The 444,690-nt window shown below is 40.2% G+C and overlaps 3 protein-coding genes, 1 long non-coding RNA gene, 1 other non-coding gene and 1 pseudogene across 8 annotated transcripts; 4 read left to right on the top strand and 2 right to left on the bottom strand.

Moving 5' to 3' along the window:
• Nucleotides 1–28,752: 28,752 nt before the first annotated feature.
• Nucleotides 28,753–38,045, top strand: LOC122685251 (annotated as a pseudogene).
• Nucleotides 38,046–116,917: 78,872 nt separating this feature from the next.
• On the top strand, nucleotides 116,918–241,318 carry RNF217 (ring finger protein 217). Its single transcript, XM_043889845.1, has 6 exons — nucleotides 116,918–117,929; nucleotides 190,933–191,166; nucleotides 205,425–205,589; nucleotides 224,557–224,758; nucleotides 229,868–229,939; nucleotides 231,345–241,318. The coding sequence occupies exons 1-6, from the start codon at nucleotides 117,048–117,050 to the stop codon at nucleotides 231,416–231,418; spliced, it is 1,629 nt and encodes a 542-aa protein (XP_043745780.1). The 5' UTR covers nucleotides 116,918–117,047; the 3' UTR covers nucleotides 231,419–241,318.
• On the top strand, nucleotides 174,106–177,144 carry LOC122685254. The gene is made up of 3 exons (XR_006338309.1): nucleotides 174,106–174,116; nucleotides 176,568–176,572; nucleotides 176,690–177,144. It is a non-coding gene; the product is annotated as an uncharacterized LOC122685254 (long non-coding RNA).
• TRNAG-GCC lies at nucleotides 197,148–197,220 on the bottom strand. Its single transcript has one exon. It is a non-coding gene; the product is annotated as a tRNA-Gly (tRNA).
• A 31,234-nt stretch (nucleotides 241,319–272,552) lies between the features above and the next one.
• Nucleotides 272,553–363,462, top strand: TPD52L1 (TPD52 like 1). Of its 4 annotated transcripts, XM_043890459.1 has the most exons (8): nucleotides 272,553–272,914; nucleotides 330,531–330,646; nucleotides 338,802–338,950; nucleotides 347,691–347,792; nucleotides 351,082–351,096; nucleotides 352,912–352,950; nucleotides 355,840–355,900; nucleotides 362,846–363,462. In XM_043890459.1, exons 1-8 carry the CDS (start codon nucleotides 272,896–272,898, stop codon nucleotides 362,972–362,974), a joined length of 630 nt encoding a protein of 209 aa, XP_043746394.1. In that variant the 5' UTR covers nucleotides 272,553–272,895; the 3' UTR covers nucleotides 362,975–363,462. The 4 variants fall into 4 exon arrangements, with proteins under 4 accessions (XP_043746394.1, XP_043746395.1, XP_043746396.1 ...); XM_043890460.1 differs by lacking the exon at nucleotides 351,082–351,096 and having other exon boundaries at nucleotides 272,683–272,914; XM_043890461.1 differs by lacking the exons at nucleotides 351,082–351,096; nucleotides 352,912–352,950 and having other exon boundaries at nucleotides 272,683–272,914.
• Nucleotides 363,463–368,243: 4,781 nt separating this feature from the next.
• Nucleotides 368,244–385,870, bottom strand: HDDC2 (HD domain containing 2). Its single transcript, XM_043890354.1, has 6 exons — nucleotides 385,714–385,870; nucleotides 384,320–384,441; nucleotides 382,531–382,633; nucleotides 376,771–376,839; nucleotides 372,548–372,686; nucleotides 368,244–368,603 (listed from the first exon to the last, which is right to left on the bottom strand). The coding sequence occupies exons 1-6, from the start codon at nucleotides 385,798–385,800 to the stop codon at nucleotides 368,506–368,508; spliced, it is 618 nt and encodes a 205-aa protein (XP_043746289.1). The 5' UTR covers nucleotides 385,801–385,870; the 3' UTR covers nucleotides 368,244–368,505.
• Nucleotides 385,871–444,690: the final 58,820 nt, after the last annotated feature.

The raw sequence follows: 444,690 nt of genomic DNA, 5'->3' as shown, positions 1-444,690 counted from the left end.
TGCTGACGTGTGTTCATAGAAGTAGGGTGGATGATTGTTAGGGTGTTGCTTCCCACCATGAGGGCACATGCACACCAGACCTCGGTTGCATAAAAAGAGTTAATAGATTAAGTTAATAGACCAACCCTAAGTAAAGATCACATATGTATATATGATGTAAAGAGAAGATTCGTTAGTCTAGAGTTCTCCATTAAATAAGATATGCATTTGGTAAATAACAGGGGGTACCAAGATCTTCTTCGTCTGGTAGCTACTATAAAGCATAATCTCTGAAACAGTGAAGCAAAAATCCAGCATTCCACTGTACCATAACAAGTGGACAATCTGAACTCAGATGTAAAAACCTTTTAAATAGACCACATTGTAGGACAAACCTTGGAGATACATAAACGCAGGCATTATAAAAACAGTTAAACTAAGGTTAAGAGACTATTTGAGATTACCATTTATTCTGCAAATGCAAATATGTCGCCATTCCACCACGAATTCCAGCTGGTGCACTCTGGTCAAAACAGAATAAACTACACCCAGACAATGGGGATTTGTCAAGTGACTTCAGACTGTGTAAACCACAATGAACGCTGATAAGGAAGACTTTCTAAGGTAATATAAGATCAGAACATGCTTCTGAATTATTGTATAGTTTCATGTTAAATATGCCTTTATATTTTGTATACTGAAGAAAATGCACAACCTAAAAGTTGAGAATTATGTTTTACTTGGCAGACAGCTGAGACTGTAAGCCTGGAAGACAGCCTCTCAGACAGCTCTGAGAGACTGCTCCCAAGAGGTAATGGAAGAGCCAGGGGATTTAGGAGTTTGGGGACAACAATCAGGTAATCAGAACATCAAAAGATTACTATTAAAGAAAACCAGACATCTCAAGTTAATAAATTTAGTGTTTTCTATGTATGGGAAGATGGAAGGGTCTGAGTTCGTTGCAATAGTTCCTTTGATGTGCACCTCAGCTATCTAGGGCCAGTGTCTGACTTTTCTCCACCCTGAATTCCCCTCCAGGTGCAGTCAGGGGCAGCTGCAGGGGCAGCTGGTTTGATGGCCTAGCATCCTTTGTTTACTGATATGGTAGGCAGCGCTTTTCATCGACATGTTAGAGTTCTCTTAAATATCAATAACACGAACCCATATGTTAACATGTATGTATGATATGTTCTTATATATTAGTCAACCAATTACATTCAGTTACAGGGTTAGAAGTTTTTCAACTTCTTTTATAATACATTAATGAGTAGCTAATATTAGAGAGATTAAGATCACTCAAACTGTTTCATTTTTGAATACTTCCTATGGTTGTCAAGATAAATCTTCCTTCAGACATTTTATGAATCTTGGGTAAAATTATGGCACCTAATGCTTGTATTCAGGAAGCGTTGATATCAAAATCCTTATATTATAAAAATGAAGCCCAAATTATTCTCCTCACATGTCAGTCTTTGCTTAGGACCCACGATCAATCCCCTTTTCATTGTATTACATCCACCTTTCACACACTCCCAAGAAAGGGAAGGACAGAATTTGTGATTGATATATTATGTGCAATTTAAAACATGCTAGTGTCTTGAAACAATCACTTTTACTAGGTATGACAGCAAAATCTCCAAGACATGTATATACTCTATTCCTTTTAATTCAATGAAAGCTCGAACTGCAGAATACATTCATGGGTCTCATTAACCGCTGAAATCTACACAAGTATCACAAACTATGGTTGCCAATGACCAAAACAAAAGTGACGTCTTCCTAAAAAGGATAAAGATAGATCTTTGTATAGTCCTTCCCCCCAAAAAAAGATTGTTCTTCAAAAATTCTTAAACATTATGCAGTTTAGAAGCAAATAAATGAGTTTAAAATTTTGATGGGTATTAAAAGCTGATTTCTGTAAGATAATTTAGAGAGGAAAAATCCTTGTATAAGACACATGTTGGTGTTCTGACATTTTAAACCATTATTAAAATCAATGTAAGTCATTTCTACAATGAGAGCATCGAACTGTAGTAGCCTAATAATAAAACAGGTATATTTTTTAACCTCTCCTTCTACCCTCACATGAATTTAAGCTATAACAGCAATGAAAGAAAACAACTCCCAAAAAAGACTGCAAATTGATGCTGTCACCCAAAGGATGATGGATTGATTCAATTAATCAGTAAGTCTTTTCTAAGAGTCCTTCAGGGAGTTATTTACCAGAGGCATACCCTGTTTGTTCCCCTTCCATGTGCCTGTCATTTTTCTTCATTATTCTTCTAGTTTTACTCATTATATCCTTTGGGGATATGTGGATCTCCATGCGCAGAGGGGTTTTGCACACAGCTGTCTAGACATAAATCTTTTCAGCTTCACAGTGGAGGCCACCAGAACAGGTGAACCTCTTGTCAGTGTAACGTCAGGCTGACCAAGACTCTTAGGATGAAGTCAAACAAATGGACACTGAGTTATGACTGGTAAGTCAATGGGGAAATGTCAGACTGAGTTAAAACTATAAAAAAATTTTCCATTGCTAAGGATGTACCAACATTGTGCTCCACACACCACAGAACTAGCCTTCCCATCTTCAAAAGCAGGTAGGAGAGAAGAGCCAGATGGCTGAGAGGCTGAGGCTGAGGCTGAGGCTAATAATTCATGGAAAAATAAAGCATACTCATTAAGTATGCTGTTTTGAGTGCTGAAAGACAAATGTTTTTAAACATGAAGCATTTCTATTCCTAATGGACAAAAGCTTCTATCAGTTCAAACTGTAAAGAATAAGAACATAAGCAGAAGATGTCTGGAAGGGAGCATCAGTGCTAAACCTTGCCATCAGGGTTGACTGCATGGTTTGTGGGGCTCAGCGCAAAATGAATATGTGGGGCCTCTTTTACAAAGAACAGGAAAAAAGTGTTGTTAAAAGGGGCTTTTCCCTAAAATACTTTATTACTTACAAAACATTACTATTACCCATAGGGTAGTAGCAACATAAATAACAATATAAAAATTATAAAACAAAATTTTTATATTATAATTTTAAATACAATAAATGTAGTAATCTATTAAGTGGGATATTTTGATTGATCCTAAGATGTGGGTCTTATGATCAAAATCACTGCAGATGGTGACTGCAGCCATGAAATTAAAAGACACTTGCTCCTTGAAAGAAAAGCTATGACCAACCTAGACAGCATATTAAAAAGCAGAGATATTACTTTGCCAACAAAGGTCCATCTAGTCAAAGCTTTGGCTTTGCCAGTAGTCATGTATGGATGTGAGAGTTGGACTACAAAGAAAGCTGAGTGCCAAAGCATTGATGCTTCTGAACTGTGGTATTGGAGAAGACTCTTCAGAGTCCCTTGGACTGCAAGGAGATCCAACCAGTCAATCCTCAAGGAAATCAGTCCTGAATATTCATTGGAGGGACTGATGCTGAAGCTGAAACTCCAATATTTTGGCCACCTGATGTAAAGAACTGACTCACTGGAAAAGACCCTGATGCTGGGAAAGATTGAAGGTGGGAAGAGAAGGGGACGACAGGGGATGAGATGGCTGGATGGCATCACTGACTCGATGGACATGAGTTTGAGCAAGCTCCACGAGTTGGTGATGGACAGGGAAGCCTGGCATGCTGCAGTCCATGGGGTCGCAAAGAGTCAGACATGACTGACTAACTGAACTAAACTGAAGATGTGAGTCACTTTTCCACAGTTTATTAAGTCATCAAAATCTATACTCTTAGCCAATTCATTTTCAATCAATATAAATGAATATGAAAATTTGCAAATTTACATCAATGGCTTTTTTATAATTTTTAAGTTTGAGAAGAATCTTTCTGATATAACTATGATTGGAGCTGTGAAGAATATTTTATAAGCAGTGACAACATTGGATACATTTCTGATAAATTATTTTGAAATACAAATTTTAGTCACTTGAGCTTATGGTTCACAGAACAATTTTTCTTAAAAGATTTAACTCTTCATAAATATGTTTCATGTAATCTGAATTGAATTTTAATAAAAAATGAACCATGGCATTTTAATATTTTCTGATATTTCCTATAACTTGAAGAGGTTATTTAAGAAACTGAAAATGGCTTCATGATTTCTATATAATTGAAAACACCTATTCATGTATTTGGGGCTTCCCTGGTTGCTCAGATGGTAAAAAATCTGCCTGCAATGGGTTAGATCCCTGGGTTGGGAAGATCCCCTGGAGAAGAGAACAGCAACCCACTCCAACTGCCTGGAAAATTCCATGGACAGAGGAGCCTGGCAGGCTACGGTCCATGGGGTCACAAAGAGTTGGACACAACAGAGCAACTTTCACTTCACTTTTCATTCATGAATTTCACTGTTCAGTCTTCAACAACTAGAAAGACAATAAAAAAAATTGTCTTCCTGGTTAGCAATCTGTTCATCTGAAGTTCATAGGAAAAGAGCCCCTTTATATCTACTGCTAACTACATTTAATTTCTACAGGTAAGCCTGCAGATATTTGTTTACAATGTTGCAGCAGTGTTCACAACCAGAGACTCTAAACTCCGAATAATTTGAATAACTCTCTGACATTCTTTTTTGCAATATTGTACACTTTTACCTTGTAATAATTTATTGACAAAAGTTTTAACTGCCGGAGAACCAGCAATTCCTGTCCCAGTGTAAACCACAGTTAAGTATTTGTGTGGGAGCTGCAGGGACCAGCTCTCCTGGTGAATGAATGGGCCAGCTGGCCTCCCAGGTCCCAGGGTTGCCTGGGGCCTCTGCTTTCCCCAGGCACACAGCAGTCATTTCTTCTGCTGCTGACACTGTCACCACTGCCAATCTGGCCCCAGGTCCCTTCTCAATCACCCACTCAGCCCAGCGGCTCCCTGAATTGCCCTGGGGGCTGGCCAGGCCAATTGTTCCGTCTGCTGCACTCACTGCCCAGAGGCCTGAGTCAGAGCCTTCAGATATTGCTGTGAGATCACAAACAATGGAGGGGCTGTCCCCCCAGGGCATCTCCCCTGCTCACCAGCTGCTCACAAATAATCTAGTATGAATTTCCTGAAGAGGACAGTAGAGCACTAAGCCAGGCAACAGATTCCTCCGAGCAAGGGGATCATGTGTGATACACACCCCCATGCCCATAAAGCTGGCCCTGCTCGCTAGAGAAGCCAAGAGCAAAAATTCTTCTGCCTCTACCGCCTTCAAATTTACCCCCATTTTGTTACTGGAATAGACAGAATTAGGATATATTTCATTTATTATGAAAAATATTCCTGGGATTTTTTATTTAAATGAAAAAAAAAAGATGTTTCAAAAAAGAATTAAAACAATAAATTGATACGAAGCCTTGGATACTGAGGCTGGTATTTTTCAAAACATCTAGTGAATTGGATCAAATACTGGTTATATGTATGATTAGTCAAGTTTTTATTGCACTTCTATTATAGAAAGATTTTGAATGGATAACTGAAATCCATTGCGGTGCAGGGGCACTAACATATCATGGCTGTAAGTCAATCTAGTAACAAGTTGAAGAAAAAATTTCAACGCCAACAAGGGTTATTTCTCAATCCCTGCCACTAAAATTCTAAGATACTAATTATTGAGGTTGGTCATAGTACATATCTAATACTTTTGGGCAGCGGGGAGGTGCAGATGAAAGCAAGGACTTGGGTTACAACAGAGTTCAGGCTGTTGACTAAAATATATAGTCACAACCTGAAAGTAGAGAGTGATTTTATTTAGTGGGACTGTTTAGGACTCCGAGCCTAGGAGACAGCATCTCAGTAGCTCGGGAAAAAAAAACTACTGCAAGGAGGCAGGAGCAGGGGAGTCAGGCCATATACAACTTTGCAACAAAGGGAGCAGGCTGTCTGAACATCAAAGATCAGGTGTCAAGTTAAGGAATTAAGCATTCTTCGTATGGAAAGATGCAAGCCTATGGGCCCACTGAATTCATTCCTTTCATATGCACCTCAGCTGTCTGGGACCAAATTCTGTTTCCTTGTTCACCTTAAGGAGTGGCAGATGGCTGCTTCCTGCAATCCCCCAGCTCCTCAGCAATCACCATGGAGGGTGGCAGCATCTGTTGGATCACAGTTTGGGAAGCCCTCATTCACATCTGGAGGCCAGAAATCGCTGATGGCTGTGACATTTCTTGTTTATTGATATGGCAGGAGATATTTTCATTTTACAACGTCATTCCCAGCATCAAGGAATAGAAGCCAGCTGACTGGGTGGGACTGGGCCTAAATCTTTTCTCCACCAATTGAGAAAGACCCAACCCACAAGACACTGCCTAAAATGGGATTATGTGTCCTGTAGGAGAGAATAAGGCAAGTGTGGATGCGTGTCACCACACTAGAACTGGGCTCAGGCTCATTTCCTCTTGGTGACATGAGTGTCTACCTGAGAAGTGTTGGGATCGATAAGCAGTGTTGAATCCCTGCCAGGTTAAGGAAAGAGATGACTGGGTTCAATTAAGCTTAGTTCACAATGTGCTGAGTTTTAGAGGAGTGATGTTTAAACCCGCACAAACAGCCAAGCTCTGCAGCTCATAACGTGCTGACAGTCTGGTACCCATGGAGCACTTTGATGGCAGGAGGCAGCATGCCCTGTATTTCGTAAGCTAGAAAGACATGGTCCTAAGAGGTTTCTAGTGGTCAGCTATGCCATAACCTCCTGCTACTTCTCAGCTCTCTTGATCCATATTCAGTCTGATCTAATTACTAAAGAGGTCTAAGAGAGAACAGGCGTGTGATTTCCAAGGTCGGGTGGGGTGGGGAATGGAGGGACTGGGGAGACTGGGCCAGCAGGTGCAAACCATGAAGTGTAATGGATAAACAACAAGGTCCCACTGTCCAGCACAAGGAACGACACTCAGTATCCTGTGATAGAACAATGGAAGAGAATATGAATATATATCCATATAACCAAATCCACCTGATGCAAGCAGAAACCAAACAGCACTGTAGATCAACTATACACCAATAAAATAAATTTTAAAAAGTTATTAAAAGGGGTCTAAGGACAAGAGCCTCCATTTCAGCCGCCCACTGCCGAGAGCAGGGACCAGCCTCCTGAACTTCGGGCAGAGCCGTGGTAAGATCCGCCCATCTTGGCTCTGCAGAGTACCTTCTTCCTGACGCTGAGTGTCCAGCACCTGGACGGCAGCTCAGAGAGGGATTAAGTCGGGAGTCCTTGGTTATCAGTTCAGGTCTGGGGAGCCACCCAGCCCTCCAAACCCCCAAAAGGAGCAGGTGAGGTGGCACCTGGGAGACAATGCCTGGTGCTCAGGGGCGCTGGAACGAAAGCTGTTAGCACCTGTTTCAGGGCAGGGACCCAGCCTGGGCATGGGAAGGCCCATAGCTCAGTGTAGGGTCTCAAGTTCATCCATTTACACCCACCCACCATGTTTCCCTTGACATGACTTTTCTAACAGGGTTAGGCTGGCCTGCTTCTCATGGAAGGCTGAGATGACAGCCCCAGTCCCTCAAAGTTTCCCATTTTTCAACTCACTAGCTCGACAGAGGCCCTGCCCAGGGCTCTCTGCCAGCACCGGTTGTCATGGTGCTGTCAGGAGCCGGGGGCAGGGAGGGAGGGAGCTTTCAACACCCTGCTCCACTATTCTCTGTGAGGTTGGGCTCTAGGGCCCTAGCCAACTCCTCCTGTCCTGTTCTCCCGGATAAACTAGCCAAGCTTCGCCTCAGCACCCTGGACCAAGGATGCGCAGTTCCTAGTCCTCTTCTGAGGATGGAGCAAAGGCCTAGAGACAAAGAAGGTTCTTGGCACAAAGAGGCAGCCAGAAGGCGCCAGTGGAGAAGCACCAAGGAGGCTTTTGCTGGTTGCCACTTCTTTATACTTTAGCTAGAGAAAGAAAGAAAGGCAGGCAGGAGCATCTTCAAGACAGAAAGAGCCAAACTTGCAAGTCTGAAAAATGAATGCTGAGCAACACCCCCACCACACCTGTCAAGGAGCAGCCAGAACCCCAGGGAAGCCTCCAGAAGAGTGAAGCAACCCTCCTCTTTATAGCCTGCTTTCTTCCAGCCCTCCCAGTTCATAGGAATTCCAGCACCAGTGCCTGCAACACCTCACCTGCCCCACCCCCATCAGCCTCTGTGGGGTTAGGCTTGGGGGGCTGAGGAGAGATAGCTGAGGTCTTCAGGGGTGGAGTCTGTGAACATGGCCACATAGGGTAGAGGCAAGAAGCTTGGAAACTGCACTCTGAGGCTCAGCAGCTTCCTCTGAACAAGAAAACCACTCATAGGAGATCTTCCCAGCCTTGGCAACAGCCATTTGGGAAGGATCCTTCTAGGAGAGGAACAAGGGTTCTGGTGGGTGAGAGATTGGCCCTGCTGCCTGGGACTGTCTCTGTTTTAGCACTGAGAGTTCTCCATCCTGGAAGACCTCTCAGACCTGGGCAAACCAGAGGCTGGTCATCCAAGCACAGGAAGATGTGGCCACTTTCTTCCCAACCCCAACGCCCAGGATTTAGGGAGAAACTCCACAGTAAAGGAGTGCCTAAACTGGCCCCCCAACAACTGGCAGGGGTTGGACTGGGAGCTGTAAGGAAGCATTTCACTTTAATCAATTGCTTCTGAGTTTTTACAACCCACTCAGATCATGAGTGGTTTAAACTAAGATCATGGCACCCAGTCCCATCACTTCATGGCAAATAGACAGGAAACAATGGAAACAGTGACAGATTTTATTTTCTTGGGCTCCAAAATCACTGCAGGTGGTAACTGCAGCCATGAAGTTAAAAGATGCTTGCTCCTTGGAAGAAAAGCTATGACCAACCTAGACAGCACATTTAAAAGTAGAGACATTACTTTGCCAACAAAGGTCCATCTAGTCAAACCTACGCTTTTTCCAGTAGTCATGTATGAATGTGAGAGTTGGACAGTAAAGAAAGCTGAGCACCAAAGAATTGATGCTTTCGAACTGTGATGTTGAAGAAGACTCTTGAGAGTCCCTTGGACTGCAAGGAGATCCAACCAGTCAATCCTCAAGGAAATCAGTCCTGAATATTCATTGGAAGGACTGATGCTGAAGCTGAAACTCCAATACTTTGGCCACCTGATGCAAAGAACTGACTCATTGGAAAAGACCCTGATGCTGAGAAAGATTGCAGGCAGGAGGAGAAGGGGACAACAGAGGATGAGATGATTAGATGGCATCACCGACTTGATGGACATGAGTTTGAGCAAGCTCCACAAGTTGGTGATGGACAGGGAAGCCTGGCATGCTCCAGTCCATGGGGTTACAAAGAGTCAGACACAACTGAGCAACTGAACTGAACTGAACTGAAACCACTCAGATTTATAAATTACATTAGGCATCTCTCAGCTCTGCCTAAGGACAGGAAGCTTTCTCTGTTTCTCACAATTCAAATTGTTTTAAAGTTTGGTAGAAAGGCTGAGAGCTCTGTGAGATTTGTTCAACGGGTATAAACTGTGAACAAACTTACCAACTGTGTCTCAGGAGGTATTTTAAAGAAGTGTGATTATTCCCTATTTGAGGCATTCAGTGTCAAGTGTTTAGTGTTAGGGTTCAGTTCACATGAAAGATGATAGGAATTTCCAAAGGCGAAGACCCTACAAACAGAATGTAAATGGTTATGTCAGGAGAGTGTATGCTCCTCGGTTCTGTCTCGTTGCAACAAAGATTTGGAGTGACGGACATTAAAGCCCTCGGCGTGTCACAGCTCTTGGGTTTCGGACAGACCGTGTTATAGCTCTTAGACAAATCAGTGTTACAGCTCCGTGTTACAGCTCTATTTTATTTAGAAAATAGCAGGAAAATCCATCCTCGAGGCATGAGGGCATGTCGACCCAAAGAGGCGAAGAGAAGAGCGCCCCAGCGTGCGGGAGAGACAGAGACCCCTGGCCCTTTGGCTCCTCCTTTTATATGTTTTTTTTTTCCCTCCCCCGGGCCTGCCCTGTGTAAACTGAGCTAGACAGGAGTGTTGTTTGTTCTACCTGAGGTCCTCACTCAGGTCCTCAGACCTTCCTTTGTTCTATTTTCGCAGGCTTTTCCCTTCCTTATCTTTTAGCCACCACCATTCTGGACTCCAGTTTCCTATTCTAACTACTTAACAGTTAGACATAGGAATTTGGAATTTTAACTCTGCAATAGTTGTAGGTTTCTTTATTTCATTTGTCCTCAGGATTGGGAAACCCAGTGAGTTCAATGAATTAAATAGCTTTTGTTTCACTGCTAGCTTTGGTGTTAAAGCAAAGTATCTTGAAAATAATTCACTTGTGAAGTTTAACTTTAATTGATATGCACATATTAAAAGTCACTTATTATGTTGTTTATGGGTAGTTTAGATAAAAATATTTCAGTGTAGTTTAAGGTGTTGAATACCTTTAGTCCAGGGGTCCCCAACCTCGGGGGCACAGACTGGTACCTCCTGTCTGATTGTTGCTGTTGTTCTGGCATTCAGTTGTGTCTGACAGTTCGCAGCCCCATGAACTCCACCCACACCAGGCTTCCCTGTCCATCACTATATCCCTGAGTTTGCTCAAACTCATGTCCATTGAGTCAGTGATGCCATCTAACCATCTCATCCTCTTTTGGCCCCTTCTCCTCCCACCTTCAATCTTTCCCAGCATCATGGTCTTTTCCAAAGAGTCAGCTCTTCACATCAGGTGGCCAAAGTAGTGGAACTTCAGCTTCAGCATCAGTCCTTCCAATGAATATTCAGGGTTGATTTCCTTTAGCATTGACTGGTTTGATCTCCTTACTGGCCAAGGGAATCTCAAAAGTCTTCTCCAGCACCACAGTTTGAAAGTGTCGATTCTTTGGCACTCAGCCTTCTTTATAGTCCGACTCTCACATCCATATATGACTATTGGAAAAACCATAGCTTTGACTATCAAACTGTTGTTGGCAAAAGATGTCTTTTTAATATGCTTTTTAATATGCTGTCTAGGTTTGTCATACCTTTTCTTCCAAGGAGCAAGTGTCTTTTGATTTCATGGCTGCAGTCACAGTCTGCACTGATTTTGGAGTCCAAGAAAATGAAATCTGACACTGTTTCCACATTTACCCCATCTATCTGCCATGAAGTGATAAGATCAGATGTCATGATCTTAGTTTTCTGAATGTTGAGCTTTAAGCCAACTTTTTCACTCTCCTCTTTCACCTTCATCAAGAGGCTCTTTAGTTCCTCTTCACTTTCTGCCATTAAAGTGGTATTATATGCATATCTGAGGTTGTTGATATTTCTCCCAGAAATCGTGATTCCAGTTTGTGATTCATTTAGCCTGGCATTTCACATGATGTACTCTGCTCAGAAGTTAAATATACAGGGTGACAATATACAGCCTTGACGTACTCCTTTCCCAATTGGAAGCAATCCAATGTTGCATGGTCAGTTCCAGCTGTTGCTTCTTGACCTGCACACAAGTTTCTCAGAAGGCAGGTAAGGTGGTCTGGTATTCCCACCACTTTAAGAATAATCCACAATTTACTGTGATCCACACAGTCAAAGGCTTTAGCACAGTCAATAAAACAGAAGTAGATGTTTCTCTGGAATTCCCTTGCTTTTTCTATGATCCAGCGGATGTTGGCAATTTGAACTCTGGTTCCTCTGCCTTTTCTAAATGCATCTTGTACATCTGAAAGTTCTCAGTTCACATATTGCAGAGGCCTAACCTTGAAGGATTTTGAGCATAATCTTGCTGGCATGTGAAATGAGTGCAACCGTACAATAATTTGAACATTCTTAGACATTACCTTTCATTGGGATTGGAATGAAAACTGACCTTTTCCAGTCCTATGGACACTGCTCAGTTTTCCAAATTTGTTGGCATAGTGAGTGCAGCACTTTCACAGCATCACATTTTAGGATTTGAAATAGCTCAGCTGCAATTCCACCACCTCCACTAGCTTTGTTTGTAGTGGTGCTTCCTAAAGTCTACTTGGCTTCACACTCCACGATGTCTGGCTCTAGGTGAGTGACCACATCATCATGGTTAACTCAGTCATTAAGAGCTTTTTTGTACAGTTCTGTTTATTCTTGCTACCTCTTCTTAATCTCTTCTGCTTGTGTTAGGTCCTTGCTGTTTTTGTCCTTTCTTGTGCCTTTCTTTGTATGAAATGCTTTCTTGGTATCTCCAATTTTCTTAAAGAGATCTCTAGTCTTTCCCATTCTATTGTTTTCCTGTATTTCTTTGCATTAGTCACTTAAGAAGGCTTTCTTATCTCTCTTTGCTATTCTCTGGAACTCTGCACTCAGTTGGGTATATTTTTCCCTTTCTCCTCTGCCTTTCACTTCTTTTCTCAGCTATTTGTAAGGCCTCCTTAGACAACCACTTGGCCTGCCTTCTTGCATTTCTTTTTCTTTCTGTGTGATTAGCAGCAGCATTAGATTAGAAATAAAGTGCACACTAAATATACTGTGCCTGAATCATCCCCAAATCATCTGCCTCCTCTCATTCTGTGGGAAATTGTCTTCCACAAAATCGGTCTGTGGTTGGGGACTGCTGCTTTAGTCTATATCCTGCGGGGCCTTTAGTTAACTTTGAAATAACTTAAATATGAATCTGTATCTAGAGAAGACTACCAAGTATTTTAAATACCTTCCCCTGCTTCTAGAACATTAGAAGTAATTTCTCTTTGGCACAACGAGCAATGGCCAAGTCATTTTCAATGACTACCTTGAAAACTGCACAGACGCCATCACCCTTGGGAAGACAGGATGTAGGGACCGGGCAGCCTGTCAGCCCAGCAACTTCCCCTGTATCCTGTACTGAGAGCCCCTTGTGGGGCTGGGTTCCTCCCCCTCAGGTGCTCTGCCTTCACGGATGTCTCAAATCCCTGAAGAGATGAAAGGTTTGACTGGTTCTGCATTTTCGGTATCAGTGCATTTGCCCCCAGAGTGAAATTTTCACCCTATTTTTGGAATGCTTGAGGACAGTGTAGGGGACTCTCTGAACTTACATACAGAGAGAATATGTGACTATTTGGTGCTTGACTGCTAATGATGCTTGTATGTTTATCAGAATAGGCTGTAAGCCTCCTCTTGGTTGTGATGCACTCTCTGGTTACAGGGTTGTGGAGGGAGTTTATACTTTCCACCTGCCTCTATTGCCTGATAGACTGCTGTTGTTCAGTCGCTCAGTTATGTCCAACTCTTTGTGACCCCATGGACTGCAGCACGCCAGGCTTCCCTGCCCTTCACCATCTCCCAGGGCTTCCTCAAACTCATGTCCATTGAGTTGGTAATGCCATCCAACTATCTCATCCTCTGTCATCCCATTCTCCTCCTGCTTTCAATCTTTTCCAGCATCAGGGTCTTTTCTAATGAGTCCGCTCTTCATATCAGGTGGCCAAAGTATTGGAGTTTCAGCTTCAGCATCAGTCCTTCCAATCAATATTCAGAGTTGATTAATTTCCTTTAGGACTGATTGGTTTGATCTCCTTGCAGTCCAAGAGGCTCTCAAGAGTCTTCTCCACCACCACAGTTCAAAAGCATCAACACTTCGGCACTTAGCCTTCTTCATGGTCCAACCCTCACATCAATACATGACTACTAAAAAAACCACAGCTTTGACTAGATGGACCTTTGTTGGCAGAGTAATAGGTCTGCTTTTTAACATGCTGTCTAGGTTGGTCATAACTTTTCTTCAAAGGAGCAAGCATCTTTTAATTTCATGACTGCAGTTACCAACTGCAGTGATTCTGAAGCCCAAGAAAATAAAGTCTGTCAGAGTTTCCATTGTCTCCCCATCTATTTGCCATGAAGTGATGGGACCAGACACCAAGATCTTCATTTTCTGAATGTTGAGTTTTAAGCCAGCTTTTTCACTCTCCTCTTTCACTTTCATCAAGAGGCTCTTTAGTTCCTCTTTGCTTTCTGCCATAAGGGTGGTGTCATCTGCATATCTGAGGTTATTGATATTTCTCCTGGCAATCTTGATTCCAGCTTGTGCTTCATCCAGCCTGGCATTTCTGCCTAGAAGCTAAATAAGCAAGGTGACATTATGCTACCTTGATGTACTCCTTTCCCAATTTGGAAACAGTCTGTTGTTCCATATCCAGTTCTAACTGTTGCTTCTTGGCCTGCACACAGGATTCTCAGGAGGCAGGTAAGGTGGTCTGGTTTTCCGATCTCTTGAAGAATTTTCCACAGTTCATTGTCCACACAGTTAAAGGTTTCAGCTTAGTCAATCAAGCAAAAGTAGATGTTTTTTCTGGAATTCTCTTGCTTCTTCAATGATCCAATGAACGTTGGCAATTTGATCTCTGGTTCCTCTGCCTTTTCTAAATGCAGCTTGTACATCTGAAAGCTCTCAGTTCATGTACCGTTGAAGCCTAGCTTTGAGAATTTGAGGCATTACTTTACTAGCGTGTGAGATAAGTGCAATTGTGCAGTCGTTTGAACATTCTTTGGCATTACCTTTCTTTGGGATTAGAATAAAAACTGACCTTTTCCTGTCCTGGCCACTTCTGAGTTTTCCAAATTTGCTGGCATATTGAGTGCAGTACTTTCACATGATCATATTTTAGGATTTGAAATAGCTCAGCTAGAATTCCATCACCTCCACTAGCTTTGTTCGTAGTAATTCTTCCTAAGGCCCACTTGATTTCACACTGTAGGATGTCTGGCTCTAGGTGAGTGATCACACCATTGTGGTTATCTGGGTCATCAAGACATTTTTTGTATAGTTCTTCTGTGTATTCTTGCCACCTCTTCTTAATATCTTCTGTTTCTGTTAGGTCCATACTGTTTCTGTCCTTTACTGTGTCTATCTTTGCATGAAATGTTCCCTTGGTATCTCTAATTTTCTTGAAGAGATCTCTAGTCTTTCCCATTCTATTGTTTTCCTCTATTTCTTTGCATTGATCATTTAGGAAGGATTTTTAATCTCTCCTTGCTATTCTTTGGACCTCTACATTTAGATGGATATATCTTTGCCTTTCTCCTTTGCCTTTCACTTTTCTTTTCTCTGCTATTTGCAAGGCCTTGTCAGACAACCATTTTGCCTTTTCGCATTTCTTTTTCTTGGGGATGGTTTTTTATCATTGCCTCCTGTACAACTTTACAAACCTCCATCTATAGTTCTTCAGGCACTCTATCTATCAGATCTAATCCCTTGAATCTGTTTGTTACTTCCACTGTATAATCATAAGGGACTTGATTTAGGTCATATCTAAACGGCTTAGTGGTTTTCCCTACTTTCTTCAACTTAAGTCTAAATTTTGCAATCAGGAGTTCATGATCTGAGCCACAGTCAGTTCCTGGTCTTGTTTTTGCTGACTGTATAGAGCTTCTCTGTCTTTGGCTGCAAAGAATATAATCAATCTGATTTCGGTGTTGACCATCTGGTGATGTCCATGTGTAGAGTCTTCTCTTGTGTTGTTGGAAGAGGGTGTCTGCTATGACCAGTGCATTCTCTTGGCAAAATTCTGTTAGCCTTTACCTGCTTCATTTTGTACTCCAAGGCCAAACTTGCCTGTTAGTACTCCAGGTATCTCTTGACTTCCTACTTTTGCATTCCAGTCCCCTATGATGAAAAGGACATCTTTTTTTTTTTGGTCTTAGTTCTAGAGAATGTCAATGTTCACACTTGCCATCTCTATTATTCTTTTTAATGCCTGAGTAATACTCCATTGGGTACATGTACCACATCGTCTTTATCCATGCATCTGTTGATGGACATTTAGTTTGTTTCCATGTCTTGACTATTGTAAATAGTGCTGCAATGAACCTCCGGATGCATGTATCTTTTTGAATTATAGTTTTCTCCAGATATAAGAATGGGATCACTGAATCATATGGTACCTCTATTTTTAGTTTTTTAAGAAATCTCCAGACTGGTCTCCATAGTGGCTGTACCAATTTACTTTCCCACCAACAGTCTAGGAAGATTTGCTTTTCTCCAAATCCTCTCTAGCATTTATTGTTAGGCTTTCTGGTGATAGCCATTCCAGTAAGAGGTGGTACCTCATTGTAGTTTTGATTTGCATTTCTCTAATACTTAGAGATGTTGAGCATCTTTTCTTGTGTTTTTTGGCCATCTGTATGTATTCTTTGGAGAAATGTCTACTTAGATCTTCTTCTCATTTTTTGATTGGGTTTTCATTATATTGATCTGCATGAGCTATCTATTTTAGAGATTAATCTCTTGCTGGTTACATCCATTGCAAGTATTTTCTCTGATTCTGTGGGTTGTCTTTTCATTTGTTTATGGTTTCCTTTGTCATCAAAAGCATTTAAGTTTAATTAGGTCACATTTGTTTTTATTTATATTATTCCAGGAGATGAATCAAAAAAGATGTTGCTGCTATTTATGTCTAAGTGTTCTGTCTATGTCTTCCTCTAAGAATTTTATATTATCTGGTCTTACCTTGAGGTCTTTAGTCCATGTTGTGTTTATTTTTGTGTGTGGTATCAGAGAACATTCTAATTTCATTCTTTTATATGTAGCTGTCCAGTTTTCCCAGCACCACTTACTGAAGACTGTGCTTTCTCCACTGTATATTCTTGCCTCCTTTGTTGTAGATTAATTTACCATAGATTTGTGGGTTTATTTCTGAGCTTTCCATCCTGTTCCATTAATCTATCTTTCTGTTTTTTGTGTTACTACTATACTGTTTTGATTACTGTAGCTTTATAATATAGTCTGAAGTCAAGAAGCCTGATTCCTCCATGCCCATTTTTCTTTGTCAAGATTGCTTTGGCCATTTGAGGTCTTTTGTGTTTCCATAAAGATTCTTTTTTCCTAGATCTGCAAAAATTGCCATTGGTAATTCAATAGGAATTGCACTGAATCCCAAGACTGCCTTGAGTAGTACAGATATTTTGATAAAATTGAGTCTTCCAATCCAAGACCATGGTATATCTTTCCATTTGTTTGTGTCACCTTTGATTTTTTTCATCAGTGCCTTACAATTTTCAGATTACAGGTCTTTTAGCTCCTTGTTGTTGTACAGTCCCTAAGTTACAACACTCTTTACAACCCCATGGACTGTAACACACCAGGCTTCCCTGTTCTTCACTATCTCCTGGAGTTTTCTCAAACTCAAGTCCATTGAGCTGATGATGCCATACAACCATTTCATTCCCTGTTGCCCTCTTCTCATCCTGCACTCAATCCTTCCCAGCATCAGGGTCTTTTCCAATAAGTCTACCTAACTGCTCCTTAGGTAGATTTATTCCTAGGTATTTTATTATTTTCAATGCAATGACAAATAAGATTGTCTCCTTAATTTCTCTTTCTGATCTCTTGCTGTTAGTGTATAGAAATGCAATGGACTTCTGTGTATTACTTTTGTATCCTGCAACTTTACCAAATTTATCGATGAGCTCTAGTGGCTTTCTGGTAATATCTTAGAATTTTTTATGTAGAGTATCATGTCATCTGCAAGAGTGACAGTTTTACTTCTTCTTTTCCAATTTGGATTCCTTTTATTTCTTTTTCTCTTCTGATTGCTGTGTCCAGGACCTCCAAAACAATGTTGAATAAAAATGGTCAGAGTAGACATTCTTGTCTTGTTCCTGATCCTAGAGTAAAGGCTTTCAGCTTTTTACCACTGAGTATGATGTTAGCTGTGGGTCTGTCACACATGGTCGTTATTCTGTTGAGGTATATTCCCTCTATGCGCACTTTCTGGACAATTTTTTTTTATCATAAATGGATGCTGGATATTGTTAAAAGTTCTTTCTGCATATATTGAGATGATCACATGGTTTTTATTTTTCCTTTTGTTGATGTGGTGTATCACACTGATTGATTTGCAGACAGTGAAAAATCTTCGCATCCCTTGGAAATATCCCACTTGATCATGGTATGTGATCTTTTGAATGTATTGTTGGATTCAGTTTGCTACTATTTTGCTGAATATTTTTGCATCTCTGCTCATCAGTGTTATTTGTCTGTAATTTTCTTTGTGATATCTTTGGTTTTGGTATCAGGGTGGTGCTGGCCTCAATAGAATAAGCTTGGGAGTTCTCCTTCCTCAGCAATTTTTTTGAAGGACAAGTGTTAACTCTTGTCTAAATGTTTGATAGAATTCGCCTGTGAAATTATCTGGTACTGAACTTTTATTTGTTGGGAGGCTTTTTAATCACAGTTTCAATTCCAGTACTTGTGACTGATTTTTTCATATTTCCTATTTCTTCCCGGTCAACCTTGGGAAATTGTACCTTTCTAAGAATTTGTCCATTTCTTCCAGGTTGTCCATTTTATTGGCATATAGTTATTTGTAATAGTCTCTTGTGAGCCTTTGTATTGCTGTGGTGTCAACTGTAACTTCTGCTTTTTCATTTCTAATTTTATTGATTTGAGTCTTCTTTTTCTTGATGAGTCTGACTAAAGGTTTGTCAATTTTGTTTATCTTTTCAGAGAACCAGCTTTTAGTTTTATTGATCCTTGCCACTATTTTCTTCATCTCTGTTTCATTTATTTCTGCTCTGATCTTTATGATTTTTTTTTTCTTTTCTACTAACTTTAGGTTTTTTTTGTTCTTCTTTCTCTAGTTGCTTTAGGTATAAGGTTAGGTTGTTTATTTGAGATGTTTCCTGAAGTAAGATTATATTGCTGTAAAATTCCCTCTTAGAAGTGCTTTTGCTGCATCCCATAGGTTTTGGATCATTATGTTTTTGCTTTCAGTGGTCTCTAGGTACTTTTTTTTTGTTTCCTCTTTTATCTCTTCAGTGATCCACTGGCTGTTTAGCATATTGCTTAGCCTCCATGTGTTTATGTTGTTGGGTTTTGTTTTGTTTTGTTTTCAGTTTTTTCTTGTACTTGACTTCTAATATCACAGCACTGTTAGTACAAAAGATGCTTCATGTGATTTCAATTGTCTTAAATTTATCAAGCCATGCTTTGCAGCCCAGCATGTGATCCTGGAGAACGTTCCATGTGCACTTGAAAAGAATGTGTATTCTGCTGCTTTCAGATGGAACACTCTACAAGTATCAATTAAGTCCATCTGATTTGATGTGTCACTTATGGCCTATGTTTCCTAATTGATTTTTGTCTCTGGCTGATCTATCCATTGATGCAGATAGGGTGTCCTTATAACAGTGAAGTCTCCATTATTATTGTGTTAACTGTCTTTCTCCTTTTATGGCTATTAGCATTTGCCTTATATATTGAGGTGCTCCTATGTTGGATGCCTTATATATTTACAACTGTTCTATCTTCTTCCTGGATTGATCCCTTGATCATTACGTAGTGTCCCTCTCTGTCTCTTGTAAAAGTCTTTATTTTAAAGTCTATTTTGCCTGATATGAGTATTGCTACTCCAGGTTTCTTTTGAATTCCATTTGCATGGAACAACTTTTTCCATCCCATAACTTTCAGTCTGCATGTGTCCCCAGATCTGAAGTGGGTCTGCTGTGTACAGCATATACATAGGTCTTGATTTTGTATTCATTCAGCCAATATATGTCTTTTGTATGAAGCATTTAATCTGTTTGTATTTTAAGGTAATTATAGATGTGTATGTTTTTATTTCCATTTTGTGAACTGTTCTGGATTTGCTTTTGTCTGTCTTTTTCCTTCCCTTCCTCTTTTGTTCCCTTCTCTGGTGATTTGATGGCTATTTTTAGTGTTGTATTTGTATTCCTTTTCCTTGTATTTGAGTATCTATTGTAGATTTTCAGTTTGTAATTACCATGAAGTTTTGACATAGCAGTCACAGATACACACACACACACACACACAACTGTTTTAAGTGCTGGCCTCTTAATTTCAAATATTCTGCATTTGTACTCTCCTCTTCTCATGATTGCTAGTTTTTATATCATATTTGTTTGTGGATGATTTCCTAACCTTAACTGTATGTTTGCCTTTACTGCTGAGCTTTCCAATTCATAATTTTCTTGTTTCTAGTTGTTGCCTCTTCTTTTCCACCTAGAGAAGTTCCTTTAGCATTTGTTTAAATGCTGAATTTGGTGTGTTGAGTTCTCTTAGCTTTTTCTTGTCTGTCAAACTTTTTGATCTATCCATCAAATCTGAGAGTCTTGCTGGGTAGAGTATTTTGGGTTGTAGGTTTTCCCTGTTGTCACTTTAAATATAGCATGCCATACCCTTCTGGCCTGCAGAATTTCTGCTGAAAAACCAACTGATAACCTTCCCTTTCTCTGTCACTTGCTTTTTTTAATATTTTCCCTCTTTGTCTTTAATTCTTGTCAATTTGGTTAATATGTATCTCAGCATGTTAAGACACACATTGTGAGTTTAACCTGTACATGACTCTGTGCTTCCTGAGCTTGGCTCACTAGTTCCTTTTAATTTCAGATATTATCTCTTTGCATATTTTCTTCAAGCATATAATACATTTAAAATAAGATAGATTTCTTGCTAAAATGCTTTTAGAAAGGGAAAATACACCTAATTACAAAGCATCATGAAACAAGACACTCAAAAGAGACAATTGAGATGATATATTTTATGTAATTGAAAGATACTATATTTTCTTCTCTCACAGTTCTCTACATGGGCATATATCAAAGCATTAGAATAGCAAAGTTACCTCTCTTACTCTTTTTTCTATTATAAACAGTCTGAAATGGAAGATAATATTAAGGATAAGTGCCACACAGTATTCTATATGGCCAGTGAAATTTAACAAATTTAAATTTCAAACCCAGAGTCTGTCAACAGAGCCCACAGTTCTAATAAAGTTTCTAGACCGCAGAAGTAAATAGCTTGCTATGTTCCCCTATGACATCAAAGAAGACATGTCTCTCTGACTATAGTAGATTCTTACTCATTCACTCACCGAATTTGCAGTTCTGTCCCTATTCAAGGAATTCGCTTCTTTCCACCCACCCCTCCTCCCCAGGCACACTTCACTGAATGTTAAATAAAACAGGATTTCCTGATAACAAAGGCCATCAGGCCCAGGATGGACTTCAAGTGAAAATCCTGAAATTCGCCTTCCCTAAAGGTCACCAGGGCTTCCAAGTGATCTATCACTGCCACAGGGCGTCTCTCATCAACATTCTCCCTCTCTCTCTGTAAGGTAGGAGGAAAAGCACAGTGAGGGAAAAAAAAGCACAGTAAATCTTGGTAAACATGGTCAATTCTTCAGGAAAATAAGACACTTGTAATACATTATGTTCACAAATTCCCTTCTCTGTAAGTCCCACTTGAGTTGTGCTTGACATTTAAAATTGTATCTGACAGAGAAGTGCTGAGCTAGAGTAAAATGGATGCAGATGGACAGTGAACCAGGACTTCAGTATTTGTTGCCACTGTTAATCATTCTTACAGGCAGGACTTGATACCACTACAAAAATGTCACCTTTTCCTATAGAGCTATTTACATTAGAAGGCTAGGAAAAAACTGAAACAGTCCCATACAGTTTTCCACCATCCATGCCAAGCACAACAGTATTCCTTCATTCTTAGTCTCATCGAATGACTATTGGCAACTTATCCTTCTGAAATAGTGTACATTTACAACTAAAAGTCAGGGAAGTTCCTTAAACTTACCTATTGATTTATATTTTCCTATATTTTGTCTATAAAAGTCAACAACATTTTATGTGTATTATTGATTGGTAGTGAGTGGTCACAAGTTTTCTTCAGTCTTGCTTCGGTTGACAATTTCTATTTGTATTAAAGAAGATGGAAACATGTACAACAATTGATATGACCTCTAAGTTTTCATTCTACATGTATATCACAGCATTAGTTTCCTATTGCTGCTGTAACAAATTATCATGACTTAGCGATTTAAAGCAATATAAACTAGTACAGCCACTATGGAAAACAGTGTGGAGATTTCTTAAAAAACTGGAAATAGAACTGTCATATGACCCAGCAATCCCACTTCTGGGCATACACACTGAGGAAACCAGATCTGAAAGAGACACGTGCACCCCAATGTTCATCACAGCACTGTTTATAATAGCCAGGACATGGAAGCAACCTAGATGCCCATCAGCAGATGAATGGATAAGGAAGCTGTGGTACATATACACCATGGAATATTACTCAGCGGTTAAAAAAGAATTCATTTGAATCAGTTCTAATGAGATGGATGAAACTGGAGCCCATTATACAGAGTGAAGTAAGCCAGAAAGATAAAGAACATTACGGCATACTAACACATATATATGGAATTTAGAAAGATGGTAACGATAACCCTATATGCAAAACAGAAAAAGAGACACAGAAGTACAGAACAGACTTTTGAACTCTGTGGGAGAAGGTGAGGGTGGGATGTTTCGAAAGAACAGCATGTATATTATCTATGGTGAAACAGATCACCAGCCCAGGTGGGATGCATGAGACAAGTGCTCAGGCCTGGTGCACTGGGAAGACCCAGAGGAATCGGGTGGAGAGGGAGGTGGGAGGGGGGATCGGGATGGGGAATACATGTAAATCTATGGCTGATTCATCTCAATGTATGACAAAACCCACTGAAATGTTGTGAAGTAATTAGCCTCCAAACAATAAAAAAAAATAAAAATAAACTTATTAAGATACTAAGATACCGTTCTGGAGATCAGAAGTACAAAATGGGTTTCACTGGGCTAAAATCAAGGTGTCAGAAGGATTTTGTTTCTTCTGGAGTTTCAAGAGAAAAATCTATTCCTTTGCTTTTTCCAGCTTCTGGAGATTTCCTGTGTTCCTTGGCCTAGGTCCTTCCAAGTCAGAAGTATACCATCCTTAAATCTCTTTCTGATTCTATGACCTCTAATGTCATCGGAACCCCTCCTGGCCCTGATACTGACCCTCCTGCCTCCCTCTTACAAAGATTATGATATTATGATATTTCAGGATAATTTTCCTATCTCATAAATCATTAAATTAATCACAACTACAAAAGGGACTCTGGTCCCATGGCATCTGGTCGGATCACTTCATGGCAAACAGATGGGGAAACAATGGAAACAGTGAGAGACTTTATTTTCTTGGCCTCCAAAATCACTGCAGATAATGACTGCAGCCATGAAATCAAAAGACACTTGCTCCTTAGAAGACAATCTATGGCCAACCTAGACAGCATATTAAAAAGCAGAGATATTACTGTGCCAACAGAAGTCCGTCTAGTCAAACCTATGGTTTTTCCAATAGTCAGGTATGGATGTGAAAGTTGGACTATAAAGAAAGTTGAGTACCAAAGAATTGACGCTTTTGAACTATGGTGTTAGAGAAGACTCTTGAGAGTCCCTTGGACAGCAGAGAGATCAAACCAGTCAATCCTACAGGAAATCAGGCCTGAATATTCATTGAAAGGACTGATGCTGAAGCTGAAGCTCCAACACTTTGGCCACCTGATGCAAAGAACTGACTCACTGGGAAAGACCCTGATGCTGGGAAAGATTGAAGGCAGGAGGAGAGGGGAACGACAAGAGAATGAGATGGTTGGATGGCATCACCGACACAATGGACATGAGTTTGAGCAAGCTCTGGGAGTTGGTGATGGACAGGGAAGCCTGGAGTGCTGCAGTCCACGGGGTCACAAAGAGTCATACACGACTGAGCAACCAAACTGAACTGAACAAAAGGGACTACAAAAATCCCTTTGTTACTTTAGGCAACATGTACATACAGCATGTACAGGTTTCACGGGTAAAAGCATAGCCATCTTTGAAGGGTCATTATTATACCAACCATAATCACCAAGCCTCTACCAAGGTACTAACCTACACACACTGGTGTAAGAGCCAGAATTCCTAATTGCTGATATATAATATCACATAGGATGCTAAAAATCTTTAAATCACAGATTTAAATCTTTAAATTCAATGTTACTAAAATCAGCATTTAATTCTTTGCTTTCTAGCAGTAAAAGAATCCTGGGATTCTAACGTGGGACAGAATCTTAAAGAGATGAACTAGTCATCTCTTTCTTTGAACACAGAAATTTGCTGAGTCTTAGGCTGAAGGGGTCCAAGTAGAAGTCCTAGTGAGACTCTCAGGCTACTACTATTTCAATTGCATCATATGGTTGCTAATAATTTGGAAAATCCAACCATTTTTAATAAATCACTTCTAAAGAAAGAGTGTGACTGCAAAAAAGAAAAGAAAAAGAAAATGTCTAGAATGGATTAGCTGCTATCTCCTTGTGAAATTTTTACAGGTGTTTTCTATAATATTATATAACTAATCTACTTGGATTCACATCAGTTTAGGAAAATATGGAATGTGACACTGAACTTTTCCACAAAGCCATAATATAATTTTAAGCATTCATTAAAGTAACATACACATATATTATAAACACTCAGAAATGTATGACAAATAACACCATCCTCCCCATTCGTTCAACCTCTATTCTCTTCCCATCGGAAAACCCTATTCATCCTTCCACGTGTGTCCTTCCAGAAAACAACACTGGCACATAGAAGAGTTTATGTATACAAAGCTCTTTGAGTGACCTTTAAAAATGTATAGAAATGAAACTGTACATACTGCATTTTGCTTTTGTTCACTTACTATGTTCTCTATGCCTACCTCATTTTTTTTAACAGGTGCAGTTTATTCCATTAGATGGAGCATAGTGATTTACCTAACTACATCCCTATTGGTCAACATTAAATGAATTCAGGGTGTTACTGCTTTTTTGTTCACAAATTAAGAGTTTTTTGAATTTTACTATTTTATTTGTTTCAGAATAGGCAATATATGCACTCGAAAAAGTGAAAAATCGCTCAGTCACGTCTGACCCTTTGAGACCCCATGGACTGGACCCCGCCAGGCTCCCTTGTCCATGGGATTCTCTAGGCAAGAATACTGGGGTCGGTTGCCATGCCCTCCTCCAGGGGATTTTCCCAACCCAGGGATCAAACCCAGGTCTCCTGCATTGCAGGCAGATTCTTTACAGTCTAAGCCACCACGGAAGCCCAAGAATACTGGAGTGGGTAGCCTACCCCTTTCTCCAGGAGTTCTTCCCAACCCAGGAATCAAATCAGGAACTCCAGCATTGCAGGTGGATTCTTTACCAGCTGAGCTACCAAGGCTGGTTCGCTACAAAAACAATCCCTCTCCACTCCTGTTTTCTGACACCATGCTTGCCTTTTTGAAGGCAGCCACAGTTATACATGCCATAAGAGCATCTTGCTTTTTCACACTTAATAAAACTCCTCAAATGCCTTTTCTATAGCAGCACTCACAGTCTTCAGTGAAATCTTCCATATTCTATCCATTATCACTAGCTCTAGGAAGAACTGAGGCCTTAAAGAAAGGACATTTTGGTGGGAATTTTTGGTTTGCTTATTTCCAAAGTAAAAGAAATGTACTAGAATTCAAAATTCAAGAATTCAGATCTTAGTAAGATACCGAAGAGTTTTTAATAAAAATCAAAGTGATCTACCTTCTATGTCACCCATTCAAGGACCTAACAACACTCCCTACGGAGAAACTTCCTTGTGTCTATTCTCAGTACACTTTCCAGCAATTTAAGCATATTGACAATTACTTTGTCCTCAGTGAAGACAGAATAGCTTCCTTATCACTCCCCAAATGGTGATAAACATGTCTTTAAAAAAAAAATCTCTGCCATATGGGTTTCCATTTGTTTCTCAATATTTCAAAATAGCCCCAACCTTTGATATAACAAATTGGAAAGAGAAACGTTTACACCTAGAAATGAAGCAAAGAGTATCACATGTGGGTACTTTCTAGGATGGGGCACACCGAAGATGAAGAGTGTTCCTGACAGATGCAGTATATGTACAAAGTGTGGTCAGCAAGGGACGGAAAACCTGCTCCGTCTTTATCAAAAAGAAGAAACTGATAACCAAGGGTCTCCAGAGAGTACCTATGTATGCAAATTGCAGTAACGATTCCAAAAAGGATTTATAATATCTTTTTCTCTAATTTTGGAAAATGCTTAAGGGTGCAAATCTTATAGACAAGTTTTGCAATACATCACTATTCTGTTGTAAATTTCTCAGTGCATCAAGAATTGCCCACCTTTCACAAATAATGCTTGCTAGAGTATTCTCACATTATCCACCATACATTTCACTTATAACCGTTCATCCACGCGCAGTTGTACAGATCGCAAATTTTCCAACTGGCGTTATCAATAACTTTGAACCTATCCTCTTTCCCAGCTGTATAAATCAACTCATATGTATTGAGGACTAACTATGTACCATAAATCTGATGGAATACAAAGGAACTTTAAGACTGAGAGATATGCCTTAGTGAACATAAAGAATTAATAATCCATGGTAAATACGCAGTGAGTGACATAGATATGTATGCTGATCAGAATCATTTACGGCTAAAAATAGTCTGAATTTCAGGGATTTGTGTCTTTTGCACGCTCCTGTGATTTCACTATGCAAATAAGAGTGAATGGTCTTAGTGAGGAAAAAATACCCCTGATGAAGATAGGCACTTACATTATGAAAAAACTTAACAAACTGCTCATACTCTGGTACCATTAAGTAATACAAAGAACAAAGCAGTCAAATGCAGAAAATGTAAAATTCATTTTGCTCTCGTTTTTTTCTATCCCATCTTGTATCTTTCCTCTGAGACTACAGGAGGGGGGCAGGAGGAGGAAAGGGGGCATAGACCAATATAAGTTGCAACTAATTATGCAAATTATTTTATCTTTTTGTATTGCCTTACTTTCAAAATAGTTGAAGAATCAGAAACCCCTATCCTGGTTCTAGCTGGATCATGCAAAAGGACACAAGCATGTGTTAAGTAGTCCTAGAAGATTTAGATCAAAAGGGGGCTGAAAAGTCAAAATTTGTTTTTAAATTGTCTATTTCAAGTAGTAGAAAAAAAATTCATTTACGTTCATGTTAGACACACTTGAAAGATGAGACTCTGAGAAGCTAAGCTGAGTGCTCCTCAAGTAGTAAAAGCAGTAACTTCCATTTTGGTGCTACTGCAATGAGACCTGGGTGGGAACTAGTAGATCTAAAATTAAGACTGGATCTTGAATAAATTGCACAGCTAAGTGCAATTTTCTTCTCTTTTCAATTATTTCAGACACCTCTCCTCTAATAGTTTCTGAGATTCTTCCTAAGCACCGCAGGCCCAAGTCTACCCTCCCAGAACCGGTCAGAGTCCAGATGCCAAATATCTGATGCCTCGCCCATCACGCAGCCCAAGCTCAAATCCCCATTCCGTGAGCACATCCCTGAACCTGCCCAGTGTGTGCTTTGGAAGCTGCAGGTCTATCATAAGCAAGTTTTCATATACGCTTATACAATTTTTTTCCCATTTATTTTTATTAGTTGGAGGCTAATTACTTTACAATATTGTAGTGGTTTTTGCCATACATTGACATGAATCAGCCATGGATTTACATGTATTCCCAATCCCCCCTCCCACCTCCCTCTCCATCCCATCCCTCTGGGTCTTCCCAGTGCACCAGCCCCGAGCACTTGTCTCATGCATCCAACCTGGGCTGGTGATCTGTTTCACCCTTGATAATATACATGTTTCAATGCTGTTCTCTCGAAAAAAATGGGCCAAAGAAATAAACAGACATTTCTCCAAAGAAGACATACAGATGGCTAACAAACACATGAAAAGATGCTCAACATCACTCATTATCAGAGAAATGCAAATCAAAACCACAATGAGTTTATACCCTTTTTTAAACCTGCTCCTCACTCTCTTGGTCTAAGTCACGATTCTCAAATGCTGGTGTCATAAGCATCACCTGGGGTCGGAGAGCAGCTGCAGCAGCCTCTTCGCCCACCTCTGTGCCTCTGGACTCTCAGGGGGCAGCAACTGCCTAATCAGGTGCTCAGCTGACCACCATGGTCTCCAGGTCAGGCCAGCAGCTTGCAGGTGGCTGCGCCAAGGTGCCAGAGCACACGGCCCGGATGGCAGAGCTGCAGCACCATGCCAGCTCCTGTACGTGGGTCCCAGCGGGAACATGGGTCAGGCCTGCTGTTCACGAACGGCAGCATCAAGCTTGTGCCACACTCTGTGCCCCAGAGTGAATGACGCACGGAGGGTTTCCAGGGCCTGAAGGAGGACGGGGCCCTGGACCTCACCTTTGAGAAGCCCCCTTAGGGGCTGGAATCTCTGTGTCACCGGCCCTGCTGTGTGTTCTGAACTGGGAGTGAGAGGTGGCCAAAGGGAACCACATGCAGAAGAAAGATGAAAGGGAGACAGGTGCTGTAACTGTGAAGATTTAGACCAACCAGCCAAGAGAGAAAGGGGCCACTCCAGCTCCAGACACACTGCATCTGCCAGAGCATCTGCTACACGTGGCTTCCTGTCCACTGAAAGTCCCCAGCTCACCAGGAAAGCCAGACTCCAGGGAGGTCGATGAGACCCAGGGCCCTGCCCTGCTTCAGAGGAGAATTGAGCCCCAGTGTGGGGACTAGGCTTTTGCCATCAGGAGAGTTCCCAGGTTCAGGCATCAATCTGCAGAGTGGGAAAGCGGGGACAGGGTGGGTAGGGGCAGCTGGTACCGCCGTGCACCTCAGGCCGGTCCTCACCGTTGGCCCCTCGTCCCACGTGCCTTGAGGCGGTGGTGAGGAAAGGAACTTCATCTGTGCTCTGCTCACATGCTCAGGAGGGCTCTGGAAGAAATTCCCTCTGGGGCCTGGACGCTTTATCCAAATCTCTGACCCCAGAATCTCCAGCTTTTGAAAGTGGCTGGAGTAGAGAAGGTGTTTTCCTTTTAAAGAGGGGTATGTAGTAATAACATTTGCCATGCCAGAATGAAAAGTTAAGGCATGAGATCAGGTTGATGGGTTCAACCCACCAGTCACTATATTTCGCAGGATGGAATCTCTCCCAGGTAAGGTCAGATTTTTTCCATGTCGTCTCCACTCCTGAAATAGGGTGCCAGGAACTGTCCCAAGAAATGTGTCGTGATGACAGGCAAAAGGGCTGCTCAGAGGAACAGCTGCCCACTCCCACCCACACAGCCTTCTGAGCCAATACACTCGTTAGATATTTGCTCCCTTAGAAAACCGCACCTTGGGTCCTGCTGTCTCAGGATGCCAACTGGACGAGTTGTGTGCAGGTGGTGTATCTTGAGTATTTTAACTTTTGTCTTAATATAAATATCCTGGCTTTGTGTTTTCATCTAAGGCGCTCATTCCTACCCGGCAGTCTCAGGGATAAGAAGGCAGTGGCCCTGGGTCTGCTCAGCGGGACCCTTTGCTGCTCTCACCACAGAGAACAACTTTTTGGCATATATAGCCCGTTGAACCACCTCATTTTTGCCAAGCAGAGCTGGCTTCTCTGCAATGGTGTCCTCTTTTTATTTTTCTTTAATTTAGTCATTGATGTATTTATTTTTGGCTGTGCTGGGTCTTTGTTGTTGTGTGGGCTTTTCTCTAGTTGCTTTGAGTGGTGGGGGCTACTCTAGTTGCCGTGTGCAGGCTTCTCGTTAACAGCGGCTTCTATTATTGCGGAGGACAGGCTCTAGGTGCCTGGGGCTCTGTGGTGCGCCCCCAACTCTAGAGCCCAAGCTCCACGGCTATGGTGCACAGGCTGGGCCACTCCATGCACCGTGGGATCTCCCCAGATCAAGGACTGAACCACCTGAGCGGGCGGATTTTTTACCATGAAGCCCCCAGGGAAGCCCCTCAAGTGCCCTCTTGAAATCTCTCCACCTTCAATGTTTCAGAGGAAATGAGGTTTTAACTCGGTTGCCCCATGACTTGATCTCCTACTCTTGGAAGACTGGAAATTGGTCTGAACAGGAAAAGGTAGGGCAGAGAGGTTAGGAGAAGCCGAGGCAGGTGAAAGGAACCGAGAAAAAGCAGAGAACGGATGCCAGTTGCCTATGTGATAAAGGTCTCCTGTTCCAGGGCCTCTCAACTCACGACACAGCCCTCACTCTGCATACCAGATCCATCCTTCACTGGATGGAGCCAGGCCTACTGTGCACAATAGGGAGTGTGAGTGTGTGTGTGTGTGTGTGTGTGTGTGTGTGTGTGTGTGTGTGTGTGTGTGTGTGTGTGTGTGTGTTTATTTTAATGTGAGCTGGGAAGGGCAGATGCTAAGAATTATACCTTTGTACCCATTCCGTGCTACCCAGGGATGGATATACAAAGTAAGGACTAAAATCCTTAACCTTTAAAAATTCTAGGCTTTTTCTCCTTGGCTTCCAGAAAGACCACAGCAACGGCTTCTCTGTGATGACAGTAACCAGTGTCCTGCTGTGCAACAACAGTGATTAACTGTTGTGGGAATTAAAAAAAAAAGAACCTCCCTTACACACTGAGATCACCGCAGACCTACCTCACTGTGCCGAAACCAGCGAATGCCATGGAGGGCACTGGAATTCTTGTCTCCCCCAAATGCCACCCCCGCTGCCAGTTAATGCATTTGTCAGGGCTTTGTAGGACTGACAGCATCCTTAAGGCAGAAAGCAAAGAATTAAAGAGCCTCTTGATGAAAGTGAAAGAGCAGAGTGAAAAAGTTGGCTTAAACCTCAACATTCAGAAAACTAAGATCATGGCATCCAGTCCCATCACTTCATGGCAAATAGATGGGGAAACAGTGGAAACAGCAGCAGATTTTATTTGGGGGGGGGTGCTCTAAAATCACTGCAGATGGTGACTACAGCCATGAAATTAAAAGACGCTTGCTCCTTCGAAGAAAAGCTATGACCAACCTAGACAGCATATTAAAAACCAGAGATATTACTTTGCCAACAAAGGTCCATCCAGTCAAACCTATGGTTTTTCCAGTAGTCATGTATGGATGTGAGAGTTGGACTATAAAGACAGCTGAGTGCCAAAGAATTGATGCTTTTGAACTGCAGTGTTGGAGAAGATTCTTGAGAGTCCCTTGAACTGCAAGGAGATCCAACCAGTCCATCCTAAATGAGATCAGTCCTGAATATTCATTGGAAGGACAGATCCTGAAGCTGAAACTCCAATACTTTGGCCACCTGATGCAAAGAACTGACTCATTGAAAGACACTTATGCTGGGAAAGATTGAAGACGGGAGGAGAAGGGGATGACAGAGGATGAGATGGTTGGATGGCATCACCGACTCAATGGACAAGAGTTTGAGCAAGCTCCACAAGTTGGTGATGGACAGGGAAGCCCAGCATGCTGCAGTCCATGGGGTTGCAAAGAGTCGGACGTAAGTGACTGAACTGAACTGAATGGTAGGACTTCAAAAGTCACTGATTTGGTGACTACTGGTTGGCCTACTTAGTGCGGAACTAAAATGTGTGGGTCTTTCTCCACTGTTTGCAAATTTCTATGAAGTAGCTCCTACTACCCAATGGGGTGTATATGCACCAAGAGAAAACTAATCTTTCAAAAACTCTGAAAAAGTGATAACTCCAAAGCTAAAATTTTAGTAGTTCTCTTATTCCCAACTCATTTTTTAAAAGAAAAGCTTTGCATTCTCCTATACGGTCATCTGACTACCTAACTACCAACAAGATTCATATCAGAGGTCAGCAAAATTTTCTTGTTAAAGGATCAGATGGTAAAGATTTTAGGCTCTGTTCACTATAACAGTCTGTCGAAACAACTCAAATGTGCTTTTGTGACTTGAAAACAACCACAGACATGATAAAAATGAATCAGCTGTGTTTCAGTAAAACATTATTTACAAAAGTAGGCAGCTGACTGGAGTTAGCCCATGGGCTATAGTTTGCTGCCTTCTGATACAGACTAAATATATGCTTGAAGAGGTATCTGTGGTCTTGTAATGTTGCCGATATCAAGATAGGGCTATGATTTCTTGTAAATGTAGAATGCCCTCCTTTATTTTCTCCAAGATTCTGGTTGTTGCATATTTTATTTTAAATACAAGCATACACCTAAGACCAAAACATCCAGAGTTCAAATAAATAGGCAGAGAAAAACATTATGCTGTGACCCTCAGATCAAACAATGTTCATGCCTTCATTACTTTATTTTACACATATTTGGGGGATACCTATGATATAAATTACTATGCTAAGTATTACACAGGATGCATATGGGTAAGATTTAGACTCTTTCATTAGAAAGTTAAGAACCCAACAGGGAAAAATAACACATTCATAAGTATGTATAATATAAGATATACAAAGTAACATGTCACAAAAGAAATAAAAATACATTTCTCTAGATGATGGAGAAATTATTCTTGATTGACTTGAGGAAATGTAGAGTTTTGAGAGAGAGATCAAAGCCCTTTTCATGAAGGAAATATGATATATGTACCAGGTCTTATAGTCGTAGGCAAGTAGAAATTAGAAAGGCAATATTGAGAGAAAGGACATAAAAACAAAGAAAACATTTCAGTGGGTTTTGTCATACATTGATATGAATCAGCCATAGATTTACACTTATTCCCCATCCCGATCCCCCCTCCCACCTCCCTCTTCACCCGACTCCTCTGGGTCTTCCCAGTGCACCAGGCCCGAGCACTTGTCTCATGCATCCCACCTGGGCTGGTGATCTGTTTCACCATAGATAGTATACATGCTGTTCTTTTGAAACATCCCACCCTCACATTCTCCCACAGAGTTCAAAAGTCTGTTCTGTATTTCTGTGTCTCTTTTTCTGTTTTGCATATAGGGTTATCATTACCATCTTTATAAATTCCATATATATGTGTTAGTATGCTGTAGTGTTCTTTATCTTTCTGGCTTACTTCACTCTGTATAATGGGCTCCAGTTTCATCCATCTCATTAGGACTGATTCAAATGAATTCTTTTTGACAGCTGAGTAATATTCCATGGTGTATATGTACCACAGCTTCCTTATCCATTCATCTGCTGATGGGCATCTAGGTTGCTTCCATGTCCTGGCTATTATAAACATTATAAACTAATTAAAAAATTAAAAAAAATAAAAAAAAAAAAAAAAAAAACAAAGAAAACAACATAAACAAAAGTCCAATAGTGAAAAAAAAAGCAGAGACTGTATGGGCTAAAAATGAATAATTTGTGCAATCTGAAGCTTATACCGTTTTTGAACCCTATTTAAGAAAAAAATACAACATTACATACAAAAATGAATAACATGTTTGTAATGAGAAGTAACAACAAACGAAATATATATAAAGCAGACAAATACTACAAATATCACAAGATCCAGACACTATGGAACACTTGAATTATGTAACCACCTAACACACCTCTCCCTGGTGACTGGCTAGCCTCATCAATCCTGTCTCCACAGGACGAAGAAGATAACTGGGGCTTTCCTCCAGCATACTTGATCTTACTGTGTTTTCTTGCAATAGTATATAAAAGTTTCTTTCAGCTTCACAAACTATCTACTAATAATGGGTAAAATTTTAGGACAGCTGTCAAATTTAGGAAACTCTTTATGTGATATTTTGGGTCATTTCAAAGCTCTCTGTGCAGTGACTAATTGGAAATATTCCTTGAACTGATGATAAATCTATCATGAGTCACTGATGTCCTCATGTAGTGGCATATAACTAGTTTTATGTTATTTTTGCTGGAAGAAGTATTACATGTCAAGAATTTAAATCTTTTATCAATGTGCTCATATGTCATGCTACATCATCAATCAGATTATTAAACAGTTCAAGAATCTATTCACTGGGGACTTTGCTGGTGGTCCAGTGGCTAAGACTCTGCACTCCCAATACAGGGGGTCCCAGTTCAATTCCTGGTCGGGGAACTAGATCCCACATGCCACAATATAGAGTTCACAGGCCACCACAATGAAGATCAAAGATACCAACTGCCACAATTAAGATCTAGTGCAGACAAAGAAATAAAAAGGACCTATCCATTAAGTTCATTTGCAAAGTAGTTCTTTCCCTTAGTGAATTTAGAGAGCAAACACATATGATGAAAAAGCCTTCAGAAAGGTAATATCTGTTGTCCACTAAACACTGAATAGCTTTAATTACAAATTCTGTATTTCTCCAGTTTGGTGATTTTATTACCTCTTTCAACAATCAACTGCACTAGTAGCACTTCAGTTGTTTTAAATGTTTAAAAAATTTAAACAAAGTATGTACCAACTTACAAGGTCATAAAATTAATACTACATCTGCTTGATGAATAACAAAATTTATCATGATATATTTTTAGTGCCATCTAGTGTTTAAAGGACTTCATAGAGTAAAGTGAAAGTCGCTCAGCTCTTTTCGAGCATGGATTTATACAGTCCATGGAACTCTCCAGGCCAGAAAACTGGAGTGGGTAGCCTTTCCCTTCTCCAGGGGATCTTCCCAACCCAGGGATCAAATGCAGGTCTCCTGCATCACAGGAGAATTCTTTACCAGCTGAGCTACCAGGAAAGCCCTCACAGAGTAAATATTTATTTATTTATCATAGAGTAAATAAACATGCAAACAATTTAGTTTTTAAAATTGTGTCAACATATATTCTTTGATTCTATACCCCAGTCATTCCATCTAAGATTTTATATTAAATCTGACAATAAAAGAATTGTAAGACTATGTGAGTTTACATAAATTAACTGTCATGAAACGAAAGGGATTAAGTCATCCCTTCACTAATTTTATAGGAGATGTCAGTCAAGACATCAGCTATGTAAGACAAATAGACAGGCAAGAAAAGAAAACCTCTTCAATAAATTGTGTTGGAAGAACTGGAAGCTACATGTAAAAAAAATGAAATTAGAATGTTCCCTAACACCATACACAAAAATAAACTCAAATGGATTAAAGACCTAAATGTAAGGCCAGAAGCTATAAAACTCCTAGAGAAAAACATAGCAAAACACTCCTTGACATAAATTACAGCAAGATCCTCTTTGACCCACCTCCTAGAGTAATGGAAATAAAAACAAAAGGGACCTAATTAAAATTAAAAGCTTTCACACAGCAAAGGAAACTATTAATGAGGTTAAAAGCCAATCCTCAGAATAGGAGTTGCAAGCAAAGCAACTGACAAAAGATTAATCTCCAAAATATACAGGCGGCTCATGCAGCTCAATATCAGAAAAACAAACAACCCAATCAAAAAATGGGCAGAAGATCTAAACAGACATTTCTCCAAAGATATACAGATGGCTAACAAACACACAAAAAGATGCTCTACATCACTCATTATTAGAGAAATGCAAATCAAAACTACAATGAGTTACTACTTCACACCAGTCAGAATGACCATCGCCAAAAAATCTACAAACAATAAATGTTGGAGAGGATGTGGAGAGAAGGGAACCCTCTAGCATTGTTGGCAAGAGCGCAAATCGATACAACCACTATGGAAAGTAACATGGAGATTTCTTTAAAAACTAGGAATAAAACTATTTTATGACCCAGCAATCCCATTACTGGGCATATACCCTGATAAAACCATAATTCAATTACTGGGCATATACCCTGATAAAACCATAATTCAAAAAGACACGTGTACCAATATGTTCATTGCAGCACTATTTACAATTGCCAGGATATGGAAGCACCCTACACATCCATCGACAGATGAATGGACAGATGTTGTACAAATGTACAATGGAATATTACTCAACTGTAAAAAGAAAGGCAATTGAGTCAGGTGAACTGAGGTGGATGAACCTAGATCATGTTATATAGAGTGAAGTAAGTCAGAAAGAGAAAAACAAATACCCTATATTAACACATATAGGATGTGTTAGAATCTAGAAAAATGGTACCGATGAACCTATCTGCAGGGAAGGAATGGACCCAAAGGTAGAGGACAGTCTTGTGCACACAGGAGGGGAAGGAGGGTGGGACACACCCAGAGAGTAGCACTAACAGATACACACTACCACGTGTAAACTAGCTAGCTAGTGGGAAGCAGCTCTGTAGCACTGGGAGTTTAACCAGGTGCTCCTGTGATGACCAAGCGAGGTGGGACGGAGAAGCCAATGGCAGCCCACTCCAGTACTCTTGCCTGGGAACTCCCAAGGACGGAGGAGCCTGGTGGGCTGCAGTTCATGGGGTCGCGAGGAGTCAGACACGACTGAGCGACTTCACTTTCACTTTTCACTTTCATGCATTGAAGAAGGAAATGGCAACCCACTCCAGTATTCTTGCCTATAGAATCCCAGGGAAGGAGGAGCCTGGTGGGCTGACGTCTATAGGGTTGCACAGAGTCGGACACGACTGACGTGACTTAGCAGCAGCAGCAGAGAGGTGGGATGGGGGGAGGGGGGAGGAAGGCTCAAGAGGGAGGGGATTTATGTATCACTTCAGTTCAGTTCAGTTCAGTCGCTCAGTCGTATCCGACTCTTTGCGACTCCATGAATCGTAGCACGCCAGGCCTCCCTGTCCATCACCAACACCCGGGATATATGTATACTTAGGGCTAATTCGCATTTTTGTGCAGCAGAAACCAACATAACATTGTAAAGCAATTATCCTCCAATTTAAACACACACACACACACACACACACACACACACACACACACAAAGGGACTCGTTTTCAGTGTAATGTCCAGATAAAATGTTTCATACAGTCTTAGGTCGAGAAGGATATGTTTGAATCAAACCCAGTTGAACTTAAACTGTTATGTGTTATCTCTTTAAATAAAAAAAAATGATTAACTTTATAGCTCTATTAAAAGTTTTATAAAAAGTTTTACTTAGCCACCTGCTGCTGTCTCCGCTGACTCCGCACCATTCCTTGTGATGGACGAAAACCGTGTTCAAGGTTGAGAGCCCGCTGTGGTCTACAGCCGGACGCCAAGGACTTATATTAAGTACTGGATCACATCTGTCAACCGCGAAGCCAGGTTCACGTGCTTCACCCTGCAGGCCGCCCAGCAGGTGTCGCAGCTCGGGGTCCGGCTCGGCTGGGACAGGAACAACCGCTCCAGGCTGAGCCCTGCCATGCTGGACTGCACCTGTCCTGGGCCACCTGCACCCGCCGCAAGGAGGCCAGCTACAACCACTGGCTGACGCCCGCAGCCCTCGTTAGCCTGAGTCTGGACACCGAGGGCCAGGAGCTATTCGCGACCTTCAGCTCACTGCCCCTGGTGGTGCTCGACGACCGCCTGTTCTCCGACTCGAGCATGATCATCTCTGAACCTGCAGGAGGTGTCACAGCACTCACAGGCTCTGCAGGAGCTACTGTGGGCGCTCTTGGAGACTCTGAGCCCTCTCGGCTCTGCCTGTATCCCCCGGAGTTCCTCGCAACTAACTAACCAGAGCGCGCACGCCGACGACGTCCTCCCGGGCACGCGCGCGCACGCAGCAGCCGGAGGAGACGTCCTCGCGGTGTGGACCGCGAACCCTGAGCGCTTCTGCCAAGTGCTCCTGGGTCTCAGTGACACCGCTGAGAGCCTGCTGCACGCCGTCCAGCTGGGCCTGGAAGTGTTGCCCTCCACGCTCTCCACGGTGGCCAGCGTCTTGAAGGGCTGCGCTTGCCTTGGTGGGTACCCACGGACCACGCCGGTGCCTGGGGCCCTGCAGCTCATGTGGCAGCGCCGTATTTCTGTGGGTGGAGACGACTATCAGTCCGGCCAGACCAAGATCAGGTTCGTGCTCACGGACTTCCTTATTGTCTCTGGCCTCAAGACCTTGTCCATCGTGAGCTACAGCCACCTGGCAACAATGATGGGCAGAACCGGTCGGCGCCAACACAGTTCTGCTCCAAGGAGGTGTCCAAGAGCAGCGTGGTATATGATGTGCTGGTGCCCGGCGACGCTGCTCTCTACTTGCAGGGCGAGGAGCCGGATCACTGCATGGTCATCAAGCACGTGCTACACGTGGGCGACAGCAAGCGTGTCCTGGATGAGTACACAGCAGAGCGGATGCTGGGCGGTACCAATAGGCTGGAACTGCACAACACGTTCGAGGACTCGCTCCTGGCCAACCCCTCACGCCGGAACCTGGAGCCGCTGCCAAAACATGCCGGCACGTGATCTTCTGCACAGATGTCAACCCAGAGCTACAGAGCTTCCAACTGGTGCTGTCGCTGCTCGGCTTGGCTTCTTCTTGCAAGCACAGCTTGGGCGATGGCCCAGCCCGGTGGCCAACCCACTCTTCCGCCAGCACCAACTGCATTGAGAGTACCCTCAGAGTCTGCGTGGGGCTCCCACTGCAGAACCACGTGCTTCTGGAGCGCGAAATGAAACGCCCTGTCCTTAAGCGAGTTGGGCTTGTGGCCACTGCCTGGCCTGTGCCTTGTAAGAAAGGAGCAGCGCCCACCTCCCCCAATGGCTTTACTGGTGACACCAGTGGGCACTCCAAGCAGAGGCACCCCAGATGCCCACCGCCTAAGCCCATGACCATACAGCTACTCCTCAGGAGCCCCGAAGAAATAAAGCTAGTGCCATCCCAGGGACAGAGGAGCCTGGCAGGGTTACAGTCCAATGGGTCATAAAGAGTCGGGCACGATTGAATTGACTTAGCACCTATTATCAAAAAAAAAAAAAGTAATAAAAAGTTTTACTTAGTAAATCAGTAGGTTTATGATAACCAAAACCAAATGTTTAAGTTATTTAATCAAAACACAACTTGCTTGATATTTAGTATTTTATCCATAACAAATAATGCCAGGTTAACAAAACAGAAATTTATTTAAGCTGTGTTGTTATGTGTGTGTGAAACATAAAACTAAAAAAGAAATTTCTGCAGTCACCACGAGAAACAGCAAGGGATACCGGTAACAAATTTGTTCTTTCTCTTTTTTTACTATTAATTCGTTGACTATATAAAACAGCTGAATTTAAAAAAATAAAAATAAAAAAAATAAAACAGCTGAATTTACATGCTATTAAATTCATCTTGCTCTTAGAATCAGAGGATAAGACTGAGACAGTGAAAACAAGTTACAGATTTTGAAAAGTGATACATACTACAGATACCACAAGATCCAGAAAATATCATCATCATTATATCCTCAGCTAAAAAAAAAAAATCAGAGTAGGAAACTGCACTCCCTTAGGCTCACACCAGCCTTTGTAAGGATGCAGCAATGCCCCGAAACATGGATTCTCTCTGGACTAAAGTTAGTGCTTTTAAGTTGAAGTCATGCTCCCACTTGGGTCCTGGGAGACACACGTAACACACGTCTCAGTTTGCTTGTGTCTGCAGAGGCAGTCACTCCCAGAATGCTCAATCTAGGCCAAGCCTGCAACAGGCCAGGAGCCACTCTACCATGTATAATAAGAGTATGTCTTTATGGTCCCCCAGGAAGTTATGGAAACAAAGGATAAGTTACTTCAAGAAGTTAACAATCAACAGTGTGACATACTGAACGCCAGTCAATCCAACGGGAGGAAAAAGAAATGTGGTAAAAGGCAAGTGAGTAGTGTCTGGCTGGAAATTCCCTTTTTTGACACTGAATCTTGGAGAGCACCAGTAGCAGTAGGTGTGTGTGGGTGTATGTGCAAATCTGTGTGTATTAACTGCCAAGCAGCACAGATAAGCCACTTTGACTGGTAGCCCAATAGAGTACATTTTGCTGTGAATTCCTCTCTGATCCAAAAGCATATATATCTTTTCTCTCCTGTGAGAGGCTCTCAGCTAACTTGCTATACCTTCCAGGTACTCAAAAAAATATATTCTGGATGATTTTTCCCTTTAAAAGTTTCTAGTGCAAAGGAGAAATTTTTTTGATGGGTAGAGAGGAAGCAATGTTTACCTCATTGGTTTCTGCTTAATCCAGGTGCTATTAAATTCTACCTACTGATTAGAGTTTCAGTGTGAAAAGAGCTCCCCCAAAATATTTCTTAAATTATTCATCCTTAACCCTAATAGCAATGAGTATTCTGGTTTTAGTGAATGGTTGAATCAGGTCTGGCAATTCTAACCTACAGTCAATTAGAGCGCTAGTTCTCAAACTGACTATAGAAGCACAAACAAGAAAAAATATCACAAATTTGATCTGCTATTGTGTTTTGCCCATAAGTCATCATTTTCTCCTCTAATTAGCTCATTTAAAATTGTTTCAAATGTGATACAGTGCATTATAAAACCAAAAGTTTTCATTAAAATATCTTAAAACCACATGCTATTTTAAATTTTTTTCCAAAAATAAGTTACATATTGTATTTTTTTACTTGTAAGAATTACTTTTTATTTAACCCATCTATTCTATCTTCTTTTCCGTGTAGAAAGTCTCAAGCAGAAGAAAACACTTTTTTAAAGAATCATCTAAAAAGCGTCAATCATAACTATTTTCATTAATTCTTCCCAATATATCACAATTTTCTTTGGGCAGAAATTCTTCCTAGTAAACACATATTCTGTTTTTGAGTATTTATGATATATTCTGGAGAAGGAAATGGCAGCCCACTCGAGTATTCTTGCCTGGAGAATCCCGTGGACAGAGGAGCCTGTGGGCTGCTGTCCATGGGGTCGCACAGAGTCGGACACGACTGAGCGACTTAGCATGCATGCATGCACTGGAGAAGGAAATGGCAACCCACTCCAGTGTTCTTGCCTGGAGAATCCCAGGGATGGAGGAGCCTTATTGGCTGGCGTCTATGGGGTCACACAGAGTCGGACACAACTGAAGCGACTTAGCAGCATGATATATTCTCAAGATCATACAGGTGCTAATTATCACTTCTAGGGCAATCACAGGGCTTCCCAGGTGGCACTGGTGGTAAAGAACCCACCTGCCAATGCAAGAGACATAAGAGACGCAGGTTCAATCCCTGGGTCAGGAAGATGCCTAGAGAAGGAATTGGCAACCCACTCCAGTATTCTTGACTGGGGAATCTCATAGACAGGAGCCTGACAGACTGCAGCTCATGGGGTCACAAGAAGTTAGACACGACCGAAGTGACTTAGCGCAGCACAGCATAGCACGTGGCAATCACATTACAATACCTGAATGTATCAAATCAACGTGTTAAAATGGTTCATTTTAAATGTCCAGTGGAAAAGAAAATTGTGAGTTGTTTAGTGTTTGGGTTTTTACCAGTTTACAAAATGGTTACACCAATATATTCAACACATTAGAAAGAATAATCTCAAGCCTTCCTAGGTGGCTCAGAATCTGTGGTAAAGAATATGCCTGCCAATGGAGGGGCCACAGGAGATGCGGGTTTGATCCCTGGGTCAGGAAGATCCCCTAGAGAAGGAAATAACAACCTACTCCAATATTCTTGCCTGGAAAATCCCATGGACAGAGGAACTTGGCGGGCTACAGTCCATAGGGTTGCAAAGAGTCAAACATGACTGAGTGCCACAACATGCACACATGCTTTAAATTTACACAGTGTTATATGTCAAATATATTGCAATTTGAAAAAATACCTGAGATCACTTTCTAAAGTCCTGTACTCAAAGAAATTCAATCTTAGTTCATCATTGCCTTTCATACATGTGAAAAATAAGCTTTAAGATGCCTTGTGAAGCTTTTCTCTATTTGGTAAATAGTTTTTCTTTTTTCCAGGTCTTCACTGTAAGCTCCCTAAGACAACATATTTTATTTACTTAAATATTCATTCATTTGTTCATTTATTTAACATAGAAATCCTTTCTTGGTTCCAGAAAAGCTTAAAAGCTTATCCCTCCATTTACAGATTCAAGGGATAATTTTCAGGATAAAGCACAAAGGAAATCAAAGGTAAGAAAACATTTAAAAATTAAATAAATGAGTGGCGTTATAAGAGGAAGAACAAGTGCTTTCAAATATAAGAGTGAATGCTATTGTTCAATTCACCATAAGCTGGTTTCATCGTTTAAAGTTCTAAGATTCTTAGAATGGTGAAAATCATTAACTGATATACTGGAGCTTAAAGGTGACTGGACCACATAGTCTTAACGTTCTCCTGCCCACGGTACTTCAGAGCCTCTTGAGGAGGCTGTCGTTGGGTAGTGTCTCGATAGGACATACCCAGTACTGCCTGGAGAGCCGAGGAATGGGATCAATAGGGCCTTTTTGCTTGAGAGATCAAGAAGCATCATTCGGGGGAAAGTCACTCTGGGGGAACAGACAAGGCATGCATGCTGTGATCAAGCACCGTGAGTCACATCAGAGAGGCGGGAACCATGCTCTCCCCACTCAGGTGAGGCAACAGGTGATGTGACTGGAAAGGACACTTTATGGACCAGGTGAGCGACAGGAGTACAAGAGTCTGGACAATGAACCAAACCAGCTCATGTGGGCTGGTGAATGGAAACTGCATTGCTACAGGGTGACCTGCAGGAGAGAGCATATTTTATAGGCTTCGCCTTTAAACTTACCCCAAACCTGATTGCTCTCCATTTTTCTGCCTCCATCTCCCTGGTCTAAGCCACTGTTTTCTCTTTCTGGATCACTGCAATAACCTCCTACCCGACTTCCTGCTCCCACTCTTAAACCCTTGATTGTTTTCACACTGCAGCCAGACAGATCTATTTAAAATATAATTAAGGTCATGCCACTCTTCTACCTAAAGTTATCGACAGCTTCCTATTACATTTAGAATAAAGCCAACCTTCCTTACGTTGATGTAAGCAGCCCTCCATGCTGCTTATGTTCCTGGATACATAAGCAACCTCATCTACCACTTTCTCTCCAGTCAAACTGGCCACCCTGTTCTTAAATATATCAGGATGAATAAATAAACCTCACTCAGGCTTTTACAGTTGCCTTACCCTTTGCCTCAAACATTCATCTCACTGATGCCTGCTTGCTGGAACTCCGCTTGAATTGACTCATCAGATATTTAGTGTACCTGACTGAGGAACTGAGGAACCAATAGGACGAAGCTCTTACTGTGGAATCATGACTGAACACTTGAAAGTCTGAATTCTGTTCAGGTGGATCTATACAGCAGCTCAGCTGGTCTCAGGTAATCATTTCCCTGCCATCCCCACCAGCAGGCCACCATTATAGATCACCTTATACCTTATTAATGTCTTCCTTTTAATGTCTGATATGACTGCCACCTATCACTGTCTTCTACCATACATGCCTCATCTTTGTCCTTCGTAGCACTTACAGTTATAATTTATACAGTCAGCTCTCCTAATCTGTAAGTTCTACATCCGAGGATTCAACCAATGTGGATCAAAAATGTTTGAAAAATATTAAAGTTCCAAAGAGAAAAACTTGAATTTGTAGCATGCTGACAATTATTTACATAGCATTTACATTCTATTGGGTATTCTAAGTAATCTAGAGATGATTTAAAATATACAGGAAGATGTGCACAGGTTATATGCAAATACTATATCATCTTATGGGCTTCGCTGGTGGCTTGGATGGTAAAGAATCGCCCCACAATGCAGGAGACCTGGGTTTGACCCCTGGGTCGGGAAGATGCCCTGGAAGAGGGCATGGCAACCCACTCCAGTATTCTTGCCTGGAGAATCCCCACGGACAGAGGAGCCTGGTGGGCTACAGTCCATGGGGTCACATAGAATTGGACATGACTGAACGACTAAGTACAACAATACCATCTTATATAAGGGACTTGAGCATCTGAGGATACAGGTATTTGGGGTGGGGGATGTTGGAATCAATGCCCTGCAGATGCCAAGGGATGGCTGTACTTATCTGTCTGTGGGTTGTCTATCTGTGATGGAACTTACATCACTGAAATGTAGGTTCTATGTGCACAGAAACTTTGATTTCTTCCCAGCAGCACCACCACTTGTGCTTAGAACAGTAATTGGTACTTAGGGTGCTCAATATATACTTATTGGTTAAAGGATGACTAAATGAGAAGCTCTTGATATGACAGAGCAATTTCAGGAAGGCTAGAGTTTCCAGTTGGTAAGCGGAGACTGAACCATGGGAAAATCTATTTGATATAGTCTGATGAAATACTTTTGAGTTCCTGGCACTGCGAACTGACATTTGAATTTGAATGTTTAAAAGTATCTCAAAGCAAAAATCTACACTTGATCTTCCCCCAGGACGAGTGTTTCCTGTCTCATTAAATAGTACCACTCCTCTCTCCAGGCATGCAGGTTCTCTGTGGTCCTCTTTGCTTCCCTTAGAATGCTCTTCCTCTTCATCCTGTCTCACACCCACTCCTTAGCTCAGTTAATTTCTACTCATTTTTCAGATCTGTGATAGGTTATCTTTTACAGAAACAAGAATACTTCCTGTCCGCTGTAACCTTCCCCAGAACCTTGCCTCTCTCTGTGAAGAGGCAGAGCTGCTTTCCCCTTCCTTTGAACCTGGGCTGAAGCAACACCACGCTACAGCTTCTGACTGGCTCTGTCCCTCTCACGATGCCCGGACAGGGAACCCACCCACTCATTGTTCGTGGGGAAGTCCTGGCTGTATGGAGAGACCCGGATGGGTGCTCTGGTCAGAAGTCCCTGCCTACAGGCAGCCGAGTGATGAGCACTCAGCAGACTCTGATTCCGACCTTAGAATCCACCTCCCCACGCTCCTCCAACACACACACGGGGCCTTTGGATTGTCCATTGGAGCCCCCAGACACCAGGGAGCAGAAGCAATAGAATACATTTGCTGTGTCCTGACCACATTCATCACCTGCACACAGACCTTATGACCAAAATAAACGCTTGTTTCATGCCACCAAATTGGGCCAGTTTTTTACCAACTCAAAGAGATCTCATTCAAAGTTCCAACCCAAAGGACATCACCTCTAACTGGGGCAGAACCTTCTTTCAGAACTTGACATCACTCTGTCTCAAAGTAAAGTTTCATGTTTGTTTTTGTGATTATCTGACTCTAAATTCTTAAGTATGGTAAGTCTATCTTGCTCACTGATTTCCATCTTTTAACTTGATTCCCTAAGTCAAATACAATCAGAAAGCATGCTGTTGAATTGCTATTATTTTAATATGAGTGCCAAGCCCAGATGACCTGTTGCTCTAGATCTATGACTTTCTTTGGGTGAAAGTCTACCATTCATATACCATTTCTCTTAATTACCATATTTGCAGTATTCTTTTATCTCACTAAGTGACTCCATGTAAAATTTTAAAATACTGCTTAACATGTTAATATATACCTTTATTAGTTAATCTCTGGATATTAATATTTTAATGCCTTCAATTACCTGGTAGAGATTAAATTACTTAATGATCTCTTATTTCTTATTCATATCCCAAATTTTGTTTCTGTAATTGCTCTGATTTTGTTAGAAAATACAGGATCTGATTATACATATTCCAGGCGTTATGAGCATTCATCTCGGGGTTTCCTGATAACCTCTTTTAAGATATGATAGTAAGAACATGGACATCAGAGGCAAAAATTCCTAGGTTTAAATGCTTTTTGAGCCATTCAGCAGTTGTGTGATCTTGGGAAAGAAACTTACAGCAATTTTATTGCCTTGTGAAAGAGGGCAGATTGATTATCCTTGCCAGTACAGTATTCCTTTATATGCCCCCCTCATCCCTTGGCATGAGAACCTCTAAGTGACCAGGTGGCATTTTATAGTTGCAGGTTCAATGGATCACTTCCTGTATCCTTTGTAGGGACCCCCGCCCCCGCCTCCCTCCATCCCCCAGGAACCAGGATCTCCGTCCAGCCTAGCAGAGCCTACAGGAATGAGAACCATGAGGTCTGTAAGTGAGTCACTGGAAGTGGTGGGGAGAGCATCACTTGGCAAGTCAGGAAAACAAAAAGAAAAAGCTTTTCTTAGCCTATCTTGACCTGCAAGAGTCCTAAAATTCTTATTTTGAATTACCAATGAAAAGTCACGTTAGTGACTATAACTATAAAGATAGTGAAAGTGTTAATCGCTAACACTATAAAGTGTTCTACTTTACACTATAATGTTTTTCACTGTAAAGATAGTGAAAATGTTAGTCTCTCAGTTGTATCCGACTCTTTGTGACCCCATGGACTGTAGCTCGCCAGGCTCCTCTGTCCATGGGATTCTACAGGCAAGAGTAGTGGAGTGGGTAGCCATGCCCTCCTCCAGGGGAGCTTCCCCACCCAGGTATCGAACCTGCTTCTCTTACATCTCCTGTATTGGCAGGTGGATTCTTTACCACTAGCGCACCTAGGAAGGCCAGAAATCTACCTACTACATTGTTAAAAACCTTGCTGAATGCTTAACATACATTATGATATCTAATTATACTAAAATAATATAACCAGAAGACAGATACTATTACCACTCACAACAACAAAAATTTTGTTTCCGGATTCGCCAACAATGGCTATCAGGGTTCTTTAAAATATCTATAACAGTATATTTTTAAGTTATGAAAAATAAATTCTTTAAAGGACATATCTGTTGCACAAGCAAAGGATGAATATAACTAAGGTTATTTTGAATTCTTTTAAAGAAAATCTCAACTTGTCTTCTCTCTATGCTTATTTCTACAATGTGGCCAAAAATCCTAATGCCGAATCAGTGCTTGTGGCATTTCCATGGCAACACATCAGGGTACCTTCAGCGTAAGGCTGTCTTCACTTAATAGCATCATAAACAATTCACCTGATTATGGGCTATTAAGAGGCTAGACACAAGCATATGAGAGTGGAAAAAAGAAAGGGAAGCTTCTTTTAATGTTCTTTGGAATACATTTTGGCAATCCCTAATAAGCCAAGATAAGAAAGAAGATGCTGTAAAATGCTAAATTATTCTTCCAGTTGGATTTTGCAAACCTTCAAGAGCATCCCAGCTCACTGACTTTGTAGAAGTGCTTTTGCAAAATCCAGGGTGGTTTTTCTCTGTACAAAGTAGGTTTTGAATTATTTTTTCTTTCCTACTCCCTCATTATCCACCAAAAATTTTTTTTCTCCCCACATTAAACACGAAGTGTTTCTCACACAAAAGTGAGAAAGTTTATGACACACTTGTATTATGTATATGTTATTTTAAGCTGAAAGAGAGAAAAATAGAGTATATAATTGGGAATTTTATGTCAGAGACAGAGCCCAGAAAGGGAATAGCTTTTTAAAATCGTCATTCACAATTTTTCTTTAAGTCCACCTAAACACATGCCTCCTGAGAGGCACCCTAGCAACTGCCAGAGTAGATTGACTTCACCTCTGCACTGAGACTTTCCAAGTAGACCCCTCCCTGAAGTGTGTCTAGGCTGTCAGTCGATGTTGAAATTTCTGTCTATATTCTCATTTTTTAAATTTCTAGGAGGAAAAAAAAAAAGCACTCCTGGGAGAAGAAATGTGTTAAGTCACATTAAAGTTAATGAGTTTTATCAAACATGGTATTTTACTGTCTAGCTGTTTAGATCACCCACCCTCAACTATCTTTAAGCAAAGAGGGGTAAAACCACTTCCCTTTGTATATGCCTGCAAGCTGACTTTTTGTAAGTTCTTCCCCCACGGGCCTCCTTGCTGTGCATTTCACATTTTGACTGCAACTTACTCCCCACCCTCCAGCTCTGCCCCCGATGTTCATACAGTATGTTTCACCCATGGACAGCTTTCCGGAGGATAAATTTCAAGGATCTGGTTTAACTGACATTTGAAAGTTTTCATCCAAAGGATTCTCTCTTCTCTGACAATGACACAATTTTACCAGGAACTCATTAGCAAAATGATCATTCAACAAGGTTAACACTTTGATCTGATAGAGCACCACAGAAAGGGCAGAATATTAAATAAAGGTAATACAGCCTTTCAGTATCACAAGAATCTTTTGATATGACTGAGTTAAGCACTGTATGGCGATCAGTTGACAAAGCAAACGGAGACTGCAGTTAAGAAGGCTGTTAGCATTCATGAGTGGTTCTATCAGCAAGATCTCTGTTTCCTTTTGAAAATGAAAATATATTTTACATGGAGAGTTTAATCACAGTTATGACTTAGCCTATAAAGCCTGCAAGATAAGCAATAAATCACATTACCTCAAGAGGCAAGGGAGAGTCAAAAAGGCTCTGAAGAAATTCTGAAGGTGTGACAGATACAACCTTGGCACTGCAAGAGGAGTCTGGGCTTTAGGGTTAGGTGGGGTTTTCTCCCAGTCCTCACCCAGCAGCTCACAAACTGATCACCTTGGGCAACTTGCTTAATTTGTCTGGGCCTTGGTTTGTACTTGGTATAAGTACAAAACATAGATCGTTAGAAGGACATGTAACACATTGTCCAAATTAGGATATTTTGGTGGCTCAGGTGGTAAAGAATCTGCCTGCAATGCAGGAGACCAGAGTTCAATACCCGGGTCAGGAAGATGCCCTGGAGAAGGGAATGGCAACCCACTCCAGTATTCTTGTCTGGAGAATTCCGTGGATAGAGGAGCCTGGTGGGCTACAGTCCATGGGGTGGCAAAGAGTCGGACACGACTAAGTGACTGACACACACACACACACACCAAATTAGGATATTTTGAAGAGTGAAAGAAGGTGTTATTAATAATTATCCCAGAAAAAAAAATAATAATAATCATCCCAGGACAGCAGAAGTAAACCAGGACACTCTGGCAAGCCAGGACATATGGCTATCTTATAATTAAAAATCAATGCCTCACATCACAGGTTTATTGAGACAATTAATAAAAACAAAATATATAAAACACTTATGTATAGTCAGCACTAGGTAAAAATCACTGTCTTTCTATCCTCTTTTTTCCCCTTTCTCTCCACGGGATAAGAAAAACACAGTTTTTGTGTGTTTGTTAAAGAATAAGAAGAATGAAATTTGTTCTCACTTGCTCTTATTCATTACTCATTACTTCATGTTATCACTACATAATGAACAGATTATCTGACATCTGACAATATTTATAGGTCAGTCTGTCCACTAAAATACTGTAAATTAAAATAGATTTAAATTATTTTAACAGTATGTACTTTACAATCCACAAATCAAATCATGCTTGTTAAATGAGTAATTGAATGAATAAATCACAAACTTTTCTGTGCTGTATATTACTTTTTTCCTGCCTCTCTGCTTTTTATTATGTATTAATGAAGATAGCGGAGTGTTATTTGCTCAGTCATGTCTGACTCTTTATGACCCCATGGGCTGTAGTGGGCTCCTCTGTCCATGGAATTCTCTGGGCAAGAATACTGGATTCAGTAGTCATTCCCTTCTCCAGGGGATCTTCTGAATGCAGGGATCAAACCCAAGTCTCTCTCATTGCAGGCAGATTCTTTACTGTCTGAACCACCAGTGAAGCCCATTAATGAAGAGAGAACAGAATTTAAGTCAAGAAGGTGTCAGATGTCTGGCTTTACCAGTTATGTAATCTTGGGAAAATCACTTAAGCTTTTTGTGCCTCAATTTCCTTCTTGTCAAAACAGCAACTATTGATCTCTTTGAGACAATGGCTCGAAAATACCTAGGACTTCACTTTACATATAACAACTGCCTAATTACATCTGTTTTCTTCCTTCTTTCTTCCTTTCCCCATATGGTGTTCCCATTTGACCCCTGAGATTCAAAGCATCTTGGCTCCCAGAAGTAAGCCTCTTAGAGGTCCCTGGGGCATACAGATCGCTTCTGATCATCGTACACTATATTTAAGGTCAACTGGTCAATCACCAACTATCAGAAGTGGATTTACTGTCACATTTCAGAAATTTAAGTATAAAAATATAGAAATGTTGATACAAATCTCTGAATCCTTTGATAAAATTCAGAATTTTTTTTTTTTTTTTTAATTTTTTTATTAGTTGGAGGCTAATTACTTCACAACATTTCAGTGGGTTTTGTCATACATTGATATGAATCAGCCATAGATTTACACTTATTCCCCATCCCGATCCCCCCTCCCACCTCCCTCTTCACCCGACTCCTCTGGGTCTTCCCAGTGCACCAGGCCCGAGCACTTGTCTCATGTATCCCACCTGGGCTGGTGATCTGTTTCACCATAGATAGTATACATGCTGTTCTTTTGAAACATCCCACCCTCACATTCTCCCACAGAGTTCAAAAGTCTGTTCTGTATTTCTGTGTCTCTTTTTCTGTTTTGCATATAGGGTTATCATTACCATCTTTCTAAATTCCATATATATGTGTTAGTATGCTGTAATGTTCTTTATCTTTCTGGCTTACTTCACTCTGTATAATGGGCTCCAGTTTCATCCATCTCATTAGGACTGATTCAAATGAATTCTTTTTGACAGCTGAGTAATATTCCATGGTGTATATGTACCACAGCTTCCTTATCCATTCATCTGCTGATGGGCATCTAGGTTGCTTCCATGTCCTGGCTATTATAAACAGTGCTGCAATGAACATTGGGGTGCACGTGTCTCTTTCAGATCTGGTTTCCTCAGTGTGTATGCCCAAAAGTGGGATTGCTGGGTCATATGGCAGTTCTATTTCCAGTTTTTTAAGGAATCTCCACACTGTTTTCCATAGTGGCTGTACTAGTTTGCATTCCCACCAACAGTGTAAGAGGGTTCCCTTTTCTCCACACCCTCTCCAGCATTTATTGCTTGTAGTCTTTTGGATAGCAGCCATCCTGACTGGCGTGTAATGGTACCTCATTGTGGTTTTGATTTGCATTTCTTTAATAATGAGTGATGTTGAGCACCTTTTCATGTGTTTGTTAGCCATCTGTATGTCTTCTTTGGAGAAATGTCTGTTTAGTTCTTTGTCCCAGGAATGCAAGGATTCTTCAATATCCGCAAATCAATCAACGTAATACACCACATTAACAAATTGAAAGATAAAAACCATATGATTATCTCAATAGATGCAGAGAAAGCCTTTGACAAAATTCAACACTCATTTATGATTAAAACTCTCCAAAAAGCAGGAATAGAAGGAACATACCTCAACATTATAAAAGCCATATATGACAAACCCACAGCAAGCATCACCCTCAATGGTGAAAAATTGAAAGCATTCCCCCTGAAATCAGGAACAAGACAAGGGTGCCCACTGTCACCACTACTGTTCAACATAGTGTTGGAAGTTTTGGCCACAGCAATCAGAGCAGAAAAAGAAGTAAAAGGAATCCAGATAGGAAAAGAAGAAGTGAAACTCTCACTGTTTGCAGATGACATGATCCTCTACATAGAAAACCCTAAAGACTCTACCAGAAAATTACTAGAACTAATCAATGAATATAGTAAAGTTGCAGGATATAAAATTAACACACAGAAATCCCTTGCATTCCTATATACTAACAATGAAAAAACAGAAAGAGAAATTAAGGAAACAATACCATTCACCATTGCAACAAAAAGAATAAAATACTTAGGAGTATATCTACCTAAAGAAACAAAAGACCTATACATAGAAAACTATAAAACACTGATGAAAGAAATCAAAGAGGACACAAACAGATGGAGAAACATACCGTGTTCATGGATTGGAAGAATCAATATTGTCAAAATGGCTATTCTACCCAAAGCAATCTATAGATTCAATGCAATCCCTATCAAGCTACCAACGGTATTTTTCACAGAACTAGACCAAAGAATTTCACAATTTGTATGGAAATACAAAAAACCTCGAATAGCCAAAGTAATCTTGAGAAAGAAGAATGGAACTGGAGGAATCAACCTGCCTGACTTCAGACTCTACTACAAAGCCACAGTCATCAAGACAGTATGGTACTGGCACAAAGACAGAAATATAGATCAATGGAACAGAATAGAAAGCCCAGAGATAAATCCACGAACCTATGGACACCTTATCTTTGACAAAGGAGGCAAGGATATACAATGGAAAAAAGACAACCTCTTTAACAAGTGGTGCTGGGAAAACTGGTCAACCACTTGTAAAAGAATGAAACTAGAACACTTTCTAACACCATACACAAAAATAAACTCAAAATGGATTAAAGATCTAAATGTAAGACCAGAAACTATAAAACTCCTAGAGGAGAACATAGGCAAAACACTCTCTGACATAAATCACAGCAAGATCCTCTATGACCCACCTCCCAGAATATTGGAAATAAAAGCAAAACTAAACAAATGGGATCTAATGAAACTTAAAAGCTTTTGCACTACAAAGGAAACTATAAGTAAGGTGAAAAGACAGCCGTCAGATTGGGAGAAAATAATAGCAAATGAAGAAACAGACAAAGGATTAATCTCAAAAATATACAAGCAACTCCTGCAGCTCAATTCCAGAGAAATAAATGACCCAATCAAAAAATGGGCCAAATTCAGAATTTTTTATACTTATCAGTAACCAGAAGAGGGCGTACAGAGATTGGAATACAAACTTCAGCATTAGAGCTAAAGCTATCAAAATTTCAATATGGAAATATTTAAATATCAATATTTTAAATATGCAATATCAAATTTTCAATATGAAACTTTCGACATGAAATAGCACATTTTTAACATGCAAATGCAGAACCCAAAATACCTAAATTATATAATAAATCCAGAAAAATATCAAAAACTCTGTCTTCACCCAAATATTTAAATATTGAATGACTTATTTTTTCAAATGCAATATAAACTCTAATTTATTAACATGAAATGCTTTCTTTCGATGCATGTTTATAAAACAGCATGTTCACTCATATTTAAAAAACAAATGCTTAAAAGATTTCAGTATATTATGATATGTCATTTTTGATGTTTAAAAATGTTTCAGAATTGTGGATAAGGGTATCATTTTCCCCTCTGTTTCATCCTTCTGCTAGTTTCACTTCTCCTGGTTGCTAAAGTTTAGGGGCACTTTCCTGAGGCTTTACAAATGCCCAGGTTCCTTGATTCTTAGCAAAATGAGTCTTTTATCCATTTATGATGAAGCCAGACTGCCTCTTACTTTTCCTAGTAGCTGTATGTATCTATCTATCCATCTATCATATAATTTAATCGGTCAGACCTTGTAACCATAATTTATCACAAATCAACTGAAAACTATGAATAATTGTTTTATGACATTTTATGGCAATAATTATTTTATGACATTTCCAGTGCAGTCATACATATACACAACAGCAGGAGTAGAAGATTGTGTCATGACCTGCTTCAATCTGTTAAACAAGCAGAAGTATCAAAGTTAATCTCCATTCAATCAGTATTATGGCTTAATCATGTTTCCTACAAGACAGTAAAAATAGGGACTTAGGATATTTGAATATGATTCTGCGGCTATGTATCTGTGACTCTCGAAACAGAAATTTTCTTATCTCAATTCTGAAATGAAAAGAATATTGCTACCCTACATGGCTCTTCTGCACACAAAGTGAGATAATACATGTGAAATATGAAATAAAATATGTGAAAGTTCTTCACCAGTGCCTGTAACCCAGCAACTCAATATAAATGGCTGTCTCATTTTCTAATTTTACAACAACTTCATCATTAAAGTCTTACATACACATACATATAGAAAACTCTATTAATCAGATTTCCATGTCAAAGCTTTCTCATATGTAGAATCAATAGTTGACAGCATTATGATAGTACCGAGGCAATGATAAATTCTAGTAAAACCTAACATTGTTTGAGAAATTTATCAGGCACTGTATATATATCACAAGCTGGACTTAATTCAATTATCAGAATTTTTTGAGACAAAGACCTCCTTCTGTCATCTTTGTACCCAGGAAGGTGTGAAAAGTCTACTTTGACTCAAAAGCACACAACTAGTGATCACAGAGCAGATATGTTTGACCACAAAAGCCAGAATTCTTAACCATTGTCCTTTACTGCTCAAATATGTTCCAAAGCAGAAAGTTCGCTTAAACATTTTTTGCAGTAGAATTCCAACTCAATACATTTTAACAAATTGGTAAATGAATTGATTTTACATATGTGCCAACTCTGTTAATTTGAGTAATATCTAAGCATCACAATTTTTTTTTTTTAATTAGTCAAATTACTGCAGTGGGGTTTCCCTGGTGGTTCAGTGGTAGAGAATCTGCCTGCCAATGCAGGAGATGCGGGTTCCATCCCTGGGCTGGGAAGATTCCCTGGAGAAGGGAATGGCAACCCACTCCAGTATTCTTGCCTGGAAAATCCCATGGATAGAGGAGCCTGGTAGGTTACAGTTCATGAGATCACCAAAGAGTCAGACATGACTTAGCAACAAAAACAAGTATCATAATTTCCAATTCTATTATTTCAGACAGGTTTCTATATTATCATTACAATTTTGTCCTAGAAAATAGAAAATCTGGTAAATAGTAAACTAATAGTGAAGTTATAAGTTTATCGACACTGACATAGTATATTAATGTATAAATAAGTGAGGACATCCCCTTCATTCATTACTGGTTAAAATTCAGCAGAATTTTTGCAAAAATAACCCATTTTGTTTGAGCAAAACTGAAAAGGCAGATAAACTGAGCAGTGAATGCTTCCTTACCATCAACCATCATGAACTCTAGTAAAGTGCTCTATCGAGAGTAAGTTAGTAGCTACCCAAAAGAAACTAACTTATTTCATCTACTCTCTAAAAATAATTTCTTTCTAAGATCTACTTGCCAGGATAAAATACTGACTTGTTGCAGTGTAATCAAGAGCTTTTCTGTGACTAAACCATTATGCCACAGTTTATCATATGATCTTATAGGAATTTGGACAAAAAAACTTTTAACTCTTAATATTGGTCTTCATCTACTCCACACTAAATTCAAGCTAGGCAGATTCTTTACCACTGATCCACCAGGGAAGCCTGCTAGAGGTTTATCCATTTTATTTTTATTTGTCTGTTTGTTTGTTTTGAACAAGCAACTTTTTGTTTCACTAATTTTTTCTATCATTTTCCTATTTTCAATTTTATTTATTTATGCTCTGTATTATCTTACTTCTGCTGCTGCTTTGGATTTAATTTGGTCTTCTTTGTCTAGTTTCTTGATGTAGAAACTTAAATTACTAATTTGAAGACTTTCTTCATTTCTCATGCAAGCATTTAATGCTATAACTTCCCCTCTCAGAACTTCTTTCATGACATTTCATACAGCATTTTGATATGTTGTATTTTCATTGTCATTCTGTTCTTTTTGTTGCTGTTTCTGTCGAGACTTCCTCTTTGATCCATGAACTTTTTTTTTTTTTTTTTTGATCCATGACCTTTTAAAAGTGTGTTGTTTAATTTCTGTGTTTGAAGGTATTTCTATTGTCTTTCTGTTTTTGATCTCTAGTTTGATTTCATTATGGTCAGAAAATATACTCTGTATGATTTCAATTTGGTGTTTTATACCCCAAGATGTAGTCTGTCTTAGCTACTTTTCCACGGAGGCTTGATTTTAAAAAATATGTACTCTGCTACTGCTGAGTTAAATGCTCTATATATGTCAATTAGATTTGCTGGTTTGATTATATTGTTCAGCTATCTATGAACAAATTTTGGATTTGTCTACTTTTCAGTCTGTTTTTTTTGTTTCAAGATTTTTTTTCTTCATATGTATTGTTTGGTATGTACACAATTCAATTTGTTATGTCTTCCTGGTGAATTTATCTTTTTATCATTACATAATGTTCCTCCTTTTCTCTAGCAATTTTTATTGCTCTGAAATATACTTTATCAGATATGAATAGAACCACTCTTTTTAAATAACCACTCTTTTGGAATATTGGTGTGGAATTTCTTTATCTATCTTTTTACTTTCAAACTACCCATGGCATTGAATTTGAAGTGTGTTTCTTATATAGTACATAGTTGGTTTGTTCATAAACATTTTTATATTCATTTCATTAGAATAAAATCTCTATACATTGTAGGCAATATTCATTAATACCTCACAGCTGTTTTGCATACCTTTTTGTTTTACATGTGGCACTTTTTTCCATCTATAGAACTATATAGAATAAGAATATTTTTGTCATATCCTCCAGGCCATAGATAGATTTTTCTGGCCCTATTTTCATATTAATATCTTAAACCTCTCTTCAATGCTTCTAGCTTTTTATCGATAGCTTAAATTCAGCTCTCTGTGTACTTATGTCTGCTTCTCCACCTCATTCTGGTCCCAGTCCCCTAGAGGGACCAGTCCCCTAGAGGTCCCCAAGAGGACCTAGATCAAGTTGCAAAATTACCACGGGTTTTTGTGTATTAGCCCCTAATCGATGGTTTCAAGTTCGCCTTTGTTTTAAGAAATATTGTTGTTTTATTCAAATTTCTCTATGTTTCGGACCAGACAAATTTTCTTCAGCTCTACTGCAGTCCACTAAAATGAATGAGTCTGAGAGCTGATCCTCACCAGCGTCCTACCTGGGTTTCATTCATTCATTCACTGCTTTCATTCTATTTTATATTATTGTTTAACCAGCAGTTATTTATAATGCTTATTACATGCCAGGCACTAGTCCAATCATAGCTTAACTCATACCTCACAATAACTTTGTAAAGTATGTATTTTTACTATCCCCATGTTATAGCCAGGAAAACTGAGGCACACAGAGTTGCTATAACTTGCTCTAAAGTCATGAACTAGTAAAGAGTAGAGGCAAGATTTTAATCCAAGCCATCTAGCTCTAGATTGGGCTTCCCTGGTGGCTCAGACGGTTAAGAATCTGGCTGCAATGCAGGTGACCCAAGTTTGATCCCTGGGTCAGGACGATCCCCTGGAGGAGGGCAGGGCAACACACTCCACTATGCTTGCCTGGAGAATCCCACGGACAGAGGAGCCTGGTGGGTTATATAGTCCATGGGGTCACAAAGAGTCCAACAGGACTGAGTGATGGACTTCCTCTTCATCTAACTCTAGATTCTGTCCTTTATTTTTTTAGCTTATAAACAACAGAAGTTTATTTCTCACAGTTTTGGGAGATGGAAGTCCTGGATGAGGGTACCACTATGGTAGAGGGGGCTTCCCTGATGACTCAGATGGTAACCGCTGTACTACCATTCATACGACCTCTTGAGTTAATTTTCTAAAATATAGATCTAATGACAGAAAATTAAATCAAATTCCTCCCTTACCATACAAGTTCCTTCACATCTGTCTTCAACAAGTTTTTCTCACTTTTTCGACCACCTCTCTCCAAACTCCACTTTGATGGAACCATCATTGAAGATTCTGGTCGTTCTGAATTTCTATTTCATGTATATTCACTGCCTAAAATGATGCCCTTTTCTTTGCCTGATACATTTATACCCATTCTGCAAGTCTGAAATTAAATTCCATTCTGAAGGAAGTCTTCCCGGTGTATCCTAGGATGAAGTCAATCACTATGTTCCTGAGCACTTTATTCATTTATTATTATCACAGGTTTGCATTATGATTCGTTTATTTAGGTGCTGTGACTGTTTCTACTTGAGAGCAAAGTCAACGTATTATTCATTTGCAGTGTCTCTGTCATTTACACCCCATATAAATGCATGCGTGCTAAGTCACTTCAGTCGTGTCCAACTCTTTGCGACCCCATGGACTATAGCCTGCCAAGCTCCATCTGTCCATGGGATTCTCCAGGCAAGAATACTGGAGTGGGTTTGCCATGCCCTGATTCAGGGGATCTTTCTGACCCAGGGATGGAACCCTCATTTGATTATTAAAATCAAATGCAATGCTGAAAATTGGCAACTTTGGGCAGAGTACTTACAATGTGCAGAAATTTTCAGTGTTTTTATATGGGTTCTCTTAAAATTGCTAACTCTTCAAAAGGTAAATATCTCCATTTTCTACATGAGAAAACTGAGGGTCAGTAAAAGACACACCACAACTAAGCTTGAGAGTCAAAATAAATACACAGTTGGGACACATTATTAATGTCCATGTAAAAGAGTTCAGTGATAAGGAACTTTCTGGAATGCTCTAAGCATCCTTTTTTTTAGCAAAAAGTAATGAAAAAGCTATTAATCATCTAGAAAGAATACTAAAACTGTCTTTAAAACTATGCCTTTGAAATTTAATAATTCAATTCAACAACAATAATAATAGAACACCATGTAGGTAGAAAGAATTGGAGCTGAAGGAAACTCCAAATAAAAAATGATGATGTAGGTGCAAAGTTCACGTTTTCTGAATCTTGAGAACAGCATACAAGAATATTTACTAAGGAATAGTGGTATATCTCTGACATTAGGACTGAGGACCTAAAGCCAGTTGTTTTACCAGAATCAGTAACTGTTATGAAAATGGCTTGAGAGCAGAGACCTTATCTTAACCCCTCTATTGCAGATAATATATATATATTATATATATATATATATATATATTATATATATATACTTTGATGTTAATAAAAGAGAGGAAAAATGCAATCACTGAGTTTGCCCAGTCGCCCAGTCTTCTTTTTTCTTCCCAGAATAACATCAAAAACTCCTCTTGAAAGTCTGCAGTGTATTCATCTGTTTATTCATTCATTCATGTTTTCCTTGATAAATATATAATAAATTTTATTATTATTTAGGCCCTACTTCAGGCCAGGCATTGTTCCATGTGCCAGAGACACAGGGAAAATGGGAAAATGGAAAACAACATCCTTGCTTATGCAACAGGCCCATGTTCTCTTCCTTAAAGTGGAAATTCTCTCCTGTAGGGGAAGTTCATCAAATTAGGTCTTCAATTTCTCCTGCTTATGCTTTTGCTTAATGAGAATCCTTAATGATCAAAGAATGCAACAAAATTCCCAAAGGATCAAATATCATTTAGGTTGAGAATCAATTAGGTTGAGAATCAACCAGTCAATAGAGCAAAGAAGAAAAATGGCTCTTAAAGCTGTGAACTCTGTGATATAATCTTAAATTGTCATGCTCACACTTTCTAAAGTGACAAAAAAAAAAAACAACAGCAAATTTGGGGAAACGGCTATAGGAAGAGAAAAATCTCATCAGGAAAGTGCAAAGTCTGCCTTCTTTACAAAGAAAGGGAATTTGGGAATGTGTGCCATTTGATTACCTGATATCGACCACAGACAAATACATGTAATATAAAAGGTGTGGTTTTGTCTCTGAATTGCGATAATAGTGCTTCCTTCCAAACAAAATGTGCTTAAGGCAAGTGATTTAACTTGCTAATTCTTCATTCCCAGGTGGTAACAAATGGCCCCCATTCCTCCGGGGATAGAATATGTTACACGGAGAAGGCAAACGGCTGAAAGTTACAGGAGGATCCATGTGCTGCCAGATGACCATTTATAGAACTGAGTCACCATGTGTCCCTAGCAATGCTGGGGAGTTTCCCTATTTATAACATGGGGTTCACAGAACTTGTCAGGAAGAATGTGTGAACTCTCAAGTAAAATTTAGTACCTGGCACCCAGTGCTCAGAGTTATCACATTATTACCCAAATTGGAATTGGCTTTGTGACAGATTTCAAATACCAGAACCCCACAAAACAACTGCAACAAGTCTGTACATTCCTAGCAAACCTGACAGCACGTTCAAAATATTGGTGCATCTGGTTTTCCCGCAGGCAGCAGCTGCAGCCGCTCAAGTTGCTGTGGAATCTGAAGTGACAGCCCCCGCCTGGCTGGCAGCGTTGCTGTCATTCAGGAGAGAGATCACAGAGCCGGGATCCTTTCGGCCTTTGACGCACATCTCACAGACGTCAGCGGGAGACCTGATGGCCTGTCAGGAGAGAGATTAGAAACCTGCAAAGCTGGAATGCCTTCTCCTGCCCTCGGACACTCAGCCATCCCTGTTGGAACTGGACAGATCTAGAAATGAGGAGAAGTTGCATCTGAAACCTCAGCCTTCTTAGCTTTTCAACAACAAGAGACAAGCAAAACCAGAAATATGAAATGTGGTGCTGACATCTATGGTTCAAAAGAAAAAAAAAAGTGAGACTGCATTTGTTTATTTTTTAAATTTTATTTATATATTTTTTGTTTTTTTGTTTTTGTTTTTTTTTTAATTTTATTTATATATTTTTTAACACCAAAAATATTTTGTATTAGGGTGTAGCGGATTAACAGTGTTGTGATGGTTTTAAGCGAACAGTGAAGAGACTCAGCCATACATACACATGTGACCATTCTTGTATTTTCAATGGCTCCAGGGGTGGGGCAGGAGAAGTTTAAGAAAACATAAGCAGACTACAGTTTTTTCCTTCATTTTTCTGCAACTTTTTTTCTACAACAGGATTTCCTGATCACATCATGAGGAACTATGTAAATACGCCTCCTTTGACTTTACTGGTAAGAATCATTTCCTGTCAGGTTCTTTCAAAGAAGAAAAAAAGACCAGACCCCCCCCTCAAACAGCCAGAAATAGAAAGGTAGAAATTGTCATATGAAATTGGATCAGGAGAATTTTTTAAGAGAAACGAGCATTATTGTATAATTTGTTCTTGGTTGCTTTTGTTTTGATGTGTGTTGTTTTGTATCATCCTTTTGGTCAAACACACAACTTACATTGTGATACACTGGGATTCCCATCTTACAAGCATTGTTCAAAATAAACTTCACTCCTGAAAAGATTTAGGGTTTATATCAAGCCCAGGACGATTTATTGTGAAAAACGCTTTCTCTCTCCATTCTCATTCCCACCTTGTTTTTGTTCATAGTCAAAGTAGGAAATCTTCAGTTGGCGCAGATGTGGGCGTTTAGTGTAAGACAGAAAATTTTTCCAAAATGTTTTCCCACATAATAACAGAAAGAAATAAATAAATAAACTCATGGAACCAAATGGATCATTTGCCTTCTTGTCTAGATGATTCTCTCTCTCTCTCCCTCTATCTTGAACTTGCAACATTTAATACTTCCACATTAGTACCATTCAGTCCTTTAAGCAGTAGCCTGAAGGTCTCAGCCATTTCTGCCTACTTGAGGTGTTGTTGGTATTTACATAGCTCAAAAATTCCTTACATTTGTTGAGTTGTTCCCTCTCTCCCCTGCTTTCTCCTACCCTTTTTCTCTCTCAATATATCTAGGGAGTCCTACTGTTAAATGAAACACTCATTGGGAAAAGTAGTGGTGACCAGTGGTTACCAGTTTGGAGATATGGGTGGAGGGAGGAACTAGATCAGGGCAGGAGATTAAGAAGCACAAGCTACAACATAGAAAACAAATAATGTACAAGAATATATTGAGCAAGAATAAAGCCATTATTTTATAGTAACTTTAAGTGGACTATAATTTATAAAAATTATATTACATATTATGTGTTCAGTCAGTAAGTCATGTCCAACTCTTTGTGATCCCATGGACTGCAACATGCCAGGCTTCCCCTGTCCTTCATTATCTCCCAGAGTTTGCTCAAACTCATGTCCATTGAATTGGTGATGCCATTCAACTATCTCATCCTCTGTCATCCCCTTCTCCTCATGCCCTCAGGAGGAAGACCTTTTTTAATGAATTAGTACTTCACATCAGGTGGCCAAAGTATTGGAGCTTCAACTTCAGCATCAGTCCTTCCAATGAATATTCAGGATTGATTTCTTTTAGGAATGACTGGTTGGATCTCCTTGCAGTCCAAGGTACTCTCAAGAGTCTTCTCTAGCACCACAGTTCAAAAGCATCAATTATAACATTTTAAATCAGCTACACCTTAATAAAAAAAAGAAATACACTTTTCTCAAATGTTTTTATGTGGAAACTACCAGTAAAGTGTAGCTTCATCTATGTGTAAGTTTCCATTATTACTCCAAAGTCTGCTGCTATTGAGTCCAAAATCTTCCTTTCCTTCTGTGACAAAACAGCCTCTTTAAGATTAGAGAAACACAAAATCTACACTAGGAGTAAGGCATAAGGTTTGACCCAGAAAATAATTTTCTGACTTGGGAACATAGTCAGGAAAGCACGTTTGAAAACTCTTTTCTTTCCCTTCTTTTCTGGTCAATGGTGAACTTTTAAAGCATTACATACTCCTAGGGCAAATTAGATTCACTTCAACAAAATTTGATAGTGGGTTAAAAAAAAAAAAAGGCATATGGAACCTGGTTATAACTGGAAGGGGAATAGGGGGCAAAGCCTCGCATGCAGCCTTAGGAGTGTGAGGAGAAGTAGTAGTAGGGCCAGGATAGATGGAGCTGATAGTCCCAGACAAACAATCGTCTTATTTCAGTTACTTCATTATCAATGCATGAAATGAAAGAGCAGAGTCGCCTTCACACGACACACATCAGAGCTTAAATGAGTTTGTGGGCTTCCCAGGTGATACTAGTAGTAAAGAACCCACCTGACAATGTGGAGGCATAAGAGACCCGGGTTTCATCCAGGGGTCAAGAAGTTCTCCTGGAGGAGGAAATGGCAGCCCCCTGCAGTATTTTCACCTGGAGAATCCCAAGGACAGAGGAGCCTGGGAGCCTGGCAGGCTACAGTCCATGGGGTCGCAAAGAGTCAGATGCAACTGGAACTACAAGATCCTTAGGCTCAAGAGGTATGCTCTGGAAACAAGACTGTGTTCTACAGGTCTTAGTTGTTCTCACTGTTAATATATGCCTCTGCCTTTTAAACACTGGCTTCCAGAATCATGTGCCCTCTGCTACCACCCCATAAATCAGTGTGCACACCCTTTTTTGCAATGAAAAGTCCTAATTCTAGAATTCTCTATGTGGTTCATCACGCCCTTGGGTTAAGACATTTTCTTGCCCTCATACTCAAGCACTATAACCTATATTCAGTGATATAGGTCTAAGTCTATTCATTTTCATTCTAATCTCAAAGTTTTTCCTACCTGTGGTTCTCTGTGTCATTCCTTTTCCCTAAGATCTCCCTACTGGCCTTTAGAACTGTTTAGAACCTTTAGGCCTCTTCTGGACTGTTACCTTTACTGGCTGTTTATTACACATTCCTTTTGGCATGACTTTTCCTTGCTTTTACTGAGCTGAGTACCCTCCAAACAAGGATTACTGGTTTCACTTTTTTTTTTCTCTTCTTCCTTCCTTGAGAAAGCCCATCTGCTTCAGGTCTGCAACCACAGTTTTTTTTTCATCAATGATTTACCCACTGACCCCCGGCCCCATCAAGTCCCACATTTCTTCCTGTTTTCTGATGGTGACACCCTCTGCCTACCCTCTCAGTTGAAAATAATAAACACTAAAGTCTCCATTTCCTCCCAAGGGTTGTCCAGTCTCACAGACAGGACCCTTCTCAATTGCACTAATTCTGTTGAATCATCTCTCCATTCTCTTCTGTCTCCTAGAAGCCTTTTTTTTTTTCCTCTATCACACTTAACCAGTTGCCAGATTCTACTGTTGTTTCCTCTGCATTATCTTGGAGAGATCTGCTCCTTCCTCTCAGTACAGCAGACAGAAACCTGAATTAGAGTTTCTAGTCTTCGACTAAATTGGCTATCATTTTCCTACATGCCACAGGTTCTTAAAGTCCTGTTTGTTTTTTTAATCGGTTAGTATCACCATTTCTACTCACTTTTTCTTTACATTTTCTTCCAGCCTTTCTTTCACTTTGCACTCAATTCTGTTTCATTTGTATTTGGTTTGGAGACCTTCCTCCAAGACAGTCTGCAAGCATTTTCTGTCTCCTTCACACTCCTTTCCTTTACAACCCAGTTGAGAGAATTTCCAACCCTTTATAACTAACTTGACTTATAGTCTGAAGATGGATCAATGTCTGCACTTCCAGGACTATGACTGACCTGGCTCAGAATCATCCTAGAAACCTGAAATATGGCTAGGGCATCTGAGGACTTGAATTTTCCATTTTACTTTTAATTTAAAAAGCACATGTTGTCTAGTGACTACTGTACTGGACAACACTGTCTAATTCTAGGACCTCAGCTATCGAATAGTGCTATGAGAGTTCAAACTATTAAACACAATAAGTTTTCCCAAGGACCTGAGAAAATACTTAAAACCTGGAAATAGTTTTAGAAAATAACAGCAAACATCAAATTCAAAATTAATAAATGTTCAAATATTGCAAAACATATGGTGTCAGTTTTTTAAAAATCTTATTTAAGGAATCAAAGAAAATTGCGTTATGTTTCCACATAATTTGTTTATTTTTCCTCTTCACAAGAATTCCAAGTATACATAATAATTGCCAAGAAATCAAATCATAGCCAATTGCAAATTAAGTGAGTTTCTCATGGTCAAATTCTATGATAAACAAAACTGTAAAAACCTCTAAAAATACTTTTAAAACTTTTCTTGCTGCGTCGGATCTTAATTGCAACATGCCGGATCTTTGTTGTGCACAGGCTCTCTAGTTGGGGTATACGGACTTTGTTGCTCTGGGGCATGTGGTATCTCAGTTCCCTGACCTGGGATTGAACCCGTATCCCCTACACTACAAGGCAGATTCTTAACCACTGGACCAACATGGAAGTCCCTAAAGACCTCTAAAAATTTTAAAGAAAAAATTAATATTTAATGTGTAGTCTATGTTTGGTATGATATGAGATAGGGCCTCTACAAGTGTGTCTAATGTTCGAAAGTAACCTACCGACCTACCTGACTACAAGTAGGTTCCAAACCATGCACCCAGGCTCTTCTATCCCTTTATTCAGGCCCATCCTTAACATTTACAGGACAAAGCAGAGCTTAAATGGAATCTCTTGCCACAGGCCCACCTTCCTCCCCATTCTACTTCATCCTGCACCAAGATCTCATGCTCTGATGGACAGCAAGGTACAGCCTCCTTGCTTCCAGAAATCATCCCAGGAATGTTCACAGCTGTGGCCAGGGATTGAACCTGCATCTCGTGTCTCCTCCACTGGCAGGTAGACTCCTTACTGCTAGTACCACCAGAGATAGGCTAAAGAGCCTCGACTTGAAAGTGAAGTCCTTTAAAGCATGGGCTCTGGATAGTACTGTTCTTACTTTTCCATACTCCCATCATAGACTTCAAAACTTCCTAAAATATTTTATTGTTTGTATTTTATCTATTAAAAAATAAAATAAAAAATAAAAAATAAAATAAAATAAAATAAAAAATTTAAAAAATGTATATTGCTACCACTGGACTCTCTTCTCCTAGGTAGCACAGTAATAAAGAATCCGCCTAAATAAATGCTGGAGAGGGTGTGGAGAAAAGGGAACCCTCTTACACTGTTGGTGGGAATGCAAACTAGTACAGCCACTATGGAAAACAGTGTGGAGATTTCTTAAAAAACTGGAAATAGAACTGCCATATGACTCAGCAATCCCACTTCTGGGCATACACACTGAGGAAACCAGATCTGAAAGAGACACGTGCACCCCAATGTTCATCGCAGCACTGTTTATAATTGCCAGGACATGGAAGCAACCTAGATGCCCATCAGCAGATGAATGGATAAGGAAGCTGTGGTACATATACACCATGGAATATTACTCAGCCGTTAAAAAGAATTCATTTGAATCAGTCCTAATGAGATGGATGAAACTGGAGCCCATTATACAGAGTGAAGTAAGCCAGAAAGATAAAGAACATTACGGCATACTAACACATATATATGGAATTTAGAAAGATGGTAACGATAACCCTATATGCAAAACAGAAAAAGAGACACAGAACTACAGAACAGAGTTTTGAACTCTGTGGGAGAAGGTGAGGGTGGGATGTTTCAAAAGAACAGCATCTATACTATCTATGGTGAAACAGATCACCAGCCCAGGTGGGATGCGTGAGACAAGTGCTCGGGCCTGGTGCACTGGGAAGACCGAGGAATCAGGTGGAGAGGGAGGTGGGAGGGGGGATCGGGATGGGGAATATGTGTAAATCTATGGCTGATTCATATCAATGTATGACAAAACCCACTGAAATGTTGTGAAGTAATTAGCCTCCAACTAATAAAAAAAAAAAAAAAAGATTTAAAGAATCCGCCTAGCAATGCAGGAAACGCGGGAGACTGGGGTTCGATCCCTGACTCAGGAAGTCCCCCCGGAGGAGGAAGCCACTCCAGTATTCTTGCCTGGAGAATTCCATAGACAAAGGAACCTGGTGGGATATAGTCCATGGGGTCACAGAGTTGGACACGACTAGAACACAGCACACCAGTGGACTAATAGCAGATTTTTCCTGTTATGATACCTAGAATAAGAAGAATCCCAATAATAAAACAGCTTCTGGCTTATAGCAGATACTAAATAAATATTTGTTGGAAAAAATGATTATTTCCACAACAATTTCCTGTAAAAGGATGGCATTTACATTAGAAAACACATGGTCTTTGAAACTGGATAAACTTAAATCAAATTCCCTCTCATCCAATTATTAGCCATGACCTTGGTTGGTGGGGATAAAACTAAAATCTAGTTTAATGATATTTCCTTCATTTCCTTCAGATTTCTCGCTTTTTAAATTTTTCCTGCTTTAGCATGCTCTCTCTTGTAAAACTGTGGTTTCCTACCTGTTAGTGGGTTGCCAAACCAACTTAGCATTGTAGTTCCCAAAGTGTTATCTGTGGAACCCTGGCAGAAGAGGGGTCTCAAGTTATTTTCAGGAGATTCACAAAGCCAGCACCACTTTTCTGATGAAATAGATGGTGATATTAACAAATACAATTTTCAGATATTATATAATGAAATGTATAAACCATCTGGAAAATCTTTATAACTCAGTGAACCAGTATTTTCCAAATGACTAATGCATGACATTCCAAAATCAAGCATGGGTAAAAGATCCATTTAAAGTGCAAGACAAGAAAATGTGCTAAAAGTTCATTGACACAGTTTCAGATTTCATGATGCAAGCGACCTTTAAGAAACTATTAATACCAATCGTTGAATTTTGGTGTAGTAACAAAACATACACATGATTACTTTTAAAAGGCTGTTAAAACACTCCTCCCTTTTCTACCTACATATCTGTATAAGGCCACACTTTCTTCATATTCAGTCTACCTTGAACAACACAGGTTTGAACTTCGAGGATCCAATTATATACATATTTTTCAATAGTAAAGACAATACTACTACATGGTCCATGGATGACTGAATCCATGGATGCAGAAGAACTGCAGATAAGGAGGGCTGACTGTAAGCTAAGTTCAGATTAACCTCTGCGTTGTCCAAGGGCCACCTGTACTTTGATTTAAACAACACATCTCAACCAGCTGAACATAGAAACAGATATGAAAATCTAGCTGTCTTATACATTAAAGGGATTTTCAAAAACATAAGACAATGTCTGTTTTCACTAATTTTTGCATGTTTCCTTAAGAATATTTTTCATTAAAAATAAACTATGTCAGCCTATATTAGGCTTATTATTGTCATTTTAGATCAAGTAAATATTTTTTAATTATCCATTTTAATTTACAATATAGCAAATCAATAGATGTAGCCATGTAAACAAAAGCTTTTTAGGATGTTGTTAATGTTTAAGAGTGTAAAGAGTTCCTGAGACCAAAGTGTTTGAGAACCGATGATTTAATGGATTGTGACCAGTATTTTTTTAAATGAAATAGAATATAAAAGAATGCTATTTTTATATTATTAAAATTATTTTTTACATTAATTTTAAGTTTTTCATTACATGGATAAGCATAGTTTATTAAAACCTCATTTCAGTTATGTTGATGTGTATATATGCATACTGGATCACAAGATGAAATTTATTTTTTACTGTTGCAATCAAAATGTTTGGGGGAAAAAATGTACTAGGTCATCTTCTCCTTAAGAGCAGGAACTGTGCTTTTTTATATTTCTAGGCCAAGCTACTTAGCACAATGTCTGACACATATACTGACTCAATAAATATAGAATGGATTCTCTATTTCTTTCAATTTCCACACCTTATGTATCAGCAAATCCTGTTGGGTCTGCCTTGAAACTCTGTTCAGTATCTGACCACTTATGCCAAATTCATGCCACTCTCTTGTTTCTGCCCTGCATTATTGCAATGTACTGTTTATCCTTGATTCAGCTTTTTTGCCAATAGCCTATTTTTCATACAGACGCTAGAATGATCCTGTTGCCTGTCTCTGGTGTCAACCCTTATTATTCCTCTCCTTTGCTCTCTCCCCTCAAGCTACCCTGGCCGCCTCCTTGTTCTTAGAGCATGCTGGCCTCTCACTAACAGATTTCATCATCATAAATTCTCCATTTGCATCTCCAAGGACAATCAATTAGCACCCCTTCACAGTCGCCTTTTGCCACCTGCTTCCCTACATCACATTTTCCACATCTTCGGATGAATTTCTCCACTCTCCCCTTGAATTGCCTACATTGCCAATTGCACTCATCTTCTTAGTGCTGTGTGAAAATGGTAATGGCCATGCATTACCTTAACTAAATGCTAATGAGAACTTGGAAGAAAGCACATCCATAAATCAGATGTGAACATAAACCAAAGGGGAACTTGACTGAGGTAATGTGAAATTCAGTAATAACCAAATAGTGTTTTCTGGAATAAAAAGTAAAATTTTTCAAATGAACCAAATCTAAATTAGACAATTGAAAAGTTAGAAAACAGAAATATAAATAGATATTTTAAAGAAGTAATTTCAATAAACTAATCCATGTCTTAAGAGAGAGCTATGAGTTTATCTATGAAGCGGTATTGGAGAAAGACACGTGACTAGGGTCACAGAGGTGCTGACTCTCTACCTTTTCCTGAATATTAAACAAATTCTTAAAGTTCTTGTTTTAAAAATGATGTTCATCTTGCAGTCCATGGGATTGCAAAGAGTCAGACATGACTGAGCAACTGAAATGAACTGAAAAGTTTAGACGTTCAATTGTTTGAGCAACTAGGCTTTTAGAAATTTTTTATTTCACTATGCTTCTATGTTTTCTGAACATACACAGAGCCTCCTGTCAAACGGAGGTAATAAACTCTTTTTTTCTAGAAGTAATATAAGACCATACACTTAATTTCTTAGTAATTCTAATCCCTTCCTTGAAAAAGGCTTGCCTTGATAGCTCAGTTGGTAAAGAACCCACCTGCAATGCAGGAGACCTGGGTTCGATGCCTGGGTTGGGAAGATCCCCTGGAGAAGGGAAAAGCTACGCACTCCAATATTCTGGCCTGGAGAATTCCATGGGCTGCATAGTCCATGGGGTTACAAAGAGTCATACACGACTGAGTGACTTTCACTCACTTTTCTTGGAAAAATTACAGGAAACAGTAGACTTAGTAGTTATTTCTCAGATAGCAGCGAATAAACTTTTTTCCTATACATGACTAACTTTTGGTCCTACTCCAGCTCCAAAATGATTATAAACCTCATCTGATTTTTGCAACATTTCTTTCACAAAGTGCTTTGTGAATTCACAAAGTAATTGTACTTTGTGAATATTCTTAAGGGCTTTAAGGGACAGAAAACAAAGCTGGAAGAAACTTTTATCATGTGTTTGATAAAGGAAAAAACCAAAAACAGAAAGTGGGGGGCAAAAAGAAAAACAATGAATATTCAGACAAATATGTTTAAAAGTGCATTAATTAAGATGGCTAAGGATAAAAAGAAACCAAATTCACAATTAGAAAGAAAACCAATTGGCAGCTTTTTTAGACCAGTCCACACTGGAGTCTGACACTCACTGATGTCATCCCAAGCCTGAGACCTAGTCCTACATACTTTGCAAGTTTATTGTTTCAACTCACTCTGGGATGTCCCTAATCTGCTTTTTTCCCAACTCCAATGCCCGGGATGACCCATGTTCTTAATCAAGACAGGATGTGGGACTGTGGCCAGCATAAATCTATTCTGGTAGAACAGAGATATTGAGTTCAGGGATTAAGAATGTCCAGCATTGTAGCATTATTGCCTTAACTAATGTTTTAATGAAAGAAGTGAACCAAAATGATAGCACATAGAAGATGAATGGAAAATATATACTAGAAAAAAATAAGACTACGTCAATATTAATGAGTAATAAACAGGTAGTTAATTATTTCTCTATTCATTCTATTTCTTATTCAACGATCATCTATTACATGCCTCCTGCTACTGTGAGAAAAGCATAGAAGGAATAATATTCTTTTCCTTAAAGATTTTACAGTCTGCCATCTGATTGTACCTGCAAACCTCAAGTTACAAAAGCTAATAAGTTTAATAAGTTAACTAATAAGCATAAATAATTATGAACAAGTTTACTATTTAATACCTCTTAAATCTTTCAAATACTGCAGTGAACATGTAAGACTAATATCTTATCAGAACTTTCCAGACACAGAAATCAGCAAATGGGTGAATAAAATTCATGAATAAGGGGGATAAAAGGACAAGATTAGAGCACAAGAATTTTACAGTTTGGGGGTTGTGAAATCATAGCTGGTCTATGAATTTGGGTTGCTGCATTTTTAGAATAAAAGAATTGGAAGCAAGAGGAATAGAATGTAGAAGCAACAGAAACAGCGAATTCCGTAGAGCCACCTAAAAGTACAAGCTCATCTGAAAGCATGATCTCGTTTAATCTTACAGGAGCTCTATGATGTCTTCCCTGCAATTAAGCTCAATTTGCAGCAGAGCGAAGTGAGCAGCTGAGTGCCCTTGGTCATGCAACGGCTGAGTATGCGACTGGGGATCAAAGACTCCAACATCCTCTCCCATCATAAAATGTACTGCTCCTAGGCTTCTTTGAGCCCTGTCCTAATCCTGTTTTCCTAATGGCTGTTTTGTTTACTGAATTTGTCAGTGCTTTGTTTTCCCGGCTAATATGATTTGCACCACAAGAAGCACACAGCCTATAAACCTGGCTTCTGTCAGAGCCATAATGCCAGTGGACCCACAGCATCAGAGAGCAGCTGTGTTATCTCCCCAAGTCACGAAATCCCCCCAGGTCTCAGCATCCTTGTCTGTAAAACTCAGGGGTTAGATTAGATTATCTTTGAGCTCAAGGGTTCTGTTGCTGATTTTCCATTCTGGGAAAAAATTATAGAAGGCACAGATGCTTCCAGAATATAATTGATTAAATCTCACTAGATCACTTTTATTCAAGAACAAGGTCCAGAAAGATGCTAACAAACATAAAAAGAAGAAGAAAAAAAATATTCTCTTTGTTTCTCATCATCCAAGAGTACTATCTGCTTTTAGACAGCTAGAAAAAGAAAACATGCAAGTCTGAATAGCAGAAATTAGAATTTGTGGTAAAATATAGATAACATAAAATTTAAGTTTTGACCATTTTAATGTGTACAGTCCTGTGGCATTCACTACATTCACATTCTTGTGCAATCACCGTCACCACCCATTTTCTTCCCCAACTGAAGCTCTTTAAACATTAACTCCACATTCCTCTTTTCCCCAGGCCCTGGCAGCGATCATTCTACTTTCTGTCTCTATGAATCTGACTACCCTAGGAACTTCATTGAAGTGAAATCATACAGTACTTGTCTTTTGGTTATTGGCTTTATCATGTCACATTTTCCTTCCATTTTAAGACTGAATAATATTCTATTGTATGTAGATACCACATTTTGTTTATCCACCCATTTGTTGATGAACACAGTTGCTTCCAACTTTGCGCTGTTGTGAATAATGCTGTACTGGATAGGAGTGTACTCAGTTTGAGACCTTGCTCTTATTTCTTTGAGGTATAAACCCAGAAGTGGAATATCTGGATCGTATGGTAATTCTATGATTAATTTCTTAAGGAACTGCCAGTAGTTGCACCAATTTATATTCCCACTAGCAACACACAAAGATTCTAATTACTCCATATCCTCCCCAAAACTTGTCATTTTTCTGTTGTTTTTTTTTTTTCAAAATAGCTATCCTAATGGATGTGAAGTGGTATCTCATCGTGGTTTTGATTTGCATGTCCCTAATGACTAGTAATGTTGAGCATCTTTGCATGCGCTTGTTGGCTGTTTGTATATCTCCTTTGAAGAAATATTTATTCAAATCCTTTGCCCATTTTTAAAATCAGATTGATTGGGTTTTTTTTGTTGTTGTTGAGTTATTAGAGTTCTTTATATATACTCTAGTATCAATCCCTTATCAGTTATAGGATTTGCAAATTTTTTCTCCTACTCCGTAGGCTGTCTTTGTACTCTGTTGCTATTGTCCTTTGACCCACAAAAATTCTTAATTTTAATGAGATCCAATGTATCTTTTTTCTTTGATTGCCTAGGCTTTTAATGTCATGTCCAAGAAATCATTGCAAATTCAATGTCATGAAGGTTTTCTGAAACTGCTAGGTGTGATTTCCAGGATTCCGAAGAGCTCTGGCACCACAGTCCTTTATGTCACAGAAAGGAATTCAGCAAGAGGCAAAATGATAGATAAGAGATTTATTACAATAGGACACTTACAAGGTTCACAAGCTGGCAGACAAATGTTGCACTGCCCTGAGTGCTCAATGGGATACATTTTTTTATAATCAAAGGAAGAGCGGGGAGGGGAAGGAGACCTCCTTCGTCTTTCTTGAGTAGACATTATGCTTCCATCATGAGTTCCTCCCCTAGGTTGGACAGGGGAGTTTTCTTGTTCCTATATGGTCAGGCCAGCATTGTTAGAGCACTTTGGAAAAATTATCTTTCCAAATAATTGGTCTCAGTACAATGAAAAACCTGAACTGAAACTTCTGAGCACTTGAATTTAACACTTTCTAGGATCATATAAATATTCTATTAATATGTGCTCATGCTCAGTTGCTGAGTTGGGTTCATCTCTTTGCGACCCCATGGACTATAGCCCACCAGGCTCCTCTGTCCACAGGATTTTTCCAGCAAGAATATTGGAGTGGGTTGCCATTTCCTCTCCCAGGGAATCTTCCTGACCCAGGGATCGAACCTGAGTCTCCTGTATATCCCGCACTGTAGGCGGATTCTTTATCGCTGAGCCTCTGGGGAAGCCTTCCGTACAATAAGCATCTTTCATTTTGAAAAAGTCACCTTTCCACAAATGATTGTTTTTTGTATGAACAGAGCATGTCCTGAGGTCATTAACTTGATGATACCACTGGGCAGGTTATAGGCCTTATTCTCTACTATTGTTTTATTGTTTGAGGGACATTGAGCAAAGAGCATATCTTACGGGTCAAAGAGTATGTTTTGGGGTTCATTAACTCACTGAGCTCACTGGAAGGATATAGGTCTCATGCCACCATTGTTTCATTGTTTTGGGGCATGTCTCATGTTTCTGTTTTATGGTTTTGTCGCTAAGCAAGTTAGCTTGATTTTTATTGTTAGGCAAGCCAATCTGGCTTTGATGCTAAGTGATTTGTTTTGCTTTATGAGTTAAGCAAGCCCACATTGTTTCAGAATTTTCCCTTTACTCTCTTGAGTGATCATTAATCTTACTGTGGTCTCCCAAAGCCCCTTAAATTTCCTCTTTATCTCCAGTTCCCTAATGAGGTTTCTAAGCTAACTATTTGATTATCCTACTCTATCCCTATCATTTGTCTTCTAAGAAACTTGTAATTGTAGCTGTTACGTTTATGTCTTTGATCTATGTTAATTTTTGTATATGGTATAATGTGGCTCAGAGGGTAAAGAATCTACATGAAATGCAGGAGACACGTGTTCAATCCCTGGGTCAAGAAGATTCTCCTCGAAGAGGGCATGCCAACCCACTCCAGTATTCTTACCTGGAGAATCCCACAGACAGAGGAGCCTCGTGGGCTATATAGTTCATAGGGTCGAAAAGAGTCGGACATAACTGAAGCAACTGAGTATGCACATAAGGTAAAAATACAACGTCATCTTTTTGCATGTGTATATTCAATTTTCCTAATATCATTTGTTGAAAAGGTTATCCTTTCTCCATTAAGTAATCTTGGCACTTTTGTATAAAGTCTTTTGACGTCGGCATTTCTTTCTAGGCTCTTTATTCTTTCATTGATCTATATGTCTGTCTTTATGCCAGTGCCACGCTGCTTTGATTTCTGTGCCTTTGTAATAAATTTTGAAATCATGAAGTATGACACTTCTAACTTGTTAATTTGTTTCTTTTTTAGAAGACTATTTTGGCTATTTGGGGAAAAACTAATTTTTAATGAGGAAGTAACGTCACTTAAAAGTAAGATAAGATAATGATTTTTATCATACACATACCATAAAATATTCTATTCATGAATGAATGGGAACTTGTTCTCAAGGAGCTAGTTTTCTGCTGGAAGAGATGTCTTCTAAATAAGATACAAAGTAGAAGTTCAGTGAAACAAACTAATAGCTAAGAAATGAGGGAAAGTTGAAAGAAATGAGAAACTATTTCTGGTGAAGATTAAAGAAGACTTCCTTGAGGAAGTACAATTTGAACTAGTTCTAAAGAAATAGGAAACCAAGATGAAGCAAGGCATTTTTGTTGATTAATTGGTTCTTCTACTGCTGTTTCTACCTTGTTTCTATAGGCAACGAAGGGTGTTTTCAACTTGTTTTTACATTACTTTAAAAGCTGTGATTAAAAAGTAAACACACATAACTGCTTAGATAATATCCTATATATTGTCTCCTCATATTCTTTCCCAATTTTGAGGAAAAATTGCATGAGTTTTTTCAAATGCTTTCTAAATTAATGATTTTTTTAAAAAAACCTTATTTAAAAAGACTGTCAAAGCACATCATCAAAGAAAATCTATAGATGGCAAATAAACTCCAAATCATATGTTATTAGGGAAATGCAAATTTAAACAAAAAAAAATTCAACTATACATCTATTAGAATGGCCCACATCTCAAATTGTGACAAGGATATGAAACAGCAGAAACTCTCATTCATTGCCAATAGGAATGCAAACTAGTACTGTCATTTTGGAAGACAGTTTGATGGTTTTTAAAAACCTTATATTCTTTCCATATGACTCAGCAATCATGTTCCCTGGTATTTACCCAAAGGAGGTAAAACCTCTGTCTACACAAAAAGCTACACATGGATGTTTGTAGAAATTTTATTCATAATTACCAAAACTTGGAAGCAATCAAGATGTCCTTCAGTAGGTGAATAGATAAATAATTTGTAGTATAGCCAGACAATGGAATATAATTCAGCACTAAAAAGAAATAAATCTGAGAAGCTAATCTGAAAAAACTGCATAGTTGGAGTCATATGACACTCTGGAAAAGGCAAACCTATGGAGACAGTAAAAAGATCAGTGGTTGCCAGGTATTGAGGGGGTGGGGGAAATGAATAGGTCAAGCACAGAGAATTTTCAGAGTAGTGAAAATACTCTGCATGATATCATAATGATAGACACAGGTTATTGCATTTTATCCAAACCTGTACAATATACAGGACCAAGAGTGAACCCTAATGTAAACTCTGGACTTTGGGTGGTTATGATGTACCAATGTAGGTTCATCAGTTGTAAAAAATGTACCTCTCTGGTAGGAAATATTTATCACTGGGGAGGCTACGCATATGTGGGAGTATATGTAGGTAGACGGGAAATCTCTGTACTCTCCACACAATTTTGCTGTGAACTTAAAACTACACACACAAAATAAGTCTTTTAATGCCTATTTTAAGTTTTTGTTTAAGATGACAAAACCTTTCTGAACATAGTGGTGATGGTTATATAACATTATGAGTATACTTAATGCCACTGTATTGTACATTTAAAGATGGTTAAAATGTTAAAATTTATGTTATGTATATTTATCACTAATTTTTAAATCCTGTTTATTGTCTCAAATACAAAATTTTGCTAAATGGAAGCTTCCTACAAATGCACAGAATAAAAAATATTACATGTAATTGAAGACCTGTGGGAAATATGAAGGATATGATAGCAGACCTAGAAATATTGGAAATTGCTGCTTGTACAAGTGACTTTATGTTCCAGGGCAGTAAACTGATAATGTGTCATTCAAAGAAACAGAAGGGCTTCCAGGAAATTCAGGGAAGGTTACTAGAAGATTTTAATTTAAATGATATATTTAAAATCAATTAAAGAAAAAGATAATTATCTAATTCCTCAGGATAAATCCCAGGAGATACATACCCAGACTGGAAAGTCAGATAGGTGAAATAATTTTTGACATGAAAATAAAGAGATAGAACCTGTGCTTAGTTAAGATTTTGCTCTCCAAGAACCCAGAGGACTAGAAGAGAGGATGCAGTTCGGGCCTGGGGATCACCAGAAAGGACCCCAGAGACATTTGGCCGTCTCTTAACCGTGAATGAATTCTCCCTCCCTTGTGACTTCTCTCAAAGATGAGTCACAAGTCCAGTCTTCAGCTCTCCCTGTCCTAAAAGTCCTCAAACAAACATTCTCAGTCCAAAAGAAAGGATTATTTTGTACTTATAATGATGACCACGGACCAGGGAGAAACAGGGCTGTAAGGCTCTCAGTCCACCCATAGTAGGCGTCCAGTATTTGCAAGCGCCAGGGCCAGGAGGGGAGGAGGGGAAATATTACAATGGGTCAAAAAAGAAAGGTGGATCATGACGGCTATATTCACTAATCTGATTGAGGGGATGGTTTCAATGATATATACATATGTCAGTTTCATCAAATTGTTCTACTTAAGTATGTGAGGTTTAATGTATGCCAAAAATTCTTCAATGAACCTCTAAAAATAAATGTAAATAAAATGAATGCATTTCAATGAAACATTTTTTTAAAAGAAGTTGCTCTTTCAGATTCCTTCCCACTGAAGTAAAGATTAGCTTGATTAGGCTTGATTGGGCTTGACTAGATTAGGAGCACGCTTACACATTTACCAAGTATCAGCTAAGACCCACTTTGTGTAGCGAAGAAAATGAATAGGACAATGTCTTTGAAGAGCTTTTAGCATAAAAAAAACTTGACACACTTGGTCATTGCAAAACAGTTCAATAAGTATTAGAGTTGCAGTGTTTTCATTCACTGGGTAACCACAGATGAAGCAACTTCCATAAACCCATTCTAGGATTTGGAAGGGTATAAATGAGTAACATGCTTTATGCCACTGTGGAACCCCAGAAGTGAAGTGCAATGAGGTGAGAAAAAGTGAGCAAATATGTGTATAACACTCAGCATTACTGAGCCCGTTCCATATTTCAGTCTCTGTCTGAAGCACTTGGCTTCTGTGAGCTCACTGAATCCTCATCAAATTTCTTTGAAACAGGAATCAACATTCTCATTTTAAAATGGAGGACTCTTAAGGCAAGAGGTTAAGTAATTCACCCATCTAGTTACATCATTTTCAGTAGAAGTATTTCTGTCAGATAAATAAAATCCTTTTTTGTTGTTGCTTAAAAAAATAGCATCCACATGACAGAGAAAGGTTATGTACAGAAAGAGATCCCTGTGGACATACTACAAATATAATTTCCTCTGGGCGACCAGAGTAAAAGAGAAAAAGAAATGATTGATTTTTATCCTGCATTTTGTAGATATAGTTTGGATATTTTGATTACAGCGGCCATGCATTGTTTTGCAGCAAAAACAAAGGCATTTTCTAGGGTCACTCAGCGGGAATCATTCAAACTCTTGAGTCTTCTTACTGCAAATGTTACACCCTTAAGCATCATATTGCTTTCTGTCCCAACTCCAGTATAACATATGTAGAAGACAAGTCTTTGCCCCCTTTTAGGTCTCAACCCCCTTTTAAGTAATTCATCAGAAAACATTCTTGAGCCCCTGTTGAACCATAATGAAATCCTGTTTACTGAAAGAAATGTAGGAAGTGCCAGTGGTATTAAAACATGCCCCGGCGCTCCTCCCTAGCCTTCTGAGAAGGATGCTAGCAGTCCCTCAGGAGCTCTGGGTTGCATGGGAAGATCTAGCCTCCCGACTAGACTCACTGGGGAAATTGAGCTCTGATTGCACTCAAGCAGAAGATCTACATTGTTCTTTGCTTTGTAGTTTGCTTTTGGATTTATTTCCTTGATAGTTGGAAGCAGCTTATCTATACAACTCTCCAAGATTTATTTACCACTGTTTCAGTAATAAAAGAGACTGAGAAGAAAAGGAAACAAATACGGCAAGTCTACATTTGCAGAATTCGTTTTCTCTGCAGGGAAACAGAAGGCTCTTTCTGTAGTCTCCTCCGTCTAACTTGGGTTAGAATTGTCTTCCCTTATAAAACAAAATACTGGAAAGAAAATATAAACAATGCACATATAGTTAAAGAGAACAGTAAATACATCAATATAAAATTTGGAAAGCCCATTTGACGGTTCCAGCCATAAAGTCATTCTCTTTCTATATTTAGTTATCAGAACAGGGATTTTCATTGCATACACATAAGAAAGACTTTTGAACAGAAAAGGTCAAACTGGAAGTGTCAGGGGATTGAGATATGACTTTAAAACAGCAGTAATAATAGTTTTTAAATGGTAAACTTTGTAATGCATGAATGAGCTTGGAAGTATTGTAGTCTAACTTCCCTTGAGTGTCCTTGCTCTGCTTAAGTAAAAGCAAGCAGCATTGGATCCATTTTCTTTTTCCCATGAGCTCGCCTTCTCTAATTAAGGGAGATAGTAATGGCACTTAGATTTCATCTGATCTGACTTTAGGTAATTATGGTTCATTGCAGCAATTACAAGTTACATTTATAATGAACAATAAAGGGAGAAAACCTTTCAAATTCAGTTTATTAAGCTTTGGAAACCTTCAACAGAACGAACAGTCAAGATATATTTACTGGACCATCAAATATTCAGTGAGAATGTCGAATTAAGTCTAAGAAATTTATGCCAAAGGCTCTCTTTATACTGTAACTCTAAACCCATTTTCTCTACAATCCTCCCCTAATTTAGCCCAGAATAGTCCTGCCATTCTAATGCTTCCTCAACATTGTGTATAGTTCACAATATTAGTTTGAATTGTCCATAAAATATGGCTCTTTTAAATAATTTCATGAGATTTCTTTTCTGTGTGAACAGTCATGTATATGTACATTCTATGAAGGCAGAAATCACCATCTCTATTTCTTTTGTTTCTTTTTGTAGTTTCCATGCAAAGTCTTCTCTTGTCCACATGTCTCAGTTAAATTCCTTCTCTATGAGGCCTCTCCATCATCTCAAGATGCAGCTGGGACCCTAGTTCATTTCAGAAGTTTTTCCTGTTTTCAAGTTCATTCTAAAACTCGATCCTTCCTTCTATGCAACGCCCACATTTCCAGCGTCTACCACTTACTTCCCTCCTATAGCATAATGTCTCACATTATTAAGAACTGTTAGTTCCTTAGAAACAAATAAACAAACAAAAAAAATTGGCCCATCTGCCTGCCACATATTATCAAAATTCACCCATGCAGCCAAAGAGTATTTATCAACTTCACTTTAAAAAATGACCACACAGAACAATAGCTCTTATAAGTTCAATCTTCTAAACATTGTCACTTCTTGAAGAATTAATGTACATCTTCAAATCTTCTATCTATAGATGGAAGACTGATTGCTCATGGGATGATTTTTTGCTAAGTTTTCTCTAAATCCTGATATTTTAAACAAATTTTTGAGTCATACTTGTTAACTCCAAGTGAGGCACACATGAATAGAAATTCATTTGAATTTTTTCTCCTATTATTTTTTCAGATGCTGTTTATAACTGATGTGGTAAATTTTAAAACTTTTTGACTTAAGTTTTTGTTCAATATTTAATATTTAGATCATTGTGCTATCATGAGAAAGTATAATTTAATAAGTTCTGCCTCTGATATAGGTTCTTTTGCTAAGAAATTCTATTTTTAAAGTTATGTAACCTTTAAGGAATAGTGTTTTAGGCCCTATTTTTTGGGGGAGGGGGGGGAAATCTGGTTAGATTTTAGAACTTGAAGCTAAGATAAATTATTATATTTTATACCCTCACATGCCAAGAACTCACCAGAGTCTTCTCTTGGTATAAAGGCTTTCACCACTTTTCAAAGATGTTAAATTAATACTTAAGATATAGTCTTACTATGGCAGCTGGCTATAGAGCTTAAACTGTAAATTCCCAAATAATAAAACAAAACAGTGGACTTGTAATTGTGCTGACCTTTAAATCTTTGCAACATGCCTCCCTTTTGAGAGAAATCACTTAAAACCCAAATTAATCTCTTTGATACATCTACAGAGTACTTTCTTGGATAAGGCCCAATATTGATTGGAGTGAAACCAAAGTCTATTCTATAAGGAGGAAGAGTCATCAAGAGGTCCTGAAGTCTCCTTTAGAAATACAAGGCTGAGTTCAGGACAGTCCCCCATATCAGTGATGCTCCTGGCCCTGCTAAGGGAGTCTGCCTGGCTATCAGCCCTTACTATTAAAGCAGCCCATGGCCAATCACTCTTTTATTATGTTTGGTCACCCTCCAGACACACCTTCCAATGTTCTATGTTTACTCTCAACTACATATATTCCTTTACATGTTTTGGCACCTGTAGACACAATCCCAGAAACTCAATACATGAAACACAGCCTTCATACATGTTTAATTTTCGACTCATCTAGGCTCTAAAGCTAGTTAATAGTGTGAAGGATTTTACAAATGGATCAGGTAAAACTGCTTTCTTTCCAGTTCTAAGTAAAGTTTTCCATTCTATTCCTGTCTGAAAGGGAAAATCCATAGCAATAAATCAAGTTAGCCATTGTCCTTGTCCCGTAGGTCTTTCTTAGTCTATGAAATTAGTGTTTTGAACACTAAGTATTTCAGTTTGGAAAGAGCTGGATTGTTCTGGTTCAAGATGGCAGTCTGGAAAGAACCTGAACTCACCTCCTTCCAGAGAAACACTGAATCAACATCTATAAATAGAACAATTTCCTATGGGAAAAAAAAGCTACAAACTGTCAGAGCCACACCTTCGCATTGGGCAAACAAGAGGGAAGCCACAATAAAGCAGTCGCTGTCGGGACCACCACTATATCGTGTGGCTACATAAGCCAGCAGGGCTTATGTTCATGGGTCCTAAGGGGCTGCACCCAATGAAGAAAGTGATCTTAAACAGTTATCACCCCTAGTGCACTAGAGATGATTGTAAGAGGAACGGATTCAGGAGCTCAGTCTTCCTGCGGAAGAAGTCTATTAGCTTATTATCATAACTGCAGCCCGAGGGGCAGGCTTCTAATTAAACACATATCTAAGGACTGACTGTAAAGCTTTTTTGAGACCTGGGAGGATGGGCAATCTCTTAACACTCACCCTTGGCCACACTCTAGAGCACCAGTCTCTCTCATTTGCCTCACTTCATTTCATCATATAGGCATCTTCTCATCTCTCATTACGGCCATAAGAGTGAGTATAGTACCATGGAATATTCTGAGAGAGAGAACCACATTCACACAACTGATATTACAATAGATTGTTATATTTGTCCTGTTTTATTTTTAGCTATAGTCATTAATTCTTACAGTGCCTAAATTTATAAATTAAACTTTATCATTGGTATGTATTAAGGGAAAAACCGGCCTCCCTTGTGGCTCAGCTGGTAAAGAATCTGCCTGCAGTGTGGGAGACCTGGGTTCGATCGCTGGGTTGGGAAGATTCCCTGGAGAAGAAAAAGGCTACCCACTCCAGTATTCTGGCCTGGAGAATCCCATGGACTGTACAGTCCATGGGGTCGCAAAGAGTCGGACACGACTGAGCGACTTTCACTCACTCCATGGCAAGGGAAAAACATAGTATATACAGGGTTCAGTACTATCTGCAGTTCCAGGCGTCCACTGAGGGTCGTAGAATGTATGCTCTGTGGATAAGGGAGGACTACTGGACTCTATCAAGCAAAACTATCAATCAGAGTTGAAGGAGAGGTTTAAAGTTTTCCAGACAAGTGAAAACTAAAGCAGTTCATCACCAGTAAATTGATCTAGCAAGAAGTGTTACAGGAAATTGTTTTAAGTTGAAAAGGAAAGATGTTAATTAGTAACAAGAAAGCATATGAAAGTCTAAGTCTCACTGGTAAAGGTAAATATATAGTAAAACAGTAGTAGGTTAATTACTTATAAAGCTAGCCTGAAGGTGGTTAAAAGACAAAAGCAGTAAAAATAGCTGTCCGCATGCGCGCTAAGTCGTGTCCAACTCTTTGCAACCCCATGGACTGTAGTCCACCAGGCTCCTCTGTCCATGGGATTTTCCAGGCAAGAATACTAAAGTGGGTTGCCATTTCCTACTCCAGGGGATCTTCCCAATCCAGGGATGCAACCCGTGTCTCCTTTGTTGCAGACGGATTCTTTACCACTGAGCCACCAGGGAAACACAAATGATAGGAAAAATGGACCAGATGGAAAAATAGCTTAATTTGTAATATTAAAGGGGTAGAAGAAAAATTGTGCGAGTTGTTATTGAACAGCTCCTAAAGAGCAACAAGGACTTCTTATTCCGTTAAATTCCAACAGTACAGTGATCGTGGTGATGCTTTGAAACTGCAGTTGTGGTATGAGTCCAATAGGACTCAATTGATAAGCAAATTATGTTAAAGAATGCATGCACACACATGACTTTAATAAATGGTGCATTCTTTAAACCTTTTCATTGCTTGTTTAATTTGTCTCTAAGCAGCAAAATTATAACCAAAATTACACGGCAGTTTTGCTCACCCTTCTGTTACTCATCTTTCAACCTAAAGTCCTTCAGTTTCAGGATTACAAGTAATTATTTCAAAAGAAGCTATTTCTCCAATCACCATCATTTTATTTACAGTTGAGCTAGTAGTGTTAAGAATCATTCCTTATGGGCCTGACTCCAGTCCTACACAGAGGGTCATTCAGTTGAATGGTATGCTCACCCATCCCTTGTTTCATCCCCAGCACTGCCCATGAATCAAGGTCCCAGGAAGAGTCATTAGTCGTCCTAGCCTCTCACATGCATTTTGCTGGGCACGCTGATGCACACTCCATTCTGGAAAACACTCCAGCTTCTGCAAAACAGCGTCTTATCTAACATTTACATAATCTACCTACATATGCCTTTAAATCCACTGGCTTATATAGTTCCACTTAAATGCCACAGAATTGAGATCTTTTAAATAAAGTGTGCCTGAAGTAAATGCTGTAGCAATAAAATAAACAGGTCACACACGTGACGGCCACCATGCTATCATGCAGAGCAATGAAGGCGGGCATTCCTGGCAGAGCTGAGGAATAGCCAAGCTCACAACAGCGTTTCTTTTGAAAATGTGTGGGCTGCTTCTTGCTCTGCACTCTAACTACCCTGCAGAAGGTCAGGATTTAATTTGCCAGCCTTCCATTTCAGGGTAATTTGAAGCATGCTTCTTCTGCTCCTCCCCTCCCCCAGCGTGATGAAATGAAGTCCATAGAGCATATTTCCACGAGAAAGAGACATCTGTAGTTGTGCCATTACACAGGCGTCACCTCAGCATTCCTTTCTACCTACCAAAACCTTTTCGAAAAAGGGATTCATTTAATCTCCTTTTTTTAATGTGACCCAATATGTTTTCACAAATGGGAGGTTTTCTCAAATGTGGCATTCATAACAGTCTGCGTGGGTTTGTGGGGCATGAGTAAATCAAACAGGGAACCTCACCGTTTTGACAGTCTGATTTAACTGGACCATTTTAAATCACTGTGAGCAGCAAAAGCAAATACAGAGAAGCCGACCAAGGAATTTTTAGGCAGGTCCAATTGAACCACATGTTTATTCACACAGACAACCTCAATCACCTGAAAAACTCTGAATTTAATAATATTTCATGCTTTTAGGGATTTCATTGGCCATGTGAAAGACAAAAATTACACTGTGCCTCACAAAAAGAAATATTTGTGGTTAGCACAGATATGCCTGCATGGGGTCTAGCTCCATCACTCCCAGCCTTAATCACCATATCATCTATCCAAAAATCCCTGAGAGTATGTTTGGGCCACGACTAGATTCAGTCATTTGATTAACTCCATAGGAAGCTCGATTCATTGAAGTTCATTTGAGTCAGTCTACACTACTGATTTTCTATTTAAGCATCAAAAGGCAAATGAGTCAATTGTGTTTCGTGTAGAATAATTAGCTTGTAATCTGTGCATTTTGGCTTCCCTAGTGGCTCAGATGGTAAAGAATCTGCCTGCAATGCAGGAGACCCAGGTTCGATCTCTGAGTCAGGAAGATCTCCCGGACAAGGGAATGGCTGCCCACTCCAATATTCTTGCCTGGAGATGCCCCATGGGGTCATGAAGAGTCAGACATGACTGAGTGACTTTCACAGTCACATTCAATCTGTGCATTTAAATAGAAGGCTGACTTGGAGGAACTAGCTTTGATCAGGCTTATTCAACCAAAACAGATTCAATTTCCACCCTAGTCCTATAATTTGGTGATGTCATTAGTTGATACTTCAGTCTTGTGTTGCCAGGACTTAGTCTTCTGAAGATGTATTCCAGAATACCTGAGGATCCCAAAGGAATAATCCAGCAAATGTGCTTACTCCAGAAATCGGTTAGTAATTTCCCAACTGCTCTAGAGAAAAACAAACATTTTGTCACATTTTGTAGCCATCTCTTGAGACTTAATGGTTCATGTAAAGAGAGGAATTGGTTACCAAGTAATCAAAGAGACTCTTTACTGTCAACTGAAATGGACGGAAGGTCTAAGAGTTAGAAGGACATCTATATCCAACATGACATATGATGAGAAAACACAGATCTATTGTTCTCCCAATTCCACAAAAACACCAAAAGGAAAAAACCTTGTTGAGAAAAAGTAAGTACAGGTACAAAGAGAGAAGAATCTATTTGATAGAAAGATAAGAAAAAATCCACTTCAGGAATCTTTAATATATGAAGAGAATCTCTCTAATGTTTTAGAAACTAGATTCAATGAGGCAGGAAGCCCAGGCACGAGGAGATATTAAAACATTGTCCGTGTCTAAGAATTCATAATTTTATATTCAGATAATATACTGTAACAGATTTCATAATAGCATGAATAATTTTCACATCAAGTTAGCAAATATTTTTAAAAGCTTACTGTGTTGGGTTCGAAAAGGACTGAAATGGTATGGACCTAACAGAAGCAGAAGATATTAAGAAGAGGTGGCAAGAATACACAGAAGAACTGTACAAAAAAAGATCTTCACAACCCAGATAATCACAATGGTGTGATCACTGACCTAGAGCCAGACATCCTGGAATGTGAAGTCAAGTGGGCCTTAGAAACATCACTGTGAACAAAGCTAGTGGATGTGATGGAATTCCAGTTGAGCTATTTCAAATCCTGAAAGATGATGCTATGAAAGTGCTGCACTCAATATGCCAGCAAATTTGGAAAACTCAGCAGTGGCCACAGGACTGGAAAAGGTCAGTTTTCATTCCAATCCCAAAGAAAGGCAATGCCAAAGAATGCTCAAACTACCGAACAGTTGCACTCATCTCACACGCTAGTAAAGTAATGCTCAAAATTCTTCAAGCCAGGATTCAGCAAGACATGAACTGTGAACTTCCAGATGTTCAAGCTGGTTTTAGAAAAGGCCGAGGACCCAGAGATCAAATTGCCAATATCCGCTGGATCATTGAAAAAGCAAGAGAGTTCCAGAAAAACATCTATTTCTGCTTTATTGACTACGCCAAAGCCTTCGACTGTGTGGATCACAATAAACTGTGGAAAATTCTGAAAGAGATGGGAATACCAGACCACCTGACCTGCCTCTTGAGAAACCTGTATGCAGGTCAGGAAGCAACAGTTAGAACTGGACACGGAACAACAGACTGGTTCCAAATAGGAAAAAGAGTACGTCAAGGTTGTATATTGTCACCCTGCTTATTTAACTTATATGCAGGGTACATCATGAGAAACGCTGGGCTGGAAGAGGCACAAGCTGAAATCAGGATTGCTGGGAGAAATATCAATAACCTCAGATATGCAGATGACACCACCCTTATGTCAGAGAGTGAAGAGGAAATAAAAAGCCTTTTGATGAAAGTGAAAGATGAGAGTGAAAAAGTTGGCTTAAAGCTCAACGTCCAGAAAACTAAGATCATGGTATCTGGTCTCATCACTTCATGGGAAATAGTTGGGGAAACAGTGGAAACAGTGTCAGACTTTATTTTTTTGGGCCCCCAAATCACTGCAGATGGTGATTGCAGCCATGAAATTAAAAGACGCTTATTCCTTGGAAGGAAAGTTATGACCAACCTAGATAGCATATTAAAAAGCAGAGACATTACTTTGCCAACAAAGGTCTGTCTGGTCAAGGCTATGGTTTTTCCAGTGGTCATGTATGGATGTGAGAGTTGGACTGTGAAGAAAGCTGAGCACTGAAGAATTGATGCTTTTGAACTGTGGTGTTGGAGAAGACTCTTGAGAGTCCCTTGGACTGCAAGGAGATCCAACCAGTCCATCCTGAAGGAGGTCAGTCCTGGGTGTTCATTGGAAGGGCTGATGCTAAAGCTGAAACTCCAATACTTTGGCCACCTCATGCGAAGAGTTGACTCATTGGAAAAGACCCTGATGCTGGGAGGGATTGGGGGCAGGAGGAGAAGGGGAGGACAGAGGATGAGATGGCTGGATGGCATCACCGACTCGATGGGCATGGGTTTGAGTAAACTCCAGGAGTTGGTGATGGACAGCGAGGCCTGGAGTGCTGCGATTCATGGGGTCGCAAAGAGTCGGACACGACTGAGCGACTGAACTGAACTGAACTGAATTGTGTTTTCAGCTTAGAGCATGTAATATTTTTTCTTCATGGTCTATGTAAGTTTCTCTTTGTGATTCTATATCCTGAGAGTCACGCTGCCTATGTCCTGCTTTAGCTCTATCACTTTGTATATACAAGAGTGATTATGTCACTTACCTGCCTTGAATCTCCCTTTCTCTCATCGTTTCAGGTCAGAATTCAAAGCCAAAAAGACCAAAGTTTGAAGCCTGTCCCAAATATTTAATACTCACGTGACTTAAATTTTTTGATGTCTGCAAACTTTGACTTCCCTAGCTGCAAATGATGACAACAATATTTTTCTAGTAAGGTTACTAGTAAGATAAAATGAGAAAACTAATATAAACCACTTGGAAGGCATGAATGACAATAAATGCAAAAGAAACCCTACTATTCTTACACAAACAGAAACATATTATGTTCTTATAAAGTGTCTATTTCTGCCTTTATGGAGGTTATATTCTCACGCAAGAAACAGGCAATAGATAACTTAATTCTAGATAGTGATAAGAGCTGAGTAGGGTATAAAACAGGGTAAAGATAATCAGAGTTGTGAGGGAGGCTGTTTTAGATAGTAGGGAAGTCTTCTCTACAAGCTTGACATCTGTCAAGAGATCTAAATGGTGTGAAGTCAGCCATGCTGTTATCTGGGGGCAAGAAAGGCAACAGGAAGAGAAGGAAAAAGGCCCAGAGGAGGAAATGACTTTGGGGGAAAAGAGCCAAGGTATCCATCATGGAGGAGCAGGAGAGAAGGGTTATCTTAGAGGGGGCAGGCTGATTTTTGTTTACTTACCTTAGAAAAGCCAATGAACGGTCTTGAGCAAAAGCAAGACTTCATGAGATTTGTTTTTAAAAATCTGTCCAGTAACTTCCTTAAACTATTCAATTACCAAGAATAACAACACTTTTCTGTTTTCTTTGTATCCTTCCTGTGCCTTTATGAGCCTTTTCCCAAGCACCTATTTTACTTCCTTTCAAAAGACTCCTGTTTCTGTTTCAAAACAACTTCAAGAGAAAATAGACTCATATTTTCGATGGGGAAATAGTTGTGGCTCAGTATGTCTTGGGAAGAAATGGTACTTTTTTGCAATCGAATATGCTATATTAACATTTTGAAATGAAACTGATATTTTAGTTATCCTAATAAAGTGTTTAGTGTGTTTCTTTTTTCAAATACTCATATGAATGTATTGATTAGGATGTTATTGGAAGCTAATTACTATAATTGTAGCTGTGAAAAATATGTTCTCTCATCAAAATGTTGCAAACTTATAACTCTTATAGCTGTTTTTTTTAATTATTAAAGATTTGTTTTTATGTATAACTTTTTATTAGCTACTTTACTTAGCATTAGATCAGGGGCCAAGAAATCAGTTCAAGCATTCAACCATACCAGATGTGTGAAAGCAAGTGAACCTTACCACTTACTACCTGGATTTCCTCATTTTCAAAACGAAGATGCTAGATAGACAAGTTGCAAACATTCAACTTAGCATATGCAGCATGTCATTTATTATCTAATCTTTTCATTCAGTCTGACATTTCAATGAGTCCCTTAATTTTTTTGACTTTTTATATAAGATCTTCTTTCTTAGGTAACACCTGACTAGTTCCATGTAGAGTAAAAATGAATTTTTAATATTAATATTATTTGTTTAATGATTTTTGTGACCTTCCCCATAAATTAACCTTTCTTGATTTTTCTGTGTGACAATATGTTGCTTTTAAATTCTCAATGGAAAATTATATTTTGAACAAGGCCCTGGGAACTGAGGTAATGGTATTTTATGAATATTAACTAAACAAACTTCGCCTGAACCTAAAATTTTCTTTATACTCCAACCTAGTGTTCCTTATATCAAACTGCAAAATAGCTTATATTTTTTAAAGTTGAAACTAACTTTAACTCCTCATATTGTAAGCACATATTGAACATCCAAATCATGTCTTGAAAACTTAAGCTTGGAAAATTCTTACTGCTGAATTTCTTCTGGAAATCTGGCCTTAATTTGCATTGAATTTCAATGACTTCCTTAAGCAAACACCTGGAGGGCCTCCAGTCTAATGGAAATGTGGGTCCACAGACACAATTCTGCAAAAACAGTGAGCTCCTTGGCAGTTTTAGAAAGGTTGAAAGCTGGCCATTATTCATACCTCAAGCTGTTCACAGTTTTTTTCCAGACAGTCAATGCAAACAAAGTACACTATGGCCCTTGCTTGAGCAAGAGGATTAAAGCTCAGACACTGCTGGTATTTGCGCAGAGGAGCAGTTTCATTGTCTCAAGATGAGTCAGACCACGACTGAAGATGCTCCCAAACCTGTGGTTTTGGATGTTTGCCAAGTCTCCCAGCCCCAACATGGCACTCCCTCCAGAGTCACTCCAATGGTCTAGATTTTAGACTGTAACTAGAATGGGGGAGAGGAGCATAACCCAAACATTGCTATATTTCTCTGCCACTACCCTAGGAGCCTAGTCTCACCCCTTTGTTGATTTCCCCTCTACCTCTTTTATAAACTACAACAGTTGGAGTTAGGCCAAAGAAAAGTAACCATTGGTAGTGGATTTAGAAAAATGAGAATTAAAAAGGCAACTGTTCAACAGCAAAAGAAAAGAGGAAATGAAACAAAGTTCACTACATGCCTGGAAAATATTAAATGATGCAGAACAATAGAAAATTTAGATAGAGTATGAAAGCATAAATCAGGAGAAAAGGAAATGGATGCATAAGCAGACAAGATTCTAGCAGGGTGTCTCTCAACCATACATGGTGTTACTGGGAACTTCAAAGTGCTTTCCAAAGCACTGTGAAATTTTTTACAATGTGGAAAATCATTTCTATTAAAAATGAAACTACATAATATTACAATGTGAACACTTAGATAAGTAAGTTTGACAAAATGAAATCAAGCTGACTCTAAAGAAGAAAGCATATCATAATATCCAACTGGTTTTAAGGAAAAATCACATATTTACAAGGATGGCCATGAAATATGCTTTGTGAGTATATGACAGAGCTTAGAGCAGTAATTTTTCTCAAAGGCATATTTCAGGAAGCTATCAAAGACGTAATGTAGTTCTATCCATGCCTTTTCTAAAGCCTGTAGGATCTTGTTACATACAGGATAATTTAATATAAAGTTTGCTGATTTGTTTTGAGAATTTTAACTGTTCCAAATTTTCAACAAGTTTGTATTCAAAAGGGTGTCTCAAATACAAAAACTTTGTGACCCAATGACCAACAACAAGCTATTTTGAGGTGAAGGAGATGAATATCACCCTTAGCCGGGTTCCTGATACTTTCCCCAGCACACCAGGCCACCAAGTCCCTACCAGAACTGATTACATGTGCTGGAGAAAAAAAAATTGTTTGAGACAAATCTTAACTAAAAGTTACTTCTAACATTTAAATTTATCTGACTGCAATTACCTGGCCAGTTTTAAAGTTATCATTGGATTACTTTAAAAGAAATGTAAATGATATGTTGACAGTATATCCTGACAGCTCTTCATAAGAAATAGAAGTGAGTCCATAAGTTACAATTATTTTATTTTTCAAAGATAATTTCTTTGGATTTGTATTACATGAGGTATTAACTTCAAATTTATTGAAGTTTAGCTATACCTCATTTGAATATTTGTACTATAATTATCAGTAACTCTTTCTGAATAAAATGAATTTCTTTTAGGAAACAAGTAGATTATGTGAAGTCAGGCATTAAAGGAAATTTTATTTCATCTACTCTTGTAAGTATAAAGACTTAAAAAAAACCATGTAATTCTCAAATTTTTCCCCAAAAGAAAAATGTAATTTCATGGCAAATTTGTGGCATGTCATGTATCCATACAGACTGATCAAATTCGATTGCTTAATTTGATTATCTTCTAGAATATTTTAAAATTATTAATATTGTGAAACTCATATTCTGAATGGAGTTTTGTGATATGATCACTCTAAATTAATTTCTTACGAATACTCAATGCTAAATAAGGTTTCAAGTAAGAAAAAAAGAAATAAAAGAGGGAAATGATAAGCTGTTCTGTTGAGAATTATACATAATCTAATTGGGTAATACAATGACTTAGTCTTAATTTATTCCAACATTCACTTGTATATTAGAATGAACAGCTGTTTAATTTAATAATTTCTGCTATAATTCATTTGCTTCCTGGTTATAGTTTTCATCTGCCCCTTATTTGTCATATAATACTATGAAAATATTTCTTAATTTCAATATAGCATAGAAGACTATTGCCCAAAGTTTCTCTATGAAATAAAAAATTGCTCTTGGTATGCCTATTCTTCTCATGTGATTGCAACTCTCAGTAAATTAGATTTGCAATTTAGATTTCTCCAAAACTTTCCCAAAGAACATAAGACTAAGCAAGTCTCTTCATTCTGATTTTACAATTCTAGTTCTAAAACTATGCTCTCATTTTATTGGACTATTTTAGAGGGGACATAAAGTCAAGACAATGCATCTGTATAAATGTCTTCAATTTCTTTGCTCTCATTGCCAATAATGGTTCCTCTCTTTCATTTACTTTTCTCAGGTCCTTGTTGAAATTCTGGCACTTTTACTATTTCCAAACTCTTGAAGGATAAAGTTATGCATGCTGGAGAGTTTTCACAGAGTAAATATAACACATTAAGCGTCATTATTTAGAAAGATGCCATGAGGTATACAGAAGCAGAAGAATGAAAACACTGTGCTGTAATCCTACTGATTCAAGTTAGTAATAGGAGGCTTTGAAAACTAACTTAACAGACAATGCCTATGAGACCTTTAGAGATTTTGTATGACTCCTGACAGGGCTTCTCTCCTGTCTCAGATGGTAAAGAATCCACCCCCACCCCCCCCCCCAAAAAAAAAAAAAAAAACAATCCACCCACAATGCCGGAGACCTGGGTTCCATCCCTGGGTTGGGAAGATCCCCGGGCGAAGGGAGGGGCTACTCACTGCAGTATTCTGGCCTGGAGAATTCCATCCTGGCAGGCTACAGTCCATGGGGTCGCACAGTCAGACACGACTGAGTGACTTTCACTTTCAGTGACCTATAGACTGACATCTGATTTGTTGCACCAATGAAATCATGGGTGCCTACAGGAAATATTTGCTTTTTAAAATATTTTTTAAATTTACTTATTTATTTTTGGCTGCACTGAGCCTTCATTGCTTCACGGGCTTTTCTCTAGTTGCAGCGAGCGGGGTCTACTCTGTAGTTGCAGCAGGAGGGATTCTCACTGCGGCGGCTTCTCTTGTTGCAGAGGACGGGCTCTCGGGTGTGTGGGTTCAGTAGTTGTAGCTCCTGGGCTCTAGAGCACAGGCTCAATAATTGTAGTGCACAGGCTTATTCGCTCCACAGCTTGTGGGATCTTCCTAAATCAGGGCTTGAACCTGTGTCTTCTGCATTGGCAGGTGGATTCTTTACTACTGAGCCAAGAGGGAAACCTGGAAATAATTGTTGAATAAAATAAAATGTGATTAGCTATCATTACATTGCCGACCAACAGGGCAACTTAATATATTTATAGTAAACAAGAGTTTGATATCTTTGAAATACATAAATAGAAAATAGACAAAAGGTTATGATAGGAGAACTAAAAATAGTGGAAAAAGATATGTTAAGATGTTCAGTGTTACCAGTAATCAAAGAATTACAAACTACTTAGGGAAGGAAGGTGGGGTTTAGTAAATTAAAAAGGCAGGCAGGTCATTCTCTCAGAGTTTATTCAGTTCAGTTCAGTTCAGTCGCTCAGTCATGTCAGACTCTTTGCGACCCCAAGAATCACAGCACGCCAGGCCTCGCTGTCCATCACCAACTCCCAGAGTTTACTCAAACCCATGCCCATCGAGTCGGTGATGCCATCCAGCCATCTCATCCTCTGTCTTCCCCTTCTCCTCCTGCCCCCAATCCCTCCCAGCATCAGGGTCTTTTCCAATGAGTCAACTCTTCGCATGAGGTGGCCAAAGTATTGGAGTTTCAGCTTCAGCATCAGTCCCTCCAATGAACACCCAGGACTGATCTCCTTCAGGATGGACTGGTTGGATCTCCTTGCAGTCCAAGGGACTCTCAAGAGTCTTCTCCAACACCACAGTTCAAAAGCATCAATTCTTCAGTGCTCAGCTTTCTTCACAGTCCAACTCTCACATCCATACATGACCACTGGAAAAACCATAGCCTTGACCAGACCTTTGTTGGCAAAGTAATGTCTCTGCTTTTTAATATGCTACCTAGGTTGGTCATAACTTTCCTTCCAGGGAGTAAGCGTCTTTTAATTTCATGGCTGCAATCACCATCTGCAGTGATTTGGGAGCCCCGAAAAATAAAGTCTGACACTGTTTCCACTGTCTCCCCATCTATTTCCCATGAGGTGATGGGACCGGATGCCATGATCTTAGTTTTCTGAATGTTGAGCTTTAAGCCAACTTTTTCACTCTCCTCTTTCACTTTCATCAAGACGCTTTTTATTTCCTCTTCACTTTCTGCCATAAGGGTGGTGTCGTCTGCATATCAGAGTTTGTGGGCCTAGACAAAAGAATCATGTATCTCTTTATACTATGTCACATCAGTTGTGGAATTTTTTTTCTTCTTATCCTTATAAGAACTCAAATCAGTTCTTGCCTCAATTCTCCCTTTTGTTTTGACTATGAAGTTTTGGCCTTAAACAATATAACTTACAAGTAAACTTGGAAAATTTTATTCAGCATTTATCATCTCCTTGTGTTTTTGAGGTTTCTTTTTGGCATGTTATGAGTTTTATTAATCTGGCAGAAAAGAGGAGAAATGTCAAACTTATCCATGAAAATAATTGAGAAATTAAGAACTTATTAATGGTTATAGAAATCTGGAAATTAAATTAAAAAAAGATTGTCACTGGGCTCTTTATCTGTTAGCAGGCTGATTTCCCCATACATTTATTGTTTATTTTGGCATATTCCAACTTTCTTCTCCAAGGAATCACCCAATGTTAGATCTCAATGAGACCTTAGAGGTCACCTTGTCCAAACTCTCTCCACTCAAATATGAGAGCTGAAAATGTAAAAGTTTAAGGATAGGTCTAAATCATCTAACCAGTCCATGATGGATTTGGCACTAGAACTCCAAACTTGTTTGGACTGATAAATTAATTGCTTTGAAGAGAGGTACAAAATTTTTTCACTCTAATTTCAAGAATCCAATGCTCCTGGAAAGCTTTCAGTCACTTTCTCAAGGACATTCCAACATACCTTGGGTAACTCTTCAATATACACATCTCTCTTTCCTTCTTAAGGTTAGAGTGGAGCTATGTTACCTGCTAGATCTTATCTCCTTCTCTATGCACATTAAGTATCTTCTTTGTGATCGCTTCAGTATTCCCCTAGGAACCATCAACCCTTGATAGTATATTTATTTATTTTTACTGAAGTGTAGTTGATTTACAATGTGTTAGTTTCAGGTGCACAACAAAGTGATTACATATATTATATATAATAAAAAAACATATATACTTTTTCACATTCTTTTCCTTTAAAGGTTATTACAAAATATTGAGTATAGTTCCCTGTGCTATACAGTAGGTCCTATAGTTTTGACCGGCATTTCTCTAGTAATTAGCTATGTTGAGCGTATTTTCACATGCATTTTGGCCATCAGTATTTCTTCTTTGGAGAAATGCCTATTTAGATCTTCTGTTCATTTTTTAATTTAATTTTATTTTAATCTTATTTTTGGAGCTCTATGAGCTGTTTGTGTGTTTGGGGGACTAATCCCTTGTCAGTTGCATCATTTGCAAATATTTTCTCTCATTCTGTAGATTGTCCCCACTTGGCATTTTAAAATGACTTCAGGAATTATCTAGAGGCAAAAAGAAAGGCAGTAAAAAGTAAGGCTATCAAGAAAGGAAATGAATAAAGCACAGATAAATGGAGAACATCCAGATACAATTACAGTTGGAACCAATAAATCTAAGGCAATAGAAATACATTTGTGTGGATGTTCCTTCTGCAAAAGCAAGTCAGACAACTTAGCCCATTAAATTACAATAATTTATTCAATATTTTGTTTGCTAAGGAACTAAAGAAGGAATTTTTAAGGCCAAATATGTGGCTAAACACTCTCCTTGTTCCAGAACTCTTTGTAATCATGTTTGATCCCACAGCTTTACTGAAACTATTTCTTCTAGTCAAGTCACTGTTAATTACTCTGTTAAAATTCTAGCTTCCTTTATATACTACCTCCCCACTCTCAACTTTTCTTTTCTAAAAGGTGAGTTTTCCTCTATTTTACTTCTTACTTCTCCTACTTTACCTCCACAGAGTTCCTCTCTAGGATTCTCTGCTCTTTTCCCTCTGCATTCAACTGTTTATGAGAGTTTTGCCCCATGGCTTCATCTGTGTGTTGATAATCCCAATCTGAATGCCCTGTTCCCTACTGCAGAGTAGTTCCATATGTCCAGCTAGAGGGCATCTCTCCTTGCGTGGACCACCATCAAATAATCACCATGCATTCATTACTGAGGGGGCAATACAGGCATACCTCAAGACAACTGAATATTTCCAATTCAGTTCCAGACCATTACAATAAAGCAGTAGCACAATAAAGTGAATCTACTAATTTTTTGGTTTCTCAGTACATTTAAAATTATGTGTATTAGACTATACTGTAATCTATAATATGCAATGGTGTTATGTCTTTAAAAAAAGTATGTGCCCAAATTTAAAAATACTGTATTGCTAAAAAATTGCTAACCATCATCTCAGTCTTTAGTGAGTCATAATCTTTTTGCTGTGAAAGTAAATATTAATACCATCCAAGAATAATTTCAAATCAAGTCAGAGAGGGCAGGAAAAATAGGAGGACTCTTTGTGTTGTTAAAAACACTATTAATCCAACTCATTAAACTTTTCCTTCCCTGAAACCAGAACAGGATACTATTGGTAAATAATAAAATGCAATGTAATACAATTAAAAAATTTCTAGGAAATATATATTTGGAGGACAAAAATGCATATAAAGTCAGTAACAGACACAGACTAGTTGACTCCGGGGAGGCGGCGGCGGCGAGACCGCGGGGGTGTGGCCGGGCCGGAGCCCTGCCCCGGGCCCCGCGGCGGGGCGGACAAAAATTAAAAAAAAAAAAAAAAAAGTCAGTAACAGCATTATGGTGATTGTCCGTATGATTCCTGAAGATGCTTCATGAAAAAGACTGTATGTCCCGTGACTGCTCAGGCTTTGGGGATACGTTCTGAGACTGTGCCATCTGTTTAGTAGATCATTTACTGTCTTCTGGTTCAAGGCTAATTGTAAGACCATTTAGTAATAGCTGGAAATTTTCTTTTTCTTGAGAGTGGTCAAAGGAGCTGCACAGATGCAATTACTAACATTTGTATTTTTTAAAAAAAGAATATATTCCATGCGTTCATGTCTAAATTCCTGTAGATGGCCAAATGCAGCAAGAATACGTTTGGTATTGGGCAATGTCTTTTAGGGGCTCTGTGCTTTCTTAGGGGACTCTATCTGACCACGTTTCTGCCAGAGCTCATGTTTTCAAGTCTTCTTAATTCCTGGATTAAAGCTAAATTTCTGTACAAGGCAATTAAGCCTAGTGTCTCAGTCCATTCAGACTATTATAGCAGAATATCATAGATTATAAACAATGGAAATTGTTTCTCACATTTGCAGAGATGGAGAAGTCCAAGATCAAGGCACTAGCAGATTCTGTGTCTGGTGAGAGCCTGCTTCCTGGTTTACGGATGGTTGCCTCCTGACTACAGGGGTGGTGGAAGGTGCCAGGCAGCTCTCTAGAGTCTCTTTCACGAGGGCACTCATCCCATTCATGAGGGCTCCTGGAGGCCACACCTCCAAATCCCACCTCACTAGGAGAATAGATTTCAGCATAGGAATTTAGGGGAGACATAAACAGTGTATAGCACCTTATTTCTACTTTCCCTTTTATAAAGCATTCATTCTGTTTTTACTGGTACATTATTAAGGAGTTTGTTGATAATTTAAAAAAACAAAATACCATTAGAATTAACTTCAAGTTTCTGTAGCTTAATGTGGAATTTTCCTCAAGTGCTCAAGTAGGTGCCAGGGATACAAGGAGACTTTCCAAAATGCCTTTAAGTAAACTCAAGAACTTTAAATAAATTGAACTTTTAGTCATTGCCACAATATAATTCCCGGTTATGATTTTTTCTAAATTTTATTATGAAAAATTTCTGATATACAGAAAATTTGAAAGACTATTATAGTGAACACTCACATACCCACCACGTGGATTCTACCACTAAAATTTACTGTGCTTGTTTTATCACAAAACTGTAATATTCAATGTAATGTCTTTGACATGTTTTGTTACATTCACTGCCATGTATTCTATGCTGAGACTATCTTAAATGATTTTTAAAAATCTTTTAAATTTCACTTTCTAATTCCTGCTTTTTTTATTTTTAGAAAAATACAATAACATTTTATATAGTAACTGTATTCGATGGCACTGCTACCTAAGTTAATTAACTCTAAAACCTTTTTTCACATCTTGTAGAATTTTCTTTGTAAACAATTGTGTCATGTGTGAGTAAAGGCAAACTGACTTGACTTCTTCTATCCCCCTAACATCCCTTCTTTTCTTCTTGAACTAGCTAGGACTTCCAATATTGGAGAAGGCAATGGCACCCCACTCCAGTACTCTTGCCTGGAAAATCCCATGGACGGAGGAGCCTGGTAGCCTGCAGTCCATGGGGTCGCTAGGAGTTGGACGCAACAGAGCGACTTCACTTTCACTTTTCACTTTCATGCATTGGAGAAGGAAATGGCAACCCACTCCAGTGTTCTTGCCTGGAGAATCCCAGGGATGGGGGAGCCTGGTGGGCTGCCGTCTATGGGGTCGCACAGAGTCGGACATGACTGAAGTGACTTAGCAGCCCCAGGACTTCTAAAATAATGAGTAGAAATGGTAAAGGTGGATACTCTTGCCTTACAAGGCATTTTAAAACTAAAAATGAAAAAGAGCTCAGAATAAAAATTATTTCCCAGAAAGCAGTGTCATATTTTTTGCCTTAAATGTTCAAATGCAGCTTAAAGAAATTAAAAAGAAAAATATTGTATACTTAAATTACATAATGCTTCACATTTTTTGATGCTCTTAATTTCATCATTAGTATAGATTTTGTTCTAGCATAATTTCCCTTCCCTTTCCCTACAAGCCTTTACCACTGCTTGTATTACAGGAAGTTTTGCTGGTAAGTATTTCTGTTTTTCTTTTATCTGAAATGTCTTTATTTCACCTTTATTCTCAAGGGATCTTTTCATTGGCTATACAATTCTGGGTTGGCAGTTTTATTGTTGTTAGTGTTGTTTTAACACTTTAAGAAGGTCCTTCCAGTACCTCCATAGTTTCAGAAAAGTCAGTGATCATTTAAAGCCATGTTTTTCTGTATGTAAAGTGTCATTTTTCTCTGGTTGCTTGGAATTTTTCCTCTTATAATTGGCTTTCAGCGATTTGACTATGATGAGCAGATGTTCTTATTTACCCTGTTTGAGAAATGTTGAAATATTTGAGTACTAAATCAGGGACATTTTTGGATCCAGTTTCCTCAAGTATTTTTCATCCTCAAACCTCTCTCTTCTTCTGAGACTTAAGTTACCTATAAATCAGATATTTTTCTATTGTCTCATAGGTACCTGATGCTCTTGCTATTTAAAAAATGCTTTCCCTCTTTTTCAGATTAAATAATTTTATTCATTTACCTTCAAGTTTTACTGACTCTTTCCTCTATCATCTCCATTTTGTAATTGTGCCAATAAAATGGATTTTAAAATTTCACATATTGTATTTTTCAGCTAGAATTTTCATTTGGTTCTATTTTATAGTTTCCATAGTTTTGCAGAGATTTAAAATTCATTGTGAGAAGATTTTCCTTTACCTCATTGAGCAGAATTATAATATCCACTTTAAATATCCTTGTCTGCTAATTCCAACATCTGGGTTATTTTATGATTGCTCTTTGTTGATGTTTTGTGTTCTGAAAATGGGTCCCATTTTCCTTATCATTCAAGTCAAATAATTTTGGATTGTATCCTGAACATTGGAATTGATACATTGTGCAATTTTCAGTTCTCTATATTTCTTCAAATTGTTGCTATGTAAAGATATTTGGATTTAGCTATTTATTAATTCCCCTTCATGGATTGAAGAGGCTTGAGCAACTCAATGAACTATGAGCCATGCTGTGTAGGGCGACCCAACACAGACGGGTCATAGTGAAGTGTTCTGACAAAACGTGGGCCACTGGAGGAGGAAATGGTAAACCACTCCAGTTTTCTTGCCAGGAGAACCCCATGAACAGTATGAAAAGGTAAAGAGATATGACACCTGAAGATGAGCCCCCCAGGTCAGAAGGTGACCGGTATGTTACTGGGGAAGAGTGGAGGGCCATTACTAATAGCTCCAGAAAGAATGAGGTGTCTGGGTCAAAGTGGAAATGATACAAAAAAAAAAGTGGAAATGATACTCAGCTGTGGATGTGTCTGGTGGTGAAAGTAAATTCCAATGCAGTAAAGAACAATATTGCATAGGAACCTGGAAGCAGTGACAGATTTTATTTTTGTGGGCTCCAAAATCACTGCAGACAGTGACTGCAGCCATGAAATTAAAAGATGCTTGGTCCTTGGAAGGAACTTCGTCCTTGAAAGGAAAGCTGTGACAAACCTAGACAACATATTAAAAAGTAGAAACATCACTTTGCTGACAAAAGTCCATATTGTCAAAGCTATGCTTTTTCCAGTAGTCATATACAGATATGGGGCTTCCCTCATAGCTCAGATGGTAAAGAATCCACCTGCGATGCAGGAAATCCCGGTTCAATTTCTGGGTCGGGAAGATCTGCTGGAGAGGGGATGGGCTACCCACTCCAGCATTCTTGGGCTTCCCTTGTGGCTCAGCTGGTAAAGAATCTGCCTGCAATGTGGGATACCTGGGTTCGACCCCTGGGTTGGGAAGATCCCCTGGAGAAAGGAAAGGCTACCCACTCCAATATTCTGGCCCAGAGAATTCCATGGATTGTATAGTCCATGGACTCTCAACAAGTCAGACACAACTGAGCGACTTTCACTTTCATGAATGGAGGTTCATAAATGGAGAACCATAAAGAAGGTTCAGTGCTGAAGAACTGATGCTTTCAAGTTGTGGTGCTAGAGAGGACTCTTGAGAGTCTCTTGGATTGCAAGGAGATAAAAATTAGGCAATCTTAAAGGAAATCACTCCTGAATATTCACTGGAAGGACTGATGCTGAAGCTGAAGCTCCAATACTTTGACCACCTGATGCGAAGAGCCGACTCATTGGAAAAGACCTGATGTTGGGAAAGATGGAAGGCAAAATGAGAAGGGGGTGGCAGAGATTGAGATAGTTAGATAGCAAACTGACTCAAAGGACATGAGTTTGACCAAACTCCAGGTGATAGGGAAGGACAGGAGCCTGCTGTACTGCAGTCCATGGGGTTGCAGAGTCAGACATGACTTAAAGACTGAACAAAAACAAAAATTAATTAATTGCTTGTTGATTTTCTTTAAATAAAGAATTAGCTTGGCTGGATTTAAACTATAAGTATTGTCTCTGGGTACCAGCTTTCATTTCATTTCATCTATTTTATCCTTAGCTGGATGCTTACAGTCTGCCCCATGCATGTGTGTTTCAGGGTCAGCCGGAGATTTTGGCAGAATCAGTATTTAGTGTTTGCAGCTTAGCCTTCTGGCTCTCTCTTTATGAGATTCACCCTCACTTTCTGATAGCTGATGTTGCCCAAACTGTCTTTCATCCACTCACAATTCTGAGTTTCATCCAAATTTTGAGTTTTCTATTTTCTGCCATCCTGTGTAGCACAAACCACAGCGGGTCCCAGGGGTCAAGCTATACAAACAGGAGACTTGTCCCTAGCCAATTACTTCTTTAGAGGTAGACTCTTCCAGAATCTGCTGCTTTTACTCACTCTCCGGAGCTTTCAGTAGTTGTTTTTTTGGTCTGTGTATTTGTTTTATTTTTGGTTTTGATTCAGAGTTTATAGCTGTTACATGAGGAAGGATCATTTCCCTAAGAATTTATATGACTGTAGAAGCATAACTTGAGTGTCAGTTTTTGAAATTTTAAAATCCTACAGAACCATTGAGTCTCTAGGAGAAAAGGTCCAGTAATAGTGTCTAAAAGGTCAAAGAAAGTAGGTAAGTATTTCCAAAAGTTGTATTTTCTATTGAATTCAATCTATTTATTTTCAGCTTTCTAGTTGGTTCAGTGGTCAAGAATCTGCCTGCCAATGCAGGAGATGCAAAAGACACGGATTCAATCCTGGGTCTGGAAGATCCCCTGGGAAAAGAAATGGCAACCAATTCCAGTATTCTTGTCTAGGAAATCTGACAGACAGAAGAGCCTGGTGGGTTATAGTCCGTGGGGTCACGAAAGAGTTGGACAGGTGGTTGAGCCTGGAACCTATTATATAGAGTGAAGTAAGTCAGAAAGAGAAAGATAAATATCATATTCTAATGTATATATACAGAATCTAGAAAAATGGTACTGAAAAATTTATTTACAGGGCAGCAATGGAGAAATAGACATAGAGAATAGACTTATGGACACGGGGAGAGGGGAGGAGAGGGTGAGATGGAAAGAGTAACATGGAAACTTACATTACCATATGTAAAATAGACAGCCAATGGGAATTTGTGTGTGGCTCAGGAGATTCACAAAGGGGCTCTGTATCAACCTAGAGGGGTGGGGTAGGGTGGGGAGGGGGATGGGAGGGAGGTTCAAAAGGGAGGGGATATATGTACACCTATGGCTGATTCATCTTGAGGTTTGACAGAAAACAACAAAATTCTGTAAAGCAATTATCCTTCAATAAAAAAAATAAATTTTTTAAAAAGCGAAAAAAAAAAAAAAGAGAGAGAGTCAAACAGGACTTAGCAACAAAACAACAATAAGAGAATCAAAGTCATGATACAATTCCTTTGCAACATTTAATTGTTTTAATTGTTGGTATATTTTTGACTTAGAAAGATGTAATTCTCTACAGTTTAATCGGTGGAGGCATTTCAGACTTACAGTGCTTAGAGATGGAACAGATTCAAGTATCCAGATAAACCCTCTAATTTTGCAGATGAGAAATTGAAGACCAAATGATTATGTGATTTAAACATTAGCGCAAATGGTCATGAGACAAAGTTTCCTGATGTTGTATGTCCAATAAGAGCTATTTGTAGCATACCCTAGGGATTTTATTTCTGGGGTATGTCACTACATATTATTAACTCTATGTACTCTATCCTTCTGTTGGCTATCTTTAGGGATGTATTATTTCCTGAGCTGCTAAGAGTCAGAGAGAGTTCTTTTTTTTTTTTTTAATTTTTTATTTTATTTATTTATTTATTTTTATTAGTTGGAGGCTAATTACTTCACAACATTTCAGTGGGTTTTGTCATACATTGATATGAATCAGCCATAGAGTTACACGTATTCCCCATCCCGATCCCCCCCTCCCACCTCCCTCTCCACCCGATTCCTCTGGGTCTTCCCAGTGCACCAGGCCCGAGCACTTGTCTCATGCATCCCACCTGGGCTGGTGATCTGTTTCACCATAGATAGTATAGATGCTGTTCTTTTGAAACATCCCACCCTCACCTTCTCCCACAGAGTTCAAAAGTCTGTTCTGTAGCTCTGTGTCTCTTTTTCTGTTTTGCATATAGGGTTATCGTTACCATCTTTCTAAATTCCATATATATGTGTTAGTATGCTGTAATGTTCTTCATCTTTCTGGCTTACTTCACTCTGTATAATGGGCTCCAGTTTCATCCATCTCATTAGGACTGGTTCAAATGAATTCTTTTTAATGGCTGAGTAATATTCCATGGTGTATATGTACCACAGCTTCCTTATCCATTCATCTGCTGATGGGCATCTAGGTTGCTTCCATGTCCTGGCTATTATAAACAGTGCTGCGATGAACATTGGGGTGCATGTGTCTCTTTCAAATCTGGTTTCCTCAGTGTGTATGCCCAGAAGTGGGATTGCTGGGTCATATGACAGTTCTATTTCCAGTTTTTTAAGAAATCTCCACACTGTTTTCCATAGTGGCTGTACTAGTTTGCATTCCCACCAACAGTGTAAGAGGGTTCCCTTTTCTCCACACCCTCTAGAGAGAGTTCTTGAGTAGTTGTTATACATAGGATAATACTGGATACATTAAGAATTAATTTAGATGATGTTTTAAAAAGCATGCCCTAAAGTTCTTGGTATAAAATAAGTGTCAGTAAGTACCTAGTCTTCATCTTCTACCTACTTCTCCTCTTTCCTATTATTAATTGCCCATGCTTTCAGGAGAAAGCATTTCCATTTAAGGAGAGCAAGGGAAAGCAGGCCTCCTGTTTGGAATTTTTATTTTATTCCTGTTCTAAAATAATACAAGTCTTCCATAGACGCAGTCTTTCTTCGCTCTTCATCTTGTTTATCCCTACTCTTTCATTGCCTTCACAAGACTACAGGTTCAAAGAGACAGTAAGCAGGATGAGGTCAGCAAGGTCTCAGGCTGTGATTAGTGAGAAGTGGGTAATTTTTCTCACTCTTTTGTAAGCAAAAGAAATTGAGAGAGAGAAAGAGAGACAGAGCATACTAGTTTCTTGGCATTGTTAAAAATAAAGCCAAAGGCTTCTAGCTCTTAACCTACCTGTAGCTTTGCTTCTGTTTGGTCATCTCTTAATGAACATTAAAAGACTGATCCAGAGATAAGGAAACTTTGTCTGTAAAGTGACTGTAGACATTGTATACTTTGTGGGCAACTTTTTGTTTCCTGGTCCCTTTTATTTATTTATTTATTTTTTCTATAGCTCCTTAAAAATGTAAAAACCATTCTTAGCTGGAAGGCTGTACAAATGAACTATACTTTGCTGATTTATGTGTTTTAGACACTCCTATTGCACAATGTTGAAGAATCAGATGAGATAAGGCACATGAAAATATGTTGTGAACCATGCTATGAAAGTGAAGTCGCTCAGTCGTGTCCGACTCTGTGACCCCACGGACTGACTATAGCCTACCAGACTCCTCCGTCCATGGGATTTTCCAGGCAAGAATACTGGAGTGGGTTGCCATTTCCTTCTCCAGGAGATCTTCCCGACCCAGGGATTGAACCCAGGTCTCCTGCATTGCAGGCGGACGCTTTACCGTCTGAGCCACCAGGGAAGTTGCTCATAGATATGTGCTAGTATTATTAATGATAATAATTACCTGCTGTCATTTTGAGTGCAGCACAAAGGTCTGAGGGAATTGGACATATGTAAGGGAAGTTTTGATGAAAGAAATGATAAAGGAATATTTCGAGTCTTACCAGTATGAATTTGAGAGGCAACATTACTATCTAGGTATTGCCAGCATAAGATCCTACCACTTACACCACGAGTAAGGCAAGGTAGAGGGAACACCAACGCACACATTGTTTACTTCACAATATTTTTCCAAGTCTAACCTCAGCAAAAATAATCTGGCTGCTTTGGAATTAGACAAAAATGGCATTTAATCAACAGTCATGGGCTTCCCTAGTATCTCAGCTGGTAAAGAATCCACCTGCAATGCAGGAGACCCTGGTTTGATTCCTGGGTTGGGAAGATCTGCTGGAGAAGGGATAGGCTACCCACTCCAGTATCCTTCGGCTTCCCTGGTGGCTTAGCTGGTAAAGTGCGGGAGACCTGGGTTCGACCCCTGGGTTGGGAAGATCCCCTGGCCAAGGGAGTCAGACATGACTTAGTGACTTTCACTTTCAATCAACAGTCATAATCCTCTGTAGCCAGGAAGGCAATACACTTTGATGTTTTCATAATTTGATTTTAACTTAGGTGTTCAGTAAACAATTGAACTAAACTTGAATTTCCAAGCTCCTACTTTTAACTTTTATTTGTCTTTCAAATGAATATTATATATTAAAAAAATGAATGATCATATGCTCTGAGTTTTCACTGCTCCATTTTCATAGACGTGAAAAGCTACTTTATTAATCTTAATATTTTATAGGGGAAAAAAAGAAGGTCTTTTGCTGACTCATGCCTTGTTGGATTCAAGTGCATTGAGAGTTATTTATCACTGATAACATTTAAATTTACCCTAATTTTATTACTTCATATTCCCTATGAATTTAGAAGTATTATTCTTAAAATAATAGCATAAGTAGTCTCTAGAGCCCAGGACCTGAGGGGTTTTGCAGATTCATGACTCAGCTGGACGGTTGGAGGTCAGCAGATCTTGTCTCCCTCTGTCTGCAGAGTTTTATCCACAGACGCCATTTTGAGAAGTGCTCGCTCAAGGCTGGACAGTTTCTTAGGTGTGGGAACGCCTGTCTCATAAAGCAATGTTGAGTTGTAGTTTCACAATATCTCTTAGTCATCCCTAAAGCTGGAAGCAAGAAGTTAAGTAACAAATATCATGCATCACAGAACAAGCGGGATAATCATGTTAAACACACTGACTTATTCTTTAACGTAACTGTTCGATGTAAAGAGGAAAGTATTGAGTCAGTTGGTGAAGCATAGATGTAATGACTGTTACGTGAAGTTAAAGGAATGAGGGGAAAGTGCTAGACTTCCTACCAAAACCCACAGACCGAATCATATCAATAGAATCTGATAATAGTGCTCGCTTCGGCAGCACATATACTAGAATCTGATAATAGAATAACAGCATGCAAATCGGAAGCACAATCTTGAAAATGTATTTTATGAGTCACAACCTACTCACATTTCTCATAGGAATTACTTATTTCTATGGCTAACATTAGAACTTTAAAAGGACATTGAGCGTAAAAGAAATGTTTTTGTGAAATGTAAAATGAAAAAAGTAACTAAACCGGGTTGCCACACACACAAAAATATGTATTAAAATCATATTTACCTAAGAGGAAAAAATCCTTTAGTTTTTTCCCCTCCTTTTTATCACCTTTTCCATCATGTTATATCTATTACCATATCCCACAGATTCTATCTCTAATGGTGGTGGTGGTGTTTAGTCGCTCAATCACGTCTGACTCTTTGCAAGCCCATAAACTGTAGCCCACCAGACTCCTCTGCCCATGGGATTTTCTAGGCAGGATTACTGGAGTGGATTGCCTACCATTTAATGAATGTTTGTTGAACATTTTCTTTGTATCAGGTACAGTTATATTCACTGAGACAGAATAGCAGATAAACAAAATATCCCTGTCCTCATGGATCTTAAATTCTAAGGAAAGTGAAAGTGAAGTCACTCAGTCATGTCCACTCTTTGTGACCCCATGGACTGTAGCCCACCAGGCTCCTCCGTCCATGGGATTTTCCAGGCAAGAATACTGGAGAGGGTTGCCATTTCCTTCTCCAGGAGATCTTCCTGACCCAGGGATTGAACCCAGGTCTCCTGTATTGTAGGCGGATGCTCTACCGTCTGAGCCACCAGGGAAGTCTCAATTCTAAGGAGAGGGAAGACAATTAACAAATAAAGAAATAAATTCTGTCTCACTTGATGGTCACTGTGAGGATAAACAAACAAAATGTAAAGGGCTGGAGATGATGGGGGATGAGGTATATGAAGGTGATATTTTATTGAAGCCGGTTAAGAAAGACCCCTATGGAAGAGGAACACTTTGAGCAGAGACCAGAAGGAAGTGAGGCCGGCCATGGGTATGCCAGGGAGCACTTCTGGAAGAGGCAAAATGGATCAAGGCCCTGGGGTAAGAGTATGAGCAAGTGCAAAGGGCCAGTGAGAGTCTGTGTGGTAAGTGAGGGGGAGATGAGGGTCAGGTGTGAGGAAAAGGGAGACCGTATGAAAAGCCTTCGGGAAGGCTTTGGATTTTACTCTGGGATACAAGGAACCACTGGTACCCCTTCCCACTTCACACCACATCGAGTCCCAACATGGTGAAGTAGCACAACAATAGACCGTGGTGGCGGTTTAGATGCTAAGTTGTGTCCGACGCTTGTGACCCCATGGACTGTAGCCCACCAGGCTCCTCTGTCCATGGGATTCTCCAGGCAAGAATACTGGAGTGGGCTGCCATTTCCTTCTCCAGAGGATCTTCCTGACCCAGGAATTGAACCCAGGTCTCCTGCATTGCAGGCAGATTCTTTACCGAGTGAGCTATGAGAGTAGATTTTTACCTCATATCTAGCCTTCCACCCTGTCTTCTTCCTGTATTGCACATTTACTTTGCTATGGTATATATTTTTCTTAAATCCAGAACTTAAACTATTAAATATATCCCACTATCAAAAGCAAAACAAAATGCCTGGTCCAATCATTGTGAAGAAAATCGAATCTATATAATCAGAGTCTCTGAATGAAACAGACAGTAAAAACAAACTAGGTAACATTGTGTGTGTGTGTGTGTGTGTCTGTGTGTGTCTGTGTGTGTGTGTGTGAGTCACTCAGTCATGTCCAACTCTTTGTAACCCTATGGACTATAGCTCACCTGGCTCCTCTGTCCATGGGGATTCTTCAGGCAAGAAATACTGGAGTGGGTTGCTGTCCCCTTCTCCAGGGGTCTTCCTGATCCAGGGATGTGACCTGGGCCTTCTGCACTGCAGGCAGATTCTTTACCACTGAGTCAGCAGAGAAGCCCAAGTAACATAGCAGAACTTAGTAATTATCTATTACAAAAGTGTGGATAGGGTTTAGGTCTTGCATGAGAGATAGCACAGTACCTGGGGATTAGCAGCTGTGGGGAGCCTTACCTCCTGTCATGAGGTTAACTGTATCCCTCAAACAGATCTGTAAAGTCCTAACCCAGAGTATTTCAGAATGTTATCTTATGATAGATGTGAACGATGCTCCTACAAACCAAGGAATGCCAAGGATTGCTAGCAAACTCAACAAGCTAGAAAAGGTGAAGAAGGAGTCTCCTCTACAGATTTCAGAGGGAGCACAGCCCTGCTGACACCTTTATTTCAGACTTCTAGCCACCACAGCTAGGAGACAATAAATTTTATTTTTTTTTTTAAGTCTTCCTGTTTGCAGTATTTTGTTAGAGCAGCACTGGGAAACTAACATATCTCCCTTTTCCCTGAAGGGAGAAATTCTCAGAACCCAGAGATGATAGCATTTATGGCCTTCAATAGAGGGGCACAGACAGCATAGAGGGGCCTGGCAGATTGAGAGCCAGAAAAATAAACACACCAACCCTCTGATCACCTGTCCGTGCCTTCCCTTGGCTGACCTGCTTTGGAAGCAGAAGGTAACTGAGGCCATTGATGTGTGGCCCTGTGAGTCAGCTTCCAGAGGCAAAGAAAAGCGACAAGTGGATCTAAAAGGACAAATAGAACTATCCAGTACAAAGTCCCTAAACAATATTGCATCAACTTATCTTTCCTGCCTCTTCTCCTGTCCTTTCTCCTCACGTCCCATAGGACCAGACACCCAGGGGCCACAAGCTGCCAATCAAGGTACCATGTGTTTGCTCATCTAGTCCCCCGACAGGAATATTTACTATCCTCACCACCTTCCCCATCTGTAAAAATCTAATTTGCCTTCTAGGCTCTCCATGAAACTTTCTATGATCCCCCTAGGCAGAAATACCCCCTGAATTGCAACTCCCATATTCCTGAGTTTCTGACTCTACACCATCCACGAAAAGCTGTCTGCTATTACAGCTAGGAATCAGTCTTCTCTATTTAATTGAAAGATTCTTCAGGGCATAAATTGAGTTATATTCACCATTTATATGCCCTATAATTTCACAACAATGTGCACAAAATAGGGATTAATGTCTATTGGTTAAATTGAAAATAACAGTTTTAATATTGCAATGAACTTAGGGTCATACAGTTAAATCTGCCCATTTTACAGAAGTAAAAACTGAAGCCTGGAAATAGACAATTAGTGGCAAAATTAAGACTAGGATACAGATATTAATTTACCCAGGCTTGTGCGTTTTCTATTATATAATTATGGAATAAAGCATCATTCTCATAAAGTTTATAATAACAACTCCAAAATTCAATAAAGATAAGAAAAAAATGTAAGTGAGTTAGGAATTTGTGAATAAAAAGCTTTTTAAGATACTTGCATACTGAGAAATTTCAAAGAGATATTTGAGAAAATATTTTGAGCTTTATTGATTTCACAGTGTTTGAGAAACAGCTTGTGGTATTTAATTTCCTCCAAAGGCATCTGGGTGCTCCCATTCCAACTTGGTAGCAAATGTGTTGAGATAAATAGATAAAATTATTTGCCATAATTTAAAAATAAATATAACTGAATGACAAAGTATCAGCTGAGAAAATTTCAGCATCATTTAATCCTTTGCTAGATTATGTCAAGGAAAATGTCATAACCAATTTCAAACAGTTCGTAAATTAGAAGGGTCAGTTACTTATCTATATTATCTGAGAAAATCAACTTTCTTGAGTGATAAGAACAAAATAATGCATTTTGTCCTTTTTTTATATTAAACTTGTCATATTCTTGCATTAGTGGATACCATACCTTCTTAATGACATCTTTCTGCTTGGGAAAATAAAGAAAATGAAAACCCATAAAAGTTTATCAATTTCCATTTTTGCAGTGACATAGTTCAGTAAGTTCTCAAGACCACCCTCAGATCTAATAATTCCCTAGAAGGACTTTCAGAACTCTGCAAAAATGTCTACTCACAGTGATGGTTTATTACAATGAGCAGACACAAATCCAAATCAGCCGCAGGCAGTGGTACCTGGGGCAAGGTACAGGAGAGACCCGGCAGTTGGCGCCTTCTAGTGCCATATGCTTAGTCGCTCAGTCGTGTCCGACTCTTTGCTACCCAGTGAACTGTAGCCTACCAGGCTCCTCGGTCCATGGGATTCTTCAGGCAAGAACACTGGAATGGGTTGCCAGTGTGGACAGTTCTTATTTCTCCCAGCAGTGATGTGTGACAACGGGCATGGAATATTGCCAACCACAGAAGCTCATCAAGCCTTGGTGTCCAGGGTTTTCGTGGGAAGTCAGTGATATAGACATGGCAGACCACACCAGCGACTCAGGTTAGTTCCCTGCCCCTCCAGAGGTCAAGCTGACACCATGTGACCCAAAGACCACCTCCCTCACTGCATACATGATGTTGTTAGCACAGACTGTGTATGGTTGAAGGTCCTCATACAGACAGAAAGACCCGTTTCTGTAGTCAGGCCCTATACTTACTTTCCAGGAGCTGGCAGCAAGGACCAGACCTTTTGTTCAGTTCAGTTCAGTCGCTCATTCGTGTCCGACTCTTTGCGACCCCATGAATTGCAGCATGCCAGGCCTCCCTGCCCATCACCAACACTCAAGAGTTTACTCAAACTCATGTCCATCAAGTCGGTGATGCCATCCAACCATCTCATCCTCTGTCGTCCCCTTCTCCTCCTGCCCCCAATCCCTCCCAGCATCAGGGTCTTTTCCAATGAGTCAACTCTTCGCATGAGGTGGCCAAAGTACTGGAGTTTCAGCTTCAGCATCAGTCCTTCCAATGAACACCCAGGACTGATCTCCTTTAGGATGGACTGGTTGGATCTCCTTGCAGTCCAAGGGACTCTCAAGAGTTTTCTTTAAGGTTAATTCTTTATGACATAGGTACGTTTATAATACATTTAAAATATAAACCTCTAAGAAGTTAGGCTTCTGATCGTGATGCTTCTGCTCGATCTATACCTGTGGTTTCCAACCTAAAGTTCCAAACTTCCTCAGATTACGGCACCCTGGAGTCTCACGTTGCCCTTTGTGAATGTGAGCGCAGTCGTTTCAGTCGTGTCTGACCGCAGCCCACCAGGTTCCTCTGTCCATGGGATTCTCCAGGCAAGAATACTGGAGTAGGTTGCCATGCCCTCTTCTGGGGAGGTCTTCCTGACTCAGGGATCGAACCGAATGTCCTGTGGCTCCTGCACTGCAGGTGAATTCCTTATTGCTGAGTCAACGGGGAAGCCCTGCCCTTTAACTGAGGCCAAAAGAAATTTCTAATAGTAACGAAGTCCGAACAACTCAATAGCAGTAGTTTATGTGGTATCCAACAGGTGATGCTGTGATTCCCTGAAGAGTTTTAAATATACCGAGTTTTAAAAAGAAAAAAATTATTTATTTTTAATAGGAAGATAATTGCTTTACAATATTGTGTTAGTTTCTGCCATATATCAACATGAATCAATTATAGGGGTATATATGTCCCTTCCTTCTTGTGGGAGGGAGGTCCAAGAGTTTTAATCAATTAGAAACTGGGAGTTTACTGTTATGCCTCAGGGCCCCTTGGCACACAATTTAAGAACCATAGTTCTGTATAATGATTGTCACTACAGAAGATCATTCCTTCGTTGTTTCTTTCCTTTAAAATGTTTTGTTGAAAACTAAATATGTGCAGAATGCGAAGAACTGGGCTTCTGTATATAGCTAAGATATGTTCTTGCTCAGGACAGCTTAAAGTGTATCATAGATGTCAGGAAGTTAAAAATAAAGGAAAATTTAGGGAACAAATTAGCAAATTGAGTTTGCCAAAGTTTGCCACAGGATCTAATAGGCTTTCAGGAAATGGTTGTTGAATTGAATTGTAACACAAACAGGAGGACTTGCATACCTTAACTTTCACGAGTGTGCAGGCAAATGACATCTATTAACACCAACTTTATTTCCCTATTCATTAGGATGAAACTGTTTCATTCTTTAAAAGAAAAAAAATCTTGTTTTCTCTCTTGTCCATTTTTAAAATGATATAAAATTTTAGAAATCTTCAGAAATGAGGAAAAAAATCATCACCCTTATACAATAACTCCTATTACTTTTGTTCTTATTTTATCACATACATGCCTACCCAGTTGTAATCATATCCATTAGATTCTCCTGTCTTTTTTTATTTAACCCTGTTTTGTAAGCACTTCTCCATGGTTCTAAATAAATCTTCTTTAAATTACTTTTACTTCTTCCGTAATTTGGAAGAGATTTTCTTTTCCTTTTGCTAAGAAAATCTCTGTGCTTTTCAGCAAAGCGTTGGTTGTACAAATGCATCTTCAGCTCTGTTGCACTGATGCCTGATTATGCCTTAGTTTGGACAAAATGATTTCCTTAACTGTGAATTACCCAGCAATGAGGCAGTGGGTACCGAGAACTGTATAAGAAGAGATGTATCTCACTCTTTGCTTACTAAACCAACGAGGCATTCCGGTCTCAGGGCCAGGGAGGGGCCAGGCTGTAAATTTTTCTGACTCCTGCTATAAACAAAACCCGTCAGGAGGAGGCTGTGACTTGACACCCTTTTCACAAAGGGAAGCTGGGGAACAGAAAGACAGAGCATCTCTCTCTCTATGTCATTCTATGCCTTGGGAAGAGGAGATCAGGGATTTCTACATGCAGAGCCAGGGTTGACATCTTTATGGTAAACCAAAGTCGCCAGAGTAGAGTTGAGTTGCTTTGAGTTGCTGTTAAAACTCTAAGGCGACTTTTTCTGTAAGGGCAGAACTGGCTTCTCTCAGGTCGAGAAAAGTTGATCTTGTACTATGTCCCATCTCAGTTCCAAGAGCTTCCACAGTGTAGGCTGAAAGATGAGATTTTCTTGGCATGGCGTTCATCTGAGAATGAATTCAGGCACTCAAATAGGTGCGCCTATATTTAAGAAATGAGGAATTGCTATCACAGACTTAAAAGTATTTCCTATGTCTGAGGTTATCTCCAAGCATTTTTAGAGCATTAGGAGCAGGTGATGAAGAAATTTTTAAAAAGATGAGGAAGGGAAGCCACAACCTCAGGAACAGAGAACATACAGGCCATGCTAAATTATATATATCCAAAGAGAATTGACAATTAATATTTGATTTTTCCCTTTTAATTTAAAAGAATGTGCTCATTAATTAAAAACAAAATGTTATTTATAATATCTTTAATTTTTAAAAATCTCCTCAGAAGTATTAAGGATGTAGACTCTCTTATGGGAGAAGGAAATGGCAACTCACTCCAGTATTCTTGCCTGAAAAATCCCACAGACAGCAAAGCCTCGAAGGCTGCAGTCCAAAGGGTCATAAAGAGTCGGACACGACTGAGTGACTGAACAGAACAGAGAGGCTCTCTCATACCCTGTTAAAAGTGTTATGAATTGGTGCTAAATTTCTCTGATAATGTGTGCCAAAAGCCTCAAAATTACATCTACTCTTGTTACAACAGCAATTTAATTTCTAGGACCTTATGATATGGTTAGGATTGTATCCAAAAATTATACTACATATTCATATATATTAAATTTTATACATTTTCTTAAATTCATTTTTAAAAACTAATTTTTAAAATAAAATGGAATTAGTTCAATAAATTGTGATGCATCTATAAAGTAAAATTCTATATGGTCATCAATTGTGATGATGTATAGATGTCTTGTGTGAAAAATGGTCAGGATATATGATTAAATTTTTAAGAAAAAACAGAAAAAAGAGCATATGCCATTTGATATTTTTTATACACACAAATGTAAACACTAGAATAAAATTTATCAAGGTGTTAAAGTAGTTTATGTGGTTATTTTGGGTAGTGGATAATAAAGTTCTTCCCTTCCTTCCCTTTTTCTCTCTCTTCCCCTCTCCTTCCTTTTTTTCCCCCCTTTCTCCCTTCTATTCATCTTCTTTTTCCCTGCTGATCTTCCTTGTTATTCTCAGTTTCCTCTGTTTTCCAAGCATTTGGGCTCTACTTTTATAATTTGAAGGAATACACTGTTTTGCTTTATTTTTAACTTTGTCTCATAAAGTCTGCTATTTGGATTTTCCTTAGGGAATTTAGGTAGAAAAACAAAATGTTCCTCTCTGGTATACTAAATACCTCTTTTCCTTAATGATTCCAAGTTCTCTTTCTCTATGGGTGAAGACGAGAGAAAATTGGAGTATGAGGAACAACATTCCACTGTGTCTTTCAGAAGCAGACCTAGAAAAGCATTCCACCGTGTTCATTCCTCTTCAGGAAATGAATTATTTATGTATGTATATACTAAGTTGCTTTAGTCATTTTGGACTCTGTGACCCTATGGACTGTAGCCAGCCCAAGTCTCTCTGCCCATGGGATTCTCCAGGCAAGAATAGTGGAGTGGATTGCCATGCCCTCCTCCAGAGAATCTTCCTGATCCAGGGATCAAACCCGTGTCTCTTATGTCTCCTGAATTGGCAGGTAGATTCTTTATCACTAGTGCCACCTGGGAAGCCCATATATGCATGTGTGCATGCGAAGTCACTTCAGTTGTGTCCCGCTCTTTGCGACCCTCTGGACTGCATCCCGCCAGGCTTCTCTGTCCATGGGATTCTCCAGGCAAGAATATTGGAGTGGGTTGCTATGCCAACCTCCAGGGGATCTTCCTAACCCATGTCTGTCTCTTATCTCTCCTATGTTGGCAAGCAATTTCTTTACCACTAGCAGCCTCTATAAAGCCCACCTATAATATATATATATATATATATATATATATACACACACACACACACACATATGAAAGTGAAAGTCTCTCAGTCATGTCTGACTCTGTGACCCTATGGACTACACAGTCCATGGAATATAGATGTATATGTATGTATGTATGTATATATATATATATATATATGTTATATATATATAATATATACATGTATCAGGTAAGGAACTCTCTTGCCAATGCTGGAGACATAAGAAATGTAGGTTCGATCCCCTCTGGAAGATCCCCTGGAGGAGGGCATGGCAACCCACTCCAGTATTCTTGCCTGGACAATCTCAGGGACAGAGGAGCCTGTCGGGCTATAATCTATAGGGTCGAAAAGAGTCAGACATGACTGAAGTGACTTAGCATGTATGCATGTATATATAAAATATATACACACACATATTAGTTGAAGGACTGATAGAAAAACAAGTCAGATACTCGCTGTATAATTATTTAATGGTATTTAAACATTATATGTTTTTTTTCCCACAACAGTTACAAAGAAATTAATTTTGCCTTTATTGTTTAAAATTCAAATGATTCACGGCTTTTCTGACTTTTCATAACATTTTCTAATAAATTAACAAAACTAGCTCTTTAATTATCAAACTATAGCCTGAAAAAAATTTTCCAAGGAAGCAGAAGTAAGTCATGTTTAAAAGCCAGGACAGGAAAGGTGGTAATAGAAAAAAATAATGCTCAGTAATGATCAAAAGCAGTTGACTATGTCAGTACTGTATCCCAGTAATCAAGTGCTGGTTTTAGGGAAGGTACACAGCTCACTGCAAATTACAAAACATTGAAAGTTGAACCTGTTAGTGGCAGAATATTGGTGATAGTGCTCATATTGTGCTAAAAACTGTATATAGCCTGATATGGAGCAGGTGGTCTGAGTCTGAGAATACTAAGCTTGCCTTGGACAAGTGAAATTTTCACAATGGTAACTATATTTTCAACCTATATGTGTGTGCATTTTAACTCCAAGCTGCTGGTGTCCCATGGGTCCCAGATTGAAGACCAGGGGTGCTGGGCCCAGGTCTGATTCAAGTCTGAGTCTGTCTAGAGACTGGTATGCCGTGGTTCTATTTTCACAAAACACCAGATGAATCCCATGGGAGGAAGTCATGGTAAGCAGAAGGGCAGTAGAGATGCCAGGCAGCCTTCAAGAATCCCAGCAGTGACTTGATTCAGTGTCAAGGAAAGCCACTTTCAGTGAATCAAATCTGAGGAATAAGGAACAGAATGATGGACAGGGCAGGAACATGTTTTTGGAACACCTATGACAAGTATCTGGAGGAGAGGGGGCCCCAAAGTTATGGGAAGATTGTGAGGGGTTTGATTCCTGTGGATACTGTAGAGATACACTTTTTTTGTATCCGTCATTGTTACTTCAGTCTTACCCTCAGACTACTGTCATCTACAAAACATGGATTACTCTTATATCCATTTAGAAAGAACAGATAAGTAGTTATCAGATGGCATACAGAAAAGACACATACATGCGGGCTTCTTGTCCTTGCCTTTAAAGCAATAAACACTAGGATCATTTGGAAAAAACAGCAGTTATCAGGAAATCAGTGAGCCATGATGAAAAAAAAAAACCCTAAATAACATTTAATCTTTCAAATAAGAATTCTTCATTCCTTTTTAAAACAATATTTATTTTTATTTATTTATTTGGCTGTGCAGGGTCTTAGTTGTGACATGTTGTATCTAGTTCCCCAACCAGGGATCAAACCGAGGGCCCCAGCATTGAGAGCTCAGTCTTAGCCACTGGACCACCAGGGGAGTCCCAAATTCTTCATTCTTGAGTTGAACTGACAAATGAGGTGGCATTTAGACCGACTGATTAGACTTATACCTTTGTGGTGCTGCTGAACATCAGACACATGTGATAGAGGTGTTCTTTGGTGTTACTCTGCTTTCTTAGTCCTGCATGTTTATGTTTGCTCAATTATGGCTGAGTTGCACTAGTTTTGCAAAGAATTAGCTTCTTCCAAACTGTAAAACTTATGAGCATATTATTGTCTGTAGTACTTCATTATCCTTTTAACGACTGCTGCATAAGGAGTGATGTCACCTATCTCATTCTTGATGTTATTGATGGTTGTTTTTCACTTTCTGTTTTTATCACTCTTGCCAGAGTTTTGTTGTTGTTGTTGCTTAATTACTAACTCATGTCCAACTCTTTTGAGACTCTATGGACTATACCCACCAAGCTCCTCTGTCCATGGCATTTCCCAGGCAAGAATACTGGAGCGGGCTGCCTTTCTTCTCCACCCAGGAACTGAACCTGCCTCTCCTGTGTCTTCTGCATTGGCGGGGTGGATTCTTTACCACTGAGCCACCTGGGAAACCCTTAGTCCTGTACCTAATCACTTTTCTGTCATTTTTATCTGATTTGGAAAATATTTTAGGACAATCCAATAACAATTTTAAGACAAAAAATTCTACACACTTCATAGCTCCTTTCTATTACATGAATGTGTAAATTGATTTCCCTCTCAAGATGAAAAAAAAACAAAGGTTGGCTTCCCAAAAATGTTTTCATTGGCTTTAGGGAACTAAAACGCACCAGTCTGGGTGACTAATACTTCCTGGAAAACAAAGATAGATCAACACATAATTAAGTTCTGGCTCAAATATAATTGTTGTCTTGGAAACAGTTTTAGGGATAAATATGGTTATGCTAATAAAACTTTTCATGATTTCCACCAATGGTTTGGTTTATTAATTAGGCCAGACCCTCTTACTATCTTAATTAAGGCTACTCGTTTTGGACTATTCAAAGGGTTAAAAAAAGTTCCTAAGAGGACATTGAAAAGGAGGAAAAGGGGATAAACGTGAACTTCGTTATTTACCAGCGCTCAAGGTTAAACGTCCTTTTTGGCACACGTGTGGGTTTCAAACATCTTTCCTACTTCATTAAGCAGAAAGCAGAGTCGTATATACAGCATTTTAAACCAAGAATTCCTAGCGTTGTTTTTCTGAACCCCATTTTCGGAGGATTTCAAATGGGACGAACTCAAGAGAAACAAGCGAAAGCAAAAATCCTAAGTAGCCAGGATTTTTCTGGTTCCCGCTTTCAGTAAAGTGAGTTTTGTAGGAAGTTCTCCTCCGAGTGTAGCCCGAGGGGCAGCCTGCGGGCTCCGGAGGGTGTCTGGTGGAGGCCGAGTGTAAACTCCGGGCGCGGGAGCGCATCCCGGTCTGAGATCACACCCACTCGGGGTGTGCGTGAGTGAGCGCGCGGTGGCCGCGCGCGTGTGTACGTGTGGGGAGGTGTGCGCCAAAGGGGTGGGGTGAGGGGCGGCGAGGAGGGCTCTAGGTGAACCACGAGGCGCGGGAGCGGGAGGTCGCGCGCTCCGGCCTCTCCCCCAGGGGCCGCGGCGGCTGGCTCGCGCTCGGGCTGCCCCTCCCGGTGCGCGCCGCGGCGGCGCCACAGGCCCCTCGACCCTGTGACCACCGCCCTCCGGCCGCCTGGCCCACAGCGGGGACCGGCGATGGCGCGGGACTGACGGTCTCCTCCCTCCGGACCCTTCTGTCCCGCCCGGGGGCTCCCGGGGGCCGCGGCGCCGCCCCGATCTGCATGTGGGGCGCGCGCGCCGGCGGCCGGAGCGAGCGGCCCTCGGTGCCCCCGAGGCGGTGCCCGGCCGCGCGGGCGGACCGGGAGGAGGAGCAGCAGCAGGCCGGGCCGGGCTCCCCGCGCGCCGCCGCCCGGGAGCACGGGCTCCCTGGAGGGAGCTCGGGGCGTCCCAGCCTCGGAGGAGGGACCCGGAAGCAGAAGCAGAGCCCCGAGTCGAGCCGAGCCGCTGCCCCCGCTGCCCGCCGGCGCCGGGTGGGGGTCCCGGCGGCTGGATGGGCAGCGGCGGCTCGGGCCGCGGGCGGCGATGGGCGAGGAGCAGAGCACGGTGAGCGGCGGCGGCGGGCCCCTGGAGGCGCGGACCCCCGCTGGCGGCGCCGCGGGCCCGCCGGAGCCCCCGAGGCCGCCGGGGCACAGCGCCGGGGCGCCCGGGCCGCGCGCCGCCCCCTCCGAGCCGAGCGGCGGCGGCTGCGGAAGCGACTCCGGCTGCGCGGACGCCGGAGCCCCGGAACCCGCGGGGAGCCGGGGGGCCCCGAGCTGGAGCAAGAGCCGGGCACCCGGGCAGCCCGCGGGACTGGCCCTCCCCGGGCCCCTCAACGCCCAGGCTTTGCAAAAGCAGCTGGCCGAGGAGGAGGAGGAAACGGGGGAGCGAAAAGAGAGCGGGGATGAACAGCAGGAGGCGCCCCCCGGCGAGGAGCTTGAGCCCCCGACCCGCGTCCGCGTCGGGGCCCCGGACGGACTGGTCTTGGACGTGCTGGGCCCGCGGCGCCCGCCCCCGGCCAAGAGACAAGTGTTCTGCTCCGTGTTCTGCGTGGAGAACGACCTGCCCGAGGTGCCCTCGGCGGAGCGGCTGTCGCTGCCCGCGTCGCCACCTCGGGCTCCGCCGGTGACCAACCCTCCCGGCACCCCCTCCTCCTTCCCCAGCCCCCAGCTGTCGCTCCCAGCGGACCCCTTGTCCCCCGACGGCGGCAGCATCGAGCTGGAGTTCTACCTGGCGCCCGAGCCGTTCTCCGTGCCCAGCCTGCTGGGAGCCCCACCCTACTCCGACCTGGGTGGGGTCGGGGATCCCTATGCGCCCCTCATGGTGCTCATGTGCCGGGTGTGCCTGGAAGACAAGCCCATCAAGCCCCTGCCCTGCTGCAAGAAGGCCGTGTGCGAGGAGTGCCTCAAAGTCTACCTGAGCTCCCAGGTAACCTCAGCCCCTCCGAGCCTCCTCTGTCCCCATTCAGCTTTCCAAATCCGTGGCCAGGAAATCCCGCTCGCCCGCTCCCTGCTCACAGGAAGAGCTGATGAACACCCTTACCGAGGACCTCTATCAGTGTCTTACATCTCGGTTGTTGCCCTTAGAATATTTAAGTGTGTTTGTCTTCGTGGGTTAGCTTGACTGGAATTTAACTCTGGGTGAGCTTTGGGCTTTGATTGGCCGCCATAGAAGGAACAGGGTATGAATGCATTGCCCTCTGCTATTGCTTTTATTAAATTGCGAGTAAGGAGCTTGCTCAAAGAGGAGGGCAGTTGAGCGTGCTTCAGAGGCCTGGTATTCCAGAAACTGACAAATAGTGGGCAGAAAATAAATATGTATTGAGTTCGTGGAGAGAAGGGTTGCAATGAGTGATTCCTGACTTTGAAATTTTGCTACTTTCAGATAATCCAGAGAAAAGTGTTATTAATTATGTATTCCTTGCCCCTGGGTCACTTTTCAGTTTCTTTTTCCACAGTAAAGTTGAAGTACTTTTACTCACTGAAGTTTTAAGCCAGCAGAATGTTTTATTTCTTTAAGAGGGAACAAAACAGAAAAAGCCAAACAAAGCGAGGCAAGGCTAAGAGGCTTAACAAAACAAGCACTGGTGAAACTTTCCTCCTCGGTTGCTTATTTGAAAGCTTGTTTTTTTTCTTGGAAAGTTGGAAGAGTGCAGTTGACCCGCTTTCCTTCCCTGGTGGTGAATGCGTCCTTCTAGCAGTTTTCAGTCTGTTGTGTTTCTGCCAGTGTTTTGCACAATCCGGAATGCCCTTTGATCCCATGTCTGATTGTCCTGGGCCTATTCATCTTTCAAAACCCTGGGCTGTTCAGGTGCCAACTTCTCTGTGAAGCCTTCCCTCACCCTCCAGGCCACGGCTTATATACTTGCAAACACTTCTGCGTGTCTTGCATGCACTGAAGTTGTTCCACATGTCTGTTTGTCTGACTAGACAGCATCTTAGAGCCTCTGTTGTCTGATAGATTCATGTTGGTATCCTTCCTCGTAACAGTGTTTAATAACTTTGGCCGAAGGGAAACTAAACAGGATTTCACACCGAGCAGTTCCTCTGTGTATTGTGGCTAATCTGTGCTTGTGTCTAGACTGAAAGTGTGTACCCTGCCCAATGGAAAACGCAAAGGGGAATTTAGACAGAATGGAATGTTACACAAGCAGTGACTTGGCCAAGATGGTTGAGATTATCCAAGCGCCTGTGAGAGACTGTGATGTCTCTTTCGTGCTTTATCCGCAAACAGATACTTCAAACGGGGAAAGCCCGCTTCTCACTGTGGCAGTTTCTAGGATATCACTGTCAGACAGTCAAGCAGATAGGCATGGGCAAAGCCCTGTGGTGGGATTCAGACATTCCCAAGCTATGGGCTCTACTCCAAGGAAGCTCCCTTGTATGTATACAAGATGTATACACAAGAACAATACAAGGTGGCATATGATGAGGTGTAAACAGAGTGACAATATCATGTAGCTCTTAAGCACTGAATATAAATACAGTGTGGGTTTAGAGGTTCAAGGGAGGTGGTCATTAGAAGCTGGGGTACTCTGCTTTTTGCTTTGATTTCCTTAAGCATGTCCCTTTCCTGAAAGCAAAATTTTTTTTTGCCTCCAAAATGTGATCTGTGTTAATTCTAAGGTCCCTTCTACGCAAAGACTCTGTTTCCGCGTCATTTAACTTTTCTGTGTCTTAATTTCCTCGTCAATGAAATGGAATTACAGACCATGCTCTGTAATGACACACCAGTTCTAAAGCAAAACAAAATCAAGCTGCAGAGCTGTTTTGTTGCCTCACTGAACCAGATCAAAAGGGCATAAAGAGGGCCCTCTTTCTCATTTCCTAAGGTTTCTTGGTTTTGACAGTAGTAAATCTGTCAAGCTTGAACTTGCAGGCGTCTTAAGCCTTTTTAAACTAAAGTGATATATTTGAAATAAAAAGTTAATAGTCACTTTTGTCATCATCTTTTGGATTTGTGCCAAATACTTAGTGTATTAGTTAATATCATTTAAGAAAATAAAGCAGAGTCCCTATTAAGCATTTTATGCAGTCATTAAAAATGCATACTAAATGTGAGCTGGAATATTGCCTGGTTAAATAATATTCTTCTAAAAGGAGCTGATGAATTCTTTGGAAGAAGGTACAAAGTTGGAAGACAGGAATGCAAATTTTTAGATGATAAGTCTTATTTACATTAGTGCCATGGACTGAATATGTGGCAAAGGCCAGTGGGTAGGTGTCTTCATTATTTCAATGTACTCATAGGAGATTGGGTGGTGACTTAAATACTTCTCTGTGCGTGCTCAGTTCATCAGTTGTGTCCGACTCTGCGACCTCGTGGACTGTAGCCTCCCAGAGTCCTCTGCCCCTGGATTCTTCAAGCACGAATACTGGAGTGGGTTGCCATGCCCTCTCCAGGGGATCTTCCCAACCCAAGGATTGAACCCATCTTGCCCGTGTTTCCTGCATTGGCAGATGGATTCTTTACCCCTGAGCCACCTGGGAAACCCACATACCTCGATGTGCAAGCATGCATGCTCAATCTTTTAAGTCATGTCTGACTCTTTGTAACTCTGTGGACCATAGCCCACCAGAGTCCTCTGTCCCTGGGATTCTCCAGGCAAGAATATTGGAATGGATTGCCATGCCCCCCTCGAGGGGATCTTCCGGACCAAGGGGTTGAACCAGCGTCTCTTATGTCTCCTGCATTGGCAGGTGGGTTGTTTACCACTAGCGTCACCTGGGAAGCCCAAATTCCTCTATATTGTGGTTTAAAAATAATAATTTTAGTTTTTCAAAACAGTGATTTGAAAAACTAAAAGTAGTTTTTCTTTAGTGATAAGAATTCTTCTTCAGTTATGACTGTGCCTGGGGACTATGCAGAATCCTTCTTAGTGGAATGACTATCTGGCCAACAGGTATCATTTGCTGTGGTGAAGGGGTGAACTGGTACATTATAATCCTTGGCACACATGCATGGGGTCGATTTAGAGGCCCTGGAGCACCATGACACAGACAGTGGGAGTTTGACTGGTTTGTGTTGCATGAGTACGTAAGTCTTTGGTGCATAAACTTCAGAGGTCCATTTCCAATGGCCTGTGTGCACACGTATGGCGTGGCTTAGAGCATGCAGTCCCAGGGACGTCTGCAGTCTCCTTCAGGGCACTGAGCCATTCTGAGAACTGACCTTCTCAGATGGTTTGGCCGTTAGCCCATTTTCTAGGAGGAAGGATTGTTACTTTCCTTGTTTCATAGAATGATACCACACTCAGTTCAAAAATTCTCCACAGGTATCTTTCCTTTATGATTTTGATTGGGGACAGTAAAATCTGGTAGGATGTGAAATACTAATATTTAGCATTTTATATAAAGAAAAGAGAGAATTGGGCATGCTAAGGGCTTTCTAAAGGTAACAGCTGTTGTGACTTTCATCACTCTGCTTCAAAGTGCTTGTGATGGCACATGCATATGAATTGGAATGTATACACCTGTCAAATGAGTATTAATAGAGACAAGCAACATTTCTTCGGCACTTTGTGAACAAAACAGCTGCTAGATGATAATGTCCTGAAATGACTGTCTACTATAGTCATCCTAGAACTGGTGACCTAGGGGTGAAAGCTTCTAGATCCTTTTATTAAACTCTGAGTCATCCAGACCTTTATGGGTAAAAGTATAGCCTGCGTTTTCCCTTTAAACCTGAAAGCAACCTGTATATTTTTAGAAACTGGCCTGTTCAAGATGGAGTTTGCCAGCAGCCGCCTTCACAGGTGAATTTACAGATCCTCTCACGCCAGGTGTGATTTTGGTAGTCTTGAAAATGTGAAGATTAAAAGAGACTGAACTCTTGTTACATCACTCTGCGAATTTAAAAAGTGAGAATTCCGGCATATGTAAACTTCTTCTCCTGGGTACAGTGTGTGTGCGTGTGTGTGTGTGTGTGTGTGTGTGTGGTGTGTATTTTGGAGCTGTGGTTAACATTCACTTTCACACCTTCCTGACTCATGCACTTCTTTTCCTCTTCTGACTCTTTAATGCTGTCTCTTTTAATAATTTCTTCTTTCCCCTTAATAATTTCTTTCTTTTTCCTCTCACTTTTTAAAATTTGATTTTAAATAGCACTTGAGTCCTGCGGAGGAGTCAGTCCCCTGTGCGGGGCTCTTCGCTGGGCCCTCAGGGCTGGTGCAGACAGTGTCTGGGTGTCTTCCTTCTTGCGTCTTCACTGCCTGCGGGTCTCAGATAACTTGACCAGTACTACTTCCCTCAGGTGTCACCTTTGGAGTGGTGATTTTTTTTTTCTCCTAGCTCAGCTTTTTATACTTGAAGGCTGTTCCTTACTCCTCATGTGAGAGACAGAAAAAGAAGATTAGACTTGAGCTCCCAGCTTTTCCTTAAGTGTTGGTGATGGGGATGTGGACAGATACCTGAGTCATAATTTGTTATAATTAACATTTTCATTTGTTAATATACCATTAACACATAGAACAAATATTTATTGGCTACCTGTATGTCAGGGACCTTGAGAGACTTTTTAAATGTGTTAAATGCCCCCAAGTAACTGGCTCAGAGCCTTCTTGGCAGTGTTTCCTCCAAGCTTTATCTGGTGACATAAATAAGTTTTCCTTTAAGTTCTCAGACAAGTGTGGCTCTCCTCTTCTTTTTCCTTTCTGGGAGGATTTTATTAAGCCAGTTCTGGAACACCAGCTACCTTTTTAGTAAACATATTACTATTCCTCCTCTTATGTTTATTTCAAAGTAATAAGAAACATTATTGTAATAAATTATTATTATAATTAAATTTTCTTAACATATTTCTTAGAGCTCTTTGTTGTAAATAGAATATTAGTTAATGCTTTGCTTCTTTCAAAAGTTTTATTACTTTTGCGCTTTTGCAAAAAAATATTCAAAAGAAAACATTTTGCTAACTGTGTTTGGATCATTCATAAAAATATGGCCAATCTTTATGACACTTTCAAGAAATTCTTTGTTCAACTTCACTTTGTCAGCAGAGTTTTATGTGATAAACTCATTGAACCTTTCCAAATCAAGTTCTGTTTTAAAAGAAAAATTCAGTGTCTTCAGGACAGTAATTCCTAGAATAACATTCTCTTTCAAAGTGATCACTACTATTTGCCCCATCAGTTTTCGGCAATTACACTTGAGCTTTGAAGTTTCCATAAATAACAACAACCATTAATTGAACACCTATATTTCAAGCATTTTTTATATTTATTGTGTTTCAGTTTCTATTAATATGTTATTATGTTTCCATTTAGTGTATTTTATTATTTAATTTTAATTCCTTTGCGTATTAAATACTAATTACATACCAGACACTGTTGTTGGTGTTGGAAACACAGAGAACTGAAACAGATAAAACCTCTTACTCTATGGAGTTTATTTATTAGGCTGGCGGGAGGTTGATAATAAAATAAGTAAATTATTTAGTACACTAGATATTATTTAGTATACTATAGTATACTATAAAGAAAGAAAAACAAGGGAAGGGTGATAATAAATATTGGGAAGGAGATTTTTCTTTATGTATTTGTAGTGTTTTTAGGAATTGTCAGGGAGGGTTTGTTTTACATGGTGACTTTTGAGCAGAGATCTTCATGATGGCAGTGAGAGAGCAAAACAAGAGGATATCTGAGGAAACAGTAAGTATAAAGTTCCAGAGACAGAAGCCTGCTTGGTGGGGGAGTTCCAGGAATGACAGAAAGGTTCATATGGGTGAAGCATATGGAATGAGGTGGCAAGCACTGAGAAGAAACCAGAAGGAGAAGTGGGAAAAGCTGATGTAAAGGGCTTTAAGGCCATAGAGAACTTGCATTTCCTCCGAATGAGCTGGAAAGCGGTAAGGTGGTTTTGGGTTAATCAGATGTGACTTTACCTTTAAGAGAGAGGACTCTGGCTCTTTGTGGAGAATACATCAAGGGAGTCAAGAGTGGAAGTAAGGGGGACTTCCCTGGCTGTCCAGGGGTTAAGACTTTGTGCTTCCAACGCAGGGGGCACAGGTTCGATTCCTGGTCAGGGAACGAAGGTTCCACATGCTACCTAGCCAAAAAAAAGCCATTTAAAAAAAAAAAAACAAAACTTGGGGAAATAAAAAAAGAATGGAAGTGATCAGTTAGAAGAATTTGGCAATAAGCCAGAGAGGAGATGTGCCGGTTCAGACTAGGGTGATTAGAGGTAGATACGGTTTGAACTGGTGGCATTTTGAATGTCTTGTGACAACCGAGCTGACGGAATGTGCTCATGATGAGGTGTGGGATAAGAGGAGAAGAGTCCAGACTGACTCAGGTTTTGAGCCCAAGCAATTAGAAGAATGGGTTTGCCATTTAATAAGGTGAGGAATACTGTAGGAGGACTTATTTTAAGGAGAATCAGGAGTTCGTGCGAAATTCAAAAAGCTCGTTTAGACATTCATGAAAGGTTGGCAGTTGGTGTGTGGCATTCAGCAAAGAGACCTTAATAGGAGATGTAAATTTGAATCTTTCTGATATAGAGAAGATGTTTAAACCCATGAGACCAGAGGAGGATTGAGGACTGGGTCTGGGCATCCCAGTGCTTGCAGATCCAGGCCCTGGGACGTATGAAGGAATGGGAAGGAGTCTGAAAGGGAGAGGGCAAGAAGGAAACCAAGGTAGTAGAGTGGTTAACGAGAGCCAAACAAAGATGATGTTTTATAAAGGAAGGAAAAATCATTTTTGTCTAATATTTCTGATAGTTTCAGCAGGATAAGAGTTTAAATTGACCATTGGATTTCCCAACAAGGAGATTATTTGTAAGTGTGAGTAGTGCTGTTTTCATTGGCACTGGTGGAGTTGACTTTCTGATTGTAATGGGTTCAAGAAAACAGGAACAGCTCAATTTCTGTACTAAAGGTAGTAGAATGTTACATGAGGAAACTCAAGGTTAGCAAGGTTAAAGACCTTGTCCTAAATCACATAGCTAGGAAATGGCAACGGTGGGATTTCAGTTCCGTTTGGCTCTAAAACCCAAGGTCTTTGCATTTATTATCTTATTTATAAGTTAAATATGTTGCTTTTACTTTAAAGTTTATATCTGTATTGTACAAAGTCACAAGGCTTCCAGTCTAAGAAGAAACTTAATTACATGTTTTGAGGAAGTGGAAGTCTCTTGCCCAGATTTAGATCCAGAGAAAGATTTCAACCAAAGTCAGCTGCATTTTCATGTAAGAAAATCAAGTGGCATTGAATTGAGACGAGCTATGATTTAACTTACTATTAAGTTTAAATGGCAGCATACTCTCCTGTTTTCTTCCTAACTCTTGACCGTGCCTTTTGTTTCCATTTGAACTTTTTCTTATGTTATGTCTCTTAATGTTGGTATCTGCATGGTCATATGTTAAACCCTCTCTTTCCTCACATTGAAGTCCAAAAGAGAAAGGGGCAGCAGAGGATGAGATGATTAGATAGCATCACCGACTCAATGGACACAAATTTTTGCAAACTCTGGGAGATAGGACAGGACAGAGGAACCTAGCCTACTGTAGTCCTTGGGATTGCAAAGAGTCAGACACAACCTAGTGACTGAACAACTCCTCACATTGTGTATTAGTCCTGGGATCATGTATTTCACTCCCATGGTTTCAGGTAACACCTATATGCTCTTGACTTCTAAATCTTTGCTTCTATCCCGGATGACTTTTTCTCACCTACAGTACCATATTGCTGGCTCTGTCTTTGACATTTCCACCTGTATGTTCCATCCACAGCCACCTTAAACCTCCCAGAACTAACCTCCCTTTCCTCCTCTTCCTTCCTGCATCCCTAAAGCTTTGCTCTTCCTTTGGGGTTCCATGTTTCTCCATCAGTTATACCCAGGCCAGAAGCGTGGGTGTCATCTTCGAGTTCTTTTCCTCCCTCATCTCCCACATCTCATTAATCACCAGTCACTAATCACTTTCAGTCCTACCTCCTAAAATTATTTCTGTCGTCTTCTCTACTTTTCTCCATTTCCACTGGCACTTCCCTTGCTCAGGCCTCTACCATTTCTCTCCTGGATTCCAACCACAGCTTCCTCCTTTGTCCAGGTGTTCCAATCTTGGCCATTTCCAATCTATCCTTCACACTGCCGCCAAAGTTGTCTTGTAAGATACAAGACTGGTCTTGGCATTTCCCCTTCTTTGCCTTCCAGTCTGCCTCTTGCCTTTAGAATAGACTTTGAACATGGTTTGCATGTGCCTGGGTGAGCTAACTCCTATTTACCACTGTTGTTTCTCATCAACCCCCCTCAACCCCACCCCAACCCCCATCTGTCCCTATAGCTGTGTTAAACTTATTTTTGTTCATTGAGTACTCTATGACTCTCTTAATTATGAACCTTTAGTTTAGTGACGTGATTCTGTGTTAGCGGGATCTACTTTTTTCCCTTAATCCCCATCTCTGCCTCTTTCACACTGATTCATTCTAGTCTCAGCTTAGACGTTTCTTCCTTTGAGAAGTCTTCTTGACCCCCTCTTATCTGGATTAAACATCCTTCCTGTGGTCTTTGACAACCCTTTGACTCACTGTAAGATTCTTCATATTTCACTGTATTTAAATTGCCTGTTTCCTGTTCCATGCTCCCATTAGACTATAAAGCTTGATGCATGTAGAGACCTTTTTCATTTTTTTTTTTTTTTCTGATTGATTTCTTAGCGCTTGGCATACTGTCCATGTGAAATGAGTATTTGTGTAGTGGATTTATGTAGTTAGACTATAAATAACTAATACATCAGAGGCTAGTTGTCAACATACAAAGTATTAGGATAGATAGCCAAGATGGTTTTTAACAGGAAAATCTCAGCATTTCATTATCTTGCTTAAAATCCTACAAACCCTTTCCCATTGCTGTAGTGAAAAGATTCTGGTTCATAACACTGCTGATGAGGTTTGGTCCCTGCTGCTCTCCTCAATCTCTTCTCCATCCCTCCAGCTCCAGTACTTTCCAGGCAAGTATCCTTTCCTTTGTTAATTTCTCCTCATCCTTCAGCTCTCAGCCTTCTTGTTCTCCAGACTGAATCTGTCTCACCGTTTATGCTTTTAGAGTCCTTTTTGCCCTGTAGTCATTTTTTAAATCCCCTTTTGTAATTATATGTTTGTGAGATGATTTGATATTTGATTAATTCTGTCTCCCTCCCCATATTATTTGAGCTGCTTTTATAACTAGCAGTTAGCCCAGAGCCATAATATAGTAGTACTATAATATAATATAATAGTTACTCAGCAAATGTTTGTTAAAAGACTGAATGAATGATTGAGAGTAAATTATAGTATGTTCAGGTTAGTAGAAAAATTAAGGTAGATTTTGAACCTAGTATGTTTAGGTTGGTAGAAAAATTAAGGTAGATTTTGAACCTGAATTTTTGATATTTTATTCCAGAGTAAATTTACATTTTTAATGCAATGGAATGCCATGGCCTGAGTCTTTATCTTGGCAACCAGTTTATCATTGAGACGCTTCTTTAATTATGAAACCTATTCTGGTTTCGTGTCTTCTGCTTAACAGATTCCTCCAGAACCTGGGAACTTAGGAACAACCGTTTTATTTTGATCATGGCATGTGGGTCAGGAATTTGGGAAGGGCTCAGCTGGTAGTTCACACTTGGGGCTTCTGCTGCGGTGGTGGTCAGATGTCAGCTCTCTTGTTTGGCTGGCAGCTGATGCTGGCTGGTGACAGGATGCTTGGCTGTGGCTGTCCACAGCAGTGCCAGCATGTAGCCTTGATAGACTGTAGTCTCAGGGCAGTGGGCTTCTTACATGGAGGCTGGCCTCCCCAGGGCCAGAGTCTCAAGGAAGCCAGGTGGAGGCTGTCTTTTTTTTTTTTTGGAGGCTGTCTTAACTTGGGAAGTCATTCCGAGTCACTTGCCCTGGTGGCTCAGACGGTAAAGAATCTGCCTGCAATGCAGGAGACCCAGGTTCTGTCCCTGGGTAGGGAGGATCCCCTGGAGGAGGAAATGGCAACCCACTCCATTATTCTTGCCTGGAGAATTCCATGGACAGAGGAGCCTGGTGGGCTACAGTCTATGGGGTCACAAAGAGTCGGACATGACTGAGTGACTAACACTTTCACTTTTTCACTTTTAGCAGAAAGACACTTAGACCCACACCTTCATTATTTTGTGAATATGTATAAGAATTTGGGGCCATATTTTTAAACCACCAAGTACTTCAGATGAAAAAATCAGGAATGTTGTGAATTTAGGTAGTAAAACTTTTGAGCCTGGATTTTAATTTGTTTTTAATTTAAAGTTTCATGTCTTATCAGTTATTTAATTACATATTTCCTATTCACATCATTGGGAGAAGGGCATGGCAACCCACCCCAGTATTCTTGCCTGGAGAATCCCGAGGACAGAGAAGCCTGGTGGGCTACAGTCCATGGGGTTGCAAAGAGTCGGACACACCTGAGCGACTGACACATTCATATCATTATATTGATTAATGTACTTTGGTGTTGCGGGAGTTTTGTGCTTTATCTTTGAATAATTTAATAATAAAGCTTTAAGCGAAACTTATATGAAAGTTGTTCCCTTTCATTAATATTTATTTTTAATTGTTTATTTATTTGGCTGTGCTGGATCCTAGTTACTGTGCCCTTGGCTTTCTCTGTTCGCAGAGAGCGGGGCTCTTCTCTAGTTGTGGCGCTCAGTCTTCTCATCGTGGGGGCTTCTCTTGTTGTGGAGCACAGGCTCTGGGGCAAGCCGGCTTCGGTAGTTGGGGCACAACGGCTTAGTTGCTCCACGGCGTGTGGAATCCCCCAGGACCCAATCAAACTCCTGTCCCCTGCATTGGCAGGCAAATTCCCACCCACTGTCCACCAGGGAAGTCCAAACATTGTTTCCTTTTAAGCTTAAGTATTTTAGAGAATTTCATTGTAACTGAATATCTTGAGATCAGGGTCAGCTTCTAATTATATCTGATTATTAACACCATTTATGTTAATTATTATTAACATATTATGTTAATTATCAACAACTGATTATTAGCACCATTTATTCTACATAATTTCTATCGTATCAAAATTTTAGCTTCACTAGTGATTAAAAGATCGTTTGAAAAGATTGAATACCTTGCGGAATAAAAAGAATTGATGTAACAGAAAGTTTTTGTGGTGCAGGGATATTCTATACAGAAATTGTTATTTTTAATGATACCTGAGAATTAACCACTCTAGTTAATGTTTGTTAAATTGACTTACTGTTGGATTTTTATTGTTTATGATATTCTAGTTTGGCTGATTTTATCATGCAGGTAGTGTCCTCTCACATAGGTAGCCCTTACATTTGCAAAAGCAAGTATGTTGTGCTCAGAAATCTCCTGGTTGAGGATCTGTGCCCCCTGAAAAGGAGGAGGTGTATTGCTTTCACGATGTGCCTTTTTTCATTTTCCCCAGCTCAGGTAACTAAATTTTGCACTTATTCATTCATGTAATGACTAATCCTTTTTTAAATCTTCCAAAGCTGTTTGCCTCAATGGTATTCTCTACTGTAAGGTTCAGAGGCTAATTATAGGCTACCTAGCAAATTACTTCCCCTTTTGTGGTGTTGATTCTTGCCTTATTTCCTCACTCAATTATTGGCCATACTCAGCGTTCCTGAAGCTCTGAGACGTAAGTGACCAGTTAAATCACCAGGGCTTTTCCCTCTGGTTGCTTAACCAGCTTAATTTTAAACAGCAGGTAAAATAAAACACTTAGTTATAGTGTTTCCCTAGCGTTTTGTTTCCTTTGACAATGCCATTTTCCCTAATGTTTAGAGTTTAGTTTATTACTGGTTTATGTCTAATTAGAACCGTTGAATCAAATCTGAAATGACTTTGCTATGGCTTGATCTTAGTACACCATGTTTGTATGAACATGTGACCTTGGTGGGGAAAGTGAATTTCCTTCATTAGTTCTACAGAGTGTAGGGCTTTTCTTTTTTTTTTTTTTCTGCTTGAGATGTCCATGGTGGGAAATGATTGGTGCAATTCCAAGGGTTCTACTTTAATCCTGCTTAAGAATCGATGCTGTTGAACTATGGTGTTGGAGAAGACTCTTGAGAGTCCCTTGGACTGCAAGGAGATCCAACCAGTCCATCCTAAAGGAGATCAGTCCTGGGTGTTCATTGGAAGGACTGATGTTGAAGCTGAAACTCCAGTACTTTGGCCACTTGATTGGAAGAGCTGACTCATTTGAAAAGACCCTGATGCTGGGAAAGATTGAGGGCTGGAGGAGAAGGGGATGACAGAGGATGAGATGGTTGGATGGCATCACCTACTCAATGGACGTGGGTTTAAGTAAACTCCGGGAGTTGGTGATGGATAGGGAGGCCTGGCGTGCTGCAGTTCATGGGGTCGCAAAGAGTCAGACATGACTGAGCGACTGAACTGAACTGAACCATTAACTTCAGTGTTTTTTTTCCCCTTATGTTACCATTTTCCTCAAGATTGTTTGTGAAACACTTCAAAAATAACAGACTCCTGAAAATAAAAGAAATATTCTCTTTGTTCAATGTTCTGGTGCTTTATGCTATGAGAGTGTGTGTGTGTGTGTGTGTGTGTGTGTGTGTGTGTGTAGGTCGCAAGTTTGTGTGCTACAAGAAGATTGTGTGCTCATTTTGATTTATAAAAATCTAAGTATAGTCATTTCCAGGTGAATTCGCATATTTCGGGTTTAGTGTGAGTCAACCTTAGTCTCTGGTGTTTACCTTTTTCCTGCTGTTAGGTTTTAATATGTCCCATTGTGAGTCACTGAGTGCTTCACTCTTAAAGATAAAGATAAAGAGGAATGCTTGAAAAGAAAACATGTGAAACAATAGTCAGTCTTTTCCCAAGAGTTTGAGTTTGCTTCTTTTTTTTTCTGAAAAATACCATTTGTCCAGATATGTTCTTCTCTTTAAAAATCACTATAGACTTAGAAAATTTGAAAACAGAATTTTCAGTCTTGCTTAAAAATCATCCAAATGAATTGCTTTCAGAGACTTTTGACCCATTGGTTTAAAAAATAGCACTTTATGATTAGCTCCAAGAATAGTTGATTGCCGCTATAGTTAGGAAAGATATACCTCACTAGCTGAATTTCATCAGCAATCTTTGAATGCTTGGTAGATGAAACATGAAAAGAAGTGTAATGACTTAGTAAGCATAGGGAGCGGGGTATTTTTTTTGCCTCTCTGTGTCTCTCTGTGGTGCTTATTCAGTTAACACCATCATTGAAACAGTGTATCAAAATAAACTGAACATAGAGCTTAGAGACCCAGTGTCACTGAATGTCAGAGATTTCTAAAATTACGAATGCTGTTTCTAACTCACTGTTTTCGCAATTACTAATGATTCTATTAGTGATGATAAGACATTTTGCATCATTAATTAATAAAGTAAAATTGAGACTCAGATGTTTAAAAAAATCACTGGAACTTTTGGATTCTTTTTACAATCTAGATGGGTTGGCCAAAACCCTGTTGATTTGCTCAGGGTGCGAATAAAGAAAGGTCAAGCAGACAGTCCTGTCACAGGCTGGCTAATGACACAGCACTGATCTGGGGCCATAAATTACCCTTCCCCCTACGTGGTCATGTTGTAAAGTGTCTGCTTCTGATCAGAAGACATGATGGAAGAATTACTATTAATCTCATCACCACTTCTGGAAAAACAAATGGAAACACATATACTGCTAGATATTTAGTGAGCTGCAGAGACTTTTACACAGAGAAATCTTTTCCAGTGCATAAGACTTTCCTTTCTTTTACTGTAGTCACACTGCAGAAGGTCAGTTCTCTAATAACTCAGCTGATTTAAGGCAATCAAAAGCGAGGGGAAGCTAGAACTTTCTTATTAAAAACATTCTCTGAGCGCAGAATATTTGTTTAGGAGCATGCTGATCACTCGAGAAGATGTAGTCTATGATCCATCCTCTTACCAAGTGTAGAAATTCAGAAAGTGAAAAGTAAGGTGTCCATGCAAAAGGTTAGGGAAAGTTTATAACTACATTGTGTGATGCTGGTTGTTGACTTCAGTGGTTCTAGGAAGAAGCTGTGTTGATGGGAGTAGAAAAAGTTGAAGCTCGGCTAGTTTATACAAAGTACTAGTTGAAACACAGGAAACGTAGGAGAAGGGAGTTAGAGGTGGGATATGTTTTCAAGTGAGATGGAGTGAGCAAGCACACAGGTGAATGTTTACAGGCTCAGTCGCTCGGTTGTGTCTTTTTGACTCTGTGATCCCATGAACTGTAGCCCGCCAGGCTTCTCTGTCCATGGAATTCTCCAGGCAAGAGTACTGGAGTGGGTTGCTATTTCCTTCTCCAAAATAAAGTGAAGTCGCTTAGTTGTGTCCGACTCTTTGCGACCCCATGGACTGTAGCCTACCAGGCTCCTCAGTCGATGGAATTTTCCAGGCAAGAACACTGGAGTGGGTTGCCATTTCCTTCTCCAGGGGATCTTCCTGACTCAGGGATTGAACCTGGGTCTCCCGCATTGCAGACAGACGCTTTTACTGGCTGCGCCACCAGGGAAGTCCCAAAATAAAGAGGAAGGGTAAAAGTGACCATGGCTAGAGAGAGGGGTTTAGAAGGGCCGTAGGGCAAATAGTGGAGAGGTGTAGCTGGATGGTGAGCAGGAGCCAGGGAACGGAGGTCTCGGTGCCGGGCAGAGCACACGGCGTGTGGGCTGAGCAGACCCCCAGGGGTGCTCTGTCTCAGGGCAGGGGCAGCGGGAGCCCATGGTTCATGGCTCACAGAGTGAGATGAGATCGCAGAGAGCTCTGAGGCCCCTCTGTGGAATGTTCTGTGATACGAAGTCATCGGAAAGTTGAGTGGCGCTGTCAAATTATAGTCAGTGCTTCAAAAAGAGCCTGGCTTCCCTGTGGAGAATAAACTGTGTTTGAGGGTGGGGTGTGGCAGAAGAGAACCAGGGCAATGGGTTAGGAGGCTGCTGCAGCAGTCCAGGGCAGAGATGAGTGGTCTGGGTTACTGTGGAAATGGTTCCGTCTCTTGTCCCATCACTTACCTGGCCTTTGGTTTTCAAAGGTGTAGGGAGTTCTTCACCTTTGGTCCAGCAGGATGTCCTGCCAGTCTTTGTAGCCTTTGAAGTTCAGAGGTCCATGTTGTACTGGGTTGGCCAAAAAGGTCATTGGAGTTTTCCTATAAGATCTTAGGGGAAAACCACCCAAATGAACTTTTTGGCCAACCCAGTATAACTGCAGCTGCCATCTTTATCTTTTCAAGCCACATGTGATTAACTGCTGTTCAGCTTGATCCCCTCTCACATCTTGCCTGTCTGAATGTGTTTTTTGTTTAATTATTTGGTCCAGAGACACCATGGAGAAAATCACTGGCAGAAAAATATGGATTTGGAAACCTGTCCATGGTTGTTACTTTACTGATTGTCAGAATCGGTTTATCAAAGAAGTTGAGCTTTCCTCTGCTCCCTAAGTGAAAGTGAAGTCGCTCGGTCATGTCCAACTCTTTGCAACTCCATGGACTGTGGCCTACCAAGATCCTCAGTCCATGGGATTTTCCAGGCAAGAATACTGGAGAGGGTTGCCATTTCTTCTCCAGGGGATCTTCCCAACCCAGGGATTGAACCCGGGTCTCCCGCATCGGAGGCAGACACTTTACCATCTGAGCTACCAGGGAAGCCCAAGTCTTTTGCAATTTGCTATTCTTAGTCTTTCCTCACTTTATACTCAACAGTTTGCTTACATCACTTTTTAAAACAAATAGAAACTCCCACCCTCTCATTCCCACAAATAACAGAGGTCTTATGGGTCCACCTTCAGTGCTGAGAGGAAGTTAGAATTATTTTGTAATTCTACTTAGTTCTTGTCCTTACGGTTTTGAATTGTTTTGAATGACCGTCCTTTCCTTCAATGAATTCCTATCTAATTACACACGTTCATCTCTTACTCCTAATTCTTGTTTTTGTAACAGAGTTCCCTTTAGATGTCAGTTCCATTGCCTCCACCTTTAATGGCAGAGGCCCTGGGGTCATGACTTCACTGTACAGTGGCTGTTTCATTTTGATTGTGGTTGTTCTTTTCTTTGTTTCTAATAAGGGCACACTGATAAAGTAATTACTTAAACAGAGATTTACTTCGCTGATTTTATGCTGAGTAACTGAGTTTCCCCTCCCTTCTGTATGAACCTTCATTTGTTTATTTCAGAGTTCTAAAGTGTTTCTTCTCATTACATTCTATTATTCATCATGGAACCAGTACTATTTCAGTTGGAGGCAATAAAATATTGATGTGGTTTTTAAATTATTTTTGAGAAAGCCTCAAGTATTTATCTTTAAAATAGATTTGTCCCGTGTGTGGGTTGTATACATTTTAGAAGATTATAAACCGTATGCATTGGTATCATGACAGATTTTTTAGTTATCTTGCTGTATAACAATTACCCCTGGGTGAAAGTTTACTCAGTTTAAAATATTTTCAACTAGATAGTGTGAACAATTACAGATATCAGGTAGCATCTTGGAGTACTTTAATGTTTATAAAACAATTTGAGAAGAATTTAAGTAGTTAGAAACATTGGACTTTCTATTTTATGTTTAGAACATCCGTTAAGTGTCTGACACCCCATTTCTATTTATTGTGACGAATTTAGCTCTTTTTTTCTCTAGATTAATCTTCTTGTCAAGAAGAACTCATTTCAAGGTGGATTCATTGTTTTTCCTCTATAAATATGAATGAGTTTTAATTTTGGGTCTCAGCACTTTAACGTTTTTCCTTAGAAGTACCTATTTTATTGAAAAATTAAAGCTAGTTCATAAAGTGATACATGATAAACTTTAATATTTATCTCACTTTATAAATACTTCTATAGCAAAAATGTGGTTGATACCTCAAAAATTCCATAGTCAAAACCCTATCCCCAACCACACGCACAAAAAATTCCTGCATTGCATTTTGTATATATTGATTATACAGTATGTCGTTATATATTTCATGTAATAGTTTCTAACCATTGCCATATTGTAGACTTAATAATCTATTAATATTTACATAAGATGTTATGGTAGATTCTGCTTGAAAAACAAATTAAAAATTATTTTACCTACTTACCTATTCTCTCAAGACTTTAAAAATTTCTATATGACATGTAAGCACATGTTTACCAAGTCGTCTTGGGTAGACCATTGATAAAGTTGTAAAGAAAAAAATATCAAAAGTTGATGACATTATAGTATGTGAAAGTTATTTACTTAGTTTCTCATGAGCAGAATGAAAATGGGTTTGTATTACTCAAATGTTTTCTTTGAATAAGATTTAAGAACTGTGAAGGGAAGTCATTCATCCTTCCTTGGCTTGCAGGTTTATTGTCTGGTGAGGAAAGGGAAGAAACATATAACTGTCAGAGTGGAAGGACCACTTTAGAAAGACTTTGTTTTAAAGGAAAAGACAAGCTTTCTATATAATGTCTGTTCATCATCACTTCAGCATCCCCTGTTTCCAAATAGGGTGTCCTAAGTTGGTAGACTTAATAGTTCATGGATTATCTTCAGAAGGGTTATAAGTGCCATTCATTAAAATGAAAAGGAAGAAGTTCCTTAAGCTTATAAGGATGCATCAAAAACTTACAGTAAATATCAACTTAGCAGTGAGACCTTAGAAGCATTTTCACTAAATTAGAAAAATACACTGATTCTTGCTGTCACTGTTACTGTTTAGCTTTATTGTATGGGTCCTAGCAGGTGTAATATGAAACAGACAAATATATAATCTGAAAAAATAATGTTATTGTCTAAAAATGATCATTATTTTTAGAAAATAAGATTACCTACATAAAATGTCCAGGAGAATCTGGAGATAAGATGTTAGAACCAAAGAGAGTATTATTTTTGCTGGATATAGGAGTAGACCATGGAAGGCTTGGTGTACTATTTACCAGCCAGAACCAGTGAGAAAAAGAAATTACCTTCAAATAGATACCTAGAAGTAAATCTGAAGACATGCATGATCTTGACAGAGAAAATTATTAATCCTTGAGGGAAATAAAAGAACAAGTGAATTAAGACGGAGATATGTCCCACTGAATGGGAAGATAGAATGTCATAAAGATGTCAGTTTTCCTGAATTAGTCTATAAATTTAATGCATATCAAGAGATTTATTTAGTATGTGTAGAAGAATAAATGTCCAAGATGAACAAAGAAAATTTTGAATAAGTAGGAAGGGCACATTTGCCCCAGTAAATAAAAAGGTGTATTTTAAAGAAAAGTTGATTAAGACAGTGGGGTGTTTTTATAGATATAGTCAAACCCATGAAACAGAAAAAAGAGCTTAGAATGAAACTTAGTTGTATATGGTGACTTGGGACATAATGAGATTGCCCTGTGAGTCAATGAGGACAGAATAGATATTTTAGGAAATGTGCAAGGATGGTTGGCTTTCCACTTAAAAATTAAGTAAGATTCTTTATCTCAACACATGAAAAAATGAAGTCTGATATGTTAAAGCTCTATATGTGTAAATAAAATTTAAAGTCTATTTTAGTAGAATAGATTTACAGATGTCTCTATTACCTTTTAGGGAAAGATTTTTCAGGCAGCATCTGAAAAACAACTCTAAATGAAAATTACTGTTTGATTCCATCTATATGAAGAATCTCTGAGGGAGGAAAATGTTACTCTAAATTAGGGTAAAGGTCAGTTCACACTCTGGGAAAATTATTTTCTAAAATACAGAACTCAAGAATTATTATCCATTCTATATCCATTATGTAGAAAAACTCTTACAAATCAATTTAAAAAAGACTAATTACTCATTGGAAAAATACAAAATTTAATGACATAAGTGGCCAATAAATGTATACAAAAAAGTTCATTTTCATCATTAGGATACACTATGATTCATACTAATGGGGAAAGCACAGATTAGCAACAACAAAACAAGATAACATTTGGGTCTTAAAAGTGGCAAGATCAAAAAATCTGATGGAAACCAAGTGCTGGTTAGTATGTGGGGTAATGGGATGTTTGTGTTCATCCCAGTGAAGCTGATTCACTTCAGTTGCGTCTGACTCTTTGTGATGCCATGGACTGGAGCCTGCCAGGCTCCTCTGTCCATGGGATTTTTTCCAGGCAAGAACACTGGAATCGGTTGCCATTTCCTTCTCCAGGGGATCTTCCCAAACCAGGGATTGAATCCACATCTCCTGCATTGACCAGTGGGTTCTTTTCCACTAGTACCACCTGGAAATTTAGACACTACTTGTTCCCATAAGACTCTTGTCTTTACATTGCGAATTGATTACTTCCAATTGAAGGTTAGGTGGAAGCTCCTCAGTGCACAGTTAAATGGATTTTTAACAACATTTTTATTAAAATATGCTCCACATATCATACAATTCACCTATTTAAAGTATATAATGAAATGTTATTTAGTATATTCACCGAGTGGTAAAACCATTACCAGTCTAATTTTAAAACATTTTAGTTCTCTGTTAAAGAAATCCCATACCCATTAACAGTCACTTCTTGCCCCCTCCAAATCCTTCCCAGTCCTGAGAAACCATTGATAAAAAACTTTCTCTCTGTACAGATTTGCTTATTCTGGATATTTCATGTAAATGGAATTCTGTAATATGTGGTGTTTTGTGACTGACAGATGAATTTTGAAATACAAAATTTCCGTTGCACTGCCATCAGGGTCCACAAAATGCTGATAGAATTGTAGATTGAGCTTAGAAAGAATATCAGCTGAAGAATTGTGTGGAATTGGACATTTTGCTTCTAGTTTTAATTTTTAGCGATATAAGAATATAGAGCAGCTTGACATGACTTGTTATTCCAATGCTAATTGTCAGAATGATTTTACTGTAGAGTAACTCTTGAATACAGGTACTGTGTTTAGTGTGATTTTAGGTTGAATTCATTAGTAAATGCTAAGCTGTGTCCAACTCTTTGCGACCCCATGTATTGTAGCCCACCAGCCTCCTCTGTCCATGGGATTTCCCAGGCAAGCGTACTGGAGTAAGTTGACATTTCCTCCTCCAGGGGATCTTTCCCACCCAGGGATCGAAACTGGGTCTCCTGCATTGCAGGCAAATTCTTTACCTCTGAGACACCAGGGAAGAACTTAGTAAACATCAGGTTTTCAGCAAAATCTAATTTCCGATGGTGGTTGAAGGTGGTTCTTGTCATTCAAAAAAAAAAAAAAAAAATCAGCCCTAATCAGAGCTAAAAAAATTGCAATTAAATTTTACCACTGTTAGTCCATCACACTACTGTGTGGTAAGTCAGGATATTCGGCTGCTTTATGTGACAAAATGCACAGAGCTAACCGTAGTTAACTTCATGAAAGCAAATGAATTCCACTGTTAACACTGCTGGTTTAATAACATAATGCTGTTGTTGTTTAGTCACTAAATCATATCTGACTCTTTTCGACCCCATGAACTGCAGCACACCAGGCTTCCCTATCCTTCACTATCTCCCTGAGTTGCTCAAACTCATGTCCATTGAGTCAGTGATGCCATCCAACCATCTCATTCTCTGTCTCCCCCTTCTTTTGCCTTCAGTCTTGCCCAGCATCAGGGTCTTTTCCAATGAGTCGGCTGTTGGCATCAAGTGGCTAAAGTATTTGAGCTTCAGTTTGAGCATCAGCCCTTCCCAATGAATATTCAGGACTGATTTCCGTTTTTTGAGTTTTTTCACAAAGTACCTGCTAATGAATAAAACAGTGAGTAATCCTAGCCTTTAAATGCATTAAATTTTCACTAGCTTTGTAAATTTGACAAACTAAACCTTTTTTTAATTTATGTTGATTTTGGGGACAAATCCATTGTATTACATATTAGCAGATTCCACTTCAGATGTTACTGAATTTATGTTTTCTCAGCTTCTTTAAAAATATCCTTGCCTATGGTTTATTTCATGCAGATTGTTCATACAAGGCTAATTTTCCTATCACTTCGAAGAGCATTGACTCCTCTGAAAAACACTAAGTTGTATCTGTATACCTATTGACATGTAAGGAGATAAGGAAAATGACTTGAAATCATTTGGTTTTGTTTTTATTTTTTATTTTATTTTTTTGATTTTTAATACTTGGTTTTTTTTTTTTATAATTTACTCCATTGGGTTTTTTTTTTTTTTTTAATTTTTTTATTAGTTGGAGGCTAATTACTTCACAACATTTCAGTGGGTTTTGTCATACATTGATATGAATCAGCCATAGATTTACACTTATTCCCCATCATTTTTTTTTAAATTGACTGTTGACATTGCATCTTATTTCTTAAACTCTTGTGAGTAGTGTTCTTACCAAAAGGCTTAGTTTTAAATGAATTTATTTTCTCTAGAAACCTATCTTTGGTAGCTACCACATAATGTAATTTATTTAATACGCAGTTGGTAAACAGCTTTCTTTGCTTGTCTAACAAATATACCATTTGCCCACTTAACTTTGGTGGCAGCCTAATTTTATTTTTATATTTTGTGAGGAAATTCTTCTGTAATAGGATATTCTATTTAGAATTTTCTGATTTTTCTGAAGCTTTCATATGAGTTGGAGAAATTGTGATGAGTGCATAGGCTGGGGTAATGTTGACATATATTGTATTCTTTTAGCATAGCTATGGTATTGCTACATAACAAACAAAATGTGTTGCCATCTAATTCAGTAACAAAATAATCAACTCTGTGCCTCTCATTCCAAGTCCATTTAGTCTCCTTTTGCATTGATAATAAGAAAATAAAATGCATAGTATAGTGATACACGTGGCACTTGAAATATTGTCAAGTTAAAACTCCATCATTGTGATACATGGAGCTCTGTGCAACAGTGGGAATCAATAAAATGTCACATATAATCTCTTACCACAACTCTTCAACTCAGTCATTGTTGAGCAAAAGTAGTCATACACAGTGAGGATATGCTGAGTATGGCTAGATTCCAAAAAAACTTTATTTGTGGACACTGAAATTTGAATTTGGCATAATTTTCTTATATCATAAAATATTATTTTTCTTTTGATTTTTCTTTTCAACTATTTAGATATGTAGACATCACTGTTCGCTCATGGGCTATAAAAATAGCCAACAGTAAAAAAAAAAAAGAAAGAAAAAAAGTAGTTAACAGGCCAGATCTGGCCCATGTATCAAATAGTTCTTTGAACTCTGTCCTACATCATTGATTTTTCCCTTTATTGGATCTTTCTCATCAGCATTCTCTGTTATTGTTCTTTTCTTTAAAAACAACAACAGCAAAAAATTAATAAATAGAAAAGCCCTCATATGGCTTGCATTTTCCTTTGCAGCTAGTATTCCTTTCCTCCACTCTCCTTACAGTCAATTCTTTGCAAAAGTTGTCTATACTCCTCATCTCGTATTTCCTTTCTTTTCATTTTTTTTTAACACACTTCAGTCAAGCTTTCCTTCTACCTCTCCACTATAACTGCTCTTGTAAAGGTCACCATTGACCTTGATATTGCTTAATCTAATGGCCATTTTTTCGCTCTAACATTACTTAATTTCTTAACGATATTTGACGTAATCGATCATTCCCTCCCTTTTGAAACATTTTCTTCACTTTACTTGAAGGACCCCAGTCTCTTGATTTTTTTTTCCCTTCTACTCTGGATATTTCTTTTATAATTCTTTCTTAATTCTTTCTCATCTGCATTAGTAGAAGCAGGAGACACAATGGGCCTGTGAGGGGGGAGTCAGTCACAAAGAGCTCTGTCTGTAATCAAGGGCAGGGGACTTGAGCCTTTATCCTGCAGGCAGTGAGTGTCATTTAAGCAACAATGTTCTACATTTTAGAAAATGAATTACTCTGCTTGGCCTATAAAGAGTTGCAGAAGGGTAGGGGAGCCTGATGGGGGAGGAAGAAAAAGGGAGGCTAGAAGAAATGATAATTTTTGTGTTACCTAGAAAACAGTTATGTAAGGAATATGTGTGTGTTATAAATATGTATATTCATCTTTTTATTATGAAAAAATTCATACATAAAATATGGACAGAGTCATGTAGTCCCCATGTGCCCATCACCCAACTTCAATAGTTAGTGGCTCGTGACCAATTTTTTTCTGTCTCCATTCCCACTAACTTCCCCTCCGTTTATTATTTTGAAACAAATTCCAGACATAATTTCATCTTCAGATATATCAGTATGTATCTCTATAAAGACTTTCTTTTAAGCATAACTGGAATATATTATTATACCTAAACAATGAACAATACTTTCTTAATATCACCATGTATCTAGTCCATGTTCAAATTTCCATTTGTCTTGAAATTGCCATAATTCACAAGCTTGTAAGTGAAATAACCAAGATTGCCCAGGCTTCTGGCCCCAAATTTCCCTCAGTTCCAATTGCTGCTTCCAGTTTGGAGAAGGACTTCATTACTAGCATGACTTTAATAGGTACCAGAAATTTCTACAATCTACTTTTAAATTGTTTTGCAGCTAATGTGTCCTGGGCTGCCTGGTGTTTTCATCAGTGTTCGCGATGCTATGGTAGGCAGTTGTGTGGCATTATATTTCTAATTACGCTTTCAGCTTTTTAGGAATAAGAATTATACTTGAAAATTTATACCTGTACTTGACTCTGAATTTTATAGTTCTGTGGCTGACTGTTGGCAGCCTCAGGGATTTAGAGCTCACCGCCTGAAAGAAGTAGCATTGAGATAGTCAAGGATACAGTATGAGAATTTCTGATGGTCTAGGGGTGTAAAATGTCATTTGTAAATCCAGGCTGCTAGCGTTACGCAAAACCGTGATATTAAGTACTCAGATATTACCTAAGGAAAAATCAATTTCCATTAAGAAATAATTGAAACAAGATTACTGCTAATTCTGGAGTGTATTTAGAACCTTGAGTAGGATGATGTTTGTGACTCGTTATTTGTACATTTATTTTCTTGGCACAATTCTTTAAGTTAATGTGGTTTTATTGGCTTGTGGTACCCATCCAAAACATTCTGCACTCTTTCCTTGAGAGATACTAATTCTTGGATTTTATTGAATAGTTTATCAATATAGTTTCACTACAAATACATTTGAAAAAATTCACCTAAACAGTATTGCTTATTTTTGCCTAATTCACCTTTATATAAATGCAAACATTTATATAGTCTTTTATACTATGCTTTTTAAATTCAAAGTTAAATTCCTGAGCTTCATCCACATTGAAGTGTGTGACAGCAATTTGCTTGCTCTCATTGCTGTTTTGTAGTTCATTGTATGAATAAATCCCAGTTTACTCAGACACTTTACTGTTGATAAACATCTGAACTGTTTTTGGTGTTGTGGTTTACTGTTTCTGTTACAGACAACACACCCATACAGGAATTTCTGCAGAGTTTATGTCCAGGAAAGGTGTTGATGCTGCTTCATACGAATGGACATCTTTATTTATTTTTTACTTTTTTTGAATTTTTCTGATTAGCTTTATTTGTGAAATGCAGTAATACAGTTCTTTTTTTTTTTTCATACATTGATATGAATCAGCCATGGATTTACATGTGTTCCCCATCCTGAACCCCCCTCCCACCTCCCTCTCCATCCCATCCCTCCGGGTCATCCCAGTGCACCAGCCCTGAGCACTTGTCTCATGCATCAAATCTGGACTGGTGATCTGTTTCACAATTGATAATATACAGGTTTCAATGCTATTCTCTCAGATCATCCCACCCTCGCCTTCTCCCACAGAGTTCAAAAGTCTGTTCTATACATCTGTGTCTCTTCTTCTGTCTTGCATATAGGGTTATCGTTACCATCTTTCTAAATGAATGGATATCTTTAGCTTGGCTTGCTATTGCCAGATTGTTTGCCAAGGCCGTTGTGCCAGTTTTTACTTACTCTCACAACTGATGAAGGTTCTTGTTGCTTCATAGCCTCAACAGCACTTTGTAGCATCATACTTTAAGTTTTCAACCAATCTCATGGGTACGAAAAAAAAAAAAAAACTTCATAGTTTAATGTGTGCGTGACATTGAACTTTTTTTTTTTTTAACTTTATGGTTCATGTTTTCTTTGAGGTACCTTTTTACATTTAGCACATTTTTCTTTGTCTCTTGGGTTACTTGTCTCTTCCTTATTGATTCATAGGAGTTCTATTTTTATACTCAGAGTACCAATCCTTTGTTAGTTATGTGTATGACCAATATCTTTCCCCAGTTCATCCAAGGTTTTCCTTTTGTTATTTTTATTATTTTTTTTAATGAAGAATTTTAAAATTTTCTTTAATCTATTGCAATCTGATTTCTGTCCCCACCATTGTACTGATACTGCTCTGTTGAAAGTAAGCTCTGTTGTCAAGGGTAGATCCAGATTTTTGGAATCTAAAGCTTATGGGTGTATTCTTCAAGACAAAGAACCGTTAAGTTGTGAATACAAAATTAGATGCAAAAGAAAATGTTGGGAGAATCAGAACACATATACAGTACTATGTATAAAATAGATAACTGATGAGAACCTACTGTATGGCACCAGAAAAAAAAAAAGAAGTTATAATCTGTTTATAAGGACGTATATATGCATGCATGCTCAGTTGTGTCCGACTCTTTGGGACCTCATGGGCTGTAGTCCCCAAGGCTCCTCTGTCCATGGGATTATCCAGCAAGAATACTGGAGTAGGTTGCCATTTCCTTCTTCAGGGGATCTTCCTGACCCAGGATCAAACCCAGGTCTCCTGAGGCTCTTGCATCATCAGTTAGATTCTTTACCGCTGAGCCACCTGGGGAGCCCCAGGGCATATATAAAGTTAACCTTAAAAAATGCATTCCAGTATACAGTGAGTGAGTGAGTTCGCTCAGTTGTGTCCAGCTCTTTTCGACCCCATGGACTGTAGCCCACCAGGCTCCTCTGTCCATGGGATTCTTCGGGCAAGAATACTAGAGTGGGTTGCCATTTCCTTCTCCACCAGTATACAGTCAGTTCAGTTCAGTCGCTCAGTCGTGTCCGACTCTTTGCGACCCCATGAGTCGCAACACGCCAGGCCTCCCTGTCCATCACCAACTCCCGGAGTTTACTCAAACTCATGTCCATTGAGTCGGTGATGCCATCCAGCCATTTATCCTCTGTCGTCCCCTTCTCCTTCTGCCCCTAATCCCTCCCAGCATCAGGGTCTTTTCCAATGAGTCAAATCTTCGCATGAGGTGGCCAAAGTATTGGAGTTTCAGCTTCAGTATGAGTCCTTCCAATGAACATCCAGGACTGATCTCCTTTAGGATGGACTGGTTGGATCTCCTTGCAGTCCAAGGGACTCTGAAGAGTCTTCTCCAACACCACAGTTCAAAAGCATCAATTTTTCAGTGCTCAGCCTTCTTCACAGTCCAGCTCTCACATCCATACATGACCACTGGAAAAATCATAGCCTTGACTAGACGGACCTTTGTTGGCAAAGTAATGTCTCTGCTTTTTAATATGCTGTCTAGGTTGGTCATAACTTTCCTTCCAAGGAGTAAGCGTCTTTTAATTTCATGGCTGCAATCACCATCTGCAGTGATTTGGGAGCCCAAAAAAAATGAATTCTGACATTGTTTCCACTGTTTCCCCATCCCGGCCCATGAAGTGATGGGACCAGATGCCATGATCTTAGTTTTCTGAATGTTGAGCTTTAAGCCAGCTTTTTCACTCTCCTCTTTTACTTCCATCAAGAGGCTTTTTAGTTCCTCTTCACTTTCTGCCACAAGGGTGGTGTCATCTGCATATCTGAGGTTATTGATATTTCTCCCGGCAATCTTGATTCCAGCTTGTGCTTTTTCCAGCCCAGCATTTCTCATGATGTACTCTGCATATAAGTAAAATAAACAGGGTGACAATATACAGCCTTGACATACTCCTTTTCCTATTTGGAACCAGTCTGTTGTTCCGTGTCCAGTATACAGTAGGTGCCAACAAATACTGTTTGATTCCACTTACGTGAGGAACCCAGAATAGTCAAATTCATAGTCAGAAAGTACATTGGTAAGTGCCAGGGGTCATGGGGTAGAAGTGTGAGGAGGGGGAGTGGGGAGTTTGTATTTAGTGGGGACAGAGCTTCAGTTAAGAGGTGAGAACTCAGGAGAGGGATGGGGGGGAGAGTTGCCCAACAATGTGAATATACTTAGTGAGACTGAACTGTACAGTTAAATATGGTGAAAATACTTTGTTTTATATTATATGGCTTTTACTACAGTAAAAAATGTAAAAAAAGCAAATTTCAGATTTAAAAAGTTGAAAAATATGACAAAAATCACACAGCTTTAAGATATAATATGGTTTTAACTGCTTCATACATCTGTCATATGTCTGTAGTATTGGTAGCTAGGATGCATGAGACATGCGTGTCCTCACACAGACTTGCTCACTGTACTCCTACAAGTTTGTGTCCTGTAGACACAGGTATGCTGATAAATTCTTCATCATAGTTCTATTAAAAAAAGAAGAAAAGATCTGATGTGTCTTAATTGTTAAACTGATTGGAGAGAAACTCCGTTTGGACCTAGGCATAGCACATAAGATCCCTGCTTCAATGCTTTGTGTTCGATGATGAGGAGTTTGCCGCAGATAAAGGTCTGCTTCCCTGTATTTCAAACCTCTTTTCTCCTGCACTGCCTGCGTATTTCCTGCCCTGAGCTCCGTAGGACACCGCAGTGTGTGATACAGTGCTGGTATCCCCAGGGAGTCATTACAGGAGGGAGTGAGACATTCCTACCCTGGGGCCCAACCGGTTAGTTAACTGTACTCATGAGTGGCTGCGAATCACGTAGGCATAGTCCCCAGGCTCAGACGTTTTGTGTCCATTCTTTTTGGGCAGATCTAAAAAATGTCCACTCATGGCTGCAGTAACAACAGGTCAGAGTAGAAGGGGACAAGAGTATTAACCAGTTGCAGGCAAAAGATCTTATTTCTGCAGAAACATGACCCCATGAGTACATTGCTAGGACCTTAAAGGGATTCACTGCACATGAGAGACCCTGACATCGGTTTCAGAGTAATGCTCTATCTTCTATCCGCAGCCCTGAACACTGTTGTCTTTCCTTTCTCTTCATCCTTGTCTGTATTGCTGTCCCTCCCCCACCCCTGCATCCCATGGTGTCTCTTGACCCTGTCTTCTCAGTTACTGTATTTCTCCATGATCTGCCTTCAGACTTTCGTTTTCCACCTTGTTTGTACTCCTTGGACCTCGATGTTCCTGTCCCTTCAGCTGCTCTTACGCAGGGGTGACTCCAGAAGTTCTGTGTTTAGCCCTGATCTCTTTTTGCAGGCTCTGGAGTCCCTTTTCTGATTGTGAGCTGAGGACATCTCCTAAGAGACATTCCTCCTGACACACCTCACATGAACTATGTCCAGAGAGAAAGTTTGTATGTTTTCTCCAGAACATTCACTACTTCATCTTCCAGGGTTCCTTTCTCAGTTACTGCCATCTCCGTATTGGTCATCTCTGACAGTTACCTAGTGTTGGTTATACACTTCATTTCCCTCTTTGCCCCTTTAGTTATCCCACCCTATGGATGACATCTTATGTGTCACTTACGTCTGTCTTTTCCACTCCACTCCTTTCCCCTGTTTCAGACTCTCTAAGAGCTACAAACTGCTGTGGGGTATGGACAAAGGCTAGTGAAGACTAATTTCACTGGAGGTTTCTTAAATGCTAATGTAAACCCATAAGCTTACCTAGATCTTCAGTTTGCCCAACATCCCAAAATCCTAGATTCTCGAAATACCATTTTCTATACACATTATGTTTAGATTGGGCATAACCATTATCAGATTTATAGTAATTATTTGTCAACATAAGATTATAAGCACCTATAAGATTATAAACTTGTAGTTGACAAGGAATCTGTTTTCTCATTTCGGTTAAGAACATACCTTGCATACAGTGGACACTAAATAAGTCTAATGGGGCTTCCCTGGTAGCTCAGTGATAAAAAATCCGTGTGCAAATGCAGAAGCTGCAGGAGATTTGGGTTCCATCTCTAGGTCGGGCAGATCCCCTGGAGAAGGAAATGGCAACCCACTCCAGTATTCTTGCCTGGAGAATCCCACGGACAGAGGAGCCTGGCGGTCTACAGTTCATGATCAAAAAGAGTCAGACACGACTTTGTGGCTAAACCACCACCAAATACGTATAATACATGTTGAGTTGAGTCCTTCAAGAGTGCTTTTTGTGGCCACTTTTTGTTCTCAGGTATCAATATGCTTCCTTACACCTTTACCCGTGGTCTCGAACCTGCAGCTGATGTATAGCAGAATTTGCCATCAAACACGCCTTCATGTTTGAAGGTGACTTAGGTCCTCTGATGAACATACAAGGAGAAACACATGACCGGGAGGGCAGGCAGGGCCTGCCGGCTCCTGTTAGCTCTGGCTCTGAGTCTCCTCCTTGAGTCCTGAGAGCGGTTGGTCTGGGGGTATTTTATCTTAAATTTCCTCTTGTCGAAACGCTATTCCATTTTTAGCCTGCTCGTGACATCAGTGGCTCACCGCAGGTGCACGGGGACGCTGGCGCTTGGAGCTGGCAGGGATTCACCGCTTCCTCGGCGGACGGCCCTGCGGAGCTCTTCTCCAGTTTCCCGGGAGGCTTTCCGCCTTGTGAATGCCCCTGGCTGTGTCTCCTCTCTCATCTCTCCCACTTCTCTTAGAAAAATAGCAAGTACAAATGGTCTCTCTTTTTTTTTTTTTCCTTCTCCCAAGGTTTAAAATTATAGTTTAAACTCACGAATATGTGTGTGGTATTACAGGCAGAGCACCATACTTAGCCAGAGCCGAAAGCATAGTTACAGGCAGGACGGAGAACCCAGCTGTGCCACATTTGCCCGATGGTGAAAATGTCAAGCATAAGCCTGGAAGGGCGGCTGGAGGATCAGATGAAATGATAAAGACTGCTCTGGAAAGTAGGCAACAGTGTTTCTTAAAATTGAGAAATATTCAGACCGCTTTTAAAAAGGGGGAAGAAAAAAAAGGTCATGGACTCCCTGCTGTTGACTTAACATTAACATACATGCAAACATCCAGTTACGCTTTCCACACACTTTGTACTTAGTCCTCTCACACAGTCCTACAGCTATAAAATGGAAAGAGATTTTAACGCAGGCCCCGACAGTTACACAACCAATAACTTAACTACAAATTTACAAGGTCGGTTTAATATAATAAAATTTTTCCTGAAACTTGATCAGGGTAGATGAATGTTATCCTTATTAGCCTGCCGTTGGTCATGTGATGACCAAGTTCTCTCAAGCCTTTCTTCATTCAGACTACTGAGATACCCTGGTCTATATAATGGAGTCTCATCATTTAATACCTACTTTCTGCAGTAACATCTCTGTTCCTTTTCCATTAGGCCTTGGCAATTGGTGATACAAAACCTTGCTATGGTCTACCCTGAATTTATTTAAGAATCTAGAAGTTATAGACATATTCTTTTTAAGTGGTGTAAGAGGGATAATCACTCAAAAATGAGTTTTCTTTTTTAAAAAAAAAACCAGTATGGTGAGGATCACTGTATATTGAATTCCAGTTTGAGAAACACTAACACATAATGTTATAATATATGAAGTGTTATATCTAACACAATGTACAAATTCAAGGAGTGACTATTAGAGGTGTCAGACAACAGTTACCATTTGTTTGCTCCCATTTTATATGAATATAAATGCTGTAAAGAAAACTTTTTATTATTTTTAAAAAAATAGCAACTTGATTCTTTCACCGAAAGTATATTCTTTCATGATTTCCTAAGGAAATTTTGGCTCTCATGTTAATCAAGTATTCTAGGAAAAACATGATGCATTTCCGATTTGTAACCTTTAGAGAAATAGACATTCTGGAATATATTTTATCTGAATATATTGACTGAAATATAGGGGTAGCTGCATGAATGGAAATAACTTTCTGACCAATCCAGTTTGAGAAAGTTTTCCATACCTGAATTTGAATCAGGCCTTATAGTCCAGCAGCATGCTCCAGTAATGGGAAGAGTCCTGAATGGACTACTATGTAAACAGATTTTTAAAACATAGAGTAAACTTAAATCTGAAATTTGAAAGGTAACATATTTTTATTAAGCAATTTTTTGTTCTTTTATTTTTAATGTTAGTGTGTTTCATATGTAAGAAAGTATACTATATAAGAACTATACTTCAGTTACACAGAATTTAAAAATTCCAAAAAGTCATTGGAAATTTTGTCAAAGAGTCTCAAAATTTCACTCATCAACTTACCTTTTACTTATTGATTACTAGAGATTACCTTTTACTTATTGATTTGGCATTTTGCAGAATATTATTTTTTAATTGTCCTTTGATTTCCTTATTGATTAATATGCACTTGTTGCTTATTTATGAGATTTTTCCCACGTGGAAAATAAAAGAAGGCAATAGTATTCAGAAGCTTAGAGTTCTCTTAGGGAACACTGAGTCCAATATTTATGTAAAATTTTAAATAAATTTTCTGGTATTCTTACTGTGGTTTTTCTTGTTATTGGTCTCCGTATGTATTTATTCTCCTCCTATACTCCCTTTTTGCTACCATCTGTTTTTGGGCGCTCTGTCTTTCAGGTCAGTAATAAGTAGCATTATGCTTTTAGGCTTGTAGGACTTAATTTGAGAACTATAGAATGAAGCATCTAGTGAAGGCTGAGGTATGTAGAATCCTATATTAATGTTACCACCCATTACTATCTTATGATAAAGATGTACTAACATATTTTCAACTAGTAATTAAACATGAGAGTAGAAATAAACTGGAATAAGTTAGTTTCTTCCTAATTATGAATACACTATTTTAGTGTTAAAGTGTTAGTGGCTCAGTGGTGTCTGACCCTTTGCAAACCCAGGGACTGTAGCCCACCAGGCTCCTCTGTCCATGGGGATTCTCCAGTCAAGAATACTGGAGTGGGTTGACATTCCCTTCTCCAGGGGATCTTCCCAACCCAGAAATCGAACCTGGGTCTCCTGCATTGCAGGCAGATTCTTTACCGTCTGAGCCACCAAGTGTTAAAACATGAAGTTAAAAATTGAATCACAGTTGTTAAATATAGGGATCATTTGCTTTCAAGTCCAGAATTCAGACACTTGCCTTGGTTTTCTCCTTTAATTTCATAGTTCTGAGTGGAGTATAGGATTTCTTCCTTGTGTGATAGGAGTACATTGTAATGGAATCCTGCATGCATCACTGCATGGATTCCGCATTATTTGCACTGAGAGAGGAAAACAAAGTGATTATCTTTTAATCCTCACTGGTGTGATCCAAAGCAATGATAAGTGAAAAAATGCACAGCAGGTGAAGAACAAATGTCCGTGCCATCAATTATCCCTGACAGATGAGGGAGTGTTCTGGAGCAGGCCTTCTACAGCTCCTGTTTCCATCTGGGTCGGGCATACTAAAATAATTTATACAGGTATATTTTTTAAGTTCTTTTGTATTCTAAATATGAAATAGGATCTTTAGTGACAGAAGTTTTTTTTTTTTTTTTATAACCTCCAAACTAAGGGATGGTATACATCGAATTATTTCGGTATTGTTAGAGAGTAAAATACTGAAAAGAAAAACAGTCCTCACAGTGGCCTACTTTGATTTTCCCAACTGCAACATCTTTGTCTAGTCGTGAGCGTCTAAATGAAGTGTCTCTCTGTCTGGTCTGTTGCATCTGAGCGCGAGGAAGCCTGCTTGGCTGCTGAGAAATGTAGCTGCCACTTTCCAGGCACTGAAACAATGTGCTCGTTTGTGGATTGAGTAAACTGTGACCTTAAGTCTTCTAATCGTCCTCATCACGGGCTTCATGGTTTTGAACTGGCTCCGCTGGCTTAGTTAGAATCACCGTCCTACTTTTGCCTGCGTCTCAATGTCTAAAGTGCTCCCCTGGCCACTCCTCACCTCCCTATGGGAGGTCACTTGCTTCTCTGTGCTTTGTTTTGGCTTCATTTCCTCATTTACTTCCAATCTGGATCCCCTCCCTGACTTGCATCCCGCAAGTTATTATTTCTTTCAACCCTATTATTATTATTATTATTATTATTAACCGTTATCAGCTTAACTCTGGGCCTGTGGCTTTCCTGCCGGCAGTCCCTCATCTTCATCTTCTCTACTTCCTGACAGTGTCCATGTGACTTTTATGCTGGCTTATGAAACTTCATATCCCTCACTAGAGTAGAGTCTTCCCTTTGGTGTTATTTTGTAGCTAGGTATTTTGATGTATTTGTCATGGAATCTGTTTGGTTCTGTTATATGTAGTCGGAGGAATCTTGCTGACTCTGTCAGAGGTGGCTACTTGTTGTATAGTCATCGTTCTGGAGTCATGGTGTAAGGCAGTTATGTCAGATGAATAAGAGCAACCAGCATGCCCTGGAGTCTGGAAACCTTTATAGTAGGATAAGGAGAAAGTGAAAAAACACAGTTGTATATTGGAAAGATTGATTTAGTACCAGCATTGGCCAAACAGTGATTGGTCTACACACACACACACACACACACATGCATTTTCAGACATGTACAGGTGGCTGAGAATCAGACGTGTGGAGGTGAGGTTTAAAACCTTGACTTGCAGTGCTGAGAAGATATGATTTTAGCCATTAGCATTGGCATTTAGTTTAAGATGCATTGGTTGGAATGAAACAGAATTCTCATTTTTCATCTTTTCCTCTTGTTTGAATATTTTTCTGTATTTGTTATCAAACTGTGGCATACATAGTAGTGAGTGGCAATCCAGATTTTATGCTTTTTAAAATCAAACTAAAATGCATTGTTACATCTGATAGGTTTATTCAAGGTCAGATCAGGAAGAAGCAGAAATGGAGAGACTGCACGTGTCTATAATGACTGATATGAAAAGGGACTAAAGTATTTTAGTGGCAAACAGGACTGGCTCTGGAGTCAGGCAGGTATGGATTAATCTCCCTGCACAGCTGCTTGTGGGCTTGTGACCTTAAAAAAGGTATTTAACTTCCCCAGGTCTCCTGGCCCTCATGTTACGATGGAGATACAGTAACTAGCACAAAATGAACACCCAGAGATTAGTAGACAGTAACATCATTATCATTATCAAAAGGTAATTGTAGCAAAGGAAAAGCTAAATGTTTATTGTCTGTGGAAATATCAATAACCTCAGATATGCAGATGACACCACCTTTATGGCAGAAAGTGAAGAAGAACTTAAGAGCCTCTTGATGAAAGTGAAAGAGCAGAGTGAGAAAGTTGGCTTAAAACTCAACATTCAGAAAACTAAGATCATGGTATCCGGTCCCATCACTTCATGGCAAATACATGGGGAAACAGTGGAAACAGTGGCTGACTTTATTTTTCTGGGCTCCAAAATCACTGCAGATGGTGACTGCAGCCATGAAATTAAAAGATGCTTACTCCTTGGAAGGAAAGTTATGACCAACCTAGACAGCATATTAAAAAGCAGAGACATTACTTTGCCAGCAAAGGTCCTATAAAGAAAGCTGAGCACCAAAGAATTGATACTTTTGAACTGTGGTGTTGGAAAGACTCTTGAGAGTCCCTTGGACTGCAAGGAGATCCAACCAGTCCATCCTAAAGGAGATCAGTCCTGGGTGTTCATTGGAGGGGCTGATGTTGAAGCTGAAACTCCAATACTTTGGCCACCTGATGTGAAGAGCTGACTCATTGGAAAAGACCCTGATGCTGGGAAAGATTGAGGGCAGGAGGAGAAGGGGACAACAGAGGATAAGATGGTTGAATGGCATCACTGACTTGATGGACATGAGTTTGAGTAAACTCCGGGAGTTGGTGATGGACAGGGAGGCCTGGTGTGCTGCGGTTCATGGGGTCACAAAGAGTCGGACACAACTGAGCGACTGAACTGAACTTGTTATTGAAGGTCTCATACTGTGCCTCTTCATTTATGCTACCCCTTTTAGTGCTCAAAATCCCCTTGTGAGATAAATGGTTTGGGGTGGGGAAGAAGTTGAGGTTCAGAGAAGTTACAGAAAGACTGTGGTGGAAACTTAGAACTAACTGATCCCAGCATCTATGTTTAATTTTGTTGTCCAGCAACCAAACGATATCAGACTCTGCAAAACTCTGCACTTGAAATGCATGTTTTGAAATTGTGTCGATCTTTTTGCTTTAATGATGTTAAGTTTTTTTGTGTTTTTTTTTCTTAAAAATTCAGCAATCAAACAAGGTGACCTCTCTCAGGTAGTTTTGGAAAAAAAAAATCCAGTGGGAAAGTTTCAGAGAAATGTATAAGTAAGATCTAAAACCAAATATTAAAAGAAACAAGCATAGCACTGATACTATTTTCTTTTCACTTCGGGTTCACATCCCATTTTACCCTTGTTACTGAGGTAAGGCCGGGTGTGTATCTCAGAGTAGGAAGCGGTTGGTGCAGGACTGCCTGTCATCCAACAGCAGGGCTAGCCTGCGTCCTGGTCTCTTCCTCTGCCCTCGGTCTCAATTCAACAGCCAGCTAGGATAGTCTTTCTGTGCTGGTGAGTCACAGGTAACAGGTATGGGGGTGGACGTTGAGGGAGATAAGCGGGGCAGTCAAGGCCCTAGCCCTCGGGAGAGTAAATGCCTGGCAGATTTAAGATAATGAGAATGACTTTCTTGCCTGGCTAGAAAGTTGTCCCCAAAGGCAGGTACAGAAGTGTTCTGAGCTGTGATAGCTTCCGTTGGAGAAAGAACAAAGCTCTTACCAAGGTTCTGTGAGGGTCTGCATCTTTTTTAATGATCCTCTGTTGTGTTCATTACAAGTCTTTGGTGTGGACGGAAAGGTAAATTGTAAATGCAGAAGAGGACAAGGGCCACACTCATTTTGAAAGGTTATTCTGATTTGTTCCTTTGAAAGTCTCTTATCTTTTGTTTTTTTTTAAATAAACTTTTATTTTAGGACAGTTGTAGATTTATAGAATCATTACGTAGATAGTACAGTTTCTTTATACTCCATACCCAGTACCCATTGTTAGTAGCACCTTATATTAGTATAGTGCACTGGTCACATTACCAATATCGATACATCCTTATTTACCAAAGTATGTGCTTTATTCAGATTTCCTCAGTTTTTCCCTTATGTCCCCTTTCTCTTCCAGGATGCTATCCAGGTTACCATCTAACACTTAGTCATCATGTCTCCGTAGGCTTCTCTTGTCTGTGACGGTTTTCAGACTTTCCCTGTTTGCTTTTTAGTAAAACTTTGTTAGGATTTTCTGTATAGTATTGTATTTCAACTTCTGTATACACAACAGTGGTCTCACTACTCTGCAGTCACATGTGTATTCAGGTTTTTTCAATAGTTGACAAGAGGAAGAAACATAAAAGTTATTTTCTAAGGGCCTGTATGTAGGATTTATAGCCACAACAGAAAGGATTGATTTTGTAAACAGCCTCAAGCGTGGTGCTTCAGGCCATTCAGGGAGGGATCTGAAGCTTTATGACTTTGAAATATCAGCATATTGAGACATCAAAGGCTAAAAAATTCCATGCAACAATGTTGACTGTGCAACTTAAAGACAGATAGATCTTGCATAACATAAGGGTATAAGGTGAAACTTCTTAAAGATGATGACAAAGCAGAAAGACTTTCTGTTTTGCAGGCAAGATAATGAGAAACTTGATCTTTGCAAGAAAATCTTTCTTGATAAAAGCAGATATCCGGATAGGATTTTCAGTCATCATGCGGTATTGCCTAGGTTTCCAATAACAGATCTTCAAAGCTTCCTTTGGAAATCTTTTGAAAAGAGTTTTTTCCTTAAATCTGAATCTTTGAAATCTTTAGGAGACATTTAATCTTTCAGAATTTTCAGGATATGGTGGTTAAAATTCATGTATCATGTTGATATTCTAAAAATATAAATTTATGCCATTCTTTTTGATTGAAGTGTATGAAGTAGAATGCTTTCAAGTATAGAGTGCTAGGGTAAGGAATTTGAGCATAATTAGGAATTATGGGAAATTATTTATGTAGCAAATTCAGGCTTGATTTACATCATAATTTCCAGGAGTAATATTTAAACTGCAGGTAAAGATTTATGGGGCTTGCCTAGTGGCTCAGTGGTAAAGAACTCACCTGCTGATGCAAGAGATGCGGGTTCAATCCCTGGGAGATTTCCTGAAGAAGGAAATGGCAACCCATTCCTTCTTCCCTGGAGAATCCCATGGACAGAGGAGCCTGGTGGGCTACAGCCCATGTGGTTGCAAAAACCTCTGACATGACTTAGCAACTAAGCAACAACAAAGATGATTTATGCTGTGTCTACAGCCTTGAAAAATCAGTAAGAAACGGTGTCCATTTCTAAGGACTTGGTAATGGGCTGTTGACTCAATAGATACTTTTTGAGGCACTCTGCCAGGCCCAGGAAAGAACTGTCAAAGTCTGGATTGTCTCTGGCAGTTCCTGCAGGGGACCAGAGGTCTGAGAAGAAACTTCTCAGGGAGCTCTTGCTTCCTCAGAGAGGGCTTTTGTCCATAAGGGTGTCATTTAAAGGGTGAATGAAGAATGGAATATAGAAGTAGAGCATCCCTTTTGTTGAAGATGTCAAGTTGTGTTTAAGGAAGAGAAAAGAGGCCTGAACGTTTTTCTCTAGATTCTAAAATTTACATTATAGCTGTGATGTGGGAGAAATTTTAGTTAGAGGACTTATCTAATACAGGTGATTAGTATTAGTCAGGTCCTAACTACAGGGCTACACGTGGTACTAAGGTGCTTTAGTTGTGTCTGACTCTTTGCAACCCTATAGGCTGTAGCCCGCCAGGCTCCTCTGTCCTGGGATTCTCGAATGCTGGAGTGGGTTGCCATGCCCTCCTCCAGGGGATCTTCCTGACCCAGGAATTAAACCAGACTCTACTGCTACCCCTGCATTACAGGCAGATTCTTTGATTCTTTACCGCTGAGTCCCCGGGGAAGCCCACAGGGCTATGGAAGAGATTAAATATGTAGCCTCACTTCCCTGGTACAGTCACTAAAGCAATGCTGTTTTACAATGTATGTTATTTTTCTGTATATGTTGCATAGGTATAATTATTGCATAGAAATTGCCATCCATTTTTTCCACTTAGATTTCTTTCATATGAATTACCAATTTGCTCCACAGACTTTATAACTGATTTTAATGAAAGCATATGATTCCACTAAATGAATTTATAACAACCTCATAGTCTCATCAGTGTATGTTAAAATTATTTTGCGGTTTTTGTTTTTATTGCTGAAACTGAATTCCTTGATGAGCATCTTTGTATATATACCTTTGTCAGTATTTTGGATTTGATTGACAGATACAATTATTGAATACATACATGTATTTATATATATTCAACACATACACAAAATTAAATTTTAGATAATTTTCTGGGGTCTGTCATCTAATTCTCTAATTTTGTCTTCAACTCTGTTGAGCCTAATAAATCAACTTGTTGGCTGAGTTACTTCAGTGACTGCTTCTCATGTAGAATTTCTGTCTACTTCGTTTTGACCTCTTTTACTCTTTTTTTTTTCTTGCAGCAACCTTATTCTTGCCTAGAAATTTCTACTCTTCTTTTACTCAATTTGAAGGTTTTAGGCCTACTTACCTTAAAGTCTTTTTTCATTTGTTCAGCTGCATTCCATTGCTTGGGACACAGAAATCTCTTGTTTGGGTGACTGTTGCTTCATGAAGGCGTGTTTCCTTGTTCCTAAACCTCTACACTTTTATGGTTATGTGCATCGTTACTGGGATGGTGTTCGACAACCATCCCTTCTGCTGCAGGTTGGAGAGCCATATTTACAAAGAAGTTGAGCATTAACTAATCCTAGTCCATTCATCCAGTTTCTGGTTGGGGTCCATGAATCATAGAAGGCTATGGTCTGGACGTCCCAGTCCTGAGCACAGTTTATGCCTTTATCTCCAGTTTTTTTAAATGACTCTCTTTCTACCGTCAGTCAAGGCTGATGGGAAGCCTCGTGCCCTGGTGGGGTGTTGGCTAGTCCTATACATGGAGCAGCCCTCTGTGGCCCTGTGCATTTAGCTCAGATCAGGGTCTCCTTGTGGCTGGATCCTTTCTCCTCCCTTGCTTGCCCTCAGCTATAGCCTGTGGTTGGCCCCTTCCTTGGAGACTCCTCTTTTTCTGGATCCTGGTGATTTCCCTCTCTTGGTGTCAAGTGAAAATGTTTTATTTTATTCAGGATTTTTATTTGTGTGTGATAAAATTTTCATATCATCTAAATTCATCATATTGAAGTCACTAAATTATTTCCCCAAAAGGTTTATAATATATTATGCCACTAGCAATACTTGAGAGTGTTAGTTTCTTCATACTTACATGAGCATTCACAGCTATCATTTAAAAAGTTTTTTCTTGACTTAATGGTTGAAAATAATACCTTGTTATATGCATTTTTATACCACATTGCATGTAATTTTATATAAGTAGTTCACAAAGAACAAAAAAGTAGGTAGAGTGAACTTCCCTGAGCAGAGGTATCAGAAATGCATGCATAAGAATATATGTTCTCCTTGCACCATTTTATTCTCTATTCATTTTCATGAGTCTGTTGGTAGAACTTGGGAAAAGGCATAGGATGAAAATCAAGTCTCTTGTATATCTAGATTTTTTTTTTTTCTCTTCTCATCCACCCTTCCAAGTCAGTTCAAGAAAGGGATGAAGATAGGTATATAGACAAAGAGCACATTTATTTGTCCTGTAGGAGCCCTCGTGATTTCTATAAAATACCTCCTATCAAGCCCGGTCACAGACATGACACCTGGACAGTAGATTTTTTTCACTTTCTTAGAAGCAGAAGTGACTGTCTTTTAAATGATGCTTTGTCTTTCTAGGAAGAGGAAGAAGGAGGCAAGAGAGAGAGAGAAGGAATAATAATATATACCACAGAGAGCTATATACATAGCTCTATACTTATAGTAATTACTATACATATAATAATTATGTGTCATGTTGCCATAGGACTTTGGCAGCTGACTATTGTTCTGGCATAATCATTTGAGATAGACTCTTTTTCTTACTCTCTAAAGAATTTGTTTCTTCCCTCTTTCCTTCCTTCTTTCTCTTCCTGCCTCCCTCTCTCTCCTTCCTTTCTCTTCTATTATATTATTTCTCTGAAAGATACAGACAAATATCAAAGCCTTTGTTTTCCTAACTAGTAGGCATAAACTCCTGACAAGCTGCATTCTCTCTCTCTGCACATTCATTGGGAGAAGGTTCTGGAAAAAAACAAAAACAAAAACTGTTTATATCCTTGCAATTTTATTTCCATTTGATCTTACCCATGTTATATTACAGAATTTTAAAAAATGATGAGATTTCTCTATTGCTTCAGTTATTTTAGACTAGTTTCAGTAAATAGTTTTTTTGGTTCATGGTTGTCTTCCTCCACTTCCCATTTGCTGATGCAGAAACAGCTCAACATTTTTTTTAACTCAATCTAAGAGTCAAACTGGAGAAGGAAATGGCAACCCACTGCAGTACTCTTGTCTGAAAAATTCCATGGATGAAGGAGCCTGGTAGGCTACAGTCCATGGGATCACAGTGAGTCAGACACGACTGAGCAACTTCACTCACTCACTCACTCACGAGTCAGACAGGTTTTCAGACTGGCAGGAATGGCTTTCATAGAGAACAGAAGAAATTCGAACAGTAGTTGCCTTCCGGGTATACTGTCTGTCTTCTTTACATCTCATACATTTCACATAATTGAAATGAGCAGCATTTTCTTAAATTATTTTTCGTGAGTATTTGCTCTAAAGGAATGAAGATGGCGTTCAAGTAACAGACCCAAAGCTGCTAGTGTGACTAGAAATTATTTTCTCTTAAGATGGAAACTGCCAGGACATAATGATTTACCATATTTTTGTTGATTTTATTCTTGGTTTATTCGTGATCAGATATCTTTAACTTTAGTTTCAACTGAGCTTCCTTGTCGTAGAGCGCTAATGAAGTATAATGTATGAACTGATTTGATATTTAATATTTAATTTAGTATCTGTATTATTTTAACTGCCTTCTTAATAAGCAGCTGACAGAGTAGCTCAAGGTAGAATTGCATTTTGCATATTTGAATGCCTGTACCTCTTTCTGTTTTTCCTGACACAAACTATTTCATGTTGAATCTCTAGGAAATGTTTAAAATTTCTTCAGTTGAGGTTTTTCAATAAAAAGTTGGTTGTATAAAAAATAGTGTACCTTTTCAAATGTAGGAAAAAATACAACTGCTTTGTTTTAAATATATACTGCCTCTTAGACCCAGGTATTTAATACCTTAAGCAACGTTTACAGAAAGAGTGCTTTTTTTTTTTTTTTTTTGCTTCTTTGCTCCTATCCACCACATGACTTCCCAGGTAAACCAGAGACTTCGGAGTCCACGTCCCTTTAGTAGTCTCCCCTAGCTACTATGTTTGGGTGCAGCAGACAGAGGTTTGAGGAACGACCTAAGGTCTGCCAGCTGCCAAGTCCAACCCTCCCTGTTTGGCCGTGGAACCTAAAATTCTGCTGTTAGATTTGTGATTTCAGTTCAGATGTATCTCCAGAAAGACTGGGAGTGAAATTCAGTAAAAACCTGGGAATGCTAACCTGTTGAACTTTTGACATATCAGACACATTAGCACAGGCTCTTTAGACTTAAATCACTCTAGAAAGCAATAATTGTGAAGGTATACTGGTGCTAGTGATAAAAAGGAACCAAGAATTCAAGAAATGACATGTAAAAGGTAAAAGGGCGTTAAAAAGAATTCATTTGAATCAGTTCTAATGAGATGGATGAAACTGGAGCCCATTATACAGAGTGAAGTAAGCCAGAAAGATAAAGAACATTACAGCATACTAACACATATATATGGAATTTAGAAAGATGGTAACGATAACCCTATATGCAAAACAGAAAAAGAGACACAGAAGTGCAGAACAGACTTTTGAACTCTGTGGGAGAAGGTGAGGGTGGGATGTTTCGAAAGAACAGCATGTATACTATCTATGGTGAAACAGATCACCAGCCCAGGTGGGATGCATGAGACAAGTGCTCGGGGCTGGTGCACTGGGAAGACCCAGAGGAATCGGGTGGAGAGGGAGGTGGGAGGGGGGATCGGGATGGGGAATACGTGTAACTCTATGGCTGATTCATATCAATGTATGACAAAACCCACTGAAATGTTGTGAAATAATTAGCCTCCAACTAAAAAAAAAAAAAAAAAAAGGTAAAAGGGAAGGAAGCAGAACATATAAGACAATTTTTTCTTATTTTAAAGTTTACCTAGGTTTTGTTTCACAAAAATTTTAATCTCCAGAGACAGTGGACAGCCAAAGTCTAATTAAATGGGCTCTCACCTTTGATGGTACAGGTAATAATAATAGCCACCGTTTATTAAGTAACTACTGTGTCAGTTTCTTGATCTGATTATCTTAGCCTTGTTAAAAATTTTCTTCATTGATTACTCAAAAATCACTTGGTTAGGTAATGTTTTATAGCGTCTGCCAACATTCATTAGCATGAATGTATCTTCCATTGAATTAGATCCAACAGTTTTACATGAGACAACAAGGAAATGTTAGATTCTGGAAAAGTCACTTTTAACTTAAAAATGAGAGCTTAATCGGAACTAGTATTCATGGTATTTTTCCATGTAGTTCTCTATTTGCCATTGCATCTTGTTTTTTCTTTCCTCTTCCTCTTCTGTATCTCCTTCCATCAGCTGTGGTGTTGCAAGAAATTCCTCCTAGTAGGATATTAACTGCCAGGTCTAGTTTTTTGGTACTGTGTTTTCTTGCCTTTTTTCTTTGTCTTCATATGCATTTTAGTGGGAGTTGAAGGAGTCCCATCAGGAGGTACTGGCCAGATATCAATTTTAAATCAAAAGCCACTTTCCTCTTTCAAAAGTTCAAAATATATTATTGAACAAATATATATTGAATATGATGAAAGGCCTTGATTAAATAAAAAGATAATCAAAGGTAGTTTGGTATCTAGTTCTTTGTAAGAGAAAACAGCCGTAAAAAGAAGCAATAAGAAATTTCCAAGGAATAAAATAAATCAGGCTTTCTAGATGTTTCTAAATATTTAAACTATATTGGAATACAGTTTAAATATATGTTATATTTTAAATATATAATACTAAAATAGAAAGCATTACAAAGACCTATCCTATTAAGCATCACAGATTGGCGAGTATTAAGTTGAGTAACTCACCTAACAGAATTTGGGAAATTTTTTAAAATTAACATTCATTGATAAATATAAGGTAGCTATAATGAATATAACATTTTAAATGTCTCTCATCATATCTGCATTGTATTTTTATATATTAATTGTACTAATAACCACATATATCCATTGTGTCTAGTGGTTCAAAATTGTATATACTGCTTTTGGGCTTCTATTCAAAATGTATTTTGATAATTACTGTAATTTAACACGAGCTTTCCTGATAAAGGTGGATTTATAACTCAAGATTTTATATATTCTTAGAAAGCATTAGTTTTGTATTTTACAGAAATGTTTTTCTATTTGAAATTTTCCAAGAATTTGTCCAGTGTGTTCCCTTAGTGTTCCTTAGCAAAATGATGGCAACAGGCAGCCTATGGGATTTAAAGTTATATTTTGCTTTTGTAGTGTACTTGTGTCCTTTATGTTTGAGTAAATTAGAAATAATGATTTAGTTTGAGTTTTGGCTTTATCGGCAAATCTGTGATCATCTTGGAATTTCTTATTCATGTTCATTATATTTTGATGATTATATTCCATGTCCTTTAAAAATACCTATTTCATGCCTCAAATTGAAAGTATCTTTTCAGAGCGTAGAGTAAAATATCTTTGTACAATGGATTCATTTGTCATGGTGGTTTTTCATATATAGAATATTGAATGTTTGTTTCCTGAAAGTTAGCATTTCTTAAAAATTATTCTTAAAGGCCTGTTGGGGGAAAAAAGTATTTGAAAAACTGATATTTAATTTTGATTTTTCATTGATTCAGCTTTATTGTATTATTGAGCACCTACTGTGTAGAACATAGATTAGGGAAATAGTTCTAGGGATATGATAGTTTTTGAAGCTACATTCTAGTGAGAAGAAAGAGATAATAAATACATATCCACAGCAGGACAGTGGTGATAATGGTTATTGCCAGAGGTACAGAACCAAAGTGAGAGGACAGGTAGATATAGGTAGGGTAAGGGTGTGTGCGCGCGCGCGTGTGTGTGTGTGTGTGCGTGCGCGCGTGCTCAAATGCTGGTTTTGGAAGGCTTCATGGGTGATAGGATGGTTCAGAAGAGCCCTGAGTGAAGCAAGGAAATGAGGCATGTGAACACCCAGTGAAGGAGCCTTCCAGGGAGAAAGGTGAGCAGGCACAAAAGTGCTGAGGCCAGAGTATACTTGTACAAAAACCAAAGTCTGTAAGCTTTGGCTGTGTTTAATGTCAGTTTATTCATCGCACAGTTCTTATTCATCTTCCATACCCAATTCATATTAAATACTGTAGTGAAAAAAGAAGTATGTGGATTCTGAAAGAAAGGACGTAACAAGAATACTCCATGTATACTTGCTGTATTTTAATTTTAATTTTTTATTTTTTTTACTTGCTGTATTTTAATAAGTCAGTGTGTCCTCTCACTGAGTGGCAACTGGAAAGAGCATAATATTTTTCCTCTAGCGGATCAAGGTCCAGATCACCGCTTGGCTATTATTTGCCTACTGGATAATGTTTATAACGTAAATGACATATGACAGCACCAAGAAGTAAAAGCAGCAATTATTTGTTGCTCTAGGATAGGAAATTAACTTGTAAAATGTTAGTATAAATCCTAGAAATATAATGCCCTCTGAGCTGTGTATACAGGTTGTACTAAATCAGCCAGCCCTTTTTTACTCATCAACTTGTTACTCTCTTAAATGGAAACTATCTCTGGACCAGATTCAGGGCTAACATGTTAGACAACTCCAGATGGCGCTGTTCAGGTAGACGGCCCCAGGTGGTACCATTCATATTGTATTAGCTGGTTTGGGGCAGAATGAATGGCCCTGATCAAGCTAGGTGACCCCAGGATAGATCACAATCTCTTCTGTGCTTTTAACAAAATAACACTGTAGAGTAGATAGGAAAAGATTTTGAATAATGATGGTAACCACTAACACTTACTGAGTTAAGACTGCATTCCAAGCTCTCCTATAAATGCCTGGCATGGATTAGCTCACTAAATCCTTTGAAAAACTCTATGAGGTGTTATAGATGATAAAACTAAGGAACATATAGAAAAATTATAATTGCTATAAAGCTCTGCTTTCCTTTAATTAATATTATGATGAAATTATTTTACATAGCTAATGAAAGGACTTCACTGGTGGCTCAGCTGGTAAAGAATCCGCCTGCAATGTGGGAGACTTGGGTTCGATCCCTGGGTTGGGAAGATCCCCTGGAGATGTAATTCAATTTCTGATGATGGAAATAGGATATGAATTCTTCTCTATAATTAGCCTCGAGAGATAACTGACACTTTTAGCCTATTATTGTCAGAAACAGTTCAAAAATCAAACAAGCCAAAACCAAGCTTTTGGTATTGACTAAATGCTTGGTATTCTGATGGACAGTAATAAAGACTTCCATTCTTCCTATGACTCTTTCATTTACCTGGGGTACAATTTTCTGAAGACTCCATTTTTGTAATGAAGGGAAATTACTTTTAATTAAAAAAGAATACTATTTCAGGTTAAGGTCATCTTTTGACGTACGTTATAGTATAGTATTAGTGAGAAATTATTAGTTATTTGCTTGATTGAGCAAATCCAAAGCTGCTTCCGGCTGAATCATACTGACTCTGCTCATGGTATTATTTAGGCCACCTGTGCCTGAGATGAACTGGCTCTGGGACTGTATATGTTTATTTTTAGATTGATGAAAAAGTAATTTTGGTTTCTGACCATGAATTTTAAATCATTATAACTAGGCTCAAACATATCTTTATTAAATCAAAATAGGAACCATTACAATTAACTCATTTTTGTCGACAAGAAGTAAGTTTGCTTATTCCTGTAGAGTAAAAATCCCTGCTTCACGATTTGACAAACTCTTGGAAAGCATTTTCTGCCTCCTGCTGGTTGTGGAAGCATTTTCCCTGCAGAAAATTGTCGAGATGCTTGAAGAAATGGTAGTCGGTTGGCAGGAGGTCAAGTGAATATGGTGGGTGAGGCCACACTTCATAGCCCAGTTTGTTTAACTTTTGAAGTGTTGGTTGTGTGACTTGCAGTCGGGTGTTGTTGTGGAGAATTGGGCCCATTCTGTTGACCAGTGACAGAGGCAGGCATGGCAGTTTTTGGTGCATCTGAGTGATTTGCTGAGCACACTTCTCAGATGTGATGGTTTTGCCAGTGTTTAGAAAGCAGTAGTGGATCAGATCAGTAGCAGACCACCAAACAGTGACCATGACCCTTTTTTTTTTGGATGCAAGTTTGGCTTTGGGAAGTTCTTTGGAGCTTTTTCTCAGTCCAACCACTGAGCTGGTCATCACCATCGTATAAAATCCACTTTTCATCTCATGTCACAATCTAATCGAGAAATGGTGGTTGTTGTTGCATAGAATAAAAGAACATAATATTTCAAAACAATGACTTTTTTTTATTTTTGGTCAGCTCATGAGGCCACCCACTTATCAAGCTTTTTCACCTTTCCAATTTGCTTCAAATGCCAGATGACCATAGAATAGTCATTGTTGAGCTCTTAGGCAACTACTTCTGTAGTTTTAAGAGGATCAGCTTCGATGATGGCTCTCAGTTGGTTGTTGTCAACTTCTGACATCCAGCCACTGTGCTCCTTATCTTCAAGGCTCTCATCTCCTTTGCAAAACTTCTTGAACCACCACTGCACTGTATGTTCATTAGCAGTCCCTGGGCCAAATGCATTGTTGATGTTTTGAGTTGTCTCCACTGCTTTATGACTCATTTTGAACTTGAATTAAAAAACTGCTTAAGTTTGCTTTTTGTCTATACTTTCTGTAGTATAAAATAAACAGCAAGTAATGTCATTAGGAAAAAGCATAAAGCGAGAAATGCACATTAAAATGATGTGTAACATAGATGCACTTATTTAAGTATGTATTCCCATATCAAATGGCAAAGTTCAGCAGTGCAAAACCACATTTTGTTTTACACCAACCTAATATAAATATGGATACTATAAAATTATAAATATAGATATGACTTTGTGTAATTTTTTGTATTTTCAGTATTTTCACATTATTGTAAAGAAAATAGTAATGTAAAAAGAGACATACTTCCACCAAGACCCAAGAATTTTACTTTTGAAGATACTTATGCACACATAGAGTAACATGTATAGACATTTTTATTGCTATACCATTTCTAATAACTAACCTTGGAAACAACATCAAGTCCACCAAAAACATACTGGGTTAATATAATATAACATATTCATATGATAAAGTGTTATGTAATATTTCAAACAAAAATTTAAATCTTTATATACCAACATAAGTAGGTCTCAAAAAATGTGAGTGAAGAAAGGTACAATAGAGAACAATATATGCTGACTATATAGGCTAATGATACGCTTTTACATAAAAATATAAAGATGACTTGCAGGAAGCCTGCCACTCTACTGACAGTTGATGAACAAGGAAAAGAAATAGGAAAATGGGGCTAGTTAAAAGTGATTAAAAAGTATTTATACTATTTAATTTATTTAAGTAGTTACATAAATCATACATGCACACATAAATGAAAGTCTAAGAAAATGTAACACCTTAATAGTTATTACTAAATGATAGGAATATTTTTCTTTCATTATTCTTTATACTTTTCTAGATTTTAAAAAATTTACCATGAAAGAAAGAAGAGAAAAAAATCAGAAGGTTTCAGGGAATGTGGTATCAAGAAAGAGATGTTTTTGTTTCTGTGTTTAAGATGGGAAATATTGGTATTAAAGATGTGTTTTCAAACGGGCATGGCTCATTAATAGGTTATCAGTGTAGAAAGGAGTTAGCATAGCAGACTTGAGCCCACTCTCCTTAGAAAGTGCTACTTGCAAGTTGGACCACTGGCTGGGGACTTGAGTGGGAAACATCTTCCTACACTGATGTAAAACTTTCCCCCAAATGGTAAGAGTGGGTCACTGCCCCTCAATTGTTTGTACACAGAATACAGTTTATCCTGAAAAGCTACCTACCTCCCCAGAGTCTGGAATTTGGGTGTGTGCTGGGCAGAGGGAGCTAACATGAGCCGTCCCCCGTGGACCCTTGGGCCGTGGTCCCTAATGGACTGTGATTCCTCACATGCCTTGTCTGTTGCTGGAGGGATTGCGTGCTCTCTCTATGACTCCACTGGGAGAGAACTCTTGGAAACTTGCGCCTGCTTTCCTCTGGATTTCACCCTGTGTGCCTTTTCCCTTTGCTCATTTTTCCTTTTGCTGAAATGTCTTAGCTGTGAATACAACTGAAAAGAAAAAAATACATGGCCATATGAAAGCATCTTTCAGAAATATTTCTGGTGACTCTGCCTTTCATGGTATTCAGTGTTTATGTGAAGAGTCATACAAATTTTCTTAGAATTTCATGTAGGAAGGAAAAAAGTTTCTCTCTCAGTGAGTTAGTATGCTTTTCTTTATTGGACACTATCAGGCATTCACTCCATCACTTGTCACATTTGTCTTTGCACTGGGAAACAGAGTTAAATTTGGGGATTAATGGGAGCTGTCCTTAGCAAGATTTTTGAGTCAACAATAGCAGCTCTTTGATGAAAAGGCAGGGGTTGTTTTCCCTTTATTTTATCTGTCTGTCTTATCACAAGCTATAAATTAAGTATAGAAAATATGTACATGGAGGCATAAAATGATAAAAATAGCCTACCCAGAATAAAAAGTTTTCTGGGTAGGTAACGTTTTAGGGAGTATGTGCATTTCTCTCCACTTGATATTAGGATCAGGTGTTTCATAGGCCTTTAAGCTCAAGTGTACATAATCCTATGATTAAAATAGGGATAGATTCTTTACTTAGTTATATAGATTTAAGTGCCATTGACTTTTGGGGAAGTTATTACTAAATTTCAGCTGAGTGGATATTTTTACAGTGTGGGCACCAACCACGTTAATCTTTCTGTTCAAATTGTATTCAGTAGTTATTTTGGCAAAAGGAAAGCATTATAAATAGATTGATACATTCAATGGTGAAAGATTTAGATAAAACTTACCTAATTGCAAAGCCAGTGATACAGAGAAGTATTTATTCACTTAAGAAAAAGAGGTTACCACATATTTCTTTTAATCAGATTTTCTGATGTTGCCCTCAACTTCCTAGTAGTGCACAGTAGAGTTAGACTTTGTATAAGTATAAACACTAGTCATTTCTAATGCTGACTATTCAAGATTTGTGATAGAGCAACTTGTAAGTATTAAAAGCTTTATGTTCTTTATAGAATCATGGTAAGAGGGCTCCCTTCTTTGGCATTAGCATCAATTAATGAAGTACAGAACCAGAAAGTGCTACCACAATATATCTGTATTTTTTTACAGTATTTTAAATAACTTCTTAGTTAAGCCTTTCATTTTATGTTTGAGGAAAGTTTATAATTAGTTTTATTTTCATAAGATCAAGTGACTTGCTGGAAATGCAGGGGTCACTGGTATTGTATAAAAAATTAGAATTATTTACCCTTTTTTTCCAAAGCTTGGTCTAATTCATACCTCATTTTGATACAACAGAATGAACTCATTGTATTATTTCAAGGACACATCTCCTTGAGTACAAGAATTTTCATTGAAAACATAACATCTTGTTTGTTTTATTTGAAAGCATTCCAAACATATTAGCATTCACCAAACTTGGGTTTCAACTCAGGAGGACAATGAGAATGAGGGATAAGACAACGCTGGACCAGAAATTCAGACCCATTTTTAGAAGGAGAAAGTAGATGGAGACATAACTGACTTGGAACTTGTTGAAACTTTAGATGGTTAAAAAAAGGAAAAAGGTGAGTCTGCACCAGCTAATCTCAGAAAGTCTTTAGAATAGAAAGCCTCAGGATATTTTTGAGATGGTGGTGCATTGTGGGGCTGAAGGTCGTAGGTCGTAGGAGTAGTTGAGAATATAAGAGTAGGAATCCCACCCCCCCCCCACCTTTCTGAACCTTGCACAGCGAGGTGATTACCCGTCTGCCAGAGTGATCAGAGGTCTAACAGGGGTGCTGCAGACCTGGTGTGATAGGATAGAGGCGCTGCACTGAGCAGAGATCTGCAGATATGTCCAGATAAAGGGCATCAAATCCCCCACGCCTAGTTTGGCCACATGTTCCGGCTCTGGCTGTTGGACATACCCTTCCAGGCATAAAGCCAGAGAGTTTTCCTCTAAAGAAAGGGCGTAGCTCCAGGGAAGATACCTAAGCCTACAGGTACATGGTGATTTTCCAGCAGAAAGGCAGCTTGCCACCTGATTACAGCAGCGCAGTCTGCCAGTGAGGCCAGCTCACCGATGTCCCCATCAGCTTCTTCCTCTCCCACTCTGACATGTGGATGGCATGACTCTTCCATGGAGATGTTCTTCAATGAAACAGGGGAAAATGAAGCAAGAGAGTGGATAACATAGACTCCAGGAAGCTATAGTTCCAACATAAGGGAAAAATAGCAGGCTTACCAAGAGTCCATTTTGGAGCAGTACAAAGGGTTTCAGAAAGTATGCTCTGAGAAGGAAGAAATGGAACTTGATAAAGTGGCTCATCTGATGATCTGCAAAAGAATCTTCAAGGGAAGAGTGGAGAGTTTTCAGAAACTATTTAGCAATAGGGATATAAAAAGCTTAAAAATATAAATAAAGATGATAAGCCCTAGAAATGGAATAGTTATGTGAAAAATGAAATGACATTCTAATAAAATATTAGGGTCAGTTGTAAATAGCATCACATATAGTCACATATTTTAAAATGAATTTTTAATTAACAAAAACTTGTGTTATAACTTACAGGAAGGATGGAAATAAGTAAAATGATGAGAAAAGTAGGGGAGTTCTGAATTCTAGTCTTTGAATATTAGGAGCATAAACATATTTTCTAGGAACAAAAAAGTAAATACGAAAGAAAGACTTATGTTAAAAACTGTATGCCTCCCGGGCATAAGGATTAGAGTTGGATTTCTGTTTTTATTTACTTTGTAAGAATTGTTTGATTTTTTAAAAAAAAAACAACACACAAGTATAATGTGATGTAAAAAGAGTGGACAGACACACACAAGTGACTTACCTAACTCTAATTTTTCTGTTGCATAGACAGTATTGTATTGCTCTCTGACCCTGGGAAAGCTACTTAACTTTTAAGAAGACTTAGTTTTATGGAGATGATTATAACAACAAAATAACCTTCTATGAATGTTAGAGAACAAAATGATGCATACAAAGTATTTGGTAGAGTACTTGGTACATGTTATTGATGATGGGTATTATTAATGCTACTTTAGTACAGGTGTATTTGGCTCTCTAATCCATTAAGTTTTTGATAAGCTATGGAAAAGCAGATTGCATCTGGATAACACTTTGGCTTTACTTAATTAAGCTTACTTAAATTAACCTTTAAAGCCAGAACTGAACACTGTGTCTGGATATTTAATCAATTTCCAGTTAAGGTCATGGCACTAATAATGTTTTTTACTTCTAAGGCCAGCTAGAGTTACTTATAAGAACTCTTTAAGTTTTCAATTTTGAAGTAAAAAATTAGCTTATATATTCTATTTTAAAATGAGCTGCTAGCATATATGTGCTTAGTTGCATCTGACTCTTTGTGGCCCCATGGACTGTACCCTGCCAGTCCTCTGTCCATAAAATTTTCCAAGCAAAAATACTGGAGTCAATTGCCATTTCCTACTCCAAGGGATTTTCCCTACCCAGGGATTGAGCCCACATCTCTTGCATCTCCTGCATTGGCAGGTGGATTCTTTACCAATGCATTACCTGAGAAATCCATGAGGGGAAAAAAAAATTTATACACACACACAGAGTCCAGTTCAGTCACTCAGTCATGTCTGACTCTTTGTGACCCCATCGACTGCAGCACACCAAGCTTCTCTGTCCATCACCAACTCCTGGAGCTTACTCAAACTCATGTCCTTTGAGTCGGTGATGTAATCCAACCATCTCATCCTCTGCCATCCCCTTCTCCTCCTGCCTTCAATCTTTCCCAGCTTCAGGGTCTTTTCCAGTGAGTCAGTTAATGGAGTTTCAGCTTCAGCATCAGTCCTTCCAATGAACTCCCAGGACTGATTTCCTTTAGAATTGACTGGTTGGATATCCTTGCAGTCCAAGGGACTTTCAAGAGTCTTCTCCAACACCGCAGTTCAAAAGCATCAGTTCTTTGGCACTCAGCTTTCTTTATAGTCTAACTCTCACATCCGTACATGACTACTGGAAAAGCCATAGCTTTGACTAGATGGACCTTTGTTGGCAAAGTAATGTCTCTGATTTATAATATGCTGTCTAGATTGGTCATAGCTTTTCTTCCAAGGAGCAAGTGTCTTTTAATTTCATGGCTGCAGTCACCATCTGTGACATCATATACCATGTGTATGTATATACACACACACATAAATATTTTATATACGGAGACGTGTGCTTGCTCAGTCGTTCAGTAGTATCTGCCTCTTTGCGTCCCCATGGATTGTAGCCCGTCAGGCTCCTCTGTCCATGAGATTTTCCAGGCAAGAGTATTGGAGTGGGTTGCCATTTCCTATTCCAGAGAATTTTCCCACTCCAAGGATTGAACCCACATCTCTTGCTGTCTCCTGCTTTGGTAGGCTGGTTCTTTACCACTGGCGCCATCTGGGAAGCCCCCTTAGCATGTATCTCCTTCTATTGCTAAATGTTTAAAAAATTGTAAGGTGGATTTTCATGATTTCCAGTGTCTCTTGTATAATAACTATTCCTTCTTGTCATGTGCATGACACATTGTTAGTGCTCATTTGATGATTAAGAATAAGTGCAAATAATGACAAAAACTTGATTTAGCTAATTTTGAAAATGTTTTTCTTACTGTACTATGTCGTTGGTGATACAAGGCTCCAGATGTTGATAGCTTTTTAAATACTTGCATAAGTAAACTGATTGTTGAAATCTGCCCCTGAATACCTCTTGGAGGTGTACTAAAGAAAGCCACCAGAGCCTTTAGTACTAGTGCATGTATTTTCTGGGTTATTTTGCCACCACTATTCTGCCTTATATTCTTTAGTTAACTTTTTATGTGGGAATGTTCTATCTCCCCAACTAGGCTGAAAATACTTTAGGGAAAATACAAAAAGAAACATGTGAACATGTGAATATATCTGCCTATTTTTGCAAAAAGATACATAAGAAGGAATACAGGAGACACAGTGAAATGGTTACCTGTAGAGGTGGGTGGGAATGGGGTGGGAAGGTAGCAGAGTAGGAGTATGCCTTTCCGTGGAGCTTTGACTTGTGAACCATGTTAATGTTTACTTATCAAAAATTAAATTAAATTAAAAAGAATGTTTTTTTTTTTAAAAAAGCAAGCTTGAAGATAGAATATGAACAGAAGCAAAGGGGATAACTATCAAATAGCATAAAGACACAGAAGAAATAATTAATCCACTCAGTGCTCTGAGTGTGTGGTTAGTAGGATATATTATGAGTAGAAAGAATTTCACATAAATCCTGATCTTTCTATAGTGGTTTGTTGTTGCTGGTTTGTTGATATTGTAATTGTGCATGCTAAGTCGCTTCAGTTGTATCTCTTTGCGACCCTATGGACTGTAGCCTGCCAGGCTCCTCTGTCCATGGGATTCTGCAGGCAAGAATACTGGAGTGGGTTGATATTGTAATTAGGAAATTCTTATTTATGCATTGGAAGATAAAGGACATAAGTAAATGTTATAACAGTGTTCTAACCAGAAAAGAGTTACAAGGATGGAATGAGAGAAAGTGAGAAAGACCCCTTGTAGCATTGGGTTAGAAGTGGAGACGTCGGTATGAAATGCTGATTTAAAATAAAGAAAAATTCAATAATATATATTTTAAAATATATTAAGTATATAATATATAAGTATATAAAATTATATATATATATATTTAACAACTCTGATGACTGAAAGAGTCTGGAGACAGTGATACCTTAGGAGAAATGAGAGTATCTGAAGCTTGGATCTTGATCTCAAGATAAACATTTCCCACTAAAAGAACGGGGTTCTGTGGAGAGTTATCTCATCCCAGCTCTAAAACAAGGAATTATTCAAGACTAATTGTTCCAAGACTTCTCAAAAGGACACTGACTTAAAGAGGTCCCCAGTGGCCAAATTTGGAACTATTTGAATGATGGTAGTTCCCTGGTGGTTCAGATGGTAAAGAATCCGCCTGCAGTGCGTGAGACCTGGGTTTGATCCCTGTGTTGGGGAGATTCCCTGGAGGAGGGCATGGCAGCCCACTCCAGTATTCTTGCCTAGAGAATCCCCACGTACAGAGGAGGGAGCCTGGCGGGCTACAGTCCATGGGGTTGCAAAGAGTTGGATACCACTTGAATGTCTAAGCACAGCACAATGGATTATAACACAATGAATTTAAAAAATCTGTAATTTATAAATATATAGGTCTATAATATTATTTTTTAACTAATGTGAAAAAAATGCTTTTTAAGAAAAGTGCCAGCTAATAAGTGTAGGAGGAATCATAGAAAAATCACCATTTTGCAGTCCCCAAGACAATACTGATTCAGTACCATCAATGGATGGTAAAACTATTGAGTAAACTGCTTGAGGAGGAATAAAATATAGTCTCATGGTCAGGTACCAATCAGAGAACTGATTAATTACAAGGGGGAAAAGTACTTTTAAACTAAGAAAGCTGGCACGGGCATCACCATAACCAAGTGATTAAACATGTCACCACCAATAATGGTGTAAGCTGGAAGTCCGTGCTTCTCACCTGACACCATGGGAAGGACGCATCACCCACAATGTTTAAGTCACATTTGCCTATGGATTGTGAGACGTTCTACAAAACAATTGGCCTGAATTTCTCAACATGTTAATAACAAATTGTCTTGTTTTTAAAAACGGGGGGGATTAAAACAGAAATAGAGATGACAACAAAATGGACTGTGTGATCCTTGCCTGGATCCTGAATGATTTTTTTTTAAATCACATTTGGGGGACAATTAGGGAAATATGAATATAGAATGTGTGTTGGGTAGGAATATTTTATCTGTGCTGTTTCCCTATGAAATGATTATATTTTGATCAAGTAAAAATAATGTCCCTATTCTCTTAGGTGGTTAAGCACAAAAAAGATGAAAAGTATAAGAGGCATGTGTGTGTGTGAGAGAGAGAGAGAGAGAAAGAGAGGAAACAAAAGAGACAGAGACTTGAAATGTTTCATAATTGAAAGCTGGAAAGAAACCGTTCGAAGGACAGATGATGCCATGCATTCTTTTTTTAACAAGTGCTTTAGCAAACTCTTCGCCAGTACAGACTGAGTGAAGATTTTGATTTTGCAAGAGAAATGGTGTGGATTGGAGGCAGTTAGCATGTTTCCTAAAATGTGGGATAGATGTTAGTTAAATGTTTTGGAAAACAGGTGATCAAAGAATATTGAGACATTAAAATGAAAATCTGTCTAGGTTGCTGATTCAGGTGTCCACCTGTCTCTCTTTCCCTTTGAGAATTGCCTGTCACCATTGCTTTATTGAGAAAATGAGTAATCCTTAGCTAAAATAATATATATTAAGTTAATAGTATGTTTCCATTTTGCACAAGAATTGAAGTTTGCCTGCTAGCTCAGTCAGCTTTATGAAGAACCAGCAAACCTGGGCAAGCCCCATATGTGCTGTGAGGGTGTTCCACCTGCCTCGGAAGCCAAGGGCTGTTCCCTCTTTATGCTGTTCTTCACAAGCAACACTGCTGTGTGTTCCCCGTGCCAGACTTCTCACCCTCAGCAGGACTTTCGACAGAGCTGTTTATCATGATGATAAACAACTACCAGCGCAATTAAGAGACACCCTCTGGCTTGGAGTCAGACATCTGCCAAGGCTTTGGTTATTCTGTCTCAGTTTATTTCAACAAACAAATACAAAATGCTTACTGTATGCAGGGCAGGATCCTGGTCCTCCGTAGGCTACCAAGATAAATAAAATGTGGTATGTGCCTAAGAGAAGTATATAATCCAGGGAGAGAGGGCTTGAGACAGTTACATCAATATCTGTTGTTAAAATGCAGAGGATGAGGAGTGGATTTAGGGGACAGCCAACAATATCCTAATAGCATTTGGTGTTCAGAGTCCTCTTGTCTTTTAGGACTGTCGTGCAGGTCTTTCTCAGAATGGAGGCTTAAAGCCCAGGCATCCAGATGGTTTGGGACATTTACAGAACCATGATTCATGGATGTGAGATCTGGTTGTGTGTGTGTTTTTTTTTTAATTGCCCTGTTTTCCGATGTTAATTATTGCAGCTAGGCTGCCAAGCAAACATCTGTTCAGAGTTGCATTCTGGATACAGGCTTGTTGCTTTGGCCCCTCTTGGTGGAAACTATTCTTATTTCACATGGAGTATTACATAATCTCCGTGAATGCTGAGTAGTATGTACAGATCATCAAACTACTACAGGTCAGCACCTGGCCAGAAGATTCACAGGAAAGGAGAAAACAACACATAAATAGCCAGATGTGTATCTTAAAACATAATTAGTGAAAAAAAAATGCTTCAACCACAAACACAGAAAGAAAAATATTGCCATTTTTGCTTATCACATTAAAGGCGAAAGTATCAGAGGTCTTCAAGCACTGTTTTACTCTGCAAGCTTGTTTTTTTTGACTATGGTACTCATTAGAGCTTGTTGTAGAAAAATGGTTACTATCGTGGACTGTAAATAAATACAGCTTTTGGACAGCAGTTTGGCAATATGTGTCAAAGAATCATAGTCATCATGTTCTTTGACCCAATAATTCCAATCTGGGAATCTCTCCTAAGGAAATACTTTGAAGAAGCTTCAGGCATAAAGTTATTCATCATCACAGTACTTACAGTAGTAAAGAATCGGAAACAGCCTCCACAGGTTAACTGTGGGTTTTCTACTTTCTGAAATATTATACAGCATTTCGAAATGATGATTGTAACTGGTAATAACACGGAATATGCTCCTGTTGTGCTATGTGGAAAGGCAACATACCAAATTGAATTTAGAGTGCATGTAGAATTTTAAAAATTACAGAAATTAGATGGTGTATTTGAAATGAACCCTTCTCAATTAGTAGATGTTGTTTTTTAAGTAAATCCAACAACAGGGAACAACGGCAGAAGCAAGGAGATATGAAACAATGCAATTTTTCTGGTAGCAGAACTGAAAACAAGTCACCTAAAGGAGGGCTTACCAGGCGGAATAGTGATAAAGAATCCACCCACCAATGTAGGAGATGCTGGAGATGCAGATTCGATCCCTGGGTTGCATCCCTGGAGAAGAAAATGGCAACCCACTCCAGTGTTCTTGCCTGGAAAATTCCATGGGCAAAGGAGCCTGGCGGGCTACAGTCCATAGGGTTGCAAAGAATTGAACATGATTGCGCGACTGAACACAGAATAAATATGGATTCTTTACCTGCCGAGCCACAAGGGAAGCCCAAGAACACTGGAGTGGGTAGCCTATCCCTTCTCCAGCGGATCTTCCCCACCCAGGAATCGAACTGGGGTCTCCTGCCTTGCAGGTGGATTCTTTACCAAATGAGCTATGAGGGAAGCCCTACAGTGCATTCTGCTGCTGCTGCTGCTAAGTCACTTCAGTCGTGTCCGACTCTGTGCGACCCCATAGACAGCAGCCCACCAGGCTCCGCCATCCCTGGGATTCTCCAGGCAAGAACACTGGAGTGGGTTGCCATTTCCTTCTCCAATGCATGAACGTGAAAAGTGAAAGTGAAGTCGCTCAGTCGTGTCTGACTCTTCGCAACCCCATGGACTGCATGGGAGAATCCATGGGATTTTCCAGGCAAGAGTACTGGACTGGGTTGCCATTGCCTTCTCCAACAGTGCATTCTAGAAGGTTGTATATGAAAACGTTAATATCGTTCACATTTGGATAAGACAAAACCTAATTTCCCCCCTTTTTCTGTTTTCCACATTTCCTCTATAAAGAAGACAAATGCTTCTCCACACTCCAGGCCCCAGTATGATTGACGTCTCTTTTCCAGTTGGTTCGAGAAAGTGAGGAATGAACCAGACTCATTTGGTTTAGAGAGAAAAAGTATGTTTCTGTTCTGTCTCAAAATGATGAGATTATTCAACAATTAGATAAAACTTGTGTGTGTGTTAGTCTGGAGCCCGCCAGGCTTTTCTCTATATGGGATTCTCCAGGCAAGCGTACTGGAGTGGGTTGCCATTCCCTTCTCCAGAGGATCTTCCCGACCCAGGGATTGAACCCAGGTCTCCTGCATTGGAGGCAGATTCTTTACCATCTGAGCTACCAGGGAAGCTCATATAAAACTTACTTAGTTCCATTTTATGTAGTAAGGATACAGTGAAATTTTGGTCAGCCAGTAAGTTTTGGCAACTGGAGCTTTAAAGCACAAACAAGAGCCAAAACCCAAAATACTCATTGCCCTTTAATCAGAGTAGCCAAGGATCACTTTAGAGAAGTTGGACTAGGAAGGATGGGCTGACCAACAGAGAGGCCCCGAAGTGTTTCCTTCCCTACATCGCAGCCCTTTTCCTTCCCAGTAACATGTTGGGTACGATAGCTGAGCCTGTGTCCTGCCAAGGATGTGTCTGTTCCCCTTAAGGAAGGCTGTGCTTTCAGCCCACATGAGTTCTCTGCCCTGATAGTTACAACCAATCACTTGTATCTTCTTAGAACTACTGATGAAGGCTAATCTGACTGTCAACCCCCTCCCTCACTCCCAGAGTCCCTTAGAATGATCTAGAACTGGACATTAATTATTCTACCTCCAAGGCTGTGTTATGCACTAGACAGAACAAACAAAATCACCTTTCCTCCCCTATAATTGAGGCTGCACCCACGCTGTGTATTATCATCTCTATCTTTGTTCCCTCCTTTGATCCTTAGCTTTCTATGGTTGGAGATCCATTACCTGAACACTACCTAGAAAACCAACACTAGCTATATTAACCTCTTTTTGAATTTCAGCAAATACTCATGAAGCACCTACCCTGTGCTAGGTAGTGAGTGAGGTATGTGAGATGTAAGAATAAATGCATAATTCCTACCCTCAAAAAAATTCATAGGATAATGGAAAATACCAAGCAATCACTCTAGGACAGATAAAATGACAGGAATGAGCACAGGCTGTTACAGGTTTGACATCTAAGCTAAGACCTGCAGAATTTAGGCACGACACATGTGTAAGAGTCATGTCCCAAGTAGAAGGAACAGCAGGTACTAGAGGCAAATCAGTGTAAGACAGACAGAGCCTGTGATGGGACAATGGCAACAGAGGATCCAGAAAAGTCATCAAATCATTAATTGAATCTTTATTTCACATACTGGGGTTTTTTTCACTTCATCCTAGGCACAAAGGTATTATTGAAGTTTTAATTAGTGGAGTGTCATAAATGTGGAGTGTCGTGTCATGGAATGTCATTAGTGGAGTGTATTTTAGAAAGGGTACTCCAGAGCCAGTGCAAACTTGGTGGCAGTAGAGATCCAAAGACATAAATGGAATTTTGTTGATTGATTGGTTGGGGGAGAGATGAGGCAAAGAAAAGTCAGAAGAGAGAATACCTTGTTTTCTGGTTTCTGCCTCACTCACTTGATAAGCAGATGAAGGACAGTGGTCTGTTAGGGAGAGATGCATGGGGAGGTGATTAGTTTGGTTTTAGGCTGGGTTTGAGATGTATGACTGGAGACATCAGGTAGGGGGTTGCCTGTGGGTATCAGAAGCTCAGTAGAGAGATCTGGACTGGAGGTTTACATGGGGAAGCCTTCGGCATATGTATGGAGTTGAAACAGTGGGGGTGGAGGAACAAGACTCAGAGAACCATCTGTAATAAATGGAGCCTTGGAAACTCAGGAAGTTTTAAGAGACAGAAATAGGAAGAATTCACAAAAGGGACAGAAGAAGTACCAAGAACCTGAGAACGTGATGTCCTAGGGGTCAATAAAGAAGCAGAGGTCAGCAGGGTCAGTGCTGCAGAGGAGGTGAGTAAATAAATAATCCTTATTCACAAGGGCAGTTAGGAATGAGAAGGTCACTGGTAATTTTGTTTGTAGAGAGTGACCTAAAGGGGAGGAGTGAGCCAGATAATAGTGAGTTTTTAAATGTGGACAAGGAGACAAAAACATTAGACAATCTTTCAGTTAGCTTGGTTGAAAATGATGGGAGACTTGAGATGTAGAGACTGGTGCATATAGGGTGCGAAGAAGTTTTTATTTCATTTTGCTTTTATGATGGGAGAAACTGGAACGTGCGCGTATGCATGATTGTCTCAAGTTCCCAGAGAGAGGAGAGAGCCCTGACAAGGCAGGCAGAAATACTGATCTTGGGATGCTGAGGAGGTCCTTCTTTCTACCAAAGAGGAAGGAAGGTTAGAAGAGCGCTGATGGGGAACTGGAAGTTGACGGGGTTCTCATCTGACCACATGAGATTTTACTGTGTCATGTGGGAGTGAGGTTATGGGTTGCGGGTGGGTCAGTTGCAGCGGGAAATTTGGAGTGAGGCCTTGAGGAGGAGGTGGACGTTGGAAATGGTTCATAGGTAAGGAAGGGGTGACCTTGAGGGACCTCAAGAAGGGCTGCTGCTTAGTGATGACAACCCAGACGCACATGGGCATCATCTGCTTGTCTCCAGGACTGTGTGAGGGGGGAGATGAGGGTTACGTCTAACCCTTATGCTCGTCCAAGTATCATGTTTAGAAAGGCATGCACTGCATCTGATTAAGCATTTAAGAATTCTCAGTGGGCAGTAGCAACATGGCATTATTATTCTGAGTGACTGATTCTGCCAAGTCTGGATCAGCATCAGCGGGGCTTAATGACAATGTATACAGGCTCTGACAGTGATTAGGTTTGGATTAAAGCTTCAATAAAAGTTAGCTGCTGCTATCATCATCACCATCATTCAGTTCACTGTGACAATACCAGAAGTTTCTGGAAGGTTTGCAATGTAAGGCTTTACTGTAGAGCGTGAACTTGCCATCATTGCTGCACTTTCCCGCATTGGAAAGAATGACAGAAGGCCCTGGGCAGTCCCGTGTGGAGAGGACAAGACTAAAACAAATACTAAAAAACTTTCTCAAGATGAAAAAAAAATAGTCAAAGTTCAGTGTTTATCCACTGAGTCTTTTTCGTCAGTAGGTTTCCTTGTGCAGCCCCTGAACTTATCTAGGAGTTTCATTGTATCCCTGGGTGACCTTTTACTTCATAGAACAGAGTGGGATTGGGGTGGGTGCAAGTGGGAAATGATGATACTTGCCCAAATCTATCTCCTTTGCTGGATGAAAAACTTTAAATACAAAAAAAAAACAAACCCATATTCATAGTACAGTAGCCTTGTTTTCACAAACAGAGAGTAATAATAAAGTAATAGTAAAAGATAATCTCAGGACCCCAGGCTAAGATCCCTTGATATATATACAATCCGTGTAGTTCCTAGAGGATTTAATTTCTAGAATATGTATAATGGCAAAATTTATTGTTATTCAATATAAAAATGAGGTAAGAATGTATAATAAAACTGAAAATAATACTAATACAGACATGTTAGTATATATATATATAAAGGGCTTCCCTGATAGCTCAGTTCCTAGAGAGTTTAATCTCTAGAATATGTATAATGGCATAATTTATTGTTATTCAATATAAAAATGAGGTAAGAATGTATAATAAAACTGAAAATAATACTAATACAGACGTGTTGGTGTATATATGTATAAAGGGCTTCCCTGATAGCTCAGTTGGTAAAGAATCCGTTTGTTATGCAGGAGACCCCTGTTCAATTCCTGGGTTGGGAAGATCTCCTGGAGAAGGGATAGGCTACCCACTGCAGTATTCTTGGGCTTCCCTTGTGGCTCAACTGGTAAATAATCCACCTGCAATATGGGAGACCTGGGTTTGATCCTTGGGGTTGATCCCTGGAGAAGGGAACGGCTACCCACTCCAGTGTTCTGGCCTGGAGAATTCCATGGACTGTATAGTCCGTGAGGTCACAAAGAGTCAGACACGACTGAGCAACTTTCACTTTCACTTGAGTATGTATAAAGTGTACATGGTATGTGTAAATGCTTTCTAAAATGTTTAAATTGTATTATTATTCTCCCTTTGCACTTTTTCCTATGTTTGGCTTACAAAAGAGAGGTAAGGGTTTTAAAAAACAACTTATCTTTCCTTTTTACTTATGATTCTCTGTAAAAATGCGGTGATGTGTTCTATTCTTTCCATATAGCTCACAGTCTTTTGATGTGGTCTCTATTTTTACCATCTTCCTCTATAAACATTATCTGAGCTAATTTTCTTAAGTGAATGTTATTTCAATCAAAACCCTCTCATTTGAGCTGTCTCAGTGCTAATGCATGAGCAATATTGACCTTGTTGGCTGGCAGCAAAGTTAAGAGGTTTTTATCCTTGTGTTAGAGTCTCCTAAAGAAGTGAAGAAGCTCAGCTGAAGCAGGGTGGGATTTTATAAGATACACTTGAAGTAAATCAAGACATTCAACCCTAGGTATTCCAGATATTCCAACCCTTTTTCAGTCTAACCACACAACTTTTCAGTGAGAGGTTATAGTATATTCATTCACCAGGCTAGTTTTTGTGGATATGTCTCTAGCCAATCACATTTTTAAAAAGAGATTTCTATGCTCCTAGGATAAGATTTTCCCCTATTTTGGAGGTATTAAAACTCAAACATCAGAAGAGATTTTTTAAAGATACATATATTTTTTTTCTCTTTTCATATTCTTAGACACTTTAACTTTGTTCCTGAGAGATATAAAGGAAAATTTGGTCACTCTACACTTAGCAGTATTTTATATCTGAAAATGATGAATAGAAACCAGGAAATGAATTATATTTTTCTTTATTGAATCTAAAAACTCCAGGTAGTGAACAGACTATTCCTAGAACTGAGTGAATGGTGCACAAAGATACTTTGTTTTGGCATGAAAAAGCTCTGTTGAAATTGCTCCTTTTAAGTTAAAAAACGATGTTAACTTGGTTTAACGTCTAGGAAAGCATTGATGCTTGCCAATATTGAAAGCCCAAAACCTGTGGGGGGGGAGGGAAACCCAGACATTAAAATGACTGTGAATAAAGCTACAGAACATGTATTTTTAAAGTTTGTCAAATTTGGACTTCTTCCAGGTTTACAAGGAGTATCGTAAGGAGTGATTTTCGTTGTTCTATTTGTTATACAATTTTCAGGAGGAAAGGTTTCTAGATATTTAAAAAAAACTATTTTGACATGAACTCCATGAAAGGAATGTTGCTTTCTGTGAACTAGCTGTGATGACGTCAGCACCGTGTGGGATAAGATTCCCACAGGGTTTAGTTGACCGAGGAAATGTCTGCTTTCTCCACTGCACACGGCAGAGTGTAAGGACAGAGCCCAGAATTCAGTGCAGTGGTAGAGGCTATAAAGTTAGATTGCCAAATGTGTACAGAAGCAAAAATAGTGTTCATAATTCAGTTTTGATAAGTAAAATCCTGTACCCATAATTCTCAGTACTCTGTCTTGTTTTCAGGACCAATGCAGTTTCAGTTTACTGGTGTTGCAGTCCATTCTTTAACTATCACCAACTAGAGTGCAGAAAACACATACACAAAAATAAAAAACTACGGAATAATAAAAAATGTAACAAATATACTACAACATTAAATAAGAAAAAAATAGTTCCACTGCCTGAAAAATCCATTTTTAGCAATTCTTTCTTCTTCCAAGTTTACAGTTTTTCGCATATGCTTTTACATTTTTATAATATATAAATTCAATGTTTATTCTGTTTTCTTATCTAACATTATAAGATATGTATATCATTATTTTTCAATTTAAGAAATAAGACATAGTCAAAACTACTCATTGTGATCCTTTCCATTCTTCATGATTTAACTAAAATGCCTTCCTTTCCATGAGCAGTCAAAACCATTTCGCTTTTGTGCTTCTCTGCCTGAACCATGGTTATTTATGCCCGTGTTGTCTCCCCTAATAAACTGAGAATTACTTGACGGTAGTTTGTTCAGCTTTAAATTCCCCCCAATAGCTAGTAGACTGTCTTGTTCATGGTAGACACAAAATAAATACTTGAGTATTGAATTAGTCTATAGAATCATTTACAGTAAAGTGACTTAAAATGAAGTTGAGGTGAGAAGAGCAGAGCCATAGGAGGAAAATCACAAAAGAGGGAGGAAGTGATAGTATTAATTTCTGATGAGGTAGAGGGAGAATTTAATGTAAAAACATTAAATACAGAGAACATTATTTATGAAGATATGTCATAAGTCTGTATGTACCACACAACATTGCAGTCAAATATAAAACCTAGAAGTGCAAAGATAATTTGAAAAAAAATATAGTAAGCAATTTCAATATTCCTCTTTTAGAATCAGATTGAGATAAATAATGAGCCCATAGAGAAGTGGACTTAAACCATCAAAGCTGTGGTTTAATAGAAATCTATATAGAATCTTACTTTTCTTGATTAAATATTTTAATGTCCAAAACACATTTTAAAAGATTATGTAATTGGCTAGAAAAACATTAATATTTCAAATTTAAGATTTTTACAGTTTACTTTTTTCTTTTTTTTTAATCTCAGACAATAAAATAGTTTACTTTTTTCATAATCAAGTAGAGTTGAAAATAAATTTAGAAAAAAGTTACTGAAAAAACTACATAGAAATTTTAAAAAAACACTGAAAGAGGGAGTAAAAACAGATTATAAACTGCCTAGAAAATAATGGAGAGAACATTTCATACCGGAATTTTTGGAATGTAGCAAAAACTCTATTCATTACTAAAGAGTAAAAGCAGAAAACCAAGTGATCAGAAGAAGCTAGGAAAAGAATAAGAAAAATGAAACAAAAGCCGGAGGAGCATAATACTAAATGTAAAAATCAAAGGAAAGGAAAACTAAAAGGGGGGAAAGAAGCAATATAAAGGATAAGAAAGCCCAAAGCTAATAAGGTTAAGAAACAAAATAAAGTGTCATTTTGAGAGCCTGATTTAGGGACCAGAGTAAAAGTAATGAAACTGAGAAAGAGACAAGATGAGAAAAGAGATAAAAACCACAGAGAGAATATTATTTCTCAACAAGAATATTCTCAATAAGAGAATACTCAGTTGCAGCAAAGGTAAAAATCTAGGAAACAGGTAGATTTCCTAGCTTTCTTCCTGCACACGCCTAGGTAAATGTATTTTCCGAGAGAGAATGAAAGTTACTTTTGTGTGTGCAGGAAGAAAACTGGGGAGCTACTACATTGCCTTTCTGAGCTGACATATCTGTTTCGCAATAATTTTCCTTGAACGTCTGTGTGTGTGCTCAGTCATGTCTGACTCTGCATCTGCATGGATTGTAGCCTGCCAGGCTTCTCTGCCCATGGGGTTTCCCAGGTGAGAATACTGGAGTGGGTTGCCATTTCCTTCTCCAGGAGATCTTCGTGACCCAGGGATCAAATCCGTATTTCTTGTGTCCCCTGCTTTGGCAGGCAGATTCTTTAGCATCTGCACCACCTAGAAAGCCTTTCCTTGAACCTTTTACCTTAAATATGCCCTTGATTGAGTTAGTGGCTCTAGTTGGGCACTAATATGCATAAATCCTCAAAGTCACCTGTATTTGCAAAATTTTACTTTCTTATTTCACTTTGCAGACTTGTTGAACAAATTTGTAGAAGGGCAAAATAGTTTTCCATAACTAAACCACCAGCTTTTGGTTTTGTTTGCCTTTGACATTTTTAGGATATTTAAGCATATTTTGAAAGTCAGGGAAAAGATACCAATGAAGAGGAGGGGAAAGAAGTTATAAAAGGTCTTTTGTGACCTCTGTAAGTTCTTTTTTAAAGTTTAAAGTTGTTTCTGAAATTTTTACTTGCTCCTTTTAATTGAAATTAAACCTCAGAGTAAAACAAAATTTAAGCCTTCCTTCTCCCACTCAAGTGATACTGATAATCTTTGGTACTGGATTGACTGGATTTACTAAGTCACTTCAGTCGTGTCTGACTCTTTGCGACCCTATGGACCGTAGCCCACCAGTCTCCTCTCTCCATGGGGATTCTTCAGACAAGAATACTAAGGTTGCCATGCCTTCCTCCAAGGGATGTTCCCAATCTAAGGTTCAAACTTGTGTCTTTTACGTCTACCTGCATTGGCAGGCAGGTTCTTTATCACTGGCGCCACCTGGGAAGCCCAAAACATTAACTCATAGAGTCCTCTAAACAACCAAATTCTATTGGTAAATTCCAGTTTTTACAGATGCTGGGCAAGGGAAACATTTAGCAACTAGTAAAGGACCAGAGGGCTTCTCAGGTGGCATCGTGGTAAAGAACCCTCCTGCAGTTATTCAATCTGGAAGAAATGGGGGATTTTATATCTTTATTTCTTACTATTTTATTTTCAGTTTTCTTTTTCTCTTCTTGCATTGGCTAGCTCTAGTCAATGTTAGTGCATATTCACTTCATTTCCAGTCTTGAGAAAAAACTTTCAATATTTCATCATGGAGTATTATGTTTACTATAGATTTTCTTATATATACTCTTTATTAGATTAAGGAAGTTTTCATTCTTCTTAGTTTGCTAAGATTTTAGCATAACTGAATGTTGAATTTATCAAATAACTTTTCCTCTTTCTACTGAGAAAATCATATGATGTTTCTCCTTTATTTTATTAATGTGTGAGTTAATGGCAATGGGTTTTTGAATGTTGTCATTCTTGCATTCTTGGAATAAACCCGCTTTGATTATGTTATCTTTTTCATGCATTATCTGGATTGATTTGTTAATGTTTTGTTTAGAATTTTTGTATCTGTGTTTACAAAGAGATCAGTCAGTAGTTTTTCTTGGTTGCAATATCCTTATCAGATTTTGGTATCATGAGTATGCTGGCCTTATAAACAACCTGAATAGTGATCCCTCCCCCTCTTTTTATCATTATTCACTAAGAGTAGTTGGGTAGTGTCAGTGTTATTTCATCCTTAAGTTCTTAGTAGAATTTACCACCTGGAGCTGAAGTTTTCTGTGTGGGAATATCTTTTTCCTCTGTTGCTTTTTAAGTTACTTTCTTTGCATTTGGTACTTGGCGCTTTTACCTAATGTGTCTAAGTGTGATTTTTATCAAAGGCATCTAGCACAATGATCTGTGATATCTGCTGAGCAAACAAAAGAGCATATTTATCAGGAAAGCAGCCATCTTCCTCTCATTAATGATAAAATTATGGAGAACTCCATGAACCTAAAAAGGAATCTGCCTTTCTGGTGTCCCGCAAAGTAATTAACGCACAGAAAGTGAAAGTGGAAGTGGCTCAGTCATGTCTGACTCTCTGCGACCCCATGGACTGTAGAATTCTCCAGGCCAGCATACTGGAGTGGGTAGCCTTTCCCTTCTCCAGAGGATCTTCCCAACCCAGGGATCGAACCCAGGTCTCCCACATCGCAGGTGGATTCTTTACCAGCTGAGCCAGCAGAGAAGCCCAATGCACAGAAAGTGCTTCTAACAATGCCTGGCGTAGACGAGGTGCTGCATACATTTCATGAGTGTTGTTATTGCTTTCGTTGTTGTATTCTCTTCTCCTCTGCCATATTAATGTGCTGCTTTTTAATGATAGAGGGAATCTGAAATCCCTTGGTCTTAATGAACAAAAGACTGTATAAAGTACACTGTCATGACCAACCAAAACCAAGATCAAAACATGTAAACCATGCATTTGATAAACTAAGCCTCGAAGTCCAAGGTTTATATTTTCTCTGTCTCTTTCTTTGGAGGAGTTAATTAATTAACCTGTCACTTTTCCAGTTATCTCCCTCACCTGTGTCACTGCATTACTTTTGAGTTCTCCCAAGTGGCAAATTAGCCATCTAGCTTGAACATTAAGTGGGTAACTCTGTCTCTTACTAACGCCCTTGGAGACTGTTGTAGAATTAAATAATTTTGTCTTCAAGAATGGACATGCTTTTGTTCAGATTTGGAGAGCATATTTTTCAGTGATATAAATAGTAGTATTAGCATTGAACACAACAGAAATTTAGGCCTTTGTTTTAATTATACTAAGTACAAAAAATCCTGTAAATAGAAGTTAGATGACATTACTGAAACTAAGTTGATATTAAAGAATTATTGTCATTTTAAAAAATATTTGGTATAGTGATTATATATTTTTTAAAGATTTCTTATTTTCTTTAGACTCATACTGAAATTTATGAGTAAAATGACATGATGTCTGGTATTTGGAGTAAATAATATGGGAGGACTGTAGTAGGTCAGGGCAGAGGAAAAAGAAAATTGACCAAGCTGAAGCATGGGTACTTAAGGGTGAAGGGTTCATAATACCAATCTGAAGACTTGTGAATATGTATATGTGTTCCTAATAATTTTTAAATGTTGGGATAGAATATTAAATTAATTAACACCACTAAATTCCAAATTGCTAGAAGAGGCTATCAACACAAATTTAATTACTCTATTCTCAAGTTCCATGAGGGCAGGATTCATGGTTTAAGCTACCTTGTATCCTGGACTCTTATATCCTTTACCTGTAGTATTATAGGAATTTAATATATGTTTTGTGGATGAATTAATGATCTTTACTAAATTTGCAGTGAGTCATTTCCAGCAAGTATCACATATCCATGTAAACTATGTTTTATTAGAAATTCTCAGGGAGTATTAATAGCACCCACCAATCATCAGGTTATTTCAAGCCAAAAACCTGGAATTCTTGACTCCTGCCTTTACTTCATCCTCCAAATCTGGTTCATCGCCAGACCCCATTGGTTCCATTTCCGAAATGCATGTCATGTCTGGCTACCTCTTGCTACCTAGTTCAGTCACCTGTCATCCGCTGCCTGGATTAATGCAGTAGTCAAGTCCCACTGGTAGAAAGAAACAGGTACCATCCAGAGACCTACTGTCCCCCTCTCTGGCCCCGTGTATCCTCTGGGAAGAGCCAGGATGGTTTCTTTGTAAAATGTAAGTCAGGGTATGCCCCTCCTCCTCAGAAAACCAGTCAGTGATTCATGGCAGCTGAGAGTAGCATCCCGCTCCCTGTCACAGCCGGCAGGGCCTGCATTTCTGACTCACGTGGTTCGTGTCAGTTGCTCAGCCCTGTTCCCTGCACACGGGCACCGCAGCGCTTTTTGCCCTGGAGCCATGGGCCTGGTTTTCTTAGCCATTCAGTCCCTCCTGCAAGTTCTCCGCGTGACCGGCCCTTTCGTTCTTAGCCGTCCCCTCTTCGGAGGTATCTTCTTTGATGTGTAGTTTCTTCATAGGCAGACGGATTCCAGTCTACCTGATTCATTTACTTGTTTATCATATGTTTCCTCCGGTAGAGGCCCTGTGTCTCTTTCTCTCTTTGTCTTCTCATTTCCCCAGAGTCCATTGTAACAAGCCAAACCTGTAGAAACCACTTTTAGTTGATATCTAAGCTGTGATCAATTGTAGGATGCAGTATTATATTATGTGTCTCTAAGAAAATTAAAATGATACTAATTAAACTATGGCACAGTGTTAAATACTATCAATTGTAAGGTAGTCTTGACTTTTGAAATATTAAAATGTTGAAAAAATGCATCTTTGAATTGATGAATTATGTACCTTGTTGAATAAATAAATGAACATATGTTACTCAATTATGATTATTATTTTTTAGTGATCTTTTGAGGAAATAATTCTGAAAAAGTAGACATGTACAGGCCAGAGAATGCCTGGGTCATGAGTAGTGTTTTATTTTGAAAAAGGGGATGTTAGTATGAAGAAGTATGAATAATGCTTGTATGAGTAATTGTTCCAACTGCCAGTTGTTAGCTTACCAGCAATAATTGTTCCAAACTGCCAATTATTATCTTACCAGCAATAATTCAAATTTTATAGGCCCCGAGTGGGCCAGGAAACTTGAATTCTTAACAGAATTCAAGACTTTGAGAGACTCATGCAATCTGGAAGTAGATTCAGGCCCTGTGTTGTAAAAGGAGGGAAGACAAATAAAATAGGAGGTTGGGATTAACATATACATACTACTGTATATAAAATAAATAATCAACAAGGACCTACTGTATAGCACAGTAAATTCTACTCAATTCTCTATAATAACCTACATGGGAAAATATTCTGGAAAAGAATATATATATATATATAACTAAATTATTTTGCTCTGCACCTGAAACTACACTGTAAATCACTGTAAATCAACTATTCTTCTTGCATGCATGCTCAGTTGTGTCTCTTTGTGACCCCATGGATTATAGCCCACCAGGCTCCTTTCTCCATGAAATTTTCCAGGCAGGAATACTGGAGTGGGTTGCCATTTCCTATTCCAGGGGACCTTCCCAACTCAGGATCAAACCCGCATCTCTTGCATCTCCTGTATTAGCAGGCAGATTCTTTACCACTGTGCCACCTGGGAAGCCCAAATCAACTATATGCCAATATAAAATAAAAATTAAAATGAAAGAAAAACATAAAAGCTAATAAAAAGGGAAGAATAAAAAAAAAAGGAGGGAAGACAGAAAAGATGGGGACAGGCATTGGAGAGTTGGTAGTGGGAGGGTAGTGGGACATAATCATATCGCTTCTGTTTAATAAAATATGAGATCATTTGACTCAGTGTAGCAGGGTAGAGATTTTGGAGCTTTCAGAGAGAAGAGAAGGTATGAAGTAGGCAAAATGCAGAAGGTGCTAAGCAAAAGGAACCTGTTCTTTGGGAATGGAATAGACTTGCAGGCAGATATTTGAGAAGTATGAAGAAGACAAGGCTTTGTTTGGACATCAGACGGTAGGTGTCCCAGTGTGATATGAACACCTGCTGCTGACAGAGGAACAAGATGAGACCCACTCCCTTGAGCTGCTTGGATTGTCTGGTCCTGTACTACATTCCATTTCTTTAAGACCTGACTACCTGGGTGGCTGTGAAGTTACTACTTCCATTGTTAGTATTTATTTGCTTAAATAAATTTAGCGGCAAGGGGGGGTTGTTAAACATTGACCTAGAGTAAAATATTCCAGCTGTTACTCCCGCAAGTATGCGGCTCCCCAGTAAGCAGGAGTCACTTGAGATGTACCAAGTGAACTTTTCTGTGTGGGATGACAAGAGATTGTCTTTTCACATGCAGAAAACAAAAGTTTTCAATTTTCATAGGTGTCTACTTCAGACTCCTAAGGCGGCTCCATACTCTGCCCTCTTGTTTGGATCCCAGTTTATCTGCACAGCCTCTGACTTCAGCTATAACTGAAAATAATTTAATATAAAACATAATTTGGGTTGTAATAACTAACAAGTATAATAATAAGATCTGATTGTAACTATAAGCAGACTCATCAAAAAAGTAGAAAAAATTGCTTTGGGCTAATACTTGAAAAGCATCTCTGGACCATCTTTGTACAATAGTAGCATAAGATGATATGGAAACTTACATTTCAACAGGTCAGTACTAATAAGGTGGCTTATCCAAAGTTAGATTTTTTTTCATTATCAATCTGGCTTATGTTCTTTACTGATATTAAATATGTCGTTGCCAGGCATCCTATAGAGTGTAGCTTCTTACCTACCTTTCCTCGAGATAAACAGCAAAGTTCAAAGTTACTATGAACTTAGGGTCTTTGTTAATGGCTCATTATAGATGTTTTCTTTCCCCAGATCAGGTGACTTTTTCGCATTCCTCTCTCCGTCTTTTTTTTTTTTTTCCTCTCTCCGTCTTAATAGTGGACTTTTCTCACTAAGGTCAATGAGTTTCACCTTCTCAAAATGTCAAGTTCACCAAGCGAGAAAGAAATGGTTTGGGGTTGTTTTCCATTTAGAGCTTTCCCTGCCTCCCTTTGCTACCCTAAGATGGGCAAAAAGAGACTATGATGCCAGGAATGTAAAGGGTTTTTGTTACTATTTATGGAAAACAAGCCTAAGTCATCCTTAAAAAGTAGTTTTATTTTTTTTAATCCTTTGAAACTTAATTGTGTCCACACTTTGTACTTGAATCTTATACTGTAATTTTTAATGCTAGCCATTTTTTGAGTTCTCTACTGAATAAATAGTAAATGTATCATTCCAGTATATTCCCTCTCCCGTCTCCTAATCTAACTGTAGTTCTTTGAAGGAGTTCATTTTATAAATTACTTCAGAAGCAGCCAGATCTCAGAGGGATTTTTTTACAGTGTTATGATTGGTTTAATTTTCTTACTTGTTCGTATAATTCTCATGACATGGGAACAGTTATATGTTCTTTACCTGGGAAAGTCAGGGGAAAGGGTTTTTTCTTTTTAGCAATAATTTTTAGACTACTGGATGTTGCATATATAAATAAAATCCTATTTTTTTTTTGTCTTCTTAAAGTTAAATGTGCCCTAAGTCTAGTGCTGAGTAAGGCTATGGTAAGAAAAATTTGAGCTTCCCTGGTGACTCAGATGATGAAGAATCTGCCTGCAATGCAGGAGACCTGGGTTTGATCCCTGGGTCTGGAATCAGTATCCCTGGAGAAGGAAATGGCAACCCACTCCAGGATTCTTGCCTGGGAAATCCTATGGACAGAGGAGCCTGGCAGGAACTTTGTAGTAAGGTTGAAAAATCTGAAACAGCTTTTCATCCAAGCTGTTCTTTTATTTGGTTCATTGTCTGAATGCTGTCTCATCCTGCAGGTTGCAGAGGACTGAATGATAATTTGCTTCCCAGGTGAGCCTGTGATGTAGGCCCATTCCAGGTCTCATATTTGATAATCATTATATTTAATGATAGAGAATGCTTAAATACCCTATCAGTCATTTTGGAAACATTATATAGTAATTATTTGGTATCACCTGACATAGGTACCAAAGTGATTATCATTTATTATGTTACAGAATCATGAAAAGTGACAGATAATCCTTTGCTATAATTATGAAATAAGCATTACCATATGAAAAAAGAAGAGAACTGTAATAACCAGTGCCCCCTTTTTTTTTTTCTCTCCCATTTGTTCTTTCACACAGGTGCAGCTTGGCCAAGTGGAAATCAAATGCCCTATCACTGAGTGCTTTGAATTCTTGGAAGAAACAATGGTTGTCTATAACCTGACACATGAAGACTCCATCAAATACAAGTACTTCTTGGAACTTGGCCGTATTGATGCCAGCACCAAGCCATGTCCTCAGTGCAAGCACTTTACAACCTTCAAGAAAAAAGGACATATTCCCACCCCTTCCAGATCAGAAAGCAAATACAAAGTAAGCATGTTCCCCAGAGTTGTGGGTTAGATGTCACATAATGAGAGCAGCCTAGTTAGGCCAACTTGTGGTAGGCATTAAATGAGCTTCCTTCCCCTATTGGAGTCCAAGGTGAGTATACAACGGCTGTAATTCTGAAACTGTGTGGTTTGGGGATGCTGCTAATAGGAGAGTACTCTTGAGGATTTAATTAAAGTTCTCCTTTGGCTTTACCCTGTTTAAAATTCACTCATAGCCAAATAAAAAGACTAATTTTTAAAGTAATTATCACTGCTGTTACTAAATACTAAATAATTGTGTGTTAGTTGCTCAGTCATGTCCGACTCTTTGTGATCCCATGGACTGGAGCCTCCCAGGCTCCTCTATCCATGGAATTTTCCAGGCAAGAATACTGGGGTGGGTTGCCATTCCCTTCTCCAGGGGATCTTCCAGACCCAGGGATCAAACCCAGGTCTCCCACATTGAAGGCAGATGCTTTACCATCTGAGATTTTTTTCCAGTGGACCCAATGTGACTCTATCTGTAATAAGTAAAATAGTGTAATATGCTGTTTATTCATTTATTCAGCAAATACAAAAAGCCAGTATATGCTGGGCAGTGTGCTAAGTTTGGGGGATTCAGTGGCAAATGTGACATAGTCCTTGCTCACAAGATGTCTAATGAAGGTGGGAGCGTCCTATGTTCTAAAATGATGGGGCAGTGTGAGAGGTCATAAGGGGGAAAGGCAGGGGTGGGATGCTGTTGGGAGACTGGGATTAGCATATATACACTACTGATACTATGTATCAAATAGGTGACTGATGCAAACCTACTGTGTAGCACAGGGACGTTTATTCAGTGCTCTGTGACGACGTAAATGGGAAGGAAATCCAAAAAAGGAGGGGATGTATGTATATGTACAGCCGATTCACTTTGCTAGATGGTAGAAACTAATGCAGCTCTCCTCCAATGAAAACTTAAAAAAAATATGAGTAGTCATCAAACAAAAATGTGAAGCCCAGTAGACTTGTGCTTTGAGAACACTGACAGAGGAAGGGGTCTGGCGTGTCAGGAAAGGCTTCCTGGAGAAGATGCAGTTCTCCAGGCGGATAAACAGGGGAAAGCATTTCAGAGCAAGGGAGGAGTAAGTGCCAAGCCCAGAGGCTGGGGCAGGCATGCTGAAAGTAAGTGTTTGGTACAAAGCTACTGGAAAGAGAATAACTTTCAGAATAGGCAGCAGGTCAGGTATTTAGGAGCAGATCATGTTGAGTCTTTCACCCTGTGCTCAGGCTTGAATTTAAGTCTGCTGGTGTTACAGAAAGATCATTCTGGCAGCATAAGGAAGATATCAGAAGAAGGCAAGACTGGAGGCAGGGAAACACAGCAGCAACAGCGGAAGCAAACCCTTGCTTCACTGCCCGACTGCGCCTCAGAATCTCCTGGGGAGCTTTCAGTCACACCAGTTGCTCAGTCCCTAAGCCCTCCCTAACAGCTATCTTCCACATTTTTGAACCTTACGAAGTGGCTGTAATAGGCAGCAGAACTGGGAACCTTGGCAATAAATGAAGCAGAAATAAATACAAACTAAATGTTGTTGATCAGGAAGCAGTTAAAAGTCTTGGTAATAGGTGAGAGATGAAAATCTCCAAGTGAAACTCTCTAATTTTTTTATATTTATTTTATTAAGCAACTCAAAAATAAAGCTAGTACAGATTTGGGGGGTGGTTATGATTGTTTTACTATTATAGAAGAGATGATCTATAACAGAAGGGGTAAATAATCCCCCTGTTCTGTACCCTACAGAGTTCTAGGGATAATTCAAATAATTTCTGAAGCAGTGATTTTTTTACTACTTAGTACAGTGTTTTATATGGAGAAGGAAATGGCAACCCACTCCAGAATTCTTTCCTGGGAAATCCCACGGATAGAAGAGGCTGGGGGGGCTACCGTCCATAAGGTCTCAAGAGTCTGACATGACTCAGTGACTAAACCACCACCACCCACAGTGTTCACATAGCATTTTCATCATTAAACTTCCAAGTTCTCACATTTGCATTAACTACCTCATTTACCTGCCCATACCTGTCTGGATCTTATGAGTAAAGGGAACACAGACCTGGTTACTCTAGCAAAGGAACTTGACATTCATGATCACAGTATGGCACCCTGAATGAGATTAATAGTGTCATTCTTTGGGATTAACCAATGGCTATTTGTTAGGTTGACTGTATTTTTTAAAATTCAGATTTCCCAGTAACAGAATCCAAATTGGTATAGTTTGTCATAATTTTAAGAGTAGTGAATTCAAGTACTTGAATGCAATAAATTGCGTCATAAGGCAACAGAAACAGAGAAAAGTTTACTGCTAGTATCTAACATGTTTGAGCAATGTAAAATCTCTTCATAATATTCCTTCAAGTCTATATTGTGTTTTGTATATATTGATGAAACCCTTAGAATTTATATTTCAATATTCTTTTCTGAGTCAAGTCATATTAATAATATCCTGATCCAAGATGTCATTCTTTGAGGATTTATTGTGGTTTCTGCTGTCAATTCAGAGGCACTTAACATCCAAGGTTAAAATTGCTTCAAAATATTATAGCTGTTTTATACAAGGAAATACTTTTAGTGGATTCCCGGGTGGCTCAGTGGTAAAGAATCCACCTGCCATTGCAGTAGACAGATTTGATCCCTGGGTTGGGAAGATTGCTTGGAGTAGGAAATGGCAACCCACTCCAGCATTCTTGCGTGGAAAGTTCCATGGATAGAGGAGCCTGGCGGGCTATAGTCTGTGGGGTCACAAAGAGTCAGAGACGATTGAGTATGCACGCATATACTTTAAGTATATCACACATGTTATATCATATTTGACTATTCCATTTAAATAGATTTTTGTAAGTTTTTTGTACTCTGCAGATGGAAAAAGGATAAACAGACTATATCAACAAGCAGGAACAAGAACTCTTAAGGGCCAGCTTATCTTTCCAGGCCCTCACTCAACATCTTTTGGCAAAAGTTCAGTAAATAGAGCTTTTCATTATGTTCTGAAATCCACAAAATTCTTATTATATGAAATAGAACAAGCACATTCCTGAATTGAGAAACTTATGTTGAGACAACCTTGCCTGTGGACAAATCCAGTCTTTCTCATTCCTTAACATTTGTCTTCTCACTCCTGAAACTCATGAGGCCAAGAAGTTTTACCATTCCATTTCTATGAGATTGATTTCACTTGCCATTTAGAAATCTAATTTCTAACCTAAACAGTTTCTGTAATTCATTAATGCAGCTCCAAATGCATGTTAATACAGAGAACTAGTTAGCTTGGAGAAAATAAAAGCGACTGGGCTATAACGGTGCTCAGATGATGCCTGGAGACAGGTACATCACCAGCACCTGAAGGTTTTCTCCATAGCAATTATCATCTGGGATTTTATGGTGTATTTGTGTGGTTATTTGCTTAAAGTCTCTCCCACTGGTCTCTAGGAGACCAGGTCCAGGCTTGCTTGCTGCTGATAACCTGTGTCAAGCACTCTGTCTGATAGAGTATTCTCTCAAAATACATTTCATGAGGGAACTAATCAATGGGCCAGTGCATAAATAATAATGTGTACTGTAATAAATGTGGGTGGAAAATGCTGATCTCATAGGAGAAGAAAGGGTAGGAGAGGTTGGGAAAGCTTCATTAAAGGGCAGATGCATTAAGCTAAACCTTGAAATGTTGAATTTGCTATGCTGGAAAAGGTGGGTCAGAGCACAGGCTTCAAACCAGATTTAAATTCTCAGCCTGCCATATGCTAGCTCTGTAACCTTAAGTACAGCTTCTGCGCCTTTTACTGGTGGTAGAAATAATACCTGTCATAAGAGTGTAATAAGGATTACATAAGATCACACATACAAAGCACATAGCACCATGTCTGATATATCCTAAGTGCCCAACACATGCTAGAAATTAGTATGCTTATTATCATTATTAGGAAAAGTCAGCAGAATGAACAACCCTGGGTTATTAGGAGGGGATGGAGGTCTCAAAAAGAATAGAGGTGGAGTAAAAGATTGGGTGATTGATGGGTGGTCAGAGTAAAAGGGGGATGAAACAGACTTTAAGTTCATTGAGCTTAAAGAACCTTTGGAGCATCAAAGAGATGTCCAGGAGGCTTGGATCTAATGCTAGGAGTGATCTGATGGAAATCATTAATATGTGGGAAGAGGAGGAGGTCACTGAATTCACAGAAATGAAAACTATATGTTTGGGAGGTAGGAAAAGTTAGCTTCTCATGGGAAAGAGTAGAGGATTGCAAATAATTTAAATATACTTATTTTACTCCTAGGAGTTTTACTGAGGTATGGGCAGTTCTGGCTTTCCTTCTTATTTCCAAGTGTAGACCAAGAAATGATCCCCCTTTTCACATTATTTGGAGTAAGTTGAAGAACATGCATAAATCAACAAGGGAACATGCTGGAAATAATCCTTTCTATGGTTTCCTTGAGGCAAAACTCAGAATCATCCCCACTCTTCCCACAAATATTAAGCTGAACCTTGATAATTCACAGAATGGTGCTCTGACTCATCATAAGGTGAAAAAAGCCCATAAAACATCCTGGGGAAAAAAAAACCATCCTGGGGAAACTCCCTCTGTGTTACCTTATGTCTCATGTATAACTTTCCCTCTTGTAACCGTAAATCTTCTGGTTAGAAGTCATAGTTTATAAAACTGCACAAATGCATTATGTCTTCATGTGAAAGAGAACTTTTCTAAGGTCTTTAAGAATGTAATCAAGTCAATGGGCTTGTTGTTCCTAACTGGTGGACTTTAAAATATGCTTAAGTGAAAGGCTGGAATTCTGGTACTACCCAACTCACTTTCTTCCTGTGTCTGTATTCAGTCTCCAATGATCTGTCCTGTACTCCAGAAAGATGCCTTTTTGGCAGCTTTTGGACTGCTTCTCCACGCTTCCTTAGCATCTCAATTTCTGTCTGGGTTCAGCCAAGGGTTGGCATTGGCAGGGAAGAGGAGAGTGGAAAGAGAGCATGGTGCGTGCATTATTCTGTCCATGGGATTTCCCAGGCAAGAATACTGGGAGTGCGTTGCCATTTCCTTCTCCAGGGGATCTTGCCAACCCAAGGATCGAACCTGCATCTCCTGCAATGCAGACAAGTCTCCTGCACTGGGGGTGGATCCTTTACCAACTGAGCCACCAGGGAAGGCCCATTCCCTTCCTGCTTCAGTGCAAAGCTCTGGCAGTAGCTGTGTCCCTCCAGGACTGTGGCTTCCCTCTAGATGGTCCTCCCCCACATGTTTCTAATGCTCACTAGGCTCCAGAAAATTCTTCCCTTGTCTCTTTGGTCCTAGGAGAGGCAATGACTTCCCACTACTTCTGCTTCTAGGGACCTGCCAGTCCTTTGTTCAAATCCCCCTGCACCTCTTCTGTCATATTTTCATTTATATATACATAGAGTAAAAAGTCAATAAAATGTGCTTAAGCTCCCTTCTAGTAAAGACAATTTGATATTTTTTTTTTCCGTCTATAAAAATGTTTAAAGCTTTGCCATGGAAGTGTGGTTAGCATGCTGCTCTGCTCCTCAGCTTTCCCTCGACACCGTCACTTTAAGTTGACAGTATTTACAAATCGAGAGTCAGATTGTGCATCTGCCTGGCAAGATCCGCTTAGCTCATGACACACACTGAATTCTCTTGGCAGTAATGCACCATGAATGTCAGGAGCTGAGAGAAAACAAGTGTCGTTTCTTAAAGGATTGTTGCTAGCACAGATTTGTGAGGGAGATAAAGATGGCATTCTTGATTCTGGTTTGAAGAAGCCATTTGTGGGGAGGGATCAGTTAGGAGGTTGGGATTGATATAGACACACCGAGTGAGTCAAGTCGCTTAGTCCGACTCTTTGTGACCCCATGGACTGTAACCTCTCAGGCTCCTCGGACCGTGGGGTTTTCCAGGCAAGAATACTGGAGTGGGTTGCCTTTTCCTTCTCCCGGGGATCTTCCTGACCCAGGGATCGAACCTGGGTCTCCTGCATGGCAGGCAGATGCTTTACCCTCTGAGCCACCAGGGAAGCTGGTACAGACACACTACTATATATGAAGTAGATAATCATCAAGGACCTACTGTATAGCATAGGGAACTCTACTTAATATTCTGTCATAACCTAAATGGTAAAAGAATCTGAAAAAGAATGTGTGTGTGTGCTTAGTCACTTCAGTCGTGTCCGAGTCTTTGCAGCCCAGCAGACATTAGCCCACAAGGCTCCTCTGTCCATGGGATTCTCCAGGTGTGAACCCTGGAGTGGGTTGCCGTGCCCTCCTCCAGGGGATCTTCCCGACCCAGGGATCAAACCCGTCTCTCCTAGGTCTCCTACGTTGGCAGGCGAGCTCTTTACCACTAGCACCACCTGGGAAACCCCTTAAGAAGATCAGATGTATACGTATAACTGTATCACTTTGCTCTACACCTGAAATTAATACCATATTATAAGTCAACTAAACAAAAGTTTTTAAAACAGGAAAGCCATCTTAAACAGAGAGTGTTATATATGTGTCCACTGAAAAAAAAGTATCATGCTCAATTACGATGCAAGGCCTAATAGTTTTATTAGAATGCATTTGTACCTCTAGTTTCTAATGAGGTGCTTTGCTGAAATTGTTCTTTGTTTCCTTTCTTGACACATAAATTAGCCATAACATTTTACAGAGCCTTTCCTTGTGCATGAAACTTCTAACAACAAAAGCCAAATATTGAAATTCATTTGAAATTTTAGCCTATATCTGACCTTAAAAAAGAAAAAAAAAATACAGTAGTTGTAATATTAGAGGCTCATAGTTCCCGTGAATTGACCTGCCATAGGATTGAGAACTGTTTGTTTTTTTCACTTTATCATATCACCCCTTGGATCTTTAGCACAAGAGGCAAGTGAAGAATCATTTCTTTTTGATGACCTGCTGAATAGTGGGTAAAAGTAAGCCAAGTCTGGTGTTCATTGTAAAATGTTCTGTAAGATGTTAGGACTGTGCATTTCTCACCTACTTTATTCTGTATTCCTACCTTGCCATATTTACCCATTCGGAACTGTAAGGCAGTGGTCCCCAACCTTTTTGGCACCAGGGACAGGTTTCTTGGAAGACAATTTTTTCCATGGACCAGGGGGAGGTGGATGGTGTGGGGATTTACATTTATGTGCAGCTCCACCTCAAGTCATCAGGATTTAGATCCCAGAAGCTGGGGACCTTTGCATTAAGGAAACTCCATGCATTAGTCTGTATGTGTGAAAGTGTAAAAGTGTCAGTCGCTCAGTCATGTCTGACTCTTTGTGACCCCATGGACTGTAGCCTGCGAGTCTCCCCTGTCCATGGAATTCTCCAGGCGAGAAGACTGGAGTGGGTCGCCATTCCCTCCTCCATGGGATCTTCCGGATCCAGGGATCGAACCCAGTTCACCTGCAGAGCAGGTGGTTCTTTACCGTCTGATCCACCCTGTGCAGCTCCACCTCAGATCATCAGACATTAGATCCCAGAGACTGGGGGCCTTTGCTGTAACGGGATCCCATGCACTCGTCTACATGTGCATAAATTCTGTCTACAGAATGCCTGCCAAGTGACCATTCACACACTGAAGGCTTCCATTGTCAGGGAACCTGCTACTTATAGAATCATTCCCTTCCGTTTTGAAAGATTCATTGTTACCTTCAGGCTGAGATCTCTTTCTCCTGCTTTACCTATTGGTCACAGAGAATACTCCTGTTTTCTCATGTACACTCTGTACTTAGATGGCCCTCTGGTATCTCTGTGAGAGGTTAGTCTTTTGTGTTGTCTTCCGAGTAGGGCGTCCTTCTGAAAACTGGATGATGTCATCCTGCCGTGGCTAGGGAGTTTGGGTTTATACAGATCGGAGCAGAATCTTCCAGGACTTCATATTCATCTACGAAGAGGTGGGTCCTCATAGACTCAGATACTCCACTGGGTCTTGCTTTCTAGGTTTAGAGGAAGAGTCTGTAAATGCTTAAAGATGTTTCCAGGCAAGATGGATTAGTATAGAACAGTGATTCTCAAATTAAAGGAAAGAGGAAGGACTCTCTTCAAAGGACAGAATCCCTATTCCCAAGTTCCGATATACTGTCCTAGAAAAGCTTGCCTCTCAGTTAAAAACAGAAGTTAGTATTGAAGTGATTGTGTGTACATGCATGCTAAGTCGCTTCAGTCGTGTCCGATTCTTTGCAACCCTAGGGCCGTAGCCCATCAGGCTCCTCTGTGGGATTTTTCCAGGCAAGGATACTGGAGTGAGTTGCTATACCCTCCTCCAGGGGATCTTCCCAACCCAGGGATCAAACCCGAGTCTGTTATGTCTGCCTGCATTGGTAGGCAGATTCTTTACCATTAGCTCCACCTATTGTGCAATAAATTTATGTGTTGCTTGTGTAAAAGGAGCCTGAAAACCAATAAGAGGAAGATGGGTAAGGTGATTTATATGAATAATCACTATCTCCATTTAGGTTATCTTTTCATGTGTTATTTGCATTTTTGTCCTTATTGAGTCCCCAGCCTTTAGGAAAGTTTCCCTTTCATTTTCCAGTTTAGTTTAAGCTGTACTGTGAGAAATTAATGGAAGGGTCACTTGGCCATATTTGGACCATGTTCAAGGAGCAGTGCCTCATGGAGCTATGTATTATTGGCACTGCAGTCAGGGTGAGGATCCCAAGTAGCAGGTAAAATCTTAGCGATTAAAAATCAAAACAAGAAGTCAAGTCATCATTCCATGTGGAGACCCTTCCCCACTGCCACTCCTGCTATAAGATTTGATCTTAACAGGGAGCAGATTGTGCTCCTTGAAAGCATTTAAAGCCATGCGTTGCAGACGTCTTTTCTCCTCTCTGTAATATTCAGCACCTCTTCACAATCTCCTCTTCAAGAAAACCACTTTAAGTTGTTATGGAACTTTTTCACTAGTGGTAAAGAACACGCCTGCAAATACAGGAGACTCAAGAGTTGTGGATTCAATCCCTGGCTTGGGGAGATCCCCTGGAGAAGGGTATGGCAACCCACTCCAGTATTCTTGTCTGGAGAATCCCATGGACAGAGGAGCCTGGCAGGCTATGGTCCATGGGGCCACAAAGAGTCGGACACTACTGACCTGGCGTTTATAATTATGAGATGTCTTAATTACTTACATATATATTGATTAGTTTCTTTCGGACACGCTAGTCTGACAGCCATAAGTTGTATATGGTTCATATGAGAAGTTTCTGGACCACGGTGTGCTTTGAAAAACACATCAGGAATATAGCAACCTTAATGTAAAGCTGATTGGACTCTGCTTATTGGGCACATTGGCGTGATTCAGGGTTGAGCCAGATGAAGTGATACCTCTTTTCAGGTTCCACTATTTCCCCAGTGCACTGTGTTCGCTCAGGCCTCGATGGCAGCTCCGGTTGGACTCGCTGCCTGCACTGTGATCACATAACTTGTCCCAGTGACACCTCACTTGTCTTTCAAGGCCTTATTCTTTCTGACTTCTACCCTTTGGCCCTTCCTTGAGGCAATTTTCCCATGGCTCGCTTCCAGTAGTTATCACTGGAGGCCAGGCTTCCACTCCAGTAGTTATCACATGGTTTTATAGCTCTTCAGGTTGATATTTTTCTACGTTCGTTAAGTTTTTTGAGAACAGCGTTTCCATTCTTTCCGATGGGTCTAAAATCAGTGCACTCAGTATCTGTTATTTGAAGGTGCTCAGTAAGTATTTATTGAATGGAAAATGAATTGATGAGTGTTTCATTATCAAGTATTTGTCTTAATCTGAAGTTCTGTTAACAATAAAGCAAATTCTTCTTGGAAAACCAAGTTAATTCATATTGGCCATGCTACATTTATACATGGATGTTGTCTAATATTTTGAGTTTGATAAGTAAGGATTTTGTGATTTACTTAAAATAACTATGTATATAGGACTGTATAGTATTTCATCAAGAAAAAACTTTTCTAGGATGCTCTTTGGTTTTGAATTTTGTATTTATTTTGTGGGTTATTTCCTTATTGGCATGATGAACTGGTAAGAGAAAATACCATTTGCTTAGGGCAGGTTTAATTTGTCCTCAGAGTGTCATTGTAGCCCAGGATTCTAGAAAAGCTAAGGAAAGTCAAAAGTAAAAAAATGTAATATAAGGTTCTTCTATTTTTCATGGATTATGGAGCGAGTTAATGAAGATTCCTGTCTCTAATAACTTGATTTTTAAATTTCTTGTAGCCTTGCCTGTTGTAGAAGAGTTACACATTAATCATGATGTTTTGTAAAATGTCATGTGGATATAATATTTAGTAAACTTCATCCGGTAATCTAAGACGGTAATAATACCATCTCAGCCACTGGTTGTAAATTAGACATGTTGGTTTTTCTTGGAATTCATGTGATGTTAGCTATTGTGCAATACTTGCTTTGTGCAAAATCATTCATTTTACAAAGAACTTACTCAAGTACCTACCATGTGCCAAAAGTTCTATGTTACTTAACTCAGGAAATACAGAATGAATGAGAAGCCAGCCTTTGCCCTCTGTGACCTTGTAGCCTGTTAGGGAGATTAGACAGCTACATGTCTAATGAAATTCTACAAGATACCGAAACTGGTTGGGAGAAATAGGGAAGACATCCTGAAGCAAGTAGCATTTGATCCAGTAAAGGTTTCAATAGATTGTGTTCACTGGACTTTTTCCAGTTACGAGAAGCAGGGCTGTGATCTCTCTGAAGCTCCATCACGTAATGTATTTTAGTATAAAGACAGCAGTCCAAGCTGCACCCACCCCTGCGGGCCTCATGGAGAACTGGACCCTAGCTCTGGGAGCATGAGAGCCCCTCAGTTGTGTTATTAGAAGTGAATGTCTGTTGTTCCCTTCTCTGTGATCTGCGCTGTGGTCACTCAGGTTTTCTCTGTCTTTGCCTATATAGCAAGGGTAGAGTGCTTGTGTATGTATCCCTGTTTTCGCTCCTCGAGAAAAAAAAAATCTGGCTTGGCTAACCTCTGTTCACCAGGGATCATGCTCTGCACAAAGCTCCTGCCAGCTGCCTCGTAGGTTGCTTGCCGGCCAGCAGATCCCTGCTTTTAGCTTAGGGACTCGTTCCTGGTGTGATCAGGTGTGGCCACTGCGATGGGGTCACGTCCTATAGAGCTGTGCGCCTCAAACTGTAACGAGGGGACCTTGTGAAGCCACAGGCCGTGGTTTAGGAGGTCTGGGGTGGGACATGGATTTTTGTCGGCCACAAGCTCCCAGGTGATCATGCACTACGCTTTGAGTAGCGTGGATCCAGCACGGCAACCTGTGTGTGAATATAATTACTCAGAAGGCAGGCACTCCAGTGGGAAGTCTGTGATTATGGGATGGCATTTCGTATGGAGGAAGATGCAGTGTTAATGTCTACAGGTGTTTCATATGAGTCCAACTTTGAGTATGGTTAAGGTTGGAGTGAATAAGTCATCGTCAAACGAAAAAGTCAGTCTTTAAACAATTTAGGTGCAGTCTTTGAATAACAAGGTGGTTGGGATTGCCTGTTAGTCCTTGTATTATTTTAATCCGAAGTAAGTGAAGTGAAAGTCACTTCGTGTCTGACTCTTTGTGACCCCAAGGACTCTAGTCCATGGAATTCTCCAGGCCAGAATATTGGAGTGGGTAGCCTTTCCCTTCCCTAGGGGATCTTCCCAACCCAGGGATCGAATTGGGGTCTCCTGCATTGCAGGCAGATTCTTTACCAACTGAGCTATGAGGGAATCCAAAGTAAGGCAATAGTTATTTTCATGTTTTCAGTGAGAGACAGTAAGCAGGTGAATCTGAATTTAAGTCATTTATCTTCACTTGAGAACTTGGTGCAAAACTCCCTTCCCAGTTTGCTGCCAAGCGTGTGTTGTCGGTGAGGACTGGCAGTAGGATCTGCAGTGAAACTTAGTTGTCTATTAGGTGATGCTGGAAGCCAGAATCCTGGGATGGACACGAAATACCTGATTCCTTATCATTCTGGTACCTTAGGAGAACCATACATTTCTCATTGTCTTCATTAGAGATCTGTAGATAAGATAGTTCAGCATCAGTCACAAAGATCCTTGAGCCATTATAGTGTCTGACATCCTTTGAGTTAATCCCAGTTTCAAGGCACATGTTACAGTAATTCTTTGGCTATTCATTTCATAAATATAATCTAAGACTGGCATTAAAAACCAACAAGGTTTTTTATTTTTAATTTAACAATGGTAGAGTTCAGTAATTTAGAATTGTGTATAATGTCTAATAGAAGAGAACTAAATTAAATATTCAGGCCCTCTTTCATAGTGGCAGAAGCAAGAGGTAAAGTGAATCTTTTTTACTTCCCCATTCATTCATTATATTAAATTATATTCATATAGACCCCATATGATGTTTACATGTGTTCTTCATTGTTTTCAGTGATCATTTTACATTGTTTTATTACATTTATTATTATTACAATGTTTTATTACATTATTTTATTACATTTATTATTACATTGTTTTATAATATTGTTTATAATATTGTCATATTACATTATTTATTACATTACTCATTCTTCTTACTTTAAGAATAAATTAATTTAATTTTAATGATCAGAAAAGGCAAAAATGGTTATTTTAAATGACTAAAAATTATCTCGTAAAAGACGCAAGAGGTTTCCTAATTTATCTGCGTAAAATCTTGAAAGGGATTTTCAAAATTAATCTTATATTTTTAGTGTTATAGAATTCTAATTTACTGATTAGATTAACCACATGACTTTCTTTAACTTTGACATTTTAATTTTCAATCATCAAAGCAAGAATGCTGTTTAGTATGAGGAAGTGTTTTAACACAATGAAAAGAATGCTGGCCTTGGAGTCACAGGTTTACTTGCTGTGTTTCTTTGGGCAAGTTATTTAATCTCTGTGAGCATTAGTTTCCTCATCTGTAAACTTACAGTGTTCATACTGACTTTGGAGCATTAGTTTGTTGATAAAAATAAATAATGCATGTAATGCAACAGAATAAACATTATCATATAACAGCATTTTAATAAATATACATGAAGATTTAAAAAAATTGATGACAAAACGCTGTTTTCTTTTGCCATCAAGTTAAAAGCAAAAGTATTTTTATTACTCATTTTTGCACAGGAAGAACATTATCTATTCTTGACATAGGTGAATACAGCAGTGCTTAGAGTTATAACAGAAGAGTTGACTGTAATTGACATCCAGTTACCCTATAGATTGGAACCACTGTTTTCAAAAAAAGAAAGTAGTGACATGGTGTACAGTTTACCAAAAGACTTGCTAACTCATCTTCAAAGTATAGTCAGTAAATTCACTGATGCCCAGTGAAGTAAGAAGCAGGAGAACAGAGGAGGATAGTCAGTTATCATTGTTTATAGTGAGACATTTTATTAATCCCTTTAATCAAACAGAGATAGAAAAGTCAAGTTCTGCCCATATGTTTCTACAGTGAGGACCAGAAATATGGTTTGAGAGTAGGATACTCCATTGTTATTCAAAACGCAGGAAGTCAGATAAAATGTCTTTCTTGTCAAGAGGAAGACAGATATTTTTAAAACATACCCATGCATTCTATACACCTCTGCATAGTGACCATACAAAGACATCTTCTGATAGTTTCCTAGGTACAGGCCACAAGATCACCATACATATAGTTTTCTAGTAAGATCCTTTGTATTATTTTTATAATTAATCTCCCTTATATGAATAGCAAACCGGGGATATTCATTATCATAGCAAATGCTGGTGTAGTGGTTCATTTGCTGGTGTGCTTTTTATTTGATGAAACAGCTTGGGCTGGGGGCTGCGGGGGTTTGATTTTATAAAAGTGAGTGAAGCCAAGAGCAATGGAAATGCCTGGGAAACTGGTTCAAGGGCCAGGCAAGTTCAAGGGTGGTAGCCTGAGTGGGGATTCGGGGCATTTTGACCTTCGGATTTTACCTCTGTGCTTCAATCTGAGGGCTTTTCTTAAGGCCAAATTGATTTCCAAAACATCCCAAGTGTTTAATTCTACTGAGGTCTATAGACAGCCAGATCACCCAGGCCAAAGCCATCCTTTCCTCCTTTAATATAAGAATAGTCATATCTTACTGTAGTTTTGGTTTTATCCAGGGGCCGGGGGGGAGGTATTTTAAATTTGGACCAATTACAGCCTTTCAGCTAATTTCTCCAAGCATCACCATTCTTATCTCCTTAGACACTTGAAATATATCCACTAGTACTTAACGTTACTTTTCCTTACACAGATCCAGTGCCCCACTTGCCAATTCGTCTGGTGTTTTAAGTGCCACTCTCCTTGGCATGAAGGTGTTAACTGCAAGGAGTACAAGAAAGGAGACAAACTGCTGCGCCACTGGGCCAGCGAGATTGAGCGCGGGCAGAGGAATGCCCAGAAGTGTCCAAAGTGCAAGGTGAGACCGCCTCGGGGGGAAGGGGGCCACTGAGAAACCCTGTCTGCAGTCGAGGTGATTCTATGTGTGACTTTCCTAATGCAGGCCTGGGGGAAAAGAATACTTGCCGTTTCATTTTAGAAGAGTAATTATATAGCTAAAATGAAGATTTTATGTAGAAATAGTATATATTTTTATTCACATTATATTTCAAAATTTAAGGAGTCTACCTGTAAACTATGGGTCTTAAACTTCAAAATGCTTATTTCCCATTTAAAAGTGGAAATTTAAAAAAATGGAAATTTTTATATAGGAAAAAACTCATATGAAAAGTAGATAAAGTAGTATTTCTAGTTTACATTAGCGAACTATACTATAATCACTTCTCAGTTAGGTAGGCTCTGAAGCCTTGTAAGCCTTTGTTTGTTTGTTCGTTTCTCTCTGCCATTGCTTATCATTTTAGGATTATATTAAACTGGCCATTTCCTTTTTTAGTAAATCTGGTGAGGGAGAAGCTAAAAGCTTCAGGTCTTTATGGATCCCACTTTTCAATTTTCTCTTGACAATCATGCAAATAACCAAGAGTTAGCAGGCATTTGAGCAGAGACCTAGATGTTGAAAGTCAACCGTGCAGCCAGCCAGGGAAAGGAATTTCTCCTATAGAGAAACCAGCACATAAATCCAGCCAGAAAACTTTGGATTTGAGGCTTACCAGGTAGGGATCTGTTGAGGTTTTTGTCTTTCTAAAGCTCACTGCAGAAAATTAGATGTGTATATGTGTATATGTATACTCCACCATGTGTGGTTTTCATTTCTTGCCAAATTTGTTTTTGAAAATCATGTCTAAACTGGGCTCAAATTTTCTTTCAAGAATAATTTTGTCATTTCTTTCAGGAGAACTTAGCACCAAGGTAAAGGAAATTTGAATTATCAGAAAAATTTTAAAAATTAGCCATGTGAACCCAACTTGAAGTAGCATAAGTATATTCTGAAGCTTATAGATGAAAAAAAATATATATGCACAGATTGACTACACCTACGTCACATACTAGTTTATACGTATATTAATAGTAAAGCATTGCCTAAAATAACATGTTGTGTTCTTAGCAACTGGAAGAAAACTTTGAAATAGTTTGGATGGCCTGGTCCTATTAAAAGTGATATCTATGTATGTCTGAGTTAAAAAGCTTCTTTTGTTTGTCTGTAGAAGGCAAATCCATCTACAGTTACCCCTTTGGTTTTAAGACTGTTTCAGATTGCTGCGTCAATTGCTCTGTACACTTATTTTTCACCCATTGAAGAACAATGGCAGAATGAGGCCTTTCCCCCTTCCTCCTGCCTTTTCAGTTTATTCAGAGCTACTGCTCCGTTTCAAACTAAATAAAGGCCAGTGGGAATTCAGGAGCCTTGTTTAAGTCATTCTACTTGACACTTTGTTCATAATACTTTATATTTCTCTGAAAAGCTGTGAAACAATTGCCGGTTGGCCTGGCTGGCAGAATGTGTTCTCAGTGAAGAATACTGCAACATTACATGTTAGGGATGTTCTGAATGAGTTGAGGTAGTACATAAAGACATATGTTTGTTACTGTAATCCTTCAGTCCAACATTAAATGGACTCTGACTTATTGAAAGAAAAAGCACCCAGCTGTAAGGAATTTACTGAATGCACTGACGGTTCCCCACAGTTTTAACAAATATAAACAGTTAAGAGAAAGCATACATGCTGGTTTTCTTTTGAAATAATAGCTAAAAAGTTGAGGTTTTAAAAGGAATTATGTTTTGATTAAATGAAGGGAAAGGGGCCAAAGAACCATGGAATGAGTTTACATTCATTCCATGTGTAGCAGAGAACCCACTTTCTGGTGAGATTCAGGTTCCATGAAATTTGTGTCAGGTTACATCATATTTTATGACTTGTTTTGAATACAGATAGTTTTAGGGTTTTTTAAAGCATGTGACTTTAAAATTTTGTATTTTCTTAATTCTGATTTTGTTGTTGTTCTTGGGCCATAAAATTTTATTTTTGCTCATGAAACCTCTCTAAGAGTAGAAATCCACAGGGAGATATTACTCAGTGAATTAATACTTTCTTTTATGGGCCAAAGCTTTATTTTCCTAAATAGTCTTTTAAGATTTATAAATGAAAAAGGAAGATGCTAGGAGCTTATGAAAAAAATTTTCATATAGTGCTTCCAGGAGAACAAAACAATTATCATACATTTTCATATGAATATGTTTTTATTAATGATAATCAAATGTGTTTAAAATTTTGTTGGGACCAAAGTATATTTATATACTCTGCATGGGTATATTAGATTGATCCATAATTTTAATAATTATTTTGATTTTTAAGTGATTTTTTTTCATAAAGGTCATGTAACATATGATAGAAATTTGGAAAATAGAGAAAGAGAATTCACCACTCTAGTACACTTACTATTAACATATCAGTGTTTCTTTGCTCTTTCCCCTGTTTAGGTAACTTTTAAAAAAAATCGTAATATGGGGATAATTTGATATCCCTTGTTTTTTCCATTTAACTTTTCAAACCATTCTTATGTTACTGAGTAGTTTTTATAACATGTATTAAGTGAAAGAAAGTGAAAGTGTTAGTTGCTCAGTCAGGTCTGACTCTTTGCAACTCATGGGCTGTAGACTGCCAGGCTCCTCTGTCCATGGAGTTCTCCAGGCAAGAATACTGAAGTGAGTTCCCATTCCCTACTCCAAGGGATCTTCCCAACCCAGGGATCGAACCCAGGTCTTCTGCATTGCAGGCAGATTCTTCACCCTCTGAGCCACCAGGGAAGCCCAACATTTATTAACTATTTAATATTTGCTTAAATATCCTCCACCTATTAGATACCAAAGCTGGTTTTGTTTGGGTTTGGGGTTTTTAAAAAATATATCCCTATATTATAATTTGTTAAGGATATTCATCTGGAATATATATATTTCCATATTTTGTACCTTTTCTGAAGATAGAATCACTAGGTTAAAGGATATCAATATATTGAATATTTGGTACATATTGCCAATTTGTTTTCTAAAAAGATTGAAACAATTTATCACCAGAAAAGCTTGAAAAACTATTGCTGTGTGATCACTTCTTATTATTTAGCATTTCAAGTATTTTTAAATGCTTATTTAATACTTTAAAAATACTTTGTTCTTATATTTTGAATTGAGTATGTTTTTTAAAATATGTACTTTAAAAGAGAGCTGGACACATTTTCAGTCCCTTTTACCCAATACTTTGGGGCAAGCCAGTTTAAAGCCAGCAGGAAGTTAAAGTAAAGAAACAGTTATATTAAATATGCATATATAAAGTAAGTCTATCTCTTCAAAAATATTCCTTAAATATTGCAATATGTTAATATTATTAAAAATGGGTGATAAACTCATGCATGTCTATTACGCCATTATCTTTAATTTTTTTTTCTTTTTTTAAAAATTTATTTATTTTTTCAGTGGGTTTTGTCATACATTGACATGAATCAGCAATAGATTTACACGTATTCCCCATCCCGATCCCCCCTCCCACCTCCCTCTCCACCTGATTCCTCTGGGTAAATGTTGGAAATAGTTCATGATTAAAAATAAATAAAACCTAACAAGGGAACAGAAGAACTCTAACATCAGATTTCTGGAGCTGCTTACACATCTGTATTTGCCCCTGCAATCTCTAAGGATGTGACTGTTGCATTTTCATTTTCTTCCTCACATTAAAGTTAAAGTTTTCTCAGAATACTTAGTTTACTAAAGCAAACTTTGGGTACTGTTTCTCAAAATGGGTAGCTTTAACCATCCCTGCTGCAAATTACCTTCTTCCTTAATGTCAGATAAGAGAAATATTTATGTAAACATTTATATAACGTGGCACAAATACAGTCATAGCCAACAAGATGACAGGCAGCTGACCACTTGAATTTTTCTCTTTCATAAATAACCACGTATCTCTATTTAGGACATTTTACAAAGCCTTGAATAGAGAGAATTAATTAGGAAGTTATACGTGTCATAGGCTAATATATAAGTAATGTGATTTATGAATTAAGGGTAATTAAGTCATTTATTTTATTTCAGTTCAGTTCAGTTCAGTCGCTCAGTCGTGTCCGACTCTTTGCGACCCCATGACTGCAGCACACCAGGCTTCCCTGTTCATCACCAGCTCCCAGAGTTTACCCAAACTCATGTCCATTGAGTCGGTGATGCCATCCAACCATCTCATCCTCTGTCATCCCCTTCTCCTCCTGCCTTCAATCTTTCCCAGCATCAGGGTCTTTTCAAATGAGTCAGCTCTTCACATCAGGTGGCCAAACTATTGGAGTTTCAGCTTCAACATCAGTCCTTCCAATGAACACCCAGAACTGATCTCCTTTAGGATGGACTGGTTGGATCTCCTTGCAGTTCAAGGGACTCTCAAGAGTCTTCTCCAACACCACAGTTCAAAAGCATCGATTCTTCGGTACTCAACTTTCTTTATAGTCCAACTCTCACATCCATACATGACCACTGGAAAAACCATAGCCTTGACCAGATGGACCTTTGTTGGCAAAGTAATGTCTCTGCTTTTTAATATGCTGTCTAGGTTGGTCATAACTTTCCTTCCAAGCAGTAAGTGTCTTTTAATTTCATGGCTGCAATCACCATCTGCAGTGATTTTGGAGCCCCCCAAAATAAAGTCAGCAACTGTTTCCACTGTTTCCCCATCTGTTTGCCATGAAGTGATGGGACCAGATGCCATGATCTTAGCTTTCTGAATGTTGAGCTTTAAGTCAACTTTTTCACTCTCCTCTTTGACTTTCATCAAGAGGCTTTTTAGTTCTTCTTCACTTTCTGTCCTAAGGGTGGTTTCATCTGCATATCTGAGATTATTGATATTTCTCCTGACAGTCTTGATTCCAGCTTGTGCTTCATCCAGCCCGGCATTTCACATGATGTACTCTGCATATAGGTTAAATAAGCAGGGTGGCAATATGCAGCCTTGATGTACTCCTTTCCCAATCTGGAACCAGTCTATTGTTCCATGTCCAGTTCTAACTGTTGCTTCCTGACCTGCATACAGGTTTCTCAGGAGGCAGGTGAGGTGGTCTGGTATTCCTATCTCTTTAAGAATTTTCCAAAATTTATTGTGATCCACACAGTCAAAGGCTTTGGCATAGTCAATAAAGCAGAAGTAGATGTTTTTCTGGAACTCTCTTGCTTTTTCAGTGATCCAGTGGATGTTGGCAATTTGATCTCTGGTTCCTCCGCCTTTGCTAAAACCAACTTGAACATCTGGAAGTTCACAGTTCACTTATTGCTGAAGCCTGGCTTGAACAATTTTGAGCATTACTTTGCTAGTGTGTGAGATGAGTGCAATTGTGCGGTAGTTTGAGCATTCTTTGGCATTGCCTTTCTTAGGGATTGGAATGAAAACTGACCTTTTCCAGTCCTGTGGCCACTCCTGAGTTTTCCAAATTTGCTGGCATATTGAATGCAGCACTTTCACAGCATTATCTTTTAGGATTTGAAATAGGATCAACTGAAATTCCATCACCTCCACTAGCTTTGTTCATAGTGATCCTTCCTAAAGCCCACTTGACTTCACATTCCAGGATGTCTGGCTCTAGGTGAGTGATCAACCATCATGATTATCTGGGTTGTAAAGATCTTTTCTGTACAGTTCTTCTGTGTATTCTTGCCATCTCTTCTTAATATCTTATGCTTCTATTAGGTCCATGCCATTTCTGTCCGTTATTGTGCCCATCTTTGCATGAAATGTTCCCTTGGTATCTCTAATTTTCTTGAAGAGATCTCTAGTCTTTCCCATTCTATTATTTCCCTCTGTTTCTTTGCACTCATCACTGAGGAAGGCTTTCTTATCTCTCCTTGCTCTTTGGAACTCTGCATTCAAATGGGTATATCTTTCCTTTTCTCCTTTGCTTTTCGCTTCTCTTCTTTTCACAGCTATTTGTAAGACCTTCTCAGACAGCCATTTTGCCTTTTTGCATTTCTTTTTCTTGGGGATGGTCTTGATCCCTGTCTCCTGTGCAATGTCACGCACCTCCATCCATAGTTCATCAGGCCCTCTGTCTATCAGATCTGGTCCCTTAAATCTATTTCTCACTTCCATTGTATAATCATAAGGGATTTGATTTAGGTCATACCTGAATTGTCAGTGGTTTTCCCCACTTTCTTCAATTTAAATCTGAATTTGGCAATAAGGAGTTCATGATCTGAGCCACAGTCAGCTCCTGGTCTTGTTTTTGCTGACTGTATAGAGCTTCTCCATCTTTGGCTGCAAAGAATATAATCAATCTGATTTCGGTGTTGGCCATCTGGTGATGTCCATGTGTAGAGTCTTCTCTTGTTTCTTATTTCAAGGTCAACATATTTCCTATTTGTAGGAGGTAGGACACTTCTCTTTTTTTTTTTTTTTTAAAGAAATGCCAAGACATGAACAGGGAGTGCTGAGTTCTAATATGACATCTCATTTTACCCATAAAATGCCTTTGTACAGTGCTCTGTCTTTCTTTGTGGTGTTAGCACAGCAAATAACAATAGCAATACTGTCTACATGTACTGCTGTTAATTATATATTACTCTCCATTGCCGTTACACAGTTTTATTAGTTATCTCAGCAAACCCTCAAATGTGATACTAAGATGCTAAGTTCCAGTGTGCCATCCAGATCTTAATTATTAAATGCTTTTTGAGGAAGCGAAGATGTTTCACAGGAGGAGAAGGGGTCGGCAGAGGAAGAGACGGTTGGATGGCATCATCGACTCAGTGGACATGAGTTTGAGCAAACTCCAGGAGATAGTGAAGGACAGGGAAGGCTGACGTGCTGCAGTCCATGCAGTCTCAAAGAACTGAATGCGGCTTAGTGACTGAACAATAGCAACAGTAATAATAAAATAATAGGTCCAATAGTGTGTGAGTTACATTTATTGTCTCATTTAACTCTCTAAGGAAAGTTGGGAGAAAGATACAGAGACAGTTTCAGAGAGGCTAAGTAACTGGGCCAAAAGGCAGGCAGAGAAAAGTGAATTATAGTCATCCATAATTTATTATGAATTTGAAATTAAAGGAATTTACTTGTCAAGATATTTCCCCTCAGATAATTTATTCTCCCAAATTCTATAAAAGGCTGCTCTGGGGAAAAAAATGTATTGATTCCTGGAAATGATTAATTTCTTCCTGTTCATATCAAATTAGCACACATCTCTGTCTATGGGTTCTTATATCTGAGCTACAGCTGTGTAGCCTGTGGTTGCTAAGGAAAGAATTTAGAATATTAATGTTGGATTTTTTAGAGAATCCTGCAGATCTCTGGCACTTCATGTGGCACTGCAAAAGTATGTTCAGGGGCTGGTGACTGCTTTTAGGTAGTGCCTGTTACAGAGGATAAAATAGCTTTTCCTTGACCACTAATCACCCACTTTAACTCTCCCAGATTGCTTAACATCACTAATTTTGATGCAGTAGTTATCACTGCTACTGTTTTCTTGAAGGGCCAAAATCTAGACATTAGTTGTGAGAAGAGCCTGATTGTTTGGTGGCAGATATTTTCTAGGATATAAACTGTATTGCATCCATGACCCATTTTTTTATGACTAATAAGTTTGATGTTGATAAGCTGCCCGAGATTAAATGTATAGTGTTAGTACATACAGCATTTCATTAAAAATCAATATATTGTCCTAATTTTAATATGTGATGGTTTAGTTGCTAAGTTGTGTCTGACTCTTGCCACCCCATGGAGTATAGCCTGCCAGACTCCTCTGTCCATGGGATCCTCCAGGCAAGAATATTGGAGTGGGTTGCCATTTCCTTCTCCAGGGTATCTTCCTGACCCAGGAATCAAACCTGGGTCTCCTGAATTGCAGGCAGGTTCTTTCCTGACTGAGCTATGAGGGAAGCCCCATTTTTTAAAAATATAGAATAACAAATAAATATATATAAACAAAATAATATAGAATAACAAATATATTCACCTGTTGTTATTCTTATAGAATAGAAGAATAGAATAACAATAGTGAATATTTCAACATGTAAATGTTCAGGTACCATGGCATTAAAAGACAAGAAGAAGCAATCAGATTTTCGAACCCATTTAAAATGGGTTCACAAATTTGGATTTAAGAAACCATGAAGGGAAGCTTAAATATTATCAGTACCTATCCTTTTATTTGAAGACAAAATAGTATATTTATATGTGTGTATGTATGCTTATAAATGTACGCATATATACATATGAATACATGTGATTATATTGCTAGAAAATTCAGGATACATTAAAACCACACATACGTCTTTGAAACATATATAAAATGGAGTTAGAGTCTAAATCAATCAGTCTTTCTCAGTTTATGCTGTAGTTATATAGTAATTAGAAAATTATCTATTAAAACCATACAAACAATATTTTGTGTTTATATGTAAGATGAAGTTAGGTTCCATGTTCATATATTTATAAACAGACTCTCTTATAGTCTAGTGTATTAGAAAATAATATGGATGGAACCTAATACTCTTCTGAGCAAGATGTCTGAAACATTAAGGAACAACCCAAAATGCCAGCATCAGCCACCTTTGTGACAACCAAACATCCCCTTACCAAAGAAATTCTGAAACATCTCCAAGGGGCTGAGAGTCCATGTGGAGAGCCTCTGATAGAGATGAGGGCTTCTGAGAGGATTTCTAGTGAGCTGTGTAGACATAGAAGAGTGGAGTAAAAATCTGCCCATTTTCTGTGCGGGTACCAATGGGGCCAGTTTTTCTAAAGGATCTAAAGCTTTCTATGATGGTTCATTTCCTTTCCTTTTCATTTCATTTCAAGCTTTAAAAATTGCTTTTTATTTCTGCAGTAAACTCAACTTAGATTCCAGACAGGGTACACGTTTTGCTGGTAGCAGCAGTCCGTAGGCAAATCAACAGTTTAGAGAGGTATGAGAAAAGATCTACATCCAAATGCATAAGGAGCGTCTTCACTTGCTTGCCTTAATGGACTTCTCCAGCATAGTTCCCTCTGCTGTCCCCAAGATGGACCTTCTCATAGTTTCTTCATCTCCGTGAATGGCAACGCCAACCTTCTAGCTGCTCAAGTCAAGAATCTGACCTCATTCCCTCACACCCCACATACCATCAGTCATAAACTTCTATAGATTGTACCATCGAAATACATTCAGAATTTGACTGTATCTCAACACCCCCACTGTCACTAATCTGGTTCAGGACATCAACATCTTTTTCTCTCGAAGACTTTGGCCACAACCTCCCGATGGTTTCTTACTCTTCACAGTGTTCTTAACCCAGCAGCCAGAAGGAGACTCTTTAGACATAAGGAGGATTACATACTCCCTACTCAAAATCCTCCATGTCTCCCGTCTCACACAGAGCAAACGCTAGTCCTTACAGTGGCTATATGACACGTCACACTCTGCTCATACTTCCACCCCGTTATCCCTCTGACCTCATTTTCCACTTCCTTCGCCCTCCTTCAGCCACCCTGCCCTCCTTGCTATGCTTCAGAAGCACCAGGGGTGTTCCCTTCTCAGGGTCTCCATACCTCCTCTTCCTTGGTCTGAAATATGCTTTCCCCAGATAGCTGCACGCCCAGCTCTCTCCCTTCATGTCTTTGAACAAAATTCAGCTTCTCAGTAAGCACTTTCTCCTACCTTATGCCCTTTGTCGGCTTTGTTTTTTTTTCTCCGTAGCACCATATTGCTATCACTATTTAAAACAGTGGATATATTTTGCACTGTGAGAGCAGGGGTTTTGGTCTGTTTTGATCCTTGAGATACCATGAACATTTAAAAGCAGTGCTGGGCACTGCCCAGGACTAAATGGACAGCTGATGAATGAATGAATGCCATTTTACTTTACTCCTTATATGCACTTTTAGTGAGACTCCATCACTGTGCTCTGTACAACATGGTCATTTTTCTCATGAAACCCACATAAGGGAACACAGGGAGGTTACACGGAAGATGACAGAACACTGTTGCACTTCACTAGGGCTTTGCGTAGCATATTACAGATGAGTTCATGGTAAAGGGGATATCTCCATTCGTCTTAGGGAGACCAGGGAGGGCTATGTTGTTGAGAATTCCTGGGTGGATTTTGACATCATGAAAGGTGTCCAGGGGTGAGAGTGTAACACTTAAAGCAGAGGACACAGAGTCAGGAAATGAGTGTTGTCTAGTGGAGCCACAAGCATTTTGTGGTTCCTTTAGAGTAAGGTTCACAGAAGGAAGTGGTGAAAGGTGGGGTAACAGATACAAACAGAAGCCTGGGCCTTGCATGCGATGTTAAGAAATTTGGATTTCATCCTCCAGACTGAAAAGTTGTAAACAAGGGAATGGTGTGGTATCCAATTTATATCAGTATTTTAGGTTGGTTGCTGCTGATCATGTGAAGGTAGTTGTAGACATCTGGAAGGAAATGCTGATTGTATGAGCTAAGGTAATGGTCAAAGGCTGGAGAAGAGGAGAAGGGCTCGATAAATATCCTGGGGCTGAAACTGTCTGATCTTGATAGATAGCTGGAAGTGAGAAGAGGATAATAACTAGATATTTAGCTTACGTATCTAAATGGATGGTGATGATACCATAAAAAGTGAAAGTGTTAGCTGCTCAGTCATGTCTGACTCAGCGACCCCATAGACTGTAGGCTGCCAGGCTCCTCTGTCCATGGGATTTTCCAGGCAAGAATACTGAAGTGGGTTGCCATTCCCTTCTCCAGAGGATCTTCCTGACCAAGAGATTGAGCCTGGGTCTCCTGTATCGCAGGCAAATTCTTTACCCTCTGGACCATAGTACCCAGATACCATAAGCTGAGATAAAGTAATGGAGATAGAATTACTTTTGTTGTTGTTGGCTAGGGAACCTTGCAGTGATTATGAGTTTGGTTTTGCTTATTTGACTTTGAGATGGCTGTAAGGCATACAGGTGTATATGACCCCCAAATAATTGCTATATGACTCTGCAGCCTAGAAGCGAGGTCTGCAGTGGTAATTTAAAAATGAAATCCAGTGGAGGGAAGTGGAGGCCATTTGAGTATGGAAGAGACTACGCAAAAAGTGTGTGCAAAGTGGTGATTCATGGATGGAATTAAGAGATAAGTGAAGAAATAGGAACCTAAGAGAGAGAGGAACATCTGGGAAAAAAAGGTGGCATTGAAGCAAGAGTATATCAAAGGTCAGAGAGAAGTAGTGACCAACTGACTAAATGACACTGAGAAATACAGTGATATAAGAATTAAAAATGTATTCATTGGATTTGGCAATTAGAGGGCATGGATAATACTCACTTGTTCTTTTAATAACTAATGCATATTGAGAACATGCTGTGTGACAGGATCTGTGCAACTCCCTTTAATAAAATAACAAATGATGTATGTGATATGGACCCTTTCAGATCTTATCAACTGGGAGAGTAGAGAGTTTGAGCAGAGAGATGCATATAACTAAGAGGTTTAGAGACTGAGAAATACTGTGACAGGTCTAGTATAGGTTGCTTCTCATTTTATGGATGGTGTTGTTCAATCGCTCAGTTGTGTCCAACTCTTTGCAACTCCATGGATTGCAGCATGCCAAGCTTCTCTGTCCTTCACTATCTCCCGAAGTTTATTCAAATTCATGTCCATTGAGGCAGTGATGCTATCTAATCATCTCACTTCATGTATCGTTTCATGGATACAGTGCCCTGAATATACTGTTCTGGGAATGGTCTGCCTACCTCTGAGTCTTCTTAACTGGTGAACTTAACTTGTTCTTCATTTCTCAGATCAACTGACACCTCCTTAGACAAGCCTCTTCTGACCCGTAGATCAGATCAAGCTCCTTTTGTTAAGTACTCTCTTCATGCCTTATCCTTTTCCTTCATAGCATTTATCATAGCTTATGAGTAGCTGTTTATTTGTACAACTTACCACATCTATCAACTGGACCGTAAAGAAGGCAGAGTGCCAAAGAATCGATGCCTTTGAATACTGGAGAAGACTCCTGAGAGTCCCTTGGACAGCACGGAGATCAAACCAGTCAATCCTGAAGGAAATCCACCCTGAATATTCATTGGAAGGACAGATGCTGAAGCTGAGACTCCAATATTTTGGTCACCTGATGCGAACAGCTGACTCATTGAAAAAGTCCCTGATGCTGGGAAACATTGAGGGCAGAAGAAGAGGGCTTCAGAGGATGAGATGGCTGGATGGCATCACTCATGCAATGAACATGAACTTGGGCAAACTTTAGGAGATAGTGAGGGACAGGAAGGCCTGGCGTGCTGCAATCCATGGGGTCGAAAAGAGCTGGGCATGACTGGGTGACCGAACAACAATAGCAACAACGTCAATACGTTAGACTAAAAGCTCCTTAAGGGCAGGAGCCATGTCGGCTTTTATCAGTGAGCAAATAAATATTTATTGCATTAATGAATGAATAACTATTTCTTGGAGAAACACAGTGGATCTGGATGTTTCAGTAACATGGGATTGCAGTCAACTGGGGAAGAATTAAGAAGTGAGTAAGAAAAGCAGTGAGAATGGACTATTCTTTTAAGAAGCTTAGTTAAAATGGAAGGGTGAGGGTAATCATTGGCTAGAAGGTCATGTGGAATTAAAGGAAGGATTTATTAGGATGGGGAGACTTGTGAACTATATTAGCAGGCTAAGTGGTGCACAGCCACAGAAGGGAAGGCATAAAGATGAATGAGAAGGAGGGGAAAACAGACATCTGGAAATTTCTGAGGACATGGGTTATGGAATCAAGGGAAGTATGGTCAAGAAGAAGGAAGAAATTTAGGGGCTAATTTGTAGTACAGTTCTACTCTGAGGAATAAGAATTGGACAATCTTCTCACTCTTCTTCAAAGAATGTGTCATCATAAATCAATCATAAGACTGAATTATGTATGAAATTCCCTATAAGAAAGGAAACCAGTACATTCAGTTCAGTTCAGTCACTCAGTCGTGTCTGACGCTTTGCGATTCCATGAGCCACAGCACGCCAGGCCTCCCTGTCCATCACCAACTCCCGGAGTTTACTCAAACCCATGTCCATTGAGTTGGTGATGCCATCCAACCATCTCATCCTCTGTCGTCCCCTTCTCCTCCTTCCATCAATCTTTCCCAGCATCAGGGTCTTTTCCAGTGAGTCAGCTCTTCGCATCAGGCGGCCAAAGTAGATTACATTAGAGGACAATTGAAGTTAGAGCATGGCTTTAAAAAACTAACATAGCAGGAGACACCAAATGATTTTGAAATCAACATCTCATTTATTTTTTACAGAACAGTTTACCAAAATAGAGGCAACCACAGTTGACACTACAGGATTCGTGCTGCTTATCTACCCTTCCCCTGTCTTTCTATTCCAGTTTTTGATAGTTGCTATTTTAGTTCTTTTGATTATCTTTCACCTTTAGATATGGTATAGAAACTTCTGTCCAGTGTCTAACAGTTTTAGGCATATATGAGGATCTAGTCCTCCTACAATTCTTGCCACTTCTCTGTTTCCCATTTTCTGTAAGCTGTAACTTTGTTTTTATATTGTCAAATTTAATAACCTCCACGTTCTATTCTAATGTTTACTACTTTTTTCCTAAAGAACGATTCTACTATTTGAAAACCAGTTGAGTGTTTATGTATCAAGAACGTATAATTATGGAACAAGGATTACATTTCCCTGTCTGTGGAATCACAACTTCTAGGAAACATGCCCCTTGCATCTTTGTGAACTCTGTTACTCAATTATGCTGTAGTTTGTTATGCCTCATATTTGAACCTTACATGCCCTTTATTTTGTTTTGTTTTTCCTGAAAGTCCTTATTGTTTTTCTTCCTTCCTTATTGGGAATAGAAATACCCACTTTATTTACCATGTTATTTAATATTTAGTTCCTCATAAATTTTATTGCTTGTTGTATATTCCATTGTTATTTTTTCAAGACATTCTTGAAACCGGCTGACTTCCTGTTCTAAATTGGACTGATTGCTTTGGAACCCATTCGCTGAGATTTCTTACACCTTCTTTGTATGTGGTAACATTGTCCTTCTTGACTTGCACATTCACTTAATGAAGTGCTTCCTTAAGTCATGGCTCCAGAAAAGGCACAGAGGAGTCTTAGCATCTCTAGAATTGTTTCATTTTTGCCCTTATTATTGTTTATTTCACAATTGGGCAAGTAATTCTAGGTACATGTTTTTAATCAGGTCTTTGAAGGCTTTGCATGTATGTTTGCTTTTTAAAAATCCCTGTGTTGGGGCGTCCTTGGTGGCTCAATGTTAGAGAATCTGCCTGCCAATTCAGGAGACGTGGGTTCCATCCCTGATCCAGGAAGATCCCACGTGACAGCCAAGCCCGTGTGCCACACTATTGAGCCTGCGCTCTGGCGCCCGGGAGCTGCGGTGCTGAGCCCACGTGCTGCCGCGACGGAAGCCGGTGCCCTGGAGCCCGCCCCCTTCTGCAGTGAGGAGCCCGCACGCTGCACCTGGAGCGCAGCCCCCACGCACCACAGCTGAAGAAACCCGCACCCAGTGAAGACCCAGCACGGCCAAAAATAAAATTATTAAAAAAAAAAAAAATCCCTGTGTTGGGGAGAATCAGAATAGTGAGATAAGTAAGGAACTAAGAGTTAGTCATCGGATCTTCAAAACCTTCCCTCATAATTATTATTTCTAATTCATCCCTCCCAATATCAAAGCCACTGAGGCAAATGCGTACATTAAAATCACTTTATACATAGACTAAATCTTACTGGGAACAGTAAGATTAATTTAGTTATCATTTTCCACTTAAAGGGTAAAATAAATCTTTCATTCTTGGTGAAAGTGGAGATAAATACTTGTGGGCAGATGTGTATTGATTTAGTTATAAAATGGGTTGGATATTTAGCAGTACATTGTTATTTTTCCACCTTAAAATTAAGTAGAATCTGTATGAAAATAAACAACTGAATTCTAGTTCAATAGAACTAGAATTTAAGATAGTTTGTGGGCATTTTATTAAACTAAATGTAAACAGCTTGAAGAGCAGGGTACATACATTGATTAATGTCTTATTGCAGGTGTTCATATGTCCTGTAAAGAATGTCACAGGCTCAGAAGTGCTCCATGTTGTCTTTTCGATCTACTGCTACTATGTGGACCTAGTATCAAACTCATATTAAAGAAATATCTGGCATATCCTGAACATTTTATCTTATGACTTGTAAATATAGACATATATAAGCAACATGTAGTGTTTAAATATTCAGCTCCTTATGTACCTGCCATCTTGATTTGGTATAGATGGAGAGAAGAAACCCTGTCTGTGATAACAAATCACATGATGTTTGTGGCTTATGGGTAGTCAGTTTAATGTAGTGGATTAGAAATATCTCATCTGTTTTACTCTGTCTCCATCTCTTAATTAAATACAGAATTTTGATGCTGAATTACACTTGGGCAATTAGTTTGTATTTTAGCAGAGATAAACTGATGAATGTTTTGAAGCTATAATAAAAATATTTGTAAAGCTTCACTGAGAAATAAAATGGACTTTACATAAATGTAATTTACACCTACTTTTAAAAGCTTTGATGTTTTGAAAAGAGTGGCCACCTGATGCGTAGAGCTGACTCATTTGAAAAGACCCTGATGCTGGGAAAGATTGAGGGCAGGAGGAGAAGGGGATGACAGAGGATGAGATGGTTGGATGGCATCACCAACTCAATGGACATGGGTTTGGGTGAACTCCGGGAGTTGGTGATGGACAGGGAGGCCTGACGTGCTGCGGTGCATGGGGTCGCAAAGACGACTGAGCGACTGAACTGAACTGAACTGAACTGACCTTTAAAAATATATTCAGGGAACTCATTTAGCACATGAAATTTATCATCCTCTGGGTGTTAGAAGTTCAAAATTATAACTTGCGTATTAGCAAATGTGAAAAGTCATGTCTCTTGTTACAAGTTAACTTGCATTATGTCAGTTCATTTCTCTTTTAGCCTGAAGTTATAAAATATTCATATATAATCAAGATATATTTGCAGTAGTATTAAAGGATTCACTATGTACCTGACAGAAGTTCTGAAACCATTTTTCATGTTTAAGTCATTGCTGTTATGTATGTAAAACATTCAGATTACTCTATAGAGAACCATATTACCCTGCAGCATATAGGGTTCCTATAGAGTATTATCAGAGCTTAGAATTTTATCACTTCCTGTGTAGACATATTATTGGACTAACAGTACTTTAGTAGCCTGCTACGTTTTGAGTGTTGTTTTTGAAATAAGGAAAGACTTAAAATAGGCCAGAAATTACAGTCTTTCGGTATTTAAGTGAATAATGAGTATACCACATAAAGATTTTAGAACACAGTGAAAAGTATTACAAACAGATGTAAAACAACAGTGAAAATTAAATACGAAATTTTGAGGTAAATGAACTGTCAGCGACAAGTTTAACTTATTAGAATAAGTTTCCTGTCAGAAAAAGTTTGAATATTATTTTAAAGGAAGAATGTGGGTTAGTCCAGAGAGCAACTAAACCAAGCAGAAACACTCAGACAACCTCGTGTAGGAGGCCGACATGATGACACTGTCAGCAAAGGATATGATTGACCCTCTGGTTTTATCTTTTAAGTTTATGATAAGAGGGTGCTTACCTTCCTGGGCTTCCTTGGTGGCTCAGAGGGTTAAAGCATCTGCCTGCAATGTGGGAGACCTGGGTTCCATCCCTGGGTTGTAAAGAATGCCCCGGAGAAGGCATGGCAACCCACTCTAGTATTCTTGCCTGGAGAAGTCCATGGACAGAGGAGCCTGGCGGGCTACAGTCCATGGGGTCACAAAGAGTCGGACACAACTGAGCAACTAACACTTTCACTTTCATGTTAGCATAATAACGAAATAGACAGGAATCAAAATCCTTTCTCCATTCATTCAAGCAGAGTACTTTTCTGAGCTCTGGTTATGAATAAACATGCCAGTCTTATGGTTGGTCATGAGGGTACAGATGCTATGTATGTACAAAGTTTGGTGTATAATAGACTGTAAGCAAATATTAATCCTTCTCCCTTTTTAGGTCACATACAACACTATGATATGTGACTAGGAAATCTGTTAAGATTTATTATCTCCATATCAAGATCAAATACAATATACAGTCCAAAGGTTAGGGATATGAAGAAGTAACCTTTATTTTGGATGCTTAGCAGTTGTCTCTGAACATGTTTTCTCCTAATGCTCAGGTGGTTTAAAGGATGAGAAATAATTCAAGGGTTAAGTAGGGCCTTGGCCTACATCGTTCCTAAATGCCATCTGCTCAGCTAAGTGGATGCAGTCACAGCAGTTGTTCGTCAGGATTATTCGTAGAAACAGGCACTACGGGGCCACCAGGGGAGAAGTTATCGGGAAGCTGCAGAGCTTGAGCTGCAGAGAGCCTCACCTGCATGGGCCCCTGTGTAGGCATCCAATTTGTAATTTGCATGCTTCTCCTTTAAGTGTGTGTGTGCTCAGTCATCTACAACTCTTGGCAACTTCATGGACTGTAGCCCACCAGTCTCCTCTGTCCATGGCATTTTCCAGCCGAGAATACTGGAGTGGGTTGCCATTTTCTTCTCCTAGAGATCCTCCTGACCCAGGGATCAAACCTGCGCCTCCTGCATTGTCAGGCGAACTCTTTACCACTGCACCCGCTGAACCCCTCTAATTAGATAACCTTCAGGCTCCACAAAACCTGGGTCCACTCTCAAGGGACTGTCAGGTAAAAGGGGAAAAAAATCAATACAATTGAAAAAGATGAGGTGGCCAATAGCAGGAAAAGCAAGTTTGGCTTCTATTGACCAAATAATGATTGGTAGTTACCATTGACCACTGACACCCAGATGCCCTTGACCATAGCTAGTCCTTGCCTGTCCAGGAAGGTACTGTCTAGTCTAGCATCAGTCTAAGAATCATCCATGTGAAGAAGTGATAAAGGAGATCACCTGGCAATCCGGGAATGTCAGTTACACTGCCCAGGTATTTGGTTCCTCACAGTTTTAGGTGAGTGAAGGGGGAGGGATAAATGGAACTGATATTGTACTGATCTGACTCAGTATGTGCCCCCAAATGGGTTAGTCCCTGTATGGATATTATCACATTTTTATATTCTCATGTAAGTAATATCATCTAAATTGTAGCCTGGGAGATAAGAAGTAACCTCAGTATTTACCTGTAACTTGACAGCAACAACTTCTGTATTTTCCTGTTAACTTGTCAACGATAACAGTTGTACAGGTAGCATTGTATGCACAGTCCTGTAGAGGCATTTGCAACTAAAATTAGAGCTGGGAACTAAAATGGTATTGCAAATACACTTATACCTACTGGGGCTTTCCTGGTGGCTCAGCTGGTAAAGAATCTGCCTGACTGGGCTCAGTCCCTGGGTTGGGAAGATCTCCTGGAGAAGGGAAAGCCTCCCCACATCAGTATTCTGACCTGGAAAATTCCATGGACTGTATAGTCCATGGGGTTGCAAAGAGTCAGACATAACTGAGCGACTTTCACTTTCACTTTACACCTATTGTCATTCCCTTACACAAAGAGAAATTTCTGTCCCTTAAAAAATTTTATGTAATCCTCTCTTTTAAAGAATCCTCTTTGTCTCTTCTTATTTCGCAGGCCACCTCATTTTTGCTTATCATAGCATCAACAAAATATACCTTCACAGCATTTTACATTGCTTCCTAATCATTGAGTGAGATGTTATGTTTAGTAAGATAAGTGAATTTTCTTCAGGATGTGTTTGTCTATATTAGTCAAAATAAGCGAACAGCTTCAGCATCTGAAATGTTGTTGAGCTTTACATATCTAAAGGGTTTGATATAAAGATGGCCTTAAAGAATGTGATTATAAGCAAACTCACAGCTTCAGGAATGCTATCTAAGGCTTTTATTTTGGTGAAATTTGTATCTTTTGTTCCATAGATACTTTATTAAAAATTTAATAACCTTGTTCTTCTTTCCCTCTTTCTCTATTACAGATCCACATCCAGAGAACTGAAGGGTGTGACCATATGACCTGTTCACAGTGTAACACTAATTTTTGTTATCGATGTGGGGAGAGATACCGCCAGCTCCGTTTCTTTGGAGACCACACCTCAAACCTCAGTATATTTGGATGCAAATATCGCTACCTCCCAGAGAGACCTCACCTAAGGAGATTAGTGCGAGGGTCAGTCTGTGGTGAGTGTCCAACATTATTTATAGGAATCTTCCTCAGGAAGTATGCAGTGATGATGATAGAGCTTAGAAATGTAATCCAGCAGCTATGATAAATCTCAGCACCTGCCATGTATTCTAGTAGAGCCTTTAGCTGAAAATATGAAGAAGACATTTTCTCTCCTTTTGTGTTTAAAATAAAAAAAACTGAAGTTTGTTAGCAGGACACTACCTATATAAGCAAGTGGATTTTGTTCAAAAAACGAGTAATTGAATATACCGCAGAAATGTGAAGTCATTAGTCTTCTGAAACCCTATTGTAAGTGATTTGGTAAAAGGGGACACTGTCACATTTATTTTTGTAGTGACGATACCTAGCAATGGGTCTTGACACATACCTCTGTTTATTCATAGAAGACATAACAGTACAAGTTTTTAAATCCCTGTGTTTCAGAGTCTTGTGATAGAGTTCCACTGTACCTATATAGTTGATAAGTCATATATATTTTCTGTTAGTATGTATTTTCTATTGTATTAGAAGTTAATATCAATATTAATAGCTAACAGTTAATGAAATGAGCATCAAATGCCTTCATTGCATACAAACCCAAGTTTAAATATCCATGGTTTTGATCCCTGGATCGGGAAGATCCCCTGGAGAAGGAAATGGCAACCCACTCCAGTATTCTTGCCTGGAGAATCCCATGGACAGAGGAATCTGGTGGGTTACAGTCCATAGGGTCACAAAGAGAGAGTCAGACATGATTGAAGTAGCTTAGCATGCATGCATGAAATGCTTTTATGGATTGACTTTCTCCTGCTTTCTTCATCCTCAACAACACATGGTCTCATATAGAAATATGCAAACATAAACACAGATTGCTGTGTGCAGTGTTCTTCTGGCCTAATAGTTCTTCTAATGGCTCCCTCCTCCTTTGGAATATATCTATCATGAGATTTCCTTTCTTTTTCATAACCCAGAACTCCATTATTTCTTCCTCTGGCAGTCTTTCTCACGTATGCAATACTTTTAAACATCATCCACATTTCTCCCTTTCTCCTTACCTCATGAAACTCTCTCATATCTGTCTTCAACCCTCCATCACTTTGTTAGGGTTGTAAAACCACTCACCTTGCTAGAATCATGGCAGGCTACTCAGAACAGTTGGTGGTAATGATATACTTCTGACAGCTAAACAATAGAACATATATTTTAAACTTAATTTTATCATGTGGAAACCAGTACCATCATTTTCTAAAATCTTATATGATCTCTGTAAAACACTCTTCCTGAGATTTATTTAGTTAAATGCAATGTTCCATAACCAGTAGCATTGAATATAGACAAGATTGGTTTTAATGATTTTTAATGCTTTTTGGTTTATTTGCATATAGTAGTGTATGTTACAATTATATAACCAATATATGCTTACTAGTTTAGTAGGCTTTGGAGAGATAACTAGGGAATTTAACCACTATTTATAACAATACTACCATGAGAAAACTAATTGCAAATTGTTTTTGAGCTATAACCTATTTGTAAGTCTATATATACAGAGAACAACCTGAAAACCAACGCCTGTTATCTTTTCCTGCATTGCTGGTTCTTTGCTTTCCTACTTCAGTGCCATTTTGTTGCAGGATGTTTCCCTCCATTTTTATTTTTAATAATCTTTGATTAGACTGTGCTTTTTTTTTTTCATTTTTCTGTTTAGTCATTCTTAAATAAAGCTATTTCCCACCCTATTTGTCCAGTGATATTTGGACACCTTCTCTTTAGGTCCTCTCACTGTTTGCCTTGATGCCTCAGAATCCTCTTCCCAGATCATAAAATACAGCCAAGTTATTTAACAGCCTGTAGGATGGACAGGCCGTAAAAACACTGTCCTCAGGGAGATAGTTTCTTTGCACTGTCTTCATTTTAAAATTTTACAGATTTCTGTAAATGGTTTCCTTTTGGGGCCCATTTTCGTGTGTGTGTGTGTACGTGTATACTCATGTCTGTCAGGATGTACCTAACAAAGCAGGGAGCAGCTGGCCTTATAAGTTCTCCCTCCTACACATATTTTTCCACCTTCAGGACAGCTGTCAGACCATCTCAAACTGCTGTCAGACCATCACAAGTATGGCAGGAAAATGTGGACTTTTCTCCTATGGACAAACAGGGAAGAATACAGTAATTCATGTTACCTGTTACATTTTACAAAATGGAATAAAATGATTTTATAAGCAGTGTTTTTAAATAAAAGAGCAGTTCAGTCTCAAACATCTCATCCCTACAAAAGGCAGGACAAGGAGTTACTCTGTCAGTCCCAAGCTTGCTTCCTCCCTGCCATGGAAGAGAGTAGGTGGATGGCAGCAAAGCCCTCCTCACCTCTGTCTTTCCCTGACCTACAGTTTGGGAAGCCTGCAGATGTCCTTGGATAGAGACAGGAAAAGGGCCTGCCCTCCTCTCACACCTGGAGGATGAGAAACAAGGTCTTCATTTCATGTCACCGTCTGCCCAGCCTCAGAGCAGAGGTGCTGCCTCTGGAGAATAAGACAGAGCAGCGAATGGAGGATGGCCAGCGGCCTCTGACGTGGAGGTATCGCCCTAGTCGGGAGTAGGCAGATTTTTCAGTGAATGGCTTCCTGGGTGGCTCAAACAGTAAAGAATCTGCCCACAATGCGGGGGACCTAGGTTCAGTCCCTGGGTCGGGAAGATCCCCTGGAGGAGGGCATGGCAACCCACTCCAGTATCCTTGCCTGGAGAATCCCATGGACAGAGGAGCCTAGTGGGCTGCAGTCCATGGGGTCACAGAGTCAGACATGGCTGAGTGACTAACACTTTCACTTTTACATTTTCAGGGAGGAGGCAGAGTTTTTCAGTGAATTTTTCACTTTTCATCTTTTAAAAGTGAAAAGATTTTTCACTTTTATTGGGAATAAAAGTGACAGAAAAATGCTTAGTTCTCGTATTATTCCATACAAATATTCAAAGTATTAAAGCATACATTGGTGAAGAAAATACAGGTGTTTCATTGATTTCTTGTTGACAAGTAGCTTATATACAAAAATAGCTTATGCGAAAGAAATGGAGGCCCCCAAAAAATAAATATCAATTTTTTTAAAAAAAGAAAAGAAGTCTGGAACCAGAATTGAAGAAATAAAGATAGCTAATAAACATGTTTTAAAAGATTCAGCATTATTAGTAGTCAGAGAAATGTAAATTAAAATAAAATGAGGTTTCTTTGGATTATTGATTAGCAAATATTTTGTCAGGTTAATACTCTGTGCTGAATTTCCATACTCTATTCAATGAATTGGAAATTTTGTGCAGTTCTTTTACAAATAAATTTGATGGTAACGTGATAGACATTTTAAAATATGATAAATCTAGGCTGACAATGGTGTACATGCAAGTATAATTTAAAATAGCAGAAAAGGGAACAAAAAATAAGTAGTAAAATATTTAAATAAGATAGGATATATGGATATGATAGAATGTTGTTTCCGCTATTGAGAATAGTATTTTAAAAGAATTATTATTGATCTAGGAATAACAGAATCTGAGCTTAACTGTTCTCAAGACAGTTTTAAAAGTACACTTAAACATGTATCAAATATTGATTGCATGATTGTAATAAGTTTATTGCTTCCCAGAGAAAAGAGAGCACATATCCGGTTCTTTGAGTTCTGTGATGTTTGAAAATAATAATGCTGTTACTTTGCAGTCATGTTTTATGAAAATATATCATTCTTATGAAAATTGATAATTACTTAAAAAAGAAATATGAATGAGCACATTGAGCTACATGTACAGGAGAAAACAGATTCACTTGAAATATGCAAGTCAATAAATTCTAAACTCAAGCATAGCTTTATGAGTGTACAAAATAGAATTGCTCAATGGGATTTAGTATTGCTTGATAAATTATATCATAGGTGAAAAATGTAAGTAAACCTTATGGTTATGGTTAGACATTTTGTCAACTGAATGGCAATTTTTTCAAAATTAGATATTAAAAAATATATTTCCTAAAAAAAATATTTTCTGTCTATATGTTTTCTGTGGTTCCAGAGACCCTTTCTTAAGAATAAAAAATGTTAATATTTTTCTGACAAATTTCCAACAAACGGCAGCATTATGTTTCTGTTTTCTAATGTAGTTGGTTATTCCAAATTATCATCCTTATTTATAGAATGGCATTGCTGCTTGATTCTTCAACAGCAACGTGATTCTACTGCAAAGTCCCTCCATCCCTTCCTCTTCTCTTATTGTGTTTGGGTTCGGTAGCTGTTGCTACATGCTTTGAGATCAAGATGACCATGTAATGATAAAGATGACAATGTAAAAATGTTAACTGTTAGCCTCTATTTTTGTGCTAGTGCCTTTTAACACCACTGGGATTCTAGTTGTGAACTGTGTGCTGTAACTAGAGTGTATTGTAATCACTGCTCAGTTATTCATCCAGAAGAAAAAATGCTGGTTGATGCCCCTGGCATCCTTACCAGTGTTTAGCCTTCTTATAGGCGCTTCCTTTTTAAGTTTGCTAAAACGATTTATTTGAATACCCTTCAGTATATTGTGTGTCTACTGGTAATTTTCTCTAACAACAGTATTGAAACATCCCATTTGTCATTCAGTATATTAGATGTTCCTATTGTTAGTTTTCTTTGGACCCAGGAAATATATAAATCACGTTTTCAGATGTGGGCTTGGGCAGAACCCTTTGTAGCACCTGCTAGCTCTCCATTTTGTGAGCTAATTAGATTTTCTTTGACCAGCTCAGGATGTGTCACTCCCTTTTTAGTCTTTCAGAATATTAAAAAAAAAAAAATTAAAATGGAAGAGATCTAAAGGAAAAGCACAAAGCTGAATGGTTCTGGTGGAATAAAGTGAGTCAGTAGCTTTAGAATTTTCTTGGTTGTATAAGGTAAGTAATTTATGAGATGGATGACTCATGTGCCCAGGATTTGAGTGAAGTTACTAAATTTACATATTTGTTCTACACCTGATACATTTCCAGAGAAATATTGCCTTAATTATAATGACTCCTTAAAAATACACACTGTGATATTTAAAAGCGTTGCTGAATTTGTATCTTGGATTTAGTTTAAGACTCTCTAAATGGTTTGCCTTTTGTTTTCCAGCTGGAAAATTGTTCGTTGCACCTCTTATTCTGGTCTTGGGATTAGCACTAGGGGCCATAGCAGTTGTCATCGGTAAGAGACACTTAACGTATTTGAGATAAGAATTCTCTGGGTGCCATAGAGAGAACACGAATGTAAATGTAATAGTGAGTCAGTTATTAAGTAGGGGAGATACCTGTCCCATGCTTGCTCTAGATAAGCCATCAGTGCATGATTTATAGATTCAGAGGAGTGTGTTTCATATAGGATGTATTTGTGTGGCACTTTTTCAGTCCATGAATACTCTCATTCATATTTCTTATAAAGCATTATTAGCCCTCTTTTAATACAAAAGTTAGTGTAACTAGTATTTTACCAAAAGATTCCAGTGGACGAGAACCCAGAGTTTCCAATTCTGAGTTCAGTTTAGAGCATCAAAGGAAAGAGGCTCTGATACAGTTTGGTTAGTTCTAATAAAATGATTCCCTGGGTCAAAAAGATACGTTTGATGTGTGTAGGAACACATGCCCAACATAAAATTGAGCACTGACAAATAGAAAATGTATCAGTGATAAATATAGTTTCATTCATACAGGTATGTTAAAATACACATTTCAAGCAGTGATTCTGAGACTCTGGAGTGCTTTATAAGAACCACGAAGGCTGGTTAAAACACAAGTTAACGGGTCCTTGCCCTAGTTTCTGCTTCACTATAGAGACGGGACCCATGGATTTCTAGTTCTAAAAGGTTAGGTGATCCTTGTGCTGATGGTCCACGGACCACACTTTGAGAACCTTTAGAGACTTTGGAGACTTTAAAAGAAAACATGATAGCTAAAGGCTGCTTGGATAATTGTTCCACGTAGTAGATAGGATTTCTCTTTTTTTCCTACATAAATTGATTTTATATGTAAAGTTCTGTTTAGCAAGTAGTTTGTATGTGCAGGATAGATAGAATTATAAAGTAACTGACATTTATAAGTGCTTACAATGAGTGAGGCTTTATGAAGTAGATGCTATTTCTGCATTCTACAGTTGAGGAAATTAAAGCTAGTCACTAGGACCTCACAAATGGTAGAATTGGGAATCAAAGCTGACATTTGCTCCACCCCCCATCTTCTTGAGTAACATGTTATATGGCCTGAAACCGAAGCATGAATATCAGTGTGAAAGATATGATCAGAGTTAATAAAGAAGACTTAAACTTGTTTTGGTATTGTGATTAAAAAAAATTTATATCAAAACTGGTGTCACAGACTCTGTTAAAAGGTGAGGAGAGAGTTTAAAAAACAAACAAAAAGAATAAAGAGAATCTTGAAAAACTAAGTACGTTTCATAGCATAGATATCTTCCCTCTTTTCATGTATTGCTAAATAATGATTATTAATAAATAGCTTGCAAAATGAACATTTGAAAATAGAAACATTACAAATCTATAGTACTAAAAGCCTGTCCTTTTAATTAACTTTAATCTTTTTCTTTTTTTTTTAATCCCCAGGTTTATTTGTATTTCCTATCTATTGCCTTTGTAAAAAACAGAGAAAACGATCACGGACAGGAATGCACTGGTAAATGTGGATGATGTCGCCTGACAGCGCTGGTCTGGGTAAGAACCGCATAGGATGATACACACGTCAGAGGGCTGCACCTTGGAACCGTCTAGAGGAACCTTCTGCCTCCTCTTCCCCCGTGTTCTCTGCAGGCCACAATGCCTCTAGCTCCAGTGCGTTCCCAACATGGTATCCTGTCTTTTCCGTATACAGATTGCTGCTTTTACGAAACGGTCACTTTCATAGACTATAAACATCTATATCATAACTCTTCATGGTTCTTGGAAGACAGTACTTCAGTTAGAACCAGTTATCCTCAGAACTGTCTGAGCATGTGTCTCCCGAGCATTGCTTAGACTGTCTCTGTCCCTGACTGTCCCTCCAGGCCTTCTGAGACTTGGGGTGAATAACTCAAGTGCCCCCTGCACCAATGAGCAAGGCCACCTTTCAGAAGATGGAGGCTCACCACATGCACCTGTTTTCATCCGTGGCCCAAGCGTATAATTCCTTCCTCCTTCAGATGCTCTAATTGTTCAAAATCTTAATGCCCAAAAAGGAACTAATGAAACTAAATGAGAAGAATCATAGTTACCGAAGTGTATACGTGTAGGGGTGTGAATGTGTGTGTATATACATATCTATATTAAAACTAGGTCCAATACCTTGTTCTTGTCGAGTTCCATGCCTCTACACTATTTTTCCATATTTTTGTAGACATATTTAAAGATGATCGTTCCTTTGTGGGCATAATTTGGTAACGTACTGAATTAAAGTCAATGTAGACAACAGGCTATTTTGATGTTGAACCTTTCTATTTCTTGCTGTTTCTCTGTGTGTCTCAGATGCACACACGGAAATTTGTGCATTGTCACCTCAAGGATTATCAAACTTTATAAACTGACAAAACTGATAGGTTGCTTCTAGGAAATTCTCGAGACCTAAACATTCAGTCTTCTTAGCAGATTTCTTACATGTTGGCATACTTGCTTCACTCTATAGTTAATCTAAATGAGTTTGCTGTAGAGAGAACTGCTGAGGCCTTTGAACATATCCCCATTCTGCTAATTGTTTAACCAACTTGTGATGATAGTAATTATGCTTTAGATTAAGCATATGGTATTATTTAAAACCCCACCCTCTCACCTCTCCTTTCTCTATTTGTCCCCAAGTTTTCATAAAAACAAATACTGTTTTTGAAGGATTTTTCTTATATTTACTGCTTCAATGCATAATAATGTGTTGGTATCTTCTTATGGAGGGGTGACTTGAAACAAAACTTTTTATGTTCACAGGTTTATCTAAAACATAAACTGCTTTTAGAGGAGGAAGCAAAAAATGAAAAAAAAATTTTTTTTTCAGGATGTTTTACCAAACTGAGAAGTCTTTAAAAGTAAGAAAAGGACAAATAACTGAATTGTGTTTTATTTTGTTTTCATTATGAGTATTCATCATTAAAGACCCCTAAGAAGCCTAAAGTTTCCACTTGTCTCCAAATACTTAACATTAGTTATTGGCATTGATGTAGCATTTACTTGTCAGCTTCCTTTTCTTAATTGAAATAGATTATGTGATAAAACATGCATTAACATGGATAGTTTGTCTTGTTGGGCTTCAGAGTATAACATTTATCATTTTTATTTGATCTAAAAAGTACATGATTGTGAAGTTTATGTGCACAGATAACAAGCCAGCACTTCCATTCTCTCTGAGTAACACTCAGAAAAACTTTACTGCTGGACTAGTCGATTTCCAGTTAGAGGAGGCTGTGTCCATTTATGGTCCTAGAATAGCATATTTCAAAAGCATAACATGATACAAGAAGTCATGCTGTAGCTTCACAAATTCATCCATGCCTCTACACTGTTTTTTCATTCATGCAACTATCTACCAATCCAACAACTATTTATTGAGTGCCTAGTATACATCCTTTAGTATGAAAACTGAGAGAATGGAAAGTTCTAGCCCTAAATCCACATAATTTTGTCAGAAAAGTGCTTAATTTTTGTATATTAGTCTTTCCCTTCCTGGACTTAGGTGTTAGTTTAATGATGTGTGCATGTGATGAATTCTAAATCTAGTGGATGTGTCTATGTATGATATGTGTATGTATATATATCTAGATATATACATAGCTGCATATGAATACATATATACCAACTAGCTAAATAATATACTCTCTGGTCCTGGGTAATCTATTTCCTTAGGTTATTGTATCTGTGTGTCTGTTGTCTTTGGCCTACTCAGGGATTTTTTATTCCTTTCTTTGAATAACTTATCTTTTGGAGATATTTTTATATTATTTGGAAATGTTCCAGTTTTCCACTTACAGAGCAGTGTCTGTTATCAGTGAAGGCTCTCTCATCAACACTTGTGATAGTGTGCACAGCACTGCACAGGATTTTCATTTTTATATTTTGTAGACTTTTTAAAATTAATGTGTGCATTTTTCACTTTCAGAGTTGCTATATATCAGGCCTTTCCCTGCTAGTGACTTACAGTAGGTATTTGCGAATTTTTTTGCTAAGTGTCATTAAGATCTTAAAAAGGAAGGAGAAAGATAAAAGAGATTATTTATATGTTAGTGCCAACATTGAGGGTAAAACAACCTTACCTTTTGGAGGAAATTTTAAAAATGACTTTAGAAAAAGAAGTATGTGTATAAGATGAATATCTTTTTATCCAAGGCTTATCATTTTAATATGTTTTCATTATAAATGTAATATATGCTCCTTTAAAAAAAATCAGCTATAAGGAATTATAAAATACAAATTTCTCTGCTTTTCCCCACCCCTTATTTCCTAGGGGTAACCACTGTTAATGGTTTGGTTTAGGTCTTTCCAGATACTATCTAAAAATATACAAATAAGTAAATATGTATGTGTGTGTGTATCTGTGTATGTATTAGTTTTGTACAAATAGAATAATACTCACTGTCCTGTGACTATTTTTCATTTTACTATGTGTTGGTAGACATATTTCCATAAGTGTTTAAATAGAGTTACCTCATTCTTTTGTAAATTACTACATATTCCATTGAGGGGCATACATTAATTTAATCAGCCCCCTATTAAGTGGACATCAAGATTGTTTTCACTTCTCTGTTACAAAACATTGGTGAAGACCCTTTACATATATTTTTGTCACTGTGTGAACATTTTCATAAGTTTTTAAATTTGGTTTTTATATTTGTAATAAAATTTTAATGCACTTTCAATGAATGCAGATCATAGAGATAATATATTTAAGACCCTTTTCTTGGAGAAAAAGTTGTGTAAAAGTGCACCATTTTTAAAGAAAAGCATATTTTGCAGGATAATTTGTCCTCATGCTTGATTAGCCCAATAAATATCTTGCCAACACAAAAGAACATTCACCTTATTTCAATAAAAATAAAATACAATGAGATGTCTATAATATAATGAGAGAAAGATACATTGATGTTTGGATTGCCTAGTTTCAAAACTTGAGGAATTTAAGTGAAATGGCTAAAGTGATCATGTTTGTCACATTTTTAAAAACACTATCCATGTTCATGCATGTTGTTCCACAGAGGAGCTTAATTATGCCATTGTGAAAAGTAGGAAGCAATATGTTGGTAATTATGAATGACCACATTATTCACAGAAAAATAATTTTGAGTGTACATAAAGTTGATGGTTTGTTGGGGTGCTTATAAACAGAACAGCATGACATTTATTTTACAACGATTCCCAGCATTTCCTGAAGGACTTCTGTATGTGGAGTCAAGAAGAAAAGAGGAATCAAACCTTTTGGCACAAACAGCATTCTCTTGCCACCACCCTGATTTTCTGATAGGTGCTATTGTTTCCTAAAGGTAGAGCAGACTGGAAAACAATCAAAGATAATTAAACACTGGTCAGGTTACAACCTGATATCTTTAATTGTGCTGTCCTTTCTGTGATATCAGATTCATTAGTGCCTATCAGGAAATTCCCTGTCTTGTGTCACCCATCATCTCTTGAGTCTCAAGGCCACAGGTGAGTCTTTATCTTTTGATCCTATCACCCAAATAGATGGCCCAAGGCTCCCCTACAAGACCTTCAAACAGTTTTCCAGCCCTGAAACAACCCAACCTCATTTTCTCCACTTCTCTGAGACTAACCAGCTCCTCTACAGTAGAAAAGAGGAGGAAAGGAGTGGGTTAAAAACTCACTTAGGAACCTGCAAAGCAGTTTCACTCCTCCTGGACTTTTGTCAAATTACAGTACATCTGCCAAAACATTGATCTAGTTTCTCCCTTATTAAACAATGCAGTTGTTTTTAACACTACAATTTTATAAGCTCTATTGAATTCATAATTATAAAGGTTAGTGGCCTAGGTAATATTAATTGGTATACTTCATTAAGTACCAAGATAAAAATTCATACCAAATGCCATTTTATATTTGAATTTTTTATGCAAGCTGCACATATGCCTTAATGTCAGTCTTCCCATTGGATTGTGTGCTTAACCTTTCATATTTGTGGCCGAGATCTGTCTCAACTCTTGAAAGTAATCTTTCCTGTGGTCAGCTTTATTGTTTTGTGTTAATGCCGATTATAAATATAGCCTTAAGGTCCAATAATGCACTTTAAAATACTTGTGTCATTTTAAGTAATCTGACAGAGTTGAAGAAACTGATCACAATGTTTTGGTGGAGATAGTAGAATAACAGTGTTAGCAAATAGATGTTACTTCTTTAAATCTGGCAGGCAAGCAGGGAGAAGGGTGGAATCAGAAGCGGAAAATTTAAAACAAGTAAAACATACCTGAAAAAGATACAGCCAAGTTTCCAAAACATATAGTAATTCTAAAAATTGGTATTAGGAGCTTGAACTTAGCAAGCAATTAATACATGTTACCTAATAACTTCATTGGTATATTTGTTTAAAATATTAAGTTAGTTTCCACTGCAAGTTTTAGCTGCATTTTTTTTTTTCATGAAATCTATAAAAGAAATTCCACCAACTAGTACCATAGTAAATAAAAACTACTGTTAATAGCCGGTGTAAGCATATTTTGTTGTTCAAATCATTGTATTTTAATTATGACATCTTCCTCTGGAAAATAAGTTGCAAATCCCATTTTAATATGAATATCCATAATTATTGTTTTAATAATTATGAAATAATTATACATTTGGTCTGAATGAAATCAGAGTCCAAATTTGGGGAGTATTCAAAATTGTGAAATGCTGCCTTTCCAATGCAAACCTTTAAAAGAGAAAGACACTTCTTTGTAAATCATAGAGGGGCTTCGCTGGTGGCTCAGATGGTAAAGAATCCACCTGCAATGCAGGAGACCTGGGTTCGATCCCTGGGCTGGGAAGATCCCCCGAAGGAGGGCATGGTTACCCACTCCAGTATTCTTGCCTGGAGAATCTCCATGGACAGAGGAGCCTGTAGGCTACAGTCCCTGGGGGTCACAAAGAGTCGGACATGACTAAGGGACTAAGCACTGCACAGAGGGTGAAACTATACTCATTTCACAGCCAACTGTCGTGTGGGGCCTGTACTGTCCATCGCTGTTCTGGGGCTGGAACTTTAGTCACTTAATCAAAATCCAAGAAGCGGAGTCTCAGTAGTGTGAGACTTGCAGTTGTCTCTTTGGATCATTAGCTGAAGCCTTCAAATATCACATACTTTACATTTCCTCATTAAAAAAAAAAAGTATTAGTCACTCAGTCATGTCTGACCCCTTGCAACCCTATGGACTATATAGCCGCATACACAGTGCCAATTTTAGCAGCATGTAACTTTCCATGTTAGAAACTATGTTCTTTTTTGGCTAAAGAAGTGACTGTTTTGAGACTGTCAATATGGCCTTAAAAGGCAATGAATTTAAAAAAAAAATAAAAGATTGCTACTACCTTTTTTGGCCACTTCCTATTAGTTTACAAAAGAAATTTCATTAGGTGTATTTAACTCTGCTTTGCTTAGATTATACAACCTTATTAGCATAGAAAAAAAAATTTTTTTTTTTTCAGGGCTATCCCACATTTTTGTCACTCTGATCCCTCATACTACTTTTTCCCCTGCTTGTAAAGTGATACTCACATACTTGAACATCAAATTTCTGTTTTCTTTCTAGATTTCCTAGTTATCTTGCTTTTTCCCTCTGTAGTCCCCTTACTGTCTTGACCGAATGTGGGATAAATTCTGTCTGACCATTAGCTTTTTTGACTCGAATGAAATTCAAACTGAAAGGACCCCACAATTTGGCCTTGGTAGTAAATATAATATATACCTTGGCCTCTTTTATCTGTAAGTTGAAACATGCCAGGACAACTTGGAACACTGTCCCTCTTCTTGATACGAGTTGGAACACCCTGCCCTGCCCTCTTGTTGTTACTCAGCCCTTAAGTCCTGTTGAATTCTTTGTGACCCCATGGACGGCCCATGCCAGGCCCAGCCCTCTGATAAGAAGCAAAATGAAGTAAAATGAATGAGATGTCAGTTGAATCAGAGAGTCTAGAAATACTCTAAAATGTAGCTTTCAAAATTGCTTCAGGACTATTGTAAGGTCAATATTGTGTTTGCATCTTGGCTGGACAGAAAGCACGTGTGGACATTCATTCAGTGTGACCCCCAAGTCATTCTTGATTCCTCCACAATGGCCAGATGTGTGCCTGGGGGGTCTTTGTTTCAACAAAAATCCCACAGCTTGGTCTTAAGGCTGGATTTGTAATGTTGTTGCATTTGTATGTAAGACTTGACCATGGATCCTTACTCTGTGAACATTTTGTTAGACTTTTTGATAATCTGCAGTGGATAGCATTGAATATAACTCATATCAGCCCTTTTCTAGAGAAACCATGCAAAGTTTGCAAATGTTCAGCATTTTCATTGATATGATAACCCATACTCAAGGTATATTTAGTATAGGTTTATTATATAATATGGAAGAACTTAAGGGAGAGTCAAACTTGGGTGTTAAATGCCCCCCAAATTGCTGAGATAACGTTACTTCAGATTTTTCCTTGTAGCTGGCCCACTACTTTGGTTATCAGTTCCCTGTAAAGTTAGGTGTTCACCTCATGTTCCCACTGGAGAAATAGTGTGAATAATTCAGTCAAGTTCTTAAAAATAATATTTTTCACTATATATTATTTCTTCTGTGTCCAAATATACCTTTATTCTTTCAAGTAAACACTAAATATATGATAGAGGTATCTGAAATTTTCAGTTTATACAAAATTAGCATGCTTTGTGTTCCTTTATAAAGAAAATTCTAGGTAAAGTGTGATTTTTATCAGCTGATTACAAACCCTTTCTTTAAGACGTATTATTTTAAATTCTATATGACAAGAGCTTAATTTTGTTATGTGATCATATTCATCATAATTAAAGTCTTTAGATGGTCTTGAAAAAAGTAAACCTACCTTGTATTTTGTATGAAACTTAGAACACTAATTGGTATATTGGCATATATATATATACCTTAACAAGGACAATCTGTTACAGGTTTTTAATGTAAAAATTAATTGGCAATCTTGTTTATTATGAAAGAAATTATTAGTTTAATAAGTAATAAGTTCTGAGATATCATAAAAATAATTTTGTGTGGAAAGAACACAAAAACAGTGGCATAAAAATGTTGTTAGGTTAACACATTATTTATTAAGAAGCCACGACAGTTAGTTGTTTTGTTTCTATTGCAAACAAAATTATTAGATGTCTTCGTGAAACAAATTTATTTATATGTATATGTATATGTTGCAAAATTGTGGGCCTATTCTCTTTTTCAAAAAGAATTTAAAATACTAAAAAGAAAACATTTTGAGTCTTTAACCTGCCATTATTGTATATTTAGAAATTGCAGTTCTAAGGAATAAATTTCACTTCCTTTGAATTACCAGAATATAGTCCATTTAAATTACCTTCTCACAAACAATAGCAAATGAGAAGAATGTCTTAATTTTAAGATGGGTGACTCACTTGTAGGTCGCACCAGATCTTGTCCATAGCCTCCTTACATGCTTTTCATTCTCTGTAACATTAATAACGGCATACTCCTTTTCATAGTAACATATGAGCCTGGTTGAAAAGAGATTTTCTTTGCTTTTTCAATGACCTCGGCAAATATTTATGTAATTTTACTTTTTATCCCTTTCTACATTTCATTGGTCATTTCATATTAACTTTGGTATTCATAAAACTATGTGGAGGAAGTCATTTTGAATATATTTTAAGAATGAGGCATGTATAAATAAAATAGAAAATATTAATACTCTTTTGTAGAAATTGCTAAAAGAAAATTGGAAAGGAAACAAATTCTGTTGTGATGAAAATGTTGAAAAATTGGGAGTGTTTAAGACTTTAATTTCTTACATTTTTAGAGTGATCGGCTTCTTATCTCCAAGTGGTTATTTCATGCTGTTGGTCCCATGAATTGTGCTTTTAGCATAATATATAATTCCTCCCCCCACTATTCTAGTGTTTATACATTAATTACTTATAAGAAAAGAAGAAATTAGTGAATTAAGGTTGGGGAAACTGGGTTTATTACCATTTTCCAATAGCACTAATGTATAGTCCCTTTAACCTTCCATATGGTGCTTTGTGTGATGAGAGTATGAAACATTTATCTATGTTATTAGTGCCTTATTTTTTTCACTTGACTTTGTTTCTTATCTGAAGAGCCATATATTTTTGTGAGTGTTTCTTTGTCCTTCTATTTAAAGTGCTGATGAGACACTTTAGGAATATATGTATGTAGGCTGCATTCGCCACCTTCATTCACTGTATTTTCTCCAGAACAGCAGGTTAGCCAATATATTTTTCTTAGATTCATCATCATTGTTAAGCTAAAGTATTTTAAAAAAGGATCTTAAACACCATAAACTGAAGCCATTACAACTGAAATGTGTTTTTAAGCCACCAAAAAGAATGCTGATTATTTAAGTTTAAAACAAGAATTGGAATGGCTATAAGTCTTTATAGCTCCAATTAGGACAAAATTACTTTACAAAGCATTAAAAATAAAAGTAATTATATGGTACTTCAGGAATTTGACCAGTTCACTACCACTTGTCTTTGATAATATTTTGTCTGTAATTCCACAGAGATGCCAAAGAATGATGGTGTTTGCTATTTAAATGGAGTTACTCATTCACAGTGGGCTTTATCAACAGTGAGACATTCGGACAATATATTATCCTGCTCTTCTTGGTCTTCGCCTTTTGTGTTAGTTTTATACAAAAAGCTGGTGTTGTTGTATTCTTTATGTACCATAGTATATAATTCAACTTTCCCTGATGAATGTATAATGAATAATGAAAATAAATCATGTGTTTCTAGACAAAGACACAGGTTGTATATGCAAATATGTGTAAATATTTGACAAAGAGAAAAGAGGAGAAGAATCTTCCTGCCAACAGATATGTCCTGCTGGATGGGACATGGAAATTAACAGATTTTTTTTTTTCTTTAAGCAGTGAAATTTAAAAATCTATTACCTCAAGAATTTTCAGTGGATATGTATCAATGTAATGATCCTTCTTCATAAATACATTCTCACTTGCTGCTGGCAGTAAAAGCAACCCACGTGTCAGATCACACAAATTTTAGGGTCAAGCCTTTCAAAAGATGGACACCTTCTAAGACTTTGGAGTCCACAATTTTGAGCTTTTACTAATGTCCCTATGGCTCTGTATTGTGGTTGGGCTTCTACATTTATCTTTTGTTGTTTTGGGTTGATTGTTTTAGAATGGAAGGGTAATCTTAATCATGAGACCAGATCTCATGGAGGGGTGTAACAACATTCACTCTACTTGGATGCAGACTATAAAGGGAACCAGCTCCTTTGTCTCTGTATGAACTGTTGTGTGGATTCCTGTGGAGTGCTGTTTACTTGCATGATGTGTGCAGGACATCATGCACCATCATCTAGCAATGCCTAATAAAAGTTTTTAAAAGAGAAGACTCTTGGTTTTTTTCCCAGTAGATTTGGAATTCAAAGACATCAAAAGGTAAAATTGGTCAGTGCCGAAATTACACGTATGTAAGTAAATCTGGAAAGTTATTGAAGTCATTTCTGCACCAGATTCTTAAGAATGGAAAAGCAGGAATGCACAGAAATTCATGGGTGTGCATTTGGAAGGCGGGTCGTGTGGTGTTGCTATGACAGAGTTTGAGGAAGGTATGCAGGACAGTGACGGTCATTCTGCATGGAGTGTGATAAAGACACAAATACTGTGAAGGTAAGAGTTTGGCTTAGGGTAGTGATTGCTCTTCAGACAGAAGGGGCTGGCATGGAGTGGGAAAAGTAGAAATCGCTAGCCATTAAAGCTAAATACATATGCCTTCCTTATAATGCCTTCCTAGGTCTGTCATTAGGGAAACAAGGGCATTTGTTGGCCAAAGGACATGTATAAGCATTCCCATCAACAGGAAAGTGGACAAGTATATTGGGGTATATTTACATATATTTATATGATGAAATATTACAGGACAATATGAAAAATAATATTTAAAAAACTTACAGAACAATGCATGGGCTTCCCTGCTGGCTCAGTGGTAGAGAATTCACCTGCCAATGCAGGAGACACAGGTTAGATCCCTGGGTGAGGAAGATGCCCTGGAGAAGAAAATGTCAACATACTCCAGTATTCTTGCCTGGGAAATGCTATGAGCAGAGGCGCCTGGTGGGCTACAGTCTATGGGGTTGCAAAAGAGTTAGACATAACTTAGCAACTCAACAACAGAGCAATGCCCCAAAATCTGGTTGACTCACAGATGTTGCTGAACAAATGAAGCAGACGCAACAAGGATATATTTATACAACCATCAACGCAGATGAAACTAATCAATGGTGATAAAAGGTACAACACTGGTTACTTTGGGGGGCACACTTACTGACTAGAAAGGGATGATAAAAAAAAATACGGTATCACTTCATCTGGGTGATAGACAAGGTTCTGGCCAGAGGACGGATTGGGTGCGGGGGGCCCTGATGCTGCTTGCCGCCTCCCTGCAGGGCCCGCATCCGCCGTTGCCCACCCTGTGGACAAGGGTTCCAGGAGAAGTGGGTCTCCTGCACATGGACGAGGGGAGGGACAGCAAGGCTGTGATGTCTGCATCAGCAACACCTCCCAAGGCCGTCTCTTCCTGCGTGGGTAAAGGAAGCTGTTCTGTTTGCTTGTCCTTTAATTGAGGAGGTGGATTTTTAAATTCTATCAATCTAATGTTATGGCGAGGCTAGAAGATAGCTATCCACAGAGTCCTGGTTGCATCTCCCATTCGCCAGATCACCCCTTCTAAATCTGGCTGACGAATTCTCTACATCGCAATTAAACGGTATCCAAAAGAAAAGAAACGGAGAATGGCATGAAAAGGAGAAGGGAAAGGGAAGAGGAAAGAAAAGGACATTTGAGAAGCTAGAATAGGAAAAAGGAGCCAGGAGTTACCTGGAAGAGCCTGGATCCAGGTGGAGATGAAGTGAAGTCAGGACAGTTGCAAACCCCATCTGATTTCAGAACCAAAGGCATTTTTTTGTGACATTAGAGTGTCCTGGTTCCCCCCAAACATTAGGCTTAACCACTGTTAAATTATTTGTTAGCATTGCGTGTGTCTTAAGTCACGTCAGTCATGTACTTAGCCCTCTAGGCTCCTCTGCCCATGGGATTCTCCAGGCAAGAATACTGGAGTGGGTTGCCATGTCCTCCTCCAGGGCATATTCCCAAGCCAGGGATTGAACCCACATCTCTTATGTCTCCTGCATTAGTAGGCAGGCTCTTTACCACTAGCGCCACCCAGAAAGCTCACTGACTGAGTCTAAAGAACTTGCCCCATCATAAAGTCTGTCAGGGACAGAGCTGAGATCTGAACCCAGGCTGAGGAAGACACTTGAGTCACAGCACTAGATTGCTTCCTCATCTCCTCCTATTAACCAGGGAATCAGGCAAGCTACCTTATCCATTTTTTAACATCTGAAATTTTTTACAAAGAAAGTGAAAGATGCTCAGGCGTGTCCGACTCTTTGTGACCCCATGGGCTGTACAGTCCATGGGATTCTCCAGGCCAGAATACTGGAGTGGGTAGCTTTTCCCTTCTCCAGGGGGATCTTCCCAACCCAGGTCTCCCACATTGCAGGTGGATTTTTTTACTAGCTGAGCCACAAGTGAAGACCAAGAATACTGGAGTGGGTAGCCTATCCCTTCAGCGGATCTTCCTGACCCAGGAATCAACCCGGGGTCTCCTGCATTGCACCAACTGAGCTACCAGGAACAAAGGAACATTGGGAAATAGGGAATAATAACTCAAACAGAGTAGAGTTGAGACACATGAGACCATGTGTCTGCAAGCACACAGAATAATGCCAATGATGTTCTCTTTATTATTTGTTGAAAACCTATTCAATATTTCTTATTCAGTTAATTATTTTTTTTAGTAAACATATATTGAGCTCCTCTGTAAAAAGATACATAATGTATATGCATTTCAGAGAAGGCCAGGCCCCAATACCGGTCTAATGGAGAGAGTGCTAGGCAAAGATTTAAGGTATACAGCATCAGGATTTGACTTACATATCAATATATCATGAAAGGATTAACACAATAAAGTTTAGTGAACACCCGTCATCTCGTATAGATAGAAACTTTTTAAAAATAGAAAAACCAATTTTTCTTTGTGATGAGAACTTTAAGATTTACTTTCTTAAAAACTTTCATATGTCACATGAGCAGTGTTAATTATATTTATCGTATTGTGTGTTACATCCTTAGTATTTACTTATTGCTAAAAGTTCGTGCCTTTTGATTGACTTCATCCAATCTTCGTTCCCCCTACTCCCTGCCTCTGGTAACCACAGATCTGATCTGTTTTTCTGTGAGTTTATTTTTGAAGTATAATTGGCCTAGAACACTGTTAGCTCCTGTTACACAACATAGTAATTTGATTTTTCTATACATTTCAAAGTGGTCACCACAATAAGTCTAGTTACCATATGTTAACATACAAAGATATTACATAGGTATTGACTATATACCTCACACTAGTTATTTCATACCTGTGACTCATTAATTTTGCAACTGAAAGTTCATGGAGAGGTATAAACTTCCAGATGACTTGCATTCTTAAGCAAGAAACTTAGATCACATGAATGAGATGCTCCGGGGGTACTGAAAGAGTGTGACTTGAACCCAAAGACCTGGCTTCTGCTGCCTGCTCTTGTGTAGCATGGCCTTGGAATAGGTGTTCAGTCTTTCTGTAGACAATTTCCCTTCCTTGAATATGGTACAACCAGATTTCTCATGTATTATGTGAACAGTAATATGTAATAAAGTCAAACTACAGCATTAAAAATCATTCATAATTATATACAGTTAAATTTTGCTTTAACAACTGCACAATGGGAATAAAAACACTGGGGATAATGTTCATACAGGAGGTTCAAAGTAGTATTCAATGAATGGCAACTCCTTTCTGCTTCCCTCACAAAAAACACACTTGACCCAGAGAATGTTCTTAATAATCGCTGGGTTGTAACATGCGAGTTCAGTTGCTCAGTTGTGTCCGACTCTTTGTGACCCTATGAACTGTAGCCCAACAGGCTCATGGTGACCCCAAATTAATAGACTTCTCATCCTGGTTATTAATTCAACGTTGAATTAACGTAGTGGCTTGCCAAATTAGAATTTTGGTTTACCTAGTTAGACATGATTGCACACGTTAAGACTTTTTGAAATTTGTTTCTCTTAGCTGATCTACTATTTAAATTAGGTACAGGAAGGACTCACACGAGGACAGCCCAAGAAATCACCCAGGCATTCCATGAGGGAGGTTGGGGGACTCCCCCCGCACACACAGCCAGCCGCACAGAAGCCCTTTCAACATCCAGAAATAGATCTCCCATTGAGCCTCTGTTTATCTCCTCTGACCATAAAAAGCAGCTGGCTCGGCAGGAAAGACTGGCGGCTGCAATTAACTCCAGGAGACCCTAAGCCCAGTCCCAAGCAACATGAACAAAGGCTGCTCAAAGAACTTTTGGAGTCATGTTGCTAGCTCATTGCTAGGACCCTTCGGTCATCTGAGGAGGAAATCTGTGAGCCAAACACCAGACACATCGCTGCAACATTTTCTGTAACCACCAGAGGCACTCAGAATCATCGCATTATTCTGGGAGATGCTTCAGAATGACGATCAAATATCTACAAAATGATTAAATGATGATGGCATTTTGTTAAATGAAAAACATCAAATAAAAAAAAAACATAAAGGAATGCTTGATCCCATTGTTTTCCTCTTCCATGACATTGTATTCAAACTTTTGTTCAATATTAGACTAATGGGGCATCCCTCATAGCTCAGTCAGTAAAGAATCTGCCTGCAATGCAGAGGACCCAGGTTCGATTCCCTGGTTGGGAAGATGCCCTGGAGAAGGAAATGGCAATCCACTCCAGTATTCTTGCCTGGAGAAGCCCACGGACAGAGGAGCCTGGCAGGCTACAGTCCATGGGGTCGAAAGAGACACGACTTAGCGACTAAAAGAAAGAGAGAGACTAATAGTAGTTGCAAAGAAAAAGCTGAATCGGAATTTTTAAAGCCACTGGAGGTAATGAGAGGTCTGTATTGGAACACTTAACAGTTCATTGCTAAACAATTACCAGGTCATTAGGAAACAACGTCAAACATCTCTCATATTTTTGCTAAGAGCCCTTAAGAGCACTATTTTTGTTGCTATTTTCTATACAAATGAATTAATAAAGGCCTGGAAAATCGCAGTAATTTAATTCACTAGGCATGTGTCCAGGAGCATAAACAGTGCAACCAAATGCAACCAAATGGCCATCTGAAACTCATTTCAAATTTCTATTAACTTGGTATGATTAATATTCTTGTGCTCATGCTCACTCGTGACTGACTCTTCGCAGCCCCATGGACTGTGGCTCCCCAGGCTGCTCTGTCCATGGGATTCTCCAGGCAAGAATACTGGAGGAGGTTGCCATTTCCTCCTCCAGGGGATCTTCCCAACCCAGGGATCAAACCCATGTCTCTTGCATCTCCTGCACTGGCAGGCAGATTCTTTATCACCAGTGCCACCCGGGAAGCCTGTTAAATAAGCCAAAAAAGGCCCCAAGTCTTTACCCCCGAAACTTCTCTGGGGCCCAACAAATGCTTTTAAAGCTACAGGTAGGCATTTTGTATTATAAAAGTCTAGCTCTTTGCTTTTATTAGATCTAAAATTTTTTTTATAAAACTAGAATAAATATTTCTAGGGTACAGTTTCTACTATGTTGTAAACCCTCTATAGCTGATGGATCCCTGCTGAGTACAATGAAAATAAAAACCAGTTACTGGAAAAGGTAAGAATAAGCAAAACCAAGCAGGTTGTGGTAGGAAATCAAATATAGAGAAGCAGCCCCCTTGGTGGGAGGGTCTCGATTGTTTTCCTTGAATGTTTTGCTCCAAAGGAATGATTGTAGAGGACACAACTGCAAAAATTTCAGTTGAACCCTCTGCCATCTTTACCTGCCTTCAGAACTAAGAAAGAAGACAGAGCAGGAGGGGGATTGCGGAGGGGAGAGAGTGGAGAAGGAGAAATGAATGAAAAGAGGAAATCTCAGCAGAGAAACAGAATCTATTTTTATTTTTATTTTTTTTCAGAATCTATTTTTAAAAGAACCAAATAAAACTCTTAGACTCGAAAAATGCAACATCTGGAAAAATTCACTGGTTGAGTGAAGCGTCAGTAAACTTGAGGACAGATCAATAAAAAATATTGTATCTGAAGAACAGAAAGAATTTTTTAAAATGAATAGAATCTTAAGAATCTGTGAAAGTGAAAGTCGCTTAGTCATGTCTGACTCTTTGTGACCCCATGGACTGTAGCCCGCCAGGCTTCTCTGTCCATGGGATTCTCCAGGCCAGAATACTAGAGTGGGTAGCCATTCCCTTCTCCAGGGGATTTTCCCAATCCAGGGATAGAACCCAGATTTCCAGAATTGCAGGTGGATTCTTTACCATCTGAGCCACCAGGGAAGCCCTGTGTAGGATATCAAAAGTTCTCACATATGTAAACTTAGACTCCTAGACAGAGAGAAGAAAGACATTGGAGGATAGATTACAATTGGACACAAGAAATCTTTTTGGAAAATATTCATTAATTTGATTGTGGTAATGATTTATACATCCATGGAAACTCATTCAACCATACACTTTAAATATAAAAGTTTAATGTCCATTCTATATCAATGAGACAGTTTAAATAATTTTAAATTATATACACATGCACAAAAGAAAAATAAATGTTCTTACACCCAAATAAGATTTTTGTTTTTTTTAATTTTTTTTTTCATATTTTCTAAATTCTCATTATATACATGTCTTTTTGTGTTTTGTTCAAGTTCTATGTTTTAAAATCGGGAAAAATTAAAATTATTTGTTTTTAGACAAGCAACTTTACTTTGCCAACATACTAGTCAAGCTATGGTTTTTCCAGTAGTCATGTATAGATGTGAGAGTTGGACTATAAAGAAAGCTGAGCGCTGAAGAATTGATGCTTTTGAACTGTGGTGTTGGAGAAGATTCTTGAGAGTCCCTTGGAGAGCAAGGAGATCCAACCAGTCCATCCTAAAGGAAATCAGTCCTGAATATTCATTGGAAGGACTGATGTTGAAGCTGAAACTCCAATACTTTGGCCACCTAATTCGAAGAACTGATTCACTTGAAAAGACCCTGATGCTGGGAAAGGTTGAAGGCAGGAGGAGAAGGGGACGACAGAGGATGAGATGGCTGGATGGCATTACTGACTCAATGGACATGAGTTTGAGTAAGCTCTGGGAGTTGGTGATGGACAGGGAAGCCTGGTGTGCTGCAGTCCATGGGGTCGCAGAGAGTCAAGACACGACTGAGCGACTGAACTGAACTGAAATAAGCAACTGAACTGAACTGAAATAAGCAACTTAGTTTAAATATAGTATTACTTATCTGGTTTTGTATTTGGGTACTTTCTATTAAAGTTTGAGAGAAAATTTAAGTATTATATTTGTCTTCTCTATTGGATATGTTGTGTGTTTAGAGTGTTTCTTGTTTTGTTTTATTTGAAATAGCATGCCTTCTATTAAGTTTTGATTTGTGGCTATCTGAAAGACAAGGAAAACACAAAAATGCATAAATCAAAAATAGCTGTCTTAGCATACTTAAATGGTTCAAACCTAAGCCAAAAAGAGTATATTCCAATCTACTCAGAGTGTATATGGATTAAAATTACCTTCTGAGTTCATTATTAACTTTTTAAAGTTTTATTAATGAAAATCAGCAGAATTACCACATTTTGTTATTATGACAATTGTTTCCATAACCATTTTAAACACTGCATAAGAATTTTGTCTGTTATTAAGCATATTTCTTCTAGTATGTGACTATAAGAACTCATGTTTTGTGAATGTGGGCAGAAGAACTAGTTTATTAAGTAAATGTTTCTTTGTCTCTGATAGTTTACTGATATATATAAATGTTAAATAGAAGAAGCCCAAGGCAATTGATTTTATAAACCACTGTATTGCCAGTATTTTCTCCTTTTTATAAGGCCACTTGGGTTTTATCACATAACTTTTTTTTTTTTAATTAGAAGTTACAAATTAAGAGCCAAATGGTTTTAATTTGCAGTTAAGCTAAAAAGAAAGCAAATTAAGTGTTTTGTAGACAAAAATTTAACTAATAACCTATTCGGTGTTGCTGACAGTGATTACATTTCATCACCTCATTATCATCATACAGCCTTAGTAGTAGGCCTAGAGTCTCAGGCTGTGCCCTCCAAAACAGCAGAGTCCAAGATTAGATCTTGCTTGTAAATAGTTTATTCTGGCATGTGAATCTGAGAAACAAAAGCAAGCTGCTGGGAGAATGAAACGGGAAAGGAGAGTGGATTTATCTAAGGCTGCATTATCAAGGCACTGTTGCCTCTGCGGGCACCTTGCCTCAATCAATCTTCGAGGTCCCTCTGAAGAGCTAGGTAGAACGTTTCTCAAACTGTCCACCCTAAAAACAGAAGAGGAGATGTTTATCCACCTGCTCTGATTCCCATTAGTTGAGGTCTGCTCCGTGGAACAAAACTCCCTCATACTTCCATGTACATGAATCTCAAGGGCTCAGCGTCTCCGCAGAGCATCCAATGAAGCAGAAGCCGAGAACTGCCAAGATGGAAATCTGAGGAAGGAGCTGTCAGATTGCCCTTGCCAGCAGCTGACTGCCTCTGTGCAGCTGAAGACGAAGGATGGGCTGAGACGCGAGAGCATAGGGGTAACAGTGCGGCGCTCTAGGGATAAACATACCAACAAAGAGGAGAACCAAGACGATGTGTTAGGCTAATCCCATTAGCCTCCAATACACAACACACACACACACGCGCGCGCCTGTGCACGTCCTGACATTGGCATCCATCAAATTTTGAGAATCAATTACATTCTTCTCTTCCAGACTCTACATTCAATAATATCAAGTTAGTAGTTTCAAATCAGCAAAGATGTGAGTGTTTTGCATGACAGAAATTGGCAGGCTTTACACATCAGAGGATTTCTGTTTGTTTCTTTAGTGGAAGTGGGGCAGAGAGCTGCTTGGCCAGCATGCCACCACTATCTGTGTGTGCATGGGTATGTGTGTGCTTGCATATACATAGACACACATGACAGAGGGTTAACTTACTTGTAAATTGTAAATTAAGCAATTTTGGTAAAATAATAAAAATATTTAAAGGTAGTACTATTTTGATTTCAAAATAGAAACTATCATGGGAGCCTTTGTATGAAGGAATAAACTTGAAAGCATCAGTGAAATGTTAATGCACCACCTACCTAAACACAGATTAAGTGGGGAAGAAAAGAAAAGAGCCTAGCTGAGATAGTAGCCATATGACAACCTGTTACAGCCTTGACTGGTGTACACATGAAATTTCTCAGACATTCAAGGACCACACACATAGTACAAGTAGCCCTCCAATTCTTTCAAAGTTCCTGATTTTTTTTTTTTTAAAGAGCATGTTTTAACATTCATATAGCCATTTGGGGCCTAAATTCAAATTACTGAATTCATCATATTGCTTATAACTTCTTGCAGTTTGAAAGATCTCACTTATAACTTCAGATGCACACGTTTCAACCAATTTAGAGGACAATCTGGTTACCAAAGGTAGCAAAGCTTGTCACAGAAAAGTATTAGTTCAAAGGGCCAGAACATACAAAAGGAGAAAACTTCTGCAAAAGCCAGCGCTTCAGTTCTACGGTTATCTATCTTTCCTGTCAGGAGCCAAACGTAAATTCTATTTACATTTATCCCAGGCTACTTACTGGTAAATATCCTGACGTAGGACTATTACTGCATTTAGAATTTCACAATTTAAATTTCTTTCATGATGTTTCCACTTTAGAATAAACTTGAAATAGAAGCTTCCTGTGGGAAACACACTGTTGAGTGTCCAGCATTTCAGCTGCTGGTGAAATGCTGTGAGCAGTATGTTAGCTGAACCAAGATGTGGTTATTAAAGTCATAATAATGAAAGTGATTACCCTGGAATCTGTCTTTGGTTCTCTCTTTCCTGAAGGCCTTTCCAAAATGACCCAGAGTCATGTAGCTAACAATGACTTTAGGTTAGCTAAATTAAATTATTCTTACCTTGTTCCATGTTACTTCATTGTATCATCAAATGAATGTAGTATCAAAGGTGAATTTACTTAAGTTGCTCGTTCCCTTGCTTTATTTTTCTGATAAACATAAGAACATTGTAGTAAGTGTCCAACACTTGTATCAGCTTTTTTACAGTTTACATGATGATTGCTTTTAACACTTTAACCTAATACCACACTGCTATAGGAGAGGTGAAATGAAAATGCTAGATGCTATGTATTTAATGGACATGAAGAGAAAGATGCATTGTGAAATGCTTGAGAAACCTTTGACTTCATGAAATCAGAGGCTTTAGTTTCAGACAGACTTACCTCACCAAGAACTGCCTAACCATATAATATTGGGCAAATTAATTAATCTCTTTAAGCCTCAGTTTCTTCATCTATAAACAAGGAATGCAATATAGCCTAACTCTCAGGGCTCTTGAAAATTATAACTAAGATGATATATATCAAAGCATCAACACAATGCATGGAACAATGTTAAATTCAAAAGATCAAATCAAAATAAAACATTGTTAATTTCAGAAATAATCTCATCTATAAAACGGAGATAATAGCTCATTTCAAGGGATATTGTGAGGAATAAAATAGTTTACACATGTAAATTGCCTAGAAAAAATGCTGAAAATAAAGTAGATAATTAAGAAAAGATAGCTGTTATCATCATTGGATTTATTACCACTGAACCAAGTTCTTTTACATACTTATGTTTTATAGAGCTTATAATTTGGAGCCCTCTGGTGTTCATATCGGGCACTGCAATTTTGAATCGGTAGAGTTAACGCTTAGATCGGTATTTCCTCAAACTATTATTTACATACAATTTTGTCAATCCAAAAGACCTGTTACTTATTTAATATTTTAATTTAACTTGACTTATTTCTTAAGGGAAAATCAATATATTTCCTAAACCAGTTTTCTATTATTATAATAAATATTAAATCAGTATCTTAAAATCTCTTAAATACATAACTATTAACATAGAACATTGTAATTTGGGTACCAACCAGAATTACACCTCATCCAACACTTGAGAAACCTCATTTTATATCAATAGATTTCATTATATGCATGGTTAGGAGAGCTTTCAAGTTTTAAGCAACTTTAAAAAAAAAAATGAATCTTAAAAAAAAAGAATCTTAAAGAATTATGAGACGTTAGTTTGATGGACAAGAGGACAAAGGATTTTTCTGAACAGAGATTAAAGTACACGTAAATGCAGAGGGCTGTGGAAACAGCGGCTTCATGGCAGAAACTGCCAGAGGCTGGACCTGAAGGCCACGTGAGAGGTGGGCGTGGCCACATCAGGGTCAGCCTCCTGTCTCCTGGGGAGAATGGACTCCTTTCCTGTAGTCATTATTTTCCCAAGAATTGAGTTCCATGAGACTTTAGTAAATACTTCTCACCACCTCTCAAAAAAATATGCGTGCGTGTGTGTGGTGTCAAGTTTGCAAAAAGCTGAGTTAAACCAAATTACACAATATTTTTTTATTGCAGAGGTTGTCACAAGCACTGTAAAACTTAAAGGGGAAATTAAAATGGTAATATGCAGATTTCGTAATGGTGTTTGATCTTTGGAGTGGTTTAGTTTTTGAAACGTCTTGTGAGAAAAGCAAGAAATGCCCAGGGATTATGAAGAGTTCTTTTTTACAAAGACAGTAATAACATGATTAGATTTGTATTTCAGAAAAATCATCGGTAACAGTATGGTGGCTAACTTGGGAGAAATAAAAAAAGTAGAGGCTGCCAAATGTGTTAGATTATGCCTGAATCACCCATTTGCTATGTTTAGTGGCTCAGTCTGACTCTTTGAGACCCCATGGACTGTAGCCCGCCAGGCTCCTCTGTCCATGGGGATTCTCCAGACAAGAATACTGGAGTGGGTTGCCATGCCCTCCTCCAGATCTTTCCAACCCAGGGATCGAACCCAGGTCTCCCTCATTGCAGGTGGGTTCTGTACAGTCTGAGCCACCAGGGAAGCCCTGAATCACCCATAGTATATGTAGAAACAACACCATCACTACACATGTCATGGATTTTAAACTATAATAGTGAAAAATAATTTTAGGGAAGTACAAATTTGAAAGCAGTAATTTATGCCTGAAAAGAAAAACAGACTAATTAAATAAAGTAATGGAGCTTATTGGAGGGAATGACAAGACCTAAGAGATAAAAAGAAAGGACAGAAGAGACTTCTTAGAATGTCAGAAAAATGTTCCATGCCAAGAAATTAGTACAACAGTAAATATATCTGAGTTATAGAAAATAATCATGATGATAGAATAAAAAGTATACTAGATGCTAAACAGTAACAAATTATAAAAAATTATTTCTTTTTTGTTTGAATAATTATTTTGTGTACTTTAAAGGTTTCTTGCTGCTTTTGTTGAAAATGACAGATGGAGGTGGAATACTTTAGCTTATGAAACAGAAATCAATTGTGGCTCTTACTATCATTATGAGTTATCAAAACCAGACTGTGTGTGAGTCTATGTATATTAGTGAATGGTAGTGTTTTGGCAAAAGTGAGTTGGAGATAGAAAGAGGTGAAATGAAAAAAAAAAAAAATCTCGTAAGATAGAAAGCAAAACTCCTTGAATATTTACGAGGAATAAAAAGGGAGGAAAATCTTTTCCAGAGGATATTGAATTATTCAAGCAGGTTGATGGATCCTGTTTGCTCTCAAACTGATTTTATTAACCAGCATTTAGGGCAGTTGCTCTACTCATTTGACAGTTATAGGGACTAATTACTCATTTTCCTTATCGAACTGGTTTGAAATGTCACATTGTGTGAGAGTTCCTGCAGCTTGTCAGATTGTGTTAATTTTGTTCATTTTTCTAGTGAATGTTTTAAACTGTTGACCCAGCTCATGAATACAGAAGCCCTTTTCTTTCTCTTCTGAAAAAGACAGGTGATTGGGTAACAGATACCATTGGATATGCAGAAAATGAAGCATCCTGATAAAGAGCTAAGTCAATATTTTTAAGAGAAAGTCAACATAATTTTTTCTCCTTTTCAAATTCTTCCATTGATATTATGTGACATTTATTTCAGGTGAATTTAATCAATTAAATTTTGTTTTTAATTTATATGTTCACTGAATAGTCCCTAAAATTATTACAGAATGAACTGTGGTTGTGATTTTTTTTAACTGTTCCAAGGAACAGAGGGAAAGAAAATTAGAAACCAGGATGCAGTCTGGAGTCTATGTTAAGAACATAAGTTGAGGAATTTAATCTAGGTTCATAGTCCAGCTCCACAGTTATTAGCTGTCTGACCTAAGCCAGTTAAACAATCTTAGACTCAGTTTCTTTGTCTTAGATGGAAGATGGATGAAGATAACACCTCTCTCCAAAGAGATTTTATGCATATGTGACAGATTATTTTATTGTTGTGGAACAGTCTAAAATTACATCATTAATATTAATTTATACTATTACTTTGGGTTTTATTTTTCAAAATGAAAATTAGAACAAGAGCCTGATAGTATGAACCATTTGGTACTCTGGATTCTACTTGGGTTCCACTAATTTATCCAACCTTATCTATAACTAATTCCCAGAATTAATCCCCCATTTCAATATGGCTGGTCTTGTTGACCAAGCTTCCTAACTCCCATTTTCTCGAGATTCCAGCTGGATCATCCCTTCAAGGTGGCATTCTGTCCTCACTCATCCCAAACAAAACATCAAGCACAAGATTCTAATTCTCTTTTAAGGTATGCGCGTGCACGCGCGCGCGCACACACACACACACACACGCACACACACACATATATATATGATCATAAATTAGTGATATTAACCATTTGTAAGAATGTGTTTGCTTTTTAACAACTGCCATTTAAGTTATCTGGAAAATTGCTTTGTGGGAGAATGTCAATCATCAAGAGTTAGCAGTAATTTTTGGCAAAGAGCTGTATTGATGTGAAGAATCTGCCTGCCAATGCAAGAGATATAGGAGATGGGGATTTGATCTCTGGGTTGGGGAGATCCCCTGGAAAAGGGAATGGCAACCCACTCAAGTATTTTTGCCTGGAGAATCCCATGGACAGAGGAGCCTGGAGGGCTACAGTCCATGGGGTTGGAAAGAGTCAGACGCAACTTAAGTGACTTCGCACACAGCACAGAACACTCCCAAGTGGTTGCCTGTCCACTCTGCCCATTTATAAGCTCATCCTAGATCAACAGGATAATACTTATATGTGAAGTCATTGCTTCATCAAAGATTAGAAAATAAGGAAAACTAGGAATGAGAAAACCTGGCATAAGTAAATTAATATTTGGCAACTAAAAACCTCACATCTCTAATTCTCATAATATGATAGATCAGAGATCCTAATACCATCTCACAATAAAAAATATAAATATCCTTAAACTATTAAAAATGTTAAATACACTTTTTAAATGAAGAGAAAGGGCTAAAAAATAGTAGGGGAGATATAAGGACAGGAGTGAATTATGGGAAGATGTCTGGGGAAGTAAGCTACCTCGGAAGCATATGCAGATTCTTATTTCCATTCAGAGAGAAATTTAAAAAAAAAAAAAGGTCTTGTAACTACAAAAACTGGGCAGCCAAATGGAAGAACAGTCTTCATAAAGTTTAGACTCAACAAAAAATACAAGGAACCTAGGAAAAAATGTAACAAAGTTCAAAGATATGAAAAAGTTTAATGAAAAGGTCAGTTTTCATTCCAATCCCAAGGAAAGGCAATGCCAAAGAATGTTCAGGCACAATTGCACTCATCTCACACGTTAGCAAAGTAATGCTCAAAATTCTCCAAGCCAGGCTTCAACAGTAAGTGAACCATCAACTTCCAGAAGTTCAAGCTGGATTTAGAAAAGGCAGAGGAACCAGAGATCAAAATACCAACATCCTTTGGATCATTGAAAAAGCAAGAGAGTTCCAGAAAAACATCTACTTCTGCTTTATTGACTATGTGTGGATCACATAGTTTTTGACTATGTGGATCACAATAAACTATGGAAAATTCTTAAAGAGACGGGAATACCAGACCACCTCACCTGCCTCCTGAGAAACCTGTATGCAGGTCAGGAAGCAACAGTTAGAACTGGACATGGAACAACAGACTGGTTCCAAATAGGAAAAGGAGTACGTCAAGGTTGTATATTGTCACCCTGCTTATTTAACCTATATGCAGAGTACATCATGTGAAATGCCAGGTTGGATGAAGCAAAAACTGGAATCAAGATTGCCAGGAGAAATATCAATAACCTCAGATATGCAGATGACACCATCCTTATGGCAGAAAGTGAAGAAGAACTAAAGAGCCTCTTGATGAAAGTGAAAGAGGAGAGTGAAAAAGTTAGGTTAAAGCTCAACATTCAGAAAACTAAGATCATGGCATCTGGTCCCATCACTTCATGGGAAATAGATGGGGAAACAGTGGCAACAGTGGGTGACTTTATTTTCTTGGGCTCCAAAATCACTGCAGATGGTGACTGCAGCCATGAAATTAAAAGACACTTGCTCCTTGGAAGAAAAGCCATGACCAACCTAGACAGCATATTAAAAAGCAGAGACATTACTTTGCCAACAAAAGTCCATCTGGTCAAAGCTATGATTTTTCCAGTAGTCATGTATGGATATGAGTTGGACTATAAAGAAAACTGAGCACTGAAGAATTGATGCTTTTGAACTGTGGTATTGGAGAAGACTCTTGAGAGTCCCTTGGACTGCAAGGAGATCCAACCAGTCCATCCTAAAGGAAATCAGTCCTGAATATTCATTAGAAGGACTGATGCTGAAGCTGAAACTCCAATACTTTGGCTACCTCATGTGAAGAACTGACTCATTGGAAAAGACTCTGATACTGGGAAAGATTGGGGGCAGGAGGAGAAGGGGATGACAGAGGATGAGATGGTTGGATGGCATCACCAACTTGATGGACATGAGCTTGAGCAAGCTCCGGGAGTTGGTGATGGACAGGGAAGCCTTACATGCTGCAGTCCATGGGTTGCAAAGAGTTGGACATGACTGAGAGACTGAACTGAACTGAAAGCTTAATTGAAAGATATTGAAAGACATAAATGAATGGAGTTGGTCACTATGGTCATGAATGGGAGATTCAAATTTCTTTCAACTTATCTATAGGTTCTATGATATTTTGATCAAAATTCTAGTATCAGTTTTTATAGAATTTGTCTTGCTAATTCTAAAATGTATGTGAAAGAATAAAGAGCTATGTATGGCCAAGACACATTTGAAGAAGTACAAGCTAGAATTTGTTCCTGAGCAGATTTGCAATTTAGTATAAAATACTGTTAATTAAGATTCTGCAGTATTGTCCTAAGGACAGATATGCTGATCAATGGGATGGAATAGATATTACATACGTAAATGACATACGTATGGTTTAAAATGTTTTAAAAACAAAACACTAAGCAGAGAAAAAAAACTACCCCCCAAAACCAAAAACAACAGCCTGGAAATAGCAGACTTTGGCAAACTGCAGGTTTTTAAATCTAAGAAAACCAAATGAAAGAAAGTGAAAGTGAAATTTCCTCAGTTGTGTCCGACTCTTTGTGACCCCATGGACTATACAGTCCATGGAATTCTCCAGGCCAGAATACTAGAGTGGGTAGCCATTCCCTTCTCCAGGGGATCTTCCCAACTCAGGGATCGAACCTAGATCTCCCGCATTGCTGGCGGATTCTTTTATCAGCTGAGCTATCAGGGAAGCCCGATGCTACCTCTCAAATGACGGGTGCAGGACAAGGCTTCTTTCTTGCCAGAGTCTCAGATTCTTTGTGTCTGATGGTCACGTTCCAACCTGAAGGTCCATATAAGTGATGTCTTCCCCATCCTCTGTGTTATCCACCTCCCAAGAAAAGAGGTTGGGCTAAGAATGCTCTCACTGGAAGGTCAAGTGTGTACCTGGGCAGAACTGATATGGACCCGTTCAACCTCAAAAAAGAGAACGGACTTCTAGCACTTCCCTCATGCAGATGTACAGAGAAAAGCCACAGGGATCATTCTGCCTTCTCTCGCCCTCTCTCCTTAGGAACAAGGTAAAGCCTCTCTTAGTCCTTTTTTGGACCACGGTGTCTATTCAGGCTGCAGATAAGGAATGACTGATGACAAGGGAAGAAGACGACAGGAAGGCTCCAGAGCAGCTGTGTGTGGAAATGAAGGGCAAGAACCCCTCCTTGCTAGGCCCAGAGGCCCTCCCTATGCTGTGTGTGCTAAGTCGATTTAGTCGTGTCCGACCCTTTGCAACCCTATGGACTGTAGCCTACCAGGCTCCTCTATGCATGGGATTCTCCAGGCAAGAATACTGCAGTGGGTTGCCATGCCCTCCTCCAGGGGATCCTCCCGACCCAGGGCTCAAACCCACGTCTCTTCTGTCTCCTGCACTGGCAGGGGGGTCCTTAATCACTAGCGCCACCTGGGAAGCCTCCTTGTACTGTGGGGGCCTCCTTACCCACCCAGGGTAAGCATCTCTATTCATATGATTCTATTCATAATGACTTCAAGAAATAAAGTCATGGCTCTTACCTGGGGGCGGCTTGGCCTGCCAGAAGACATTTGGCAACATGGAGACGTTTTTGATTGCCCAAACCAAAGAGTTGCTACTGGTGTCTAGTGAACAAAGGTCAGGGAAGTTCCTATCCATCCTATAGCACAAGAAAGAATTAGCAAGTGAAAAATGGCAACAGGCCCTTCCCTGGCAGTCCAGTGGTTAAGACTCTGCCTTCCATTGCGGGGGAGCTGCAGGATCGATCCCTGGTCAAGGAGCTAAGATCCTACATGCCTCATGGCCAAAAAACCAAAACATAAAACAGAAGCAATATTGAAACAAATTCAGTTAAAGACTTTAAAAATGGCAACAGTGTTGAGGTTAAGAAAACCTTAGAAAATTAATACATTTTATTTCATTTTATTTTTTCATTTATTTTTATTATTTGGAGGCTAATTACTTTACAATATTGTAGTGGGTTTTGTCATACATTGACAAGAATCAGCCACGGATTTACATGTATTCCCCATCCTGATCCCCCCTCCCACCTCCCTCTCTACCCGATCCCTCTGGGTCTTCCCAGTGCACCAGGCCCGAGCACTTGTCTCATGCATCTAACCTGGGCTGGTGATCTGTTTCACCATAGATAATATACATGTTTCGATGCTGTTCTCTCGAAACATCCCACCCTCGCCTTCTCCCACAGAGTCCAAAAGTCTGTTCTGTACTTCTGTGTCTCTTTTTCTGTTTTGCATTTAGGGTTATCATTACCACCTTTCTAAATTCCATATATCTGTGTTAGTATGCTGTAATGTTCTTTATCTTTCTGGCTTACTTCACTCTGTATAATGGGCTCCAGTTTCATCCATCTCATTAGAATTGATTCAAATGAATTCTTTTTAATGGCTGAGTAATGTTCAAACGGTGTATATGTACCACAGCTTCTTATCCATTCATCTGCTGATGGGCATCTAGGTTGCTTCCATGTCCTGGCTATTATAAACAGTGCTGCGATGAACATTGGGGTGCACATGTCTCTTTTGGATCTGGTTTCCTCGGTGTGTATGCCCAGAAATGGGGTTGCTGGTCATATGCCAGTTCTATTTCCAGTTTTTTAAAGAAATCTCCACACTGTTCTCCATAGTGGTTGTACTAGTTTGCATTCCCACCAACAGTGTAAGAGGGTTCCCTTTTCTCCACACCCTCTCCAGCATTTATTGCTTGTAGACTTTTGGATAGCAGCCTTCCTGACTGGCGTGTAATGGTACCTCATTGTGGTTTTGATTTGCATTTCTCTGATAATGAGTGATGTTGAGCATCTTTTCATGTGTTTGTTAGCCATCTGTATGTCTTCTTTGGAGAAATGTCTGTTTAGTTCTTTGGCCCATTTTTTGATTGGGTCATTTATTTTTCTGGAATTGAGCTTCAGGAGTTGCTTGTATATTTTTGAGATTAATCCTTTGTCTGTTTCTTCGTTTGCTATTATTTTCTCCCAATCTGAGGGCTGTCTTTTCACCTTGCTTATAGTTTCCTTTGTTGTGCAAAAGCTTTTAAGTTTTATTAGGTCCCAGTTGTTTATTTTTGCTTTTGTTTCTAATATTCTGGAATGTGGGTCATAGAGGATCCTGCTGTGATTTATGTCGGAGAGTGTTTTGCCTATGTTCTCCTCTAGGAGTTTTATAGTTTCTGGTCTTACATTTAGATCTTTAATCCATTTTGAGTTTATTTTTGTGTATGGTGTTAGAAAGTGTTCTAGTTTCATTCTTTTACAAGTGGTTGACCAGTTTTCCCAGCACCACTTGTTAAAGAGGTTGTCCTTTTTCCATTATATATCCTTGCCTCCTTTGTCGAAGATAAGGTGTCCACAGGTTCGTGGATTTATCTCTGGGCTTTCTATTCTGTTCCATTGATCTATATTTCTGTCTTTGTGCCAGTACCATACTGTCTTGATGACTGTGGCTTTGTAGTAGAGTCTGAAGTCAGGAAGGTTGATTCCTCCAGTTCCATTCTTCTTTCTCAAGATTACTTTGGCTATTCGAGGTTTTTTGTATTTCCATACAAATTGTGAAATTATTTGTTCTAGTTCTGTGAAAAATACCGTTAGGTAGCTTAATAGGGATTGCATTGAATCTATAGATTGCTTTGGGTAGTATAGCCATTTTGACAATATCGATTCTTCCAATCCATGAACACAGTATATTTCTCCATCTGTTTGTGCCCTCTTTGATTTCTTTCATCAGTGTTTTATAGTTTTCTATGTATAGGTCTTTTGTTTCTTTAGTTAGATATACTCCTAAGTATTTTATTCTTTTTGTTGCAATGGTGAATAGTATTGTTTCCTTAATTTCTCTTTCTGTTTTCTCATTATTAGTGTATAGGAATGCAAGGGATTTCTGTGTGTTAATTTTACATCCTGCAACTTTACTATATTCGTTGATTAGCTCTAGTAATTTTCTGGTAGAGTTTCTAGGGTTTTCTATGTAGAGGATCATGTCATCTGCAAACAGCGAGAGTTTCACTTCTTCTTTTCCTATCTGGATTCCTTTAACTTCTTTTTCTGCTCTGATTGCTGTGGCCAAAACTTCCAACACTATGTTGAATAGTAGTGGTGAGAGTGGGCACCCTTGTCTTGTTCCTGATTTTAGGGGAAATGCTTTCAATTTTTCACCATTGAGGGTGATGCTTGCTGTGGGCTTGTCATATATAGCTTTTATTATGTTGAGGTATGTTCCTTCTATTCCTGCTTTCTGGAGAGTTTTAATCATAAATGGGTGTTGAATTTTGTCAAAGGCTTTCTCTGCATCTATTGAGATAATCATATGGTTTTTATCTTTCAATTTGTTAATGTGGTGTATTACACTGATTGATCTGCAGATATTAAAGGATCCTTGCATTCCTGGGATAAAGCCCACTTGGTCATGGTGTATGATTTTTTTAATATGTTGTTGGATTTTGTTTGCTAGAATTTTGATAAGGATTTTTGCATCTATGTTCATCAGTGATATTGGCCTGTAGTTTTCTTTTTTTGTGGCACCTTTTCTGGGTTTGGAATAAGGGTGATGGTGGCCTCATAGAATGAGTTTGGAAGTTTACCTTCTTCTGCAATTTTCTGGAAGAGTTTGAGTAAGATAGGTGTTAGTTCTTCTCTAAATTTGTGGTAGAATTCAGCTGTGAAGCCATCTGGTCCTGGGCTTTTGTTTGCTGGAGATTTCTGATTACGTTTCAATTTCCTTGCTTGTGATGGGTCTGTTAAGATCTTCTATTTCTTCTTGGTTCAGTTTTGGAAAGTTATACTTTTCTAAGAATTTGTCCATTTCTTCCAAGTTGTCCATTTTATTGGCATAGAGCTGCTGGTAGTAGTCTCTTATGATCCTTTGTATTTCAGTGTTGTCTGTTGTGATCTCTCCATTTTCATTTCTAATTTTGTTAATTTGGTTCTTCTCCCTTTGTTTCTTAATGAGTCTTGCTAATGGTTTGTCAATTTTGTTTATTTTTTCAAAAAACCAGCTTTTAGCTTTGTTGATTTTTGCTATGGTCTCTTTAGTTTCTTTTGCATTTATTTCTGCCCTAATTTTTAAGATTTCTTTCCTTCTACTAACCCTGGGGTTCTTCATTTCTTCCTTCTCTAGTTGCTTTAGGTGTAGAGTTAGGTTATTTATTTGACTTTTTTCTTGTTTCTTGAGGTAAGCCTGTAATGCTATGAACCTTCCCCTTAGCACTGCTTTTACAGTGTCCCATAGGTTTTGGGTTGTTGTGTTTTCATTTTCATTCATTTCTATGCATATTTTGATTTATTTTTTGATTTCTTCTATGATTTGTTGGTTATGCAGAAGCATGTTATTTAGCCTCCATATGTTTGAATTTTTAACAATTTTTTTTCCTGTAATTGAGATCTAATCTTACTGCACTGTGGTCAGAAAAGATGACTGGAATGATTTCAATTTTTTTGAATTTACCAAGACTAGATTTGTGGCCCAAGATGTGATCTATTCTGGAGAAGGTTCCATGTGCACTCGAGAAAAAGGTGAAGTTGATTGTTTTGGGGTGAAATGTCCTATAGATATCAACTAGGTCTAGCTGGTCCATTGTGTCATTTAAAGTTTGTGTTTCCTTTTTAATTTTCTGTTTAGTTGCTCTATCCATAGTTGTGAGTGGGGTATTAAAGTCTCCCACTATTATTGTGTTACTATTAATTTCCTCTTTCATACTCATTAGAGTTTGCCTTACATATTGCAGTGCTCCTATGTTGGGTGCATATATATTTATAATTGTTATATCTTCTTCTTGGGTTGATCCTTTGATCATTATGTAGTGTCCTTCTTTGTCTCTTTTCACAGCCTTTATTTGAAAGTCTATTTTATCTGATATGAGTATTGCTACTCCTGCTTTCTTTTGGTCTCCGTTTGCGTGACATATTTTTTTCCAGCCCTTCACTTTTAGTCTGTATGTGTCTCTTGTTTTGAGGTGGGTCTCTTGTAGACAGCATACATAGGGGCCTTGTTTTTGTATCCATTCAGCCAGTCTTTGTCTTTTGGTTGGGGCATTCAACCCATTTACATTTAAGGTAATTATTGATAGGTGTGGTCCCGTTGCCATTTACTTTGTTGTTTTGGGTTCACGTTTATACAGCCTTTCTGTGTTTCCTGTCTAGAGAAGATCCTTTAGCATTTGTTGAAGAGCTGGTTTGGTGGTGCTGAATTCTCTCAGCTTTTGCTTGTCTGTAAAGCTTTTGAATTCTCCTTCATATCTGAATGAGATCCTTTCTGGGTATAGTAATCTAGGTTGTAGGTTATTCTCTTTCATTACTTTAAGTATGTCCTGCCATTCCCTTCTGGCCTGGAGGGTTCCTATTGATAGATCAGCTGTTATCCTTATGGGAATCCCTTTGTGTGTTATTTGTTGTTTCTCCCTTGCTGCTTTTAATATTTGTTCTTTGTGTTTGATATTGGTTAATTTGATTAATATGTGTCTTGGGGTGTTTCGCCTTGGGTTTATCCTGTTTGGGACTCTCTGGGTTTCTTGGACTTGGGTGGCTATTTCCTTCCCCATTTTAGGGAAGTTTTCAGCTATTGTCTCCTCGAGTATTTTCTCATGGCCTTTCTTTTTGTCTTCTTCTTCTGGGACTCCTATGATTGGAATGTTGGGGCGTTTCACATTGTCCCAGAGGTCCCTGAGGTTGTCCTCATTTCTTTTGATTCTTTTTTCTTTTTTCCTCTCTGCTTCATTTATTTCCACCATTTTATCTTCTACCTCTGTCTATCCTATCTTCTGTCTCTGTTATTCTACTCTTGGTTCCCTCCAGAGTGTTTTTGATCTCATTTATTGCATTATTCATTTTTATTGACTCTTTTTAATTTCTTCTAGGTACTTATTAAACATTTCTTGCATCTTCTCAATCTTTGTCTCCAGGCTATTTATCTGTAACTCCATTTTGTTTTCAAGATTTTGGATCATTTTTATTATCATTATTCTAAATTCTTTTTCAGGTAGATTCCCTATCTCCTCCTCTTTTGTTTGACTTGGTGGGCATTTTTCATGTTCCTTTACCTGTTGGGTATTTCTCTGCCTTTTCATCTTGTTTAGGTTGCTTTGTCTGGAGTGGGCTTTCTGTATTCTGGTGGTCTGTGGTTCCTTTTTATGGTGGAGGTTTCACCCAGTGGGTGGGGTTGGACGATTGGCTTGTCAAGGTTTCCTGGTTAGGGAAGCTTGTGTCAGTGTTCTGGTGCGTGGAACTGGATTTCTTTTCTCTGGAGTGCAATGGAGTGTCCAGTAATGAATTTTGAGATAGGTCTATGTGTTAGGTGTGACTTTGGGCAGCCTGTATGTTGACACTCAGGGCTATGTTCCTGCGTTGCTGGAGAATTTGTGTGGTATGTCTTGCTCTGAAACTTACTGGCTCTTGGGTGGTGGTTGGTTTCAGTGTAGGTATGGAGGCTTTTGGACGGTCTCCTATTACTTAACGTTCCATGTAGTCAGGAGTTTTCTGGTGTTCTCAGGTTTTGGGCTTAAGTCTCCTGCCTCTGGATTTCAGTTTTATTCTTCCAGTAGTCTCAAGACTTCTCCAACTACACAGCACTGATTATAAAACTTCTAGGTTAATGGTGAAAAGATTCTCCACTGTGAGGGACACCCAGAGAGGTTCACAGAGTTACATGAAAAAGAGGAGAGGGAGGAGGGAGATAGAGATGAGCAGGAGGCGAAAAAGGGGGACTCAAGAGGAGAGAGACAGATTTACACAGTTATCTGTTCCAAAGTGTTCTCCATAGCCCAGACACCCACAAAGATTCACAGAATTGGATTGGGAAGAGAAGGGGAAAGGAGGAAATAGAGGTGTTCTGAGGTAGAAAACAGAGAGTCAAAAGTGGGAGAGAGTAATCAACACACTCCTGAATAAAAATGGGAACTGAATATTGGATTCTTAAATGTCCAAAATTTATATCACATACTGAAAAAGAAAGATTAAAAATCTAGAGTAGAGGTTAGACTCTTAAAAATACAATATTAAAAACAAAAACAAAAACCCAAAATATTTTAGAAATATATATGAAGTTCAGTTTAAAAATAGAGCTTCTCTTTTTTTTTTTGCAAGGTTATAGTGAAATGAAAATCAAAATTAAGAAGTAGTAGAGGAGTAACAGACAACTTTAAAAGAAAATAAGAGAAAAAGAAAAGAAAAAAGAAAACAAGGAAAAAAATTTTTTTTCCTAATTAAAAAAATCATAAAAATATATGAAAATGAAAGTTAAGGAGTAATGGGGGAGTAATAGGGAATTTTAAAAGAAAATAAAGAGAAAAAAGAAAAGAAAAAAAAGGTAAAAATATATCTAGGAATTTCTCTGGAGCTGTTGTGGTCAGTGTGGGTTCGGTTCAGTTTCAGATAGCTCCTCGTTCCAGCTTACACTTCTCAATATCTACAGGCCCCTTCCGGTGTAGTCGGTGTTATCTACAGGGATTTTGATCTGTTGCACCGGTCCCTTCTGAAGCGGTTCCCTTTGTTTATTTGGCTTCTGTTTGCCGGCCTCTTCAGTGCCTAATTTCCGCCCTGACACAGGCGGGCGGAGGTGGTCTCTTATTCAGGTTGCTAGTTCCATCGCGCTGCGGGGAGGGGCAGGCGCTGCTTTCTCCGTCTGTGCTGCTCAGGCTCCTGGCTGCTCTATATGGAGCGGGCCCTGCGCTGCGCACTGTTCCAGCCCTCGGGTGTTCCACAAAAGCGTGGAACAAAAAGCTGCACCTGCGTTTTGTGCCTTCCCCATCAGAGCGGCTCAGGCAACCAGGGGCTTGATGGGCGCACTCTCCCCGGGTGCAGCGCGCCTTCTCCCCTCCGTGGTCCCAGTCTCAGTTTCCGCCTGCGCCGGTCGGGTGCCTGCGCCCTGTGTCTCGCCGCGACCCTCCCGGCGGATGTCGACCATCCAGAATCTCAGGAGGTCTTTGATTAGAAACTGGAGGCCTGTTTGCAGTGCCGTAGGGGATGCGGTCCTTGGGGCCGAGCCTGCCCCTTTCCCCTCCCCCCTGCCTCCAGCCTCCCGCGGGGCTGGGCTAGTCCGCAGCCGGCCAGCTTTTCTCTGGACTTGCTCAGACCCTTTGTTCTGCAAACGGCCGGCAGTGTGTTCGGGCCGGTTAATTTTCTCTCTCTCTTTTGCTGTCCCACAGTGTAAGTTGGTATCTCACGAAAGCTCCCTCTGATTGCCCTCAGGACACTCAGGCCCGGTCCTTACCCTAAGCAATGCCGCCGGCTCCTCTCCGTTCCGCCCCCACTTGCTGGTGGCGGATGCGGGCGTCTGGGGTACTTTTCTGCTGGGAGTTGCTTTTAGGCACGTAATCTGAGGGTTTTATTTATTTTTCCTCCCAGTCAGGTTGCCCTCCAAGATTCAAAAATTTCCCCCAGACCTGCCAGTGCGAGGGTTTCCTGATGTTTGGAAACTTCCTCTATTAAGACTCCCTTCCCGGGATGGGTGTCCGTCCCTAGCTCTTTTGTCTCTCTTTTTATCTTTTATATTTTGTCCTACCTCCTTTCGAAGACAATGGGCTGCTTTTCTGGGCGCCTGATGTCCTCAGCTGACGATCCGAAGTTGTTTTGTGAAGTTTGCTCTGCATTCAATTGTTCTTTCGGTGAATTTGTAGGGGAGAAAGTGGCCTCCCCGTCCTATTCCTCCGCCATCTTGGCTCCTCCAATTAATACATTTTAAATGTATTTTAGAGATTGCTAATTTAAAATGATTCTACATTTTAAAGCTTTAAAGTCTAAAGGAGTAAGTTTTAGTATTTGTGTATACTAATCCTCAGGGTACAATTAAATAATATGCCTCTTTTCAATGGAAAAAAAGCACCTTTATCCTCTAAATTCTCTGAACATCTATGCATAATTTATGACCCAGAGACTACATTTAGAAATTTTGGAGAAACTTAGAAAAAGCAAAATCTGCACACTAGGTTTTTTGTAAAAGATTTTATATAGTATGACCAATTTATTGAGGAGTTTTTGAGGGATAAACATATCTCATATGGGGTACAAGGGAATTCATTGATATTTTCATACACCTTTTGGAAGGATGGGAAATTCAAGGTGATACTCATTCTATCCTAACATTTCTCAAAACTATTTGGACATCAGAGTTCCCCATGGGATTGTCAGGGCCAAGTCTTCTTTGCTCTGCTGGGAGGAGGGAAGGACAGGGTAAGATGCACAGATAGACCTATGTCTAAGCTCTCCTTCATACTTCTCTTCCTTCCCCAACTCCCCTGGAAGGAGGGACAGAAAATCCTTGCTTTGTCTGCTCACATTTCTTTTTCATTATGTTCTGTTTACCCAGGTGGTGACTTTTTAATCTGACAGCTCAAATTTTCATATCCTTTAAGTATTTAAATTTTAGTTTCAACCACAAGCTTTAGCATCAGATAGACTTAGGTTGAAATTGTGACTTTACCATATTTCAGGTATCTGTGCTTGATTTTACCCTCTAGGAACAATGATAATTATTAGTAATAATTATAGTGAATATATGTCTGTGTGTGTGTGTGTGTACATATTAATATATTCATCTTCAGATACTGTGGACAGTTTCTATTCTCAATCTTGGAAGCATATCAATATTACCTAGAAAGCTTTCAGTATTACCCAGAGAGCTTTCAAATCTAAACGTCTGCAGAGTGGGAGCCAGGTGGTCAGAAATATTTAAAAGCCCCTTCCCTGTGTTGTGAGGGTGAATCAGCGGCTGGGAAACACTGCTCTGGTCCCAGAGGATGGGAGGGAAAGAACATATTAATTAATGTTGCAGAGAACATCCTGCCACAAAATGCCACAAATACCGAAACTCAGGCTCGGAGGGGCACAGAAGCTTGCCTCCAGTTACATGTGCGTGTGCGCTTGGTCACTTCAGTCGTGTCAGGCTCTTCGCGATCCCATAGACTGAGGCCGCCAAGCTCCTCTGTCCATGGGGTTCTCCAGGCAAGAATACTGGAGTGGGTTGCCCTGCCCTCCTCCAGAGGATCTTCCTGACCCAAGGACTGAACCAGCATCTCCTGCATCTCCTGCATTGCAGGTGGATTCTTTCCCACTGAGCCACTGAGGAAGCCCCCTCCAGTTACATAACTAGTACTTTTCATCAAAAGTGCTTTCATCAAAAGGCATCAAAAGCATGTTCTAAATGACCCAATCAAAAAATGGGCCAAAGAACTAAACAGACATTTCTCCAAAGACATACAGATGGCTAACAAACACTTGAAAAGATGCTCAACGTCATTCATTATCAGAGAAATGCACATCAAAACCACAATGAGGTACCATCTCGCACTGCTCAGAATGGCTACTATCAAAAAGTCTACAAATAATAAATGCTGGAGAGGGTGTGGAGAAAAGGGAACCCTCTTACACTGTTGATAGGAATGCAAACTAGTACAGCCGCTATGGAGAACAGTGTGGAGATTCCTTAAAAAACTGGAAATAGAATTGACATATGACCCAGCAATCCCCCTGCTGGGCATACACACCCAGGAAACCGGAATTGAAAGGGACACGTGTACCCCAGTGATCATCTCAGCACTGTTTACAAAAGCCAGGACATGGAAGCAACCTAGATGTACATTGGCAGAAGAATGGATAAGAAAGCTGTGGTATATATACACAATGGAATATTACTCAGCTATTAAAAAGAATGTATTTGAGTCAGTTCTAGTGAGGTGGATGAAACTGGAGCCTATTATACAGAGTGAAGTAAGTTAGAAAGAAAGTCACCAACACAGTATATTAATGCGTATATATGGAATTTAGAAAGATGGCAAAGTGAAGTTGCTCAGTCATGTCCAACTCTTATCAACCCCATGGACTATAGACTACCAGGCTCCTCAGTCCATGGAATTTTCCAGGCAAGAGTACTGGAGTGGGTTGCCATTTCCTTCTCCAGGGGATCTTCCCTATTCAGGGCTTTACCCTCTGAGCCTGTAACAATGACCCTATATGCTAGACAGCAAAAGAGACACAGATGTAAAGAACAGACTTTTGGACTCCGTGGGAGAAGGCAAGGGTGGGATGATTTGATAGAATAGCATTGAAACATGTATATTACCATATGTTAAATAGATCACCAGTCCAAGTTCGATGCATGAAACAGTGCACTCAAAGCCGGTGCACTGGGATGACCCAGAGGGATGGGATGGGGAGGGAGGTGGGAGGGGGTTTCGGGATGGGGAACACATGTACACCCATGGCTGGTTCATGTCAATGTATGGCAAAAATCACCACAGTATTGTAAAGTAATTAGCCTCCAATTAAAATAAATCAATTAGTTTTTTTAAAAAAGCATCTTCTTCAGTGTATTAGTAAGGATCACGGTCAGAGTGGCATAATTTATCTGCCCTTTCCTATTTGTACCTCAAACTTCTCTGCTCTGCCCATCTCTCAAGGTGTCCCTCAGCCGGGTCCGAGTGTGCTCTGGGGAGTTTTAAGTGACCCAGGAACTTATTTAGGCAAGACTGTTAGTATACCATCCCTCCGTACACATAAGATTCCCACTGCATCTCCACCTCTGAAGAAAGATCAATTGTGGAGGAGTGAACAGGTTTTCATTAATCAAACACACACCTATTGTTTTCCAGGTGGATTATCTATAAAGAATACAATGGTGAAGATGGCTGTTTCCTTAGCTTTAAAGAAGTGAAGAAAATTCACCATCCTAAGTGCCAAGAAAAAGGAAGACGTAAACACAATCTCCCTTGACTAAACCATTAACCTAGTTAATTCCTCCATCCTTCAAGACTCAGCAGAGGCAAGCATCCTCAAAGAAACCTTCCTTTGTCTGCTCCTCCATCTGAGTTAGGAGAGCTCCCTTCTTTGCCCAGGTGCATACTTGGCTTAACTCTGGCACGGGACCTATTATACTGCACTGGTTTATAGAGCATCTGCCTTCTCATGAGTCCATGAACTCCCTGGGTAAAAAGGATCATGCCTCTTAATGTATCTTTAGTATCTAGCACAGTCCTTGGCACATAGAAGAGCTTCAGTAGCTGTTTCTGAATCAATATCAATATTTTCTTATTATGAACAGTGATAGAAGACATCAAGAGGGCAGACTTTAACATTTTGTAAATCAGAAAAATGAGTCAGAGCTTAGAAGAAGTTTAGATGACTCAAGGTGGAAAGTCATTATCTATTTTTAGCTCCTTTTAACTGCTAGAAGTCAACTCTAACCTGTTGTTTAATCTCCAGGGTAGAGAGGACTGGAACAATGAAATAGGCTCTAAAAAGTTATTTAATCACCCATTCTGATTCATCCTTTGGCGCATCCTTGTTAGCTATCACCAAAAACCATTTAAAAGCCATGCTTGGTGTTCTATTGAGGAATTTTAATGGCAATGATTACAAATCAGGGACCTCTTCAATATAACAAGAAACACTGATGTGTTTATACATGTTCCAGGCAATTATGAGTGTTCCTCTTTCAAGCAAAAAAATGTCTCTCTTTAATGTTTATTAGACTATATTCTGAGAGTAACTATAGAACCTACTAGTTAATTGTTGATTCAATAAATCATTTTATAGCTATTTTATAAGGCTCTTTGGCAGGCAACGAGAGGCTCAATATGAAGACCCACCACATTGGCAATGCAGGAGACCTGGGTTCAATCCCTGGGTCAGGAAGATTCCCTGGAGAAGGAAATGGCAACCCACTTGCCTAGAAAATTCGACCAACATAGGAGCCTGGTGGGCTACAGTCCACGGAGTCACAAAGAGTCGGACACGACTGAGTGACTAACACTTTCACACTTTTAATATGAGAGACCCACGCTGGACCCTGACAGACTTTCCCATCTAAGAGAGGACAAAACAACAACAACAACAACTGAGCAACACAGCAAATCATTCAAGACGAAATGTAAGTCAACACTACATTGTATTTTGCAGATGAAGGTGGTATAGATGGGAGGAAGAGATACCGAGACAGCTAAAGATCTGAGGAGGTGCAGCAGGAGCTGATATTTCTTAGTGCCTGCCATGCTTTCTGGTCACATTGCCAGGTCAGGCCAGGCTAGGAACAGAAATGTAAATTTCTAGTCTTTTGTCTCAAAAATGTGACTGCTTCATCAACCTACAGGTACAGCCCATGGGCTTCAGATTAGAAAAATTATACAGTTGATGCTTTTTATTGGCAGATTCTGTATCTGTGAATTTGCCTCCCTATGAAAATGTGTGATACCAGAATCAATAGAGCGCTTTCATGGTCCCTCTTAGACAAGGGCAGAGTCCTGAAAAAGTTAGGGGGACTGGTATATACCTCCTGGCAAAGGAATCAAAAGGCTAACCGCCACCTTTTTGTTTCAGCTCTCAGATGGTACACAAGTGCCCTTCTCACAGACTACAATGAAGGCTACTATGAAGGCTAGTTCTACTATTTAAAAAGGCCTCCATGCCTAGTTGATGGTATAGTGGTGAACATAGCTGCCTTCCAAGCGGTAGACCTGGGTTCAATCCCCAGCCAATGCAGCAGGCTGGTCTTTGGGGCTTCCCAGGTGGTGCTAGTGGTAAAGAACCCACCTGCCAATGCAGGAGACTAAGAGACCTGGGTTCAATCCCTGGGTTGGGAAGATCCCCTGGAGAAGGGCATGGCAATCCACTCCAGTATTCTTGCCTGGAGAATCCCATGGACAGAGGAGCCTGGTGGGCTAAGGTCCTAGCTAAGGGCTAGGGTCGCAGAGTCTGACACAGCTGAAGGGACTTAGCACTCATGCATGCATGCACCAAGCCTAGTGCTAAAGAGCTGTGGGGTATCCTAAGTGCCTGAAGGCTGTCTGTGCCTTAGGGAGAAATGCAGATATTGAATAAGCTTCAGAAGTTCTATTCAATTCTGCTAAGTTAAATAAGCTTAATAGTGCTGTGGGCTGGGGGAGTTCAATATTAGTGAGTGAACAGTATGTAGTAAATAAAGTATTTTTAAACAGAAACACACATCAGACAAAGTTATATACTAACAAGTTGACAAAAAAGTATTGAGTCCAGAGGGTCAGAGGAGCCTCCCACTGAACACACATCAGACAAAGTTATATACTAACAAGTTGACAAAAAAGTATTGAGTCCAGAGGGTCAGAGGAGCCTCCCACTGTATTTCCACCAGAAGGAAGGATCCCTCATTGTAAAGCCCCTTTCCTTTCTCTCTTCAGAGCATTGTCCCCCTATGCTGCAAGCCCATGGATCTAGCCATTGGCCAGCAATGGAATTCATAAGAAACTGTCCCATAAATACACACATACCCTTTCATCTCCAGTATTCTGACAGCATAATTGATACCCTTTTCCTTGATTTAAACGTACACATAATTTTACCTCACATGTTCCGTTGGCATAGATTCCAGAGCCACCGAACCACTAGAGTGTATAAGGGTCGCTGTTTAATGATTTATCAATATTCAGGTCTATGAACCGGCAGACGATTCTGACGATTATTTACATGGACCTCGGTGATACCCAAAAGAAAAATGCTTTTATGTTTGTGGATTATTTCAATGAACTATAGAAAGTGGGTATCAAAAAAATGTATTTCAAAAAAAAAAAAAAAAACTGAAGGCACCTCGGACCTCGAGCCTGCTTCAGACATCACCGGGCGGAGCACGCGCCCTGAGCCCGGAGCGCGCGCCCGCGGCCCGATGCCCGAATCGGCCGGCAGGTGGCGCCCAGCGGTGGGCTGCACCCCCGCGCGGTCTGGGCCAGGTAGACTGGAAGGGGCGGAGGTAACCGGGAGCGGGCAGCGGAGGCCGCCCAGCGTCCCCCACCCGCTCCACGCCGCGCTCGCTACACGCGTGCGGGGAGAGGACGCGGCCAGCTGCCTTCCGAGCTCCTGCGCCGCCGCTGCTTCTCCGCCTGGCGCCGGGCGTCCCCGCCACTCTCAGTCCGAAGTCGGCCACCATGGAGGCGCAGGCTCAAGGTGAGTGGTCGCCGATCGCCCCGAGGGTCAGGCCCTGGGGCTCCCAAAGGCCCTTTCCCCGCAGCACCTAACTTTGCTCCCCGGCCGAGCGGATGGGTGACCTCAGCCCATGTGTCCACCACTCTACTCCTCCCCGCGCCTGCGGGACAATTCCTGCTCCCCCAAACTCAGGATGTGCTGTGGGCTGGGGACCAGTGGAGAGGACCCTCGACAGGAAACTAGCCCCGGGATTGCTCGACTTCTTTCCCAGCCAGTCGCGCTCACGCTTCCCACACCTCGCGGGCGCCCGCGGGACCTGTTGGGCAGGTCCGGAGAACCCCTTTCGTCCCCTTCTCCCCGCGGGGAGTAGGGAGGGGACGCGACGACTCCTGCGGTACACGGTGGGTTCGCGTCCTGCACCCCCCGAATCCCGGGCTGAGCGCAGCGCGCGCCGAGGGGCTGGCTCCGCGGAGACCCCGGGTCTCCCGGACACGCGAGGGGTTTGCGGCGCGGAGACCTGCCTTCTGAGGCGCCGGAGTGCGTTACCCGCCGGCTGATCTTCGCAGCTTGACGCGAGGGTCCTGGTTTCCTTCGATCGGGGGGCGACCTCTGTCTCCCTTGGCGCGCGGGGCCTTCGAGCTCCGCGGGTCGCTGGCTCCAGGAGCCCGAGAGGGCTTCGCCGAGGGCAGCCTGGTGTCTTGAGGTCGCCAGCAGAGAAGGGTTAGGGAATCCCGGTGGAATCGTGCCAGAATGGAAGTAAATGGAATGTGTAAAGAAGCAGAGATGGACGAATGTGGAGCAGGAGACTGGTGGGAAGTCTCTGACTCTGTAGAGTCTCTCTTGCGAGCAATGCAGAGAAGGAATGGATGAGGAGTTCAGCCTTTTTCAGGCTTTAGAACAATCATCACCACCTTTCTTCCACGAGAAATTCTATGTAGGCTTTTAAATCAAATAAGAGCCCCGTTTAAAGAATTTAAAAAAGGAAGAAGAGGTTCACGACCCTATGTGCTTAAGTGTCCTACATGAGAGAGACTTGGCAGATGCTGGGTCTGGAGTCACCCAACAGGTTTGGCTGCCAGGCTTACAATGGTCTGAACAGTACGAACCATTCTCATTCTTTCCATCAGCCAAGATTTTGTCCATAAAGCTGTTGCTTCCAGTATTTTTCCTCCACTATCTATCTAAATGGGAAAGGAGAATTCAACCAAGGGTGGGGAATTTTTGTATGTGTGCTCAGTCGTGTTGGACCCTTTGCAACCCCATGAACTGTAGCCCACCAAGCTCCACTGTCCATGGAATTTTCCAGGCAAGATACTGGAGTGGGTTGCCATGCCCTCTTCCAGGGGAAATTTCTCAACTCAGGGATCGACCCTTCATGTCTTGTGTCTCTTGTACTGGCTGGCAGATTCTTTATGCCTGTGCCTCCTGGGAAGCCCCTGGGGAGCTTCTTAGTTTAATTCAAAAGTTGAGATCAGGTCAGAGGCCTTCACTCCTAAACTGAAGCAGGTAGGAACAGCTGGAGCTTTCCAACCTGCTTTGCCAGTGAGAATCATTTGCAGTTTTAAATACAGGCCCTGGCCCATTCCAGATCCAGCAAACTGGAATCTCTGGGGCCTGGGCCTGGGTTTATTTGAAGGCTTCCCAAGTGAATCTGTTATTCAGTGAGGTTGGAGAGAAAAACTACAGCACGTAGGAAACATGCATCAGACTGGACCCACCAGTGTTATCCGTTTGCTTTACTTGTGAGATTTACTTAACAAACACTCCAGTGCTTTCCTTTGCCAAGCACTGTGCTAGGCGGAACAAACATGGCCTGGATCCCTGCTTTGTGACATTTATAGTGTAGGAAGAGACGGGCATTAATTTGAGAGTTATTTGATAACTAAATGGAAAAATTGCAACCATCTAACTGATAAGAAGAGGACCACAGTGTCGTGAGAGCCTGAAGGAGGCTCCCAGCCTAGTCAAGTAGTGAAGTGAAGTCGCTCAGTCGTGTCCAACTCTCTGCAACCCCATGGACTGTAGCCTACCAGGCTCCTCCGTCCATGGGTTTTCCCAGGCAAGAATCCTGGAGTGGGTTGCCAGTGAGGGCCTGAAGAAAGCTCTCAGCCTAGCAGGTGACAGTCAACCCAGCAGAGTTTGCTCACTGCGTCCCTGTTTCTGCTCTTTGTGCTTTACATGGGTTGACTCACTGCTTCATGGCAGTTCCATGAGCTAGGTAGTGTGGTCCTTCCCATTCTCCAGAAAGGAAACAAGCCAGACATGTAAATCCCTTGTGACACCAAGTATATAATATTGCAGAGTGGATGCTGTGAAGGCCCACTCCCCACGCAAAGCCTACCACTTTCAGAAGAGAACTAAAACTTAAGTCCCTACCTGCTCTTCCTCTCTTTGGCCCCCTCTGCCTCTTCTCCCCTTCATGGGAAGCCCTCCTAGGGAGACTGGATTAGGGTAAAGGTCAGCCAGGGGGACAAAAGTAAATAGAGTTAAGAGATACTTGGGAAGAAAAAAATGGTAACTTGGATTGGCTGTGAAGGATGGCGGTGTCAAGGATGACTTTCAACTTTATAGTTTTACAATCAGGTGGATGATATTTGCCCCTTAAATTCTCATCTTCCCAGTACATTTTCAGACTTTTTTTTTTTTTTTGGTCAGTTAAGAAGCAGACATATTCTTTAAGACATATTCTTTAAGAATGAAACGTTTGACAAAATGTTTATGGTTTACATTAAAGAGATCTTCTTTCCATTTGGTGCATTTCTCTGGCTAAATAATTGCCTCTCAGATTCTAAGGGAGTCCTGTAGTTTCCTAAACGCAAGCTGCTATCCTCAGCACTGTTTGTTTTAGAATTATCTAGAGTGGGGATGGCTTATCTTTCTGCCCCTTGATCTAGAGAAAAGCAAACATGAATGAGGTTAAGTGGTCAGTGCTATTGAGATGTCCTCAGGTATTTTATAGTACCTCTTCCTGGAGGAGGGGATGGCAACCCACTCCAGTATTCTTGCCTGGTGAATCCCACGGACAGAGGAGCCTGGGGGTTCCAGTCCATGGGGTTACAGAGTCAGACAGGACTGAAGTGACTCAGCATGCACTTTATAGTACAGATGCTATGGACTTCGTTTGCACACAAATCTCCATAAATGCAGTAGTGGGTCTTAGAAGTAAAATGCTGCTGTTAGGTTCTTTGACTTTGTAGAAGAACAGATTACTTCCAACAAAACAGGAAGACATTCTGGGAAGTTGGCAGAAGGAAAAACATAGAAGTGGGGCTAGGAACAATTCCATGAGGCAAGGCTGGAGAACTGTGTGCAGTGAGAGGCCCACAAGAGGCTAGTGTTGCCAGTTGTTTTGCTGGTACTAGAGAATTTTGCTTTAATAAAATTGATATATTAGAGAGAGAATTTATTTTGGAATGTAGCACTTTTCTGAAACATATGGCAGCCCTTTAAAGAAGGTTCCTGATCTTTTCATATTTCATTATGAAATGAAATATTTCATATTTCATTATCTTTTTGCCTTTCATATTTCATTACTCTAGAAATTAACTTTTTGTTTTTTCCAATGTCTTGAATGTTAAAAGGAAAAAATTTCGCTTAATACTTGCATGTATTCAGAATAATAATTGTATTAGTGTCCTATGATTGCTGTAACAAATTATTACAAATATAGTGGCTTAAAACAACAGAAATGTATTCTCTCACAGTTCTGGAGGCTTGAAGTCCAAAATTACCATCGCTGGACCAGAATTAGGGTGTCAGCAATGCTTCGATCTTTCTGGATGCTCTCAGAAATACTTTTTCCTCGCCTCCTCCAGCCACTGGCCGCATCTCTTCAGTCTCTGCCCTTGTGGTCCCGTCGCCTTCTCTTCTATCAGATCTCCCTCTGTTACTCTTATAAGAATATTTGTGATATTTCATTTAGAGCTCACCTGGAGAGTCTAAGATAACCTTCCCATCCCAAGATTCTTTTCCCATTAAAGGTAATATTTACAGGCCCCAGGGACCAGGACCTGATATCTTTGGGGGCCAATATTCAGCCAATTACAGTAACTATTTTTTATATTCAGACATTCTATTCAGGAGAATTCTCAGAAGTCCATGAATGACTTCAAGTAATATATGTCAGATTAAGCCTGTTTGCAGATTCCATTAAAGTGAAATGTCATGTTTATCTTACGTTCCTCTTTGCTCACAGGGCATTTGTTTGGACTCATCTTGTTCCAGGAAGAAGTCAGGGCACTTTATACAGACAAATGAAACACAGGAAGATAATGTAAGTTAGATGAAAGAAAACAAACAGATAAGAGCAGAAAATACAGCGAAGAATGAGCTCTAGAAAAAATGAATACAGTTATATCCTTTTTATTAATATTCCATGCAAACAAATTCTTGCTTTGTAAGCAAAGCATATTATTGTTTTTTGACAAAACAGTAAAATAATCCCTTCTCTCTCAAAGAGCAAGAGGTTAACTTAAGTCTCTTATATTGTAGGGATCAGATTACGCAAAGAAAAAGAAATCTGTTTCCCACATTTCAGGCTGTATAATCGTAAACCTCAAACTATGGAAGCTAGGTATTATACCTTTTGATTTATGACTTTGATTTATGACTATGATTATGACTTTGATTTATGACTTTAAAAAATATTATAAAGAGTATTCTTACTGTCTTCAAAGCTACTTTCTACTGTTTTACTTTCCCTCTAAATACAAATTTTAAAGTAGGTAGTGATGTGTATATAAGATAAAGTCAACCATTTGTAACAAATCATATACTGTTAGGCTTCCCTGATGGCTCAGTGGTAAAGAATCCACCTACCAGTGTAGGAGACACAGGTTTGATCCCTGGACTGGAAAGATACCCTGGAGAGGGAGATGGCAACCCACTCCCGTATGCTTGCCCGGGAAATCCCATGGACAGAGGAGCCTGGCAGACTACTGGTTCATCGGGTCACAAAAGAATCAGACACAGCTTGGTGATTAAACAGCAGCATGTACTGTTGTTGCAATTAAATTTTTTATAAAATGGAGTCACATGAAACATAGATATTATGTTGTTGTCATTGTTGTTCAGTTGCTAAGCTGTGTCCAACTCTTTGTGACCGCATGGACTGCATGCAGCATGCCAGGTTCCTCTGCCCTCCACTATCTCTAGGAGTTGGCTCAAATTTATGTCCATTGAGATGGTGATGCTATCTAACCATCTCATCCTCTGCCACCTCCCTCTCCTTTTGCCTTCAGTCTTTCCTAGCATGAGGGTCTTTTCCAAGGAGTCGACTCTTCGTATCAGGTGACCAAAGTATTGGAGCTTCACCTTCAGCATCAGTCCTTCCAATGAATATTCAGGAGTGATTTCCTTTAGGATAGACTGGTTTGATCTCCTTGCAGTCCAAGGGACTCTCAAGACTTCTCTCCAGTACTACAGTTCAAAAGCATCAACTCTTTAGTGCTCAGCCTTCTTTATGGTCTAGCTTTATGGTTTTTATGGTCTAACTCTCATATCCATACATGACTGCTGAGAAAACCATAGCTTTGACTATATGGACTTTTGTCAGCAACGTGCTTCTTAACATGCTGTCTAGGTTTGTCATAGCTTTCCTTCCAAGGAGCAAACTTATTTTAATTTCATGGCTGCAGTCATTGTCTGCAGTGATTTTGGAGTCCGAGAAAATAAAATCTGTCACTGTTTCCACTTTTTCCCCATCTATTTGCCGTGAAGTGTTGGGACTGGAAACCATGTGTCTTTAATGTTGAGTTTAAAGTCAGCTTTTTCACTCTCTTCTTTCACCCTCATCAAGAGGCTCTTTATTTCCTGTTCACTTTCTACCATTAGAGTTGGTATCATCTGCATATCTGGACATTTCTCACGGCAGTCTTGATTCCAGCTTGTGATTCATCCAGCTCAGCATACTAGAAGCTATTTTGAATTGCATTCCCTAATATATGCCTTGTTTTCTTAATACTTTTTGACAGGCAGAATTTGAGAAGTTGCTTCAAAAAACTTAGAAGTAAATGAGTCCATTTTTCTGGTCAATCAGAAGATTCGGTACTTGGTGTTAATATGTTGTCTCATGTATTCTTCACAACACAACCTTTGAACTAAATCTGCATTTTTATACTATGGAACTGAGACTGAGCAGTCTCGCTTACTTCCTCTAATTTACCAGCCAGTGTGTATGCTGAGTGGCTCAGTCATATCCGACTCTTTGCAACACCATGGACCATAGCCTGCCATGCTCCTCTGGGCATGAGATTTCCCAGGCAAGAATACTGGAGTGGGTTGCCATTTCCTTCTCCAGGGGATCTTCCCCAGCCAGGGATCAAACTCTTGTCTACTACATTACAAGCAGATTCTTTATCCTCTGAGCCACCAGCGAAGCCTAGGGAAATAAGTAAATAATAAATAAGTACTTTGGCAACTATCCTTTAAAATGTGTAAATCATCTATACTTAAAAACTGGCAATTGGAGAAAAGAGGGTGGCAGCCCCAGTTACCAGTCTGGCGTCGCTCTCCACATATGCGAATGTTCGTCATTGCTGCAGTTCTGGAATGTCCCCAGCAACACTGTGAAGCCATCTCCTAAACTGAGTCAGGATGCAGTTAAGAGGACATGAAGGATGACCCTAAACTGTGGATTTCCAAGCCTGTCATTCTATTTGTCATTGATGTTTGTGCAATGAAGTGTAATTTCTTTAAAATCTATGCATTAAATTAAGAATCATTATTAATGCACCAGAGAAGGCAGCAGAACATTTTAATGAATTTGAGTTGGCTAAAAGCAAGCTTTGGGTCCTCAAGGAAAGATGAATTTTAAATAGTTTCTCACAGTGTGAGTCGTTTATAAATGTTGCATTTTGATGCAGAGCATGTGAAAGTCCCAGAATAAAACCACAAATCTCCAAGAATACCCCTTTATTGCCAACCTATTACTTCTTCCTCAGAAGACAAAAATCCGATGCTTGGCTATTTGTGCTGTAGCCAAATGATGTACCACGTACCAAAAACGTGTGTATATATATGTTACATCTCTAGAGTTATATCTAGTTATTTGCACCTTACACAAACATTTTCTCTGACGTATATCTAAAACGCAGAATCCACCAAGCCCTTGGAAACTGCAAAATGCAATTTTCTTATAATTAGACACTTCTTTTGTCAATCAATAGCAAGAGCAGCTTGTCAAGGATCCTGGAAACAGAACTGATTCATTCAGAAGAAAATGATAACTACGGGGACAATGAGAGGGGAGTCTCTTCAGATTTCTCGATTTCAGAGTCTCTGGCTGTTGGATATTTATTTGTTTGTTTTCCTGTGATTTCTGCCCCCTGTATTTGAATGAACTGAGAGTAGCGATAATGAGAACAGTAAATAATCTATAAATATTGCCAACATTTGGGATTTCAGAATTCATGTAGGATTCATTTCTACCTGAAGACATCATGGAAAGATGGTTCCCTTACTCAAGAGTCGAGACAAGTCAGGAGGAAATTGAAGTTTTTGATCCTCATTATTCCTCTTTTGATACTCCAGGATCCATCTTCTTGCTTTCTGCAAAGTTTATTTCAAATGATGGAAAGGTTCTTATGAGCACTCACCCATTTCTCCTATTTTACAAATTCCATGAAGGACATTACTGACAAGGAAAATGTCTGCTTATTGTGGACTTACTGTGTGCCAGACCTGGTTCCAATTGTTTATGAGATGTTCCTCCAGGTTCCCAGAGCCCCCCTCAATGACTCTATACCTGAAAGAAGGAAGCTTATTCTGAGGATTAGGGCTTGCATTTGTCACTGTGACCATTAAGAGAATGTATAGAGGTAAGAACACACATGCAGAACTTTTTGGAAGTATGATCTTGCTATTTTGGGAGGGGGTATCCACCAGCCAGAAAGCAGCTGGTTGCTCCATGGCAGTGCTCAACGCATGTGCCTTATGGAGTCTCTTGCATGCAGGAGAAGGGCTGAGCAGAGACCTTGGCCTCTCCTTTCCAGAAATGATTTTGGTGTCTGAGAGAGAAAGGCCCTTGTACTTACAAACAGAAAATCTGATACATTTGAAAAGCAAATCTTGTATTGAAAGAAAAAAGTGGGTTGAGTACCAGTAAAAAACAGAGGGAAAACACACATCTAAAAGTCGATTCATATATATACTTGAAAAGAATTGGAATCACAGTATTACCTACCCCCCAATGACTTAAATTCTTTTTTTTACATTTAAAAATATATTTTACTTTTGAATTGGAGGATAATTGCTTTACAATGTTGTGCTGGTTTCTGCTGTATGACTATGCAAATAAGTCATAATCATGTATATATCCCCTCCTTTGTGAGCCTGCCTCCCCCCTCCCATCCCACTCGACTTAAATTCTTTGATTATGTATGTTATGGGGTTGCTGACTTCCTTCATTAAGAGAATTGGGCAAATAATAGTGGTATTAGCACTAACATTTCCCCTGCTGTGTCCAATAATCTGTTCTCTATGTCTGTGTCTCTACTGCTGCCCTACAAATAGGTTCATCAGTATCATTTTTCTAGATTCTATATATATGTGTTAATATATGATATTTTTTTTTTTCTGACTTACTTCACTCTGTATCACAGGCTCTAGGTTCATCCACCTCACTGGAACTGACTCAGATTTGTTCCTTTTTATGGCTGAGTAATATTGCATTGCATATATGTTCCTAACTTTTTTATCTGTTCATCTGTCGATGGACATCTAGGTTATTCTATGTCCTGGTTATTGTAAATAATGCTGCATGAACATTGGGGTGCATGTGTCTTTTAGAATTGTGGTTTTCCCAGGGTTTGTGCCCAGTAGTGGGGTTTCTGGGTCATATGGTAGTTTTATTCCTAATATTTTTTTAAAGAAATCTCCATACTGTTCTCCATAATGAGTGTATCAATTTACATTCCCACCAACACTGCAGGATGTGGAGAAAAGGGAGCGATCTCCACATCCTCTCCAGCATTTATTGTTTGTAGATTTTTTTGATCATGGCCATTCTGACTATTTGTAGTTTTGGTTGTAGTTCTGATTTTTGTAGTTCTGTAGTTCTGATTTGTAGTTCTCATTGTAGTTTTGATTTTCATTTCTCTAATAATAAGCAATGTTGAGCATTTTTTCCAGTGTTTATTAGCCATCTATATGTCTTCTTTGGAGAAATATCTCTTTAGGTCTTCCACCAACTGTTTGATTTTCTTGTTTGTTTTTCTGATATTGAGCTGCATGAACTGTTTTATTTTGGAGATTAATCCTTTGTCAGTTGCTTCGTTTGCAGTTGCTTTCTCCCATTCTGAGGGTTGTCTTTTCACTTTGTTTATGGTTTCCTTTGCTGTGCAAAAGCTTTTAAGTTTAATTAGGTCTCATTTGTTTATTTTTTTTTTTTCATTTATTTCCATTACTGTAGGAGGTGGGTCATAGAGGATCTTGCTGTGATTTATGTAAAAGAGTGTTTTGCCTATGTTTTCCTGTAAGAGTTTTATAGTTTCTGGTCTTACATTTAGGTCCTTAATCAACTTTGAGTTTATCTTTGTGTATGGTGTTAGGAAGTGTTCTAATTTCATTCTTTTACACATAGCTGTCCAGTTTCCCCAGCACTACTTATTGAAGAGACCATGTTTTCTTCACAGTATATTCTTGCCTCTTTTGTCAAAGATGAGGTGCGCATAGGTGCATGGGTGTATCTCTGGGCTTTCTATCTTGCTCCATTGGTCTATATTTCTGTTTTTGTGCCGGTACCATACTGTCTTGATGACCTACCAGCATCACTTGGCTCAGTTACTCAGTCCCTCCTCCCTGGATCTCTTTGTTGTCTTGGTATCCAAAGAATAGCCAGGAGAGATAAGAAAGCCTTCCTCAGCGATCAATGCAAAGGAATAGAGGAAAACAACAGAATGGGAAAGACTAGAGATCTCTTCAAGAAAATTAGAGATACCAAGGGAACATTTCATGCAAAGATGGGCTCAATAAAGGACAGAAATGGTATGGACCTAATAGAAGCAGAAGATATTAAGAAGAGATGGCAAGAATACACAGAACTGTACAAAAAAGATCTTCATGACCCAGATAATCACGATGGTGTGATCACTCACCTAGAGCCAGACATCCTGGAATGTGAAGTCAAATGGGCCTTAGAAAGCATCACTACGAACAAAGCTAGTGGAGGTGATGGAATTCCAGTTGAGCTATTTCAAATCCTGAAAGATGGTGCTGTGAAAGTGGTGCACTCAATATGCCAGCAAATTTGGAAAACTCAGCAGTGGTCACAGGACTGGAAAAGGTTAGTTTTCATTCCAATCCCTAAGAAAGGCAATGCCAAAGAATGCTCAAACTACTGCACAATTGCACTCATCTCACATGCTAGTAAAGTAATGATCAAAATTCTTCAAGCCAGGCTTCAGCAATAAGTGAACTGTGAACTTCCAGATGTTCAAGCTGGTTTTAGAAAAGGCAGAGGAACCAGAGATCAAATTGCCAACATCTGCTGGATCATCGAAAAAGCAAGAGAGTTCCAGAAAAACATCTATTTCTGCTTTATTGACTACGCCAAAGCCTTCGATTGTGTGGATCACAATAAACTGTGAAAATTCTGAAAGAGATGGGAATACCAGATGGGAATGCCAGGCCACCTGACCTGCCTCTTGAGGAACCTGTATGCAGGTCAGGAAGCAACATTTAGAACTGTACATGGAACAACAGACTGGTTCCAAATAGGAAAAGGAGTACGTCAAGGCTGTATATTGTCACCCTGCTTATTTAACTTATATGCAGAGTACATCATGAGAAATGCTGGGCTGGAAGAAGCACAAGCTGGAATCAGGATTGCCAGGAGAAATATCAATAACCTCAGATATGCAGATGACACCACCCTTATGGCAGAAAGTGAAGAAGAACTAGAGAGCCTCTTGATGAAAGTGAAAGAGGAGAGTGAAAAAGTTGGCTTAAAACTCAACATTCAGAAAACTAAGATCATGGCATCTGGTCCCATCACTTCATGGGAAATATATGGGGAAACAGTGGAAACAGTGGCTGACTTTATTTTCTTGGGCTCCAAAATCACTGAGGATGGTGACTGCAGCCATGAAATTAAAAGACGCTTACTCCTTGGAAGGAAAGTTATGACCAACCTAGATAGCATATTAAAAAGCACAGACATTACTTTGCCAACAAAGGTCCATCAAGTCAAGGCTATGGTTTTTCCAGTGGTCCTGTATGGATGTGAGAGTTGGACTATGAAGAAAGTTGAGCGCCGAAAATTTGATGCTTTTGAACTATGGTGTTGGAGAAGACTCTTGAGAGTCCCTTGGACTGCAAGGAGATCCAACCAGTCCATCCTAAAGGAGATCAGTCCTGAGTTTTCATTGGAAGGACGGATGCTGAAGCTGAAACTCCAGTACTTTGGCCACCTCATACGAAGAGTTGACTCATAGGAAAAGACCCTGATGCTGGGAGGGATTGGGGGCAGGAGGAGAAGGGGTCGACAGAGGATGAGATGGCTGGATGGCATCACCGACTCGATGGACATGAGTTTGAGTAAACTCTGGGAGTTGGTGATGGACAGGGAGGCCTGGCGTGCTGCGATTCACGGGGTCGCAAAGAATCGGACACGACTAAGCGACTGAACTGAAGGGCTTTTCCCCCACTCCTTCTTCACAAGTCCTGCCTCAGTCTCCTTTCTTTATCTGCACTCATTCTCTTGGTGAGCTTTTCATACTTTTAAATTGTATCCATAAACTAACAACTCCCACATCTGTTTCCTAGCCTGGACCTGGTCCCTCACCTTCAGCCTGTCTCTACATGAATGTCTAATAAGCATCTTAAACTTAATGTGTCTGACACTGAATTTCTGATCTTCTTTCTTGGAGATAACCCTAGAATCCCAGTATCTCCCAAGGTTATCCCCATCTCAGCTAACAACACCATTTCAAACACAGTAGCCCCAAACCTAACCCTTGGAAAGCTTTTGTTTTGGGGCCCCCCCACCCCATCATATCCCATTTCCAGTCTGTCACGCTAGCTCTACTTTTAAAATATGAAAATATGTGTGTTAGTGCTTAGTCGTTCCCAACTCTATGCAACCCCATGCACTGTAGCCCACCAGGTTCCTCTGTCCATGGGATTTCCCAGGCAAAAATACTGGAGTGGGTTGCCATTTCCTTTTCCAGGTTGGGGGGGGCGGTCTTCCCAACCTAGGGATCGAACCCAGGTCTCCTGTGTTGCAGGCAGAACCTTTACCATCTGAGCTACCAGAGAATCCCCCTTTCAAAATATACCTAGAGTCAAACGACTTGCACCCTCTCTGCACCTCCCAGACGGTGATCTGGGCCACCATCATCTCTCACTGACTCTCTGCTGGAGTCTCCTAGCTGGTCTCCCTGCTTTGGCCCTGGCTTGTCTTCAGGCTGTTCCCCCACATAGTGCTGAGAGTGACCCTCTCAAAACATGTGGCGTCAGGCCACTCGTCCCTTCAGGACTCGGCAGTCAGCTCTCCTTTCACTCAGGATAAAGGGCGGGGTCCTTGCTGTGGCCACGAGGCTGCTCCATGATCAATCCCCCTTCTTCCTCATTTCCTGCCTGACCTCATCTCCTAATGGACTCCCTCAAGTTCCCCTGGCTGCCTCTTCACAGCCTTTCAACTCACTGAGCCTTCTGCCTCAGAAACTCTCCCTCGGCTGCCTCCCTGGCTCGTGTCCTCATCCTCATTTCCAGTCGGGGTCACCCTTCGTCCTGGCAGCTGGGCCCTGTTGTGAGGAGACAGTTCTCCGTCGGTCTCTTGAGTTTCTGCACGGCTGATCTTGTGAGCAGAGGCATTCACAGCTAATTCTCCCTAGACTGTCTTTTCTGGGAGGTTTTGCAAAGCAGGCAGCCTTGGAAGACAGAGACCACCTCCCTTGGGGATAGATAGGTTTACCGTCCGAGATAGTAAAGATCAGGACTCCAGCGAGACCCAACGTCTGCGGATCTGTATAAGATCAGAGCATCCTAATCTCGGTGTTGCTCTCGGAAACTCATCCCACTGTGTAATCAGACAACACCTGGCCCTCAGCGTGTCACCCTGCCGGAATTAGGGCTCAGGGAACTGGTGCAGTGATGTTACCATGGCTACTGCTATCACTGTGAGTAATAAATTCTCTCTGTTCTGTGACCCAGGAGTCGGGTGTTTTCTGCCAGCATCTCTGAAGCTGGCAGGCTAATTTGTTTGTTCGCCAAGTGGGGCAAAATCCAACCCTTCACAATTCTTGACACCCGTCCTGAGCCATTAACTTCAGACGGCCCCGTTTTAGCCTTCATCTATCTGAACCTTGTCCACAGTGAGCAGTCTGAAGGCCCACCTAGAACCTGTGTCTCTTCTTCTAGGCTGTCCTCTGGGCTCCAGAACGCTCTGCGTGAACAGCCCTCAGTGGGCTGCCAGGCTTGTGTGTCCCTTCGTGGGTGGACCCTGCTGCCAGCATGAACAGTCTTCATCCTGAGCTATGACAGAGCTGACTGTTCTTAGGGGTGGCAGTGGTGTACGGGCAATGTACTGCTTGTCAAAGTGTGATCCCTTGACCAGCCTCATTAACTTCAGCTGGGAACTTGTTAGAAATGCGTATCCTTAAAGCCCCACTCTGGGCTTCCAAGGTGGTGCTAGTGGTAAAGAACCTGCCTGCCAATGTAGAGACATAACAGATGAGAGTTCAGTCCCTGGGTTGGGAAGATCCCCTGGAGGAGGGCGTAGCAATCCACTCCAGTGTTCTTGCCTGGAGAATCTAATGGATGGAGGATCTTGGCGGTCTACAGTCCATGTGGTCACAAAGAGTCAGAAACGACTGAAGCTACTTAGCATGCATGCACGCAGCCCCATTCTAGACCTACTGAAGCAGAGACTTTGGAGATGAGCCGTCTCTGTCTCCAGTGCCCTTCCAATGATTCCAATGCACACTCTGCTTGAAACGTGATATAAACTCACCAGGCTAGGCTTCTGCATGAACGTGTATGGGTCCCCCAACTTGTGCTCATGGTGGACGGACCCCAGGGTGACCCCAGTGAGGAATTTCTGGTTGGCTTACCCCTGTGTGATCCCTCCACCTGGATCTCAGGTCTGTTTGCTCACCTCTTACTCGAGAGGTTGGGTCAAATGTCCTTTGAGCTCCTGACTAGCTTGTTCTTGAAAGGCTCCTTCAAATTCTTTATCACATGTTGCTTTTTAAAAATAAAAGTATGTGTGCATGTATGTACAGGACGTCCAGGTAGTGCTAGCAGTAAAGAACCCGCCTGTCAATGCAGGAGACATAAGAAACTCAGGTTTGGTCCCTGGTTCGGGAAAACCCCTGGAGGAGAGCATGGCAACCCAGTCTAGTACTCTTGCCTGGAGAATCCCATGGATAGAGGAGCCTGGCAGGCTGCAGTCCACAGGATTGCAAAGATTTGGGCATGATTGAAGTGACTTTTAACATTTGTGCGTGTATGTGTGTATGTGTGTGTGTGTGTGTATAAAGCCCCTCTTCCTATATATATATATACAAAGCTATAAAGCAGCAATAATGGAACTATGCTTGTTTCCATTTCTATGTGTAAAGCTGCTGCTGCTGAGTCGCTTCAGTCATGTCCGACTCTGTGCGACCCCATAGACGGCAGCCCACCAGGCTCCCCCATCCCTGGGATTCTCTAGGCAAGAACACTGGAGTGGGTTGACATTTCCTTCTCCAATGCATGACAGTGAAAAGGGAAAGTGACGTTGCTAAGTTGTATCCAACTCCTAGCGACCCCATGGACCAGGCTCCTCCATCCATGGGATTTTCCAGGCAAGAGTACTGGAGTGGGGTGCCATTGCCTTCTCCGAAGTTTGCAGCTAAATTAGATATTTTCTTTTCCTAACGTAACTCCTAAAATTTAAGTCTGGATGCTGGTCCTTCACATTTAGAGAATGACTGTACACCCACATAAGCTGTTTCTCCAGGCTGAGGATATGAGTGCGTCATGTGGGGAGAAGTCAGGAAGAAATAGAAGAAAAAAAGAAAGAGGTTCTGGCATATAAAGGGACTCCAGCCTAGTGGTGGGAGCACAGATGTTGTCTCATAGAATTGAATTCATGAACTGAATTGAGTTCAGTTACTTTTTGGATGTGTGACTTTTAACTTAAATCTCAGTTTTCTCATCTGAAAAATGGTGAGTGTGATGGGTTTGGTGATGACTGAGACGATGCCCATGAGGCGCCTTAGGACAGTGCTTGGGTACTATTCCAGTAATGAAAAGGAAAGGTGAGATTTATTTATTAAATCAAAGTCCTTTCTTATGAGCTTACCACCCTATTTTTGGTCATAGCAGTTAGGTGTCAAGCTACTATCTTTAATACATTCTTTTATCAGAAAATTCTTTGGATTTTGTACACCACCTACCATGTGATTAAAAATAGCTCTCTGGAGCTAAGGAAAGATGAGTAGGTTGAAGATAGAAATAAATATATAAGTTGCTGGAATTTGGACATCTGGCCCGCATGCAGAGTTCTTTTCTGGAGTGTAAAATTTACCTAGTAAAGCACACTGCAATTTTGCTAACAAGAGGGTATTTTAAATGATTGCTCCTTTGGTCCTTCTTGGATCAAAACTTAGAGATAGGCAGACATACAAAGCCATGTTCATCATTTGGACACATTTTGAGGATGTGAGTGCTCAGTTGCTTAGTCATGTCCGACTCTTTGTGACCCCAGGGACCCGCCAGGCTCCTCTGTCCATGGGATTTCCCAGGCAAGAATACTGGAGTGGGTTGCCATTTCCCACTCTAGGGGATCTTCCTGACCCAGGGATTAAACCAGCGTCTCTTGCGTCTCCTGCATTGACAGTGGATTCTTTACCACTAGCGCTGCTTGGGAAGCCACTTTGAGGATGAATGAGTTAAATTCTTTGCTTCCATTTCCACTGCTTCCCTCATAATAATTTCATAGGTCATCGGAGGCGGGGGAGTCCTGGAAGTGCTTGTCTTTTCAGGTGGCAGGTCTTATTTCCCGTCTCTTGTGGTTTGGATGTTGATTATTACAGTGCAGCCTTGCTGAAGCAACGCGGAGACCATGGAGCAAGGTGTGTGTTCTGGGCGGCAGGCCTCTGAAGATCCTGGTGTCTGTTGCTTAGCAGCACGCTTGAGATTTCCACGTTTTCTGAAAAGCTCCTAATGACAAATGTAGGTTTCTGCTCTTGCTATTCAGAGGTTTCAAAAAATAAGGCACAAATGAAAACTACACGTGTGTGTGTGTGTGTGTGTGTGTGTGTGTGCTGTGTTGTGCAAAGTCACTTCAGTCATGTCCGACTCTTTGCGACCCTATGGATTATAGCCCGCTAGGCTCCTCCGTGGGATTCTCCAGGCAAGAATACAGAAGTGGGTTGCCATGCCTCCTCCAGGGAGTCTTATATGTACATGCATATATATTTTATATATATACCCATCCCAATCTATTTCCTTTATTCTGCCTTCTTTTTCTTCATAGCACTATGGCATTTTATATTATGCACAACTGTTTGCCTCCATTTTCTCCCAACTATTATTTAAACTCCTTGAAGGCAAGGAACTCTGTCTTCTTTATTTTCATATCCCCAGTGTCTGGAACAATGACTGGTCCATGGAAAACACTCTGTAAATACTTGTGGAGGAGACAAAAATGAAGGAGTGGCTAGTACTGAGTGGATAACATCTTATCTAACCCCAGCGGGGTGTAATAGGAGATGAACATCTCAATTTTTATAAGAAATGGCTAGTTTTTAAAAACAATTTTATTGTAACTTCTCATCAAATCTTTCTAAATTAAAGAAGCGCTGGTAAGAGTGATGGGCTTCCCTGGGGGCTCCGCAGTAAAGAATCTGCCGGTAATGCAGGAGATGTATGCAGGAGGGTTCAATCCCTGAGTCAGAAAGATGCCCTGGAAGAGGACATGGCAACCCACTCTTAGTATTCTTGCATGGAGAGTCCATGGACAGAGGAGCCTGGCGGGCTACAGTCCATAGGTTTGCAGAGAGTCAGACATGACTGAAGCAACTTAGCACACACACACAGTAAGCGTGATAGTAAGAATTCTCAGTATTCTTTCATTGTCATGATTATCTCCAACATAAGTACCGAAGATGATATTAAGCTTAGGAGTTGAGGGATGTCAATATAATAATAGAAGCTGGGGTAGAACTACGTTGCTCCTCTTAAGAAAAGGAGAGTGAGAAGTCTCTGGAGAGGGTGAGCGGAAGATACAGGCAGTAGGGAAGGAAGGACCCACAAGAGTGAACCTTGGAGAGAGAAAAGGAAATACAGCGGGAGAGAAGAAGAGATGCCTGGAGGCTGAGGAGAGAAACTTAGGACAAGAGATGCTTCTAATGGCGCTCTCCCAGGAAATGCTATCAGTCACCTCCTAGTTTTCCCTGCGATATCTTGATTCAGTGAAGAATTTCTTTTTTAAAATAGGTTTTTTTTTAAAAAATAAATAAATAAATAAATAAAATAGGGTTTTGTTGGTAAGACAGCTCAAAAGAAAAGAGGTCACTGGACACCTGATTTTTATTTGACAAGCAAAGAAATAGATACTAGGTTTCTCCCAGTCTCCATTAAGCCACTATTGAACAAATACGTCACAGACTTCAGGATGAGCTGTGCAGATGAACCATGTCCCCTGACCCCAGGTTTTCCTGGCTGTCCTGGTGCAGAGTTCAACAAGGCAGAGGAGGGACCAGAAAGAGAGACTGTAACCCACTCTCCTGAGGATGCTTTACCTGAGCAGCTGATTTTCATTGCAGTGGAAAACCCTGCATCAGCAATACTTGATCATGCTGTTTTACCTGGACAAATGAAAGTCTCATTCATAGAAATAAAAGCTACCAGAATTTGGTAGCATTTTCTCCTGTAATGTGCAGGTGGCCTGCTCTGCTTGCTGTTTTGTAGAGATTTATGAGAAGATATGTCGTTATTCTTACATCCACCTTTCTGCCTGTTGTAAGAAGTTACTGAATTAAACTTGAAAAGCACTTATTTCCTTCCCTGAATGAGCCACCTCTCCCAGGTCTTTGCTGATGGCCTGTGAGGGTTTGAAATATTGATGCATATGCATCCATTTTTCTCCCAACTTCACTGACCTTTCATTGGAGAGTATTTTTAGCTTTGTTGAGAATTTAGGGCAAATTCTGATTTCTGAGGGCATCTCTTACAGAAATCAGACTATGTGGGTATTCTTTCAGTTTCATAAAACTCAAGATGTATTCTGTAAAATGAGTATTTGACTCAGGATTAGCCTTTATACTAATGAAGTTGTACACTATGAAGTAAATTTAAAATAAGCTCCCAAGGAATTACTGTGTAATGTAAAAGCATTTTTTTTTTTGGCAAAATCTAATCGTAATACAAATAGATGTAATCATTTTGATAATCAAATGTTTTTGAGGCCCTGTGTAAATACTACTATTGTGCTGTTAAAATGTATCTGACTTCCTAGCAGATACAGTAAATGCTGCTGCTAACACATTAGCTTTTTGAATTGTGAGCTGTATTTATCCACACACCAGTGAAGAGCTCTCTTGACTGTACTGGATGGCATGCTCACCCCTGGACATTTTTCTGTCTCTCCATTTCCCAAGCCCACTTTCTAGTTTCCCATGTTTTGTCCACCTGGAATCCTGGTTCCTCTCATGTCGACTTGACAGATCCCATCCAACTGCTAATGAGCTTCTGGTTTTCTCTCTGGAGTTAATCCCGCTCTTTTGCCAACTTCCATGGCATTTTGAATCTGTTGTGTCCTTAAGGAACAGCATCATCACTGAGAGTTGGGAGAAGTTAATCAGTGATCATACAGTCTCCTCATTTTGTAGATGAAAACACTCCAAGATCTGGGGTGGTTTCTTTTACGTGGGGACACTGGAACCAAACATGGGTTTCCTTCCGGCTTCGTGGCCCTGTGATCCTGTCATGTGTGTGTGGCCTTCTCCCTTCTGAATCACATTGTGATTTGTTCTTGTGCCCTGTTGAAAAGACTATTTGGAAGTGTTTTTTTTTTTTTTTCATTTAACAGTTAACATTTTATTCATTGCAATCAGATTCAGAAAATTTACATTCTTAAGTTCAGCTTGCAAATCTTATCCTATTTATAAAATGAGAAAATGCTAATAATTACTGTTAAAGGAACTTTGAATTGTATGATATTAAAATAGTATGATATTAACCAATATATACATTTAGCTGATATAGTCAATTTCATGTTTGAGTACTTCAGTTTTTCCAGTTGACTATCCTGCCCAATTACTTAAATCTTGTAAATCTAGAAATTAAATATATAAATACAGTAAATCTAAAATTCTCTTAAATGTCCTGATGTTACTTACAAATTTATTAAGATTTCTACTTTAAAATCACATTTAAATCAATGACCTAATTAAATGTTTAAAATTGTAATTATAAACCTGATAGTCTCTCAAAAGATGAAACTCAACCATAATAGGATATTCCAAATATTCAGATGCCTTCCCACAAGTTCGCCAGTCCTGTGGTCTTACTCATTTCTTCATGCGGTAATTACCTAAAATATCTATGTGTCAAGGCATTGTTCTAAACTCCAGAAAAACACAAGCAAACAAAAAGGAAATTTCTGCCCTCAGGAAATTTCTTCCTCCTATTTGAGGGAAGAAAGTGAAAATCGCTCAGTCATGTCCAACTCTTTGTGACCTCATGGACTTATACAGTTTATGGAATTCTCTAGGTCACAGTACTGGAGTGGGTAGCCTTTCCCTTCTCCAGGGGATCTTCCCAACCCAGGGATCGAATCCATGTCTCCCACATTGCAGGCGGATTCTTTATCAGCTGAGTCACAAAGGAAGCCCATTTGAGGGAAGAGGCAAATAGTGAACATGGGCTACCTCCTGGACTATATAGCCTGCCAGGCTCCTCTGTCCATGGAATTCTAGGCAAGAATACTAAAGTGGGTTGCAAGTCTCTTCTCCAGGGCATCTTCTATACCCAGGGATTGAACCCAGGTCTCCTGCGTTGCAGGCTGATTTTTTTACTGCTGCACCACCCGGGAAGTCCATATAAATAGTAAAAAACATAAAATTAATTAAAGACATAGTATACTAGATATATTGGTCAATGTTAAAGAAAACAGTGAACAGTTGAAGGGGGTGGGTGGAGTGATGTTCATAGACGCATCTGCATCTTTGTGGGGTTGTACTCTGCACAGAGACTTTATCTGTTAACTGAGCTTACTTTCCAGGAGACAGAGTTGGCTTGCTGAGTACGTGTGAAGTTGCACAAGGACAAGAGATTTAGGTTGGGACATTGCCTACATTCTCACTGGTGACCCTGGTGAATACTCTGAACTACTGCGTCCACAATTCTGGGAGTTCTAGAAGGAAATCTGCAGCCCCCACTTGATTGGATTTTGCATTTCTTTGCCTCTTACAAAATATGAACATTCTTTCCACTCAACTGTAAAGGCCTCTGCTCTATCTCTGAAATCCTTTATATTCTTTGAACCACTCAGTCTTAACAGACACACCTGACTGCATTCTTGGCATCCTTCATGGTTCTCTCCTTCGTTTGGACACAACTTCCCAAGTCACTTTCCTGTTCAACTTTAGCTCTCCTGGCAACAGAGAACTTCAAGAAGAAAAACACTGGGCTTCGTTGCATGACTCTGTTTATCATCGTGTGCTGTGGAACACAGTAGATTACCCAAGAAAGCTCTCAGGACATGTTGCTTAAAGCAGTAAGTAACCGCTCCCTGGTGGTCTGTGATTAGGATTCAGAGCTCTCACTGCCGCAGCCCGGGTTTTCTTCCTGGTCAGGGATGCCTTTCTTCTTCCTCTCCACCTGCCACCTACCAACCTCCTCAGTGCAGCCATACCACCCCTTGGGGTTCCTGGTGGCTCAGATGGTAAAGAATTTGCCTGCAATGCAGGAGACGCAGGTTTGATCCCTGGGTCGGGAAGATCCCCTGGAGAAGGAAATGGCAACCCATTTCAATATTCTTGCCTGGAGAATCCCATGGACAGAGGAGCCTGGTGGGCTACAGTCCATGGGGTTGCAAAGAGTCCGACACGATTGAGCGATTAGCACAACAGCAACACTTAGTGTTGCTCAAAGAAAGACAGGGTCATCCCACTCAGCCTCCTGGTTAACGTCAGCTGCTCAGAGGCTGAACTCCTCAAGAGTGAATGTTGTTGTTCAGTCTCCAAGTCAGGTCCAACCCTTTGTGACCCCATGGACTGCACCACACCAGGCCTGCCTGTCTCTTACCATCTCCCGGAGTTTGCCCGAGTTCATGTCCATTAAATCCGTGACACCATCCAGAGGATACACCTCATCCTATGTCACCCTCTTCTTCTTTTGTCCTTTTGTTCAATCTTTCCCAGCATCAGGATCTTTTCCAGTGAGTCGGCTCTTTGCATCAGGTGGCCAAAGTACTGGAGCTTCAGCTTTAACATCAGTCCTTCCAATGAGTATTCAGGGCTAATTTCCTTTTAGGGTTGACTGGTTTTATGTCCTTGCTGTCCAAGGAACTCTCAAGAGTTCTCCAGCACCACAGTTCAAAAGCTTTCAATTCTTTGGCTCTCTGCCTTCTTTATGGTCCAACTCTTACATCTATGTATGACTTACTGGAAAGACCATAGCCTTGACTATACGGACCTCTGTCGGCAAAGTGACATCTTTGCTTTTTAATACCCTATCTAGGTTTGTCATAGTTTTCCTTCCAAGAAGCAATCATCTTCTAATTTCATGGCTAAAGTCACCATCTGCAGTGATTTTACAGCCCAAGAAGAGGAAATCTGTCACTGCTTCCACCTTTTCCCCTCTTGTTTGCCATAAAGTGATGGAACTGGTTGCCATGATCTTATTTTTTTTTAATATTGAGTTTTAAGTCTGCTTTTTCACTCTTCTCTTTCACCCTCATCAGGAGGCTCTTTAGTTCCTCTTTGCTTTCTGCCATGACAGTGCTATCATCTGCATATCTGAGGTTATTGATAGATCTCCTTGCAGTCTGGATTCCAGCTTGTAACTCATCCAGTCCGGCATTTCACATGATGTGCTCTGCATATAAGTTAAATAAGCAGGGTGACAATATGCAACCTTATCGTACTCAGGTATGAATAGGAATTATAATAATCCCCACATGCCTCTAAGCCCTTTGTTAGCTAAGAACCACTATTGAAATACTGATTTCCATAGTATTAGTGGTTGAATGTTTATTTTATAAATTCCTTAAAACATTTCACAGGCAGATCATCTTATCCCGTTTCTATTTAGGCTTTAGGGTAATGTGGCTTGTACTATTGTTTTGTTCTACCATGCTGATAATTTCATTGTGTCTGGTATTTAAGGCACAAGTTTTTTCCACAGGATAGCTTCAGTGTAGCAGAATGATTTTTCGTTTCTCTCTTTTCACTTGGTGATACTTTTTTTTTCCTAGTCCTTCAATATACTTACTCTGAATGCCAGTGACCTTTTTATGGACAGAAATACTAAGAATGGAGCTCTTATTTGAAGTGAGTCTTTTCTGCTCTTGTGCATGATAATGTTGTTTGAGCATTCTTAGAAAAATTCAAAAAATAGTTTTTAAGAGGGCTGTGTTGCCCTGGGGAGTAGCATCATAGAGGCAATTGGGTTAAGGGAGAGAGTTTGCAAGCCATGTCAACAAGGAAAATCACTTTCTACCTTGAGTCTGAATGCACCTGAATCCATCACCAGGCAGAACCCTGATACCATCTTGACACTACCATTTCATTATCTCTTGTCCATAGTTCTGGTTATTGCTGTTCTTCTGTCAGTGCTCTATCATATGAATAATTGTTCCACTCAGAGTCTTTAGGAATCATCAGATATGTCAGTTTCCCTATGTCTTCTCATAGCTTCTATACAAGCCCTATTTTATTTTTGTGTAATTATTATCTCATCATATATGATGTTGTAAGTCAATTCAACTCTGTTATGGAGTGAAGGTGGAAGACAAGAAAGGAAGCAAAAGAAAGGCAGGCTTGTATTTGTTATGATTTCAAGGACAGATATTTGAAATTGAACCTTTTCCCGGGTTCCTTACCACCTGCTATGGTTAATTGGACAGTTAGTGCCAAGCATGGTTTATAACTTTTTAAAATTGAGCAAAATTTCACTTTAACTTTGAGATTCCTGAAAGTACTAACAAACTGGAATTTGCAAATTAAATTCAATACATAATTTTAAAATAAATAAATTCAGCATACCTATGTGTGTGTATTCAGCTTTTCTTTATCAGAGGATATAAAGGTGAGTGTGAATTACCCCATTCTGTAAAATTCAACTTATAATTGAAAACATGAGTGGGATTCTTTAACATCTATATAAAACACTGTTTCCCAGTTTTTCTAATGATACATTCAGGTATCAAAAATGTTTTCTATTTACTTGCTCAAAGTTCCTTTAAATAAAGAAATAGAATCATACCAGTTCCCAGCTCTGGTGGCCCACAGAATGGCAGCCAAATGCCTTGCTATTACCATAACCCTTTATACTTGCTGAATCTATTCAATACATCTAACTGTGAGTATTCACAGTATTTTCAGGGGGTGTGAAGGAGGCTGGCATTGCTCTTGTGCAGATTACAAAGCTAGAAACAGAAGAGGGGAAAAATAGTGGCTTAGAGTAGTCTTAGAAGTTGGGTTCAAGTCTACAGCTTGCTTTTCTGTTTAAGATCCAGAAAGGTGAAAATTCTGATGGCAGTGAATATGATGTCATATTATTAATAAATTATTAATTTATATACTTCAAATCAATTTGTAGCAATGAGGTAGCAAACCTGTTAATATGTGATCTAAATGATTAGCATAAGTAACAATGCCAAGACCAAACTTCAGGAAGACTAAAAGGTTGTAATATAAGATACCTCTTCAGGAGGATTTAGGAACAACCCAGGGAACTACGTAACAGATCTAAGAGACTAAGAAACATTAGCGGCCGTAGTACAAAAAGAACTAAGGCTGCTAGGAGTTTAGTGATACTGTCAAGGTGACCAGCTATTTTACCTGATTATGTACATGCTATTTTCTAGAGAAAAAAGAGAGAGATGAAATCAAACCAAGATTTAACCAGAATCATGGAATTTAAATATCAGACTAAGAATAGCTATAGAATTTGGGTGTTTTCCACTAGCACTGAGGATAGAACTAGACAGAGGCATATGTTACTTTATGATAACGTTTATTAAATGATAAGCATTTCCTGAACGTCTTCTGTATGCTGGGCAGTGTATTGTTGTTCAGCCGCTCAGTCGTTTCTGACTCTTTGCCACCCCATGGACTGCAGCACACCAGGCTTCCCTGTCCTTCACCATCTCCCGGAGTTTGCTCAAACTCATGTCCGTTGAGTCAATGATACCATCCAACCATCTCATCCTCTGTTGCCCCCTTCTCCTCCCGCCTTCAATCTTTCCCAGCATCAGGGTCTTTTCCAGTGAGTCAGTCCTTCACATCAGGTGGCCAAAGTATTAGAGTTTCAGCTTCGGCATCAGTCCTTCCAATGAATATTCAGTGTTGATTTCTTTTAGGATTGACTGGTTTGATCTCCTTACTGTCCAAGGGACTCTCAAGAGTCTTCTCCAGCACTTGAGAAGTGTTCAAAAGCATCAGTTCTTCAGTGCTCCGCTTCTTTATGGTCCGACTCTCACATCCATACACGACTACTGGAAAGACCACAGCCTTGACCATACAGACTTTTGTTGACAAAGTGATATCTGTGCTTTTTAATGCACTGTTTACTTTCTGGTGATACAGTGATGACCCAGAAGGGATACTAAAATGTGTCAGCATAGATAATTGTGGGCGTTCAGGATTGATTTGTTTCCCTTGGCATGGTATGAGCCATAGGTCTCTGGACAATTTCTCTCTTTTTTCAGGTTTCAAAGGAGAGTGAGTTGGTGTTGGATGGTACAGGGTCTGAGGCGTCTCGGGCCTTAGGGAGATTCTGGGGCAGTTGGCTTTTGTTTGGAAAGTGGAGTTTGAGTGCTCTTCCCCCACTGGCTCTGTCCTACATCACCCCTTCAGGCTAGTTCTCGTGAGCCAGGCTACCTCTCGGATGTTTCTGGCTTTAGGAAGGCACGACCATGCTCCCTGGCAGCTGTACTTTCTAGAAATCAGTTAAGCATATAATGACAGAGTCCCTGAGAAGGCAGAAAGGCATAGATGCTGAGTCAATGCCCGGGGGCATTTTATTAAGCCAGTGCTCATAACTGCGTGTCACTTGTGGGACATTGTGTAGATCAGTTTAAACAGCAGCTGTGCCTTCTCTGAGGCAGAGGTGCGAAGCCCATGGGGGTGCAGGGAAAGTATGTAAACCTGCACAAACGCACAACACCGCATTGTTTTTGACCATGCAGAGGCACAAGCTGCCTTTTTGGGGGTTCGTGAGCCGAAGTCGTGATCAAAGTGGTGTAGGAGTTGCATTTTTAGAATGTGAGGTGAAAGCAGTGGCTGCCTCTGTATAGACAGTCAGGAGAGGTTGCTGAGGGGGCGGTTTTGAGAGTTGGTTGAAGGTAGAAAGGGAGGGAACCTGCCATTTAGATGGATGATGACTTTTCAGGCGCTGGGTACAGCTTCTTTTTTTTTTTTTTTTTCTTTTAAAAAATTTACTCTTTAATTGGAGGAAAAATTGTTTTACAATGTTGTGTTGGTTTTTACCATTAAATAAAAGAAAGTGAAAGTGTTAGTTGCTCAGTCGTGTCTGATTCTTTTCAACCTCATGGACTGTAGCCCACCAGGCTCTTCTGTCCATGGGATTCTCCAGGCAAGAATATTGGAGTGGGTTGCCATTCCCTTCTCCAGGGGATCATCCCAGCTCAGGGATCGAACTCCGGTCTCCTGCATTGCAAGCAGGTTCTTTACTGTCTGAGCCACCAGCGAAGCCCTACAACAACATTCAGCCATAATTATACATACATCACCTCTCTTTTTTGCCTCCCTCCCATCCCCCCATCCCACCCCTCTAGGTCATCGCAGAGTGCCAGGCTGGACTCCCTATGTTATAGCCAGCTTCTCACCAGCTATCTATTTTACACGCAGTAGACACATTAGGAGAAGGAGAAAGTAGGACGGCTGGAGAAAGTAGCCTCGACATACACACACTACCATGATTGCGGGTACAGCTTCTTAAAGGAGCCTTTGCTGTTGGAGTACATGGGTAGAAGAAGATATTAAATTAACTTGGCTGAGAACAGCTGAGTGAGTTGGGATGTTATGAGCACTGGCTTGATTATTAGACATCATCTTCCCTACCATTTCCTCACCTTGAGACGCTCAGCATGGCTCAGTGAGTGTTGCCGTATAAGATCCCATTTCATGTTCTCCAAAACATAGCTATGCGGTAGGTGACAGCATCTTCATTTTGCAGATTAATTAATGGAGGCCTTGGGTTTCCCTGATAGCTCAGTTGGTAAAAAATCTACCTGCAATGCAGGAGACCCTGGTTCAATTCCTGGGTCGGGAAGATCCCCTGGAGAAGGGATAGGCTACCCACTCCAGTATTCTTGGACTTCCCTTGTGGCTCAGTTGGTAAAGAATCTGCCTGCAGTGTGGGAGACCTGGGTCCAATCCCTGAGTTGGGAAGATCCCCTAGAGAAGGAAATGGCTACCCATTCCAGTATTCTGGCCTGGAGAATTCCATGGACTGTCTAGTCCATGGGGTCGCAAAGAGTCAGACACGACTGAGTGACTTTCACTTTCACTTTGAGAATTTAAGTAATTTGTGCACCAAGTACTCACAAATTACTGTGTGTGTTTATATACCACATTGTAACACACACACACACACACACACACACACACACACACACACACGGTGGGGATTAAGAATGCAATGAATGGTATTTTGAGTACTTCATGAAACTCTGAGGACAGACAAAGAGACAAATTCCCATTCTTTGAGGAATTTCCAGCAGAACCAGTCCCTATACAGTAAACAAAAATGAAAAGAAAATAGGAATGAAAAGCAACATTGAACATGCATATGTAAAACTGAAGCATCTAGAAGGTTCAGGGTGGCCAGCCTGGGTCACAGTTATAAAGGAGGACTTCTTGGAAGAGTAAGCTTGAAGCAAGGCTTTGTAGTTAGGATTGACAGGACGAAAGTGTTGGTTTGCTTCTCGGCCTTTGGACTAAGATCACATGTAGATTATAAGTATTGGAAAGAAGCTTAGAGAGATGAAGTGAGCCTAGTGAAGGGCTTTGAAGTGGCATAGGTTGATGCTGTTGGTGTTTGTATGACCCCACTGGAAGGTCTTAAGGGAAGTATGTTTAAAAAAAAACATACACCCATGACAGTATGCACACTACAATATGCAAAATAAATAATCAACAAGATGTGAACTGCTCCAGTCTTTTTGGAAAACAATTGGGCAACATCTATTAAAATTTAAGTTCTTCTCTTGAAATTTTTTGGAACCAAAACTACCCTATATAATGGTACCTGCATGAAGATATCCATTGCAACACTTATTACAGTGGGCACCTCCCCAGCCAGAAAAAAGTGAAGTAAATAAGTGTCCATCAAAGGGTCAGTGTTTGAATACATACAGTATTTGCTTATCATGAACTATTCACCAGTTCCTTAAAGAAATTAGTTATGGATATACCATTTAGCTTGTATATTCATGATGAATTGTTAAGTAAGAATAGCAAGAGACACAAGAGTACATAACTGTGAAGCTCTTTTTGTCAAACAGTGGCAAAAAGTGCATGTGTACATGTAATTATATATTTATACATGTGTACACACATATACACACATGCATTGCCAGCGAATAAACAAAGTCTTATGTTATCTTAAATCCAGAAACTGTCAGATGCACTTTTGTTTTTAATACCTCTTCATCTGCCAAGGTTTTTTATGGCATTAAAACATGAAGGGTTTTAGCTGGGGTTTGGAGGGAGGAGTAAGGGGAACATTTCATCTTTAAGAATAATGATAGAGGTCTTGTTTTGGAAGTTTCTGTTGAGAAGGTGGCCAGGATTTAAGGCATTGCCTGTTGAATAAGATATCCCATAGTTATCCAAGCGTATTGTACATCCCGCTAAAGCCTTCACAGCTGGGTAGGCTTCGGAACGAGTTACCATAGCTGAGAAAACCAATGACTCCAGTGGAAACTACAGGGCCTCTCTCCTCTGTCAATTTGGTATCTGAGGGGAAAGGCACATTTTTATCCTTTGGTGGATCTTCTTCCTGTAGTAAGTGTTGATTCTTCCTCCTACAGCTGTGTTCTAAGTATAGATAAAAGGGCCTCACTCATCCCGGCTTACTCCTACCCTTACCTTGTTGGAAAGAGGGCCTTATACAGTGAAGTGTGTGGAAATTTAGATCTCGTATTAAACAAAGTAAAGCATCCTTCTTAGATGTGTTTTTCAAACTTTTCAAACCTTGATACAAAATAACCAATACATCTTATGTTACATTCTGTTATATTGGTGTGTATGTGTATATGGTATATACATATATAGAATAATGGCTAAAACTGAAGCAAAATTTCATGAAACATGACTTCCCCTAACTTTGTGTATTCCTAGTAATTTCTGCTCTATTCTCATCTACTTTGTTTTATTTCATTAAGAAAAAACATGCTAGTCACAGACTCTCAAGTTGACTTACGGATCCACTAAATGGGGTAGTGACCTGCAGTTTAAAAAAAAAAAAAAAAAACACATCAGAAAACACCTGTCAAGCTGGATGCCTGGCATTCCCTGGTCAGAAGATTTCCACTGGGCTGGTAAGGCAGTTACTCAGTGAGGTCAAATCCAGACCTAGATGTTCTTTGCTTTGTTGAGTACATTCCAGCTTATGTGGAAGACATTCAGGGAGCAGGTTACTTAAGATATTGGGTTGGCCCAAAGTTCATTCAAGTTTTTCCATTATATCGTATGGAAAAACCTGAGCAAACTTTTGGGTCAACCCAATAGTTTTCAGTCTTAAGGAAAGCATTGTGTGATACTTTTAGTGAATTAGCTTAAAATGGGAGCAGATACTTTTTTCCTGCTGTGGTAGATGCCTTAGGTAATAATTTTTCTCCAGCAGTTGGATTTGGCATAAGAAGGCTGATCATCTTGATATAAATAGAAGGTATCTCAGTTGATTTCACCTCTGCCCTAAGCATTCTTTTCTACTTAGGCTTTAAAATTATACGCTTAAATAGAAAGAAAAAAGTTCCATACCATACTTAACAACAATTAAGTATATTTTTATAGTAATTATCCCAGTTGGGCAAACTGCTAAATTAGTTCTTTGTAGGACCAGTAGAGATCAGTTGTGCACCTCATTTCAAATACAGGATTTGTGTGGGTCATAATCATAGAGGTGGCTGATGTAGGCATTGAAAGTGGAAGTGTTTAAAAAATCTGACTCCTACTTGGACTGCAAAGGAAAATGACATGTATTATATCTAACTGGATTTGGGAGCAACAAATTTCAAAAAGAAGGCAGAAAATGGACTCTGCCTACGGCATCCTAGGATACCTAATTTAAGATGTGTATAACAAACATTTTTAGGTATTCATTAGGAAAGAAAGCCTTTATATCCTGCCATCAACTTAATTTTTTTTAATCTAACATGTTTTTCATAGTCATTAACACTGATGCCTTTGATTTTGCAGGTGTTGTCAAAAGATAGTTAATCACACGAGGAAAGAGCAGAGTTGGGATTGGCAACCTCTCTCTTCATAGTACTTTTCCATAAGACTTCTTTCAACAACCTCATTGTTCTTCCCTTTTTACTCTGAAGTAGATCTAATATTGTAGGAACTTGATTTTGTTTCCTTATTCCATGAGTGTTTGAAATAAATTGAGCCATAAGAAGAATATAAAGTAAAAGCCCTAGCAGTAATACTTACAGTTAATGAAACACTTAATAAAAAGGGTATTCTAAGACAGTGAAAGTCAAATCATAGGTCTTCCTAAAATATCCCTTTCCATCTGCCCTCCCTTCCTAGAATTTTCTACCAACACTGAAGTATTGAAGTTTAGGATAGAAAGGGAGTGTGGCTAGAGCTTTCTGCTCTTAGGTTGTTTCCCACATCTTTAAATAAAGACAGCCTCAAGAGCCAGAGTAGAAGTAGCTTTTATAATCTATACTGGTCATAATTTGAACTATCCTACTGGCTGTGACTTTGTAACTGGCAAGAATTCATATGCCTTTCTTGGTTTTTATAGGACTGTCAAAAACTAAGACACCAAACTTGTGACTGGTCCCAAGTGAAACAGACTGTTGTCTATGGTGCCTATTTTCACAATAAGTCCTAGGTCCTTTTCTCCAAAAACAGTACTGAAGTAGGTGGCATTTGGGAGTCACTGCAAAACCCAGATTGACAATAGGAAATCAATGAAGCGGAATGCCATCAACATTACATCAGCCTGCTTTGGAGTTTTTACAGTGTACCCAACATAATCTCTTTTGCTAGACCAAGGAAGCAATATGGAGTCATCCATTCCTGCTGTGTCCGCTCTACTGACTGATGACAGTGATTTGTGTTATGTCGTATGATGTTCCATGGAGTCTTAACTGGATTCTGAATTCATTTGTCTTCCAAACTATGGCTTTGTTTTTTCTAAGATTGAATTCATGGTGACCTTGGGGTTTTGTTTTGTTCTTGATGTCTGCTTGGTTATTTTGTTCAAATTACATTTTCTCCATTCCTTTATTCTCCATAGTGTTCCTAACCTTATTTCCTAGTGGATGATTTTGCAGAACAGACTGTCGTTTGACACTTGGATCTCACCCATTGCCCGCTTGCTTGATGTGTTTCGTGAGCACAGGCATTTCTAAATGGAGAGACTCAATGTCCTCTTTCAGTTCCATCAAAATATGGATTTAATGAGTTTTCCTTTAATTTCAAAGGGAAATGGAGGAAGGATAATGATGTGTTCAAAACTGGGTGCATATTATTTCTTCTAAGTGAAACAGCATAGAGGAACCTACCCCCTACCAAATATCACTGGTGCAGCACTCTAAGTGCCCAAGAACAGCGGTGTTTTTCATTTGGCTGGCTATTCTCACATGTAGTTTGTCAAAAATAGAGAAACAGGGTGCAGATATTTGAAGCATTAATATAAAGCCAAGCATACTCTGAGCCTGTCTGTCTCCCTAATATCTGAAGAGAGAGAGAGAGAATTCTGAGCGAAGGAAGAAATGGACAACTGTGGGACATCACAGTCCTCACTGGCCTTCAGATGCTTGATTATTCTTTCTCCTCCTCCTGCGCACTGGACACCAGCATACCTTGTCATTATAAACTTCTACTGTTTTTGAACAAAAAGTTCAAGAAAAAAGAACCAATGTTCACATGGTATAATAACATGGAATTTGCTATTCTAAAGGACGATATAGAATCATAAAAGGTTTGAACAGGATTATGAACCAAGAACCTGAAATAGTGACTACACAGCCACCAAACTTTGCTAGTCATGCTGTAGCAGAAAACTGTCCCCTCCTCATTATTCCCTCAGGGCCTCTGTTGCAGGAGAATTGTTGCGGTGGGGGGTGGTTAAGGATGGTTTTACTCCAAGTGGAAATTGTTGTTCTGATGAAACTGGCTGGCACTCAGGACATCAGGCATTTAGCTCTTGGCATATAACTGTCACCCAGCCATACTGACACCTGCCCTTAATGCCAAAGGTTTCAGAACCAGCATCATGAAGTTCTTTGGAGTTAATTCACAGCAATAATACTTTTGAGGAAAGGGGGACATCCTCATTTTCCTTATCTGGAAGTGCCTCAGAAGGATCGCCAAACGAACCTGCTGGTAACTTGATACATAATCTGCTAAGGAAGAAATGGACATGCAGACCTTGTCCCTTTAATGGGAAAAACAACTGCTATGACATCACTCAGGCACCAGGGTAGCGTTACCAGCCCCTCGTGGGAAAGCAGAGGGGGATGGATGTGTTTTCTTTTCTTTTCATGCAGCAGTACCTCACAGTGAGTCTTCCTGCTGCCCATCTTCAATTCTAAAGAAATCAGTTCAGTTCAGTTCAGTTCAGTCTCTCAGTCGTGTCCGACTCTTTGCATCCCCATGGACTGCAGCACGCCTGGTCTCCCTGTCCATCACCAACTTCCAGAGCTTGCTCAAACTCATGTCTATCCAGTCGGTGATGCCATCCAACCATCTCATCCTCTGTCGTCCCCTTCTTCTCCTGCCTTCAATCTTTCCCAGCATCAGGGTCTTTTCTAATGAGTCAATTCTTCACATCAGGTGGCCAAAGTATTGGAGTTTCAGCTTCAGCATCAGTCCTTCCAATGAATATTCAGGACTGATTTCCTTTAAGCATCAGTTTTTCTCCCCTTTGTTAATTTACCAGCTAGAGCTAAGCCCACTTTTCTGAGAGTTATTAAGAGCTCAGAGAGAAAAGAGAATATCAGTCATGGTTCCAAACACCAACCACGCACTTTGCAGTGGGGGTCTGCTTCGGTGGCCGGCCTGAGCCTGCACTGACCTCTGTGGGGCTTGGCTCCCCTGTTCTCCATGCTGGACATGCACACGTGTCTTACTGATAAAGTCAGGCCCACGCGTGGCCACTCCAGTGAGAGCTGGTTCTGTCACAGGTGTCCCACCTGATTGCTTGAGAGATTTTATTAGCATCCATGTCCTCCATTGTTGTTCAGTCGTTCAGTCACGTCTGACTCTTTTTGACCCCACGGACTGCAGCACGCCAGGCTTCCCTGTCCACTATCTTCTGTCCTCCACGGCAAGCATTTAATCCCAAGGGCATTGATGGTGCAGCGTAGCTCTGCCTAGCTGGTTGTTTGTAATAATCAATGCTGACATCTATTCATTATCCTTCTGTGTTAGACATTATACCCAAGAGTTTACATAATTTAATCTTATTTAATCCTTCAGACAATTTTTTGAGGAAGTGACTATTATTTTCTCTATATTATAGACGAGGAAAGGGACGCTTAGAGAAGCTAAGTGAGATAGCCAGGACTGCTCAGCTCTTAAATGTGTTGCCAGGACTAGATTCAGGTCCATCTTATTCTGAAGGAGATGTTCTAAAGTTACACCACTATTCTCAGTAGAGAGGGTAGAGACTAGGGCTAAGACCTGTCCTCAGTGGGGTGGGGCAGAAGGACCTAGGGGATTTTTTTCAAGCTGTTTGTGTTTCTATTCCCCCTTGCCTGGTTCCTCCCCCGTCCTGCCCTCTTTCTTCCTTTCCTGGTGCCTCTCTTCCTGGGTAGACAGGCTGGGGGAGTGCCTATCCTCACTACTGCCTTTCACTGCCACAATGAGTCACTGTTCCTGAGTGTGTCACAGTTCTTAGGGGGACCATGAAGGTAAATTGCTGAGAACCAGTGGGCTGAGGAAGGCTGACAAATCCCCAACCAATTTTTCTGTGACTTCCTGTGTGAGGCATTCTCTCTACGATGGCATAGCTTCAGAGGCACACACAGAGGCGGGGTGCTAAGGCAAGCTGGAAACAGCCTCTATGGATATGAGAAATGTGTGCTTAAAAAATAGGAAACTTCTCTATAAAATGTACGTGTGTGTGTGAGTCTTTGAGACCCCATGGTCTGTAGCCCACCAGACTCCTCTGTGTCCATGGAATTTTCCAGGCAAGAATACTGGAATGGGTTGCTATCTCCTACTCCAGAGGATTTTCCTGACCCAGGGATCAAACCCATGTCTCCTGTGTTGGCAGGCGATTCTTTACCACTGTCCCTGTGCATGTACACATACATATGCAAAGCACATATTCATGAAAAATGTATATGTAAATGAGAAAAAATATATATGCATAGATATTTTATATACAAATCTATATATCTAAGAATAGATATTGATGTGAAAGTATTGGACTCTAGGTATGTATTTCCTCCCCTCCCAGTTCCAGCATCAACTTTAGTAAAGATGCAAAGCTGTTATGTGTTCATTACACAGCAGTTCTCCTTTGAGACTCAGGAGACTGAGTTGGGGAGTTGATGAGGATGAAGGCATGCCCAGGCCTTCAAGGAGCTCAGAACTTAAAGGACTCTTGTTTTTCTTGAGGATAATGTTGACAGTTCATTTTATAGATCAGTGCTCTTAGAGCATCATGATTCAGACAGTCAGAGAATTCTGTGGAAAAGTTTTCTGAAAAGTAAAAAAATTAAAAAAACAAATACAGGGCCCCCTGCTATTTAATCCGTAAGAGCTGACTAGGACCGCCTTTGGAGTTCCAGCGTATTTCCTCAATTACACAATTAATATTGAGTGTGACTTTTTTGGTTTCCCTTGGCATCATGTAGCTTGCAATCGGTTAGAAGTGGGCAGTTCACAGCAGGGAAAGCTGGAAGAAGCAGGAATAGATCTGGAAGCTCAGGATTTCTGAGTTTTCTGTTTCAGGATGAAAGGGCCGTTGACCACTCAGCAGCCCCTGAGGTCATCCCTGAGTACATCATAGCATCAGGAAAGTCGTGTTTTCTTCTCTAAGCACGTCTCCTATCCTGTCTTCCCTCTGCTCAAAAGCCTGTCCTTCTCTTTTTCCGTCTCCTGCCTCCAGTCTCCTTTCCATCTCTTTTCCCATTCAGGGTCCTCTAGGATCCAGACCAAACGTTCTTTTTGGTACATTTCTTATCCCTTCCGCTAAAAACCTAACTTCAGATGGTCAAGCAACTCTTCATTCTTGTTCTAAACCTGAACTTTTTTGGTTCTTATACTTTGCCAATGCTCTTCCTATAAGATCTCCCTCCCCGTTACTGCCTGTCAAGATCCTCCTATTTTGTGAGACCAAATGTTAAACAACATTATTTCTAAGAAGGCCTGGAGGATTAGTTTTTGGAATTAAACATTTCCTATTTCATGCCAATAGTACACTGTTTAAACACTTGGCTAAAGTGTTTATTACATTCTTTCTTCATTTATATTTAGCTCTGCACACTGAGGCGCTCTACTCTGTTCTTTGAGGGTAAGAAACATATCATGCATTTTTTGTGTCTCTTTAATAAGAGAAAGATTTTGTAGAAAATGAGTATTTTAAAAACATGAAGTAAACTTTAGATCTATGAGAAGCGCACTGATGTGACATTCCCTGGTAATACTGGGTAAGTCAGCATTATCATTTGAGTTGCTTTAATCAGTACTTGTGTGTTTTGGTTCTTTGATGTTCCAAGCAGGTTTTAACCTTAGGGCTTTTGAGCTAGCTCTTGCCTGTCCCTAGAAATGTCTTTCCTTTTGGAGTTTTAAATTTCAGCTCCTTCTTGGGGCCAGCACAACGGCCCATTAGAGTGGCTTCTTTGGACTTCTCAGGCCACTGCTGGTCCTGTTCTGAGATGGAAACCCTTTTTCCAGGCGCTGTCTTGCCCTGTTGTATCACAGCACAGCCACAATCTTGTGAGTTGTTGCTTATCTGCTCAAGTGTCTCTTAAGTTTCATGAGAGCAAAGGCTTTGTCTGCTCTGATAATCATTATATTTCTAGAAACTAGACCAGGGCCAATCTCACTGTGGCACCGCTTATGTCATATTATGTCCTTTAAAATCAGTTGTTCTCAGTCTTGACTGCCCATCAGTGTCACCTGTGGGACTTAAAAAAACACAAATATACAAGGTTGACCTCAGAGATTCCAACTCAGTTGACCTGGAGTGATGCCTTAAATTTAGTTCTAAAGGTATGAATCATCAAAGGCTCAGGAAAACAAGAAAAGATAAACTTTGCATAGCTTCCAAAGTTGTGGTTGTTTTTTCTAAGACTTCCTATATTTTATGTTAAGACCTCATCTCATATCCTTAATCCTTGTGACTATCACAGAGAGATAATAAGAAGATCAAACATGAACTTGCATCAGAAACATCTGGGACAGTTCCAAAGTGTTAATTACCATTTCAGTAACGTAAGAGCTTAATTATAGTTTGAATGTTGAAACAAGTTTGGGTATGTTGCCCTGCAAATACAGGAAATGTAAATAAATATCATCCGGGCTTCTGTCTCAATACCAGACTGACAATCGCCAAATGGTTTTTAAGAGACATACTACATGTTAAATTGTTATTTTTTCTCATAGCTTATATAAGACACATGACATTGATTAATGAACTTGAGATAAATATTTATTTTATCTGTAATATGTACTTTGGTGTTTACCAGATTCCATTAAAATTCTACAACAAATTTCAGTGGAAATAGAGCTGTCCTTTTCCTCATGTTTGTGTGTGTGACATCAGACTTTATTCTTAGACCCTCCACCTACCTCATCACCATGGTATCTAAACAGATTTATGACTCTGACATGCTGTCTGTGTTTTACACGTGAGGCACAGAGGTGAGAGCAAAGAGGATTCCTGCTTGAAGCCACTTTCCCAGAGAGCAGCAGACTCAGCCTTAGAATTAGAATTCCTTAGAACTTAGAATTCCTGCCCCTTAGTAGCAAAGGTGTAGTTATATTCCTAAATCTTTTGGCACAAAAATGAAAAAATAACAACCATAAAACTGTTCCTTGGAGATACTTGGCCAAACCCGTGCTTTTAATCAGAATAGTCATGTGGTGACTCTTCCACTAAGGCGCTCCGGAAAAGAGTCTCCCAACTTTTTCTAGACTTTGAGGAACTACATTTAATTTATAATCTGAAAACATTTCTGAACACAAGACGCATAATCTTGCTTACTGAAATGTCATTTCATCTTTCTTGTTGCTTGCTGAAAAAAGAGCCGCGGCTCTTTTCAACATGCCTGCTTATATGAACAGTCTTTCATATAGAAAAAGAGATGTCCCTTTCCCAGATTACAGTTTCTTTTTATGTGTTATCACTCTGACCGTCTAAACCCTTGAATCTTTTAACTTTTTCATCTTGGTAGGTCTGTTCTCTTCATAATCTCTAGTTGAATAGTTCTCAACAACACATATCTGCCCTTTGATCCAGTTCTGTACTGAGTGGTATGAATCAAGTTCGCATGCTTAGAAATGCAGGAGATGTAACTTTCCTTATTTTTCTGATTCTCATTTTCATATCTCTTTAGAGTTATTTTTCTAACAATGAGAATTTTGGGGAAATGTTTGTCTTCCAAGTCAGGAATCACTTCCCTCTTTCTCCCTGCCAGGCCCTAAAGTAAAGACTTTATTGAGTCTTAAGTGTATGACTCAGAACTCTAAGAGGCAGAATGCATGCCGTGTGCTAAGTCACTATAGTTGTGTCTGACTTTTCTTGCAAACCCATGGCTAGGCTCCTCTGTCCATGGGATTCTCCAGGCAAGAACACTGGAGTAGGTTGCCATTTCCTTCTCTAGGGGATCTTCCCGACCCAGGGATCTAACCTGTGTTTCTTAATATCTCCTGTATTGACAGGTGGGTTCTTTACCACTAGAGGCAGAACAGTTGGATGAATTTTTTTAAAGCAAAAGTCTATTTTCTACTCAAAGTAAAATATAACATTCTAATCATGTGTGCAAACTTGTTATTTCTGAAATAACATATAATTTAATATTTTCTTAAAGTTAGCCTATACTTCAGAAACAAGAGTTTCTTTCCAATGACTACTTTCATTTGAGCTCTACCCCAAACGATCATTAAAATCTTGGCCAAGTTGCTTTTCATTTCATCTTAGTGCTAAGGATTCAGGTGGGTGGCAGGAACTAGGTAAACAATCGTGTCTGTAATTGGTGACGTGGAAGAGTCCAAAGAGAACTGAATGAAGCCCACTAACCTTTGGAGGTGAGAGGCTACACCATCCAGTTTTCAAAGAAGCATTTGAGTGTCCTTTACCTGAGACAGTGGAGTCACTAATGTCTCCAGAAAAAAAGGAAATAAGAGAGAAGGGAGGGGATGTTATGCGCTTCCCAGGTGGAGCTAGTGGTAAAGAACCTGCCTACCATGCAGGAGAGGTAAGAACCTATGTAGGAGACGTAAGAGACACAGGTTCGATCCCTGGGTCAGGAAGATCCCCTGAGGAGGGCATGGCAACGCACTCCAGTATTCTTGCCTGGAGAATCCAATGGATAGAGGAGCCTGGCAGGCTGCAGTCCATGGGGTTGCACAGAATCGGACACGACTGAAATGACTTAGCACGCACGCATGCAGAAAAAGCAGGGGAACACGGCTCGACCATTTACTCTCTGTGAACACCAGTTCTCTCATCTATAAGTTAGGAGTGGTGATACTTAACCGTGTGAATTAATGAGTATCAACCCCGCTGACCTAGTGCCTGACACAGTGAGAACATGTCAGCTCCCTCCTGGCAGCCCTAATAGCGAACATGGGGCTGCCTCCATGCTTCCAGGAGAACTTCTTCAGTGGTTCCCAGCTGGATGTGTCTCTGCCCTGCAGAGGACATTGGGCAATGTCTGGAGACAGTAGTCCCGTCTGGGGGAAGGGTCCTACTGATATCTATCTGGCAGAGACCCTATAAACTCCAGAGCCTCCTACAGTGTGCAGAACAGTCTTCCATAATAAAGAATCCTCTGACCCCAAATGTCAAATTGTGCTGGGGTTGAGACACCCATCCACCTGAAAAGTCATCGCAAGAAAGAACAAGTTTGACTCATTTTCCTTCATCCTTAGGAAAAAGAACTTGTAAATATACTAACATCATGTTAGTATAACATTACTGACCTCTTCTGGCACTGAAGGAGACAAAGAGCCTCTAGAATCTAGACACTGCTGTGAAATTGAATCTGATTCTGGTGAAAGAAAACTTTTTCTTTAAATGGAAGGGTGTTTTTATTTGTTTATTTGAATTTAAACAAGCAATCTTCCCTACTCAGCTGATTATGGATTGAAGGATCTAAGGCTGGATTTTATTGATTTTCATTTTTATCAAAAATACAGCCTAAAAAAATGTTTTGCTAGATTTGTATGATTCACTGAATAATTACTGATGTTTGCATGACACATAAAACCAAGAAAAAGTCAAGTGTTAAATTCTTTATTTAGACATTTATTTCAATTCAAATGAGGCTCTGAAGGAAAAAGACATCAAATTTAGCTTGCCTTAATATACAAGGAAAATGTGCTAGAATTGAGTACTTCTATCATGAAATATCAGATGTCAAGGAAAAATTTTAAATGACTTACTGCACAAGAATGCTTTGGAATCACAGGGCAGTTAGCTTGACTTTTCTTGTGTTTCCACATTGTTGCACCGCTGGATGAGGTCTCTGTAGTGGATGATTACCACCTGACTGCCTACGTTGGGTTGCCTGGGACACATTGCCATGGTTTAGGGCTGCTATGCGTGTGTGCTAAGTCGTTTCGGTGTGTCTGACTCTTTGTGACAGTATGAACTGTAGCCCACCAGGCTCCTCTGTCCATGGGATTCAACAGGCGAGAATACTGGAATGGGTTGCCATGCCCCCCTCCAGGGGATCTTCCCAACACAGGAATGGAACCCGAAGCTCCTGCGTTGCAGGCAGATTCTTTACTGCTGAGCCACTGGGGAAGCCTTTAGAATTGCTAGCATGTGTTAAACTTCAGAGGTGCATCTTTCTAAAAGAATGTACATTTTAAAGCCAGTGATTATTATTTAAACCCTTCTTTCAGTCATTTTACTTGAAGACTTTGGTTTTGTGGTTTTGTTTGCCACCACCTGGAGAAGAATTTTAAAAAAGGACTAGGAGTCTTCCTGTTTCCATGTTTGTGTGTGTGTGTTAGTTGCTCAGTTGTATCAACACTTTACGACCCCATGGACTGTAGCCTGCCAGGTTCCTTGATTCATGGGATTCTCCAGGCAAGAATACTGGAGTGGATTGCCATTTCCTTCTCCAGGGGATCGTCCCAACCCAGGGATCAAACCTGGGTTTCCTGCATTGCAGGCAGATTCTTTACTGTCTGAATCATCAGGGAAGCCCATTTCCATGTTTAGTATGCCATAAACTCACTTAATAAATTCTTAAGATAATTTCATCTTTAAAAAAAAATAGTTCTAGACTTAGTCATTTCTTAAAAATGTGTTGAAAATTGATTACATGTGTACAGAATTGTACTCACTACAAACTAATTTAAATACATATTTTCTTCGAAAAAATTTGCATTCAAAATATAGGAAATGCTTTCACAAAATAGAGGCAAATGATATACACAGTTTCTCATCAGTTCAACATGACCTGATTTTTAAATGTAGTCATTGGTCCCCAGAATGAGCAAAGGCTTGTATGTCTGAGAGTGTGGGGACAGCAGACCAGCTTCTGGTAACTTCTGACTGCAGTGAGTCTGTGAGCGCTGTCTGAGATCCAAGGAAGATGACGACACTGGGGCTTTGCGTTCTCCCTGTCCCTCCCCTGCTGATCTCGAAAGGCACTGTCTTCTCAGTTCAGTCATGTCCGACTCTTTGTGACCCCATGGACTACAGCACACCAGGCTTCCCTGTCCATCACCAACTCCCAGAGCTTACTCAAACTCATGTCCATCAAGTCAATGATGCCATCCAACCTTCTCATCCTCTGTTGTCCCCGTCTTCTCCTGCCTTCAATCTTTCCCAGCTTCAGGGTCTTTTCCAATGAGTCCGTTCTTCACATCAGTGGCCAAAGTATTGGAGTTTCAGCTTCAGCATCAGTCCTTCCAATGAATATTCAGGACTGATTTCCTTTGGGATTGACTGGTTGGATCTCCTTGCAGTCCAAGGGACTCTCAAGAATCTTCTCCCACACCACAGTTCAAAAGCATCAGTTCTTTGGCCCTTCCCTGTAGCTCAAACGGTAAAGAATCTGCCTGCGATGCAGGAGACCAGGGTTTGATCCCTGGCTCGGGAAGATCCTCTGGGGAAAGGAAGTATAATCCACTCCAGTATTCTTGCCTGGAGAATTTCATGGATAGAGAAGCCTGGTGGGCTACAGTTCATGGGGTCACAAAGAGTCAGACATGACTGAGTGACTAACAGACACACACAGCTTTCTTTATAGTCCAATCCATACATTACTACTGGAAAAACCGTAGCTTTGACTGGACGGACCTTTGTTGGCAAAGTAATGTCTCTGCTTTTTAATATGCTGTCTAGGTTGGACATAGCCTTTCTTCCAAGAAGCAAGCATCTTATAATTTCATGGCTGTAGTCACCACTGCAATGATTTTGGATCCCCCCAAAATAAAGTCTCTTACTGTTTTCATTGTTTCCCCATCTATTTGCCATGATGTAATGGGACCAGATGCCATGATCTTAGTTTGTTGTTTTTTTTTTGATCTTAGGTGTTTGAATGTTGAGTTTTACACCAACTTTTTCACTCTCCTCTTTCACTTTCATTAAGAGGCTCTTTAGTTCTATCTTTGCTTTCTGCCATAAGGGTGGTGTCATCTGCATATCTGAGGTTATTGATATTTCTCCCAGAAATCTTGATTCCAGCTTCTGCTTCATCCAGCCTGGCATTTTGCATGATATATTCTGCATATAAGTTAAATAAGCTGGGTGACAGTATACAGCCTTGACGTACTCCTTTCCCAGTTTGGAACCAGTCTGTTGTTCCATGTCCGACTCTAATTCTTCCTTCTGGGTCTGCATGTAGATTTCTCAGGAGGTAGGTCAGATAGTCTGGTATTCCCATCTCTTTAAGAATTTTCCACAGTTTGTTGTGATCCACACAGTCAAAGGCTTTGGCATAGTCAATAAAGCAGAAGTAGATGTTTTCTGGAACTCTCTTGCTTTCTCTATGATCCAAAAGATGTTGGCAATTTGATCTCTGGTTCTTCTGCTTTTTCTAAATGCAGCTTGAACATCTGGAAGTTCATGGTTCACTTACTATTGAAGCCTGGCTTGGAGAATTTTGAGCATTACTTTGCTAGTGTGTGAGATGAGTGCAATTGTTGAGTAGTTTGAACAATCTTTGACATTGCCTTTCTTGAGGATTGGAAGGAAAACTAACCTTTTCCAGTCCTGTGGCCACCTCTGAGTTTTCTAAATTTGCTGGCATACCAAGTGCAGCAGTTTAACAGCATCATGTTTTAGGATTTGAAATAGCTCAGCTGGAATTCCATCACCTCTGCTAGCTTTGTTTGTAGTGATGCTTCCTAAGGCCCACTTGACTTCACATTCCAGGATGTCTGACTCTAGGTAAGTGATCACACCATTGTGGTTATCTGGGTCATTAAGATCTTTTTTGTTTAGTTCTTCTGAGTATTCTTGCCACTTCTTCTTAATATCTAATTTAATTCAGATGACCATTATATCTACTACTGTGGGCAAGAATCCCTTAGAAGAAATGGGATAGCCCTCATAGTCACAAAAGAGTCCACAATGCAGTACATGGGTGCAATCTCAAAAACAACAGAATGCTCTCTGTTTGTTTCCAAGGCAAACCATTCAATATCACAGTAATACAAGTCTATACCCCAACCAGTAATGCTGAAGATGCAGAAGTTGAATGGTTCTATGAAGATCTACAAGACCGTCTAGAACTAACACCCAAAAAAGATGTCCTTTTCATCATAGGGGACTGGAATGCAAAAACAGGAAGTCAGGAGATACCTGGAGTAACATGCAAATTTGGCCTTGGAGTACAAAATGAAGCAGGGCAAAGGCTAACAGAGTTTTGCCAAGAGGATGCACTGGTCATAGCAAACACTCTCTTCCAACAACACAAGAGAAAATTCTACGCGTGGACATCATCAGATGGTCAATACCGAAATCAGATTGATTGTATTCTTTGCAGCCAAAAATGGTGACGCTCTATACAGTTAGCAAAAGCAAGACCAGGAGCTGACTGTGGCTCAGATCATGAACTCCTTATTGCCAAATTCAGACTTAAATTGAAGAAAGTAGGGAAAACCAGTAGACCATTCAGGTATGACCGAAATCAAATCCCTTACAATCATACAGTGGAAGTGACAAATAGATTCAAGGGATTAGATCTGATAGACAGAGTGCCTGAAGAACTATGGACAGAGGTTCATGACATTGTACGGGAGGCAGTGATCAAGACCGTCCCCCAAAAAAGAAATGCAAAAAGGCAAAATGGTTGTCTGAGGAGGTCTTACAAATAGCTGAGAAAAGAAGAGAAGCTAAAGGCAAAGGAGAAAAGGAAAGATATACCCATTTGAAAGCAGAGTTCCAAACAATAGCAAGGAAAGATAAGAAAGCCTTCCTCAGTGATCAATGCAAAGAAATAGGGGAAAACAATAGACTAGGAAAGACTAGAGTTCTCTTCAAGAAAATTAGAGATACCAAGGGAACTGTCTCCTCAGCCATCTTCTAAAATCCAGACCCTTGGGATTTCCCTTGCGGTCCAATGTTTAAGACCCCGCATTCCCAGTGCACGGGGCACATGTTCGACCCCTGGTTGGGATTCCGCATGCCACAGGGTGTGGCCAATATGTAAGTAAATAAATGAATGTTTGAAAAATAATAATAAAGTAAAATAAAATCCGGGCCCTTTTCGCCCAGGTCCATTTTGCTCAGCTTGTGTAAGTTTTCCTTGTGCATGGTCCTTTACCAACTCTAAATTTGAAACAAAAATCACCATTCACGATTCAGAAGTGTGCATTGTCTCCCACTGGTACCAAAGCCATAGACGGAAATGAGTTATTTAATGGTGTATACCTATACTGTCCCTGTGGAGATAACTTTGACACACTTGAAAAGACCCCTCTATTCTTTTTACTCCTACATATTTAAAAGTCTATCTTCCCCCCCAAAATAGGCTATGATTTTGGAATGCAATTTGTAAGAATTGGCAACTCTCTTGCTCAGAAAGACTCCTTAATTCAGTAATTTTTCTTGTCTTTTCTATTTTCTTGGGGATTTTTGACCAGAGGTTCCAATCATTCTTCTATTATATGCTACAACTGTGCTAAGTGCTGGAGATTCAGACATAATGAAGACAGAGTCTGTATTCTCGAAGAGTTCTTAGGTAAGGACTAATAAACTGGAAGTCAGTGTGGTGAGTGCTGGAGCAGAACCCGTCAGAACAGAGAAGACTCATATATGAGGAAGCAGTTAATTCAGGGAAAAGCCTCACAGTGTGGGCGCCATTTGACCCGGGCTTCCCAGGTGGCTCAGACAGTAAAGTATCTGCCTGCAATGTGGGAGACCCAAGTTCAATCCCTGGGTCGGGAAGATCCCCTGGAGAAGGGAATGGCAACCCGCTCCAGTATCCTTGCCTGGAGAATTCCTTAAACAGAGGAGCCTGTTGGGCTACTTACCGTCCATGGGATTGCAAAGAGTCGGACATGATTTAGCTACAGACGCTTTCATTTTCTGAGGTTGAAGGACTTCCCAGGTGATGCTTGTGGTAAAGAACACATCTGCCACTGCAGGAGACATAAGAAACATGGATTCAATCCCTAGGTTGGGAAGATCCCCTGGAGGAGGGCGTGGCAACCCACTCTAGTTTTCTTGCTCAGAGAATCCCATGGACAGAGGAGCCTGGAGCGTTACTGTCCATAGGATCGCAAAGAGTTGGACATCACTGAAGCGACTTAGCTGGAGGCAGGCTGAGGATGAAGCAGTGTTGAACACATGAAGATGGCAGGGAAGGGTTTGACTTTCCAAAGAGTAGTGTGAGTGGAGGATTGGGAGCTGAGATTGCCCAGTGCTCTGAGAATGGCTGATGAGCTGACGCAGGTGGAGAGCAGGCTGCTTGATAAAGACTCCTGAAGGGCTCAGTGTAGAGAGGTTCTATCCAGTCTTGATGCTCTACTAAGATGGTTATATTTTATTCTGTATCTAGTAAAGAGCCATCAAAGGCTCTACGGTGATGTTATAGACCAGCTTATCCTTACATGAGCTAGGTATGATGTAGGGGCCCCAAGGAACCCAACTAGAAAGATCTAGACTTTTTTTCTTAATATATATCTATTTTAGAAAATTTGAAGAATACAGAAAAGAGGAAATAAATGAAAAAGTCACCTATAAATCCACTTTCCAGTAATACTCATTTTAAAGATTTTTGTGGATTTCCTCCATATAGTCTTTTCCTATGCATAGAAAATATACACATTTTACATAAAATTTGTTTTAAAATTTCAAACTACAGTTTTATATGTTTTATAATTAGCATGATATTTTGAGCCTTTAATGTTATCATTAATTGTTTTTCTGGAAAATGATGTTTTACAATGCAAAATGTTTGTTTTTAACGGACTCATCATAAAGTGTGAAAATAATCCTCCATTTTTTGGACATTTAACATTTCACTTTTCGTTGTTAGTTTTCAATGTCTGTCTTTAAGAGAGTTTGCTGAACATACCAGTTAGTATTGTTAAAAATAACACATTAGTGATATAGTATAATTTTTCATTGATTCCACTGAAATAAGATGATAAATAAATGTTGTTTCTTCTGAATGGAAGTGAGGCATTTGCTTTGATGGTAGTGAGAATAATTTGAGTTAGACATTAGAAAGGACTTTCTTACTCCAACAATGGGAGACATTTGTACCTATGGGACTCCTGAACCTATAGTCTTCTTTTCTGGGTATCTCAAAAGATAAATAGCCAGGACTTAAGTACTTATCTTTCTTACCTGAATTGACTAGGATAGGTACTATCTTGTATATATATTTATACTTTTGTTATCCTTTTAAATTTTTCTTATTCATAATTTTGAAATTATAAAATGCAAATTTTGAGAAATTTTAGCAGTTACATCCTATGTTAGTCCATTCAGGCTACCATAACAAAAATGTCAACAGAAATATATTTATCTCACTTCTGGAGGCTAGAAAGTCCAAGATCAAGGTGCCAGCAGATTCTGTGTCTGGTGGGAATCCACTTCCTGGTTCATAGATGGCCATCTTTTTGCCATGTCTTCACATGGTGGAAGGGGGAGAGAACTCTCAGGGGTCTCTTTTATAAGGGCACTAATCCCATTCATGAGGCCTCCACCCTCATTACCTAGAAGTGTTAGTCACTCAGTCCTGTTCAACTCTTTGTGACCCCATAGACTGTCGCCCGCCAGGCCCCTCTGTCCAGGCAAGAATCCTGGCATGGGTTGCCATTTCCTTCTCCAGGGGATCTTCCCAAACTAGGAATTGAACCTGGGTCTCCTGCACTGCAGGCAGATTCATTACCATCTCAGCCACCAGGGAAGCCCTCATGACCTAATCCCTTCCCAAAGACCCCACCTCCTAATGTCATCACATTGGAGATTATGATTTCAACGTGTGAATTTGGGGGGACCACGAACATCCAGTCAATTGCATATACTTATTGTAACCAGCCAGGTAATACAGAGGTATGTAGAATGGTTAATCTTTTCCCTGTCCAATCTCACCCTTTTCAATAAATAGCATTAATGATTTGGTGTGTAATTTTTCTCACCTTTCTCAGTACACTTACAAACACACGGACATTCATGTTCACATATAAAAGGTATTTCTGTTGAGCAGAGTACTGTGTGCTGGATATTTATCCCAAGGGAGCAAAACACCATGCACCAACGCCAGGAGAGAACTTTAAACACTCCTGTCCATTGTATCTTGATATTGGAGTTGCCGAGGAAAATACAGCAACATGGTCAAGCAGTCGATGGAACAGTGCTTTGCTTGCATAGAAAGAGAGAAAGATCAGCTTCATTAGTGTGCCTAGGTCCCTCAGGACTAGCTAGTCCCCTCCCTCACCCAGGTTGACAAGGGCAATGGATCTTACTTACTCCTCTCCTTTCTACCACCATCAGCAATGGAGAGGAATGATCCCAACCCCATCCCCGTGGAGTCAAATACTGAAAGCTGGGGCGTGCTCGGAGGCCACTGCCACATGCTTAAGCAGAGCAAAAAAGCACCCACTAAGCCTGAGATAAGGAAAGAGATTCCCTTACGAGGTGATAAACCCCACAGAGGCCATGTGGGCCCTTCATCTCTCGGTATGAAGTATCCCAGGCCCAAGGCCCTTTCTTATTCTGCCAGATGGAGGTCTGAAGACCCCATTCTTGAGACTGCCTTTCCCAGCAATTTTTATTCTTCTTCCCAAATGGGTCATAGGCAAACATGACTCGGCAATTTGCTTTAACACATTTAACAACGTACAATGCCTTCCTCCCGGTCCATGCATGTCGATCCAATTCATTATTTTTAATAACTGAAAAATAGTACTCTGTGTGAGTGTTCTGTGCTTGTCTCTGACATTTCTATACTAATGAGCATCCAGGTTTTTTTTAGTTTTCTACCGCTGCCAACAATGCTGCTGTAAATATTTAATACCTGTTTTCTTAAGTCTTCTTTTCTTCTGTAAGATTGACTCACAGAAGTGGGAGGGCAGGGTCAGAGGGGCTCTCAGTCAGCTGTCACAGTCCGGAAGTGAGTGACGTGGCGGAAGACCCGTTTCTCTACAACCATACCAGCACAGGCTGTGTTCCCATGTTCACATCTTTGCTAATCTCTTAGATGAAAAATCATATGATTAATTTTAATTTGCATTTTCCTTCTTACCAGTAAGGTTATATATTCATATTTTATTTAGCCATTGCATTTTCTTGTATTTAACTTGCCTTAAAAGGCACAAACTTGCCTTTGTGCATGCTAAATCGCTTCAGCCGACTCTTTGTGACCCTGTGGACTGTAGCCTACCAGGCTACTCTGTCCATGGGATTCTCCTTATTGGAGCAGGTTGCCATACTCTCCTCCAGGAGTTCTTCCCGATTCAGGGAATTGAATCCCCATCACCTCTGTCTCCTGCATTAGCAGGGGGGTTCTTTACCACTAGTGCCATCTGGGAAGTCCTAAACTTTCCTAGTTCTTGCATATTTTATTTCTGCTAAACATTTCATGATTCAGAAACACATCTTTCTAGCTCCGTTAGCATTTATTTTCCTTCTCAGATTTCAGGAGAACAAGAGATTTTTCTCCTGGACATTGTCAATAGCAGCTATTTGAAATGCTAAAGTTTTAATAAGAGAAACTGGATAAATGTGAATATTATTGAACTGATCGTTTAACATAAAGGGAAGACTGCCTATACCTCTGACCAATGTTTTTTAAATGATCAGGCCTTGGAGTCAGACTGTGGTACCTGTAGCTGATGGTTTAAGAAGAAAGAGGGGAGAGGAAGGGACAAGAGAAGGGATTTCTTTTTTAAAAAATGAGTGTTAATTTTTATTGATGAGTTTGGATCCAGGATAGTTTATTACCCTGGGCTTTTCTTGTAATAGAAGTGAGACCATCTCACTTCTTGCTCAAGGCAAAAATCTGAGGCTGGGTATTAAATTTGGAGGATTTATCTTTTGTCAGTTTTGATTTCTTTTTCCAAATTTCATGACAGGCAAACTTGAATATTTATGTATGGGGCTGGGAGTTGTGAAATGAGGATGGGGATGCAAAAGAAAAGGGTGATTTAAAGGTTGAGGTGGTCTACCTATTTTGGGTTTGTCTATACACATTCAGAAAAGGAAGTTCCTAGAGTCTATCCCTCAGGAAGATTAGCTATTTTTTGTTTTTCCACAACTATTTGTTTGTTTTTCAGCCACAAATTTGTGGCTGCTGTGTTTTTATGACTTTTTTGGGGTTGCTTTGGTCTCAGTTGCAGATTTATCCACCATGCATCTATTTTGTGTGTGTTGAATTGTGCCTTTCAAGACTAGCATATGATGGTTTGGAATGGGAAACATATTCTAAGTGCCTTAATCTTATACTTGAAACATAGGCCATTGGAGAGCCAAGAAGATTCACAATAAATATTTTACATCTTTTCAGTGAAAATTGACTTCATGTTTTTCTCTGTGGTTTGGAGTGTGTTCACTTGAAATGCTTGTAAGCAACAGAAGCCATTGGTGTGAATAGGGCCATGTGACCTCAGGTGAGGAATAAAAGCTCAGGTCTGCGTGGCTCACTCTTTGCTTGTGATGCATGGTGGTCCCACGGGAGTGACGTTCAGAAACAGCCCCTGGCAGAGTGCATCTACCACATCAACTGTAAGGAACTTAAGCTTCTCTGTTGCTGGCTTTCATTTCAGAAAACCTAACTAACGTTTTATGCCTGTTCCCTTGACCCACTTTTAAACATTTTTTTTTTAATCTTTTTTCTACAGTATTCACAGTTATCTTGTATCGATATGCTCTAAACAAAATAAATTAACACTGATGTTGGAAAGCATAATACAACCATGTCCTGGGTGACAGGAAGAGAACTTTTCGACCACAAATGTTGCTGTTCTTTAGTCGCTCAGTCATGTCCGACTCTTTGCAACCCCAAATTTGCAGCATGTCAGGCTTCCCTGTCCATCACTATCTCCGGGAGTCTGCTCAGACTCAGGTCCATTGAATTGATGATGCCATCCACCATGTAATCCTCTGTCATCCCCTTCCCCTCCTGCCTTCAACCTTTCCCAGCATCACGGTCTTTTTCAGTGATTTGGCTCTTCTCATCTGGTGGCCAAAGTCGTGAGTATATGTCTATTTTTAATTTGCGGGGATGTTGGGTATGATCCTGCTGTAAGTGTTTTCTGTTACCAAATGGAGTTAACTTTCTTGGGTCACCCATCATGTCTTAAGGATCCTAATTCCTCTTAACCTTTCTCATTTTATTTACTTGTATCTTTTTCAAGGAAGTAGAAACTTAGAATTGTCTTATCTGGAATTATAGAGGTATAAACTCAGGCCGAACATTGATAGAATGCAAGCTAGCCTCTGGTTTAATGTAGTTCTTTAAGGGACTAGATGCAGTAACAGAAATGGAGTGCTGGTACCAGGGCAGCTGATATACTGATGTGTGTTGATTGTTACTTCTCTGCCATGTTACTTACGACTTTTGTCAATGGCCATCACACTGGTTGTAAGTCTTGGTCATCTTGTTGTCAACACCACAGAAATACAGGTGTTCCCCTGACTGAACATCAGATTTAATGTATAGGCATTTGAATAACACATATGTAAGGTCATGATAGCTAATTAAATTATTCCACAGATATTTATGGAGTACCAAGTATTGGGTGAATAAAATGAAGTCGCTCAGTCATATCCGACTCTTTGCGACCTCATGGACTGTAGCCCACCAGGCTCCTCCGTCCATGGGATTCTCCAGGCAAGAATACTGAAGTACCTCATAATCTAACAGAGGAGAAAGACAGTGGATCATACAGTTAAAATACAGCATAAGTGCTAAACATCTTGATGTCATCAAACTCTCCGTGTCCTTCCCAATGCTTACCAAATAATCTTTTGCTGTTCATTTGGTTTCTCAAATAGATATTGTTCTGAGAAAGTCAAAAGCATAGACTTTCTCATTAGAAATTTGATGAAGTTGACAGTCTCCCAGAAAATCTGTTAGTAAAAGCTATCATCTAAGAGGCTGATTACCACAATGTGAAATAGTGACATAGAATATCTGGACCTAAGAAAAACCCTCAAATATGCAGCTAACCCGATGATCCAGCCTGAATGGCCAGCTAGTCTTTCACAATAATAATGGCCAGCTAGTCTTTCACACTGTACTTGATGTGATGACATTTCCTATATTTAGCTCAGTAAAATGATGCCACGAAGCAAGCCACTCACATGGGCCTGGGAAGTGGCACTCCAGCCATAGGGTGGACAAGGCCTCTCCATCCCCAAACGCCCATAGTTTTCAGTGCCTTCAGGAGCACCCTGAAGATGCGGGTTGGCTGGGAGCCCAGGGAAGCCTTGGGTAAATGGGGCCAGTTCACGCTATCTAGGATTCTTATCCTGGGAGGTGAGTAAGAGCCCTGGTCAGACCTTAGTTCACAAAAATGATCATTTAGGTTTAAGTGCATCCTGTGATCTGAGCTCCTTGAAGATAGACTGCCCTTCCGGGCAGGGCAGTGCTTCTGTAAGCACTGGGTGCCATATACTTTCTGCTAACTTTAGTTTTCTGTTGAATTTTGGTGACCTCATCAATACCCAATGCAAAGGTATGTTTTCTTGTACAGTCAGAAGACAGTCACTTTGTACATATGCATGAGTGAAAAATGGAAGGAAATGTTTCCATACATACATTGATCTGTATCTGTAGTAGCTTGTCACTTCTATCTCTAGCCACAGTGAAATTTTGATCAGTCATAAATTTTTCTTTAGAGATGAATATATTTTAACCAGCATCTAACTATGTGGGTTATCACCTAAATAGCATATTTTTTTAAAAAGCAGAAAGATGGAGTATAAGAATTTAATTTAGTCTTTTACAATTTCAGAAGCATCTTTAGATAAAATGCTTAGTAAAAATCATAAAGTCTTCCTTTAGTTAGCTGATTAGTAACTCTCAGGCTAAGCATTACAGAGATGACTTGTTTTAGTTACATTATTAAATGACACCAAAGCTTTAGAAAACAATGCTATTAATAGTGGTGATTCATGTGTTATTCATATTTTAAGAAGGACACGAAACTTTTGCAGGGCAGTGTCTGAAATGTTTTCTTCATAAACTTGTTTAACAATAACTAAAGTAATATACAGTATTGTGTGTTTTACTGCAATTTATAATGCAAATTATAGTGTAGCTTATACTCTATATATGCTATTTAGTAGCAATAGGTAGAGTAGTATATATCATAATATGTAGAGGAAGCAAAAAAGGCAACATTTGAGATTAATTTAAGGCACACAACATGTTATCTTATTTTCCTAGTGTTGTTGGCAACTTGGTAGGATTCTTAGAAGAGAAACTGAAGAGGAAGTGAAGAGAGAATTTGGAGAAAGATGGGGTGGTACGAAAACATAGGAATGACTAGAATATGACTGAGGGACATAGCATGTGACAGCCTGTTGGGTTTTCAAGTCTTGGTGGGAAAATCTTAGACAAGCTAGTCGGAATCATTACTTGTAGACAGCTGTAGATGGTTTTGAATGCTAGTATTAGAATTTTCAAATTTAGTCTAGAAACAAATCTCATCCACTTAATGTTTTTTAAACTAGTTTTGACATGATGAGAGTATTGTGTTCAAAATATTAATTTGAGTGTTGTGTAGGTTGGTGGAGAAAGCCACTGAAAGCAAGGAGATAAGATTCAGCTGAGATTTAAATACTTTTGAGTGCGTAGTGATAAAAGCCTAAATCACAGTAAGCAGCAGGCACAGCAAACAATATTAGGTTGTAGCAGTGAAAATTCAAAAGGATAGACAAATATGACAGATAATGAAGAAATATGCAAAGGGCATCAAGAAGACTTGATAGGATGTAGAAAACAAGCTTATGGTTATCAAAGGGGAAAGGGGGTGGGGAATGGATAAAACAGGAGTTGGGGGCTAGCAGATACAAACTACTATTTATAAAATAGACAACAAGGTCCTACTATATAGCACAAGGAGCTCAATATCCCATAATAAACCTTAATGGGAAAGAATATGAAAAATCTATAAATATATATGTAAAACTGAATCACATTGCTATATACGAGAAACTAATACAACATTGTAAATCAACTGTATTTCAGTTAAAAAGAAGAGTTGATAGCTTGGTTTTCTATTCTAGGGTATTGGTTCAAAAAGCATTAGTTGAGCAACTCCTATATAAGAGGGTTTGGGAGATGAAAACCCACCCTGGACTTTTTCCAGTGTTCAGTGGTGGTGAGGCTGCATATATTAAAGCTACAGACTGTCATAGGCGACAGTCGGGGTTTCTGTTTCACCCCTGCTCTCAAAGACTGGAGATAGGTTATCCCTGCCCTGACACAATCAGTTATAAAATCTTTTGGCATGTCCTGCCTTAGGGTTCAAGCCTTGATTTTATGATGTGGCTGTGCAGAGGTCTCACTATATTGCTGTCAGCATTTGAGGCCTCTGCCAAAACTACAAGGCGGTGCATAAGAAACAATATTTTGGCTTCTTTGTGGAAGATTTAGTGAATGTGCAGAAAGGATTCTAATAAATAAATTTGTTTTATAGCTTTAATTTCTACCCTTCTCAAATTAATATGTATTAGGGGCTTTGTACACTTAAAGATAATCATAAATCCAACAGTAATGAGATTAGCTCGGTTGTTTTTCCCTTAGGGAATAAGTGGAGATACTTTGAAGTTTTATGTTAAAAGAATGCCTAAAGCTATTTTTACCAACATCCTAAAGAAAATGTGATTAAATAATAAATATTGCAGTCTTAAATTTATTATTTAAAACATGGTTAATTTTCATTTAAGCTATTTTATTGAATTCTTTTTTTAAGTCCTAGGATAGCTGTGTATTCTTTTTGAAAATATACACTATTCTTCTTTGTTAGGTTAAATTTATTTGTTAATTTCTGAATATGGTGCACACACACATACATGCAAGATTATTTTGCTTTTTAAAAGAAATTCTGTAACTTTTCTGTATTTGCCAGCAATTCAGGATATGATCACTCAACTGAAATCACAATTCATAGTCATTTTACCTCATAGCTGTCTGTACTGTTTCAATCATATACATGAAGTCACAACCTAATCCATTGACTCTCGAGAGTCCCTTGGACAACAAAGAGATCAGACCAGTCAATCCTAAAGGAAGTCAACCCTGAATATTCATTGGAAGGACCGATGCTGAAATTGAAGCTCCAACACTTTGGCCACCTGATGTGAAGAGCTGACTCATTGGAAAAGACCCTGATGCTGGGAAAAAATGAGGGCAAGAGGAGAAGGGGATGACAGAGGATGAGATGGTTGGATGGCATCACTGACTCAATGGACATGAGTTCGAGGAAACTCAGGGAGATAGTGATGGACAGGGAGGCCTGGTGTGCTGCAGTTCATGGGGTCACAAAGACTGAATGTGACTTAGCAGCTGAACAACAACAGCAATCCACTGGGGCACTTGACAAGGGTACGTTAAAAGTATGTTGATGCCAATGGCTGATTTTATTAGAGGGGAGATATTTTAATCCAGAGCTCACTCTTGATTTGTGATTGCCAACATTTTGTTTACTATTCTTCAAATATTTGTGAGATATAGAAGGGTACAGTCTTAGGAGTCAGACTAGCCTAAATTAGAGCCCAACGACTTGTGACTGAGCCAGACTCCAAACCCAGGTCCTATGAGTGAGAGTCCCCATTAGCAAAGGCTGAGACCAGCCCACAATGACTTCTCAGTTGGATCTGGTTCAGTTTGTTGTCATTCAGGCCTATATGTGGGACTGACCCATCTGAGTCATTACCGGCCAGTGGTAGGTATAGTGAAAGCAGGCAGATGCTAGCACTGGATGAGTATTTAAACACTTACCTGCTTCGTCAGGATGTCGCTTGGCCAATGCAGAAGCACGATTCCTGCAGTAGAGTCAGACCTGTGGATATTTGTTACTTTTATTAAAACGAATCTATATATCTTGTTGCATGTGCTAAATGAAAGGGAATCAGTACTGAATATTCATTAGAAGGACTGATGCTGAAGCTCCAATACTTTGGCCATCTGATGTGAAGGGCTGACTCATTGGAAAAGACCCTGATGCTGGGAAAGATTGAAGGCAGGAGGAGAAGGGGACGACAGAGGATGAGATGGTTGGATGGCATCACCGACTCAATGGACATGAATTTGAGCACCCTCAGGGAAGCCTGGCGTGCTGCAGTCCATGGGGTCACACAGAGTTGGACACAACTGAGCGACTAAACAACAAATACTCCATTTAAAGTTATTATAAAAATATTGGCCGTGCTTTACAATATATCCTTGATTCTTATTTGTTTCATGTAGTAGTTTGTCTGTCTTAATCCTCTGCCCCTATGTTTCCCCTTGCCGATCCTTCTTCCCACTGGTAACTAATAGTTTGTTCTTTATATCTGTGAGGCTGTTTCTGTTTTATTTGTTTGTTTTATTTTTTTAGATTCCACATAGAAATGATAACAAACAGTTATTCGTCTTTCTCTGTCTGACTTATTTCACTAAGCATAATACCCTCTAGGTCCATTCACATTCTTTGTCCTTTCATCTGTTGATGGACACTTAGACTCATCCATATCTTGGTTATTATAAATAATTATGCTTTGAATATTGGGGTACATATATCTTTTCAAATCAGTGCTTTTGTTTTCTTTGGGTAAACACACATAAGTGAAATTGATGAATCATACAGTAAGTTCTATTTTTGGTTTTTTGAAGAACCTCCATACTGGCTTTCCATGTTGGCTGCACCAATTTACATTCCCACTAACAGTGCACAAAGATTCCCTTTTCTCCTCATCAGCATTTGTTATTTGTGGTCTTTTTGACAATAGCCATTCTGACAGGTGTGAGGTGATACCTCATTCTTAATCTTATCCCTCCTTTCTTTCATGATTTTCCCTGTTTTGTGTATCTTAAGAAATCCTTTCTTAGTTCAGTTCAGTTCAGTCACTCAGTTGTGTCTGACTCTTTGCGACCCCATGAATCGCAGCATGCCAGGCCTCCCTGTCCATCACCGACTCCCGGAGTTTACTCAAACTCATGTCCATCGAAAATATGAAGTCCCCTGTTGTCTTCTCAAATATCTATAATTAAATATTGGTGAATGGTGTGAAGGTGTCCCATTTTATTTTTTTAATATAGGTAACAAGTTGTTCCAGTAGAATTTATTGTATGACCTCCCTTTATCCAGAGATATATAAATGCCAGCACTGTCGAAATTCATGTCCTAAATAAAGCTTCCCTATATGTGTGTGCCTGCGTCCTACGCACCCAGAGAACAATGCACGTGTGTTGACCAGATGCTGACGAACTCCATAGGGAACCTCTTTAATTTTTTGCTAATAAGGCATTCTTCTCACATGACAAGTCAGAAGTCCCTTGACAATCTGTGGCACAAGGGCGTCACCAAGAACCCAGGCACTTCCCACAGCCCTTACCAAAAGTCTGCGTGGTCATGATGTTTCCTCACTGCTGCAGCTGTTCTAGGCTCCATACATGTATATTTCCATTACCAAAGTGGAAAAGAGTTTTATTTAATACCTCTTATCTCAAGGTTTTTGTAGTGATGCTTCCTATGGAGGTGATGAAATTCCAGTTGAGCTATTTCAAATCCTAAAAGATGATGCTGTTAAAGTGCTGCACTCAATATGCCAGCAAATCTGAAAAACTCAGCAGTGGCCACAGGACTGGAAAAGATCAGTTTTCATTCCAATCCCAAAGAAAAACAATGCCAAAGAATGTTCAAACAACTGCACAATTGCACTCATCTCACATGCTAGCAAAGTAATGCTCAAAATTCTCTGAGCCAGGCTTCAACAGTACATGAACCGTGAATGTCCAGATGTTCCAACTGGATTTAGAAAAGGCAGAGGAACCAGAGATCAAATTGCCAACATCTGTCAGATCATTGAAAAAGCAGGAGAGTTCCAGTAAAACATCTACTTCTCCTTTATTGACTACTCCAAAGTCTTTGACTGTGTGAATCACAATAAACTGTGCAAAATTCTGAAAGAGATGGGAATACCAGACCACCTGACCTGCCTCCTGAGAAATCTGTATGCAGATCAAGAAGCAACAGTTAGAACAAGACATGGAACAACAGACTGGTTTCAAATTGGGAAAGGAGTATGTCAAGGCTGTATATTGTCACTCTACTTATTTAACTTATATGCAGAGTACATCCTGTGAAATGCCAGGCTGGATAAAGCACAAGCTGGAATCAAGATTGCTAGGAGAAATATCAATAACCTCAGATATGCAGATGACATCACCCTTATGGCAGAAAGTGAAGAAGAACTAAAGAGCCTGTTAATGAAATTGAAAGAGGAGAGTGAAAAGTTGGCTTAAAACTCAACATTCAGAAAACTAAGATTATGGCATCCGGTCCCATCACTTCATGGCAAATAGACGGGGAAACAATGAAAACAGTGAGAGACTTTATTTCTTTGGGCTCCAAAATCATTGCAGAAAGTGACTACAGTCGAGAAATTAAAAGATGCTTGCTCCTTGGAAGAAAAGCTTTGACCAACTTAGACAGCATATTAAAAAGCAGACACATTACTTTGCCAACAAAGGTCCATCTAGTCAATGGTTTTCCCAGTAGTCATGTATGGATGTGAGAGTTGGACTATAAAGAAAGCTGAGCACTGAAGAATTGATGTTTTTGAACTGTGGTGTTGGAGAAGACTCTTGAGAGTCCCTTGGACTGCAAGGAGATCCAACCAGTCCATCCTAAAGGAGATCAGTCTTGGGTGTTCATTGGAAGGAATGATGTTGAAGCTGAAACTCCAGTACTTTGGCCACCTGATGGGAAGAACTGCCTCATTGGAAAAGACCCTGATGCTGGGAAAGATTGAAGGCAGAAGAAGGGGACGACAGAAGGTGAGATGGTTGGATGGCGTCTCCGACTCGATAGACATGAGTTTGAGTAAGCTCCGGGAGTTGGTGATGGACAGGGGAGCCTGGCGTGCTGAAGTCCACGGGGTCGCAAAGAGTTGGACACATCTGAGGACTGAACTGAACTGAACTGATCTCAAGGTTTTTTTGGACCACCTCAGGATGTCGTGAATTCTCGGGGGAGGCTTTATTGGTCTGTCCATTCTGTGCTGAGGGTCAAGGCAGGTGATCTGCCTTTCTCTCCTGTGGGGAGAAAGGGTATTTATTTCCAGTTCACCTTACTCTCAGAGTGTAGCCCTGTGGGGAGGTAGATTTATGGAGGGGGTCTCTTCATAAAATCCTATCCCTGAATCCTGGGCTTTGTCCTCAGTCCTCTGCATCCCACGGGACAGTGAAAACCGAGGCTGGGATTCATCTCAGTGGCAACTTTGGGGGATTCTTAGTATTCTTCACTTTCTTGGCAGCTCATTACACATTTAGAATGATTTTCTTCTGGAATTTTTAGTTGTTTTTCAGAGAGAGAGTCGATCAGAGTATCTAGTCCTTCAGACTGTGGAACTAGAATTTGGCTAAATCCATTCTTTAAATGACAGTATATTTTACCAATCTTGCCTAAAGGTTTGCTGGAGACTGAACCACTGCAAGGAAGAGATGAAGACGCAATAGCCAGTGCTGACTCCCCTAGCATGCTCTCCGAGGAAGAAAAAGAAGAGTTAAAGGCAGAACTAGTTCAGGTATGTATGCTTAGTGATCTTCTTGCTGCTATGCGTATCTCCGGATTCTCCGAATTCTTGTTAGTCTGATGTTGGGTTGGCCAAAAAGTTTGTTTGAGTTTTTCCTTAAGGTCTTATGAAATGGAGGTCTGTTTATATGGACAAATATATTGGAACATTTATATGGTCCAATAAAAGGTCCATATTATAGTTATGTTGTCTTTCATTTAATAAAATTGACTAGGTGATGAATTGTAAGGTGATTCATTTTTCTATGGTATTTTTTAATGCTAATGATCCATTACCCATTGATGACCATAGGAAAACAAACGGTCATGATGCTCAAGCAACAATAAATAGTTGTAAACATGCACCTCATATTTAGTATCACAATGCTTAAACCTGATGGAATTCCTTCAAGACCTCAGTTTAGGTGCCAGCTACCTTTTAAGAGCAGTTATTGTTTTTGGTCAGCAGCTTAGCTCAACAACTACTTGGAAATGATTTATTTTTATAATGACAAATCAGTCATGGAAGCAACTGACTTTATTAAATTGATGTGCTCTTTTTCAGAAGAATAAAGCTCTGGGGGTGGAGAGGGAACTGTGATGACTTTAGGCTTCGTTAGATCTTGTGTAGTTGCTCCGAGCATCTGGTCCTAATTTCGGGGAGGTAGCCTGGCTTGTCGCGACGACAACTCTTAGTTCAAGCCATTTGTCTGTAGCACCCACTAGCCCCTCAACACTTTGCTAAGGAGCGTTTACATTGTAGGAGGAAAGCACAGAAGAAGGGGAGCTTCTTAAGTAGAAGTAGCAATAGGGCAAAAGGGAAGGGGCCAGTCTTCCTCCGCATTTTGAATATCTGGCTCAGAGGACACGAAGTCCCTGGTCCAGAGGGAAGCAGGGCTCCGCCTTCCTGCTTGGGCCTCTTCTCCTGCTTTAAATTAAGCTTCACCTTACCCTCACCCCACTTCATTCATCCCAGACTCTCCAAGCTCTAAGGTTCTGTTGGTGAGTGTTCATGATAGCTCTTAATAACACTGAAGACATTTCAGGTGCTTTCACAAGACACACCCTAAAATAACTTCATGCTCAAATAAAAGAGCAGCTTGTTCTTCTAGTGCAGCAAAGATTATTTTAGTATGGACAGTGCCTCAGATCGAATGACCTACTTCTTTAGCTGGGTCTGTCTGTGGCCACTGATCCATAACCACCTTGTTGACTTCAGATTGGCCACACCTGTCAGAGTTCATGGACCAGTCAGGCTTGACAGAGAACGTCCTAGCTCCACTTTTTCTTAAGGCCTAGAATCCTGGATCATGACTTGTTTGTGTCAGTTTTGCTGTCCAAGAGTTATATTCTACAGACTGGTGTTAGCTAACTGACTCTAAGCTAAAATTTAACTCCTTCACTGCTACCGTCCAAGTTTAAGTTCATACACAACCTCTGTAACAGACCAAGTTTTATAAAATGACTTGATTTTTCATTCGGCAATTACTGGTAGATAGATAGGTAGATAGATAGATGGATAGATATACATATCTATGTTTTTGTGTGCCTGCATTCTGTATTTTCTAACTTTTCAACAATGATCGTGTATTCCTTTGATAATCGAGACACAGTAAGCCTTGGTTCTCAATGGTTCTCTCTTGCCCCCATGAATATAAAAAAACAATGTTTTCACACATTTTTGTCTCATTTGACCACATTAACGATCTTCCAGTGTGTCTCACTCCTAAGACTTTTTGAGCCTGACTTCTGAAGGTAACATCAGACTCCCTGTTACTTGTTCATGTTTGTTCAGGATGGATGTTTTCATCCCTTAGGATGCATTAGCCGCCATGCCTCCTGTCTCTCATTTCTGGATTCCTCCGGGATGAAGAAGCATTGCATCTTGCTTGAGGCGGCAGTGTGACTTCTGGGGACACTGGGCACAGCTCTTTGCCTCATGCGCAGCAAAAAGCAAAAGAAGTTATCTGTTGTTTTTCCTTTTCACATTCCCACTTCTCCCTCCACCTCAGGCCACCAATGCTTTATGCTCACTCTTTCCTTAAACCCGCTTTCTCTGCCCTTATACAGTGCCTGCTCTTCACACACACATGCACAGATTAGGTTCTTTCAGACCACACGTGCATTCAGAGGACCTCGGATGCTAGGGTTTAATTGTATCAAGGACATCTCAGTGGTCCCACGGCTGGCCCTATGAAGAACTGAGACGTCTTGTAAGTAGCTCAGCTTATCTACCTCATTCTCCACAGATATTCTTCCAGGACCCCTGTTCACAAGCAGCTCCTCTCTGTTTGAGGGAAGATCCCACTGGGTCTGTTAGCCACGTGGGTGGACCCCTCACAGATCAGCCTGTTACATTGCTTTTGAGTCAGGCAATCAGTTGTGGCCATGATCCAAGGCAAGAGCTTTGTGTAGGAGGACGTCTTATGTCTGACTGCTTTGCTTAAAGGGGTTGCAGGGTGTGCCGGGCGCCCAGTCTCCTGTTCGGTACACTCCCCTCCCTCGGATTCTCCTACTGTCTGCTAGCTGTGCTGGATCCACCCTGCTCTGCTTTTACCTTACGCTGTTTTGTAGTCCATATTCCCAGGAGGACGCCTTGAGACCTCAGGGTGAATCTGTAAGTGCATTCACTCACACAACCAGCATATTGTTCTGCTTACCAAGTGCTGGATGCAGGAAGACCTGTCCTTGAGGAGAGAGACATAAGCAAATACTGTCCAAGAGGCTACTACGCCTTAGACAGAAGTCTGCATTTTAAAAGAGGAATCTGTTCAGTCCTGAGTTTGTTATTGTGGTCATGCAATACGCGTGTTTTTAAAAGTTCCTTCAGCTTTCCTCTGCTGCTGCTAGGTGCTTGGTCCTTCTGAGGAGGCTAAGGCCAATTTCATCCGGCAACTAGCACTGTGCCTGGCAGCCCCCTCCTAACTAACTCGCCTGCACTCTGGCCTCCTCCTTGGAGCTTGCCTGCATCCACTCGGCCCTCATTCTGCACGACAATGAGGTGACGGTCTGGAGGATAAGATCAATGCCCTCATTAAAGCAGCTGGTGTACATGTGTTCGCTGATTCATGTCAATGTATGGCAAAAACCACTACAATATTGTAAAGTAATTAGCCTCCAATTAAAATAAATTAATTAATTAAAAGAAAAAAAAAAGCAGCTGGTGTAAATGTTGAGCCTCTCTGGCCAGGCTTGTTTGCAAAGGCGTTGGCCAGCGTCAACATTGGGAGCCTCCTCTGGGGCTGGCGGACCTGCCCTAGCCACCACTGCTGCCCCAGCTGAGAAGAAAGTAGAAGCAAAGACAGTAGAATCTGAAGAGTCTGATGATGATGTGGGCTCTGGTCTTTTTTCACTAAACCTCTTTAGTAACACATTCAATAAAAAGCCGAGCTCTAAAAAAAGAAAAAAGTTCCTTCAATGCAACACCAACATCACTTCTGACCTGATGCAGAGGTTTGTGTATACACAGAAGGTGCGCAATTAAGATTTCTAGTGAACTTGACTCATAGCACCAACAAATATGTGTATTTGTAAATTCCAGAAGTAGAATATGGGTTTTTTTTTTAAAAACAAATCGTGTCCATATATAAAGAAATGCTATTTGTTTTAAGTGTTTGTTCTCATTAATCCTCTTACCAGCTGCTCCTAACATCTTTTCTGAGGTCTTTACACATCTATTCTGTGGGATTTTTTTTTCCAACTCTCTTTTTAAATAAACTTGCTCATTAGTTCAGTGCTACTGACATCCCACTCCCACTTTCATTTCGCTAAGCTGCATTTGATGCTCAATATTCTATAATGTGGCTTGGTTTTTGAAAAGGATGAAGTGTTGGCATGATAACTGTAAATTTATGATTATATAATAATCAAGTACTGCCAACGTCTCCTAGATAAAATGACTCAAGAAAAATAGGCATTAATAGGAGTAGGAAAATTACCAGACAGCATTACTAAGTTGACAAGCCTCTTTGGGCTGTTCCATCTTGGCGTGTGGTTTCCCAAGGAAAGCACACAGTGCCCTCAGGCCACCTGTCTCAGGCTGACAGGTAAGTGTCCTGGGCTCTTCCTTCCTCTCCCAGTTTTTTTCCTTCAAGACTTTATTTCTTTCTGGACTGAACTGGTGAGCAACTAAAGCCTTCATAACCAATAGTGTCTTATTGTAGCACCCCTCTGTGTTAATCAGGATTCTCCAGAGAATTAGAACCAATAGGATGTATACAGAAAGAGATTTATTCTAAGGAATCAGCTAATGTGATTCTGGGGGCTGGCAGCTCCCAAGATCTACAGTCAGCAAGCTGGACACCCAGGGGAGTCAATGGTGTGGTTGTCTAAAGGTCTGGGAAGAGCCGATGTTTTAGTTTGAAGCTGAAGGCAAGAAAAAACAAAAAAGTCAAACAACAACAAGACAAAACAATGTCCCAGATCAAAAACAGTCAGGCAGATAGAATTCCCTTTTACTCAAGGGAGGGTTAGCCGTTTTATTTAAGTCATCAACTGATTGGGTGAGGCCCACCAACTTTGGGAGAGCACTCTGCTTTACTCAGTCTATCAGTTTAAATGTTAATCGCATGCATGATCACCCTCAAAGACACAGCCAGAATAATGTTTGACCAAATGTCTTGGTAACCCATGGCCTGTCATACTCTCCCGGGTATTATCTGTATTTTAATTTTAATTCTTCCTTACTCTTGGCCAGGGCAGGAGAAGAAGCATGACTCAAAGCAGAATGAACAAGAGACCAAAGGCTCTTACTCCTAAACATCATACTGATAATTAATAGTTTAGAAAGCTATTTCTTTCTCTGTATTTGCGACATATTTCATGTAATATAGCAGAATAAATAGAAAAGTAAATCTTCAGTCTTCTAACATAAATTTTATTTTGAAGCTAACTCATTAGTTCATTTGTATTTTTGCATTTTTATTGTAATAAATTGATATAAAATTAACTATTTTAAATTGAATCATTCAATGGCATTTAGTGCTCTTATAATGTTGTATAACACCACTTCTGTCCAGTTCCAGAACATTTTCATCATCTCAGAAAGGAATCCCTTACCTGCTAAGCAACAGCTTCCCATTTACCCTTCTTTTCTGTAGCCATGAGCCAGCATTCTGTCTCTGGATTCAGCTATTCTGGGTATTTCATATAAATGGAATCATAATATGTGACCTTCTGTGTCTGATTCCTTTCATTTAGCCAAATGTTTTTGAGGTTCATGTGTGTTGTAGCTTATATCAGTACTTCATCTATTTTTGTGACTAAATAATATTCCATTTTATGTATATACTACAATTTATTTATCCATTCATCCTTTGATGAATATTTGGGTTGTTTTCATCTTTTGGCTATTGGGAATAGTTCTGTTATGAACATGTATATGCATGTATTTATTTGAGTACCTGTTCTCAATTCTTTGGGGAATGTAGTAGAAATAGGAATGCTGGGTCATATGGTAATTCCACCTTTAACTTTTTGAGAAACTGCTGGGCTATTTTCCATAGTGGCTGAACCATTTTTATTTCCACCAGCAATGTACAAGGGTTTCAACTTCTCCACATCCTCTCCAACACTTAAATTCCTATTCATTCATATTTAAATAACCAAGTTTAAATATCTAATCTTGTACATAAATATTTATCCTACAAGGAGATCTCCTAGGGGGATCAAGAAACCAAAGAACCAGACTATTAGTTTCTAATGAAGACATGATTAATTTAAAACTAATGGGGAAAGGATATCTTAAATACTTTAATTAATGATTTACCTGCACTCCAGCTCATTCCAAAATGAATTTGATATGGCTTACAGGGATACTTACAATGTAGACTTTCTATACTACCTGCATCAGAGTATCTGGGGGTGCTTGTTAAATAATATATATAGACAGGCCTTACCAAATTTGAGACATCAGAATCTCAGGGCCTTAAAAGGGGCCTCCTTCTGGAATCTGCATTTTAAATATGCTCTCTGAGTGACATTTATATAAACTGAAATTGAGAACCACTGATGTAAGTAGGTCAAACATTCTCATTAGTCCAATAAGGGATTGAATATCACCAGGATCATCATTTAAAGTATTTGTGATTAAAGGACTTTCTGCTGTGTCAGGACTCTGCTCTGCAGAAAGAGATGAGATTGACCATTCTCAGTCTTGCATGGTAATGCAATTTAAGAATTATCTTTTTATTTTACCTTTTGGGATTTTCTTAATAGCTATTTTGGCATATATTATATTTAGATCACTGATATATAAATGAAAGCATTAAGAAGTGTGTCTTACATTTTTTTGAAATAGTGAGACTTTCATTATGGTACCTGACGTTAGTCTGCATAGAGTAACTGAGTTCATGTTTCCATCATTAGAAGTCTTTTCTCTACAAATACCTTTTAACATATGCTTCAATTTTTAAATGATTAGATGTGGGATTTTAATATTTAACATTTAATATTAGGATGATATTTGATTAATTGGCCACTTCAATATTTCTATCACTTTTTTGGGATCATGGATTTCATTAGAAATCTTATGAATCCTTTACCCATTCTTCCCAACTCCCCAAAACTAATGAATATCCTACTGTCCCCTATAATTTTGAATAAATTTCTGAGGTTCTATAGATAAAAGGATGAGAATACCAAGATGTTTAAACCTCTCTCTTCTTCTCTACATCTTTAATTTTTCTCTGCAAGTTAAAAAATTCTCATTACTCTTGTTACACATTGGAAAAAGCAGTAATACCTAATGTATCTACAAAACCAGATTCCCAGTCATTTCAGTCACTCAAACATATTATTTATTCAAAAGAAAGAAGAAAAAAATCTTTCTATACTGAATAAAAAGCTGGCCTGAAGTCCAAGTATTTTCTATGGTAAGAGAGCTAGAGATACAACCTTGAGAAATCTTAGGCAGCAGACTAAATGCAGGTGAGCACATTGACTAATGAAAATATGGAATATAACATGAAAGCAAAAGGATAGAAGGATCGGATTTTAAAATGATAGTGTGTTCTCATTTAATGGAGAGACTAAAAACACAGTCCCCCTTGGTCGCCCCTGAATATACTCCTTTTGGAGTAATGAGTATATATCTGCGTACTGAAGACACTTGCTTGTCAAGAAGAGACAGTGTGGAGACTTCTCTAGTGGTCCAGACTCTGTGCTTCCAACACCAGGGGTATGAGCTTGATCTGTGGTTGGAGAACTAAGATCCTATATGGCACTTGGCAGGGCCAAAAAAGAAAAAAACATAGGATGCTACTAATTATAACATGTTAGGGAAGGTGGAATTCATTTTAGAAAGACTTCAAAAAGATTTCCATGAACATACAAAAATGTTTCACAACTGTAAACAAAATGTATAATGTTAGATTACTAGGACATTTTGCTGACATTAAAAGCTCCAAGATATTGTTCTTTTCTACTAGAATATTTCAGGTAGTTGATTCAGTATTTCTGCCTGTTTTGTTTGAGTGATTTTTTGTGAATACAAGGGTTTACAACACTATTTTTGCAAAAGTAGATGCCATTGTTGAGATGTTTTTCTAACAGCTATGTCTCTGGTGACCCAGGGAACACATTTGCAAGATGATTGACAGGGTTTTAGTGATGCTGTTTGTGGTCAGGAGTAGAGTGACGCTTGGAATGTAAATGAGACTTAGATGCTCCATTTTTTAAAAAAAAGTAAGTGTTAAAGTGCCAGCTTGGCAAAACCTCAATGTATGCTTAGGTGTGGATGGCAAAAAAAAAATAACACTGACTAATGGCACTTGAAAAGAAGTTATTAGGTATAGACTACAAAATCAATTTCCTGTTCAGAAATTATATCTATGTATAATTTTAGAAAAACATTTGGATGATTGAAAACCAAAAACTCTAAGCAGTGTCTATTTCCTAGTAGATTACACATGGTTTTTATTGCCTTTGTATTTTGCTGTATGAGTGAATTTTTTACAAGGAGTAGTGTTTACGTTTAGAATCATTCAAACTAAAAAATGTTCTTTCATTGAAAATATTAGACTTCTCTACAGGATGTGTTTGCTAAGGCCTTGCATGGGGCTGTGTGAACAAGAGGGTGCCCAGGGTGCTTTGGATCACTGAGAGCGTCTGCCCGTGTATGTTTCACCTGGTCTGACGTTTTCCCCCATCATTTTCCTTCCCGCTTGTAGCTGGAAGACGAAATTACAACCTTACGACAAGTTTTATCAGCAAAAGAAAGGCATCTTGTGGAGATAAAACAAAAACTCGGCATGAACCTGATGAATGAATTAAAACAGAACTTTAGCAGAAGCTGGCATGACGTGCAGACAACTACTGCGTAAGTATATTTTTTTTCTTAAAAAGAAATCACTCAGCCTGCTGTCTTGCCTCTTCTATATTTTTTTTTCCTTCAAGGCTTATTTTGTACTGGTGTCCAGGGAAAATATTTTCTCTAGAAGTAAAATATATAGAAATATGGATGGTCTTTAATATGTTGCATGATACAGGCTCTACAAAGTAGCTTCATGAAATAAAACTTTGTTCACCAAAGCTCTGTTTTCACTCAGACTACTTTTATAGGGTTGTACAGTTTTAAATTCTTTCTCTTCAATATATATATGTATTTTAACATTTGTTAAATATATACTTTAGGCTTATGTTTTTCCATAAAATTCTAAATTCTTTGAATACTTGGCACTCATTACATATTTTGAATTTCTATCAAAAATGATTGACAGTTTTAAAAACTTGTTGACCATTAACGTAAAGAGAAAAAACTGTATATTTCATATTTTGGGAATGTGCTTTTTATCCCTGTTACTCTATAGAATGTGTAAGTATATATTGGTCTCTGCCTCCAGTTCCTGGCACAAAGCTCCCCAAATTCATATAATTTCTTAAGTGATGAGAGCACTAGGAGCATCTTTTGTTCTCATGTTTGCACTTTGACCCCGTTCCTGACATAGAGCTCCTAAATCCCTTGGGATTTCCAGGGTGACAGCCGTATCCTTGGTTCTGATGAGGTGACTCTTGTTGGACTCCTGGAGGCGAGCCGGTCACCAGAAAGACCAAGCCATAATTAGAAGCTGTCAGTCCCATGCCCCCATTCTCTATGGAGGGAAAAGGACCTGGAAATGGTCTATCATGCCTATGATGAAACTCCATAAAAATCTCAAAAATATGGCATTTGGAGAGCTTTGGGGTTGCTGAACCTGTGGAAGTGCCAGGCAGGTGGTGTCCCAGGAGAGAGCATGGAAAGCATGTGTTCCCATGGGAACATGGGGATGGGTTCCCATCCCCACATGCCTCTTTCATTGGGCTGTTCATCTGTATCTTTTATCATATAATTTTTATAATAAATCGGTATAACCTAGCAAGTAATCTGCTTTCTTAAGTTCTGTGAGCCACTCTAGCAAATTAATTGAACTTGGGGAGGAGGTTGTGGGAACCTCTGATTTAGAGCCCCTTGGACTTCCCTGCTGGCTCAGACCACCTACCTGCCGTGTGGAAGACCCAGATTCAATTCCTGGGTCGGGAAGATCCCCTGGAGAAGGGCATGGCAACCCAGTCCAGTATTCTTGCCTGGAAGAATTCCATGAACAGAGGAGCCTGGCGGGCTATAGTCTGTGGGGTCGCAAAGAGTGGGACATGACTGAGTGACCAACACTTTGGTCAGGAGCACTGGTGATAATCTGGACTTGTGATTCGCATCTGAAGTGGGGTGAGTGGGGAGCAGTCTTGTGGGACCTAGCCCTTAACCTCTGGGACCTGATGTGATCTCCAGGTAGCATCAGAATTAAATTGTAGGAGACTCAGCTGGTGTTGTGGAACCACTTGATGTGAGAAACCCCTCCACACAAACACATCTGGTGTCAGAAATGTCATGAGTGTGCTGGTAAGTGTGAGAGTACAAGAGAAACACTGGAGAAGCACGTTTTTCTTTCTCAGACCAGCAGAAATGTTTTCAGCTTTGCTATTATCTTCTTGTCTGATATTAGGCAAGGTACAGAATAACTTTGAGTATTCTACAGTCCTGCTTTTATGGGGTTACTTTTTAAAATTACACAAAATAATTAACTATTGTGGTACTTTTCTAATGATTTAAAATATCTTGCTTGCCAGGTGGTCTTGTCCCAAAGGGAAGAAGGTGCCCACATCATAATGTGATTTTTCTTCCTTTTGTGTGTTGCGGAGTGGGGCCTAATGGAGAAACCATAGAGGCTTCCTATCTTTGACCCCAGATTCCACCATCAAGAAATTTTTGACCTTGTGTTATGCATTTTCTTCCCTCTTATGACCTTTTGGAACTTAAAGATATTACATTCCTAGTATCTGAGTGGGAAACAGTTTTTCTCTTAGCTGATACTTTTCTCCCAAGCATAGAGGGGCTTCCATGAAATGAGATCATATGAGTACCTATCATAGGGAGTGAGGATTCAATGAGTGCAGACAGCATCTGACACTTTGTATACATGTTTGCTGTTCAAGGAAGCAGGTCTGGTGGGGAGATCTAAGAATTCTGTTTTGGCTTCACAGACTTAGAGCAGGAACCATGGTTGCCAGGGAAGGGGGGAAGAATGGGGAGCAGGGATAGCTGGGGAGTTTGGGATGGATAGGTCCACTGCTATATTTTAAATGGATAACCAACAAGGATCTGCTGTATAGCACATGGAATTCTGCTCAATGTTATGTGGCAGCCTGGATGGGAGGGGAGTTTGGGGGAGAATGGATACATGTATACAGCTAAATCCCTTTATTGTTTACCTGAAACCATCACAACATTGTTAATCGGCTACACCCCAATACAAGGGCTTCCCTGGTGGCTCAGTCAGTAAAGAATCTGCCGGAAATGCAGGAAACCGCCTGCAATGCAGGAGACCTGGGTTCAGTCCCTGGGTCAGGAAGATCCCCTGGAGAAGGGAATGGCAACCCACTCCAGTATTCTTGCCTGGAAAATCCCACGGACAGAGGTGCCTGCTGGGCACTAGTCCATAGCGTCGCAAAGATTCGGACATGCCTTGGCAACCAAGACAAAATAAAATGTTGAAAAAAGTTCTGTTTGAGCTGTGTTTAGTCTGAGATGCCCAACAGACCAACAAGTTGCCCCAAGGGGGCAACTCAGAGGAAAAGTCAGGGCTAGAGATGGACATGAGAGTTATCCACATATTGATGCACTGAAAGCTATAGGACTAGAATAGATTTCCTCAGAGATTAGTTAATAAATACAGATGATTATGGTCTCACTAACCTTTAGGAATGATGTGAACTTTCCTTTGTAAAGAAGAATAAATCTCTTTTTTTAAGAGGGAGGCCTGAGTCTATCAGCAACATAATTTCAGATCATTCTGTCCCACCCTTTTTTCTTGACTGCTGAGGGAAGGGAAAAGTCCTATGTTGGGACAGGGGGTAGGGTGTGATCATAGAATCTATTTTTCCCCTGAATATTTTTAATGGTGAAATAAATTATTGTTTATTAAATAATTTGCATCCATTAAAATGCTACTTTTCAAAAAAAATTAGTTACATGGAAAAATGCTAGCTAACATAATATTCAATGAAAACCCATCTCACTTATAAAATATATATATGTAGAAAAAAGACTGAAAGGAAACCAGTATGTTAACTGGGATTAACTATGGGTGATGGATATGTGTGTAAGATTCATTATTTTTTCCATTCACCCATCTTTCCTTTTTTTCTCTCCCCTGAATATTTAAATTCCTGCTATTAATGTACATCATACTGATTTTAGAACAATATCTATGCATCATGTGGTGAAAATTTTGATGTGAGGGAGTGATGAACTGGGGTAGGGTTAGCTTGGATAGAATTAGATTTCAAAGCATTAAAAAGAATTTTAGCTGTCAAGGCACTACAGGTATTCCAGAGGCAATATTTTGCATACTGATTAAACAGTCATGACCTATTTAGTTTGATTTATAATGAAAAGAAAACCTCTGATATGTTAATGAAAGATTTTGCATATTTTAGTTTGTGGTAGGATTCAAATTGGAATGAAACCAGATGAATAGGAATAACTACACAGCAGATTAAAATTATCTCCTTTATAGAAAGATAACCATATGGTATTAGGTCAAGAGGTCATCTGTGTCCCAGGGCTTGATGTTGCTGTTGTTTTTGGGGTGCCTTGATTTCAGAGACTCTAAGAACACACACAAAAAGTCCACCTACCCTCTTCTTTTCTCTTCTCGGAAGCTTTATAATGTTTTTAGGCTTTAAGGAGGCACAGAGGAGGTGGGTGGCCTTGGGGTGAAGAGGTGGGGAGACCACTGGAGGTGAAATTGAATCTCTTCTGGAGATAGAAGGAAAAGTAATTTGAAAACCTGATGTCATGGTGGGCTATTCAAACTGAAGAGCTTCATTTTAGTGAATGTTTGGCCTTTGCTAACCCGTAAAATTGCCCCAACAATAAACCCCTCTGAGTTGTATCATAGACCAAATGGTAGTCTACAAAGGGGAGAAGGTCATGGAATGGATTTCAACTATTCCATCTTTTTGGAAGTTTAATAAACTCACCCTATATAGAAAAGAGTAAAACTCTAACATTCAGCTTTTTAAAAAATGCACAGTGCTTGAAAATTGAAGCTTGGTATATGATTTATTTACTCTTTGATTTTGTGCTTCTAAGACTTCCAGCCCATGTGGTCAGTAAAGATTATATCTTTTTATGAGGAATTATTGTGGCACCATTAGGTTCAGAAGTGCCAGTGAAGATTAAAGACATAATTTTAAAAGACCACATAGCCCATCTCTCTCATGGTTGTTCATTCTTTGTACTGGCCTCATCATACAAGGTAGAACGTAGGTTCTACTTTTCTAGATTCAAGTGGTAAATCTGCAATTTGGTGTTGTGTTTAGGGAACCTTTGGAAGAAAAGAAGCCTAAATAGTTTTGTGTCTTTGGTGAAGTGCTGCGTATGCAATTGTTAAAGTACTGGTCTCTTTTAAATCCCATAATAGAAAATAGATTTGGGCTATAAAACATCTTCTTGTAAAAAGACTGTTGAATTTAAAATTTTTTCTTCTACCTGCATGTAGAAAAATGCTTTAAGTCAGAACATGTTAGAGGATGACATGCTTTCTCCTTTTGATTGTTAACACTGATTTTCAAATCACTAGGACATGAAGAGAGGAAGAGCCCTTTGTCAGTATGCTGACCAAACAGCTCACCTGTTCTACGGTTAAAGGTTACCCATTCCTTAAAATGTAAAGATACAGAGAGAGAGAGAGAGAAAGAGAGAGAGATACAATGGAATATTACTCAACCATGAGAAAAGGAAATCCTGTTGTTTGCAATAATATGGATGGACCTTGAGGGCACTATGCTAGGTGAAGTCAGAGAAGGATAGAATCTGCATGGTGTCACTTATATGTGGAATCTAAAAAAAAGTCAGACTCTTGGAAACAGAGAATGCAAGAGTGGTTTCTGGAGGTGGTGGGTATGGGTGAAATAGGGAGAGGTTGCTAAGAGTACAAACTTTCAGTTATAAGTTGAATAAGGTTTGATGAGCTAATGTGTAATGACTATGGTTGAAAACACTATTGTCTAAATGAAATTTGCTAAGAGAATAGAACTTAATGTTCTCATCAATATATACATGTGCATGCATGCTTAGTTGCTTAGTCTTGTCCTACTCTTTGTGACCCCATGGACTGTAGCCCGCCAGGCTCCTCTGTCCATGGAATTTTCTAGGCAAGAATACTAGTGTGGGTTGCCATTTCCTTCTCCAGAGGATCTTCCCGACCCAGGGATGGAACCTGCATCTCTTCCGTCTCCTGCATTGCAGGCACAGTCTTTACCTTCTGAACCACCAAGGAAGCCCATATTCCCCCAAAGCGGGTGTTTGCTGGAGTTGCTTTAGAGCATGCAAGGACAAATTTCCCTCACTCATTTTAAGGTCACCATGGCTCTTCTCTAGAAGGGGAAAGTTCACACTGCAAAGTCCTGACTTTGTATCTGAAGTCAGGGAATCCAACTGGACTCTTATTTCCTCCTTTGGCCTCTTGGGGCTCTTGCTCTGGTTGATTTCAGGTACTGGGGATACAGTGATGATGAACAGGATGTGGTCCCCACCCTCAGGAAGTTCAGATAAGTCACAGAGAGGGATTCAAAAACCCTAATTGCAGCACAAAGGAACAATGTTTGGAAAGACCTGTGCAGAGGGGGTTATGGGAACCCCGAGGAGAGGCACACAACACAGACCTCTTAGAGCAAATACTCTCGAATTTTCCACCTCCCAGGGCACAACTGACAGCAACCTGAGGATATCTTGACTTTTATTTAAGGAAAATGTTTTAGTCTCCTGCTCTGTCAATTATGGAACTCAGCAATGGTGTAATTCACATTTAGCGTAAAATAAGAGATGCTAGTCATCTAAAATGCTAAATACTGCTTCCTTTTAAATTAGAAGGTTGTCAGGTCAACCAGAAGGTTAGCATTAAGTTGTTTTTCATTATTTGAATATTACTGAACATATTTTTATGCGGTAGAGTTGAAAAACAGGTTTAAATGTTAGTAGTATGAACTGTGTGGGCTTCCCAGGTGGCGTATTGGTAAAGAATCCAATCCACCTGCCAGTGCAGGAGACACAAGAGACGTGGGTTCGATCCCTGGGCCAGGAAGATCCCCCTGGAGAAGGAAATGGCAACCCATTGCAGTATTCTTGCCTGGAGAAGCCCATGGACAGAGGAACCTGGCAGGCTGCAGTCCTTAGGGTCGCCAGAGTTGGACGTGACTGAGCGCAGCGTGAACTATGTACAGACTTTCGTGGCACGGTGAAGGGCGTAAAGTGCAACTCTGCTGACTTCTTTGGGGGTTATCAGTAGCCTGACAGAAGGACCCTTTCTCAAGATGCAGGCTCCTAGCATCTGGATGGGGATGTATATTACTTATTCAGTTTTAAGATCAATCCCAATTAGGATGCACCATGAGGTACAGGGTCTGTGCAGTGCGTAACTCCAGAGGGGCCTTTCTCTTAGGGTGTAATGTATAATGTGTGTCTTTCCCTATTCCCTAGGAAATGTCTGTTTAGTAATGAATGGTTTGATTTTATCATCTAGATAATACATGATTTTTACACTTCCTAAAAACACAGGCATTGTGTAAATAAATAACATATGGTGCTGATAACATTATAGACTTGTTTCTTCCTGCCAACAAAAAAGAATAATAGAATACCATATTACTAAGGTGATTTCAGTCTCAAGGAAAACCAACAAGGGTGTTTTAAAGCATTTGCTTAGAGTCTGATAGTATATTTAGGGCTGGATGGCTTGTGGGAGGTGGAAGGGGTGGGGGGATAAGGGAAGTTCCCACATAATGGATTTCACAGGACATAGTCTTCTTGGAGGTGCATGAAAGTGTTCTAGGCTAAGCAGGGAGCTTTGGGGAACTTACTTGGGAACAGCATATATTGGAATATGATGGTATGCACATTATAATAATTGTTTTTCAGTTGCGATCCCATGGATTGCAGCACACCAAGGTTCCCTGTCCTTCGCTATCCCCCGGAGTTTGCTCGAACTCATGTCCATTGAATCAGAGATGCCATCCAACCATCTCATTTATAATAATTTTTTAAAAATCAGTTCAAATTTTTTGGTTCAGTTGATATATAGTTATATTAAATATAATACACATGCATGCATGCTGAGTTGCTTCAGTTATGTCCAACTCTTTTGTGACCCTAAAAACTGTAGCTCACCAGGCTTCTCTGTCCATGGCATTCTCCAGGCAAGAATACTGGAGTGGGTTGCCACACTCTCCTTCAGGGGGTCTTCCTGACCCAGGGATCGAACCCACGTCTCTTATGTCTCCTGCATTGGCAGGCAGGTTCTTTACCACTGGCGTCACCTGGGAAATCCAGTATAATACATACAGCTCTGTGTAAGTCTAAGCAGTGCAGTATAGTGACTTGACTTACATATTCCCTCAGGTTAGGAGCTTTTGTTTTCTGCTTTATTAATTAACGCTTAGAAATTTCCCAGGCCAGTGGACACACCACTGCCTTTCCTGCCACCATGCTCAAAACTTGAAGCCAATCTTTTTGTCTTGTTCCATTTGTCTCTAGTCACCTATTGTCAAGTCTGTCCATTCTCTCTCTATAATCCATCACGCCGCTCTGTTCTTACTGCCTTGACTCCCAGTTCAGAGCCACAGAGGAGCTGCTTCTTCAATCACTGATTCCTTCATCTAGTATTTATTCAGTTTCACCTTTTTCCTGCAACCAGATCCTAGGGACACAAAGATGAATGGATTCCTTGCCCTCGGGGAGTCAGCATTGTGGGGACATAGGCTTAGGAACAGATCATTGCAGTACTGTATTCCTAAAACTGTTTTGAAAAATGTCACTGTGTTAGTTTAAGATTGTTCACCCTTCTTATTCCAACCTCTCTCCATATTACAAAATAAGTACTAGTTCTATTTTGCCTTTTTATGGTTCCTTTTACCCACATAAATAGTAAAAGCTTACATTTCTCTTTGAAATATGCCTTCTCTAATCTCAGCTTTGATGGCTAGAACTTTTATTGTCTTTTCATAGAGTTAACACATCTCTTTAAGAATAATTTTCTACTATTGGAGCAGTTCCATTATTTGTGATTAAAGATCTGCACCTTCAGATCTAGGCTTACAAATGTGTCTTTTTACTGAATTCAGATTGCATGGTCTGACTTTCCTGGTGATGAGCAGCCATCAATCCATCCTCCCCAACAAACAGAAGCAATTGCTTCTGTGGATCATCTTCCTAAATCTGTTTTGGAAAGGGAGTTTTCAAAAGTTCCTTGGTGGCTCAGATGGTTAAGAATCTGCCTGCAATGTGGGAGACCTGGGTTTGATCCCTGGGTTGGGAAGATCCCCTGGAGGAAGGCATGGCAACCCACTCCAGTATTCTTGCTGGAGAATCCCCATGGACATAGGAGCCTGGCAGGCTACAGCCCATGGGGTCCCAAAGAGTCGGCCATGATTGAGCGACTAAGTACACAGGAGAGGAGGACTATGAATGTATTATGGGCGGTCTTGATATATAAGCTGTTCTTATTTTTCTGTTTTATTTCTAGCTACAAGAAAACACATGAAACCCTGAGTCATGCGGGGCAGAAGGCAACTGCAGCTTTCAGCAACGTTGGGACGGCCATCAGCAAGAAGTTTGGAGACATGAGGTACCGTGGGAAAGAACCATGCGGAAGAGGCTAGGCCTTGGGCTTTCAGAGACAAGGAGGGGCATTATCCATGACTAGTCTTCCTAAGCATTCTTTTCTTTAATTGGATTAAAATTTTATGTGGCTGATAGTATTGGTGACTGAGATACATCTTTATATTGGGACATTTTCTACCTAAAGGTCGGCTTAGTGGACCTGATCCCAGGGATGCCCTTTCTACTATTTAGTAAAAATGGAAGACAGAGGGTACTGTTAATCACCAGTAATAAGGAGAGATTCCAAAAGAATGCAGCACACACTGAATTTGAATCACTGTAACTTGAACTAAGTTAAAATATGCTTTCAGTGAATATGCTCTGATAAACTATTCTTGGTTACATTTTTGTACACATACAGCTAGTATATATATTTTTCCTATGCTAAATATATAGATAGTTATTCTTTTATTCCAAAAAGAATAAATGGATATGTGCACCTGGTAATATTCTTTCTTTACTTTGGCGATATATTGTGAATATGTTAATAAATGTTTATTACATCTTCATTTTCAGTGGATGTATTATCTTCCAGTGCATAGCTGTACCAAAATTTTTAAAACAGTTCCTTTGCACATTTTGGTTATTTTCAGTATTTGTTATATAAAATTAGGGTGCATATCAAGATTTTGAACTGAGAACAATGTAGTATTAACCATTTTAATTTTTTATATTATATTCTAGAAAGTTACCTTACATACAGTTGCTGCTCTCATATTTTTTTGCTTATTTAAATACCTATCATAGTTTATTTTGAATTAGGCTGATATGCTTAGGAGATTTTTCTTTATAAATCAGTGTCATTTTTGTCTCTAAAAATCAAGTTCAATTTTTAAAAACTTCTCAAGTACATTTTATATTTCTTCTTTTTAAAAACTATGTGCATATTATTTTACTGGATTCTTAAATTATTGCTTTCTGTATTACCCTGCAGCTTTGATGCCTAGAGGCAAATATTTATATCTTTGTGTTTAAGTTATTTTTTGACTTCAAAAATTACTGGATTGTGCCCAACATTCATGCATCATCTTAAGAACTTGGCATTCATGAGGCTAGAATTAAGTAAGTACATATGCATGAATCTGAGTACATTGCTTTATCTTCATTTTTGCTAATAAAGCAATAACGAAAAGCAATTAAAATTCTTCAGAGGCAGCGTGTGATGAACTGGTAAGCATTTTGGATTATTAATTAACCCTAACTTTATTAGAATAAAATTTGCAGTCATTTCAATGGCAGGAAAGCATTTATCTAAACTAATTAAATAATTCCTTAAAACAGGAAAGACCTTATCACCAGTTATATCCAAGAAAATATATTTTGTCATGTTTATAGAATTTGTTTTCCACATACTTAGTTGAATCAATGATCACAGTGGCATAATACTGCCAACAGGAACAGTGTTTCTCCAACTGTAGGAGACTTTACAGACACCTCTGAAGCTTGTTAAATGCATATTCCTAGATTCCACCTCTCTCTCTTGAGATTGAACCTCAGTAGGTCTTGGATGGCATCTAGGAATCTGTTTGAAATAAGCTCCCAGGTGATCTGATTTCAACTGGTCAGGTGTTGAGGAAGCCAAGTGTAACTTAGCTTATCTGTACCTGGGTATTCTCAGTTATAAATGTAGATAAGAGTAACAATGTCATCAGGTTATTATGCCAGTAGCAGAAGACAGCATGCCATGTATTAAACATTCAATAAATGCTAGTTTTTACCTTTACTAAGGAACTATCTCAGTTACAAAGTGGCCCTTCAGGGCAGAAATTAGGAAGAGTCCCTGAACAGGAGTGCACTGTGTTTCATGAGCTATAAAGAATGAAGACTGTGTTTCACACATATAGCATGTTGACACACTCATGTTCCTGCATGGGCATAATATCAAGGTGTGTTGACTGCCTCTCCTGCCGCTTCAATGTGGCCTTGTTTTAGCATAACGGATAATCTGTTTCCCAGGAGTTCCAAACTTTTCATTAATTACTGCTCTGTGTAGAGGACACAACACTTCCATTATAAACTGTCTAAAAATATTGGGAAATGTAGTCTTTATTACTAGAGATTCAACTATGATCCTGTAATATTTTGTAGACCTATATTTTCCGATCTATATTTTTCTCAAGCTAAATATCTTACATCTATATATAAATGAGGATAAGTCCCTGTGAAAACAAATTTTACAAAGGATTATTACCTTTGATTATACTAGAACAAATAATATACGTAAAAGTCGTATTTGAAAATTACTTAAGTTTAATACAGTAACGATTCTTAAATGAGAACAATTAGTGGGTTTTCAATTTGGGGTTCAAATTAATTTGCCAGTTTATAAAATGATAGTGGGGACATTTAAAAATTTTCTCTCAGGCATTTTACTTTGAACCCCTTTGCAGTTTGAAAGTATTAATATATTATTTTTTATTTTGTTGGTTACATCATAATATCTTTTTGTGAATTCTGGGAACACATTTCTGAATTTGTTCAAAAAAATTGCCAGAAAAATTTAGATACCTCAGGAGAAACACAGGACCTCTCAATTTTTCTTTAAAATCGCTATAAGTTAATACTCACAGATTTCCAAAACTTAGAATTTGGACCTTTTAATAACTGAGTGAAAAGCACTATGTTAAGATTTAATTTAGATGTTTTATAAAAATAAATAATATTTCCTGAACTGAGGTCCTCCTTTTATCCTGACGACCCCTAAGTGAAGGCCCCTCAGCCCAGTCACAGAATTCTGCCTCCTTCTCCCTCTGCTGGATAACATGGCTAATAGCTACCTAACCAGATGGTTTTCTCTGAGGTTAACACGAAGTCACGTTTATGAAAGGACTCTGTGAAGAAATGCAAGCTATTTGCATTTTTAAAATAATAATTATTTTTATAATAATAAAATCATTTTACTTATAAAATCATTTTTATAATAATAATGTTGCCATCTTCTTTGCACTTCTGGGTGAATTCACTCAAACAGTGTGTAAGCTAGTGGAGAGGAAATCTTTGGACAAGGCATGTAATTTTAACAGAGAATCCAGCTATAGCCATGAGAAAAACAGTGAGAAGCACAGCATGTAAGAGTTGGTAAAGCAATTGTGAAGACATTAAAAAGCCAGTGCACTCAAAAAGAGTAAGGAATGGGGTCCCTTATCTTTTCCCTGGGGCTCTTGAAAGGGGACAGCGGGCAGTGTGGTCCTTTCTCTGCATCCTGATGCGCTAACCTTGCTCCTGCTTTTCTTCCGGTGCTGCTATGGCTGCAGGTCTCATTCCATCGGGTAAGCGCTGCCCCGGGGGCCCAACTGGCTCCCTCCCTCGAAGCTCCCTTCCTCCCCAGAGCACCATGGTGGGCGTGCCTCGGCCCCAAAGCTCTTTTCCTGAGAGTGTTCATGACCCCAGAGTTACAGAGTATAGGGCACCTAATGTGTTTGCATCTATTTCAGCACTTGTTTATCTCATTTCTGAATCATTTATTAATGCATCACTTTCACTTGCTGAGTCATCCTCAGGGATCTCTTTCTGCATCATGCCCGTCTATGTGGCAGAGGTCCTTAGAAGAAAAGGAAAGTGAAAATTGTGCACTGCAGATGTATATGAAACTGGCAGAAAGTAAAGTCGAGAAACAGAATTATTTCCTCTAGACTGTCGTGTTTCTCTGAACTTCTTATAACTGTTATTTAGGCAGATGGTTCACCTTCAGCTTTCTGTACCCTCTGAAGTTGAAGTGGAGAGAACAAATGTTAACACGTGTGCAATTGTCAGCCCCAGGTCTCTGAATTAAGCCTCCTTTGGGGTGGGATCTTATTACATAAATTAAAAAAAAATTCTTTTCCTAAGAAAACTACCTATATATAAGAGATGAATGCTTGATAATGTTCATGAATTTCTTTTAGTAATTCTCTTTTTTAAATGTAATTTATGAAGAAATATTTTGCCTATGATTTCTAAATGGAGTGTCTGTAAATATCCACTGCATTTCTTTTTTTTTTTTCCCCCATTTATTTTTATTAGTTGGAGGCTAATTACTTTACAATATTGTAGTGGTTTTTGTCATACATTGACATGAATCAGCCATGGATTTACATGTATTCCCCATCCCGATCCCCCCTCCCACCTCCCTTCCGCTTCATTTCTTTGTCCTTTTCTTTCTGAGTTCTAGTAAAATTCTAGTAAATTTACTAACCCTAACCTCAGTGGATATTGTTGGGGAAGGTGAGGGTGGATTTGATCCCTTACCTGTTAGCTTGGGAGAGGAGCAGGCAGGAACTGTGCGGGAAAGTGGATGAGGGAATGCTTGCCTAGGAAAATGAACCCCATTTTGCTTTCTCCCTCCACACACCCTGATTTCTAAGTGGACCTCACATAGAAATAACAGTCAGTCAGTCAGAGGGACAATGAATCAGTCACTGTAGGATTAAAAAGGTGAGAGAGCTGATGCTCTTAGAAGTCTCAGAAAAGTTGATCCTTATACCAGTTGTCCTAGGATGGAGGTGGAAACCCTTGCTCCCACGTTGGACTATGTGAAGTGTGTTTACTTGGCGTGTTTCCTTGATTGACTCATGTTAACTCTGCGTAGTCTGATGAGCTTCATGTGGGATGATGAGCTGTTAGCTGCCTGGCTCTGCCTGCTGGTCACTGCCCCTTGCCCCTGACTGTCTTCCTGAAACAGGAGGAGGGAGCTGGACCAGGGGTCATGTCCCCCGAGTCATGTACTCGGGCTGCTGGGCTGACTTGGGGGGAACCAGACACTCTCCTCAGATTTTCTGGCTTACAGGGAAAGTATTGGGTTGGCCAAAAATTTGTTTGGGATTTTCCATATGATCTTGCAGAAAACCTGAACGAACATTTTGGCTAACCCAATAAAATAATATGCAGCCATGGACCATCTGCTCTTCCTTTATTCCTTTGGAAATGATTGTGGCCCATCCTACCCAACAAAAACAAATATCATCTTGGTGGGGAGGGCAGGGAATACTTCAGATAGTTGAAATTGCTGTTTTAAAACTGTGAATGAGGAGTTTCTCATATACTTATATTGTACTATCTTCTTTTTTCTGTTTTTGTTTCCCCTTTAATCTGCTTTTGCCCTGAAGCTACTCGATTCGCCATTCCATAAGTATGCCTGCGATGAGGTAATGTGTGTAAATGAGTTTACATAATCTCAGTGCAGAATGTGCATGAAGTGTTACTTTTATTGTGGATTTTTTCCTTTTTTATATGAGGGGAAGCGCCATGACCTATTATATTCTCTTTTCTGATGGCCCTCAGGAAAAGAAGGCTGACAATGCAATAGAAGAACTGTAGTTGTGGAGGGCTCGGGCTATTGACTGGACACACTAGTTTAAATCCAGCAGTTCCTGATTTGTATGACCTAGGAAAACTTACCAAATCTACTTCAATCTCCATTCTCTTGCCCGTATACTAGGAGAAATGAGAATCTATCTACTTCAAATGGCTGTTGTGAGATGTATGTTCTGCATAAAGTACTCAGTACGGGGCCTGGAACATTCCAAGCACACCTGTAAAGGGGGAAATCATTTTATTGCCACAGCATTAAATGAAAAAAATAGGAGACAAAGAGGGCTACAGTTCTAGAAAGGATAACATTAGGATTAAAGGATATATTAAAGTAAAGAGTCTGTTGAACAATAAAAATGCCATTAAGCTTACTGGTCAGCTGGAAATTCTGGAGAAAGGTGTTCCTCTGGCTTCCAGTTGGTGTGATGCAGTGATACGATCAGATAAAATCAAAATGTTAGATTGGGAGTCAGAGGATGCAGGTTGGAGCCCAGTTCTGCTAGGAGTAAACTTGGCAGCTTTGGGAAGATCATTTTGGTGATAGCAGTTTCATCACGCTTAAAAATAAAGGGCTAGAACCAGACTTCGGGCTCCTCCAAAGGTGCTTCCAGGAACCCTCTGGCTGCTCCGGGGAGGAGCTCAGTGGGAGGACATCTAGCCCCTGGAGCTCTCCCTCACTTCATTCAGAACTGTGTCTCTTCTTTCCAGCTTTATATTACATATTGTGGTGTGATTACATTCTGGAGGGAGCTCAGTTACTCTAAATAGTTCGAGCACTTTGAAGCCAAATTCTTTCTAGGGTTATTTGCAGTTTCTCCCTGTTCTCCAAGCATGCACTCAAGTATAATCAGATTAGAGGAATGTCTATTTTATTATACCTGCTGATGTCTCTTCTACACTGGGAGCTATGTTGTGACTTTGCAAGTTGGACCAGAGCATTTGACTTCCCTAATGTGGGGAAAAATAGAGAGCATAGATGGCTTAGTTTATATTTGGATGACTTGCTCCCCTAGCGTAAGAACATTGACCAGTGCACCCTGCAACCCTGAGCTTCCTTACTTGTTAAATTTTGTCTGAGTGTCCAAAGAAGGCTTGAAAAAAACTAGTATGGCTTTCCTCTGGGAGCCAGAAATAATCAAATGACTTATGGGTCAAATGTGTTCCTTATGAGCTTGCCTGAAATTAACTTTTTTTAAAAAAAGGATTTTAGTCAACTAACGTACACTATGAACCATTAGGATGAACTAAGTGTCTGCCCACTGTGGTCCTATACAACTGATGGGTAACAGGTAGTCATGTGACCAGCTTGGCCAAATAAAATGTGCATTGGAAGTAAGGTGCTAATAAAATACTTCTGAATCATTCTCATGAAGTTTCACTAATGTTTCATCATGAGACAGGTACTGTGGAGGATTGCTCATAGGAATTTGACTCATATTTGAGTCATATATAAGATGTGTTTGGCCCCTCGGGGCTCAACATTGTTAATTCATGCAACCTGGATGCAAATGCATTTCTGAGCATCCAAAGTATCAGCTCTGACAGACAAACTCTAACAAATTCATTCAAAAACATATTCTGTACGTTAGTTTTCTCTTGATAGTATTAGAGCCATGCTATAGCCCACACCACACAATGAAGCCCATGTTTGATAACCATTCTCCCTTACAAAGTTTCCTTAGGTCATTTCTCTTAGTTTATTTCTTCTGCACTCAAGAGAGACTAGAAAGTGGCTTATCAAATATAGTAACATTCAGTTGAATTATTTGACCTGAAAATGATGACAGTTCCAGTTGCCTTAGTTGGACTCAGTTGATATCATTGAACTTGGTTGATATCACTTTTAAGGGTAATGCTGTCATTAACCCATAATTTCATGTAGACAAATACAGTATAGGAAACCAAAAAGCACCAAATGAAAAATCTAAATCTTAGAAGTATAACATGGTATGTAGATTATTTAACACAATGACTGAGTCACAAATAAAATGTCAATAGATTGCAAGGTTCTGTCTAGTAAGAACAAATTAAGTATCTTCTTTGAAAGGAAATTTAACACATGCAAATAGCACCGTTTTGATCAAGCATTAGACAAGTAATGAGTATATTTCAACCTAAAATAAAGAAGGCATTGACTTTTAGAAACACTGCTTCCTGGACACTGACAAAATACTTAGTTTTAAAACTTAAAAACTTTAAAGTTTGAAAACATATGAACCTTTTTTCCCCTGTAGCTATTTCTGTCTTGTCTCACATTCACTAAAAATAAATGACTTTTAAAATTCCATGTGGGAAAACTTGAACATGACATTCTTCAGATAGACTTTCCAGTGGTTATAAAATAACTGGGTTTGGAAAAGGCGTATTGTGATAGAAATAATTAATTAGTAAATGAAAAATTAAGCTATCACTTCTTTGACTCACTAGAAATGATTTATGGTTCAACATGGAATTATGCCAGTTGTATTCTTGTCCAATGCTATATTATTTATTCTATAGCTGAGCATCTGACAATTTTACTTAGAAAAATCCCATGGTAGGTTATGGTTTCTGGATCTAACCTAGCAGAAGTGAAATATCTTTTAAAACATGGTTGGTGTAGGTGCCCAACCAACAACTAGCTCTGGTGCAGAGGTGATGTTTGCAAACAAGAGTAGAAACCAGATAGCACAGTTGCTAAGACAGCTAGGTCTGTGGAGCTGACCTCTCTTTTTTTATTTTAGGAATTCTCCTACTTTCAAATCATTTGAGGAGAGGGTTGAGACAACTGTCACAAGCCTTAAGGTACAGATGAAGTAAATTTTGTGTCATGGGGTTCATGAATCAGGAAAGCTTAGTTCCTTGATTCTAAAGGCGGGGCCATCAGCATTTGGTGCAGCCAAGAAGGCAGCCTTGCACCAAGTCACTTTCCTTCACATATAAATCTACAAATAAAAACAGTATTGAATATTGTTACTATATATGTACAAAGTTGTTCATATAAACCATTCAGGAGTGAATTGTGCATTCAAGTGAATTGGGGTTTGTATTGATCTCTTTGCTGGTTAAAACTCTTAATGCTATTACTCAAGAAGCAGATATGTGATAGATGAATGTGGATAGGACAAAGCATATATGAACTCTGAATTTAGAATGTAAGGGAAATTTCAGTAACAGCTCAGAGCTCCTCTGATTTGGTGCATCAGTAGAAATAAACCATGGATCAGTGGAAATAAACTTGGCTCCATGGGTTTTCCTGCCATCCACCACCCCTCAACTATTTAGATTTGTCTACTCCATTCACATATTGAGCACAGAACAGCATGAAGGCAAAATGAAGCTGAGTCATAAAATGTATTATTTTGTAATGGTGCATTTGTTCCCTGGATATACACTGAAAAGATGCCTGTTGTATCAGTTCAGTTCAGTCACTCACTCCTGTCCGACTCTTTGCGACCTCATGAACCACAGTTCACCAGGCCTCCCTGTCCATCACCAACTCCTGAAGTCCACCCAAACCCATGTCCATTGAGTCAGTGATGCCATCCAACCATCTCAGCCTCTGTCATCCCCTTCTCTTCCCACCCTCAATCTTTCCCAGCATCAGGGTCTTTTCAAATGAGTCAGCTCTTCGCATCAGGTGGCCAAAGTACTGGAGTTTCAGCTTCAATATCAGTCCTTCCAATGAACACCCAGGACTGATCTCCTTTAGGATGGACTGGTTGGACCTCCTTGCAGTCCAAGCACTCTCAAGAGTCTTCTCCAATACCACAATTCAAAAGTATCAATTCTGCAGCACTCAGCTTTCTTTATAGTCCAACTCTCACATCCCTACATGATCACTGGAAAAACCATAGCCTTGACTAGACAGACCTTTGTTGGCAAAGTAATGTCTCTGCTTTTTAATATGCTGTCTAGGTTGGTCATAACTTTCCTTCCAGGGAGTAAGTGTCTTTTAATTTCATAGCTGCAATCACCATCTGCAGTGATTTTGGAGCCCAGAAAAATAAAGTCAGCCACTGTTTCCACTGTCTCCCCATCTATTTGCCATGAGGTGATGGGACCGGAGGCCATGATCTTAGTTTTCTGAATGTTGAGGTTTAAGCCAACTTTTTCACTCTCCTCTTTCACTTTCATCAAGAGGTTCTTTAATTCTTCTTCACTCTCTGCCATAAGGGTGGTGTCATCTGCATATCTAAAGTTATTGGTATTTCTCCCGGCAATCTTGACTCCAGCTTGTGCTTCTTCCAGCCCAGCATTTCTCATGATGTACTCTGCATATAAGTTAAATAAGCAGGGTTGACAATATACAACCTTGATGTACTCCTTTTCCTATTTGGAGCCAGTCGGTTGTTCCATGTCCAGTTCTAACTGTTGCATCCTGACCTGCATATAGGTTTCTCAAGAGGCAGGTCAGGTGGTCTGGCATTCCCATCTCTTTCAGAATTTTCCACAGTTTGTTGTGATCCACACAGTCGAAGGCTTTGGCATAGTCAATAAAGCAGAAATAGATGTTTTTCTGGAACTCTCTTGCTTTTTTGATGATCCAACGGATGTTGGCAATTTGATCTCTGGTTCCTCTGCCTTTTCTAAAACCAGCTTGAACATCTGGAAGTTCACGGTTCACATATTACTGAAGCCTGGCTTGGAGAATTTTAAGCATTACTTTATTAGCGTGTGAGATGAGTGCAATTGTGCGGTAGTTTGAGCATTCTTTGGCATTGCCTTTCTTTGGGATTGGAATGAAAACTGACCTTCTCCAGTCCTGTGGCCACTGCTGAGTTTTCCAAATTTGCTGGCATATTGAGTGCAGCACTTTCACAGCATTATCTTTTAGGATTTGAAATAGCTCAACTGGAATCCCATCACCTCCACTAGCTTTGTTCATAGAGATGCTTCCTAAGGCCCACTTGACTTTACATTCCAGGATGTCTTGTTCTATTTGAGTGATCACACCATCATGATTATCTGGTCCATGAAGATCTTTTTTGTACAGTTCTTCTGTGTATTCTTGCCACCTCTTTTTAATATCTTCTGCTTCTGTTAGGTCCATACCATTTCTGTCCTTTATTGAGCCCATCTTTGCATGAAATGTTCCCTTGGTATCTCTAATTTTCTTGAAGAGATCTCTTGTCTTTCCCATTCTATTGTTTTCCTCTATTTCTTTGCATTGATTGCTGAGGAAGGCTTTCTTATCTCTCCTTGCTATTCTTTGGAACTCTGCATTCAAATGGGTATATATTTCCTTTTCTCCTTTGCTTTTCACTTCCCTTCTTTTCACAGCTATTTATAAGACCTCCTCAGACAACCATTTTGCTTTTTTGCATTTCTTTTTCTTGGGATGGTCTTGATTACTGTCTCCTGTACAATGTCATGAACCTCTGTCCATAGTTCATCAGGCACTCTATCAGATCTAGTACCTTAAATCTATTTCTCACTTCCACTGTGCTAAAAAAAAATTGATTGAATTTCATGCTTGAGCATAGATAAATTAATGTACTGAAGATAAAAGAGCAAACATAAAAGCAATCTAATCTTAAATGTATAGAACATTTAAAACAGGAAAAAATCACTAATACTACTAAGATTTTTTAAAATGTGTTACCTAAACATAACTACATCTTGATATTATCACTATTTTGTATACAATCCATTTCTGTATTTCCCTATTACTGGGAAAATTAAGAACATGCGTGACCTTTAACTAGCTCAAAAGCAGATATAGGCATGTGCTGACTACCCAGCTGCTTCTGAATCATGCAGCCCGCACATGTGCGGCCAGGTGATATGAGATTGGAAGTAATTCCTTCCTGGAGGTCCTACATTCTCTTATCGATTTTAAGCTGGAGGGTCTTTCCCTTTAGAGGAGGGTTTTTACATGGTCTTCTCTTTTCCAGGCCTGTGATTAGGTGTTTAAGGCCCAAGAATGAAATTATTACACAGCATTTACCATGCTTTCACTGACTTCACTTACGAGCAGTTTCTAGTTGTTTAGTTCTACTGCTCTGCTTGTCAACGTTATCATTTATTGAGCGTTTAGGAACCAGGAGGAGCCATTATATTGCCCCTATTTGTAGAGAAAACTTTTGATAGGGAGGGACATGCAGTGTCACAGACATTTCTCTTGCCAAAATATCTAGTTTCAAAAGAGAAAATTTAAAAAATACTCTAGGGGTTAATTTCTCAACATTTGGTTCTCAGCCTTAGACAGTCCAAGAAGGATGGATTCTGTTGTTAGCTAAATTCTGACACCGGGAAAGTTGTACTTTTTTAGGTTTCCTTTAGAAGAAGGAGATATGAAGAAGCAAAAGAAGAATAAAGAACAACCTATTTACTTTTGCTTTTAGGAAAATCTGGTAAGCTTACAGGACACATATGATTCAAGTGTTTGATCCACACTGTCAGCCTCTCACTTTTCTCACCTCATCTGGATGGAAAGTATAGAGCGTGCCTCCTCCCTCAGACATGTATAAAACTAACTCACCCAACTGGATGCTAGCCTGTGTCAAGACCACCTGAAAACAGGTCCTATATCTGCATGACTGCCCATAGATTTTACAAGACTCACAGCCCACCCATCTCCTGGCTCATGGTCAATGCTTAGTTTCCCTTTTTCCTGCCCACACAGACAGTGGAGAATAGCTGATTATCATTCTTGGTGTCAAACCACCAATTACAAATTCCTCATTCCTTTTTATCTCCAGACTAAACAGTAGATGTTTAACCTTTCTTACATTGTTTATTTTCTGTGTAGTTTACTGTTGTGTTCTGAACCTTCTCCAAAGCTTCTATAACTTTCTTCAATTATGAACCCTGAGGCTGTTTCCTGCTGAAGGAATGACTCATGAATCACTAATGATGAGTGAAATAACCTGCAGGTTGCTATGCTGTATTTGTACTGACACATAGTGCTTCAAGCTTGATTTTTCAAACACCACTTAAAGGGAATCATGTTCATATTTGAGTTCTATTAGAAATAATGTTCTGCTGTGAAGTGAGGTCCGTTCCTATCATCGTCTCACACAATCTGTCACACCATCTGGCATTTGTACCCAATGGATCATTCAGTGGATCATTCTTATTTTATACCCAATTGTAGATAGTTTGATTTTCCAGAAAAACTTGCCAATTCATCAAAATCCTATAAAGGTAGTCCTTTCCACCTACATCCTTGTAATACACATCAGTGTATTACTTGAAATCTTGGCTGGTGTCACCTGTACACTCAATAAGCACAATTTCTATTTCATCTAAAGCAAGCAAACAGAAAGCAGACCTAGAATCAGCTCCTATGAAACCATATTTGGAATGTTCTACCATGTTCTAGTGAATCATGAGCAATGACATCCTTTCCAACTGTTCTATTGTTCCATGTCAAGCAGAACATATTTTCAGTGCACCTACTTTTTGATAAGCACATTGTATAGCATAAATTAAAACCTCAAAAAAGGTAAGACATATTACACTTATTGGTTCTTTGTGTCCTTTTCAACTAGACATTTTATTATGAGAGATCAGGAAACCCAATTCAGTAATTCAAAGAATTTTTTTTTTTTTTGCTAAGAGCAGTTATAATTTGGGGGACATAGTGACAAATTCTTGGATGAAAAATCATTTTGAAGGGAAGAGTTCAGGAGAAGCTTATTGTTCACATCTCCGCGTAAGCACATGTGTACGTGCTGCATCACTTCAGTTGAGTCCAACTCTTTGTGGCCCTATGGACGTGGAGCCCACCAGCTTCCTCTGTCCATGGGATTCTCCAGGCAAGAATACTGGAGTAGGTTGCCATGCCATTCTCCAGGGGCTCTTCCCAACCCAGGGATTGAACCCAAGTCTTTCAAGTCTCCTGCATTGGCAGGGGAGTTCTTTACCACTAGCGCCATCTGGGAAGCCCACATCCTTGGCTTTAGGCAGTACTTTAGTATTGTAGTGTGTGGTCATTAAACTCACATGGTTAGGAAACCCCTTTAGTCCACTCCTTTCTTTGCTAAATTGCTTTATTTCAAAGTGGTTTCTTCCTTCTTTACTTTTCTTTTTTGATTTGAGAAATTGAAAACTAGAAGAGAAGAATAAACCAAAGCCCAGAAGAAAACATCAGTAGTTGGTATTCACCTGACTCAATACTCTGTGTGACAGACTGCGACTAAAGAGGAAGATGGAAACTATTAATAGAGTCGATTACATTGAATTAGACTTGTCTCTCAGAAGAAATAAGCACAGTGAGAAATTAGGTAGTTGAAGCCAATCCCCTGCCTCTTCCCAGTGTTAAGGTAACAGGGTAGAGGAGGAATCATTGCTCTTTGCCTGAGGTCTGCAAACTGACATGGATGGACTGAATCCAGCTGGTCCCCTATTTTTGAGTGATCTGTACACTAAGAAATGATTTTTACTTTTTTCTTAATGGTAATTATTCTTCAAAGGAAGAATAATATTTTGTGATTTGAATATTAAATTACATGAAATTCACATTTCAGTGTCCATACATACAGCTTTTATGGAACTCAGCCATGCTTATTCACTTATATATTATCTTGGCTGCTTTCTACCATGGCTGATTTGAGTATTTGTGACAGAGACTATGTGGTTCTCAAGTCTAAAATATTTATAATCTGTCACTTTCCAGAATGAGTTTTCCAATCCTAAGCAGAGTGGAAAAACTCAACTTAGTAACTGAATTTACAGAGGCAGAGGGATTTTAGTGACAGTGGGAGAAAAGTGTGTGTGTGATTTGCAAGAACTGAACTGCTTTCAAAACCTGGTTAAAGTTTTAAAACGGCAGGTCAAGCAATCAGCAGGTACATTCCTCAGTGTAGTCTATGTCTTTGTGAGTGATCATAATAAGTGACAGTGAGGTGTAGATAGAGTTTTGGTTATAGCCACATTATCTATTCTGTACCTTTCTTTTCCTCAAAGTGTTTTTCTATATTGTTACTGGTTAAAAGAGGGCCAATGTGACCATTAGTAAGACTTGCATTAAGCCCTTGGGGCCATTAAATATTCTTTTGAAAGACCTTTTGCTAAGAAATTTTTCAAAGTACTTAACCATATTCCTTAATTATAAATTGATTTCTTCCTGACTATATTCTTATTAGCCAATAACAAGTATACAAAAAGAGAGCATCTGAAAGCACCATAACTTCGCATTTTAAGGTATATTCCTCCTATAAAGACCACTGCCTGGGAAGATGTGAGGTCACCAGCGCTTAAGCCTTGATTCATCTCCAGCTCTCAAAGTAGAGACCAGAGATCATGTTCTCTCGATCCACTCTGCTTTCCAAGAGACATTTATCAGAACTTCAGATTGCCTTGTTAAGATCTCAAAATGAAAAGCTGGCGTCGCTTAAAGGAGTTCCCACATTTGTAAAATTGGGGGGATTTATCTCACACTCAATTCCGTTTGGATTAAATTGGTTCTCTGGGTGACTGAGGAGACGGTGCAAATCCACAGATCTGGACATGCCCCTGAAGGGACTGAGAATTTCAGATGTAGAAGGGACAAAGAGAGTATTTCTAAAGTTAGACAAAGAGAGTGCTGCACAAATTCAAGTTTTGCGTCCAGTCCCCAAACCCAAATATGAACGACACGCTAGCCCTCTGTGAAAGGAAACTTACTTCTCTGCATCCTTTGCATCCCCTTTGCATGCCCGCTCGAGAAAACAAGTATTTCTGAACTTCAGAGTAATCCATCTTATTTTTAAAAATTACGAAAATGACAAGCTAACTGCACGTGTTCCTCTCTGCCCGTTTCAGACGAAAGTAGGCGGGGCGAACCACGGCGGCGGCAGCTTCGAGGAGGTGCTGAGCTCCACGGCCCACGCCAGCGCGCAGAGCTCGGCCGGCGGCCCCCGGCTGGCCGAGGGGGAGGAGCTGCAGTGCTAGGGCCCCGCCCCGCCCCGCCCGCGCGCCTCCGGAGGGAAGACCACGGTCCCGCGGGGAAGACGCAGGCCTTGACCTTGGCCTTGACCTTGTTCTTCAAATGGCGTCGCCTCACAGTTTAATTATATGATTTACATTTGAATTCGCTACCATTTTAGAGTTCCTAGATTGTCATCTTTTAAAATGTCGATTTCAGCAGGTACACAATTGGTCATGACCCTTGTTTTTGTGTAATTCAACATGTTTTCCAAACCTGTGGCTGTTAATTATTTGCTTTGATTTTTGCTTGGACTCCTGTAGGAAGTGCATGTCTTTGAAGGCTAAGTGCCCCCTTTCAGTTCTGTCCGCTGGATGGCTCTCTTTCTGACTGGCTCCCGCAGGGAATGAGATGACACTGCAAATATCCTCAAACCCCTTGTGAGCTCCCTCACCTACTTCAATTAATTCCGTATGCTTATTTGAGCAATTAAAATAATTGATTTTAATGATAACTTTGAATCCTTAATTTCTTTACGTTTCAGTGCTGTTGATGACCTTGATAGGTGGTAGTGTAATTCTGCAGATGCTTTTTTAAAATCAACTTCTACTGCTAATCTGGAGAATATAAGAGAGGATATGTAGGTAATTATAACCTCTGCTACCTTAGGATGCTAAAACAATCTCCAATTCTGAAATTCTCTCTAATCTACCTAGAATAGTGTTTAACTCAGGTAACTACTGAGTTAAGTAGGCAAGAAATAGATGCAAAAGGAATTGCTAGAAAATGGTAGAAGCAGAGTTCTGTCACCCTTTCTAGTTTGCAAACTGCTCACATAAATAAAAAAAAGCATCATATTAGTACAATCAGATTTCCACAGTAATGTTTACCTTCCACATCACAAACTTCTCTTTTCTTCTCAATGGGAACATACATTTGTTATTAGGTAGCAGGTAGCATTTATTATTAGTAGTGTCAGGGAAGTGTGTGATTTCCTCGGTTCTGTCTCGTTGCAGCAAAAATTTCAAATGGTGGGCCAGTGTTACAGCTCTGTTACAGGTAAGTTTTATTTGGCAAGCAAAGAAGAGTACACCCTCGAGGCCTGAGGGTGGGCTGACCCAAAAGGAGAGGCCTCAATCTGTCTTGGCTTCCTCCTTTTATTCATTTATCTGAACCTGCCCTATGCAAATTGGGCTAGCCAAGAATGGCATGTTTGTTTCACCTGAAGTTCTCACTCCAGTCCATGGATTTTCTTCTGTTCCATTCTTGTGGGCTTTTCTCTTTCTTTGTGTTTAGCCGCCAACATTTGGACTCCTTTTTCCTATTATAACTACCTGACACTAGCATCCCATAGCTACACTTTTAAAATGTATACTGTAGAATGTACAACAGACTTGCCAACTAAAAAACCTCCCAAATTTAAATAATATATAATAATAATACATATAACATATAACTATACATTATTTATAAATAATATATAATCCATATAATATGCATAGCAGTACATTCATTGTTCATTTTTTAACTTCATTAGATCAGTTCAGTTCAGTTGCTCAGTTGTGTCCGACTTTTTGCAACCCCATGAACCGCAGCACGCCAGGCCTCCCTGTCCATCACCAACTCCCAGAGTCCACCCAAACCCAAGTCCATTGAGTCGGTGATGCCATCCAACCATCTCATCCTCTGTTGTCCCCTTCTCCTCCCGCCCTCAATCTTTCCCAGCATCAGGGTCTTTTCAAATGAGTCAGCTCTTCGCATCACGTGGCCAAAATATTAGAGTTTCAGCTTCAACATCAGTCCTTCCAATGGACACCCAGGACTGATCTCCTTTAGACAGAAGTGGTATTTGTGACATAGTGAAATAAAGCTAACTTAAAAAAATTCTATTCACATTAATGGAGCAGGACAATCCATATACCTAACTGAAAATCAAACTGGTTCAGGGACACAGAATCTCCGAGGCCTAGACTTTCAGCAGCAACAGGTGTGGGGATGTAAACTTGAACCAGAGTGGATGAATGTGGACAAAGGAGCTCTGCCAGTCCAAGTGGTGGCATTCTCCCTAACTTAGCCTTCCAGTCTGCTGGCTGAAGCCAAACCCCATCTAACTGGCTTGTGACTGTGTTGCTTGCCCACTGCTGTGGCATGCCCTTGGTCTGTCTGTTCAATCTACAGTGGCCTGGTCACCTCTTATAAACTCACCGCCACCTTCTTGTGGCCACATTCAGCACACTGCATTGTATGAGAAAAGGCAGTTACTTTGCTATAAACAGATATCTTCATTCAGCAACCCATTTCTACACACAATAGTCTCAACCTTACAATCTGAAAACACAGCATTGAAAATTGGGTAGAAAAATAATCAAGAAAATGAGTGTTAATGCTCAAAGCTAAAATAAACTATATCTTAGCTGTTTATTTTAAATCATTCTTCAAAAATTCTATTTTGATCTGTTTTATAAAAACTACATTCATATCACCTCTATTAATTGTTAAGTTTTTAAAAAATTATTCCGAGCGAGGAATGGTATAATGGCCATGATGTCTTTTTTCATTCTGCCATGAGATGTGTGATGAATAAACCACATCACTCAAGTAGAATAATGAAAACAGTCATTGGTTGGTAGGTCTCATTTTCTCACTGCCTAATGACTCTGGAGCTGCTTGTGTCTCCCTGACTTTGACGGGCAAGTGTATCCCAATTTGACCAGCTGCTGAGTTGCCCTATTTTGCTCAGCTGGGCTCAGCTCACATGCAGTAGTATCAAGTGTTCCACAGTACTGAATAGTATTTGCACACAATGGACATAACCTTTGGCTAACAAATCAAAACAACTTCAGGCTAGATCAGCACCAAGTATACAAAATGATATTATAATATGTATGATACCAAAAATACATCTCAATAATCAAAAATTCCAATGTCAATTGTGATTACAAAATATTGGGGTTTTTTGAAGTAAGCCATTCTTACTTAATGGTAATTTAACCATTTATCACTTATTAAATCCTGTTGTTTTGATGGAGAATATTCATAAATTCACACTATACCTTTATCTTAAATTTGTGTCTCATCAACTATGACTATTAATAGTCATGTCAGCAAAACAATCTGCATTTTCCCTAAATTACACATTTCTTGTAAATCTGCTCTTGAACCATGGAAAACAGAACAACTGTGTGCTTTACTGTGAACACTCCTGATAAGCCACGCCACTCACAGTAGTCAATGTGAAGAGAACACTGAGGCTCTAAGTGACTGTTCTGCCACTATACATTGTTCCAAAATTATGTCAGCCTGAAAGTTGTTGAACTTCACTGTACAGTGGTGCGGTTGTGAACTTTAAGCCCAACCCTCTCCTCTCACTTTTTATCAAGTTGGAGTGTGGGTGGGTGCAATAAAAGAATGTATCTGGGAAGGGTTAATTTTGAATTCATGTTGCTTATGTGACTTTAACCCTCATCTTGCCACTTTTGGGGCTTTCCTGGTGGCTCATATGGTAAAGAATCTGCCTGCAATGTGGGAGACCCGGGTTTGATCCCTCGGTCAGGGAAGATCACCTAGAGAAAGGCAAGGCAACCCACTCCAATATTCTTGCCTGGAGAATTCCATGGGCAGAGGGGCCTGGCAGGCGACCATCCAGGGTTGCAATGAGTTGGACATGACTGAGCCACTAACACTTTGCCACTTTATTATTATAGGCATACATAATTACCTGCCTTGGGGAGATACCCTGAGGCTGCCTACCTGTGAAGAAGAGTTAAGGAAGTGAAACTAATACATCCCCTGGCCTGAGGCTTGCCATTCTAAGAAACAATTGCAAGGACTGAATAGTCTTTTTACTTCATTTCCTCACTTCCCCCACCTCAGATCCATAAAAGAACCTGGCAACCAGGCCTTGGGAAGATGGGTATTTTGAGGTGCTATCTTGCCATCTTCTCAGTCAGCCAACTTTGCAAATAAAGTCATCTTCCTTGCCTTAACACCTTGTCTCAGATTTATTGGCCCATCGTTTCGCAAACAGAGCAAGCCTGGACTTGGTAACAGGGAGATGGTGATAATGTGACATTGAAAGCAACTGTTTCAAACCCGGTGTTTAAATATATTATTCCAGTAAGCAAGATTTAGGAGTAAATGTGAATCCTCACGTGGCAGGTAAATGAAAACCTGAGATTGTGACCAGTATTAAGTCTGACCCAGTAAAAACTTCCACAGTCTCTGTGTGGATTTATGAAAATTACAGCAAACATCCCAATAAAACTCTAGGGTCACAGAACATCTTCCGCTTATAAATATCTGAACTTTATCTCGGGTTATTTTGTGTGCATGATTTCATGCCAGGAGAAAAAAAAAAAAAAACTGATATGGTTCTGTTTTCTTGCTAATCGTATCTCTGGTAATAACCAGACTTTATTGACTTTCAACCATTTACTGCTTTTTACATAGTGTGGCTATGATGCAACAGCATTTCCGGGCAGAGCAGCACGGCTCTTTGCGGTGCAGATCGGCTCTACGCACACGTGTCTGTTGTCTCTGAAGAGATCACGGCACCTTGCTTCCGGCAGACTGGGTATCCATGGATACTGCAGAGTTTCCAAAGAAACGCTGCCAAGAATTCTCACCATGCCAGCCTTTTCAGGCCTTCTTCAAATGGAAACTGACATCTGAATTAAAGGGACAGGCATCATGCTTCCACCAGACTCCTGAGCTGGCCTGCACGGACAGCCATCCTTTCTTCCCCAGTCAGTGGCTGTGCATCATTTAAAGGCAAGCGGGTAAATTACTTTTCCTGTGAAAGGGAATTGAGGAGAGGAAGCCAGGTCTGATGTGATCTCTCCATAATGTCCAATGACCCAGTAATAACTTATTATGTATTTCTTGTCTGGTGATAAATATAATCAAGGCCTGAAAAATATAAACCAGCCAGGGGAAAAGCAGAGGCCGACAAATAACATTTGAAATTGCATGCCCAGATTTCTCTCCCCAGATGACAAAAAGGATTGAAGGGAGGCAACCATGACCAAGTTTTCAAGTCTGTGATCAGGGGCCTAAAGCAGGTCATAGTGAATTAAAGATCGGGCTGCAGAACTTGAATAAAGCAGCATTTCAATTGATGGGAGGATGCATTATAATAATTTGTTTTCCCTAGATCCTTATCACTAAGCCAGCTGAAAAATCTTCTTAAAAGCAATCATAATTAAATTTTCTATTATTCAATGAATCTGGCCTTCAGGGACGTAGGCTATGAACTCAGAATAAGATGATTTAGAATCAACAATAAATATTCCAAAGTTTAAGATTTTAAAATTTTATTTAGTTCAAACCACCCCCCTGCCACCCCCACCAGCCTCCAAGTCTCCATCCATGACATTTTCGTGACCACATTCTGTAGCTTCTTTTATTATCCAAACTGTATCGCGTTTCTTGCTGGAGTCCAGGCAATTGAAAATAAACACATCTGGGAAAATCAATAGACCAACAGTGGCAAAACAGAAAACCGTGAGACAGAAAACTGAAGTGTTTGCTCCACGAGGGCAGCAGCGCAGGGGACATCTCAGGAGCGTGGCTCACTGGCGGCGCTGGCTATGTTAGCGTTTCTTTCTGCCTCAAGTTCAGAAACAAGCTGGACTATCTCCGGGTGACTGAATTTTCCTGCAAGGCAAGAAGATGGGGGAAGAAATAATGACAAGAGAACATATCAGTTTCTCCAGCTGGATCCTAGGGCTTGCCAGGGGCTCAGTTCTGTGATCTGACCCACACTTCCCTCCAACACAGATGATACAATCCCAGGTCCTGGAGAGGTGCTGAAGGCAACCACTCAGAACTCACTTTTTGTCACCCCAGATGCAACGGAGAGTAAAGATGAGAAACAGGAAAAGAACTGCAGCTCAGGCAGAGCTGGGGAAAACTGCACCAAGCAACCTTTACTGGGAACTCCAGGGAAACTCTGGGAGGTTGGAGCCCTCTCTGAGAACATCTGAGAACAGCCTCTGGCCATTCTGAATCTGCAGTTGTGGGGAACCAAACACCTACATTGGAGAAGGAAATGACAACCCACTCCAGTATTCTTGCCTGGAGAATCCCATGGACAGAGGAGCCTGGCGGGCTACAGTCCATGGGGTCATAAAGAACCAGACATGACTGAGTAACACTTTCACTTTCAAGCACCTACATATGAAAAGACTAGCAGGAAGACCAGTGGGTCCAGGCTGTCCCCTTGCTTGCCAACAAGAATGCACATTTACCCTGAAACCAGCTGGTCTTTTCTGTCTTCCCGGCCCCTTGGCTTTCCCTGGACTTCTGCCCTGGGCAGTAACCGAGCTCCGAGCTATCTTAGGTGGACAGTGGCTGGCAGGGGCGATGCTAAGCCCACTGTCTTTTCCCTGATGGTCTCCTCTTGCCAGTGCCTTTTGCTGCTTACTGTTCATTCCACAGTGAACTCTATCCCATTTATTCCCTATGCGCCATCTCTTCGCTTAATGTCCCTTTCACTTTCTTGGCCTACCTGACGCCTGGCTGGTCCTGCGGTGCAGCTTTCCCTGTAGCTCCCCCACTGCTGGCTGTTTTCTGTCTCACGCCGCTCTTAGCACCAAGCCAGGGCCTGTTCTCCACGCTCCGTGTTGTTTCCAGGTCACCCTCTGCCTCACTGTGTAAAGGCTGGCCGTCAGACTTAACACCATTCCACCAAAACTGCTCTTACCAAGGACACCAGTCAGTTCCACGCTGCTCAATCTGACGGCTACTCCTGCCCTCTTGAAACTTTCTTTCCTTGGCTTCTGGGACCCCTGATTTTCTCCCATCTTTCCCATCTAGTGTGTGTGTGAGCTTAGTCGCTCAGTTGTGTCCGACTCTTTGGGACCCCATGGACTGTAACCCACCAGGCTCCTTTGTCCATGGAATTATCTAGGCAAGAATACTGGAGTGGGTTGCCATGCCCTCCTCCAGGGGATCTTCCCAACCCAGGGATGGAAATCAGGTCTCCTGCCTTGCAGGCGGATTCTTTACCGACTGAGTCACCAGGGAAGCCCAATCTAGTGGCAAGTCCATAATCCTCAGGCTCCTCTTACAAACACCCCCATAAACAAACCCTGTTGACTCTACCCTCAAAATATATCCAGAATCTGACCTCTTCTTATGTTTTCCACCATGACCATCCTGTCCAAACCAGGGCAAGCAAAATGGTGAGAAATCTTTCTTACATTGGTTACACTTTTTATATTTATTGACTGTTCACTAGTAGTGCACCAGAGGAGAAAGTGCAGTGAGTTTTCATCTCAAACACAGCTGTGGCTCATCACCCACTTTCTAGGTTCACTTTCTTGCTCAGTAAAATGTGGAGCTTAAACTAGGTGATCCTTCCGGCTCCCATATTTTTGGATTCTATCAGTATTCTCATGTTTCATTTTCTATTTTTTTCATTGTGAATGCATCCGAGGATAACAGTGTTAATTAATATGTAAAGCACAACACAAACCTGATTACAACCTTATTGGGAAGAAGATGCTATCTGGGAACCCGATCAATGCTTCTGCCACAGTTGGCAAACCTTTTTTGTGAGGAGTCAGTAAATATTATAGGCTTTGTGAACCATTTGTGGCCAACTACTCAACTCTGTGGTCGTAGCACAAAAGCAGTATAGACAATACATAAAGACTGTGGCTGTTTCAATAAAACTTTATTTACACAAACAAGCAGGCCAGTTTGGCCCATGGGTTATAGTTGACCAACTCCTGGTTTACAGTGTTATTCTATTTAACTGAAGTCAAACATTTGGAGCACCACTTACTTCAAGGACAGAGGAGACAAAGCTGGTCATGGCCCTCAAACAGCTTACCATAGGGTGCGGTGAACAGATGGGGATTTGGGAAGAAACCCAACTAGGAACATCATAATGGAGAATGCAAGTCAGACTGCAACATCACGGTGGCATGCTCTGGACCACGTGCAGGTTGAGCAAAAAGAAGGAACACTTAGTTGTGACCGGGAGGACTGAGAAAGGAAACCAGAGAGTTGAACGGCCTTAGACTGCAGAGCTGTTTGAGCTCAGACGCTCAGTTGTGTCTGACTCTTTGTGGCCCCATGGACTGCAGCCCGCCAGGCTTCTCTGTTTATGGAATTTTCCAGGCAAAAATACTGGAGTGGGTTGCCATTCCCTAACTCCAGGGGATCTTCCCAAACCAGGGATCGAACCCGTGTCTCTTGCATCTCCTGCACTGGCAGGAGTATTCTTTACCACTGCACCACCCGGGAAGTACAAGAAATATCAAGATTTTATTTTCAAGGAAGAGGAAAGCCACAAAGCAAAGATGTGATGATATCTAGATCTACAAAGGAGGAAAACACTCAGATGTGCAGGGTGAACTCCTGGGCCTGGGAGATTAAATCAGGTGGTTATAACAGCCATCCATATAGCAACAATGAGGGCCTTGCCTGGGGCAGAGGTAAGTGAGCTGAAGAGACAGAAGGAAAATCAAATCAACCCCATTATAATGCAAATCAGATCTGGGAGCTTACTTTGGAGCTGGGACTTTCCTGGACTTGATGGGGCCACAAAAGGGTCGGGAGAGGTCACAGCAAGGCCATCTCTAACAGTTCTCTCAGGAGAGACGGAGGTTCAGCTGAGCCTGGGGAACTCCGGGGGAAGAGAGCTGGAGCTCTACTCCAGGGAGCAACAGGAGACCCGTCAGTGCCCCGGCTCCTCGCTGCAGAGGTTGCGCCGAAATGAAGACAGCCAAGGCTCACTGCCAAGCATTCTTCTCAACACTTCACATATATCCTCAACCTTATAGACTCTATAATCATCCTCAATTTAAAAATGAGGAAGAAAGAAGAAAAGCGCTAAGTCATGTCCAACTCTTGCAATCCCATGAACTACAGCGTGCCAAGCTCCTCTGTCCATGGGATTCTCCCAGCAAGAATACTGGAGTGGGTTGCCATTTCCTTCTCCAGGGGATTTTCCCCACCCAGAAATTGAATCCAGGTCTTCCACATTGCAGGCAGATGCTTTTACTGAGTTACACAGAAAGCCCCAAGAATAAGGAAATAAAGACCCAGAACTAGGTGAAGTAATCTACTGGAGGTTACCTAAGCTGAACATGGCAGAACCAGGATTCAAACCCAAGCAGTTACAGGCCTGTGCTCTGAAGGGCTACAGAGACAATGGTGACTTTGCTGTCTGGAGTTTTCTCTTTTTAAATCTCTATTTCCACCTTACATGACCTTCCATCTATTAAGCACTGACATAAAGTACTTTGATATTCATCATCTCTCTTAAATCTCAAAACCAACCTATAGATCGAGTAGGGTACTATGACTTCCATTTTTCAGGAAGGACACAGAGAGGTCAGGAGACCGCCCAGGAGCACACAGCCAGTATGTGTGACGGGAATCTGGCGCTCAGACTCCAGGGCGGCAAGGCTCTCTTGCATTAGGTAGCCTCACACCATGAATCCCACCATTTTCGTCTCAGATGCTCCATATCAAAGGGTCAGAGGAGGGTTGAACACCATGGACTTCCGTAAGGTAGTATTAGTCATTACACTAGGAGCAAGTGAAGCCAAACTGAAATGGTGCTTGTTGAAATGAGCGCTGCGTACCTGCTGTGGAGTCGTAGAAGTCCTGCAGTCTCCCGGGCTTGTGCTCAAGGTCTTCATATTCAGATGCCTGAAGAATCATCTCACACTGGTCCAGCTGCTTCACGAATTTGGCTTCTGCACTAGACTGGGTCTCGTATTCCTAAGTAAAGCGACAATTAAAGCAGCATGATTAGGGCTGCACGTGTGGGTGCTAAGTCGCTTCAGTCGTGTCTGACTCTTTGCGACCCTATGGATGCAGCCCACCAGGCTCCTCTGTTCACGGGGTTCCCCAGGCAAGAATACTGGAGTGGGTTGTCATTTCCTCTTCCAGGGGATCTTCCCAACCCAGGGATTGAACCCGCATCTCTTACGTCTTCTGCATTGGCGGGCAGGGTTTTTTACCACTAGGGCCACCTGGGAGGCCCACATGATAGGTTATGCCAGGAAAATCTGGTACCTGAAATCAGTCACAGCTAAAAGCACATTCTCCACTGGCCACACTTCTCCACTGTATACAAAACCGCCACAGAGACTACTCACACACCATTCCACAGCTTAACACCCATGTTCCGTGTGGGCACTCACAGCTCTATCTAGTCCACCCAATGCCTGCAAAGTCTCATGTGTTCACATGGGCACGTCCAAACATTTTCCTTCCTGTTTAGTAACTTGTCTTCAAGATCATTATTCTTTAATCCAGATTCTGAGTATTAATTTCAAGTTAATATTTCATCTTGGGCTTCCCCAATGGCTCAGCAGTAAAGAATCTGCCTGCTAGGCAGGAAGCATGGAGCTGTGGGTTCGATCCTTGGGTTGGGAAAATCCTCTGCAGGAGGACGTGGCAGCCCATGGCAGTATTCTCGCCTGGAGAACCCCACGGACGGGGGAGCCTGCTGGGCTACAGGCCATGGGGCTGCAGAAGAGTCAGACACGACTGAGCAACTAAACAACAACAATATTTCATTTTATGCTTCTCAAATTAGTTCCCTCTCTGTTTAACATCAGGCTTCCTTTTCCTTTTGAAGTGAGTTTCTTGCTTGTTCCTTTAGTTTTGGTTTCCACTCTACACTGGGAAGCTCTGTCCTTGTTTTCAGAATAGAGAGGTGCTAATCACATCCCTCTGGGTTGACTCTTGAGGATACAGCCAGGGTCTGAAAACTCTCTGCCGGGTGTATGTGCACGTGTTGGTGGCAGGGAGGCGGTGAAGGCAGCGGACAGGAAGCAGCTTCTTTACCTTTCCTTGTGCCACTGGCCCTCCCTCCGCGGTGCAGACCCGAAACGAGAAGCGACAGGCAGTCTGCCTCTTGGAGCACACCTGTCACACAACTCCTGTCCCAGTCACGGCCGCAGAGCATATTCTATTAAGACCAAAGTGTTCCCAGCTGACTTCTCTGTCAGGTCCTCATTTGTAATTCCACCCTATACAATCAATCTGCCGTGCTTTCTCTCGCCAGGGTGATGTGTTGTGAATCACTGATGGTTTTTTGGTTTTTATTAGATGCAGCTCTGGTGCGGGTTTGCAGAACAACAGAAGGATAAGGGTTTCAGGCAGGAAAGATATACAAGTTCTAGGTCTTCAACATGGAGGACCAAAGGGAAGACAGGGAGCAAAGGCGAAGAAGGTCAAAGGTTTCCTGTCTCCCTCGGAGAAAGGCTGGCCCTGACCACAGTGCAGACATAAAGTTAATCTTCTGCATGTCATGCCTTCCCACCTTAGTGACTCTCCCTCTGGGACCCAGGACCCTCATATTGCTGCGCATCAAACTCCCCACCAAAATACTACCCTTGTACTTTCGAGGACAGAACAGGGAGACCTTCTGAAGTGCTTGCACGCTCAGTTCATGTCTGACTCTTTGCAACTCCATGGACTATAGCCCACCAGGCTCCTCTGTCCATGGGATTCTCCAGCCAAGAATACTGGAGTGGGTTGCCATTTCCTTCTCCAGGGACCTTCTGAAGGAGTACTTTTTAATCCAGCTGGATCTTCAGCTGCAGGCTGGGAAACAATTCAAAGGCAGGTGTGTGTGCCAGGTGTTGGGCATGTGGCGGGGAGCAGCTCCTACTCTGCCTTGGGATTCAAAGGGCTCTTTCTTTAAAGCAAAACTCAGGTGGAAGAGTGGACAGCCTTCTGTGATACTTCGAGGAAAAAGTGAAAATGCTTCTCTTGACTTACTGAAATGTGATTTCACGCTTCTATGCCAAATGATAAATTATAATTAAGGATATTTAATTGCTTTAACTAGACGTGACCCTTTGGGCCGAAAGCTGTTGTTACTGGTGAACAGCAGTGATTTACATTTCAGAAATCAATTCAACTGCCATTTTCTATGTAACTAGTACTATTCGAAGTTCCCTGGGTTCAGAATGACCCTATTTTCTGAAATCAAAATCAGACCATAGGGACTGGAGACAGAAAAACAGAGCATACTATATATGTCAGGCAATATTCTAACTGCATTGTCATCATTGTTTGATAGCTAAGTCGTGTCTGACTCTTTTGCAACCCCATAAACGACAGTCCGCCAGACTCCTCTGTTCATGGGATTTCTCAGGCAAGAATACTGGAGTGGGTTGTGAATTCCTTCTCCAGGCTATCTTCCTGACCCAGAGATGGAACCGGTGTCTCCTGCATTGGCAGGTGGATTCTTTACCACTGGGCCACCAGGGAAGCTTTCCAACTGCTTAACATACTAATTAATTTGATTGCCATACAACCCTGTAATATAGGTATACTATTATTAGTGCCATTCTGTAGATGAGGAAATTGACATACAGAGAGGTACCGTAAGTTGCCCAAGATCACACAGCTGGTAAACAGAGGAGGCTGGAAATCTTATACCAAAGCCAAAGTGTTAATACTGAACATGATTTTTAAAATGTGTAATATGAGAGCTGTTCTCTGTTTATAGTGTTCCCACAAAGTTCAAATCTACTTGTAATCTATGAATGTGATCTTATTTGGAAACAGTCTTTGCAGATGTAATCAAATTAAGAAAGAGTCATAGTGGATTAGGACGGATCTTAATCTAATAACCAACATCCTTACAAGAGGGAATTGGGCCCGGATACAGACACAGGGTGGGGGGTGGGGGTGGGGAGGTGGCTTAGGCAGCTTCCCTGGTGTCTCAGTGGTAAAGAATCCAGCTGTAATGCAGGCAATGCAGGTTCGATCCCTGGGTCGGGAAGATTCCCCTGGAGGAGGGCATGGCCACCCACTCCAGTATTCTTGCCTGGAGAATCCCATGGACAGAGGAGCTGGTGGGCTACAGTCCATGGGGTCACAAAGAGTCGGACACAACTGAAGTGACTCAGCACACATGCACAGACATGGCCGGGGTAGGGGGGCGGGGAACAACATCTGACTATGCAGGCAGAGCCTGGAGAAATGTGTTTAGAGGCAAGGCTGCCAAAGCTGGACGAGGCATCACTAAGAAGCCGGGGAGAGGCAAGGAGGGAATCTTCCCCTAGAGCCATCAGGGAACACAGCCCTGCCCACACCATGATCTGGGCTTCCAGGCTCCAGAACTATGAGGCAGGGCTACCCCAGAGTGAGGAGGGGCTAGGGGCTCAAGCAAGGAAGGCGGGGGAAGAGGTGGTTGGAGAAGTGAGAAACTGCCCGAGGCAGGGATGTTAGCTTCCCTTCCCACTGGGAGGGACAACAGGAGCACGAGGCCTGCCCCTTCCCTGGAGCCACCTGCCTCGGCAGTCTCTGCTATCAGCAGCACCAGGGAGGCAGTGAGCCCCGACAGGGCCCACGGTCTGTGCTGGGCTCCTCGGCACCTCTGCCCTTGACCTCAGGCAACCCTAACCACCCTCACGGGTTTCACAGACGGGCAGCTGACTCATGGAGGCGAATGAGCCCACGGTCACTGAGCCAGGAAGCGGTGAGGTGGGAACCCAGCTCTGAACGACCCCAAAGCCCACGTTTCTCTCAAGGACCAGAGATGGGTGGGTGGGTGTGAGGCTGGCAGGGTGGAGGATGAGACCAATGCATTAGGAAATTCAGGGGGTCTGAGTCAGTATTTGTACCAGGCATTATGGTGAGAAGGGAAATGCGGAACGTGGAAGGAAGAAACATTTCTGTCAGCCCTGACAGTCACCTACAGCAGCTGGGAGGTGAGACACACGCAACCCAGAAAGCAGGTACATTAGACACGGCATGTAAGATAGTCTAAGGCAACTAAAACACTGACAGGTCACATAAATTCAGTTACAGTAAAAAGCAACCCAGTGTATACACTTACTTCCCAAAGTTCATAGAGCTCCTTCTGGAGATCCTCGGGGAGGAGCTGGGTTAGCTGCTTCATTGCTTCCTGAAAGATCGAATCGTTATTTTAATCAGGTTCACACTTGTTAGTTAACAACTCATTTACAAATGTCAAATAATGGACTCACACTCTTCCAAATAACTCCCAAAGGGGCAGCAGAATATTGGAGAAGATTTAGGCTAACCAGGAGGGCAGCTGTGTACATTAAAAAATGTCTTTATTTATATGTATTTACTCAGGAGCACTTATGTTGTGGCCTGCAGCACACCAGACACAATCAAGGACAAGGAGCAGGGTGTGAGATAATTATAGAAAGACCAGAAGTGAGGCCAGAGACTTTAGATCTTGTGGACGAGTCCCAACATGCATGTGCATTTCAGCCGTAAGTGCGTGCGTGCTCAGCCGCTTCAGCTGTATTAGACTCTCTGTGACCTGATGGACTGTAGCCCACCAGGCTCCCCTGTCCATGGGATCCTCTAGTCAAGAATTCTGGAGTGGGATGCCATACCCTCCTCCAGGGGATCTTCCCAACTCAGGGATCAAATCCTCATCTCTTGCGTCTCCTGCATTGCAGGCAGATTCTTTACTGCTGAGCCGCTGGGGAAGCCCTCAACAGTTAAGTACTATAGTTCAAAACAAATCTGACTGTGGGGAGAACAGGAAAGTATCAGTGAATTACGAAGCTCAAATAAACTTTTGGTATACCATTATGCTCACTTTCTGTTGTTAATGTTTTTCTTTGCAAAATGTAAAGCACTACACAAATGGGCAGCCATGGTCACTAACATAAAGGAAATTACAAGACAGCATTTTGCTAAGTTCACAGACTCACAGGCTGAGAAGGGATGTTACTGGGTAGCGAGCCAAACCATCCATGTGCACCAAACCCTCCAGCAGCATCACTGGAACTGGAGTCCTCCCTCCACACACAAGCCTCGTGGTGGGAACCTAGCACCCCAAGAGGCTGCTCAAACGGACTTTAGGCAGCATTAGTAGGAAGTACCAATGTCTCATATCAAGCTGAAAATTGTCCCTGCAAGTTCTTCCACTATGCCTAACTCTACCCCTCCTGTCTTCCTCCCTCACAAAATCACAATGTCAATCAGGTGGACGGTAACCCAGCAGCCTAGAATCTCTGTGGCCAGTGACTGGTCCAAGGGATGGGCATGTAACTCTAACCAGCCAGTCAGGGACCAGCTGCATGACGAGATCGAGGGAGAGAAGCCCCAGAGTAGAGTTCAGAGAGCCAAAACGCACAGAAAGGCTGAAACGAGAGAGTGAGAGCATGGAGGGTGTTCAGTATGTATTTCTAATCTCCAAAGTCCCCAAAGCCCCTCTTATTCCATCTCCTCCTTCACTTCTCTGTTGCTCCAAAATCCTCAAATATCCCATTTTGGGGGCACGAGGTCTGCAACCTGCTCTCAAATGGCTTCCAACTCCTTCACTCTCCTCCTATCATCATCCTCCACCTCTTAATCTGCTCCAGTTCGTTTGGCCAGAGCTTAGGCTCCCTGAAAAGAATACTGTTTTAAGAATCATTTTTGGCAAAGTGCTTATATAAAAGGGGTAAGGTCTTACTAAAATCAAATGGTGAAATGGTAAAACGCAATAAAAATAAAAGTGAGTATTTTATATATAACGGGGAGGAAAAAAAAGTTATAGAGCGCAACCACTTTCAGAGCAAACCATACAGGCCAGTGTCTATGGTCTGCTCTTGTAAGTAGCGTTGTCATCTTGAATGGCTTGTAGCATCATACCACCCTTAGTGGTATGAAATTTTGGGTATTTTGTACTCGCATTCTCCCTTGTTTCCTTTTCATAATCTCAGCAAAATACTTGAGAAAAAACCCTGCATTTTCAAAATTTAAAAATGTCTCTACAAATAGATCACTTTTCTCTCCACTGTTATAGAAACATTTACCCATTGCTTTTGTATGAAAGGAATGAACTGAATAACATATATGTACAGAGACATATCAAAATCTAAACTCTTCAAATACAAACTTAAAAGTCCTGCTCTGACAAGAAATTATTTTATTCCCTTTAAAGAGATACACCCAGCACTGAATATAGTGATTGATGGGTGGTCTGACCCAGTCAAAACACAATGGAACCAGTGTCCATCATGGTAAATGCTCTGTAAGTGCAGCCCAAGACTGAGTTGGAAATCGCATATGACTTATAAATAAGCTTCCTGTTGACTAAAATCACAATGTTCTTTAAAAAACAAAACATAACAAATATATTTTGCTCTCTTTCTGAAGCCGAGCAGTGATTTTTCTGGATCTAAACTCATTGACACCATTTGTTATTATACATCAGGATTGCATTTGAGACCCTTAGCTGTTATTCCTTGTTTGGCAGCCTGTGCCACAGAATCCAGTATTTTTGCCTGGAGAATCCCAGGGACGGGGGAGCCTGGTGGGATGCCGTCTATGGGGTTGCACAGAGTTGGACACGACTGAAACGACTTAGCAGCAGCAGCCACAGAATCAGGCCCTTTTAAAATGACCCTCTGAAATCGACTTCACTGAAGTCCAGGACAAGGGTCTGAAGATGCCAGACTTTCCCTTCTTGATTGCAAGCCCTGCCACTCCCGCTTCTAAACTGAGTTTTGCCTTGTTCACACACAGAGTTAGAGTGATAATTTCCCTAGCTTCTTCCTGTTAGCAAAGCATGTCAAGAATTTGCCTGAAATTCTGAGCTGAATGAAACGTTAAGCGCCCAGAAAGCAGCGTTCATCACTCACACATCACTGGTGACGCTGCACAGTGCAAGAGCTAATGACAAACTTTAGATGGAAGATGCAGTCTGAAACCCAGCTTGTCATTTACTAGCTGTGGAATCCTGAGCAACATACATCTTTGTCTTTCAGGTTTCTCATCTATAAAATGAGGTAAATAGGGGTTCCTACCTGAAGGGGTTGCTCTGAGGATGAAATAGTCACTATATATAAAGTACTTATTATCTGGAACAGGGTAAGGAGTCTGTAAAATACTCACTCTATGTTTCACTTTCTCCATCTCGCCATGTTCACTCCCATAATAAATGGTTCTTTCCCCTGTTAACCTCTAGTTCTTCAGCAACTTTAACTGTCAGGTATGTATATACATATGTATCATGACTCTGTCCTCTTAGTAACTTTTCCCTTTGCAAAAGAATATAATAACCTGTTATTGCTGTATTCCAGCCTCAAGCTCCATTCCACTAGCTCTTAATGATCCCTACGAGGCATCATTTACCATCTCGGTTTATAATGTAAAGTTTATTTTATCCTGTTTAGGAGGGGAGTCAGCCTACAAGCATTGTTTTTGCCCCTACCCTCTAAATTTTCTCTTCTATACCCTCATTTTCCCTTTTATCTTAGCACCTACTTTCCTCTGAGACAGTCAGCCTTCCAGGGTTATCAAATATTTTCCCTCCCTCTTACTTGGGTTTAAAGCCCTCTGGATACAGTGGACTAGCCTCTGGGCAAATGACACTTCCTGGTCCAGTATGTGTCTTTCACCTCAAGAAGCCAAGAAACCCTCAGTTAATTATCTTAAGGCATGGTTCAGACATCCAAACCTCATCCCTAAACACCATCTGCATAACGAGTTGTTCACCGCCCACATCTTTCTCTCTGTTCCCAAATCCTAATGAGCGGAGGAAGAAGCAATGAAGGATCGGCGCTTCCCAAGCCTTTGGTTTCTTGTCCAAGAACTTGTGGTTCTTAAAGATGTTTCCCCGTCCTTTCTGATGATATTTATTCTCCTGTGAATCAGACGGGGTGGGCAGCAGCCAGGAGGTTTAATGAGGCTGAGAGGGCTTTTCATCACTGCCCAGATATGGCATCCAGCACTCTCTGGGTGGCAAGTCCCCTCGATGATCCTCCAGGGGGGGCGCCACTAGCCAGGACAGAGGTAGGTTTACTCTGTCGCCAGGCGTTGGAGATCCCTCCTACTGAACTGTTCCTTCTTCAGAAGGTTCTGACTTGTTCCTCAGTGGAGTGAACCTCACACTTCTTGGGTGCCCACAGGAGAAGTGTCTTCTTCCTCTGGTCACTTTAAGGTTTCAGATCACACTATGGATCTTCAGCCTGTGATTTCTCCTCCACAATGTCTAAATTCCCCTTGCATGAAACTACATACATCCCGAAACGTGTTATACAATTGAGGAGTCTTTTCCTCTATGCCATACGTCAACACCCAGGATCCTCTGGTTTGGGGCTAATTCCTTTCTGCAATTCAGTATCTTTTTTTTTTTTAAATTTATTTGGCTGTTCTCAGTCTTAGTTGCGGCACACGGGAACTTCACTGTGACATGCGGGATCTAGTTCCGTGACCAGGGATCAAACCCAGACTCCCTGCTTTGGGAGCGTGGAGTCTTAAATCACTGCGCCACTGGGAGAGTCCCTGCAACTCGGTATCTTGAACTAACTGGTTTCTTTTTGTATCAACCAAACAACCCAGGAATTCTTTGTTCACCACAGTCTAGACTCCTACAGAGAAACATTTCCTTAGCTCCTCCCTTTTTAAAAACTGTACTGATGCTCATGTGTTCTGGACCTGTATTTATAGGATTACCACATTCCCTATCTCCCTTGTTCCCATAACTTATGGTGTGTTGGAACTCCTGAATTGAGATTCCCTGTGGATCTTCTTGCCTCAAAAAGGGAAAAAATGCTGTTGGCTACAGAGCTCTGGCCACACCCTTCCCTCAAGAACAGCTGTTGAAGGCCACCTTTCCTGTTAAACCATCTTGATGAAGGATCTGTTGACTTAAAAGACATTTAGGATCAATCCCTCTGCAAGAATCCCTTGCAACAATCCCTGAATTGGGAACCATCCACTCAGCTTTAAAAAAAAAAAAAAAAAAACCTTCCTGAATTTTCCAGTCTCTGCTTCAAATACATCTTCCTCTTTGTCTCTGGGCTCTGGTTTTAAGACTTCAAATCAGCAGACTCTGTTTAATTGATGTCATTTCTTACTAATACAAATCTTTAAATTTTTTAATCACTAAATTAGACTAATTTAAAATTTGTTGTTATTGTTGTTGTTTAGTCAGTAACTTGTGCCCAACCCTTTTGCAAACCCATGGACTGTAGGCCACCAGGCTTGTCTTACTAAATACTAATTATAATAATTATTATTCCTGGGTTTTATAGAACTTCTCTCTAAAGAGCTTAACTGGCATGGAGAATGCCTTCAAGTTTCAGCTCTCTCCATGGTTCGAATGAAAGCCATAGCACATATCCTGTGTTCAGATCCTTTTTTCTGCCTCTCCGTGAGAAATGAAACCAACACAGCATCCTGTCCCTGTGTTAAGGCTTAGAACAAGCAAAAACCAAATCACTGTTTATTCCACGAAATCCTTACTTCTGGAAGGTAAGATTGTAAACCAATCCAAAGTAGAGTAAGCACTAACAGCTTGCTCTTTAAGACCCTTGCTAAGACCTTGCCTCACCAGCCCTACCAACCCAAAGCTTTTATGTTTAAACTCTGGGCAATCTCATCTTGTAAGACAGTAGCCGCTCTTGTAAGATCCATCCAAACATCCTCAGGCCCAGGCCCTACAATTCTATAAATACCCTCCCCTGATCTTCCTTCCCAAGATACTAAGACTCTGTCAAGGAGGTACTCTCTCTTACTGCAATAGGGTTGGTGAACTTAGCTGCATTTCAGCAATGGGTTTTTCTGGTTTTCCTTTGTTTCAGCAATGGGTTTTTCTTTTGTGGAGTCAACAGTCAACACTGACCTCTTCTCGCCTATGTTTTTCTTCTTTGGGGACGTTATCTGCTGGTGCTATGTCCCCAACGATGCATTCTGCCATATCATGAACCAGGGCTAGGCGTACACATCTGACCAGGCAAGAAATAATTACACAGAATTATACTCACTACAGACTCCTTCTCTATACTACTTTAAGTTACATAATATAGTTTTTTTCCTCCAGCCTCCAGATTTTAATGCAGTATTTTCTAAAGGTAATTATATTCTGCCAGCCTGCAACAGATCTGAATCAAAACTGCTAGTTAATATTTAGCACAAAAACATGAGAATGCAAGGGAAGTTGTTAGCATGAATTTAAAAAAAAAAGCTGGTCTCTTAAATACCACTTTAAAAGGCTGATAACTTTAGATTAAAAAGCCAGAAGAAGGCGATCTGGTTATAGCATTTACTTACCGATATAACACTTAAAAAAAAATCATTTTCCAAATGTACTAGTTAGACGTCAAAATGAAGCCCTTTATAGAGAAACAGGTAAAGCTGGACAGATCTGAGTTTGAATCCAGCAATTAACATCTATTAGCTGTGTGCCCTTTGCCAAGTCACTTAATTTCCTTAAATGCTAAGTTTTGCAGCCTTCATATTATCTGTAAGAAAGGGGTAATAATACTTCCTAAGTTTGGTATGAAAATTAAATTCACTACTTTATGTTCCTGGAACATGTTGCTCATTCAACAAATGACTATGACTGTTAGTGGTAAGGATCAGTGATTAGGATAATCAAGATAACAAAGGCAGCTCATGAAATAAATGCCCCTGAGGGCCAGTCTGCTTTATGTTCCCAGCATCAACAAAGCAGAACAAGAACTCACAGGTGTCCCTGCCTGCAGCTGCTTTCTCATCTAGCTCAAATTGTAGCCTATGCGTAAGTTCATCTCCATTCGACACCATGTTCATCTTATACATCTCCATTCGACACCATGTTCGTCTTGTACCATGTGCCAAAAATCCCCTTAAGTTCTACCCCATCTACAGAGTAACAGGGCTCCTGAGACTCCGAGATGAACCTCTGCTTCAGTTGGATGGATTGACTTATCATTTCCAAAACATACCTTTACTTCCCTATCATCAGAGATTTGGTCTCCATGCCCTTCTCTTTACGTGCTGTGTCTTCTATACCTAATCAACCCTTTAGAGGTCAACTCAGACTCTGCCCCCTCCAGTAAGATCACCCAAGAGCAGGTGATTTCTCCTGTTAGAGTAGTTTTCTAATATGACTTATTTTGTGCTTTGTATAGAAGCCACTCTGGGCCTGCGTACTTCATCTGGGTTTTATTTACTACCTCATACTGTTTGGCTAGAAAACTTTGTCCTGTGCTCAAAAAGCATTCTAAACACTTGTTGGTTGACTTAGGGGACAGGATATCTCTTTCTCAGTTCTTTCCTGCACACACCACTTCAAATAGTCACTTCACGAAAGAGTGCTGCTATTCAGAAAAGGGGCTAAATAAAATACAAAGTGTCTGGATCTGATTTTAGACATAAAACACTTACCTTCAAGGCCCTGGAAAACCCTCAAATCACACTTATGTTTCCTTGAGACCAAGGCAGACTCTTTCACTTGCCAAGAGAAAACCCAGAGTGCAGTTTACAACTGCAGCACACAGTCCCCCTGCCCACATCCTGAATCTGTATGGTTTGCCTCCAATAATTTTTCTTGACTATTAACTAACCTAGAAGAATTGGACACAGGCCTCATACGTGAAGAGTCATGCACTCCCATGGAGACCCTAACTGACACCAGGTTCACAGCTTACCGGTCTTTGTTAAGACGTTCATCTTTGGTCACCAGAGCCATAACTGCCATCCTGTACATGTGATCTGATACGCTCTCTGGCTTCTGGACATTTCTGTATACCCAGCCAGTCCGTGGGACTCTCTGATAAAAATGAACAGAAGGAAATTGATAAGAATACATATTTTAACTATCTGCTATGCTCTTTAAGAGAAGTCCAGGGAATAGAGCACTGGGCCACAGTGTCAGTACATATTAAAAAATGTTTAACCAACTTACGGAGAAACATCTGGAATCAAATAAATGAGTGAGGTCAGAGAATGATAAAGAGAGAGGGAAGAATAAGCCACAGATACACAGCATAGAAGGGCTTTCCTGGTGGCTCAGATGGTAGAGAATCTGTGGGCAATTCAGGAGATTTGGGTTCAATCCCTGGTTGGGAAGATCCCTGGAAAAGGGAATGGCTCCCACTCCAGTATTCTTGCCTGGAGAATTCCATGAGCAGAGGCGCCTGGCTAGCTATAGTTCACAGGGTCACAGAGTCACACACGACTGAGTGACTTATACACACACGTATACAACCTGTAAGTCCAACCGTGTTACTGGTGTCTGCATGTACAGAACATACACAAGTCCTTAGACATAAAAGTGAGAGCACTGAACTTGGACAAGTGACAGACTTCCAAATTCTGAAGCAGAGAGGGTTAAATAAGGCATTTCTAATTCCTTCACACCCTGTGATCCTGAGAGGCTGTCTTTTCTCCTTGGGATTTGACATGTCTAAAGTTTGTATACTATAGTAACAGTGGAACGACAATCCGCTCGGAGCTTGGAGAAACTCCGCAAAATCATTATTGGGTGTGGCCAGGATGGGGGTGGAGGATGGAAGGAGGATCCCCTCGGATATAACTTCAGTGTGGACTACATAAAATCCTTAAAAAAAAACACACAAAAGATGTTAGGCACTCAAATCCTGCAGGATCAATGGGTTCTGTTCTTCCCATTAGCCCAGTTGTGGGGTCATGAGCCTCCTATGTACTCGGGGCAGACTCGAGCCTGGAGAACCACACATCACCTCGCCGGCTCCCCTTCAGAAACCTCTCGCTAGGCCGCCGGGGCCGGGCCTCTCCGAGCGCCAGGCCGACCCTGGGGTCCAGTGCCGCTCGGACTCTGCCCGGCCTGGGGTGGGGCCCAGCAACCCCGGCACTTGCCTCCTCCGTCCGTGATTCTCACGCACAACCGCATCCCTCTGGAACGGCTTCCCTCTGCAGGCCCCACGAGGCGCGGAGAACCGAGGAAGGGGGCAGGCCTCAGGCCGGGCGGGGACCGGAAGCCTGGTTGCCCGGCGGCCGGCCCCGGCATCTCTCCGGCATCTCTCCGCCGCGACCTCAGACAGCCCTCCCGGCGCCCGCTCACCTTGAGCTGCCCCACCAGCCGCAGGAACTGCAGCAGGTTCCGGGCCCCGCGGCCCGACATGGTCGCAGCGGGTGAGGCCGAAGCCATGCGGCAGCGGATCCCAACAGGTCCTAGCCCGCCGCGGGAGCGCCGCTCGAAGCTCCGCCCCCGAAGCTCCTCCCCCTGAAGCGCCTCCCCGAAGCTCCGCCCCTGAAGCGCCTCCCCGAAGCTCCGCCCCTGAAGCTCCTCCCTCCCCCTTCTCCTCCTCTGCGTCCTTCTAGGTTTTTGTCTCAGATTTTCCTCAACCCTTCTATCCAGACTTTCGCCTTTCTGGCCCCGGTGGCAGCTGTTGAACATTGCACCACCCACGTCAGAGACTCTGTACTTGGAGCATCTAGGCATGCGTTACTTGTTTGCTAAACTCTGCTCAGCTGCACTCCCTCAAACTTTTGAAGGGCTTGCAGTTCCTTGGGGAGGTGCAGAGTGAGGGGCATGGAGGAGGAGGGAGGGTTATGTCATAATGCACCAAAATCTTGCCTCTGGACTAGAGGAAGAGATAGACTCTACCTCCAAGCGAGCAATCTATAAACATTTTTAACGGGGGCACAAGGAAAATGAGTTGGAAGGGGACATTAATTAGGAGTGAAAAGAGTACTGGAAGGATTGGATGCTAGCCATAACTAGAGGACTAGGAGGTGAGGATAAATGGCTAGGGAGTGAGAACAATCCCATGATGAAATCACAACCTCCCTGACACCGCAAGTGATAAAGAATCCCCTACCCCGAAGTTGTTCAGGGCCTGTCTCAACTGTCTGTCTTAATTCTGTCAACAACCAAGGGTACCAGGTTTTAGAGGCATTTAGTGTTATTCACTCAGTCGTGTCCGACTCTGTGTGACCCCGTGGACCGTACCCCGCCAGGCTCCTGTGTCCATGGCATTCTCCAGGCAAGAATACTGGAGTGGGTAGCCATTCCCTTCTTCAGAGGATCTTCCCAACCCAGGGATTGAACTCAGGTCTTCTGCTTTGCAGGCAGATTCTTTACCATCTGAGCCATTAGTGATGTGCATACTGAAGGGCTGGATGAGAGAGGGTAGCATAGAAAATAGACGCTATAGGGAGGAAGGAAGTAGACCAGTTAGGAGTCTACTGAATTAATTCTTTGTGGAGATGATTTTGGCTTAGAATCCAGGATTCTAGTAGTGGAGGTGGTGAGATGTTGAATTTGGGGTGTAATATAAAGATAGGACTAACAGGGTTTATGACAGATTGGACATGGGGTATGAGAGAAAGAGAGGAATCAAGGATGACTTCACAAATTTTGACCTGACCAACCAAAAGGATGGAGTTGCTATATACTGAGCTGGAGAAAACTGTAAGAGTAGGTTGTGGGAAGGGTAGGAATCAGCAGTTTAGTTTAGGACATGTTGAGATACCAATCAGAGATCTTAGTAGAGATGTAAATCTAGAAGTCAGGGGAAAGGTAACAACTTTGTGTCAGCAGCATAGGATGGTTTGTAAAACCAAGAAACTGGATGAGACTATGTGGCGGAAAAGTGTGGATGAAGAAGAAAGGATGTCTGAAGCCTCAGGTCTCAGACAAACCAACATTTAGTTTGGGAGACCAGGAAGAAGTAGCCAGTGAAATAGATAGAAGACTAAGAGATAGTTGTGTCCTAAAGGCCAAATGAAGAAACTATTTCAAGAAGGAAGGAATGTGATCAACGAAGTCAGCATTATATCAGATAAGGACTGAGATTTGACTACTAGATTTAGCAAATTCAGTGTCACTGCTGACCTTGACAAGAGCAGACTTAGTTGATTGGCATAAGCAGGACCCTACCTGGAAATGGTTCCAGAGAGAACCAGAGTGAATATTGCAACTCTTATATGAATGGGGCATTTAAGAGGACATTTCTTTTCTTTTCTTTTTTTTTTTTCAGAAGATGGGGGTATTATATTAGTATTCTTATTTACTGATGGAGGTGACATAGTAGAAAGGGAAAAATTGATGATATAAAAACAAAGGAGAGAAATGCTGGAATGATGGCCTCGAGTAGATAGAAGAGCATACAGTCTAGGGTACAGGACAAAAGATTGATCTCAGGAGCATTCATCCATAATACAGGAGGAAGGGAGAATAAATGGTGACTAATAAATGGCAGTTGTGGTCATGAGAGATTGTGGAGTTGCCTTCTGATTGTTTCTATTTTCTTACTGAAATAGGAAGTGAAGTCTTAACTAGGTTATGTTGCAGTAACATGCAAACGCTGTATCTGAGGAGTTTAACATGGCATTTCTCTCTCAGGCTAAATGCCTGTTGTTGGTCAACTAGGGGATGTTGCTCTAACCTCAGCCAGCGAGCTGGGTGACTCGCTGCTCTTCTCTTTTGCTGAAACTGAAAAAGGGAAGAATGGCATCTTGCCTCTTAAAGCCTGTCCCTGGAAATATCTGACCCTTATTCTATATATCCTTGGCCAAAATAAGTAACGCTACCACGGTAGCTTCAAAGGAAGAGAGACCTGTGAGATGCAATCTTACCATCCCAGGAAGAGAGGAGACCAGGAAATCTGTGACTGGAAGAGGAGGCATTGGAGGGTGAAGGAAAGAGAAGATGACATAAAATAGTTGTTTTGGAGAGTGGGATAGCAACGGAATTAAATACAACTGCACACCGAATGAATGCCAAGGACAGTGGAGCTTGCTTTACGCGTGGTTAGGACGGTGGGCCAGGAGCTATTCTTTAGGTGCATGTCGCTCAGTCACTTAGTCGTGTCTGTTGCTTTGCAGCCCCATATACCATAGCCCGCCAGGCTCCTCTGTCCATGGAACTCTCCAGGTAAAAATACTGGAGTGGGCTGTCATGCCCTCCTCCAGGACATCTTCCTGACCCAGGGATCAAACCTGCACCTCCTGTGTCTCCTGCATTGGCAGGCAGATTCTTTACCACTGAGCCACCTGGGAAGCCATTCTTAGGTAGGTGGTGCTAAATAAGGAAAGAATTAGACCTTAAGAGGTCTCTGACCAGAATGGGGCAAAAAGTGCTGCTATTGAGAAAGCTGCCTCGATGTACGGCCGTGGAGTCTCCAGGAAGCTCTGGTATTCAGTTCAGTTCAGTTCAGTCGCTCAGTCGTTTCTGACTCTTTGTACCCCATGAACCGCAGCACGCCAGGCCTCCCTGTCCATCACCAACTCCCGGAGTCCACCCAAACCCATGTCCATCGAATCGGTGATGCCATCCAGCCATCTCATCCTCTGTCGTCCCCTTCTCCTCCTGCCCCCAATCCCTCCCAGCATCAGGGTCTTTTCCAATGAGTCAGCTCTTAGCATCATGTGGCTGAAGTATTGGAGTTTCAGCTTCAGCATCAGTCCCTCCAGTGAACACCCAGGGCTGATCTCCTTTAGGATGGACTGGTTGGATCTCCTTGCAGTCCAAGGGACTCTCAAGAGTCTTCTCCAACACCACAGTTCAAAAGCATCAATTCTTTGGTGCTCAGCTTTCTGCACAGTCCAACTCTCACATCCATACATGACCACTGGAAAAACCATAGCCTTGACTAGACGGACCTTTATTGGCAAAGTAATGTCTTTGCTTTTTAATATGCTGTCTAGGTTGGTCATAACTTTCCTTCCAAGGAGTAAGCGTCTTTTAATTTCATGGCTGCACTTAACATCTGCAGTGATTTTGGAGCCCAGAAAAATAAAGTCTGACACTGTTTCCATGGTTTCCCTATCTATTTGCCATGAGGTGATAGGACAAGATGCCATGATCTTAGTTTTCTGAATGTTGAGCTTTAAGCCAAATTTTTCACTCTCCTCTCTCACTTTCATCAAGGTGTTCTAATTTCAAAAGTTCTCAGTGATTAAGCCTCTGCTAAGTGAGATACCAGAGAAGGCAATGGCAACCCACTCCAGTACTCTCACCTGGAAAATCCCATGGGTGGATTAGCCTGGTCGGCTGTAGTCCACGGGGTTGCTAAGAGTCTGACACGACTAAGCGACTTCACTTTCACTTTTCCTTTCATGCATTGGAGAAGGAAATGGCAACCCACTCCAGCATTCTTGCCTGGAGAATCCCACGGATGGGGGAGCCTGGTGGGCTGCCGTCTATGGGGTCTCACAGAGTTGGACACGACTGAGGTGACTTAGCAGCAGCAACAAGTGAGATATATTGTTATTCATCTCACCTCATTTTAATTCATCCAGTGTTTCTCCAAGATAATAATTCCACATTTCTGATGAGAAAACCGAGTGGCACATAAGCTGAAGAGCTGGCCTGAGTTTTCACAACTAATGAACAATGCTTCCAGAACTGAAACTCAGGCCTGTCTTCCTCCAAATCTTTCTTTATTGACACCTTGCTGCTTCCCAACCCTCTGGCTTTTGGTACCACATCTTGTTGTGGAAATTAAGATCCTGTGTATAATATAGATTTGGTGTACTGTTATTTGTGTAAAGCATTGGTCAAGTGAACAGATAGCAATGGATTGATCCAAGAAAATTTGCCCAGAAAATGTTTATAAAAATGTCTTAGGAACAGATGAAAGAATAGAGACTAAAAGCTATGTTCTTTTTAAAAATTTTTTCCTTTAGATACCCAAGAGAGAAATAATGCTTCTGCCTGCCCTGTCATCATTGATTAAAAGGTTTAATAGTTGGCCTATATCAGTGACTCTCAATCTCCGGGTGACTTTGCCCCATTGGAACATTTGGCAGTGTCTGGAGACATTGTCCAAACCAGACAACCAGACATTGTCACAGAACATGGTGGAGGGTGTGCGTCTAGAAAGCAGAGATCAGGGCTGCTACTAAAGCTACAAAGCCTGTGACAACCGCCCACAACAGAGAATTATCCAGCACAGATGTCTATTATGCTGCAGTTAAGAAGCTGTAGTGTATAGCTCCAAAATGAAAATGCTTACAATTAAACTCATATTGTCGATGAATTGTAATTGGCAGAAAATGGAAGTATGTTTATATTAACTTGAGTGAGAAAATAAAGTAAACAAGCAAATTTCACGTGTAATCCCTTTTTAAAATAGTGTAGACAGGCTCTGGAGCTTGGCCACAGAGGTCCTGGAAAGGTGAGGGGAATCAGAGGAAGGCTTTGATCATTTACCTAACAAGTTGGGCTTCTTAGGTGGCTCAATGGGTGAAAAATCTGCCTGCGATGCAGGAGACACGAGTTCTGTCCCTGGGTCAGGAAGATCCCCTGGAGGAGGGCATGACAACCCACTCCAGGATTCTTGCCTGGAGAATCCCATGGAAAGAGGAGCCTGGCGGGCTATGGTCCATTGAGTCGCAAAGATTCGGACACAACTGAGGCTACTGAGCATGTGCACACACGTAACTAAGTTAAGCTGAGCAGTTCGCTCACGGAAGATAAATGTAGGGTAGTAAGTCTGTGGAGTGGAGGAATATTCCCACGGGAGTATTTGCTCAAGGGAAAGAGCTTGGGCTTTGTTCTCTTTTTGCCACTTGCTTGCCTGCGGTGCAGTACTGCAGTGCAACAAAATAAGTTAAGAGTGGGCAGCGGTCTTCCATAAAACCAGCCATTAGGGTCAGAGGTGGAGGGGGGGGTCCTCTCTGCTCACATGAGCAGCTGCAGAGCGCCCCCTGTCTGTTGGCTGAGGGTGATGGCTGAGACATTGCCAAGAAAGATGTTATCTTTCCAGTTAACCTTCAGCTGAGCAAGAACTGTATGGCTCCATGCTAATTGTTATAAGTAGGTGTGTTAGAGTCACCCCTGGACACATCTGGATTACAGAGTGAGGATTCTGCATGTATAAAGATAGTATTACAGTGTTGTTTTGGTTTGTGTTTTAAATTATTATCTGAGTATTAATAAACAATCTCTTATATGAATTTTCTGGCAAGCTGCCAGGCTTTCTCCATAGATAACCCTCTTCAGTGACTAAAGAGTTTCATAACTGCACAAGGGTCTTCAGCTACTATATCACTCCATCCTTATCATATGGAACAGATTGGAACTTTTATCTGTCTTGAGTGACTGAGACTAGTCTGCCCCTGTTCGTCAGTAGGTGTCATCAGGAATAGGGTGGCATTCAAGGGGAATTTCATGGAGGACCTTGATGCCAGCCACTGTTTTGGGAGCTGCTACATGGTGACCTAGGGCTTCCCAGATGGTTCAATGGTAACGAATCTGTCTGCAAATGCTGGAGATGCAGATGTGGGTTCAATCCCTGGGTCGGGAAGATCCCCTAGAGGATGGCATAGCAAACCACTCCAGTATTCTTGCCTGGAGAATCCCATGGACAGAGGAGCCTGGTGGGCTGCTGTCCGTGGGGTCACAAAGAGTTAGACATGACTAAGCAACTGAGCAACTTGCACGTGATCACACTCAGAGACCTATCAGGTATCTTAGACCAGGTGTCAGAGTCCTTCTCCAAACACAGAAAAAGAAATGAAACTGTCATCCATACTCAGCAGTAGCATTTCCATGTTAAATAAAAATAGTTACTCCTATAAAATAGCAGCCAAGTTAAGTAGTGTATAGAATAAACCAAAAGAGAACCAGAAAACAATTCTGATAATATGAAGCTTCCAACAGTCTTTCTTTTTCTTCACTTCCAATGAAAACAAATGCTGTTGTTCTGGCACATTCCTCACTATTAAAGAGTAAACTTGTATGTTTTGTAACACCTCAGGTATCCCAGAGGCCAAAATTCTAGTAATCTTTTACATCTGGAGTGACATGGAACCCAGAGGATTAAAGGGGCAGGTGATTTTTAAAGTGTGTCTAATAGAAAAAAAAAAAAAAAAAAAGAAACAAAACAGCTCCAGAACGTCCAGCATTCATTAAAGCCATCAGACCAAAACCTGTTGGATTGGGCCCAAGATGGCACTGGCACTTAATGGCTTCTTGGTTTGATGTTCAGGAAGAATAGAGATCCTTCAGTGCATTTTCAGAGTCATAAAAGGCAAACCAAACCACACCAACATTCAAGACAGGATGTACAGAGGAAGTCTACGGGAAGAGGGGGAAGAACAAGAGCGAGAATGGCAAACAACAAAGGCATGAGTGGTGGATGTTACAAGTGGTGGAAACGGACATTGACTCTAGGAAAACAATCAGATATAAGGACAGATACTAAAACTGCAGGGCCTAGCTTCACTAAAAGCTCAGGACAGTCAGGCAGTCTTGCAGGAGGAGTGGGGGCTCGTGAGAGGGTAACAGTGGAGTATCTGCCTGCGCTGCAGGAGCCCCAGGAGATGTGGGTTCAATCCCTGCATCGGGAAGGTCCTCTGGAGGAGGGCATGGCAACCCACTGCAGTATTCTTGCCTGGAGAATCTCATGGACAGAGGGGCCTGGTGGGCTACAGTCCATAGTTTCTCAAAGAGCTGTACATGACTAAAGCAACTTAGCGTGCGTGCATCAGGCAGTGAGTACAAGAAGTATTTAGATGGAAATGATAATGCCTTTCTTTTTTAAAAATTATTTATTTATTTTTAATTTTTTGTGCACTGGGTCTTTATTGCTGAGCGCCAAAGAATTGGTGCTTTTGAACTGTGGTGTTGGAGAAGACTCTTGAGAGTCCCTTGGACTGCAAGGAGATCAACCCAGTCAATCCTAAAAGAAATCAGTCCTGAATATTCATTGGAAGGACTGATGCTGAAGCTGAAGCTCCAGTACTTTGGCCACCTGATGTGGCCAGCTGACTCATTGGAAAAGACCCTGATGGGAAAGATTGAGGGCAGGAGGAGAAGGGGACGACAGAGGACGAGATGGTTGGATGGCATCACTGACTCAATGGATGTGAGTTGAGTAAGCTCTGGGAGATGGTGATGGACAGGGAAGCCTGGCGTGCTGCAGTCCTTGGGGTCGCAAAGAGTCGGACACGACTGAGCACTGAGCGACTGAACTGAACTGTCTTTGTTACTGCTCAGTAGAGGGGACCACTCTCGTTACAATGTGTGGGCTTCTCACTGCAGTGGCTTTTCTTGTTGTGGAGCATGAGCTCAGTAGTTTGGGCACACAGGCTTAGTTGCCCTGAGACACGTGGGAATCTTCCCAGATCAAAGATCAGACCTGTGTCCCTTGAATTGGCAGGCAGATTCTTAACCACTGGATCACCAGGGAAGTCCTGATAATTCCTTTCTTTAAAAAAACACCTCATTTGTGCCAGACCCTGCACTAGGAGTTCTACTGTATTATTCAAATTTGTACCGTCCTTCAGAGTATTATTTGTTTTCTGCAGGTGAGAAAACAGACTCAGAAAGATAAAAAAAATTTTGCCCAAGACTGTACATGTGTTAAATTGCTGTGTCAGAATTGAAACGTGGTAGCACTATCAGTCTTGTGTTTTCTAGTATCCACACCACCTCCTAGGACTTTCTAGAATGGCATTGTGGGAATCCTGGCAGTCATCAAGTTCTCCTGTATGAGGAAATCATTTCACACGGAGAGACGCTGTGTCAGAATATGCCATTACTTGGTAAATATTGAATGAATTTCAAGAGGCTGTATTGCCAAGGAATTGTATGTCATAGCTTGGAAGGTGATACAGAGTAGAAATGCTCTTCCAGGCAAAGTGCATCTCAAACTTTCTCTAGGAATAAATCAGGTTCTGCCTGTGTCTTTGGTTCAATTTAATTGAAATGGTCATTTTTTAGCTTATGCTACAAGTTTCCTTTCTGACCTCAGAAGGTGGGAAGTGTTGTTGTTCTGTTGCTAAGTCCTGTCTGACTCTTTGCAACCCCATGGACTGCAGCATGCCAGGCCTCCCTGTCCTTCACTGTCTCCCAAAGTTTGCCCAAGTTCCTACCCATTGAATTGGTGACATCATCCAAACTTCTCATCCTCTGCCGCCCTCTTCTCCTTTTGTGAGTGTGCTAAGTCACTTCATTCGTATCCGACTCTTTGTGACCCCATGGACTGTAGCCCGCCAGGCTCCTATGTCCATGGGATTCTCCAGGCAAGAATACTGGAGTGGATTGCCATGCTCTTCTCAGGGGATCTTCCTGACCAGGGATCAAACCTGTGGTTCCTGCATTGCAGGCAGATTCTTTACTGCCAAGCCACCAGGGAAGCCCCATTGAGATGTTTATAGTTTAGTCATTCAGTCATGTCCGACTCTTTGTGACCCCATGGACTATATACTACCAGGCTCCTTCGTCCACGGGATTTTCCAGGCAAGAGGATTGGAGTGGGTTGCCATTCCCTTCTCCAGAGGACTTCCCAACCCATGGATCGAACCCAGGTCTCCCACATTGTAGGCAGATGCTTTACCGTCTAAGCCACCAGGGAAGCCCCATTGAGATGTTTATAGAAGAGCACAAGTCAGGAAGGCAAAAAAGTTAACCTAATAAACAAACTTGAGTCTGTTTGGGAGATGTTTTCCAGTTGCTACCAGAAGAGACGCCATTGGTCCAAAAGTCGTGGAATTTTGATAAATCAAGGGCATTCAGGACTGGGACACACGTGTTCCCCTCTTCTCCCATGCATGGGTGAAGCTGGGTGGCAGAGAGTTGGGAAGGAGATGTATCAAGCTGCCTGGATGATCTTTTCTGTCTCTGAGGCCAGAGCCAGTCTTGGGTCAGAGCCAGGCAGCAGCAACATCTGTTCTGCTCTAACTTTCTGTTTCCTCCTATTCTCTCTTGATCTGAGCTTTTAAACTGCCTTTTAAAAAAGGAGCAGCAATGGGTGTGTATGTGCCTTCAGCTGTTTTTAATTCTCTCCCAGGCCCCCTCTCTGCAAATAAATGACACATTGTAGAAGGTGTTTTACAGCCTGACTTGTTAATCGATCCAGACTGTTCTATAACAAAACCTAACACAGCAATCAATGTTAAAAGACCAAATCACAAAAAATGTGCATTTGATAAACATAGTGTCGTTTTTACAAGAAGAAACCTTCTTCTTCTTAAGAAGGATTTCGTGCTTGCTCAGCTGTGTCCGACTCTTTGTGACCTTATGGACTATAGCCCGCCAGGTTCCTCTGTCCATGAGGATTTCCCAGACAAGAATACTGGAGTGGGTTATTTTCTTCTCCAGGGGCTCTTCTTGACCCAGGGATTGAAACTGTATCTCCTGAGGTTCTTACATTGGCAGGCAGATTCTTTGCCACTGAACTACCCAGGAAGCCCTCTTCTTCCTAAAGTACCTTCTAATTCTAAAATTCTAAAATTTTCTTACTGTTGAAGGGTATGTTGCTTTATTCTTGGGCTACTGGAATTTTCCTTTGTTGGTGGAATTAGTTTGTCTTCATAGATTCTACTATGAACAAGTGAATAAATAATACAAAGTTAATAGAATCTGCTCATTTTCTCTTTCCCAGGGATTCAGGACTGAATGTCTATAGAGCAGTGTATAACCCCTCATTAACATCATTGTGTTTAATTACTTTCAGTAACTGCAAGATGCCCTATCATGATAGATAAAACATTCTCTTTCAGCATTCATAATTTTCTGAACTTCATTTGAGAAACTTACAAAAAGTAAGTAATTTTTTCCGTCTTTGCAGATGGAGAAATGATGATCAAGGTCACAGTTTATCCTGCCAATGTCAAGGAGAATCTCATTATCCTTGTTACTTTGTGATTGATTAATAGGTTGGTTAGTTGCTGACTTGTTGCCAATGAGTTAATTGATAAGCACAGAGGATTTAGCTATTACCATAGAAGTAACGAGCACACAGTAAAGTGATACTGAGCAGATCCATGAGCGCTGTCCACAGCCGCACTCAGGATGGGCGCACAAATGGTACAAGAGGTGCATAACCATCTTCGGAGCAGAGACAAAAGGGATAATAAACTGGAGGCCCCTTTGGCGATTGTTTCCCCGCAGCTTACCGAGTCGCTGCATGTAATACCAGGAGACGACCACTAAGCGGCACTATCTCACCAGTGTTCGCGTTCATCAGCGCGATGAGGCCTGCTGGGCGGCACTCTGAAATACTACATTCATTGTCTTGTGTTTGCTGATTTGGTTTCAGCAAAAGCTTTCAGTTCTAATCACGTTTTTCTGGCTTTTTATATCTCCTTTCTTCTGCTTTTCTTTAGTTCTTGAGAATCTGGGCCGACGATAGGCTTAGAAATGGTGGTCATCATGGTGGTAATAGTCATACTAGACAATTTAAAGAGAAAAGTACAGATCATGACCTTCTACTGAAGGCTTATTATGTGTTCAGGACTTTTCAAGTGTTACTGCTAAGACTGCTGGGAACTCTGCACGGAATGAACAAAGAAACCAAGGTTCAGAGAATTGATGGAACTTTCCCAAAGATCCACATGAAGTAGGTAATAGAAGCACAACATGAGCCCAGGTTTATGTAACGTCAAGGCATTAATGCCCTTTGAATCATTCCTGGAACTTGAACATGGGGTGTAGTGAGAAAAATAGGAAGAGGCTAGATGTCGTGAAGTTCATAATCTGAAAGAGGAAATAGAGTAAATGAACTAAACTATTTGCAATATAATTTTTAAAACACAGTGGCTTATTTATAATTTCATAAAGTTTATAAAGGGTCTAAGATTACTGGGGACACTTACTAGGAACAGAGTGGAGAAGACATTCTGAAATTAACTCTTCTTGAGTTTGTAAGCGATGTAGTTCTGAAGATGAGAGTAGGATAGGGAGGGCAGGGGGAAAAGGCAGATATTCTTGAGTTTATCCCCAAACTTATGGATCCTTAGGGTCTTACAGGTGGTGCTAGTGGTAAAAAAAAACCCCGCCTGCCAATGTGGGAGACATAAGAGACTTGGATTGGATCCCTGGGTTGGGAAGATCCTCTGGAGGAGGGCACGGCAACCCATTCCAGTATTCTTGCCTGGAGAATTCCATGGACAGAGCAGCCTGGCGGGCTACAGTCCGCGGGGTCGCAAAGAGTAGGACCCGACTGAAGCAACTTAGCACAAAACAGTTTTGTGTGATGACACCTTCGTTTGCTATATGTCCTCTGAGGTGAAGTCTCAGCTAGAGCCATAGTCATGGGGAGGGAGACCTAAGTAAAATATTTTAAGGGCTAAGAGGACCCAACTCTTCCCAATTGTTTATCACACAGACCCTTATGAACAGAAAGAACCAGCCATCTCACAATACTAACACAAGCTAATGTTAATTTGCTTGGTGCATTGCATGCATCACTGTACTTTATGTTTTCTTTCTTTATTTTTTGTTGAAATGTAGTTAACTTAGAATTTTGTGTTAATTTCAGGTGTACAACAAACTGATTCAGTTATATATACGTATATTCTTTATCATGTTCTTTCCCATTATGGTTTATTACAAGATACTGAATATAGTTCCCTATACTATACAATAGGACCTTGTTTATTATTTGTATTGTATACATAGTATATGTATCTGCTAGTCCCAAACTCCTAATTTATCCCTAATTTATCTCTTCCCACCCCCCCACTTCCCTTTGGTAATGATGTTTGTTTTCTGTGTCTGAGACTTGCTTTTTTGTAAGTTCATTTGTGTCATATTTCAGATTCCACATATACGTAATCTCATGTACTGTTTGTCTTTCTCTTTCTGACTGACTTCACTTAGTGTGATAATCTCTAGATCCATCCATATTGCTGCAAATGGCATTATTTCATTCTTTTTTTAATGGCTGAGTAGTACCTTTGGCCTTCCTGGTGACTCAGTGATAAAGAATCCACTTGCCAATGCTAGAGACACAAGAGACATGGGTTTGACCCCTGGGTTGGGAAAATCCCTTGTAGTGGGAAAGGGCAACCCACTCCAATATTCGTGCCTGGAAAATCCCATGGATCGAGGAGCCTGGTGGGCTGTAGTTCATGGTGTTGCAAGAGAGTCAGACACGACTTAGCAAGTAAACAACAAGTGTTGTGCTAAGTCTCTTTAGTCATGTCTGACTCTCTGTGATCCCATGGACTGCAGCCCGCCAGGCTCCTCTGTCCATGGGATTCTCCAGACAAGAATACTGGAGTGGGTTGCCATGCCCTCCTCCAGAGGATCTTCTAGACCCAGAGATCGAACCTGCCACTCTTACATCTCTTACATTGGCAGGCAGGTTCTTTACCACTGACACCACCTGGGAAACCCATATTTTTGTGTGTGTATATAGATAGATATAGATATAGATGGGTACTAAGTCGCCTCAGTCGTGTTTGACTCTTTGCGACCCACTGGACTGTAGCCCACCAAGCTTGTCTGTGCATGGAATCCTCCAGGCAGGAATATTAGCGTGGGTGCCTTCTCCTTCTCCAGGGGATCTTCCTTACCCAGGGATTGAGCCCAGGTCTCTTGCATTGCAGGCAGATTCTTTACCGTCCCAGCCACTAGGAAAGCATATATGTATATATCCATGGACATGTAGGTTGCTTTCATGTCTCGGCTATTGTAAATGGTGCTGCTATGGATATTAGGGTTCATGTCTCTTTTCAGGAATTCAACCTGGACCTTCAGCAGTGAGAGCACCAAGTCCTAACCACTGGACCGTTAGGGAATTCCCTCTTTTTGAATTAGAATTTTCTCTGGATCTATGCCCAGGAGTGGGATTGCAGGATCATATGGTAACTCTATTGTTAGTTTTTTAAAGAACTTCATATGTTCTCCATAGCGGCTGAACCAATTTACATTCCCACCAACAGTGTTTTCTATCTTAACACAGCTCAGTAAAATGTGCACTGAATTGATATTCCCTCAGGATGTCAAGCTTAGGCAGGTTCAGTAACTCACCAAAGGGCACGCAGCTAGTAATCAAGCAGTGTAGCTGGGATTCCATCCAAATTGGCAGATCAAAGAGCCTAACTTTTAACCTTTAAACATAGGACTTCCACTTCACATGCTACATTGTTGTCGTTCAGTCGTGTTTGACTCTTTGAGACCCCAAGGACTGCAGCATCCCAGGCCTCCCTGTCCATCACCTTCTCCCAGAGTTTGTTCAAACTCATGTCCATTGAGTCGGTGATGCCATTCAACCATCTCATCCTCTGTCGTCCCCTTCTCCTCCCGCCTTCGATCTTTCCCAGCATCAGCGTCTTTTCTAATGAGTCAGCTATTTGAATCAGGTGGCCAAAGTATTGGAGCTTCAGCGTCAGCATCAGTCCTTCCAATGAATATTCAGGATTGATTTCTTTGAGGATTGACCCAGTCCAAGGAACTCTCAAGAGTCTTTTCCAACACCACAGTTCAGAAGCATCAATTCTTCAGCCTTCTTTGTGGTCCAACTCTCACATCCATAGATGACTACTGGAAAAACCATAGCCTTGATTAGATGGACCTTTGTCGGCAAAGCAATATCTCTACTTTTTAATATGCTGTCTAGGTTTGTCATAGCTTTTCTTCCAAGGAGCAAGAGTCTTTTAATTTCATGACTCTAGTCACTGTCCACAGTGATTTTGGAGCCCAAGAAAATAGTCTGTCACTGTTACCACTGTTATTCAGTAGAAAGTCCAAGGTTTCTCAGACCAGGCTGAGAAATAAATTAAGAATTACTGTCTCTTAACAGTGAATTCATAGATGGTAAATAATGATTTTAGAGCCCAGAATTGCTCCCACTGAAACAGCCATGAGGTGCAGTCTGAAGTCCAAAAGGTAATGGAATGCTGTGCAAAGAGAAAATGCTAGTGATCGCTGATTTGTTTTTCCGTTTCTCCTACGACTCTGGCCCACAGAAAGGCTACCTTGGTTTGCTGATGAGAGGTGGCGCTCTTCACCAAAAGATCATCACAGCAAGTCCACCAGATGGGCATGAGGCTTCCCACTTTATTACTTCTTTTTAACCGGCCACAGTTGTTCAGTATAAATCAACGTGGGATGCATAGATAATCTCAAAAAGAGATTATCAAGGTACCACATTTCCTGAGATGATAAACTTCATTCAGAATTAAAAGAAGGAGGAGGAGAAGAAAAAGGAAGGAAGAGGCGGGAAAAGCAGGATGGGTAAAAGGGAGGGAAAAGTCTTCAAAAGACTCACAATGCTTCAAGAAATGTTGGAATTCTCTTATGGGCCATGTTTAAATTAATTTGGAAACTTGGGCTGCAAATTAGTGTGACAAAGAGATGGGTTTCAAGGTCTTTAGTTCTGTAAGAAGAGGGAATTGGGTTTTTAGGACCTGTCAACCACAGCTCTAGGCTAAAAAGCATCAGCATTCAAATGATGCTCTAATGAAGAATCATATCCATGGAGACTTTCAAAGGTACAAGTGTTCTTCTTGGTAAAAGAAAAAAAATCTTTAGTCTTAGGAATAGAAATTAAAAACTTAGGATTTAATAAACTGCGGCTCAAATTTTACACAGAACTCCCAGAAAGCAGGGCATAAGGATTTTGTGCTCTGGTTTAAACTGACAATATTGCGGGCTGCATCTTTCTATACACTTCGAAAGATGAATCTGTTCATGATCATGAGTAGAAAGTGTTGGAGTTTTTCCTTGGCCTGGAGCTAAATTGGACTGCCACTGTTTTCACTTTATAAACAGGGTCAGCTTACATAACACTATCTCCAGTTTGTCTGAACTCCTCCAAAGATGAAGAGCTCACTGTCTCTCTTAGCCACCTAGGACAGTGCTTCTTCTTAGAGCATTCCTCTTATATTAAAGTGAAATTTCCTTCCCTGCTTTTTTTTTTAAATTCATCAACAAAATAATGCTTCAAAAAGCATTTTTGAGCACTTGCCACGTGTCCAGTCCTATTAGGCTTTAGGAATAAAAAGATAAGAGGATTACATATAGTTCAACTGATTTGGTGGAATTTATAGTCCGGTTTGATACACCTCAAGTTTTTCCATCCTCATCTTCCTAAGAAATAGGTCAGACTCTCAGGATAACAGTGGCATTCAGCTGCAGTGACATTAGCATCTCAGCAGAGACATAACCTAAAGAATTCTCTAAGTGTCTCTGTACACCACCACGCCCCCGTTGAAGAATCACTTCTGTGATGGTTCTGCATTCCTCCAGAAGTCCAGTCCTGTGTCAACAGGGTGGCAGGTCAAATATCTGAAGACAGCTGTCACATATCCGTCTGTCTGTCCCAGGCAATTCTTTCAGCTAAACATGCTACTGAATTCAAAATATGATTATTATCTTTCTGCAGCAAAGATTGGGTTTAAAAAAAAAAAGCGGTTGATAGTAGCTGTAAATGCATTCATTCCTGTGGTACGTGAACTGAACCCATCAGGCCAAACCAGTAGCTGAGCAGGAGCAGAGATGATGAGCATGGAGACCCATGAGCTGCATGCAGCGCCCGGCAGTCGTGGCTTTTCTACTGGAACTGACTTAAATGTGTGAAGGATGTGGATTAGAAAACAGGGAGATGGAGGTACCCACTGCCCTGTCTTCTTGTCTTCCTTTGTTCTAAGGCACAAGAGATTATTGCAGGATGGGGGTTACAAGGAGGTAGAAGAAAGCTTATTCTGTACTGATTGGCAAAACCTAAAATTTAAAGAGAGAGGAAGAAGAAGAAAAGACAAGCTAAGATAAAAATCGTTCCAGCTCAAGCAGCTGGTATGTTTATAATGTAAAGAGACAGCGGCATTAAAGGATTAGGCGTCACTGCCTGATTAACATCATTTGATCTTTTGCTATTGAAAAGACCCTGTGTATTTTCAAAGGCAGTGGGCTTCTTAAATAAAACCAGGAGTCTGGGTTAGCAGAAAGCTGTTAGAAAACAACTCATTTTCTGTTTAGTCATCTTTTTTTTTATTTTTGCCCTACCTGCTTCCTAGTCTTTAGTTTCTTTCTCTCTGTTATTGGGAGATACATCTAAATCTGAAAATTGGGGCGCAGGGACATGTGATTTGTCAAAAACAAACATAAAAATCACTGTGACCTGAATTGGTCAGATCAGTTTTTCCCCATGAATATCATCAGAGGGGAACTTCTTTTTCTGTTTTGTCCTGAGTTTAGTATTTCATCCTTTACCCTCCATCTCCAAAAGTCCCTGTACAGTTTCAGTGGGAAAAGATTAGCACATAATTACACGATAGTATTTTCAAGATACACTTTCTATCTCGTTTTTCTGCTTTCTTCTTTTTTGCAAGTTTCCAGTAAGCTTGATGCCCCTGCTGAATCAGATGGATCATCAGGTAGTCGATGCTTTCCATCGGCCGACTTGGTGAAGCATATTTGTGGACGGAATAGGAGTGTCTCCGCGTCCACACTGTCATCCCAGGGTGGCCAGGCGATGGGGTGGGGAGGGCCTCTGGTCATTCGGGAGGACCCAGCGGTCGTCATAACTAGTTCAGTCTCTGTGGCCCATTCAGCTCCTGGCATCGCTGCCAAGCCAGCCAACAAAGGAGCATTGTAATCCTGACAGTTTCCCAGCATTGACTGGACAGGCGCAGACCACCAACCAGCTCCTTTCGCTTCTACTGTTCACAAGTGAGAACATGAATAGAAAAAAGTCAGTGGCAAAAATCCCACATCCTGCTGAAGTTGGTGTGTGGACGCTTTTCTCCCAAGTGAGTCTCCCTCGGACTGGTAATCCTCGTACCTGTTGCCTTGTGCTTTTTGGTCTGTCTTTAAATACAGTTAGCTTGAATGGTAAGACATAATCCTCAGCGACCCTACCAAAAAATTAGGTTTGAACTTTGAACAATAAGTATTTTTGCATGCAAGACTTTGAAGAAGGGGAAGTATAATAGAAATAAAAGTTCATGATAAGTTTGAGATAAGAAACAATACTGCCAGCTAATGCAAGGGGCCATGGTGAGTCTTAAGAAGTTGAATTTGGGGGAATAGACTAGGGTTTTCAGAAATAGAATGGAATCATTTGAATTCATTTGTGTTTTTAGGTGTGCACCCAAAAGCCTGCCCTTTCATTAGACCTGGCCAGGGACTTCTACCACTCTTGATTTTAAGAATAGCAATAAATAAAATGTTTAAGAACAAAGTAAATTCAAAGAGATTTATCATGACTTTACCATTAATTGAGGGCTTCTGTGGTGGCTCAGATGGTAAAGAATCCGTCTGCAATGCAGGAGACCCAGGTTCTATCACTGGGTTGGGAAGATCCCCTGGAGAAGGGAATGGCTACCCTCTCCAGTATTCTTGCCTGGGGAATCCCATGGACAGAGGAGCCTGGGGGTTACAGTCCCTGGGGTCTCAAAGAGTCGGACACATTGAGTGATTGACTAACACAAGCCTAAGCTTTGAGTTAGACCCAGGTTGGTAACACGAGCCTTAGACCAAGGCTGGAGGCAGAAGGTAGAGAGGCACATGGGGATTTGCTCCAGGTTCCACATTTTGTTCATGTATTTATTAAAATTATTTTTATATTTGTATGGTGATCTTAAGTCAGTGATCTTTTGAAATTTTTTTTTAAATTTATTTTGGCCGCATCACATGTGGGATCTTAGATCCCTGGCTGGGATCAAACCTGCACCCCCTGCATTGGGAACAGGGCATCTTAGTCACTGGACTGCCAGGGAAGTCCCTGAGTTCTGCATTTTAGAAATCTCTATCTGGCCTCTGGGCATCGCATCAAGGAGTGTTCAGGTCAAGGGGCAGACTCCCCTGGCGCCCACTCAGCCTCTAGGCCATCATCCAGGTACCAGGGACAATTTCTTCTTCTGCTGCCCAACCTGTTTCCAATCTTCTCAGGCCTCTTTCTCTCCAGGTCTGTTTTCCTGAAAGTTCATTGCACCACTGGGGATCACTTGTAGGCTGAAGAAGGGGCTGAGGCAGGCATTTTTGGGAGATCATGAAGGAAGCTTTACTGTACAGATGGCGCAGAAGAATCGTGAAGACTGAGAATGTTTAGCACAGTGTCTTAGCATGCAGTGGATCCCCTGCAAACGTTATTTCTGATGCAGTCCTTTAGTACCTTATTACATATTTTCTACTTCCAGAGAGAAAAAAAATAAGTGTGAGAATACAAGCTTCTGTAGGGGCGGAGGTGGGGGTGCCGTTTTAATTTTGGGGGTCGAAAATGGAGTATTCTTTTCAGTAACTTGGCTGTTGTCCTGGACCAATTCCAAGTGCTCTATATTCAAGCCAATTACATTCCTCCCCCACTGGATAAATTATTCTTCACCTCCCCCATAAAAATCATCATGTTATACTTGTGAAACAAAATAGCTTCTGTATTCTACCAAACATGCAAAAAATGGTTATATCTCAGTACATAGTGTATTTCTGTGTGTGACTGGTTTGGAGTTGTACTGGAATTTATTAGAGTGAGATGTGAGGGGGGTTCAGGATGGGGAACACATGTAAATCCATGGCTGATTCATGTCAATGTATGGCAAAAACCACTACAATATTGTAAAGTAATTAGCCTCCAACTAATAAAAATAAATGAAAAAAAAAAAATAAAACACAGGCTTTGAAGTCACGCTCTAGACTAATAAATCAGAATCTGTTTAAAAAAACAAACAAAAAATAGAGTGAGATGTGAGTCTTAAGTCCATGATACTTCTGAATAATAACAGATTCCATATTAGATGGAGAAATATCACACGATAGTCTCTTGGTGACTTAAGATGAGACAAATTGTTGTGTTTAAAAACAACAAATTGTTGTTTTAAAATTTATTGATTATTTATTTTGGGCTTCAGCAGTTGCAGCACATGGGCCCTAGAGTGTGCAAGCCACAGTTAGTTGTGGTGGACAGGCTTCGTTGCTCTGCAGCTTATGGGACCTTCCCAGATCAGGGATCAAACCCGTGTCTCCTGCATTGGCAGCAGATTCTTAACCACCGGACTACCAGGGAAGTCCTTCCGATACAAATCTTTGGGTTCAGGCTCAGCAAATGTGAGCTGCTGAGCTTACCTCTAAATCACTGAGTTCCCAAGCAAGGTCTTTATTTATTATACCTCATCACTTTGACCCTTTACAATGCCAGCAGCCAGAGCATTCATGGAACAGGTTCTCGAGTCTTGTTCTACGTTCACCTCCAATGACGAAGAGCTGTGATTTTAAGATAAAACTATTGAAACTGGAAAGAAAAACATTGACAGTTGTTACAAAGTCACTATCCTTTTTTTCTGTCCCTCTCTCTGAGTTTAGCATCACTGAGGTCTAAAATCCCTTTTGGTGATTGATTTAGGGAAGTAACTTTCATTTCTTGAGATCACAGAGCATGGCATGGGTAGAAGTGACCAGACAAAAGTGGCAAATTTCCATGAGGAAAGGGCAGCTTAGGTCCCAAGGAGCACAAGTGGCTCCCCTTTGAGGAATATTCCAAGAAATGTCATCCCTAGATCTAAACTGTACTTGGTTTTTAATGATTTCAGGCAAGAGACAATTCTCACCAAGAGGCTTGCCTGTCCCTGCATTGTTCCTGTTTGGAACGGACCTTGTTATTGTAAATTGTTTGCCTGGCCGCTGTGTTCCTGGCTCAGCGTTCCTTTCCCCTCTGTGCTCGCTTCAGTGGAGAAGGCGGTCCGCAAACTCTGCTGCCCTTATGGACTTATTGAATTATTGTTTCCGTGCAGGCTGACGTCACCCAGGTCTGTGACTTTTCCCTTCTGACTTGGCTTTTTAAACTTTCATTCTGAAATAACTTTTCTCATTCGACACGTCCCCTGCTAAAGTCAAGGAGATAAAAGAAGTAATTACATGGGTTGTTCAGGCCCAAATAACTGTTTGGGAAAGGAAGGACTTTAATGATTCAATGAAAAATAGTGATTTCATCTAATTGATTTTGAAAAATCATTGCAATTATCTGTCTTTGGTGTGTATCTACGAAAGTATAGTTTTCTTTTTTTTTACATGTGTTGTTTTATTCATCCTTTCAGTTCAGTTCAGTCACTCAGTCATGTGACCTCATGGACCGCAGCACGCCAGGCCTCCCTGTCCATCACCAACTCCTGGAGTTTACCCAAACTTGTGTCCATTGAGTCAGTGATGCCATCCAACCATCTCATCCTTTGTCATCCCCTTCTCCAGCCTTCAATCTTTCCCAGCATCAGGGTCTTTTCCAATGAGTCAGCTCTTCGCATCAGGTGGCCAAAGTATTGGAGTTTCAGCTTCAGCATCAGTCCTTCCAGTGAACACCCAGGACTGATTTCCTTTAGGATGGACTGGTTGAATCTCTTTGCAGTCCAAGGGACTCTCAAGAGTCTTCTCCAACACCACAGTTCAAAAGCATCAATTCTTTGGCTCTCAGTTTTCTTTATAGTCCAACTCTCACATCCTTTACAATGTTTTATTTTTTTATGTTTAAGTATTGTTGACTTACTGAACTTTTAATTTTTTTAAAAAGTTATTACTCATAGAGAATGGATTGATGGTTGCCAAAGGTAGAGGGTGGTGAATGAGAGAAACAGAAGAACGGGGTCAAAGGGTAAAAAGAAAAAATTTTAAATATAGATGAGAATAAAAGTGAGTGCCTTAATCTCTTTGCAAGAATTGGTGGTAAAGTCTACATTAGATTATCATCCCACTTATTGTCATTTTGCATACTAGGTAAGCCTTTCTCCAAACTGAACTCAAACTATTGAATAGAATTTTTTTTACTATAATAAGAATCTAAATGGTATGCTGTGCAGTGGTGTTCAGCCTGATTTTGGAATTATACCTTATTTCTCAAAGTATGTCTCTCCATGGATGATAAACTGTGGACACGGAAGGAAAGTCTCTGTTTTCAGTTTCTCTAGCAGCTTGATGTGCTCTGTACATGCTAGGTATTCAGAAGTTTCATGCTTTAGTAAGTTAACAAGGAATTAAGAGTGCTGACTAAACTGATTCATTAATAGTTCAGCTAAATAACCAGTGAGTTGCAGTCTAGTTAAAAGAACACCTGTTAATTTTGTAGTGGCCACCTGAGTAAAACCTGCAGGTTTGATAGATACTAGAATAGTGAAGTCAGAGGCAATGTGATCATCATTTGTAACCCTTGTTAAGCGTGTTGAAGTCAGATCTGAGTTTGCAGCATGAAATGGCCATTTACTAGCCATGTGCCTTGGGATGAATTTCTTAATGTTTTCAACATCGTAGGGCTTAAATTTCCTCACCAGGAAAATGAAAACAGCATTATTGCTGTCGTGTATATAAAGGGCTTAGCATAATGCTTGGAATAAAATCAGTACTCGAGTAATAGAAACGATTGTTTTTATTAAGAAACCATTATCATTTTCTGTCCTACCTCATAAGAAGTAAGAGTATCTTATATGTGCCTGCTGCATGCAAAGTCACTCAGTTTATGTCCAACTCTTTGTGACCCCATGGACTGTAGCCCACCAGGCTCCTCTGTCCATGGGATTCTCCAGGCAAGACTACTGGAGTGGGTTGCCATGCCCTCCTCCAGGGGATCTTCCCAACCCAGGGATTGAGCCCTCATCTCTTAAGTCTCCTACATTGGCAGGCGGGTTCTTTACCACTAGTGCCACCTGGGAAGCCCCATCTTATATATACACTCCCTTTAAAAAAAATCTCTCCAGATTAAAAAACCAAAAAACAACAAAAAATAAAACATGAACTTGTGGGGAAACTTGCATGTTGAATTACTCATCTTTGTTGAAGCCTCCAAGATGGTGCAACAGGGATTTGAAATTTCATTTACATTTTGTGAGCTTTGCTATACTGTGATGTGTTAAAAAGAGGGAGGAATAATTATCTACTCAGAGCAAGCATCCCTTTCTGGTCCCCACAGTTCTCTCGGTACATTATTCCCATTATTTTGGCTCAAAACTGTGGCTTTGGATGGTTCTTCTCTTTCCGTAATTGTGATCTCTTATCAAGCCCTTCCTTTCTGCTCCCATATCTGCCACCATAAGCAGCATTTCAATCACATCATGATCAGCTTTGACCATGGTGGGTGTGGCTGGAAGCCCTTCTCTCCCCAACCCCTGCCCACTATGGGTCCTCTGACCATCCGCCTGCCCAGGATGGGATTGCAGCCCGAGGACATGAGTTAAGCCTGTTTCAAGAGCTATTCTGAGCCCTCTGCCTCTTGCAGATGTTGCTGTCATGTCTCCGAACTGCCCTTCTCAGCCTCCCCCTGCTGCACTCACCGTGAGAATGGCAGGCCAAGGCAGTCTAAGAATCACAGGACACAGGTTCTAGTCCTGCTTCCGCTTACACAGAATTCTCCACACAATCTGTCCTTTTGGCCTCAAGCAAGAGACGTCAGGATTTAGACAAGCCTTAGAATCAAGACTCTGCACTATTAAAGGACGTGATTTTGCTGGGCCTGGTCCTCAGTACAGTTTCCCTCGGGAACTTCTTAGTAGTGGGCTCTAGGGCGTGCGGGCTTCCGTAGTTGTGGAATCTTCCCAGACCAGGAATCGAACCTGTGTCCTCTGCATTGGCCGGTGGATTCCCATCCACTGTACCACCACGGAAGCCCCCTTCTTCTGTTGCTTGCTTAGCACTTATCCAGACCTTTTTCTTTCTTCTGTTGCTCCTGCACATGTTGAATTCTACCTCCGCAGTGCTTTCTTCTCATTGCAGGGCTTTGTCTTGGCAGGGAGCTTTGATGAAACCCTCCAGCCTAACCACTCTCTCAAAGGGCTGTGGGCCCCTCGGGAGAGCTCAGTGGGCCTCTCCTAGGCTCAGGGTTGCCAGATGCCTGCCGGCTTCTCTCTGCATCCTTCTGCGCTGAGGATGACCACACACAGATCTTGTAGCTGTGGGTGCTCGTAGTTTGAGGTTTGTGGAGGATACTTCGTCACTTAGTTCACTGCACATGTTGCCTGTGGGTTGTGGGGTTCTGGTATCATAGTGGCTCTGTCTGTTCTTTATGAGGGGAATTCAGGGATATTCAAATACCATGCCTTCACCACTGCCATCTTCCCGGAATCTTTGTAAGTCATTTACAATCCTTTCTGATGTGATGTAGGCTATAAAACAAGTAAATAAATAAAAAGTTCTCCTTTCTGTTCCTTATAAGCCTCTGTGTTACATGTAAATAATTCATATATACAGATATAGTCCAGTCAAAAGAGAGCTATAGCTATGTTTTAGTTTCCTGGAACACTCCTGGCTTATTAATTAGCTCTTTAAAGTCGGCGTTTGGAGTTTTGCGGGCCCCCCCGCCCCATTTCTAGGAGGGCCCACCCTGTAGATATTTCAGAAATTTGAGGCTCTAATCTGATCCCACGGCAGAGAGGCAGGTTTCATTTCTTGTCTGTTTCCTTCACCCACATGCTTTCCTCCATGGTGTGTCCCTGTGTCTTCCTCAATGGAAGTGGGGAACGGAGGTTTGGGCTCATGCTGTGAATATCCTCAGGGGCCAGTTGACAGACTTTAAGAGACCTGATAATATCAGAAGTAAGGCTTCTCTGTGAATTTTCTCCTAACATCAATGTTTTTTTTCAATGGATGTACCCCAGCTGAGTAACACAGGTTGGTATGGGTCTTCTCTGGTGGCTCATAAGTGAAGAATCCACTTGCTAGTGCCGGAGATGCAGGAGACTTGGCTTCAATCCCTGGGTTTGGAAGATCCCTGCGAGAGAAAATGTCAACCCACTCCAATGGGTTGGAGAATCCCAGTTCTTGCCTGGAGAATCCCACGGACAGAGGAGCCTGATGGGCTACAGTTCCCAGAGTCACAAAGTTTCGGAACACGATTTAGTGACCAAGCGTGATCACAGATCTACAAGTGTGTGTTGGGCAAGAATCAACCTCCAGCTCCCACAGCCTGGTATGCCTGCTCTGAAAAAATGATTGTTCTGAAATGCTGCAGTAGTCATGTGGTATTCACTCTGAGTCTGGGATTGGGGAATACTTTTCTATTATTCTTTCACATAAAAAGTCATTCTCAATAATTTTATTTGTGTATTTTCCTAGTTCTAAATTAGTCTGCAGCTTTTTTTTTTCATTGATTTTTGATTGGTTTCCAACTGACCACATTTCCTGTTTTACATGATCACTTGGAATTTGGAACATTGTCCCCTAAGGCAGGGGAGAAAAGTTTTGGCCCCAAGGTATTGATAACTAGGCTTGTACTCAGTCATTCATCCTACTAATGAAATTGTGAAATGATACTGAATCAGAAGTGTTCGGTTTTCTACATGTAACTGTGTACATTTGCAATCTCCACATTGTTCTGTGAAATCCTTTAATAGAACAGCTGTGATATAATTGTTAAGTCTGCCTTTGGAATCTGTATAGATAGCACTGTGATAAACATGTAATTGTTATTGCTCAATACTGTTGAAGGAAGGGGGAGAGGACGGAGGGAGGGAGGAAGGGAGGGGAGAAGAAAGGAAAGGCATGGGTAATGTGCTCATATATAGATGAGTGCTAGCTTATGATATCCTGGAGTCCTTGCAAAATGGCTTTAAAAAATAATAAAGACCTTAATTTTTATTCCTTTGCAGGAAAACACGAAGTGAAGATACACAATATTTCCCTTAAGCAAACTACTTAAGAACATTTCATGTTAGGCAAGCAAATGAGAAATCAGCAGATACCCCTCTACTGTGGGGAGCGGCAGGGAACAGAGAAAACTGGATTTTTTTTTTTTTTTTTCCCAAAAGCAAAGCTCAGGGTTAAATTTGTGGCTTTATGGGTTATTGTTTGTATTTTATTTTTTAATTTATATTAATTTGTGGCTGCTCTGGGTCTTCATTGCTGCACAGGCTATCTCTGGTGGTGGCAAGAAGGGACTGTTCTCTGTTGTGATGAGTGGGCTTCTCACTGCGGTGACTTCTCTTGTTGGGGAGCACAGGTTCCAGGAGCACGGGCTTCACTAGTTGTGGTGTGCGGGCTTTAGCTGCTCTGCAGTATGTGGGTCTTCCCGGACCAGGGATCGAACTCGTGTCCCCAGCATTGGCAGGTGGATTCTTATCCACTGTACCACCAGGGAAGTCCTGGATTATTGTTTTTGGATTAAAAGTTAACACTGATGGAAATATTTTATGAGTGGTTTGTTACACCCACATCATTTACTGTTTCCATTTAAAAGTGGATTATGTGGGTATTCTTAAAGATGTATCAATTTTTTTTTCCCTTGGGATACTTTTATAGATTCTTTAGCGTTTCTTAAAAAAATGTTTTGTAGCTCATCTGTGAAGCCTAATTAAGCTGTAATTGCTGTGTCACACAGAAGTCTATCTCTGTCAGTAAAAACTAAATAAAAAGATTTTTGTTTTCAATGACTTATATTAAGATTGTAGAAATACAGTCAAACCTCATGGTACAGTGGTTTATTATTATGTGGATGTGGCTAAAGAAGAATTTTATCTGATAAATTGATTTCACAATTTAGAAAGTTTGTTTGTTCCCATCCCCAGCGTGAGTGGCCTGGTAGGGCTCCATCATAAATATATGTGAGTGTGTATTTAGGTTTTTCAAAATGAAGAGTTTAATTGTAACCTTGCAGATTTCCTACTTGCTACTATATCATTTTTTTGTTATTGACTTAATCTTTGAGCTTGCTGTACTATTTAACAAACTAAATGTTCAGCTCTGTGGACTTCTTTGTCAAAGGCAATGAGTATTTTAGACTATTTTCAGTTCTGTATGGACCAGTTTCTGGTTTCCAGGGCAAGTTGTACACATCTCCATCACCTCTCCTCCCACACTTGCTGGAAATGTGGCTACTGGTTTGTCTCTTGCCTTTATTGGAGGCAGTGACTAGTTATTCCATTTCTATGTCCCTTATACCTTGGACTATTCCTGGCAGAGAGGAGGCACTCAATAAATATTTATCAAATGAAATATAATTTATATTTTATGGGACATACTAGAACTCTTCTCCAGTTCTCAATAACCTTGCTTCTCATTATTTTATAAAGTATGAAGAGTATTCCCTCTTTCCTGAACCACTGAAAGCACTAAATTATAATTACAGATGGAAGACAATATTTCATGGCTACTGGTGGACACATTATTTGATGGTCTTTGTACCAGTTACTCTTTGCAAACTGGCATGCAGTATTTTTCATCAGTATGCATCTTATGTACCGACAAGTCATTGTGATGACATTAGGGAGGTGATAGGGCTAGAAGAATGACTCAACGATGAAACACAGACATTGCTATCGTGGGTATTTATTGAGTAATTAGAGAAAGTCACAAACGGGTGAAATGGTTGCTTCTTTCTGGCAGAGTTTACCACGATTTAATAATATGTCTAGACTTGGATTATTGTATACTTTGTGGTCATAAAACAGAATGATCAAATTGACATCTTCTGGGTACTTCTTGTTAGGTTTTATCTAATAGTGTAGCTGGATATATTTTTTCCTTTATGCTCACATCACTGTCATTTTCCTTTTGAAGCTTGGCTTTAGACACTCAAGAGTGAGAAATAATGTAAGTGACTGCCCTTAACAAGCACAGTTGCCCATGACTGCAGTGGGTTTGTTGTGGCGTATGAACATGTGCTCCCTTAATGTTGAACAATAATCTAGATAGTTTTTTCCCTATTATGAGAATAGAGAAACACAAATTGGATTTTTAATTTTTCTATTAATAAAATGTCAATTATGCCTTACCAGTTCTAAGAATTTTTTTCTTCATAGGAGTAACAAAAAATGTGACATATGCATTTTTACCCCAAAATTCCAGCTTTGGGGATATCTTCTGAAGATATAAAGGTGACTATGATTAAGAAAGTCTCCTGGAACATTGCTTGTAGTGGAAACAAACTGCAGATAGCCTCACTAGCCACTTATAGGGCAATACTTGAATAAAATATGGTGCTTCCATGATACAGATCTATTCATTTATAAACAGAATTTAAAACAAAAATAAAGTGATACTGTATACACTATCCTTCTTTCTTTTTTATTTAAGGTGTGCCTTTGGAATCCCTTCAGGTTAATACATATAGCTGTTTATTTTCTTTAGTATAGTTGTGCCATATTTTATTTGTTCATGAGGGTGATATTTGTGGGAGAGAAGAGGATGGAAATTATTATTTTTTCCTTATACATATATTTGACTTATTATAATGAATCTATATTACCTTTATTATTAAAATACCTAATAAATTAAAAACATAATAGCAAATGTTTATTCAAAAGGGTTGGCTTAAAGACAAGATGTTTAGGACCATCTCTGAATATGATAAGTATTCCAGATAATTAAACAGTTTGAGGACGTATGTCAGATATGAACACAAAGTAATGAGTATGCTTTCTGTTTTTAGTTTTCACAAACTAAATTCAAAGATGCTTCTAAAAGAACAGTTTCACAGGCTTTTAGATAAATACAGTTGCATTGGAATGACCACATGTTTCCAGGATTAAGGAAAATAATAATTTGGATATTTACATTCTGACATTTTTCAAAAAGTCATTCTCAAAACTTCATGGTCACATTTACGACATATTTGTATATAAGGATGGATGTACAGTGTGGTCTTTGTCTATGAGGACTGAGTGTCAGAAAAAGGAGAACAAATCCAAGCATGGAATATTGACCAATAACACCCACCACTGAACAGCTAAAATTCATCCTAACTCATGTTATTCTCTTCCATTCTTTATTCTTTTTGTTAATACATCTTTTGACTGTCTTTGTTCTTACTACTTTGGCTGGTTAGTCCTGTGATTTTCCACTATTCAAATGTCATTTTGAAAATCATATTTACATATTTTCCCTTGTCAGGCTGCCCTGGCGAGACAAGCATGTTAAGTGTTACAAGGAGATGCTGTTACTAGTACAAAGGATAAAAGGACTGGGTTGGGAACAGTAGCCCAGCCATGAGAAAAAAATGTTACATGGTTCCAGAGGCGTTGTAACAAGAGTGGAGGGTACATAGATGATCTCAGGTCAGCAGATTAGTGCAGATAAGAGAAGGAAGCACGTGGACCTGAGTTCCCTCTATGGTTATTAACTGGAAAATACAGAGGCATCCGCAGCGTGGTGTGCTAGAAGCAGAACAGGGCGCGAACGTATCCTGTGACCTGCTTATCTACAGAACACTGGGACCGGGTCCAGCTACTTTGATCCTCTAGAGAAGCAAGACGGCTTCCTCATGTAAAGCTAATTTGGTAGAGTTCATGGGGAGTCCAGAGCTGGGTCCTGAAGCTGGCTGCCCAAGTGACCTCACTGCAGGGCTCACCAGGGCCCGGGTGCCTGCTGTCCTCCCAATCACACATCCTTGATATGGCTTGTAGGGCACTGCTTCTCCCTGAGATGCAATTCTCTCACTCCCAGAACAATTCGAAGGCTAATAATACAAATAACACTAATAATATGCCGTGTCCTGATAATTGAGGGTGTTCTCCTGCTTTCTCTGGTTTCAGGATAAAAGCAGGAGTCCTGGTTCAAACAGTACTCTTCTGTCCCTCCCAGCAGATGGTACTGTGGTTGGAAATCTTTACAGCATCCCAGCAGAACCATTGTGCCTTTGCTGCATCATTATGCCAAGGCCCAGGAGCTATGGAACATATTACCTTAAAGGTCTGCCTAACACGGCCTTGGCACTTGCAAAAATGGTCTTCACACCGAGAGTCCCAGAATGTGCCTTACAAAGTAATAAATTACATTTCCAACAGCCGTTATGACCTCAGCGAGAGATTCATACCGCCAGGAGCAACTCCACGTTACTGTCAGTTAATTAGTGTTGGTATTCATTAAAAGTGGGAGTGAGAGCCCGGAAACGATCCATTACTCATTGTGAATGGAGTCATGGGACAGCATAAAAGCTCTCCAAGTAACCGCTGAAAGCAGGAACCAGGAATCAATAGAGATCAAGGAACTGGTTACTTGGTTGTAGTTCTTTATAACACGAATGCACACTCACACAAACATACACACAGTCTTACACTGAGCCCTCCCTTGCACATTCGCACGTGCATTTCCATTAGCTCCCATAGTTCAAGCTCTGGGTTGAATTGTGTTCCTTCCCCACCTCCCTAAAAAAAGACATGTTGAAGAATTAACTCCTAATATGTGTGAATGGGAACTTCTTTGGAAATAGGGTCTTGGCAGATGTAATGAGTTAAGATGAGGTCATATTCAAGTTAGTGGGCTGTAATCCAATATGACTAGTGTCCTAATAATAGAAAACAGAGATTCAATGAGGAAAATGTCATGAAGACATACAGACCCCGAGGCAGAGACTTAGGACTGCACCAGCCAAGGACTGCCTGGGGCCACAAGAGGCGAGGGAGGCTCCTGCCCTGGAGGAGTCGGAGGGATCACGGCCCTGCCAACACCTTAATTTCAGACTTCTAACATCCAGTTTGTGGAGTGTTGTCATGGCAACCCTAGGAAACTGGTATAGTTCATTACTGTGGAGTGGATACCCTCACACACATATCCTCCATGCGTGCCTCCTCTGACACACTTTCACACTCGTGTTGTCTCACTTAAAACAATTCAAACTTAAACACAATAAACTCACCCTCTCTACTCTAATCAATTCATGTCAGGCTGTCGGCTTTGGAGTACAATGAAAGATGAGTCAGATTTGCAAGGTGGGCAACTGCTACTTTGTGCTATAAGGAACATATACCTCTTTCTTTATAATTCTTCAACCCAGAAAACAGTTGTGATGTAATTACAATAAAAATGTTTCTTTAGAATATATTTGCTCCATTACTAACCTAGCTTTGGAATCCCAATAAACTGGCCCATAAAGGAAGTAGTCATCTAAAGGGTTTTTAATGAGGTAATTTGTAACCAATTTGAAATTCGGGCAGAAAAAAACCGTTGTGAATGTTCACGGCACATTTAAATATGATTTTCCTGTCAAGTCATTTTTTTTCCTACTAAGCTTAAATAAAAAACTTTCCAAATGAACATTTATTTTGCTTCTTCAAAATAACATGTACAAATTGCCTTCATACCTACTCACCACTTACATTTGTATTTGTATATAAGTAGCTTATATTTGTGCGTTAGCTTCTATGGCAAGTATAACTAATTTAAGGTGGTCCTTGACATCCTGTGCATTGATTATAACCTGTGTTCCCCAATTTATATCTCCTGCCCACCATACTTTTTCTTTGAGCTCCCTACACCTGACTCCAGCTGTCTACTTCCACGTCTCCACTTAGATATATTAAAGGCATTCAGATTCAATATATAGAAAATCAAGACTTTGATATTTTTTGTCATTCTAATTCTATTTCATGTTCTCTTTCTCTATAAATGGTGCCACCCTCCACTGAAGTATGCATACAAGTCAAAAACTTGAGCTTCAGGCCTAAGGCCACCATCTTTTCCCATCCTCCATCACTCTACCTTTATGGAATTGAACACCACTAATTCTTTCCCCTCCTAATTGGCTCTGGTGGTGGTGGTTTAGTCGATAAGTCATGTCTGAGTCTTTGGCAACCGCATGGACTTAGCCCGCTAGGCTCCTCTGTCCGTGGGATTTCCCAGGTAAGAATACTGAAGAGGGTTGTCATGTCCTTCTCCAGGATATTTTCCTGACCCAGGGATCAAACCCACATCTCCTGCACTGCAGACACATTCCTTACCACTGAGCCACCAGGGAAGCCCCAGTTGTCTCTGGAGTCCATCCCAGTTTCTTATTCTCCTCCAGCACTTGTTTCACCAAGCTGCCATGATCTTTCCTCTAGATTACTGCAGCAGCACCCTAATGGCAGAAAGAGCAACAGCCACACTGCCCATACCCCAGCCTCTTCTTTACACTGCAGACAAAGGGATATTTTTAGAAAGCAATCTTAAGAGAGCATCTGCCTGCTTAAACACACAATGGTTTCCAAAGCCTTGACAGTAAAGTTAGGAATCCTCATCTTGTCTAGAAGCTCTGCATACCTCTCCCAGTCTAAGTTCACACTGGTCTCCTCTGTCCACACACTCTGAACAGGGTCCCTCCTTACGCTGTAATAAAGGTGGGGTGCTCTTCCCAACTCCAGGTTTCTACACCTCTTGTTTTTTTCTGCATACAAGACTTTTCTCACCTCTTCTTCTGCATGAATTCTTTCCGTTAATTTCTGCTCATCATTCAGGATTCTGCTCAAGCAACACTTTTTTAGGGAAGTCTTTCCTGATGTCACAGATCACCCCCTGAGAGTATGTTTATTGATTCTCTCATTCACTCAACAGTTATCTAGCATTAGGGCATGCCAGGCACTCTTCTAGGTACATAGACTACCTCAATGGATATGAAGACAAGGTCTCTGTTCATAAGAGCTTATGATATTGCTGGAGAAAGAAATAATACACAGACAAATGAACAAGGAACCACCAGGCAGTGATAAGCTCAATGATAGAAATAGTGAAGCATTAGATCTCTCTGAGAAGATGACATCTAAACTGAGATCTGAGGGTCAAGAAGGAGCCAATGGCATGAAATTCTAAGGGAAGGACATTTCCAGTGGAGGTTCAAGTGGAGAAAGGAAAGCTCTGGAGAAGAATAAGATGGTTGAGTGCAGAAGTAGAGGGGATTAGGTTCTATAGAAGAGATCACCAGTGGCAGGATTTTGCAGGTCAGCATAAGGTGTTTGAATTTTATTCGAAGTATAATGAGAAGGTACTAAAGTGCTTTAAGCAAATAAGTTATTTTCTCTCATTTACATCTTCAAAAGACCACTCTGGGTACTGTGCGTGTGTGCTAAGTCACTTCAGTTGTGTCCAACGTTTTGTGACCCTATGGACTGTATGTAGCCTGCCGGGCTCCTCTATCCATGGGGATTCTCCAGGCAAGAATACTGGAGTGGGTTGCCATGTCCTCCTCCAAGGGATCTTCCCAACCCAGGGATCGAACGTTCATGTATTAAGTCTCCTGCACTGGCAGGCACGTTCTTAACCACCTGTGCCACCTGGGAAGCCCCTGGCTACTGTATGCGAAGGATTTTAGGTGTACAAGTGTTTAATACGGCTGTCAGATGGGGGCTACTGCAGTAGGCCAGGTGACTTGGACTGGGAGAGCCGCCATGATGTTGGTGGAAGAGAGACAGAAGATGTCAGTTGGAAATCAAAATAAGAGAAAGTGCTGGCAGATTGGATATTGGAGATAAAGGGAAAAGAAGACTCAGGAGTGATGTCTTGATTGTGCAACTAGGTGAATGGTGGTAACAATTTTTGAGAAAGAGGATACTAAGCAAGAGCAGGTTTTGAGATGGGGAAAACACGAGCTCTGGTTTAAGCATGTCAAATTTGAGATATAAGATGGCCAAACAGATTCATCAGGTAGGCTGTGACTTCTAAGAATCTGGAATCCCAGTGACAGGTGATGCCCAGAGTCACAGATTGGAAAACCATCAGCACATCGATATTATTAAAGCCAAAATCCTAGGAAGAAAAGTGAAGAGTAACCAAGATTGAGCCTTGGGACATACTGTCTTTCCTGATGGAGCTGAGGACAAGGGACCAGGAAAGAATGATAAAAGGAACAGCTAGTAAAGGAGGACAAACAAAGGGTGTCTTTTCACAATTTGTTGTTGTGCTTAGTCATGTCTGACTCTTCTTGAACCGTGGTCCAGGCTTTTGTGTCCATGGAATTTTGCAGGCAAAAATACTGGATTGGGTTGCCGTTTCCTCCTCCAGGGGATCTTCCCAACCCAGGGACTGAACCTAGTCTCCTGAATCTCCTGTGTTGGCAGGTGGATTCTTTACCACTGCGCCATCTGCGTGCCAAGAGTAAAAGTGATCCCATAACAACTCTATTTAGGGTGTTCTGTTACTGCTGCAAAAAAAAAAAAAAGTCAGCAAAAAAGAAAAAAAAATTCAGCAAAAAAAATCTAAACAACCCTTTCTTCCTATATTTGACAAAAATATGAATCCTGCTTCCACTATCAAAATTAAGTTTATTTCTCCTACCAGTAGGAGAAAATCACTCCCTTGGAGTAACAAGTCTCATTCTCATTAGGAAATGTGCATAGTCATAGATTTTCCCTGGCTCCCAATCTAAGTTCTGGCTAATTCCTACCTCTTTTCTTTTTCAAATACCAGTCATGTAAAAGGTGACTTTAAAACATCTAAAAATAACAAATGTATGTCTGAGGATCACGGTCAAATATATCCCCAACAACCTGCAGACACGTCACATTTTCAAAGTAGAAGACAGGATACCCAGTATGTTGTGGATAATTTATACCTTTTCGGTGAATATGTGCTGTGCTATGCTTAGTCACTCAGTCATGTCCGACTCTTTGTGACCCTGTGGGCTGTGGACCTCCAGGCTCCTCTGGCCACGGGGATTCTCCAGGCAAGAATACTGGAGTGGGTTGCCATGCCTCGCTCCAGGGGATCTTCCAGACCCAGGGATGAAACCCAGGTCTCCCGCATTGCAGATGGATTTTTTTTTTCACCAGTTCAGCCACCAGGGAAGCCCTTGCAGTGAATATACATGTGTCTATAGTTTAAAAAGCCAAGAATCGTCAAAAGAAATAAAGTTTGGGAGAACAGGGAGCAAGGGGAAGTAGTTACCAGTTAAATAATTTGTGTTATCAAGGCCTTTGCAACCCTGCTGTGTGTGTCAGGCTCCAACACGCTCACCAAGGGCAGCAGAGGTTTTGCATCAAAACATTCATCAAAACACAAAGTTGCATTCCATTTCCACAGCCCGATATCAAGATTGCCCAGAATCACATCGCTTTGCCATTAGACACCTAATGCAAAGCCATCAAGGTTTTCAGCTTTCCCTGGGGACCCCATGGGAGGCGTTTTCTGCCGAGAGAGCAACTCAGACCTGATGCCTGTCAGGAATGAACCGTGGGGCAAGCTTCGGGGAGGGCTTCCGTTGTCAAAACAATAATAGCTGTAATTTTCTCTCCCTCTATTTACAGGAAACAAACTCTTCCTTCCTGTTCTCTGCCTGTAGCAGAAAATAGACAAGCCCAGCAGATGTCCAGGGATGGCGGAGGAGTACTGCAGCTTCCTTGGAGAAAGCAGGCGCTCCAGGGAGCCTTGGGGTGGGGGCAGGAAGGCGGCTGCCCTATTGCATCCTAATTCCTAAGGGGAGCAGCACCCTTTCGCTCCCACCGCCTCCCTTTGTCTCTTTCCAGCCCTTTCCTACCCCTGTGAGGCGGGTGAGCTAAATATGGCCAGGGAAATCTCCAGCAGTCACAGTATTTTTATTTATTTTATTTTGGTTGGTTTTTTTTTTTTTTTTTCAGCCACAGTATTTTTAAACCCTTTGTGGCCGCCTGTTCGCAGTCTCCTGTGACTTCGATGAACCAGATCCAGAGAGTTTCTCATGGGAATCCAGGACGCTTTGCCACAACTGCTGGCTTGGCTTGCCTGTGTTTGGGGCCCTTGTTAACGCAGCCCTTGGGGTTTCGTCTCATGTCTTCAAGACTTGGGAAGCAGCAGACCCTGTGGAGACACCGGGAATGTGGTAGGGAGGCTGTCTTCACAGTGCGTTGCAAGGACGGCTGCCTATGAAGACCTGCTGGCTTTGTGGATGGAGCAGTTCAGGTTGAGGGCTAAACTTTGGCATCTTCATGCAAACTTGGGTGCTAGAAAGAGATTCAGCTCTCACTGCTTCCTAAGGGCCCTTTCATGTGGAAGTTCTTGTTATTGTCGTGGTGGTTTGTTTCTTGTGTATTATCCAGCTTTAGTCAAGATATTGTATAGGGGACTCCCCTGGTGGTCCAGTGGCTAAGACCCCACGCTCCCAATGCAGGAGGCCTAGATTCCATCCCTGGTCAGGGAGCTAGATCCCACATGTCCTACCTTAGAGTTTGCATGGGTCAACTAGAAAAAAAAAAAAAAAATCTTGCATACCACAACTAAGGCTCAATGCAGCCAAATAAATAAATATGAAAAAAAAAATTCTGTAAATATGTGGCCTATCCCATTCTTTCAGCTTTGCTCTTCCCAGTAACTGGTTATTTATCTTTCTGATGCTCTTGCTGAGGTCCTTTTCTGCACTGAAAAGATGTTTCAAAATGTCCTGGAATAGAAAACATTTCATTTTATTAATACTTGAGAAATATCTTTATTTTCCAGCCATTTCTTTACAAGGATTATAATGTATTTGAGGTTAAAATGCAATGAGGGGGACCACTCTTTTGAAATTGCCTTTACAACAATAATAGAAAAATGAAATGGTCACTGAGTGTTGTTTCTTGCAGGACTACTCTGTGTAGTTAGTTGTCTGAGTTATGCATTATGTAACTCTAGCTGTCACCATCATACTGCAGATTTAATTTAATATGATGGTTTCCTGGCAGGTGTCAGCGAAGTGTGTTGAAGGAGGGGTATTTTTTTTTGTTGTTGTTGTTTGTTTTGTACAAAGGGACTATAAAGAACCAGCAGTATCCACTTTTTTTTTTTTCATATTGCACTTTACCTATTATAATCACTACTATTTACCAAGGGCTATCAGACATTAATATAAGTATTATGCTAGTAATCCAGCTCTGAAGAAAAAAAAAAAAGCCTGAATTGTAGTGCTTGTCAATTTAATTAATTGCCCCAGTGTAAATATTCCCTCCACAGCCTAGTTCAAGCTGCCAAAGCTCTTGAAACTGAACATGGGCTTGAGAAGACATGGTCACAACTGGCTTTCCTGAGCTGGTACATACAAGTCAGAGCCAGGATGCCTCTGGTAGCAAATATTAGCTAGTACTAACTGCTTTAAGTATGCACAATGTTATTAATAGTTCCTCTATCGAGTGACACTGTTATTACATACTTTCATACAAATAAGGAAACTGAGGCAAGGGGAAGTTATGTTCCTTTGCCGAAAGTGATAGAAACAGTAGGCAGTGAAGCTGGGCTTTGAGCCCAGGCAACCTAACACCAGAGTCCACACACTTAACCCCTGTACCATTCTGGGAGTTCAGTAAATGACTTCTGAATGATGAAATATTGATTTCAGGAAGTTTATACTCCTTTAGGTGTTGTATCAGTCAGAATTCTACTGGATAAAGAACTAACATATATGCATATGTTAAGAGATTTATTACAGTGAACTGGCTTACCTGATTGCAAGGACTGGCTAGGCAAGTCTGCAGGGCTGGTCATCAAAGAGGACTGACTGGAAACTCTGGGGCAGGAGCTGACACTCTGGTCTATAGGTGGAATGTCTAACTTGGGGAAACATCAGTTCTGCTCTTAAGGTCTTGCAACTGGTTGAATCACGACCACTTAGATTATCTAGGATAATCTTCCTTACATAAAGCAAACTGATTTTGATCAACTTTAATCATACCAACAATCATCCCACAGCATCATCTATGTGTTGGATTGAGTAACCGGGGACCATAGCTTAGCTAAATTGACACAGAAGGTATTATGAGTTGAATTGCATTCCTGTGAAAGTAGTGTTGAAGGCCTCACCTGTGGTTTCTGTGACTGTGACCTTATTTGGAAACATGTCTTTGCAGATGTGATCAAGTTAAGATGAAGTCATACTGGAGTATGTGGCCTTTAAGTGAACATGACTGGGTGTCCTTATAAGAAGGGGAAGGAAAAGCTGGACGCAGACAGGCAGGAAGAACGCCCTGTGATAGTGGAGACAGAGCAGTGATGTATCTACAAGCCAAGGAACGTCAAGGATCACTGGAAACCACCAGAAGTTAAGGAAGAATCCTTCATTGAAGCCTTCAGCAAAAGCATGGCCCTGCCAACACCTTCATTTTGGACTTCTGATCTCCAAGGACTGTGAGACAATGAATTGTTTCCAGCCAGTTTGTGATCTTTTTTTATGGCAGCCCCAGGAAACTGAACAGAGAATCTTAAACATAACACTAAAAGATGTGAGCTCAGTCGCTTCAGTCATATCTGACTCTTTGCGACCCTTGGACTGTAGCCTGCAAGGCTCCTCTGTCCATGGGATTCTCCAGGCATGCATACTGGAGCGGGTTGCCATGCCCTCCTCCAGGGGATTTTCTCAACCCAGGAATTGAACCAGCATCTCCCGCGGCTCCTGCATTGCAGGTGGATTCTTTACTGCTGAGCCACAGGGGAAACCCACACTAAAGGATAATAAAGTCAAATAATGTCTACCTTACCAATGTTTAAAACTTCCTTTCCATTAAAAAACAGTAGTACATTTGCCATGATTTTCTTGTGGGCTCCTCAGCAGGCATCTTTGTGGATCCTTTCAAGTTTGACCTGTGTCTATAAACTGATTTGAGTAGCTTCTATTTAATTACAAAAAGGCAGGAATTTATACACATTCTTATTAAAACAATCAGTTAAAATATTTTGCATAAGCCAATGCAATTGATACTGTAAAAGCATCTTTAGTAGTGCATTGAAGTAAATATTTACGGATGAATGGGGAATAAGTTCATTTATTGCTTTCAGGGCCAGTTATTCATTCTTTGGATTTCTGTTATTGTTAACAATTCTTTTTAAGGCTAAGCAGGATTTTGGGGAATAATTACAATCAGTGTCAGATGTGATGGAAAAAAAAATAGATTTGATTACTCTTTGCCTTGTAGCCTATAAACGTCTTCCTCAACAGAAGAACCAAGAATATTTTCAGCAATCAGAATCACATTAGAATAAATTTTAGAAAAGTCTCACGAAGTAACAGGTTGGAATGTCAACAGTTCTTTTGATAGGTAAATTTGGCATAGCAGTTTTTGGGTTTTTTTCCTCATTTCATCCTGTAATTTTATAATCACATCTGTAATGTCATTGCAGCAGGCTAAATGAATTACCAGACTATTTGATGTTATCCAGCTAAAGATGTTTTACCTGCAGAGTTCTGTATGATTGTGGAAAACTAAAATAAACTAATTCCAAAGCTCTAGATTCATTCATACACAGATGTTAATTGTAACACTGGAATTCTTTCCGTGTGTATAGCAATTGAATTTCCATTCTATATATTTGATACCTTGCACTATATATAATGAACTTTACTGAATACTTGCTCTCCATCATCTCCATTGATTACATATGACAAAAAAATACAATGAGGTGAACTAACTTTCCCAGATCACACAGCTAGTAAGTGGTAGATCCCAGGTGGCGCTAGTGGTAAAGAACCTGCCTGTCAATGCAGGAGCCGTAAGAGGCACGGGTTCGATCCCTGAGTTGGGAAGATCCCCCGGAGGAGGGCATGGCAACCCACTCCAGTTTTCTTGCCTGGAGAATCCTACAGACTGAGGAGCCTGGTGGGCTGTAGTCCATAGGGTTGAAAAGAGTCGGACAAGACTGAAGTGACTTAGCAGGCAGGCAAGCCAGGATTTGATCCTTGGCAGTTTGACTGCAGAGCCTGTTCTTTTAACCTTCTTGGTATGTGAATAGCATGTAAATGGCATTCAGCAGAATTGAAAACACGTCATATGTTCATTTAAAAATAGTTTTCATAACAACAAAAAAAATAAAAATAGTTTTCAGCCATTAGCATTAAACCAGTAACAGTTACAGAGATATTAATTAGTAAGTATGTGGGTTGAAGAAAGTGAAAACAGCTTCACGTACTCTTCAGTATTTCATCTGAACTGAGTGCCCTGTAGCCCTGTAGGCTTAGTCTGGGTGGATGGCGACCCAGGCCCCCTTTCTCCAGCCAAACCTCCTTGGACTCATGACTCATTCACTGTGTCTGGAAGGCAGTTAAGCTGCAGAACTACTGAAGAAATGGCTCCTGTATATATTGAGATTCATTGAGGTCACAGACATGATCTGGTAACCATTTCTGTGTGTATATTTCTTTGGTTCTGGAGACCAGGTTATCAAGCATGTTGTTTCAGAAAAGGAGAGATAAAAGAAAGCAATGGCAAAAATCTGTAAGTGGCCATTTTTGAGGATGTTAGACACTTAGCTGACTCTCCATATTTGATTCTTTATTATCTTGTTTGCTTCAGAAACATACCACAGCCCAGGGATGATGCTAGAAACACTTGGACATATTTCAAGCTGAATTATCGTCATTCCTTTTATTTGAAAACACCATGAGAAAATTGAGCTCCAAAGTGCTCCTCCTGGGTATGCCTTGACAAAGGGCATTCTTGTTTCCCTGCAGCCAAGAGGCCTGTGAGAAAGGGCAAGAAGTGTCTGCTCTATTTTCAGGAGGACTCCACTGCAAGAGTGGGTTTTCTCATGCCTGTCAGTTGACAAGGGAATTCCGTGGGTCAAGCCTATAGTTAAATCAATTGCGTGCCTATATGGGAAAAACTCCAGCTTATCAAACTTTCCAGTGTAAATGCAGGAGTCTGGACTCTTTCACATACTTCAGGTATTTAAATTATTTGAAAATGTATTTTAAGATTACATCCATTAAATCTTTTGAGCCCGCTAAGAATAAATCAACTGCCTGCTTTTCCAAGATACTAAAAATTAGTTCCCACCCAGACTGCATCTCTACCTGTTGTGCTCCATGCCTTTTAGATCCATGATGCTCCTTCCAAACATGACTTTTAGCTCCCCTACTTAGAATGAAGGCACTCCTTAGACTAATTCTGGGTCAAGTGATCCTGTGGTGTTGAAATGTCCTGTTTTGTGACCAAAGTTCCATTTGGTCTTAAAATGATCAACTTGCAATTTAAATGTTATTTAAAAGAAGACAACTGCTTGGACTAAATTAACTGGCTTTTTAAAAAATAATTTTATTTATTCATGTATTTATTTTTCTCTGTGCCAGTTCTCGTTACTCCGAGGGCTTTTCTCTAGTTGCAGAGAGCAGGGACTATGCTATGGATCCGGTGTGGGCGTGTCTCATTGCGGTGGCTTCATTTGTTGTGGGGCACGAGCGCCAAGGCAGGCAGGCTCAGAAGTTGCAGCTCCCCGGCTCTAGAACACAGGCTCGATAGTTGTGGCACACAGGCTTAGTTCGCTCTGTGACTTGTGGGATTATCCCCCATCGGGGATCAAACCAGTGTCTCCTGCATTAGCACGAGGATCCCTATGCACTGAGCCACCAGAGAAGCCTTACTAGTCTATTTAATCCAATTACTCTTTTGAATAACCTTCTGTAAATTTAATCCAGTCACTTACTCCCCTTAAAAACTGACTACTGAATAATCACGTGTCTTGGTTTGATAAACCCTTAATTTATTTTTCTCTACAGGAGCCCATTGTTCTAAGTGAATCCACTAATAGATGGGCATCAAACGTGACAGTGAACATCTGTGCTTTATCTAACTCTAAACTGCTGTCTGTCCCCGATTTCCTCTGTGCAGGGAGTGAATTAGGCAACCAAAGGCTCCAACTCTCCAGCACTGAGGCTTGCTGACCTTCCTTAAGAATTTTTGTTTTAGGATGTGTGTAGGTTAGGACTGTGCGTGCATGCTCAGTAGCTTCCATTGTGTCCAGCTCTTTGTGACCCTGTGGACTGTAGCCCGCCAGGCTCCTCTTGCCCATGGGATTCTCCAGGCAAGAATACTGGAGTGGGTTGACGTGCTCTCTTTCCAGGAGATCTTCCCTACCCGGGATTCGAACCCTCGTCTCTTGTGTCTCCTGCATTGCAGCAAATTCTTTACCCACTGAGCCACCTGGGATGCCAGGTTAGGATTAAGTTCTGCTAATACCAGAGAGCCATCTAGAGTGAACTGAACAGTTTAAGGTCCATTATTTTACATTTACTTCCCTGGTGGCTCAGATGCTAAAGCGTCTGCCTGCAACGTGGGAGATCCGGGTTCAATCCCTGGGTTGGGAAGATCCCCTGGAGAAGGAAATGGCAACCCACTCCAGTATTCTTGCCTGGAAAATCCCATGGACGGAGGAACCTGGTAGGCTACAGTCCATGGGGTCGCAAAGAGTCAGACACGACTGAGCGACTTCACTCACTTCACTTCACTTCATTTTACATTTAAGAAGTCCAGCAGTATTTGGTGCGACGCTGGCATGGTTACCCTATAGAATATATCAGGGGACCAGGCTTGTTTTCTGCTGCTGCTTTGCCTTGCATTTTCAAGATCATGAAAGGGCTGATAAAGCTGCAGTCATTCACGTCACGTTAGAGCAATCAAAAAGGAGAGAAAGGGCGCCCCTTCTTTCTTAAGAACTTTCTGTAAGTAAGTATTGATACTATAGAGATTTCTCCCTCCATCTTATTATACTGCCAGGGCTGGGAGATACAATTTTTCAACTGAACACATTCAGGGTTCTGTTACAAATGAAAGAGGGAAAATAGATATTAGAGGCAATGAACAGTTTCTGCCACAGTTAAACTGTTATGAAGAAAATTTTCTCTCATTCAAAATTCAGTAAGCCAGTATTTATTGATTAAGACACTGACCTAGGCGCTGAAGATACAGGACCAAAATGACACAGTTCCTGCCCTCTAGGATACCACAGTCTAATGGAGAAGATATTCCTGTTCATGTTTGCAGGTGATTATGAAGTGGGCACACTTTCTATGAGAACAACTAGGCTAAGCTCTGCACTCAGGCAAGGGAGAAAGCTTTAGGGAAGCCATGAAAGAAAACTTTTGAACAGGAAGAAGTAATCTCCAGTGATAATATGCTGGGCTGAGGTCACATAAGGCAAAGACAGGAAAATTGGCAAGGGGACAAGTGAGGAGCATGAAAGAAAGAGCCTGGGGAGGTGAGACTGGCCCAGATCACAGAAGGCTTTGTTGGCTGAAGTGTGGTGGTGGTTTAGTTGCTCAGTCATGTCCTACTCTTGTGACCCCATGGACTGTAGCCTGCCAGCTCCTCTGTCCATAGGGTGTTCCAGGCAAGAACACTGGAGTGGGCTGCCATTAGGCTGAAGTAATTGAATTTAATTCTAAGGAAAATGGGCAATGATTTCAACAGTTTAGCAAAAGGGAGATGTTTAAGACATCTGATTTTTTTTTTAAACAATAAATTTGGCTACTTTGTAAAGAATGGATCAGAGAAGACAAATATGACAAGTGTGGAGAAGCTGATGGAGGTTAAGGTGGTCTGCATACTGGACAATGGGGGCATGAACTAGGGTGATGGCTGTAGATGAGAGGTGGAATCAGTTAGGCTTGCTGGTGAATTTGGCAGGTGTCATCTCTGGTAACTGTAACTGGATAGATGGCAGGAATATAATTCACCTGTGTGCATATCCTTTGTAAGGCTAAAACTGAGGCCTTTGAAGGCAGACACAACCCCTTTGGTGCTCAGCTTGTTGTGTTCGACAGATGTCACCTTTGACAAGGAAAGATGGCCTTTTTCATCCAGGCAGAAGCAACTGTATGCGTATAGTGTTTCAAGAAGGTAGTGTTCTATGGTGTCAAATGCTGTTGAAAAGCTGAGTTAGATGAGACCAAAACAGCATCCATGGGTTTTGACACCACAGAGGTGACCGATGACTTTTCTTGAGTGGATTCAGAACACTGGCTTAGGACAAAAGGCAGAGGGATGGAAGTGGAAAAGTGAATAAGCGAGGAAAGGAGCTACCATGAATGGAACACTCTAGACAATTTTTTTCTGCAGACTGGAAAAATGGGCAGTAGCTGAAAGAGTATGTAGAGCAAGTTAGGGTGCTCCTTCTAAAAACTGAAGTTACCTGAGTAGTGTTGATGCAATGGGACTTATCCCACGCCCCTTCTTTGGGAAGCCTGACATGACCGTCTGGGCCCAGGTTACACCCATGTTCTGTGTGCTACCGAGTAACTTGAACATACTTCCTCCTAGGATGTCCCATGCTGGCCTGAGGATGTCCTGGCATTTGCAGGCTTCTCACAGTCACCTGGGAGCAGTCCTCCCCTGGGCGTTGACAATGGCTTAGGTCCCCACTTACTTGTCCTGAGCTCACCACATTCATAGGTCATCAGTGTACACATTTTGAGGGAAATCTCTATATTTAGTTCAAAAGATAAGATGGTAAACAACCTTTTGTTTAGAAGTAGACTCCCCCCTCCCCCCCTTCCCCAATACAAACACACTCAGTCTGATATTGGACTTGCTGTGAAAAAGAAAAACATCCTCTTGGAAATTGTTCTTCAAAATAGAAAACACAGCTCTGGCTAGAAGGTGACATTGTTGGCACACACACCGTATGACATTCCACTGGAGGCTTTCAGTGAGCACAGGATGTGGTTATGAGCAGTAAGCCCAGAGACCTGAACAAGTGTGCGTGCTTTTAACCCCAAGGACATCCAGAGTTTTCACACGTTACTTCTTCGCCGGGTTTGTCCGCTCTGAGAATGGATCCCTGTCCTGACTTTCCATATGTCTGGCGTCTCCTCTTTCTCTATCTCTCAGCAGGAGCAGAAGCAGCATCTTGGCAGGACTGGGCGAGGTTTGCTCAGTGAGATTCAGTCTGCCAGGAAGCGAAGCATCTACACAGTCCTTGGTTTGTTTCTAAGACAACATGTAATAAGGACGCAGGTCAGGTCTGGCTTCTGGCCAGCTGTGGACACTCGTGTCAGAGTATACTAGGGGCCCGGGAGGGACTTCAGAAGGAAGGGCTGCCTGTCAGTTCAGAGGAAATGGTGTCAAACAAGTAAACTGCTCCCGGGCCCCCTCCCCCGCCCCCGGGTCAGCCCATTGTGTGGGGTCACCAACCAACAGCTAATTCTTCTGTCCCCTTGCCATTGATTGGCAAGATGAATGCCAGAAGCAGGTGAGAGAAAATGTGGCCACAGAGGGGGGCTGCGTGCTGACAAGAGTGGGTGAGAGAGCTCCAAGTGCCTCTCCATCCTCAGGGCTTGAATTAAATGACTTCCTTCTCTGGGGCTACAGACAGGTCACGAGGGATAAAATTATCAACTCAGGAAAGAGAAGATGTTTATAGCTTCTGCTACTTTTACAAAAATAGATAAAAGGAAGGATTGTTTTTTCCACCCCTCTGCAGCCTGTAAACTTCCTTAGCACTCTGCATAATTTGCTCCTTCTTCCAGAAATAGGGGAGTCCAGTGGGACGTTGTGTGTTGAGACTGTCGGGTCCACGGTGTGTGACGCTTTCAAGCCAGAACTCTCCAGCTTAGAGTTATTTCACTGCAGCATCTCCATCTTTCCCCTTCCTTCTTTCCCTCCTTTTTCTTTTCTTTCTTTCAACTCTATGGCTTGTAATTTGCATACCATAATTCACCTTTTTTAAGTATAATTTACAGAATCGTGCAACCATCACTACGATCCAATTTTAGAACATTTTTATCACACCCCCCCCCCAACCCAGCACTCTTTCTTTTATCAGCCACTCTTCATTCCCAGCTTCAGGCAACCATTAATCTACTTTCTGTCTCATAGAATTTCCTTTGTTGTATATTTCACGTAAATGGAATCATGCATACATTTTTTCTGGTTCTTTGTGTCTGACTTCTTTCACTTAAGCTACTCTTTTGAAATTTTATTTATGTTATAGCTTATGTGAGTACTTGGTTTCTTTTTAATTACTGAATAGTATTCCATTGTATAGATATACCATATTTTGTTTATCCATTCATCACTTAGTTGATATTTGATTAATTTTACTTCTTTACTAATATGAATAGTGCTATTATGCACACTTGGGTACAAGTATTTATGTGGAAGTATGTTTTTATGTTTCTGTTTTTCTTGAGTCAATATCTAGAAGTGGAATCACTGGGTCTCACAGTAAATTTGTGTTCAACATTTTAGAAACTGCCAAATTGTTTTCCAAAATATCTGCACAAATATGTTTCTGTCAGCACTGGATGAGAATTTGTTTCTCCTCATGCTGACCAATGACTGTATTATCTGTCTTGCATTTTAGCCATCCTGGCAGGTGTGAAAGGATACTACAGCCTTTCTTGCAAAAGCTGGATTTAGGAAACTGAATTTTCCTGGTTGTCATGGTATCCATGTTCTGCTAGCTTGACGGGAGCCATTCTGAGAATAGGAGACCAAATAAAGTCAGGAGAAAATAATGACTAAAATAACAGGTTTCCCAGGTGGTGTCAGTGGTAAAAACCCACCTGCCAATGCAAGAGACCTAAGAGTTGCAGGTTCAGTGTCTGGGTTGGGAAGATCTGCTGGAGAAAGGAAATGACAACCCACTCCAACATTCTTGCCTGGAAAATCCCATGGACAGAGAAGCCTAGTGGGCTACGGCCCACAGGGTCCCAAAGAGCTGGACATGACTCAAGCAACTTGGCACACAGCACAGAGTTTTAAAAGACAAATGTCCTAAAAAGAAGTATGATTTTTATGAAAAAAATGATCTTATAGTCTAATTCTCCTTAAAATAAGAAGAACTGGTTTGAAATACCTACCTTCTTGTTTGACAGATATGCCAAGATTTAAGCCATGTCTGAAACGGAAAACTTTAACCCTTTGTGGAATCTGATTCTACTTTGGGATAGATGATGTCAGAAATGAGTTCAAGTCTAGGACACCCAGCTGATGTTCAAATACTGCCTGATGGTAATGGTATGGGGGCACTCCCCCCGCCCCCAACTTCCCCTGCTAATTTACACACACTGTGGTTTCTGGACCCTTTTTAGGGCCACTTGGGTTTGTAGCATCTTCTGGTTATAATGCATTTTAGAGAAGGACATCTAGATTTTATCTTATATCAGACTTCACGTAAGGACATTAAGCCAAAAAGAGCATTTCGAGAACTCACACTTTGGAAATGTTGCTTGACTAGTTCATATGGAAGTATGTGTATTTTTATTTCGCTTGTATTAGATAAAACATAATAGCTGGTTCTGCTTTGGGATTTAAGTAGATGTGTTTCGTTATAGACCATATCATAAACCCTTGTTACTCGCCCTTGGTTAGTTCATTTGGCTTCTACGTAGAGCTCCTAAGCCCAATATTCCAATGTTAGCTGACCTCAGTACTTCCATGGCTACAGACTATACAAATGCATGCCCTTGGTCAGAAGTAGGTGTGGCAGGATACATGTGAGGGCCAACACTGGAAGGAGCTTGGGAAACAGATGTGACTGTGCTTCTGAGGCTTTAAAATGTCCTTTATTTTACTCTAAGTAGGTCATTCATAAACGAATAGTGTAAAAACGCTACTGGGTACTTCATGGGCACTTAATGGATGTTTTCAAGGCTGTGTCAATTAAGCAGGCAACTAATCATTTTGTCCATCTTTCCTAGGGGGTGTCAGAAGAGATAGAAAGAGACAAGATATGTGGAAAATTGCTAGAGATGTGTAATAAATTGCCCAAGACTCATACAAACAGTGTCAGATTTCTTGAGGAAGGAAACTTTTTTTTTTTTCCTCCTGAGAAACTGGGAAAGGGTTCACACTAAATGGAATACTTGGCCTAGACTTTGAAGGATGGATGAAGTTTTTTAAAGTTTTTTTTTTTTTTTAATGTGGACCATTTTTAGTCTTTATTGAATTTGTTATAATGTTTTAAATGTTTTGTGTTTTTGTTTTTTGGCTCCAAGGCATGTGGATCTTAGCTTCTTGACCAGGAATCAAACTCATGCCCCTTGCATTGGAAGGTGAAGTCATAACCACTGGACCACCAGGGAAGTCCTGAATGGGCAAAGTTTCAGTAGACAGGTGAGAGGTGTCTTGGATAGGGCACACGGGACAGAGGCAGAAAAAAAAAGAGATTTTTTTAGGGAATTTTTGATGAATTATTTTGACCAACGCAAAGAGTTTTAATAGCAGGAAGGCAAATAATGTTGGTAAATAAAGGTCTTGAACGTCCCATCAAGGAGTTGCACATTTTACTATGGAGAATAGGCAGTTCTTTAATGTCACTGGAATGATGAGTATATGACAATATGGTTGCAGCGAATGGGCTGGAGAGTTGGACAGTGAGAGACTGCAGACCCTGGTTACCATCTGAGAGGGGAAGAAATCCACAACTACGTCTTTGAAAACATCAAGCAAAAGCCCCCTGTCAGAGATGGTGCAAAGGCAGAAGGGAAAGGATTTCATGGCTTCCCTGGTGGCTCAGATGCTAAAGCGTCTGCCTGCAATGAGGGAGACCCAGGTTTGATCCCTGGGTAGGGAAGATCCCCTGGAGAAGGAAATGGCAACCCACGCCAGTCCCCTTGCCTGGAAAATCCCATGGACAGAGGAGCCTGGCGGGCTACAGTCCATGGGGTCACAAAGAATTGGACACGACTGAGCGACTTCACTCACTCACTCACAAGATGTGCCAGGCAGGGTAGAGAGTCATCAAGAGGGTTTCAGATTTGCAAGCCCGGATGAGATGGGAATTGATAAACTCAGCCAAGAAACCAGCGACGGGAGAGAAAAAGACCAAGTTCGGTTTTTGGTGTGTGTCCCATTTTAAAGGCCTGGAAGAGGAAATTTCAGCAGGCCTTTGGAAATGCATTTGCCTAATACAAATTAAGCATCCTTCCTCCACCCGCACCCCCACCCCACCCCCTTTCTTTTAAAAGTTAATTAAATTTCCTTCACTCAGGGCCGTTCCCGTCCCGCCCGGGAAAGTGAGGCTGAGTCACGCCGTGAAAAGGTTCTGCCTGGAGGAAACTGCAGATTCCACTTCTGTGGGGGCTAACTGCTTCCTTGCAGTCAGGACAAACGAGGTCACTGGAAACTTCCAAAGACAATGCAGCCGTCTTTGCCAGGTTGGAGGAAGAGGGCCAGCCCCGCGGCCGGTGAAGTGTCCCCCGGCGCGGGCACTTGGTCGCTTTTTCGCTCCCGCCGCCGACGTGCCTGCCGTTTTCCGGTCCCCAGGGACAGCTCCCGGACTTCCCCTCTCGGGGCAATAAATATAAAAGCTTCCCCCCAGCCCCCCGCACCGCCAGCCAGCTTCATTCAGGCCACCAACAGGCACTCTGGTAGCAGGTGTTGTTAAAAGTCAGCGGACGGCCTTCCACCACGCCGGGCCTCCTGGCTGCGCAGGGTGGGCCGGCTGGGATGCGCGGCGGCGCGCGGGCCGCGGGTGGAGGAGGGGCGCGGGGCGCTGGGGCCAGCTGCCGGCCTCACCCGCGGGACAATGCATCTGTCACCCGGTGAAGGATGGCGAGGCGAGGCCTGAAAGGGAGGCGCACGTCTGGCTAGTCTTCTCACCAGGCTGGTTTGTGCGCCTCCCACTGCTCTCGGGCAAAGAGCCAGCAACAGGGGCCTTGGAAGGTTCTTGACCAGGATGTACCCAGTGAAGAAGGAGCCACAGGAAAAAAAAAAAAAGAGGATCAGCAGAGGCTAGTTTCTGCCCTGTCTTGAGTAAGGCCATGCCCTCAGCCCTCCACGGCTTGGGTGGGTCTCCGGCCTGCCTCCCCCCCCACTGCTCACTGCACCCCTTTCGGAAGAGAGGATGGAATGGAGGGCTTGAGGATTGATAAGCCTTCCCTCCGCTATCGGGAAAGCCTGCCCGGGGTCACGCCGACCCATTATCACTCAGGAATCCTGCTGTGGGCTATTCCTGGCTCCAGCCCCAACCCGCTCTCTAACCTGAGGCAGGCCTGTCGCTCAATTTCCCCTTTTCATCCATAATCAGAGGCTTTTCCAGGACATGAGCCAGAAAGGACGCAGCAATATATGGGTGACTTCCACCACCTGGCCCAAGGCTATATATAGTGTTCCGAGTGATTAATTTTAAGGACCAAAATTCTGGTCATTACTTTCAAATGTGAATATAAGCACACATACTGTACACACATTCGTATGTATTTTAGCATGATTATTTCACAAATACATATATTTATTCATAAGCTATAGCCAGTCCTCCAGGATCTGATCAAGAGAATAAACGACACATATAATTAATCAGAACAATTCATTTAGTGATAGTCTTCAGATTATTTATGCTTTTAAACAAAGTCCCTCTAACCTTATTTTCACTTTTATTTTGTTTAAGCCTCCGCAGATACACTTCAATTCTCTTGAATACAGGTCAACATCACACATCCTTTGTTACTGGGATGGATGGTGATTAGGTTACCCAGAACAAGCTAACCTTTACCAAGGCCACAAAACTGAGTTAAGGACAGAACAGGATTGCCCCCAGAGATTTGGATTTCTAATTCAGTATTTATTCATGACCCACAACTAGATTATAATTTTCTAGAAGGCACGTCTATGCCTTGTATCTCTACTTCTAACCCTAACCCTGGCATACAATAGGTGCTGAATAGCTATCGTTGGGATTTCTCTAAAATACCAGAAAGAAAAGGAGATGGACAGAAAAAAAAAAATAAGGACCCAGTTAACATTACAAAGGAAGAAAGAAATTCAATAGCTCTATAAAATAAAAATGTGGTCCCAACACACGGATAATAAGTAAGAAATTTGGTTAAACTGGCACCTGGTGTAATTCTGAGAGACATTTCCATGTCCAGAAAAAAACTCGTGAATACACATGAGCTTAATTTTAAGACAATGGTAGTAGATGATGATTTTGAAAACAAATATCTGGAAAAGAAAATGAACTCTGGGCTTGATTTTGCAGTACAAGTAGGTCACAGATAAAGTTGTCATATGTCCAGAGTAGTCAGAAATCAAATAGTTGCCAGAAGACACAAAAGAAGGACTGTAACATCATAAATCAGATGAGTGAGCCTCTTGACCATTTTAATCAAGAAAATGCAACTGAAGGAAATGTGTATCAGAGGAAACCAGAAAAGATGCTTTGCCAAAGCTATTTTTGGGGTGGATAGAGTAAATTTCTGTGGACATGAAGGAAGCGAATATCTTGGTATGATGTGAGCAGTCACCAAAGAACACACCCCATCTGGAAAGGAAGGGCAGAATCACTATGAAGAACCAGAGGCTGAAGAAGTGCATAAAAGGATGACCACGTTCAAGGTCCCCCATGTGATCACTTGTAGATACCCCGGGGGAAAGACGCAAGGAAATATGGTACCAGCACTGCCTTCCCATCAGACGTTTCTTCTGAACAGGGACTCCCCATGTGTAACCTCGCAATTTGGAGAGACTGAACTTATGAGTACATGACTCCTCCCTTTTCTTTTTCTTTTATTTTCACTAGCGAAGGGATGGAATTGAGTGGAGATATGGGCGGGGCTGAAGGAGGAAATTCTCTTCTGTTATGAGTAGGAACTAAAATGATGTGACCGCAAGCCCCTATCCATGTGCCTGCTAGAACTGGGAAAATATGAAGCCTGCAGCCTTTCGAGTAGTTCCGATCTGTTGATTTCAGCTGCGGGGTCCCAGACAGCAGTATCAGTAGTTGTGGACTGCTGAGGGGTCCTGTGCAAAACTACAGAATGTGTAGAATAGATCGTTGTGCCCCTTTCATCTCCTTTTCTGAATCTCTCTCCCATCTCTTGCTCCTACCCTTGTCTCCCAGAAACACAGCCTCCTCTGCTGCTCTCAGAAATGTCTTTAGCTCAGCTCACAAGGCCCCCACTGAGTCCATCCATACAAATGAGCTCATTTGAGCCCCACTCTCAAAAGGACTTATTTAAAATGTACACTGTTAAAGCACTCCTATGTTACAAGAAGGTTATTTGCTGCAAGGTCATTCAGGAAGAGATTGTCAGAGCTGAGACTTGAACTCAGGTTCTCAGAAGGGTGTTTCCTTTAGGTGCAGTTTGCACGGGGAATTCTCATTCCTACTTTACATGGCTCTAGGCGGCCAAGGCTGCCCGATGATAAAGACAGATCAGCGTCGCTGTGACATCTACTTTCCTCCTTCACGCAAGATGCTCTCCATCCCTCCAGGGATCCTACCAACACCCATTGGCTTCTTGCTGCAAGATGAGAGTGTGAGAAACTGTGAATTACAGATTGAACACGGAGGACATCTTAAAGTGGAAATGAGGAAGAAAGTTTGGCAGAGGGGGAAAAAGATAATGAAAAGCAGTAGTGTTGTTTCTCTGGGCAGAAGGGTTCTTCTTGAGGGTGAGTTTAAAGGCTTTGGAAAGGGGAAGATGGTGAGATGAAAGGCAGGCTTCCTCAGCCCAGAACCTGGAGGAAAGAAGAGAGGAAGGCAGAGCTGATGCGATGTATACGTGGATGGTGGTCTCTGGGCTTGGGAGGAAGAAAGATTCCTCATGCAGATCAGCAGCCTTGGTACTGAGCACATCGGAGGCAGCAGATAGTCAATATTTGTGAACACAAACCTTAACCCATTCCCCAGGCCAAAACTAAAGCTGGGAGACGAAATGGGATAAGGCAAAAAGGAATCTATAATGTGAGTTAGGGATGAATAATTAAGACGAAACTATAATTGAGGCTAGTGGTGAAAGTTATTGGTATTAAGAGACCAACCAGTGGTGGTGTTACATCTGAGGCTATGAGAGTCAAAGGGGACAGAAGGGCCATTGAGAAGCACCTGCTGATTTTATGAGGGAAGAAAATGAAAGAGAGAAAGGCTAAGTATCCTTCCAAAGCATAGAGAACTGCTTTAGTAACCAAGAAAGAGCTTTACATCTGAGACTCCTTATTTAAAACCTGAATTTAAACTAAAAGGCCAGCATCCCACACTAGTCCCAAAGTGGAGAGAGCTGTGCTTTTGTTTGTGGCAGACGACGTTGGAGACACAACTATCACCTTCTTTGTGCCACTGGACAAGGTTTGAGCTTCTTGTATTATCTGAAATGTTGGGAGGTTAATAATGACTGTCTCTACTCCATCACAAAGTTGTTGTGAAAACCTGTGAGACAGTGTGCCAAAGGATTATATAAAACATTTGCAAAGGTAAATTATTTTCAGTGTCTTTTAGTATTTGGGCAAAAACCTCACTTATATAGTGTCAAGTTGCACTAATTGTCATACAAAATCTGTGTCAGAATATGGATACATTTTAAAAGATATTAAATCTCATGTGATAAAGAAAAGACATGTGGTCTTGGTCTACATGCATTCATGCTTTTAAAAGCAACCTCATGGAAGAAATATTCTGCCTGTCAACCACATGGCAAGTCTTCTTTAGATTGTATTTTACATTTTCTTCCTTTATGTTTCTATGTAAATTATCTAATGTTTATCTATGTTTATAGTTATACATATAAATGTATGTTTAGCTTCATGTGACTATGTGTGCAGCATCTTAAGAAACGTACTGCCGTCTAGAATGATCAGGTAAATAGATTTTAAAAGATCCTGGTGGTTTTTCATCCAAGAGAAACAAAAGACTGAGAATAATGATTTCAGAGCTTCCCCTTACAGTGACTTTTAGTTTTTGTTCTACCATTTGAACAAGAGGGAAAGAGACAGTGAAAGAGATACTTCAACTTTCCTATTCAAAGTCATGATGGGAGAGCTGGCTCTTCTCAAAGAGAAAGAAATGGGAAAGGGACAAGATAGCAAAATAACATTAGTGGGTAATAAATAGATGGCAATTGCATCCTAAAGATGGAAAATAACTCTTGCAGATACTTTGAAGGAAGCTTCTACAAATAAGCTTGAATTCAAAAGAGAACAATGCAAATACATTTTGAAGAATCTTAAGAAGATGCAAATATAGGAAGAATATACGTAGAGTTGGAAATAACTATTTAAGAGCTAAGAAAGGGGAAAAAAGGTGTTGGTTGTTGGTTTGCTCCATTTTCCAGCAGGAAGGAATGCCTAATGGTTACAAATAGAATAAAGCACAGAGCTCCTGAGTATAGCAGGATGATGTTAAGAGCTTGGAAGAGCAAAATCTGAGGACTACAGAAACGTCTTGAGTCAAATGGGTGAGGGTATCCATTACATGAAAATGTAATGAAATGGTGCTAGTACTATTAATAGAGCACCATTCTTAGAACAGAATAAATGATGAAATTAGAACAATATTTTTAAGAGGAAAGAGAAGACAGCTAATACATAAGAGAAGTCATAAATATTAGAGAATGGAGAAATGATAGGAGAAATGATATAAGGAAAAGCATCCATCATGGATTATTGTTTGGTTTGATTTGGTGGTATGTTGGCAGGTTTGACATTTTATGCATTAAAAAACAAAGAACAGTAGCTAGCTAATGACAATAGAGATGAAAGGAAAAGACAATAATAGAACCAAATACAGTTTAAAGATTTAAAATAATTTTAAAAATGGATTTAAATAATATGCAAGAAGTTTCTAGAAGACCTGAGAGGAGATTCTTTTTGTAACTCTATACATTTCTAGGAAAAAAGGGGAGGGAAGTGCCACTTTGTATTAAGTGCAAGCATTTTCCTGGTTTAAACCTATAAGGAAATTCAGATGATGGCAAAGTATGTTTTTTAAATGGCCAGGAGAGAAAGGGAGGATTATCAAAGCAACTAGTAAGTGATGGTTTTAATATCTAATACTTCCCACAGGTTAAATGCATCCCTGCTCCAAGGAGTTTTAAAAATATTCAACTATTTTATATCATATAAAATTGTTGCTTTATCGTCTGTGCTTCTATTTAAATCATCGTGTTTCTGTCAATATTGATAAGTAAGCTCTCAAATATTAACTCTCTATATCAGGGGGAAAACATCACAGGAAACTCAGAAAGTAGTTTTATAAAACTTTCAAGAGGTTTGTTACATTGTCAAAGGAAATAATAGTCAATTTTAAAAATATTTGTGCTTGATTTTCACAAAATCCTAGACCAAAATGTCAACTGATACATTCCTCTCAGATTACTTCTCAGATCAACGATTAGATCTAGTTGAGTCTTGTTTTCCTGGAGTAACACAGAAGTTTTTGAAAAGCCCAGGAATATTAAGTCTGCAGGTGTCCCTTCCCTGGTGTTCTGGAAATGTGACCAGTCTCTCCGTGTGACAGGATCACACCACAGCTCGTAGCCACTCTGCAATAATCTGCAAGTGATAAAGACTTTACAAGGCCGACCCCCACACGTACTTGCAGAAAGGTCCCTGTCAGATGCAACAGGTGCCTGTAACATGTGAGAGTGGATGGCCAGAGCTGACATGTTCTGCAGCTCAGAGAGCCAGTTTAAAGATGCCGAAGCAGGGTGTTTGTGCAGCTCTGCTGGGCAGTGGTCCTTGAGGGTTCTCCAAGCCGATGATACTGAGTGAAATAGAAAACGATTTACCCTTGAAACTGCCCAACGGCTTTAAGAATAAGAGAAATGCTGAGCTGGACTGTAACCCCCTGATGACAGCAATTCCTGGGCAAAAAGTAGGCCATTTCAAAAAATACCAGTGAAAGAACTTTGAGACTACTGGGAAACATTTCAACTTGGAATCAAAAGAAAGTAAAGTTGGCAAGTAACCCTGGGGGTTGGAGGGTTAACTTTTATCCCTGAGCTAGGGTTCTTAAAACCTTATGTTAATACGCATTTGATACCTTTGCAATCATTGAACAAATGGAGAAACACTCTCTGAGCAGGAATAAGCATCACTTGTCTTTCCAAATGAAGTTTAAAGTCTGAGACCTTATTTGGATAAAATCATTAAATAAAATCTTAGATAGACCTAGCCCTGAGCCATTTTTATGGATAAATAATATTTCTCACTTTAAATTACCCTTTTGAATTTTAAAGTTGGATATAGAGAGCATTTTAGGAGCAAACTTCAGAAAGGCTAAGTAACATAATCAAGAGACAACTTGAATCCAAATGCTGTCATCCCCAGGAAATTGGGATTTCATAGATGTGTTTTCTTAATATTGTTATATATATAAAAAAAGGTAATATGTGACATTAAATGTTTGATTAAAATGAAATAAATACAATAAATTTAACTTTAAATTTTATTTGTATATACACACTTTGCCTACCAGGTGGCCAGTAGTAAAGAATCTGCCTCCCAGGTTCGATCCCTGGCTCGGGAAGATTCCCTGGAGGAGGAAATGACAACCTACTCCAGTATTCTTGCCTGGAAAAATTCCATGGACAGAGGAGCCTGACGGGTACAATCTACGAGATCACAAAAGAGTCAGACACGACTCAACGACTAAAACAACAATGACAATACATACCTGACATTTTAAAAATGTTTTTGTTTTCTTTTTGGCCACATCATGCAGCATATAGGATCTTAGTTCCCTGACTAGAGATCAAACCCATGTCCCCTGCAGTGGAAATGCAGAGTCTTAACCACTGGACTGCTAGGGAAGTCTCACGCTTATCATTTTGAGTCTAAGGAGTTGCTTTTTTTTTTCTTTTTTAATAAAAAGTATTAGCTTTTCGAGAAAAGTCACTCCATTAATTGGGAGATTTGTTTAATTTTAATCAAGTACAAAACTAAGGGTAAGGGAGGGGTTAGGATTTCCTTTTTTGTCCTGTTGCAATTATTTGGCTATTTTTAAGATGCTTGTACCTAAATTAATTCAAATCTCTTATTCATTAGTTTTGTTTCTAATAATTTGGAACCTATGTGAAAGTCACAATAACATTTAAAAGTTGATTGTCCATCACCATTAAGGACATTTAAATAGGAAGCTTTAGGAAAGGACAAGTGAGAAAGAAGAGAAAAACCAACAGGTTTATAGCAACAGCTGTGGCAACAACCTTGGTAGAACCTTGACATAAGAATTATTTTACAGTTAAACTTTGTGACTATTCCTGAACCATATGAATGGATACGTATATGACTGCAAATGAGCTTAGAATCTAGAGATGAAATCAGTCCCTGTTCTATGTGGTCTACATTTCCATCTCCTCTCCTTCTGCCCCTTGTCAGTATATCAGATTGCTTCCAGTTTAGCTGGACTTCATCCTGAGGATAAGTCACTACTCAAGTTGAGGATAATATGAATAGCAAAAATAGCTAATATTTATTGAACATGTATTGCATTCTGTGAAGTGAAGTGAAGCGAAAGTCGCTCAGTTGTGTCTGACTCTTTGCGACCCCATGGACTATATACAGTCTATGGAATTCTCCAGGCCAGAATACTGGAGTGGGTAGCCTTTTCTGACTTATATGAAAATCACCAACTCTAAAAATCCAGGATTAGGAAAGACCAATGATAACTTTTTAATTTTTTTAAAGAAAAAATCCTGTAGTCACACCATCACTCCTGACTTTATATTATTTTAATTCTAATTCAAACCTTCAGTTGGAAGGACTCAACTTTTAGACTAGCAAAGGTTTACCAGTCAGGGAAAAGACATTCAGTTCTTCAATCAAACTCCAAATGCTAATTTGTGTTTGAGATTGCACCGACAACTAAAAGAAGAGGAGAGTGGGGCTTGTTCTTTTGTGTTTTTACATTTCTTCCTTTTTTTAACTATACATTTAATTTGATCATAAAGAATTTTCTCTGGTTTTGAGTTAAATTTAGAATAGAAGAACATTGAGAACATAATCACTGCATTGTGGGAAGAGTGGGACCCCTGGCATTCTCTCGGGGTGCTCTTCTTAGCTTTATATTACTGTTAAATCACTTCATTAAGTGTCTCAATTATTTTGTCAAGTGACATGAGTAACAAATAAATGCCAACATGTTTCCATTTAATATTCATGAAATTTAAAGCAAAGAACTACTTTTTAAAAATGGGTTCTTGTTAAAACTATTTGCAGGGTTTTATCTGTATGTTTGTATTCTATAATAAACTTGCTAGAAAGTGCAAGTTTTAGACAATATTTTTATTTCTAAGAAATGGGTTTACTAGAGCCCTGCCAACCACTTTTTTCTCTCTATAAAACTGTTCCCCTTTCCTTGTCCTATGGAGGAATCACACGTGGTTCACTGTGCCTGCAAACCCCAAATTGCATTTCTCTGCCGATCCCAAATAAACCCATTTTCACTGGAAAAAAAAAAAGGGAATGGGTGCATGCCTTGGTAAAAGGAATTTAGGAGGGGGAAATACTACAGACACACTCTGGTTTCCCTATGTTAGAAAGCATTAGATTTCTTTATTGGCAATAACAATACTGTTTTGGGGCTGAGAGTTACTCAGGTAACAATCATTTGTTAACCCACTGCCAGGGGCTCATCAGAAGCTGAGCTGGGCATGGATGTCCACAAGCGACTAAAACAGAGATCATGACTTCCCTGGGCTCACAGTGCAGGAAACATGAATACATACAAAAACAGCATAGAATTGTATGGCATTCTGGATAGACATAGGAAAAGGGTACCCCCAGGAGAAGTGGATTTCATTCTCACTCACTTGCTTATAGATGCAGATATTGTGCTTTATTTTCAAACTGCCTACTCTTCAGCAATTTCAGGTTATTACCTCCTACAAGAATCTATAAACCACCCACTTGCTTTCTACTTTCCTTGTAAACTGAATAAGCCTTCAGCTTATTAATATCTTTGTTGACTGTTTTGCCCTCACTCCTTACCACCCAGCCAGAGTTGCAAGAGAGGGATATTTAAAGCTTCTGCTTTTGAAGCATGACACATTCAAATTCCAACAAAAATGGCAGTGTAATCATCAAGATGAAATGAAGAAATGGGCATTCCTATATTTATGCTTTACACTGCCTGGGACCAAACACCATTGCCCATTCCCAGTTCTTCCAAAGGAAGCAAAAAAAAAAAAAAAGTTGGCAACCTTCTCAAATCCCTGGCGGCTCAGATGGTAATGAATCGGCCCCAATGCAGGAGACCAGGGTTTGATCCCTGGGTTGGGAAGATTCCCCTCAGGAAACGGCTGCCCACTCCTTGCCAAGTGTCCTTGCCTGGAGAATCCCATGGACAGAGGAGCCTGGCAGGTTACAGTCCATGGGGTCACAAAGAGTCAGACATGACTGAGTGACTTTCATTTTTCTCGTGTTATATAAGACAAGTAATATATTCACTTGGTTTAAAAATGTAAAAGCTATGAAACTTTTCAAAACATTGAAAGGTACAAAAGTACATGCTTAGCTTCCAGTTAATATCCTAGGAGATGAGGCTTCTAGAGATACTTGAAACATATACAAATCAGTGCTCTTCTTTGTCCATTCATTCTTTCCTCCTTCTTTCGCCCCCTCTTTTTCCCTCCTCTCTCTTTTCCGTTTTCTTTTCTTTCCTCATTTCCTACTGCCTCTCTTGTTTGAAACATGTTTAGCAAAATAAAACTATCCTCATTGTTCTTCCCCTCGACTTTTTGTTTTTCCATTTAACAATGTATCTTGAAGATTTTTCCACATCAATATATACTGAACTTTGCCTTAAAAAAATTTTTTTTGGGCCATGTCACAGGACACATGAGATCTTAGTTCTCCCATCAGGGACCAAACCCGCATCCCTTTCATTGGAAGCACAGAGTTTTAACCCCCGGACCATCAAGGAAGTCTCCCTGAAATTTGCTTGATTTTTTATGAAACAGCTGTGTACTATTCCCTGGAATAGATGTGTCAGGATATATTTAAGTTCTAACTTATGAGAAATCTCGAACATGTATCATTTCACTAATGAGCAAGTATACTTTACGAACAAACTTTTAAAGGTGGAAATGCTGATTTGAAGGATATATCCAGTTGAAGGAACTATAACAGATATTGCCAAACAAGCACAGATTGTTTACTTGTTCTGACCATTAAAGAGTGACTTGGGAATCCAGTTAAAATATCAACAATGACAATAGAAGACTGGGTCTTATAGTAATGGGAGTATCTGCTTTTCGGTTTTGTCATTGTCAAGTTATTCACGTTTTGGTCTCTTTGCAGACATGATCAAAGGTTATCTGCTGAGTACAAAAGC

This window comes from Cervus elaphus, chromosome 28, assembly GCF_910594005.1.
Source record: "Cervus elaphus chromosome 28, mCerEla1.1, whole genome shotgun sequence".
Lineage (NCBI taxonomy): Eukaryota > Metazoa > Chordata > Mammalia > Artiodactyla > Cervidae > Cervus > Cervus elaphus.
This window is presented reverse-complemented; position numbering and strand designations above follow the sequence as displayed.

Excerpts from the sequence above, each read along its gene's own strand:
- HDDC2 (XM_043890354.1), bottom strand. The coding sequence starts at position 385,800 with ATGGCTTCGGCCTCACCCGCTGCGACCATGTCGGGCCGCGGGGCCCGG. Across the intron at positions 376,840-382,530 it reads AAAAACATAGGCGAGAAGAG|GAAGCAATGAAGCAGCTAAC; the intron begins GTCAGTGTTGAC and ends TCGATCTTTCAG. Across the intron at positions 372,687-376,770 it reads AGCTCTATGAACTTTGGGAA|GAATACGAGACCCAGTCTAG; the intron begins GTAAGTGTATAC and ends CGCTTTACTTAG.
- TPD52L1 (XM_043890459.1), top strand. Across the intron at positions 338,951-347,690 it reads GACGTGCAGACAACTACTGC|CTACAAGAAAACACATGAAA; the intron begins GTAAGTATATTT and ends TTTTATTTCTAG. Across the intron at positions 355,901-362,845 it reads CAACTGTCACAAGCCTTAAG|ACGAAAGTAGGCGGGGCGAA; the intron begins GTACAGATGAAG and ends TGCCCGTTTCAG.
- RNF217 (XM_043889845.1), top strand. The coding sequence starts at position 117,048 with ATGGGCGAGGAGCAGAGCACGGTGAGCGGCGGCGGCGGGCCCCTGGAG. Across the intron at positions 117,930-190,932 it reads AAGTCTACCTGAGCTCCCAG|GTGCAGCTTGGCCAAGTGGA; the intron begins GTAACCTCAGCC and ends TCTTTCACACAG. Across the intron at positions 205,590-224,556 it reads AGAAGTGTCCAAAGTGCAAG|ATCCACATCCAGAGAACTGA; the intron begins GTGAGACCGCCT and ends TCTCTATTACAG.